The 576,716-nt window shown below is 39.7% G+C and overlaps 18 protein-coding genes and 1 long non-coding RNA gene across 44 annotated transcripts; 12 read left to right on the top strand and 7 right to left on the bottom strand.

The window, feature by feature from the left end:
- The first annotated feature begins 31,333 nt into the window (after positions 1–31,333).
- On the top strand, positions 31,334–38,090 carry colec10 (collectin sub-family member 10 (C-type lectin)). Its single transcript, XM_079469797.1, has 6 exons — positions 31,334–31,614; positions 32,402–32,473; positions 34,526–34,597; positions 35,727–35,780; positions 35,866–35,961; positions 36,775–38,090. Exons 1-6 carry the CDS (start codon positions 31,413–31,415, stop codon positions 37,176–37,178), a joined length of 900 nt encoding a protein of 299 aa, XP_079325923.1. The 5' UTR covers positions 31,334–31,412; the 3' UTR covers positions 37,179–38,090.
- Positions 38,091–38,940: 850 nt separating this feature from the next.
- mal2 (mal, T cell differentiation protein 2) lies at positions 38,941–44,741 on the top strand. Its single transcript, XM_079470408.1, has 4 exons — positions 38,941–39,502; positions 40,013–40,183; positions 41,370–41,543; positions 43,264–44,741. The coding sequence occupies exons 1-4, from the start codon at positions 39,392–39,394 to the stop codon at positions 43,333–43,335; spliced, it is 528 nt and encodes a 175-aa protein (XP_079326534.1). The 5' UTR covers positions 38,941–39,391; the 3' UTR covers positions 43,336–44,741.
- A 5,304-nt stretch (positions 44,742–50,045) lies between these two features.
- Positions 50,046–52,978, top strand: LOC306902105 (CCN family member 3-like). The gene is made up of 5 exons (XM_079470412.1): positions 50,046–50,162; positions 50,235–50,463; positions 50,733–50,987; positions 51,062–51,276; positions 51,492–52,978. Exons 1-5 carry the CDS (start codon positions 50,124–50,126, stop codon positions 51,786–51,788), a joined length of 1,035 nt encoding a protein of 344 aa, XP_079326538.1. The 5' UTR covers positions 50,046–50,123; the 3' UTR covers positions 51,789–52,978.
- Positions 52,979–55,178: 2,200 nt separating this feature from the next.
- On the bottom strand, positions 55,179–80,967 carry enpp2 (ectonucleotide pyrophosphatase/phosphodiesterase 2). Its single transcript, XM_079470390.1, has 25 exons — positions 80,809–80,967; positions 80,343–80,433; positions 70,796–70,951; positions 70,544–70,669; positions 69,894–69,954; positions 69,295–69,392; positions 69,125–69,204; positions 68,872–68,991; positions 68,095–68,150; positions 66,937–67,002; positions 66,374–66,446; positions 65,277–65,385; positions 65,066–65,191; positions 64,692–64,723; positions 64,412–64,539; positions 62,997–63,081; positions 62,830–62,917; positions 61,986–62,155; positions 61,049–61,094; positions 59,949–60,088; positions 59,714–59,849; positions 59,497–59,574; positions 56,375–56,507; positions 56,140–56,293; positions 55,179–55,913 (listed from the first exon to the last, which is right to left on the bottom strand). The coding sequence occupies exons 1-25, from the start codon at positions 80,824–80,826 to the stop codon at positions 55,743–55,745; spliced, it is 2,541 nt and encodes an 846-aa protein (XP_079326516.1). The 5' UTR covers positions 80,827–80,967; the 3' UTR covers positions 55,179–55,742.
- Positions 80,968–81,587: 620 nt separating this feature from the next.
- taf2 (TAF2 RNA polymerase II, TATA box binding protein (TBP)-associated factor) lies at positions 81,588–97,333 on the bottom strand. 2 transcript variants are annotated; one of them, XM_079469550.1, is made up of 26 exons: positions 97,132–97,333; positions 96,982–97,036; positions 96,439–96,599; positions 96,192–96,310; positions 95,566–95,707; positions 94,914–95,145; positions 94,440–94,624; positions 93,679–93,792; positions 92,393–92,492; positions 92,226–92,311; positions 91,732–91,867; positions 91,368–91,522; positions 90,879–90,993; positions 90,545–90,654; positions 90,383–90,448; positions 88,969–89,221; positions 88,673–88,813; positions 88,450–88,560; positions 88,176–88,369; positions 87,284–87,423; positions 86,005–86,074; positions 85,134–85,243; positions 83,311–83,480; positions 82,924–83,085; positions 82,549–82,639; positions 81,588–82,428 (listed from the first exon to the last, which is right to left on the bottom strand). In XM_079469550.1, exons 1-26 carry the CDS (start codon positions 97,179–97,181, stop codon positions 82,160–82,162), a joined length of 3,537 nt encoding a protein of 1,178 aa, XP_079325676.1. In that variant the 5' UTR covers positions 97,182–97,333; the 3' UTR covers positions 81,588–82,159. The 2 variants fall into 2 exon arrangements, with proteins under 2 accessions (XP_079325676.1, XP_079325675.1); XM_079469549.1 differs by lacking the exon at positions 97,132–97,333 and having other exon boundaries at positions 96,982–97,119.
- A 4,135-nt stretch (positions 97,334–101,468) lies between these two features.
- ccr8.1 (chemokine (C-C motif) receptor 8.1) lies at positions 101,469–102,774 on the bottom strand. The gene is made up of 2 exons (XM_079468898.1): positions 102,669–102,774; positions 101,469–102,564 (listed from the first exon to the last, which is right to left on the bottom strand). The coding sequence occupies exons 1-2, from the start codon at positions 102,713–102,715 to the stop codon at positions 101,505–101,507; spliced, it is 1,107 nt and encodes a 368-aa protein (XP_079325024.1). The 5' UTR covers positions 102,716–102,774; the 3' UTR covers positions 101,469–101,504.
- An 11,244-nt stretch (positions 102,775–114,018) lies between these two features.
- ca14 (carbonic anhydrase XIV) lies at positions 114,019–121,038 on the bottom strand. Of its 2 annotated transcripts, XM_079470629.1 has the most exons (12): positions 120,727–121,025; positions 120,370–120,390; positions 118,397–118,576; positions 117,812–117,957; positions 116,692–116,791; positions 116,539–116,601; positions 116,288–116,445; positions 116,081–116,207; positions 115,445–115,468; positions 115,285–115,369; positions 114,767–114,820; positions 114,019–114,362 (listed from the first exon to the last, which is right to left on the bottom strand). In XM_079470629.1, exons 1-12 carry the CDS (start codon positions 120,794–120,796, stop codon positions 114,266–114,268), a joined length of 1,125 nt encoding a protein of 374 aa, XP_079326755.1. In that variant the 5' UTR covers positions 120,797–121,025; the 3' UTR covers positions 114,019–114,265. The 2 variants fall into 2 exon arrangements, with proteins under 2 accessions (XP_079326755.1, XP_079326756.1); XM_079470630.1 differs by lacking the exon at positions 114,767–114,820 and having other exon boundaries at positions 120,727–121,038.
- Positions 121,039–124,796: 3,758 nt separating this feature from the next.
- LOC306901198 (uncharacterized protein) lies at positions 124,797–132,821 on the top strand. Its single transcript, XM_079468784.1, has 6 exons — positions 124,797–124,936; positions 126,412–126,710; positions 127,928–128,003; positions 128,219–128,297; positions 129,894–130,080; positions 130,347–132,821. Exons 2-6 carry the CDS (start codon positions 126,414–126,416, stop codon positions 130,857–130,859), a joined length of 1,152 nt encoding a protein of 383 aa, XP_079324910.1. The 5' UTR covers positions 124,797–124,936; positions 126,412–126,413; the 3' UTR covers positions 130,860–132,821.
- Positions 132,822–138,089: 5,268 nt separating this feature from the next.
- On the top strand, positions 138,090–146,569 carry prpf3 (PRP3 pre-mRNA processing factor 3 homolog (yeast)). Its single transcript, XM_079469350.1, has 17 exons — positions 138,090–138,353; positions 138,913–139,069; positions 139,243–139,373; positions 139,540–139,695; positions 139,915–140,001; positions 140,113–140,354; positions 140,441–140,559; positions 140,651–140,838; positions 140,932–141,098; positions 143,318–143,400; positions 143,513–143,656; positions 144,382–144,481; positions 144,580–144,693; positions 144,895–145,013; positions 145,114–145,191; positions 145,270–145,328; positions 145,406–146,569. The coding sequence occupies exons 2-17, from the start codon at positions 138,925–138,927 to the stop codon at positions 145,553–145,555; spliced, it is 2,082 nt and encodes a 693-aa protein (XP_079325476.1). The 5' UTR covers positions 138,090–138,353; positions 138,913–138,924; the 3' UTR covers positions 145,556–146,569.
- Positions 146,570–149,455: 2,886 nt separating this feature from the next.
- Positions 149,456–162,916, top strand: ice1 (KIAA0947-like (H. sapiens)). 3 transcript variants are annotated; one of them, XM_079469828.1, is made up of 22 exons: positions 149,609–149,833; positions 150,045–150,103; positions 151,254–151,289; positions 151,432–151,449; positions 151,736–151,847; positions 151,945–152,021; positions 152,106–152,143; positions 152,233–152,315; positions 154,921–154,997; positions 155,084–155,121; positions 156,027–156,109; positions 156,212–156,248; positions 156,326–156,376; positions 156,471–156,551; positions 156,903–157,336; positions 157,508–159,736; positions 159,809–159,977; positions 160,070–160,230; positions 161,052–161,242; positions 161,333–161,433; positions 161,685–161,783; positions 161,905–162,916. In XM_079469828.1, exons 1-22 carry the CDS (start codon positions 149,744–149,746, stop codon positions 162,084–162,086), a joined length of 4,446 nt encoding a protein of 1,481 aa, XP_079325954.1. In that variant the 5' UTR covers positions 149,609–149,743; the 3' UTR covers positions 162,087–162,916. The 3 variants fall into 3 exon arrangements, with proteins under 3 accessions (XP_079325955.1, XP_079325954.1, XP_079325953.1); XM_079469827.1 differs by having other exon boundaries at positions 156,900–157,336; XM_079469829.1 differs by lacking the exon at positions 151,432–151,449 and having other exon boundaries at positions 149,456–149,833; positions 151,254–151,315; positions 156,900–157,336.
- Positions 162,917–162,928: 12 nt separating this feature from the next.
- Positions 162,929–172,504, top strand: LOC306901771 (terminal nucleotidyltransferase 4A-like). 2 transcript variants are annotated; one of them, XM_079469826.1, is made up of 14 exons: positions 163,037–163,632; positions 163,710–163,894; positions 165,004–165,127; positions 165,434–165,480; positions 165,580–165,700; positions 166,115–166,222; positions 166,905–167,033; positions 167,307–167,520; positions 167,623–167,749; positions 167,961–168,064; positions 168,630–168,802; positions 168,937–169,065; positions 170,811–170,927; positions 171,140–172,504. In XM_079469826.1, exons 1-14 carry the CDS (start codon positions 163,546–163,548, stop codon positions 171,293–171,295), a joined length of 1,821 nt encoding a protein of 606 aa, XP_079325952.1. In that variant the 5' UTR covers positions 163,037–163,545; the 3' UTR covers positions 171,296–172,504. The 2 variants fall into 2 exon arrangements, with proteins under 2 accessions (XP_079325951.1, XP_079325952.1); XM_079469825.1 differs by having other exon boundaries at positions 162,929–163,894.
- Positions 172,505–195,001: 22,497 nt separating this feature from the next.
- Positions 195,002–290,201, top strand: adcy2a (adenylate cyclase 2a; the record flags this gene model as incomplete). 3 transcript variants are annotated; one of them, XM_079470160.1, is made up of 25 exons in its annotated part: positions 195,002–195,361; positions 200,121–200,318; positions 239,074–239,235; positions 259,144–259,293; positions 262,304–262,452; positions 263,344–263,455; positions 263,862–263,989; positions 266,117–266,275; positions 274,779–274,911; positions 275,037–275,213; positions 275,395–275,438; positions 276,481–276,561; positions 276,652–276,721; positions 276,911–277,008; positions 278,206–278,290; positions 278,666–278,803; positions 279,345–279,464; positions 282,140–282,324; positions 283,096–283,180; positions 284,923–285,081; positions 285,303–285,449; positions 285,699–285,806; positions 287,040–287,154; positions 289,479–289,603; positions 289,775–290,201. In XM_079470160.1, the coding sequence occupies 25 exons, from the start codon at positions 195,002–195,004 to the stop codon at positions 289,925–289,927; spliced, it is 3,441 nt and encodes a 1,146-aa protein (XP_079326286.1). In that variant the 3' UTR covers positions 289,928–290,201. The 3 variants fall into 3 exon arrangements, with proteins under 3 accessions (XP_079326286.1, XP_079326287.1, XP_079326288.1); XM_079470161.1 differs by lacking the exons at positions 195,002–195,361; positions 200,121–200,318; positions 239,074–239,235 and adding an exon at positions 252,508–252,610; XM_079470162.1 differs by lacking the exons at positions 195,002–195,361; positions 200,121–200,318; positions 239,074–239,235 and adding an exon at positions 258,044–258,101.
- LOC306901942 lies at positions 227,383–229,735 on the top strand. The gene is made up of 4 exons (XR_013787397.1): positions 227,383–227,501; positions 228,454–228,776; positions 228,875–229,186; positions 229,567–229,735. It is a non-coding gene; the product is annotated as an uncharacterized lncRNA (long non-coding RNA).
- Positions 290,202–290,586: 385 nt separating the features above from the next.
- On the bottom strand, positions 290,587–357,888 carry dnah5 (dynein, axonemal, heavy chain 5; the record flags this gene model as incomplete). The annotated part of the gene is made up of 80 exons (XM_079469030.1): positions 290,587–290,873; positions 291,029–291,260; positions 292,018–292,170; positions 293,122–293,334; positions 294,818–295,033; positions 297,266–297,469; positions 297,681–297,886; positions 298,131–298,350; positions 299,115–299,360; positions 299,619–299,768; positions 300,603–300,724; positions 303,307–303,497; positions 303,661–303,775; positions 303,908–304,151; positions 305,909–306,091; positions 307,220–307,375; positions 308,443–308,759; positions 310,046–310,181; positions 311,577–311,714; positions 312,207–312,386; positions 313,108–313,311; positions 314,155–314,331; positions 316,925–317,039; positions 317,128–317,359; positions 319,311–319,578; positions 322,637–322,790; positions 324,045–324,175; positions 324,695–324,867; positions 324,971–325,169; positions 325,576–325,799; positions 326,490–326,703; positions 327,041–327,163; positions 327,588–327,722; positions 328,058–328,200; positions 328,865–329,069; positions 330,965–331,141; positions 331,498–331,739; positions 332,134–332,280; positions 333,746–333,899; positions 334,019–334,126; positions 334,439–334,573; positions 334,718–334,912; positions 335,069–335,256; positions 335,464–335,642; positions 335,788–335,960; positions 336,368–336,592; positions 336,672–336,884; positions 336,996–337,152; positions 337,416–337,579; positions 338,563–338,716; positions 338,942–339,141; positions 339,221–339,461; positions 339,801–340,039; positions 340,245–340,307; positions 340,513–340,731; positions 340,817–341,052; positions 341,160–341,361; positions 341,479–341,618; positions 342,064–342,157; positions 342,868–343,064; positions 343,214–343,462; positions 343,778–343,946; positions 344,165–344,310; positions 344,448–344,619; positions 346,809–347,015; positions 347,275–347,596; positions 347,690–347,775; positions 347,861–347,968; positions 348,762–348,788; positions 349,529–349,744; positions 350,007–350,129; positions 350,212–350,319; positions 350,549–350,662; positions 350,829–351,005; positions 351,167–351,304; positions 351,876–352,094; positions 352,453–352,592; positions 353,454–353,538; positions 353,627–353,761; positions 357,856–357,888. 80 exons carry the CDS (start codon positions 357,886–357,888, stop codon positions 290,722–290,724), a joined length of 13,887 nt encoding a protein of 4,628 aa, XP_079325156.1. The 3' UTR covers positions 290,587–290,721.
- A 35,368-nt stretch (positions 357,889–393,256) lies between these two features.
- Positions 393,257–410,584, top strand: LOC306901689 (triple functional domain protein-like). The gene is made up of 6 exons (XM_079469651.1): positions 393,257–393,330; positions 394,709–394,823; positions 398,747–398,939; positions 401,977–402,465; positions 402,545–402,667; positions 408,660–410,584. The coding sequence occupies exons 1-6, from the start codon at positions 393,276–393,278 to the stop codon at positions 408,873–408,875; spliced, it is 1,191 nt and encodes a 396-aa protein (XP_079325777.1). The 5' UTR covers positions 393,257–393,275; the 3' UTR covers positions 408,876–410,584.
- A 45-nt stretch (positions 410,585–410,629) lies between these two features.
- On the top strand, positions 410,630–459,727 carry triob (trio Rho guanine nucleotide exchange factor b). Of its 3 annotated transcripts, none has more exons than XM_079469649.1 (50): positions 410,630–410,854; positions 411,009–411,239; positions 414,053–414,175; positions 414,294–414,485; positions 416,523–416,692; positions 417,377–417,551; positions 420,346–420,541; positions 422,593–422,759; positions 425,276–425,395; positions 425,515–425,706; positions 426,900–427,049; positions 427,125–427,239; positions 427,333–427,448; positions 428,533–428,655; positions 428,766–428,960; positions 429,062–429,177; positions 429,543–429,609; positions 430,287–430,396; positions 431,600–431,669; positions 432,246–432,335; positions 432,675–432,767; positions 432,927–433,038; positions 433,115–433,305; positions 433,388–433,489; positions 433,797–433,936; positions 434,073–434,172; positions 436,430–436,673; positions 441,718–442,001; positions 442,726–442,896; positions 443,948–444,037; positions 444,242–444,390; positions 446,742–446,808; positions 447,137–447,240; positions 447,317–447,386; positions 448,184–448,273; positions 448,367–448,459; positions 448,552–448,602; positions 448,690–448,767; positions 449,462–449,653; positions 449,986–450,166; positions 450,353–450,987; positions 452,523–452,773; positions 453,574–453,712; positions 453,790–453,817; positions 453,913–454,075; positions 454,685–454,806; positions 455,012–455,081; positions 455,341–455,541; positions 455,930–456,068; positions 456,499–459,727. In XM_079469649.1, exons 1-50 carry the CDS (start codon positions 410,726–410,728, stop codon positions 457,042–457,044), a joined length of 7,743 nt encoding a protein of 2,580 aa, XP_079325775.1. In that variant the 5' UTR covers positions 410,630–410,725; the 3' UTR covers positions 457,045–459,727. The 3 variants fall into 3 exon arrangements, with proteins under 3 accessions (XP_079325775.1, XP_079325774.1, XP_079325776.1); XM_079469648.1 differs by having other exon boundaries at positions 453,910–454,075; XM_079469650.1 differs by lacking the exons at positions 453,574–453,712; positions 453,790–453,817; positions 453,913–454,075; ... (3 more) ...; positions 455,930–456,068; positions 456,499–459,727 and having other exon boundaries at positions 450,353–450,568; positions 452,523–452,661.
- Positions 459,728–480,901: 21,174 nt separating this feature from the next.
- Positions 480,902–485,446, bottom strand: LOC306902227 (C-C chemokine receptor type 5-like). Of its 5 annotated transcripts, XM_079470622.1 has the most exons (5): positions 485,298–485,406; positions 484,591–484,642; positions 484,194–484,363; positions 483,607–483,672; positions 481,383–483,471 (listed from the first exon to the last, which is right to left on the bottom strand). In XM_079470622.1, coding segments are annotated over exons 3-5 (1,134 nt in total). In that variant the 5' UTR covers positions 484,196–484,363; positions 484,591–484,642; positions 485,298–485,406; the 3' UTR covers positions 481,383–482,405. The 5 variants fall into 5 exon arrangements, with proteins under 5 accessions (XP_079326747.1, XP_079326748.1, XP_079326749.1 ...); XM_079470621.1 differs by lacking the exon at positions 484,194–484,363 and having other exon boundaries at positions 480,902–483,471; positions 485,298–485,446; XM_079470623.1 differs by lacking the exon at positions 484,194–484,363 and having other exon boundaries at positions 481,383–483,441; positions 485,298–485,400.
- A 4,299-nt stretch (positions 485,447–489,745) lies between these two features.
- Positions 489,746–503,954, bottom strand: LOC306901347 (uncharacterized protein). The gene is made up of 3 exons (XM_079469028.1): positions 503,913–503,954; positions 502,461–503,487; positions 489,746–493,266 (listed from the first exon to the last, which is right to left on the bottom strand). The coding sequence occupies exons 1-3, from the start codon at positions 503,935–503,937 to the stop codon at positions 492,258–492,260; spliced, it is 2,061 nt and encodes a 686-aa protein (XP_079325154.1). The 5' UTR covers positions 503,938–503,954; the 3' UTR covers positions 489,746–492,257.
- Positions 503,955–505,315: 1,361 nt separating this feature from the next.
- cobl (cordon-bleu WH2 repeat protein) lies at positions 505,316–574,241 on the top strand. Of its 13 annotated transcripts, none has more exons than XM_079470510.1 (17): positions 505,316–505,423; positions 505,538–505,588; positions 505,702–505,834; positions 530,949–531,143; positions 533,749–533,959; positions 535,527–535,755; positions 535,936–535,980; positions 537,733–537,818; positions 537,896–537,961; positions 540,939–541,103; positions 547,936–548,476; positions 556,852–557,041; positions 558,505–558,623; positions 558,712–560,492; positions 560,581–560,700; positions 572,769–573,029; positions 573,121–574,241. In XM_079470510.1, the coding sequence occupies exons 3-17, from the start codon at positions 505,800–505,802 to the stop codon at positions 573,202–573,204; spliced, it is 4,128 nt and encodes a 1,375-aa protein (XP_079326636.1). In that variant the 5' UTR covers positions 505,316–505,423; positions 505,538–505,588; positions 505,702–505,799; the 3' UTR covers positions 573,205–574,241. The 13 variants fall into 13 exon arrangements, with proteins under 13 accessions (XP_079326636.1, XP_079326637.1, XP_079326631.1 ...); XM_079470511.1 differs by having other exon boundaries at positions 537,730–537,818; positions 558,508–558,623; XM_079470505.1 differs by having other exon boundaries at positions 537,730–537,818.
- The last annotated feature ends 2,475 nt before the right edge of the window (positions 574,242–576,716 follow it).

Here is a 576,716-nt window from a genome sequence, read left to right as displayed (position 1 = left end):
GACACGGCAGTGAGCTTGAATGGCCTCCTCATTGAAGCAGGTCACATGAAAACAATCAAAGGACATGCTCCGGCTTTCCGAGAACTTTAAACTTAAAACCAGGAGTCTAATAGGAGACGTGGATTTATCTTAGACTTGCAGCAGTGTTAGGAATGACTTAATGACAACTTGGATGTTCTGGAATATGAACATACATCATCGATGCATCAAACCTGGAAGCTTTCTGAAGGCGTGTGGTAAAAACCACTGCCCAATCCTTTCAAATGAAGCAAAATGCCTTTGTGTTTGTAGTTCATACTTAAGGATATTACTAGGCAAAGTGTAATGTTAATTGATTTGTTAAAAATAAACTGATGACCTTGTTGGTTTAAGGAGACCCCATTTTACCTGAGCTAAACTAGGAGAGCCAAAAACCTGGCAACTGTCTTATTAAGACCTCCAAGAAAGAAGCTTTTATTCGATTTTGACGGTAACACAGGACTCCCTCTAGAAAACATAATGAATCAGTGTATACCCTAACAGGGATAAACCTACGGCAGAAGGCCTACGTCATTCACAGAGGTGTTGCTTGTGTGGCACTGCAGTCTCGATGTATCCAAATTCCTATGTGGCTTGGAACAAGAGCAAGCAGTTCCACCACTGAGTGTGAATGCGGATTGGCACAAGGTTCATCGAGGGCCTCAAAACCGCAGCCGGCATCAAATTCACACGTTTTTGGTGTTGCGTGTGCGTTTAGGAGAAGACCATCGGTTGCACGAGTCACGCCTTAACTAGGCTGAATCACATCTTGGGTGTGCTGGATCAGGCCATAGAAGTAGGAGAGGATCTGAGTCATGATGCAAGTGGCTACATGAGCACTGTGTTCCAATCTTAGACATACCTTTTGCAATTATCTTATTTAACCATAATGAAAGTAGTTGTTATGACTAAAAATACGTTTGGAAATGCCACCACATTTTTGGGGATGGAAGTTCGGCCTGGAAATGTGGTTTGCACACAATTTGTCATGAGGAGAAACAGGTGAAGATTTGTGTGGTCCAGTTTGTCCTGACAGAGAGGGTGAAATATAGTGCGGTTGAGTGCACGTGTGACAAGCCAAGAGTCTGTTTCTCTTTCTCTGTATCCTCCTATGTATGAAAAAACCTTGTTAAATTAACAATTCATTCTATTTATCCCCCTAATCTTTATTTGTTTATTAAAGAAAACTGTTTGCATAATTTATAAATGATAAAATTCATGTTGTCGAGCCAGTTATGAAGCTTGCTGTACACTAAAGCTAGCAATGCCAAAAAGAGTTCACCCGAAACAATTTTTATTTCATTTTCTCAGGGGTCATTTCAAACCTGTATGACATTCTTTCTTCTGCAGAACACACAATATGTTTTGAAGGATGTTGGTAACCAGACAACATCGGCAACCATTGACTTCATCATATAGACACAAAACCACTGAGAAATTTCTCAAAATATATTTTTTTGTGTTCCACAGAAGAAAGAGACAAACAAGCTTTTAATGACACGGGGGTCAATTTTTATAAAATATTTAACTAGTAAATAAAAGAGTACTTAGAAAACTAGTAAACTACATTATCAGATTATATTTGTGAGCAATATTTATGTCATGCAAAAAAATAAAACGACAACACTGTTTGTTTAGAAACAATGGTCATTAATTGATAAGCTGAAAAGTGTCTGTGAGAAAGCAATGAAAATGTAATCACTCACTGTTACTAGTTTGACATTAGACAGCTGGTTTATCTTCCTCGCTGACAAATGAAGCTGCCAGCTGCAAGCCTAGAATTCTTACCTGCTAAGAACTGAAAAATCCCTTGCAAGTTCTACATGTATGGCCTGATGGTAATTTTTCTTAACTAAGCATGATGTAAAAAAGGGAAGTGCATCTGCTAGTTACACATCAATGGAATCACTGGGGTATGACTTGGCCTCAACCTCCTGGACAAATGTTGGGGATCAACATCTGCTCCTTGATGGTAACTTCAGAGCACAATGTGTGGTTGGCTGTGGCTAACCAGGGCATACATGAAACTTGAAAAGTTATCCAATGTTCTCCGCTGTGCATCAAAGAATGGGGACCGAATTCCCCATTGACACACCCATTTCCCATCATCTGAAAACTGGTCCCTATATTATGGGGACGTCATCACTTGCAAGTATTTTTTATGACTTAAATAGAATGTTCTGATCAATTTTCCAAATTTTTGACATAAATGTGCCACCATCATTGAGATTGTCTTAAGCTACAAACGGAACTGATGGCAGTCATATTGTGAGGGAGACGAGTGTGCAGTTTTGAATGGCTCCAGTTCCCGGGGATGTTCTGGTTTCCGTTTGCAACCGTGTTCAGGGGGCCTCCCTCTACTTTTTCATACTCTTAGTGCTTTTAAGTTGCTCTTGTGATACTTTAATATCATATGATGATCAATGTGTGCAGTGCCTCATGCATGAACACAATTTATGGCAAAACAGCGAGTCTCATGAAAAAAGTAGAAGCTGGCTGCTGCGTAAATATTTCATATTGTGCCAATAATGCACAATAAAATGTCCAGTTCTGTAAAGATTTGACCAAGTCAGGCTTTTTTGACCCTCTTGTACAAAAACTGTTGAATGGTAACCTTTTTTATTGCTTAGGAATGAGCCAATTTTGTATTAATAGACTGCAAAAAGCACACTATTTCTCAGATGGCTAGAATATGTTGCAGGCAGGTGCAAGACAACACTTTCTCATCAGTTTAATGTCTTCAACCATTCGGAATGCTACGATTTGCCAGCTGGCTTTAAATGTGCACTCTGTTAGCCTGTCTCGCTTTCTCCTGGGACAGATGACCCGCTGCGCTAAATGGAAGATGTTATCTCTGCAAACTCCCAGTATCGAAAAACCGGAGGTGTTTTGGTATCAGTTTAATTGGAAATTTGGCCTGAAAGCTATTTCAGGTTCATTTCCTAGTATCTCAACCAATAAGCAAACCAGGAATCAGTGCTCAGAGGAATAAGCCTTCACACATCTCACATCAGGCCATAAATGCTAACAGGCATACCTAGCCACTCAATATCTGCTCCATTTACTCCATACATGTTTTCCTTGCAGACGAAAGTTGTTCTAGTTTCCCTTTCTGTTTATTCACAAAACAAACACATGAAAAATGACTACCCTGTGGTAAGAGAGATTTACTCAGGGAGCAATTAAAAGTAATAATAAAGTCAGAATAATAATCCATAGAAAAAGGCTTGTTTACAGTATCGGTGTGGAAAGCACGTGTTCATTTGTTAGAAAAGTACTGCCGAAATGAAAATTTGCCATGGTTAAATTATAGTTAAAATATAGCAATTATGTTTTTTTGAGCATTGATTACTGTAATAAGATCCATGGAAGGGAAGGAAGGAGGCCGGAACCGGCGAACATTCAGCAAACTTTAATAAAATAAAACAAACAATAAACATGTAAATGAAAGACCGGCAGCCACCTCACAGTTGACGGTCGACTGCCGGCCCCCAAACATAAACACCAATTCGGGACCTGTCCTCTCTCATTGACAGTCCGATCGCTCGTCCATTTTATGCTCCACAATCTCCTCCGTGATACGAGACCGGTGCGCGTACAGCTGACGCTCGTTATCCCTCACTGGCCCCGAAACCCGGCTCTCGTCCCGACTAACTCGCTACATATCCCCATCGCCCCTCACAGGCCGGGGGTACCCTCGGCGGAACTATCCCCTGGGGGTATGCACCGACGAGACGAGAGAACGGAGAGGGGAGCTCTCCGAGCGACCGGAATGTGAGAGGAGAGAGAGGAACAAACAATTATAGCCCGGTTCCCCAACACGCTGTCGTTTGGTCCTCAGCCCAGCCGAGAGGTTCTTCCTCGCGGTGCTATGCAGTGGTGCTGGACGTCGGGGGGGCGGCCCAATCCTCCCCCGCCTCCTGGCGGTTGGCGATGGCCTCGGCTTGATGAGGGTAGCCGGCAGCGAGTGCCCCATTTCCTGGTCCTCACCTTCATGGCTATCGGACCCAGGATTCCGTCGACGACCCCTCCGCTCCCTCCTAAATGGCCGCCATCCTACCTCGGCCCAGGAGCACGGCAGCGAGCTCTCCGTCCCAGCAGATTCATCTCGATCCAGCACCACCGCCTCGCCTCGGCACCGCGATGCCCCTCAGCAGTGAGGGCTCTTCGACAGCATGCCCCTCCTTTCTCCCGGGTTTCGGCACCAGTGTAATAAGATCCATAGAAGGGAAGGAAGGAGGCAGGAACCGGTGAACATTCCTTATTTAACCAAATAAAACAAACAATAAACACGTAAATGAAAGACCGGCAGACACCTCACGGTCGACGGTCGACTGCCGGCCCCCTAACATAAACACCAATTCGGGCCCTGTCATCTTTCATTGACAGTCCGATCGCTCATCCATTTTATGCTCCACAATCTCCTCCGTGATACGAGACCGGTGCGCGTACAGCTGACGCTCGTTATCACTCACCGGCCCCCGAATGCCGGCTCTCGTCCCGTCTAACTTATGAACATGCTTAAGATAAATAATTAGCTCAAATAATAAAAAAGTAAGTCATAAAAGATATGTATTTTTAATTTACAATATTATAAATAAAATAATAAATCAATAATTAGTATTACTTAACAATATAGTATAATATAATATCATATAATTAAGGCTGGAAAAGTTAACGCATTATTATAGCATATGATTATTTAATCGTGCATTAACACAGTTTTTTAAGTATTATTTTATTCCGAAAGTCTGTTGCTCACTGGGCCTGAATTAACAGACAAAGATGGGTCACAGAAGGGGTGGGATGTTGACCGGTACTGGCTGAGGAATGGCGTCACCACGTGTCTCAACCAATAAGAGCATTTGGGGTTGGCCTAAGACTGTTGAATTGCCACATAAACCAGGAACACCAGGGGCCTGTACCATGAATGTAGCTGAACAAACTTGGGGTAATTGGATTAGTTTTGGGTTGACAAAACCAAACCAACATGATTAAGCTTTGTTGGTACCATGAAGCAGCTCATGGAGTTTCTTTGTCAACTCAAGCTTTGATCCTGAAGCTAAGATTAGTTTGCGCGCGCGTGCACATGAATGAGTGACGTCAGCATGGCTAAACCAATCGCATTATAAATGGATAAAGCGATTTCCACAATATGAACACAAACATGAATTTCAGCCATGGACTGATATGTTTCTGCTGTCTACGCAAGAGAGAAGGGTTTCAGAAACACTGCTGATTGCATTAATGCGCAAGTTAAAAGACTATATAGTACACACATTTACTGTAGTGCTGTAGGGCAAACATGATCCGCGGGGTCCTCGGTGGAACTACAAGGGGTCCGTGTCCTTGCGGGCAACTTTTTTATGTAAGGCATGGGTACAGAAATATTACAAAAAATGTTCATTGAAGCTCCCGCATATTGCAATTCTGCACCGCTTCTGCATTGTAAACTCTGACATCTTACGTGTTTAAAATCAATAAATGCACCGTGTACTGATGGTTCATGTCAAACAAGTTGCCCCAAAAATAACGCGGACTGGTTGCATGTTGGTCTCCTTTTAGGCTGATGTGATGCTCTGCAGAAAAAAAAACTAGTTTATTTTTTTGCAGAAAGACAACGGAGCTCAGAATTATAAAATAGCGGTGTGTTCCTCAACACAGAGAAGCGGAAGAAAATATAAGAATTACACTTAATAAAACGGCCTGCTTTTACAACAGAATGCATAAGCCTCTACCTTTAATAGACTTTGCGCCATTAACCAGGGTCAGTCATTTCATTGAAGCCTTAATAAAAACTACGGATCAGGACAAGGAAAAATGTCCTAATACAGTGAAACTGAAAATGTTCCTAGATGTTCTGCACCACAGACAAGAATGTAAAAACTGCAATGCAAATACACGTGATACAATAAAAGTGGAATATAAGTAAGTACATTGAATTTCATGTGAGTGTAAGAGAAAGCCAGCAAATCTGTAAAATAAGATTTTACCTATATAGTAACCAATATTTGATTTTATATTTGTAATATATATTTATGTATTTTTATTTTATTAAACCGCATAAAAAATGACTAGCCATTCTAACACGCACTGTGAGTCAGTTACGTCACCTATATGTTTCTTTGCTCACAGCTGATTGGTCAAACTTCAGTCTGAGATCTCGAATCCAGAACATAGCCTGCCCCGGAGCAGGTTAGCCATGCAGCGTAAGATACCACGGCGACGAATACCGAATAAAGCCGAGCTACTTTCATGGTACCTAAAATCCAGGGTTGGCACAAACTAAACTGAAACATAGCTGACTAGCCACCTAAACCAGCTTCATGGTACAGGCCCCAGGGCTGTGTTCAGCCCCGAAAAAACGTTGCAAAACATTTTGTAAACGGACATGGTGGTGCGTTTGAACACCTATTGTGATAACGCAATGTCACGAAATGGCTTAGGACAGAACCCAGATGCAGGAAGACGAAGGGTTAACGTAAACAAACTTTTATTAAATGAAACATCCACAATGGGAAAAACATGAACCAAAAAACAAGGCAAACAAACACCTCCCACGAGGAGGAGAAAACAAGGGTATTAGGAAAAGTATACAAACTGGAACAACATGTAATCCAATGACAGACATCAGCATTGGGCATAGAGACAATAGACAATAGATAATGCACCAACACTGAACAGAGAGAAACTGAGACTATATAAAGGGAGACACTAACGAGGAGTGATTACATGGGGAGAGTGGTGACAGGTGATTGGAATGAAACCATAATGAGTGAAACAACTACCAGGTGATGGGAATAAAATCCTAACGAAGGTGAAACACAAAACAGACGATGGGAATGAAACCCTAATGAAATTAAAGGAGATAGGAGGGTGGGGCTGAGAGACATAACAGGAAGACACGTGGCATCACGTAACAACATAAAGCCACATGTCTCCACACATAACACAACAGAAACCCGAAAGACGTGGCAATGTCATGACTCTGCCCAGGGAGCTTGAAAGCTCGAGACAGGAAGGACAGAGTCCTAACATTACCCCCGCCCCCAGAAACGCCCCATGGCGTCTCAAGGGAGAAACCTCAGCGGGCCAAAACACAAAAGCACAAAGACAAACACCACAAGCACAACACAGAACAAACTAAAGGGAACATAAGGGAGGCTATGAAGGGGTTCGGGTGGGTCAACAAAAACAACAAACATGGAAGGGGGGTGGGGGAATGGGAGGCCAAACCTTGGGGACACCAGAAAAGGGTGGGACAGGTTGAGGAGACTTGAAACAACCGGACAAGACCGGCGGGGACTTGAAACAACCGGACGAGACCGGCGGGGACTTGAAACAACCGGACGAGACCGGCGGGGACTTGAAACAACCGGACGAGACCGGCGGGGACTTGAAACAACCGGACGAGACCGGCGGGGACTTGAAACAACCGGACGAGACCGGCGGGGACTTGAAACAACCGGACGAGACCGGCGGGGACTTGAAACAACCGGACGAGACCGGCGGGTACTTGAAAAGGCTAGGGAGAGGTGTGTGTCCAAGGGGGAAAAAAGTTTGAGGTGATGCCGGCCGGAGAACTGGCTGAGGCACCGGCTGGAAGTCCGCCTGCGGAAGGGCAGGTCTGGATGCCTGCTGATGGGCAGGTCCTGACGCCTGCGGAAGGGCAGGTCCTGAAGCCTGCGGAAGGGCAGGTCCTGAAGCCTGCGGAAGGGCAGGTCCTGAAGCCTGCGGAAGGGCAGGTCCTGAAGCCTGCGGAAGGGCAGGTCCTGAAGCCTGCGGAAGGGCAGGTCCTGAAGCCTGCGGAAGGGCAGGTCCTGAAGCCTGCGGAAGGGCAGGTCCTGAAGCCTGCTGAAGGGCAGGTCCTGAAGCCTGCTGAGAGGCAGGTCCTGAAGCCTGCTGAGAGGCAGGTCCTGACGCCTGCTGAGAGGCAGGTCCTGACGCCTGCTGAGAGGCAGGTCCTGACGCCTGCTGAGAGGCAGGTCCTGACGCCTGCTGAGAGGCAGGTCCTGACGCCTGCTGAGAGGCAGGTCCTGACGCCTGCTGAGAGGCAGGTCCTGACGCCTGCTGAGAGGCCGGTCCTGACGCCTGCTGAGAGGCCGGTCCTGACGCCTGCGGAGAGGCCGGTCCTGACGCCTGCGGAGAGGCAGGTCTGGAAACCTGCGGAAAGGCAGGTCTGGACGCCTGCTGGATCGCTGGCTGTAAACCCGGCTGGAGAGCCGGCTGGGCTGGGTTACGTGCCCCCCTCCGTTGCCTCTTCCTCTTCTGCCGAGCCAATTGCCTGGTAGTCGGCTGGAGGAAGGAGGTGAAGGACGGGGCTGGCTCCGCGTTGGAGGCCTCCGAAGAGGACCCCCAGGACACTCTCCTTCCACGCTTGCCCCGAAGACTGGTGGTTGGTGGAGAGGTTGCAGGGTCCGAGGCTGATGGTGCGGTGGTGGTCACCACCCCAAGCTCCAGGGTGTGATCCTCGGGGATGGGACCCAACGGAGAAGACAACCTCGGACAGGCGGAGACACTGGGCTCCGGTCGGCTCTTGGTGAACTGGAGCACACCCTCGAAGCCAAGCGGTCTCAGCCTCCTCATCTCCGCAGGCGATAGGGGGACCCTCAGTCCGCTGTTGAACGCGCCGTCACCTCTTCCTCCCCGAAGAGCTCCTCCACTGCGGCTTCCAGGAACCTGTCCAGGAACTCGTCCCGGTCCAAGTTCCCCTGGCGAATGCTGGAGAGGGGACCAGGCTGGCGAGGCCTTGCAGGGAAAATCGCCACCTGCTGGGTTCTTATTGGTTGGTGCATTCTGTCACGAAATGGCTTAGGACAGAACCCAGATGCAGGAAGACGAAGGGTTAACGTAAACAAACTTTTATTAAATGAAACATCCACAATGGGAAAAACATCCACAATGGGAAAAACATGAACCAAAAAACAAGGCAAACAAACACCTCCCACGAGGAGGAGAAAACAAGGGTATTAGGAAAAATGAACTAATAAGTATACAAACTGGAACAACATGTAATCCAATGACAGACATCAGCATTGGGCATAGAGACAATAGACAATAGATAATGCACCAACACTGAACAGAGAGAAACTGAGACTATATAAAGGGAGACACTAACGAGGAGTGATTACATGGGGAGAGTGGTGACAGGTGATTGGAATGAAACCATAATGAGTGAAACAACTACCAGGTGATGGGAATAAAATCCTAACGAAGGTGAAACACAAAACAGACGATGGGAATGAAACCCTAATGAAATTAAAGGAGATAGGAGGGTGGGCTGAGAGACATAACAGGAACAACATAAAGCCACATGTCTCCACACATAACACAACAGAAACCCGAAAGACGTGGCAATGTCATGACTCTGCCTAGGGAGCTTGAAAGCTCGAGACAGGAAGGACAGAGTCCTAACACGCAAGAGTTGAACATTAGATCTGAAAAGGCCGTTATTTGTGTCCTTTTGGAAGAATTTTCGGAGCCTGATGAAATCGGTATAAATACTTTTTGAATACTGCAAAACAAATTGTGTCTTATATCTTCAATTGTTGCGTATACCAAGCTGCAGCAGACACATTTAAATTACTTTACATGTGCCCATTGTGTGAGCTGTCTCTTTAATACCGGGTGGGTTATGTACATGTTGCTGCTGATTGGGCTGATATTCTTGACACACTCACCAAACAAGGGACCGCACACCGTTGCAAACCATTTCTAGGGAACATGTCTTTTAACTCGGAAACTGTAGCAAAATGTTGACCTTGAACATGCCCCAGAATTGAATGGAAAGTGACATGGACATTTCGTTTTAAATTTTAAAACCGCAGAGTTTATTTACATTTACATTTAGTCATTTACCAGACGCTTTTATCCAAAGCGACTTACAAAGAGTTCGGGGAGCAATAAGCGATATGTCACAAAAGAGCAATAGTACATTTGGTGCTAATACAAAGTCACTAGTTTCAACAAAAGCTAGACCACTACCTGTTGAGAAATCAGGGTTAGTTTCTCTCATTTGTCTGTCAAGTATTGATGAGGTGTGTTTTAAATAGTTTTTTGAAGGTTGTGAGAGATGTGGTTGACAGGACCACATTAGGAAGAATGTTCCACCAGGAAGGAGTTGTGAAGAAGAATGAGCTTGAAATGGATTTAGTGCCCTTATGAGAAGGCATTACAACGCTCGTTTGCTGAACGCAGGGTTCTTGATGGGGTGTAGGAGTGTAGATCCAGATCCAGTGATAGTCCTGTATGCAAACATCAGTGACTTGAATCTGATCCGGGCTTCAACCGGTAGCCAGTGGAGAGAGATGAAAAGGGGTGTCATGAGCCCTTTTGGGCTGTTGGAAGATGAGGCGTGCTCCTGTGTTTTGAACCAGCTGAAGTTGTTTGATCGGCTTTGCTGAAAGACCAGCAAGGAGAGCATTGCAGTAGTCCAACCTTGAGATTACCAGGGCCTGGACCAGGAGTTGTGCCGATGGCTCCGTGAGGTAGGGTCTAAACTTGCGAATGTTAAATAAGGCATATCGGCATGATCACGTTGTATTTGCAATGTGATAATTGAAGGACGGCTGTTCATCAAATATGACTCCGAGGTTCCTGGCTGATTCGGAGGGAGTGATAGTGGAGTTGCCAAGCTGGATTGAGAGATCGTGTTGGACCGTGGGGTGTGCTGGAAACACGAGTAGTTCTGTCTTTGCATGGTTTTGCTAATGGTGATGCTCTTTCTGTAAATAAAACAAACCACTCCATTTCATCTCCTCTCCTTCAGCCATGTGCTCATCTATCAGTGCCCTTACCCCACAAAGATGTAATATGCGCGGGTGTAAGAGGCTTATTTCATGCTATTAATGATAAAGCAGAAGGAAATCAATAACCTGCAGACTACCAAAAAAATACTGGCTGAGGTACAAAACAGCAACGATAACAGTTTGTGTTGTGTGCATATGCAGTGTTAGGTTAATACCGAGAAAATTTTCAAAAATACGCGCCTAAAGAGTCAGAGCGCAAACTACTAAACTGAGTTCTCTTTCACGTCTTCTTACTCTGAAACGGACAAATAAACACCATTATGTCAAATTTCCCATATAAGCAAGGGTCAGTGTAAAAGTAGTTGGGAAATAGCTGTGAAAGAAAACAGACCCGTCAAAGTATATTAGATCCGTAATATCTGTATCGACGGATCTAAAAGTGGCAGCAGCATAATAAAGATCTCTGTAAATAATGTCCATTAAACAACAATGGACAGGCGCAAAACACTCATTCATATTAAAGGAATTGTGTTATATGTTCTTGTTAAGATAAAGAAAAAAGAAGCATGCAATCATTTAGTTGTCTAAAGTTGTGCTTAAAATACACGTTTAATACAGTACACTTTACACTTTGTGTTGAAAGAGAGTTTATTTATAAGCAATAAAATCAATAATCATTATAACTTGTTCTTCTATAAACTAGACAGTATGTTAATGCCCTGGCAGTGACAGATAGTTTTGGATTTATATTTAATTTGATTATTATTATTCATTAAAATTAATTATTTATTTATTTATATTGCGGTAAAATAGTATTTTTTTATTTACTACTCAAGTCAATTCCTAATGCCTATGGTGGCGAGAGCAAATGGATATGTAAATCACATCAGAAAATCTTTCAGTGAAGTTGCAAGTTTTTTCACAGATTATGGTGGGGGTTACCACACCGCCCATCATTTCTAGTGAAAATGTTGTGTAACAAGGATACATAAAAGGAAGGAAGGTGGCGGGAACCAGCGAACATAAAACAACTTTTAAAAAAATAAACAAAAAATTTAACAAACTTAAGATGCCGCCAGCTCTCTCATGGTCGACTGCCGGCCATAAAAAACATAATAAACAACATAAAGTCCAGGCCTGGTCCTCTCTCGTCATACCTACCTGTTGCTCGTCCTTTTATGCTCCCGGAGCTCCTCCGTTAGAGATGCGAAACCGGTGCAACGCACAGCTAACACTCATTATCACTCGTGTAACCGGCCTCTGCCATTTCCCCACGACTCTCGTCCCGCCTTACTCGTTACATGTTGCTCTCTTCTTTCAGAGGACTATGACTTCTGTCAGAGAGAAATGTCAGTGTCGGCCGTTCAATCTGTTGAATCCGTTCAACCCCTTCTCCATTTCCAGTCACTGTGTGTGACAGACTCACAAGTGAAAGGGTGAGATTCTGTTCTAACAATAACAGTTGGTAGGTGTGACATCCCTCAGCGTTTCTTAGTTGTTTTGAGGGGAGAAGTGGGACGCCAAGCTTAGGTCATCCTCCAGAGATATAGCAAATAATTAGCCAGTGATTTATTCAGCTGGCTTAATAACAGAAGACCTGGAGAGCACTCAAGCTGATCTTTGCGGAATGTACCAGGATGTAATGAGCCAACATCTGGTTAGATGAGGTCAAAACCTCGATTTGCCAGTCAAAATCCGACTAGCTGCATCAGTCTTTGCACTTTTATTGCTGCGAGAAACCTTCCCAGTTGACATAAACAGCTATATACCATGAAAACCAAAGATGAAGGTTTTAGTTGTTTCCAAATTGCTTCACCATTATGTCTCTTTCACACATTCGCTGGCTGAAAGAAAAACATAGAACTGAGTCTTTGCTTTAATGTTGTGCCTTCTCCAAACCCAAAGTACTTGAAGCTGATGTAGGGTGCAAACAGTACGGATGGCAGCTACTCCATTTTAACAGCTTAACGGCACTCTCCAACATACGGTACAAGATCCTTCATTCTGAACTCCAGCTGGGACCCTGTAACCACATGAGAAGCAAGCAAAACATTTTGATCACGCCACATGAATGAGAAAAATTTTACAGATCTGTCCGATCGATCCAAATGTTGTCACTTTTAAAAAGCCTAAACACCTGCAACAACCATATCCCTCTTTGAATAAATATCAGGCCGTTACAGGATCTCAACAGGAAATAGGAGACTTTAATCGAAAGCAGTCCTAGGGCCCTCTTTTCACAATCCAAGCACATGGTTTAAAGCACATGGCGCAGGTGCACTCAGGGCGTGTCCGAATGCACTTATGCTAGTGTAACGATGGGAAAACGGTGGGCGCGCCTGGGGACATGGTCTAAATGTGTTGTCCCAATTCGCTTTATGAGCAATGTGTCTGTTGGGCGTAACATGCAATAAACCAATCATTCATTCCCTCACGCAATGGCGTATTCACTATTTACACGGCAGAATTCGGAAGAAGCATCTGCTCGTGCGAGAGATTTAAGAGAGCAAGAAAACCATCTACAGGACGAGCTGGATTTTTATCTTTATGTCCACAATAATAATCTTTTAAATTGTAATTCATTTTTATAAATATTTGGAATTACTTTGTGCTTCTGTGCGTCCCTCTTGGAGTAATAAGCAGAATGTACGAGGGCTGTGCACCCGCCTATAGGCGCATATTCCTAATGCCCTCTGGAAAATTAGATCTGCGTCGGAATGAAACTAGCAAAGACACTTGCACTGCGCCTTGCACCGTACAGTGCCAGGTGTACGATAGAGCCCCTCGTCTGTAAGTCTTATCACACACTTCGCATGCAGAATAATTCAATTTTCTTTTAATTGAAACCTCTTTAGTATAGGGGAGAACAAATTTTAGCCCTTTACCACAGTTCATACAATCTGTGTTTAGGATCGACATTTGAATTTACCAACAGATACACGCAACGGATTACGAGATTGACAGGAGCACAATTAGCCTAAGTCACGACCCTTTTTTATTCTCACGATAACTGAAACCACAGTGAATATCAAATATGGCAAGCTCCATCGGATAGGGAAACAATCCCTTGGGGCCAGGACTGTAAATGTAGCCAGAGTGAAACTTAAAAAAAATAAAGAATGTCTGCTTTGTTTCTGTGGACTACTTGGAATAAACCAGGCACAAGCGAAGCTTCTGCACTTTGTTTGTTTTGACACATTTCTTTAAATGTGCTTTGGGCCACTGAGGGTCATACTCCAGGGTTGGATGTGACCTGGGATTTTCCAGACCTCTGCAACAATGCATGAATAGATTCTTTGTGTGCTGCGGCCCTGCTTCCACGTTACTATACCTTTTATCTCTACAATGCAAAATCCTCTCACATCAGCAGATGTTATCATCCGTGTACGAGCCCTGATCCAAAACAACAAGCATTCCCATAGGCTACAGTAAGGCTGAATTTTACTACTGACTGCCTGTTGTGTTGTTCTCTCTGGATTTTCTGCACAGAAGTACCTTTTTAGCAGAGCTGAAATCTAACCAAAGCGTTAGCATTCTGACTGCGCCCCCTGCCCCCCCCCAAAAAAAAAACATTGCTATAACAATTGACAGATATTGTTGTTTTACTCTTGAAGACAATTTTTAAATGACTTGTCATTTCCCCAGCAATATGACTCAACTCAACCAACTCGAGCATGTTTCAGAGGACAGACCTTTAAATCCCAGAAGGATCACGACATATGAAACACGTAACAAAAATGTGGAACGCTACTATTTTGAATATGGCGTGACCTTTTCTTGCGCAACATTAAAGGGACGTTTTAAAACCTACAGAAAAGCCGCGGCATCTGGAAGTGAAGGCGCACAGCTGTGGAAAAGGGAGGACTTTTCCTGGTAAGCGCAGAGGAAATAGTCGCAAAGGAGTGCGACATCACCGTCTGCCTGGCAACCAGTATTTTCCAGCGGTGTTATCCAGATGGCAGAGCTGTGTCAATGTCGTGTCTGTTTTTTCATTAAACAAGTCACACAAAGGCTCACTTCAAGTTCTTATTTATTTGCTCCTTCACTCATTATGCAAAGAGCTGACAAATATGGCTCTTCATTTCAGGTCTGGTAAATGAATCCTAATGCAGACACTTCCAAAGCAATTGTGTCACTTGCATGGCAATGGTCCTAACCACCCTGTGCCCAGATCTAAACAAACTAACAATACTGCACTATAAGACTAAATTAAGAAAATATGGTGAGCTGGACAGAATGCAAAGTAACATCATGAATCCTGTTGTGGCTGGTACTATGGGATATCAATCAGGGAATTTGATGATAAACCCTTGTTGAGTGCATAACAAAACAATGCGTACCGTTACAAATTCTTATAAGCAGAACTGCTTTTAATCATAACGGTGCTTAAAAATAGTACGATATTTTATCTCTTAGTGGCACCACAAACATCAGGAGTGTTTTTGCTCGCTGAAACAGGAACCGAACCACGAGAAAAATATATGCCACATTTATTAGCCTTTAATAAATATTTTCATTCTTTGCTCCACGGCCCAATTATTGTTTGCAAAGTTGGATTGCAGATGAAATCAATTCGAACAAAAAAGAGATTTACAGGATTCATAAATTGGCCCCGTAGGTCCTTGAAATTAGTTTATATAGGTCAAAAAATGTGAGGTGGAAAAAGACACTGATCATTTCATCAAGGGCCTCTGATCTACAAAGGAAGTTTCTACGATGATGCAAGTAATATTCATCAGAATGTTGCAAGGTTTCAAATACTGATCTGATTTCAAAAGACACAAGCCAGATAAACAGATGATTCATCACCGACTGTATTATTGCATACATCTAGTTGATATAGTATTATTACACGCATCAAACGACTATGTAACAATATAGAAGGGTGTATGTGGATTTATGTCTTTGCTTATTAAGGCCAATGTCTGTGACAGAAATGTGTGTTGTGAGATTTTTTAAAGCACGCAAGGACCCAGATCAACCCAGGGACTGTTGCAGTCTGGTTCCCTGTTACACAGGACTCTGAAACCACACATCATTGTACAATTTAGCGGTCTATACTTCTTATTCACCTTGGTTAAGCCTGCCTAAAGCAACACAAGCCATTCCAAGTTCAGTCAAAGACCATCAACTCCAAATGTCTTTCGTCAATACATAAATCAAGCACTAGAAATTAAGTTTTCCTTGTGATTTATGTCAGTAAGAAAATACAGAGTATAGGGGTAAGAATAATGATTGCATTCTATGATCAAGAACAGGACACAAAAACTCTCAGTCAACCAAATATAAGCAACCATTTCTAATATAAATAACTTTAATGCATACATGAATTATATAATGCGTAACAAATAATTCATTTAATAATTAAAAGTTCTTAAAAGCAAAAATTAAGTTTGGTAAAAATTAAGTTTTCACAACCAAAGACTGGCTACAGTATTTTGGTTTCAAGCACAGTTTATAGTAAATTTTTGGGGGGAATTCAACATAAATGTTGCAAATAGCTATGCAGGGGTCATCAATATAATTTAGGCTGTTGTTAACTAAACATTGAAACTACATCTGACACAGACGTCCCTTTGGGGCAGGTTGACTCTATCCATAAAATAATAAAGTGTTTCAGTGCGGGTTTAATTGTTACACAAAAGTGTTGCTGCAACAATTTGGTCTTACTATATTTATTTACTTGGGCATCAATGTTTAACATCTGACAATAAGTTGCAAAATCCAATATAAATCAGATGATTTAAGAAAAAAAGCTAATACACACTTCCACCTACTTAATTGTATTTGTATGTGCATTTTGACAATATGCCCCGCTATTGGTGTACATCTCATATCAGCACCCATTTCACCCACATCTATCCCCAGCCCCCCGGCTCAAAATGCAACGTACTCAAACTTCAAGAACTAACCATAGTCTACTACGTGTGCTTGTGTTCTACAGTATCAAACAAACACTTCATTTCATTTTTAAAGAGTCCTGTATGTATTTATTCATTTTTTCCTATGTTTTTCCAGCCGTGAGCTTAATTGTTGATGGACTGGCATGTAAAATGGAATGTAGCAAAATCTTTCCATGGGACAATCCGTAAACAGCCATGGATGGCCTGAAACATTTAAATGAACGGGATCTGGTTCTTCACAGTTCTAAGCAAGCCAAGGTACCTGATGAATTAAAACAAGCAAGACTGTTTCCCCTTTTTAAGAAAGGGAGTAGGTTTGAGTGTCACAATTATAGGCCTGTGTCAATTTTATCTTCTTTATCCAAAGTGTTTGAAAAGATTTTATTTGAACAAATGAAGATTATATGTCTAAATTTAATATTTTGTTTGAATTTCAGTATGGCTTTAGGAGGATGCACTCCACTTAGACAACAATTTTGTATTTTACAGATTACATAAAGAAACAATTTGATAAAGGTATATTAAGTGGGATGGTATTGCTCGATTCCAGAAGGCTTTTGACACAGTTGACCATAATATTTTGCTATTAAAATTAAATTCCATGGATTTTGACTCTAAAGCATGTAAATGGATTAACTCTTATCTTTCAAATAGGTGTCTAAACGGAGTGTTTTCAGTGTTTTGCCCATCTCTTGTGGAGTACCACAAGGTAGTGTATTGGGACCTTTACTTTTTTAATGTATATAAATGATCTAAAAATGGCCTGTTCAAGCCCCCTTTTATCATATGCTGATGATGCTACAATAATTGTTACTGATCAGAGGAAAGAAATTATAGAGAGTAAATTAACTAGAGAGATTGTGGAAGTATCCAACAGGTTTTCAAAATAAGCTGTTTTTACATTTAGGGAAAACTGAAGCTATTTTATTTGGTTGTGCGGCTAAATTGAGAAAATGTTCCAAATTAGAAGTAAGGGTTGGAGATTTGACGATTACTGCTAAGCAAAAAGTAAAATATTTAGGATGTACTTTGGATAATAAAAAACTGGGGATAGTATGGCTGTTCAAGTTCCTTCTAAAGTATGTAATCGAATAAAATTCTTAGCAAGATAGGCTACTTACTTAGATAAACAAACTTTAATAACGTTAGCTGATGAATCAGTGCAAGCACATTTTGATTATGCGGCAACTTTCTGGTATAGTGGCTCTACGAAACAAGTTGTGTAAAATTATTCTAAGGCTTTATCCGCAAATACATTTTAATACTAATAATTTTCGGGAAATAGGGTTCTTAAAAGTGGAAAAGAGGGTAATTTTTCTAAAGTTGATGGTGTATAAAATAATACAGAGAAATGTTCCAAAGTATTTTTCATGACTACTATGTTTTCGTAAGAGATGTTCATGGTTTTTCTACAAGGGCAAGGATAAACAATATATACTTTTAAGAGTCTATTTGGGAAGAATTTGTCATGATTCTCGAGTGGTGAGACAAGGACAGGGGACCCAGGTGCAGACAGCGGGTAAGGGGTTAACATATAATAAAACAAAGACCCAAGTGGGGGTTACATAACAAAACATGACATGGGTACAATAACAAGACAGGACTAAAACCACCTACACTTAAACAAGACTAAAATAAACTATAAACATGAACATCAAAACTACACTAGACTAGACTAGACTAGACTAAACTAACAAGACACGTGAACTCACCACACAACCACAATGAACCAGCACAAGACAGAAGACACAAGGGCATTAAATAACGGACCAAATCAAGAGGGGAACAGGTGTAGGGCATTAATCAATAACGAGGTAACGGGAGGATGGAAACAGAGACGAGACCGGAGAGTGTATGGAAGGCCAAAAATACCTCTCTCCACACAAAACATAAGATTCTGTCATGATCCTGCCACTAAACCAAGAGAAACATGACATGCGGCAGAATCATGACAGAAGCCCCTCCTTAAGGAGCAGCAACCTGATGCTCCTCAAGGCACAAACAAGACAAGACAGACTGTGACAACGGCAACAACGAGGCAACATGACAATACAATAAACCCAACGGGGAAGCACAAGAGTCCAAGGGAAGGGGCACACAAGAGTGCCTGGCTCCACCGGCGGAAATGCCTGGCTACACTGACCTGGAATGCCCGGCTGGGGATCTTTGGCGGCCACAGGATTCCGGCGGCTTCGACCCTGGAGGGAAGACCGGTGGTCTCGACCCTGGAAGGCAGTCCGGTAGCCTTCGCCCAGGAGCGGGAATCCGGCAGTCTCTACCGTGGAAGGGAGTCCAGCGGCCCCGACTAAGGAAGGGAGTCCGGTGTTCTCGAACCTGGAAGGGAGTTCAGCAGCCTCTAACCCTGGAGGGGAACCCGGCAGCTTCGACCGCTGCTGCATTGATCACTCTGTCTGCTGGTTCCGATTTTGACTGGTTCAGTCTGTCATGATTCTCGAGCGGTGAGACAAGGACAGAGGACCCAGGTGCAGACAGCGGGTAAGGGGTTAACATATTTAATAAATAATAAAACAAAGACCCACGTGGGGGTAACATAACAAAACATGACATGGATACAATAACAAGACAGGACTAAAACTACCTACACTTAAACAAGACTAAAATGAACATGAACATCTAGACTAGACTAGACTAGACTAGACTAGACTAGACTAGACTAGACACGTTAACTCACCACACAACCACAATGAACCAGCACAAGACAGAAGACACAAGGGCATTAAATAATGGACCAAATCAAGAGGGGAACAGGTTTAGGGCATTAATCAATAACGAGGTAACGAGAGGATGGCAACAGAGACGAGACCGGAGAGAGTGTATGGAAGGCCAGAAGGGCCATAAATACCTCTCTCCACACAAAACATGAGATTCTGTCATGATCCTGCCACTAAACCAAGAGAAACATGACATGCGGCATTATTTTTGTATTCTAGTGCTGTTGCTTGGAATGAATTGGCTGACAAATTCAAGAAGCAGGTCTTTTTAGAAGAAAGGTTTAGAAATGGCTTTTTAACTGTGTTTGAAAGTATTATATGATATGTTGATATCCCATTATGAACTGCTTGTCCATTTTTAAATACAGAGGACCACAATGGAAATAAGCCCACGGCTTTAATCCTTGACAGTTTCTTAAAATGTGTATGAATTGGTATTTTGGGCTTGATTGTACTTGTTTTAATTTTGATTGTCAAATAGTCACTTCTGATGTAATTTAACTAAATAGTGTGTAATATATCCAATATTGGAAATGACATCAAAGTTACTTTAAAATGTATGATTTAATATATCCATCTCACATTTGTATACTTTAGTCAGTTAATAAGAATAATCGATATAGTTATTTATTATTTATTGGTATGAATTAAATAAGCCGTTTCATGTCTATTCTTGAATCAAAACTAATCAAGGTTAATGAAAGTAATTAGTAATAAGGAATTAAATACTTTTTGGAGAGAGTCATATGTACAGTAATCTAATTACACTATTGAATATTTAATTTGTAACTAGTAATGAATTACTTTCTTCAGAGTAATAACCAACTGGAATATCTAAACATACATCTGTAGGACTTACAAATCGCTCGAATTGGGCATACGGAGCGATGCCGTAGCAGCTCCCCGAATCATCCCCAAAAAAGAGATGAGAAAAAAACATATCAAACAGGGTGGAACTCAAATATCCAGATGGTGGACTCCACCAAAACTCAAAGCAATTTTAAAGTCATGTGTATTTTTAAAATCCTCTGACTCACATGTCTGTTGCCACTGACTTACATCTGTAAATCCCACATTTGAACAATGGTGAGGAAAATGCCCAGCATAATGGCATTTGATCCTACAATTTAAATCTCTGTAGTTTATTTCCGAAGCACCTTTAAATTGTATCTCCTGTCTGAGGACTACAGCACAATAAACCGTCTGTGATCAGGATGACTCACTCACCCGGTGTGTTTGAGAAACCTCATCTGTTGCTATTTGATGTTGTATTGATACTACGTGTCTGGTGTAAGTGTGTGGATTAGGACTTTCCTGTATGAGAGCGATTATCAAGTCATAGGCAATTAGTTAGAATCAGGGTTAGTGTAATGGTGACATTCCATATGAAAGAAAAATTACGAATGAGATCTCTTTAATGTCTCTGTATTTAGCTGGCATTATCTGCATTGGAAAAATGTCAGCCAAACACATAAATGTTAAGTATTTCTCTTATGTTGCACATTTACACTGCAGGTCGTTCTCATTTGTTGACTACATTGGTTTTTCTGTATATTCAATATTTGCATTTACAAACCAAAGTAGACATACTGACCCAGAAAAGCTTAAACCGCAAGGAATGCAAAGATGGTGCAATATGCAATGGAAATTCATTGGGCAGCAAACTCACAATTGAAAAAAGTAATGACAACAAAACACTAAATACTTCAAGATATTCATGAAAACACCCATGTAATAATGGTTGGCGTCTACCTGAGTGAGCATCTCTTATTCGTTGACATACATCTCACATTAACAGGGATACTGGTGTGTTCGCTTACACGGCAAAATGCATATTCTAATCCGATTTATTTCCACATATGAATGATGCCTGAAACCGACCTCAGAAACCATGAGCTTTTTCACTGCTTACATGGTCATATTCGATGCCACATTACAAAACACATCAGAATTAGGCCACTTGAACCACGTAATGTAAATGCGGCACTAAAAAGCATTGAAATGCAAATGAAGACTTTTGATAGTCTCAGATGATTCTGAAACATCACTTTTTTCACTTGATTTTAAGATTGATGGGGATCTACTAGCAGCCTTTACCATTTAGAGGCATTAGAGTTGATGATGTGACAGACATGGCAGAAATATACTGTACCTAGGTTTCTGCAATGCGAACATTTGAAGCTCTAAAAACATAGTATATGCGCCATTCTACAGACTGATGTCTCACATAAAAAAACATATTTAAAAAGCATTGAAGTCTTCAAATCTTAGTTGTTTACTAAGATCCTTCTTTCATCTATTGAAACCCACAATAATAATTAGTATCAGTTAGCTTATTACATATACAATTATAATTTATTGGGTACTTTACATTGGGAGATGGGTGTCCCGAACCCAAAACCCTACATTTCAACTTATGATAATCATATTAAGAAAAAAGCATTTTTCTTTGAAAAAATATATTTTTATTATTAAACTTTATGTAAAAAAAGGTGTCCCGGATTTGAATGTCACTACCTAAATAGTGTATTTTTTTGCCCTTTGTCTGAGACTGATTTTAGCCACACCCCTATATTTTTTCTTACCATTTTGATGTAAACGTTTTCAAAAGTCTGAAAATCTTTGTGTTACTTTAAAGAACGTAACAACCAATCATTTTTTTCTGCAATTAAGAAAACGATTGTGTGTACATTTCTGTGCTTGATAACCATGTGCTGATTAGCATCTTTAAGCTAGACATAAAAGTATTAAAAAATTGTCACTACCAAAACGGTCACGACCGAAACGTATCACTGGGTATCATTGTTTCGGTAGAGACAAAAAACACTTAATCCTTTATTTGGGGAAATAATCAAAACTCTTTACAGTTATGCAGGTAATTAGAATTTAAGTAAGCTTTAGTAGTGATATAGTATGTGAGCTGTAGGTTTTCTATTAGATGTTTACTGTCAGATGTGTGTTTGCTATATGTGCTGGCTGCGTATTTGCAACATAGTTAGTTATTTTTATTAAAAAAACATGTTGATAGTCTGATTCAGCTGTGCAAATTAAGTATTGTGATCACTACCAAAACATTATGTCACTAAAACGTGTGTGTGATGCCGGACAATGGGATGTTTGGTCAAAAATAAAGTATATTAGACTATCAACAAAGATGTTATGTTAGCGTTGGGTTCAATGTATATATAAACTAATGCTTAAATTTGAAATCAGTATGACCAATTTAATGCCTTTTACAATGAAAGATTGAAGATCTCATTAATTACACTTGAAATATTGTTAAAATTGTAACTCTTAGTGATTCACATGTGACATTTTTTTAAATAGCAAAAAATATATTTAAAAAGTAAATGTAAAAAAAATCTTACCATGTAAATATAATATTTCTTATTAAATGATATATTATTGTGTCTCGGTAGTGACAACATTTGGGGAGAGGAAGAATGTATCAAAACCTTCAGAAATTACAATATAAAAATTAACACAATTACTAGAAATGTGTACCTTTGATGTTATACAATTTGTATACATAAAACATTCTGGCAAAAAAAATCCAAATTTTTTCAAGATGTATCCAACTTTGATTTTGCACCAATTCTGTAAAATGGCCCATATCAGGCTGAGCCATTTTGTTCAGTTCCACTGCTGAATTTTCTCTGGCACGTCTTCATACTGCATGGCAGAGCTCAACCACAGAATCTCATGCCAGTTCTTGAATAAATGGATTTCCCCATTTCACGTCAGCAAAAGAACAAAGTGCTTTCCATTGTTTAAATCAGACCCATTTCATAATTTGTGATCGGACTAGGTTCCAGAAAGTTAAACTGGCAGCTTTTTTAGTTTGCAAAGGTTCATCTGAGGCCGACTTTGACCACAGAACCTTTTACTCTACTGATGTACAGTAAAATCAAGCAGATACAGTATACGGCACATTAAGAAAAAATTCATGTTGGCTTATTTGCAACAGTTGGTAACATAATACAAAGTTGATAAGCACACGGGATCAAATGTTATTGTCATGTTTGTGAGAACAACTGATAGAGTAAAAGATATGATCTTAGTGATGTTGTAAGAACTGTAACCATGTGTCTGTAAGCTGAATTGTCTGCTGTTCTCCTGGGATACCAGATCGCAGGGAAATATTAGCTTTAATATTTGTATTTATGCACTTTTAATCTTTTAAACTTAAAAAAATCTTTTAATCTTCTTATCATGAGAAGCATGACACTTCAGGACAACAGTTCAAGATGGTACTATGAGGGGCAATTCACATTTGGCGACTTGTTTACGCGATAAAAACGGAGAGGTTTTTCCTCTGCATTTTTTGAAAAATTTCATGGACACATGACAGCGCTATCAAAACGATCTCTATTTACATTGATTATGCATGCCAGTCCAGTGGTTGGCGTTGTTACGCTATAAAGAAACCACATGTGCTTACGCACATTCGCATACACTGTTTTAATCTAAAAATAGCTTTTAACACACTTTGTCGGGCATATAAATACTATGTTTCCGCTGGTTGTAGTGGTGCAGTAAATCTACTTTTTGCAGGAGAAATGATAATAATTATGTCACATGGCACAAGAATGCAGCATGGAGGCCGCGATTATTGTTTGGGGAACACTCGCGCATGAATGTGCCGCCTTCAGAGTTTATAGGGAAACAATAATGAATTCAAAAACATGCAATTTGAGACCCGTTTTCAAAAGGTTTCGTTTTCAGTCCCCTTAAAAGATTTCTGTTTTTATTTGAAAACTTTCTTGTGTAAAAGGCCTCTAAAACCATGCAGAAAACGCAGGCCGTGACAATTTCTCTGGTCAAAAGAATCGCGGTGCCTGCACGGCACTCCTAAAATATGAACTATTTCCTTCAAATAATCATTTCAAATAATGAACTTGTGCGTAATACTGGGGAAACACTGCTCTCCTCGTTGAAGAGTGTGTTACTGAGGCCACATCCTACCACAAGGGGAGGTTACATATGAAGACACTAATATGGTCTCACCAGTGGGGAGAACAACATTTGAGAATGTTTCAACCAGAGTAGGGGGACAAAACCCAGGTGGGACAACCACCAAGGGGGGGGAGGTCACAGATTCACCAATAGGGAAATCAGGAGTGAGGTATTCAACATACGGAACGACCCTGCAGGGGAGTCACTACATATGGGGCAATAGGCCTAGTTTTGGGGTCCACCTGAGCAGGGGTGACTCTACCAATACTGTACTCCTGCTCCGCCCAGTCTGTTTACCAAATGCCAATGTTAAGTGATGGATGGAATGCCTGTACTTCGCCCTAAGGGGGGAAGTTGGGAGGCTAAATAGCGCCCTAGACTCACCTGAAAAGGGGAGAAGGTGCTTTCACAGGCGTACGCCCAAAGCAGGTGCCCGTCCTATACGCCAGTAGCGCTTAGGACATGGGCTGACACTGGTTCCACTCGGAGGTTGTAAAACCTTCCGAAGGTACTGGGCGTAGCCCAACCCAAATATCCGCCAGAGAGGCACCCTGCGCCATTGCCCACAAGGAGGCCATACTCTGAGTGGAGTGGGCTCTCCCCCTCCCCGGTGCTGTCCCCCATAACAAACAAAATGCTGCTCAGAGCTTCTCAGGCTCTGCTTGCGGTCCAGATAGCGGTGCAGGGAGCACCTGCAGGTTCACCACCTGATCCCAGAAGGGAGTGGTGGGAACCCTGGGCACGTAACCGGGCTGGGGTCCTCAGGACAACGTGAGAGTCACCGGGCCTGAATTCTAGGCACCCATGGGACACGGAAGAATGCCTGAGTGCGGTCTTCATCGTCAGATGAGGAAGACTGGCATCTCTGAGGGGCTCGAAAGGGATCGTACCAAGGCCCTGTAAAACCAAATTAAGGTCCCAAGAGGGTACGGAGCGTGGTCAAGGTAGATCCCCCCTTCTTGCGCCCCTGAGGTTGTGCTGACCAAGAGACTTAACCTTCACGAGAGAAACTGTGCCCGTCCCCTGGTTCAGGTTGCCCGGGATAAACGTGGCTCACAGGGATTTGGTCACCTGCTGACTCCATGGGAGGAGGCGTCGGGCGAGTTGCGACATCTGCCGCCCTGGCGATTCATGTACCCCACATGAGTCGTGCTGTCCGACCAGACTAGCACGTGTTTGTCCTGCATGAGGTGCCGGAGCCTTCTCAGTGCCAGAAGGACAGCCAGCAACTCTAGGCACAGGGAAGCGGGGCTGCTGGGAAGCAGACTGAGCTCGGGACCATGACGACCTGTGGGTGGCCACGTCACGGAGCAGCAGGATCTGCTTGATTGCCTCAGTCTGTTTCTGGATCACGGAGAACTGCTGTACATTGTCTTCCATGGTATCACCAAACAGCCCATCTTGTGAGACCTCTCCCATCTGCGCAAGGTTGAGCCATAGTGGACATCGACTGACCCAAGGCACGTGCCGCGGCCTTCGTCACCTGGAGCATGAGGTCAGTGCGTAACTCGCTCATGCGAGTTGGGTCGGACTTCCCGCCGTCCAGGTCCTTCAGGACTTTAGCCTGAAAGACCTGGAGGACTGCCATAGCATGGAGAGCGGAAGCGGCCCGTCCAGTGGCATTGTAAGCGAGTCTCGATGAGAGCTAGCGTGCATGTGCTATTCGCCAAGCCCAATGGCATTTAGAAATTCCTTGGCGGCCCCAAACCAGTGTGCCAACCTCTGATGGAGACAGCCCTCCCCTTTGCTGACCTCCAAAACAGACAAAGAGCTGCTCAGAGCTCCTGAAGCTCTCTGTGCGTTTCAAGTAGAGGTGCAGTGCACATACCGGACACAAAATGGAAAGGGTTGGGTCTTCCTCCCGGGTGGGGAGCGCCTGCAAGTTCACCACCTGCTTCCGAAGGGAAGTGGCGAGAACTTTGGGCATGTAGGCAGGCCGGGGTCTCAGGATCACGTGAGAGTCACCGGGCCCGAATATTTAGGCAATCAGTGCTTGCAGGTACCTCACCCTCTGGATGGATACGAGCGCCAGCAGGAGAGCCATCTTCATCGTAAGATGAGGAAAAGCAGGCTCTCCGAGGGGCTAGAAAGGTGGCCACTGAAGGCCCACCTCGAGGTCCCAAGAGGGTACGGAGCATGGACGAGGCGGATTAGCCTTCTTGCGCTACTAAGAAACCTATTGATCAGGTCACGCTGCCCTAGAGGCTTACCAGCAACTGGTTTGTGATGAACCGCTCCAGTGTGGAAGAGGAGAGATTACTCTTCAGCCTCTCCTGCAGGAAGGACAGCACGTTCTTGATCGAGCAGTTCCGCGGGTCTTCTCTTTGAGAAGAACACCAGGACGAGAAGAGGCGCCACTTAAAGGCGTACAGCCACTGTGACGGACTGAGAGATCAGCCACACAAGTGTGGGTATTCGAGCACACATATACATACATTTTACATCTGCGCGCGCTTGTGAGCTCAGATATCCATGCCCTTCTCTCAAGTTCAAACACACCCACATATTACATTTAGTTAAGACACGTTGTTTGTATATTTGATGGTTTAAAGTATTATTGACAATAAACACACAGGACAGCAATATCTATAGTTTTCTTTTATTTTTGCAGTCAATACAAATCAGTTACTATTGATCTGGCATACCTCTTTTATTAAACCACCTATTTCTTTGTATGAGTTACCGGAATGACGAGACGTCTGCGGGAGAGATTCTGGTTCGGCAAAAATTGGAGTCCGTGCGGGAACGGAGACTTGTCCGATTGTTGGTTCCACCTAGACGTACCATCTATGGCTGAGACGGGGGAGAACCTGAGATGGACTTGTTGGTTATCTCCTCCATTCAGTTTTATATCCATGAATGGATTTGGGGATTGGAGATTGTTTGTCATTATTGGAGATGTATTTGTTGTATGGTGTGTGTTGTAAAGCATAATGTTATTTGTTATGTGGGAATTGATTATTTGTGTCCCCTTCGTTTGTTATAATGAGTTAATAATGAGTTCCCTTATAAAGGGAATATATTAGCTAATCAGGAGGGAATTAAAAATCTCCATTGTCTGGCGAAGCCGGTTCTCCGAGTTTTCTTTACACAATACAAGAAATGGGTCTCGCTGGTTTTTACCGTTTACCTTGACGTGTCGGTCCCCCACAGCCACCGTTAAATTAAATTCTTGAAATTCTTTGTTCAAAATAAAAATTTCCCTTTGACTCAATTTTTACATTTACCCACACAATCATAATTGCATAGTATAAAGAGCACAAAAAAATACTGGGTAAAAAAACTTTAAATTAAATTCTTGAAATTCTTTGTTCAAAATAAAAATACCTGACATTTCGCTTTGACTCCATCCTCTTTCATGAACATTTCACAGAAATCATTGCAATGCATTCTGGGATTGCCTCTTTAATATGCATACACATAAAATGTACCTTATAAGGTACTGTAGCATAATTTTGATGTCTAGTGTCTATTGTTCAACAGTTTTTGCACAAGAAAACAAACAAACTGTTTTTCCACTGACACATTAAAGTCAAACAGTAAAGCGATAGTTCACCCTAAAATTCCATCATTTATTAATCTTCATGCCATTTAAAACCTGTATGATTTTCTTCTACCATACAAAAAAGAAGATATTTAAAAGAACGTTGGTAACCAAACAACTTTGGAGCCCATTGATTTCTATTGTATTAACACAAAACCACTGAGACATTTCTCAACATATCTTCATTTGTGTCAAACTGTAGAAAGAAAATCATATGTTTGTATGACATATAAAATAAAGAATGACAGGGTAAATAAAGAATGACAGATTTGCAATCCCTTTAAGTTTTTCTCTTAGCAAAGGGCTAGTTATCCTAACCTCCGTTCCCTTGACAGCCAGTGTTACGTTTCTGCTGACAGATTCAACTAATAAACTAATAATGCAGTCAAGAGGAACTTTAGAACTGAGAACAGGACTTGCATTTAATGTAATGAATGTATTTGTGCACTGTGTAAAGAACTCACTTCCCAGTTGAAATAAGGAAGAGTATTCTTGTAAACACAACATCAGGGCATCACAGTCAAAGTTTGTTTGTTGAAAGTCCAGATGTTGATGTGGTAGCGTTTGTGTGTTTTCATGTTAATGCAAAACTATTTGAGATTTTCTGTCACACTTTCTCCTATCCGCATGATATGCAAAGTCAGCTATGCGTTAGACATTCAGAGGTCAAGTCCTCTGAAAGGTGTATACTGTGGCTCGGTGGTACCATCAAAACATTGCTTTGTGTGTTTTGGTAAAATGGTCAAATCACACCTGGAGAGAGCATCCCTCTGACCTCAATGACAGTTACTTGATTTATGCCTCACGTGCAGGCCTCTCTGCTTACCTACATTTGTTTCTAAAGCACGTTTTGAGCCAATTGTCATGTGACCAATCACTCTGGAGGCACAGAAAAATGAAATGACATGTGAGTGAAAAGTGCAGTGGCTGTGAAAAAGTCACACTTTTAATAGCCCTTTAGAAACTAATTAAACATCTGCAGTAAGACATAATATCACTTTAGTTACCTACATGTTCCTGGCAAATAATGAAATAAGAACACCCAGTACTGTTGGATTTTTGTTAATAGAGAAAGATGAATTACGGCAGGTTAATGGTGTAGTAATGTCATCTACCAGCAGGGGCTATATTCTAATGCTGACTGGCCTGAGCATGTCGACTAGATCTATAATGCAACATTGGTTAATTCAGTGACTTTGCCAAACCGAAAGATAAATGCATTAATAAAAGTAATCTAGCAAGGACAGGTATGCTTCACTTAAGGTGGATTTGACATTAAGGCTGTCAATGATTTACAATTCTTTGTATCTCTCTCAATTTACGTCATTATATGTCAACCTGTAGCATACAGAAAAACATCTGGGACAAAAGTAATCTTTCGAATCCAAAATAAATCACTTAACAAGTCAAGTATTAAAACACGCCGCCCCCTGCATGTCAAGCTGCTTTTCGACTGTTTGCTTTAGTCAAACCATATGACACAACGGAGGACAGCCAACGCTTACATCATTTCCTTGTTTATTTCTTGTTCAGCTGTGATGTTAGTATAGCCATTTGTTGCTTGTTTTTTTGGTTTGTCACTGTTTATTATGTGATGTTACATTCCCAAGGGGTTCAAATAAAAAAACAAACGCGGGGTAACAAGTGGGTTTCAGCTGTACTTTCCCGCAATAAAAAGCGAACCACCTCCAGTAACTAGTCGCCTTTATCATAAAATAGGAGGACAAGAGAATTTCACAGATGAGGAGATCATAAATCGAGAGTGCAAATCCACTAAAGTAGCCTAACAGACAACCTACAGCAATGCTCAGCCAATTTGTCTTTCATTTAAAGTCTTGGTCTATCATGCAAGTAATTATGGGATGACCGCCGTCCCCCTGAACCCCTTCGCTTATGTGGTGGGAATAACAATGTAGCTAAATGAGAGGGTTGCCATTAAACCACATGTAAACGATTAGTCTCTGCAACAACAGAGTTGGCCACCAGCAAAAGTGCAATAATGAGTGTCTCATTTAGATAACAGACCGTGACAACATTAGCAGCTTTGCCCTAAACACAGTTTCCATCGATGAAGAGCAAATCAGATGGGGAAATGGCAATTTATGAGGAAAATCTGTCCGGCCAAGATATTAAGCTGCAAGTCTTTCCTCACAGGGAATCTCAAGTCTCTAACTCATGTGTTTTTTACATCGCATGAGGTCAAATGAGCGGATGCAATTATATTAGAGATTCTCCAGTAATGCCCGAGAGACCACGATAGCATCCAAGTTGCCGCACCTCGAGGGTCTTGACCACAGCGGGCTTCCTAACATCATAAACACTTCAAACTGCAGGATGGGAGAAAGACATGGCTGATTGATATATGAATTGTAAACTATAAATCTGATCTCATAAATCTAATTTTCCAGCAAATGATGTATTGTTAGAAACTTCAGTAAGCCACAATCTTAAACAGGTACAGTTCACAATTCAATTCAATTGTACAGATCTCTCTTTCTCTCAACACGAAGTGGTCTGGCATTTGTTACACCTATTGTATTATAGCTCCTGTATGACATATGTCTTATTGCTCACTGAACTCTTTGTAAGTCGCTTTGGATAAAAGCGTCTGCCAAATTACTAAATGTAAATGTCGTCGGCCTACAGCTTTAGGTCTCATGCCCCCCTAAATGTTCTTGTGCTGTTATAATGTTGTCGTAAGTTTATCTTTGTCATAACCACGCAGAGCAAAAACAATCTATTGCTTGAGTCTTTGTCTGTGGACCACCATCTGTACTTTGTACTCTTAACTGTACTTTGAGAATATCACCTGTATTTTATCTACGTAAACAAATACAAACTGTTTGAATGAACTCCTCATCCTTCACCAATAAGAATAAACTGGAATGATGTTGTATCCTGAATGAACTTCCTCGTCTTCTAAATACACAACCAATAATAATCAAACATTAAACAATGATTCACAAACCACGCTTTTAAGCAATAATCTGTTATTAAACTGTGGTGTTTCTGAACAACCAGACAGTTTTTAAATACAGTATCAGCATTAACACATTGACATATGCACAAAGCACCATGAAAGTATTTAGATGAGCGAGTCGGGGGCAACTCTTCGGAATAAACATAAAGGCAAACTTTTAAACATATTTGTTTTGTGCGAGGATGTAGGAGAATGTTCTCCGTGGTTCACAGACACCGCTCTGTGGAGACCGGGCCAACCATCTGTGGAAAATTTGTGAAAGTTTAAAGCACCCAAGCAATAAATACTTAGCTATTTACAGTTTGTAAACCAGAGGAACAATAAACATCATTTTACCTGTCAATTAAACATTTCAACAGCCCATAAACAAGTCTTATTACGAGTCGTTTTTACATTCATTTACAGTATCCGAAAGGATCTTCCCAATAGGAAAACACTCTTTAATTGTCTTCACAAGACCAAATTCCTGACATGAAGTGTAAGGAGACAGTCGGCGCTCTGGACAGTGTTGTTTGAAAGCTAAACACAGATATGATAAGGTCTGGCAGACATTGGCTATGTAAAACTCCCTTCTCATTCTATCCTCCTGAGAGCGCAGCAAAGTTTCCACGGCAGGCCATGGATGGAGAACATTTCGGCGGGAAACTATGTCTATTTGTATTTCTTTGTAACATATACTCGGTTTGTACAACAACGGAGGTGTGTTCGAACAGTATTCTCCCTGGAGCCAAAGGTACGTGTGTGTTTAGGCATGATAAGAACCAAAGGTTTCTGGCATCAGAGATTTGGGGAATGCTATCGCTAGCACTGATCTGTATTATGTACAATTATACAAATGTAAACATTTGCATAGAACGAAAGCTTGTTTTTAATTAATTTCTTTTAATTATGCTTCAATGTGCCAAAACGTATCCTTTGTAAGATTTTCATTATGGTTTTTTTAGAAGTCAAGAATGGACACTTGTAAAAGTCTTGCATTAAATCTCGCAGGGAACAATTGAATCTTAAGATCCACAATAACTTGTTCCTTGTCGTCAAACTGGGTATTTATCATTAAAATGCTACAGCTGTAAATGCTACAGTAGCTACTCTTATTACGGAGAACCCTGCTGGTAAAGCCCACCAACGTGCGCATGTTAAAATTCCCATCCGTTTTGTCATTTATAGGCTCAGAAAACGAAATTGTGCGAAACAGTAACTGCATGCTTTTGTGGTCAGCTAATATTCCATTACGTAAAACATCACTATCAGCACAGAATGGGAATGTGGTGAATTTGAATATCGGCTGAAACTACCATTTAGTCTATTTCTGGAAATGAGTTGTGTGTGTGTACACTATATATCTCTAGTTTTTCAGACTGCATATAAAAAAGAGTTGCTCCTGCTGGCAGTAAACTCGACACTCTAGAGATTGAAGAACTGTCTGTATTTAAACAGCTGCAATGTAACGGAGAAGTTTGTTTGGGTAAGACCCATCCCAAACAGTTCTGTCTGTGACACTCTCCCTCTTCGTCCAACAGGAGATGCAGGTGAGGCGGGAGCAGAAGGCGAGGAGGGAAAAATGGGGAAAACCGGCCCACCTGGCCTCCGAGGTCTCTGAGACGTACTTGGTTTGTTGTTTAACGAATCAGTGAAAGATTAAAGGGAAGTTGGTTTGAGCGCGCCTGTTTACTATCAGTCGCCAAAAATACTCGACAGTTTTAACTCAAATGACAAGCTGGCTTTGTTATTCTATATTGAGATAATGAGTTTTTGACAAGTGCCGTGAAGTCAAACAGTAATGCTGCATATGTGCTGTCCAAAGTTCACTCCGTATGTACTCTTGGATGAACCAGCCCCACATTTTGGAAGTTCTGTAGATATCTGTCAACAACACCTTTCGAGGAGGACGAAAATAACCTTTTAATTGAAATGTCTTTTCAAATGTAATGAAGCTGCTAACATGCTCAATTGACTTTATAAGACGTTTTCAATGTGCCGATTGAGCTGCAGGAATGTCTGGGATTATGAACTTCCTAAAAGCTACACAGTAGCTTCTTCTGTAGCGCTTTGAAGGCGTGCTGGAACAGTGCACAGACCGAGTTTGACCTGAAGTCAGATGTTTGATGTGTGTCTGCTCTCACAGGGCATTAGAGCGCAGCTGGAAGACGCTCGGTTCCAGCCAGACCACATCTCCCCTTGAGGGAAGTCACGTCAGAGACTGGCAGACGTGTTAATTCTGGCCAGGGGCCGTAGTGTCGCTGTGCGTTCAAAGATGGAAGTGTAGTCTGCAGTGCTCTGCTTCACAAGCGCTCCTTCCAGTCAAACTGTTTATCGTACCAGTACAAGTTAGACTGGACCACGATCACAGGAGACGTGCCCTCTCATCTGTAGAAAAAAAATGCTGAAAGAAAGAGAAATGCCAGGAAGGATCTTAGCCTGGTTTTTCGCTCATGACCACAGCGTCTTCAAGGTTCAGAATGACAGCTTACTGCGAACCTTTATTTTCAGCCGTGCGCCTAAACGTATGATATTACTGTAAACATATTACTGTACAGAAAATGATATGTACAAATTCTGCCTTGTTAGCGTTACAGGTACATTACAAAATGGAAATTATGAAGCGTATCGAGTAGCTTGTTATTTGCACATTCAGTATTTCATTTTAGATGACGTTACATGTTAAAGGGACAGTTATCCAAAAATGAATATTCTGTCATTATTCTGTCATACAGGAAGAAATTTGGAAGAATGTCAAATCTCGCCCACCATTTACTACCATAGTAGGGAAACTAAACACTTTGTAGTCAATAGGGGGTGAGATTTAGCAATCTTCCAGATATCTTTCTTCATGTCAGCAATATGGCACTCTCTCTAAGGACAGTTGAACTATTGTCCGGAAAGATCCCAGAACTAGTGGGTTTAACTGGCAACATCATGGCAGACTTCGCGTTAATCCGTTTTAAGCAATTACAGGAAATGGTCATCCCATAACTTAATCAACATCACGCCCTCGAATCCAAAATAAAAACACTCACGAAAATAGACACAGAATCAAGTTTAAAAGTGAGGTATTCCAGTATGTCATTTTTTCGCCATTCAGATGTTTCCTCTTTTCCACATCATTTTTGAGACATTCAGATGGCCCGTCTACTCCACAAATCATTTCACAAATGCCGTCTGAGGTTTTTCAGAGAAGTTTGCCTTGTAATTGAAATATCCGAACAAACGGAGCAATCGCTTTTGATGGCGAACAGCAATAGAAACGTTTACTTCTATGAAAAACATGTGAGAACTTGGGAAAGAGATGTATAGAAATGACATGTCTATCAAAGGGAGATGATTTTGAATGATGGTACAGAACCAAACGAAATGGAGTCCTGTTACCCTATTACCTATTTCCAGATGGATATTTGCTTGAGGAATTTGGTCCGAGGCGGTCTCGAAAACAGCTGTCTCGGACCTTTTAATGAGCTGGAAGACTACTGACAGAAAAGGATTTCGCCACACACAAATCGAGGTTTCCAGGTTTGAGGGGCGATCTAGGTTTAAAGAGCGACACTGATAGTTGGCTTGCTTCCTTTGGAAAAGCATTGTGAGATATTTTTTTGAACTCTAGCAGGGTCAAGAGGCCGATAACCTTGTTTTTGCTCTCCGTACTGTAGGCCTGACCGGTGAGCGTGGAGAGAAAGGAGACATGGGCCAAATGGGAAAAATGGGGCCTGTCGGGGACAGAGGTAAATCAACTTTAACCAGATACAGTTCATGTGTTTATGTTTCCGGGGTCCGCTATGTCTATGAATATCACTTTCTTTTTAACCGATGATGTTGACTGCATCGACAGAAACACTCTTTAAATGCTAAACAAAAACCGTGTTCAATGGCAATGCTTACTTAGATTAGAACAAAAAGATCTTAAGCTGTTTGCGTTAAAGGATTTTTGTAGGGATTTAACCAACACAGACATCGATGGGGACCGAAACGATGAAATGACTGATGCTGGCTGGAATATTTGGTTACGATCTTGAATGTGGACAAATGTTTTGACTGATTAACTTTGGAAGCAGATGTGCTGAGCATTCACTGAAAGCTTGTCACCGGCACGCGCGATCATGGCCTCCCAGATGAGTCATAAATCCCTCAGTTAACACAATAGACATGAAAAGTGACTGAAATGTTATAAAACTGTGAGTAATGTCATATTCACTTTCTTCACCGGGCTAGAAAGCCACTTTCTTTTTAAAACAACGAACCGTCTCTTAGATTCTTGAGGACAGATCTGTATCATCTGTATAAATATTTAAACCGCTAATCTGTTTTAGAAATGACTCTGCACTTTTGTCTGTCAACCATTTGTACCATTAATCCTACAAAAACAAGCAGAGGAGATTCGCTTCCCAAATCATTTATTTTTATTACATGACCAAACACTCATCACTACTGTTTAAAATTAAACCATGGTGGTCTTTTCGCTGACATCATCTGCCCGGCACCTGACATCATCTGCCCTCTTATAATGCGTACACTGCTGCCATCTACTGGTTGTATTGTGTTTTAAGAATTATACAGAAATGTTACTGTTTTAAAGATGTAGTCACTCGTATGTCATTCCAGATGTACATACGACTATTTTATGCTTCAACAAGTTGGGACCTATACGTGGACTTAAAGTGACGGGTAGCGTTGCTTGTGTTCAGTTGAAGAAAGAAAGTCTGGGGTTGCGGATGACCAAATAATGAGAGAATAAATCTTTTTTGTCCTGAACTTGTTGTTTTAATCCACAATGTTAGCATTATTGAATATGGCTAATTATATGCTTCAGAACAACATGGACAACTAATCTACAGGTATTGTTAATGTGAACAGGTGACAAGGGACAACAAGGAACAAATGGACCTCCAGGAATGAAAGGAAACACTGGTAAATGACTTCATTGATCGCATTGATTACAATCTGCTTTTTGTATGTCTAACACAGCATTAAAATTGCACAATATTTGTGACAGGAACTACCTGTGACTGTGGGAGGTACAGAAAGGTTGTCGGACAGATGGACGTCAATATAAGCAAGCTTAAAAACGCTGTCAAGCTTTTAAAGAACGGTGAGATCTGTGTCTCGAAATAACCTGTGCCAGAACTGTCTGTGACGTCATTGTTTCTCGGTTGCGATGATGATTAGGATGATAACCGTTTTGATTCACGGCATTAAGCGAGAAACAATGCACAAGACCTTCAGTAAATCAGCATGGTAACGCTTTACATTAAGGTACACGTTGTAAGCATTCGTAAATGTGTTTATTAATGATTAATAAGCCGTTTACAAATGCATTATGAAGCAGTTATAACCGCATGAATAAAAAGGGGGATTCTAACGAAATACCTGCCAAATAGTGAGCCATGTTAACTCACATGTTATTTAGTAAATAGTATTAATACATATGAAGGAGATTCATTATTATCTTAATGTCGTTTGCAAAATTGTCTGTCAGCCTGGAGAATGTAAGGTGTTATGTTGGTTTTTCTTATCATTTTTCTTTCTCAAAACTAACATGATTTTTGTTGATGGGTTCAGTCATTTTCCCTAAAGGTTACACAGTAGAAACTTGATATGTTGGTTGTTGTTTAAAAATCGATATCGGTGACAGAATAAATGTTTTTCTTTCTTAACACTAAAAAAATACCAGTTGGCTTGATACGTTGTTTTCTGATTCTGACAGTCCCCTACAGCATGTGTCATCATGCTCTCATGTTTAATGCTATTGGTTAACAAAATCCCATTCATCAGTACAAAACCATTTCCAGATGACACACCTGTTTCTTTTCAAAATGCATTTCACGCGCAGTATTTCTATTGGAAACACTGACAAATGTTTACAGACACTTACGGATGCTGTGTTTTGTCAATCTCATTACAGTAATTCTAGGTATCAGAGAGACAGAGGACAAGTTTTACCTGCTGGTGAAGGAGCAGAGGAAGTACGGAGATGCCCGTCTGAATTGCAAGTTGCGTGGGGGGTCTCTCGCAATGCCCAGGACCACAGAATCCAACACCTTACTGGCCAAATATATCAGTGAAACCGATATTACCCATGTGTTTATAGGGCTACAGGTAGGGGAGCCGGAGGTGGGTTATATGTACGTTGACGGTGAGCCGCTCCTCAACATCACATCTTGGGGCCTTCAGGGGCCACACAGAGATAAAGGCAACTGTGGGCAGATGAGTAACACCGGAGCCTGGAGCCAGGTGGAGTGTGGAGCCACACAATACTACATATGTGAATTCGCCAAAACCAGAAAGACTCCAGCAACTGTCATGTGACTGTTTAATAATTCTTTTAAACACAAGATGATGCAAAGAGTGGCAAAATATGAAGAGAATGACCTTTTTCATCAGATCAGGTCTTTTGGCAATACATTATATATTGGGTGGATTTTTCGAATACGCTGAATAGTTGTTAGGACAGGACAATATCTGGTGGAGATACAACAGTTTAAAACTCTAGAAAAAAGGGTGCAAAAAAATCATAATATTTAGAAAATTGCCTCGGAAGTTGTTAATCGTAGGCACCGTAGCAGACCATACGCTCACAAAAAAAGGTATATATATTTTGAAAATTTACAAAAATATCTTCATTGAATTATATCCTAAACCCTTTATATCCTAATGATTTGGGGAATAAAAGAAAAATCAATCATTTTGACCCACACGATGTGTTTTTGGATATTAGTAAAAAGGTTCCCGTGCTACTTCAGACTGGTTTTGTTATCTAGGGTCACAATTGGTGTGCAGGGAAAGATGAATTCAGACCTTACTGCATTATGTATGTAACATTAATGCATTATTGATGGAACTTATAGGAAGGCGGAGGTTTTGCTTTCAAAAGATCTCTGATATATGCAAAGATATATATCTGGTTTTGTACTCCACAACTTATACATTTGATGATGCAAGAGTTTAAGGGGATATTATTAAATAATGTTACTCACATCCTGTTACCACAAAAAGCCCATTTTTAGGATCACCTTAAAACAAAATCCTATATTTTTAGGATCCATTCTTCATAAGGATTGAACATTTATAAGAACTATGTGTATTTAGAAATTTCATATTACTTTCATATTGCTTAATATTGTTGTAATTATATTTCTAAATATTCCAATTTTTTCTACTTTTGTTTTTGAAACATGTTGATGACTCTTTCATATAATTCAGTAAATAAAGATATAGCAAAAGTCTACAGATGCATGTTCTATTGTATACTTATATTGGAGAGAGACAGGAAATCGAACATTTTCACACGTGCATTGTCAAAAGCTGAGGAGGTATTTTGAATACTCTACATTGGCTAAATGTTTGCAAAACCCACGGACAAACATGTAGGGCAGCCATAGATTTCATACATTTCTAAATATATATATATATTCGCAAATTATGGAGATACTGGTTTCTGCCCAACATATGAGTCAGTACAAGGACGTGACCCAGCATGATTTTGTTCTCTTAAAAGATTTGCTCAGAAACACTGATTCATTAACCGGCGGAGAGTTTATAAGCAGCAAAAGAAGAGGAGAGATCTGACATAACAAATGTCATTTCCTCTCAATGCCATATATGGACGGCAGGATGACTTAATAAATACCGGATAACAACAATATAAGGTTTGTCTATGTTCTTCAAGCTGGGATTTTTTTACCAGGTGTAGAAAAACTTGAATGGGACATTCATGCCAATCTAAAAGCCTTCTTTCAGTGAAAGGCTTTGTCCGATGAAATATCGGTGGTCTCATTCACAAAGCCAGGCAAAAAAGCCCTGTGGTGGGTGGTAAATCGTGTTATATGTCTCCTTCAGCCTTATTGATTTCTTTTAGTCCCTGTTATCAAGTCAAACACATTTACAGATGAACAAGTTGTTGGACTGAAATTAGATTTTATGTGTAACAATATGTAGTAAAATCACAGCTGTGATTTCACCTTTGCCTACTTCTTTATCTCCTTGGAATTCATTCCTTAACATAATATTTACTCAAGTCTGTTGAACCCTAAACTTCTATAATCATTAACCACAACGTTGAAAGTGTTCTATTACTCTAAAGGCAATAAAGAAAAGAAGTATGGAAGTTGTTGGAAATACCCAAATTGTGATGGATTTAATGGTTGTAATGGGAATTGTTAGCCTATTGGTTTCAAATGAAATGATAATTTATGTTCAATTCTGTGGGTCTATGCTCCACGTAGTGTATTATACCTACCGTGATAAGACCTAAACAATAATAGATATCTGTGGTAAAGAAATGTTGTAATGGTTTTAACGAAAGGCCTAGTATATGTATGGTTTTGTATGTATTGTTTTATCCAGCAGGGATATATAAAGTCTGTGACATTCACGGTACATACAACCCTGGGCTTCGGCAGCTCTGAGAGAGATAATGGGAGGGGCCGTGCACCTGTCAGACCTGTTCCCGACACATGACTCCAGAGGGATCGTCCTGTGGGTACTGCTTTGTTCGGCCGTGCCTGTGAAAGTGAGAGAGGATGGCGGACGCACCGAACCCGGCCGCGACCTTTCCGGCGCCTACCGTCTCTCTGCCGCTTGGACTGGGAATACTGAGGACTTACTCTGGAGCTCTGATCTGTTTGGAGATTGTAAGTGTTTGTTTGCAGTTGCATGTCTTCATCGTGCTGTGTCCTTAACAGGTAATCCATTGTTTCCTGTGAGCAATTATACGGATCACCGTACCGTACTGGACGTCTAAAGATGAGATGCGTTTAATAGGCCTATGTCAGAAACTGGAAGGCATATATAATGTTGTTTGCTGTTGTGATGAGTCGTGGAGAAAACAGTAATACTACACGACATGTTTGTGAATGTAAATAGCTATATAAATACACAAATCAGTATTCGGGTTAAGTCAAACATATGAATCCAGAAAGCAAACTGTTGGCTGTAGGTCGCAACCCATTTCCAAAGCCTTTCCACCGCGTGCGATGTAGCCTATATCTGATATTCATATTATCTTAATGCTTTTTGTTTATGAATGTAATGCTTGTGTATATTTGTGTGTGTCTGTGTACTGGACGTCTCACTAACCAAGAACATTGACTCGTGTGTAAGCACACTTTGCAGTAAAGCTCTTTCTGATTCTGATCTTGTAGGTGTTTGGAGGCTTGGTATGGATTTTAATAGCATCGACGAACGTGTCCATACCGTTGTTGCAGGGATGGCCGATGTTTGTGTCCTTAACCATGTTCATTTGCTCATCCACATACCTCGCCCTCTTTATACTGGGCCTGGCTGACAGAATTAACACCGACTGGAATTTTGTAGTGAGTATGCGTTTGTTTACATATCCACAACGTTCAGGAAGCCTAAATCATACATTTAACATGACGCTATTTCTAGTGACTGTCCTCTGGGTACAGTTTGGGGTCAAACAGCTGGCTCAAGGTCACAGTGGTAGTACATACTTTCCTTCCTTAAAGGGATTGTTCACTCACAGTTACATTTCTGTTAATATTTACTTGTCATTTCAAGTCTGTATGCTATTTTATTAGCATAATGGAGGGATTTATCTTGAATCATTTTTTATTATACATAAACAGTTCTTTCCGTGATGGGTGCACAAGACGCGCCAAAAATCAACTTGTATACACTATATTTCCTTCAAAATTTCAATAAAAATGGCTCCTTGACATGGTGCGGCACCTTTGACGTCAATCGAGCGGTAAAGCCATTGATTTTTGGCATGTGTCTTAATATAGAAATGCATTTTGAGAGCTTTTTCTTACAAAAAGCTATTAGAAGGTTCTACAAGAGATGCAGCACGTGAGTCGTAATACCCGCGTTTTCACCGAAAGCACTCTTGTTGCTTAACCCTTTCATTACGGGTTCATCCAGCCCAGCCGGTACGGCGTGGTTTCATTTTTCACTACGAGGTTGATAACAGAGCTCCTTGGAATGCAAAACAAACGCGTCAGTCGTTGTCTTGGTAATGCGACATTTTGCCGATGGAACGCTATGAGTATGACGAGACTTCTGAAATGATCATTTAGTGTTCCTAGGAAAATATCACAGCACACAGATTTGAAATAAAAATAAAGTTACACAACAACCAAAGCAAAGGCAAATAACTCTGTTATCGCACGCACTGTGAAAAAGTCAGGCCTCGGGCATCAGCACTCCATTACAAAAGATGTGGGTGTCACAGAATGAGCACTGCCAGTTCTCAGCACCACAGTGTTGACTAATGTCTAGTCTACAACCGTGATTAATGTTCATGGTCGACCACATTTACATATAAACAATCTGTCAACATTGTTTCATAGCTGCAGCTAATAAACCGTGCAGTGATGTTTTCATCTAAGATACTGTACATGCTTTTACACCATCCATTTATTTCATGTCACTAGATACTTGGGTTTAATCTCTGTGACAACCTTTTGCATAATTATTTGCAATTTCTCTTTCACTTATCACACTTGTAAACTTTAACATCTGTTTCATTGCTCACAGGATATGTTCTACCACTTCATCGCTTTGGTGTGTTATTTTGGTGCCTTTTTGCTGGAGGCTACAGTTTCGTCTGCCGGCGCATATATAAACGGCACAGCCTGCATACGCAGACCCCCTGGCAATATCATCACATTTCTGAATTATCGAGAGTACAATATTAATGTCGCTGCAGCGGTGAGTGCCTGAAGCCGTCTTCTCTTTCTTCTTCACTGTTGATCATGGATCAACTACACATCTGAACGCGCAAATGTAATAAGCAAGGTTTTTTTTTTTCATCTCATGATCATTTTGTATGAAAATAAGGGCATAATTCATCTTAACGATTATATATACATAAATGGATGATCACAAAAAGGTCACTTGTGGTCTGCAATGCATATAGCAAGAGTTGTTTTCAATGAGTTTAAACTGTAATGTTTGTTGTTTCAATTGAAATAAAGGCAGACGGGCACTACAAGTAGGCCTACAGTATGTTAAAGGAATAATTCACCCAAAAATAAAAATTCTGTAATCATTTATTCATCCTCATGTCATTTAAAACCTGTATATGACATTTTCTTCTGTGGAACACAAAAGAAGATATTCTGAGAAATGTCGTTGTGGTTCCATACAATGATAGTCGATGTTTTGTTGGTGAACAACTTCAAAATATTTTCTGTCGTGTTCTGCAGATGAAGGAAAAAACCATACAGGCTAGAAATGACATGAGGATAGGTATACGATGAAAGACTTTCTTCTTGAGTGAACTTATCCTTTAATTCAGAGAGGTCATTGAAGTCTTTTTAACTGCGCACAGATGCATGAAAACATGCAGAGAAATGTATTTTTTACTTTCAGAGTATCATCTGTTTAAACAAACATCCCTTTAGATCCTCATCTGTGATTTCACAATGTTATGTACAGTACATAACATGAACACTTCAAAAGAGCCTTTGTGGTGTTTATTTGTTGGCAAACTTTCAATGTTGAGGAGTGTTTGCAGATGTTCAGTGATATTATTTCACGTAACGGCATGTTATGAATGACAGAAGGCGTTGGTTTGCAAGCTATTGTGTGTACAGGGAAAACCCGCACACCCTGAGATACGAGCACGCCTGGCACTGAAACTTAGCAGGACAACTTTGCTTTTATCGAAACCTTTAAGTGTTGTAGAAAGACTTATTTCTGCAGGTGAGTAAGTTGGGTGTTAATGACTAAACGGACAAGTGATAGACGTCTCTCAGGTTTCTCATGAAGGTTTTGAGATGTTGGCTTTTGTTTTGTAAACGGATGAAACACTCCTATTTAATGCCTCCTATTCATTTCAAAGAAAGCTTAATGTGTCCTTCCTGAAATTAGTCACCATTGTTTATGTTCATTTCCAAGCAACCAATAAGCATCATATATCCTCAGGTTTTAATTGACAGGATAAATGGTCATTTGGTCAAATATCCGTTGTAATGATGTTGTTTAAACAATAAGCAACGGGTTATGGTTTTTCTTGTAAAACCAGTGTAAAAGGTCCATAATATAATATAATAACGTTTTACCATTCTCCCCAAATGAAATGTTTTTTATCATTTGCCCATACCGGTGTACCTTTCATTTCTTTGAGAAAAACCAACGTCACGGCAGCTAGTTTGTTTTCTGAACAAGGAAATTAAGAAGATTGTGATTTATATTATTATTATTATATTATTATAAAATGCGCAACAGCTGAAAGATAGACAAAATAAAATCGTTAAAGTAATCTGATTTTCAAATGTTATTCATATCTCTAGGATCTCATTTCTGTTTGCGTTCTTTAAACTTGCAACTGGTCGCACGACAGACGAGGACCAACTGCACTTATCACACGTATGGGAAAATATTCTAGATGGTGTTTAAAATAATGCTGTTGTTTCTTTCTCCACAGATATTTGCTTTTATAGTGACTATTTGTTACGGCTGCAGCATGTTCATGGGCTTCAAGAGGTGGAGGAAGTGAAAACCAAACTGGTGCATATGTGAGCCGTCACATAACATGGGTGTTATTAAACGTTATTAAACGTCAGCTGTACTGTTATGGGCATTGCTTGAGGTTATGTCACTTCACTGGTTTACCACAATGTCCCCAGGGTCTTAAGTCACATTGATGTCATTTAAAAAACATTACGTTTTTCATTTCTATTGGGGAACTTTGGACAAGTATGACATAATGGATATTTAAACAAATATTTCAATTTTACATTTGTTTTCGTAAATATCTGTTTAATATAATCTTAAAGACAATAAGACCCAGGCTACGTTTTTTTAAACTGTAAATGCAAATATTGTAAGATGCATAAGTGTGTATGTATCGTGCATAATATATATTTAATATTATATTTCAAATGTGATTTCTAACCGACTTGTTGTCTTGCGTTTATACATAGTGAAATCATGATGTATAGCTTTAATAAACCATAAACGTTTTTCCTAGTCTGTGTGATGACATTTTCATTCAAATGTTACAGGGTATTCTTAGTTTACACATAATCTTGAGACAGCTGTGCTATCATTTATGGAAGTGATGTGTATTGACCACTAGAGGGACTATTGGTGCATGGATTACAAGCGCTGGAATGCATGCAGTAGATTTCTTTGCCATGCTCATTGCCATCGACATTATTGACTGCTTTTGTTTATTATGTCTTGGGTTTACTCTGTGGCTGAGTGCAAAATGCCAAACAACAGTAATGTTATAATTAAATCCATTACATTTATTAGTGATTAAATGAATAATAAACTGGAATCTGGAATTGAATGGTTTCACTTTGTATTAACTGTAAGTTGCTAAATATACTGTATGTTTTAAGACGCTTCTTTGTTATCTTATTCGTCTTTTTCCATGTAAGTAAAACCTTTAACCCTGACAATGTGATGTCGGATTTGACACGTCGGCTTCTTCAACCTCTTTGGTCTCTTTGTCCCATTTTCCTTAAAACCGGAATCTTCTTTGACAGATGAAGTGCAATTTTAGACAGCAAAGGATTATTTGGCACGATGTTCCTAAGTGTGAGGTTTCAACTGTGCAACAGGTTAGATTTCCTAATCGTCGAAAACTGAGAATCCGTTTATCTTAGATAAAATGGAAACCCGTTTTCAATGTCCAGATACAATTTCCAAAATAAAATTTCCAAATAAATTAAATTCATATTTCCAAAGGAAAAACTTCTACACAACGCCTAAAGGTAAATAAGTAACTGAAAACAGCAACCTAATCTAGTAAACTATAAATCTTCCCCCACATATCTTTTCATCTTAAAAAGAGAAATGTTATGTGAAACATTGATGGTTGTGAAGAATGTTAGAGCAAGGTGGAATTTCTGAGATTCGTGTCTTCTGGAGATCAATAAAGTTTTTTTATCAACCAAAGTGTTCTTGTTATGATGGTTGTTCCTCAATAAGCAGGCTTGATCTGATACGGAATGTTTTCTGGCAGCGCGTGGAGATGTTTTTGTCCGTCCACCCGGGCCTGAACAGCAGAGAGGAACAGTTATGAGGCATCTGGCAGGTCTTCAAACTCTGGCATCTGTGGAAACAAAAGCAAACCATTCAATCTTAGCTATACCAAAAATGAATATTCAAACAATAATATGTACCGATAATATGATTGAGATTAGGCAGAAATATTATTATGGATTTTGACAGTAATTGGTTTTCGCTTTAAGCATTCTATTCCCACGTGGAAGCTCCTCCAAAACAAAGACTTGATCACTGTCTTGTTTGCTTTCACAAATCTTTTCAGATTTGCCAAGAACCTCTGTGGCTATTCTGGCCTCAGCAGTCACAATAAATCTAAAAGCTCTTCCTACAAACTCCTCCATTCTTTCCAAAATGGAAAGTTGGTAAACACTAAATTTGAATGTACTGCGATCCTCAAAAACCACAGTGTGGGGAACATTTCTGGGCTTTTCCTCTGTGAGGTCAATGTTCCAGATTTGTTTCCAGAGTAAAATGCGTTTCTGTGGCTATTTTCATTGTTCTGGTGTAACTTTCTATGGACAATCGAGGTTGATGTTACGTTCGGCTAACGTAACAGCTTCTGACCTTTTAACTACCATTATCCAAGACCAACATATGAGCCGGGTGCGTCACAGCACATGTTTGGCCTGCTCAAATACAAAGAGATGCCTTTGCAAGGTCAAGAAGCTACGTCTACAAAGAGACAAAAAAATAGATCCATAAAAAAGTAGACCTTCAGAAAGGTGACATTCACGGGTTCTTTTAAACACGACCGTTGCGTATGCAATGCAGGGCTCGACAATAAGGAGTGCTCGATGGCCAATGTGAACAACCCACAGAAGTGTTAACGTAACCGTCGCTTGCCTGTTCGGGCAATTTAACTGTTAAGGCTAAAAAAAGGCTAAAATAAACACCTGCTGTTTGAGAAGTTTTGCGTGTATTTTTGTATATATTTAGATCGCATGAAAAGCAGCCAACAAGTGTCCTGAATACATGGAAACTCCTTAAATACTGTTGGGGATTTCAGAGGATTTGCCTTGTAAAGTTGGATGAGGGAACATCTAGTGCTCTGGCATGCTCTTTGGCTACTTCGTGATTGTGGGATCACAAAAAAGTAAACATAGTAAAAATAAAGAATGAGCATATGTGACATTTCACTTGTGGTGTATGTCCGTATCAATACCCATCTTATGATCAGACAAACCGTTTCACACATGTATTATGAAACTGCTTGAAATATAATAAATGGAGCTACTGTACCCTTATCATTGAGCCTTCAGAAAAAGACCGTGCTGGTAACGCACACGTGCTAAATATCAAGACTGATGTACAAAGGTACATGGAAAATTCATGGGTGGGTTTAATCTTTTCCATCAAACAAAATCGACATCTGTCACTAGTGAAAGTTTCAGTAAAGACGTGTAACATTCTGCTAAGAAAATGCTGGAATTAAGATGGAATGTGCTGTTGCAATTCAAACTACACACTTCAAATTCCACTTGGCAGAGGCAGAACTAGATCTGGTTGGAGGCGAATGTAGTTTAAATAGCAGTACACCCCTCTCTCTTTGAAGATGAAGGGCAGCCATTCTACAAGAGAGTGCACAAAGCAAGGCATGCGCTTCCAACTGACAAGTGCTTTCCACTTTCTAATGTTTCTATTTGCATGCATTCAGCATGGCTCCACCTCGCAATCCAGTTACAATACAGAAAGTGTGCTCCAGTACACAACATAACATTGATCTTCACTTTGTCTCCCTTGTCTAAAGAGACAACTTGATTTGTGAATAACCTGCAATATTAATTCGTTTACATAAAGGTTTCAATACGATGAAACAATTAGACAGGAATCGTTTTTAGAGCACTGATGTACAGTAGCATGCATAAAATGGTCATCTCCTCATAAATTCCCCTTGTTCTTTTGAGCATTAAGGAAAATGTAAAGTTTTAGGAATATGTAGCCTCTCATCTTTAAATTCTCCTTCCTGCACAGACTTCTCCTTCCTCTACAAGTCATAATGTGTGCTGCCTTTCGAGAAGCACCTCTCAACATCAGGAGGTCTCAGAACGATTTTATCCGTGAAGCTTGTTCTATCAGGTCATCCACTGTAAAGACAGTCACTGTAAAGGCACGTGTAGTCTCACTTTCACAATCTGGAGTTCCAAAACAAGAACTTGAAACAAGAAAGTGATACAACGACTCTGCGGTGATTCATTTATGGTGTCACACAGATGTTTGTGAATACAAATATACAGAATATCTGGGAGGTAAATGCAAGAGGTAAAACATATGTTACTTTTGCTTCACATCTTGTTTATTTCATTTCAGAATTTTAAAGAATGTACCATACAGGCTCGATCAGTGCCGAAGAGAAAAACTAGAACTAGAACAGTTCAAAGGGGCTATGCCACAAGCAGCTCTAAAAACAACCTTTAAACCCCAAATAAATATGCAATGACTCAAAAAGGCTTATAAAATACATCTGGCCATGAGGAAAGGAATTGAATATACGACCAGTAACGATAATCCAAATTCCTGGCATATTTGAAATCATGACATTAACCAAGCAGTTGAGTTATTTTCAGCATGCTTGTTTAAAGTCTAAAAATAGCTTATTCTGTAGGACTGAGAACAATTGTTTTACTTGTACATTGAAGAACCCAAGAGAAATCAATACAGTATGTCGAGCCGAGAAATCAATAATACAACAACCTTTAACTCTAAAGAACACAGTTAGGTGGTTCATTTCTCAAGGTTCTCCATCAGTCTTCGGGGCTTTATCATTGGTAGCATGGATTGTTTATTTTTATGAGTGTGTAACAGAACGTGAGTATTTTTATTAATAGACAAGGAATACCTTGGAAAATCTGTATTTAAGCACACTTAATATATCAGTAATAGATGTTCGCTATTGTGAGAAACAAGTAAAAAATGTATGAATCCAAATCATAATAAAAAATGTTACTATTTGAAGCTGACCATTAAATTATGTAATTGTGAAACAAACGATATATGAATGAAAGTTGTTATACAGTGTAGTTATACATTATGAGAGTCTTTCCCATAACAAATAATGTAACTTGAGCTGAGCTCAACTGAACTGTATGTTTATTTTCTCACATTGATGTAAGTGAGTTGGTCCAATGCACCTGTTCAAATCATTGAGAAACAACACTTTGAATTATATAAATAGAGATCGTGACTACTTATTAAAAATAATTTTAACTTTAAACAACCTTCACATAAACTAAAGAAATTATATAACAGCAACTCAGGGATAACAAATGAATCAGTCCCAACTTTTGCAATGTGCAGTATTCTATGTATGCACCGTCCTTTATTGGCAGTGCATTAGAGGAGGTGAACTGCTGTCTGAACTGGATCCAATGCTGACATCTCAAAGATGGACACCCAGTGTTAGCTGTGCCAGGTCTACCAGATTCAATATAACACCACAGATACTTCACAGGTCGCATAAATGTGCGTAAGTAGACTTCCTCTCCAACCTCACTGTTTTTCATATGATAAATGTGAAAAACAAACATTTTGAAGGCTGATGCTTGAATGGAAACTGTGGACGCAGTTGTCATCTTTGTAGATTGCTGTGCAGGACAAGAATGAGGGAGGCCTTCCAAAGACCCCCATATTTCTATCACAAGTGCAGATTATTCACCTGCATGAGTCTGTACTTGCACCTGTAACAACAACAACTTTTAGGTTTTATTTCCAGATCACACAGGCACATTATAATGGAACTTATACTGTAACTTGAACTCATTCTTTAAGTTGCACCTGAATGAAATTTTCCAAATGCATAGATGTACACGTCAACTTTTTCTGAGCTCTACACAGTACAAAATTCAACCTGTAGACCATTTTGCAGGATGCAAATGACTGATCCAGAAGAACTTCATGTTCATTTCTCACAGACGTTCATTTGATATTTTAATTCTGTTTTGTTGTCTTGGAAAATGGTCTATGTCATGCATGTTATATAATGCATTGACATTATAATGCAAATGTCAAGAAGATTATAAAACCACATCCATGATCATGTGTAGAGACATGCTATCCGAAGCATGAAATTCTGAAACAGTTTGAATAATGTGCTGATCATTTTAGTCATACTCCACGTGCCTCGGGTATCCATTGACCAAAGCGGGGGTTAGTAATGGCCAATGGACTATACCATACAGTCCACCTGCTGCCAATCTGGAGGTTCGCAGATCTAGTCTGCAAACAAAGTAAAGCAGCATCTCACATTGTTCAAGTTCCAGTGTAAAACTATTTGACCAGCAATAAATCATGTCTTGGGCAGAAAGCCTATTCACACACAACCAATTTATAGGGCATTCTACACCTTCTTTGCTCCCCTGGCAGCAAATGAAGCCTAAATTAGACACGCATAACAGTTTTATGATTCGAGAAGGTCAGTGTTTTAGTGCTAAATGCAAGAGACTTGCAGAAGAACGAATGGAATGAAGATATGTCACGAAGAAAGAAAATTAAACTTTCTGTGATAAACAATGTAATCCACATTGAATGTGTTATTGAACATGACCAACAGTCAGAGCTCGGAGCTGATTTCTCCTGGCACATTCATGAGTTCTGCTCTCATGTCAAATGCATAAATCAGATTTTGTTTCTTAGTTTTCTCAGCTATCAAATCGTAGAGTCTAACAAACCACAATTATTTACTTCACATACTGTACAGTATACGGTATACGTGACCCGTGAACAGCAAGCTATTTTAACAGACAATATATTTACATTCTTCAAAATATCTTCTTTAAGTGTTCTGCAGAGGAAAAACAAAGCTCAAACAGGTTTAGAATGACATCAGGCTGAAGAAATGATTAAATAAGTTTCATTTTTGGAGTAAACTACCCTTTTAAGCTTTTTCACCCATTCCTATTGGATGAAAAGTGCATTCATAAGCACGTACTGTTGCAAAAATATATGTTTTTCACATGAAAGTAAATGGAAACCTGAAGGTATATTGGAAAAAATGTAATCCTTGTAATAACACCTGCAGCAGAATTGGTGCTTAATAGCCAGATATGTTTGGGATTTGTAGAATGTGACAGTGAAGTTCATTGTCCAATCAGCAGCCTGAGATTCTAGACAGCACCGGAATAGTGTGCATCTCTTTTTCCTCCCCCTTTGCCCCGACCACGACCTGTATAAATACCTTCACAAAACGAAATACGTATTACTTAAGATCTGAAAGAAAACAGGACATTTTAAAAGGATAAAAAAAAACATTCAAGGAAGAGGATAACAAACAACATGCTGGAAAAAGCACTTGCTATCTACTTTTACGCACAGGTATGAAACATTATTCTTAATGGCATAAGACATCAATTGCACATTAGTGTACAAATGTAATACACTTGTTAGGTGACGCTGTGCGTATTGGTGAGGGCGCAGTGCCCTGCGCGCTGCAGCTGTCCGGATCCTCCGCCGTGCGCTCCCGGTGCGCGCCTCGTTCTCGATGACTGCGCCTGTTGTCTAGTGTGCGCACGGCACCGTGGTGAGCTCTGCTCGGAAAGGAACCCTTGCGACACGCAGAAAGGACTCCGGTGCGATTACGCCCGTAGTGTACGCAAGAGGACAGGTGTATGTGTAGGTTAGTGTTTCTCTGCCCTTTCGTGACTGTGAAAACGAAAACTTAGTGTTTTACCAGTGCTAGAATATATGTGGCTAGGCTGAATGTTTATAAAGATAATTGGTTGAATAAATTAAAGAGAATATGTTTTTTTATAGAGAAGATGTAAATGGTTAAATAGACTAGGTGGTGATACATAATTATATAAAGGCAAATACTACAGTTGAAAACTACAGTATTTCACATTTTGCATCATTAATAGAGCAGCTTTTCTGTGTCTTTCCAAACAGCTCATGAGGGAGATGTTTGTCGATTGAATGGCGCCGTTTATCAAAATGGAGAAACATTCTTTCCGAGCTGCAAATACCAGTGCATGTGTAGGGATGGTCAGATTGGTTGTGTGCCACGCTGTAACCTGGACGTGATGCTTCCGGGACCCGACTGCCCCTTTCCACGGAGGATCCAAGTTCCTGGCGAGTGCTGTGAGAAGTGGGTGTGTAAGGCTGAGGGTGAGATCAGCGCACTCGGCGGGTTTGCGATGGCAGGTGAGTAGCGCAAAACCTCTCAAGGGGAATTACAAATGTAACTGCAAGTTACACTTTCATTTCATTCTCACCAGCTTACAGGCAGGAAGAGACGGTGGGCTTTGACCAGTGGGACTCCAGTGTAAATTGTATCGAGCAGACCACAGAATGGAGCGCCTGCTCCAAAACCTGTGGCATGGGAATGTCCACCCGAGTGACCAATAAGAATCCGCGCTGTGATATGACCAAGCAGAGCAGACTTTGTATGATAAGGCCCTGTGAAAACCTGAGCGAGCAGAAAACCACAACAGTACGTCAGCATCTCGATTCATCCAATACACTTTCTTTATTTGTGAGGAACATGAAGGGTTGAACTGTATGATCGTCTTGAAAGTAATGTAGGAGTCCTAAACAAAACCATTTTCTGCAACAAAATATATGTTTTTTGTTTATTTTGGGGAGAAATATATGAATGAGATGCATATAAATTCAGTGTTTTATTTAATGTTGTTATTTTCTCTACAGGAGGAAGGCCGGTGTGTAAGAACAAAGAGAAGCACCAAAGTCACTCACTTCTCCTTTAAGAATTGCACCAGTGTCCAGGTCTACAGACCTCGGTTTTGCGGGCTGTGCAGTGACGGCCGGTGCTGCACCCCTCACAGCACAAAGACAGCTCAGGTGGAGTTCCAGTGCCCCGAGAACAAGATCATCAGGAGACCCATGATGTTCATTAACACCTGTGTATGTCATCACCACTGCCCACGAGACAACGTCATCTACCAGCCTCCTGCCAGCACTGGTCACAGGGGCCTCCAACTGTGAGAGCGGGAATATAACCAAATATGAAGCAGTCTGTGAAATACATACTGTATGTGCACTTATGCTTCTTAGGACTAGAGATTTTTGCAGAGGGTCTGGGTATGAAATGTTTCTCCTACAAGAAGGCTTAAAATTATTTAAACGTCCAAATAAGGTGGCATCCGCCGCACGAAGAGTCTTGATCTTGTTAGAACTAGCTTATTTGCACATTGATCTCAGTCAAACCGCCTTCGCCCGACGCTTCCTAGCTTTGTAAGCTGATCTTAGATCAGCCATTCAAAAAACCTTCCACCAATGTCACATGAATTTGTCTCCTGGAAGGTTTGTTTAAAGGTGACCTCTCCCATGCCCTTGTGTGCTGAAGAGAGCAGCGCGTCTTGTGTGTTTGTTTGGTCAGTCACATAGTTGAAGGGAATTCTCTATGTCTTCCCAGTAATAAAGACTATTCTTTCTTTATATGTAAAGATCTTTTTTCAAGAGCCAAGGCGACTTTGATACCTAGCGTTTAACGGCGTTTAATTTATATACATATACTGTATGTGTAAACAGCTAATAAATAACGCACCTTCAAATAGCACATATAAGTCATAGTTATAATCACTCTTAACCTTGTATGTGTTGCATCCTGTATGTATTTCCCAATAAAGTTGTATTTTTTTAATAAAAAATATTCAAAAACTAAAATAAAGTACAAAAACATTTGTACAAGACTCTTTTCACTTTTGTGCTGTTTTGGAAAATGCACAAAACCAAAACAATCGCATGAGGGAAACCTCCAAACAACATTGAGTTTATTGAGGAAGTTGTGAATACAAACAAAGCTGAAACATGGCAGTCATGCAGAGGTGTAAAGAGCACCCGAAATCCAGACTGATACCTTGACTTGTAACTTGTAATGGAGTCATTTTCACTGCAAGTCAATTCCTAAACGACTCGAGTAAATGTTTTAGAGTATCTGATTTGAAAGGTACTTCAGTATTCTACAAAAGAAAACCGGATAAATAAAACAATGTTAAGTAAACAATTACAAAAGTCAAATCCTTTTTGCACTGGACAAATGTAGTGGAGTAAAGAGTACATGTAATACTCAGTACAAATACAAAGTAGCCAAAAAGATACTTAAGTACAGTAACCAAGTACATTTATTCCGATACTTTACACCACTGCAGTCATGAATAAAGCTTCTTCAAACCAAAGTATTTCAGTAGTTTTATTGTGGTAGATTTCCTGCACGGCTTCATCTGAGGCCTGTCTACAGTACACGTTGTTGAATCATAAATTCATGATGAACAATACTATCACATCCTGAAAGTAACCTGTACGCTGCCATGTAACCACCAGTCGGCGCCATTTCCTGTAAAACAACCGAAACTAACTAACAAATTCTGTTAGCACAAATTCTGTTAACGCCCAAGGGTGCGTTTCTCCAACAACCATCTGGTTCCATCATAACTCGCTGGTTACCTACCATAGTTTGATGAGAAACTAAAGAGCTAATCACGACTGTTTCCCCAAAACATACTAACTTGTCGCACATCTGTCTTTTACCGAGTGGACCGAGTGGAGCAGGAAATTGCTGCTCTGAGGAGGAAAGACGCTGACCTGGAAAAGTGTCTTGGTCCTGCCTCATCGTGTCATGTTTCCTTGATTTAGTGTCAGGATCATGACAGAACCTCGTGTTTAATGTGGAGTGAGGCATTTTTGGCCCTTATGGTTTGCTGTGCTCTCTCCGGTCTCGTCTCTGTTCCTAGCCTCTCGTCTCTGTCCTGTGACCTGTGTCCCTGTGTCCTGTGCCATGTGCCCTGTGTCATGTGTCCTTGATTTAGTGTCAGGATCATGACAGAACCTCGTGTTTAATGTGGAGAGAGGCATTTTTGGCCCTTATGGTTTTCTGTGCTCTCTCCGGTCTCGTCTCTGTTCCTAGCCTCTCGTCTCTGTCCTGTGACCTGTGTCCCTGTGTCCTGTGTCCCTGTGCCCTGTGTCCCTGTGCCCTGTGTCCCTGTGTCCCTGTGCCCTGTGTCCCTGTGCCCTGTGTCCCTGTGCCCTGTGTCCTGTGCCATGTGCCCTGTGTCATGTGTCCCTGTGCCATGTGTCCCTGTGCCATGTGTCCCTGTGCCCTGTGTCCTGTGTCCCTGTGTCCTGTGCCCTGTGTCCCTGTGTCCTGTGTCCTTGTGCCCTGTGCCCTGTGTCCTGTGCCCTGTGTCATGTGTCCCTGTGCCATGTGTCCCTGTGCCATGTGTCCCTGTGCCCTGTGCCCTGTGTCCCTGTGCCCTGTGTCCTGTGTCCTGTGCCATGTGCCCTGTGTCATGTGTCCCTGTGCCATGTGTCCCTGTGCCATGTGTCCCTGTGCCCTGTGTCCTGTGTCCTGTGTCCCTGTGTCCTGTGCCCTGTGCCCTGTGTCCTGTGTCCTTGTGCCCTGTGTCCTGTGTCCCTGTGCCCTGTGTCCTGTGCCCTGTGTCCTGTGTCCTTGTGCCCTGTGCCCTGTGTCCTGTGTCCTGTGTCCTGTTTCCTGTGTCCCTGTGTCCCTGTGCCCTGTGTCCCTGTGCCCCGTGTCTCCATGTCCTGTGTCCCTGTGGTTGTCTGTTTCTTGTTGTCTTAGTATAAGTCCTGTCTAGTGTAGTTAGTCAGTGTTCCTGTTTTCCCGTCATGTTTTGTTCCTTGTTATTTTACCCCTTGTGGGTTTTTGTTTTGTCTTAATAAATGTCTGTTAACCCTTAACCGCTGTCTGGACATGGGTCCTCATGTCTCACCATCCTGATCCGTTCGTGACAGAAAAGCTTTTAAACAAAGACAATCACATTAATTTCCTTCAGGTGACTGCACCAGAATATTTTGATACTTTTACAATTATTGAATATCGTTGCTGTTCTTCCAAAATCTCAGAGGTCAGAATTAGTTGTTTTTCAGGAAATGGATTAAATACTTTTTGTAATGATTAAATACTGTGTTGTCAAAGTTGACAAGCACCTTTTAATACTTTGAATTGGTTTGATATTTGAAAAACCCAGTGCGAGCGTAAATAGTGATTAAAAATGGTTTACACTCCTAACAAAAAGGTGCTTAAAAAACAAGAAGAAGAACCTTTTGGTTCCTTAAAGAAACTTTACCATCTGAAGAACCATTGTTTCAAAAAGGTTCTTCAGATTATAAAAAATTAAGAAAGAGATGGTTCTTTAAAGAACCTTCAACTGAATGGTTCCTTGTGAATGTAAAATATTATGTTGACAGTAAAAGATAGAGACCAGAGTGTTACTTGAACGTATCCAATCTGCTTTGAGTGTATGCATTTGAGAGCATAATATGTGGGTTTATAGTGATACGGGTGTTTGCAATATTAATGATGCACTGTGCAATAAACTTGGTAATCTTACACATTAAGAAGAACTGACTGTTAAATTGAAAAATGTATTTAATCCTGTGTGTTTTTTCTACCAAAAAGAGTATCTCAATCTCAAATTCGGTGTATTTAAATGAAGCCCTCCACAAGATACCAGGTACAGCAAGAGACACAAACCTCTGAATCTAACCTCATTATTGTATTGTAACACGTAATCTGTCATTTAACCACCAGATGGCGCTGTTATCTTTCAAATGAGCAGACAAAACTCCTGTAAGTACAAAATGTTTACTGTCATAACGTTCAGAAATGAGACACTTCACAGACTAAAATGTTGAAAAACACTGAAACAAGTTTAAAAACCGTTTACAGTACATAAACCTGTCTATTTGGTTACATCCAGCACATTATAACATTAAACAAATCACAATAACAAACAGGACATTTTTACAATATAATTACAACATTCAATAAAGAACATGATGGTCCATTCATGCGTAGGATTCACTGACGTTAAGGGGGGAAATAAAAGATTAACAAAGAAAGAACAATAAATATGATAGCTTGTATAAAAATAAACACCTAACTATGTCAGGATGCAGAAGTAATGAGACAGTGGTTTAGATCTCGCTCTCATATGTGTGTAAGTAGGTCTTTAGAAAGAGGATCTCCTCGTAGGTCCTGCTTGTCCGACGATAAAAGTCCAGTCCTGTGAGTAACTCCACATCTCGTACACGTGCTGTGTGCATCTTCATTAGATCCTCCACCCACTTTGACTCGTCCTCTGAACTCTGAGAAGGCAGAAATGTGTTTAACACGGATTATAGACCCAAATGATCAAACTTCTACATGGTCCTGGATATTTTCTGCTTTGCTGTCCTGTGTACATCACACGTGTCATTGTTCACTCATCTTAGTTGACAGAAATACATTTTTATGATTATTTGCTATATGTGTTGACGTTTGCCTTCCTTTCATTATGAACGTGTATTCATTATAGAGAAGATCTCCACTTACATTACAGGTCTCATCATTTTCCTGTCGGTGAGGAAGTATGTGAGAGAAAACACTGAGAGGACCAACACAGGAGTCAACAGAATGTGTGTAATCCAGACAACTTGTTACCACGATGTAGTAACTGGTGGGGATCGGCACGGGTCCGGTGGAATATCTGCAATGAAATAAAGACTCAAAATACTCAAAGCAATGCATTAATAAACGTTCATGTACGAGCCGCAGTTCGGTAACTTACTGTTTTATTTTCTCTGCTGAATCTCTAAGACCGTCATTGTCAAAGTCAAAGATGGGGCCGATGACCACATTCACTCCATTTCTCTCGCTGGCGTACCGTTTCACAAGAGCTTTCTGGAAGTAGCCCCAAACACCTAAAACAGCCAAACACGGATGGAGAGAAAGAGCAGTACAAAGAACAAAAAAGATGGATTAAACATGTGGTTTTTTAATAACAGATAACGTTAACATTTATGCATTTGGCAGACACTTATTCAAAGCAATTTACAAGGTCCAATTTAACGGCATCTAGAGGTGAGGTTGCGAATTGCAACCAACGACTCACTCCCCCTCTCCCTTTCGAAGCACAACGGTGCCTGACACAGAACTAAGATGTCGTCACGTATTCACTTCATTCCCGAAAGATAGTCATTACGAAATGCGCTCTGTAGAGCAGTTTGTCCGTTTTGGGCTACTGTAGAAACAACATGGCGAATTCCATGCAAGGGGACCCGCGGTGTACGTAGATAAAAATAGCTCGTTCTGAGGCAATAAAAACATAACGCCTCATTATGTAAGGTCTTTATACACCTCTGAAGACATAGCTATGTATATCATATTGCATTTCTGTCAATATATCCTCCAAAAAATGACACATGGCACCTTTAAGCTATACCGTTTGATCGGTATCTGTGTTTCCTAGGTTTCAAACCCTGTAGTTTAAAGCAGTGGTTCTCAAACTGGGGCGTCAAAATGGATCCACGGGACCACATATGTTGTGACATTTTATGAAATATAGACATTTAGACATAATATGCAATCAAGTGTTGTAGCATTGAATAACTGAATATGTTTTTGGTTTAATAAAAATTCTAAGTTTAAGATTATAAGGGGGCCTTAAAACGAAAAGGTTTGAAAACCATTGGTCATCCAAAAACTAAAAATGATGTCGTCGTTTATCCATGCCTTTCATAACATGTATATGGCTCTTTCTTCTGTGGAATACAACAGACGATGTTTTGAGAAATGTGTCAAGGGTTTGTGTCCATACAGTGGAAGTCAATGGGTGCCAATGATGTTACCAACATTTTTCAAAGTATCTTCTTTTGTGTTCTGCAGAAGAAAGTCATACAGATCGCAAATAACAATGAGAAAAATGTTCTTTCAGAAAAACACAGAGAACAGTGACGGTCGTTGAGTGGAGTTTGTGGACACCAAGAAATCGTCCACTTCTGTAGGAGAATAAGCAATAATAATTATCATCTAAAGCCAATAAAACCCAATAATTATAAATCATCTTAACATCAGCCTAGCCGATATCGCTCTATCTCTTCCCCTTACCTTTGTTTCGACCTCTCTCGGAAAAGTGCAAGATTTAAATAAAGGTGTCGACATCCCCCACTCCGTAATTTGCACCCTGGCTCTAACCCCAGGTGGGACGAGGATATGTATGTATGTCACTTAGGATGAAAGTGATCAGGAGACCTCAGAAGGTACCCGGTTGAGTATGAAAGAGAGAAAGTTGTGTCTCTCTGTGGGTGGTGGTTGTGCTAACAGCACAGCTAATCTAAAGCAGACACAGCATCCATCATTGTGCTCTTAACTGCCGAACCCTCCGTACTACAGATTCCCATAGAGGCTGCAGATCTAAGCGTCAATGTTCATGAATCTGTGTGTGGTGTATGTGAGTATCTGTGCTTGTTATTTTGTGTGGGTGTCTGTAAAGGGACATTTTTCCTCTGGGAAGATACGTGTGCGTGTACCTTCGCTTCATCCAAGACAGAGGTGGCACTAATACAGTGACCTGATTTCAAATGGAGTCTCGCCACAGGCCACACGCACACCGCTTTCTGTTCCACACACAGACAGCAGAGCAAACACACAAAGACACACACGCATTCATTTCCGTTCAGGCTTATTTCGTGAGGGCTGCCGGGGGACATTATGGCTAAGCAAAACGAATCACTTCCTAAAAGCCCGGCAGACCTTGCTGGTGGTCGTTCGTTGGTTAATGTCAAGCAGACCTCAGGAAGGCAAAACTGAAATCAACCCTGTCTGACCACACACTCTACCTGCTAAGCATACACAAGACCTTCCCCTTAGAGACTGAAATTCAATATTCTCTTGAAGTTAAACACTATCAGCTTCAGCCCACATGTTTTGGAGAAATATCTGCCAACTTGCGCGTCTTAAAGTGAAATTCTGTCATCATTTACCCACCTCTTGTCATTTCAAACCCTGTTTGACTTTCTTTCTTCCGCAGTACACAAAAAAGAATGTTGTTAACTGGCACCAATTGACTTGCATTGGTTTTGTGTCCATTCAATGGAAGTCAATGGGGGCCGGCGTTGTTTGATGACCAACTCTCTTAAAAATGTCTTCTTTTGTGTTTTGCGGTGGGAAGAAAGCCATAAAGGTTTAAAATGACATGAGAGTGAGCAAATTTTTGGGTGCATCTCAGCGTGTTGTAAATCAGATTCAACTCATCATAAACTTGTCAAACCAAACTTGAGATGTTATCCTGCAACATCAAGAACATCAACTGGGCATCAGTTTTACTGCGGCACACACTGTTTAGATATATACCTCAACATCTTTTTGATAACTTACAAAACTAATGTCATTATTGGCACCAAAAAATATATTTATTTGACAAAAAATTCAGCTATTTATAGTCACTGCATATTCACTTGGGACAGGAGGAAGTATTTTAACATGGAAAAATAACCCGTCACCTTTGATCATTGCAGCATAGGCAATTGTATGTGTGATGTTGGCCGATTCAACAGGATCATTGAATGTCTTGGGGGCCATTCACATTTTGCGTATTCTGCTGCGTGCATTTCAGTATTTTAAAAGAATAGGAAGCGACACTGTCACGACGCGCTTTTCGGTGCGGCGCACTAATTTTTCCGCATTAAGATGAACATATTATTCTTTTCAGAATGTGACAAGAACCAACCAACCAATATAGACAACCTCAGTGAAGATAAATGTAGTAGCAGAGTTATTGCAAGGTGTTTTCAGTTCATATAATCCATATATTCTTTGGTTATACCTCCTCGTCTAAACGGCTAGCGTGGCCAATGGTTGCCCGAGAGATGGCCGGAGAGCACTAACTTTGGAAAGAAAAGGAGCACTTACGCTTGAATGCCGGGTACATCGGTACATTGTTGGTAATGAGAACACCATCATATCTTGCATCCTGATTGGAGGACAGCTCTGTCAATGAAAGCACGGTGAACAAATTAAAAACAGCTTTTGACAATGTTGACTCGACGTCTATGACTGACAGACGCACACTGAATCTGCACATGCAAAGTAAAAGAATGACATCGTAAAAGGAGAAAGGGAGACTCACGAGGTGGATATAAGAAGCCGTAAGAGATCTGCTTGTCTGCCCGATAGCTTGAACAGGACTGACTGTACGCTGGAGGAACTCTGACATCAGGCCGAACGCAGTTACTGAGAGACTCTGGGAAGGTGGTAAAATCCACCTGCACGAAACAGATAGAGTTCCCTTCAGATCTCAATCCAGAGTTCAACTGTATGATATGTTTTGTGAAGTGACCACAGCCTGACAGTGTACAGTGTACCTGCTTTGAAACCGTGTAGGACGTCCAGAGAGGCATTGAAATGGCTTCACTGTAGCCACTAATGTAGTCACTGTGATGGAGGATGAAGTATTTGGTGCGGAACATGACTGCTGGCCGACCATACGGAAGATTCCTGCTGTCTAAAAAAGGAGAAAGAAAAATCTAATTACAAGAAATATGACAAGAGGAATAGCTTAAAGGAGCAGTTCGACCAGAATTATGTCTTCATTCACCCCCCCCCTCAAGTTGTTCCAAATCTGAACACAGAAAAGATATTTGGACAAATGCTTGTAAACAAACAGTTCTGGGGCACCATCGACTACCATAGTAGGAAAAATTACAATGGTGGACAAAAGTGCCCCAGAAGTGTTCCTAAATTGACACAGAGTGTTTCCCTGGTAGTTCATAGTGACCAAGAGCTGTTTGGTTACAAGCTTCCAAATATCCTCCTCTGTGTTCATCAGAACAAAGACATTTATACAGATATGAGCAACTCGAAGGTGGGTAAATGATGACAGAGTTGGGGTGAACTTTCCCTTTGAGGAACAGACAGACAAGAATAAAGAAAAATGATGACAGTCTTCTGGTAGTGCAGCACAGACACAAACATATTAAAGAGATTGTTCAACCACAAAGGGAAATTCTGTCATGATTTATGGCCAGTTCACACCAAGATAAAATACAAATTGTGTGCACTAGCAATACGGAGGAACACTTATGTTAGGATCACTATTAAAATCCATTTGAATGTAAAATGCATGTGCTTTTAAAATATGAAACTACACCATGCATGCTTAGAATAAATATAACAGCATTTTTGTTTGTGGATGCTTATTTATAATTCTTGGTGTGAACGGGCTACAATGAGCTACAATGACAGAGGGTAAAATGTTCATGTAAATGTTCTGTATATTTAACAACGTTGTTGTATGGCTTTAACAATCACATGAAACCCCACAAAAAAGAAAGCAAGTCATTATAATTTGACAGAATTTTCATTTTTAGGTATTGCATTCCCTTTAATGAAACGTCAACAGTGTAAGTCAAATGTACATAAAAAAGCTTTTCGGCTTGTCTCGAGAGAAGGCGAGGGGCATTACCATCAATAACTTGTCTCAGTCGTTGATTGAGCTCTTCCACTTTGTTCTGTAACAGACAGAGCCACAGTGACTCCAGGTTATAGCCTCTTACAAGGGTCACTTTCAATGCCCTCTGCCCCCTACTTTTTGAACGCAACTGCAAAAGATTAAAGGTGAAAACCTCCAGCGAGAGATCTACATCTGAGCAGAAGGCAAAGAAACTTTCAGAGGCAGGGGGAGGAAACACTTTAGTCTTTCGAAGCCATTACTGTGATTTAGGATTGTCGAAACAATCTAAGCAGCTCAAGAGAGAAGCAATGGCAACCGACCACACTTCTGAACAGGATCGAAGAAATGACATTAAACATGCAACAACAGTTCCTGATAAATGCACAAGGACATGCACATGAAGCAAAGAGCTTCTATAAGATTTAAGGATGGCTTACGCAATTACTTTTCTACTTGAAATGTGACTTCAACAGTGTGTGAGACCGAGCAGTCATATCTGGATAAGAATATAGTCAAAACGAATGACTCTTTGCTAAAATAAAATCATAAAAATGTTCTAAACAACAGAAGAGATATAAATAACTACATTTGAACATTATTTGAAGAAAATGTGAATGACACCACTCAAACGGGAAACAAATTTGTAGTAGGGTGTTGCTTTGGGGTTGCCAGTTACTTACTGGATCAAACAGGACCGCCCCAAAGGTCTGTATGATTATCTGGTTCTCATACAGTATATGGCTCTTTGACAATGTAAGTGTATGTGATTTCCGCTTGGCCTTATTTGTGGCTAATAACAAACGTTAAATAAAAGAACACTTTTATAAACCCAAATATAGGGGTCTTCAGAAACCACTTGTGATCAATAAAACTGTGAAGCGATGAGAAAATAAATGTGTAACAGAAATGATTAGATGGTTTATTTTGGTTTGAATACTATTTTGCTGACCTTGTCTTCGCAGGTACAGCCCAGGTCGTCTGTAAGAGCCGTGATTGGACCTGCAAGGTTTGGTTTGGACACTTCTTCAGGCATGGTGGGTATGTACACTGGGCTCCGGAAAAGCTGATTAAGACTGCCGTGGGTCCCGTTATTAGGAACCGGTTTCAAGCCGAGCAGATCTGGAGAGGAATGGAAAAAGATCTGTGAGAAGCTTTAAACGATGAATTGTTATGTTATTAAAGTTGACAAGTATGTCATTGTTCATGTGGGACACATTCTGTTTGACGGTTTGCCCTGTCATTTCAATTTTTATTACATTTATGTGATATTTTATCTTTACACACATTTTTAATTCGATAAAACCAAGAAACTGCATTTAGTGGGTCTACAGCTGAAATAGTGTCAACAACTACGACTGAATAAATAAGCTGAGCTATAGGAAATTACAGTTAATACATATGAAGCACAAGGGTACTGTATTAATTTATATTAGCCAAGCAACACTTTAAAACCTGCCTCGGATGATATGCAATGAAATAAAATTATAGGCAATGACAGCGATTAACTTTACTAGTTTACTTTGCGATGGCCTACAATATAACATATACAAATGCTCTATAAAATCAAAAATTTGCTTTGGGACCGTCCTTTACGTAGGCAACTGTGAAAGAAATCCAGTAAAAGTAATGAATGTTAAATAATAAATACAGAAATAGTTTCTCCAGGATGAAAATCCATAAAAAAAATCAATGATGGAGAATAAACCTTTAATGGAAGATGATTTTGAATTAAAACTCAAAATTAAGATTTTTTACGTTGCAGTCAAGAACTTGAAGAATAAAAATGTTCTCACCACACATGACATTGTAAAGCTCAATATTCTCGAACGGTGGGATTTTTGTCTTGAATTTGAAAGCCGGTCCATATCCAAGGAAAATGGTCTGAAAAGAACGCCGAAGTAAGTCGCCAAGCCAAAAAAATGACAAACAAAAACAGCATAGAAAACAAAGCAAACCAGACCTGCATGCTGTTGATCTTATTGTCATATCCGTGATCACCGGCAAACCCACATTTTCCATGATTCCTCTTTGTTTCATAGGCCTTCCTGTATCAGACAGACACATCCAAAGCGGGCATTACAGATTCTATCTCTTGACTGCATGTATTTTGTTATATGCATTTGTCATTCTTCCCGACTCAGTCTGGTCAACCACATAAAACTACATTAAAAAGACTGTGAAACTGTTAAAAAAACTAGTTTTTCGCCCTCTCTCTTTCTCTCAACAGGTATTGTTCTGGCGTTTGTGTAAACTAGCAACTTTGTATTTATCTATTTATCTATTGTATTATCGCTCCTGTATGAGATATCGCTTTGGATAAAAGCTTCTGCTAAATGACTAAATGTTATAAGATTGACATCACAAGCTCATGAGGAACGTGTAAGAAAAAAAAGAAAAGTCAATAACTGTATGTTTGCATGTTGACCTTACGAACAGATTTCAAATATGTATGTATTATATCAGGTCACATCTAAACGGCTTGTTAATGTTGTTAATGACACGTTAATGTTGGTGTAGATCAATCTGACTGCACATAAAGTCCAGTGTTGAGTTCTCTGGCATAAACCAGTGTTTGGATGCAAGGGAACATGCTGAGCAAATTTATGCACCAGCCAAGGAGACCCATAGTAGCACACTAAAACTTCAGTTTTTACTCATTGGAAAGCAGACACTACAGTAAATCTAGTGATTCCAGCGGTCCCGGCAGCAAGCAAATAACATGTTAGCATCAGACCTGCTCATAAATATTCTGCTTCATTTCGTAAACTCCAGCAGTTGATTTAATTGCTCGCTTCATGCCATAGACTACAGCACAGGCAGGGTGAGACTGAAGTGATTCACTTCCACGCTCTGGTGCCACAGATTAGACTGTATCTCCACCAGGCTGTCTGAAAGCTTGCTTTCATTGGGGCTTCACTGTCGGCCAAAGCAAACAGTGGAGGGTGTCCCGACCCTGCTGTGAGGACACGTCTGTTTCGGCATCCTCATCCGTGGTGGACGGGCTGTTAGCTGTTGGTTAATGTCAATGACCTCATCGGGTTTCCTTAGAGGTCACAGCTCTCCATTTGAAAGTTGGATATGAGTGATTGCGGTGTGGTTAAAATGTGAAAGAGGTACATTCCTGGAGACCTCCAATGAGGTACAACGCTGCAAAATAGATTTTCTTTATCGGGTCTTATTTTTCAAGTTAAAAATCTAAAAGTCCCTAGAAAACAACAAAATAATATTCTTAATGTCGTCACCGTTGTATAACTTCATACATACTGTATGTTCACTGGAAAAAAATACTAATTTAATGATTTATTTGTTTATTTTTGCAGTGAAGTATTGAGGTCTCTACCTCACAGAGACGCAGTTATGTGTGATGACATTTACCGTGCTATGTGCCATTTCCTCTCAACCATCAAGTGAATCTCCTCGATTCTGCGGTTGTTGGCGTAATGGAGCCGTTTGGGAAGGTGCTGCTTCAAGTACGGCTTAAAATGCTGGTCTGGCTTTTTACACTGTAAGAGAACAGAGAAAACAGCATGTTCTGCAATGATCTGAATAATCAATACAGAGCCTGTTTACATAGGGCCAGCTGTAATACACTACTGCTATTATATATTGTCAAAACAGACAATCATTTAAAAAACATTTGAGCAATTTTACTCACAGTAAGATTTGCCACAACCGCTTTTGCATCGTCTAGACAAAACCAGAGAAAACGTTTGATTAGATATCGATATGGTTTATTATATGTGTGCATTGTTGTAGAGTTCGGACTCACATGCTTGCAAACATATAAATCAATATAAAAATGCATTACACATGCATTTTTCTTCCATGTCCTGTAGTTCTGCATTACTCTGGATTGTATTCTGCATTACTCCCCATCACCATGTCCCATACAAATTAGCACAAAAGATTTGATATAATTATGACCCTTTTGATCTGGTTGCAAGCAGTCTATCTGGACACAATTGTAAAAGTCGACATTTTGAGTATAACACGTGTAGCCAAGACAAGACAGTTTCCATAATTACTAACATTTGGAGTTGTTCGGATATCGGGCTCGGATTCTTCCAAGAGAGCCAGGAATTAGGATGAGATCTTCGGTGTTGGACATGTAGGAGCTCAGGAACTCGGTGCGGTCACAGTGAGCTTCCTCCATACCTGAAGAGGAGACATTTGCAATAGATCTGTGAATAAACTGAAAAGATTTATAGAATTGTATGTCCAGAACTGCTGAATGTAGTACCGTGGTCTCCAACCAAGATGATATTGACACAGCGATGCAGTTTCATCTGTTTCAAGCCTTCCATCAGCTGTCCGATCACCTTGTCAATCTCCCTCAGCGGGCCATCAAGCTGCAAATGGATAAACAGCGTCAGGATTAAAGGTACACCAGCAACATCCACAGTCTGAATGTACTCACACTGCTGTTTTAGTGCGAATGTAAGCAGTGTTTGCCGAGTCTGCAATGGGGTTTATTTGCATTACTGTATTAAGTCATTTGAACAAATAACACTTTAGTTGTATGAACAAAATAAAATTAAGTAACGTTGACAACTTTTTGGAGTAAATTCAAACCATTGCGATTGTACCAGTAATTTGAAGTTAATAAAACTCAATATTTATCCTTCTCAATGGTACTTTTTGTTGTCATACATAAATTATATACAGGTTTACCTCATGTAAGTCACAACACAATGAGCAAATCAGATGAGAGGCATCTCAGTATTGGAAAGATAAAGCTCATTGAATGATGCAATAGACATCATGGGTAAACGTAAACCTAAGCATATGTACGTAAAAGCATATGTACCACTCTTCAAAACAATGGCAACCCTTAAAAAATAAAACAAACTCTTTTAAACCTCTATGATAAATGGACATTAAGGACAGACAAGTCTTTTTTCTTTACTGAAAAACACTTAAAATAATAAAAAATTTAGAAATGTACTGCCTAAATGCAGCCTTACGCAGAGCATGCTGGGAACTGAAATCCCCCTCAACCAGTCAAGTTGAATTAACTTGTTTATATTGAGTAAACTCAACAATGGGTTCAATATTATAGGGTTTCGCGTTTTACTCAACAATGTTAAGTTGACCAGTCAAAGACTTGTTAAGTAAAGCTGACAGATCTAAATGTTTAGTATAAATAACAAAGTTAACTTACGTTAATTCAGTTACTTGCATTCTTTATGTGCTGTGAACAAGGATGGGTTAAGTAGAACTAACAGCAGTGACAGTTCATTTTTTGAGGGTATATGTTTATGTGTGCATGTCTGAAGCGGGTGTGAGGGACACAGTCACAGTCAGCTGGTGGTCTTCTCGGTGTGTTTTCATGCTCACCTCGGTGCTTTGGGGTCCTAGTTTGTGGCCGTAGGTATCCAGCTGTTCAGAATGCATGGCATAAACATATGGCCTGCGAACACACAGACACCTGTTACCTTCAAGCCCCTCCCCACATCGAGGGTATTATAGTTTACTAAAAAAGGTACAAATTAAAACATTTCTGTTTACTAAAATCAAATTAAAGATTTGCTTTTATAATTATTAGAAGAATTTAATGCAAACAAAAATGGAAGCTAGAAATGATGCCTCAGGAATAAAATGAAATAAGTTTATGCTGAGGCACAAAAATTGTTAACTAAAACATGTAATGAAATATAACAATCTAATTACAAATATTAATAACTTTAATAACTATAATAAAACTGAAAACAAAGCTATAATAACTCTTCCCACAAAGGTCAAACAAACACGAAAGCAAAATAAAAAAAGCTAATATATCATAAAAAATTCAATACATCTTTTAAAATTGTAAAAGTTTTGTGAAAAGTTAACACGTTTTTAGCTTGATAGTTTACTAAAATATTGTATGGCGAATATTGAGTACAAAGGGATATTCTGACCTTTCTGCATCTGGTAGGTGAAGCCATTGTAACATTGTCAGAGCTCGCCTTTCCAGTTGAATCCCACTATGATGTAAATAAACATATAATAACATATAAATAAACATATATAAAGGTATTGGGATAAATGCAGACAAACTATATACAGCGTGGACACACAACATGCATTAAATATATATATTCTTTGGCCAGATCTTCAGATTCTGGGCCATTTAAAGTGTGTATAGCTGAAATGTTTTAAAAGTGGTCTGTTAATGCAGCAGACCTTCGAATCTGACATCTATAGGGAACACATGTACATATGTGGTCAATACAGTTTGTGTTTATATGGAGTACCAAGGGACGAGAGAGCAGGAAAGATTATCTAAATTAATCTCTACAGTAAATGCACTCCTATTAACATGATGAAAATCTATACATTAGCATCAGGCCCCATGAATTTCTGGCTTAGATAAGAATATCCAACTCAATTTCCTCTAGCACTGAGGCTAATGGAAATCGCTCCAGAAAGGTACTTTGCATTTTCACTGAGCTTAACATGCAGTGTAGACTAAATAGGTCTCTAAATAGGGTCTTTCTCAAAAATGGCTAGCAAAGCAGCCAGAGTTGTCTGTGTCTGTGAAGGCCCTCTGTGAGTGCACATGAGGGGACCTTTGTGTTTCAGTCTAGGCAAGCCCGAGACTTGCCTGAGAGAACATCAGAACAAGAACCTTAATGTGGCTTCCTCTATCGTATGAAATCGAACTGGGTGCAATTGTGGTGTAATTTTCCCAAAGGGCCTGTTTTCAGTAGTGTAACATCTAAAGAAAACGTGAGTGGTACCTGGCAGTTCAGAAATCACTGCATCACTGTTGCTAAGCTTGAGCTACATTGGTTCTAAAATTGTTGAAAAATGGGGAAAATTTAATTCTAACATGGGTTTTAGCCCATTATGATGTGGTTGCCAGGGTGTTATGTGTGGTTGCTAGGGCATTGTTAGACAAGTGCTAAGGTTGTTTTTAGCGCACCGCTTTATGGTTACAAGAGTGATGCTCGAGTATTATGGGTGGTTACTGAGCTGTCAGCCCAAATATGATTTTCAACAACCCCCCCCCCCCATGTGGTTGCCAGGGTGTTGCTAGAGTGTTATGGGCGGTTTCCAAGCTCATATTTACTTACACAGGCCAGAAAAAAGTTCCAGCCTTTACTCCCTGTTTCACTGCAGTGATCCAGATCTAGGTAAAGGAGAAAAAGAGTTGTCAGAGAAAACAGGCAGTGGACTACTATGTATTTTGTGAAAAACGGTTTCTTCAAATCACGGAGAATTATATGCCTCTCATTTCACGCAACAGACCACCAGATGGAAAAAATGTCTAGGGAACAGAAGTACACTGTAGAAATAAGAGACAATCGTTCTTTGTGCATAATCGTTTTCTAATCATCTTCCGCAAATGTTTGGCAGAACTTGTCAAATTTCAGCGACCAGACTGCGTCAGTTCCATCTGTGAGCTTTAATGTAGATTGCCTCATTCACCATCACGGCTAAATCAGTGGGGTCTGGAGGAAATAAAGTTAAGTGAAAACTGAGAATTGAGACCAGCTGTTTGGGCTAATAGTTGGCAGATGTGTTGGAGACGGCGCCTTCTCAACTTTGTGTAGCTCAAACTTTAAAAAGCTCACTGACATGATGTTCAGTTTTATGGTGTCTTAATATTTCACTGGTTGAAGTGTAAGAAACTTGCGCAAGTGAGATACTTGCTCGAACTGCTTTGATGTTCTCTTACACGTCTCGCCAAGACCAAAGTGTACTGCTTAAAATGCTGACCTAACCAACTGCTCGGCATAGATGTGCTTTTTAACATATTCTTTCACATGAACCCTACACGTTTACATTGACATGTGGATGATTTTCGGGGGAACTATCCCTTCAATCGAAGAAATGGGTGAGCAACTCACAGGCTGTCCTCCCCACCAACGATGGTTGAGCTTTTCTTTCCCGCGGATGTTAAAGCTGGCATCAAAGACAGGGTCATACATGGAGTTACCTACAATTCCGTGCGACTCTGGGTAAAGCCCCTTCAGGAAAGCAAAAATAAGAAAAGATCATTAATGCAAACCCATATTGAATGCAACAGAAACAACACGATCGTACCAAACACAAAGATTAATAAAGGCTGAGCTTTATTAAACCTTCTTGATAAGTACGTACTGTTGTAATGGTATATAAATTCGGGTAGGTTTTGGTGGGGTACATAGGTCTCATGTATGGTGCATGGGTTCCACATGATCCTATAAGAGACGTGACAAATCATTATCTGTAAATTCATATGTAGAGCCACATATCTCAAGCAGTTATTTAAAAGTCATGACAGGTCTTACGTAGTTTTTCAATGTTGGGGATCACTGTGCTTCCTCTCTTCATGAAAGACGCACGAAAGCCATCAATAGACAGCAAGATGACAGGGGGCCGAACAAAACTACATAAACAAAGGTATTAGAACACCAATTTCAAACACAATTGCCGTTTGCTGCTAAGATTGATTAATTTGATCATTTGTACAGTAGTAGACAGGTAAGTCTTTTTTCATATTATATTAATATTTATGTCTATTAATTATAGTTTTACTCATTTAGGTATGTGTCCATTCTAATAAATAAACTAAAGCATTCATAACACATTTAAATTGGAAAAGCATCAACAAAGGAAAGAAAACTACACACGTGTCATGCATCCATTAACACAAAAGTCCCCAGCAGTGCTACTTGATAGGTGTTTGGTCACGCTTAGGCCCTACATCCATCTTTAAATTCTGTGTTTGGCATCAAGAAGCACTTCACAGCATTCTACCAATTAATCTTTCTCTGTCCGCTGGTTTGTAAAGTCCAGCTGTGGGCCAAGATATGTGTGTCGTGTTGAATATAAAAGGTGGGATGGATGTGAGGACTGTGGTGTGATGTTTGTCACTGCGATGTCTCACCCGGCAGGACACTCGTGGTTCTTAATCTCCTCACACTCTTCCTGTAGCCAGGGGACGTCACCTAACACAGGGAGGAAGTGTGTCAATAACACCAGGTGTTTGGCCACACACATGCAAACACATTAATTTCTTCAACGAGACCTTCCAGTGCTTTTCACGCCCATCCCCACCTTACACATATTTTTTAAGTTCCTACATCATTTTTCTGACCTATAAACTCTATTCAATAAAATAAGTTATGGATAGTTGCACAAATAAAATTACTTTAACATTTAGTCATTTTTTTTCTTCAGAACACAAAAGAAGATATTTTGAAGAATGTTTGAAACCGTACAAAACACTGGGATCCTTTGACTTCAATTGTGCAGGTACAAAACATGTCTCAAAATATCTTCTTTTGTGTTCCACAGAAGGAAGAGTTAAATACAGATTTTAAACTGCATGATGGTGAATAAATGGCTTCCTCCTTATACTGCTTCATATTATTAGATATCATGGTTGCTATCGACAGCGATATGTACTGTCCCAAGAGTTAAAATCACCCAACAATCGGATACGTTGTTGTTTAGTAGTGGTTGAATATAGAAAACATGAGAAAGTTTCTTAAGCTATTTAAAAAAATTATATTTGCATAACCAAAAGTCTCCCACCTTTGCAGAGAGACCTGTAGTTGGTGCAGCAGTCTCCTTTGGCCATGCAGTCCTCTGAGCAGTGACAGGCATGTTGGTCATTACGTGTTTCGCCACAGCGTTCTTTACTACATTCGAAACCCCCCTCTAAAAGCACAGAAAAAACATGGGTTCAAATTCAACTAAATGCAAACTTTAAATAAACTGTTGGAGTCACATGCAAGTAAGAAGAAACTGCCCTTTGGAAAGACACAAAAGCGTATTTTCACGTACCTGTTTTCAAGCAGTACTCATCAAAATCCGAGCAACACCTGTTGTATGTTTTACAAAGGTTATCGCAGCGACAGTTTGGCGCTTCAGCTTCCACAAGTTCAAAGCACCTGTTTTTACATGAACCAGACAGGCTGTTTGAAGGGACGTCAGCGACAACTTTGGGAAAGAGATAAAGAGCAAGAGAGGTTATTTGGAAAAGTTTGGAAAGTTCTTCTTTGCCAGAGGAGAAACCAGATGTCGGATGATAAGACGTCAGTAGTTGTGTCAATGAAAGTGTAGGTTACATTTGTATTTGTATCTATATGCAGTTCAATCATATAAACCTGCAAATTTTAAATATGGGTCAGTGAGCTGAAATGTTCTCTACACATCTTAATATTGACTTAGGGCTGAGCACAGTAAATATTTCCCTCATTTCCATCAGCGTGCCAATCAGCCGCTAAGAGAGCAACAGACAGCCGCTGTTTCAATGGTCCCGACTTACATTTGACAAAAATAAACCAAAGCGTTTCAAGAAAAGTAAAACTAACAAACGGTGTTATTACGTTTAAACGTTCCATGAAATTGTTGTATGAATAATAATTAATTGAAGGCAGGATCAAACAAAGTCAAATGATTTCCTTTCGTTCAACCTCGACTAAACTACATTAACTAGCCAGCAGGAAGACGTTCTGGACATGTTTACAATGGCATCAGTTGAATTGGTCTTGGGTACATAAACGCACACAGCGCTGCTTTCCAAGACACACTGCAAAAACCAGCTGAGAGGAAACTACAGTGAAACCTCTAATATCACATGCAAGCATTTTCCCAGGACATGTTCAACATCATAAAGTCAGCTGACAAATATGATATAAATTGAACACATCATTGTAAACATGAACATGCAAAGGAATAAATTAGTAAAGAAACAGTGGTGCTTGCACGGCAGGAAAAGAATAGTGTTCAAGTTTTTACATACGTTTGGGTTTAGCTTACATCTTGCTTTCAAAGCGACCACAATTCAGTAAGCATCTATATTCTAAGTGTTGTGCGTTTGATTTCGAAACAATTGGCTATATATTTTCTGCTGAAGATATTGAAACATGACTCTAAGGGTTTGCTCCTGTTTAAGCGCAATGGCATCAGTGGGGATAAACACCGATGTTGGCGGGGCGTACAAGTCTGGGCTTTGCACAAACACACAACAGCACTCTTTCTATATGGACTGTGCTTTGTCATAAAAAAACTCTCTTCCCAAACTATCCACATATACGTATATAATGAAAATGTTAAAAAGTCCAATAGCACTCTTTCTATATGGACTGTGCTTTGTCATGAAAAACCTCTCTTCCCAAACTATCCACATATACGTCTATAATGTAAATGTTAAAGCTTCCAATAGCACTCTTTCTATATGGACTGTGCTTTGTCATAAAAAACCTCTCTTTCCAAACTATCCACATATACGTCTATAATGTAAATGTTAAAACGTCCAATAGCACTCTTTCTATATGGACTGTGCTTTGTCATGAAAAACCTCTCTTCCCAAACTATCCACATATATGTATATAATGTAAATGTTAAAGCTTCCAATAGCACTCTTTCTATATGGACTGTGCTTTGTCATAAAAAACCTCTCTTTCCAAACTATCCACATATACGTCTATAATGTAAATGTTAAAACGTCCAATAGCACTCTTTCTATATGGACTGTGCTTTGTCATAAAAAACCTCTCTTCCCAAACTATCCACATATACGTTTATAATGTAAATGTTAAAACGTCCAATAGCACTCTTTCTATATGGACTGTGCTTTGTCATAAAAAACCTCTCTTTCCAAACTATCCACATATACGTCTATAATGTAAATGTTAAAACGTCCAATAGCACTCTTTCTATATGGACTGTGCTTTGTCATAAAAAACCTCTCTTCCCAAACTATCCACATATACGTTTATAATGTAAATGTTAAAACGTCCAATAGCACTCTTTCTATATGGACTGTGCTTTGTCATAAAAAACCTCTCTTTCCAAACTATCCACATATACGTCTATAATGTAAATGTTAGAACGTCCAATAGCACTCTTTCTATATGGACTGTGCTTTGTCATAAAAAAACTCTCTTTCCAAACTATCCACATATACGTCTATAATGTAAATGTTAGAACGTCCAATAGCACTCTTTCTATATGGACTGTGCTTTGTCATAAAAAACCTCTCTTTCCAAACTATCCACATATACGTCTATAATGTAAATGTTAAAAAGTCCAATAGCACTCTTTCTATATGGACTGTGCTTTGTCATGAAAAACCTCTCTTCCCAAACTATCCACATATACGTATATAATGTAAATGTTAAAGCGTCCAATAGCACTCTTTCTATATGGACTGTGCTTTGTCATAAAAAACCTCTTTTCCCAAACTATCCACATATACGTATATAATGTAAATGTTAAAGCGTCCAATAGCACTCTTTCTATATGGACTGTGCTTTGTCATAAAAAACCTCTCTTTCCAAACTATCCACATATACGTCTATAATGTAAATGTTAAAACGTCCAATAGCACTCTTTCTATATGGACTGTGCTTTGTCATGAAAAACCTCTCTTCCCAAACTATCCACATATACGTATATAATGTAAATGTTAAAGCGTCCAATAGCACTCTTTCTATATGGACTGTGCTTTGTCATAAAAAACCTCTCTTTCCAAACTATCCACATATACGTCTATAATGTAAATGTTAAAACGTCCAATAGCACTCTTTCTATATGGACTGTGTTTTGTCATAAAAAACCTCTCTTTCCAAACTATCCACATATACGTCTATAATGTAAATGTTAAAACGTCCAATAGCACTCTTTCTATATGGACTGTGCTTTGTCATAAAAAACCTCTCTTTCCAAACTATCCACATATACGTCTATAATGTAAATGTTAGAACGTCCAATAGCACTCTTTCTATATGGACTGTGCTTTGTCATAAAAAAACTCTCTTCCCAAACTATCCACATATACGTATATAATGAAAATGTTAAAACGTCCGATAGCACTCTTTCTATATGGACTGTGCTTTGTCATGAAAAACCTCTCTTCCCAAACTATCCACATATACGTCTATAATGTAAATGTTAAAGCTTCCAATAGCACTCTTTCTATATGGACTGTGCTTTGTCATAAAAAACCTCTCTTCCCAAACTATCCACATATACGTATATAATGTAAATGTTAAAACGTCCAATAGCACTCTTTCTATATGGACTGTGCTTTGTCATGAAAAAACTCTCTTTCCAAACTATCCACATATACGTCTATAATGTAAATGTTAAAACGTCCAATAGCACTCTTTCTATATGGACTGTGCTTTGTCATGAAAAACCTCTCTTCCCAAACTATCCACATATACGTATATAATGTAAATGTTAAAACGTCCACTAGCACTCTTTCTATATGGACTGTGCTTTGTCATGAAAAACCTCTTTCCCCAAACTATCCACATATACGTATATAATGAAAATGTTAAAACGTCCGATAGCACTCTTTCTATATGGACTGTGCTTTGTCATGAAAAACCTCTCTTCCCAAACTATCCACATATACGTCTATAATGTAAATGTTAAAGCTTCCAATAGCACTCTTTCTATATGGACTGTGCTTTGTCATAAAAAACCTCTCTTCCCAAACTATCCACATATACGTATATAATGTAAATGTTAAAACGTCCACTAGCACTCTTTCTATATGGACTGTGCTTTGTCATGAAAAAACTCTCTTTCCAAACTATCCACATATACATCTATAATGTAAATGTTAAAACGTCCAATAGCACTCTTTCTATATGGACTGTGCTTTGTCATGAAAAACCTCTCTTCCCAAACTATCCACATATACGTATATAATGTAAATGTTAAAACGTCCAATAGCACTCTTTCTATATGGACTGTGCTTTGTCATGAAAAACCTCTCTTCCCAAACTATCCACATATACGTATATAATGTAAATGTTAAAACGTCCACTAGCACTCTTTCTATATGGACTGTGCTTTGTCATGAAAAACCTCTCTTCCCAAACTATCCACATATACGTATATAATGTAAATGTTAAAGCGTCCAATAGCACTCTTTCTATATGGACTGTGCTTTGTCATGAAAAACCTCTCTTCCCAAACTATCCATATATACGTATATAATGTAAATGTTAAAACGTCCAATAGCACTCTTTCTATATGGACTGTGCTTTGTCATGAAAAACCTCTCTTCCCAAACTATCCATATATACGTATATAATGTAAATGTTAAAACGTCCAATAGCACTCTTTCTATATGGACTGTGCTTTGTCATGAAAAACCTCTCTTCCCAAACTATCCATATATACGTATATAATGTAAATGTTAAAACGTCCAATAGCACTCTTTCTATATGGACTGTGCTTTGTCATGAAAAACCTCTCTTCCCAAACTATCCATATATACGTATATAATGTAAATGTTAAAACGTCCAATAGCACTCTTTCTATATGGACTGTGCTTTGTCATAAAAAAACCTCTCTTCCCAAACTATCCATATATACGTATATAATGTAAATGTTAAAACGTCCAATAGCACTCTTTCTATATGGACTGTGCTTTGTCATGAAAAACCTCTCTTCCCAAACTATCCACATATACGTATATAATGTAAATGTTAAAGCGTCCAATAGCACTCTTTCTATATGGACTGTGCTTTGTCATGAAAAACCTCTCTTTCCAAACTATCCACATATATGTCTATAATGAAAATGTTAAAACGTCCGATAGCACTCTTTCTATATGGACTGTGCTTTGTCATGAAAAACCTCTCTTCCCAAACTATCCACATATACGTATATAATGTAAATGTTAAAACGTCCAATAGCACTCTTTCTATATGGACTGTGCTTTGTCATGAAAAACCTCTCTTTCCAAACTATCCACATATACGTCTATAATGTAAATGTTAAAACGTCCAATAGCACTCTTTCTATATGGACTGTGCTTTGTCATAAAAAACCTCTCTTTCCAAACTATCCACATATACGTCTATAATGTAAATGTTAGAACGTCCAATAGCACTCTTTCTATATGGACTGTGCTTTGTCATGAAAAACCTCTCTTCCCAAACTATCCACATATACGTATATAATGTAAATGTTAAAACGTCCAATAGCACTCTTTCTATATGGACTGTGCTTTGTCATAAAAAACCTCTCTTTCCAAACTATCCACATATACGTCTATAATGTAAATGTTAAAACGTCCAATAGCACTCTTTCTATATGGACTGTGCTTTGTCATAAAAAACCTCTCTTTCCAAACTATCCACATATACGTCTATAATGTAAATGTTAGAACGTCCAATAGCACTCTTTCTATATGGACTGTGCTTTGTCATGAAAAACCTCTCTTCCCAAACTATCCACATATATGTATATAATGTAAATGTTAGAACGTCCAATAGCACTCTTTCTATATGGACTGTGCTTTGTCATGAAAAACCTCTCTTCCCAAACTATCCACATATACGTATATAATGTAAATGTTAAAACGTCCAATAGCACTCTTTCTATATGGACTGTGCTTTGTCATGAAAAACCTCTCTTCCCAAACTATCCACATATACGTATATAATGTAAATGTTAAAACGTCCAATAGCACTCTTTCTATATGGACTGTGCTTTGTCATGAAAAACCTCTCTTCCCAAACTATCCACATATACGTATATAATGTAAATGTTAAAGCGTCCAATAGCACTCTTTCTATATGGACTGTGCTTTGTCATAAAAAACCTCTCTTCCCAAACTATCCACATATACGTATATAATGTAAATGTTAAAACGTCCAATAGCACTCTTTCTATATGGACTGTGCTTTGTCATGAAAAACCTCTCTTCCCAAACTATCCACATATACGTATATAATGTAAATGTTAAAACGTCCAATAGCACTCTTTCTATATGGACTGTGCTTTGTCATGAAAAACCTCTCTTCCCAAACTATCCACATATACGTATATAATGTAAATGTTAAAACGTCCAATAGCACTCTTTCTATATGGACTGTGCTTTGTCATGAAAAACCTCTCTTCCCAAACTATCCACATATACGTCTAAAATGTAAATGTTAAAACGTCCAATAGCACTCTTTCTATATGGACTGTGCTTTGTCATGAAAAACCTCTCTTTCCAAACTATCCACATATACGTCTATAATGTAAATGTTAAAACGTCCAATAGCACTCTTTCTATATGGACTGTGCTTTGTCATGAAAAACCTCTCTTCCCAAACTATCCACATATACGTATATAATGTAAATGTTAAAACGTCCAATAGCACTCTTTCTATATGGACTGTGCTTTGTCATGAAAAACCTCTCTTCCCAAACTATCCACATATACGTATATAACGTAAATGTTAAAACGTCCAATAGCACTCTTTCTATATGGACTGTGCTTTGTCATGAAAAACCTCTCTTTCCAAACTATCCACATATACGTCTATAATGTAAATGTTAAAACGTCCAATAGCACTCTTTCTATATGGACTGTGGTTTGTCATGAAAAAACTCTCTTCCCAAACTATCCACATATACGTATATAACGTAAATGTTAAAACGTCCAATAGCACTCTTTCTATATGGACTGTGCTTTGTCATGAAAAACCTCTCTTCCCAAACTATCCACATATACGTATATAACGTAAATGTTAAAACGTCCAATAGCACTCTTTCTATATGGACTGTGCTTTGTCATGAAAAAACTCTCTTCCCAAACTATCCACATATACGTATATAACGTAAATGTTAAAACGTCCAATAGCACTCTTTCTATATGGACTGTGCTTTGTCATAAAAAAACCTCTCTTCCCAAACTATCCATATATACGTATATAATGTAAATGTTAAAACGTCCAATAGCACTCTTTCTATATGGACTGTGCTTTGTCATGAAAAACCTCTCTTCCCAAACTATCCACATATACGTATATAATGTAAATGTTAAAGCGTCCAATAGCACTCTTTCTATATGGACTGTGCTTTGTCATGAAAAACCTCTCTTCCCAAACTATCCACATATACGTATATAATGTAAATGTTAAAACGTCCAATAGCACTCTTTCTATATGGACTGTGCTTTGTCATGAAAAACCTCTCTTTCCAAACTATCCACATATATGTCTATAATGAAAATGTTAAAACGTCCGATAGCACTCTTTCTATATGGACTGTGCTTTGTCATGAAAAACCTCTCTTCCCAAACTATCCACATATACGTATATAATGTAAATGTTAAAACGTCCAATAGCACTCTTTCTATATGGACTGTGCTTTGTCATGAAAAACCTCTCTTTCCAAACTATCCACATATACGTCTATAATGTAAATGTTAAAACGTCCAATAGCACTCTTTCTATATGGACTGTGCTTTGTCATAAAAAACCTCTCTTTCCAAACTATCCACATATACGTCTATAATGTAAATGTTAGAACGTCCAATAGCACTCTTTCTATATGGACTGTGCTTTGTCATAAAAAACCTCTCTTTCCAAACTATCCACATATACGTATATAATGTAAATGTTAAAGCGTCCAATAGCACTCTTTCTATATGGACTGTGCTTTGTCATGAAAAACCTCTCTTTCCAAACTATCCACATATACGTCTATAATGTAAATGTTAAAACATCCAATAGCACTCTTTCTATATGGACTGTGCTTTGTCATGAAAAACCTCTCTTCCCAAACTATCCACATATACGTATATAATGTAAATGTTAAAGTGTCCAATAGCACTCTTTCTATATGGACTGTGCTTTGTCATGAAAAACCTCTTTCCCCAAACTATCCACATATACGTATATAATGTAAATGTTAAAACGTCCAATAGCACTCTTTCTATATGGACTGTGCTTTGTCATGAAAAACCTCTCTTCCCAAACTATCCACATATACGTATATAATGTAAATGTTAAAACGTCCAATAGCACTCTTTCTATATGGACTGTGCTTTGTCATTAAAAACCTCTCTTCCCAAACTATCCACAAATACGTATATAATGTAAATGTTAAAACGTCCAATAGCACTCTTTCTATATGGACTGTGCTTTGTCATGAAAAACCTCTCTTCCCAAACTATCCACATATACGTTTATAATGTAAATGTTAAAACGTCCAATAGCACTCTTTCTATATGGACTGTGCTTTGTCATGAAAAACCTCTCTTCCCAAACTATCCACATATACGTATATAATGTAAATGTTAAAACGTCCAATAGCACTCTTTCTATATGGACTGTGCTTTGTCATGAAAAACCTCTCTTCCCAAACTATCCACATATACGTATATAATGTAAATGTTAAAACGTCCAATAGCACTCTTTCTATATGGACTGTGCTTTGTCATGAAAAACCTCTCTTCCCAAACTATCCACATATACGTATATAATGTAAATGTTAGAACGTCCAATAGCACTCTTTCTATATGGACTGTGCTTTGTCATGAAAAACCTCTCTTCCCAAACTATCCACATATACGTATATAATGTAAATGTTAAAACGTCCAATAGCACTCTTTCTATATGGACTGTGCTTTGTCATAAAAAACATCTCTTCCCAAAATATCCACATATATGTATATAATGTAAATGTTAAAACGTCCAATAGCACTCTTTCTATATGGACTGTGCTTTGTCATGAAAAACCTCTCTTCCCAAACTATCCACATATACGTATATAATGTAAATGTTAAAACGTCCAATAGCACTCTTTCTATATGGACTGTGCTTTGTCATGAAAAACCTCTCTTCCCAAACTATCCACATATACGTATATAATGTAAATGTTATAGCGTCCAATAGCACTCTTTCTATATGGACTGTGCTTTGTCATAAAAAACCTCTCTTTCCAAACTATCCACATATACGTATATAATGTAAATGTTAAAACGTCCACTAGCACTCTTTCTATATGGACTGTGCTTTGTCATGAAAAACCTCTCTTCCCAAACTATCCACATATACGTATATAATGTAAATGTTAAAACGTCCACTAGCACTCTTTCTATATGGACTGTGCTTTGTCATAAAAAACCTCTCTTCCCAAACTATCCACATATACGTATATAATGTAAATGTTAAAACGTCCAATAACACTCTTTCTATATGGACTGTGCTTTGTCATAAAAAACCTCTCTTCCCAAACTATTCACATATACGTATATAATGTAAATGTTAAAGCGTCCAATAACAATTCATTTGAACGTAACAATGAACTGCTGATGAATATATTTTGAATGATGAACATTTTAACAATGCAGAGCACTGTGAGATTTTCAAATCACGAATCCAATGTTGTTTATAAAGACCACAAACTGGTCTGATCTGAATGAACTTCAGACCAAGTGTGGATATGATCATAAAAGATGGGTTTGCTTTTGTATGAAGTTGCCAATTAAAAGCAACATGGTGATAGTAATAAAAAACGTATGAACAACACAAACAACGTATTATTGTTATCTAAAAGTCTTCAAATGAGTCAGGCTATAACTTACATGAGGGAGACTGATCTGATCTGCCCGAGCGCCTGACCACATACCCCTCACACACACCGGACCGTGACAGAAGATACACGAACGAGAACATCTGTGAACAGAGTAACACACAAACTTCACTCAAACATTGTAAAAAGGTTTTGTGAAAGAGATATCTGTGCAGTTTCAACCGCTCAAAAAGTTCACGTCTTTCTATTTAAGCAGGCTGCGTCCATGTATGTATCAACCTATAGATTAACTGCGACAGATACATCGGTAAGATCTATATGCGTCACGTGTAAGCCGCGAGAAACTGTCAAGAAATTTAACTTAAATAGGTCAAATGCTATTAAATGCGCAACATGCTGCAACAACCATAAACATGTTTAATAAACGCGATTTTAAATGTTGGCTAATGTTATAATAAACATTACTGAAGAATAACATTATAAAGGCAAGACATGCATTATGTAAAACCTCATCTTACCCATTTTAACGTGAGCATGGCTGTTATTGTGTATTCCCTGACTCGCACTGAGACCCTATAGCGCACTACACTCACAAGCCCACTCAAGTGTGTTTACTTTACCTCCAACCAATACACACGAGAACCCACGTCACTGACACACCACTGACCAATTGCGCCCAGAGCTCTTTACAGCAGCTCAGATATATGAGTCTAGTGTCAGGTCGGTGTGTTGTTTGGTGAACCGATTAAAAGCAATATTTCAATTATGTCTGATGTCACCTATAGGCTTTACACGTGTAACAAATATTGTGAAACCACAATTTATCACCAGTCTGGAACGAAAACACGAGAACAGTGCCCGAAACGCAATAGAAAATGTTGTGGACTTGGTGGGAGTTGTGTTGGATTGAATGGAAGAGGTCTACTGGTGAGATGTTATCGGGAACCAATACACACCATCCATTGGAATAATGCCCAAAATGGTTAGAAAAAGCTTTTATAATGGTATTTTGATGGAAACCATTAAAGATTCTGTTATGGTTTCCTTTTTTGCAGTACAATGCAATACTGTGTCCCATCTTGCATTATTTTAAGCATGCTCAAGTGCAGACTCATTCATCTTTAGATATGCTTTCATCTGAAGGAAATTACAATCATTAAGAAACAATAAAGCAATTCATCGTAGGACAACAGACAGTGAAGTTGCACTTTAAAGGAAGTGTTCCTACTCATCTAAACTAACTTTTTTCATTTAGCACGTCCTTCCATCCGAAGCATTGTAAATGTAATATTTTCTTGGAAATAAGTGTCTCTACGGTGCCATGTTTACAAGCAGGATCGGAGATCTGAGCCCTTTATCAGTTTGGGAACAGGAGCTTTTAAATCTTTACCATGAAAAAAGAATGTCTTCGAGAAAAACACAAACAAGTTTTTTTATGGGTTTATATTTAAAAACATTATTAAACAAGAAAACTGCAGTTGTCACAAGTATTACTGAATTATATAATCTCTAAAACATTGAAAGCACAGGCTGGGGGTGTCAAAGTGAAACTGAGCTGGTGTTGACCAAACGAATTTACTAGATTCAACGAATCCTTCAGTTTTAATGGCTAATGGAGCACCATCAGAGAGATTACAAGTGACCATTATACTGTAGAGCTTGGTGAGCGTCCAAAAGATGCTCTTCAAGAACAGATGAACGCATAACCAAGTGATATTTAGCTGACAGCATTTAGTGAAATACATTCAACTAATGATCATTTGGATCTGGTAGTATAACACAACCCAGTCTACGGAGCACTGTTTATTAGGTAAAACATAAAAATTTAGTAAAACTATCCAAATTCTTTTTTTAAAAATCGTTGTGAACTTAGTCAGACAGAGATGGTGAACGAATGGAGCGTCCGCTGGCTGGACTGGTACTGAAGGCGTGAGAATCTCTGTCTTTACTCTCATGCTTGTGTTTGTGTTTATGCTTGTGCTTGTGTTTCTTCTTCTTCTTCTTGTGCTCATGGTGGTGATGATGATGGTGGTTGTGATGATCTCCATGTTTGGAGGACATGCTCTCTTTGCTCAGCAGGGGCATAGGCGTTCCGGGCATGGACAAAATGGCCTGCTCCACGGAAGACGGCTCTTTACCTGTGAAGTTGAGAGAGGTTGAAGCAGCGTAAAACAGAAGATGGTCTATACCATGTCAGAACATGCAGAGTATGATGTATCATGTTTAAATGTCCTGGTGGCTGTGTGTTTGTGTCTTACCAGGAGTTGAAGGTCTCTCGAGCATGTTTAGATGGTGATATATAAACGCTTGGCTGTCGTGAACTGTTTCCATGTCAATATCTTCCTCCTCCTGTGTAGGGAACTAATATTTAGGTCATTTAAATACTGAAATGCACAGAAAGTTACATTTATATAGGAAATATAAATATATCTATATATTATACTTTTGTATAAACGTGCAAGGGCATATTTTGAGCAGATAACTGGTTTTAGACATGAAAGCTCTAAGAAATAAGGCTTTGTCTTAGGAAGATCTGGCACTATAAAGCGAAGACATTACGAGATCATTTCATAGTTTTTCTGTGAAAAAAAACATTTACTTTTTCCTTGGTAGATTCGGAGCGGTTAACTTACTTTGGTCTTTACAGTTATTTTAGCACATGGCTCCTCCTGCATAATCTGTCCAGGTTCAGGGGATGAACCCAACAGAGTCTCGGCCTTTCTCTTTAAACCTTGTGGGGCCATGACAACACAGCTCAACGCTGGCTCAATGACTACATGCTTTTCCTCTTCTGGCTGTGGATTATATGACGAGAAATAATGTCAGCTGCATTTAATAAACATTAAACTCCTAGTATTAAATGTATGCAATTCATACAGCTCATGCATTGCATGTTCAGACTACATCTTTTTAGCTATAGATGTTAATAAATGACACCTAATTGTAAAGAGTTTCGAGACTTGTAACATTTATCATTTTTAGGCGTTTAAAGTGCTGGTGAATGCCTTGCTGTGGGTAACCTCTGGGTCCGGATCAGATTTTAAGGTGGGGTTGAGAACCGCTTTCTTCTCCTTCAGGTTTAGCACGAGACCCAGCTCAGGCAGCGGCAGACAGGAGGGACGGGTCAGCCCAAACAGAGCATAGTACAGATTGACCGCATCACAGCGCAGACGCCAGTCATGAGAGGTACCTGAGACACATGCACGGCGCAGACAGACAATAGATGATGCCGGATTTGTGAGAGATTATTGACCATTCTACCACCCGAATTCCGAAAATGTTGGGACGGTTTTGTTATTTGAATAATATGAAAACTAAAAGACTTTAATATCACATGAGCCAATATTGTATTCACAGTAGAACGTGGAGAACATAACAAATGTTTAAATTGTACAAAAAGGATTTCTAATTTGATGCCTGCTACAAGTCTCTAAAGATTTGACACAGGGCTGAAAAAGTAAGACATTTTGGTATGGGCAGCTTGCAGGTTTTGAAAGGCACTATGAATGCTGAAAGCTATATAAAGGTTTTTGACGATGTCTATTTCAGGGAAGGCCTTGTGCATTTCAGCAGTACAATGCAAAACCACATACTGCAGCTATTACAACTGCTTCGTAGTGGAAGAGTCCGGGTGCAGAATTGGTGGTAACTCCCAGAAGTTATACAATTTCTCAGTTTAAACATTTGTTATGTTCTATTGTGAATAAAAGATTGGCTCAAGTGATCTGAAAATCTACTAGTTTTCATTTTATTCACGTTTAAAAAGGGTCCCAACATTTTGGGATTTCGGGTTCTACACCTTAATCCCATTTGACAACCTCTTTCAACAAATTAAGAGTCATGAATTAAACATTAGCATAATATAAACTCGGATATAAACTTGGCGGTACAGTTAAGTCCACCAAGCACGCAATAATAGGAACAATGGAGAGAAAGGGGTGGTAAAAGTATTAAATAAGGACGAGGTACTTACTTGCATCACACAAACAAAACTGATTATTGCAAAAACACAGTTTCATGATTTATTCTAGCACAATATGCATGTTTCCGTTTTAAAAATGAAAAATCAAAACTGAGAACTGTGCTTCTGCATCTGAGAAACGAAGACCACAGGGTACAATGTTAAAGTCCTTGAACCACGTCTACAACCTCTTAAACCAAATGTACAAGAAATGACTTTCATCACAGCTGGCAATGGCCCCATACTTGTACTGCCAAGAGCGGCTGCAAAACCCAACGCGCAGACGTGTGTTTTGACACAATAAATCCTTCCACAATGAGAGTGAAACAAGACCTCCCTGTCAGAAAACAAACCAAGAAAACTTTCGCTACAACAGCAGCCCTTTAAGAGCCTCTCTCAAACACTGCCAGAGTTGTTAAAAAAACACATTTACTTCAGTTCCTAAGAACCGTAGTAATGGAAAGCAGGATATGAAGAGCTGTGGGTAGTGAATAGCGGCTTTCACAACTTTCTTTTGTGTTTCAGATCCTATGGGGGCCGAATGTTAGCGAACCCAAAATCAAATGGGTCATATGCATATAAGGAGTCCTAGGGTTCTGAGGATGAGTATATACAGTACATACATGCATATGTATGTATGTATGTGTATATATATATACACACACATATATATGTAGGTATTTCGGGCCACCTTTTTAAAACAAACCACGTTCAGTATGAAGTCAGTCAGTAATGTTAATTCATATTGAAAAGGAGGTTCACTGAATGGCACAAGCCTGCGACCATGGAGCGCTCAGACATTTGGCACATGCAACAATGCTAATAACAGTGAATCAAGTCCATATGTGCTGTGAGGATAAGAATTCAATGCGTGTGTTTTACCTGAGTTCATCAACTTCCACAGTTGGTCCACTAAAGCTTCATTGCACAATGAAGACTCTGCAGCTTTAGTGAAGGGCGGATTCTTGGCCAGCATGCTGAGAATCTTATGCCTAAAAAGACAGAAAACATATACATTTTACTTAATATAACAGAAAATGTATCCCAGAATCCTCTAACACATAAAAACTAAGTTTCCTGACACTATGACAACATGGTCACTTTACAACAATTTACATTTTAGTGGCAGCGTTAAAACTTTAACATTCAAGTTGCAAGCGAATTCTGAAGACAAAACGCCAACAAAGCATTTCGTACAAAACAAGCATGGTTAATGATATGCCATTTGTATATAACTTAATTACAATTACATTTAAAGTCGATTTCATACAAAAGGTACAACCAAACTAAATAAAAATGTCCTATTCACTTACTATTTAGGTCATTTATAGTCAATGTCAAATGGCCGAATGGTGCTAGATAAGTATTACATTACAAGAATAATAAAAACAGTCAACAATTCATATTCATTGAACAAAGACTTCACAGTTATTGACATTAAGGGTTGTCAAACAATTGATCGAGATTAATCGCATCCAGAATAGAAGTTTGTGCAACATAATGTATGTCTGTGTACACATTCACATACATGAACATATTTAAGAAAAATATACAATCTAAAAATGCACAAAACGTTATGAAATCATTTAGATTATTGGTAAATGTAAATAATACATAGATATTTCCTAAATATATATACTTGTATGTGTACAGGCTTTTAAATACAAAATCAATATGCACAGTACACAGACACACTTTTATTCTGGATGCGTTTAATCGCCATTAATCTTCTGACAGCCCCATCCTCACTCACTTTATGTAATGCACAGGGTCATTCTGCACCAGATCCAGAAGCCACTGTAGTTCAACAGAGCTCCGATCAACTGCCAAAAAAGAGAACAGAAAACATACACATTACACAAGACTCACACATAAGTATGATTGTACGTTTATAATAATAAAGCTGTGCGCCTCTGTGATTCCCCATCAGATAAACTAGTCGATATCACTAATAATGATGAAACCAAGACAAACATTGGTCACTGTAATTGGTCTTTATAAGCCTCATTGAGCAACTTCCCCATCTCCAGAGGTCAATATTCTTCTCAAGTAGAGCGTAACAGCCAAACTTCAGACAATAAGGGATTCAGAGGAAGTCTGAGGATAAACCTCATCTCGATTTCCCGAGTCCTGACCAGCAATATATTAGAAACTGACTTTTACTGGAAAGCCTTACAGCAGACTTCAGTTTAAACAACAATCACGGTTGGCTTTTCAACACCGTTTTCCACATAAAACCTTAAACTGGCAATTTGTCACCAACCGAATAAAGTGAGACATGTAAACACGCTCTGAAGGTTTCAGGCGAAACCTTAATAGTAGCTCCTTGTGTTCGACTTTGAGGCCTGAGCGCATGCTGTCTCTATGACATTTACTGCTGTATTGATGAAAATGTAGTTCTGCTCGTAAATGTGACATGGGGTGCGGGAAGGGCATGTCAAAAAAGATAATGCAGAATTGTTCAATGACTTCATGTAGACTTTTTAAAAAATTATATAGAGCAAATAACAGTCCTATTCTTCCTGACAAAGCAGAAGAGAAGGCAGAGATGTGGCCAACGTTAGGGCTGTCGCGCTAACCGCGATTCTGTAATACCGCGCTTCTGACAAGCTGACCGCAGAGGATGACAAGAAACCGCAATAACCGCTCCAACCTCAACGTTCACATTTTCAAGTTCAAGTGTTTTTTTGGCTAGGAACTTCATGCATGTATAATGAACGCCACATGAATTGGCTATAAAAATACAACATAAGAGTAATTTATATCCGTAAATTATTCGAAATTGCTCTGTGTTGTTCTGCATTTACCAACAAAATATAAAAATACGGTTTTAATTTGTTTTAAAACACCCATCTATGTTAGTAAAAAACACCACTATACGCAACACAAAAAAGTCCAACAACATAACTTAGGCCTATTTATTTGGCACTAAAATTCATGATTAATGCGGTAATATCGCACACCGTGCTAATAAGCCACACAAAATCACCGCACAGGAAATTCCTTCACCGCGACAGCCCAAGCAAACGTACCTCTGGTGTAGTCCACGACAGCCTCCAGTGCTGCAATCCTCACATCCACAAAGTGACCGTACTGGGCGTAGGACTTGAACAGGATGGGGTCACTGGGAATGTGACCGTTCCTCTGTAGCACACGAATGGCCCGCAAGCAGCTGCAGCACAGCGGCAACAACAACAATAAAAGCTTTTTAAGTGAGACAGGTGTATTACAAGTTGTGACTGCATTGTCAACACTGGTTCCATTGCCTCCCACAGGACTTTAATAACACAGAAACAATTATACAGAAACAAAACGTACACTAAGTTGGTATTAGAAAGCATGGATCAATTGGATTAAAAAAACATAGTGGACTGTGTGAAGTAGGACTGCAAAACTTGACCAAGAATAACATCACCCTACGTTAATACCCGTGTTGCAGGAAATGCCAACTACGAGCAAGACTGAGTTTAATTGTTTGTATTTTTGCTTTGTATATTAAATTTAACAACCAACCCATAAGTTGAGCCCAGTGGAAACAGCCTCTTACCAGCCTGTCCATGTTAGGAGAGACAACAAATAGAATGACATTCGCGGGTTTCATGGGGTGATGCAATATTAACTACAGGTTGTTTTCTGACAAAAGTTTACTGGAACATTTCAGAATCAAAACACATTTAACTGAAACACATTTTGAAGTGAATCACATTTTCCATGACCAAAATGGCTAAAGCATAAAGCGCTTATTTCAACATCGGTACAGTATAATGAAGGTTTAACCCTTACAAAGTTCAACCGCCGATTTCAATGTATTTTGAGAGAGTTTTCCAACCAAAGCTGAACAATGTGTGTTTAGAAACCAAAAACTTCCCCCACAAGACACAAGAAAAAAAGACTTTCGATACTGCCTAGGGAGGAAACACACACCTGACAGTGATGGCGTTTCGGTAGCTCGGCAGAAGTTTTTCCATGTTTAGGAAGCGTGTGATTTCCTCCAAGATGAGCCGAACATCAGCGTTCAAGTTGTCCACCGTGCGCACCTCATTATTAATGTTGATGGCCGGAGTCAGCGAGTTTGTCAGGGCATCGATCAGCTCGGCACGATAATAATTATCAGAAAACTGTGGGCAAAGCACATCGCCTTTGACTAAAAAGACCCACTTTCTTTCAAGACATTCACATACTGCATTTCATCCATTACCTTGTTCTTCCGGTTGTCATTGTATTTAATGAGGTCCAGTATAAAATGCAGCACCTCTTTTGGACATAGGTTCTGAACATCTCGAAGCAAAGCCATGGCCACAGGCATAGTCTACATGACAAGAGGATGGCCAAAAGGAACCGAGTGAACGCATACAATAGCTTACCATGCAATGAATAAAAACGGCTTTTTAAATGTGTCTGTACATTAGTTGCCACCGTACCTTTTGCAGAAAGTAGCTTTGAAAGTTGATGAAGTTGTTGGTCTTGACGATATTTGGGCAGCTTTTGCAGCAGAACATGCGTGTGAAGAGAGATTTCATGGCTGGCGGGCCTGTCCACGTGCTCACCATAGAATTAGCAATCTTAAACACAAATCGATACACATTGAATTCAAGTTTACGAGAACGTTTTCATCCAACTAGATTTGATCTAACAGTAAACCATTGTAATGCTTGCCATTTTCTAATGTGACGTCAACAGAAGTTATTTTCTTCAAAACTCATGAACCATCTTTTACCTTAGCCAGACAGAAGCAGGCCTGCATGCGGACTTTATAGAAGCACTGGTCCTGCTCCAGAATATCAGTCAAAGCGAGTCGTGAAGCAGGCGTTGGAAATTTCTCCAGGGCTGAAATAGCTTCCTCTTGGGCCACCACGTCCCTCTCGTAGCGCAGCTGATACTGCCACATGAAATCTGCCTGCTCAAACTCCACCTTACGCAGGATGGACATGTCCGGATCGATCCGGATCCACAGCAGAGGAGAATCAGCACTGTGATTTAACAAAGAAGAGAGGACTTCATTGATTCAAGGGTACTCGACTTATATTAATCAATACTGATGATTCAGATATCTGACACATTAACAGTGCTTTTTGCATCCTGTGTAGAAGGGAAGAATGTTTATTTGGACAAAAGATATGACATGATGACAACAAATGGTTTAAAAAGGCATGCTAGTGGACAACAGGACTCAGGGGCTTCAATAAAGTAATGGAAGATGTACAGGCATCCGGCTGTTATGGCAGAAATTAGCCCGGACGGTGTGATCAAGTCTCGATCCGAAGCGGAGGCTTTGTATCACACTGAAGGGGCTTATTTTGCGATAACAGACGGCTGCTAGTACATTTTCCCGCTTATTACACGGCTACTTACCACATGAGAAAGAACTGGATATGAAATGTGAATTTGAAATATTTATTAGCTCATTTTTACCGAATGCAGACCTTCTGAAAGGAAAAGTCGTTTACTTTCTGTTTTAAGCAAAGAAACGACATTTAAATGTCACAAACAGACAGATTTGGTTTAATCATTTGTAAATATAGTGCATATTATTAAAATACATCTAAATTGTCAAAAAAAAACTGTCAAAAAGAATCGCTGCATCCGAGTTACCGTGTGTCATTAGTTTTGAGAGGTTGTTATCTGGAAAAAAATCAACCTGCAAATGTCACGACTGGCCAATCAGAATCAAGCATTCCAACGAGCCGTGTAATAAAGACTGTTTACGGTTAATCTAACAAAAACAAGAAATTAGAGCCGTCAAACAACTAATCCTGTTTAATTGCATCCAGAATAAAAGTTTGTGTTTACATAATACATGTCTGTGTACTGTGCATATTAACTGTGTATTTTTTTAAAACATCCACATACACGCAATTATTGGTAAACATAAATAAATATTTCCTAAATATAAATACAAAATGAATATGCACAGTGCATAGACTTAACACAAACTTTTATTCTGGATGCGATTAATTACGATTTATCATTTGACTGAGCTACAAGAAACGTTACAATTGTTATTTGCTCTCTCATTTGAAGGTCACTTTGGATAAAAGCCTCTGTCAACTGAATGAATGTAAAGCTCTGAAATACTCATTGATCTGCATGATGTACACAAGGAGACGGACAAAATATTTTGAACATCTTACTCCATGGCTGATAAGTCCATGTCAACTTCTTCTCCATTCATCAGAGGGATTTTCTTCTTCTTGTTTCTGACAGCGAGAGAGAGAGGGATTGTTGATTTCAAGGTGACATTAAAGAAAAATGTCTGGGTGTAAATAGGAATGCAGTTACAATTCAGTCATCACCTTCTGCTTTTGGAGTGGCAGGGAATGTCATGTTTTAGACTGTTCTCCTCTATTTGCAGGGTGTGATTAAATGAGCCATCCAGCTCCTGCACTGTCACTTTAATCGGGCCCTGTTGAAAAATCAAGTGTTCCCAATCAGCAGATTATCTCTAGTTGGACAATTTAGAAGACCAAACATTCGTATTGGCTTTATAACTTTTTATTGGATAGGACGAGAAACCATACGGTGTGAGAGAGTGAAAAAACAGGAGTCAGGAAAAGACCACAAGCTCGACAGACTTGAACTCGGGTCGCCCCAAACGCCATTGCACAATATGTAAATGTGCACACTCACCACATATTTCTGAGTGCCAGATGATGTGTAGTCCTGACGGATCTCTAGTTCCAATACATTTCTTTTTCTGTTGAAGGCAAAACTGCCGAAAAATTTGACCACCGAACTCTGGTCTCTGAGGTTGATGAGTCAAAGATAATGTGCAAAAGAACTTCCAAGTACGTAAGGTCACACATGAGCAAAACTCATCAATGATGTCATGCTAAAACATTTCAATCAGCCATTGCATTAAGTGTAAATAATGCAATGCAATACAAAAATGGCGCTGCTTGTGTACAGTCAGTCACTCTAAAAGAGTTTTATTGTGTATTAAAACCAAGATGACTGAACATTATGCCATTTGTTACAAGGCTACTAACCGAGTTCATAAAATGACCATGAAATAGTGAATTTAAGTTTAAAACAAAGACCAAAACAAGAGAGACAATCATAAATGAGGCAGGAAATCAGACAGCGGGAAAGTTTGTGAAACAGGCATTTGAAGGATACACCCACTGCTTGATGAGAGGTCCGATGTCCTTCCCCGACACGTTGGAGATAGATTTGAGGAACCCAGAGGTGGACACCAGCATCTGACTCCACATGTGAGACTGATATTTTTGGGATGACGCCGTGCTGGCCAGACTCAAGAGCTTGTTAAACACCTGATGAGATTATAAGAGCCTCGGAGTGAGCTTCGACGTGCTTGACACGTTTACACTTAACCACAGGAACAATGAACGTTTAATGTACAGAGCTGGTCTAAATCTGAGGTTTACACGCTGATTAAGCTGTTTAAGACCTCCACACAGAGGACCTACCAAACTTATAAAGCACTTTAAAACTCAGATGAGGGATATTTCAGTATGTTCACCTGAAGCATGAACTCCATGCTGATCCTGTTCTCAATGAGCCGCATCACCAGGTGAGCTTTGCACTGGAACATCTTATAATACTCCCAGGACAGCGTATGTGGGTGTTTGATAGAGAAGAAAAGGTGAGGCGTTGGGCTAAAAAGAAAAGCCACAGATTGTGATAATCCCTTATGTCACAGGACATCATGCAAACTCATGACAGAACTATAACAAATGACTAAAGGGTAGAAAAACTGGAAGTAGCTCTAAAATGCAATGCCACCATAGCAAGAATAAGATTTATGGCTAATTTGTTGAGAGGTGTTGACAGTTTATGGGCTGAAGAAAAACAACAGCAGGAACTAAAAATGAAGATTTCTGTTTATGTAACTGACAGAACAGAGCCAACGTTTGTCCTGTACGTCTGGCAACATTTCTTATTTAAACTAAAACGTCTTTAAAGCAAATGAAGCCATGTTTATAAACATTTAATATGATAGTGTTTTTAAATTACTTGTCTTTTTCTTTCCCTCCAGAGAAGGTGGGATGCAACAGGACGCCGCCCATCTTCAGCTCATATTGCACAATCTTGTCCAGTTCCTTTGAATAAAAAAACTAATGAATACCCGAGAGCGTGATGACACATAAAAAAGTGTGTGCAATATCAGGCATTTCTCAAACCTCTTTGATCCAGTGTCGGTATTCATTGACTCCAAAGGTTTTCTTCAGGTAGAGGCCATATATGTATCCTGAAATTCCTTTTAAAACCCACTCATCAGACCTGTGGTTTAAATTCACAACATTTCCAACATTATTCTGACGTCAAATTTCATTCACTGCTATATTCTTATCTATCCCTGGCTAGGGGATTATTCCAAGTAAGACCCCTCACATAGTACAAGACATTAGCCAAAATGACTTTAATATGACGTTTAATGCCGTTTCGGCGTCAGCCAAGATCTGGTGTTGGCAAGACAGATGCGAGTCTGTTTGAATGGATTTAACTGGCAGTGCTGGAGACCGCCTGCTCGAAACCCACTGTCTTCGATTACAGGGTTGAACTGCATTAAACAACACTATTAATTGCAGGCAGGCGACCGCTCTCCATTTCAAAGCCGGTGCGGTTCTCCAGTTGGGGCCTGAACATGCCCAAATAAATAAATAAAAGTCTGCTATAGAAGTCCGCACATCTGATTCGGATTTCAGACATTTAGCACACAAGGGGGTCTATTGTGAGAGGTAATCAAAGCTTTGGACAAAGCACTACGCCACTGGACCAAACGGACCTCATGGTCTCTCAACACACATGCATGCACCCGCTCACACACACACACACACACACACACACACACAGAAGGGGCAGAGAACTTCAGTTAGTTATTGCCAAAGCCAAAATCACAACCACATGTGTTTTTCAATGTGAATACTGAAAGTAGTGTGAGCAATTGACAACAATATCCATGACTGCGTCAACTGGTCTATGGCTGTTGGTTGTCGAATCTAACACGATTTGTATCTGCCCCAACATTAAATAATATTCTCTTTATGAGCCTGCATTGCACTGTGACATTATAAAACAATCTGCACCGAAATGTTTCAAAAGTGGTTCATCAGGGATTGTTCATCATTTTTGTGCATGTCATGTCAAACCTGTATGACTTTCTTTCTTCTGCGGAACACAAAAGATTTCGATAAACGTCGGTAAGCAAACAACACTGTTCCTGACTAATGTGCCGATGCAAAACCACCAAAACATTTCTTAAAATATCTTCTTTTGTGTTACGCAGTGACAAGAGTCATATACAGTTAACCACAATAAATGATGCCAGATTTTTTATTTTTGGGGTAATCAAAATAATGGGGAACGGTAAATGACCAGAAACTCTGAAAAATAAACTTGAGATGCTTCTACGTCTACCAAACAATCCAGACGTTTTACCACCACTTCACCGTCCCGATCCACTTACCAAGACATTCTAGAGATGAAGCAGCCGAAGAACTGTTGGGCTAGAGCCTGAGCCAGAAAGCGTCGACTCAGAGGAGTCTGATCTATGATCATACCGCTGTGCAGATGGTTGGTACTGAGAGGAGAGACCAGGACACACAGCAAAACACAAGAGAACGAGGGTATCAAATAGCATTCTAGCTTACCAAAACATCTGCAATTAAAGCCAAACTATGGCAATTTACTACTTATTGTTGTAAAATATTTCTAGCTTTAAACAATCTTCAAAACAAGATTATTCAGATGCATTACACGTACCGGTTTCAAGGTACACCGAGGTTTAAAAGAGTTAAGGTTTCAAAACAACTCAAATTTACTGTGATAAGGTATGAGCTGTGTTTACATGTATAATTAAATCATGTAATTCAATGTTTGATGATTATGTCTAATGTATATGACCAGAATACTTTTTTTTTTAATATTTAGATTTTAAGGCTTTATATATAACTAACACACGTTCTATAAGTTGGTTCAAAATGAAATGTATAGTGTCCAGTTGAAAAGCAGTTTTTTGTATACACTGACATTTCAAAATAACACATTTTAGTCTTAAAAAACTTGCGAAACCGTGGCATTTTAATTAAGGTTATTTTACCTCCAAAAATCCTAATTACACATATTGTATGTTTAAAAATGTCAGTGCCTGTTATATATGTAGTTTCAATGATCATACAGACTGTCAGAATAACATGTACGGTAGGAAACAGCGATTAAAAAAATCACCTGAAAATACTCATGGATGCATATGATGAGACCTGCACATAAGACTCGTCCACATAGACAGTCTTGAAGCACGAATAAGGGTAGCGGCAGGTAAGGATCTCCTCGTAGAACTCGAAGATCTCATGCAGGTAGGACATGGTGTGCTTCAACAGGGGCAGAAGCTGAGGCAGGCAAAAATGAGTCACCTGTGAAAGCACAACAGTGCATGCTAAAGTCAAGTCATTTGAAAAACTGTGTCAATAAATCATGAAAAGACCATGAAAGTGGGAATTGCATTTTCAAATTGGACTTGATCTTGGTTATCATCTACAATCTATGAAGTATAGATGGAAACTGCATACTGTACCACCATCTGGTGGCTAATTGTGAAAGTGAAATTTGCTCAAGTCTGTTGTTCTTACAGGTAAACATCTCCTAACTGCTGCATAGTGACTTGTAGACTAAACAAATTCAGATTTACTCTTGGACACGCACCTCGTGCATGTAGGGATCAACCAGAATCTCAAAGGGCCCTACGGCCAGAGAGATGTTAGGGGCAGCAGTAGGGATGGGCAGCATGTAGTGGAAGGTTTTCTTGCGCATGTCGTGAGTGTAGACGGTCTCCACTAAATCCCCACAGGACACGGCCACCATAGAGGCATCCACAGTGAACTCCAGCTTCCACGTGCACAGCTCAGAGTAAGAGTCTACACACGGAAACCAGAACCTGGCAGAAGAGATTGGGATTATTGAACTATATTTAGTGTCTCTTTCTTCAGTGAAAAGCTATCTTTGTGTTAAAAGCTGATCCCCAATCAGTAATCTTCCCTACCAGCAATACCAAGTTTCAGCATATTTCAATTCAATTTTATTTATATAGCGCTTTTTCCAATGCGCATTGTTTCAAAGCTGCTTTACAGAAGAAGAAAAAAAACTGAAAGAGAATGAATACATTACAGAGGTATTGTAAAACAAACAAGACCTTTCTAACAAAGCAATGTTAACGAAATCTACAGAGCCTTAACCTAATCTTATATCAGCAGTCTCCCGGGGAGCAAGCCAACACGGCACAGTAGTGAGGAACCAAAAACTCCAATGATGTATAAATGAAGTAAAAAAAAACTCAGGGGAGGTATCTGCAGCTTACCGTGTGGAATTCTGGTTGCCGAAGGAAAAGACGTGGGCTCCTCTTTCTGCCATACTTCCTTCCACATCAGGTACTACAAAGTGCAGTCCTCCTTTTGGCTGGTCCAGGGAGAACTCAATGTACACTTTGAGAACTTTCATTTCTGTTAAAAGACAGCACTGATCAGTAGGGCAGCTTGATGCTTTTAACTGTACCATCCACAATAAAATACCACAACAAAATATAAAACATTGTCAATTGTTCAGAGGTGTTCAATAATGACTACAATAGATTTTTACAATTAGAATTGAAATAAACATAGCAAAGAGTAGTAAAACATTCAAGGCTTAGCTGCCATGATGTCACCGTATTTGTACCCGGTACTCTGGTAATAAACTGACGATGAAGTCGTTGCTAACCCAAATGTGTTTGTCAAAATAATAAATAAACAATTAGAATGGAAGTGTCCAGTTCTGCATTTCCTAGAAGGCTAACATTTTATTAGAGTAGAATGTAAACGCTCTCGGACTTGCCAGCCCTGAATAAAAAACATCAGATTAACAAAGCATCAGGTTATGAGGTCATGAGAGGCAACATCTATTTTCAAGTGCTACACTGACACTCCACGCTGCGCTGGATCTCCTTACCATCTCCCTGTTTCCAGAGCTCGGATGGAACTTTAATGGAAAGCTCGCCATTCCCAGCATCTGGGTCCACAGCACTAACTGCTGCCGTGTAAGCGCTGGAAAAGTAGTTGAGGTTCCTCCTGTTAACCACAGTGAGCGCAACAGCACAAATGTAAAACCAACATCAAATTCATCATAGTTCATTAAAATTATAAATAAAACGAATCACCACTAAGCAAATAGATTAAAGTAAAAAAACAGTACTTACTGTTTGGACTCATGATGGCAGACCTCCAGCGTGGGGTCATTGTAAATGAAAGGCGCTTCGAGGTCATTCACTCTCACCCTGTAGATTCGGCACTGCTTGCTGTTCAGCTTGATCCGATTCAAGTTCACCACCGTAGGAAAGATGGTCAGCTCCACATAGCCCTATTTTTTAAATTAAACATGTTACCTGTTAAAATTATTGAACGAACATACACCAAAAATTACATTTTATTAAAAAAAGACATAAATGTTGATTCATTCTTTACATCATTCCAGCATCATATAGCCTATTCATGGTGAGAATCAGCCCATCCATACACAAGTGTGTTCTATACATAAATTCAAGTTAGCCAAAGCATTCTCTCATGTTAATGAGACCTTAAGGTTTTTCAGCCTTATGCAATATAGCAAAGTTACTAATACTTATGTTTTTGTAGTCTTCTCAATATCCACACTTAGGTTTGTCCTAATCTCTCATATCACAATGTTCAGCAGATTTCCCCTTATCTACTTCAAACTCACATAATAATCAGATTCCACTTACAATAACAGACTTCCTCTGAAAATTGATGTTGTTGATGCAGACAACCTGATGGGTCGTGAGGAAATAAACAAACAGCCATGCGTTAAAGAGACGGATCACAATCATCAAACACAAGTATGCAGTCATAAAAGCATGCGATTTGATACTTATAATTTGTATGGCCGTGGGCTCTCGAAGCCCTTGTCTTTCTTCCGATTCATGACTGTTCAGCTTATGCTCCCAACACATCGGAGACCCAGAGCTTTAAGAAATCCATCAGCTACAGCGTGTTTTATAGAAAAGCCAGTCTCGTTCTTGTTCAAGCATCAGTGTAATCCATTTTCATGTTTTTTAATTTGTGAGATGATTCTGAAACGTCACTCATATCCTTTTCCGTTCTGCAGACGAGCGACTCTAAACATTTCTCTTCTTCACTGTGCATAAGTGCGTTCCGCCATATTGTTCGTGTGTAACCTTTCACCTCCCGCGCTCAGAGTTCCCGGATGTTCGGTGTGGAGGGGACACAGCCAAAGCCTTTTAAAAGTAAAGCCTGCAACCTTCAGGCAAAAAACGGAGACCAGAGGCGGTTTTTAATGGACGTCAATGGGAGAGAAGATTCACTACAATGAATAAATCGCTTTTGTGAGGGAACAGCTGTTAGTTTAAGGAATCGACTGCCCGTCCGTTAATGTTCAACATGTTTCACACCAAACAAAACTTTGTTTGGGAACGATATGAGGATTTAACTATATTAAAAACATTTTTTAAAGAGAAGGCAGAGTAATATAAAATGTTATATTGTATAGTTGTTGTAGAATGAAAACGAAACGTTTCAATGAATACATTTGAAATGCAATGACGTGACGTTGCGTTGATCCTGGCAATGCAAGTTAATGTAAAATAAACAAATACATAAATATAAAGGTTTGGTTTCTCTGATTTCTAGATTCAACGAAATGCATGACATCCTCAAAAACTGCCATGTGCTCTATTTTAAACGATAATCAGGATAGCCAACACAATCTCTTTTCTTGTGCGATATTTATTAACAGTATCAACAAACAAATCCACGCGAAACTGTACAACGTAAACTGGTACCGACTGCCGCAAAACTGAACTCCGGCCACGTGATCAGGCTAGTCGTTGCGCTTTTTTACCACTAATACGGCTACGTCTACTGAGCATGCGCACTTCAATACCGCATACTATTTGTCACGCTGACTACAGGATATTCCTATTTTTATTATTGTAAGCTTAGGTTTAGGGTTGACAGATGTAGACGTAATGTAATTTATTGTAACTTTTTGGCGAAATTTTGCATCACTTTTAGGCGTAGCTGTATCCCTTTAAGCCACAACTCGCTGTCTACGGTTGTGGCTTAAAGGGAAGGTACGTGCTTTGGGGGTTTGGGGGCTTGAGCCTAGTCCCTTGCCAGGCATAGTGTCAGTATACACGAATTAAAGGGGTGATTCGCCGGTAATACTTGTTTTTCTTTGTCTTTGGTGTGTTATTAGTTGCCCATGCATGTATTAGACATGTAAAATTGAAAAAATGTAAGATGTATTTTATCTAGAAGCGCATGCTCACAATATAATGACGATATAATGGGGTTTATTGTCTTTGTTGAGTCGCGACGAGACATGGCGTAACACTGGTTGATTAAGAAGGGACGAAGCACTTTTCAGCTTTATTTATATAGCGCAAAATAAAAAAAACAAACATAGCACACCTCGCTTTTCAGAGCGATGAGCTTTGTAAAATATCAGCACGTTTCAGAGAGGCGGAGCAAAGAAGAGATACAAACATGCACAATATGTGGAAAATACAGCGTTCCCTATCGGTACTTCATTCATACTGCATAGCAGGACGCTATGGGAAAACTCCTTTTTCTCCAATGTCTGAAGCTTTTTCAATAGCGCAGTGAAACTGCACGGCCATTGGTGTGTGAAAAGTAAAACTTTAAAGTCTCTCGTCTCTGGTCTCGCGGATAGCTTTCTTTTCAGCGAGCGAATCCGCCACTCGATCCCTCCCGCTTCAGCCCCCACAGGCCCTGATTAAGCACTCAGGTAAGTGTGAGCTCACGCCCACTCTCATTCTCCAAAGAGAGAAATCTCGCCGGTTCGTTTGTCCCAGCCTGATCAGCGTCCACTTGCGGCCGCCAGTGGCATGATCTTGTTCGGTGGAGACGAACTCCAGGAAGATGACAGCATATTGTCAGCAGCTTCAGACGGGGAGGAGCTATCGGGCTCAGTATCTGACCCTGCCCACATACCGTCTGCAGAGCACACCGAACCCATGCCAGGTGCAGATTCCGAGCTTTTCCGGGTCATCAAGAAGGCTGTGGAGGAGCTTGGTTTGGAGTGGTCTTCCGCGGAGGAATGGTTCTTGCCGGGTCGCCGTAAGGCCCCTCGTCAACAAACTTCACAGATCTTCCCGGAAGTTCACAACGTTCTCACCAAGTCATGGCGCGCCCCCTTCTCGGCCCGTCTATGACCTTCTTCTTCCTCTGCTCTCATCTCAATTGACAGCGCTGAGGAGAAAGGCTACGTGAAGTTGCCCCCCCCAGATGAATCGGTGTCCGCACATCTGAGTCCACGGCCATCGGATGGATGGCAAAGGCAACTCATCCCTCTAAGCCATGCAGAACCACCTCAGCCCTCTCTGGACACGCATTCTCGTCTGCCGGCCAAGCGGCTTCAGCACTACACTCCATGGCAGTGGTCCAGGTATACCAGGCTAAACTCCTCCAAGGAATGGACGAGTCCGGTACTGACCTTGCGCTCTTCCGAGAGCTACGGAGCGCAACTGATCTTGCGCTGTGCGCCACCAAGGCCACTGCCCAAGCGATCTATGGCCAGTCTTGTGGTGCTTGAGCGCCACAGAGATCAAAGAAGTTGACAAAGTTCCCTTCCTCGATGCTCCGATTTCTACTACCGGCCTCGTCGGACCGGCAGTGGAAGGTTTTGCAGAACGCTTCACGGCTGCGTAACCTCGGCCCAGAGCGGGAATCATCCTTGGGCAGAGTCATGACATTGCCACGTCTTTCGGGTTTTGTTCTGTTATGTGTGGAGACACGTGTCCTTTGATGTTACATGGGACCACGTGTCCTCCTGTCATGTCTCTCAGCCCTGCCCTTGTTTCTCCGTTAGTCATGCCATTAGTGTTTAGTCTTGTCACCGCCCCCGGTCAATCTTCCCTTTAGTGTTTCATGCCCCTCACCTGCTCCGTTCAATCCTCCTGTTAGCTTTCCCTACGTGTTTCATTCCACTCACATGCTACTACTTTCCCTGTGTAATTAGTCCTCGTTAGTGTCGCCATTTTAAATTGCTCAAGTTTCCCTCTGTCCTTTGTTGGGTCATTGTCTAATTTTGTCTAAACTGTCTGAGATTTCATTGTGTATGTGGATTACCCTTGTTCCTGGTTTCTAAGTTTGTGGACATAGTATTTCATTGTTGACTTGTTGTTTTGTATTTTCCCCCTCATGGGAAGTGTTTGTTTTGCAAGTTCTTTTGGATTGTTTTCCCCCTCGTAGGTTTGTTTATTTGAATAAAGATCTGTTTATAAATTCTGTCCTCACCATTTTGTGACAAACATACACATTGTGGTGTAGTTTCCTTTGTTGTTGCCTGTTCTTGTGATGAAATGTGTGACTTCTTAAGAAGACCGTGGTGGCTATGTGAACTGATTAGATATCTGTCGAAAAATGAAACAAGAAATTGGGTTGGTACGAGGAATAAAAAAAAGAGCCCCTGCCCCTCAAAATGTCTGTGCACGTCACTGTAGAATGGATGCAGCTACGATTCTTCTAAAATGTTTTTTTCCAAATGAACTCTTTAAATACATTTATATTTACATTGTTTCAAAAGTTTAAAGCTACCTGACATACAAGTGGAAATTCGCCCTAATTTTCTTTAAAATGACTTTAGGAGTGTAGCACATGAAAGTAGCAAGCGCAATATGATATGACATGGCTAAAATGCTTATATTTAAATAGTCTATCAAAAGGAAAAAACTGACATGCTGATATGTTTAACCAAGCTGCTGTCGTGACAAAAATAACAATGTTTTGATGTAGGCTATGTGCACTTCTTATGATTCGATTTCAATTGATTTTTAGAAGAAAACTTAATGTTTATGTTTTTGGTTAATAAATATGCTTTCATACTAGTAGTGGAGTGTTTTGTGTTGAGCACAGACGGCAGACTCACTTTGAAAGACTTAACAATGTACAGAAATTCAGACTTCAATGTTAGATTTCAAGATAAATGGACACAAAAAAGAAATCTAATCATTGATTTTCAGTGATTGTCCATACAAGTGTTTCATGTTTATGTTTCACTAATTTCTTGGTGTCCAAATGTTTTACATTAAAGTCAAATAAGTACTCGAAATATGTTCCCAATGAAATACAACTATTAGTAGCCTCCTGATTCAAATTGCCCATAGAATCGTTTGACAGGCTTTCCAACTTTTAAAATTTGTAAGTAAAAACACTTTTAAAATATGTTAAGTACAGTTATGTTTTATTGGTATGTACAGTTCTTTCACACATCTGTGGTCTGTGAATAAACAGATCCTGTGGCCTGTGTAAAGCAACTCTTCATGAACTGTAATCTGCTGAAGGGGGTTTTATTCAGGAGTCGGAAAAGGTGCCTCCTAAATTTCTCCCCTGCAAACACGTAGATAATGGGATTTAAGCAGCTGTGCGAGTAAGACACAGCTTCTGTGATCTGGAGACTGAAAGTGATTGTCTTGCTGCTTTCACAGGTTATGTTTATGAGTTTGTTCAGTTCTAAAGCTTTCACAAATGCTGCAACATTATATGGAGTCCAGCAGCAGAAGAAGACCACCATAACTATTATGACAAGCCGCATGGCCTGTTTTCTGGAAGAGCGAGCTCTCAGGAGTCTGTTTAGTATCATTGAGTAACAAAATCCAATGACAACAAGTGGAATTAATAATCCCAGAACATTCATTTTAATTATACCAACAGTCTTAGAATAACGGTGAGACTCTCCATCACTCACTGGATATGATTGACAGAGGGTTTGATTTTTGTATTTACTGGTATTAAGGTAGATCAGCTCAGGAAATGAAGCTGCAATCGCAATGACCCAAATGACCGCACTGGCTAAGATCCCAAATGTCCTTTTTTTGACTCTCAAAGAGAACACAGGATGAACAACAGCTAAATATCGATCGATGCCCATCAGTACAATGAAAAATATCCCACTGTAGAATCCAATGTGGTAGACGCTTAACACCAGGGTGCACATGGGACCTCCAAAGATCCACTGATCTCTGGCATAGTGTGCCAAGAAAGGGAGAGAGGAGACCAGCAGCAGGTCAGCTAAAGCCAGGTTCAGAAGACAGATGTCAATCATGTTTCTCAGCTTCAGACTCATTAAGATCACCCAGACCACCAGTAAGTTACCCAGAATTCCCACAACAAAGAACATGGAGTATAACACAAGTAGGAGGCTGGATGCATGATCTCCATATTCGCAGGGGGAAAACTCAGATGGATCAAGATTTCCAATGTAGTAGTCGTCATAGCTGTATAAGGGAGTTGTGTTTGGCTCATCATTAATTGATCCATTCGAACTAATGGAAAATAAATTATATTATTAAAATCTTTGAAAAACATTCAAAAGTAGTAAAGGCTGTCTTTATTCTAATGCTTCAAGTTTATTGACAAATCGGCTTACCTGGACGATGCTTGACCATGCATGTGAAATAGAGTGTTGGTGGCCATCTCTGTCGTTAGAGGCTATGTCAAGATTTTAATAATTGCAAACCACCACTACCCAAAAACTGAGACAGACTTCTATCCCTGAGTACAGGAATTGGTTTATAGAACTTCCTCTGGCTAAATTAAGGAAGGACCTTTGCTTCACAAAGAAGAACTCAACCAGTTTCACAAAATGCATTAGCTGTTTGAAGAGACATGTTAACGGCTTTGGTTTTTATTTATTCCAATGTCATATTCTGCAAAGTTTGTATTTGAAGTTGTGAAATGTGATAACTCCTGTTTCAAACCAAACACTGGAATTCTGAATAGAAATTGATTCAGAGAATTGCTTTATGACACTTGAAATAAATAAGGAAGGCAAAAGGGAACATAACTAGTTTCACAATCTGCATAAACTTGGAGAACAGAATAAGTCTATGCAAACGTAATGTTGCTGTTCCTCTGATATATCCTTTAAGATGGCCATCATTAAGCCTCTTATCAAGAAACCAAACTCCAATGAACTAGGAAACTTCAGACCGATTAAAAATCTCCCTTACCTGTCAAAAGTACTAGAAAAAGTAGTGTCCACTCAGTTGTGCTCTTTCTTACAAAATAATGACATACATGAAACATTTCAGTCAGGCTTTAGACCGCATCATAGTACTGAAACTGTGATCGTTAAAATGACAAACGACCTGCATAAGCTACCCAAGCATCAGATAAAGGCAACATCTCACTCCTGGTCCTGCTTGACCTTAGTGCTGTGTTCGATACTGTAGACCATAACATACTTCTAGATCCCTTGCACGATGGTTCAGATCTCACTTGTCAGACAGACATCAATTTGTCCATTTAAATGGGGAATCATCAAATCTAACGCAAGTAAATTATGGATTACCTCAGGGATCGGCTGTAGGACCCTTTGCTATTCTCCATATACATGCTGCACATTGGAAACATTGGAATTAGCTTCTACAGCTAGGCAGATGATACTCAGCTATAAATCTCATCAAGACCAGATGATTCCTAGCAGCTTTCCAAATTGGCAGAGTGCATCGCAGATATAAAACATTGGATGACTTGTAATTTCCTTCTTTTAAATTCTAATAAAACAAAAATATTACGGACCAAAGACACGTAAACCAAATATTTCGAAATATAACCTGCATGTTGAAGGATTTACTGTTACTCCAACAAATACAGTAAAATATCTAGGCGTTATATTAGACAGCAACCTGTCATTTCGAAATCACATCTCAAACCGCCTTTTCCACCTAAGAAATGTTACCAAATTACGAAATATTCTGTGTTGGCATCAAAATGGAATTATGCTTAGGGCACCAAAATGGCTAGCAGCGGCACTGGTCACCACTCTCCTGCTGGCTGAAACGTGTTGGACTTCCATTGTCTTAATAAAGAGATCTTTACTTGTGTAGCCTAGCGGCCTACCAATAGAGACTACGCCACCCTGAATAAACAGGGAAATTAACTAAAGCACACACGTCCACTCCCTTCAAGAGGACAAGGCAAGAGGCGGGGGTAAAGGTACAAAAATAGTTGTATTTATTTCAATCAAAGAAAGGATAATCAGAAAAAAATCAATTAAATCAAAACACAGAGCATAAACACAATACGTTAAACAAACAAACAAACAAACAACTCAAACGAAAAGCAGGACGGCTGAGGCGACCTGTGTAAGAGGCGGGCTGGAACAAGGTTACCAGTTTACACACCACGCACACAGCATACACCACTTCGATCCATAATAATGGCACAGCAAACTTATACACCATAACACCATTGGGTGTGATAAAGAGTCAGCCCGCCTCAGGACACACTCAGCTCCTGCAACTAAATAAATATTAATTTAAAGCAAATATCACACAAAAGCACTTACAAACCAAATAACCTAATAAAGAAAAGACAATTAAATGTTAACCAAGAAAACCAAGACAGGAAAGAAATGAAATAACTACAACCACAATTCTACCCACGTAGGATACAAGATCACGTATAAAAGGCAAAAGGTCCAAGCATTAGCAAAGGGTCGACTTCGCGATTACATTATGAGATATGAGAACACTCAAGATAAAGAGTAACTCCTCATACGATGACTCCGAGATACACGGGAGAGAAACTTGAATACATATATTGAGTGACAATATGGCCACACAAATCAGGACCACACTGGGGGTGGTAAAATACAATAATGGGAAAACAAAAATAAGAAACACAGCAAAAGCTTTGATCTCCACAAAGCAGCAGCGTGAAAGCGTCACAATAGCACAGCCCAACTTGCTCCAATGATTCAAAGAATTATTGCCCAGAAATCCACCGTAAACTAACGCTCGTTCTTTAGCCGCTACAGCTTTAGCCCAGCCTATGCTCCGCCATCCAGGCAGACCGGGAAACAACACTAGTAGCCCTGGGAATGAGCCGCCTAATACGCACAGTCCGTCCTTTGTCCACTCAAACCGCATAAAACGCACGCTGATGATTGTCTTACGCACACCACATCTCAGCAGCCCAAGATACTGTGTGATTCACAACGATACAACGGGGCGGGTCCCTGACCATGACGTATCCCAGGAGACACAACCAGCAGGTATTTATACCCAATGACACAGTTGCTAATTGGACATGCCCTTATGACGACAGCTGTCACTACCGCCTTGCCACATCTACCCCTAAATTTTGTGTCGTCGTCCCGACGATATACATGTGTACCCAGTCCAGATACTAATCCCAAGGCCTGAATAACTCTGAACATATACTAGCCATTGACCCTGAAATAACTACTGCCTCTCTCACACTTTCCACTGCCCGAGGAAGATGATTGACATTGGAATGTTGTCCCGCTGTGGCCCGGCTCGTTCTTCGTACCACCCCCTCTCCTACCTGGACATGGGAAGGGAGGACACTCATCTCTGTTGAACCAGAGGTAACCCCACTCAATAACTCACCATCTGCAGTAGGTGGGGACACCCCCACGGCAGGACCTGTACCTTCTGAAAACGGTCGTCCGGACCCAACAGGAGGAGGAACGATTGATTCTGGTACACCAGACACCACAGAGTCTCCCCTCACGGTGTGCTCCCCACCATTCTAAGAGACTCCTGGAACCGCCACCCAAAGTTCCATTTCCTCCCCGTTTCCTGGTACTGGCAAGGGCCTAGCTAAAGAGTCATCAATAGGGACAACCGTTGGAAAGTCCTGCTGTATTCAAAGTTTTATCGAAGATCGATGCACATTCCTTAGCTTATTCAGATCACCCACAGGTGCAACTGAATACACCGACCCTCCATCCTGTGGTGCCCGTATGACCTGATACACCACAGAGCTCCACATGTCCTGGATTTTATGCCGCCCTCTCGCACCATAATTCCGAAGATACACCAATTGACCCTCCCTCAGTGGTGCATCATGGACATACTGGTCATGCTGTTCCTTACGACGTTTGGCAGCACCCCTCAAACGTTCCCTTGCCCCTTCAAATGCCACATTGATCCTTGCCTGATGCTCGATCATCCACTCGTGAACCCCACCCTCACCAGGTTCCTGAACCCTACCCAACAAAAAAATCAACTGGGAGTCTAGGCTCCTGACCAAACATCAAGTGGTATGGAGATTCACCGGTAGACTGATGTGGGGTGGTGTTATATGAAAACAGAACCTGTGGAAGGCAGGCTACCCAATCTCTTTTCCTGGAAACAGGCAGAGTGCGCAAGAGGTTATGTAGGGTTCGGTTGAACCGTTCGCACTGGCCATTGCCCGCTGGATGATATGGTGTAGTTCTGGATTTTTCAATGTCATAAAACCTACAAAGCTGTTTCATAAGGGAAGACTCAAAATTACGGCCCTGGTCAGAGTGGATACGACCTGGGACTCCAAACTTGAAAAACCATTCGGTGACCAAGGCTTGCACCACTGTTTCAGCCCGCTGGTCCCTAGTGGGGACAGCTAATGTATACTTACTAAACACATCTGTTAACACTAAAACATTCTCATGTCCAGAGCGAGATGGCTCAAGCATTGTAAAGTCAATTGCCAAGATCTCATTTGGCTTAGAAGCCATAACATATCCTATAAAACCCCGGGCTGGTGGTCGGGTGTCTTTAGCTAACTGGCACCGCTCGTACTCCCGACACCACTGTGCAATTTCTGCGAACATCCCGGGCCAATAACACCTCTGACGGATCAGTTCGGTTGTTCGTTCAACACCCTGGTGTCCATGCTGTTGATGCATCTGAGTCAATACCTCTGGTCTTAAAATGGCAGGCAAAACAAGCTGAAACACCTCTTCACCCCCGTCCGGTCGTAACACACGCCGATAGAGGACCCCTTCCCTTTTCAGAAGACGGTCCCACTGCTGCAACAAAGTCAACACCGACTTTGAAAGCGACTTGCGCTCCTCCGAACTAGGCAATGAGCCCCGTTCCAAGTATACCATAATCCCTTGAATATCAGAATCAGCCATCTGCAACTGAGACAGGTCATGCAGGGAATGACTAGGCAATGCAGTGATTACAGCTTGATCAACCTGCACTGTATGTTCTAGTTCTGCGGCTTGCCTCACCACTGCAGGAATTGCTGTCCCGGACAACCAGCTTTCCCGTTCCTCCTGACAAAACTGGTTCTGCCTAGAGAGAGCATCAGCGTTCCTGTTGCTTCGGCCAGAACGATACCGGATCTCAAAGTCAAAAGAGTGAAGCCCAACGTTGTTCAGTGGCTCCCAATTTAGCAGATGCCAAGTGGCTGAGGGGATTGTTATCTGTAAAAACAATACGCTTCTGCCCCAATAGGTATTCCCTAAATTTTTCGGTCATTGCCCACTTAAATGCCACCAACTCTAATTTCATGGAGCTGTAGTTAGTCATATTGCGCTCTGTGGGCCTTAGACCACGGCTGGCATAAGCAATTGGACGCACACTACCTTCTTGTTCCTGTGAAAGGACGGCACCAAGGCCACTTTGGCTTACCTCCAAAATAAAAGGCAGAGAGAAGTCTGCGTATGCCAAAACTGGAGCAGCAGATAGCCGTTCTTTCAACCCCTCAAAGCTCACTTGACATTGCTCAGTCCAGGCCTCTGATAGCCCCAGAGTACCTCGCCTTCGGGGCCCCGAGCCAGCACATATTGCAACCAACTTATGCAGAGGGGCTGCCAATTTGGCAAACCCCTCTACAAAGCGGCGATAATAGCTGGCAAAACCCAGAAACGAACGCAACTCTGTAACATTAGAGGGGCGCCGCCACTCGGCTACAGCTTCTATTTTAGCCGGGTCAGTCGAAACCCCCTTCGCAGATATAACATGGCCCAAGTACTTTACCTCCCTTTGAAAAAATGCACACTTGCTAAGCTTTACTTTAAGGCCCTCATTTTGCAACCGACACAAAACTCTCTCAAGGCGCTCCAAATGTTGATCCACAGAGGTCGAAAACACCACCACGTCATCCAGATATAAGAGCAACGATTGACACTGTTGGTCCCCAAACAACCTTTCCATTAGTCTCTGGAATGTGCCTGGGGCGTTACACAGGCCAAAGGGCATACGGTTCCACTCAAAGAGTCCGAAGGGCGTACAAAAAGCGGTCTTGAATCGATCTTTCTCTGTGACTGGGACCTGATTATACCCACTGGCCAAATCAAGTGTGGTAAACCAACAGGCGCCGCTCAAGGAGTCCAAAGACTCATCGATCCGAGGCAAAGGGAATGCGTCTTTTCTAGTTCTTGCATTAAGCTGGCGGTAGTCGAAACACATCCGTAGACTACCGTCCTTCTTTTTGACTAACACTATTGGTGAAGCATATGGACTACAGCTCTCACGGATGATCTTAGCCTCCAATAATTGATTTATGTGGGCCTTTACGGTTTCATACTCTGACGGGGGTATACGCCGAAAACGCTGACGTACTGGAACCTCATCTGTTAAAGGGATATCATGAGAAATTAAGGTTGTACAACCTAAATCCCCCTCCCGAGTAGAGAACACAGACTTATACTTATCAAGTAAAGCCCTTACCTGCCCCTGCTCTACCTCTGATAAACCAGGCAAATCCACTACTTCAACTTGTTCCAGAATGGTGGGTACCACCACAGCAGTTTGAGAACCTATGAGTGCCTCGGCAGACCGAATCTCAGTTACACCTGTTGGCAAACTCACCACATAAACATTACTCAAGGTACCAATCATGAACCGAGGGTAAAGCATGATATCAGTCACCCCAACATTGACCACGGGTATATAAGCTGTCCCTCGACTTACCTGGACCACTGCGGGGGACGCCAACAGCCCCGCTGGTAACCCAGATTCAGGGGGTTCAAAAAATGCAGTCTCACCGGAAAACTCATTGGAACAGGTTGCCGGTACAAATTTAAACGTGCCTCCTGGAATACGACATGGCAGAGATCCCCGAACTCTAACCCTACCAATATGACTTACATCCGATAGGGTGTTGTTATCAAAACAGTATTGTAGCGCTTGAGATACAGAATGTGGTGCTTCTGACACATCCAACGAGTTAAAAAGAGCTGGACCATACTGACTAAAGAGTTCCTGGTAACATCGTTTCAAAACATTCATTCCAATAACACCAGGAACCCGATCACACAGGCCACCCGGGGGGTCCTTAACAATTAATACCCCACAGCGTGAAATTACTTTACCACAAAGTGCAACGTCGAGCTCCAAGTAGCCAAGATAAGGAATAGATAAACCATTAGCCGCCCGCAACTGTAACCATTGACATGACTGAAGTCGCTCCTGTCCCCATGGTTCAAAGTACTGAGAAAAGAAACTTTCTGTAACTGTAGAGACCATGGAACCTGTGTCGACCAAACAAGGCACAGGTAATCCGCTCATTAGTACAACAAGATGAGGACAGGAAGACATTATACGAGATGTCAACGATGAATCATGTAGTAAAACAGAGCCGGAAAAGTTCCCCACCGAGCTAAGGCCCCGTGGCTCAGTGGGTGCTAGTTTTCCGACCCCGCAGAGGTAGAAGGCTGCTCATTCCCAGAACGTATTGCACTAGAATACCGAGTAAGCTGGGACCGCCGCTCTCCATCACAATCTCGCGCAAAATGTCCCGGCTTTTGACACCTCCTACAAATCACAACCTGGTTACGAGGAAATCTGTTGAGCAGTTCTGGACCTTGTAACTTGGTAATACTTTGAGTCAGATGATTTAATTGATTTTGCTGGGCTTTTAACATTTCTCTCAGCTCGTTCAACTCCGACACTTGAGGTGACCTATGTTCTTCCACTCGTGGATCCCCACGCACACCATACTGAATTCCATGGAGTTCCAAGTAATCTGCAACTTGCATCCGCGTGTTATTACCGTAATAGTTATATAAACACCATGTACTGTGCTGTGTTAGAACCTTTTTGTGTTTTTCTTATTTTCCCCTGTATAATTGCTTCGGAACAATGCACATTGTGATAACTGCTTATTCATAAGCTTTCTGAATAAAGTGATCAGGTGATAATAGGAAGTACTTCATTCAGGATGCATTATCCAAAAAATCTAATCTAGGTTTGTCTGACTGTTAATGCAACAAACTAATCTAGAAATATTTAGGGCATTAGGCCAGCCAAACGGTTTTACGTGTCAAGGCGGAAATTAAGAGGTTTTAATTCACTGTTAAAAATAGACTGTAAAATTCATAGGATTTACCTGGCAAAAAAGTTACCAATAAAGTCCTGTAAAATGGTTGTTCATTGATGTATAGTGGTTTGCAGTATATTACTTGTGACGAGCGGGCCACTGGCAAATCAGCGTCGCCGAGGCAACACACAATCAAGCCACCACACCTATGGATCGTCACCACCTGATCCCCATCAAGCTCACCCTTTATAAGCAGAGAAAGAAGACAAAAGGTGAGCTTGTGCTCATCAGGGATATAGATGGTGAATGTGTAGTTTTCTTCCTTTTTTGCAGACACCAGCAAGTGACGAGCCGCAGCAGCACTTATATTTCCACGGGACTACAACGTACTTCCCTTTTGAGGCACAAGCACCCCATGACTTCATGGGATTGAGGATGCGCGGACTCCCCGCGGCTTTCTCTCTAGAAGTCTCTGCTTAAAGAACACCGTCAATAAATCACCCTCCGGCGCTTGTAGAGTACTGTGTCTGTCTCATTTTTGCCTGCCACATACTGAAAAGCAATTTACATTTAATTGTTGTTTTTAATTACAGTACCTTATAGAATCAAACCTGTATTACATGTTACAGTATTTTGTGATTCTACTAAATTACAGTATTTAGCTGGCAACTAAGTTACCAGCTAAATAAACACTCCATAAATATAGTGTTCATTCACATCCACCTGCCCATAGCATCCACACAGGATTTCACCTAAAATATATTAGGAAATAGAAGTTGTAAGGAAAAATACAACAGCCAAAGTTTATTAAAGCAATAAGTCATAAGAAGCAGTCTGTTACATTGCATGACGCGAAGTGGGTTTCACAAGTTACGCAATGCATTTTCTTAGGGCCATGAGTTGAGAACCACTGTTCTAGACGGCACAGCCCGTCTCGTTCGGTGTGCAACCACGTTTTAATTTGAGCCTTATGTCTGTATGCTTGTTTTGTTCACATTGTGGCGAGTAGAGTAACGACACGTACACGAGAAGTGCTAAACACAACCCCGGAGGGCATCTTTTATTGAATGAACCGAGGGAGCAGGAAAAAGATGGGGAATGGCGCCCCTGCTTGCCAGGTGCTGCTCTGATCTTGTCTGTTTCCCTGGCAACGCTGATTGTGCAAGGGGTGACTCGTCACACTCCCCCCCCCAAAGCGTCGACCTGGTCCGGCGGAATGTCCTGTGGGGAAACAGATGGAGCTGTTGGGAGGGAGGAAGAGGGGCATTTACCTGACCGAGCTGCCTATCCTGACCACATCCTCGACAGACCGTCTGCGTTGCCATGGGATGTCCCGGACTGGTGTGCCACATTAAAGTGGTAGTCCTGGAGCGCTAGGAACCATCTTGTGACCCTGGCGTTGGTGTTTTTGGATTTGGCTATCCACTGTAAGGGGCCATGGGAGGTCACCAGCGTGAAGCGTCGTCCTAGCAGATAGTAACGCAGCTCCAGGACTGCCCACTTTATGGCTAGGGCCTCCCTCTGCATCGTGGCGTATCTACTATCGGCGGGGGTGAGCTTCCTGCTGATATACACTACGGGGTGTTCCACCCTGTCTTTGGACTGGGACAAAACCGCTCCTAACCCGATGTCTGAAGCGTAGGTCTGGAGGGTGAAGGGGCAGCCGAAGTCTGGGGCATGTTGTACCGACGAAGATGACAGTCCCCTCTCCAGAGTTTGAAACGCCTCCTCTGTTTCCCTGGTCCACTGTCTAACATCCCAGACTCCCGATACCTGGAGCAAACAGCTCTCCTGAATTGAATATGCCTACAATTCTCTTCCAGTTTCCTCCTCAGGTATGTCCCCTTTCAATGTTCTGTGGGTTACCAACCTCCTTTGTTCCCTTCTCAGGAGCTCAATGCTGCGGTTTCCTCTGCTCTGGCCTGCGTTCGGCACTGTCGTCGCACCTGGACGAGGGCCAGAGGGGTTCTGACCCAAACTTCTCAGAGAACCAAGACAGCGGCCGATCATCACTGGTCCTCTACCCTGACCTATGTGTGTGGTCACCCGGTATGGCCCTCCACTTTGGACCTACCTCTCTGGGTGCCCTCTCTGAAGTTTGCTCCCAGGTTCATTGGGCCATTTCGCATCACCAAGGTGGTTAATCCGGTGGCCGTCCGGCTCAAGCTTTCGCCTAACCTTGGTCGAGTTCATCCTGTTTTTCATGTTTCCAGGGTCAAGTCCGTTGTCATTTCCCCTATAACCCCGCCAGTAAGCGGACACCTCCACTCTTCCCCCAAGCCTCGTGGACGGTTCACTGACTTACACTGTCAGGAAGCTGATGGATGTACGTCGGTGGGGCCGGGGTATCGGTATTTGGTGGATTGGAAAGGTTATGGTTCAGAGGAGAGGTGTTTGTGTTCTGTGTTGTTGTTGTCAAACTCGTGGGGAGCCGGTTTGACAGCTCTGCACATGTTCGGTGTCTACGTCAATTGCCCTGCCTTCCGTGTCTCCGTCAGGCTTTCCCCTCACCGGGTTTCCATCACTCACTCCCCTGCTTGTTCCCATTAGCAACCACTAATAAATTTTCACTTGTAGCTTGTCCTTGCTGTTTAGTTCCCCTCTATTCAGTCCCTCTAGTCCTCTCGTTCTTTGTCAGATCGTTGTGTGTGTTTACTCATGTTCCTGGCTCATACTGTCCTAGTCATAGTCAAAGTCTAGTCCTAGTTAAAGTATTCCCTGTAAATTCCTAGTCTAGTCCTTGTAGTCTTTTTTCAGTTTTTTCTATTTGCTTTCAAATTTTTGTTTTGCCCATTAGTTCTCGTTGGCGTCTTGGATCTTCCTTCATTGCACTGTGCTGGCTCATCTCCACCTGGTGGTCTTCATCTCTCATCTGGCACTGGCCGGTGGGTCGAGGCTCTCCCCGCCGTGCGCTCTCTCTGTGAGTTCAACTTCTCCCGGTCTGGGTATTCAACTGTTTCTCCCGTGAGTTCCGTCGGATCAAGTCTTCTCCCCGCAGATTCTCGTGGTATCGAGGGTTCCTCCGTTCCTGATCTCCTGAAGTGGTGTTCTGCTCTCCCGTTAGTCCCGGTGGGTCGACACCTCTCTGCGCCGGGCTTACGCAGTTGTATCTCGGCTGGTGCCGTCAAGTGGATTAACTGGTCCTGTTTCAATAAAGATCTCTTGTTTGCCCTGCATTTGAGTTTCTGAACAATCTTCCCAGTGTCCCAGTGTCATGACACTAAATTGTGAAGATCTTGAGGTCTTGTGGTCTTGTGGCCAGAGCATGCCAAAAAATATGAAATTGTCTTATCTTTTATTTTAAATATACCTTGTCTAATCTGACCCAAACGTTGTGTCATAAGAGTCTTGACCTGAAAACCATGGGTGCAAAGCCCTTTTGTTTTCTTGCTGTTTTAAATTTTTTTATGGCTATATGTCCTAAAGGCGTCTATAGCCTTCACCATTGGTGCAAAACCCTATTGTTTTTCTTGGAATTATTTATTTCAAAGTTTCATCACATTTGGGAAGACTTGACGTGCTCAAAAACACTTCAAACTTAAAAATGTTGCCATGGTGATGCAGTTTATGGCCAAAAAAAGGGAAGCGAGAAGTGTCTCTACAGCATTCATTGAGCGATTGAATCCACAAGTTTAAGCCAAATAATAGCTTGATGCCCACTGGTTTTAAGTATACTATATCATTTCCACTGATGACAGACACACAACATAAATGCCCATCCACCTACGAATTTATTGATATACAGTTACAGTAGCACATAGAATATGCTTAAAATGTATATATAATTATAGTGCTGAAGAGAATGGATATCGTCCGACTACATCTACACAATTCCACACACCCACACACACAGATGCCCTCAACCACCACATTGATGCAAAAATGAGATGAACATTTAGGGACAAGAAGACAGTTGGGCACATCCACAAGTCAATAAAGTTACACACAAGATGTTTAGGGTCAAGAATCAGGCTGAGGGACTTCCTCTGTTTTTTCTGGGTCAGGTGTTGTCTTTAAAGCCACATCCTGTTTAACTTCTTTTGCAGCATCATTTGTTCTGTAAAGCAAAACCCAAATAACAATGTGAATGCTTTGGTATGTTGAAGGAACCGAGTGCATTTGTTTTTCAGAGTAATTAGCTTTTTGAAACACTTGGTGGCAGTCTTGCATCAAGGTTCACGCTGCACAATATAATAAAATTTACATTTCGCGTTAATAGACGTGACACTTTTGTTTCAGACGTTTAGACAAACAAATGCATGCATATATTTAGATAATGGAAATGACATGCATTACGTATTTGCGGTTAACACTGTACACTGTACAACTAAAACAGAAATGGATTGTTTGGGATGTATATAAGGATGGAGAGTGAAGGTGGAGTCAATAACAGTGATCCACAAAATAAACTGGCAAAGAGACTTAAGATGTCAAGACTCAGAGGTCTTAGAAAAATGTGACCTGGGCTGTGGAGCAGGTCGGATACTTGGCAGGACATCCCAGCTCGATGTTGAGCTGCCGTGTGAGCAGAAGAAACAATCATATGACCAATCACAAACAAACATGATTAAAGTATAGGTAAACAAACATACAAGACAAACAACATTCTGATTATGTTATTAAGAAAGAAAAGGATTCAATATTCCAACTATCTTTGAGAATATTGCAAATAATTCAAGAAATTACAATTTATTTTTGTCTTTGTGTAATGTTCTGCCCCATTGTTCTGTTTGAATGAAACAATCTCTCGTGCCTTGTTCTTTAGCATGAAAAAGGTTGAAAGCGGGGAACAATTTGTGGCTTTAAACACAGATCAACCAGTTTTATTTGCAAACACATTCCTGGCACGTTTGAAGAAAACTGTCAAAGCAAGAACGTACAAAACCTACTAAACACCGTTACATAACTGAGCATCTCTGACCGGCTTTTAACAGTAAGACGCAGGATAGATGTGTGGGTGAGTTGTTCGATGTTCTTACCGAATACTTTTCACAATGAAGTGAACGATAACAGCCAAACCTACACATCCGCACAGAGATCCGATCACAATCGCTGCGATTTCACCTACGATAGAAGAAGTGAATTCATGAAAAGTAAAAGAGAAAACAAAGAAGCTTGATAAATAATATAATATCTCACCTGCTGTATAAATCTGAATTGAAACTGGTGAGAAAAAAAAAGAATGAGAGAGTTAGACAAAGCATTAGCAACTAAACACAGACAGACAGGCCATTTGTAAACATTTGATGTTTAAAAGAACATCTTATTTGCTGTGAAATGTATCCCAATGGAAGAAAAAAAACAGGGAGAAAACATGTTATTTCAATACAAAAGAAATTAATGATGAAAATTTAAATTTTTTTACTTGCATCATTTACACGCCCTCTTGTCATTTCAAACCTGTATGACTTTCTTTCTTCAGCAGAACACAAAAGAAGATATTTCGAAGAATGTCGGAAACCGAACAGCACTGATCGATGGGGTCCAACATTCTTCAAAACATCTTTCTTTGTTCTCTGCGGAAAGAAGGACGTCATACAGGTTTAAAATGACAAGAGGTTGAGTAAATGTTATTTTTTGGTGAACTATTACTTTAAGTACCAACGCAGGTCTTTTTTACTGCTTTGTAAGGCTGTCTATCTTTGTCCCTCTCTTCTACCAACACGATTACAATAAGCTCTGTGTTCACGAGAGATTTCGAAAAACTAGTCAGCCATCACAATAACAAAGAGCTCTGCTGCAACCGCCAGCCCCGAATCTCACATTCTCTCCTACCAGGAATGAAAGAGGACAGGACAGTTCTGTTGTTAAGCGGCTGAGTGACGCGGTAGTTGTCCCGTAGCGCTGAGGGCTCGGCCGCTTCTGCCTTGCTGGAGTACAGCACCGTCTCTAATTTCATCAGCTGATGTGAGAGGAGAGAAGAGACGTAACATAAGAATGCTACAGCGTGATATCTCTTCCTTCCGTTTTCATTTTCTGTACCTGTGAGTGAGAGATTTTAACCCTCTCATTAAATAGGGTCCAAAGGATGCTCTGGAAGCATGGTGGGGTGGTGAGCGAGCCATTGTAACGGAAATATCGGCTCAGGTCGTCGGGCAGCAGGGAGCGTACATCAAACGCAGGGATAGCCACTTTCTGACCTGGAGGTCAAGACACAAAAACTTTTCATCTTGGTTGGAAATGGATTGACAGACTAACTTTAAAGAATCGCATGTTTATGGACGTACACAAACCTGCATATTTGATCCGACCCAGATAGTTGAGAATACAACTATATGCATGATTTACTTCCTCACCTGCCTAAAAGCAAAAATAAGGATATAGAATAAGTGGTAATATATATAAGAATCTTTGAATGTTCAAATAAACTAATTTAAAGAGAGGACCTGCCTCGATCAGTATCCCTAACACGGCCAGGCCATCCCTATGGGTCTTCGCCTCTGACATGTTACCGTATAACTCTGTGTTGTAGTGTACAACATGGAGCTGGCAGAAAAGAGAGAGACAGTTTTGGTACAGTTTGTTCAAACTTTTTAGCATTCATTAAAAAATCTAAACCCTGGTTATAAGAGTTATTCAAAACATTGTGTTTTGAAATGCATTTGTAAGTTAAAAAAAAGGCACATCAAAGACTCCAACAAAAATGATTTTCACATGCATCAGTCCTCTGCAGATGGGGTTCATAGTTTTGTTTTCTCCAGGGCCTGTGGAGAACCGGCAGAACCCTAGGCTGATACATATCCTAGAACAGACACAAGGCTGCAACGCACAACGCCTGCTCGACCTGCAATGTGTAAGACTATTGGTGTCTTTTGGAATGTAAGCAGCTTGATGCAAGGATGAATGTGTTATCTCATTGTACCTGAATATGGTGCTTTGTCCATAAACCTTCATTCGTTTATTATATTAAAAAGATAATCCATTTAATTTGCTGTATAGAAACATCAGACTTGTGTTGTTTTTAGCTGTACAGTATACCTATTTTCAAAAGCTATGAGCTATTTTTTTGGAAATACCCCACTTATAATGTCCTGTGTGACAGATATCACTGAAATAAGTATCGTGAGGACCCCTTCTCTAGGCCAAAGACTATAAATATTATCAAGACACAGATGTTATATGATTGGAGCTCTAATGAAGAAAGCCCCACCTTCCAGTAAAAAGAGCCACTCATCCATCGACTATAGATCCTTTGGGTTAGGAACTTTTTTATTGTGGTTTGAGGTTAAGTACTTGAATTTATGGTAAACAGGTGCTAGCTGCTTGAAGGTGTTGCAAATATGGCCACTGAAATGAAAGACTTTCCGCGTAGGGACTTTGTGAAGGCTCAGTTAAAAGCTCAGCCAGCCCAAGGTCATCAAGGTTAAACGAATAAAGGCCTCACTGGCTTTCATTTTGCATGGACTGAAATTCTATGTCATTGACTGACGGGTTTCCAAAAGATGCCAAGGCCAAACTTTACACATTGCTTAGCAGATTTGAACACTGATATCAACAAGCACACACCTCTGCTGAAGAGCTCCGTCCATTAATAGTGTGTTCACTTCCTGTGGCCACGGCCACTCCATTACCCCAGTGCAGGTGAAGCTGTACGGCACTGTAATGCCATGGTAATCCAGCCACGCCCATCCAACGTGGCAATGTCATCTGCACTGTTTGAGAAAAAGACAGAGAACTACGTGTAATATCTTCATTTCAACATCTTTTAATATCAGTTTTTCTATCGTTTCATGTTTTTACTGTTATACAGCAGGGGGCGCATTTGGTACATAGTATGTCAATATAGAAGAAACATTCTGGGGCCATTAACGTTTTCTGAAAATGATTTAAAAGGCTGGCGTTTAAAAAAATGTTTTATTTGATTTTCCTTGGTGACACAAGTTTGGCAAATGCTTGGGACTAACAATGACACCTTGTGGTGTGGATGCAGCACGTTCAGTTTTTCTTCGCTGTGAGTGTCTATGTCTTGTAGGTGTGTTACACAGTAAGTGAATATTATATTTGGCTAGTCAAGTGATCATGTCGGCCCCTCTGAGGGTCCTGCTGTGGAAGTGCTTATACTGTATAAGTTGATAAAGTAGTAAGATGTACCTGTGTGACCATTATTAGAAAGAGTGAAGGGCTTATTTCCAGGTTGGTTATATCCCAGGGGCTCCACAGGAACTAGTGTAGGATCATGCACTGTACGGGACGTGTCCACATTTATAGGTGATTGACTTGAGCCACCGCAGTCAGGAAAAAGCTCAGCCCATTCGTACTGCCCCACAGCACCTGACACAAGCAGAAAATGTAAGAGAGTGTACCAAAAAAGTGCATGTACAGATTTGAGCGATTAGGAAGACTGTGTGTGAACAGTCATAGTTAATCTTATACTAGCATATTAGCTAAGGGTTTAGTCATGCGAAATGAATGATGAGGCACAAAAGCATGGCCTACACACACACACGTTTATTCAGTGCTCGAAAAATACTAGGAGACTAAACAAAATGATGGGTGGGTATCTGAACAAGGATATCACCGATCAATATTAAAACACGTTTCATAGAAGTCTCTGTTTTTCAGTATTAATGTTAGTGTACACAGGGATTAGAGGCCCATTCATCAAGAATATCCCCTCATACCCTGTTCAACTCCAAAAAGTGAGGAGGGGGAGCTTTCATTGATCTGCCGTTGCTATGGTGATCTCTATGACATCAGCAAGACACATTTCGGACCACTGCCAGTTTGACAGTTTGCATGCTGTCCCAAACACGCACGGGAAACAAAGCATCCCTCACTAGAGAAACCACACACTCTTTTCAGTGATAATGCAATGGATCACAAGACCCATTCATCGTAAAACCCTAGAAACGTGTGCAAGATTTTTAGAAGAGTTTAATGCTTCAAAATGAAAAAAAAAAACATTCTATTTAGCACAATTAATGTATAATTATAATTCATTTATTATCATTTATTTATCATATATATATTTATTTATTTATTTTATTTTAACATTAATTTGAAAACACCCAATGTTTTATATATAATTCATAATCCAATGTGTTCTAACATTAGTTTGAATCATTTTTCTACAAGGGTTACAAGATTTAGAGGAACGATGTGTGTTGTATAAAATCTGTATGAATTAAAGAAAGCCTAACACAAATTACCATGCTGTGTAAATTCTTCATTCAATTAAAATAACGAAAATAATTTCACGGTGAAAAATGATCCTAAAACTTTCCTCCTAATAATGACACAATGCTCCATTATATTCTACCAGAATCCTCTTGAATTTCTGCTTTTCTTGAATTTAGCTCTATACCTGCATTAGGCCGGTTTTATGTAAGGCTTTAAACAGCACGTGCAACGCAAAACATGACCAAATGAGCTTTTTCAAAGACCTCATTATGCTAACAATGTCAATGGTTCGTCCCAAAAAAAACAAGTTGGAAAAAAGCCATGTAAAATGCACTGTGATCCTTCTTTATCCTACGTGTTCAAGTACTTGTTCATTGGCGCCTGAACAGTGTGAACTGTTTTGTTTAAGACTTAGTGAGAGTGATCACATGCTACAGGATTGTGAACTGAAACTCAATAAACACATTGAAGCATTTCAGACTGTGTTCATACGACTATGAATTGCTGTGTCTATGCACCAAGCACAGAAGTCTCCTTTTCTTTAACATGATATTTATTCTGTTCTTCTGTGTCAAATGCAAACACTCATTCTCAAGCTCCATACGTACGCAGTCTTTTGCACTGGCTCTCTCTCTTTCTTTCTCTTTCTATTTGTTCTCCAGAATATGTGCAATGAAAGATGGAAGAGATGAACTGGAAGTAACACAGTTTGAACAGAGATATAAATAGAGAGACCGTCGGGGGAAGATGTGAGCTTAGTTTGGTTAATTTGGATGTGAATTTCAAAGTTTTTCAAAGGGATACAGAAACAACTCCAAAGAAAATCATAAATAAGGAACAATTATGTAATAGTGCATATCAGTGAGTCAGGTATCTATGACAATTCCATCACAGCAGTATAACCCAAATGGACATGTAAATAAAACGAAAGGGAACAACATTACCTGCGTATGTCCATTCTTTGGCTAAAAAGAAAGGGAAAGGATAAAAGTGACTTTCAGAGCTTCTGGCTAAAGAAAACATTTAAACATAACATTTAATCTAAAGAAGACAGGCATAAAATGTGGACAAAGTATCTTACATTTTATTTGTATTCATATGTTCTTTGGGAATTAAACCTGCAACCTTGGCATTGCCAAATTTAACTAAATACGAAGACAAATCGACTACATGGCATCATTCTTGACAGCAAGGTCTTAAGACAGCAAAAAGCAACATAAACTGTTCATATAATTGAGTACACCTTTAAAACAGCTTTGCAAAAGGCCTGCACTAATACTGCTTAAGATGATCGGTCTTACCTGTTCCCGAGCAATTAACCCAAGTCACAAATAGAAGAAAAACGGTCACAATTTTCAAGTCCCGGTCCATGCTGTGACCCACCTCTCCACAGCACACACACACACACACACACGGTGGGAAAATAGACCCACTGAGACAATGCACGATAAGAGATACTCAAATCTTAATAGTTTTGCTGCAGAACTGTCCACAAAATGGAAATATCCTACAAGTGCATTGAATACTTGGTGTTTTTCATGATGCGGACGATTGGGCCCTGTGAGTTGAAGGGTGGAAGAGAGACCCCATCACATGGCACACAAAAGCAGATTGGTTGGACCAGAGAGTGGGAGAAAGAAAGAGAGAGAACAAGTGAGAAAAGAACAAGTGACCGAGAAAATCATGCAGGGTTGCCCATTGAAAGATGTGAATGACACAACTATGTGGGGGCAGGGAATGTCTGATAGGAGAGGTATGGATGTGATAGAGAGATTAAAGAGAGCGGGGACAATAATGTTAACCTTATTCAAATAATCAAACAGAAACAAACATTTCTTGCATATAACAGCTGTAGAAAATACGAATAGAGAGTGATGTATGTTTTGTGGTTTAAAACCAAAATAAAGATGATTTGTGGAAACCCATGTGTAATGTGGAATATATCTATACATAAATAAATGTCATTTTAAACCTATCTGCAAAGTTTTAGACACCGGGGACAAACGCTGCTTTAAACGCATGTGGGGGTCACACCAATTTATTTCATAAATAAAATTGACATTCATAAAAAACGTTATTTTTGAAAGTATCCCCACTTTACAGAATGTTTACACACACACATATATATGATTGTTGTTATACCAGGTAAGATTTTCATGAAAAGCATGCTTGCCGTTTTTTATTAAACCGCTGGGTTGCAGTAAAGTACAATTCTTCGACCTGTTTACGAACCCCACACTTGGGGTCTACTGCTGGTGGTTGTTTATTAATAAATAAGTGAAAATGGGGAATAATCGAGGTGTTTGTTAAACAAACAAAAGAACAACGTTTTGCCTTTTTATTTCTTCAACCCTTAGCCTATGATAACTGACGTTTATGTCGTTTGTTCCTGCATTGTATTTGCAAATCGCGTATAATTGTTTTGTCTGATCCTCTGTTATACTGATGCAATGCAGAACAACCTTGTACAATTGACTTTCATGCGTGTTTTTTCATCACTACATGTCACGATATAAAATGTTTTGCATTACTCAAAATGTAACGACTCGTCAAGGGAAACAAACACCGTTTAGTCGCGTATTCTTCCATCTATCAAAACACGGCGTGATGATGTACGTGAAAATAACGTGAAACCGCTGCACAATATTACGCAATGCTCCAGTGCAAAGAACCGTGCCCCATTCCATTGGTCGATCACTGGCGAACAAGGCGTGTCAGAACAAATGTTGCCAGTTCTATTGGACAAATTCAGATGTAGGCGTGGCCTAGTATTTCATTCACAAATCTCCGGCTGCTGTCGAAGTCCATGTGCGCGTTCTTATACGACCTTATTCAACACATCTGAACCTGCTGAAACCAGTTCTTACTTGTAAATTGCTGGCAGGTGTGTTTGAAACCAACGTCTTTAGCAATGTGGATTTTAGTATTAATGATTAATCTTCTATTAGGAAGGAACAGTGGACGAGAAGGGGCTTTCACATAAAACGCGTGTGTGCGCGTTCATGTAAACGTAACGTGAGCGGATGCTACTCAGACACCCATGAGTCCAGCATTAATACATGTGTATAGTTTTTCTTCCCCAATAAATAGTTTGTGGACAGTCTGGGTGACTATTATTAATGACATCACTATGCATTATATGCATTTAATAAATTACTTCTAAATATATATTGTGTAATATATGCATTGAAAACATTTATTTTAGGGGTCTGAAAGAACACACTATGCTACTGTGAACACATTTTAATGTAACAAGTTACTGACCATCATTTATTGACCCAACACCACTGAGACATTTCTTAAAATATCTTCTTTTGGGTTTTTATACAGAAGAAATGCTCATACAGGTTTTGAATGGCATGAGGAGGGTAAATAAATTATGACACAATCTTTAATTTAGGGTAAACAGTCCCTTTTTATTATTTAATGGGTGTGATCATAAATAATTGTTACTATTCCAATTGAATATTAACAAGAATGTTATACAACAGTTTATAAAGTGAACGCACATTTACAGTGGATATAGAAAATAATCACCCCCTTCAAAATAATCACATCTTGAAATGAAGATGGACAGTTTTTTGTTTTATCCAGCTGTATTTACTCAGTGCAAAGCTTTGTGGAGACGTTGTGATATTGTTGTTACATGCACAATATGAGCACTCTTTGTCATAAATTCCTGCAACTGCTTCATTGTTAGACTGTTTCCTCGTGGCCCCTGGCTCTGGATAGTTTGGAGGGACGTCCTGCACCAGGGAGGGTCTGTGTTGCACCTTCCACTTGATAATAGACTTCGCTGTGCTTCTATGCATTGATAAAGCCTTGGAAATGTTTTTGTATCCATCTCCTGACTCGGGGATCTTTGGACAGTGCCGTGCCACCCATAGTTGATGGTTTGCTTCAGTTGCATTAAAAGGACTGAAATGCTCTAGGAAAAGCTTGTTTACAATACAATACAACACAAAATACTTATGTCCCCTTGGGGAAATATGTCTTGGGCTTAGTGAATGCTGCAAATCACACAATGACACAATATGTAAGTAAATAAATACACATTAGGTAAATATGTCAATAAATTAATGCCGATCTAATAGAAATGACCACAGCTGATCAGAGGTGAAAGTCCAATGGCTTTGTGTGCCATTATATGTGATTAGGTCATTTGTAGGAGGGGGCAATTCTGTTTGTTGTTGTTGTTGATAACATGCACGTGTTATATATTTAGTTTGATGTTATAAGCTGCATTATGTATACAGCTGAATAAAACCCATCTCTGTCCATCTTCATTTCAAGCTGCAAAGCAACAAAAATGTGATTATTTTGAAGTGGGGTGATTGCAGATTGTAGCACTCTATTGTATCTGATGACCTGTAAAGTGCAAATCCCGAATCAAAGCTCTATCTATCGTTCAATTGATAAAACACACAGATCCACGTGTCAGGTGAGGTGACGTAGGGTCTTGTCCGTCACCGTCCCATAGACTACAGCGTTGTGTATCACTGTACGCTCGCTTACCACGTGATAGTAAGAATGGGATCTTGTGATTTTACGAGTGTCATGTGTAATGATCTCACTCGTAAGTGTGAATGCGCCCGATGTACGTTACGCACCAAACCAAACAGTTTCTTTCCGCCCGGCGTGTGTTTACGCTTCTGCACCGTTGAGCTCATGCCAACATGCATACGACACGCGTGGGTGGCGCTACGAGCTTCTAGCTGGCCAATCGCATAAGAGCAGCGCGATTACTGGCTAGATCGTCTGCCAATAAGATCGCTACTATCTGACAGTCACGGCCAACGAGAGACTGTGCGTGGATGGCACTAAATTGGGCACGTGTGTCCGTGCACATGTTGACGCTGAGGAGAGAGAGAGAGAGAGAGAGAGAGAGAGAGAGAGAGAGAGAGAGAGAGAGACAGAGAGAGAGCGACAGAGAGAGAGAGAGACAGAGAGAGAGACAGAGAGACAGAGAGAGAGAGAGAGAGAGAGAGACAGAGAGAGAGAGAGAGAGAGAGAGAGACAGAGAGAGAGAGAGAGAGAGAGAGAGAGACAGACAGACAGACAGAGAGACAGAGAGACAGAGACAGAAACAGAGAGATAGACAGACAGACAGAGAGGAGAGAGAGAGAGAGAGAGAGAGACAGAGAGAGAGACAGAGAGAGAGCGACAGAGAGAGAGAGAGAGAGAGAGACAGAGAGAGAGAGAGAGAGAGAGAGAGCGACAGAGAGAGAGAGAGAGAGAGAGAGAGAGAGAGAGACAGAGAGAGAGAGAGAGAGAGAGAGAGAGAGAGACAGAGAGGAGAGAGACAGAGAGAGAGAGAGAGCGACAGAGAGAGAGAGAGAGAGAGAGAGAGAGAGAGAGAGAGACAGAGAGAGAGAGAGAGACAGAGAGAGAGAGAGAGAGAGAGAGAGCGAGAGAGCGGTTTAGTGAACCCGGAGAGGGAAGCAGATCTGTGGGATAGTGTAGACAGGACCGTCGGGAAGGGTTTGCATTGCTTTTAAAGAAGCCCTGAAGGTGAGACTGATTTTTCAGACGTTTGGTTTGCATGCCGTTACACAGTGATGTGATGGAATGGGCTTTGCAATTTGCATTGCTCATTTTGGGATGTAACGTTGATGGTTTTGTTACTGGAGATTTCTTGTTATTGTCTCTTTGGCTAGTTTCACTGTGAAAGTGTAACTTGTGTTTCAATTAAGAATGTGTGACGTTATTTAAATCATGTATATTTTGTGCTTGAATTTGTGTTAATGCCTAATATATATTGGATTTGATGTAGGTATGATTCCTGGATACGTGCCTCTTTTTCTTATCTTTGTATTTGCTTGTTCTTCTCATTTTTTTGTATCTCTTTATCTGACACACACACAAAATAAAGCACCACCCTAAATCTAATGACCTTCCAGACAAGAACATACCTGCACCTGCACCTGCACACAACCAGCAGTGCAGTGGTTATAGTGAAGTAGCCTACATGTACAATTACGAAGATGAAACGTAAGTGCAGCAAACTGCATTGGAATTTGAAGAATAAGCATTCACGGTACTTATCTATATTGATGAAAGATATCGATTAGATATGTATTGGTTACGCATTACAGACAAACACTCATACCACTTGCCTCATGCGACTTTTACTGTAATCCGTTCCTGTATATGTTCAGTGGTCAAAAGAGAGAGATGGTAAACTCCGGGGTAGAGAGAAATACACTGTGGGTGTATTTGGCTGGGGGAGGGCAAGACTCAGAAAGTGAGGGTGTGTGTAGCGTCTTGGGTGTGCATGTGCGTCGCTGCACATGTGTGTGACTGTGTGGTTGCCGGAGGGAGAAGAGGAGAGAGAATTAAAAAATACAGAGCGTCCCGGTGCCTTCCTTACACCAGTAGTGTTAAAGCATCTCGCTGCACCCCTCCCCCTATTTTCCTGCACCAGACGACACACATACTTGCACACACTTACACTCATGCACACTTGCCTCCAGACAGAGCCCATGTTCTCCGTGAAGGCAGAGACGACCTTACAAGGATAAAAAATTAGACATTCTGAAAATCACTGTTAGTTTAGAATGTTCTGTGTGCATTGAAAATTTGGTAAAACACCTGGAATAAAAAAAACGTATACCATGTTAACATATAGATGAAATAAGAAACATTATAAGAAAAAGGCTGTTATTAAAGCAAAAGGGGATGTACCAGAGACAATGAGATATTCTAAAAAATACACAAGTTTCGTTCACGTTGTTATACTGTATCAGTTGCGATGGAAAAAGTTGTATTAGATTGGAAAAAATGCAACATTGAAGGATTTTAACAAATCTCACCAATTTCAAAGTTATTTGTATTTACGCAAATCATCTTGTCACCCTGTATTTTTTGGTACCGTCTTCCATTTGAACTGCTCTGGGAGTTGTTTTCAATCATGTCTGCCCCGTTTGTCGTTGTACTATACACTTACTAACTGACATCTTACCGTTCTTCTTTTTCACCGTCGGCAGTCATGCAGTCCCCAGGAAGAACCACCTCTCAGCCCTCACAGGGTTTGTCGAGCTCCAATGACAGCATCCTGTTCAGTGATGATGATCCGGACGTGATCCTGTTGGAGGACGAGTCACGCGAAACCCGTTCGGCTCAGTCTATTCATTCTAACAGAAGTTTTTACAGTGTGGACGGAGAGGCCACGTCTTCTGGATCTCAGTGGGCGTGTGACGGGTTCAGTGAGTCCAGTGAGCCTAACAGGTCCGGAGAAGGGAAAGCCAGAGAGAGGACGGAAGGAGACATGCTATTTGCACGGAAGGTAGGAATTCGTACGCCGACTCACCGGACACAAGCTGCCTAGTAACAACCGCTTACAAAAACTTACCAAAAAAGTCATGGCTTAACCCCTTAGAGAAGAGTGCTTTAAAGCAACACTTTGTAGTTTTTCGACTTTAAAATCATGTCTCCAAAATGACTTTTAACAAGACGGATTCTACTGCCCCTGCAAACTGAGCACCCTCATGGCAGCTACAACCACACTCTGTAAGTTCGGTGTTCAAGTTGGTACACACAGCCCCGCCCATCCATCCCTTGCTTGCGGAAGAGTGCGAAATGGTTTCCAAACAACGTGTCTGCATTCGCCAGTTCTATCAGCTTAGTAAACAAATTCATGTGTATTGCGCAGCCCAAGGGGAAGCAAATTCTGCGACATTGCGCCACTGCCACCTTTTTATTCGTTCACTGTCATGGGAGAGGTGCTGTCGAGACGCTGCATGCAACACGAGAGAAAGAGAGAGAGAGAGGCGCTGAACAATCCCAACTACAATGAATTAGGCGGTTTCAAATAGTCAAATAAAATGTAAATGGAAATCATAAAAAATCTATTAATGGCGGCCAGTGTTGATAGTGTGGCAGGCGGGGACAAAAACATCTAAACAGACAACACAATGATGTTGTTATGAGAAGCATAAAAAATCTTTGGTTCATTTCGAAACTATGGCGGGCCTCTCTGTGGTTTATTTGTCCATACAATAGAAGTCAATGGAGGCCAGTGCTGTTTGGTTACCAACGGTCTTGAAAATATCTTCTTTTGTGTTCTGCGTAAGAAAGAAAGTCATACAGGTTTGAAACGAAATGAGGGTGAGTAGATAAAATAATTCTCATTTTTGAGCGACAGCGATTATTTTGGCATCTCAATAAATGTGGCTGCCAACCGTTTAAATCATTTGGCAGTATTTTAGAGACTCGAGACGACAGATGCAGTATGTTTATTTTCACCATCTGCTTTTAACAGCTTATTAGATAACAGTGTGTTACCAAAATATAAGACTTTCTTTGAAATCACAGGACTCACATGAGACGGTATCAAAATGTCAGGCTTCATTCCTCAGTATTTGTGATTGTACTATGATGTTATTCTCGGCCATTTGTCTTAACAACCAAACTGTGCACAGAATTGATTTACACACTCAGAAGTGGAGTGACAACTGTATTCAGTGGACACAAAGAGACATTGCTTTCTGTTTTTTTTTTCAGTGCTTGGAGTTACAGGGGTTTGTCAGACCTCTGCTGGAGCTTCTCAACGGACTGAAGAAAGGACGATTTGACAAAGGTGAGACAATAGCAAGCTGTGTGCATTCAATGTTTAATGTGAACACAACACAATTTCGAGTTTTAAGTTACAATGTAGTCGCAATGGATTTCGTTCGTTGGCCATTTTTGAACACGAAAAGCAGAGCGTGCAGGACGGATTTAATCTGATGAATGCACCACTTCTCATGAATAACTGAGATTCTTATCGGCATTTTTGCTGCTTTTGATTGGCAGGCCTGAGCAGTTTTCAACAGAGTGTCGCAATGGACAGAATTCAAAGGATTGTAGGAGTCCTGCAGAAACCACATATTGGGTAAGAAAATGTACATATTAGTAAAACTCTCTGTTGTCCGGTTGAGTAAGAAGGTAGATGGATGGATGGTTTGTGAGTGGACGCAACAAAATCACGAACCAAAATGGATGAAATCACGTCTTCAAACTTCACCCGCTGCTGCCCGCTCTTTGAGAATGACCCACTCAAGTTTGGTATCTATTCAAAGCTTAGAATCTGCTTCCGGGTTCATCTACTCTCCACATCACCATTATAGCGATTTGCAAATATAGAGAGCGTTAAAACAAGCCTGTTTCTTCATAGCAACGGCCTGCCACTGCGCCTCTGATGGACAACTTTAAAGGCGATTTTCTCACTTATTCTATTTCGATATTATCCTATCCTTACCAATCAAACATCAATGGAAAACTTAGAAATGGACTCTTATGACTGGTGTTGTGGTCCAGGGTCGCATTTTATTCATCTTCTGATCCCAATGCAAACCTCCTAGTCACACAATGTTAAAAAAGCCCAAATGATCTACCCACACCTGACATACAGGTCGAGAGAGAGGGCAAAAACCAGAACACAAGGTCACCCGCTGTTCGGAGTTGAGTCTTATATGGGTGCATGTCGCTCCCGTTTTTGATTTTCTAACCTTAATATTAGAAATAGCTTGAAAATCCTTATTTTTTTTTAGTTTAACAAACGAAGAAAAAGCGTTTGGAGAGTTTGTTACGTCCCTTTCGTTTGTTACTTTTCACTCTTTCATGTGTTTAAAGGGTCATTTTTAACGTGTTATTTTGAAGTAAGGAATAATTGACCACGGTCCGCTAATAGCACAGTTATACCACAATACAGGACATTTTGCACATCTCATATATGTGTGAGTGAGAGAGCGAGACACTTGCGTGTTTGCAGTAACGTGATAGAAACAATACGAGAAACAAATAATTTAGTGTGTAGAGCCTCCTGTAGGCTACACTACAACCTTTCTGTTGTTAAAACTTGGCGTGATGTGGAACTGTAATGCGGTCAGCCGACCTGGAAAACCTTCATAGGTTTGCATTTACTGAATGTTAAAGGGGTCATATGACACGGTTAAAACAAATATCGTTTGTTTTAGATGTTATTCAATGTGTTTACATAATTTAATGTTATAAAACGCTGTATTTTCCACGTACCGTGCATGTTTGTATCTCCTCTTTGCCTCGCCTCTCTGAAACACTCATCGCTCTGAAAAGCGAGGTGTGTTATGATTGGCCAGTTAACCAGTGCGTAGTGATTGGTCGAATACTGCAAGCGTGTGACAGAAATGTAACGCCTCTTGCCATATATACTGACAGGTACGCCCACTTTAGATGCATATACATATGGGCGGTCTGTCAAATACCACGAACTGATGTAGATTTGTGGGGGTGTGGTTACATGAGGCGTTTCAGGCAGGTCTGGGTGAGCATTCGCTTTAGATAGAATGCATCCGTCACTTCACTGTCATTTGTCATATGTTTGTCAAATTTGTGTTGTACTTTATTCCATCTGCAAATGTATTTCACTGTGTATGTTACAATGTGTTTTTTTACTGTGTTACTGCCTATTAAGTGCAGTCCTGTTTACTTTCCTCCTGTTTTTCCGCAGAGAGAAGTACTTGCCAACTTTACTGCAGATAGAGGTGATGTTAAAGCTTTGGTTTCCTCAAGTGACTCCTCAAGTTTCTTTGACACCAAACCCTGCTGACCTTTCACCTCGGGACATTTCCATCCAAAGCAGCAGCAATACCACACCTCCACACAAGCACAAAGACCAGCTACATATTCCAGTCAAGGTTTGTCTAGATACACCAGAGGCATCCATCTTATTTTCTCATTTATTCTGTGTAACAAATCAAAACAAAAATTTTAAGGCTCACTGTGCACCTTTGCATTGCAATATACACATTTAATAGGATGCTCTTATCGCACGTGCATTTTGTATAAAAATGCTATCGATTTGTCTATTCCTTGTGAACCCGTGAGCTACCAGTTGAGCTACATGAACATTACATGCATTGATGCAAACATTTGATTTAATTCTCTCTCTCGGCTCCCGCAGAAACGAAGGCTGAGCTGGTCGGACACAGACACACCGTCCTCTTCACCTCCTGCAGTGTGCAAGCGGTCGAATGTCAAAGGCTGTGAAGAGCAACATCAGAGGCCATATGTTGACGGAGGGGAGGGCTCTTCAGGGGCTCCTCCCTCTTCCTCACAGACAAACCAATCTGAAAGGAGACCAGGTGAAACATCAAAGTACAAGATCCTCCAGTGGTCCGGTTCCAATTTGACATCGGTGCAGGTCTCTCCCATCATCTCCCCGCCTAAGTCTGGACCTTCTCATAAAGGCGGAGCTAAAGATAGAGGGGGCAGCTATGTCCTGCTCACCAGCAGGAGTAGCCCGGCCACGCAGGACAGCTCCGTCTCCTCCACGACACCTTTCTCAGAGCCAGCTGGCAGTCCATGCCAGCCTGTCACATTGGTGACTGCGAGTGCTTTTCAGGGGCATGTTCAGACCCCACCGATCACAGTGAAGCCTTCTTATCTGGTACAGGAAAGCCCTTTACAAACCTGATGCAGAAAGCAAGCACAAACCACGGAGAGATTTGAGTCATGGGATGTGTGAAGGTTTTGTCTCAAAGTGATTGGTAAAACAGTATTAGTAAAGAAGAATGTGGGACTTGAGTTTTTGAACGATTGGGATTGAGATTACCTGAATTTAAGGTCAATTCTGCACGTATAAGGGGAATGAAAATTCTGTCGTCATTTTTTCACTACCATGTGGTTCAAAACCTGTAAATGACTCTTTCTACTGCAGAACACAAAATAAGATATTTTGAGAAATGTATTTGTGGTTTTGTGTCCTCATAATAGAAAGGTTACAGATTGCAGCTTTAAGGAAATCTGAAAGGGGTTGTAGTCATTGACTTTGCTGCGACCCCAAAATCTGGTCAAATAATGACCAGAAGGCAATAATTTTCATGAGACATCAATCCAAGGTCGACCTGCAGGTGCAATCTATCATTTGAATAATTTTTTATAATAATTAAATAGATGACATACAAAAAGGGCCACATGACTGTGTTGTCTGTCAAATTGCTTCTGAGGATACTGAGTGTTTACGGCCATTAAAACATGAACGGTGGGCCCTTTTTGTAGCTCTGAATGGAAAATGTAGCAAAAATATAACATGTTTACTGTCTGAAAATAAGGAGTCGGACATAACAGAGGATGTAACCATTTGTGTTACTGTATTTTACAAAGGCAATCTTGTTTTCCGTCCCAGTGGGACTTTTTGCGCTTGCAGTGGTGGGATTTGAACCGTAAATGAAAGCACTTGATCAGATACAGTCAGTGTTAGCATTTTCATTTATTCTCACCCTGATGCAATGCAGGAAGTGATGTAATATACAGTACAGGACGAAAGAGGAAAATTGTACAGAGTCGGAGTCAGCTTGATTCATAAGATTTTCTTAATGTGTGTGTGTATGGTGCTGACTGTCTACTGTATAGACTGACTAGATCTCCTCAAAGCCGAAGATGAAGCGCTTGAATGGTGCGGTTGAATGACACTAGACATCTTTGACTAACGGTCAAAAAAAGGACGACGGTCACAGTGATAACAGTTCTAATATGCCAACCCGTGGAATCTTTATTTATTCATTTAAACGTTTATTTATGTTTATTTGTTTATGTATTTATTCATAAGGCAGCTCGGTGTGTGTGAGCTTGGTCTGTCTTGGACTCTTTTTGCATCTTCAAGTTGCTATGTTTGAAGTTTTTATATCTATATTAAGGGAAAAGTGGGATAAATGAAGGTATTGGAAAACCTGTGCCTTTTCTCAAAAAGGATGTGTGTAAAAACGTATCGATTGTGGGTTTTTTATCAAATGGTACAGAACACAAATGTCAAAACGGTTTTGGAATGCACGCATTTGTTCATGAATATATTGCTCATTTGTTCTCATGAAGAAAGGAGAAAAATGGGAACCACATGACCACTAACAGCAACCGGAGAAATAGTCAAAGCAACATTTGAAGGGACTGAACAATCACTGCAGGCAGTTGTGATGCACTAGAATCCACCAAAAGTTGTATTTTGGGGTTTAAGGAATTAGGTTGAAAATACATTTATGCATCAGTGAATAAAAAAATGGACGTAGGCATTAAGCAATGTAATGATGGACAAACAAATTGCATATTTTCACATGCTGCTAAGTTGCTGATTTATTTGGGAAAGAGGTTTAATTTGCCTAAAATCCAGTTACTTGCCCCTATAGCAATAGAAATACTTGCAATGCTAAACCATAACTGAAGGTTTATTTAGTAATTGACTTTTTTAACGTCATGATTTTGTAGAAATCCGTTGCACTTATTTTTTATTTAAAATTGTCAAGTTTTATACTGTACAGACCAAGAGGTTTGATCATAACGTATGTGTCTTGGTTGTTTCAAGTGTCTTTTTATATAACTGTAATCTAATCCTACTGTCTTTCAACAAAGACGGACCCTTTAATAAACAATTCATTTTAGAAGTAGTATGTTTCAAGTGGTGTGTCCATATTTTCTCCAAGGGTTTAGTACCGTTTTAATGTTTTAATTCAAATACCGTTGTTAAACTATTGTTACTATGGTATAAATATTGTTCATTTTCACAAGAGCTTTTATTGACATTTTGAATGACACTTTTTTTACATTATTTAGCAAGTATCCGATTCCAGAAATGAAATTGATCGTTGATTCTCAATCCTTCTCATGTTCGGTGTGTAAAGTTCAGAGTGTGTACTGTATTCAAGTGTGCTCACTGTGTATTATATATGTGACCTGGACGACAAAACCAGTCTTACATTTTTAGTGCTAGCCAAAAATACATTGTATTGGTCAAATGATCGATTTTTCTTTTATGCACAAAATCATCAAGATATTAAGTAAATATCATGATTCAATGAAGATACTTTGTACATTTCCTACAGTAAATGTATGAAAACTTTATATTTGTGAGTAGTATGCTAAGCTAAGGGCTTCATTTGGACAACTTTAAAGGCAATTTTCTCAATATTAAGATTTTTGCAACCTCTGATTCCTCAGTTATATCTCGGCCAAATACTGTCCATGTATCCAAATATTATTTCTTCAGCTTGCAGGTGATGTATAAATCTCAATTTCGAAACAATGTACCCATCGTCAAGGGTCACATATACTTTAATACTGATTTGACTGATGCAGTGCTGCTGTTTTTAGACATGACGCTATACTAAAAAAGTACTTTCATGGAGCAGCGCTCCGCCGTCATGGCTCTGCAGGAGGTTCAGATTTACAACATTTCAATTTTAGAAAGATTTTTTTTAGAGAACCAGAGAAAAACTGTGATAGGTAGACTTGACTGATTTAATCGGTCATGGAATGAGTGGGATTTAACCTCCTCCCAGATGCTCCCCATGCCTATGTGTGAAGGAGGTAAATGGGAGTGAATGAGCTCACGTGCCAGTGCCTCCAGGGTGATATAGTCTGGGAATCTGCTAAACAATATGTTCTTTTTACACTGCGCTCTTTATTGCATTTTTAGTCAAGCAAACAATATACAGACAATTGTTAGGGAGATTTCATTCAGAACTGAAATAAAATCTGGATCTCCCAACTGAGCCGCCAGATTCAATTTTGGCACAACTTTCCCTGTAGCCATGGTAACTACAGAAGAGACAGATTTTTCCTGTTTTATTAATAATCCCCTTCACCGGTTTGTCCATCATGTGACATGTTCAGATACTTCAGAAGCTAACACACACACACACACACACACACACTAAAAAGAGCAGTGTACATTAAAAGTTGGCAGAAATGATGAAACAGTGGGTTAGGGTACGATGAACAATACATTTGTATTGTTTTGTGATTTCATTTTAAATTTTTTAATTAATCATGGTTAACAATTGCTCATGATTTACTAAGGTTTGTTTCCCATCAGCAATAAAGCCATGTGGACACACCCACTTTGACACACACCCCTCCCCCATTGTATCCAAGCAGTTTTTAGGCAGAGAGCAGCCCATACTCCCCCAAACCCCGTCCTACTGCCACACCACCTCCCTCTGCCCCCTCTCCATCCCTCCTCCATCTGCCCTCTTCATCTCTATTGGAGGACGGAAACCAGGGGCAAAAGCGAGAGGATGAGCGCAGAATGTATTGCCTGCGTGTCTTGTGTGTATACAAATGTGTGTAGGACGTTTAAGGAGGGACAAGGTGACTTCGTGTTATTTTAGAATGCTGAAATGATGAAGCTTTGTGAAATTCTTACACAAACCAGAAATGTTGCACCTGCAACCAGGGATGTTTTTAATAACCTCTCGGTTTAATAGCCTGTATGAAAAGTATATTTTTATCTTTACTTAAGTCAGAATTATTGTTATAATAATATATCTGATTTAAAACCATCACGTGACCATATGTTTTTAAAGAAAGCCACATGCATACATTTATACAGGCATATGTGTTCATATTTGAATTGTTGGTAAAAACAAATGTGTTTCCTTTTATGATTAAGAAGAACGTGCTTTTTTATTATGGCATTGAATGGAAGTAAAGGGATTTTGGTCTATGTCTGAAGGAGAAAGCGTTGGAGGATGATGTGCTTACTCACTTGTCCTGCCCGACTGTTGTCTGTATCCCACCACACACACACACCCGACCGACTGCGTTCATTCAAAGAGCTCCTTTACTTACGCACGCACACAATCATCAACAATGCCGGGATGCTAAAACACACGTGCATGCAGTTCATACAGCAATGAGTTAAAAGTTGTGTTCATTGATAGTAGAGGCAAATGAATATATGTAGATTGGCTGTGTTTTAGTGGCATCTTTACTGTAGTCTGACACATGTGGCTGTTGGCTATAGTGACGTTTTGCTCCATGCTGTTGTGTCTCGCACGTGCGTAGGCTACATCACCTAGTGTGGTGCGATATAAAAACACATTTTTATATTCAGTCAGAGGCATATGCAACATGCACAGGTAGTACAATTCCTACAGGAGATTGCAAACAAAGGAAATATCTTATTCTTTATTTTAGTCTAACATGTTTTATTTTAATGACATTTAATCTCGACTGCAACTGTGATCTATATCTAGCTATCCATCCATCCATCCATGGATGTATTGTCGGTATTTCAAGTGCATTTCTTTGAGTTTTTGTAAGTAATGATTTCATATTATTTAGTTTTTGTATTATTTAAATTTTTTAGACTGTGCCCTTAAGTTCTTGAATGTATATATTTTCCTTGAAAATCACATATAACTGATATATATGTTTAGAAAATAACTTTCATTAAAGTGATCGGTGATTCATATTTCAGCCAATGAAATAAGATATATAATTTTTTTGTTTAATACAGTTATTGCTATTATTGGTGACATCATTGTATGCCCAAAAAACAGTATAGACCACTTCGGAACGTTAGGTCAACTATGGTGCAGAAGAACTTCCTGTTTTAGTTTTTTACTACACACATTCTGTTCAATGTTTAAACAGAATAGAACCAACAAAACGTGTAACCTCATCAAAATGTTAAAGTAATATCTTTAAGGTTTAATTATATTTGTAGGAACTGAAGTGCTGCTGCATGGACCAGTGTTTACATCTGGCAAGGTGGTCTATAGGCCTAAACCTCAAAGGCACATAGAAGTTTACTAATACATTTAAAACAAATGTTTTCTGGTGGATACCATACTTGACAGAAATGTGACGGTTGTAGTTGACCGTTATTTCACGATTAGGCCTACTCTATCAAATGCGTTGACTTTGAGTCATGTAGATCAAGGTGATGATGATGTGTGGACTACCAGTTTGTACAACAAATGGATGCAAATGATTATGAATTGGCTGATGACTGTGACACAGTTGCCCTAGGCATCCTATAATTGAGATGTGTAACACATTCATCTAATGTGCTGAGTGTTTTATTGATGGGTTTCAGTGTTACAATGTATGTGTGTGCATCTGTCATGCTGTCATTGCCACTTTTCCTGTAGGGTTCAGAGTCAGGGTGGGAAATGATGCTGATTTAGGGGACCTTTATTTGGACCTGTGTGTGCGTGTGCCAGTGTGTTTACTGTATTTGGGACAGTAATCCCCTATGAGCGTGTCTGTGAGTTAGAATGCACACAACAATCCTCTCAATAACAAGGGAGACTAATGAATTAAGAGTGTGTAAAGAGACACACACCGTAACATACATAAACATAAATCATCGTCGTCACACATTCATATTTACCTTCACACTGACATGGTATTTATTGGGGTAATTTGTTAAACTGTCAACAACCTGTAATCCCAACAGAGCTGGCTCATGAAACACCAGCAGTCAGACAGACTCTTCCAGCTCAGAGCTGTTCAGTGACGGCAAACACTACTAAAGTTCAGTTTCATTATATTGCTACAGCAAGATTTCAGACATATTAAACAGCTCATTCATGCTACAGTAATACAGGCAAGGATTTGCAGCATATAGGGGTGAAGACAGAATTTGAGCATGTAGTAAAATTATTTTGTAGCTTGTTGATACAAGATAAAGATACGGTATAGTGCGATTGCTATTTATACCAGTAATCTGTGTTGGTTATGTAATACAACTGTAACATACAGCATGCAATTCACTGAGATAAACACATTATAATTTAGTGGAAATGGTTGAAATTCACTTGGGCGACCCTAGTTAGAAACTAAAGACTTATTTTCAAGCATAGATGATAGAGCCTGTGGATCATAGTAATAATTATAGTTATATATAATAGTTTGCTCATTTGCATGCAGAGGCTATTACATAAATAAAACATTGATTAAAAAAATTACAATTCACACCACGTTGTCAGTCCCGACAAATGATGCATACTGTCTCCTCCTTGTGTGGGAAGACATCATTCAAAAACTTCATTACTCAACACTTCATCCTAAGATCATATTTTCACATTTTCGTTTTTAGATTTTCACATGACTGTATGTTTACTTTACGCCATCTTCCTCATTGGCTGGTCACTATGTTTAAAACGATTCTTGTGGGAGTAGTATTGCCGGCAAACCTGATGTCTGTTACACTTGTGTAGCCCAATCCACTATGTCATTGAGGAATGTGAGATTTAAGGGCTGGGCATGGGGCAAGAGACTGAAGGACTCAGAAAATTGATCAGACACTATGTAAAGGTCCTGGTGTTGTGAAGGTACACTGGTGTTGCTGTAAGGTTACAAAACATTCCTGCGGTGTGGTAGAGTGTGGCTGAAAACGGACGGGAGTCAACGATGGGGGTGAGGAGCATCAAATCTGGCAGTCTGGGGAGTGTTGCCCCGGGCTCATCATTGCTGTCCATAGTGCTGCTAGTGCACTCACATGACCTACATGACAGACAGAGGAGAAAACGTGTGTGTGCGTGCGCGTGTGTGTGTGCGTGCGTGCATGTGAGTGTGTGTGCGTGTGTGCGTGCGTGCAATTTTTTTTATTATTTTAAAAGCATGACGTGTAAAAAATGCAAAAGAGTAAACGCTGGCAAATTGTTATGAATGAAAGGTTTTTACAACTCATTTCTGTGATGATGTGTCACATTTGATAATTGTTACTTTGCTTCCCCCTATGGGACAAAATATTTTGTAACGTCTACTGATATACTTATGTAGCAGTGTAAAGGGAGTATATGATTAAAACACGGTTGTTGACTGTGGGAGAATGTCAGGAGGAAACCTAAATTCATGTACAATGTATAATGACGAGAAAAACTTCTACACGAACCTTTTATTTTGTTCGCAGTTCCGCTCCAGCGTGAGAGATGGCAGCAGCGAGGCGGCAGTCTGCAGCGGATACGTCACATGTGTAAGAAGCTTCCGTTTCCGTTCCGCCATTGAAAACGTTCGGCAAACATCGTGAGTGACGAAAAGTCGTGAAACATTAAACGGCTTTTTTTGTTCGTACTAAAAGTCGTTTTATTCGTTGCCGTTTGGGTTTGGAGAAGAGAAGAAACACAAAAGTAAAGTAACGGCGGACAGTTTTTACGCTTCGCTGTGAAACAGCTGAATAAAGCGATAGGTAAGTGTGTTTGTGTCCGCGGGTTGCCTTGTTTGAGACGGAAACTCCCTTAAAATAGCACCATGGTAACTCTGGGTTCTACTCAAATAGCGTATTTATGACTATAAATCACTGCGGTTGATCTTTTATGATAATACGTGGTAGCGATCTCCAAATTTCTCGCAAAATCAAGATACACAAAACGGCACAAAGATTTTAAAGGGACTGTATGATGCAGTAAACAATGGTGGTATCTAACTCATGTGATATGCTCAACTGAAGGAAACCTAGGGACGAAAGCTACTGACATCTTTAAATCGAGCCATCAATTTGAGTAACTATAGATTAAAAACAAGGCTTTCTTTTTTCTGTAAAGGTTACATTTATTCAGAGCCATTATGTTTGTTGACAATGGTTATCTAATTAAGACTTTAAATATCTTCTTGAATTCCTAATAAATGTATTTATTGCTTTCGCATAGATGGTTAGCAAAAATCTGTGCGTATGGTAAGTCTGTTAACCAAAATTGTCCATAATCTTGATGACAGCATTTGTGAAGGTGTGTCTTGCTGTTTAATAGATCTTCTCCAGCATGTCTCTGCCCAAGCGTGAGGTGGATGAGCTGAGGCCATGGGTGGAGCGCACCGTGAAGAAGGTCCTTGGATTTTCCGAACCCACCGTGGTCACAGCAGCGTTGCACTGCGTGGGCAAAGGGCTAGACAAGAGAAAAACTACAGGTATGTGCATTTCTGTGTATGTTTTGAAAAGTCACATGTGATGCTAGAAGGAGAGATGAAGTTTATAAAATGCTCATTAGAACTGTTTATATAGTCTTTTAAAATGTGCTTGAATGGCAAGTATATTGTATGTACATTTCACAGACTAACGCTCTTCGATTGACTTCTTTTAGACCAGCTAAGGCCTTTTCTTGACGAGTCTGCAGGTAGCTTTGTAGAGCGTCTGTTTGAAGCCTTGGAGGAAAGCAGAAACACCCGCGGAAATAAAGGTTCTGGAGAAAAGAACCGCAAAAGAGAACTGAAGGTAAAGAGTTTTCTGAACATAAAATATCCATTTCCCCACGCTTTTGTGTATTTACCATGTAAGATGCTTCTTAAAGCTACAAATATAAAAATAAATCTTATTTACAATAATGTACAGCAGTTTATATTTCAGCTATTTGAAAATATATCTTCTCCTGTTTTATTAGGAGGTCTTTGGAGATGAAGTGGAAGGAGTGAAGGATGGAGCCAGAGTAGAATCCGCAACCAAAAAGAAGAGGGTTCCTCGCTTTGAGGAAGTGGAGGAACCAGCTGTTTTACCTGGACCCCCAACAGAGAGCCCTGGCATGCTTACGAAGATGCAGGTAACGCACACAAACAGAATTATATTGGTACTCACAGCGTTTGACCATCACTCTTTGCAACTACAAATGTGTGCTGTTTTCTAAGTGATCCAAGAGGTGTCTTGTCTTATGTAGTAACATACACCCTTCAGTCTAGTGCATTCAGGGTATCTGCTCACCATTCTCTCAGTCTACCTCCTGCTGTATGTGTTCATACTGTATTTGATGTTCCTGCTTTAGATCAAGCAGATGATGGAAGTAGCCACACGGCAGATTGAGGAAAGAAAGAAACAACTGAGTTTTGTGGCTCCTGTCCCGATTGTACAGGTAAGATAGTTCCTTCTTATCTGACCCTGCTACATTCAATTGACTTTGTTTAATCGTTTAGGAAAGATTATTTCTCTTTTATTGCCTAGATTACCTCTTGTTTTCCCTCAGGCGGACCACAGTGCACAACGTCCCAACCATCCAGCAGTAGGATCGTCCCAGTCCATCGCCCCCTCCCAAGCTGCTAACTTCATGAATGATGCTATAGAAAAGGCTCGCAAGGCAGCCGAACTGCAGGCCAAGATCCAGTCCACGCTGGCCATGAAACCAGGAATTCTGGGTACTTTGAATAACGCAGGGTCGCATAACCTAGTAGCTTTGGCCAACCTGCATGCGATGGGTATCGCGCCACCGTGAGTTAAAATGTTACATTATTGCACAATGTTGCCACAGAGAGGTGAAATGTATTTATTTATTTATTGGATGGTTTCTATTACAGTAAGGTGGAACCTCGTGAGATTTCAAAGCCCACGCCCCTCATTTTGGACGAGCTTGGAAGAACCGTCGATGCCAGTGGCAAAGAAATTGAGCTCACACATCGCATGCCCACCCTGAAAGGTAACACATGCAGAATACTTCTATTAAGAGACCTTGCGGACAGTGTATACTGCAAATAGTTTTTCTTATTTTGTTCTCTTTCTTTGTCTAGCAAACATCAGAGCAGTGAAGAGAGAGCAGTTTCGGCAGCAGTTAAAGGAAAAGCCCGCCGATGATATGGAGTCCACATCTTATTTTGACCCACGAGTGCCCCTCGTTCCTGCACAGAGAGCCAAGAAAGGCTTTAGATTCCACGAACAGGGCCGCTTTGAGAAGATCGCCCAGCGGATACGCACAAAGGTTGGCTACAGTTGGCTTCTCATGTACAGTTGCCTCGTGAAGACATATTGTTTCTTTCTTTATTGAATGTGTGTATCATGTCTTTGTTTTAAGGCTCAGCTAGAGAAGCTTCAGATGGAGATCGCTCAAGCTGCCAAGAAGACGGGCATTCAGGCCTCCACTAAACTGGCTCTTATTGCTCCTAGGAAGGAGATGGGGCAGGGGGAGGTTCCTCAAATCGAGTGGTGGGACTCCTACATCCTGCCGTTCAATATAAACCTGTAAGAGGCAATTGCCTGTTTTACTTTATGGTAACACAAACACAAGAAAAAAGTTGTTTCATTTTAGTTTTTACTGTGTCTTTAATGAAGTTTAACATGCTTGTATGAAAAAAATGTTTTGCCGTCAACGGTACTCGCCAAAAAAAAACCCAAAAATGTGTATGCATTTTTACATTTCAGTATTATTACTCGTACACAGAAATAACAAAGTACTAGCTTAATACTTAGCTCAAACAACAGTTTAACATAACAGTTACTAAAAATGAGTCTTCAGAAGTGTACATTTAGTGCATACACTGTCCTCACAAACCAGGTTCCAGACAGTCACCCTTCATCGCCTTATCCCACCTTCCCTGTGCTACAGAAATGTTTTGAATTTTCTGACAGTGACAATTGTCAAAATTTTTACAGGTTTGCAATATACCGATATATCATAAGTTCGGACATAAGCTCAAAATTTACTTTGACTAAATAAACACTAAAACGTTGATGTTACATGAAAATAAATACAACCAAAGTAATAAGCACAACAGAATTGTACAAGATTAGAGCTGCAACTAACGATTATTTTAATAATCGATTAATCTGTCGATTATTTGTTCGATTAATCGATGAATCGGATACAAATTTTTAAAAGCATTCATTTTCAACCCTTTATTGAAAAATAGAACTGACATTGCAAAACATATTTCAAAAGCTTTATTATTACTTATTTTATTATTACAGCTTGCTGTGGTTTACATGATGCATTTCCCATCAAGAAGCCTCTCATGGTTTGCTGTTTTTTTCTGGAATTTTTTCGGGTCTCTCTGATGGGTCTTTCCTCTACCTCCGCTCTGCTTTTTTAATTTATTTTTTCTCCGCTATGCTGCGCGGCGCGATCAACTTTTTTTAGTCCTGTGACACACTAGATGCGTGGCGTGAGCGTCTCAGAAGCCTGGCGTGACCGTTTTTAAATCGGCTCCCATGTTAACAGGTTAGAGCTTGCACACTGCCTGCGTGAGACGAGCCGCACGGAAAACGCGTGCATGCTAGGAATTGAATCGACGCCTATTTTTCACGAGACACGCAAGCGTGTTGGAAGCGTTTCCAGGCAAAATAGAATAGGAAAAGATGTTTATATGTAATTTTGTACACGAATACATATTAATGAATGCCATTTTGATGTTTGAAAGCTAATCATCATTTATTTGAACGTATTTTCAAATTGAATTTCATTAAACCAACATCTACACGTTACGGGGTTTACATGTCCACTGTAGAAAACATCAGGACTTAAATCATGTTTATAATGCATTTTTGGAGAAACAACAAGTGAATATTGAAATAAATTATACATTAATATTCCTATTAAGTATGAGATATTATTACTAAAATGTTGCAAATGAATACTCCAATTAACTACTTTTTTCCATAAAATCTTCCTCCAAGAAAATGCTTAGGCTATATCCAATGAAAAGATACATTGCATTGAATGGGAATATTAATTTATGTCCATCTTAAACACATATTGCATAAAGTAAACTCGTGCATCAATTGATTACGTTACATCTTTAATAACATATCTGAGAATCATCTTAATACGAATTGTGGTTCGTATTAAACCCCAAAATGTATTGGTGACTGAATTATTTTTGTTTTTTATGCTCTTAACAATGTGATTAAAAATGGAAAAAAATATGACACACTACAATAACAACGTAGTCTAGTGTGTCATCTGAGTGACGGTCCAACATCAGGTAATAAAGCTACAAAACATTTGGAAATGTTATTTAAATAAACAGACAGCCTACTTACTCATTTTTCGGATTTTGGAAGGTGTAGGTTATGTGAAAAAAGTTTAAACTTGTCGTGAATACAAGACCCTTGTCTGTCGGCGGCCTCCCTCTATGTCACCTATAGCAGCAGCAGCGCGCCAGCGCCGCGTCAGGCACGGTGCTGGTGTGCAAAGATACAGAAAACACGACGCAGCCGCCACAGAGCTGACACGCAACAGAAACGCCACGCTCACGCCACTCAAACATGTGGCGCGCGTTATAGTCGCGCGATACAACGAATCGATAATGAAATTCGTTGCCAACATTTTTAATAATCGATTTTTATCGATTTTATCGATTCGTTGTTGCAGCCCTATACAAGATCTAAAAAAAGTTCAGGCAAAACAACAATCTGTACACTGTGTAATTGGATAATTGATCTGGGTTTTTTTTGCGTTTAAGATCTTCTGGGATGATGGTTGATGAGATTGAGTTGCATGGAGTCACCAACTTGGTCGAGCATCCATCTCAGATGGCCCCCCCAGGTATTCATACCGTTGTGGATTGCAAAAAGGCAGATATTTTAGTTTTGCAAATGGAAACTCATCGATTGACTCTCTGTTTTTTTATTTGTGTGTCTGTCTGTGGCGCTCTTAGTGGACACTGATAAGCCAGTGACTCTGGGTGTGTATTTGACTAAGAAAGAGCAGAAAAAGTTGAGGAGGCAGACACGCAGAGAAGGACAGAAAGAGCTGCAGGAGAAGGTCCGACTGGGCCTAATGCCTCCACCTGAACCCAAAGGTACATCAGTCGCCGTAATATGTTTAATCACATTATGTTTGTTTGTTATTGTACACCAAATAGAATTTGTTGACCGTTACAGCTACTCATTATTTGTTTTCCTGTTAAGTTACCAGTAAAGAATAAGCCAATGCAAGAAATGGCTGCTTTTCAACCACTTTTCACACCATTCTTCCTTTAAACAATAATCTTTATCAAGAAATTGATATGTAGGGTTTTTATTCGAAGCGATTTCAAAAATATGAAATAAGTGTTCAAATTTTTACTGGTGTTATATAGGGCTGGCCCGAAATAGTCGACTAAACGTTAGTCAATGTGAAGGAGGCTTGGTCGAATACAATTTTCATTGGTCGGTTACTCGCGAAAAACAAACAAACAAAAACTCAGTTGACGTCACACAGTTGGTATGCGTGTATTACAGAGGAGAGTGAGATCGCACCAAAAAACTATTCATTATTATGATTTAGCATCTCTCTGAAATATGGAAGTGTTACAAAAACATATTTTCTGAGCCCGTAAACTTGGTTTTCTCTTTTCCTTGTGTGTATATATACGGAAGTAATTGTTTATATCATAAATGTGCGATTATACGACTAATTGCTTAAATGAAGGACTACTAGTCGACTAGGAAAAACTTTCGTCGGGGCAGCCCTAGTGTTATATGTACGAGTATGTTTAAGTAGTACATATACAGGAATATGACTTGTGTTATTGTGTGTTTGCAGTACGAATCTCTAATCTGATGAGGGTTTTGGGGACGGAGGCAGTGCAGGATCCCACTAAAGTGGAGGCTCATGTTAGAGCACAAATGGCCAAGAGACAAAAGTAAGCAAGCAGTCTGTGTGATTTTTGTGTGCATAGATACATGTACTCTCGCTCACAGATCTTTAATAACAGTGATATTTCGCCCTGTGTGCGTTCAGGGCCCACGAGGAGGCGAATGCAGCACGTAAACTCACAGCAGAGCAGAGGAAAGAGAAGAAGGTGAAGAAACTGAAGGAGGATTTGAGTCACGGCGTTTACATCACTGTTTACAGGTGCTTAAGTGATATTTTCTTGTTGTTTGTGATGTATGGTTAGCAGGTTTAATTGCAAAACTGTTTGACTTGACAAGGTGGATCTGCGGCTCCTCAACCAAAACATATTGATCTTAAATGTACATAGCCAGTGATATCTGATTTACGAATAAATGCCTCGTTTTATCCTGCTTTTTATGCATTTTTCTGCTTTGATCTCAGAATCCGAAATCTTTATAACCCAGCCAAGAAGTTTAAGGTGGAGGCCAATGCAAACCAGCTGTACCTCACAGGCACTGTGGTGCTACACAAAGACATCAACATCGTAGTTGTGGAAGGAGGTGAGTGATCGAGCATCTATATTTATTTACAACACCACGGATCATTTTAAAATGTCTGGAAATTACATTTATTTAAATGAAATACATTTTCTCCATGTAGGACCCAAGGCACAAAAGAAGTTTAAACGGCTGATGTTGAATAGGATTAAGTGGGATGAGCCGAACTCAAAAAGAGATGGTAAGAGGACAGAAGAGAGCAAGCTTATTGTATGCAATGTGATCTGAAGTTAACCTTTTGACATTTTGTTTCCACTAGAGCCTGGTTCGGATGATGAGGGTTCGAGGAAGCATAACAAGTGTTCCTTGGTTTGGGAGGTAAACAGACTTTGTCTGCCCAAAATTAAAATTTGATTCAGCAGAAAGTTTATTTTAACATTTATGCATTTTTCTAGGGCACCGCCAAGGAACGCAGTTATGGGGAGGTTAAGTTTAAGCAGTGCCCTACAGAGAACATGGCTCGGGAACATTTTAAGAAGCACGGAACCGAGCATTACTGGGACTTGGCTCTGAGTCAGAGCGTGCTGGAGACAACTGATGATTGAAACACTGCCAAAACTAAGCAGAAACATCGGACACAAAAGAATGCAGCGCGTGCACACCTGCACAACTGTTTTGGTGTTTGAGAGGTGAAATAGACTGTTGAGAGAAATGTGTGTGTGTAAATATAGAATGAGTGTATGAGAGAACAATTCGCGTTATTACATAACTGGTGTCTGTGAAACAATGAACGGCTTAACAACAAGAGCTGGTGGGATGAACCATGTGACAGAACATAATAACAGCTGCATATTGAATAAGGATGGACATGTTGATTTTGTCACCCATGTAACAGTTTTAAAGTTTAGGCTGTGCAGTCTATGATGACTTTCAATGGCTTCCACCCTTATTCAGATTCAGGACTGTAGTAACATTCCTGAAATATGCAGTTACCAGACAATAGTTTGACACTCAGTGACTGGATGTTTCAGTGTACAAATAAAAGCATTGGTCTGTATAACACACAGGCTTTGCTTTTAAAGCATTGCTGTGGAACGTCTTGTCTGTACAATGGAAAAAATATTTTTATTTTGGCTCACCTTTATGTCCAGATCAAAAAAATCACCTGGCTTACACCCTGCTTGATCAGTTGTGGCAGTTTAGTTTTATTTTTTGCTTCCCGTGTTTTATTTTTGTCAAGGACTCAAATGGAGATCCCTTGAAATGTACATAAACTGCAACCAACTAAATGAGGGCCATTAAAGCTGGTAAAAAATCATCAAGTGTTTTAGCATGGTTTTTTCACAACAATTGATTTTTATCTGATTTTTTGTCCCGCGTTTCTCAGTTGTGTGAACCATGTGGAATAATACAGCAAGTAATACTGCAATGCAAGAAGTTTCTGTCAAAATCATCATCTTCATAAGTAACTTTATAAAACCGTAAGTTAAGAAAGACGTTTGCTTTAAATGAGGGACTTTCAGGATTTCAAGATATTTTATGCTGATATTTGTGACAATTGTTTAACCCCAAACTGTCATTGCAAAATAAATCTATTGAAACATTAAATGTTTATATTGAACTTATTGCATATTAAAAGTATACACAATGGCAATATCTCGATATCTACTACGATAGCCCATAGATCCTAAATTTGAGCATATTACCATCTACTTTAAAATATTTATTTCAAGTAAATTGTTTAGATCAAATGGGTTCAGCTGACAAAAACATTTGAAAACACCTGGTCTAACTACACTAGCTGTTACAAAAGAAAACATTCTAACATTCCTCGGTGTATGCACGATGCATGTCAGCCGACAAAAAAGTCAGTTTCTCAATTTCAAGAACGCAAATAAGTTGTGTTTGTGTAGGTTCCGGTCTTGCCAGGCAGAATTCGGTATGGGCAAATATGCATTTGCTATCACACGTGGTGAACTATGGCAACTTCTGGTTCGGCAAGCAGCGGGACGAAAGCGACAAACACATTTTTGCAACTCCGTTGCTGTCCGTGATAAACAAACTGCATCCGCTGCTGTGGTGACACAAGAGTCCTTTGGAAACCTGAACATGGCTTTTTTTCTCCTCATATACCAAAACACACCTCTTAGGTGCAATTTTTAGCTCTATTAGCTAAAACCACTACAATACACTATCAGGCGCGGTGCTCACCGCAACTTCTCCAGGAAGGAAACACGATGATGGGCATGCTCTTCCGCCTGCTCTCTGGTTCATTCATGCCTGTGCTCTTCCAGGAGAATGAACCATAAAACGATAGGATCCTTGTTTCGAAACAGGGATCCAGAGATATAAAAACTTTCAGAAACATGTTGTAGTAAAGCACATTAAAACTACGTCATGCGTTCAACTCGTTTTTGAACAATTTGCCCCATGTTAAGCTTGAGGACCCAGCATGTTTAACAATATAAAGAATGCAGAATGGATGTTATGGCATGTTACCCCTCCTTTAAATATGAAACGTTTCTGGGATAAGCCGTTTTCAAACAGAAAAGGAGCGAGCACCCCTAAGGGCTGTCAAACATAGAGAAGGTGGACTTCTTGGATGCTCCGGTTGAACCCAAAGTTCTGTTAGGTCATCTGTCACTGCAATGCGACAGCGGTGTGACGACAGGCAACAGGAGGGTGAGGCTTTCCAAGGCCACCTCCACTTGCACGTGAAGGGATTGAGAACCCCCAGAGAAGCACTCAGGCAGTGTTAAGGGGCCCCAGACCTGCTCAGCCTCAACAGACTGAGCTTCACCCGAAACCAGCTCAGTCGAAGTTCCTTGGCCGCAGCTGCAGCCCTACACTGGCCGGCAAATCCTCATGCAACCTAACCTGTCGTTCGGGTCAGGGCGAAAGGAGTATCTGGTGTTACCCTGCATCAGAGAGAGTTCATTTCTACCCCTCCTGCCAAGAAAAGTCACTGGACTTGGGAATTGTTCAAAGAAAGTTCTCTCTCAACCAGTTCATGTGAAGTTGGCAACAGTTCGCCCAGTGCCCCACAGAAAAGAGATACGTGTCTATGATCCATGCAGCAAAACAATGCATAGCCTCTTTTTCCAACACTGTTTAGTAAAGTTGAATTGTTAAAACAAGAATTCATTTGCATTTATATAAACTGGATGAGGAATAAGACCAGCGTATTTTTTACCACAATTATTTTGGGTGCTGATCATATAATTAGAATGCCATCAAAAAGTTGATTTATGTCACTAAACAAAACCCATTTAAAAATGTGGGGGAGATTCACAAAGAGTGGACAGCAGCTGTCAGTGTTTCAAGAACCACTACGCACAGACGTATGCAAAACATGGGTTTCAGCTGTCGCATTCCTTGTGTCAAGCCCCACTTGAACAACAGACAGAGTCAGAAGCGTCTCGCCTGGGCTAAAGACAAAGTGCCACAGACTGATCGACTCTATGCCACGCCGCATGGCTGCATTAATTCTTGCAAAAGGAGCCCCAACTAAGTATTGAGTGCTTTACATGCTCATACTTTTCATACTTTTCAGTTGGCCAAGATTTCTAAAAATCCTTTCTTGTATTGGTCTTAAGTAATATTAGAATTTTCTGAGATACTGAATTTGGGATTTGTCAGTTATAATCAACGAAATTAAAAGAAATAAACATTTGAAATATATCAGTCTGTGTGTAATGAAGTGTCACATTTTGAATGGAGTTAGTGAAATAAATCAACTTTTTGATGATATTCTAATTATATGACCAGCACCTGTATACTTACTGTAATGAGGCAATAGTAAATGTATACAAAAGCAACTTGTGATGCATTTATAAAACGATTTACATAAAAAGTAACGCGAACCAATCAAAACATTTGCTTAATTTGAAATAAAGCATTACTAAATGTACATTTCCACCGACTGTATTGCAAGTTTATCCTTAATATAAATGTGAAATTTAATGGTAAATGTTATTTTTGTAGTAGGCAAATTTTAAGGATTTGTAAATTTCATAAACAGTGCGTGCAAAACAACTTTTAATAACTTTCAATTTCTCCCCGAATTCTTTGTAAGTCGCTTTGGATAAAAGCATCTGCTAAATGACTAAATGTAAATGTCAATAAACATGTTTTGTCAGCCATCACAAGTCTCTCCTGTGTTTTTAATGTTTTATTTCCCGAGTTGTTTTATTTGATTAAAATGAAGGAAACGTGAACAAAATGATTAATTGGATACAGTTATGCGAGATATTAGATGCATTTCTCAGATCACAAAGCAACTTCCACAATGCAAAATGGTTAAACCAGTTGAACTTGGCATGATCTCTCATGCGGATTCTTTCTTTTGGACTTTTGTCAGATTCAATTGCATGAAGTTACTTTGCGCGGAGATTTGCTTTTACTGTAAGAAACCATGTAACCATAAGTTACTTTGGGCCATTAAGCCCCGCCTGTTTCTTTCGCGTTCTACCGTGTTATTTAATTTCTTCGGTTAAACAGATTTCACCCTACGTGATGTACAAGTGTTTTCTTTTCCACAGTTTATGTATGTTGCTTATTTATGGCTTGAATTCCACATTGTTTTTTACGTTGTATTTTAGGTGGATGTACATTTTAATCCGGCGTTTCGACGGACAGCTGAACTGGGGCCTATTCTGTGGGTCCTCAGTCAACGTGCTGCGGAACGTTTGTATTTACGACGGACTGATGGGCTTGTTTTGGTCGCGCGTTTTTAAAATTTTGACGTATTGTGAAAAGTTGTGTGATTTCGCTGATATTATTTACGTTTTACAATGATGCCGGGAGAGAACCAGTCAAAAGTCGGAGGAATCGCCTCTGACGCGACTTCTGGCACTTGTCAAAACTGCACTGTTTTGAATCAGGTGAGAAGTTCATCTTGAAATCAACAGTCCCGTATTTTAGTTGCTTGGGTAATGTTGACTAAATCCTTGCTGCCAGATAGCCTACAGGTTGGAGAATGCTTATCAGTTGAATAGCTTTAAAGAACGAGACATTAATGAAACTTGAGGACTTGCCTTGTTTATTGTACAGACTGTTGTTGAACAATCTTGATGCCTTGTCTTCTTTTGTCAGAGCTTGGATGAATATGTGGCTGCTTTGTTAACGCTTAAGCAGAAGATCATTGACACTGAGTGAGCCATCTTTCATATTTACATCCCATGTGCATGCTTTTTATTCAATGCCACTTAAAACTAAATCAACGTGAGCAAAATAATACCAGTATTTGGAGAACAGCATTCATAAAGTTAAGGTTTTGAATTGGGTCTGTCGAACGATTAATCGAATCCAGAATAAAAGTTTGTGTTCACATAATATACACAGTTTCAGTTAAGTGTCTGTATAAAATATTTGTTTAATTCATGTCTACAAGCTTAATACTTTATTTCCGGCTGTTTAAAGTTAAAGATCGTGTGTCACAGGCAGTTTCTGCCAATCTCGTATTAATCTTGAGTGCCTATACAATTAATATTGATCAAATTTATTAAAGAGCGTTACAGCTGGACGATCTTTTCCGGAAAAATACAAGTTACCAGAGGTGGGATTAGTGAGGATGGAACTACAGCACAAGCAAGCAACACATCAGCACATTAATCCCTTCGTGTTTTGTACGTTATGCACGTACACGCCGATTGCCAACAAAACACAGACGTTTGACTTACCGCGTGCAGTTCATGACCAATGTCTTTTTGCAATGTGACAGTTTCAAACAATATCCAAATCCTGCGCTATATCCACCGTTACATAACAGCCGTCACTGAAATGCTGTGAACAAACAGACACACCTAAACTTCACTATAGCAAGAATAACCTTGACGCAGCGCAGATGTGGTTTGGTCCTGCATTATATCGATGAAACAAACGAAAGTTACAGTAAATGCAGTGTGCTGGAAAGACATCATCACCTAATCCCTCCCGTCAGACTCGCATTACACTTTCTGTTTCAGAAAATCAAAAAGAAATCTGTTTTCACTGGTGCCACGCATGATGTATTCGTGTTTTATGATGTTTGCGATGTGTTACTGTGATAGGGGAGGGAATACTTGTTTATGTATACAGCATATTATTATAAACGGAAGGCCACGATTATTCAGGAACATATTAATCTTATGTGCGGTATTGAAAGTGTCCCATTAAGGATCAGTCACAGGAAGTCATTTTTTTTATAAATAAGTTTAAATAAAAGAAGCAATTCTAAAACTTTAGAAGTTTAAGAAACGTAACAAAAGTTTGCAATACATGTATAATTTATGATCTGCTAACTTTCCAACTTTGTTATTTCAGCCGTCTTTTGAGTGAATACAAAGAGAAGTGTGATGATATCCTTTCTTAAATTGTGTAGAATGGTGCTGTTTTTATGTTTGGTGCTGGGATGAAATATCAGTAACCTATTTGAAACCTTGTTGTAGAATTTAACTATATTTTATGGATCCGTCTCTGTTTACCTTGACAAAAAATTACAGCTTCAAAAATCACAGAGGTAAGATCAATCTTTGAAGTGCATAACTTGACGTTTATGTTTATGGCTGGTGCTTTTAAGTGTCTTTTGAGTTGTCTAAACTAGGCCTCGTGTGACAAAAGTAAACTTTTGTAAATGAAAGGAAACTAAATTTCCTTCCTTATACCCCTGCTTAAATGCACAACCTAGGAACCAGTAAGGACACCAGACAGTTTGGTTTTGAACTCCGTGAAGATGCCTCTTAATACTGTCTTAAAGTATGTGGATTTTGTAATATTGGTTGTTAATGGTGTTGTGTTTGGATCAGAGAGAGTAGCAAACTGCACAGACAGCTGGATGAGGTGCTGCTGAAGCTGGAGCCATTAGAGAAACAGACGGCGGAGTATGAACACATAAAGACTGAGCTGGAGAAGACAAAGGTCTGTGTTCAAACATTCTGTGGAGTTGTGCATTGTGGAATAGTGACGCTGGCCATAGGTTATATGTGCATTTTATTGTGTCTTCTTTGTAAAACAGGCTGATTTGAGATGTTCTCAGCAGAAGTGCGAAGAGGTGGATAAACTTACAGCTGACAACGCTCAGACGCTCGCTCTGTAAGACCCCTCTGATGTAATTACATCATGCTACAATTGTTATGTGTTTCTCTGCTGACAGCATTTATGTTTATGTATTTTCAGTAAAGGAAAAGTTGAAGAATCCCTAAGGAAAGCTGAAGGTATGTATGTAAATTGTTTCGGGTCATACACTAACTGGTTTTCTGGGTAATTTCTCATCACTGCGTCTTTGTACCCTCTCTTTACCCAGACACGGTGCAGAGGCAGAATCTGGAGAATGAGAAACTTAAGGTTCAACAGAAAACTTTAGAAGAGCATCTGCAGAAAACTCAGGTTAGATGCTGTTATCTGAAGTTTTGGCTAGTTGCTTGAGCTTTGTAACTTGGGCCCAAAAATATGTATAAAATATTAGTTATTCATTTATTATATGAAGGAAACATGGTTTCTTGGTGGTTTTAGTTAATCATATATATAATAAATTAGATTTAATTTACATTTAGTCATTTATCAGACGCTTTTATCCAAAGCAACTTACAATGAGTTCAGGGAGCAATAAGCGAAATGTCATAGCTATATGATATGTCAACGCAATCCTGTCGATATGCCTTATTCAATATTCGAAAGGTTACACCCAATCTCACGGAGCATGCGGCACAACTCCTTGTCCAGGCCCAGGTAATCTCAAAGTTGGACTACTGCAATCCTCTTCTTGCTGGTCTTCCTGCAAAGGCTATCAAACCTCTTCAGCTGGTTCAAAACGCAGCAGCACGCCTCATCTTCCAACAGCCCAAAAGGGCTCATGTGACACCCCTTTTCATCTCTCTCCACTGGCTACTGGTTGAAGCCCGGATCATATTCAAGTCACTGATGTTTGGCTACAGGACTATCACTGGATCTGCACTGGCATACTTTCACACCCTCCTACACCACATTAAGAACCCTGCGTTCAGCAAACGAGGGCGTCTTGTAATGTGTTCTCATAAGGGCACTAAATCTCTTTCCCGCTCATTCTCCTTCGCAACTCCTTCCTGGTGGAACATTCTTCCTAATGCCGGTCCGGTCAACCACATCTCTCACAACCTTAAAAAAACGACTTATAACACACCTCTTCTGTGAATACTTGACAGACAAATGAAAAAAAACGTCTCTTTCTCTCAACAGGTAGTGGTCTTGCTTTTGTTGAAACTAATAACTTTGTATTAGCACCTATCGTACTATTGCTCTTTTATGACATATTGTTTATTGCTCCCTGAACTCTTTGTAAATCGCTTTGGATTAAAGCATCTGCTAAATGTAAATGTTTTTGCAATGTGATCATTGAAGGAAAGATGTTCATCAAATATTACTCAGGTTCCTGGCTTTTTTGGAAGTAGTGATTATGGTATTGCCAAGTTGGATGGTGAGATCGTGTCGCCACAACTACGGCAAGCCATGATCAATGGAGCTCCGATATTAGGATTTACCATTGCAACGGCACCAAAAAAAGCAAAATGGCAGCAGGGACCGCTTGAGAGCGAGGCACATTTTCCGCTCTGCATACAGTGGATTTACTAATGTGCTGAAAATGACTTGTATAAATGGATAAATGTACCAATAAATAAACACATTCATCAGTAATTTAATAAATAAATTAATGAAACCTCTACCTCATCATCATTGCTCTAGTGATGAGTGTGAGATATCATGGTATATAGGACAGGGTGTCAGACTCGGACTGATCAGCGTTTCAAACCCTGCTCAGGGCAGATTTGGGTAAAAACGGCTGCATATCCAAATTAATTGTTTATTACCTTTATCGCTGCATTTCTACATTTGTCTGTATTTATTAATTTCTTTATTCATGCACTTTATTAAGTCATTTCTTATCCTCTGTCGAAAACTACCATTTGTGAGGGCATTTTGGGAAAGAATATGCTCTTATGTAGTACACGGCCATGTTAGGATGTATGATGAGTTAGTAAGTTACTATGGTTACCGACTCTTGAGTATAAGTGACCTCTCTTTTAGATACGGGCTTGAGTAACCCCGCTTTCTCGGGTTTGACATACCTCACATTCAGGGTTAATATAATCAAGAGTTTTCACTAAACCACCTTTCTGGAACAGGCCCCTGGTTGAAAACTGCCCTTTCAAGAGTTTTAGCAATAAATGGGAGGAGAGACAGGTCTGTTACTGTCTAGTAGGGTGTGACCTGGACCTGTTTGAATGTGGATGGAAAAGTGGCGGTGAGCAGAGAGGTGTTGATGATGTGTGTGAGTGTGCTGGATATGGCCTGGAGGAGATGGAAGGGGCCAAGGGGACAGGTGGTTGGGTGGCTGGAGTGAAGTCTAGTGACTTCAGTGTCAGTCAATGGGGCAAAAGAGGAGAGTTCGATGTTTGAAGTGAGGGTAGTGTGTACCGAGGTCTGAGGTGCTGAGAATTGTTTGCTGATGGATGATGTTTTCTCAGTGAAAATACAGCGAAGTTCTCCGCAGTCAGAGATGAAGTGGGCAGGGGAGGAGGTGGGCAAAGAAGAGAGTTAAAGGTCTTGAAAAGCTGCAGAGTGTTAGGTGCATTGCTCACCTTTGTGGTATAGAAAGATGTTTAAGCTGCGGTAACACTAGCAGAGAAAAAGAAGAGTAGTGACTGGTAGTCCCTTAGGTCAGCAGGATTCTTGGTCTTGAGCGTACTCCGTTGTTCATGGAGGATGTCAGACAGCCAAGGGCAGGAGGGGTGCACGAGCTGGTCTGGAGGACAAAGGTTATCTAGACATGATGTAAGTGTTGAGCATAAGGTGTCGGTTGCAGTGTCAGGATCTAGAGATGCAAAGTTGGAGGGGATGTCACTTTGGGCGAGAGAGCGAAGGTTCAGTCTAAAATAAACAGATTAATATATAGTCAGGATCAGGTAGTAGTTTCAGGTTTTGATTGACTTTTTTGTATTTCTTATTTTGCTCACAGGACTCCCTGCAGAAATATCAGCAGGCCACTGAAGATCTTGAGAATCTGAAGCTGGACAATGCCAAGACACTGATTTTGTAAGCCCAACAAGATCATTTATTTTCATAAACATCTTTAAGACATTGCAGAACTAAAATCTCACATTTGTTTTTTCCCCTTGCAGAAAGGGAAACCTTGAGAATGAACTTTTGGTGCTCAAAGGTATGTTCATTTATTATTTAAAGGAAAAGTTCAGCTCAAAATTTAAATTGTGTTATTTCTTTACTCACCCACATGATGTTCAACATGTTTTAAGACCTCCTTGAGTCTTCGGAACACAGATAAAGATACTTAGGTGACATCAGATTGGTCCATCCGCTCATAGTGGCTCAATTGAATTTTAATGAAGAGACAAAAATACATTATGTGCGAAAACAGACCAAAATAAAGACTTTAATCGATATATATTCTCCTCTGTCTTGTAAGTCTATGGTGAGCGTTCACAAAAGCACTTTGACGCGTGCACAATTTCAAAAGCATCAGACATTTGGGAAAATTGGGTTATATACAGTGTGGGTCTGCTTGTAAACACAGTTGCGCTTACGGGTTGTCAGTCAGAATGCCGGCGTCTGCTCCCACCGTTTGCGTACGCGTCGAAGTGCTCTCATGAAAGCGCACCATAGACTGACAAGACAGGAGAGTATATCGATTAAAGTTGTTATTTTGGTTTGTTTTTCTTACATAAAGCATTGTCGTCTCTTCAAAAAATTCTATTGAGCCACTGTCTTTATTACTTTTCTGGACTTTGGCAACACCTATAACCATGTTGTCAATCCTGGAAATCTCTCTGATGTCACCTACAATTTCTTTATTTGCATTCCGAAGACACCGGGAGGTCTTAAAACATGTTGAACGTCATGTGGGCGAGTTAAAAAAAACACAATTTAGATTTCGCAAATTAAATTTCCTTTAGTAATGTATTGTTTCATTTAAATGTTAGTTTTAAGATTTTAAAATAAATTTAGCCTTACGTACTTTGCATGCTTGTAATTCACTTGTACTTTTTAAGGCTCTGTAGGGTTTAAATATAGCAGTCCGTCTATTTCATTTTGTTTATTTGCATACAGAGACAACAATTCAACAGAACAGTGAAATCACTGACCTACAGAATGAGAAAAGATGGCTTGAAGATATTCTCAACACAACACAGGTGACAATATCTCTTTATTTTTTATAATAAAGCGCAACCTAGAATCCGAGTATTTTGAGATCTAGTATTATTATTGGTAATTATTTGTTTTCTTGTCTTTAGCAACGGCTGAACACACTTGAAAAAGAGTTCAACAAAGGTAAAAGTTATGCCTGCTCAGATGCATTGTTTCATTATATTTTGTCATTGAACTTAAAAATATTATTTTTATTGTAGAGATAAGGACCACGTCTTCTCAGACAGAGACTGAGCTACAAATTGACAAAGGTAGACCATTTTTTCATTGAAATAAAGTAAGAAGTTCAACACCCTTTGTGCTTCGTCACAAACAGGACCATTGTTGATGTTTCCCTTTTTTCAGACAAAGTCAGAATGCTATTGGAGGAGCTCTGGCATTGTGTGGAGCCTTCATCACAAACCCCTGAACAATTGCTTCTCTCTGGTAATCATTTGTGAATTACTTTATGTAAATTTAACTTTGAGTCTGTCTAGTATTAATGCTGTCTTCACACCGAATGCGAATTTAGTGATTTGCTCAAGTATATTACATGCAAAGTCGATGTAAAGACGCAAACTGAAACTAGAAATTTTTAGAGCTTATTGAGTCCTACTCTTTGATGGGTCCGAGTGCGTAAAGACGTGTCATGATCGCGTGATGTTTTTCATGTCACTGATGTGAATATAGCAAAACTTTGCCACGAGGAATGCGATTGTAAGTGTTCGGTGTGAACACCGCATAAGTTCCTGATCTTAATTATATTTAAGTTACAAACATGTTTTTCTTCATCAGAAGACCCTACACCTTGGATAAAACAACTTCCACCTCAACCTCAACCAGTGTTTGCCAGCCCTTTAAGAAAACAGGTTTTTTGTCCATCTCCAGAGAAGCTTTTGAGTCCAAAAACTCACTTGCTGTGTTCAAAACATTCAACCCCCACACTGAAGGCGTCTCCTAAAATCAGCATAACTAAATCATCACCTCAGAATCTCATGAAGCACAATAAGGAACAGAAGTCCAGTATGCCAAGCAGAAAGAGAAAAATAAATTCAGATGAACTGGAACATGTGGACTCTCGGACTAAGGAAACTAATGAATCCTCACAGAAGGAAATAAACAATGAAGACTTGCTATGTGGCGATCCTTACACAGATTTGGAAGACATTAAAGAGTTGTTTACACCTTTGCCTGCAGTTTTATCACCTTTGCATAGTCCTTTAATAGAGATGGTAAGTCAAGATTAGCTTTTATTTTGAAAATTACATTTATTCACATTATTTTGAAGTGGACTTTGAGTTTAGACTTAGAAAGTCTTTGTATTTGGATCTTACTGTAAAACAAATATCGTAAGGACAATAGATGAAGTGTCACAGTTTTATTTGTAACTTTTTTTCTCATAGGATGACCCAAATGATGATCAGCCAATGTTAGAAAATGTTCTGGAAAATGACCTGGAAGTACAATCAGATATTCCAATGATTAAAAACACAACATCATTACATTCAGATGTCAAGAGCCTGAAGTCATTGCTGAGTAGAGAAGTAGAAAAGTCTTTTGATCTCTTCTCTCAATTGACTCAATTGAACCCAAAACCGGTTGTAAACACATCATCCAAGAGTCAACACAAAGTGGAGGACGTGTCTGAAATACACAACACTTTAAATCCAACAGCACAGCCCGGTGTAGAAAATGTGCACACACTGGAGAGTTCCTTAGAAGATGATGCCAAACAAACTGTGGAAGAGAGTTTCCTGTTGAATGAAAATGGTGACACAACACAGCTGGAGGAAACTCTAATTTCTCAACAGCATGTGCAACCCAACCCAACGTCCATCGCTCTGTTTGAAACTGCAGAATGCAAAAATTTTCAGGTAAAATCTAAGGTATCATTGATGTCTAATGTAAACAGTGTTTCAACGCATGATGTAAACTGTAGTAAACTAGAAGAGAATGAGGACTTCAAATCTCATGCACCTCTGGAAATAAGGACAGTTGCACATGTATCACATGACATTCAGAATAATCAGAATAGAGAAACCAACAAGTTGACAAATGAGGACACAAGTTCAATGCTTATAGAATCTGGGAACGGTTCAGTTGAGAGGAAAAATGAAGGTATTTCCCCTTTAAAGGTTTCAAAGGATGAAGAATCTTCATCAGAGGATGAGGGGTTCTTTGGTTTGAAGAGGAAGGTCAGGGGGGTTCGGTCAAGGTCTGAAGCAAAGATCTCCTCCGAAGAGCAAGATGATGTTTCTGAGAGTGAGCAGAGATCCCCTGCAAAGCAACCGTTTGAAAATGACTCTGAAGGGTTGCATTCTGATAGCACAGAGACCTGTCGATCTGGACATTCCACAGAAACCATAAAGCCTAGTGATGAACAAGAGGCTAAACCACCAGAAAATAAAACAACTGTTAGCAAAAGTCAGACAAGTAGCACTGAAGAAATTCAGGGAGCAGGTGATTCCGAGAAGCTCCAAAAAACATCAAATGACAAATCCCATCAAAACGGTGAGATGTCTGTCGGTGACCTGAGCTCTGGGATTGAAAGTTTGGACCGTAATGTTTACAACCACAAGGTAACATCAAGAGACTCTGCAGAGGATTGTCCAAATGATATCAGCACAATGTGCCACATTACTCCTGATCCAGAAACTTCTAACTCGTCTGAAAAAGATGGAACTATTTCACCTGTTTCAGATCTCGACACAAAAGGTTCCATTTCACAGCCCCTACATTTTTCTCTTGGAAGGGTTCGGACCGAGATGGGTCCACCACTACCTCCAGTTGTTATGCCGCTGACTGTTACTCCTCCAAGATTCGTGAGACATCACACCCAATCAAAGCCTACAAGATTAGCATCCGATGGACCAAAGTCTCCTAAGAAGTCAACTTCAGTGCCTGCTATCGATTCGGCACTTTCAGATACATCGAAAATGTCTCCGTGTTTGTCCACTCCATCACCGTCCCGTGGCGTTCCATCCTCGCCGCTGCAGTTTGGATCAGCTACTCCAAAACACGCTGTTCCGGTCCCAGGACGACTGCCGTCATCTGCCATATCCTCCTCGCCTCCTGCATCTCAGGAAAATTCCATGCAGATGCTGGATACCATGTATCCTGAGCTGTCGGCACGAGCCCGCACTTTAAACATACTCCGTGGAAATGTAAACCTGAACAGAAGTGGCAACGAAAATGGTGCATCCCCTACATCCGTCAACCAGATATCAGGAAACAAAACGATTACTTCCTCATCCACTGCTTTTACCAAAACAGAGCAAAAACCAAAAAGGACAGGTGTGAACATGCTTTTACCAAAGAGTGCTAAAAGACTCCGACTTGACAACTGTTCGCCTGCTCCTGCTGTTGTTTCTCCTGCAGAACAAGTGACGGATCAGCAACCAGCCTCTGAACCTCCCCAAGAAATACATAACAATCTGAAAATAGAGGATAAACCAGATGCCAAGAAAAATGGCAAACAGCTCCAGATCTCCGAAGCACTGACCAGAATAGGGATCTCGTGTTTTGAAGTGTTGCCTGTTGTTAAGAGCCATGTGTTTCTTGGGAGAATATCTCAAGAGCCGATATTGATTGATGAAGAAAAGGCTGTGATCGCTGATTTTTGTGTGAATCAGGTAAGCACCTCTGCTTTGCATATTTTATAGTTAACCATTTACGTGTATACACATCTTTAACATTTTCTTCAGTCCTCAACGGAAGACCTCATGTCTGCCATTCTGACAAAACTAAAAACGGAGCGGAGCGGTCTGAGTTTGGCAAATCTGCAAGCTCTCTGTAGGGTTTACGCGGGTTTGTGTCGCCAGATTGGAGATTATCAAAAAGCCCACTCTTTTGCCTACAGCATCCTCAAAGAGGGTGAGACACTTTTTCCATTACGTTTATATAAGAACCGCAATACAAGCACAGAAAATATAGTTGTTGTTAATCAAGTCTCTCTTTATTTACAGATTATCCTGATGCCTGTAAACTTATTTTATTTATGGTTACAACATGGCCAAGTGTGCTGTTCCATGAGACCTCCTTGTGCCGAGCCATCCACATTGTGACCAAGTTAAAAGCAGAAGGAGAAATTTTGGAGTACCTCACGAAATATCTGAACTGGGATACGGTTTGTGATCCTGATCGCTTACTCTGGTCATCAATTAGATACTGTCTCTAAACAGAGACAACAACATTTTTCGAAAGCAGTCCATTACCAATAATTTATAAATGATTAATTATACAAAATAGTTGTTTATTTACTCACCCTCAGGCCATCCAAGATGTAAGTCATATAGAACCATTAAGATTTTTAGGCTCCTGGTGACAAATTGATGTCTTGTTTAGCGAAACAATTGTTAATGACGTATCACATGATCTGCACACATACCTCCCACTACGTTGTAAGCCAACCAGTGTCCGTTCACCTTTGATATCGTGCTCATGTCATTTAATGCGACAGAGGATCTTCTTTATTGGTATATTTTTTGTAGAAAAGTAGATCACACACATCTCGAATGGCCAGAGGGTGTGTAAATAAACAACAAATTTGAATTCTAGGGTAAACTATCGCTGTTTTTTGGATGACCCTAGTCTAGGCATTATATATGCAAACAGTGTCGTTTTGTTGTAAGCACAGGATTTAAATCAATATATTAAAGTTACATATCACTACTGTCTTTCTGAAATCTTGTATCTCCATATTTTGCGATTTTTCTCATCTTAAATCATTATCAGTCACCCATTACATTTTTCACTGGGTTTTGGAAATATTAATGAAACTAATGAAAAGTATTAAAAAGGGCTTGCCAACTTTGAGAACACAAGATTTAATCATTTTAAAAGTACCGTGTTTTCTCTATTTACTAAAAAGAGCGAATTTGAACATCCAAGCTTTTGGAAGGACAGCTGTATTTAATGGTTTTATAACAGTTTCTTATTTTTTTTTAGAGGCCCCCATGCGATATTTATGACATGATCAGCAGTACACTGAAAACACTTCGAGAGGATAAAGATTTGACATTTCAGATGCATCATCGCCACGGTCATGACCTTTGCCCTGCCGCATGGGAATGCATATTCACATTGGATCTCCTGTGTACACATTTGAAGTGGAAGTGGACGCATGACGTTGTTATTGGGTACAGTTTATTTACTACACACAGAATAGTAAAATGAAATATAGTTCACATTTTAATCCTGATTTTTGTTTTTGTTTTTGAACGAAATAGCAAAGAGCTCTGGCCCGTCATGAACACATGGGTCACACAGCAGAGGCCCCTGCAAACACCAATCCGGGATGTTTCCGTAGCAGCTGTTCTCAGATTAATTGGTAAATTGTTCAATTATTTGCATACAATGTCGTCAAAAATTTAGTTTAAGAATTGAAAAGTGATGTTTTTTTCCGGTTTATAATTTCCAGAACAAAATTGCTTGTAAAAGCTTCAGTTGTGTTGCAGACACATAATAGTTTGTATGGTCTCCTGATGTCCTCCTTGATCGCTTAAAATGGCAACACGCAATACAAAGAGCTTTCTGCTGGATGTCAAATTGTACTTTCTTTAATGTTTTTACTTTTTCCAGGACGACTTGGTCAGTTAGGGATAAAGGAGAACCTATTCAAATCAGTGCAAAATGTTGCAAGAGCCATAAACCTCTTTGGCAGACACGGTATTTTAGAAGGTACGTCACATGGCTGTGAAAACACATCTTAAGGCATTTTTTGTGAGTGACTCTACAACCTTTTTGGTTAGCCGCTCAAAGCCTTAACAACAACCACTAACCATTTGTTTTTTGATTGTAGGTGTTCCAAACCAAGTGCAGTTATCTGCTGTCTATGCAATTTATGACCTGGCACCCTGTAACCCTAAAGATGCCCTAGAGGCTCTGGCATCATGGCGGAGTGAGACCTCGCATCCAGTTCCCTCTGCTGTGACAAGCTGCATTACCCAGATCGCATCTCTCTGCCGACAAATGAAGTCCTGAAACTGTATTTTTAACCGTGCACTTGCTGATGCATTTCTTTTATGATAGAAGATATCCTGGAAAAATGTGACCGAACCAGAATCAAGGCATTACATGCTATAGAATATCTGTATACATTTATTACAGTAAAACTGAAAATTCTTGTACATTTGTGTATATTGTGTATGTACATTAAAGACGGTTACGTTTATATCATAAAGATCATTTGTATAATTTGTGGGTGTGTATTTGACTTTGTCATGTAACAATATTTCAACATGTTACTTGTTTGTTTAGAACTAAAGCTTATCTGTTGTTATTTGGAACGTTTATTATGGGCATTTGACATCTTGTCTTTCGTCTGATCACTTTAATGGCTTTCTTTACTATGAGTAGGGTTCCTCTGTGAGGTTGTAGTTTTCTGTGACTGCCTTTTGATACCAAAGAAAAACCTAGTTATTTGCTGAGAAATCAGCTTGTCAAGGGAATGATCCTTTAATAAGATAAAGATCATTTTTTAAAGTGGTCTGCTAACATATTCACCCAATGTCAAGTGCAATTTTTTGTTAGTTCATCTTGCCAGCTTTGTGTCATGTTTATTTTTGCATGTTATTTTTGTAATAACCAAGTCGATTGTGACGACTGCTTTACCCTGAAAATCCCCGCCACCCAACGGTTACATTATTATTCTTATTACATATGTTTTATACATTATTTCATAGTTGAATGCAGTGGTTTTTGCATCAGTCATGAACATGCACGACAATGAACTTAACATTGCTCAACATAAAGTGATGTAACAAGAAGTTTCCCAAAGCTCATTTTAATTCCCTATATATAGCAGCTTCGGCACATTTAACCGTGAATTGACCGGTTCCCCGGGGAAGCTAAATAAATGGGCGGGGCTCTGGAAAGGGGGCGTGTTACACTTCCAGCAAGAGTTTAAATTTCCGCGGACATGCGCACTCGCTTCGACATTCACTGCGTGCGCCATATTGGAATGCTCCGGACACAACAGTTCACACATCGGCTCGGTGGAAACGCTCGTTCAGAGGCGCATTTCAATAGTTTCAGTCCTTTCTGACGGGTTTCAACGTCCACTCGGTATCTCGCGCGTTCACGTCAGTCGTTTAACCCCGTGGACGCCTGTCTGCGCTCAGGCGTGCGTGCGTGAGAGGTTCGCGAAGGTAAAGTTGGATGGATCCTCGGGTCGCTTGGATTCAACCCGAGCAGAAAGGACCGGCCAACGTTTTATGGATGCGCGTGTGGGAAACCTCGCAAAGGAGAAACCACTGTCAGCTGCGGGTGAACGCGCCTGCGTCGCCGGTCGGATTCATGAAACGGTCGACGCCGATATCCACCAACACGCCGGGAAAAGACGTCAGCACGTACACGATTCGGCGTTATAGCCACGGCGAACCCGAGAGATTCCCAAACCCGTGTTCGGATCCTCCGGTGCAGCGCGTCAACCCCGGACTCGATGGCTGCGACTCTCTTTCGCCTTTATCTTCGGGGGATTCGGAGACCGACAGCCCGAAATCGGACTCTTCGTCCGGAACCGGTGACCGTATGAACGCTCTTCCGGACAAACGTCATTTTAACTTCAGCGAACACATGCACAATGTCAATAACTCTTTACAACAGCAGCGTCTTCAGCGGATACAGACGCACATAGTAACGGACAACCAGCCTAAGTACCATCCAGGGCGAAAGAGAAATGACAATAAAGCGAGCACGTACGGAATGAACCATTTTCTGTCCCACGCCGGTGGCAATTATTTATGTGGGACCCCCTGGGCGAGCAGACGATACAGCCCGGGCATTAACGGGTAAGAGAAGCTCCGTTAATCGCGGTGTCTTCATCAGTGGCTTGTTACCTTCAACGCCGTTAAGCTGCTGAAATGCACCGGAAGTCACCGCCGGCCGCTACATCCGTATTTACGTGTTTTGATTCTGTAACGAACGGTCAGGAAACCCTCGTATAGGCCTTTGACGTGTAAGCGGTGCGTTTAAAACACCTCGGATTTAAGATGTTCCCTACCTTAACCCGGAACTCATTTCTGTGACGTCGCTGTTGATGTCAATACATGCGTATGTATGAATGCTGCCAAATCATAAGTAGCATCAGTGTTTTAATGTCACTTAATGCTTAATGTTACGGAATCCCGATGTTACTTCCGGGTTTGTGGTGGGGACGTATCCCAAATCCGACGTGTCTTGAAGGCATCACCTGCTTTTCAGTCTCCCAGTAATATCCCAGTCTAGCAAGTCTGTACAAACTTCAGGCTTTGCCAGTCCATATGAACGACAAATGAACATTTGCTTTCATTTCATTTGAAACGTAATATTTATGTGTATTACGTGATGTGTCATGAAGGGGGTAAACTGCTTTCTTTTCATGCTCACTGTAAACTTGTGTCTCTTGTGATTGAAACCAGAAAGCCGACTAAACGTGTTAGTACACCTCCGATAACCTTTGACAATTGCGTTCCATAAGAAGTCTGACATGCCAAATAATTCATTTGGTGCTTAAGAGTTGTTGGGTTAAGGTATTGGGTAGATTTGGGGATGTAGAGTATGGCCGTGCAGAATATATGCTTCGTAAGTACTATTAAACCGCCGATACGCCAAACGTAGCCATGCTTAAGTGTTACCCACTTAACTATACCCAATAAATCAGATTTATTGTTGGTCGAGCCCACAGGTCCAGAGCGATCTGACAAAAATTCAAGCTTTAAGTGCACGTAAAAGCATAATGCCGTCTGTTCAAGACTATTTGGGATCAATTTAACAATTTGTTTATAAACAAACAGCATTTATCATTTCCTTCGAACGTGTGACGCAAGAAGGCAGGCGTCGCTGATGGTCATTGGTTCTTATTTGACACCACCGTAAGCAAATGATGTTTTACAAAGTTTGTGATATTTATCCTCCGTAGCCTCCATGAGGAGATTGTGGATTTTTATCATTTTATGTCTCCACGTCCTGAAGAGGAGGCGATGAGGAGAGATGTTGTCAATCGTGTCGAGGCTGTCATCAAAGATCTGTGGCCGACGGCAAAGGTGGGAACAACGTGCATGCACTATTTTGAGAAGCATTCTGGGAACGCTTTTATGTGTTTGTGTCAATGTTTGCTTGTTTTCAAATGCTTCCAAACAGGTTTTGACATGCAAAGCCACAGTCTGTGTGCGTCCCTTTTACCTTTACGTTCATATTTTGAAGGACACGGCACCTCTAATCTTTGCTTTACATTAAAATCTGTTTCAGAGTTTGTCACTCTTGGCCGGTATACTTGAGAGTTGTTGATTTGTAGTTTGACGTGCACATAATAGCCTGTCGCCAAGCTCAAGTGCCCTTTCTCTTTTCAGGTTCAGATATTTGGCAGCTTCAGTACTGGTCTTTATCTTCCTACTAGGTATCTTACCCGATTATCCACATGTGTTAGACATTGTGTGAAATTCAGAATTGCGTAAACTTGACCTTTGAATGTTGTACCTTTTTTACGGTTATGTAGCGATATTGACTTGGTGGTGTTTGGGAAATGGGAGCATCCACCTCTACAGGAGCTTGAACAGGCCCTCAAACAGAAGAACGTGGCTGAGCCCTTCTCCATTAAACTTCTTGACAAAGCTACGGTTAGTATTAGTAACTTGTGTTCTTTGACCTCCTTAAAGGAACAGTTCTTAATTTACTCGCCCACCAAATCTGTATAATTTTGTTCTGATGAATACAGAGATGGCCACCATTGCATAACCGCTTTATACATTTCTTTCTATTGAACACAAAAGACATTTTAAACAATGTAGCAAAGCAAACCATAGGAAAAATGACAATGGTAGTCAAAAGTGCCCCAGAACTGTGGTAGTCGATGTTGGCCAAAGACTGTTTGGTTAAAGGCCTTCATCCAAATATCTTTGTGTTCATTGGCAGAAAGAAACCGTGGGCTAAATGGCCTCAATTTAGGTCCATGTCTGCTTGAACGCAACGAAAGGAATTACATACGGGTAAAGGGTGATTTAAGAAAATAACCTGAACCTTTTTTTGTGCAGGTACCAATTATTAAGCTGACTGACCGAGTGACCGATGTGAAGGTAGACATCAGTTTTAACGTTGAAACTGGAGTCAAAGCAGCTCGCTTCATTAAGGATCATCTTAAGGTAAACTCCTATTCATTTCAGCGGTATATTAAACACTGAGGTAGAGGAGAACTGAACAACAGTAGCTGCGTCTTGTCATGAAAGTTCTTAAAGCGACGATTTACCTGTTTGGACACCGGTCTCTGATTAAAGCCATTATCCGATTCACACTCTCCGCTATATAGAGAGAGTAGGGCTGGGCGATAAATCGATTAACTCGAATTTGACGTTTAGGGAGTTTTTTTTTTAATGAAAATCGTTTTTCTCTTTAACTTTGACCGACGCTCCCGAGTGTTCACACCAACTGAGAGTTGCGTGAATAAAACGCGCCATTCGTGAGTGAAATACGTGTCATGGGAGGGGCTTCTGGCAAGCGGCTCTCGTCTAATTGCGACACTGTAAGTTTGAGGTTATTAGAAAACTGATAAGCTACATTTTCACTGTTTACAATGGCAGGGCCTGCCATCTCGTTTACAAGCATGTTTTAAGGCTTGTTTCCTGTTACACTTATGCCCCAACGGGAAATTTAGATTAAACTGCATAAAGGAAAATCAGAACAAAATAAAGAGTACATTTGTTTTGAGCAATTTCTTTGTCGAATATTTTTTTTAAGCCATATCACCCAGCCCTAAGAGAGAGAGAGAAAGCATAAAGTCCTTTGAGTCATGTATTTGTGTTTTCTCATTTTTGGGTTTGCATGCAGAAATATTCCGTGCTGCCTTACCTGATCTTCGTCCTGAAGCAGTTCTTGCTCCAGAGAGATCTGAATGAAGTGTTCACAGGAGGTATAAGCTCCTACAGCCTCATTTTAATGGCCATCAGCTTCCTGCAGGTGAGACGCCTACACCATTCGACCATCATTTTCATGCCGCGTTACGCACAGTATTTTTTCAGGCAGGCGTTTTTATCCCCGTTGCTAATGATGCCATTTGTCTCAGTCATCACGTATCGAACCATTTGACAGTAATGATAATAGTAAATCATGTTATTTATATAGCGTCCCTGAGGAATCCGTTGAGTTGCATGATTGATCAAATGCAAACAAGATATTGATTTGCACATTTAACTAAGAAAGCATCTTTATGTGTTCTGCTTTTCTCCACAGCTCCATCCCAGAATAGACTGCAGAGCTACTAATATTAATTTAGGCATCTTGCTCATCGAGTTCTTCGAGTTGTACGGGCGACATTTTAATTATCTGAAAACGGGCATTCGTGTGAAGGACGGAGGGGCGTACATGGCTAAAGAGGAGATCATGAAGGCCCTGGATAACGGACACAGAACCTCGATGCTGTGCATTGAGGACCCAAACTTGCCTGGTATGGAACGCAGTAACCGAGATCAGGGTTTCCAGCACTTCTCTTCACAGGCATAGACCAAACAGTTTGTCCGATTTTGTGGAAATAATTATTTTTCTTTAGGAAATGATGTTGGACGGAGCTCATATGGTGCCATGCAGGTGAAGGAAGTGTTTAACTATGCATACCTCGTCTTAAGTCATGCCGTGTCGCCTTTGTCCCGCTCCTACCCTAACAGAAACATGGAGAGGTCAGTCTCAGCCAGAACTACTGGATAGAAGCAAAAATGCATGCCAATACTTTAAGTGTTGCGTGAATGTTCTTAGCCGATGAAATCATGCTTATTCTAGATTTTGAAATGTTAATTTAGTTTAATGTTTGGTTTTTTTTCATCAGTTGTGTTATAATGGTTGAATCCATCTGACAGATTGCCTTTTAAATATCTGATGTTTTCTCTTTAGCACATTAGGACGCATCATTAAGGTGACCCAGGAAGTGATTACCTACAGGGAGTGGATCATCCAACAGGGTGGGAAAAGGCATAATATCAGGATAGGCCTTAAAGGTAGGACGTGTGCATAGTAATAGTAAAACATTACAGTGTTAATTAATTTGACATTGGTCAATTTAGTTTTAAACCATTAAATATAATTTAAATGCCAGCTTGTATCCACACAAGATTTGAATAAAAATCTGAATTTAAATGAATTTGGTAAAATAGGAGCCAAAAACTTTCCAGATTTAAAGGCACAATATGTAAGATTTTTGTAATTGATATTCCCCCAAAACGGTGTTGTATATTTAATTCACTTGTGTACTTATATTTGGATTTTGATAAATCTACAATTAATACCACAGTAACTTCTTCATTTGCGCTTTACCCGCTGTTGAGATCATGGGTGTTATCAACCTAGTGCACTGTTGTGCAGAACGTGTATGACAAATTATCAGGAGATATTGAAAATAGTGCTGTCCAGTTGTCTTGAAATACTTTAGTTTTGACCTAAGATGCTTTCGACAAATATATATATATGTATATATATGATTTCTTTGTTAAAATAGGACTTCTAACTTTGGATTCACTTGTAATACTTTTAGCATTATATAATTTCTCTTTCTGTTCACGCTAGCCAAGGCCAAGAGTGTTGGAGGTGATTCAGAGGAGCAGACCTCAAGTGAGGAGCACCAAAGAGACTCCTCATCACCTCACAGTACAGGCTCACCTGTGTCTCTGTCCAGCCTTCAACAGCACTCCTCATCCTCTTCATCTTCCTCAGTTTCCTCGCTGTCTGGAAGTGACATTGTAAGTTCCTGGTGTAGTTCTCTTTATTCTACAATTAGAGAAATCATTAAAGGAACATTCTTAATGTTGTTCATATAGCACTTTCTTCAGCCGAAATCTCTTGCTATTCAGTTTTTGGTTTTATTTCTGATCAGGATTCTGACACGCCGAGCAGAGCTTCTGTTCTTCATGAGATCTTCCCCGTGTCCTGTGTGATCGACACCAACCATAAACCCTACAGGAAAGTAAACTCATCTGGAACATTCCTGCCATGCAAAAGTCAGGTAAGGATGATGTTGCAGTAACAGAAAAGATTGACTACCTTACACAGGGCTTAAAAGTTTTCCGGCACTGTGCCGGATCTCTGGCTCGCGGCGTTTGACTGCGGAAAAAAAGATTTACTTTAGAAAAAGATTAAAATGGGGCGGGTCTTGGTTGCCGGAGTGGAGACGTCACGTTGGAGAGTAGCAAGCAAACAATCGGACCCTGCAGGATGGATAGTAAGTTAATAAAGTGGGGGGCAGCTTTTAAGTCCATTACAAATGTGACATACAGAAATATGAGACTGTGACAAAGATTGATAATGTTGTTGTTTCGGCAAATCATCTAATCAGACCTCCGCTTTCACTACTGCGCGTCACACACGCTCATGCGCTCATAAACATGGTCGTTTTTGTCAGAAGTGAGTGTAAAAAGTTAAGAAATCCGATGGCAATACATTAGTGACAGTAGCCTATTCCTGCTATTCTACGTGGTTGATATGAATCCAACAAATGAAAAGAGAAGCTCTCACTGCTGACTCCGTAACCTTTGTAGCTTTAATAGGAATTAATATAGTTTCAGTTTGCAGTGCAAAATTTCCCAGTAGGTGTTTAAAAATGGATAATAAATCTGCCTCCACTTATTAATATAAAACTAGCTAAAAAAGGTGACCACTTTTGCGACTTGTGCCACATCAGCACCATTAAAGGGAACCCAGTGTTTAGAGATGTATTGCTTAATGTTATAATAGCTTTACACTACTTAGAATCACATCAAATGTTTTCAATTCTTAAAAAAACCCTAAATGTAATACTCGTTTTAACCTAAGGAAAAATGTGAGTCTTATTTTCTTTTTAGAGTAGGATTTGTATTAGGAGTTCGGTTAAATTTGGTATGTTAAGCTATGTGTTTATATACCATTATTGTATAAAACTGGTTTTGTGGTTAGAATGACTGGAAAGAAGTGAGGGCATAATTATGTGATCCATACACACATGGCATAGCATCAAAGTTTAAGAAACGTCTGTCTGAGAAGCTCAAAAACGGCATGTTACTAGTTAGTTTCAAGGAAAATAATGTTCTTTTTTAACCCTGCGTATGTGTCTACTCTCGCAACCCAGCAAAAAAAAAAAAAGCTCAGGCTCAGGATTTTTTTGCTTTTACCCCTTTATACGTCCTACAAGCCATGCATCTAAAAAAATTCATCCGAACACAAACTATCTGGCACTTTTGTTCTGACCAAATGAGAACAAATGCGTCAGCCGGTTCCTCTCACTTGTTTACGGATGTGATGTAATGACACAAAGAGGATTTCCTGAACACTTCAATGTAATGTAGAAAACAAAGGGTCCCAGACAGGGATTAGCTAAAACCAGGACTAGGACTTTAAGTTGGGATAATTAATTAAAAAACATCCTTTACAAAAAAACATTACTATAACAGTAGCGGTGATCTATTTTAAGACATGTCTGAAGTGGTTTTGGATCAAGGTATCTCTACCATTTAAGTCGGTCTGAGAGTAGGCTTAAACCCTCTCTGGGAAACCGCACCACGAGTTCTTGGAGTTCTTATTTCACAGAGATTTGTTCACATCATTTGTTTACACACGGCTGACTAGTTTTGGTTTGTTTCCACTGTTTGCATTTAGTTTCCACTCAAAAAAGAACTCCATCCCATGATTGGTAAAGATATTTGTTTGTTCTTTTAGGGACTTCTGTGCAATTTCACTTAATTGTGTAACTTTGTTTTTCGAATCGTTCTGTTACAGACGCAACCATTACCAGGAAAACAGTATATGGACGGGTCAGCTCATTTGAATGGAGTTTTGCACACGTCTCCATCTGCCCATTCCAGCTCTATATCCAGCCCCAGTCACCACACTAAAGTAAGAGGCTAATGTCTTAATAAAAACTTTAAAAAAATCATTTTTAAACATTTAACTGGCTGTTTACATCTAGTCATTTAGCAGACGCTTTTATCCAAAGCGACTTCCAAAGAGATCAGGGAAAATAAGCGATATATATTGCTCCCTGATCTCTATATACTGTACAAAACTATATTTCAGCATGGCTGTAATTCACTGGTTGTTTGCTTTAGTTTCTGAACGGACAACGGTTTGGCGTAAAAGGGCCTCCACACATCAATGGGTTCGAGCGTAACACTGGACCCGTCACCAGAGGACATTACCCTCAGTACGGTCGTAGCAGCTGGCGTCGACGGAGGAGGGACACTGCTCCCATGAGCCTCAGCTGACCGTGCCGCCAGGTTTTTCCTCCTGAAAGAAAGCAAGTGGCCCTCGTTCTTGGGGTTCCACAAGTCAAAGTTTAGCACTTCCTATTGCAGTGGGTTCACAGGGGACGCCTCTGCTCTTCAGCGCAAATAGTTTCATCCAGTAAATGTACCTATTTTGTTTGACACGTCCTCTGTTGTGTTTTGCCTTCGAATTTCCATTTGATGGTGTCCTTTTTGCTCTTCCTGGTTTGCTGTTCCTTTTCAGAATATTTTAAATATTTTTTTGACGTCTGGTCTGCGGCGGCTATAGGCTCGCTCCGTTTGTACTGTATATCATTGTGCAATATAGTTGATTTTATTATTTGATTTTAGTTAAATTAAGTTATTTTTTTAAATGAATGTACATTGATGTAGCACTATGGATCACTTTCAGTGCGCAAAGGCTTTATCACGTTGAAATCCATATCGCAACCAGTTTTATTGGTGGGATTGTGGTTTTGCGGATGCTAAAATCTCCCGTGGAGCACTTGCCCATATGATGGCCTTTGCAAACCTGCGCTTCAGTTTACGTGCCATGAGTTGGATTTTAGTGCTTGATCATTTACTCCCTACCAAACCTCTCTTTTTCAGACCTGTGTGCTGCCATGTCCACCGTATAAGTGTTGTGTATTTTATTTAAAGCGTTAAAATGTCTGCGGTTTGCTAGTCTGTATTTGCATCCGTTTACACAAGGGTCTCCTGCTATAGGGGGAAGCGTTTACCAAAATGTGCACATTAACCATTTCCATCTATATCTGTGCTCCTAAATGCATCCGTTTTCTTGTGATTTTTAAATTTGGTATGTGCCACCAGATGGAGATATTGGTCTGTGTGGCGTCCACTTTTTCAGTCTACGCCTTTAAAGCTTTCCACACTATACGAAACATTTCACATAGAAATGATCCTAAAACCAAGCCATGTGCAATGGCGCACGGGTTACGCTGGGGGTATGGTCAACAAAGGCACATTAATTTCATGTGTTCTGAGAGAAGTTATGTGCCAATGTAGTTTTATCTTTAGCTGTCAAACGCTAAAGGATCTTCATGGGCCAAACACAGTCTTCTCACCTGAATACAGGTGTCCTTTGAATGTAATGTATGATGTCTTAAATTTAAGACTTTCTTTTCAATATACATTTTTTATGTATGTTTTGTACTCAAATTATTTTTAAAAATAAACATCTTAAACCGCTTCAGTGTTCTGTTCTGTTTTGTCTTGTGGTTGTTTTTAGAAGGCTTGTTTTGGTGCCATTATTGTGAAACGGTGCACATTCATTATACACGAAAGTTGTTTTTTGTTTTTCGTCTCAATGGTTTTTTTTATATCTTATTAATTTAAAGCTTAGAGATCAGTTGATGTAAGATGCTAGATATTCTTTTTGTTCATATGCTTTGCATAACGTATATTGGCTGAACATCAAAAGGATTAACTGGTCATTGCGAAACCAAATGATCATATAGGTTAACCAGAGACCTTTTTAATATGATTGGTCACTTTACCCCCAGTCTGGTTCTAGGTTCTAGTCCCTAGTAAAAAGTGACTTGTCTTACCCATCTCTCTTGCTGTCTGTGCAATATGTTGTCTGAGAGCCACACAGAGGCGCTCCTGCTCTTGCAAACGAATGCGCATTCATTACGCCTGAGTTTATGACCACCGTTTAAGATTCCTAACACCTTAAAGGCGTTCTGTCATCAATGTGCTTACAAGCCATTTCTTTTAAGCCGAGCTACTATACAAACCTGGTTGGATTGATATCACTCCTAATCATCTGTGATGTTGAAATTAAGTGAATAAGAGGTTTAAAGGATTACACGTCCATCCTCGTTTCCATCCCTTTACCTATTTGAGTCTTGTGCTGAAAAGGCCTCTGTTCTGTAATGCTATTAAAAGCCTCTTAATTGAGAACCTGCCAATGATGTATTTTAAACAATAAAAATGCATCACAATGTAATCCAATTGAACATTATTGGCCTCTGATGGCTAAAACAGTGCGGTTGCTTTTCCAGTAAAAAAAAAACATTTTAAGATACGACAACCGAAATGATTGGTTTCTAATTTGCACATGTATAATTATTTAGAATCATTAACGGTTTTGCACATACAGATATGAATCTATACATTCATGTTTACAGCTTCTTCGTTGTCAATTTCTCTAACTTTTGCTTAAACACCCACATGCATTCAGAGATCAGTTTGTGCAAAACCTGATGATTCGTGTTATTACGGTGTAATTTTATAATGTGACAAAGACTCTCTTGTGTGCTTAAAAGCAAATCTTTCCTTCTCCACAAAACATTGTCATAAATTTGCTTATTTGATCATTGACTGAGATTATAGACGGTATCTTTTAGATGTAACTCCAAGTCTTTTGTATCTTAGTGAAAAATACAATTTCAAATAAATACAGTAGACTAAAGATAATCATGGAGATGTGATGAACCCTTTGCATGCCCATGTCTTCCTTTTCAACACACGGAGGACAAAAAGAATTATTAACATTAACATGAATTGTTCATTCAAAGCAAAACAAAAGATCTATTATATACATGTATTTTATATAAAGCATTACATGATATGTCTGATGTTCTGATGAATGATGTTTTCCTTCTTTTCTCGTCCTTAGCCAGCTGACGTAAAAGCTGTCCCTGAACGACTTTCCATTGAATAGAGCGGTACATTTTCAAGTAGCATGCAAAAAGATAAATCCGTTCAATTGTTGTGTGTTCGTCTTCAATTTACGGGATTATTATGAGTCAGTCTGGAGCAAAGGTCCTAAACCGTAAACCTGCCACACCGAGTGTGCTTTATGTATTAAGAAGGGTCCGTGATTGGCATAATAACATAAAAACTATAAAACATCATTTTTACAGTGCCTCATAATGCATGAAATTGATCAGATTACCGTACATTTATATAAAATATGTCATTCTTTTCATGGCAGATTGATCAAAGGCAGTCTAGACACCCTATGTTGTCTTTTTCATCACATTTAGCGGTGTATTGTTAATATTTTACAATGGAAATCTGTCACTTGTTACCTGCATTAAAATGTAGTGAGCCACACCAGCTGCAAGAAAAGTCATACGTCTTACTTTCCGTGAGTAATGACCTCTCCTCTCTCAGTTTCATAGAAACAGCCTGAGTTAGATCTGGACACACAGCCGACCCATGGGAGTTTTAGAGGGAATTTTTACCCTTTTCTTTGGTTTACAGTCACTCGGTGGCCTAGACAACCTTTATTTTTTCACATCTCGTGATGGGAGCAGAGCCTCATCAGGCCCAGTAATGACACACACGAACACACACGCTCACATACATCGCACGGTGTAAAATACCAATCCCCGACTTGTTTTCTTGTCCGAAAACGATGCTTGATATCTCGAGATACGTCTGATGGCATTGATGGAACGGTGTGACTTTCACAGAAACCAAGAACTGAATTCAACATCCCTGCATACCACTTTTCCCATGAGGGGTCTGCACAGAATTCAGCATATATGTTTGGTCTTAATTCTGCTAAATTCAATAGTCAAGACAGAAGTGTTGACTATGGAACTGAATGGCATACACGCATTTCTCTAGATAGTTGTGATGTTGGAAAGCAGTTTAAATAGTAATATAGCCATTGTGTGTAACGCAGCAGAGTAATGTAACAAAATTGGGCCAAACGCTTTCTGCCTCGCATACCCTGAAGCTCATTCATGCGTGTACGACCCCCTGAATGGATTTATTGCTGGGTGGGTGTCCTGCAGGGCTACTGAATACGTTTCAGCGGGTTCAAAACACAGCAGCTACTGCTTACTAGATGTAAGACATATGATCAGCCCAAATTTACCATTGCTGCACTGACTGCCTATTAAGTTTCATATACATCAAATTGTTTTTTTAAATATTTTATATTTAATCTGGATCCTATTAAATGCGATCGCATATCACAATGTGGGCTACAAGTTAGGGTTGACACGGTACCATAAACATATTTTACGACACTATACCTTATGCGATATCGCGATACCAAGTGGTATTGAAATGCTGTGTCATGTTCATAATAAAATAAAAAAGAGACCAAAATTCCTTAATACGCAGATCTACATGTTGTATTGTACGGCACACTATACATTTTATAGTTTTAACGGAAATAACATGACATTTGACAATAACATGACAAATGTCAAAAAAGTCAAATGTTAGGCTTACTTTTAATGTGAATAAAACGGCCAATAGGTGGCGGCATTTTTTGTGTCAGTGAATCATTCAACCAACTCGTTAAAAATAGTTGATTCATTTAAGATTCATGAATGAATCACTGAATCATTATCTCGTCCGAGTCGTTCAATAGACGGATTTATTTAGGAGAGAAACACCGCAAAATGACAAATTTCCATGTCAGCAGGAATGGCTCTTAAAACTCGATCAATTGAAATGTAATTACGTTTGTGGGGTTTGCCTCTGTTCTGCAAAGCGCGCTCACGACTTCACGTAATGACGTAAAAAGGTCACACTTGACGTAGGCGGAATGACCGAGTCAGTGTAAACAAGTTGAACGGGCAAATACTAAGTCAAACAAAAAAATGGAGTTAAAAGATAAAACAACGATGTCGGACGATTTTGAACTTGAAGTAGAAGATGAGATGGACTTGTTCGCCCTGCCCTACCAAGGTCAAGCGTGATACTTTCCACGTAATTACGTGATGTCGTGAGCGTGATTTGCAGAAAAGAGCAAGGCGAGCGTTTGTGTGCATAAAGCATTTTTATTATTTTTTGAAAATGACCAACCGTTTCGCTCGATAAGACCCTTATTCATCGTCTGGTATCGTTTAAAGCCCTTTGAAGCTGCACCGATTTGACCTTCACCGTTTGGGGTCCATTGAAGTCCACTATATGGAGAATAATCCTGGAATATTTTCATCAAAACTTGAATTTCTTTTCGATTCAAGAAATAAAAATACACAAACATCCTGGATGACAATTAACAGGGGTGAGTAAATTATCATGAAAATGTATGTTGAAAGTGAAAAATTCCTTTGATATTGTTATTGTGTCTGAAAAACACTGATCATAGGTATTTAAAATCACCACGCAACTCGTCTCACACTGCACTCCAAATGATACATAAAATATTAGTTACAATTTACTTAAAATGATACACTTAAAATCATTCCAAAGGAGTAAAGACAAAAAACACTTTAGCTGGTCATTTTTGATTTGGGCTTGAAGACAACCCTCCGGGCTTGCACCCAGAAGCTAGCAAACGCATATAAATTAACCTTGGCAACCGTATATTAACACTCTGCATGTGCCATAAACACCTTAGTATCACAGTGGCGTCACATTGGCAGAAATTTTACAAATCTAGCTAACAATTTTCTGTTTGATGCTGTTGCTTTGTTAAGATTGTACACACATACAGTAGATACTGCACAACAAAACATTAAAATAAGCAGCAACACTTTCCCCTATGTGCACTTTGATTAAAATGTATGCGATACATTGGGCTTTTATCACACGATGAAGATAAAACACAGCTGGATTGGGGAATGCTAGCTAGTCTGTATGTGTGGAATGCGTATGTTTCTTTAAAGGTTGTGTTTCTTTGCGCTTTTTAAAAAAGAAAAGAGAAACCCATTATATCCTTCATAAAGAAAACACTTTTGTTGAGAGAAGAGTAAATGTATTTAGACCCCAACAGCTGTGTCAAATTGACACTGAAATGAGCTGTGGGGTAAAATCAATTAATATGACCAACAGTCAGTACAACAACAAAAGCATCATTTAACAGATTGAGGCCATTCATAGTTGCAGAAAGGTTTTATAGATACTGAAACCACTGCGTTCACTCCATATATAACGGTTCATCGGACATGCGCGCATACCTGACCCTCAGTTAACTTCCGGGTTGTGTTTGGATAGTGTCTAATAATATAATTATTTATATTTAACTTAGTTTAATATTAATTTTTATTATTATTTTATTGTGTAATGATTGTTTTAAATAAACGACTTGTTGAATGGGTTCTGTAGTTCAGTCACATTTAAACAAACCATATGGTACATTGACATCTAGCGGTTGAGCTTGCTATCACAGTCTTAATTCAAAATATTGGAGGGACAAGTTTAGCGAAGTAATGCTTCTTCTTGGTTTCTTTTGATTGTTATTAGAAATAATCTACAGGCACTCTATTGTTAGTGAATGTAGTTAAGTTGGAGTCACAAAAGTGTGCATGCGAAGTATCGTTTGTTAATGTTGTTAAGATGAAACCATCTATATACCGATCAGGAGAAAGAGTAAAAACCAGGCTGATTTCTACTGTGGCAAAAACCGTCACATGGAACAATCACCTTCGATGCAACAACAATCAGTGTAATGATGCCGTCTCTTCATTTTCATTTTCATTTTCTCACCCATTACTGATGACTCTGAGAGTGCTAGAGATAAAGAAAGAGAGGGATGAGAAATATGAAATATTCCAGTCCTTTTCACCTTAAAGGAATACTTTACCCGAAAATGTAATTTCTGTAATCATTTACTCACCTACTCCACGATCTGTATAAATGTCTTCGTTCTGATGAACACAAAGACATATATTTGGAAGAATACTTATAATCAAACAGATCTTTCCCCCCATTGATCCTATTAAAATACTTGCATTGTTTGCCTGTTTATCGGCCGTAGACTGTGGGACTGCGCATTTCTTTCGCTGACTATTGGTACTTGGTGATTGGAGTCAACAAAAGAAGATATTAATCACAGATCCGCATCCTAGGAGCATTGTTTGTCAGATGAAAAACGTTTGACGTTACACGTTTACTGCTGCAGGAAACTCCTTTAATAGAAATGAATATCAAGCGCAAAGAGGGAGGTTTTACAAGCCTCCAACTTCTAGTGTTTGCTGAAAAGTTGATAATACCTATAATATACGACACATCAATTTTGTGCAACAAATCGTTCAATTATTGCACTTGTTATTTTTATGCCATCCCCAACTCCTTATCATTTTTAGCAATTGAATCAATGGTAAACATATACAGGAACCAACTCCAACACCACTTTTCCATGCTTTTCCACTAGTGTCTACCGGTTAACTCCTTTATCTGCTCTTTTAAGGGTCTGTTGTCTCTAGTCACTTATTTTATGTATTTGCTTGTCATTTCATTGTGTCACTGCAGAGACAGTTTCATGTGTTGTGAAGTGTGAATACAGCTCAGGTTCTTGAATAGAGCCAAAAACATCGCACTAGGTTTGTCTGTGTTACGGAGAAGGCAGGTACAGTATCCAAGGGAAACGATTTTCCTGTCATGCTGTCAGCCAGTCGACCAGATGGGCATCTTCTCTCGGGATGCTTATCTTTTGTGAACACTCGGGATCATGGAGTGTGTGCGCGTATGTGTGTGTGGTTTAGATGTGGAAGCAATGAATATGCCCACTCTGCTGTGCGAAGGTCAGAATCTGTCAACCTAAGCATCCCCTGCATACATGGATGCACAGAACACATGCATTCACGGATTCTCCCGTCATTGAGCATTTCCCACAGTATGTCGAAAAAAGCTCAGCGTGTGAACGCTGTTTATTTATCATGTAGGGAAGTGCACACATTGTAATTGACGCTTTCATATCTGACAGCTTAAATGAATATTAAAGGTAGGTGACAGACAGAGACAAAACATCACGTAATGGTCTTTGTTTATCTGCTGAGGACCTGTAGGGATCTGGGAATGACAGGTAATTGGAACGTGGATGATTAATTTTCTGCCATGAGATTTATTCCCGAGTGTCAAATTGTTGTGGTTGGAGAAGTGTCCTAAAATTGCTTAATTTACCACCGGAGATTGTATATATTGTATATATTTTCATATAGACATGTTCAGAAGATGAACGTTCTCACGCACGCACGCACCGTCTGACTTTGTTTGACCCCAAGGGTCAAGATTTGGCTGATTTGCAGGAGCTGTTAGCCCAACTCACGCCATTGGTCGAAACAGAAATTGACATGTCCAACCATTAAACCGAAGAATCAATGGGTAAAGCACCAAAGAGTGCACTGCAGTCAACCTACAAACAGTAGTTCCTTCTATGTCTGCATAAAAACATCACGTATCGAAATATTTAACTTTTAAGTAAAAGTCCATTTTGAAGTAATCAGAATCACGGAAACTGCCCGCCGCTCATCTCCACAAAGAACAAGAGCTACTTGCATAATGGACAGAGAAATGGCCGTAGATGAAAACGAAGCAGATCAATATGTGACCATCACTTGTAAAATACTGAGTTTTGAAGGATGCAGTTTCGGCTTTTCCACACGTTTGTCCAGTGAGATTTGTTGTATACTGATTTACTCTGTGAAACTGTTGCGACTTGAACATATCTTCCTTTGTGTTTTGCAGAAGAAAGTAAGTCATGCAGGTTTGAATTGACAAGAACGATGACTTAATTTTACTTGATCTTTATTTAACTGTCACTTTTGTGTAATCATTTTACATTTATTCATGCTTTTATCCAAAGAGACTTACAGTGCAAGTCAAGGTTTATATTTATTTCTCTCAGTATGGGGTTTAAACCCATGACCTGCCAACGCAACGCCCTGTGAGATGAGTGACGCATCATTTTGTCCACAGGCTTGTGGATTCTGTTGGCGGTCCCGTGGATGCATCATTCCGCTTCATAATTGTGTCGAAGCTGACTTGGTTTCGAATCTTTTATCTCTGGATTGAAATAACATTAAGATCCCAGTGTAGTGTTTAGTCGCGAAGGCCTTGCAGGGAAGTGGAAGAAACCGGTCAAATTGCTCCATTGATGTGACACAATGAAACAGCTGCAGTTCTGCTAACAGACTCCTGAACGCAGCTTCAGCCGCCCTCATTAATACAGTCGCTGCTATCGACAGCGTCTCTGGGCCAGTCCGCGATTCAATGATTTGTCGGATTCTTATCTTTCACCTCTGTACCACTGGTAAGATAAACCCCTGAGGTAGCTCATTTGCAAATCTTTCCTCAACCAACTATACATGTGGCAGCACAGGGGCTCTGTTTGAAGTTTTTATTCTGTCTGGAGTATTATGAGCCTGTACATTGTGTTGATCCTTTTCTGCCTCCCTCATATTCTGTGTTTCTTCAGCTTCTTTCTGTGTTTACTGTGTTGTGCAGCAACAAGTTATCTGCAGGGAGACCTCTAGGACACTGGAAAGGACAAGTAAGAATGGCCCTGAAAAAGCCACAGACTTTGAAGCCACAGACTTTGACAAAACTGTAATGTTTTAATGTTAAGTTGTTTAAAACAAACATAAAATATGCCTATAAAATGTTCCTTGCAAGGCACTAATGAGCAAACCAAAGGCAACCATGTAAAAAAAAAAACTTTAGATGTTAAAGTGAAGTGGGTGTTTAGGGAAGTCTCAGCCGACATCCCGTGGGGTTCATCTTAAATCGTTTTCTGCTGGAAAACTGGCACGAAACTTGGATAGGACAAAATAAAGATTCTTCTGGCCATTTTTACTCCATACGGCCAAATCTAACAGCAAATCGGCAGAAGTAAATAAAGTAAATCAGACTGTGTTTACCGTGGTGCAGCATCTTCTTTTCAAAACTGTTTAGAGACGTCTGGGCATCGAGGTTATGAGTTTCTGGAGTTTTCGTTGGAATTTGGTCCCAAATGTTGTCTATTGGTGAACAACCGGACTATAGGCAGGCCAATTCAGCACTACGAAGCCATGCTGTTGCAGTAGCTGCAGTATGTGGTTTTGCATTGTCCTGCTGAAATACACAAGGCCTTCCCTGAAATAGACATTGTCTTAAACCTTTATATAGCTTTCAGCATTCATAGTGCCTTCCAAATCATGCCACCTGCCCATACCGTACGCACTTATGCACCCTCCATATCATCGGAGATGCTGGCTTATGAACTGAACGCTGATATCTCGCTGGAAGGTCTCCCTCCTCTTTAGCCTTGGGGACAGGGCGTTCGTGAATTCCAATAAGACTGTCAAATTTGGACTCGTCTGACCACAGAACACTTTTCCACTTTGAAACAGTCCATTTGAAGCGAGCCTTGGCCCAAATGACACGACAACGCTTCTGGGCCGTGTTCACATATGGCTTCCTTTTTGCATGATAGAGCTTTAGTTGGCATCTGCAGATGGCACGGGGGATTGCGTTCACCGACAGTAGTTTCTGGAAGTATTCCTGGGCCTGTTTAGTAATGTCATTGACAGAATTATGCCGATGAGTGATGCAGTGCCGTCTGAGGGCCCGAAGACCACGGGAACGCAAAATAAAGGTCTCCGGCCTTGTCCCTTACGCACAGAGATTTCTCCAGTTTCTCTGAATCTTTTAATGATGTTATCCACTGTAAATGGTGAGATTTGCAAAGCTTTAGCAATTTGACGTTGAGGAACATTGTTCTGATTAGCAGCAGGGTCCTCCAGATCATCGTGTAAAGCTCTGACTGCTGGAACAGGTGTGAGCTGTTGGGTTGCACCATTTGTCTTACTGCTGCCAAAATATTAAACACTGTCACATTGAAAAAGCACTCTAGCAAATAAAAGTTCCTCTCGCCATTTTTATTTCTAGAGACGCGGTAACAAAAGACCACCATCAACAAATGAACAAATGAAATGTCAAAAACAAGTGACAAATGAGTTCGAAACTTTTTTTGCAATTATTTTATTGCACGAATTGAAGAAGTTCTTTAGTTTACTCAAATATGAGAGATGCTACATTATTCCTTAAACATGATGTATAACGATAATAAATGCGCTCTGTATACTAATAATAAATTGGCAATGTTATTTTTATAATTTATTATAAATGTAACAGTTCTTTTATTAATATGGGTAGTTGACGATCATGCATGCGTCCTATGGTGTGACCTAGCTAAATTAAGAAAACAAACTGTTAATATTACATAGTTTTTAGGGTTTCGAGCCCGAAGGGCTGAAAACCTATTGTTTTTGTAAGGATTTTTATTAGGGTTTCGAGCCCGAAGGGCTGAAAACCTATTGTATTTGTAAGGATTTTTATTATTATTATTATTATTTTTCCGCGCTAAAACACATCGCCCAGCCCAAAGTGTAACTCGTAGAAACTCGAGACTTTGTCAATTGGTTGTATCTGTGCAGGTTACTCAGATACAATGACCCAGCCAAATCGGCCCATAGGGGGCGCAATAGCGATGGCCAATGCGTTTGTGCTCATTGCTCATAAACCGGATGTCGCACAACAAAGTTTTTGGTGTCATTGGAATCCTTGGCTCCAAACTTAAAAAATGGCTATCTCCGATTTCATTTCCGGTATGCAAATTTTTCCGCTAATTTGCATTTTACAAAAAAAAAAAAAAATGAACTAGTCCCTGGATTTTTGCCCGATCGGAACCAAACCAACGCTGATGAATTCTGTGGAGTGTGAATATGAATAATCATAAAAAGAAGTTGAAATTTCGATTCAGGGCCGCTAGGGGGCATCAAAACGTCCGAACCGGAAGTAGCCTGTTTCACTGAAATGGCCATAACTCGTGAACCGTTTGAGATATCTTCACGGGGCTTGGACCCTATGTGTAGACTCTCAGTCCAGGATCACAGTAAAAAGGAGTTGGCGTTTGGCCACTAGGTGGCGCTATAATAGCAAAGAACTCGAAAAGGGCTATAACTACGCAACCGTTTGCCCGATCGACTTATTATTTGGTATGGTGTGTCTTTGTGTCATGCACCGTGACTGTATAAAAGGACTTTGACGTTTCTCAAAAAACATGGCCGCTATCGGCCAATGAATTTTGAGCACTCATTACACAGGGTTAACGGGGGCCGATCGAAACGACACTCGCTGGGCTTATTCGACTCGTGGTCCAGAAGGTCTGTAAGAAATATGAACTCATTCGGCCACCAGGGGGCGAAGTAACGGTTTTAGAGTGCATAAACAATTGTGTATCACGTGAAATTTGACACATACTCAAACTATTTACATCATATGATAGCTCTTCTCATTCTGAACAACTTTGCCTCTGGACACGCTTCTGTCGATCAAGCGATTCGTGAGTTATCGCTGACGATGTCAAAAATCTACTTTCGCGAACTAGTCCTTGGTTTTTCAACCGATCGGAACCAAACCAATGCAGATGACTTCTGTGGAGTGTGAATGTAAATAATCATTTAAAAAAATGTGAAAATTATATTCATACACGGTAGGGGGGGGGGCAAAAACTGAACTGGGCGGAGCCTATCACATTAAAATGGCCATAAATCCAGAACGGATTAACACATCATCATGGGGCTTGGAACATATGTGTAGACCATCACTCTGAGGTCACATACAAAAGAAGGTGGCGTTTGGACACTAGGTGGCGCTAAAACAGTAGAAATGGCAAAATTGACGCGTATTTCATTACTTGAACAATTGTGTATCACGTGACATTTGACATAAACACAAACTATTGATATCATATGATAGCTTTTCTCATTCTGAACAAATTTGCCTCTTGATCTATTGATGTCAATCAAACGGTTCAGGAGTTATTGCTGATGATGTTAAAATCGTACTTTTGCAAACTAGTTCTTTGATTTTCAAGCAATTTCAAAATTTCCACCATAGTACAATTTTTCTGGACTCTCTAGGTCAACAATGATTAAAAACATGTTGAGTTTTTTTTGTTGTGTGACCATTACAGGGTCCTTTTTTATATTAACGTGAATAATGTACGTTAAAGGTTGCTACTCCTTAATAAATAATCCAACTGACTTGCAATTAAGTAGTATTATACATATTATGACTCAAAACAAGCATGCTCATCAGAAGAGGCATGCCTTCATAAAAGTCCAAAAGGTGTAATATTCATTCAAATGGGCTTTTCATACATGTCTTTGTAAGCATGCATAGTCTGCATAGACCGTTACTGATCACCTAAGTCAAAATTCTGGGTCTAAAGGCCTAACATTCTTTGAGGATGTGTGTTAGGGCCATTTCTGAAATGGATTTGACTAATTTATCCTGATAACGTGAGTCTCGCTACTGAATTGTCCGAATGACTTGATATGAGAAAATGTAATGTATGTCCTATATGTGCATGTGTGTGTCAGCATGCCTGGGTCTGTATGAGCCAATGCTGACCCTTTGACTCATTTTTCTGGGTTTGGGGTTGTATTGTCGATTGTGGACATGTTAGTTTGCCATCCCTGAGACTGGTCGACGTTTACTTACCTTAACTTCTCGAAACCCGATAATTGCTGCTTGCAGCTATATTTATTATTATTATTATTATTCCGCCATAAAACGCGTTGGCCAGCCCAAACCGTAAGTCGTAGAAACTCGAGACTTTGTCAATTGGTTGTATCTGTGCAGGTTACTCAGATACAGTGACCCAGCCAAATCGGCCCATAGGGGGCGCTACAGCGATGCTGAACGCGTTTGCATTCGTAACTCCTAAACCGTTTGACGCACACCCAAGTGTTTTATATCATTGTAATCATTGGCTCAAAACTTGAAAAATGGCTATCTCCGATTTCATTTCCGGTATGCAAATTTTGCCGCTAATTTGCATTTTTTCAAAAAAAACAAAAATGAACTACTCCCTGGATTTTTGCCCGATCGGAACCAAACCAACGCTGATGAATTCTGTGGAGTGTGAATATAAATATTCGTTGAAAAAAAGTTGAAATTTCGACTCAGGGTCGCTAGGGGGCTCTAAAACGTCTGAACCGATAGTTGCCTATTTCACTAAAATGGCTATATCAAGAGAACGGTTTGAGCTATCTTCACGGGGCTTATACCATATGTGTAGACCCTCAGTCCGGGGTCACAATAAAAATAACTCGGTGTTTGGCCACTAGTTGGCGCTATAATAGCAAAGAACACGAAAAGGGCTATAACTACCCAACAGTTTGCCCGATTGACTTATTATTTGGTATGGTGTGTCTTTGTGTCATGCACCGTGACTGTATAAAAGGACTTTGGCTCTTCTCAAAAAACCTGGCCGCCATCGGCCAATGAAATTTGAGCACTCATTAGACAGGGTTAACGGAGGCCGATCAAAATGACACTCGCTGGGCTTGTTCCTGTCCTGGTCCTGAAGGTCTGTAAGAAATATGAACTCATTTGGCCACTGGGGGCGGAATAACGTTTTTGGAGTGCTTAAACAATTGTGTATCACGTGACATACATCTAAAGGCTCTGATACGCTTTGAAAATAAACGTCTCGGCCCAGGAACTTCAGACTTCTTGAGTTTGAAAGCACCTTCGCTTCAATTTAAAATGCAACAACAATGAAAATCGGATACTCATTAACAAATTGTCCAAATGATTTGACAGTCAGAAAAATAACAGTCTTGTAGTATATGTGCATGTTTCTGTAATCATGCATAGTTTCTATGAGTTGATACCTGTAATTTTTCTGTGCGTGTGTGTGTTGGACTTTGATCCTTCATGCGTTTGTTGTGGTGTGACCCCCTAAACTGTTCATGAATGCATGACTGCTTTTGACTGCCTTAAAACTCGAAACCCGATAAATGCTGCTTGCAGCTTTAATTTTAATATTAATATTAATATTTATCAAGGAAAATATCATAAGAGAGATTGATTCTTTTTGTTAGATTTCTTTATTTATTTTTGCTGTCGCTCCACAGGAGAAATTTACATATTACTCTGTCAACTACCAATATGGAGACAAAAATAAACACTAAATTCTGTTACTCTCTGTAATTTGCTCTCATAATCTCCCTGTTAGGTTACATTCCAACTAACCCCTTTTCACAATCTTTATGTAGTATTTCAATTCTGAGGATGGGTGTATGAAAACAATAAAGTTGTAACTTCTGTGATAAGGCTCTTGTACATCATTTAGCTTCAGGGAACAATGTCCCACAGTGCACTGAGTTTTTAAATGCATTACTGCAGTTTATCTAAAAGAAATGACATACTGAGCTCGTACCTTTGAAATCTTCCAGCTTTAGCTACATTCATTTGCTGTATTCCTACACAGAAACCATCTGAGGCACACAGAATTGGCTGTTATAATTTAAGACAATGCCTACTGCCCATCAGCCTCTCCACCCACCTGTTTCAATAAGCTTCATACTCTATCCTGAAGGGAATGGGAGTATTGTGCTTTCATATTCCCGATAACTCTGTTCTCGGCAGTAATAGGCCATATGTCTGGGACTGTGCCAGTTTAATCATGACTAATAAAATGCAATCTTTGCACCTTCAGCGCAATATAAAACCTCTCTCTGGACCTCCTACTCCTCGGACTCCAAAATGAACATAGATCTGAAAGTTACATAACTCTTAAGCAGCGCTGCAGGTCCAGAGGAAACCAATGTCTCTGGGCATAAAAAGGCTCTGTTTCACCTTTAGGCCGTTATATAAAAACCAAATCTGACATTACTGTAGAGTAGATTAGTACAAAAAAGAAATAACATTCCCTTGCTCCCCCTATGTGTGAGAAACACATGCAATAAAACATGTCTCAGGTAATCCATATATGAGATTAAAAAAACAATTTACAAGTGTGAGTCTTAAAGGGATAGTTGAAACCAAAAGTGCAAATTCTGTCATCATTTACTCGTATGTCATTATAAACCTGTATGACTTTCCTTCTACTGCAGAGCACAAAAGATGAGATTTAGAGAAATGTCTTTGTAGTTTGTGTTTATTAAATGGACATCAATTCTTTAAAAGAAAGTCATTTGGAATGACATGAGGCGGAGAAAATGATGATTTTCAGGTTTGGGTGAAGTATACTTTTAAATAAGTTTTTATACATAGGGCTGTCACAGTATTAAACTTTTATTAGACAATTATAATGGCCATAAGATGTTTATTCTTTTTTAAACAAATCAATATCAGTCAAATTAATTGTATTTACATTTACATTTAGTCATTTAGCCGAGGCTTTTATCCAAAGCGACTTACAGAGGGTTCAGGGAGCAATAAGCGATATGTCCTACAGGACCAATAGTACAGTAGGTGCTAATACAAAGTTCCTAGTTTCAACAAAAGCCAGACCAACCTGTTGAGAGAAAGAGAGAGTGTTAATTTTTTTATTTGTCTGTCAGTATTCACAGAAGAGGCCTGGTGGTTAGAGCGTTGGGCTTGTGATCAGAAGGTTGCTGGTTCGAATCTCAGTGCCAACAGGTCATGACAGAAGTGACCTTGAGCAAGGCACATTACCCCTGATTGCTCTGCAGTAATGTGCCACTGAAAAAAAAACTACTTGTAAGTCGCTTTGGATAAAAGCGTCTGCCAAATGAATAAATGTCTTGGCAGGGTTCAGCTGGAGGTGATGCTCTTCCATCCAAGCTGAGATGTCTTCTAGGCAGACTGTTATGCAAGCTGCTACAGTGGTATCGTCTGGGTGAAATGAAATGTAAATCTGGGTGTCATCAGCATAACAGTGATAGGAGAGGCCGTGTGCATGTATGATGGGTCCCAAGGATGTTGTGTAGATGGAAAAAAGCAGCGATCCAAGCACCGATCCCTGAGGGACCACAGTGATCATGTGGTGAGCAGTGGACAGCGAGCCCCAACTCACTGACTGCTCCGTAAATGCTTTTCTAATGCTTTATGCATTCTTTTGTCATGCAGTGATCGGTCTGCGCAGAGCTGGAAAAAGTTAAATACAAACACACCAACATAAAGGCTAAAAGCATTGATACTGCGACAATGGGCCAATGGCGCCACAGTTTCCCAAGACTGCGCTGTAAACACATAATGAATAAGGAAAGCTGCCGTTTGTTTGGATGGAAAGCATAAAAAAAGTTAATATTTATCAACAGATTTCAGTGTCTTTGGATCTACGTTTAAGCTTCATACTCTAGAATCAATTTTTTTTGTCTACAATTATGACATTTTCAATAGTAAATAATATAGAATAAATGCCTTGAAATCTCAAGCTGAGCTTGCTGAGAATTTTTTAAATAATGTTTAGCCTTTTCTTATCATGTGCATGCTTTTTAAATGTGTGTTTCAAAAGCAGGGGCCAAAACTAAATTTGGACTAATCTTATTCTTATAAAACAACAAAATGATCACAAAAAATCCCATTTTCATTCAGAAATTATGGGGTTCCTCTAGATACTGTCTTGTACAAGAGACATTCTCACCACTTATATGTTACAGATCTTACAATAACCATATTTTAGAATTTGAGTTTCTTCAATAACCCACAAAGCACTTCAGAACTGAATATGGGATTATTCAAGAAATTTATCGGTTCCTCGAAGAACCACAAGACTATAGATGGTTCCACCAACAACCATATTATGAGAAATGAGTACACAACAGGATATTTGAGGCACTTTTTACAGTGTACTGACACAATGCGTAAACAAGAGAAGCCAGCTGGCCAGACAGGATTTAAACTTTACCGGCTAAATACCTAAAAGGTTGGTTTAGACACAAAAAAATGTATCAAACACAATGATTCTTTCACCATTCCTAACATACACTTACAGAGTTCACAAGGTATCGCGGCTGCCAGTGCAGAAATAAAAAACACTACTTTCGGTATGTTTTCCTGTCATCTCTGAGCGCGTTCGTATGTAAATTCCATTCGATCAAAAGATCTGCAAAGCCTGAAGTATTTATTCGCCCAAAATCCCTCCCTTGATATGGGACGAAAGAGACGGATTAGGTGTAAACGGCATGTGTCTCATTCATCCACTTGGGATCTGATCGACCAAAACGCATCTTAATACCAGGCAGTAGCGAACCCTCAGGGCCCTCTAGACCCTCTGTGATGACCTAAACTATCGTAAAAAAATATATTTAAAACACTATTTTCAATAAATGTTGGCCGATTTTTCCTATTATATATGTATATTTGACTTCCTGACTCTATTCACGGGAGATTTCCAAGTCTCACGAGACTAAATCAAGATCACGGATCAGTCGCAGTTTTGCGACGTCTTGCGCTGTCTTTGCAGCCTGTGCATGCTGCAAGAAGTCGAACGTGTGCGTACACGGAGTCTGGGCGCCTTCTAGTAGCATACCGCTTGCTGACAGTACAGTAAATCAATGGGAGCAATTCATTTTGAGTGACAGTAAAACCGACCAATTTCTAAATGGGCGCGCTTAGTTTTTTGCTAACTTTCCGCCATCTGGGTGATGTTCACCAACAGTCTCGTAAAGCGGAAGAAGCCACAAAGTTGGTTCGCCAATCGACGACAACTGCGAAAGAAGAAGAAATGAACTTTGTTATCAAGTCTCTGAAAGAAAGGGACTTCTTTGCGCGTGCGAAGAGGGTCAAGGCTGAAACGTCACGGTTCGCTACTGATACCAGTTATAAACAGAGCCATAATCACGATTATAACTACCAAGTTTTTGAAAACACAAGTTTTTTACATTTGTTTTTCACTCCCAGACTGCATGTGCACAGTAGGCTATTTAGAGTTAAAAATGAAACGTACAAGTGGTTGTGTGAATATAGCTTTAGATGTGCCCCTTTTGCCATGTGGGAAACAAAAAGTGAATGAAATAAATAATGATTTACTATAAAGCTCCCATCTTCTGTCCGACCTTCGTGCTGCATAAAACAACCTGAATGAATCTCAATAGGCAATCTTCTGATCACCTTCATCTGGCTGAGAGAGGTTATTTGTGTTGGTTCTCAATGTAAGACGCACATTATTCTCTCCGCATGACGTATTATTTTGCGCAAGGACTCTCTCAGACAAGTGAGTCTCATATGTGGGTATTTGAAACGCATTGCCTGAGTCTGTTTATGTACAGCCTAACGTGAAAATGTATTATATGTGGCTTTAAAGGTCCAGTCGGTGAAATCTAGCGGCACTCCATCTCTCCCTTTCAAAACTCTAGGAGACAGAACATGGCGAATCACATGCAAGGGGACCCGCGGTGTATGTAGATAGAAATAGCTCATTCTAAGGTCATAAAAACCACACTTCATTGTGTAAGTGCTTTATAAACCTCCGAACACATAGTTATGGATATTATATAGCATTTCTATCGATAGATCACGCCCAAAAATGTCACACTGGACCTTTAAATAAAAGTTAAAAAGTAAATGAACATGTCTTTTTATATTTTAGTCATTTCTGTTCTGTTCTCTTATGAGGACAGAGATTTTCAGAATAGAAATTAAAATATGAATGAATGCATAATTAATCTCGCATAATTAGTCGACCGGCTGTGCTGGGTTGGTAATTTCAGAAACGTAATGAGAGAATTGCATTCGTATATTCCACAAGTATGTTGACTTGATCAAATATTTTGTGAGCCTTAGATTTAGACGTTGTACACAACTTCAACTCATCCAAAATCTGATGCTAATGATATGCTTGAACAACCAGAATCATTGCATTGTGAAGAAGTAACTTTTTAGCATTAAACAAGAGGCACAGAATATAGGTCATATTTTCAGTTTCACATCAAAGCAATGAATGACCAAATATTGATAAAACCATCCATTCGGATTGTCTTTTCTTTGTATATTTTCTCTTTTTAACACAGTAAAATCTTCATCTTTCAGCGCAGTGTAAGGATCCGCATGTGTGAAAGATGAATGGCATATCCAAAGAAGCTCCACCCTGGAGACTCATCGGCAAGCAGGTATTTAGAAAAAAGCTGATTTATTGAGATTGACAGAGATTGAAAATGCTGCATGCATGTATAAAATAAAAAAAACATTTGAGTATTAAACACTTTTCCATCAGTGCAAGTGCAAGTTCTGGAGGGAGATGAACAGCTGTTTTTTCGTAAATATGTACATAATGAATGCAGTAATAAAAACAACACAGTTTGCCCCTTATTTCTGAGACAACACGTGGCGTCCCCTTCCTGCAGTAATTTTCAAGGACACTAGACGCGTTTTGGAACGCGACCTATCGCGTGCACAAACCGATGGCCTGTGGCTTTGGATTGCGGCTTCTAACGTTGTAAATAACATTGTTTCTTGGACAGACCAATCGAAGCGCATTCTTAGACGTCAATATATCGTTATGAGCCACGGGAATTACTTTTGTATTGAATGTCGCAGGGTTTTGGACTTTTAAAGATGCGGCGTATCAGGACGTGCATTTCTTAAAGCACACCGTTCTTAAAGTCTCTCCACTGATTCGAAATGTTATGGTGAGCCAGGGAAAGATGATTGGCGGGCCGCACTTGGCCCACAGGCCGCCCTGCTCTACACTATACAGAACGCTTTCTTATGTCCACTGTATAACAGAATACTGTATGTTTGTTGATGCTGTTGCTGGGAACCTAAAAAAGGAGAATTAGTCCATGTGAACTATTCCATGAGTCATATGGTCTCATTAACATATTTCTACTGATCTTAAGAGACAGCTTGGAGCATATGGCACATTCTGCACGCTGTATTAACATAATGTGGCCAATTATGACACAATGATGAGTTTTTAATACAAATATTTTGTGTTCCAGTTCTTGATTCGCATTTGAAACTACTGTGATGATATAACAACAAAAAAAAAAACAAAGCTGCAGGAGTTCAGTTGAGTATATTTATCTCTGTAAGCCTGCGAGGGTCTGAACTTCAACTGATTAGACATGATAGGAGAGTATAAGCATCCTCCTTTCTAATCTGGAGTCTTGGCAGAGGTATTTACTTGGCAAAGCCTAGGGTTCCATGCTTGCAAAGTTTAGTAGAAGACTCATGGTCAAACACTGAAGAGCAGATAGTCACTTATTTGCAGAGATTGGCTGCTTCCTCGATGAGAATCCAGCTACATTTGAAATGGGTTTGTACTGTCGTGGCTCAGCAAAAATCATGATAAATCATAAATGATTTGCTCTGAACAACGGGAACGTGGAATCATGCTCATGTTCTATAGTTGTGCGCAACATTTATGACATTTGAGTGTTTGTTTACAGACTCCCCATGTTGTCTGTCGAGGTCCGCGCACCCAATTATTTGCCCCGTGTCTGTATGCTAAGATCTGTGTCAAGTGCACAAACCCATTGGTCATTAAGCCGATGTTACACAAATGAACCCATAAAGGGTCGTCGTGACAGAGGCTCCGATTTAAAAAGCCTGACATTCCTTGACTGGCGTACAAACATTACTCCACGCTTAGAAACATGAGGCAATAGCTGACTAGCTAACATTTAGTCGCTAGTTAACATTTAAGTCTTTCCGTATCTAACATGCACCCGCCTGTTGGAAGACCCCATTTTGTTTCTTCTTTTATAAACTCTTTTACTCTGTAATGTGAAATGTGTTTTGTAAGGGGTTAATAAGGTATCCCAGGTGCCATGTCTTGAAGCTGGAATTAAAATGCAGGCTCATGCTTTCAGAGCCTTTAATATGCCAGACGTTTTTGTTCACGCAGAATAGCTGGAAAAGTAAAAGTCTACAGAAGCAGCCTGTAAACGCTTGAATGATTTTGGAAGTATCAAAGTGGGTGGTAATTCCTCTCCGAACGGGGACCAAAGGCATATATTTTTAGCTCATGAATAGGACAGGCAGTATGTTTGTCAGCTTGGTTGTGGGCTTCAGTGCTTTAACAGTGGACATGAAAGCAAATGATTAGCACGGATTTGTCCGTTCCCAGCGGAGCCCATTTGGAGGATCCAGCTGAGTCGGCGTTGAACCTGTTTTTGAGATACCATGTATAAATGGCAGGTCGTTTCAGCCGAGGAAAACCAATATCGACTGTAACTTCTGTCTGCTTTTCTGTTCCTTGTAGTGGCAAAGCTCACCAGCATCTGACATCCACCTTCATGGATAAACAAAGCTGGCGGGCTGCAAGCCATCCTGACATTTGGAAGAAAGCAGGATCTTGAAGCTGTATGGGGAGACGAAGGGAGGTGGAGAGGAAGGGGGAGGTAAGAAAACGACAAGAGATTTTAATCAATGATCGGAAGGAGCTCAGATCTGGATCATTCTATGCTGTAGGCAGAGTCATAAACCTTTGTATCATACGATGTCTTCATTCTTGGCCCTTTCAGACTAAACATCCCTTGTTGGATTGAAAACTTTGCACACCTGGCCTATATACAGTATGTTTACATATTTCTTTATGATGATTACATTGTTGATGTGTAGTGTTACTCAGGGGCGTCTTTACCATTTTGGGGGCCCTAAGCAAAGTCAAGACCTGAGGGCCCCCACACATGCATGCTGACATTTATTTTTGAATGCACAACAGTAATTTTGAATTATGGAATTAGTGACACATATATAACTTGGATTTATTTTAATTTAAAACGCATAACAGGACACAAAATGGAGTTTTGGACAGTTTGGTATAAGAACAAACATTCTTTGTTTTGGAATCAAATATTTGATATGTGCGCTTCATGACTGTGTATCTGTGCCAGGGGCACTTCTACCCAAAAAAAGTGGGGGGAAATTTTGATAATTTAAAATTTAATATCATTTGAGTTATCGTTAATAATTTCAAGTATATAGCATAGACACATATCAAGGAAGTAATATTATAGAAATTCATTTTTATTAAAGAACCCTCAAGATTTCAGTGCTTGCTTTCTAGACTATGGTGAACTCACATTGCACATAGATGCTGTGACCTGACTCGCAAAAGACTAATGAAATTGTTGTAATTGCCAAATTTAAGTCAGTGTTCTTAATGTTATTTCAAGCACAACGCAAATCTACAAGTACAAGTTATTGATGCAAGGCTCTGTCATGATCCTGCCACTAAGACAAGAAAGACATGACATGATGAGGCAGAACCATGACAGGCTCCGATGTTGTTTGGTTACCAATATTCTTCAAAATATCTTATTTTGTGTTCTGCAAAAAAGCCACTTCCTTATTAACATATTTCATATTTACACTAGCAAATAATTTGAACTCTTTCATGTTTTGGGGTATTCGTTGGTTTATTACAATGAGGGACGAATGGTTGTTAAAGTCAATAGATGATTAAAAACAAACAAAAATCATATAAATAATAAAATCATAATAATATAATGCACTCTAAAAAGTCTACCTGTGATTTACTCCTTTTGTTTGTAAAACAATTTACACTCAAAAATGTAGTGCACTTCAAAGCTGTGAAATCATTTAAACATGCTGTTTAAATTGAATACATTTAAGTAAAACATAAATCTGAGTAACACAAATATTTAGAATTCCCCAAAGATATGAAGGGTATATTAAAAATATAATGTATTTTATTCCACTAATTACTTTAAAATGTAAATAATATTAAGTTTCTTGAGAAATTAATTTTGTAATAATTCTTGACCAAAGAAAATCACTTTGAATCAAATTTATTTTTGTGATATTTACTTAACCACTTGATTATGTTTTAGAGTGAAATAATAGCCATAATAAAGCCGTAATAAGTAAGTCATATTTTTAAATGTAAGTGCAAAAAGTCTCTTATATAAATACTTCAAATTGCAACTAAAGCACATTGATCGATTGACTCTTTTTTTTTTGTCTTAAAGTATTTTGCCTAATGAAACGAATCTGGCTATGTTCAGTGTTATCTATAATAGCTTTTATTAGCGCAATGTCGTTTGGAAAAGCAACAAAGCCTGGCACATCACTATCTTTGACAGCACCGTCTGTGCCTCTTCCCATCTCTTTCTCTCTGCCTCTCTCACTCACCATCCCTCCTTGCCTCAAGCCAGACCCTCCCTCTCTCTCTCTCTCTCTCTCTCTCTCGCTTCCTCTCACACATACATACTCGCGCACACACATGCTTTTCTCCTCTCACTCTCATTTTGCCAGTCTGCACTTCAACATGTTGCCTGAGCGATGCTGCGCTCCACAGTGGAAGCCCTCCTGCCGGCTTACCGGCCGCGCGCCGCAGCCCGAGCATCAGTTCTCCATCTGAAGGACCTGCACGAGGACCCTCACAAACCCCAGCTGACGCCCGCCAGACAGGAGGAGCGCTCCGGCTCCATGTGGAGGGAGGCCATGCGTAAGAGGACCTACCTGCTGGAGAGGAGCTCCCAGGCAGGAGAAGATGCCGGCGGCCAGAGACAGAGGTCCCCGGACTGGCTGTACGAGTCGTACTATTGTATGAGCCAGCAGCATCCACTTATAGTTTTTCTGCTTCTCATTGTGATGGGCGCGTGCCTGGCTCTTCTGGCCGTCTTCTTCGCCTCTGGACTGGTGAGTGTTTGGACTCCGGGGGGAAGGTGACGGGGAACGGATTGGAGCAACATGCAGGGAAAGTGAGGTCTTTTAATGCTGTGGCGAGCAACTTTTGAGACGGGTGCTAAAAAAGTGTTCCGAATTTGAGTAGATATTGGACTTTTTTTGATCCGTGAATTAATTTTGTGCCCAAATCACATCACAGAGGGAGTTTCAGCCAATCAGATTTGTTTGTTCTGAAGGCAGCAAGCATATGCTTCTGTTTACATTATGCAGTATGTAATCTCTCTCTTCAAAGCATCATTTCTGTGATTCATGTGAAGCCATAAAGAAGGAGCGGAGAATAATCAATGTCTGGGAGGAAAGGGAACAAGTATATTGGGGAAATCAAGGGACTTAGTCATGGGTAATTAAACCGAGCGAATCGAGCAGAAACTATTAACCTGACAACATTAAAAGCCGCTCGCATTTTCATCCCATCTGCAGTCTACCACAGCTGGAGCAAAACACAAATCCACGTGAATTCAAGCCTTTTGCTTAATAATCTCTTTCGTAATGCACACAATGATGTGTTAACCAGCTAAAGAGTGTTGTTTTTCTGAGCAACACAATAAATCAAGTTCATGCTTCATGTATTTGGATGCTAAAATTAAGATGCAAATAACGTATACTCTCATTTCAAATGTGTAATATTTTCTACATTTGGCAGATATTCTGGGCAATTGAACCCAAAACCTTTTCTTTTTATGTAATGGTCTGCCAATTAAACTACAGGAATTTAAAGGGTTATAATTCCTCATCGAATATTTGTCATAACTTTCTCGTTCTCACACTGTTCCAAAACCCTTGTTCTGTCTTTTGTGGAGCACAAAAAGAGAAGATGGGCAGAATGATGAAACCTGACTGTGACCAATGAAATCGCATCGCTGTAAATTATGTCAGCATTTGTATTTGTAGTTGAATCAACACTCCCCCATAGTTTTTCAGTGTTTTTACAGATATTCCTCGTGAAATGTAAAATGAATTTTTTTCTAATAGTTAGTTTGAAATGCGGTCAAAGAAAAACTTGAAAATGATTTTTCAAAAACTGTAAAATTACAGGAAAATACTGCAAATTCTCAAGAATATATTTCCTTGAATCTTGTAGTTTTACAGAAAAAAAGTAATTTTACGGTATATTTGTCACGCAAATTTAGAGTGAACCCATTCAAATATTAAAAGCTAAATATCTTCTGTATGCAGATTATGCAAATGCGGAGTGTTAATGGGATCAGGGAGCCCTGGAGAAACAGAAGCCGCAGTGTTGCTGGCTTGTCTGAATTAAAGTTTTGTGTGGATGTCGCTTGCTCGCTCGCACGGCGAGATGGTTTACACAGGCTTTCCGAGAAGCTCTGAGGTATTTCCATCGCCGTCTCTGTAAAAGGCAGAATTCATTCATACAGATCTGCTTCCACGCTGTTTGAGATTTCTGTTTGCTTTTCCTCTCGCGTTTAAGACTAGTAGTTTGGAAATATCTCAAATGTGCAGGAAATACAAGTAGCGTACATTTCATCTGATTAAATCAGCTCGGTGCTTTGGCAGGGAGATCAGGGAGAGAATAAATAAGCGACGTTTCACAGTATGACATCAACCCCAGCGCAGATACACACACTTGACGCCTGCGCTACTTTCTCTCTGTTCTTTTGACTGTCTGACCTAAATCTGCCATCACATTGGCTGTGGAGGCCGCCTCGGGTTTGCCCAACCGTCTCTGTTATTCCCCTGGTTGCACATTTTGCATTGATTGCGAAAAGACCTCGGAGCACTCTCGCACACCCAGGGAATTCTTTTTTTTTGTGTATATCGAAACCCTGACGAATCTTTCCCCCAGACCTGTTTTCACGCAACCTCTCACCTCGGGATGTGGCCACTGGGCAAACGTGCCCCCCGCCTGGTTCTTGGTGTTCAGTAGTGGGTGGTGCTTGTGGGTTACGGCAAAACTCAATCCTTTCACACTACATCAGACGTGGCGGAGCTTCTGGAATAACTTCTGGATTCTGTTGTGGTATAACCTTCATCCACCTCGAAAGAATCTCTTTGCAATTTTTATCAGGGTTTTCATATCTGATGTGCTCTGAAAGCCAGGCGCCGTCTATTATGCATGAGTCCTCTGTAGTTTTTTTCTGGGCTGTTAGTGGTTTTGTGCGTTTGGAAGAGTTCTGAAGCGGGCGTTTGCGGAGAGAAATCGGGGAAAGGTTACATTTGCGAAACAGCCAGATGAGACACATCGTCAGAATCGCACCATGTCAGCTCGTGTTATTTCACACAGTATATTGTAGCTGTGTTTACCGGGGTGGGGTTAGGGCTGGAAACGGGGAGGACTGAGTCCAGGTAGAGAGTTTAAAGTTGAACATGTAATGGGTTTCGATTCAATTTCATTCAAATACTTGATTGACTGTCAACAAAAAGTAAAAAAGGCTCACATATAGACAATACTGAATGTGGATATACTGATAATAGCATGTATAAACGCTCTTTTTATTTGGCGACGACAGATCGTTTGGTTTTGTGTTGAAATTCATCATGTTGTTTCTACAGTAGCCTTAAACGGACAAACTGCTTTACAGCGTGTTTCGTAAATACGTTATCTCTTTCAACAAAGACGTGAAATCGAAAGAGTTAAATAGAAGTTGATAACTTCATGCAAATGCACACTACTGCGACGTGGTAACTACCAATGCCGTATAGAAGCAAAGACAAAGACGTTCACATGATTCAGAGACACTGTTGTCATATATTGTGGCTAGAAGAGAAATGAATGTCACTGTGAGGGATTTTTCTGCTCGGCATGATTTGTCTCACATGTGATATAATAAAGAAGTGATGTATGAAAAACCAGTCAGACATTGCCATATTCCAATATGTTTTCTGGTGATTTAAAAAAAGATATATATATCATATATGATACATTTTGTCCTGCGGCAATATACATATATAGGCTACAGTTCAAATACTTTTCTTTTAGATAATTGTAATGTTCAGCAGCAAGTAGCCGGCTTCATGTTACAAATGAATACAATATATCATTTTTCTAGCAATTCCATTTTAAGTGTAAAAATAAAAGTGCAATAGACTGTTAATAATATATTTTTTTCTAGTTTTTCTTTTTCGTTTCGCAATGTCACATTTTTCCTTTGAAAAGACTATAAACGGAGCAATGTGGAGATTTTAGCGGCCTCTAGCGGTGAAGTTGTGAATTGCAACCAGTTGATTCCTCTAACCCTCCATTTTGAAGCATTACGGTGGGTGACGCTGAACTAAGATGTTGTCACATTTTCGCTTCTTTGCCGAAGAAGATGATGTATTTACGAAACACACTATAGAGCAGTTTGTCAGTTTAGGGCAACTGTAAAAAACAACATGGCGATATGGCAACAACATTCCGTTTATGGGGACCCGCGGTGTATGTAAATAGATATAGCTCATTCTGAGGTAATAAAAACATAACGCTTCATTATATAAGGTTTTTATACACCTCTGAAGACATTGTAATGTATATCATATTGCATTTCTGTCAAAAGAGCATCCAAAAAACGACACACTGGACCTTTAAAGCTTGGAGAACATAAGCTATCTAATGGTTACGCTGAAGGATGGGGCAGGCATTATAAAAGTCACGGGCTGGCAACTTACTGACCCACATAAATACCTTTACCCTACATTTGTAGCACTAAAAGCACGTTTAAAGAGGTATTAGCGAGACACATGGGAGAACAGACGTAAAGCTGTAGTCAATAAGATGTGTGTTGTATGGATAACTTTGAACGTGTGCTGGGCAGCCAATAAAATGCACTCTGAACAAAGTCTTTCTCAACGAACTTAACACTGTTGAATCAATATATGGTGAACATGAAAAATGCTCACGGCACTGGTTGACTAAACAAAGTTTCCTTTTGCTTATGTAACAATCTTTGGTTTGGAAGCAGAATATTTACAGATTTAGCTGAAACTTGTTATTGCAAAGCTACAACGGGGCTATATTTATTATGAGAAAGTGCAATTATATGCGGAAGATACTGTATGAGAGAAAGTTGATGAAAGTCAACGTGCAGCTGTGTATATTTTACATGTGTGCATTCGGCTGACGCTTTTATCCAATGGAAACTTTATTGCATTATACTATACCTTTGTTTCTTAGTATGTGTAATCCATGAACTTGGCTGTGCTAATGCCATGCTCTAACCACCGAGCTACAGGAAAGCCATATGTGTGATTTTCCCTAAAAGGTTTAACTCTGTGGCTTTGTATTGCTATCAAAACATCGCTTTGTTTGCTTTAGCATCCTGACATCCCGAAGCGGCAACATCGGGTTAAGTGATGACGTGAGCTTGGGACGTTACTGTGTGTTTTATTGACCAGTGCCTGATAGGAATCTTTATCAGATCTGTTTGGAAAATAAAGAAAATTCAGTAGACAAACCGAAAGAAAATAGGTCATGTTGTTCCAATACAGTATTAAAGTACAAAGTATTATGAAAGTTATTGATATCGCTACCGTAGTTAACGATAGTAATGCATGTGCATGACAAGGGACACCGTGTCACCTAGAGATACTGTAACAGCTCCAACATACGTTTGTTTTATCGCCGAGCAAAAGTCAAAGCGGAACGGGTTTGCCAGAAGGCTCTGTGGGGCTTTGCCTTGATTGTCAGTCGGTGGTTTATCAGATGAACTGTTATCCAGTGGCTGTCGGAGGGAGCATTTAAAGGTCTTTGTGTAACGCTGCCATTTCTCCGCAGGATATCGAGGATCACGTCGCTTTCGTAATCACCGTCCCCACCGCGCTGGCTATTTTCCTCACGATCTTCGTCCTGGTTTGCATCGAGTCCATCTTCAAGAAGCTGCTCCGGGTTTTCTCCCTGGTGATCTGGGCCTGTCTGGTTGCCATGGGTTACCTCTTTATGTTTTTCGGAGGCATCATCTGTCCCTGGGATCAGGTAAGACGAGTGCGTTATCGACCCCCCGAGGTTGTTTTTATTCAGGGGCCCTTTAGCTGATATATCTCAAGTGATGTATTCATGAGAGCTGGTGGGACAGTGAGAAATGCGTTCTTCTCGGTCAAGTGGAGAGGGTGGAATGATATGTGGGACGCCCCCCCTCCCCGGCCCCTGATGAGCTAATTAAATTCTGGTTGGATTTGCTTTTGTGGACACGTTTTCATAGGTGGCACAGAAGTCATATTCGGAGCTTTGAGTTTTGAATGAGGCCAGGAGTGGATTTAGTTTATTTACACAGGAATCAGACAGTGATGTATTATGTGCTTAAGTTGATTGTTGATTTTGTTGCATGCAGAAAACAAGATACACGCTGATTGTAAAGGCAGCGGCAACGTTTCCCCCCATTCATATCTTACAACACAAGATTCAGCCCCTCAAAAATATTACATTTACAGAGTTCACATGGACAAACAGATCATGTTCAAAAATCATTTGTAATCGTTTCACAGCCCTATTTGAAATCTTAAATTACAATTGAATTAAATGAAAATGGATGCGCGTCTGTGAGCCATTAAAAATGCAAACAAAGGTTGCTTTTAATATATCATTTTTGCAAACAACAGAACAACACATTAACACGTAAACAACCTAACAGTCTTTGTGTTGACACCACACATGCTCAGGGACATTTCTGGTGATGATCTTTCGTACAACACAACACACTTATTTTAACTGTACTGGTGACACATTACAAGAACATGTTTATCTTAACGATTTTTATAACCGGTTGTCATAGGGATTGTTCACCCAAAATTTGTATTCTGTCATTTACTCATCCTTAAATGAATCCATAGATTTCAGTGTTCTACTGAACACACAGGAAGATATTTAGAAGAATGTTTGTAACCAAGTGGTTCTTGGGCACCATTGAATTTCATTTTGAGGAAACAAAATACAATGGTGGTCAAAAGTCGCACATTCTTCAAAATAATCTTTTTGTTTTCGGCAGAACAGAGTTTTTAGTTTTTGAGTAAACTATTCCGATCATAATTTCTACAGCTAATACGATGCTGAAACATTAATTGTACACAAAGTATAAATGTTATTGTAAAATGTAAAGCATCCCGCCGTCACCTTACTCTTCGATGATGATTGTGTAAATGCCGTATGTTATACTCCCAAGGCAGCTGAGCCATAACACGTTTGACCCAGCCGGTCCAGCGAGGATTATTGCGTTCAACATTAATCAGAATGCTGCAAATGTGCGAACAGACCAGGGAATTCACATAGTAATCGGCACCATGGCCCATCTATTATGCACTTTCCTATTAGTTAAGAAAAATACTCCTTAAGGAGCAAAAAGAAAAAACAGCCGCTAGGTCATCGAGTAAAATGGAATAAAAATTCAGTGAATGGAGAGCGAAGCAGCTAATGACTCGACGTGTTAAAATAAGACCCGTGTTTGTCACTGACATATTGTATCTCTGGAGTAGGCGGCATATGGTGAAACACAAACAAGGCTAATGTCAGACGTGTAAGGAGGGATGACTTCCCGTGTTAGTCAATATCTCCGCTTGGCTCCAGATTAAGCGGCCTCTGTGTAGGCTTTGTCATGTCACCGAAACCAACCCGGTCACTTGCTTTTATAGCCTCATGGTGTGTTCAGGCAGGAAGCTGTACCAATGGCTAATTCATTTTTTAATTAGTTTACTTTGTGTATTTTTTTAAGTGAGCTATTTTGGACCAGCTGTGTCATTTCTGGGACGACCCATTTTGGGTTGCAGCACTTTTAACTCGATGTGTGATGTACCTTTTATTTATTTGACACAAAAAAAGCACAAAATGACACATAATACGTTAGATAGCATAACAGTGCTTTCATTATTAACGCATCCTTTTTGAGAGTACATGACTATTTTAACCAATTTTGATGGATTTTTAAGGACAGTGTGGACGCTATAGGGAAAGTGTTACTACACAGAGGTCACGCAACTTTAAAGGCTATTGATTTTCTTTAGAATGTTTCTTAAAATATTTGATTGTTCTTCCTTTTAGTTCAATACAGTGCCAAACCAGTGTCAGAAACGCCTGATACCTTGAAATAATAGATACACCAATATATTAGCCAATACTTGGTATACAGTGCATCCGGAAAGAATTGGCAGCGCATAACGTTTTCCACATTTTGTCATGTTACAGCCTTATTCCAAAATGAATTCAATTAATTATTTTCCTCAAAATTCTACAAACAATACCCCATAATGACAACGTGAAAGAAGTTTGTTTGAAATCTTTGCAAATTTATTAAAAATAAAAAAGGAAGAAAGCACATGTACATAATATGCCTTTGCTCAATACCTTGTTGAAGCACCTTTGACACCAGTTACAGCCTCAAGGCTTTTTGAGTATGATGCTATAAGCTTGTCACGCCTATTTTTGTGCAGTTTCTCCCATTCGTCTTTGCAAGATCTCTCAAGCTCCATCAGGTTGGATGGGGAGCGTCGGTGCGTTGCCATTATCAGATCTCCCGCGAGATGTTCAATAGGGTTCAAGTCTGGGCTCTGGCTGGGCCACTCAGGGACATTCACAGGGTTGTCCTGTAGCCACTCCGTTGTTATCTTGACTGTGTTCTTAGGGTCATTGTCCTGTTGGAAGATGAACCTTCGCCCCAGTCTGAGGTCCAGGTTTTCATCGAGGATGTCTCTGTTCATTTCTGCATTCATCTTTCCCTCGATCCTGACTAGTCTCCCAGTTCCTGGCACTGAAAAACATCCCCACAGCATGATGCTGCCACCACCCCGCTTCACTGTAGGGATGGTTTTGGCCGGGTGATAAACGGTGACTGGTTTCCCCCAGACATGACGCTTGCCAGTCAGGCCAAAGAGTTCAATCTTTGTTTCATCAGACCAGAACATTTTGTTTCTCATGGTCTGAGAGTCCTTCAGGCGGGCTGTCATGTGCCTTTTACAGAGGAGTGTCTTCCGTCTGGCCCCTCTGCCATAAAGGCATGATTGGTGGAGTGCTGCAGAGATGGTTGTTCTTCTGGAAGGTTCTCCTCTCTCCACAGAGACAGCATGGAGCTCTGTAAGTGAGACCATCGGGTTCTTGGTCAACTCACTGACCATGGCTCTTCTCCCCCGATCGCTCAGTTTCCCTCACTTTCCCTCACTTTATGTGCTTGCTTAGCTTTTAACTTGCTTAGCTAAGCCTTCCCTTTCCGGATTACCTTGCCTGAATGGATTTCCTTACCCCTTGTGTTGTTTAAGTTATCTTGTCTCTTTGCGTTTGCCCCCTTGTGGGAAGTTTTTGTATATTACTTATGTTCACTGTTTTGCTCCCCATCGTGGGTTTTTGTTTGAGTTATTGAAAATCGTGACAGGAAGAAAGTCATACAGGTTTGAAATGAAAAGGGGCGAGTACGTGAAATTTTGTAGCGGTGCATCTCTAGTAAATATTACACGAGACATCATAAAACAAAATGTTAATGTAGAATACATTTTAAATAAATATCATGTGCGGCTTTACTGTCAACATCATGATGATGATTCCGGTTTTGGATTGTTTAAAGTGTTTTAAGAGCTGTGTCTGTAAACCTATATGGCCCTTGGTAATGTGATGGATTGATCAATAAGGCAGAAACACAGCTTTAAAACAAAGACTGGGATGCGTTACGTAAAATGACATAAACCAGGGGTGTTATACTGCTTTTCTTTTTTGGGGTCAGACTGCGAAAGTAAATATAGGATGGGGGCCAGTTTTTTCTTCTGTAATTTTTTATTTCTGTTGTGTTATTTATTGCATTTTGTTCCTTTTATACCGGTTTTGTTGCTGTCACCTGTAGGTCATATATTAAAACATGCACTCAAATTTAGCATCCCGTATTTATTATATTTAATTAAAAGGGATAATGGACTTTCAAAGACGTGGCGTCTCAGGACGTGCGTTTCTTAAAGCACATAATTCTTAAAGTCTCTCCACTTATTTGAAACGTGAAGCCGGGGCAGGTCCAGTTGACTAGCCCTGCAATAAACATACACAAACAATTGTTTCTATGGAGAGGTAATGTAAGCTACTGTGTATGACCTTATTATTCAAACTCCACACCTTTATGTGCTTGCTTGGCTTTTACCATTGGCAATAACAGAGATTACAATAGACTGTCCCTATGCTGATATAACAACTCCCTCTCTTCTGGGAACATTTGATTTTGTAACGTGACTGCAGGGATTTGCCTCAGTTAACACGCAAGAGCATCATGGAGGTCAGACGCTGATGCCGTGTGTGTGATGTTGAAATCTGGGCTGTTTAGCAGATTTTTCCACACCAGCCAATTTCTTTATGGATAGTGCTTCTTGTGCACTATAAATGAGCATGTTATACTGGAATAGAAAAACCTACACTGAAAAAAAACTGATTTACTTAAGTTAAATCAACTTTTGGAAAATTTGGTCACAGCATGAATTTTTAATGCTTAGTTACATAACTGAATCGATTCATGTTGGGACAACATAAAGCAGTTGTGTTAACATTAAATAGTTACAACTGGGCTTTCCCAGCATGCTTTGCGTTTGTCTACATTTTCAATTCTTGTCTTAAATATGTGTTATTTTCTGCATTTTCAGTAAAAAACACTTGTTTAATGTTCATTATCAAGGTTTTGAAGAAATTGTCACATTTTTGAGTCATTTGGTTACCTTTGTTCAGAAAAGCGTCGCCTTTTAGGACGTTTTTTAAGTTCTCTTGACTCAAAATCTTCTTATTGAAGACAAATGAATGTTATGTCTGATAATTGTTAAATATCTATATCATTTAAAAATGTTCTTTAATGCCTTCATTGCATAACCGCATCGATAAAATTGGGTTTTTCATATCGGTTTAATGTAAAATATACATTTAGGCATAATTGAACTTCAAGTTAATGATACGACTCTTAATCTGATTCAACTAAACAACATTGCATTAACTTTATGTAAGTATCTTAAGTTTACTGAAATGAATAATGTTACTTAACTTCAACGTAATCCAGTTATGTGGAACATGTTGACATAAAAAAGTGAATTAAATTGAGTGTTTTGCGGTAATTTGTTCCATTTGAATTTAGAGACTCGAATGGCCCTTGAAACACATGCATCTGGGTTTACGGTCATGGAGTGTGGTTTTAGACTTCTACAGTTTCAGGTTACTCAGACGTCAAAGGCGATTTTAACACTTCAATAGGCAGCCGATCCTCTCCTCTGTCGTATATTACTGCCGTTGCCCCTCTGAACCCCTCCACCACTAAAACCTTTGCCCTCTGGACCTCACCGCAACGCAACATTAACCGTCACAAGCTACGAGTGCACATTCTCCGGGATCTCTTGGCACCGAAGCCAACCGCCGTTGCCAGCTGGTGCCGGAATGCTTTATGCACCTCAGTGATAGTGGAAAGCACAAATCCAAACCACTTCCCCGTGCATAATGGCTTGTCCCAGGTGTCAGGTCACAGCGGTCCACACATTTTTGGTAATTGCACCTGAAATTGCGTCTGAAATGCCAAGTGAAGTCATGGATCTTTCAGGGCAGCAGAAAGAGACGAGTGCTGCTTTTTTGTCAGGTTTGCTTCAGGTTGAGTCAGATGCATTGTGGACGGGTCCGGGTCAGATGTGGCACTAAAACTCGATTAAAAGGACTACGTAGCTTTTGTTTAGTAGCCGTGGTGTTAGTGTCAAAGAGCACATTTCACTTTGCAGAGAAATGAGGTGAGACAGGCCAAAAGGCAAGAACCGTAATTCATAAGGCTCTTTTGTAGGCAGGCAACAATGAAAAATCGTAAATCAGACAAAGATTAAAAGGTTGCATTCCAGACTGCTTTCATTTAGATTACAAAGCTCATTAAGATTCCTGGATGCTTTCCCGCGGCTGCTGCTTGAATATCCAGGCTGTTGTTGTTGGATGGTTCCATCGAGGTTGAGATGTGAAGTCATCTGCCGGTGAGATTATTTGGGGAGGATGCTGTGGCACGTGAATTGTTTAGCTGTGGTGGGGTTTCTGATTGGCTTATCTTGTCAATAATCTTTTCATAAGTACATTTCTTCCAAACTAATACCGGCTGCCTGATGTCTTCAGCTAAATTTTAGGATCGCAATTTGGGGTTATTTCTTGTTTGTTAGCTTAGAGGCTTTTTATATAACAGCATAGTCTTGACAGACAAGCCAAAGACGTAAGTAAAATACACATTAAAATGCTTGTTTTAAGGCTCAGGGAGATACTGTACAATATAGTAGCAAATCATATATTGGTACACAAAATACGTACCTCGGATTTTAAGTCACGATTTGGTTGAATTTCGGGACAGTTGGAGGAAATGCAGATCATACAATTGCTTGTCTTTTGTAAACATCAACAGTTTGCTGTTTATTTTTTAAGTAAAAATATAATTAAAATGCTCGGATTCAATCTAAAATTCATAAAAAGAAAATATTTTGTAATAAATGTATATAAAATGTAGTAAGAAATAGAATAAAATATATACGACAGGGATGAGGATATATAAATTGCCCACATGAAAGAATACGTTGGTATACTATAGTATTATTGACTCAGAAACCGTAGGAAAATGTACAGGTCCTACAATACTTATGAACCTTTTGGCGAATACTCTGTAAAAAAATAGTACATAATGTCCAATAAACGTTATATACTGTATGTACATATAAATACAGAAGTATGATTTTTTTAAATATAAGATCATATAAAAACATACAGATATGTTAGTTTGTGGAATGATGTCTTTGAAAGTGCAGGTGTTAAGGTGGAAATTGCGAATGACGTTTATTCATTTGAAATGTAGTCTTTTGATGACTCTTCTTGCACTCCTTTTGTTTTGTCCAACCAAATGCTCTGTTATTGAAGTGTCCGTCCCCCAGTACACCCTGCAACTGTAGGAGGGTACATTATAGTGGTAACACTTAACAGTAAAGGTGTATTTGTTAACAACAGTACACGCATCATCTAACATAAACTAACAATAAACAATATAGATTTCGGCATGGATAAAAGGTGCCGTGTCGTTTATTGAACGAAATGCAGCAATATCACATACGTACATAACTATGTCTTCAGACGTGTAAAAAGACCTTACATAATGAAGAGTTATGTTTTTATAGCCTTAGAATGAGCTATCTCATTCTACGTACACCGCGGGTCTCCTTACATGGAATTCACCATGTTGTTTCTACAGTAGCCCTAAACGGACAAACTGCTCTACAGAACGCGTTTCGTAAATACGTCTTCTCCTTTGGCAAAAATGCGATGACATCTTATTTCTTTGTCATCCACCGTAGTGCTTCGAAAGAGATGGGTAGGGTAGGAGTGAGCCATTGGTTGCAATTTGCAACCTCAACACTAGATGCCGATACATTTCATACGCTGGTCCTCTAATGCTTTAACTAATGTTAAAACCGATGGTCAAGCGTTACAATTATTGTCCATGTCTGTGATGCGAACTGAAGTGTATTTGCAATTCTGAAAGAACAAGCATTTGTGCTCATTAAAACATTTCAAGGGGTCTTTAATAAGTTAACTCCATATGATTCCTGTGGAAATCACCTCAGTCCTGGACAAAGTTAATGTGCGGGCCAGTTCAGCTGCTGCTTAAAATGCAGAGAGGCTCCTGAGTCTGCCGAGTCGTGCTGGCTGCAGGCTAGAGAAAGCAGCAACAGATTATTCTCCTTCATCACACACCGCCACGGTCCACACTTATTATTCTGAGAATCTGTCATATACTTCATGTTCTCAACCGATGACTCTGTGTAACTTCTCTTACCGGTCGTATATCGCGTGCATAATTTATAAAGGACTGTAGTGTGAATATTCTGTCCAGTTGTACATGTCCCCACATCCATTTATTCGTTCAATTTCATTTCCATTTAGCCATTCCATTTGTTCTTCGTCTCTGATCATCTGTTTCACGATTATTTGATATTGAGGCGGTTATTGAGCATCAATTAGAAATGATCCATGCGGAAAGTCCTGATACACAGCAAGGGTGTGTATTATTCTGAATGATGAGCTTTTATTCTCCATTTATGAACACATTTATTCGCGCATTACTAGCGAAGTAACCGAATCAGATTTCTTTTATGGCTGCTGATATGACTAGTCTGCTTCTCATGTTTACAGACAGATCTTATTGAGAGTCCGTCCCTGTCTGAAAGGAGATTCTGGAGACGGCAGTCTGGATGAGAAAATCAATGTTTACTTTGTTATATGCGGAGAGTTAAAATCACAGACAGAAAGACATGGCTGCTAAGAGAGGTGGTGGGAACGGTAAGAACTGAGCATGTCGTGAGTCACGTGCGTAATGTATATGTGTGAAGATGTATAACTGGCTTATTTGGATGTTTTTCACACTCTCTTATCCTTAAATGAGACTTCATGCTGTTTCTCAGCGTCATTGTGGTAGCTAGGAAACCTTGTAAGTAAAGGTCAAGATACTGGTCACATGTGAGAGAGGCGGGCTGGTGTGCTTTCCATCACCAAACAGGCTCTTATATCTGGGTCTCTTGGGACTTTATGGCTGTTGACATCTGCTTCATTATTTGGTTGGGTTGTACACCGTAAAAGATAAGAATAAGTAAATAATGCTGAAAACACACGGAGGGTTTACTCTTTGTAGTTTGTTCTAAAAAACTTACAGATAATGTATTCAACCTTGATGCAGATTGACATATCGCTGCTGTCCTTCCAAAACCTCAGATGTCCGCAGTTTGTCAGGAAACGGGATAAAAGCTGTACTTTGAAATGATTCGTGCGCGAGTTTATTTTTCTGGACATTGTTAAGCACTTTTGTCAGCCATGGTTGTTTTTAAATGTGCTTTATAAATAAAATTGAATGGATTCAACACGGTTTTCAAAGTTGACAAGTTTTTATTGGTTAGATATTTGCAAACCCCAGTGACAAAAACATTAAGGTTGTCTAATACTTATGATTAATGGCAAACAATACAAATCACAAAATACGGCGATACAAAGTTTCAGAAGGACAGCAGCGATATTTTCTAATCTGAAGTCAGATCAAAAAACATACAGGTGCGTGTGAATAATGCATTATTGGAGTTTAAACAAGCATGAACTGTCCCGTCGCGTTTTTCCAGAATGCCCTGGGGCATGAATAATAATAGGGTTGTATTTCTTGATCATTTGCAGATTACTTATAATCTTGTTTTTCATGTACTAAGTATCTGTGTGTGTTTCTGTACAGACGGTTTCAAAATAACAACAAAACCAACGTTTATGGCCTAAACCTTTGTGACCTAAACTTCACTTCCGGTACACATCTGCACTGAATACAGTCCCTGCAGATTATTTCTGATAACAAGCAAAAGAAATAACAAGTAAATAACATCAGCTAGCAAGTTAAAAGTCAGTATTATTTTGGGTGACCGGTAGAAGAACAGTTACTTGGCTAAACTTTAATGGCACGGAAAGTTACACAACTCATTCAACAAATTGTTTATGTAATAAAATTTATATGCAATAAAATGCAACTAATAGTTTATTTAACACAGGTATTTGACAATAAAACTAATTATACTTAATGATATTATATATTGTTTAAATATGAATAGTTACTGGCCACTAGTCAGTTTGATCAACAAACAAAGACCGCACTTTAACTTCGGGCCAGGCGTGTGCGTCCGTCTATAGTCGATATCAAACTGTCACTTTATGGTTATCCTGTCCAAAATAATTCACAGAAGCAATATTATCATGGTATCTGTTAAAATGAATAATGTTATTAGTAAAATGTTATTTAAGTTTTGTGTATTCTGGGTTTTCAGAGTCAGAGAGATTATAACCATTGTGGCTCTTAAAGCAACATTTTAATTTTGCTCAATTGTTTACTGTATTAAGCACATTATTTACACAATAACAATAATTGTAGATTTTAATATAACAGTCATTGTGTGTGATGATGTGACAGCCCTATTTAGTTTTTTGCTGTTAAACTTATGATGTAAAAACTGAATGGTAAAACCAAAACTGGCATCCATAATACTGAACAATTCAAAACCATGTACTGTAGCTAAAAGAAGCAATATGCTACGGAAAATGAATGTTGATGCAACTTTTTTACTTGATCTAAATCATTTTTACAATGGCTGCTAATGTTCACATTTTAAGATAAATGAATTTGACTCTTTGATTGTCTCCCCGTAGCAGTGTAAAAAAAACGCTTTCCTAAACTAGCGCCCCTGGTCATAAACGGGTAGATATTTTAGCCTATAGCAGATGACCCATGGTGTCATGAAGATTTTTTAATTTACAATGCGGGAACAAAATGCAGTATAGTTTATAACTGTTGCAGGTCATAAACGGGGAAGGTGGGGTTTCCATTGTTGGCTCAGGATGTTGTTCGGGCCATCATAAAAATCTCATTAAAGTCAATGGAAATTCTGTCATCAGTTTTCTTTCTGTCTCTTCTTATATATGCGTGTGGTGGCAGAAGAGAAGAGGTTTCCCAGCAGGTGTCACAGCTTTGTTCATGTTTTCAGCCTAAAATCCCATTGGCTAAGACAACTTATCGCTTAATGGCCAGTCACTCCATCTCTGTGTGAGATTGGTAGAGTAACGGATCGCATTTGGAGATCATATTCTAGTCTTAAAGGGAAGAAATACAGTGGCTATTTCCCTAGCGGGGGCAAGACCTGTAGCAATAAAACTGAACACTGCTTGGTTCTCTTGACTGTTGAAAATACGCACTCTTAAAGGGACAGTTCACATCAAAATAAATGTTTTAAAGTGTCATCATTTAGTCACAATCGAGTTGCTCCAAATCTGTATAAATGTATTTGTTCTGATGAACACAAAGATATTTATAGACTGTTTCAAAGTGACAACATGAACAAACGTAACTGTCCTTTAAAACAGTCCAGCAAAGTATATAAATGCAAATGTACTGCATGTATCTGATTGAATTCTGTAGTGGATTTTCCAAAAATGAGGACTAAAACGATCGACTCCTGTTGACTCCTAACTATCAATAGCTAGCTTTCATAAAAGTATTTAATATTGTGATTTGTGATACTGTATATTTACACATTTTGAATAATGTAACGAAATGACAGCGAATAAACATAATTTACTTGATTTCCCCCTTTGAGTTCCTTCAGACATCCCATGTGTCATTTCATCCCAAGCACACCCTTCATTGATCAAAGACATTTTTCTCATTGGTAAACAAGTACACTTGAGAACTTGATTCGATGGAAATTTGTTGGTTGTGGTGGATACAATGTTTTCATTCATTCCACTGAGGTTTCTTAATGCGTCTACTGATCTCTGTAGACGTCCGAGCACTGCTGTAGCAGAAGAAAACCATCCGCAGGTTCAGAGGTCAGTCCGCAGGTCGAGGATCATTCAGATTGACATTGACGGGCAAGAAGTGTGCGGATTTACTGTAGATTTCCTCACATGTGGCGATGAATGACTTGATCTCAATTTCTCTTGCTGCCTTTTAAAAAAGGTCTTATGAATATATATGCATGCACTCAGTTAAGGAACTCCTCTTTATTTGTCCACTCAATTACGTAACGGATATGTTAATAAATGAAAATATAGAGTTTATATAGGAAAAAAAATCATGTTTTCTTCATTTTTTGTTGGTTTATTATAAGCAGGCTGCAGTTGATGGGTCATATGACTATATGCATTGCACGTTTCCAGAGCATGTGATCTTATGCAACGCCCAAGTGTACGACACAGACACTTCCAACTCTGTAATAACTTAAGAGATGGTTTCACAGACTAGGTTTAGGACTTGTCCTAGACTAAAATGAGAGTTTGAGCTGAAAATAAATTGCACTTACATATCCAGGGACGTGCACAGGAATTTTGAGGGGCAGTTGCTCTGACCTGAAAAAAGGGCAACCCCCCACCCCCCAAAAAAACCTCACAGGCTATATGAAGGACTGAGAATAACAGGGTCTTTATTAAAATATATATATAAAGAAGTAAAACACTGAAATACAGCACTCAATCACCTTAACCAGTACTAATAATAACACAGAAAAACATAACTCCCTGAAATATCTCTCCTGAATCCGCCTCTCTTCAGTGGGCATCTTGGCTTCAAACATTATCCAAAATAGTGATAGGATTTAGGCATTTAACCATTTAGAATAAAATAATTAATGTGATGCATTGCTTCCATCATTCATTCTTCTTGCTAAAACGAAATGTGAGAAACTAACTATCAGCAGACATGTAGCTTAGTTTTAACTAATGCCTACCTAGCAAAAAAATAGTAGCAGGCTGCTTGTCTGCAAGCTATCTGTCTTATTATTTAGGCTAAACGTGGCAAACTCAGCCTGGATTTATGAAGATTTTAATTCATTTCACAAAACTTGATGATGATGATCGTTCGTTTGTTATACATCACAAACTCACCTTTTCTGACAACGTAATAGTGGCCATTTCCATAACACCAAAAAGGAGGACACTTTGCAGCATTAAGTGAGGCAAGAATAACTGCATAGGACTCTGGTGTACTCGCAACTTCAATACAATTTTGTGCATCATATCACCTACTCTGTTTTTTAAAAAATTGTCTGGCAATGAATTTTTGACCTAAGCTTAAGGGAAGATGTACCTGCAGCTCGTCGGTTACTTTTGTTTTTCTGTGCTGGCATGTCGCATGTCCCTTGACTACAAACGTCCACTTCACAGCGACATCCATGAAAAGTGTCTCTACAGCCTTTTTATATAAAGTTGTGCTCTTTTGTCCATTCCAGATTAAATGAGGTTTCAGCAAGTGAAATTCTGCATTCATTGTACATGATTTATTTATTTATTTTCCACCTCGGGAGGGCAACGTGAGTCGAGAAGGGCATATGGGCAGTTGCCCGGGCAACCTGAGCAACCCCCCTGTGCACGTCCCTGTAAACGCATTTGTTTAGTCTCAAGATACACACCAGTAATGGTTTTATATATATTAAATATCCTAATTTATCTAAGGCATAGTCCTGGCTTAGGCGAAGCCTTGTCTATTGCCGCTTTTCCACCGCATAGTACGGCGCAGTACAGCTCACTTTCGGGAGGTTTTCCACTGGGTACAGTTCCTAGTACCTGAAAGTTTTTTAGTACCTCATCGGTTGAGGTTACATTTCGGTATCGGTACAGAATGTTTGGAACGTGTTTACACACAGATCACTGATTGGTCTGAGAGAATCATTACCAGCGTCATTGAATACACATTTTAATACATTTTAAGACAGTAATATAGAGATTGAGACCCTTAACGCAATGCTAAATGCTACATTAGCTTACACTAGTGCACCATCGAGCAAACCAAATGACCATTGTCTGCTCTTTGCTGTAAGATTTCACTGGTATTTTATCGATATGTTCCATCACTCCTGTGTTGTTCGTGTGTTTATGTCGCATTCACAATGATACTACGACAGTAGAGGCGGCGCAATCATGACAATAAGTTTATAATCCCCACCCCTTTGAAGAGGTACTATACTGCTGTGGAAAGCAAAGCGAGCCGAAGTGAGCTGTACCACGCCGAGACGTAATAAACCTGTTGCGATGCTCCAAAATGTTATACTTTTTGTTGAGCTCTGCACATTTGCCTCCGTTTTGACGCAGTGCTGTCTTGAGCTTTCTCCGTCAAGCAAATCTCTCAAGTCCCCAGCCCATAAAGGCCTCTCGCTCTTCCTAAAGTGTGAAAAGAGCTTATCTACTGCGAGCAGCCCAGCACGCCTGCCGACTCTCGGGTCCTACTGCATGCAGCTGACCACAACCAAGCTGAAATCAGCACACAGACACGCATTACATGCTTAACAGGCAACACTGAATAATCTATTCATTTCTTAATTGAATTGTTTATCTTTGCCACAAATTTTTATCTCTCAGCATTTCCTTGAACAAGTTGTAGGACCCGTGCAGATTTCCTTACATTCCTTAAATTGGCATACCTGCAAACTAGTCGCTTTTCGGCAAAATTGTATGTTTTTAATAAAAATAGGTAATTCATGTGAATCGTGTAAATCGCAAGGTTTTTTTTGTGTGAAAGGTGTTGCATTTGTTTGAAAATCTCGAATTCAACTTGTCCATATTTCACATTGGGATTGCGAGACGGGGGCAATGTCTTCTTTTTCTCCTCTTCCGAGTTTGCAGGTCTGCATTAAGCTAAGTATTGAAAGCTTTGCTTGTAAATCACTGAGGACATTTAACACTGTTTGTGCTACAAACAAAATATAATAGTGGGAGCTCACTTTTGCATTTGCCTCGGATCCCGAAAGAAATATTTTAGATTTCTTTTTTCATTCATTCAATTATTCAGTTAACTAAACCAAATCGGAGATTAATCACAACATTAGACACTTGGAATAAAGGGGGGAAAATATACATATTTAATAGGTGAATTCACTTCATGTGACATCAAAATACTGTAATAATCGTGTTTGGCACAAATAAATGAAAAAGTTGCAATGTAGATTGTAAGGCTATACATATATAGTATGAGATTTTTAATAAAACCTCAGTGATGTTTTTGTGTTTCTCAACGTGTGAACATTTGCTCAACTTCAGCCCAAGCTTACAGTTCTTTATCTTTTAATAGATAGCATTGATCTAGGTGATATGGAGCAGGTTTTAGCCGGGATAATCGAATAGCATTGCCCTAATTTGTTTTATGGACCTCTGCTAGTATGGTGAGATAATACAAGCCACAGTTGAAATGGATGATCATGAATCCTGAGATGGACCAAAAGTGCGACCGCTAAGTGGTCATATGTGCTGGCACAGTCCCCAGAATGCTCCGTTTCATGGTTGCATTACTGTTTAAAATAAAGGTTACTCTATCTACGCCTTTTCCATTCCGCATTTGCCCCGACACATAATTGAGTTACCAGCGTTGGATTTCAGGGCCCTAAAGTGGCCCACAGACCAAGACAAATGACATCTGAATTTTAAATAATAACTACCGCTCATTATCAAACCTAATGGAACCTACTGGTCAAGATAATTGTGTCCTGGACAGGAACATCATGGCATTATAAATATGTGCTGTTTACCACACATAAATCAAATTAGTGATGAGCTACATTACTGGTAAGACACAGTCATACTTTGTGATGATAACCTCAAGCATGATGGAGGGTACACATCCCTGTTCAGATTTAGAGTGCTGGTCATGACGTATTTTGTTGACCAAATCCCAGAAACGAGTCAGCCTTTTAGCACTTCTGGTTTCCTCATCCCAAAGTCAATGCTTTTTAAAGGTTTGAGGGATAGCAAAAGCATAAGATACGTTCATGTTTTTCTGTGACATAAGAACATGATGGTTTAAAAGCTTTTACATGTCGTGAAAATACGGTTGCTAGGATGGGTACAGGTTTCCAAAAAATGTGGATGGAGAATTACCCACAGAGTAGGTTTTATGAGAGAATATGTTTTTCATAAAGTTTGTTTCTTTCAGCAATTGTATTTAGGAATTGTCAGTTCATGAAAGATTATCTTTGTGGACAAAACATCTAAATATTGTAGATTTTCAAAAATAATTCAAAGGACAATGGATAAATCTTACTGGCTCTTTGTTAAAGTAACCAGTGTGATGCTGACGTCTGGGTTGGCCCTTAAAATCACATCATGACCGCAGTTTGAGTTAAGTTAATTTTTCAGTACGGACGTAATGATGCAATCTGTCACAAGATACACAAGAACCGATGTTTTCTCACATTCACAGCCGACCTATTACTTCGTCTGGTGGAAATGATAAATGTGGGTTAAACCGGAAGTTCGCAGGACGTGAATATGTACTGCAGATGGTGCTCATTTTAGAGTCTTTTCCTCATAAATATCGTTCGTTTGACCTCGGCGCAATGGGAATATCTGTACGTTTTGAAAAACGGTTGTGACTGTTTTATATGGTGTTATACACAATAAATAAATGTTATGTTGCTCGAAATGCGTGAATGGTTTTGGGGAACGTTGAACTCATACGAGTCGGAGGACTTCAATTGCTGCAAAGAAAACAATTTCATATTCACTTCTACGCAATACAACGGTATTTTTTGTTGCCTACATGTATTCAGGAAAAGTTTCAAGTTTAGTTTTTTGTGATAACTTTTATTTTTATCGGTTTTCACGTGTCAATCTTTCACATCGATGTTGGATGGCTTTATGTCACTCCTAAGGTTTGATTTAGTTGAAATCCCACAGACACTGGACTGGAATGACCACAATACATCTAGAAATGCAGATTTAATGAAAATGTGGAACGGTCTCCCAATGATGGAACCCGGATCAAACATTGAATGTGTGGCCGTGCAACAGAAGTGTTAAGATGAATTCATTCGTTTTTTTAACGGGTACACCTCACTGAGCACATGCTCACAGTTATACAGTATCATCCTTCAGTATCTCGGTGCTTTACTTGAAATTGAAACTGGAAAGAGAAGCAGCCAGCGGTGCAGTGAGTGGTTATATATCAGATTTAATTGATATTTGGGAGATCAATACTTGAGGAGGGCTCAATCGAGCAAATTGGTTTCAAAATGATTTTATTTTATTGAGGCACCCCCATCTAAAAATAAAAACAGGACATGTAACACCTCTGAGCCATGACAGTTTGTTAGTTATCTTGTCTGCTAGCTACAGATATTTGATTATTTAACTGTCAACAGCCAGCTTTAAACTGCCACTGAAAAGAATGTTGCAAGTCGAATCGTATCAGGTATGTGTGGTGATGTAAGCGTGTTGTTTCTTTCTGTGAAGTGTGTGTGGTTTTGCGTAGCTGTCTGTTAGTTGTGTAATGTGATGTCTTAAGTCTTGCGGTTGTGTGCATGTCATGAATTATACACTTATAGAAGGTGGTTTATTGTGTTAATAATGAATGAAAAAGTCAACACGAGAACACTGCGCCGCAGTAGAAAAATCACACCATGTGTTTATAATACTCAGTAATATATCATTCAGTGACATAATGCCAGGGGTTATTTTGTGCCTGAAAGACCTTTAAAACTGGATCTGACATTTTTGTATTCTTGTCAGATCTTGACAGACTACGCAATGAGCCTATCACACATGATAGCCAGCTGCTTTGCTTTTCCAGTCCATTTCACCAGTAAAGATTTTTCCCTGCAAAATGTGCTTCTGTCAAACTTGATCACTTTTTTCTTAACCTGTCTACATTATTGCACAGCTTTGTTAGTTCTAATAGGCGTGAATTAGTGAAATGAGGACTCATGTTCTTATGTTTTCATGTGTTAGTGGCTGTATTCATTGAAATGCACTATAAAAATGGGTTCATTTTGGAACCAAGCTCTTCTTATATTGTTCTTACTGTATGTTCTGAGGCCTGCATGGTGTGTTTCTGTCATACCGTTAAGATATGAGTGCATATGCCGACTGATGATTATTCATTCTCACCACAATAGAACATAAATTGTCAGGCAATTGATACACTTGTATACACACATCATGGGTGAACTGATGCTATGATGGGACTTACAGTATCTGGTACACAAGAGACCTGCATCACATAATGTGATACTGTAGGTAGGGCAATGTGCCGGTTTATTAAGATGAACGAAAGATCAATACCGGCGAAGCATAGCGCACATAAATTGTTAGAGGCTCTTTAAGTCCCCAATGTTGCATTACACAGATGAATGCCAAAGAAATAATTCTTGGGCTATTTAAAGACACTGTACCAAATTAATATGCCCCAATGAATGCCTGATAAGAATTCTTTTAATAGAAAAGTTGAAGGAAAAGCTTTTTTCCGTGTAGTTACCGTGTCAGCCTGCAAAACCATAGTTGTAACAGTGACTACAACACTTGTTTCACAGACACACCTTAGCTTAAGCCAGCACTACGCCTTAGTTGAGAATTTAAATATTGATGTCGCTTTTATAAAAATGCCTCAGAAGAATAAATTACTGATGTGCATCATGAGAGAAAACAATGGCGCTGATATATTTAAAGATATTTCTGGGCAAGTTATGTTCAGTTAAGACAGGTCACGCATTTATTTAGTCTGGAACTAGCCTTAAGCCTTGTCTGTGAAACTGGGTCTAAGTATCATGACGCAGGCACTAAGGTATTTTACATTTACATTTATGCATTTGGCAGACATTTTTATCCTAGGCGACTTTTATTGCATTATCCTATATATTTGTTGTATGTGCCATCCCATGTGATCAAACCAAAGACCTTGGCGTTACTAGTGACTTGCTCTAACCACTGAGCTACAGGAAAGCATATAACATGAAGTCAACACAGTGTAACTCATAGAAATGTAAAATATGTCAAAAATTATGATTAGCTACAATAAAAGAATGCATTTTTGAAATATGAGAACGTTTAGAATCAGTATCAATTTCCCCAAATGTATTCATCCCTGGCATACGCTAAACAGTGCCTTTGGTAAATAAACACGATCATTTCAAGAGGCGTGTTAGCATTGCCTTAGCTTATATATATATATATATATATATATATATATATTATGTGGGAATGCACTGTAATGGTCTCTAATTTACAAAATAACCCGCTACAAATGGACATGCTCAGAGCTTGTGAAGATATCACAAAGTTATAGTACTCATTTTATAAAAGCTGGTGAACAAAACACTTTCAGAATAAACTGAATTATCAGAGAATTTATAATAAAATACTCTTTTTACGTATATGGAGTTATACAAGTCTCATCACCCGAATTATATTGAATTACAGTAAATGGATCTCATCACTCAGATAGCATGGAGTTGAATGGATCTCATCACTCAGATTATGAGCAAATCTTTCCACATGAACACTTTCTGTATTACCACACACTATAGTACCACCACGTGGCAGCAGCTGGAGGTTGGCATGACGGCAGGTTGCAAATTTCACCACTGGCTTTCACAACGGCAATGGAAATAATAATCTGGGCATCGCGTTTGGGTGGTTGAAGGAGAGCGTTTGAAAAATCGGTTGCGTCTACCTCCAATCAGGGCGTACATGGATGACATGACAACCATCACAGCAACCAAAGCATGTACACAGTTGCTACTGGATAAGCTCAAGATTTTCAAGGACAACATTGGTTGGGCACGAATGGAGATCAAACCCAGCAAATCCCGCTGCATATCTATTGTCAGGGGCCGGCTTACCAATGTCAGGTTGTGTATAAAGGGCAAGTCTATACCAACGGTCAAGCCCATCAAGTCCCCCCTTGAACGGTGGTACACCCCACACCATAAAAACGCCAAACAGGTGGAACAAAAAACGCCAAACAGGTGGAACAACTAATGCAAAATCACAGTCAGTGGACTCAAGAAAATAAATACTACAGCTCTTCCCTGTGAAGCTGAAAAGCAGGTGCTCTCAATTTGGCATGTTGCCATTCTTGATGAGGCCGATTTCAATGTATGAGCTCACAGTTGGCTACCAAGATGCCATAGCAACATAGGTCTGTAGGGCTGTCTCTCTCTGCCCATTTCCTTGTGGTGGAATATAAATGCTCCAAAACAAGGCTGGAGATGGCATATTGTGGGACAAGTTCAATATGGCAGAGGATGACTTTGTTTGGGATCAACCACACCCACATCACGAAAAGCTACAGCAAAAGAACAGCGTCACCTGGTGGTGGAGGTTGATCGGCGTTAAGAGGAAACAAGTAGGGGATCGGGGGCACCGGGTATGCATTAACGGTGCCAGTGGGGCTGGAGAAAACAACGGCAACGGATGTGGATGGTTTGGGTTGAGGTGTGATCTCACCGAGCTACAAGGAAAGCAAGTGTTGTTGAGGCTGCAGCCACTAATCTGGATGAGCTAATTGGAAAGTTAAGTATAAATATGCTATGTATTTCTATAATCATATATCCCCCAAACACCGTGGATGCCTACACAACCAACCCAGCGAATCCTCAGACCTCCTTTCCACTATTGATTTTCTTGACTGCTCCCCCTGTCATGCATGAGGCATGGGAAACGTCCTATTGGGCATTAAACTGAAATAGTGGGATTATTACACCTAGTCCCATTAAGCGAATCTATGTAAATATCATAAAATCAAGTCTAACGCTGATTGTGCTTAAACGTTTCCCTTTGAATCTCAAAGCTCTCACTGTTTATCTGTTACTGCCTGACAATGTTCATTAACTGAACATCACATCTGTTGATAATGCTGTGATAAGCAATTCAATTAAGATGAACGATAAAGCGAAATCGTTTTGATATACTGTAGGACTGTTAACCCACAGCCATCAGTAATAAGAAAAATAAAGCAAATAAATGTCCTGAATCTTTTTTTATACTGCCATTAAATCCTTACAATAATAAGGAACAAAAACAGTATCAAATCAGCATCCTAAACCATCACTTTAAAGGGATAATTTACTCCCCATACAATGTTCATACAATGGAAGTCAATTGGATCCAATGTTGTTTGGTTGCCAACATTCTTCACAATAACTTATTTTGGGTCCTGCAAAAGTTATAAATTCATACAGGATTGGAATGATTGAATTATGAAGTCATTTAAATTTTGAGAAATGTTTCTTTAAATGGTTTGAATCACATATAGTGTCTCATACTGTACCGGTCTGTCAGTTATTTTTGAAAACTCTTCTAAATGCAAGACCCTTCAGGCTGAAGCTTTTTCCAGCTTTGAACTGCAGTTGTTTCAAGTTAAGGTGCAGACTGACTCATCAGTGTGTGTGTGTGTGTGTGTGTGTGTGTGTGTATTAATTTATCTACATCCTAAATTCAAGAGGATTTTTTTCAGCAGTTTGGTGATTTAGTGAGGACTTTTATGTAGATACGATACATTTTTTATTATGTCTATTTTATTATGTGTGTTGCCCATCAGATCCATTAGCGAAGGATTTAATTTATCTTGTCGAGTCTTTTAACTTAATGCAACATGTTTATGGGTGTACACACGTACATGGTCATACATGAGACCTTGTAGTGTCACATAATTTGTCAAATTTTAATGTTTTATTGGATGGTGTAGCCTTCTCAGACAAATATCTGTCATGTTTGAGCTTTCTTTTGATTACGAGATAGAGAAGCTGTGCACTCTCCAGGTCCGTAGCCAGCCAGTTGAAAGGGGAGGTTATTTTTTTTCAAAAGTGGACATTTTTACAGTTTTTCTCCTCCTCTTGTATTAATTATGAGGTTCAAATACTTAATTTTGGTGACCTTTTATGCACTCATTTGTGCTGGATCAGCTTGTCTGCTGGTATCTTAACCAGCACGCTTTTTGATGCACCTAAAATATTTATTGCATTGTTGTCAAATTGCTTCCTCATGAACTGTGTATGGACTGACAAAAGTGTTACATAAGTTTAAAGACCACACTAACAACAGAATAGATTTAATGAACTTTAACTGAAATATTAATAATATTTCTTCTAATCATCATTTCTTGACTCTCTGTCAATGCCTCTTTGCTATGTTTTATTATTATAATTGCGCTACGTTTATATGGCTATTATATGGTAGACCAGGGGTCCCCAAACTTTTTTCTGCAAGAGCCACATAATTCTCCCTGTCTTTAATGGGGGGCCGGGTCGGTTTGTAACAGAAAACTACACAGGCCGGAGGTACTACTTGAATTATTGTGGAGATTTAATTATGATTTGAAATGTATTTTTGAGGCCTCCTAAAGGTATAATAGTTTATGAATAGTTAATAGTTTAGTGCTACTCAAATTCAAAACATTTTCTTATGCATATTAATTAACCTTTCTCTTTCCCAACCGCTTGGCCATTTTGTCGTCTCTTTTTAAATTTTCTGATCGTTCGCACGTCAGTTCTATCGCAATGGTACGTTATGAATATAACAAATTATTAGGCTATGTGAGTAACTTAACTTACACAAACTAAATTTGGGTCTGAAAGCCAATATTCGGACGCTCGCTCACGGCCCTACTAGAGCAAGCTCCGGATTGTTTAACGCTGCGCGAATTTTCGCAAAAGTTCAGATTTTTCAACTAATTCGCGCGAATCGCGCCGCAAGTAGGTCATCGCATCTTTGCATTTACTTAACATGTAAATCACTCGCACTTAACGCTTCATTCGCGTTTGGTGTGAACACACTATAAGGCATCGTTCAGAGGGCCGGTCCAAATCTGTGGGCGGGCCACATTCATATATATATATATATATAACCCCTCCCCCTGCATCATTCAGAGGCGATGCTTCTTCACGTTGCTTTGAAAAGTGTATTGCGAGAACTCTCTCTGTCTGCGCACGCACACACACGCGTCCTGCAATAATAATCATATTAATTTGAAACAGCAACCAAGAAATTGGTCACAAGCATTGATTAAAACAATGATGACAATAATCACATGAAAAAACCCGACTTAAATTTTGGACCTTTGGCAGTGAGGGGGGGTTCGGTCGAACCACCCGAACCCCCCCTGCCTATGGGCTTGCTCTCACCCGATGTGTCCGGAAACTAGACTTCACAACTGTTGAATCTTTTGCTAATTTGTTTATTATGGATGCTCTCACAACTACTTTGGTGAACCCTACCTCTCACTAGGATGTAGAGAAGCTGAATAATGTTTAAATTCAACATGCTCTTCTATTCTGGATTCTGTTGCTCCCGCTAGAAATATCTTTGATAGGCCTAAACCTCAGCCCTGGTTTAACAAAACAACTCCGGCCCATTTCTTAGATCAGTTGGACTTGTTAAATTTCAGACCAATTTCCAAGCTGCCATTTCTATCCAAGGTTCTTCAGAAGATTGTTCTTAAACGATTACAGATTACCAAAATGCTGTGCTTGAAGTATTTCAGTCAGGTTTTTTACAGCTAATCATAGTACAGAGTCTGCCCTCTTAAAATGTGAAATTATATATTTTTTATTGAGTGATTCTGGGCACTCTTTTGTCTCTAAATTGGTTTAGATCATTTCTATGAGAAATACGTTTTTCGCTTCATCTAGGCCAGACTTTTTCCTCGTCTGCTCCACTTGTGGAGTGCCTCAAGGAGCCGTTCTTGCTCCTATGTTTTTTGCTTTATATTTGCTAACACTAGGCTCAATCGTTCGCAAACATGGGATTTCTTTCCACTTTTGACATATTTGACACAGATGACATGGAAATTTATTTGCTGTTTCATGCTTTTGTGTTCTCTACACTTGACAACTGTAATTCTCTGTATGTGGGTGTGTGTCAAACAACATAAAATCGGCTACAACTAGTTCGAAATGCCAGACTCTTGACAGGGAGCTGCAAGTATGACCACATTTCCCCTAAATTGGTTTCCTTGGGTTGGCTGCCAGTCCAAGATAGAATTACATTTAAATGTATTAATTTGGCAGACACTTTTATCCAAAGTGACTTACAAGTACACTTACATATATGCATTTGGCAGACACTTATGTACATGTGCTTTTTTCGTTTTTTATTTTTAATAAATTTGCAAAGATTTCAAACAAACTTCTTTCACGTCGTCATTATGGGGTATTGTTTGTAGAATTTTGAGGAAACTATTTAATTGAATCCCTTTTGGAATAAGACTGTAACATGAAAAAATGTGGAAAAAGTGAAGCGCTGCCAATACTTTCCGGATGCATTGACATTTACATTTAGGCATTTGGCAGACGCTTTTATCCAAAGCGACTTACATTGCATAATCCTATACATTTTACATGGGTATCTGCAATCCCCTGGGATCGAACCCACAACCTTGCGTTGTTAACGCAATGCTCTGAGCTACAGGAAAGCACTGTATATACTAAAATAGAAAGCACTGTATATAGGCTACTAAAACGATTCTATTAATAATAGATCAAGGTGTTACTTGTTGTTGCCATGTTTTTTCTCTCTATTCAATCGGCTTTTGTCCGTGAATGAGAAAGAATAGCAAGAAATGGAACGTGGGAGTTCAATTATAGATATGAATTCTGAAAGTTTATTTATGCAAGTGCACCTAAGAGAAAGACAGGTGTGAGGTAAAAATGTGTTTTAAGCTGTTTTAAAAGGGGTTATTTTTGGAGATGTATAAGCAACAAATTTCTGTACAGTTTTTAAACTGTGGAACTGTAAATATTACCTGGTATAGACTGTTTCATCGGACGCACGAACCTGGCCAGAAGTTAACCTACAGTCTGTTTTTGCTGATCGCACTGGCTAGTGCAAATAATATAACTTTATATTTTCTTTGACATTAAAATATTACATCATTGTATAGTAAATGTTTTTAATAAACAATTTGTTCAGTTTTCTTTGTTTGTTACATTTAAGTTAAGCTTAAAAATGCTTCTTCTGCTGGTAACCCAAAATAATACTGGCTAGATTTACTTTTTACCTGCTAGCTAATGTCTTTTTCTTGTTTATTTCTTGTTATTTGCTTGTATATTACTGCTGTATTTCTTGTTAACTTGTTATCAGAAAAAGAAACTCTTTTCATTGCCAATATATACATTGTAAGATTTTGCCACAAAAGCGTGCAGGCGCAGTAACGTGTGTGAAGGGAGGACATTTTGACAGGTCCTCACTTTCTGAAACCCAGGGTCATAATTAGGTCATTATTTAGGTTAATTTAGGTTTAGGTTAAGGGTTAGGGCACTTAGTTCTGATGGTTATGGTTAGGGGAACAGGCTAGAGATGGCAATGCGTCAATGTATATACTCCATAAAGATAGTTACGCAAACATGCGTGTGTGTGTGTGTGTCGGCTCACATCCATCACTGTCTGCCTTAACTATACAGCTTTAAAGATATCATTTCAAACATGGTGAATAATATCACTATGCAAATAAAAAACACACAGCTCATCTGTCGAACCATTTAGTGTACAAGTTTGTTTCTCCGGTCTGTGGGTCTGTCATAATTTATGATGATAATTCATCAATTCCTGTCAAAACCTGAGCCATGAAGACAAAATATGCAAAATTTTCTAAGTCAAATCAAATAAAAGTTTATTTAGAGAGCACTTTTTTAAGACAACAATTGTTCACCAAAATGCTGTACAAAGAGTAATCAAAATAAAATAAAAATACACACAGCAAAAAATCAAAGATAATAACACTAACAAAATTCATGAAATACCTCTCATACGGAGTTAAATGCCAGAGTATAAAGATACGTTTTAAGACTGGACTTAAAAGCAGAAAGTGTCTGGGATTGCCTAACAAATAGGGGCAAATTATTCCAAAGCTTTAGGGCTGCAGCAGCAAATGCCCAGTCACCCCTGCTTTTCAGCCTTGTTTTAGGTACACCCAAGAGTGAACTGTCAGCTGATCTAAGTGCTCTTGATGGATTATGCTGTCGTATTAAATCAGAAAGGTAACTTGGTGCCAGACCATTTAATGACTTTCAAGCTAAAACTAAAACCTTAAAATCAATTCTTAAACGAACAGGAAGCCAATGAGGAGAAGCCAGTATGCTTGTAATCTGTTCACGCTTGCGTGTCCCTGTAAACAGACGAGTAGCAACATTTTGTACCATCTGTAAACGTTTACGGGAGGCCTGGTTGATACATACATAGAGGCCATTACTATAGTCAAGCCAACCTATTCAAAATCACATTCCATCAAAACTAGATAAAAAATTTGGCTTTACATATGATTTAAAAACACTCAACTCTACATCAACGCATGTGTTGCCAGGTCTAAATAGGAGTTTCAAAGGGTTGTGTATTGTCTGCATAACAATGAAAGGAGATGCCGCAACTCCGAAAAATGAACCCCAACGGAAGTATATATATAATAAAAATAGGATAGGTTCAAGAATATAACCCTGAGTAACTATGGAAAGATACGAAAGAGATGCAGAGGATAACACAAAATTCCCAAGGCGGACTGAGAAACTTCGCTCAGACAAATAAGATCTAAACCACTCCAGTGCAGTTTCCTTAACTCCAATGCAATGCTCCAACCGAGTAACCAGGATGTTATGGTCAACAGTGTCAAATGTTGCCATAAAATCCAGGAGGATGAGTACAGCATAATCTCCTGAGTCAGTAACAGGTCATTTAAAACTTTCAACAGTATGTGTTTGTGCTGTGGAGTGATTTAAAACCAGATTGAAACACTTCCTGCAAACCACGTTGACTTAAAAAGGATTGTAATTGAGTAAATGCAACCTTCTCTAATATTCAAGGTTTCGAGATAGGGCCTAAAATTATCAAGAATAGAGGTATCCAAGTTTGATTTCTTAATCAATGTTCCCACTACTGCACATTTAAAACTTAAATGCACAACACCTGAGACAAGACGACTATTTATGATTATGATTTATGAATATTTATACATACACTGTAAAATATTACCGTAAAAATACGGCCAATTTTAACGGCAAAATACTGTTCTTTTAAAAAACGGTTTAATAATGTTAATTTACAGCCATTGATCTGTAAATTAATTACTCGCTAGTAAAATTAGAACATTCAACCGTAAATCTGTTTACGGAATTTAACTGTAAAGAGCTGTATAGCAAACAAAGGCAATCCGAGTTAATCTTTATTTAGTCTGGATTTACATTTAAACAGAGTAATTCAAAACATTACTGTGATAATTTACACAATCCTTTATTACAAAGTAAAATAAGTTTGCACATTAAGAAATACACAAGTTGTACAATTTAACTTTGCCCTCAGTTAAAACAATTTCCCCATGGACAAATAATTAAAGGGATAACATAATTAAATCCCCTATTTAAAGGGTTTTTTCAGGGGTGAAACAAAATGACCCCATGTTTTACTCAACCTTAAAGTATCGATGATCTTCAGACAAATACAGTCGATGATATAGAAATAAAGTTTGGAAGAGAAAGGCTAACGGGTATGATAACTCAGAATGTATTCATAAAAAATACACCCTTTAACAGAGACATCACAGCCAGCGGTGATTTTAAGAAAGACTTGCCGAGGTGAGGCTGCGTTGGGCGGGGTGCATAAGTGAAATCGACTCACTTGTCCGAAACAGTTGGAGCTAATTTTTTAATAGACGCTATCTTTATTAAACGACAGCAGATCTGAACTTTATACACATACATTCTCGTCTAAACAACTCTCAAAACTACATTTTGTTACACAAAACAGTCATATTTTGAAGCTCTTGGCTCGATGACAACAGTAACGTTACTTGCGCAACTAACGTTAGCTAATTTACGGATGACGTTTTTACAAGTCAACGAGAACACGAGTACGCCAGGAGACGGCCATATCTTCCAAGACACTGTCAAGGTAAGTGTTTTTATTTGTATTTATCTATTATTTTATTATATTGCGCTTCGAAACTTATATATTTTGACTGAGCTGCGTGGCGCAAATTACCTAGACTGACACACAAACCAGAGTTCTCAAATGGCCACTACTGACGAGCATCAGAAGCGGTGCGGAAGGGGGAAACTGTTAGATAATTCAACGACACTCCTTGACTAAAAGTTGTAGCAGAAACGTTACAGATTCAATCTCAAATTGAAGCTATTTACAAGGTAGTCGATCATGGGAACTAAACCAGTAGTTGCTCTCCCCTCCCCCGCTGCTCGGGTTCTTACTCCGCAGCACAGTCAGTGTTGGACCTGCTGAATGAATTCTAGTCAGTGTGACACCTCGCGGTTTTCGTAGCTGCATACATTTCATTTCAAGTCTCGTCTGAAGAAACTCATGGGATTCAAGTTTGATTATTAAATGAGTTTTGTGTCTCCACACACACGTTCTGTTGCAAATACGGTACAGTAGACTGGTGGTTTGCTTCGTTAAATTGGCGATAAGCGCGTGCAGTACAACGTCGATATATAACATAATAATTTACTTAATAACTTCAAATAAAGTTAAAAATACAGTTTTGTGTGTGTTAGCGCAATATATTACATGTGTGGTATGCTTTTGTACGTTAGCTAGACCAAGAAGACTTGGTAAATTGCCGTAAAGTGACTATTACCTGAGGTAACGTTAAATCCCTCCAGATATAAATGAATGAAATTCAGACTTGTGCTGATTCGTGGTGTTAAAGATATGTTTTTTTGCAAGCTTTGTGGACACATATGTAGTACTACACCTGCATTTCTGAGACATATGCATGTTTCTCATGTCATGTTTAATTGTGCCTGTTTGCAATAAGTAACTCACTGTTATCCGATCTGTGTCAGTGACCTTATTTGAATTAACATCTAATGTTTTTTTTTGTGTCAAGTCAGGTGTAAACTCTGAAGGACCTTTTATAAGCACCTTAAATCACACATTAGAGACGGGAGGAATGAAGACTGTTCTGTCCCAGACGGATAACACAGAGATGGCCCACCTGCTTATCAATCTTCAGCGGTCCCGTTTTCAGGAACATGAAGATGGACTTGTTTTATGCATTTTCTTTCCACTAGTAATTTATTCAAATTTCTGTATTGAAGTAATTTTTTGATGTTTTTCCATGTATTGTGTTTTCTCTACAGGTTACTGCATCTTCATCTGATGTTGAGAAGACACTCATTCTACCTGCCAGTCCTCGTCTGATTATGCTCGGTTAGTGTCACCGGTAACCGGTTGTTCAAATGAAGCAATCTCAAAGGCAGTTCATTGAAATTATAATGTAAATGTTTTTGGTTTTTTTTTTATTTTAGACATTGGAGGGCAGGCAAATGCTGTAAGATGGATGCTTAGTCTAGAGGGCCGTATTATTTTTGAGTGTACATCTTCCATCTGCAGTATAAGGAGGAGGCTTTTTGCACTTAAGAATTTCTTCAAAGTTACGACCTCTAAGAGTTTTCCATCCTTTCACTGTTTAGTGTATATAAATTCTTCAATCAGAATGATTAACAAATGGTTATTGTATTCTGTGAAAATTTGTTGAACCTAGACGCTTCATTGGAATTAAACCAGAACGAGTCTCCAATACCTGCAGAGGAAAGGTCTCCAAGAAGACCGGCAAGGTGGTGAGTAAAAATATTCATCAGTTAATCCAAAGGTTGCCTCTCTACTGAATTGCATTCTGTTATAAAAGCAGGCCGTTTTATTAAGTAATGTACTCTGTGTTGCTGAACACACCACGTTTTCATAATTTTGAGCTCCATTGTCTTTCTCATGGATCAGCATAGTCGTGGCTGTTACACGAAAATTCACAAGTTACACGAGCAGAGCATCATCATGCAACAAGTCTGCGTTATTTTTGGGGCAACTTGTTTGACGTGACCATCGACACACAGTGCACATTTCATTCATTTAAACCCCGTGGCGAGACTGTAGCTTTCCAAGAGTAGGGTTAGAGATACCTTCTATAGATACTCTGCTTAAAGTTTTTTTTCCTATCTTTCAGACTACCAGCGTGTGAAGTTGGTCACAGATGGTGGAAAGTTCTTTGCCCATTCAAGGTTTAATAATACAATGTTTTCTATTGTTTAAGAAGTTTAGATAATATGTCTTAAGACTGTTCTTTTTGCACAGTATCTGTTTATGGAGAAATAATAATAAATTTTTATCTGTTTAAATATGTCTATAGACTGGGTTCTTTATGCACAACATATCTGTTTGGTAATTTTATGGTTCCTCTTCTCATCTTTGCCAGTCTGTTGTTTAATTTATTTAAATAAAAAGCATTCATTCAGAAACTCTGCTGCTAGTATTTTACTGAAAATATGCTATTTAATAAAACTGTAAAATGATGGTACGCAGCTGGAAACCATATTGCCAGTACTTTACCGTTAATTTACAGAAAGCCGTAAATGAGTGAAACCGTAAAATTACGGTTCGCAGCTGGAAACCCTGCTGCCAGGATTTTACCGTTAATTTACAGAAAGCCGTAAATTAGTGAAACCGTAAAATAACGGTCCGCAGCTGGAAACCCTGCTGCCAGTATTTTACCGTCAAATTACGGCAGAATTTTTTACAGTGTATTGCATTACAACAGACTTAAATAGCATACAGTAACACAACATGTTTTCTATCACACTAAAAGGGAGGATCCTACCAAAGTAGTAAAAATTGATGAAAAGGGGTGTCAAATAAACTCTTTTGTGCTGTTGGAAGATGAGGCATGCTGCTGCGTTTTGAACCAGCTGGAGTAGTTTGATAGCCTTTGCAGGAAGACCAGCAAGAAGAGGATTGCAGAAGTCCAACCTTGAGATTACCAGGACCTGGACAAGGAGTTGTGCCGCATGCTCAGTGAGATAGGGTCTAAAATTTCTAATATTGAATAAGGCATATCGGTATGATCACGTTGTCTTTGCAATGTGATCATTGAAGGACGGCTGTTCATCGAAAATGACTCCGAGGTTCCTGGCTGATTTGGAAAGAGGGATTGTGGTATTGCCAAGTTGGATGGTGAGATCGTGTTGTACCGTGGGGTGTGCCGGAAACACAAGTAGTTCTCTCTTGGCAGGATTAAGCTGGATGTAATGGTCTTTCATCCAAGCTGAGATGTCTTTAAGGCAGGTTGTAATGCGAGCTCCTACAGTGGTATCGTCTTGGTGAAACGAGATGTAGATCTGGGTGTCGTCAGCGTAACAGTGATGCGAGAAGCTGTGTGCCTGTATGATGGGTCCCAAGGATGTCGTGTAGATGGGGAAAAAGCAGAGGTCCAAGCACCCATCCCTTTGGGACCCCAGTGATCATGTGGTGAGCAGTAGACAGCGAGCCCTTCCATGACACCCTGAAGGATCTGCTGGAGAGGTAGGATTTGAACCAGCGGAGAGGAGAGCCTGAGATTACTAGAGATGACAGGGTTGCCAGCAGTATCTGGTGATTTACAGTGTCAAAACCTGCAGATAGGTCTAGCAGAATCGGGACCGAGGATTTAGATTCCACCTTGGCTAGCCTCAGTGCTTCTGTGACCGATAGCAGTGCAGTCTCAGTGGAGTGGTTTGTTTTGAAGCCAGCCTGCTTGTCATCCAGTAGTTTGTTCTGTGTTTGGTATGGAGATACATGGTTGAAAACTGCCCTTTCAAGAGTTTTAGCAATAAATGGGAGCAGAGAGACAGGTCTTTAACTCTCGGTAGTATAGGAGTCCAATGTGGGTTTCTTAAGTGGGGTGTGACCGGGGCCTGTTTGAATATGGATGGAAAAGTGCCAGTGAGCAGGGAGTTGATGATGATGTGGTGTGTGAGTTTTAGCTGTGGTAACACTTGCAGAAGAGGGGAGAGTAGTGACTGGTAGTCCCTTAGGTCAGCAGGATTCTTGGTCTTGTGCCATTTCTGTTCAGAAGCCCTGAGCGTACTACGTTGTTCATGAGGTCAAACTGGTTTCCTGATCTGTGAGTACCGACTGTGGCGAGGCGCATGAGGTCGAACAAGACGGTTTGTCCAGGTGGATGTTGAAGTCCCCAAAGACTACAAGAGGGCCACTATCCTCCGGGAATGCTGAGAGCAGCACATCTAACTCTTCAAATGAAGTTGTGAAGAGGACCTGGGGGGCGGTAAACTACGATAATACTGAGCTGAGTGGCAGAAGTGATATTAACAGCGTGGTATTCAAATGAATAGTGGATGCATAGGGAAGATAGTGTTGAATATTTCCAGTTCAGGTTTAACATTAGACTTCTGAATTCTACACACATTTTGAGGGTGGTATTGTATTTGTTTACATCCACAAATAATCACAACTTCATCATTATGACAATAAACTGCTTCCATCACCTTAACGCGCATTTGAACTAATGCATGCAAACTCAAGATAAAATCCCGGTAAATTTCTTAGATAATTCTGAGATTATAAGCTTTTTAATGCGCATTTTCAAAACATCTAAATAGTTAGATAGAAAACACCACAGAGATTCCGTTACTTATTACTGTAACACTCCCGTCCGTTTCCCTGCCGGTTTTTCCCCATGGACTTAAATTCACTATCCCGCACCTGTCCGTCATTTGTAATCACGCCGTTTCCCGCACCTGCCAGCCATCATTGCTCATTATCAAAGACTATTTATACTCTGTGTTTCCGTTTTTCCCATTGTCAGTTATTGATTGTCTTGCGTTTTGTGTACCAGTCTGTGTTTAATTTATTAAAGATTACCCGTTTTCGTATGCCTGGATACTCGTCTGTCTCTCTCCGGCACGACAGCGTGACAATTACAGCACCTCGGAATTTACAAATGAAGCACTGTGTGGAAGTATTGTTCATTGTTAGTTTTTGTTAGCTAATACAAATAACAAATAGCACCTTAATGCAGGGGTTCCCAAACTTTTCAGTAACAGTCCCAGTGACTCGAGACTCCCACTATCCTCGGAGGTGGTTCAATTCTTCAAACGTTGAACGCAATTACACACATGCACATATTCTACTCAAACGCGCATAATGACAACACCAAAGAGCACAATCTTACATATTATTTTTTTTATAGTTATTTACTCATCACTTTACTTGTTGTTATACAAACTATGAACTATTACTACATATGGTCGAATTTCATCAAACTGATTAGAGTGTGCTGATGGATGTGCCTCTTTTCGTACCTGAGGACGATAGCACCTTGAAATTGCGGCGCATCGCCGCCCTCCTCCGCTGGCCTCTCTGTGTTGTCTTTGGTTGATATTCATCAATGTATCATTTCGACAAATAAGTATATCCTAAACTTCAACTTGAAATATAATCCACGTGCACATGGGACTGTTTCACGTGGTGTTGTAAATGGACTAGCTACTTAATTCGGTTGCTAATGCCGTTAATGTGACGTAATCACCTCAGCGGTCATGATCGAGGGTGAGGAAATGTCTAAGGCTGATGGCTTTTTATTTTTCCTGGTTTTATTTTCAACTTAATTTTGTTACACTTATTAACGTTACATATGCTATTTCAATTTTAAAAAAAGCATTTCTGGAAATCACCTTGCGACCCCGCGGCCCTGTGACCCCACTTTGGAAAGCCCTGCCTTATTGTAAAGTGTTACCCATTTTTTATAATACAGCAATCAGCTACCAAAGTTCTGTTTAAAATAACATGAACAACATGTAATTTTATAGTACAAAAAAGATTTTGTGTTTTTTTCCCTGCCACCTTATCTTATGGAATAGTACTGTTTTTTAGTCAGGGCCGACAAATATGAATCTGACCAGCACTCATACTGTGGTCCCATTTTATCCTACAGTTTTAACAGTTTTAAGTAATGGAAGATGTACAGTCAGACGGTTTTTATTGCAGAAGTAAGCCCGAACGGTGTGATCAGGACCTGACACGAAGCGGAGGGTCTTGTATCACACTGAAGGGGCTTATTTTGGGATTACAGCCATCTGCTTGTACATTATCCCGCTTAGTACACAACAACTTGCCACATGATACAAACTGGACATGAAATGTGAATTTGAAATATTTATTAGCTCATTTTTACCGAATGCAGACCTTCTGCGAGAAAAATATTTCGCTTTTATGGATGTACAGATCAACCCATAATATATCTTTTTTTTAATGTACACAACTAGAGATTTTCCACATGTTGAGCTGACCTATGCTCTCCAGATATAGCAATGGCATTAGGACACAACCTGAAACTGAGAAACACACGGCAAGAAAGCTTAAAACACAGAAGTACAGTTCAGTCTGAATTAGTTTTGTATCGTGTCCCATTGTGAAAATAACAGCTGGTGGCAGGTATGCGGTGAAAGTCATAACAAAGCTGCTAATGATGGTCCGTAGCGCTCTCTTCTTCTGTGGATGTACGGTGGTTTTCCCAGAGGGATCTTTTTTTCTCAGGGCCCGAAAAACTGATACGTCACACAAACCAATGACAGGCAGAGCAATAAACAGCGGTAAAGATGCAAAAGCGCTTGTTAACAACGATGGATTTGAGGCAATATGATATCCAAGACCGATTATAAGGAACCAGATGGTCACGGCAACCGCCTTCCTCATGATGGCAGTTCTCTTGTTGGTCCTGTACGGAATGGGATGAAGTACAGCAAAATAATACTCTCCACAGACACAAGCCATGAAGAGAGGTCTGCCAGATAGAGCTAAGAAATATATGTAGTTACAAACCTGCTCAAATGTTGCATTTTGCCAAACCATGTAGTTGGTAATATTAAAAGGAAGGAAACATAGGAAGAGGAGATCAATGATGGTCATATTAAACATGAAGAAGTCAGTAGAGATATTTTGGCGACGTCTTTCATAAAGCTTTTGCAGTACTGTTACTGTAGCTGGAAAACCAAGCAGAAAACAAAAAGCAGAATAACTCGTCCATAATTGAATGCGTATCGGCTTGTTGAAGCAGATCAAAAAATAGTTTGGGTCCTGGGTGCTGTTTGAGAAATCTGAGGAATTCTGGGTCACTGCTTGTGTTGTCATGATGTAAAGTTCCTGAGGAAATGTAATGTTACATTATACATATTTTGTCTTAGAATTAAAAGAATGTATTAAAATCTCTATATATAATATTTCATATTTGTGTCTTACCTCAGTTGTGTTCATTCTAAAAGGAACATTATGAGAGGTTTTAGCCGTGCCAGAGGCAGAATCTCACAGGTGTGTGCCGTAGGTCAACGGTTTGAATATGAAGCTATTACATCAAACAAACAAAAAAAGCACCCATCATCATCCATGATGTATTTGAAATTGTGCTTATTGATGCTAGTATTTACATAGTGACACAATCCCCAATGCCAGCTCGCGATTGGACGGATGTGCTATGGGTCACTGAGCAGGCATCGTGTCATTGAAAGGCTTCAGGTTTTAATGCTGGTTTTGCTGGGTGGCTAGTGCCCGTAACCTCATTATAATCAGCCAACATACTAGCCTGACCAGACCAGATATTGGATGACATCCTCCAGATAAACCAGCTGAGCCCCAGCTCGGCTAGACTGGGGTACCACCTTAACTATCTAAGACCAGCTTAGGATGGTTTTGGCTAAATTTACTTAGTCGACGAGTTTTTGTGCGTGTGTTCACTACTCTCTGGATGGGTTAAATGCAGAGGTCACGTTTCGGGTATGGGTCTCAATATCTTACAAATAGGTCACTTCACTTAATGTATGTCTGACCTGCAATGAGCAGGGTAACAACCCAAAACAATGTAGAGTATTACCCTATGTGTCTGACATAACAATTCAAATGTGGCTAGTCAAATATGAAGGTCACAACAAACTTTCAATGTAGAACTCAAGTCCTTGAAATATGCATTATTTAACTTAAAAACTATACATCTTGGTGCAGTTTTTGGCTTCATGCTAAACAGTTCTTTGTTAGTGTAGTTCACACATATCTCACAACAGTTCAACAGTTATTTACGATTTTATTATTAATTCATTTATTGCATCCTTTCCACACACAGTGTCTAAACATTAAAGTTAAGTTATATGTCATTTTTGCACTTTTTACCCTAACAAAATATTGCATGTTGTGAAGCTCATTTCCATATGAGAGAAAGAGAGAGAGAGAGAGAGAGAGAGAGAGAGAGAGAGAGAGCAAAAGTATATTGAGTTAAAAAAAAAATAATGATTGTATTTGTTAAGAAATCGTTTACAAACACTCAAATTAATTTACATAAAACAGTTGGACTACATCTACCATGGATGTTGGCAATGATAGGGAGAGCGGAGAGAGGTCTATATTCAATGTTTGGGGAGAAAAGTGCAATCGCAAATCTAAAACAGAAAGTGATTTCTTAGCCATGGCTGTTTTTTTTGCTCATGCAAAATAACAATATCCAAGCCCCGAAGAGAGATCCGTCAGACAAAGCAAAATATGAAATTAGCAATCCATTTACAAGCAATATTCTACATCTATCAACTCACGAAAGAATCACAAGTCCAATGTATCTACATTAATACCATTTTAAGAACAACAGAAAGATCTTTCCCACAATTTCATTTTTTCCAACATTTTTTGTATGTCGAGCTGACCTAAACTCTCCAGAAATAGAAATGGCATAATGACGGATCCCAAATTACTGAACGAAAAGCCAAGAAAGATAAAAGTACAGTAGTACTCATCAAACTTCATTGGTATATTGTGTCCCATTGTGAAAATAACAGCTGGTGGCAGGTATGCAGTGAAAGTCATAACAAAGCTGCTAGTGATGGTCCGTAGCGCTCTCTTCTTCTGTGGATGTACTTCGCTTTTTCCCGAGGGATCATTTTTTCTCAAGGCACGATAAACACTTACATCACAAAAACAAATGAGAGGGAGAGCAATAAGCAGTGGTATGGCTGCAATGCTAGTCGTCAAAGCCCATTGATATACGCCTATAACAATTCCATAGCTACTTATGAACAACCAGGTGATCGCGGCAATCGCCTTCCTAATCATTGATGCTCTCTTGCTGGTCCTGTACACGATAGGATGGAGCACGGCGAAATAATACTCTCCACAGACACAGGCCATGAAGAGAGGTCTGCCAGACAGGGTCAGTGAATACATGAAATTACAAAAACATTCAAATTCGATATTGTACCAAACTATGTAGTTCATAATGTTTAAAGGAAGAATAGTTAGGAAACCAAGATCGATGACGGTCAGATTAAACACAAAAACGTCATTCGAGGTGTTTTGGCGACGTCTTTGAACGAGTTCCCGCAGCACCAGGATAGTGGCTGGGAAACCCAGCAGAAAACATAATATAGAAAAAGCGGGCCATATCAGAAGAGTTGGAGGATGATCGATGCAAATCGTGAAATAATTCTTGGTGCTGTTAGAAGAGCTCAGAAATAACTGTAGATCGTCTTGTGGCATGCTTACTATTTAGATGTCCAGGGCTGAGTGAGAAAGAAAAAATATCATTGAGATATACTGTGGTGGTGATATATTGTATATACTTTAATAATCATTTTCAGGTACAGATCCTGCATTGACACGGCGCTCACATCTAATCTAAACTGCAGTTTCGTTCATTTACATTTAAGTGTGACTGAATCATAATAAATGTAATATTAAAATTTTAAAAAGTATTGTGAGAATATTCTTGTTTTACCTGCATTATATGGTGATAGTCAATGGGTGGAACGACTCTCAGGTGTGTGAAGGGCGGACAGTTTGCACAGGTGTTCATCCAGAAATAGCTTGTGTGCCTTTAAATCGGTTTTGAATATGGAGCTATTTTTCTCACTAGAAAAACAAACCATGCGTACTCTTTCTGATGTCATATCACAAACCCAGGGTCTTTGTGGCTCAGCACTGAGAGATCAATGTTATTTAATACAGGCAACTCGGTACAATTTGTGTTTTCAGGTTTAAGGCCCTTTTTCCTGTGCCCTTCAAAATTGTTGGTCAGGAAAAGTAACCAGGAAATGATAAAACAGTGGTTGCCAAAGATGCAATAAATCAATGTATTCCTGCTTACTGTAAAAAGCTAAAGACTTGCATTTTACTGTGAATTTATTTAGAAAAAGGTTTTGGATTAAAACATTTTTCTTTGCTTGGGCCAATGAATGATAGATGTTGCATACAACACGGAGTTTTCCAATGCTGAGTTAATGAAAAAATCCATATTTTCATTTAATTCATAACAAATTGTTGTTTTCTGGAACTTTAAAGCGCTATAATACTAAACCACTATACCAACTTTAATGAACTTAAGAGTTATTACATTTATTACATTGCGTTTTTAAAAATGTCTTTATTTAGATATGATGAAATGCAGAGCAACGTGTGATTCTGCAACGTGTGATTCTGCAATCCATTTTAATCCATTGTTGTTTTTAAAGGGGTGATATGACATGTATAATAACGTTATTAACTTGTGTTTTTGGTGCAATAGAATGTGTTATATGTTTTAAGTATGAAAACATCCTTATTTTTCATATAGCGTACACTAATGTAGCTCTGTAATGCCCCTCCTTTCTAAAACGCTAAAACGATAATGCCCTGGAAAGTGCAGTGTCCTCTGATTGGACAGTTGAGCGGTGCGTTATAACTGGATGAATACCTCAAGCGTGTCGCAAAAATGATACGCCCCTTACGATTGTCAGTTTAACCGCCTTCTCACTTGGAGACGTTTCGTGTCATAACATTTGCAAAAACAGTACGCTAATAACAGCAGTGTCATATTAAATTGTGAAACGAGAGGATCAAAATGAGCAAGGGCAACGGATGCCTTTACTGTTTAACAAGTTGTTTAAAAAGGATATATAGCATGAGAGAAAGACTGTATTCGCTTCATGTCGTCACTTCGGACACGCAAAAATATATAATAAAATATAACCCAACACGCCAAAATTAAACCTAAAACACACTGCAATAATAACTTTTAAAATGACATGTTTTATGAATTAAACAAGGTGATAGACTACGCACCTTTGACTTAGTTGATCTCCTTCCCTCGAGATGCTTCCTACTACTCACTTCTAAACACAACAAAATATTTAATATATTGTATGTATGGAAAAAAACCCACTAACCATCTTCTCTCAACAGGTTGTGGTCCAGCTTTTGTTGAAACTAGTCACTTTGTATTAGCACCTATTGTACTATTGCATACTATTGTATGACATGTCGCTTATTGCTCCCTGAACTCTTTGTAATTCGCTTTGGATAAAAGCGTCTGCTAAATGACTTAATGTAAATAATTTTGTCGATACATTTGGTTAAAAAATTAACATTTATTTAGTGCAGGAGAGGCTTGCCTCTGCTGTCTCCAGCAACCCGTGAACTCACTCAGGCAGGAACATTGCATCGAATCAATGCAATGTTCCTGCAATGGTCGGTTATCCAGATCCTTCTGCGTATGGAATCATGGAATTTAAAATGATCTGTTTAAAAAACAATTATGCTCTTATGCATTATTACCAACATGTCATCATTACACTGTATACACAAAATGAATTCAACATAGTAGGCTTTCTCATGTTTTCCTGCATTGGTTTCTCTCTGATAACCTTTACTCTGTTTGCTCTGTTTTCAGGTGTCTTTCTTCTTGTTCATCATCTTTGTGGTTTACACCATGCTTCCCTTCTCCATGCGGGACGCCATCATAGCCAGCGTACTCACGGCGTCTTCTCATACAGTCGTCCTCAGTGTCTGTCTCTCTTCTGCGACCAACCACGTGGAGCCCCTGGTATGGCAGGTCAGTTTATCTCCGGCTGTCTTTCTGTGCGTCTGCCAAGAGCTGTGAGATTCACCCTGTGCACCAAATGTTGACGTGTGCCTTCTCTGCTGAGTAGGACCAATGCCAGTAGCTTTGTCGTTGTGTGTGTTGAATAATAAAAGGAATACTTTTATTTTTGATGCATTGAGTTGATATACTATGTTTGATGGCTTTGAATGTGAGGTATTTCACATCTAAAGGCCTGTTCACACAAATGCCAAAAAACACCAACAAATTCTAAACTATCATTGACATTAATCCAACAAAAGTGTGAGGATAGTAATTAGTCAAATTACATCTCTCTATAATGGTCCTCATGTAGTCATTTCTAGATTCCATAAATCCAAATTCATTTCTGTTTCCCCATCGGTTAATCTTGGGATAGTCAAATTTGCAATAAGAGCAGGTCAGAGGTGTCGCCCGTATCCAGTTCGTTTCAATCTCTTCTTATTCCCCTTGTCATAAACCGCATTATCATGTGAAATGTGATATCCCATTTCATTTTCCATGGGATTGCTTGTTTAGAAAACCCAGGAAGCTTACTAGCTCCTGTCCAAAAGCTCTGCATAGCAAACAAGCTAAAATGACCTTTCAGTAAAAGGCAATTTCTGTAAGGACATTCGGTAATTCCATGTATTGTAAATTGTGTTAAAGGTCAAACTTCATATGAACAGTTACACAGAACGTAATTATAGAAAGGGACGTTTTTTTTCATTTCCTGTTTCTTTTTTGCATTTACGATGTACATTTACATTTACATTTAGTCATTTAGCAGACGCTTTTATCCAAAGCGACTTACAGATGAGGAAACATTGGAAGCAATTATAACAACATAGGCAACGAAAATACATAAGTGCATCAAACTAGTCCATTAAAGCCTAGCACAGTATAAAAGCTAAGAATAGTGAGGTTAGTAATGTGTTTTTTTTTTTTTTTTTTTTTTAAGAAGGAAAGGGAAGAGAATTAGGAAAAACTCAATCAGCAACGTGTTGACGGAAGAGATGCGTTTTTATGCGTTTTTTAAAGATGGCAACCGAGTCTGCTGATCTTGTAGCAGCTGGTAGATCATTCCACCAATGTGGAACAGATCCAGTGAAGGTACGGGAGAGTGACTTTTTTCCTTTTTGGGATGGTACCACTAGTCGTTGTTCCTTTGCAGACCGCAGTGATCTGGCAGGAACATAGATCTGCATTAGCGAGTGGAGATACGATGGTGCAGATCCGGTGTTGGTCTTGTAGGCCAGGAGCAAAGCCTTGAACTTTATGCGGGCGGCAACAGGGAGCCAGTGTAACCTGATGAAGAGCGGAGTTACATGCGCTCTCTTCGGTTCATTGAAGACCACTCTTGCCGCCGCATTCTGGATCATCTGGAGAGGTTTGATTGTGCAAGCAGGAAGTCCAGCCAGAAGCGCATTGCAATAATCCAGTTTGGACAGGACAAGAGCCTGGACTAGGACTTGCGTAGAGTGCTCCGATAGGAATGGTCTAATTTTCCTAATGTTGTAGAGGATGAATCTACAGGACCGGGTGGTGCTGGCAACATGACTTGTGAGGTTAAGCCGATCATCGATTACCACTCCCAGGTTTCTGGCTGTGCTGGACGGTGTAATCGTTGATGAGCCTAGTTGAATGGCAAGGTTGTGGTGAATCTTTGGGTTGCCCGGGATCACAAGCAGTTCCGTTTTTGCAAGGTTTAGCTGCAGGTGATGATCCTTCATCCAAAGCGAGATGTCACTAAGGCATGCCGCGATGCGAGCAGCGACCGTCGGATCGTCCGGTTGAAATGACAAGTAGAGTTGTGTGTCGTCCGCATAGCAGTGATAGGAGAAGCCATGCTTCTGAATGACCGAGCTGAGGGATGTCATGTAAATGGAGAAGAGTAGCGGTCCAAGCACTGAGCCCTGTGGCACCCCCGTGTTGAGCTGTTGGGACGCGGAGACCTCATCTCTCCAGGATACTCTGAATGACCTACCCGAGAGGTAGGACTCAAACCATTGCAACGCCATTCCAGAGACACCCATAGCACTGAGAGAAGCCAGGAGGATGTGATGATTGACAGTGTCAAAGGCAGCAGACAGATCCAGTAGGATGAGCACAGAAGACATGGATGATGCTTTTGCCAGTCTCAGGGCTTCGATGACTGAGAGCAGTGCAGTCTCTGTGGAATGACCGGTCTTGAACCCAGACTGATTGCTGTCCAGGAGGTTGTTTTGCATGAGAAAGGAGGAGAGCTGATTGAACACAACTCGCTCCAGGGCTTTGGCGATGAAGGGAAGAAGGGAGACAGGCCTGTAGTTTTCTAGCAGTGTAGGGTCCAGGGTGGGTTTCTTTAGAAGCGGTGTGATGCGGGCCTCTTTGAAAGCTGTGGGAAATGTCCCAGTGGTGAGCGAAGAGTTGATGATGTGGGTCAGAGCAGGCACAACCGTTGGAGAGATGGCCTGGAGGAGATGGGTGGGGATGGGATCCAGTGGGCAGGTGGTAGGGTGGTTGGAGCCAATGATTTTTGAGACATCAGCTTCAGACAGAGGAGAAAAGGCAGGGAGCATACACGTGTCAGGGATGTGGGCGGGTTCGACAGATGGTGGCGTAGAGAACTGGCTGCTGATGGCAGTAGTTTTCTTTACGAAGAACGATGCAAAATCAGCAGCTGTTAACTCCGATGAAGGTGCGGGAGCAGGCGGACAGAGGAGAGCAGAGAAGGTTTTGAAGAGCGTTCGAGAGTCCGGAGAGTTGCAGATCCTAGAGTGGTAGTAATCTGTTTTTGCAGAGGTGACATCTACAGAGAAAGAAGAGAGAAGAGATTGGTAGAGAGAGAGGTCTGCAGGGTCTTTTGACTTGCACCATTTTCTCTCAGCTGACCGGAGGCTGGCGCGATGCTCACGCAGTACATCCGATAACCAGGGAGCCGACGGGGATGGACGGGCTGGTCCAGATGCAAGCGGGCATAGGTTGTCCAAGCAGGATGAAAGCGTGGAACACAGAGTGGCTGTGGCATTGTCTGTATTCAAAAGAGAGAGCTCATCAGAGGGGGGGAGTGCAGAGAGGACAGCAGAGGAAAAACAAGAGGGAGGGAGAGACCGCAGGTTGCGCCGGAAGGTGACCATCGGTGAGACATCTGCGATATCCGGAGCAGTGAGGTCGAGGTCAAGGGTGACGAAGAAGTGATCAGACGTGTGCAGCGGGGTGACCTGAGGGTGATGAGTGGAGCAGTATCTTGTGAAGATCAAATCTAGATGGTTTCCAGACTTGTGGGTTGCTGATGTGGAAACCTGCTCGAGGAGAAATGATGCGGTCAGGTTGACGAAGTCAGCAGCCTGTGGCTTTCCAATGTGGATGTTGAAGTCGCCTAGTACCACCAGGGGAGTACCATCCTCAGGGAAGGATGAAAGAAGCACATCCAGCTCCTCCAAGAAATGTCCAAGCTGACCTGGGGGACGATATATAACTACAAAATGACTTTTAACAGGGTGGGTGATAGTAACAGCATGAAACTCGAAGGAGCTGTTGTTACACAAGGGTGTTAGCTGATTGAATTTCCAGTCTTTGGGGATGAGTAGACCGGTGCCTCCACCCCTTCCTGTGATGCGAGGGCTGTGGGAGAAAGTGTGGTTATGGGAGAGGGCAGCGGGAGTGGCAGAGTCCTCTGGTTTGATCCATGTTTCTGTAAGTGCTACAATGGAAAGACCAGAATGTTTAACGAAAGCTGTAATGAAATCAGCTTTGTTCACAGCAGATTGGCAGTTCCACAATCCTATAGGGAAAGTAGAAGGGGCAGTTGCTAGCAGTGATACATTGTGAAGATTATTAGCATTGCGTCGCCTTCGGCATGCGGCAGATGATTTACGTGTTGTGATAACAGAAAGGATTTTAAAACACATATTTAAGAGAAGCAGAAAGAAAATAGGGAGAAACATTAAAGATAACAATAAAGGAATAAGTGTTAGTGCAAACAGTAAGACAAAAAGTGCAGGGGTTGATACAAAACAGCAAAATAATAATACAAAAGAAGTGCAATACTCAAGTGCCGTGTCGGTGTCCCGGGCTCAGTGGAGTCGCGCGCAGGTAGAGTCGATGTCTTTACTCTCTTCGGTCTTCACGCGATGAGGGCTGCACGCGACCGCTGCCGCGGTGGGTAGACGCTTTTTAAATACGCGTCTAATTACGTAAATTCAACAGGCCCAGCCCTCAGATAACACGCGCACACAAAGCAAACAAATTAAACTAGCCCAATAACGAACGAAGGACCGATACTACCCGCGGTTTCACCACGTGACAGAGCGGAAGTAAATACAAAGCGATTTCTCAGTTTAACACAGTAATAAAACTCAACAAGACACAATTTAAATACACTTACACTTACACAGTTCTGTACGCTTCTGCTGCTAAATTGCTTCTCCTGATGTGACTGCAGAATGCAGCATCTACTGCGTATTTCATCATTTCACAAGCCTTCTCGATTTCTTTCTCACTCTTTCATGCAGCGACTTTAAACCCGAATAAATCTTGAAAACAGAGGACCTCTGTTCAAACTGTTTAAAGGTCCAGTATGTGAAATTTAGCGGCATCTAGCAGTGAGGTTGTGAATTGCAACCAACATATCACTACCTCCCTGTCGAAGCACTACGGTGGCTGACACAGAACTAAGTTATTGTCACGTTCTCGCGTCTTTGCCGAAGGTTTTTTTACGAAACGCGCTCTAATTTGTCCGTTTAGGGCTACTTTAGAAACAACATGACGCATTCCATGCAAGGGGACCCGTGGTGTAGGTAGATAGAAAAAGCTCATTCTAAGGTAATAAAAACATAAATCTTCATTATGCAAGGTCTTTATACATCTCTTAACACATAGTTATGTATGTATATGATATTGCATTTCTCTCAATAGATCCTCCAAAAAATCACAAACTGCACCTTTAAAGCATTTTAAGCCTTTTTTCGATAATATTAATGGAAGGATGCTGTAGTCTTGTAGTGAGATTTGCCATTTTCTGCAATGGGAGTGAACACTCGTGACTCTGTCCAGCTCTGTGAGGTGTTATCATAGCAACTGTGAAGGAACAGATTTGTGCCCTTTCAGGCGCCAGGGTGGGACGGCTCTCACACAGGACTGTGCCAGAGTCTCAGCAGCTTGTGTTGTCTTTGCTCATCTCATCTACTGCACCCAATGACGTTTTTAGGTGAACTCGATAATTGCAATAGCAAGTAGCTCATTACTTTACTTTGTGCTGGATGGAACGAAATTCTTATCAGCGCTCAGAAATATTGTAAGTACAGAATTGCATGTGTGGATAGAAGTTGTAGAAATTCGAAATAAAACATAATGAACACATATGGGCATCATAGCTGGTCAGATCACCTGTCAATCAATCTCTTGGCAAAGAGCTTGTCAGAATATAATGTGTTATTATTATAGCTCAGAATAAGAAAGCATTGGCAGATGACATCTCCACGACTTGAAATGTTCTCAAAGCGTAAAGTGTTGATTCTGTTAAATATTTTTCAGTAACATGATTTTGTGTGAATTTGTTCGTGATCTGCCCCAGTGATGCTCGGGTTAAGATGATTGAATCTAATCTCAGTGTCATTGGCAGAACAGCGGGGTTACATTTCATTATGGCTCAGCATTTCGCCATGGGGCTCTCACCAATAGCAACTTATGTACTTTGGCGGGCAATGAGGGCAGTGAAGGCACAGGTTTAAACGGGTGCTGGATGAGAGGACAGCAATACAATCCAAAAGACGAATGGGCTGATGTAATCGTGACTGAACGGACACTATATCACACTGATTTGATTTAACTACATGTAATCTCTTGACCCGCTACGGTTTTCTTTCTCGATTTCTTTCGCTTACTCGTTGGCTCTCGCACTTGCACACATAAACTCATACACGTAAAGCCATGAAGAACAGTGTTTTTTCTATGGTCAGGCCTCGAAACCGATGTGATGTTTTTCGAACTTAAAGGGGAGGTCATTTATTCAGTATTAACTTACTTGTTCCATTCCCGGTTTAATACGCAGCGACGACTTTGTGAACGCTGTGGTTCTGGGACACTATAACAGCATCATTTTTGTTTGAGCAGTTCTGTCACCTTGACGAATCGGTGGAACGAATTACATACATTTGTGATGGTACTGTCAGTTTGTGAAGCGTGTTTGACAGCAGTCATTATCTAGATCTAGTCGTTGAAAGAGAAACTACACACTTTGCTTTTAAAAGGAAAATGAAATATCTTTTATAGTATCACATCTCGGATGTTTGATACAATATTTGACTTGCAAGCTTTTTATCCACTTTAAAAATGACATGCATGCGTAGTATCAGCTCTCGGTTCAGTGTGCACTGGTGATCTGAAAGCAAAAATAGTCAAATCGTCACAACGTCAACAGTCTTAATCAAAACAATAAACATGATCATGTTATTTCAGCCATACTCATCTCTTAAAAGTAATTTATATTTAAAATAAATTATTTATCCCTGCATATAAATATAATATTTTAAATCCGCTGAATTTGTAATCTTTAATCAAAAACGTTAATCTCCTGCCACCCTCGAAACTTCCGGTCATGAGAAATTGTGCGAGGGCGGGGCTCCAATGACTGGCTATTTGCATTTACATTTACATTTATGCATATGGCAGAAGCTTTTATCAAGAGCGATTTTACATTGCTTTATACTATACTATACATTTTCTGTTTCTAAGTATGTGCAAACCTCTGGGATCGAAGCCACAACCTTGGCCTTGCTAGTGCCATGCTGTAAACTGAGCTATAGGAAACGTGCGTTCAAATCTTTCAAATTTCAACGATCCAATCCGTTCTCAGTGAATTAATCAAGTCCCGCCCCACAGTTTTATTCTCAGAAGTTGTTTCACTTGAGTATACATCACGATGCGTAAAAAATCCAATCGCTGCTTCAGTTTCATGCCGGAAGCTCAATCACATGTTCATTTATTTTTATATAAAAATGTCTTTGATATAAAAGATACGACTTGCAATGATTCATGACCTGAATTGACACTAGCTCAAATGTCCTCCTAAATGGAATAAAATGTAAAAATAAAAGTACATGCAGAATGGGTTGGTGGTCAAAGCTTTTTTATGCCCTCCATGAAAAACATGACGGGGATACATACAGTCTGTGTGTTCAAGACACCCTGTTTACTGTATATTGAGGGTATATTTAAACAGCCGGTCATAGCATTGACACTAGCAACAGTGTTGTGTTGTGCTATAAGTGATCACACCAGACAGTACCGACTGACATGGGCGTAGCTAGCCCCTTTTTAGGGGTGCTTCAGCACCCCTAAGAAGAAGCTCAACACCCCTAAAACTTGGAGTAAGAAATGTTGTCATTCTAAAAAAAATCGTCTTTTACAAGGTTAAATATTGTCCAAAACATACTCCGTAGTTTTTGGTTTAAAATGTATGTGTTAAGGATGAAAATGAAACATCCCCGCTTAGTAAATGGTGTCATCCTCTTCTCTTCTTCTACTTCTCCTCTGTACCTGCACCGCTCAGCGCGAGACACACACGGAGTGAGAACACGTTATGTAGTGTTGTGAATCAACTAAGTTGCTCCAAAGCTGTTTCACACTTCTTTCCTTTTACATAGAGTTGTTCCGATTGCGAAACCATATCGGGGAGTACTGGAGTCAGTATCCTGAATCACCTTGGTACACCTATAACAAGTGTTTATTTTCAGACTATTTTAGTCCAGCGGGTCGCCGCCGCTGTGGAGTAGCACAGGACATGGGTGACTCGTCCATGGTTATAAACGGAGAGAAGTAGCACCGGTTAATATGTTCTTCCGCAAGACGCATTCAGTTCTGTTTATTAACTGCTAGCGCGTGAAACAAAAACAACTAAACTGCTTACGTGTGTCTCTGTTGTTAAAGTTTATGGTTCATTTGATACTCATTTTAACAGTCTGGAGTCACGTAAACATGACGTCACGTGCGTCTTTTCTGGTCAGTTGTCATGGAAACATGAAGCCCTGGCGTTTGGACCAGAGTGTCAGAGGAAGTGATTCTTTCTGAAGCGCAAGAGTGATGCTGGTACAGTTCAGATTCGTGTTCCCTTCACTGAAAGTCTTTTAGTGCCTTGCGTCGGCTCCATACATGGCTCAGGAGGACAACAGGCCAAAGCAGACTCCAGCACCTAGCTGTGATGTCTATTGAGAAGAAGTTGCTTGAAATAATTGAACCCCATAATTGAACCCTCATTGACAGGTTTGCCAGCCTCAAAGTGCGGCGACATAGATTAACTCTCCCAAAGTAGAGCAAATATGGGGATTCAGGGGAAGTACTTTAAAGATTTCCCTGTATTTCTTTTTTATATCTTTACTTTCTTAGTATTTTCAAGACCTCTGTAAATTATCTGGATATTTTGGACTTTACCTTCTTTTCTTAATTTTTTTTATTTATTGATGACTTATATTGGTTTATGAAAGTTCAGACTGGCGTGCGACCAGATATGTTAGAAATGGCCATTTGTAAATAATTTACAGAAGGTGAATTACATTTTGTTGTCCAAGTACCTGTTACATTGTTCAATGACAATAAAGATCTAATCTAACCAATCTGATGACGGTCAGGAAAAGCTGTGTGAAGAAGGTTTGGTGTTTGTTACAGGGGGCTGTCTGTGTGAACTCTCACAATTAAGCTGGTGTCCTGAAAAGGTCTCAAACCTTGTTTGCATGTGTTAGCGACCACTCATTCAGTATTTTAGGTTTAGTTAGTTAAAACGGCTCCGTTCTAACGTTCTTACTTTAAAGGGATTGCCATGCAAGGAGCTCAAAAAAGGTGTCAAAAATATTTTTGGAGTTGGTTGAATCAATGTTAAAATGATTAAGTTATTTTTCAATAGACACATTTTGTTTTTGTGTGAAAAGAGGGTGGGTGGTGGCAGTGGGGCTCATCGGGTGCTCAGCACCCCTAAAGCTCTGACCCTAAAATCGCCCCTGTCGACTGACTACTTCACTTGCCCTGTAACGGTACCATAAACCTACAGTTCCATTGGCAATACTTTATGTAAAAGTAATTATATTATGCAAATGTAATGCCGGCAGCAATAATTAGTTCCTTGGCCACCGAAGTCCTTCAATGCTGGTAATCCGCTTACCTACGGTAGTAGTCATTGACAGCTGTTCACCACCCCTGACAAAAAAAAGGATTAGACAAGCATGTTTAAACTTATACTTTGTATTTTTATTTTTGAATTAGATCTGCTACCACTGTGTCTGTCTGTCCGTCTGTGCAATTCATATACAATAGTGTACAGTCACTTTGGTTCAGCCTGATAGCTAAGCTTACCTTTCGTGACTCCTCGATTCGGACCTGTTAACAGGAATCGGTTTTGTCACTTGCAGATGATATTGTAAGATCCTTTAGTCTTAGAAGGGATTTTGCAGACTTTGCTCAAATCTACCAAAATGAACTTCCATTTATTCATTCTTCCAGGTTGAGGGATGGCTGGAGCACGTGCGCACACATTGAGCGAGCACAGAAATACTACATAATACGTCCAACTCGTTTTTTGACAAGTTGAGTTAAAACATGTTTAGCATGAGAAGACATCACGTTTAACAACAGAATGCATGACACACCTTTGCACCACCCCTTTATTTTACGCCGATAGTTATTTTATTGTGCATTAGCAGTTTTATTTCAAAAGTATGTTGCTCATTGGTTCTGAAATGTACGGACAAACCATGGGTCACAGAAGGGGAGGGATGTTGATCTGTATTGGCTGGGGAAGGGCATCACCACGTGTCTCAACCAATGAGAGCATTTGGGGTTGTGAGCATCTACAATATTTACACATATTTGCTGTTACACTGGTTTATCTTGGTGGCGTCCCAGATAGCACAGGTACGTCTGTAAGATGTCTGCTAAAGATCTGGAGATCTGGAAGACTTTGGTGTAAAAACATCTGATAAACGTCTAAGATAAGGCAGTTTTACATGCATTCTAAATCATGAACATTTTACAGACATCTGACAGTAAACGTTTCAGAGACGTATTGCAGATGAGCAAATAATAAAGAAAGACGTCTTGCAGATGTAAATGCAGATGTTAAATAGACGTTACCAAGAGGTCTGTATTCTATCGGAGATATCTGTCATCATTTGAACTCTTGTTCCACTTGTTTACAGTACGTTTGTCGTCTAGATTTTTACATTGCTTAAAATTGTGCACGTCTGTGGAAAGGGGAAGGAAGAGAGAGCAGGTGCTAATGAGCCTCAGGCAGAAATCCATGCGCTTTCAGGATTAAACACAATCTGGTCATGTGCGCTTCGATTTCAAAAGAGGAAAGATTGCTTTAGTGTGCTGTGACCTCAGAGCCGTTGATTGATTTTGTTTGGAAGGTATTAGGAAAGCTTTAGGATGTAACAGTGTGTTTGATGGGTAAGATTAGGAGTTACCAAAAAGTGTTGTAATACCTGAGAAGTCCCTCGGTAGTCGATAATAAAACTCATATTTGATCATAAAAATTACAAATTTTTTTGAGAAAATAATTCCATGCTGTTTAATAGCTTGAATGTAACTACACCATGCTTCATTTAGCATATGCAGAAGCATGAATATGCAAACTAGTCTCCGCCTCCACTCCGGCTCACCAGCTCTGACTTCGAGATCCAATCGATCACCTTTGTGACATGAGTGGGTACAACATGCTTGTGACGTGGAGGACAGGGCCGGTTTTAAACTGCTTTTCTTTGATGAACTACTGTTTTAAAGAGGAAACACTGTTGATTTTTATTTGTTTATTTGGATCCCCATTTGCCACTACCTAGGTATCGTTCTGAGAAGTACAAGTCGTCTTATTTCCTCTATACAATGTGCCATTAAATAATCCTATAAAGATATTTTAAATCTCATTTTACTTATAAAAAATTATAAAATAAGTAATATCTGATAGTAAATCATTCCATATTTTCATTCCTCTATACATTACAGTTTGTTGCCTTGCATTGGTTTTTTAAGCAGGAAGTAACAAACATGCCTGGTTTTAAAATGATGACCAGTACTACTATATATGACAATACAGGACATTATGAATTCTAGACACAGAAATATTTCTAACAAAACAAAGGAGGGACATAATCATCCTATCCTTCACCAATGACCAACCTTAAGTTTTATTCATTCCATTTATATTAGCCCTTCTATTTCAATTTAACTCTATATGCATGTGTCTCTCCATGCGGCACAAGTTGTGCAGTTTAAAGTTAAACGTGTCTCTCCGTGCGGCACAAGTGGCACAAGTTGCGCAGTTTTTAAGTCCGAGGTGTTTTGCAAGCATCTCTTTAAGCCAGACAGTTTTTCAGTTGAAAGGGAAGGGGGGTTTTAAATTACAAAATTAAAGATTATATTAGTAAAATCCAATTTGTGGTGTTTGCACTTTTCAAAGTACATAATAGGCTAAATACCCTGATTTGGGGGTTTATTTAGGTCAGAGGTGGGAAGTAACTAAGTACATTTACTTGAGTACTCTTTTTGAATATCTGTACTATACTTATGGAGTATTTTTTCTGCATAATATTTCCTGTAGTTCGCTACATTTGAATGACAAATATCTCACTTTTTTGGGAGAGACTATTCTTGGCTGCTTCTAATAAAACACATCTGAATCAACTCAGCCTTGGTGTGTTAATTGGGGAGACATTCAAAACATTATGAGAGGATGCAAGTGAGTTCAGTAAGGCTGGGTGATATGGCAAAAAATATCACCCAGCCAAGGTTTTTTCACAAAAAAAAGATTTACGAATAAAATAGATTTTTCTGTATGAGGTGCTGCAGTAAGTTGGTGCAGCAGCAGACTTCAAACACACTTTGCAGCAGGGGGTTGTTTGTTCTGTGTCTGATGCCGCAAATCCAAACTAATTCCAAATTACGGATGACACTGTGCTTTTCTTGGCAGGGCATGAATTTCATTTTTGTACTGGGGGGAATTCCCCCCTTACGTTATTAGCAATGGGGATTTAAAGATTTTGGGAGCGAATACATTTTGACACATCCATTTCAATTTAAACAACACATTTTTTAATAAAATGTTATTAATAGTAAACCTTTAAAGGTGCAGTTTCTAACAATGTTGCTGTAAATTATCCAAAAATCACTATGGCCAGTGTTTCCAGCAAATCATGAGGTGTTTTTAACAGTGACACGGGGTTGTGCAGTTGCTGTCAATGCCGTTTCAGTGCCGCGTTACCCTTTGTTACTGCCTTTACTGACGTAGAAACCGCATGACAAAAGTAGTGTTTGCCCGAAAAACAAGCTAGTTGCTTGCTAGACGCTAGTCACTTATTTATGGACCACAATTACATGCACCATTAATAACATTTTATTAATTTACCTTGTCTGCTAACATGATTTCTCGTTCCTATTGATTGATGGTGGAGTTGAAGACAACAGGTCTCATCATTCCACACTCCTTCTCATCAGTCTACGTCGTTGTATTTGTTTATTTTTACAAACTACAGCTTTAACACAATAAAAATGACAAAATTTGACATTTTAAAACAATAAATTATTCGTTTAGTTTGTTGGTATTATGAGCTTATTTATAAAGATTGCAAAATTAAAAAAAATCTAATAACTAGACATTATTAATAATTTATTACATTTTATTACAGCACATGAGCACTGTGAGGTCATAAAAATGCAACAGTTGTGACCTTTAGTAACAGCTGCTGCTTGTCATTTTAATTTAGTTAAAATATAAATATAGCGTCTCACCCACAGACAGATAGAGACGCATATTGTGTTGGATCAATTCTGAAAAGTTGCAATAAAAATATTTTCTTTTCACTAATAATTTAAAAAATTGCATTTACATTTATTCATTCACCAAACACTGCACCTTATGATGTCACTTATCACCAACTTTTATATGGTAAATTGTTTTCAAATATTGATGCAACTTTCCAGAAACAAAAAAGAAAAATGTTGACACTGTTAGTGTTAATAAGCTTGAACACGTACATTTCACTCTCACAAATAGAAGTTCAGCAGATATGATAACAACAGCTTTCTTTAATGCTATATGCATTCTTCTGGCTGGGGCGTAAATTCCACTGACGGCATACCCCCCGCACTTTTCAAAATCCTGTTCGTGTCCCCTCCACTTTCAAATGTGTTTGTTATGATTTTTAACCACATGCCATCACCGCCACGGAGAAGTAGGACCGAGCAGTCTGCCTGTGTCGATGGGCTGTCACGTGCGCACTCTAAAAATAGCTCAATGAAAGGTTGTTTTCAATCACGTGGACGGCAGCAAGTGATTTTCTCCATAGGAATTCACTATGATAAACTCAAACTACTTATGTTTAACAACCTGAACAACGACCAGGTAAGCCAAAATTTCTGTCAAACCTTACTTGTAATAAACACTCGCTTCTGTTAAAAGAACGAGACCTTATTATACAGATAAAGTAAAAAGATTCTTTCCTAAAATCCATTATAAGGAAAAAGCTTAACGTACCGAAACAACACCCACGGAAAACCAAACTAAATACATTTTGTTTATCACCGATATCAAACATATACATGATAAACATGACGTTATGTGGTTTCATTAAAATAAACAAGCTTAACGCAAGACTATTGTTATCCCCGGAATAAGTGCTTGTTCTTTTAACAGTAGCTAGTGTTTATTACAACAAAGATTTAATAGAAATTTGGTTTTGCGTAGTCGTTGTTCCGGTAGGCCATGTTAAGCTGTTTTCTTACAATCTCATTCTTTTAACAACAGCTAGTGTTTATGACAAGGCTCGACAGAAATGTGGGCATCCCCGGTTGTTGTTTATGTACGATAAACGTTTTAGAAAGTCATCCGGCTCGTCTCCTCCCGACCGCAGACTCAGGTTTACAACAATTTTTTTCTCCTTTTCACAGTACACAAAGCTACGTTTTTTTTATGGATAGAAAGAGTAGAACAGAGATAGCGGTCAGAACTAATCGGTCAGGTGATGACAGAAGAGATGTGTTTTTAGCCGATTCTTAAAGATGGCTACAGAATCTGCTGATATTGTAGCAGCGGGCAGATCATTCCACAAATATGGAAAGTAATAATTATACTACTAATATGAAATAACACTTTGTCAACATGTCATACAAGCTCTCCGTGTGTTTATTTCTTCTGTCGAAAACAAATTGAGGCTTATGAGGAAAGCTTTCCAGGGTTCTTCTCCATATAATGCACTTCAACGGGGGCAGATGGTTGAGGTCCAAATTTCAGCGCAGCTTCAAAAGGCTCTCAACGACAACAGCCGATAAATAAGGGTGTTGTCATGCATATCGATTAGTCATTTTCCAAGAAAACCAAAAACGATATACTTTTTAAACATGAATACACGGCTTTAGTTTGTTTTCGACAGAAGAAAGACATGGGCTTGCATGACATTGTGGGTGAGTGAATTATCATGAAAGTTTAATTTTAAAGTTAACAATTACTGTAAAATAGGTTTGATTGTATAGATTGTAGAGTATTGTGGTTCATTTAAAATGACGATTGTAGAAAGCTCACTGTGGCTTTTCCCTGAATATATCTTCCGAGGTGGCTTTACGGCTTAACTTCAGATAATCCTTTTGTTTATCAGTATGATTCTCCATTGTGGATTCATTTCTGATTCCAAACGCATATAAACACAAGGAATCCTTTAGGACATTCAGGACATTTAGATTGTCTAAATATAAGCCATTTCTCTTCATTGTCAACACATAATTGTGTTGCATTTTTACAATACTTGTTAATATTTTTCAGCGTTGTCCTGGGGGGCGTTTATGATTTATGTGTAACACCTAGAAGTTGCTTTGTAAAGCATCTATTTTAGTGACGTCAGCTTCACAGGTGCAAAATCGCAGTATAAACACATACACTTCTTTTTAAACATAGCTGAAACCTCAACTGGAATCACATTGTCATGTATTAATACAAACATATTCTCCACCCATCAGTCAGGAGGCAGAATCCCTGCTATGGAAATCCCACTCGTGTCATAAATCTGAATAATACGAAGCTTTGCCGCCTCTCTGACAGAAACGAATCATCTGTGATTTCATCCTAGACAGCTGATGACTGCTGCAAATCTTTTACAGCTCATTTATAACACTGTTTGTAGTAAACAGCAGGTCTTTGGCCCTGTCATATACCGGCTGATAATACGAGGAGATTGGTTTGGAGCTGTTTTATGCATTTGCATCCTACATATTCACGTTTGGCCGTTTTGGGAATAAGGCGTAATCTATTATGAGACCTTTTACTGTAAATAGAAATGAGCTCTTAAATCAATTCCTGTGTTTGAATATGCTTGCTTGCAGAATTGTATGAGAAATATGTGCAAATCGTAAAGAGAACAAAGAAAAGCTGGTAAAGCAATGCAATTGACTTGTAATGTTTACCAACACCGGAGTAAATATTTTTGTGGTTTTGGTTAGTTGTGTTTATTAACCGGCGGAATACTTGATTCTGATTGGCTAATCCAGTCACGTGTCCACAGGGGTGCTCCTGGGTGGCAGCTGCCACCCCAAAAATGAACTTTGCCACCTCAGTTGCCACCCTAATGCTGACCAAACAGTGATGACTTGGGTCCTTATGTATGTACAAATAGGTGTAAATTGGATTAGGTTTATGGAGAATTGCTAATATTCTTATAGAGAAGCCTTTTGATCACAGCGTATATCCTCAGGCAGGAGCAGCAGTTTAACTGGAGAAACACGTTTTCTTTCGAATCAGCTGAAGAGAAATGTAAGTGAGAATGTAAATATCCATGCATCACATATACCAAAGCAATGTTGTTTACTGTTACAATAAAAGCTTGTGATCCATATGGAATGCGCCCCACTGTTCAGATACTTGTGATACGCATTAACTGCAAGTGTATCTGTCATAGTGAAAGACCGTTCTAAATGCTATCTCTTTCCCTCTCTCTATCTCGACGTGTTTATTATGAAAGCGTATTATCGTATAGTCTATTTCTCTATTTAAATCACTGCTTAAAGCAAATTGTAAAGTACTAGTGTTGTGTAGCAGCTAACGCTGTTAGCTGCTAATTCGACACACAAATGAGGCCTCAACTTGTCTGTACTGTGCGTTAAAAATAAATAAATGCGTTTAAAATAAATAGTGTGTGCTGCTGGACAAGAAAGAGGCGCAAATAAAATGCTCTTTGAGCATACTTGAAAGTGAAGACTAAATCTGTCAATCCAATCTCGAGAGATGCTTCTGTCATAAACAGAGCAGATTTTCTTGACTGCACGTTTGTGTATATATTCATTTTATAAATGTGTCTGTTTTTATACATATGATGTAGCCTGGAAGATTTTTTTTAATCGACAGTCTTCACTGATTGACGATTGGCTCGTTTTACTGGAAGGCAGTGGCGCATCTTGTTAATATGAATATCTTTGTTTACATGCATACACATTCTGACATGTTTGTTAACATGTCTTTGTTTGTTAAAATTAAAAATCAGTGTAACTGTCACAGTATTCATAAACTTTGAAAATATATTTTTACTTGGAGGCCGGCATTTTTTTTTCGTGTCAAAATCAGTGATGTCAAAAGGTTGCAACCTATCCATGTTCTCTTTCACAACAGCGAAGCACACAAGTTTTTCAAGTTTAACTTGCAGTAAAACATAAGATCAGATATATAAACACACAGGGACAGTAGGTGGCGGTATGTCCTCTTGACACAAGCCAGCCTGCCTGCCATAATAGAAGAACGCGTTCAGTATCAGTAAGCGTCTGTTCAAGGTAAGTGTGCATTAAATCATCGCTTTAAACTACCGCCTTTAAGACTATTTAAGACATCACCATCCACCATATTCGTATACTTTATACATTATGAGAACATACTGATAAACACAATAATAAGATGCTTGCGGTTTGGTTATTTATTCTGGTTATTTATTCTTAGAGCTCATATGAATGTTAGCCCCCGTCAGCTAATGACCGAGGACAAAAACGTTTGGCTACGTCAAAATCTGGATAAAATGCATTGTATAATGGCTAAAACATTGTGAATACAATAAACCCAAATGATTTTGTTTATTAATATGCATGTTTATATTGTTTCTGACAAACAATCTTAAAATGTATGAAAATACACCAAATAGCGTCTTTATTTTATTTATTATTTTATATATATATATATATATATATATATATATATATATATATACACATACATACACTCACCTTTAGGATTATTAGGAGCACCTGTTCAATTTCTCATAATGCAATTATCTAATCAACCAATCACATGGCAGTTGCTTCAATGCATTTAGGGGTGTGGTCCTGGTCAGACAATCTCCTGAACTCCAAACTGAATGTCAGAATGAGAAAGAAATGTGATTTAAGCAATTTTGAGCAGGGCATGTTTGTTGTGCCAGACGGTCTGAGTATTTCACAATCTGCTCAGTTACTGGGATTTTCACGCACAAACATTTCTAGGGTTTACAAAGAATGGTGTGAAAAGGGAAAAACATCCAGTATGTGGCAGTCCTGTGGGTGAAAATGCCTTGTTGATGCTAGAGGTCAGAGGAGAATGGGTCGACTGATTCAAACTGCTAGAAGAGCAACTTTGACTGAAATATCCACTCGTTACAACTGAGGTATGCAGCAAAGTACAACACGCACAACCTTGAGGCAGATGGGCTACAACAGCAAAAGACTCCCCCGGGTACCACTCATCTCCACTACAAATAGGAAAAAGAGGCTACAATTTGCACGATCTCGGCAAAATTGGACAGTTGAAGGCTGGAAAAATGTTGCCTGGTCTGATGAGTCTCAATTGAGACATTCAGAGTCAGAATTTGGCGTAGACAGAATGAGAACATGGATCCATCATGCCTTGTTACCACTGTGCAGGCTGGTGGTGGTGGTGTAATGGTGTGGGGGATGTTTTCTTGGCACACTTTAGGCCCCTTAGTGCCAATTGGACATCGTTTAAATGCCACGGCCTACCTGAGCATTGTTTCTGACCATGTCCATCCCTATATGACCACCATGTACCCATCCTCTGATGGCTACTTCCAGCAGGATAATGCACGATGTCACAAAGCTTGAATCATTTCAAATTGGTTTCTTGAACTTGACAATGAGTTTACTGCATTAAAATGGCCCCCACAGTCACCAGATCTCAACCCAATAGAGCATCTTTAAGATGTGGTGGAACGGGAGCTTCGTGCCCTGGATGTGCATCCCACAAATCTCCAGTAACTGCAAGACGCTATCCTATCAATATGGGCCAACATTTCTAAAGAATGCTTTCAGCACCTTGTTGAATCAATGCCACGTAGAATTAAGGCAGTTCTGAAGGCGAAAGGGGGTCAAACACAGTATTAGTATGGTGTTCCTAATAATCCTTTAGGTGAGTGTATATTGTCCTACTATCCATATATTTCCTGAAGAACTGATTAGTGTGTGTCTGTGTTTAGTTTGGCTGCCTAGCTGTGCGTGCAACCAGTTTACGTCATCAGAAAAGAACATGGCGGCCTCCTCAGGTTACAATGAGTATTACATTTTGGTTTTCTTTTCAGAACTGAAAATATTCGATGTGTTTCTAATGACAAATGCTTGTAGTGTAAGGCTATTAAAACGCATTAAGCAATACATCTCTCTATACCCCCGGTCCCTTGAAGCACCTGGTTAATCGTGGGTCATTTTTGTGCTGGAATAACAGTTTAATGAAATCTCTTGATTTGTTCAATTCTTTGATCCCATACAGATGAAAAAAGTAAAATGGAAAAGTGTTTTTGTTTTGTTTTGTTGAGAAACTTTCTGATATTGACATCCAGGGCAACAGAGTGCATACAACGTTAAAGCAAAGTGTTCGCGTAAGACTCTAAAGACCGTCTGTTCCTTTCTTTAGAAATATTCTTTTAATGCTTGACTCTCCTATATTGCATGTGTGGTTTGGTGCTGCGAGACCTCATAGAAATGTTATCTGCATTTAATGCCTATAATGCCTACCTTTTTCCTTGAACTATGAAACTGGTTATTGAACACAAAACTAGGCAAATTTTATCCAGAAACCATTCGTCATGACATCATCTTTTTGGGGGAGATATTTTATATGCCCAAAAGATTTTTATTGGATAGGAAATGCACAGTTTTGCATCTATTTAATTTCATCAATTGTTACGCCTTTTTGAAGTTCTCATAGTCTGATATATGACAGCCGAGATGAATTTGAGACTATCTACAAGCGACCCAATTGAAACGGACGTCCGAGAGCAATTAAAAAATGTCTCATATAGCCTTTGATGCACAGTTCTCATCAGACCTCGTGTTGAATAGTGAGCATTAAAGAGATGGAGGACAGTAGAGCTCAGCTGGAAAACAGGGGGTAGTCATAGCCACGGTCCTTCAACACGGGCGGTAATTGAAGACGGAGATTAAGAAAAGATGTGTGCATGGAAAGTTGGAGACTTAAGTACTTCTTTTTTGCCGCTAATACAGACTACAATACCCAGAGTCTCTTCCTGCTGCTCATTTGAGCTGAATCATTCTCGAAAAGCTCTTTGAGGCTGGCATGGAAAATTGAAGGGGCTTCACTGGTGTCTGAGTGCTCTGTATGTAAGCTGGTGTCAATGACGTTGGGCTGGGAAATTGAATCCGGCACAATCCTGTCTGACAGTTTTTCTGAAATGACATTGCTTTTGTTCATTCAGACTTTACAAGAAAATGCGTTCCACTGTTCTTATGCAGCGGAGTCTGAGACCGCTATTGAAAATGCAGTATGTTGTACTGATGATTATTAGATCTACTTCCTGATGTTGCTTTGCTTAAACCTATACCCGGTTTATTCGGTGGGGGAAATGCAATTGTTTTTCAAAACACAGGTATTTATCTGAAGAATGTGTTTTATGTCTCTAGATCCTGGCAAACATCATCATTTTCATATGTGGGAACCTGGCAGGAGCGTATCATAAACATCTGATGGAGCTGGCGCTAAAGCAGACGTACCAGGACACCTGCAACTGTATCAAATCACCCATCAAGCTGGAGTTTGAGAAGCGACAGCAGGTCGAGTATCGGTCTTCTTTACCTCCTCTCTCTTCTGACGGGATGATTTATCAGGTTCTTTGGGGTTTATATTCAGAGTGTTGGAGACGCATGTATGTTTGTAAAACTTTGAGATCCGTTTTTTCTCTTGAATGCAGATGGTGACATCACACTTGTGAATGAGGGGCTAGTAACGCTCTCTCTCTCTCTCTCTCTCTCGCTCTGATATTAGATCATTAGTTTGTCGGTAACTCAATGGTGCCCTCTGTCGGTTGGGCATCCCAACAAGGCGACACGTTCACTTCTGGTGGTTTCAAACGATATTTCAGAGGCAAAACAAAATTTCCTCGTGTTCTACTCAACCTCAAGGCATCCTGACTGAATATGATTTTCTTCTTGAAGAATAATGCAGTCGGAGATATAATGCCAGATATAATTTACTTCCAAGCGGTTAATGTCTAGCTGCCGTTATCCCCCGGCTGCGGGAGATCCTGAGGCTTGTTTTTTGTAAAATTTTGCCTCTGTAAAATCGCTTTCACCTCACTTCTGGTTCCTTTTTTTTTTCATAAATACTTTAATAAATATTCGTCAATTATATGTTCATTTCACATTTTAATGTTTGTTGGAAATGTTGTGTTGGTTCTATGTCATTCTTACACTTGTGTAGCGTTAAAAAACTAAAACAGGAAGTGCTTCTGGACCAGTTGCAAAATGGTACATAGGGGCTTGCTAAAGCTCCAGTGACTTGACCGCTGTTGACTGGTCATTGGCGGTTGCGGTTGAACATCCTACCATATTAACCATATGTTTGACCTTCATGGGTCACCATTTGAGTTCGTTCAAACCTCCAGGGTTTCCTCTTTTTTCTTCTTCTTGCTATCAAGTGGAAACTAGGATGGTTCTCTGATGTCGACGCTCCGATTCCAGTTTAGGCCTCTCAGGTTGGAGGTTATAAATTGTGCTCTCCGCTGCTTAGGGGTCTCGGCTACGAGTGCGGCGATTTGCACTTCTGTGGTGCTGTTCAGCTTGAGATCCCAGATTTATTGTGCGCAGTATTAATTAGTAAATTAAGGATAATAAGACATTTGTCACAGCATAAATGAATCTATATGGCTTTCATGGCGATGCTAATAAAATTATCAGCAGTTGAAAATGATTTTTTATGAGTTCATTACGGTTGCTAAGGGAAAATGTAGCAGACCTAGTGGGCGATTAACCTTCTCCTCCACGTTGAAAGAGTCGAGCTATCACGAGCCTTCATAATGACCCTCCAGACCATCCTTGTTAAATCTCATTACACTCATTCACACTTCATGCCTGCTGGGAAACCTGTGAAATATGAAAATTAAATATGATAATCGTAGTTGTACCTTTTCAAGAACGCCCGCCGTAAAATTTTCACTCCCAGATGCAGGTGAAATATAATTCGCTTTGACTCGTGGGTTTTCACATTTCCTCCCAGAGCATAGGTGTGAAAAATCTGAGCTTAAATATCATTCGCTTTATGGGCTTTGCAGCGAGGGAATTCTAATACGGGTGAGATAATGTGCGGCGGGAGTTATTTTAGCGGATTAAGCAGATTTGGTCGATGTTAAATATTCATTCTTAAGGGTGTATTGTGAAATGTACACTGGGGTTGTGCAGATATAACACTAAAGCGCTGTTCCACAATGTAATGAACTGCTTTATGAAAAGTGACCAATTTGCAAGTCTCTATATAGACAGCGATACTGTCAGCACACACACATATGTTTTGAAAAAAATGTATGCATTTTTCAACAAGTTCAAGTCTTAAATGAATGCAAAGAGTAGTGAAAAAGGCGCATTAGGTCTGCTTGGAGCGCCAGCTCTTAAAGGGGCCACGCTCTTAAACATGCTGCTGTGACTCCTGTCACTAATGTTATTCAAGGATGAAGAAAAAATGAAGAAATCAATGTGATTTTGTAACTTTAATGAGGATTCTTCTGCATTTCATGTATTTGGCAGTAAAGTGTATGAGATCTTTATTTATTTTCTGTATATTTACTACCTTTTAGACAGGTATTATGATGGGTTTGGTGTGTAGAAATGCTTTTATATTTAAAAATGACATCAGTTGCAAAGCCAACAATATAAGAATGTTGGCTTTTATTCATAAAATGACGCTGTTAAAGAAATGTGTTGATTCAACATTAATCTGGAGATAAAATATATGATTTTTTCAATTATTAGAATGTAAAAGTATACTTAAAAACATAAAAGCTGTGTGTGATTAGTTAGTAATTTTTTTAATAGATTAACAGCACCAAAATAGACACGTTAAACAAAATAAAATGTACGTTTAACTTCACTATACGAGCGTGATTAATCCTAGTTAATCGCTGGAAAAAGCTGTGATTAATTGCGATTAAGAATAGCAACCGTGATTATTCGTGATTAAAAATGTACATATATATATATCTATGTTTATATATTTATGTTAGCTAATGCATGAACTAATTGTTAACAAATAGCACCTTTTTTGCCTCCGCACCAAAGCCAAGTGGGTTGCATGGCGACAAGTTGCACAATAGCACTGTGGGTAAAATGAATTTGGACTCTCGGTCCTTTCCTGACTGTTATTCTCTCTTGCCCAATATCATTTTCTGTCCTCTATTCATTGTACTATTTCAGCTATAGATAATGTACTGCTGTAAAAGGCCGAAAGTAATTGAAAAAAACTGCCTTTGTCCTTTTTATAGATGGAAATTTTGATTTCTTTTGACCTGATCCTCTGTGTTTCACGGATGAAAAAGAGCCCTGCGTGTTTAAAACAGCATGAGGGTGTCATTTATGACTATACTGTTCCTTTAAAATTCAGACCACTGGGTTCGGGAACCAAGCGTAAGTCACGCATCAATGGACGTCTTTAAAATGTACGCCTCTCAGTTTGATTGATTCCGAGACTGTGTGCTGTGTTTGATGCAACATCGACGCATAAGAGTCTGCGGCACACACCGAGGATCATATCATGTCAAGTAACATGCTCGCTGTGATGTGTGTTGTGCTGCAGGAACGTCTGCTCCTCTCTCTGCTTCCCGCGCACATCGCTCGAGTCATGAAAGCAGAAATCATACAGCGGCTTCAGGGGCCAAAGTTTGGACAGGTGGAAAACACCAACAACTTCCATAATTTGTACGTGCAACGTCACACCAACGTCAGGTGCGTTTTATCTCACTTTTTATTGCAATCACCATCCACCACCAAATGACTGTTCTCATCACCGCTTATCACTCTCATTACCAATCGTAATGAAGCCAAATGACCCCTCCTTATGAAGCAGAGGCTATAAAAAGACATTCATATGCTCATATTTGATTGTCAATGATCTTGAGTGCCTTTCTCGAGCACATTCTTACCTTTTATTTTAGGCCACAGGCAACCTATCTGCCTTCCCCTATAGAATAAGGGACGGTGCTGTTGGCACATGTTTAAATGTTTACAATCAAAATATGCCGTCGGTTGCACCTTATTTTTTAAAAGCAGTTAAATGAATGTTATGATAATAATCCTACTACATACCCAGGTCAAATGTTTAGGTTTATGGTTTTAGGTAACTATAATAAACCAATGCATATAATCTAAGGCCTTACTCTTGAAAGTCTGATATTAATAATAAAAGATATAATTATTCAAATGTTCACCACTGTATACTGTATGTGGCATCTCGAGATGTTGGCCAGGAGAATATTTCTGCAATTCCTAGGCAACGTGTGACTACACTAAAGATATAAGCAGTTTTTAGTCCCAGCATAATTCCCATATTTCCATTTGTGTTATTATATAGTTTCCATAGGTGGAAAAATATGAGTCAGATTATTGAGTGAACATCGTATATCATGTGTATTGTATATCTTTTTTTAATTTCTAGCGATATGTTTGTCCTCGCTCCCTTGATAAAATCTTGTCATTCGTGTTAAATTCTGAGAGATTTTTCCTGATCATTCTGGGGTTTAACTCGTCTTGGTTTGGGGATAACGTTAGCGGTTAGCTATCAGTAAAAAGTCTTTCCTGAAAACATCAATTTTTCATACTTGATATGTTCACTTACAGCATTTTGTATGCTGATATTGTTGGATTTACCCGATTGGCCACCGATTGCTCACCCGGAGAGCTGGTCCATATGTTGAATGAACTGTTTGGCAAATTTGATCAGATTGCCAAGGTAAGGGGACAATGAAGCAATTCAGCTTGACATTACAATTCTGCTTCATTTATTGAAACGGATGTGTAGTGTACGGAAGCCGTAAAGTGCAAACAAAACAACCGCACAACAAATCTAAAAGCCAAAAAACTAATCCCCGAATCACAATTACAAATCTGAAAACACATTAACAAACCATAAAGCACAACAACAATTCCAGAATCAAAATAACAAGTCAGAAAACACAACGACAAATGTTTGCGATTTGTTGTTTTGTTTGGCACTTTACGGCTTCCGTAGTAGTGCATTTTATTTAACTTTTCAAATACTGATTATTTTATATGTAAACAAAATGTTTTCGGCATTCTTTAAAACTACTACTTTTGTGTTCCTTTTCGTTGAAGACTTGATCATTTTTGTGTTTCAGGAAAATGAATGTATGAGAATAAAGATTCTCGGGGACTGTTATTACTGTGTATCTGGCCTCCCAGAGTCCTTGCCAAACCATGCCAAAAACTGTGTGAAGATGGGCCTAGACATGTGTGAAGCTATTAAGTGAGTTATGCACACGCTCTTCATTCAACTTTATTTCCATCTTCTGGGTTCCTTGAGTTTGCCAGATCTTTGGTCGCTGATCTGTACTATTTTTGTAATTTAATGAATTATTTACCAAACTGGTCTCTGAGGAACAGCCCTGTTGGCACTTGTCATTACTGACGCATGCAGCTGTTTGTGATTCTCTATATTATGAGCATTATTCATTTAATTGTAAAATCTTGGGTGTTCAGTAGATTACTGATAGCATGATCTACTGGGCCTGAATTTATTTTGCTATTCAAGTGACATTTATTTTATAAATACATTGATTTATATATAGTATATATGTTTAAATGTGCAATTAAATATATGTCACATTAGTTTAGTTTAAGTATTTTAAATGCACCTGTCCGTCATTGCTGCATATTCTGACGTTAATCTATATATGTAAATAATTCGACACTGTAAAAAAAATGTCTTTGCAGATTTTGTTCTGCAATTTTTCTTAAGAATTTTCAGGGAAAATATACAAAAGATATTTTACTGGGTAACATATTTTTGGTATTTTTTAAATATGCTCAAGAAACTTGTAGAAACATTTTGCGGAAAAACTTTACAAAGAAGATAAAACATGTTATGTTACTGTATTTTTACAGTTTCTTTTTTACTAGAACAACAGGGAAATCATTTTGTATATCTTCATATTCTAAAATATTTGATGGTTTATTTTACTTTACTTAAAAGAATGCATGGCATAAAATGAATTATGTTTTATTGTAAACGGTTGGTGTGGCACGCCTGGAATATGATGGAATATGAAGATTGTAGTCCTCTGTATGGAGAGGCTGACTGGTCCCGGCCCACCACTACTGTGAGAGACACGGTACCCGTCCGTCCTGATAATAAGTCGGAGGTCACAGAGGTCAGACTGCGGGAAATGACAGCCGCTCGGTCTAGACGAGAGAGAGCTGTCTTTTCTTATATCCGAACTGCTCTGCAGAAGCCTGGAAGAATCCTATCTTTAAATTAGTAGTTGCTGCTAAATTGTGATGGAGGAAAACATGCTGTGAATTTCTGTTTAAAGATAGAAATCCATTATGGTTGGAAGCAAATAGTAGAGTGTTAACAGTGATGTTATAAAAATTGATGGAAAATACTTAATAATATTACCCGTGTTTGGAGTGTAAGATCTAAATCACAACTAAGACACACTAGTGCAGATTCCCTTATTGTATGTGTATAGTGATACAGAATTTGCAATAAAACGCCATTTATTTTATTATACTACATGTAGTGTTTTGACAGCAAAAAGCAACAAAGCCAACCTGGGTCCAGTTAACTTACCTGCTTAGTTCAGAATGCGTCTAAACAACTAGTCATACTGACTAGCAAATATTTAGGACTTATCGGTCTTTTCATATTTCAGTTAGCCCAATTTACCTTTTTATTTAACTGATTTAGTTAAATCAAATCTTGAAGAAAAAAAATGATAACTTACTTCTTACACTAGTCTAAGCAGATCTTATGGGGAAATTATTATTACAAGGTGGTGATTTTGTATGAATTTGTATCATTTGAAATGTAAAAGAAATAGGAAATAATATAAAAAAGCAAGACTGAACCCCAACCCCAAACCATGCAAATTAATACAAATTAGCCTCCACTAAAAAGATTCATGAATTACCATGAGATTGTGCTGAACAATACGCAGACCATCACCACTTGAACACTAAACAGTCTGCAACGGAAGATCCAGGGTGCAGAACGAAAACTTGGTTGCTTTAAGTTAAACTTTAGTGTGTTTGTGATTCAAATAAAAAACTTCAAGAGAAAATGTACCATATGGTACAATATCGTCTTCACCTTTTTTGTTACAAATGTGAAAAAAAACTGCAAAATAATACTTTTTTATAGTGATTGTGAGTAAAAAAGATAAATTATTTGTTAAGACCATGTTTGTTAAGACTTTTGTTCTTTCAAACAACATTCAAAAGGTCACACATTTGAAAAGGTCAGAGCCATATCTCTTGTCCAAATGTTTTTGTAATCGCCCTGCAGCATAGGGTTCACTCAATACTCTGATATTTGTGTATACTGATATGATATGTGCGTTCATACAGTGATCTCTTCTCTGTATGAATATAGGAAAGTACGGGATGCCACAGGTGTGGATATAAACATGCGAGTGGGTGTTCACTCTGGCAATGTTCTCTGCGGTGTGATTGGCCTCCAGAAATGGCAGTATGATGTATGGTCACATGATGTGACTTTGGCCAATCACATGGAAGCTGGAGGTGTACCTGGGTAAGCTCTGTTCATTCATAATGTTAAATAAGTGTTTAATTAAAGTGTAATGTAAATCTTAAAGGTCCACAGAATGTGTCTGTTTTGGATGTGAGGAGAAACGCGCTGTTTTGGTGTGTGTCTCTTTAAGTGCAAATAAACTTCTAGTCCCCGCCTCCTTCCAGCAGCAAAAATGCATGCAGGGCCAAAGCCACTAGATAAAAAGCCTGCAATCTTTTTTTAGCCAATAAAGCGTAACAGCTAATAATAATGACTTTGCTTCGGGGGAACGCAAAAAAGGAGACCAGAGGTGAGAGTTGTTACTCTTTCAGCAATTGGAGGCGTTACAGACCCTTCTATCTCCCTATAAGAAGAGTATCTCTGGCAGGGCTGTGAGCCTGTGCTTCCAACGACAAAACAAGAAGGAAGGGTCACATAAAGCGAACGAGAAACACTTCTGTGTCTCGTCTTTAAACAACAAACACAAGCAAACAAACTCCTAACAAATGCGTCGCATTTTGTGAAAGTACACATGACAAACCTGTCGCTTATTTACAAACCATAGACATTGCTTTCTAGAAGTGAAAGTACACATGACAAACCTGTCGCTTATTTACAAACCATAGACATTGCTTTCTAGAAGTGAAAGTACACATGACAAACCTGTCGCTTATTTACAAACCATAGACATTGCTTTCTAGAAGTGAAAGTACACATGACAAACCTGTCGCTTATTTACAAACCATACACATTGCTTTCTAGAAGTGAAAGTACACATGACAAACCTGTCGCTTATTTACAAACCATAGACATTGCTTTCTAGAAGTGAAAGTACACATAAAAGTACACATGTCAAACCTGTCGCTTATTTACAACCCATACACATTGCTTTCTAGAAGTGAAAGTACACATGACAAACCTGTCGCTTATTTACAAACCATACACATTGCTATCTAGAAGTGAAAGTACACATGTCAAACCTTTCGCTTATTTACAAACCATACACATTGCTATCTAGAAGTGAAAGTACACATGAAAGTACACGTCAAACCTGTCGCTTATTTACAACCCATACACATTGCTTTCTAGAAGTGAAAGTACACATGAGAAACCTGTCGCTTATTTACAACCCATACACATTGCTTTCTAGAAGTGAAAGTACACATGACAAACCTGTCGCTTATTTACAAACCATACACATTGCTATCTAGAAGTGAAAGTACACATGACAAACCTGTCGCTTATTTACAAACCATACACATTGCTTTCTAGAAGTGAAAGTACACATGAGAAACCTGTCGCTTATTTACAAACCATACACATTGCTATCTAGAAGTGAAAGTACACATGTCAAACCTTTCGCTTATTTACAAACCATACACATTGCTATCTAGAAGTGAAAGTACACATGAAAGTACACGTCAAACCTGTCGCTTATTTACAACCCATACACATTGCTTTCTAGAAGTGAAAGTACACATGAGAAACCTGTCGCTTATTTACAAACCATACACATTGCTTTCTAGAAGTGAAAGTACACATGAAAGTACACATGAGAAACCTGTCGCTTATTTACAAACCATACACATTGCTTTCTAGAAGTGAAAGTACACATGAAAGTACACATGAGAAACCTGTCGCTTATTTACAAACCATACACATTGCTTTCTAGAAGTGAAAGTACACATGAAAGTACACATGAGAAACCTGTCGCTTATTTACAAACCATACACATTGCTATCTAGAAGTGAAAGTACACATGAAAGTACACATGAGAAACCTGTCGCTTATTTAAAAACCATACACATTGCTATCTAGAAGTGAAAGTACACATGTCAAACCTGTCGCTTATTTACAACCCATACACATTGCTTTCTAGAAGTGAAAGTACACATGAGAAACCTGTCGCTTATTTACAACCCATACACATTGCTTTCTAGAAGTGAAAGACACATGAAAGTACACATGAGAAACCTGTCGCTTATTTACAAACCATACACATTGCTTTCTAGAAGTGAAAGTACACATGAAAGTACACATGAGAAACCTGTCGCTTATTTACAAACCATACACATTGCTTTCTAGAAGTGAAAGTACACATGAGAAACCTGTCGCTTATTTACAAACCATACACATTGCTTTCTAGAAGTGAAAGTACACATGAAAGTACACATGAGAAACCTGTCGCTTATTTACAAACCATACACATTGCTTTCTAGAAGTGAAAGTACACATGAAAGTACACATGAGAAACCTGTCGCTTATTTACAAACCATACACATTGCTTTCTAGAAGTGAAAGTACACATGAGAAACCTGTCGCTTATTTACAAACCATACACATTGCTTTCTAGAAGTGAAAGTACACATGAAAGTACACATGAGAAACCTGTCGCTTATTTACAAACCATACACATTGCTTTCTAGAAGTGAAAGTACATATGAAAGTACACATGAGAAACCTGTCGCTTATTTACAAACCATACACATTGCTTTCTAGAAGTGAAAGTACACATGAAAGTACACATGAGAAACCTGTCGCTTATTTAAAAACCATACACATTGCTATCTAGAAGTGAAAGTACACATGTCAAACCTGTCGCTTATTTACAACCCATACACATTGCTTTCTAGAAGTGAAAGTACACATGAGAAACCTGTCGCTTATTTACAACCCATACACATTGCTTTCTAGAAGTGAAAGACACATGAAAGTACACATGAGAAACCTGTCGCTTATTTACAAACCATACACATTGCTTTCTAGAAGTGAAAGTACACATGAAAGTACACATGAGAAACCTGTCGCTTATTTACAAACCATACACATTGCTTTCTAGAAGTGAAAGTACACATGAGAAACCTGTCGCTTATTTACAAACCATACACATTGCTTTCTAGAAGTGAAAGTACACATGAAAGTACACATGAGAAACCTGTCGCTTATTTACAAACCATACACATTGCTTTCTAGAAGTGAAAGTACACATGAAAGTACACATGAGAAACCTGTCGCTTATTTACAAACCATACACATTGCTTTCTAGAAGTGAAAGTACACATAAAAGTACACATGTCAAACCTGTCGCTTATTTACAACCCATACACATTGCTTTCTAGAAGTGAAAGTAACCATGAAAGTACACATGAGAAACCTGTCGCTTATTTACAAACCATACACATTGCTTTCTAGAAGTGAAAGTACACATGAAAGTACACATGAGAAACCTGTCGCTTATTTACAACCCATACACATTGCTTTCTAGAAGTGAAAGTACACATGAAAGTACACATGAGAAACCTGTCGCTTATTTACAACCCATACACATTGCTTTCTAGAAGTGAAAGTACACATAAAAGTACACATGTCAAACCTGTCGCTTATTTACAAACCATACACATTGCTTTCTAGAAGTGAAAGTACACATGAAAGTACACATGAGAAACCTGTCGCTTATTTATAAACCATACACATTGCTATCTAGAAGTGAAAGTACACATGAAAGTACACATGAGAAACCTGTCGCTTATTTACAACCCATACACATTGCTTTCTAGAAGTGAAAGTACACATGAGAAACCTGTCGCTTATTTACAAACCATACACATTGCTTTCTAGAAGTGAAAGTACACATGACAAACCTGTCGCTTATTTACAAACCATACACACTTCTTTCTAGAAGTGAAAGTACACATGACAAACCTGTCGCTTATTTACAAACCATACACATTGCTTTCTAGAAGTGAAAGTACACATGACAATCCAGTAGTGTGTTTACAAACCATACACACTTCTTTCTAGAAGTGAAAGTACACATGACAATCCAGTAGTGTGTTTACAAACCATACACACTTCTTTCTAGAAGTGAAAATACACATGACAAACCAGTCGCTTATTTAAAAACCTTACACATTGCTTTCTAGAAGTGAAAGTACACATGAAAGTACACATGAGAAACCTGTCGCTTATTTATAAACCATACACATTGCTTTCTAGAAGTGAAAGTACACATGAAAGTACACATGAGAAACCTGTCGCTTATTTACAAACCATACACACTTCTTTCTAGAAGTGAAAGTACACATGACAATCCAGTAGTGTGTTTACAAACCATACACACTTCTTTCTAGAAGTGAAAGTACACATGAAAGTACACATGAGAAACCTGTCGCTTATTTATAAACCATACACATTGCTTTCTAGAAGTGAAAGTACACATGACAAACCAGTAGTTTGTTTACAAACCATACACATTGCTTTCTAGAAGTGAAAGTACACATGACAATCCAGTAGTGTGTTTACAAACCATACACACTTCTTTCTAGAAGTGAAAATACACATGACAAACCAGTCGCTTATTTACAAACCTTACACATTGCTTTCTAGAAGTGAAAATACACATGACAAACCAGTAGTGTGTTTACAAACCATACACACTTCTTTCTAGAAGTGAAAATACACATGACAAACCAGTCGCTTATTTACAAACCTTACACATTGCTTTCTAGAAGTGAAAGTGCACATGACAAACCAGTAGTGTGTTTACAAACCATACACATTGCTTTCTAGAAGTGAAAGTACACATGACAAACCAGTAGTGTGTTTACAAACCATACACACTTCTTTCTAGAAGTGAAAGTACACATGACAAACCAGTAGTGTGTTTACAAACCATACACATTGCTTTCTAGAAGTGAAAGTACACATGACAAACCAGTAGTTTGTTTACAAACCATACACATTGCTTTCTAGAAGTGAAAGTACACATGACAAACCAGTAGTGTGTTTACAAACCATACACATTGCTTTCTAGAAGTGAAAGTACACATGACAAACCTGTCGCTTATTTACAAACCATAGACATTGCTTTCTAGAAGTGAAAGTACACATGTCAAACCTTTCGCTTATTTACAAACCATACACATTGCTATCTAGAAGTGAAAGTACACATGACAAACCAGTAGTTTGTTTACAAACCATACACACTTCTTTCTAGAAGTGAAAGTACACATGACAAACCAGTAGTGTGTTTACAAACCATACACACTTCTTTCTAGAAGTGAAAGTACACATGACAAACCAGTAGTGTGTTTACAAACCATACACATTGCTTTCTTGAAGTGAAAGTACACATGACAAACCAGTAGTGTGTTTACAAACCATACACACTTCTTTCTAGAAGTGAAAGTACACATGACAAACCAGTAGTGTGTTTACAAACCATACACATTGCTTTCTAGAAGTGAAAATACACATGACAAACCAGTCGCTTATTTACAAACCTTACACATTGCTTTCTAGAAGTGAAAGTGCACATGACAAACCAGTAGTGTGTTTACAAACCATACACACTTCTTTCTAGAAGTGAAAGTACACATGACAAACCAGTAGTGTGTTTACAAACCATACACACTTCTTTCTAGAAGTGAAAATACACATGACAAACCAGTCGCTTATTTACAAACCTTACACATTGCTTTCTAGAAGTGAAAGTGCACATGACAAACCAGTAGTGTGTTTACAAACCATACACATTGCTTTCTAGAAGTGAAAGTACACATGACAAACCAGTAGTGTGTTTACAAACCATACACACTTCTTTCTAGAAGTGAAAGTACACATGACAAACCAGTAGTGTGTTTACAAACCATACACATTGCTTTCTAGAAGTGAAAGTACACATGACAAACCAGTAGTTTGTTTACAAACCATACACATTGCTTTCTAGAAGTGAAAGTACACATGACAAACCAGTAGTGTGTTTACAAACCATACACATTGCTATCTAGAAGTGAAAGTACACATGTCAAACCTTTCGCTTATTTACAAACCATACACATTGCTATCTAGAAGTGAAAGTACACATGACAAACCAGTAGTTTGTTTACAAACCATACACACTTCTTTCTAGAAGTGAAAGTACACATGACAAACCAGTAGTGTGTTTACAAACCATACACACTTCTTTCTAGAAGTGAAAGTACACATGACAAACCAGTAGTGTGTTTACAAACCATACACATTGCTTTCTTGAAGTGAAAGTACACATGACAAACCAGTAGTGTGTTTACAAACCATACACACTTCTTTCTAGAAGTGAAAGTACACATGACAAACCAGTAGTGTGTTTACAAACCATACACATTGCTTTCTAGAAGTGAAAGTACACATGACAAACCAGTAGTTTGTTTACAAACCATACACATTGCTTTCTAGAAGTGAAAGTACACATGACAAACCAGTAGTGTGTTTACAAACCATACACACTTCTTTCTAGAAGTGAAAGTACACATGACAAACCAGTAGTTTGTTTACAAACCATACACATTGCTTTCTAGAAGTGAAAGTACACATGACAAACCAGTAGTTTGTTTACAAACCATACACATTGCTTTCTAGAAGTGAAAGTACACATGACAAACCAGTAGTGTGTTTACAAACCATACACACTTCTTTCTAGAAGTGAAAGTACACATGACAAACCAGTAGTGTGTTTACAAACCATACACACTTCTTTCTAGAAGTGAAAGTACACATGACAAACCAGTAGTTTGTTTACAAACCATACACATTGCTTTCTAGAAGTGAAAGTACACGTGACAAACCAGTAGTGTGTTTACAAACCATACACACTTCTTTCTAGAAGTGAAAGTACACATGACAAACCATTAGTTTGTTTACAAACCATACACACTTCATACACAAATAAACAGATAAATCCGTTTCTCTCTTGTTTCCATTGAGGCATTCTTCTCTGCTGGTCTGTTCAGCCAACAACAGAACAGCTAATATGCTTTGCGGGAACTTTTATCATGGTGCCGAAACTAATTCATCTATGTCGCTTTCGAAAACAAACGGCAGGACCATGGGTGGAAATGTTCAGATTAAGGGGCGTTAATATTATAAGAACCTCTAACTACTTTAAAAATGGTGTGAAATCTGTTCGGTTCGTTTTATCACAGGTTTGCAGAGAACAAAGTTACTGGGTTGTCATTTTCTGATTTGGTAGATGCATCAGAGATCTGATTATAGCACTTAAACACGCAAAAAGTCAGATCTTCATGAAAGGACCCCTTTAATAATTACATGCTTAAAGGTGCATTCAGTATTTTTTACAGCTGGCAAATTTAATGCGTTATCGCGTTCAACGCTTTAATTATATTATTTTAACGCGCATTACGAAGTTATTTTAAGTATTATTTTATTTTGAAATTCCGTTGCTCACTGGATCTGAAAGGTAACGACAAACCATGGGTCACAGAAAGGGAGCGATGATGATCTGTATTGGCTGGGGAATGGCGTCACAACGTGTCTCAACCAATGACTGCACTTGGGGTTTGCGTAAGACTGCTGAAGCGCGCACATGAACCAGGAACACCAGAACTGATTGCAAAGGGACCGAACTCTTACGTGGGCATTTAGTTTTAAATCTGTTCCTAACAGCACAGTTGATAGTAAAACACCCCATATCATCTCCCCTCCTTCAGCCATGCGCTTATCTATCAGTGCCCTCGCCCCACAAAGACATAATATATGCCAAGTGTAAGAGGCTTATTTAATTCTATTAATGATAAAGCGGAAGGAAATCAATAGCCTGCAGAATACAAAAAGGTACAAAACCGCAACGATAACGGATTGTGTTGCGTGTACTGAATGCAGTGAGGCTAATGTAGAAAACATGTTTAAACATACGTGCCTAGAGAGTTAGAGCGCAAACTACTAAACTGAGTTCTTTTTCACGTCTTCTCAAGGGTTCATGTAAAACTAGTCCGTTTTATAAACGTTAACAACTGGGAAACAAACAGACCCGTCACAGTATATTAGATCCGTATATCTGTATAGAGCACTCTTAAAGGGGCAGCAGCATAATAACTCACTCAAATTAAAGGAGTTGTGTTCTCCTTATATGAATTGTTAAGATAAAGAAAAAGTAGCACACAATAATTTAGTTGTTTAAAGATGTGCTTTGAATACAGTAGACTTTACACTTTGTGTTGAAAGAGAGTTTGTGTATAAGCAATAAAATCAATAATCATAATATTTCTATATCAAACTAGACAGAATGTTAATGCCCTGGCAGTGGCAGATAGCTTTGGTTTTATATTTAATTTGATTAAAATGATGTTTAAGTTGGGATATACAAGATATGTTAATGCTACTATGTAAAGGAAATACTGTTGTTAAAAAGCACAGTATTTATTTAATCTTATTGCACTTTTGTTCATATAGCAGTACTTTTCAAATAAAAGTGCACAGTACAATACTTTTATATCCATTATTATCCAATTTTATGCTTATCAATGCGATTAATCGCGAATAATCACGGAAAAGTCGTGCGATTAATGCGGTTGAAAGTTTTTGTCGTCACCCAGTACTAGTAATTTCAAATGACTATTTATTTATGCATGCATGCATGATATTTATTTCTCACATGAGGGATTTTTGCTCAGTTATGTAGTTCAATGCGAGTATTCATATTACGTCACCATTCAATCTTAATTATAATTTTCTTTTTTATAAACAGACGAGTCCACATCACCTCAGTAACGCTTGAGCACTTGAATGGGGCGTATAAAGTCGAAGATGGAAATGGCCAGGAACGGGATCCTTATCTAAAGGAGCATGGAGTTATAACCTACTTTGTGATCAACCCGAAGGTGCGAGAAACTGAAACAAATGAAAACAACGATAAAGCCCATAAAAATGATAATAAGAATAAAAAAAGATGTTTCTTAACTTCCTGAAGGCATCTGAGAAGGTTTATTGTGGAATTTCTTGTTAGGCCGAAAGGAAGAGCCCTCAACATTACAACAGACCCAGACACGCCATATATGGAGCTAAGATGAGAGCTTCAGTGAGGATGACCAGATACCTGGAGTCCTGGGGAGCAGCCAAACCCTTCGCCAACCTTCACCATCGAGACAGCATGACCAACGAGAACGGCAAGATCAACACTGCTGTGAGCCACCTATGAGACATTACAAACACAAAAACACTAGAATTTAAAAGAAAGAAATGTGTATTTGTCCGTTTTTAAGTAGTTACTGTAATGTTAAGTGTACTCCATGATGTTTTAAACTGTATGTTTGGGAATTGCTCTTACTTCTATAGCTACTCACCAGCCACTTCTTCTTTAACAGGATGTCCCTATGGGCCAGTACCACTTTCAAAGACGTTCAGAGAGGTAATTTAGACCCTTCATCTTTTTCTAGCAGTCACATTTGTGCATACTAACAGGCAGTTAGGCTACAGCAGGTGACTTATTAGCTCTCTTCCAACACAACAGTGGTGACAGATTTGGACAGCGAATCAGAGCGCCACACAAATAGCACTGTGTAGCGTTCAAGACAAAAACGGAGGTCGGAAACTAGTTTAAATGTCCTACCTGCAACCGCAATGACATAGTAAAGAGTACTTTAAATGAAAACTGTATTTATTCATTATTGAAACGTACAGAACATATCATCATATCATTTCATGCTGTAAGAATACTTTGGAGTTTGTTTGTCATGTAAGAGAAACATCTTGGGCGTCACCCTGAGGTCGGGTTTGATCTATCTGTCCCAAGTTCACAGGTCGGACACCTGACATAGAAGGTGGGAAATATCCCAAATTCAAGTTGTCTTGAGCACAGCATTAGTGCAAGCTTTTAAATAGCAATGATGCAATTCTCTAAAAAGAATAAAATACATGGCGAACACAAATTTAATGCAAAGTGATTTATTGTTGGTTACACAATTTCTTTTAAAGTACATATCAGTATGAGGAAATCATATTTTCTTTTGTCTAGTCCATCAACGTACAATAAGTCCCGGGTATCTGTTTACTTATAGCAATATGTGGTCCTGGTGTTATTGTGAACGATTCATTCGTTATTTACAGTCTTTAGAGGAAAAGTAATCAGATCGTTACATTTTATTTAATGTCAATTTAGATCATGTCGGTCAATACTAAATACATTAAGGTCGTGCACTTGGCTATGAATAAAAGTCTCAAACGTGCGTTTTCTTTATCGAATGTCTTATTGCGCTGCCGTACGTCACATTGCACAAATGAAACAGGCTGTGAAAAGAGAATTCACCTTCACGTCAGGTGTCCTTGAGAGATGCTGCATGCGTGGGCCATTACAGCATTTATGTACAGAAATATGCGTGTAATCGATGTAAATAGTAACGCGTGTAGGATCCTTGAGACATTGTCATTTATATGCCTGTGTGTATCTTCAGAACCAAATCTCAGAAGAAGCGTTTCGAGGAGGAACTCAACGAGAGGATGATCCGAACTATCGACGGCATCAATTCGCAAAAGTACACCAACATCACACTTGCATAACACTTGATATTGTAGTTGTCATTGCGGCCTGATTTGATCTATTTTGTGGGCTTTTATTTCCGTAGACAGTGGCTCAAATCGGAGGACATTCAAAGAATATCATTGTTTTTCCACAACAAAGCATTGGAAAAAGAGGTAAGCGTCTGCACGGCGACAGCCATTGTTAACTTAAGCTATACAGTCAAAGCTGATCATTTATACATCAATATACAGTATCAATAATTGAATCGCTAACCTGTTCTTAAGAATGAGGTGGATGAATGAATCGAGTCCATTAAAACATGTGAGATGCTGAATGAGAACAGTGTGTTCTTTCTCCTGCAGTACAGAGCCACGACACTGCCGGCCTTCAAATATTACATCACATGTGCCTGCCTCATATTCTTCTGCATCTTCATCGTGCAGGTCCTGGTCCTGCCCAAGTATGTTCAGTTGTCACCTACGTCTATGTTTGTCATAAGTTTCAGATTTGTTTAGCAATATTATGAGATATTAAGCCTGAGTGTGCATAAAACATATACACTATTTAGGGCCCTATGAAATCTGTTATATTTTTCTCCAAATTCTGTTTATTCAGTTTTAATTTGTCTGGATTCTGTGTTTTCCGTCTTTTACTGTACAGTAATATATTTTCCTATAAATTGAAAAACAGTAAAATAATGTAAAACTATGTTAATAAACCAGAATATTACCAGTACATAAAATTCAGGTCTACACATTTTGATTTACTATTTTTGAATAATAATCAAATTTTTAAAATAATTTTACTAGCACATTTACTTCAATTTACTAAAGTAAATAATACATTTAGTGGTCGAATTATATACAAAAATTGTGGGTGTGTTATAACACCGGTTAATCGCACTTTTATTTTGACGGGTCGCCCCCAAAAAGTGTTCAGTTCATATGTTTGCGCGTCACTTTCACTCAACAGTCAAGAACAATTCATTCTAAAATAGAATTCACATTTTGTTTGACATGTAAATTATTCGTTACCTTAATGAACACGCGGCTTGAAACCATCTAGCTGTAAAAAACTATAACACGCAAATGTGATAAATAGTATCATAAATACTGTAAATTAAATATGTTCTTGCGTTTATTTAATGCAAAAATAAAATTAGAGTTTAAAATAGTACAAAAACACATGCCTCTTGATCTTTCGCTTTGCGTTGTTGCCGTTTTTTCCGCTCCAGACGGACAGGTCCGTTTAAAACCACGGCCATATGTAAAGGCACATCACGCGCATGTCAGTACCTGCCGCGCACTGCATGATATCCGAGGATGTCACAGTAAGTAAAGAAATGAAGTATTAAAAAGGACAGTTCCAAACGATGCCTCTGAAGTTGGATCCGCGACCGCAAGTTATAAGAATAGCGTCTTTTTGTTTGCAATGGTGGTTTTGATTCGGGATTCAAAGGGCCTCTTGGTGGTTTAGAGACCCTACGCAACCTGCGTAGTCTGTGTATAGGAAGGATCGGCTCTGATAATACATAAAATATGATGCAAAAGACAAAATATTGAAGATCAAAGTGTTGGAGTTTTTGGTGTGAGTAAACCTGTTTTTCCTCTGTGTGCTTGAATCAAGTGAGCATGTAGAGCGTCTCTATCTCTTACAGAACTGCCGTTTTGGGAATATCGTTCGGAATGTCCTTTCTAATGTTGTCTCTGATTCTGCTCATTTGCTTCATTGGTCATTTCCTGGTAAGTGTTCATATGCAAAATGTCATTTTTAGACCCATAGACAAAATGTGATGATTGTAATGCTGTTTGTTTTTCTGTTCTTGTTATTTTTGAATGTCTTTAGGTCTCATATTTTCCAAAATGTCCTTAATATTTGTTGAATATCGTGATAGTTGTGTTCGTTGAGCTCTCGGTCTGACTAGGTATCTTGGTTGTTAATTTCCTCAAAAGAAATAAGGTGATTTTCCCACGGTGTACTAAATACAATGAATCCCGCCCAGTACACCTCACATTGTACTGCGCCGTATGATTCAATACTGTATGTTGCATAATAAATCATAACAGAATTACATTAAGACATAAGCGTGTTGACAAACAAACACCTCCTCTCTGTAGCACTGCAATAAGACGGCTTCCGCATCTTGGCAGTGGCTCCTCCGATCGTCAGGAATCATCGCCAGCAAGCCCTGGCCACGCATCATCCTCACCATGGCAACCACAGCCCTCATCCTGGTCATGTCTGTCTTCAATATGGTATGTCAAGTGAGCCTGGAAATTTCATATGAATATTCTGATGCATATGGCCGTACAAATGAGCCTGACTGGATCACACGCATTTGCATTCGAAGTTTTCATTACAGTGGCCTGACTCGCATTATCGCAGCCGTTCTTGGCAGAGATATGTGTCCATCTGCACATTGGCTGCACACGGCTGTTTGCTCTCCAAATCTTTCACTTGTGGCATATGTCACTGTTGGTAAACAAACACGAGACGTATTTGTCAATCTTTCTGTCAGTGACAAGCTTAAAGAAGGCCTTTTATTTTGTGAATAACTGCGTAATGAAATAAATCTCTAAATAAGCTGATATTGCTTCTTACAGTCATTGCGTTATGTTATGTTATGTAATCCATTCGTTTTACGTTTATTAAACGGATAATAACATAATAATTCAATGTATTTCTTTACATGTATAATGTAATATCCTTATATACAGTATTCGGGTTTTCTTACACAGACACATTCTGTTGTGTACGTTGTGAATTTGTCATTTAGAGCCTTTTTTTCTCTTGCAGTTCTTTGTGGAAGAGAACCTGCCGCCCACAGATGCAGTTTATAATAAATCAAACGAGACGTTTCTACACCCTGATGGACATCCCATATCTTACCTGGACAAGAACAACTTCTACCTTCCCGTGAGTTCACTGGCTTTGTGTCGCCTTCCTGTCATTTTTAATACAAGCAAACAACAGTTTTTATAATGGTCACACTGCAAGATTTTCAGAGGAACATTTTGTGAGCATTTGTCTGACACGCAGACATTAAATGTCAAATAAGGTAAACAATGTGATTAAAGAGATACCGTACCCAAATCCTAAAATGATAATTCTGTATATTGTATAATTCTTTGTTCTGTTGAACACAAAATGAGATAATTTGAAGAATGTAGGGAAGGAAAATGTTCTAGGGCATCTTTGACTACCATTTAAACTATGTTTGTCAATGATGCCCTAGAAATACCAATTGCTGACATTTTTCCAAATGGCTTTCTTTGTTTTGAGCAGAACAAAGACATTTATACAGGTTGGAAACAGCATATTAACCGTGAATAAATCAACTTGACTGCCCGAGTCAGTTTTAGGGATTTAATAGTGTAGAATCGCCACATTGAAAACTTTGCTGTGACGTCCTTTATTGTCCCATATGATTCAATAAAATATGCTGTAAATGTTTTCGTACTGTTTCCAATGTTATTAGAATATTTATACATATGTAAATATACTTTAATATACAGTATAGTTCATAATACTATGTGGATACTATGCATTTTGCGACTAGTTTTAGAGATTTTTACAACTACTTGCGCATGCGCGACCTGCCAATTTGGATTTTTTTCTAGTTGTTTTATCCAATGTGAAAAGTCGAGTAGATCGCGAGCTCACCAGTTTATGTGTGTGAGAATGAGAGAGCCCGGAGCTGTACGCCATGCACTTTTGTTTTTACCAGCCGCTCACAGCAGCAAAGCGTCCAAAAAGTCGCTCTCCGCGACGCCTAGCTAAAGATAAGCACCTAGTCTATTTTTGATGCAAATGCAGTTAAAATGTAAAACGCAGCTTAGGCAACAAACTTTCAATATATTCAACCGTTTGATAGCATAACAATTAATAATATATTACAATATAATAAATAATACATAAGGAAATCCTGCTTTTCATTCAGTAAACTAAAGCATCAAAGCAATTGGTTCCATTTGTAAATGTATTGTTTAATTTATCGCACTGTATTTCCCCGTATATTGTTTTATATTTTAATTTCATAAACAGTAGTTTTACTCTACTGATATATCATTTATAAAACTGACAACATGATATATAACTCCATATCAAACTCCAACAGTTCACAGTTGCATTCAGTTGCAAGTAAATTATGGATTACCTCAGGGATCGGTTCTGGGACCCGTGCTGTTCTCCATATACATGCTGCCCCTCGGAAACATTATTAAAAAACATGGAATTAGCTTCCATTGCTATGCAGATGATACTCAACTATATCTCATCAAGACCAGATGATTCCTCCCAGCTATCCAAATTGGCAGAGTGCATTGAAGATATAAAACATTGGATGACCTGTCATTTCCTTCTTTTAAATTCTAATAAAACAGAAATATTACTTATCGGACCAAAGACAAGCAAAACTAATATTTCTGATTATAAACTGCAAGTTGAAGGATGTACTGTTACTCCAACAAATACAGTAAAAGATCTATGCGTTATATTAGACAGCAACCTGTCATTTCAAAATCACATCTCAAATATCACAAAAACAGCCTTTTTCCACCTTAGAAATGTTGCCAAGTTACGAAATATTCTGTGTGTTGCTGACGCGGAGAAGCTTATTCATGCATTTATGACCTCAAGACTTGACTACTGCAATACGCTACTTAGTGGTTGTCCTGCATCATCAATAAACAAACTACAGTTAGTTCAGAACGCAGCTGCCAGAGTTCTAACCAGGACCAGAAAATATGATCACATAACCCCAATTTTATCAACCCTTCACTGGCTACCCATTAAGTATCGTATTGACTTTAAAGTTCTTTTAATCACTTATTAAGCCTTAAAGGGTTTAGCCCCTACCTACCTAACAGAGCTTCTATCACACTACAACCCATCACGCTCTCTAAGATCTCAAAACGCAGGACTTTTGATAATACCTAGAATAACTAAATCCACCAAAGGGGGTCGAGCTTTCTCATACGTAGCACCTAAACTCTGGAATAGCCTTCCTGATATTATTCGAGGATCAGACACACTCGCCCAATTTAAATCTAGATTAAAAACGCATCTTTTCAGCCAAGCATTCACTTAATGCAAAATATGCAAGATAAACCACCAGGAGATGCTGACATTAGTTATTATTTACTAGAATAATTGGATTTATTATATAACACACCATGTAGTGTGTTTTACCCTTTATTAGGTTTTTCGTTTTTCCCCTGTAAAGCTGCTTTGGAACAATGCAAATTGTGAAAAGCGCGATATAAATAAAATTGAATTGAATTGAACAGCTGCTTTCTGTTTTAGATCTCGCTTAAACCATATTTGATATTTGAATGAACCTGAATATCACACCGACCATCCATCAAATAAAACAGAGAGCCATGGAAGCTTAAGAACAGCTCGGTTTATTCAAGCAGCTCCTCTGTCAATTTACTTAAATGATTGTTTACGCGACATTGCACACACCTAGATAGATGGGTTAGTCCACTGACCAGCCAAGGCAATATAAAGCTAATTTAATGTAATGTACATATTATTAGCCCAGGCCAACAAGTAAAAAGGAGCGTACTGTTGTGTTTCTCTGCCGTCAGTATTTCATCTACAGCTGTATCCTCGGTCTGATCTCCTGCTCTGTGTTTCTGAGGATCAACTGTGAGCTGAAGATGCTCATCATGTTAACGGCGGTGGTGCTTTACAACGTCATCATACTTCAAACACACGCATCCCTGCTGGACGAGTACAGCAAATTCCTTTACAAAACAGAAGTCCTGGAGAGGTGAGTGAGAAGCATTCGCCTGCTATTTAAATAATACATCTGCTATTTGTGTGTCTTGTAGAATTGCATCTTATATTAAGTGTCTTTAAAGTCCCTGTGAACCGGAAGTTGCAATCGATTTTTACTTCTGTATTTTCACGCATTTTTGAGTGCAACGGAATAGAAAACCGTGGGCGTGACTTATGTTTGCCATTGCGATTCGATTGGATGCATAAAAACGGGAGTTGCATTTTTAAATGAGACTAGCAGCAGACTGACAGTTAAAGGGGAGGAGTTACCAGATGCTCCGCCCAAGACGTCTAACGGATGGCCGTTAGATTTTTATTAAAGATTATGCGGACACATGCATTTTAAATAGTGAATGACCCACACTGATAAGCTTTTTATAACAAACACTGCAATATTCCATGAAAAAATAGGAATTGTCATTTTTGACTTCATTAGGACTTTATCAACTGCCATTATTAAAAGCTTTCAATACGATGTATGGAGTTGGCCTGGGTACCCACTCATCGTAAATCTTTCCCGTAAAAGGCACAGAAAAAATTTACAGAATTGCACAGCGGTTTACAGATGTCTGTCCAGAAGTGCAAAGATGGATGTTTATTGTAAAGCGCTGTGAACCAGCACAGACACTAGTTTTAATTTACGGCTGGGATGGATATGGTCCGATGGGCCCTCCTGAGCTACTCATGACATGATTTGGTACCAAAAGCCAATGATGCTGACTCTCTCTCTCTTTATCTCTCTCTCACTCCATCATTACTCAAGGCCGGGAGTTCTGAAAGACTTGAAAACAATGGGCTCTATCTCGCTCTTCATATTCTTTGTCACTCTGCTTGTTCTAGCCAGACAGGTGAGTTTTCTTTATTATTATAACATGTTTAATTTACATAAATTGTTACGGCTGAAATATTGAGCAGCTCCAGTTGCTCACTTGGTAGAGCTAAGTTCACGGGTTTGATCCCAGGATAAGACATGTATACACACATGTAAGGTGCTTGGGATTAAAGCATCTTCCAAATGCATGAATGTAAATGTGTTTGTTAGCAACTTTAGTAAATGTCATTTTAAACGCTGGATGAATGTATTTGTTAAACTGGAATGGAATAAAAAAAGATGCACATCATTGGATTTTTGTTGCTCTAACACAAGGTTTGCAATATTGAGTTTGAATATTTACATTTTTTTATTACAGACTATTAACACCATAGACGTTACTTCCTATATGATATGAGAAAATTCAAACATTTTCGTCCAAAATGTTGCATAAAATAAATCTGTATTTGATGTATACTTTTAAACAGTCAATATCATCTTTTGTTTCTAGAAAGGCCTCATATGTATATACACGAAATACATACATGATCATCGTATTGACAACTGAAATAAAAAACAAAAATGTGTTTTTATACACGACTTTTAACATTTAATCCTCACTCCCACTTCAATATTCACAGTTTAGTTTTCTACGTTCTACCTCAATTTCCAGTTAACTTACTAAATTGAAATAGGCTTGGATTTTAAAGCCATTCTCACTTGAGTCCACAGCGCCGGTACTCTTTCTGAATGTAGGCTAATAAGGTGGTAAGAACCTTCAGTGCCGCGTAAATTTTATTCCCCGAGTGAATATTTTCCCTGACCGTTTTCGCAGAGAAGGTGTGAAAAGCCCTTCTGCACGTGTTTCTATATCCAGCATCATCATCATCCATCTTTGCTGTTTTGAGAAACAGTCTCAATGGTCCAGTAAAGCTGGATCGCTCCACATTCACACGATTCTACAAGAAGTGCTTTTCCCAGTAATAGCCCCCCTGCCCCAACTCTCCCCCACGTTGAGAGATTTGATTTATTCGCCCGGGTTTGGAGAGCGGGTAGTCAGATAAACTTCTTTAAGATGTACCACTGTGGCATCATGGGGGTCTGGAATCATCAATGTGATATCGATCCTGATCACATGTAGTGCATATTAAATCGCAAAATTTAACATAGAATTTAACTTCAAACGCTGTCATATAGAGTGCGATTGGATGTAAAGATCTTACATTGAGGTAAAGTGATGGCAGAAGAGGAGATTGATATTCAGGGTCACTCTCGTCTCTCTTCAGGGTCTCCGTACAGCAACACTCAGTCACGTCATTTCACACAGACGTGTTGATTTAATTCATTTTTCCATTAGTCCTCATGTGGATCGTGTTATACGCATCACAGATACACGTTCCTGTTTATTAAAGGAATCAGGGTGAAGCTTTCTGTACCTACTTTGCGATACATTTCAAGAGCCCTTGGGCTGAGATGTCATGCTCCTCGAACTGGACAAATAAATGGAAGTGTAATATGTGGTTAAGCTCAGTGTTTGCGTTTTATTCTTTATTGATCTGTGCTTCCCGGACAGTTATGGGTGTTCTTCTTAGCCACCTGTTCGATTGACAGTATGGTAAACACTGTAAAAAATCTTTCTTTAAATATATGTGATGATGAGGTCATTTCCTGTTGATAACCTCACAGGCGTGTGCCGTTGACACTCATTACATGGACTTGATGTGTGTGGTGTTTGTCACTGAAGAAACGTCTCTTCACCTCTGTGTCCTCTTGTAACAGAATGAATATTACTGTAGGTTGGATTTCCTGTGGAAGAACAAGTTCAAGAAGGAGTGCGAGGAGATCGAGACCATGGAGAACCTCAACCGCGTCCTGCTGGAGAACGTTCTGCCGGCTCACGTCGCAGAGCACTTCCTAGCCAGAAACTGGAAAAATGAGGTGAGTTGTTTCGTCTGGAACACGGAAGAAGATATTTTGTGAAATGTCAATGGGGCCCGGAGAGGATCTTATTGTTAATATATCTACGGTGTACCTTTTATGTAGAAGTATGTAATGCTATTATAATAACGTTCCAGCATGTTTGGATGAACACTTTGAAGGAAGGTCACAGTTTTATATATAGTTACTGACGGCAGATCTTCCTTCTGTGTGAATGACAGGATCTGTATCATCAGTCATATGACCTGGTGTGTGTAATGTTCGCTTCCATTCCGGACTTCAAAGAGTTTTACACGGAATCAGACGTCAACAAGGAGGGTCTGGAGTGCCTCCGCCTCCTCAATGAGATCATTGCAGACTTTGATGAGGTAATGTAAGCGACACTGTTACACAAATAATGATGCATTTCCAATTTTACTTACTGACTTTTGTGACCGTTGAACTGAACTTCAAAGTTCTGAAAGTCTGCTTTCTGGCTGCGACATTGCTCATGGTTATTTCCGTGAAATGAAACCTATTTTGTCAGAATACATTGTTATTACGATGATGCGGTCCTGATGGTTTGTTTGATGTGTACTCTGCTATGGTTTCGGCATTATCTCCTCTTTTTGTTGTAGTTGCTCTCGAAGCCAAAGTTCAGCGGGGTGGAGAAAATAAAGACCATTGGAAGCACATACATGGCAGCCACTGGACTCAATGCCACACCGGGGGCAGAGTATGCACAGGTGTGTGTAAAACATGAAGAGTTTATTTCCAAAATGAGATAATTACGTTTTTAACATTTTCAAACATGTTTTTTTATTGTGCATTCCAATTAATACCAATCAAACTGCAGTTAGTTTGTTTGTTAGATTTTTTTTAAAAACAGAGTTGTATATATAACTTGTATAGAAATAAACTCTTTGTATTAAAGGGAACTGGGGGTATAGAGAGATGTATTGCTTAATGCGTTGTAATAGCCTTACACTACAAGCATTTGTTGTTAGAAACACATCAAATGTTTTCAATTCTTAAAAGAAAACCTAAATGTAATACTCATTGTAACCTGAGGAGGCCGCCATGTTCTTTTTCGATGACGTAAAATGGCTGCACGCACAGCTAGGCAGCTAAACTAAACACAGACACACTAATCTTCAGGTAATATATGGTTCTGTAGGATAATATATATATTTATAATGCTAAAATGAGAAAGAAAATAAAGATGCTATTGGGGGTTTTATCGTACATTTTAGTATTGTTTGTCAGAAACAATCTTGCGCGTACTGATACTGAACGCGTTCTTCTTTTACGGCAGGCAAGCTTGGCTTGTGTCAAGAGGACACACCGCCACCTACTGTCCCTGTGTGTTTATATATCTGATCTTATGTTTTACGTGTCATATTTTACTGTTATATATGGTTATATATGTGTGCTTTGCTGTTGTGGAAGAGAACAGGTTTAGGTAGCAACCATTTGATGTCACGGATTTTGACGCAAAGAAAATGGCGGCGTCCAAGTAAAAGTTTATGAAGACTGTGACAGTTACACTGTTGTTTTATTTCACAATAATAAAGTCAATGCCTTGGTTCATATATTAAGCCATACATCGCTCTATACTCAAGGATCCTTTTAAAGTATATAGATCCGTCTGTCTGGACTTACTTGACTGCATATTTTGTGCAACACTTTACAATAAGGTTAACATAACATTTGATAATTCCACTAACAATAAATTATACTTAAACATAAAAGACAATGTTCATTTTAACATTTATTAATACATTTTAAAACGTTATATATCTGTTAACATGTTGCTCATTGGTAGCTCATGTTAGCTAATACATGAGAACCTCATTGAGAAGTGTTACCAAATCATTATTCCTCGGCTGTAACTTGTAAAACGTTGAGTTTTGAATGATTTATGTAAGTGAAGTCTTTGGGGGGGCGAGTCAATCATGCATCTGTGCTTTATGTTTCAGGAGCATGACAGGCAGTACATGCACATCGGCACTATGGTGGAGTTTGCCTTCGCTCTGGTGGGGAAGCTGGATGTCATTAATAAACATTCCTTCAACGACTTTAAACTCAGAGTGGGTGAGTCAGAACAAAGAGATTAAACAGCAAAGAATCAAACGCGTCGCGAGTGCGCTGCTAGAAACGTGTTAGTGGTAGAAGGTGTCGGCTATATCTGACCGCTGCATGGAGACCAGCCACAGGGTAGACAGGAATACCAGACTCTGTCTCTGCAGATCTCTTTGTTTCATGCTGTGTTGTGAAGCTGTCAGAGCAGTGATGCTTGCTGTGGGCTCACAGGCTATGTTCTGTCTGTTCTGACCAATGGAGCACGTCGGCCTGTGCCATCTCGCCTCGTATCAGGCTGCATCTTCTTATCCATGAGTCGAAGATGGCGACACCCATGACTGCCGCACAGTATGACATTTCTGTAAATGTGTACTTTACGATCTATAAGCATGATATATTTTGTACATGAGGGAGATGTAATATGTATAATGTAATATTACTTCATAATATGAATGGTATTTTAGCACGGTTTGCTCACGATAAAATAGGGTTATTTAAATCAGTGGTTTCAAACTGGGGGCTGTGGCCCCGAGATGCATCCAGGGGACCACAGTTTTTGTGACATTATGACATCTAGAATTTTCCCATAAAACCAAAACAATGAATGTTCCAGCATTGTGTAATTGAATATGTTTTTTATTTAATTATAGTTAATTAAGTTCAAGAGTATTATAAATATTAAAAGTCTTTATTTGGGAGGCCACAAAGTGATGCACTTTACACACAGGGGGCCTCGCGACGTGAAAGTCTGAGAACCACTGATAAAAATAGTTTAACCCCGTGCCGCACTCCTGAAAAGTGAAGCCAAAGCAATTCAATCGCCCCCTGGTGGCTGTATTTTCTCTTAGGACTCATTTACCGTGCAAATTACCCCCGTCCTGCCAGAATGAAATGAACATGTAGAATGACCTTGTTTATTTTATACCGGTAGGATGATGTAATGGGGTATTTACGATGTAAAGTAATTCTAAGCTGACAGGGTTTTTGCATTGTAAAATCATCCTACCTGTTTATTTTGTTGGTGTGGTTTAGATTCTATACATTTTTGCGGTGTGATCTGAGGTAGGACAATTCGACGCAGCGGCTACTCAACCAGTGCTGGGAAAATATCCAATTATGGTTGAGTTCTCATTGGTACACACAGTTTAAACGGATTGAATACAGCAATGCATATTTTGTAAAGCATGCAGACATTTTCCTGAGGTAGCCTACACACCGAGTTTACTTCAAGAGACGGTTACAAAAATTTAAAACCACTCGGACGGGCCTACTTTATCGCACGCGGTTGCACTGACGTTTGACGCATTGAGGGAAAAGCCATGCACCGCAAAGCAGCGGGACCATGTTAAATCAACTGCACGGTGATGCCGTTTTATTAGTAGAGCGAAGTTAAGTCAACTGCATTTGATGCCACAATGGGACAGAACACCGGTCCATCAATTTTCTTAAAAATGACTCCGGCCCACCCACAATTTTAAAAGCCCACCTATAATCGACATCCGCCTCTGGTTTTAAGTTGTTATAAAAAGGAGGCGTGGCAGTGCAATGTTGGTTTACGATTGAATATGGGTGGGACCTTGATACCTCAGGTCCACCTCGTGCTTACTACTGCACCCCCAATGACCTCTTCGACCTAGTATGTCAGCGGTTTGTCAGTTTTGCTTTTCTTTTTATAGGGAAATCCATTTTTTGAATGGTCTATGGTTTAACCGCGTCCGACTTCTTCCCTTCGGTTAATGGAATAACAAATGCGCCGAGAGATGCCGACGACTTACATTATTCCTTACGTAATTGGTTAACTTTTACCAGTTTTGTAATCCGTTTTCCGCGTTGGCAACACTCGGTCATACATTTTCTCCTTTTGTTGTAAATCATTTGCAATTCGTTCCAGTTGAAGTCACGTGACTATTCTGGTTCAGATGCGTGAATAAACTTGTAAATTAGGTCAAATTGCGCACGATGCTAGAAAAAGGTCCACGAATAAAAAAAGGGTAGGAACACAGAAAGAGAAATTACTTCTTTGTAGCTAACAAAGGCCCCGTCACATTATGTCATTCATAAAGCACTAATGTATCCCAAAGCTTCATCTGGCTGGAAAATAGCTGTTCATCCTTTGAGTTCCAGGGTGTGATTTTCCTTTCAATGTGATCTAAGACACATTAGGAGGTAAGACAAGAGTAAATAAAGACACCATTAGTGTACTTCAGTGAGAAAAGCAGAAGGGTCCGACTGCGATACATAACAAAACATGCTTAAATATGATGATGATATAGAAGCAACACATTTATGATGTTATGTAATATCGACACACATTTATTGATGGTGTCTCTGTGCAGGTATTAATCACGGGCCTGTGATCGCCGGAGTGATCGGTGCTCAGAAGCCCCAGTATGACATCTGGGGTAACACGGTGAACGTAGCCAGCAGAATGGACAGCACAGGCGTGCTGGGAAAAATACAGGCAAGACGACTTTACTTATCAAATGTCTTTGTGGAAAAATCCACGTATTTCTAATGAACTGAAATTGTAAAGCGGGGCCGTTTGATGCTCGTGTGTCTGGACGGCAAAGTCACACAACGAACAATGTGCAGCCCATTTATCCCTTCGGTTCCTCTGTGTGTCTGTGTGCAGGTGACGGAGGAGACGAGTCGTATCTTGCAGACGTTAGGCTACATGTGCACATGCAGAGGAATCATAAATGTGAAAGGGAAGGGAGAGCTGATAACATACTTCATCCACACCGAGATGAGCCGCTCTTTATCGCAGGGGAATGTGATGCCATGAATCACGACAACAGATGTGGATCGAGCTGAAGACGACGACGTTAAAGAGAGACATTTGTAAATAAATGCGCCTAGTCTTTAGATGCACGCGATTTTGGCTGTGATACCATTTCTACCGTATCTCATAGGCTGGGTTTGTGCACAGGGTACTGTATATAAGTATGGTAGCAATTCTTTTGTAAGAAAATCAAATATAACAAAAAAGTGTTTTGATGTTTTAATGCCATTGTTTTTCTTTTTGTAAAAAACGTCATTAAACTTTTTATGTAATTTCTCTTTCTGGGGACATCTTTATTTTACGACTGCGGCTGAACGATCGAGGTTCGTCCTAATGGAAGGAGACGCAAGCATGATTATCTGCGGACTCTTTAGGGCTGATAACTCCGAACTTTTTTAATGGGTGTTTGCCGAGGTGACCGTCTTCCACAGGTCAGAGGGATGAACCTTGATTCATACAGACGGTTTACCGTCAGACGGGCTGGAGTGAGTGTCAGGTGGGCTGTTAATCAGCAGGCTTACGGTTGGCCTTTCCTCCACTGCTTCATGCGTTTAAGAAAAGCCACAACAGATGGTCGACTCTAACTGTGATGGATGGAAAAAACTGAAGTTATTTCTGCTGGAGTCACGGGTTTAGATGTCAAGGCTGTTTCTGTGGTTTTTATCATTGCAGAAAGCCGTTTATTTGGTTGCATTCAACAGTACCAAAAGGAGTTACAGAAAGTATGAAAATACAGATAAAAATAGGCTCTAATTATTATGTGTTATATATAATAATTTAATTGTATCATTGTAAGATTATTTGACGTCACACAGAAGGGCGACTCCTCTCAGGATCCAGTTCTCCGGAGGGGAAGTCGTCCTCAGGTCAACAGCTGCGATGTAGTTCAGGTCTGTTCGAACAGGTTTCTTGTATATTGGGCACGAGTACAAGCGTGCGTCTTTGACACCTGAGAAACGAACACAAATCACTTGTTCTAATAGAATAGATGTTCGATGGTTTTCATTTTTAACAGTTTTGTGTTGCCATTGCCGTCCACGGAACACAAACTCTTTGCCTGTTAGCACAAAGACCATTTCGAGCAAACAAAGAAAGGATCCTCACCATTGTTTTCAGCGTACATCCTGATCACGGGCATCATCTCGAACAGAACTTTGGGTTTGGAATCGATGAGCTTGCAGTTCCTGCGGTCCCAGCCGGCTCCTTCCAGGTACAGTCCGTACACGTACACCCCCTCCGCAGGGGGCTGAGTGATGTCATCCTTCATCCATTTAGTGACTTCATTACACAGAACCATACGGTCCAGTGCCCACCCCTTATTAGCACGAGTGATCTCCTGTCGAGAGAGACAGACATGCTCGGAACTCATTCCAGAATGTGTACGGTAATGTAATGTATATTGATTTACCTCGGATTTATTTTTGCATTGTCGCAAAGCAGCTTTACGAAAAAACAGCAGAGGCGCAGGACAAATACGATAAGGAAACCGAAAACAGGACCATTATGACGTATACAGAATGATTGCAAATATTATTACAAATAAGTGTTTGTAGGATTGCAATGGGACCGTTATACTCGTATCGCATGCAAAAAGAATCGTTATACAAAATGAACATGTGAATGAATAAATGTATAAATAAAAAACCCGAGCACTTTTAGCTGTGACTGATATGAAACGTCTGTGTTTATTCTCAAAGCTACAGGGTGCTGGCACAGAAACTCAACAGAGCACTGAAAAACAGGACGGCCGCACGATTTTAATTAAAAGAATCCTGTTTCTCGCAAGCTGTTTTCTCCCCAGACATTAGCCAGTGCGCACCCCGCTGAGCAGTTACCTCACACAGCTCCCAACACCTCTAAACACACATCACTTGCTCCTTTAAAGAGAACACACATTATTCGTGTGAACGGTTTGGCCCGGATGTAAAACGTCAATGGAAAGTAAACAAATTCGCTACATGTACTGTCAATAAAAGTGCCAATATCGTCATGACTGCAATGATCAAGTGAAGCACGTCTGATGTGATCTCGACAGATCAGGAGGGGATTATGAGTCTAGCAGAAGTGTGTGAGAGAAGCAGTCGCTCGCGCACCTGTCTCATAGCTGTCAGGAAGCCCTGTGGGTTGAAGAAGCCTGTCATCCAGAAGCAGTTGGGTCGTCCCTCAAAGATCCAAGAGTGGAACTGCCGGTTCCGCTCCAGCAGTTCTGTGAACCAGAACCCCAGGGTGGTGGAGGCCCAGGAGGCCTGCGTACACACACACACACACACCAGATGAGCCGGACCACAGACGCCGTCGAGTTGTAGATGATGTGTTGTGTAACTTGAGGTTTATCTTTCTAAGCCCGTCTCAGAGTTCACAGTGTCACATCTGAGATGAAGCCTCGGTCTTTAAATCCAATTTCCATCTTTTCTCATAACACGGCTTTTAGGATAATCATGACACTAAATTTCATTACCAAATGTGCCGAGCAATTTGATCATATAAATCTCTATAGAAGACATTGACTTAAACTGCATATTCGGAAACACAATAGGTTTGTACACATTATAGAAATCATTTCAGCTTTGGTTAAAGCATACGTGTGACTATTGTATGAATACAAGGCAATGGAATTGTATAAAAAGCTTTGCTTTTAAACATGTCACATCTTGTTTTTAATGAATAAAAAGAAAATTTGTTTATGCAAGCGTTTAAAAAAAGATTTTAAGAGAGTCCCCCAATTACATTAAAGGGCTAGTTCACCCAAAAATGAACATTCGGAAACAATCTGAGGGCGAGTAAATGATGACAAACCTATATAAACTGTTTTTGTTAAACACAAAGAAAGAGAGCAATTTGAAGTTCTGTGACATGACCCACTTCCGTAGTAGTGAATTTATTTTATATTTGTTTTGTTCTGTTTAACACAAAAGAAGATATTTTGAAGAATTTAGGAAACCAAACAGTTCTGAGGCACCTTTGACTGCCATATTAGGAAAAAATGAATGAAAATTGCGCACATTCTTCCAAATATCTTTCTCTGTTCATCAGACCAAAGTGATTTATGCAGGTATGAAATGAGATGAGGGTCAGCGAATGTTGACAGAATTGTAATATTTGGTGAACTATCCCTGTTTTAAAACGGCAATCTGAGATTGTCATGCATTGGGCGACGTATACATTTGACAAATGAAAGCTTGCTGATGACCTCTGACCTTTTTCCAGCGTTCAGGGATCCGGGCGTCGTACATGCAGTCCAGCGCGTCGCGCAGGTTCTCGCTCATGATGATGGTTCCATCGATGGCCAGCTTCAGGTCACTCAGCGTGTTTCTGACTAGCTCAATCACTTTCTGCATGCGATCAATCTCTTGCCTCAGGAAGATGTTCATTGGCTGAAGAGGACCCATTTTCATCAGTCGCTCTCTGACCTGGAGAAATAATGCAATAACGATGAATAATGCCGGCTGTGTGATAGCATCCTCTATATGCTAAAGACTGAAGTCACGCGAATCAGTTACAAACACAAACATCCTAAAATATTTAGTGTGCGTGCGCAATTCTCTGTCTTGCGGTTTCTCTGTTAAGTTCACTCAGTGTAGAGTAGATTAGAAGGTAGTTATTATAATATTTAATACAGTAGATTTAAGAATAGATTTTACCATATGGTATAACATATTCTATTTCAATATTTATTATAACCATTTATAATAAATAATTTTTATATATTTGCTATTTATATATTATTTTCAATAACCGTATTGCCATTTATTATTATTTAATTACTATAAATGTAATGCTATTTATATTTAATTTAGATTTTTTATTCTATTAAAATTCTATTTACAATTAAATTCAATTATTGAATTTACTATTTACTATTTAATTATTTATTCATTCTTTGCCATCAATTCTATTTATATATGATCTATTATAATCAATTATTTTATTACTATCAATATAAATTAATTTAAACATGTATTATTGCTATTCATAATACATTATTATCTATTTATATTATTTTCAATGATTTTAGTCATTATTATTATTATTATTATTATAAATAGCAATTAATAATAATATTTCAATATTCATTATTACTATCAATATAATTATTATATTTCAATTTATTTTTCTATTTCCATTTCATTTATATTCAATAATTTTATTTCGATTTATTATCATTAAGTATTACTATGTATTTTATAGGCTGTTCGTTTAACTTCTTAAACCTTAAAGTTTTTCATCTTAATTCTTAATAAGTTTAACACACAAGACTCCAACAATTACATCTGACAGCCAGTCATTTTAGACATCGGTCTTCCCCATTCAAGACAATACTGTGATATTTCAGCCAAATAGGATCATTCATATTATTAAGATACTGATCTGGAAAACACATTTCAGGGTTGAAAATCCATCGCAGCGAACAACAACTTTTTTTAAATTCACATCCTTTCAGGCCATTCTTTCCTTCACTGTTGGTAATAATGGAGTTTCACTATTGTTAGAGAGGGACACAGGGACTTTGTACTTCTTAGTTTAGAATATTTCAGGAATCACATAATTGATCAAATCTGCCTCTCTGCGCTCTCCTCTCGGTTGATAATGAACACAGAAAGGCTGCGTGAGCCTCATGTTGAGAGTTTGCCGTCTGCCTCATTAATTGGTGAAAAACCAGAAGAAAGTAGCAGCCAATTACGGTCTGCGTTTCAGAAGCACCTGCAGTTAGGCGTTTCTGAGAGAAATGCATTAGTGTAAGGGGTCCTTGACCTCTCCACCATCCGTCAACCCTGAGACTGTCCCCTCAGGACCCCAGACAGGAAAGGTCATTTGTTCCCTTTGGCTGTGACCTCTTCGCAAACCGTGTGAATTATGTTGCAGCGTCATCGCTGTCCAGTGTGCGCGTTTTACCTCGAACGGTACAAAATCTGAAGGCAGTTTCTCAAGCATGTCATTTGCCAGTCGACCCACGATGGCCTCTCGGGTCTCTCCGCCCCCGCTGGAGCTGTCCTTCGGCTGGATGCTCAGAATGGTGTCCAGGACGTCTTTAGCCAGTTTGCTCTGGTAGGTGATGTCTGCGTTGGGGTGGAGGCCGAACACCTCGGGGGTGTCGTATGTGGGGAGACCCTGGAGGAGATCGAATGAAAAAAAGAGTTGTGTTCCTCAGAGCTTAAATGCACCAAGGATGAAAGTGTACACATGTAAATACACGTTCTAAAAATAATTTAGAAAACGGTTTAAAAAATGCAAAATCTTCATCAGCAATATCCACAAGCCTATAAAAACGGCCGATAAATGGAAAACGCTCTCTTCCAGCATCTCTCTTGCATTTTAAAGAGCAATCATCATTTTAGATGTTTATCAGTTCATAAACACACAAATAAAGTGTTGTGTACCAGCTACAGCCGTCATCTGGCATCCAACATCATTTCCATTCAACACAAAACATAAGAGATGTACACTAAACAGCTAGTGGGCCATTTCATCTTCCCCACATAACACAAACATGCCTCTCCAGCATGCTTTTGGGTTCATTCGCTAATGGCGATAAGCTTATTGCGTGTAAGAAACGTAACAATGCTGCGGCGCCAAGGACTGAGAGAATTCTCCTGGAGTGAGTTGAACCAAAAACATCCATCTCAATCAGCTCAGACAAAATAAAGATCAGCCTCGCTGTGCCTCCAGCTGTATTATAGCTCTCACGAGGACACGGCCGCTGTACGTGACTCGCTGCCTTGAATGTGAAGAAGAATAAGTCCAGCGAGAGGCTGCTCACGTTCCTCTCGGCACTGGGAGACTATTAAGAGCTACTGTGGTGATGTGACTTTGATTGAACGGTTTTATTTGGGAAGATATATCACCTTAATTGAAAAATAACAGGTGGAATAAAGGTGGAAACACAAGAGCAGTGAATGGGTTCGCCGCAAAAAGTGCTGCTTACCACATCTGTGTTGTTTCCTTCAAGTCAACTTGTGTTGTCCCAAAATAAACATAAAATGAAACATAGTAAGGCAGCAATATGGGAAGTGTATTAAAAAGACAATTCACTTATTGCTTTCCTCACTATTGTAAACAGGGGGCACAGGACCCAAGCACCATTATGTTGATCAACCTTTCCTTTGGTACACTAGGTCAGGGATTTTCAAACTCTATGATGCCTCGGACCCCGTCTCTACTTGTCTCTCAACAGGTAGTGGTCTGGCTTTCGTTGAAACTAGCAACTTTGTATTAGCACCTATTGTATTATTGCTCCTGTATGACTGTATTGCTCCCTGAACTCTCTGTAAGTCGCTTTGAATTAAAACGTCTGTTAAATAACTAAATGTAAATACGAGGAACCTTTTGTGAGCGGTTTCCTTTCAAAAATACATATGCATCTATAAACTTTTACATACAAAGATCCACATAAACCTTGTCAGATGAATAATAAATGTGATGTTATAAAGACCAAATAATTCCAAACTGACAGTAAATAGTTGGCTACACTTGTTGGATGAACCCTGAAGAGAAACCGATTCAATTCAAATTTGTACCGTAGCAACTAACACGGAAAAACTGAGAGTGGAAAAAACTATGCAAGTACTTGAAATGAAACCATAATAATAATGTTCAGTAAAAATAGCCTTTTTTCTGAACATTTCTGGGGACCCCTTGCAACCTTCTGAAGGCCCCCTGGGGATTCCCAGACCCCAGTTTGAGAACCCCCAAACTAGGTGAACATGAGCATAGTGGTTTTGCCACCTGACATGTATACAGCCCATAATAGCTAAAGCTATAGCTAAACCTTTCATATATAATTATCTCCCAAGCATTAGTGGAGAAAGGGCTGAATTTGGTCATTTAAGTTAAAATGATGGCAACTGTGTTTTAGTAGCCAACTTTGTCTGACATATACCGTATATATACATCGCCTTTCTGTCCATGTCATTGATTTTTATCATCAGCGAGTTTGAATGAGAGGGAATGGGCTTAAAATAAGTACTTAATGTCCTTACATTTACAGCATTTTTAAGCCTGTAGCTATAGTGTCTGGTCACTTGAACAGAGCCAATGCATCATGCAAATCCCTGTTGTCTAATTTATGCTTTTGAGGAAATGGAGAGCCTTCGTTACAACACTATTAATATGGACGCAGTGACATCGTTTTAGTATTTGGTCAAGTTTACAATGCAGTGACTGCATTCATTCTGAGTATTGGGTCATTTTGAGGCAAATTCAACACTGCTGTGAAACAGACCTGCCAACACTCCACAGTGTTAATCCGCCAACACTTTGTCCCATGTCAATATCATACCTCTGTCATCGAGAAGAGACCCATCTGACTGAGCAGTGCAAACTCAAATGTTTTTCACATCTCACCTGAATGTACTGAAGGTACTGCTCCAGGCTTGTGCATCTGGGAACGCTGTAGCCCTTGTAGAAATGGAAATCAGGGCTGAACATGTTCTCGTTGAACCACACCTTCGCAAACGTGTTCAAGAGGCGTTTGTCGTAGTCATCTGTCACTCTACCTCCATATTGGATCTCGCCGATCATGTACCGCACGGTGTTCCAGGACACACCCTGTAAAAGATGCTCATTCAAATGAACATGCCAGGTGGCAAGTCTATTTGGAAATATTTTGCATAGATGCCTGAGAGAGTTGACAGTAACAAATCTCAGTTAACACATCTGCTTGTCGGGCTTGAAAAATCAGTCCCGAAAAGAAATTTGACTAGAATTGATAGGAAAATTAAAATACGTTGAGTGATACAGTAGAGTATGTTTTGCTCACCTTCTTGATATCCATGTCATCCAGGTGATTCTGGACAAACTGAATGGTTGCATTAAAATCCGCCTGGTTAAACTCATATGGGATGTTCCAGCCCAAAGGTCCATACTTTCTCCTCTCCTGAACTGTAGAATGAAGGAATGCCACACCGTACAGCATTGGCCTCCACTGGACCATGTTACTCACATCCAAAAGATCCTGACTGATACCTGCAAGATACGATCCAGCGTTATCGTTTTTTTGATCTTGGAAGAATGAGGCCATTTAAAAATCATCTTTAAGCTTGGAGCTTTTCGATTTCAGTAGTTCCTTTATTGTCTCAAATAAATCAATAGCCTGACATATTGGCACAATCTTTCATCTTAAATAGGAAGAATCCACAAAGGCAGGTCTACAGTATATGGAAACCTGACAGCCGAACAAAGACTAAATATCAGGAGAGACTAAGCTCACCGCCGTAAGTCCTTTTAAGTCCCGCTTTCAGTCCCTGTGGAGGCTCGTTGGTGAATTTGATGGACATCTGCAGCAGTGTGATAGGAAAGTGTCTGTGGACCTCAGTGGTTATCCACAATCTGAAGCTGTTGTGAACGTTGTCCGTCTCTGTGATGGTGTCCATGAGCTCGTCCATGAAATCCAGACCCAAATGACAGTTCTGAAGTAAAGCCCAGCCACCCTAAGACAACACAAAAGAGCATGTTAGCCCATCAACGGGATGTCCTGTCTTTCCAAATGTCTATGTCATGCATTCTGACTTCTTTACACTGTTGAACGTGCTGGCTTTCAATTCAATTTGATTTATATAGCGCTTTTCACAATGTGCATTGTTCCGAAGCAGCTTTACACTACACAGCGTTTTATATAAGAAGTTAAATGATTCTAGTAAATAATATCTAATAAGGCTAGTCTCCCGGTCAGTTATTTAACATATTGGCTTTCTCATGCTTAACATGATCAACTTTTTAAAAACGAGTTTGACGTATTCTCATTACACTCCCCAGCACTCCAACTTGCTTTGGAAAGTTTTTTTTATAAGTCTTGATCCCGGTTTCGTAACTGCAGGCGGCAAGTCAAACAGAGTCATATGTCTGTGTTTTGTTGGCAATTGGCGTATACGTGCATAATGTAAAAAACACGAAGGGAAAATGCGAAGATGTTTCGTGTGCTCGTGCTGTAGTTCCGTTCCCCCTGCCTGCCTCCAGCAGTTTATCTTTTTCCAGAAATAATCGTACAGCTGTATCTGTCTTTTATAAATGTGATCAAACTAAATACTCTTCGAAGATAAGACGCATGCAGTACTACTGTATAGGTACTCAAGATTAATATGAGCTTTGCAGAAACTGTGTGTTAGTCCATCTTTAAGGGTTTAAGGCTTTACGGTGATAAAAATAAATCGAGATTAGCTCATTGAGACCTGTGTTTTTGTGTGAATTAACCTACATTAGCCATGGTGTTTTGCAGAAGCTTGCGTGCGTGAACTTCCTGTCCCTGTCCCATGGAAACGTAACGGGCCTCTATTTTTTGTCGCTTGCCCAGAGCGATTATTGAGTCTGTCGGGTCGGAACCCATGGACAGGAAGCAGATAAGAGGCGTGCGGGGGTCCGACTCCTCCCAGGTCTTCTCCAGGTCCAGTATGACCCCCTCTGCATACCTCTCCCCCATCGACTCCATTATGTACTTCCGTGCCTTCATTTACAGAAAGAAAAGCATGTGATAAAAAGCTATGCAAACCCAGACGATCAATATATCTTACACTCATAAACAAAAGTTTGTCTATATTTGTCTGTTCTAGACATGCATATTTCTAGTGTAGGATTATTTTACTTAAGGATAGATTGGGAAAGCCTGTTCTCACAGTTCAAATATGGTAGGGGACATAGAAAACGATGTAGTAAACCTAACTGTTATAATAAACACTTTATTCTTCTAACTCATATGCCGTACCTGAGCGATGGTTCTATCTGGACACCAGGACCGAATGAGGAGCAGTCGTCTGAAGCAGTCCAGAGCTTGATCATATGCGTTTGGTATCGGCTCTTCCTCTGGGGCCTCTCGATCAAACCAGCTCTTCCACGGTTTCTCATGACGCCCAATCTGTTAACACACACATGCACACAATAGTGAGTGAATCTGGTAATTGTTTGGATATTTGACATATTTAACAATACTTCAATTCCAACGTCTTGCATCGTCTCATCATATCATCAAGTGTGTTTGTACTGCATGTGTGTTGTGTAACAAGTGAAGACCAAAATGTGATTAAAAACCTAAACGTGACTATATAATTAAAGGTCCAGTGTATGACATTTAGCGACATCTAGTGGTGAGGTTGTATATTGCAAATATCGGCTCACTGCACCCCTCCCTCTTAAAGCACTATGGTGTCATCACGTTTTAGCTTCTTTGCCGAAGGAGATAACACATTTACAAAATGCTCCTTAGAGCAGTTTGTCCATTTAGGGCTACTGTAGAAACAACATGGCGACTTCCATGTAAGGAGACCCGCGGTGTATGTAGATAGAAAAAGCTCATTCTAAGGTAATAAAAACATAACTCTTCATTATGTAATTTCTTTATACACCTCTGAACACAAAGTTATGTATATAACACTGCATTGCTGTCAATAGATCCTTTAAGAAATAACACACTGAACCATTAAAATAATTGGTGACCAATTAGAACAAAAAATAAATTTGATCTATATGATGATAAAACATGACAGACATATGTCATTCGATGTATGTTGATTTTCAGTTGTTGCGTTGCCCCAGAAATTGATAATTAAACAAAGGCATTTAATCCAGTTTCTTTCAGCCAGGAATAATTGATCTAAAGTTTGCCAAAGTGAGATTTGATGAGGAACGAGAGCTCGAAGTGATACGGGGTGTGTTTTACTATATCTGACCCGTGCACCCCTTTCAGACATACCTGATCCAGAATATCAGAGAACTGCCAGAGTTTGCTCAGCTCCACCAGGTTGAGCCACGTTATATCCAGGATCCACTTGGCAGGTTTAGGTGGGCAGGCCTTCAGGTCCAGAGAGGCTCCACCTGAGCGACATCAAGATTACAGATCAAATACAATGCTTTCTGTCCTGTTCTTATTACGAGAACAAGATGCTGATTTATGGAGTGAATAGAATATGGGGATTACATGGATTTTGCTTAAAAAAGCTTTCTTGCTGCAGGCTGCATTTGTCCATTCATCGTGGATGTTGACCTGCCCAATATGGCGGACGTGCTGACGTATTGCGTTAATAAGAAACTGGCAACTATTTACTCCATCTGAGTCCTAACAAACATCTTTACTTAATGTTTTACTCTGTGTGTACCAAAGGTGCACTATAACCTCTCCCATTTTACAAATAAATGATCTTTAGAAAAGCATTCCTAGCTGGAACAGCATAGAGGGACAAAATGTCTCTTGCAAGAGTGCATTAGAGAGCAGAATGGTTTTAACTGACGTGTGGTGACAGCACTGAGAGTCAAATCGACCTTCTGGGTAATGGGCCACTTGTCTGACCGCAGGGCTACCTGATCCCTCTGTGATTAAATTTCGGCTCTGATGCTTTTACGAAGCGGAAGCACATGACACAGCGTGATAATCACGTAGCAGTTCATGGCTCTGTGGTCTCATGAAGGACACCCCGTGAACAACACATACAGATCACAAATTGCGAAGAGCCATTAAATATGATTTTGGAAGGCATGTTACCTAGAAAAACAAGTGTGTGCGGAAAATATCCAAAAGCAACGTCACAGTCTGTTCTTTCCTTGATTTTTTACTATACATTTGAGTTTAAATTGTGTTGGAAGAGCACTCGAGTTGATCTATTATTGTAGATCACTCTGAAATTAGGTTAAATGACGTTATGTTTAGCTACAACGAAAAGTTTGCAGGGCCTACAACAGGGCTCACAAGTGTCTTCTCTAGAGTTATAAAAAGATCCCATCAATGATTTAAACCGCACAGCAGTTGTAGCAAAAGCACCTTTTTATTTACCATGCTGTTAATGTCACACAAAACGTATTGGAACTGGAAAAATCATTAATTTTCTTATCAAAGTGTTGACTTCTCTTTCTGGTGCTGTGGCATTTCTGCGCTGTGTCAAGATGTAAGCGTGTCTCTGATGAGATCGGTCACAAACATAATCCCGGTGTCTAAACTGTTGCGTCTTATTAACTTACCGTCATGCTTTATGTGTAACGCAAAGTGTTGTATTCTACCTCTTTCAGTTTATCTTTTCTGTAAAGCTGCTGTTATTTTTGTATAAAGCGCAATGTAAATAAAATGGTATCCTGAACTACGAAATATCTACTTGCATTTACATTTAGTCATTTAGCAGAGGCTTTTATCCAAAGCGACTTACAAATGAGGTAAACAATAGAAGCAATTGTAGGACAAAAAAACACACTGCGTGTGTACAGTAACAAACTGTTCTCATATAGCCTACCACAGTATACAAAGACATTTATATAAGTTACTTCTAAGCAACAAAAAGACAAAAGCATGCACATCGATATAAAGGTGGCACACCAAAGCTAAACAAAATATGAATTTATTAATAAATATTTGATCTTTTGGAGCTTTGGTGTGCCAACTTGATATACTATTCTTTACTTCTTAGCAACAAAAAAGTGTTATAGATAAAAGCCCTGAACATGAACTCTTCATTTATGAGTGCATTAACAGCTGTAGACACTTGGCCCAGATGTGTCCCTGCTGTTCAGCCCTGCTTCACTAACAGATGGCTGTTTAACCTCGATCTGTACACCGTTAGTACAACATAAACTCATTCAATACAATTTATTGTTCATTGTTTTTGTGTGATATTTGTTATAGACAATCACAATACATGGAGGACAGATACTGTACGGAGTGAAAAAACGCAGGACTGAATTGGGTCTTTTGGGTTAGTGTCACATGTATATTCCTTCATCATTTACTGTATTCATCCTCATGTCATTCTAAACCTGTATGACTTTCTTTCTTCTGCAGAACGCGCAAAAATATCATTTGAAGAATGTTGGTGATCAAACAACGTTGGACCCCAGAACACAAAACCACCAAGATAATATTTATTTTTATTTTTGTCTGTCATCATTTACTCGCCTTTCGACTTGACCAAATCTGTATCAATGTCTCTATTCCAAATATCTCTCTCTGTGTTCATCAGAACAATGCTTATAACCAGACAGACCACCATAGTAGGAACAAATACAATGGTAGTCAAAGGGCCCCAGAACTGTTTGCTGTCTTACATTCTTCAAAATGTCTTCATTCGTCTTCAACAGAACAAAAGAAATGATTGAGATCAAGAGATGATTCCTAATATGGGAGTCAATGGGTTCGGTTTATTTATAAGCATTGTTATAGATATATTTCTCTGTGTGTATACAGAAATGTATTCAGATTTGGAACAACGCGAAAGGTGAGTAAATGATGACCGAATTTTCATTTTTGGGTGAAGCATCCCTTTAAAATGCAGTAAAATCAAGCAGCAAGTCACATAGACTCATGTCTAAATACTTACAAGCTTGGCAGACCAAATTCTCAGAGGGGGAAAAGACTCAGAAAAAGAGAGAGAGAGTGTGATGCAGACCGACATGAGGAAGGCCGGCTGTCGTCTGACCTTTAATGAGGGTCAGGAACTCCTCGTGTTTGACTCTGTTGCTCTGCATGTCGATCTTGAGCGTGAGCAGCAGGGTGAACAGGAACTTGTGTTCCTCGTACAGTCCTCTGGCAGCGTACTTGTGCACCTCGAAGGTCATGTACTCGATGATGTTGGGGATCCGCTTGCTCGTAATTGGACTCTTTATAGACCTTAAACCCAGAGAAAAATGAGACCTTAGGTTACATGCGATTTACCGATATAATAAGCTGCTGAAAGGGCGTACAGGTTCAACAGAACATTTTTTCATGAATTACAATAATACATTGTTATGGCTCATTAAATGTCATTTTTTAGGTGTCAATAGAGTTGTACTTGGCCAAGGACAGGTCGAACAAGCGCAGGAACTGACGGAGGGACGTCTGATACATCACATTCACCATGCTCATCTCCGTTATCAGGAAGTACAAGATGCTGCCTCTCGTCGCAACTGAAGAAGTAGCCACATTTGACAGTAAGTGCAGTTATTCTGACAATTCATATCTTTTTCACATTGCACTGTCATACTCCAGTCAGAACTTTGCAAAAGAAGCGCTAAAGGTTTCAAGTTCTGAGCTCTCACCAGGTCTGTACTCCTCCCGTGCCGCATTGATCTGGATCTCTGTCTCTGCAGCGATCTGAAGTTTCTGTGTCACCTCCTCGGCAGTTTGTTTGGTGTTTCCCAGCACGGTGATGAGACTCTCGTCATCCACCAGCGATCCCTGCGTGCTGGTGAGCCTGAAGAGCAGATTATCCTCCAGCTCCTTCATCTTCCGTTTATTGGCCGTCACGTCCTCAAGCAGGTCAGTGCGTTCCTTCTCTAGTTCCTGCCGATTCATTCAGATCAAACTGTCATGTACCATCACGCATAAAAACATTACTCCGATATCTGCGCTAGATGTTGGCAACCTTGTATGATAAATGACAATGATTACTTTACCATTTATAATTCTATATTGCAGGTCCCTGCAACGTAACTTTTAAAGTAAGGTCCGGTCAATATACTGTGGTGGAAAGGTCTTAACTAGAAGACACAAACCTCACGTTGAATTCTTAACAGCAATTTACTTTCCATTTCCAGTTTCTATACTAAATTCTCTGGCAAATGTACTTTAAATGTTCTTAAAGTGATAGTTCACCCCGAAACAATATTCGGTCATCGTTTACTCACCTTCAAGTTGTTCCATATCTAAATTAATGTGGTTTTTTACTGATGAACAGAGAATGATATTTGGCTTGCAACCAAACAGTTATTGGACCCCATTCACTACCATAGTAGAAAAAATACTTTTCAACACAAAATATATTTTGACGAATGTTGGACAGCAAACAGTTCCGGGGCACTTTTGACTACTATTGTCATTTTTCCTACTATGGTAGTCAATGGGGTCCAAGAACTGTTTGCTTTCAAGCATTCGTCCAAATATATTTCTCTGTGTTCAGCCAAACAAAGACATGTATACAGGTTTGCAACAACTAGAGTGTGTAGTTCATTTTTGGGGGAACCGTCCCTTTAAACGCATAACTATACAGCACAGTTTAGTTTATAATACACGAACAAGAATAAAGATAAAATATATAAAGGGGTCAATTCACAGCATGTGGACTCCTTAGGAAAGATGTGACATAGGTAAATCACGATTGACAGTTTAATGTTCAGTCGTGAACATGAGCTGAATGCCACTTTCATTTTCCCTACCCGAGAATCAAAAAGGGCATTCGAAGCCTCTGAAATGAGGCCAATGGTTTTCCAATGACTGTATATGGCTCTTTCTTCGGTGGAACACAAAAGAAGACAATTTGAGAAATGTCTCATCCAATGGAAGCCTGTCAACTTTGTTTTGTTACCAACATTCTTCATAGTTCATCATATCTTGTTGTGTTCTGCAGAAGAAAGAAAGTCTCAGAGGTTTGGAATGACAAGTGAACGGCGAAATGAAAGAAATTTCCTTTTTGACGGTGACGATGCCCTGTTGCATAAAGCACAATGGAAATAGATTTGGATTTAGACGATGGTGTCAACATACAATGGACCAGTATATCACTGGACCAGAAAGAGAACCGAGAATTGTGAAATTCAGCAGTATAAAAGTTTGAGATTCAAGCTCTCTGTCCAGTGACCAAGAATTGCCCCGGACACGGTCTCCCTCTCGCCCGCTCTGACACAAAAACATGCCTCTGGGATGTGTTCAGAGCTGTAGGGATCTTGATGAGGAGGTAAAACATGCTGTGCCTATATAAAGCGTGTCACTAAATGTCATCATTCAGTCTACTAAACCATTGAAGATGGGTAACATTAGGGGTAGCATTACCAGCTATAAAATATATACTGTAGGTCTATGTAGTCTTCAACACGTGTGTTCTGGGTTACACCGTAGCATTTTTCTAAATATCTTTTTTCTGTTCGACCATAAAACGTGACACAGAGAGCCTCGGAACGACATGAGGGAGAATTTTCGTTTTTGGGTAACAATCCCTTTAATAGATAAACATAATAAAAATGTGTGTCTTTTTGATGCAGTTTATATCTCACTTCTGGCTTACTTAACTCCACCCTCTGAATACTAAGGGGGTCATACTGTACCTGTTTCTCCGTGAGAATAACTCTGCCCAGCAGCTGATCCTCCAGACCCCTCATGGTAACGGTGAAGTCGATGATGGATGTCCGTGCGCTGATCTCAGGAGTGTACGCTGGGTTGGGCAGCTTGGTGGTCACGTAGAGACGAAAGCCCTTCATCACGTCCACCTCCTTATCTCCCACTTTTACCTGATCGCAATGAAAATAAAAATGACAGTTCGATCGTTCATTTATCCTTAAACACCAGAGGCGCTCTATAAATCAATGTTTTTAAGCATGACCGATTTTCGCAAGAACTTTGGTGAGAAGTGTTGGACCTCTCTAGCATTAAAGGTGTTTATGAAGATGTTAAATAGCATGTTGGTTATCTCAGCGATGAGTCCGTAATGTTATTTCTGTGCCAATTAAAGGAAACGGACCCCACAGGGCTGCGGTTTGACAGATGAAGCCACGTCAACATCACGGCTATAAAAACGTGTGATCAGATGTTCGCACATTTGTATTAATAGATCCGGCTAGTTAAACCTGTCAAAAGCAGAGCGCTCTCTGTTTCTCGCTATTTTTTTCTTGAACGTGTGAAGCAGCTGGATTTTTGATAATGAGATGAAAGACACCCGAGAAGTCACGACTGTCACTTTAAATCCTGTCCTGCACTAGGAGGTGACAGCTCGACAGACTCGAGTCTGGTTATTTTCAATAAGTAGTGCACTTTGTGAGCTTCTTTTGTCACACGTGTGAGCGGCTATGCTACAGATGCTTTTTTGGTATAAACATTGTGTCAAAGACCTGCTCAGACAGAACTCTAGCCTGTGCATTTCTGTCTATAAATAGCTTTCCCTGTTTTCCAGTGTGTTCAAGGACACGACGTTGAATACAACTGCAATCTGTCGAAAAAAAAGCTTCTTACTTTTTTAAAAGAACCATGTTTTTTTTTAATCAAAAATATAATCAGAGTGTTCAATGAAAGGTCCTCTTTTCAAGGGAATCGTGTTATCAGCTGGTTTATAAATGAGAACGTTTGACGGTAAAATGAAGAAAAAAATCTGAAGGATACACCTGGGCGCCTTTCTGAACGGCCTCATTTTTGTAGTACCGTATGTGGATCAAGATTCCCAAGATCCAGAAAGAGTTCTTAGACTGGAAATCATGTGAAGTATCCGTGTGGAGTATGCTAAGTGTTTAGCAAGTACAGTATGTTTTCTTCGATGGTGAATAATACACAAATCATTTCTTTTAAGGAGGTCTAGAGCCTCATTGTGATCACAATGACGGATTTACTACTGCATTTTACACCAGGAACCTTCCAGCACACTGTACCTTATGTGTGGAGCCAGTCTTGATGAAGTTCTTCTCCAGCACATTGTCCAGGGCAGGGTCCAATTCTTCCCCAACATCTTCTATCAGCAGCGGCCGTCCTAATGATAAACTGTCCTCTAGATGGTTTCTGAAGTACTTGTGGTTTAGTGACGTGATCTGTGAAAACATCGAAGCCTCATTACTGACCCAGCTCAAGTTCTGCTGCTGGAGAAAGCTGTTATCTCTGGAGCCTCTGAAGAGGCGTCTGACCTCTCGAAGCGTGAACGCAAGCTTTGCATATCTTATGGACTCCATTCCCAAGAATACGAGTCAGATTTGTGTGTGCAAGAGAAAAAGTTTCAAATCTGTGGAGGCCCTGTGCATTGTATGAAGCGGTAGCAAAAGCCGAACTAACTATATTTTCCAGCGATGGGCTACAGTGATGAAGGGCAAAAACAAGCTTTGCCATTGCTTTAAATATGACACCGTATCAAGTCTTATAGACAAGTGAGTAGAAGTTATAATCTAACATGCTCTTTTGAATATAGAAATAAGTTTGTTTGTAAACTGCATTTATTTAAAGTTTGCTTTTGGATTTAGTGTGAATGCATCGGTTTACAGATCATCATTGTATATAGAGATTTATGATGTTCGGCTCAAAAATGTGTGTAAATATAAAAACTCGATGTAGTGAACTAGGTTCTGTTCGTTTGTATTGAAACTACAACAATTCTGACTGTAGTTTAAATGATGTAGATTTCAGTTTTCATTGATTTAAACGTGTATTTGTTTTACGGGATAGTTTACCCCAAAAAAACAAGACAATTCTGTCATCATTTACTCGCCCTCAAGTTGTTTCAAGCCTGTTAACATTTCTTTGTTATGCTGAACACACAAGAAGATGTTTTGAGGAATGCTGGAAACCAAACAGTTCATTGACTTCCATAGTAGGGACATAAACGACTATGGAAGTCAAAAGTGTCCCAGAACTGTTTGGCTAGAAACACGGTTCCAGATATTTCTTTGTGTTCAGCAAAACAACGAAATTTAAACAGAACTTGAGGGCGAGTAAATGATGACAATTTTCATTTCTGGGTGAACTATCCCTTTACGTTTGTCAAATAATATTCCAGGCTGTATTCGATCCCATTTTAGTATACAGAGATGCTTTTGATGGATTTAGTTAACAATAATAATCCTGTGTGATGACACCAGTATAAACGTCATTCTTCAGAGATGTTCACCTGAAGCTCATTCTTGGACTCTCTGTTCTTGATCCACATCTTTCCTTGTGTCTGGGGATCGATCAGCAAGGGGAATCTGGCAGCCTTTGTCACAATGATCCCGTTCTGGATGGACAGGTCATCGTTGGGCAGCCCCTGTAAGTTCCATTCACTTACTGTAGGAGCGTCTATCAGCATCTCAGTGAGGTTCAGATTGGTCCTGAAAGGAATCTGGCGGGACTTCATCTCTCTCTGCCAGTCGCTGAGGAGGAGGTTGCGAAACTCTTGGTTAAAGGGCCCAGAGTAGGAGAGGAAGGCAGTGGCCAGCAGCACATCTCCTGAAATGTAAAATTAGAGAAATCCGTCAAGAAAATGCCAAGCGGCAAAATAATATCTAGCCGTGGCTGGTGCTGTGCAGTTCATGTGTTCTGAAGGGTTCTTAGCTCAATTCAATGCAGTTGCTAGGTGGATGCTTTGGAGTTGTCAGAAGCGTCAATCCAAAGTGACTTTACTTGAAAGACGTTTTTTATTGGATTATGAGCATGTGTTGGTTTTCCCTCATTTAAATACATTATCTAATACAAGTGATCTATAGGGATGTCACCATTCTCACCGTACTGTTCTCACGATACGATTTATTCACAATTAGTTTGGACCAATTAGAAATGAACAACTGCCCCTTTATTATTTCTCAAATGCTGCTCGTGTCTTTTTGTCAAATAACAAAACTAAACTGCGATTTTAAATCAAATTCCAAATCAAAAAAGTAATAATACACAAATCTCTTTAATATAAACAAACTGAGTCGGTGCTTCTCTCAGATTCTTTTACATTTAAGAAATATCAGCATATCCACGTTTTCCACGTCTTGAATCGTCACATATTATAATCGGTTTTCAACTGGCTCACAGTGAATCATTACACCCCTAGTGATCTGTGTTGGTACACGCCGATTTAGTTCATTTCTTTTCGGCATCGTACAGTATATTTGTTGTTTGTACCAACGGTGTCCCACACTATAAAACAATTCCGTACAAAAATGAATTTTCTGTAAGCTGGAAACACAGAACTATACCGTACATTAAGTGTTCCTATAAAATGACAGGATATAAGGATGTATGAAATCGTTTTCCCTGTTTTTCTTCCCTGTGTTGTTCTGTTATTTATACATAAAACAATACATCAAATCTGTAATAAAGCTTCAATCCAAAGTGACTTGTAAAATTACCTTTCTGAATCCTGTTACGTGAAGCCAGAATGAACACATGGCATTGGATTTGCTAGCACACACTAAAGATTCCTTACAGTATGTCCCTGAAGTCCCTGTGATACTCTGACTGTATCTCAGATATTTTGAACATCCCTAGATGTAGCTCAAGTCCTTCACTCCCTGTCACATCCGCCAGACAAATATCACACATACAAGTTATCATATAGGCTTGCAAAACAAAACAAAAAGCTAAGTTTCAATATCACAGCTTCATTTCGTGTCTTTTCTGCAAAGCTTCACTTTTTGGTGACCTACTTTTTGGCGACATACACTTTTCTGGGGCTGAAAACCGATCACTGACAACGAAGTCAGCCAAATCATGTTAACCGCCTGAAGGTTTAATGTCAAACACACCAACTAGACGTTTGGTCTGAGCAGCGAACTCTTTGCCGAGTTGAGTCCATCGCTCCTTCTCTCCTGCCAGGCCACTGATCAGACCGGAGGCGGTCTGCATCTTGTGTCGACAGCGCTCCGCATCCTCCAGCAGTGTCTATGAGACAAACAACAGAGAGGATTTACTCATACATGTTTCGGCTTGTATTTGTGAAATAAGTCATGTAAACTAATAAAAGGAATGTTGTTTTTGATCAAATAGTTCATTTAAACCTTTGTTTTGAATATATGATTTCATTCACAGTAAAAGTTGTTTATTTTAACAACTTTTACTTTATGAAAGGTGTCATATGTCACAAATTCATGTTTTTCTGTGTCTTTGGTGTTATAAGTTACCCATGCATGTATTAGACATGTTAAATCGCAAAAATTTAAGTGTCATTACTGTCATAGGCTTGCAGTATTCGACCAATCACTACGCACTGGTTAACTGGCCAATCATAGCACACCTCGCTTATCCGAGGCTCGAGCTTTTGTAAAAAATCTGCACGTTTCAGAGAGGCGGGGCAAAGAACAGATCCACATGCACGGTATGTGGAAAATACTGCGTTTTTCAAACCTAAATCGTGTGTACACATTGAATAACATCTAAAACAAACGATAATATTCGTTTTAGCCGTGTCATATGACCCCTTTAAATCATCAGTAAGGCTATTTTTAGGAAACTATTTCTCTCCTTTTTTATTTTAAGCTTAAAACCCTCGGTCCTCCTTATAACTGCATCGAAAAGACTGAGCTCTACAAGTCTTTCAAATGTATTGTATTGTCTTGTATTGTATATTTTTTCTAACTTTGAACACAAGACAGATTTTCAGTTATGGTTGGCCTATTTTTTATGCTTTCGTGGAAAACTGTGAATTGTACCAAAGATAAAAACCGCATCATGCATCAGATGTAGCGATGACCACACTGTTTAGCAATGGTCAATCCCTGCATTAGGGAAAGTAAGGACAGTTTAAAGTCAATTGGGATGTTTATTCAACCGTTGCTACGTCAGCATCCGTTCTCTAAGGTACGATCAGGGCTGACGTACATCAACATGAACCTCAGAGTTAATCACACAATTATAAAGTCATTCAGGAAATGTTAGGAAGGCTCATTATATATTGTGAAATGGAACATTGGTGTTTACTGTGACCAATTTCTAAAGCCGGTCTCAATTTTGCAGGAGCACATCGAGTACAGACTGCATGATTCATCCGCAAGATGGTTTTAGCTTTATAAATCTGCTGATTACATTCAATTTATGCGAATATGCAAATGAGCGACTTGGTATTTACTCTACGCACTAATTACAGCTGATACACCATTTCTCAGCAGAATTGGATAGATAAACAGATTGAGGTTCATTTTCTTTGGGTCACAGGGGGATCAAATAATGAATGAGAGTTCTGTCAGTGATTTACATAGAAAATTATCGACTTTGAGGGCTTTCATTTAGTTTTACTCATCGAAATAGAGTTGAACCAGATGCATCGTGTTGATTTGATACCTGTTTCTCCATCATGGCTTTTTCATACTCAGCCCGAACTACGTCCAGCTCCGCCTGTTTGGCATCCAGTTCAGATTGAGCTTTCTGGAGGTCTGCATTAGCTATGGCCAGCTTGTTCTCCTGCACTGCTAGGTTAGCCTGAGGGTGATGAAGAAAACAAGATATAGATACTGTGAAAACGCCAATTGATAAAAGGTTGGAAGGGCAAAAATATCTCAGTTGAACTAATATTCTGGGTTGGACTTAGTTGAGACAACGTGTTATATTAAGCCTGTAAAAAAATGAATAAATGAAGACTACAATGTCTCGTATGCTTGCCAAAATGCAGATTGTTCAAAAATAAAGGCGATTGCGTGTTCATTTATCTTCTTTTTTTATGTGATGTGATGTTATTTTTTATAGTGCTGTAGTATATATATTCATAAAAAAAGTCAACAAGCACCTAATGATGTGACAACGAATGCTTAATGGACACAATTGAAAAGATAAAAGTGACTGCCAAAAGAATAAATGTGAATGACATATGGTATCAATACATTAAATCTAGGTCTGTTCCCTGTGAAGATATCTTAATAGCACAGCCAAAAGAGCCATGGGGCAAAAAATAAAAACAGAAGTTTGATCTCTCACCTTCAAAGGAAGCACTTCTTTATTGATGGAGAAGAAAGCAGCCATTGCTTTGGTCCAGGAGCACAGCCCTGCAACATTTCCACACACCCTCTTGGCTGTTTCAATGTTGTAGTCAGCCATGTCAAAATATGGAGACAGGAGCTCCACCACCTCCTCGTTTATGGTGTCTTTGGGAAATTGCTGCAGAGAAAACACAGGCACACAAGAGTGAAATGAAATTAAAATATTGTAGCCATATATTATAATCAAAGGAAACCAACAGCCTTAAAATATTGTGCGTAAGAAACGGAATATATAAATAAATGTGTTAATAACCATAAAAAACGATTTGTTTTGTGAACCCGTCAAATGCGACTCAAGCTTTTGCAAATTTCCTTTGGAAGCTTTTTCAGATGTTCCACATATAATGGAAAAAAATACTAAATTAATTTGTGAAAAAAGTAAAATTACAGAAATAGTCAGCGAATTTACAAGAAAAACAGGGACAAGATGTAATTTTACAGGTGGGAAATAATTTTACGGTTTATTTCTATTCCCAGCTGTCAGAAAATTTCCGTTATTTTACAGGATTTTTTCTTTACAGTGTTGCTGCGGACGTATCCGGCTATGAGGTCATCAAGGTCTGAACCTCTGTAAAATATTAAGATTCAAAAATCAAATCTGTTTCTATACAAAATCGACATATTAGAATAAGTGCATTTATAGTTTAGACATTTTGGTAGACTGTCTTGAGTGTTTTATGTGTGTGGGTGCGGACATAGACAACAGAGACTAAACCAATGATCATTCATTACATTACAATAATCATTACAACATACAAACAATATTACACAGGTTGGTATTAACCATTCTCATTCAGCAATGCCGAAAATGCAATACGAGTTCAATGAAGACAGTGTACCTGTAAACTGCCCAGGAAGTTTCCAGCAGTCATGAGTTTGAGTGACTCCTGCCAGTACGGCATGATGCAGTTTTTCTCGGGGTCGATCTTTACCGTGTTCACTTTTCTCTGGAAGAGCAGCAACACGCAGTCCATGATCCGCATGATAAGATGAGGCGGTCTGCCCAGTGTTCTCACTGTGGCGATGTCTGAAGGCTTTATGGTCTGTTTAGACACAAACAGAAAGACAAGTTCAGGTGAATTACATACTATATCGTACAGCACACAACAGCCTATAATGGGCGATCGCAAGGATTTATGAACAGAAGGACACAAACATTTAGAACAGGAAGTTGCCATTTTAGGAAATGTTAATAGAGGGCGGGGTATACATTTATAATAAAAAACGAAAAGAGAAAAAAAAGAAAAGAGGGAGGTTGAGAAATTATTCAGACCTGCTAGGATTATTTGTTCAATGATTTGTAAATCATTATTTGTTTCATGTAATTGTTGTGCTTTTAAACAACTTTTTCAAGTTCACTAAAAGCCTGCTTACAAACGTATACCTTGAATAAAGTGTGTAAATGAAATGTAAATATGCTTTCGTTGTATGAAACACAAGATTGATCTAATCACAAGTGATCAAATTAAACACAAAATGGATCTAACGGACTTTAAAACCATAGTACACGTACTAATAAAATAATGGGAATGAGTAAGTATGCACTGTGAATAATAAATGGAGAAATGAGTCGCAGGAACAATGAGATCCAAGCAGGTGGGACTCATGGGACAGTGAGCAGGTGGTTGAGGGGTATGTTTGGGTGGGTGTATGATTGAGTGGGTTATGTTTGTGTGTGGGTTTGGTTAGAAAGGGCTGCCGTCAAGACCCCTGCTCGCTAGCAGACCCCCTACAGCAGCCCTGTCATCACAATCTATTTTTAAATCCTCCTTCCTCTCCATTCTTTCCTTCTTCTTTTCCCCATTGGTTATCTTGCTTCCTCATCCCCTCTACTCTCTGCTTATTGTCTCCTTTTGTTTTATTGTTCTTGCAAATTTGTTCCACACCTGCAGCGCTGCCTCCGCCTCCTCCAGAGCAGGTTTGGCGGCTTCCAGCTTCTCCTTAGCCATGGCCTTGTCTGCAGAAATACTGTCAACAATGGCCTGGGCTTTATCTTTGACCTTCTGAACCTCAACTTTGACCATTTCAGCCGCCTGAGCCTTTACCGTCACCTCCTTCAACACCTGACGAACAAAGAATGACAGAAGGAATGAAAACCCCAACCTCCTGTTATATACAGTATGCAACATTTCACATTATAATTCTGTGTCAGTTTTTCATTTATCATCTTAAAGTGCAAGTCAACTCAAAAATGAAACTTCATCATCAGGTTGTTTCAAACCTATATACATGTAAGGATGATAGCCATTTCAGTTCAGTGACATCATCCACTACCATAGTAGGAAATCTTTTGTTGTTCTGTTGAACACAACGTGAGATATTTTGAAGAATTTAGGAAAACAAACCGTTCTGGGGCACTTTTGACTACCATTGAATTGAATGGCAATCAATGATGTCACAGAACTGAAAATTGCAAACATTCTTCCAAATATCTTTCTCTGTTCATCAGAACAAAGTCATTTATACAGATTTGAAATCACATGAGGGTGAGTGAATGATGACAGAATTTTTATTTTTGGGTGAACAGCCCCTTTAATGTTATCATGTCATAAAAAGTTAATGAGAAGCTTTAGGGAGAAATATTTTGGAAACACTCGTGTGTTCTTTGCAGTCTATACAAACATGTGAACATGTATACTTAGCATGTTTACCTTTCTACAGTATCGTATATTATGACATCGACTAAGCACATTAGGAACTAGCGATTAGTAACAGGCTAATATCCAAACTCGATTTTATATAGAAAAAATGTTTTTAACACTCAATTTCAAAGCATTATTTAAAATATTAAATATTCTGTGTTTTGATAGCGAACAATCGACATCCTGTTAAAAATCTAAACATATACATATCCACCTTTTTCTTAACGTCTCCATGGAGGGCGCCATTACCACGAGTGTATTTCTGTTTGATGCTCCGCACTTCAGTTTAGTATTTGTTACTATGTTAGAGGACATTTCTGTTAATGGTTAAAAATAAAGTTTCTCGAACACATTTTTGCGGTAAAAGGCTGCCACAACAGCCACAGAAAGCTCTGAAAACCTTATGAAAACCCTGTTAGATTGTGACTTGAGACTGGACTCAGCAGCTTCACTTTGGAATTGTGAACTGGTGATGGTTATGGCAAAGAATTTGTCCAATGTTAAGTCCAAGTTCATGGCCGTGGATATATCAAATGTGCCTGCAGGCTGGAGTTTAATGTCATCGTACCAGTAGATGTCGCTGTCCAACTTCTTATGGTAAGAAACCATTGTGTTTTTACGGTCTAGGTTAAAAACTCTATTTAGACACTGCTCTTTGACATATTGCTGTTTGAAATGACATAAAAGTATTATAACGTCGGTTTAAAAGCTAACTTGGTAATGCCAACTAATGGGATCAAGCGGCGAACTCGAAGTCTTAAGCATTAGCCCTACGCGCATACGCAAGGCATAATTTCGCACATCGCGAAAAAAGTGGATACCTGGACCGTATACTTGTGCTTTTCTTTATAAAACAATTACAATACCATTTTTTTACAATACAAAAAGTGGTTTTCCCAAACTTGTCAATGGCACTGAATAAAACACAATACCTTTATTATGAATACAGAACAGAAAAGAATGAACATCCTACCTTCAATGTTGTGATCAGAATTAAAAGATGGCCACAGGCGGAAATACATTCTTAAAATGTGTTTGTCTGCTCTAAGGGCCATCTTAACCATCTACTGGACCACAAAGTAGTAAATACACTACTGTGGAGAATGTGGGTTGGGTCAAATAGTATCTTCTGATCCTGTCTAATATGAGACCGCTCGCAGACAGAACAGATTAATGGAAAGTTATAAACACCTATAAATTTCACTGTGGTTTTCACAAGATTACACATTATACACATTGTGAGATTTTATGTGTGTCGTTGCAAGCTACGAAATCCAAGCTCTCTAGAACTGCCTTCAAGGTGCAATGTGTGATATAAAGGAGGATCTTTTTACCGAAATGCAATATAACGTACAGATCTATGTCTTCAGATGTGTACAAAAACCTTACATAATGAAGGGTTATCTACATACGCCGCGGGTCCCTTTACATGGAATTGAACATGTTGTTTCTAAAGGAGCCCTAACCGGACAAACTGTTGTACGGAGTGTGTCTCATAAATGTTATGTTCTTTGGCAAAAAAAAAAACTGAAAATGCGCCGACATCTTGTCCTAAGTCAGCCACCGTAGTGCTCCGAAAGGGAGGGGTGGAGTGAGCCGTTGGTTGGTTCTTGTAAACTGGACCTTTAAGAAATGCTGTGATGCTCTGCTTGAATCTTAAAGCTAAGACTGTGTAATATGAGCATCTTGTTTTGAAACTTAAAAAACGTTTTGTAAGTGCATCTCGAGACCCTTGCATGTAGCAGTTTGAATGGGGGAACAAAGATTGCGTGAGCGTCCCTGAATCTCCCCCTGAACTGTTGAGAAGCGAGTCTGTCTGAATTGCAGAAAATGGCACTAACAAAATATGGCTGTCACTAAGAATCAATATAAACACAATTATGGAGTTAAAAGAAGGTCAGGCCATGCATTTGTCTTCACGATCAATTAATGCTTCTCGAGTTCATTCCTCAAAAATATAAATGTATATTATAAGGGGGTGACAAATATAAAATACTTTTAAACATTCAGTTACCATATCAGCCTTCTGGTTGGCGATCTGAAGCTCTTTCTCCTTGACCTCCAGCTCTTTGCTGAGGGCAGCAACAGACTCTGAAGCTTCCTTCAGTTTCTGGAGGCCAGTGTTCATCCTAATCAAATCAACACAGTCGGAAAATGAACCTCTGTGACAACCAGCTCCAGACTCCATAAACAGCATTTAACAACATCTGTCTTGACCTGTCTGCTAGCGTCTGAACCTCTGAGTGCTTCTCTTTGTAGATGGTCTTGTAGTCGTGGATGAAGGACAGGTAAGATTTGGGCGTGACATGAGTGGAGCGACGATACCTCTGGAAATAGTCGGCACACTTTTCCGCCACACCGTCCTGAAATGAGCCCATGCACTGAACCATCTCGCTCTTGACCTCGGGCGTGCAGTCTATGTCATACGTGGACAGGAAGTGTTCAGACACTGAGGAGAAACAAACAAAGAGTATTCACATGTAATCCAGAAATGACGGTGATAACATTCATTTATCAGTAACCGCTCATTGCCGTGATGATTTTTCCATTTTTCTTTCAATATGTTTGTTTAAATTATCGCTCCCAGTTTGACTGTCGGCGACATTAAGCCTCTTGTTTGTCCTAACAGAGCTTAGACGCAATCAATTTAAATTGTTTGAGGAACATTTTGTGCCTTGCTTGAATTGCTTGTTTATCTGTCAATGTTGAACTGTACAAGCACAAATGCTTTTTTGAATGCACAATTTACATGGGAAGACCTGGGATGAATGAAATGAATCTTGGACGAATAAATGGGGTTGACCAGGAGGTCAAGGTTCGTCTAGTTAGCCTTGGTAGCTATTTCTTGTGCTGTTAGATGAGTGTCTTTTGAACTGTTTGCAGTTGGCAGCCGGATTATCCAAGGGACATTATAAAAACATGATCACAGTTCGTTTGTAAATGTAGTTGGCGGCTGTGTGAAAGAACATAGCCAAGATCTGCTTTTTATGGTGATTTGTTAGATGATGTCACGTTATTAGTCACAACTGACATAGAAACTGAAAATGTTTCGCGGCGTCACATCTCAATGTTGCATCTTATTTGGTTATTACACAAATAAAGTTTAACAAATTGACAAATGACTGTTACATCGTGTCCTAATCAAATGCGACGCTGAGATGCGACGCCGCGAGACATGATAAAAGGTATCTTTTCATGTTAATCAGAGGTTTTTTCCTAACCCGCCGCGACGAGCAACGGCTGGCACCGCATTCTAACCAAACGTGATGCGATGAGATTCCTGAGATAAGCAATTTGTCTGTCCATACCGAATGCAGAAAAGGGGCTGGTTACTTAGGACAAAACCTCTGATAAACATGAAAACGTTACCCTTTGCGTGCCGCGGCATCACATCGCGATCGGTTAGGATGCGGTGTTATAGTATGATCATTGACGACAGACTGCCCTTTATTTGGTGGAAAAAATAATATGTTATTAAGAAAATATTTGAGAATTGCACTTAAGAAGATTCTTATTAATATACTAAACTTCCTACAATTTATCTCAACAAAAGGTTCTTATATTTTCTCCTTAGAACAGTTTTGTGAATCCGGCGTTGTTTTTATGTGAATTATGGAATCTGATAGAACTGAATTGGTAGAGGTGTGGTAGTGTGTGCTGCTTGAATATGCCAGCGGGTTACAGTATGCAGGGAAATGTCTTTGCTTTACTGGACCAGCTGCATGAATATATTGTTGTAATCATGTGGTGTAAGTTCTGTATGCTGTATTCTGTGTACAGGTGTTGATATGGTCCTACAGGTTGTGATCAAAGTTTGTAACTTGTAAATGCAATCCTTCACATAATTCAAAACCTTTTCCCACGTGTGTGTATGGGGCCAGGGGCCACTGAATTTTTAATCTGGGCCTTTTTGCCGGAGCGCTCTGTCCGCCTGAAGTTGAAAACAATCAACTCGGAGCAGAAAAGGAGTTGACGTGCACCTTTTTTCCATTGTCCAATCGAACGAAGAGGCGGGCTTCTGTTGTGGTGACAGAACTTTACAGTTGCTTTGTTAACCGAACAAGGTCAGAGCAAGCACCCACTGCTTGTACCTGTTTTAAAGTTTCTGCTAATATGACGGTTGACAGCAACTAGAGAGCTTGCGCTATATTCCTTGACCCTCGGTACAGCTGTTTCCGTTGTTGCTTAGCAACAAAAAAAAAAACCGCTGCGTGTTCGGTGCGATCGGCCACTTATGCACTCAAAAAGCACCTTCCTCCACTGCCATTCAAAAGCAGGCACATTTTTTAAAAAGAGCACGTACAACGGGACTGAATAAACTATTTACTACATTACTATGACATGTGCAGAATCCATTGGCCAAATCTCTTCTAGATTAAACCGCTAAAACATGTACTGACCTGCGATCAGGGCGTCTTTAGGCCAGCGGCTAAACCAATCCATGGTGCATCCAGAAATGAGAGCAGGGAACTTCAAAGCCCGATTACGAAACTTCTCCCCGACCGGAGAGAAGCACAGGACCACGTGAAGGTTCTGCCTCACTCTGCTCATGAAATACTCATGCAGGTTTTCATTTGTGGGTGGCCGTCGTGGAAACTCCCGCTTCATGACTGGAATGAGGTCACTGAGAATCTCGTCCATCTCATCTCGAGCAAACAAATTGGACACCTGTGACACACAGAATATTTCACACCTCATTAGATTAAACCCAGATGCAGAGATTTCACTGGGAATGTCTGACAAATGCATCTAGATCTAGATATAATGACACACCGGAGGGGACAAAATGACACGTTCATGGGAGGAGAAAAAACATTTAAGCCATCAAATAAACGCAGATGAGATCTCTGATGTCTTCATTATTTCTCCAGACGTCAAATGCAAGCAAATGGAAACTTTAGCTTAAAGTGAAAATTCTTCATCATTTGATTTTGAAAAATGTCGGTAACCGAACAACGGTGGTACCCGTTCACTTGATTTTGTGGCTAGAGGCGAACTGGTACTGCGTCTGCTCACTTTTCAACATTCTTCAAAATATCCCCTTTTGTGTTTTGCAGGAGAAAGTCATTCAGGTTTGAAATGACAAAAGAGTGAGTTAATCATGACAGAATTTCCATCCATGAGTGAACTATCCCTTTAAGTCTCCCGAGATTTGTCCTGAGCAAAAGACCCAGAAGCCAGAAAGACCAAAAACCTCCCTAATGTCTCCATTAGTTTCAGAAGAGATATAAACAAAACAATAAACTGAACTTATTTCACATGGCTGAATTCAAACATTTCTCATCAAGTTTTTTACAAATCCCGATGATTTGACCTAAACAATTGTACAACCTTGATTCATTTCACACCTCCATGCTCTTCATGTATTTAAACAATCGTCTCATTTCCTTTTGTTTTTATTCGTCCGATGCAATTTTAGGACAAATATCTAATACCAAGTAAATATGCGAAGCATAACTGAGATCTCCATGACATCTATAAATCAAGTGATAAAAGAGCTTTTGTCCAATATAATTGAAAAGATGTTTTAAGATATCCATCGATTTAATTTCATTGGAGGCTACTGCACTTAGACTAAGACTAAGCAGAAAGTGAAATATAGTTATCTGCAGATATCGGTGTAGAAATGTCACACTAATGAAAATGAGGCTGAACAGACTGTCTGGTCATATACCGTAAAGCACAGCATTTCATTTCTCGTGTCTCTTTCAAAGTCTTGGGTAATACATTTCACTCCACTGCTTTAGTTCTGTCGTTCTTACCGTCACCCCGGTCTGGCCCCATCGGTTTCTCAGCCAAACCTTGACATCCTCTGTATAACCGAGGGCCAGCGTTTTCATTCGTATTCCTGAGCAAACGACTCGGTACTCTTGTGCTGATGTAAGCGCTTATGTAATGAACCATTACTTGAGATTAATGAAATAAATGCCTTAACCAAACCCAGTAGACCAAAGACCTTTCCAAGACTGTATGACTGAGGTGAAGACCCAGAGATCTGGAGGTGAAGCCTGCTGTTAAATAATATCCAATTATACTCAAACACCTTTACAATATATATTCAGGAATGGAGACATAGTGCTAATTAAACACATTTTGTCCTTTGAAAAGCTTCTCACACTTCAGTCTGCCCATTATGCTCACTTACTAGACTTACTTTGCCCTACCCACCATCCCTTTACTCTTGTGAGCTCTTGATTTAGAGGTAAATTATGGGGGAAAGCATTTCTTTGCTCATTTGAAATAAAACAATAAAGCCTGCTATGTAGATTTACATTAGCTATCATAACCCGTAGCGATCATAACTATTTAACACACCGTAATGTGACCGCCATCTATGTGGAATCAGATCGAAAAAGCAAGTCATTTCTGAAAGAGTGTGTTAAGAAGCAATTTGTTTCTATAATAAAAGCTGATTTTCATAGAAGATTTCACATCTACAGGAAAACCACGATTATGCCTATTTTGCATTCAGCAATCCATCACCCATTCTGTATTAATGAACCTGTGAAAGTGTTAACTATTGTATGTGTAGGGTTATGTTGAAGGCTAGCCAAAAATAACACGGATCATTTATAGACTTAAAGGTACAGAAACAAAAACCACGCTAGTCTATATTCAAATGATAATGAATTTTATAGCGAGTTTTTATAGCACGAGATGAAGGAAGGAACATCATGCTTATGCAGCATCTGCTGAGCGCTGATAACACTATTTATAGAAAATAATGTATGCGTTAGAACCAACTTGCTATGCTTTTAACCACAGATTATTGACACTATATCAAAGCAAAATAAAACGGCTTTCCAAGTGGATATTCACATCCATAATGGTCCATAAAATGACTATATTATGGTCTATGTGTCGTCCCTTCTCCCATGTGTTGGGTATTACTGCTTCTCTTTTGCACGCTTCATTTAACAGAAATCCTACAAAGTATAGCCGTGACCTCCAAATGCGCGTTTCTCACATTAATAACTCGCATCAATGAAAAACTTACATTTACATTTATGCATTTGGCAGACGGTTTTATCCAAATACTTAGGTATCTGCAATCCCCTGGGATCCAACCCACAACCTTGCTTTTTCAACGCAATGCTCTTACCACTGAGCTACAGGAAAGCTTAAAATGGATTGATTTCCATCTGCAGTGGATGTGAAGATGACAACTATCATTTTATCAAGTTCCAAATTAGTTATTGTTTTGCAAGTTTTTTGTCATATCATTACTAGACTGGCTTCAGGATAAACACCAATCTGTGAATGTTCAAAATTTAAGTCAACAAGCCTTTTTGTACATATTGTACCCCGTTTGTGTCAATAAATGGTTTTGTGAATTAAGTTTGTCATTCAAGCCCATCCGTCTCTTCACCCTCATCTTCATCCTCCCCTAAGCTTCAGTCATGTTAACACCTCCTCTGTTGGTTTTGTCTGTGATGGATTGTGAACTCTGGCAGGTGTCACCTTTCCTGACACATATATGCTGCTTTTGTCCTTGACAAACCCATCTGTCTCCCTAATATAAAGCGATGCATCTCGTGCCTCACAGACCTCATTTATTCCCGTCTTTATCACACGGAAAGAGCCGTGTTATTTGTCAAGAGAGGGTAATACACTGCCTTCTGAACATGCATGGTGACCTTGAGCCTGTCTTATTTAAACATGTGCTCTAAGAAACGTCACTGAGAGGCTTAGAACGGAAGGCCCGGGTTTTAGGGAGTTCTCTGACCTCGCCAGATGAAAGGACGTTGTTCATGTACTCCAGGAAGGACTCATCCTTGATCTCGTTGTCAGTGAAGATGAAGCTGATGCCTTTGCCCTGCTGTCCGGCTGTCCTGTACAAGCCCTTCAGGTCCTCCATCAGGTTGGCTGTGTTGTAGGAACTTCAGAAAGGGAATAAGGGAGAGAAACACAAAACGTTTGTACATGAACATCAGCATGAATCCTGTTCTAAAGATGAAATATATCAACAAATATAAAAATGGATCTCATGTAAAGTCAAGTTGAGTAAACATGTAAATATAAGTCAAGGTCATCTTTTATCTTACCATTTCTTCTGTATTATATATGTAAAATGTAAACATGGCATATGAATTTGTCCACAAAATTAGCTAAAATTATAATTAGAACTATAATTAAATGAATAACAAATTCCAGATACTGTATAATTCATGATTATATCCATTTAAATTCCCAATGAGCCGGTACAGTATTGCGATATGGCATCTTTGGAAAACCAAATTCTTCATTGTTACCTCGAATTGCTCTCTAAATTCCAGCAATGCATTTTGTTGAATATAAAAGAGAATAATATGTTGCAAAATACTAAATATTTAATACAAACTATATGGCAACAGAGAAAAGGAATTGGATGTGAAAGCAGCCTGTGCTTTGATGGCGACAAGCTAAAAAACGTCAGACTTTAACACATCCATTCACACAGGAACTGGTGACAGGAAGACCAGATTCATTTATATCAACATCAAACATGTGCGCCAATGAAAAACAATCTCCAAATATGTGTAGTGCCAAAAGCTCGCTGCCATCCTCACAGCCACCAAAGTGCCATTCCCATCACCGAAAGAGATTACCCCAACCCCCTAAAGTAAAAAACTAGAAACTAAAAAAACATGGTCTTGATAGACGTCCTCTACAGACTTTAATGACCAGGACGTATTCCCACTTTCAATTTTAGCAGCAGATTATAAATTGGATTGGAAGTCTGAATTGAAAATGTCCAGTCTCATTGTCTGGATCAGACCGCACGCTTGACTGGTTGCAGATTGTTCCCTCTTTAAAAGCTGAATTGAAAAGTGGAGGCCAGAACAGTCTTCTACACAGATACCATCTACTGGAGCACGTCTAAACTGCATTACACAAGAGAAAGTGTTTCTTGCTCGACATTTACGCATTTCTATTCATAACATTCATTATATAAACATCGTAAAGGTACCGTATGTGCTCCAGTGGATATGAGAAACAAAACAAGTGCGTGAAAAATAAAAGTTTGGATTTAACACCTTTCAGCACCCAAACACAAGAGACGGATGAAATCTTATTTCCCCCCTGGAGGGAAAAAGTGCATTTGAATGCAGCGGCTATGAATTATTGAGTATGTGGAGGTAAAGGTGACTCACCGAGTGAGTGTAATCTGGAAAGTCCTGTAGCCAGCAATGAAAGACGCTAGTCTTGTCAAACTCTGTTTTCCTGAGCCTCCAACACCAACCAGGAGGGCATTTCCCCGGGGGGTCCTGATGATCCGAGAAATCTGTCCAGAGAAAGAGAAGGAACACGGTGGAAACAGAGACAGATGCTTCCTTGTTACCGTGTGAAACCCTTCACACAACCAAAATGGGAAGCAGGACATGTCTACTTCTAGTAATAGGCATGGAAGGTGAATTTTGTTGTGAGCTCTGCGTTCTCCATGCGAAAGGATGCTTATAGATTATTAAAAAGTTATTTTGTCATAAGACAAAGATGAATTGTTAATACCATTACAATAGTGGGGAGAATTGCTTTATTCAAATTTCTTTCTGTTGAACACAAGAGAAGATATTTTGAAGAATGTGTGAAAGCAAACAGTTCCGGGGCACCTTTGACTACCCTTGTCATTTTTCCTACTATGGTAGCCAATGGGGTCCAAGAACGGTTTGGTTACCAGCATTCTTTTAAATATCGTTATCTGTATACAAAGAAATGTATACAGGTTTGAAACAACTCGAGGGTGAGTAAATGATGACAGAATTTTTCATTTTTGCTGAACTGTCCCTAACCAGAACGTCTGTACCTTAACCAGGTGAATCATGGCATCCCTAAAGAAGACCATATCCATTCCTGCACCTCTGATGCTCTCGTTGTACTGATTCAAAAACAGGTTCAGCCTCTCCATCAGACTGTCGAGAGATTTAATGGGCTCGTACACTTTTGGCATGTCAAAATCGGTTTCCTCTGGTTCCTCCCCTGTTCAGGTATAAAACACCACATTAAAAGCCACTTCAATCTAGATTTTGTATCCAAATTGTTACTTTAACAATACATCTTTGGATTTGCGTTTGATCGTTACCTGTGGCTTCAGGTGCATCTCTGAGAAAGTCCACAAAGTACGCGTCTACCCCAACATCCACTATCGTACGCTCTTTTACCCCGAGCTCGTCCTCTACCAGCTGGGCCAGAGTGCAGTCAAACCAGGCCACGTCTTCTGGGGCGGTGTACCGGTCAGCGATCACACGCTTGCATTCATGCTTCCACAACCTCAGTAAGACCTGTGCAGTTCATACATCTTTTTAACATTTACACTTACACATTTGTCAGATGCTTTTATGCTTTCTTCAAGCTACACTGTACATATTATCAGTGTTAAAAAGTGTGTTCTCTTGAAATCGAACCAATGACCTTACAGCCATACACCATATCAACAGAATTGAAGACATACTGCTGTTTGGTGGTGTAGCGTAACTGAATCTACAGCGAAACAAGGTGAACTATGTTGTAACAAATATAATGGTGTACTCGGATAAGCAAATGAGAGCTCTGCATATTAACAAACAGGTAAATATGACAACAAGCATTGGCAACCGATCAATAGCTCTCCAGTGTGTCTGCTAATTCATTTAGCAGAAACGAATTGAATGTGTGTCTAAGAAACAACAGAATCGTGGTTAAACTCACATCGGACAAGTTGACGACTTCTGCGGTCACTGTGAGCATCCCCTGCCAAATGCGCGACAGGTCCCGCAGGTTAAATATGTAGTGGAAGTTGGCTGGAGTGGGCAACATTTTAACCTTCGTCATCTGCCACAGTCTTCGGGTCAACGGAACCAGCCTGACCACCATATTACGCACGTCCTCCGAAAACCCACGACGGGAACAGTAATGTCCCGTGCCGATCACGCCTGCGGGTGAGAAAGATGAACAGAAAGAGATACATGGGGAAGCGAATTGAGCTACTGCTGACAGTAGGTTAAGGACAGAATGACCAAATGTGGTTTTCATGTAGAATAAAAGAGTGAGCTGAATAAGAGAAGTAGCAACTGGCCATATGACATAAAATTTGAAGTGTGTAGGTTAACCTGTGTGTGAACGTGAAATGTCATATCAATGTGCCAATAAAAACATCCAGGCAAGGAGGAACGCTAGCAACGGCTCATAGTCAAAATCAATATGCAATTACAGGATCGGTTCTGCTTAAGCAATGCTCCTGACAACCTTGACCGAATGAAATAAATCAAGCTTTCTTCGAGCCATATAAAGAAGCATAATCCATATAGTTTGCTGTCAATTAAGATTACAATGCATAAATGAGACAACGTTAAGAGGATTCTTTCAAAAGTATTAAAAAAAGATCACTTTTCTTTCAATATGGTTGCTATTCACATGATGCTCATGTGAGATCTCGTCTCAGTGAGCTCTTGTATGAAGAAGAGCACTTGAAACAGGCCCATTTCATGCATTTTAGGGCAACTGTGAAGAAGTGAACATGGAACGAGAAATTGTGTCTCAAATAGACCTTAGTAATACATCTCTGAAGCGATGTTTTACAGCAATGGAATTTGACTGTGTATATGGTAGATGGAAATACTGACCGAATATTTTGTCTATGGAGGCATTGGATGGAAGAGTGCAGTTAAAAATGGAAAACTGTCTCTTTAGTCTTTGAGGGATGTCGTTCCGTCCCCCTCCTGGATGTATCATAGCTGCCAAAAACTGGATATCCACAATGCCGGTGAACTCTCCTGGTTTCTCCAAGTTATAGAAGCCATTCTGCTCCATCAGCTGTCGAACGATCTCATTGGTGACCTTATAGCAGAGATAACAGATACAGAGAAGTTTTTTTTTGAGACTGGGAGGCAATGGAGGTTTAAAGGGATCGTTCATCTAAAAATGAAAACTCTGTCATCATTGACTTACTCTCCTGTCATATTAAACCTGTATGACTTTCTTTCCAAAGCAGAACACAAAAGATATTTTGAAGAAAGTTGGTCACCAAACAGCATAGCCAATTGTAAGTGAATGGGTGACGGTTAACAAGATTCTTTAAAATGACTTTTTAAAATAATCTTTCTGCGTAAAGTCACAGAACTATCACATTAATGAAGGTTATTATGCAGAAACATTAATGCTTGAGATTTGTTACCTGGTCACCCCACTCATTGATCACAGGCATGTTGATGTCATCGATAAAAATTGACATTTTCTTCCCTGCCGGAGGGCCGTAAGTGCTTCCCATTCGCTTATCCACGTAACTCTCCACGGAACGCTGGGGACAGCGAGAAGATCACAGACATGCTGATTACTCTCAAACATCCAACAGCGGCACATTCATAAAAAACACAGATGGGATTTGGATCGATAATGAAGCAGAGATGGTGATGGAAACATTAGCCGGACTAAATAACACAAGACACACCGCTTTCATTCAGTAACACTTTAGAAAACCCGTATATAGACATAATACATCATAAAAGGATTTCAATGCATTGTAATGGATATAGACAGACAGACAGTCAGACACAGACAGACAGTCAGACAGAGAGACAGATATAGACAGACAGATATAGACAGACATAGACAGACAGACACAGATATAGACAGACAGACAGACAGACAGACAGATATAGACAGACAGACAGACAGACATATACATATCATTTGCCATGTTTTGAGTGAAATGGAGCTGATACCTGAAACATGAGGGGTGTGGTGGCTGAGGAGAAATTCAGGCTCTTGGCAGTGTGGGATTCTGGGTCATATTTTGACATGTAGCCTTTTATGATGACAGTTTTGGCAGTTCCCTGTTCTCCTATTAAAAGCACAGCCTGAAACACATGAAGAAGATATGAGAGAGAGAGAGAGAGAGAGAGAGAGAGAGAGAGAGAATCTGTGCTTCATAGTGCTTAGTGACAAACAAGCCTCGCTCAGAGAATGCAATGATACATGTCAATGCCACACTAGAGAACAGACCTACTCAATCTACAGAGTATAAAATGATGAAATGTATGTACTAGCTTGATAACTGATTCTTGTTCAATTTTGAACCCAAACAAGTTACACATTGCAGCTTAAATAATCGTATGCATCTCTCATTACAAGCACTAGTTTAATATCTGACAGTACATCTAAATATTCTCAGCAAGACCCATCAGACTCCCACCTTGCCCTGCTTGGCAATAGTCTGGATGAGGAAGTCTGTGCGAACGTTGTCCACATTGGGCACCAGTATGGAGCTGTATTCCGGCGTGAAGTCAGGTGGGTAGATGTACTCCTCCACTCTGCTATTCCAGTGAACCCAATGACCTGAAAAAAACACAATAGCTCAACTTCCACTTTCAGAAATCTGAATAAAGCAAAATGAAAAAAACTTCATTAAAATTCCATACCCAGGCACAGCTACAGTATGTTCTATAATAAAACAGGGTTATTATCTCCAGCTGTGACAGACAGGTGGAATATCCGGCCTGAATATGTAAACCTCGAAAACTGTTTCTTATTTAGACATGAATGCCGCCAATTAAAAGCATCCGTTTCGGTTGCAAAGTGCGACAAAGCTTGCAAATGAGATGCGATTTTTAAAAACAAGATGATTTTGAGCATGTGTAAAAATCCCATGACCTTGAGACGGTAAACCAAAGATCTTTTTAAGTATTCAGTTTGGTATTACTCATTCTGTGGGCCACCAAAAAACGTCCCGACACTCTTCAATCGAAAAGCCAATGTAATGTAACCATTTTATTTTGTATGTGTATGACTTATACATGCACTTTATGTTCAGAAAATAAGGCAGGGTTTATTTGCTGGAGATGCATCCGATACTTTTGGGACTTTCGGCGTTGGATATTTCGATGTTAAAGTAAGGAGAGCAAAAATATCAATTCATATGTAAAAGCCCTGTTATGTGTAAACAGAAACACTGACAAAAAGTGGTTTGAGTGCTTATATATAAGAAGTGCGAGTTTGGTACCATCATTAGTGATGTAAAAGTCGAACATAGTGTCCTCGCTATGGGTTGGGATGTCTGGAAGGTCAAGGTGAATGTCGTCATGGCGACGGAGCCAGTTCTCCAACTTGATTCGATCGTCAAGTTCCAAGAGGGCTCCAACACTCCAAATCAGAGCGAAGACGTACAGGCGCTCCATGTGCTCACGGGACAGCTCCCCCCCCTGCTCCTGAGGAGTTACATCATCAAAGACACCATCAAAGCTTCCATATTTCAGTTTTTGGTTCAAAGAGACATAATGTAGTCGAAAAACTTTTTCACTGCTGTCAGAATTATATGCTTTTAACGTATTACTGCTCCCGCTTACTTTTTATAATGCAGGTCATTTCTGTATAGAAGTATTAAACAGCAAAAAAAGATTTGAAAAGTTCAGAGAAAAAGTTGAAAATGAAGCGTCAATGATGCAAACAAAAACACAAACGTTCTCTGGAAACTCTATTAGACATAAGTGTTTAGCCCGAGGTGTTAATATAGGACGAATTCCTATTCATAATAATGTTCCGACACTTTCTGTGTTACTGTCCATCGCAGAAATGCTCAAATCACATTATCGCTATTCGCTAGCAGGTGGCACTGTTATTATTGCTTTGTAACCACCGTGAATAAATGAATTACAGCTAGACTAAAGTGATTTTGAAGGTTAAGGCCCTTTTATACAGAGCCAGTGTGTGCGATCCACATTCAGCTTGTGTTTAAATGGACCAAAGTTCTCATAGAAAGATAATGTGGGGACAATAGAGCCGTATAGTGTTTATATCTGACAGCTATATGATTTAAGAATGACAATGAATGTTTGACATTTCCTGCCGTCAATTCACAATAATCATATTCTTGACTTTTACATAACATGCTTAGTAAGAGAAATATCTAGTCTTGTTTTATGAGATTTTTGTTTCTTACCCCATTGGCGAATTCTTGGTTTAAACAAATTTACATCATTATTTTATGTTAGGGATAGTTCACCCAAAAATGAAAATTCTGTCATCATTTACAACATTTTTATTGTTTCACTGAACACAAAAGAAAATATTTGGGAAAATGGTTGTAACCGAACCGTTCTGGGCACTATTGACTTCCATTGTAGGAAACCAAAGAAGTCCCATCCGTCTCCTCTCCACCTATAGCTGGTGTGTGGTGAGCGCAATGGCGCCGTTGTACTGTGGATGCTTGTTTGAGCAGAGACCCCCCTTCATATGATTGTAAAGCACTTTAGGTGTACAGCAATACACAAAGCGCTATATAAATTCATTCAAACGAAACTGCTATGGTATTCAATAGTGCCCCAGAACGGATTGGTTTCCTACATTATTCAAAGTATCTTAATGTGTGTTTAACAGAACAAAGAAAATTTTCATTTTTGGGTGAACTGTTCCTTTAAATAGTGGTGTATACAAAGTAATTAGCACCTATGTTGAGTCTAAACAGCTGTCTCATAGCACAAAGTAATTGTATATGACATGCTCACTTTAAGGATTGTCAAATAAGCTATTTACAAAAAGTTTCAAAGTTCATTTCTTCTTCTTTTGCAGTTCTTTGGCGGTCTGCAAACCACCTTCATGTGCTGCTTCTGCTTTACGAGACTGTTGGTGAACAACCTCCCAGATGGCGGAAAGTTAGTTAGGTTAGCAAAAACCAAAGTGCGCTCATTTAGAAAAGTGAAATGATTGGTCAGTTTTATGGTCACTCAAAATTAATCAGCCCCATAGATTTACTGTACTGTCAGCAAGCGGTATGCTACTAGAAGTTAGCACACGTTCGACTTCTTGCAGCATGCGGTTTTGAATTACTCGTGTGAGACTTGGAAATCGTCCTCATCGATCCAGGAAGTCAAATATACATATCTAATAGGAAAAATGTCCCGGCTTTTATTGAAAATAGGATTTTAAAGTTTTTTTGATAGTTTAGGTCCTCATAGAGGGTCTAGAGGGCCCGCTACTGCTTCAAATAAAATAAAGATCATGTAGGATCGAATGGGGTGTGTAAATATACTCAGTTTTTTTTCAGATGCATCAAGTTAATGTAGCAATCAACAGAAACAGAAAATAAACATCGAGATGGCACAACCTTGGGCTGAATGAGTCCTTGCAGCATGTTTATGCATTGCATGATGACGAAGGCCTCCAGCATCTCCATTTTATACTGCAGAGACTGAACGCTGAAGCGGAAAAGCTCAAGAAAGGAGGACGAGAATAGATCCCTCAGGACCAGCCCTTCCTGAGGGGAACGATTCTTCAGCCAACCCTAAAACACACACACATTCGTAAGGACCCAACCGGGTTGAGAGATAGAAATACACACACACTGGTTATCTAAAATGAAATGAGGTGTCCTTTTGTTCTCAGATAATTTAATAACTAAACTTTCTCCGTTTCGTCGTCTCCCTCATTTCCTCTTTATCAGTGGAGCACTTTGAAGTCTATTGTAAAGAGAGAGAGAAATGCCCTGGGAATTCTACACTTCATTAATATGGAGTGGAGCAATGGGAATAACAGAAGCACTGCAACTACAGCTGGATACAAATGAACAGAGAGAAATAATAATCTACAATTGTAAAGATCAACATAGCGATCATTCAGTACATGTTTCTCACCACCCACCTCCAAAATAGGACTCCAGTTCAGGACAGAGGAGCTCATAAACACCATCCCGTTACGGGACACTGTGGCCGGGGAGGCGTTATCGATGTTGTGAGGCTCGAACACGATCTTGCACGTCGGTGCCATGGGTATACGGTCACCATTGGCCAATGTCAGCGTGCGATTATCGTCTAGGACTGAGTTGAGATTTTCAATCCATATGGCATCAACCGGGCCATCGAGTACGATCCATATGTGTTCCCCTATACACAACACATGTATTACATATAAGAAATGGAGCCGATATAGAATGGTCCCTATTTGATGTCTGCACTTGTTCATTGGTTTTAGAAAGTCTTGTCAATGGGTTCATGTGTGTTTGTACCATTCAAATGAGCCATTATATTTGATGTGTTATAGATTTCATCATTTTACAGTTCAAGAGGGTTTTCAACCACTTCAACATCCATTAGCTTCCACCAGAAACTGACTGACCAAACAGTTCTAATAGGGGCTCTGATGAAATATTCTAATATTTTCGCGTTTTATCATTTCAATGAGCCTTAATTTATAGGGATATATGTAAAAGAAAATCACATCTTATACCAGTCACAAATGTTGTTTCTATACTGTTTTGCCCCAGACTGTGATTTATACCTTTCTTGGCTCTGAGGGTTTTCCTCCACAAAGTAGAGAAGATTCCATCAGTCCAGTCATTGGTTGCCACGTCGAGCCGGCCGAACATTTGGGGTGCGGTGATGGCTTTCGGGTTCATCCGCATCTCTCTGTGAGGCTGACCACAGTCTAAACAAAAAAGAATATTCACACGCATTACTGTAAGTAAGACATAGGGTCGAGATTATTGTCCCAGAAAACTCAAAGTCCCAGAAATTCTACGTTAATGTGAAGTCAGATACGGCAGCACAGAGCCAAGCAGCGTAGCACCATGGTTTGTAAAAATGAACAAATTGTTTTCTATCAGTGTTCACATACCGGCTCCGCTACAACTCATTACGATGTTCTGAGTCCTGAAGCGACACAATGCACCACTCGAAAAAATGTAACATTAAATTCAATGTTATTTGACTGAAGTTATCTTTAATGTACACATTAGCTGCAACATGCATTTATCTGTTTGGGAATAACGGAAAACAGCGCTTTAATACAGAAAACGGATCGATTCTACAACATTAATAAGAGAGTTGTTTTAGACATCCGCATTGGGTGTGTGATCACTTTAAATGAACCGGCCCATTACATAGCTCACTTCTTTGACTCAATAAATAAATAAAGATATATTAAACGTTGATTTTGACTACAGTCGTCATATTAAAATACCGCACCGTTCAATTCTGCGACTGACCAATCACAATCAAGTATTTTTTGTATGCAAAACTCGAAGGATTTTAGGACTTCCGGTTCCATCGCTCCAAAGTCTATGGGTTTTTTGAATGGGTTCTGGTAAATTGGCCGAAATAAGGTCTGTGGTAAACGAAACCTCTAAATATTCACGTTTTAATCTGTGAGATAAAACATTTAATATACCCGCTTGTGATTTTTTAAAGCCTTATTGTGTCTTACAACAGCGGTTGCTAACAAGTTGCTCAACAAATAATGCAAGATGGGCACAAATCTCTTAAAACGTAGGTGCAGATTAATTCACAGAGTAATTACTCACCAGGGAACACATTTTGTTTGAAAGTTTGAAAGATTGTCGGAGGCTTGGCGGTGGTGACGTATGTATCGAGCGACCTTATGTGTAGTCTGTTTATAGCATCGTGTTAGATTTTTACTTCTGCCGATTGTATGTCGGCTTCAACAGTAACAAATGCGGTGTTTATTTGTAAAGATTGCCTCAATAATCAAAACATGTAAACATCATAAACCGTTGTTAATAAAATAGCTTATTTTTTGCGATCTTCCAAAAGTGTATGGGAAAAATGCATAGGCTTTCGGTCGAGTGAACCAGCACGGCCCTTGTTCCGGGTTGGTCTCTGAGGTACTGGAAATAGACCACTTTGCAAGATTTAAACACTGGTTCAGAAGCACTTATTTTTAAAACGTACATATGTAGTTAAATCTTACAGAAATGTCTTTAACATTTTAATTTGGTTATAAATGTTGGTTGTATTCTGTTTAAACGTTTGTGCAGTGTTAAAAACTGAAACAATAAGTTCTTCTGGACCAGCGTTGATAACGTTTTCCAAAGGGGTCTATAAAATGTATGTGAACTGTGTCTTTGTTGTGGGGTCGAATGTTCGATTCTTACCGGTCATTGCTTTCATTAGGGTATGAATGCATGTTGTTTTTCCTGCTCCGCTGGGTCCCAGTGCCATCATACCATGACGAACTCTCTGAGTCTCATAGAGCTGAATGATCTTTAACTTCCAGGGTGGGTGGTTGATCAGACCAGCCTCAGTTACCTGGTCAATGCCCGACAGACATTATACACAAAAAATGACATATTGACTTTAAACTGGTAGCAAATATGGGAAGAGTTAACAATGTTAACAATTAAAAAAATTAAAATGGTCTTTTTAACCTGTTTGTCTATGGCTGCTTCCAGATCAGGGTATCCGGCTTTATCCAGCTGAATTCCAGGGAAAAGATCCTCAATCAAGCTCAGGAACAAGGGTTCATCCTCATCAATCTTAAAAGACGGAGATACATCGAATCTTTAAAAAAATATATTCAGGAAATGGAATAAACCCTGAACTTTGTCAATGATGGCACACTGTGTTGTCAAAGTTGGCAAGAACTTTGTAATACTTTATATTGGTGAGATATTTGCAAAACACGGTGACAAACATAAAAGCTGATTTATAATCCCGAAATATCGAAATACAAGGTTTCAGAAGGACAGCAGCAGTATATCCATACACCCCAAAATCAATAGTAATATAGGCGTATCATGCGGGTCGAATATATAGAAAATGATCTCTATGTGCTTTAGTAGTCTCACCAGTTTGGACAGGTTCATGTCCCGCAGGACCCTCATGACGATGGTGGACTCCGTGTCATTCGGATTGGCCCGTTTTGCAGCGCCAAGTGTGCGCAGGACAGACAGGATATTACGGAGACCAAAGTCGTAGTGAACCTGACAGACAATAGAAAACCAAATGTGACGTAGCAAAGGGTCTTATTTATAGTTTTTCTAAACAAATTGTAACGTCCAGCAGTAAAATGATTGTACACCGTAGAAACCGTGAATCACAAGGGAATTAGTATTAATGCTACTCACCTGTTTAGAGAGCTGCTCCTCGCACAGTTTGTACAGCGTGAAGAATTTTCGGGCTAGTTCGATGTTGTCAATGAAGCCACAGCTTGCCAGTTTCACTCTGATAATGATCTGTCTGTCAGGAACCATCATTGCCACTGAGCGGAAGTTGATTTTCAGATTCTCTGGAAGCTCCTGCCTCCCCGCGTATCCTGGGTTCTGTATGAACGAGGAAAAAAAAGGGAATACATCAGGGAAAAATAACACAACGTAGATTAAGGTTAATGTATTTGAGTAACTTTTATGTAATTTGGTCTAGTATCAGTTTTTTCGTGCGTTTGAGATTTATTAAGTAACCATTATAGACCAGCTCACCATGGTGAGGAAGATGCCAAACTCCGGATTCATTCCCACGTTGTCTCCATCAGTGAAAATGAAGGTCTTTCTTCGTTCCTTCTTGCAGGTGAGCACTGTTGCGATTTGTTGGGCAGCGACCGAGAGGACGGGCAGGTCAATCCGGTTAAACTCATCGAAACAACCCCAGGAGCCAGACTGGGCAAGACCTAGTCATTCAATAAAAACAAATCCCAAAACTTCAGACAACCAAGCCATTTGTTAATATGTTTATTTTGACACACTATATCATCTGGACATTAATGTTAAACGTCACATGAACAAACTGGAAACCTGGTGCTGATGCTGGTAACAGCAATATGAACTAATAGCATTGTCTACAGATTTATAAGACGTTGATCACAGATTTGCGACACCTTTAAATATTCTGCCCAGGCCTCTGAAGTCCATCTGGTCAGAGCAGTTAAATACCACCACGTATTTGCCAAGGCAGCGGCCCATGTCTTTAGTGGTCTCTGTCTTTCCTGTGCCCGCGGGCCCGGCGGGAGCTCCGCCCATGCTCATACCCAGAGCCTGAGCTAAAGTAATGTAGCATCTGGAAAAGATATCGAACGACATATCTTTTTTGAATAATGCAGAAACTATTTTAGTTAGAATTTGAAGGGAGTATGAAGATCAAGACCAAAAATGACATAAATGACCCACAGTGGGAAAATAAGTTTGTAAATCAGAACCAGCACCTGTCAGTGAGAGGAGTGATGACCAGCCTGTCAGTACAGCCCAGGAACTCATTTTGATAGATAAAGCCCACATCCGTGATGTTGATCATCATCTTATCCGAGTCCTCATTGAAGTAAAAGCGGCACTGCTTCAACCACTCGAAGTCTGTGGGGCTTTTAATGTGCAAACGACACTGTGGGTCAAGAAGAGATTCGACAGGGATTAGTCTCGGCGGGTGGCCTATCTTCTGGAGCTGTCTGCGAATGCTGTGACATTCTTGTTGACAAATATCACATTTGGCATTCACACATGATATATTGAGACATACGACCTTGCTGAAAATCAGCGTACGAAGCGTTTGGAAACAAAAGCATATTAAACCCAGGAGCTGGCGGTCATTTGGGTGTTTTTATGCTAAGTTGCCTTGGCTGTTGTCTGTTTTCTTTACTAAACTCAAATGAGCTAGATATGGGACATAATGAGTTTCAAATGAGCATTTGATAAAAGCATCTTATATTCATGTTCATGTCAGGGCGACACCACGACCCTTTTGCTACAACAGAACTGAGACTAGCCACTTTTACTGACTGACCAACTTACCAAATCATCAAAGATGTCCCTCTGATGCACATGAATGGTGATCAGCGTTTCATACTTTGTCCGTTCAACAGACCCGAGGTCCTGTGTGGTCATGTCTATCAAAGTGTTGAGGAGCTCAAGGAAAAACTGATTGGTCTTAGCCATGATCTTGCGGTCATATCTGGCACTGGTCAAAGCGTCTTCAGAATCCCTGGTCCAGATCATCTGAACTCCTAGTAAACCAACCTAAACCAAAGAAAGCCAACTGTCCTGTCAATATCTTTAACTTACGAAAACATTCTGAAACGGTCACTGCGTTGAATACCTGCGCAGCAAAGGAGTCCAAAAATTCGATCAGTTCAAAGGCGGAGTCCTGAATGGCAAGAGCGGCCTGACGGATGATGAGGTGCAAAGATCTCTGGGATTCTTTAAGGAGCGCATTAAGCCAGACCTCCACGTTGCCTTCTGCTAGGACGGGTCTGTCCAACTCAACTGTCTCACCCTCACGTGAGGATATTGCCAAAATCTTATCATAGATCTGAAATGTAAACACAATGTGGTGTATTTTGTGCTTGTTTAAGATTGTTTGACATTTAAAGTAATGTACCGGAATAGTATAAAATGTCATTATTATAAGAATAAAGTTAACCTTATCGTGAAAGCGGACCGATTTGATGTTGTCAAAGATGTTGAGCAGGTGAGCTTGGATGGTGTGCGAGTCAGACGCTTGGCCCAAAATCTCCAGCAATGCCGGGTCTGATACAAAGAAGAAACGTGGAAACAACAAGCGCTTCTTCTCCAAGTACCTTTAAAACATAGAAAACATCTTTAATGTTTAACGTACACGCAGATGTAACACAAACAAGTCACAAACTGATCCCAAAACAAAAATTGTAGCCAAGTTGTAACAGCAAAATGTATAAATTGTTATAATATCAAAATATTTTTCGCCCACAGCACTAGACGGATTTGCAAAAAGTTTCCAGTTGCGTTAGGTTGATAACTGACTACACTGATCCTGTGCTTGTCAGACATGAGGGCTTGACAGCGAAACAGATGTTGAACGTACCCTGTGAGAGATTTCTGGCACATCTCAAGCTGTTCCAGCAGGTGAGGCAGTAGCTGACCCATAGTCTCGTCCCCAACACACGACTGGACCACATTGGGCATCTCATGAGCGCGAGTCATGATTTTCACCCAGGACTTATCGATATTGGAGAAGCGCTTGGCTTCCTAAAAACATTAAAACAGGTGGTTTGTGGGATTTGACAAAAAGTACGAAGCTGTTCCTTCGAAAATAAAAGCAGTTTTGCATTTTCTTAAATCCTTGAAGGCTTTCGGCATACAGTCATGGTCTAAAGTTATGTCATTGACTTGGGAAACTTACCGTCTTTTAACTAAACAACGTTTTACTGAAACATATTATTTAAGATGTATTGAAACCTTGCATACTTATATTCGTAAACAGAGCTAACTATGTTTCTAAACATTTTCACTGCAAAAAATGACTTTTACACGAAGCATTTTTGTCTTGTTTCTAGTGAAAGTATCAAAACTTCTCACTAGGCCATTAATTGACAGGAAAAGGGACCCAAGATATTTAGTCTTGTACAATAATACAAGAGTTAAGTAAGTTTATGGTAAAAACAAGCAGAAAAATCTCTGTCCATTGCGTGAGAAAAATAAACTTGAATTTAGTTTGACCTTTTTTAAGTATCTAATTCCAGTTTATTTTTCCTATTTTTGCTTGTTTTACCATAAACTTACTTAATGCTTATATAATTTTTCATAAAACAAGACTAAATATATAAGGTCACTTTTCTAGTAAAGTAATTGTATTTTGATTTAAGAATGTTTAGATATTTGTACTACAAAACAAGACAAAGACCCATAGTGAGAATATCTTGTTATCATGTTTTTATTGTGTTTCGTTGTTTGTTAGCTGTATTATTATTATTATTATTACTGTTATAATAACTTTACCAAAACAACCCAACTGTAGTTTGTTTGATATTAACTGGAATGCACAATAAAAAAACATGATTTTTAGGAAATATGTTTATAAAAACAAATTCTAATATACACTTTGTACTAAAATATTTCCCTTTTCATAATCGCACACCGTTTAAAGTTCTTTAGAAATAAAACAGAAATAAAGAGGACTGACCTCCAATCCATTAATGCTTTGATCACAAAGAATAAAAGTCTGGCTTTACCTTCGGTAGCTGTTTGGCAATGTCCCCTCCCACAAACACGGCCTCAAGATAAATCCAGAGGTTTTGTACCGTCATCCAGTTCTCAATGATGTCTGTAGTGTTAGAGAGATTGTGAACCCACTTCTGTATCTGTGCTTTGAATGGGGTGTTATACCTGTGGAAATACAAGACACAGCCCAAGACACCCATGTCACACCGTTCGGTGAAAATGCTTTATTAATAAAGGTTTTAATATTGTCATTGCTCACATTGTAGTAACACACTGCACATTACACAGGGATGGGAGAAAAACACATTACAGGACTCAACAGACTCCGTCTTCACAATGATAGAATTTGATTGTGTGAATGTAAATGTTGCATTTCTTTTAACGTCTCACCTGTTGCTCATGAGGGAACCCAGCATCATCAGGCTGTCCTCCATGTTAGCTATGATCTCCGACGTGCTGTCACCTCTCAGAAGAAGCTCTCCTCTGGTTTTGAAGTGGGCGAAGGTAAAGGTCTTGTTGTCCCACTCTGCGATCACCTGCTTGAGTTTCTGCTCGATGTCTCGCTCCTTCACAGCGCTGATACAGATGTCCTGCTCAAATAGGTATGGAAAATGATTCACTTTAAAGCCAAAAGCAAGATGAATGTTACAATAAAAAACAAATTATAACCTCAATTTCTTCTTTGTACTTCAGAAGTGGAGCTTCCATGATATTCCGAAGCTTGAAGTTATCCGTTTCAACCTCAAAGGTGTGACCTGTGACCTCCGTGATCCTCTTCCAGTGACGCGTCATCATGGCTTTATTAGTCATCAGCTCCAGCAGGGGGCAGCACTCACTGAATTCATCGATGGTTTTCTTCAGGTCCATAAACGCCTGCCATTCTTTAAGGCCTCGTGGCAGCTTGCGACACCTGCGATTCGGTTAATAACCTCAGTGGGGTAAAGGCATACGCTGAACAGTGCTTTGAAAGTGTGAATGTTGTGCGATAACATATAAATCTGACTGAATGCAAGTGAATGTTCGCATTCACATCTGCTGAGGTAAACCTCCAAGGCGAATTTGAAAATCGGGTAGAAAAACTATTCACAAATGATCTTTGCGTTACACACGTGAAACTACGCCAAGTTTCAATTCAATCTTTTGCAGACTGTTCAATTTTGTGATATCCCATACAGGTACCAGACATAAAAAATATAAATCCCCTGATGCATTCATGCCTTTCAAAGCCAAAAAGGACTGAATTTCTCACCTCGTCTGAAACTCGAGGAGCTCGTTATTGATTCTCTCAATGTGGATGTCGGCCCATGAGATGTCGTAGTAGCCGTTGACTGTGTCGATGACGTTGTTGTAGAGACCGTAGAGTTTTTGGAGGAGCGTCAACTGTTTTCTGATCTCCAGCAGCTGAGGGTGCTGGGTAACGGGCAGACCAAAGAGCTCCTCCCCTCCCGTGTATGTGATGTACTTGCGGAACAGGTTGTCAAAGTGATTCTGTCAAATGCCAGATGTAATGTTAATATCCCATTGGCATGCATTGATCTATAGCATATTCCCACGCTGTTCTCAATTGACCGAGAATGCTCACCCCGCGTTTTTTTAATTCATTGTACTTTACAGATATTGTCAAGTTGATTTATTTGAGACTGTGTTACGAAAACATCTTTCACCAGACAAGACAAATAACAGGAAACTGTACCTGGAACATAATAAGCCTGTCGCTGGCATCCTGGGGAGCTAATCCTACCACCATGGGACCATCCTGAAGATTTCAAAGAAACAGATGCACATAACATTCATTTACTAAATACAAACACTTTGTTTTCAATGTACAGTCAGGAATTCAGAAAACCCACAGGAATGGAAACTGAGAAAACTACAATGTATTGTCTTCAACTTTAATTGCTTAAGGGAGCTCAAAGCAAGAGAAGCGGGTTGATAAAGTTTACCCGGTCCTCAGGACTCACCCTCTCATAGCCATGGTAAAAGTTCTGGCAGTCCTCCACGAAGGTCTGAACATTCCCGATGAGTTCTCCTCTGAAATTCGGCTGCAGGGCCACCAGTTCATTCTGTACCTCTGTGCTACGAGCCAGCAGTTTCTCCCAGGTGTAGCGAAGGGTGTCCACTTTCTCGGCTTCCTCTTTGGCCACCAACAGTCCATACTTATGCAACATACTGTACGATTCCTGTCGACAAAACCACCGTAATGGACTGTGTTTTGAACATCAATTGCGATGTTCTTTGCCGCAACAATTGATTGTTGGTTTTTACCTCAATTGGGCCAACTTGAAAATCTATGGAGATCTGGTTCTCCCTGATTTCTTTGAGCGTTGCCATGGTGATGCGGATGTCATCCAGATCCTTAATCTGTCGGTTGAGTTTCTTGCTCGCCTCATCCACGAAAGCGAAGATCTGTTCCATCTCCATGCGATACTTCCTGTTGCAATGGTGACCGAAGTCCATTATCCAACTCTTGCTCTCGGTGGTCAGTGCCAACTTTAGATCGGCTGTGGGTGAGATCAATACGCAATAGTTTCTTTCATTTATTCTCGCTTACATTTATACTCTTTTGGCATCATTGGTCCTGCTGATTCACTGTCTGTGTGTACTGTACCTGTATATAGGGCCAAAGCTCCCACTAGAATAAACTCCGGCTCTGTGTTAATTTCCAGCTCCAGATCTCTGTAATACAAGATCTGAGACTCGAACTCCGAGAGCAGAGGGTTTGCCTGGATGAACTTCAGGATGGTCTCTTCTCGATCTTTCTTCCAGATGTGATGATAGAGGCTGAAGCAATCCAAAGCCTTCATGACTTCCTGTAAAACATGTTTTATATGTTACTATTCTCATATTGTTACAGTAGTAGCACAAGCAAGTCAAATGATCTTTTTTTCAATAAAACAATAAGACTAGACTATGGCAAATCTTCAGACCTTCTTGGTGGAGTTGATAGATGAACTGAGTACAGACACCAGTTTGACAATTTCTTTGTTTTCGGAGATGCTCTTGTTGTAATTCTTGACCTGGAAGGGAATGACCTGGTGTGCGGATGCTGAGATGTCTGAAGTACTGCCTGAAAAAACAAAACACGTATTGTAGAGGAGTAAGAAATCACAATGATGAGATTATCAGATATGATCAACTATAAGGAAGAATTAGTCAGTAACGTTATTGTTTTGTCTCAGATCAGTTTAATGAAGATCCATCTATTTATTTTTAGTGCAGACATGTTTGGTTGAGATATTATGCTGTGGCACAGCAGCACTGCACGTTTTATTTCCATTACTTCTCTATTCGAGAGGGAAAGAGAGAGAGATGTTGATGAGATTCTGATACCGTGACAATAGAAATACGTCACCACTTTAAAACCACATCCTCCAATCAAATGATTGGAGATCAGCTCATCCATCCACAGCTTTTATTTTCAACCATTACGAAAGTTGTTTTTTAACTGACCTGTTGGGTTTGGATTTGCTCTGCTGAGCTGTGTAATGAGAGAGAGTGAGGAAGATTCGTACCTGCAAAGCTGCGATAGGTCAATTCACAGTCTTCTGATTCGCTCTCGTGGCTGTTCTGTTTCAGGGCGGCCATCCGCCGCTCACTCATTTTCCTCTGTGACAGCAAAAACACTCTGACATTTTGCATACGTTTCACTTGAACGCAAATTACAACATATTCATGAGAATTAAAGGTGAATCAAATAAGAAGCAAGATGTTAGTGAAACCCCCCAAAAATATTAAACAAACTTGCAAATGTCAGTGCATTCAATAGCAAAATATCAGATAAACCTAAATCAAAAGTTAAAAAAATTAAATTTCGTATTATGCCATAATAGGAAAGATTTCGTTGTTCTGTTGAACACAAAATATATTTTGAAGAATGCAAGAAAGCAAACAGTTTTGGGGAACTTTTGTCTTCCACAGTAATTTTTCCTACATTGGTAACGAATGGTGGCCAAGATCTGTTTGGTTATAAGCATTCTTCCAAATATCTTTCTCTGTGTTCATCAGAACAAAGTTTATACAGATTTGGAACAACTCGAGGGTGAGTAAAGGATGACAGAACTATCCCTTTAGAGCAGAATAAAACGGCAAAAAAAAAACTGACTAGATGTGCTTATGTATTAATTTAAAAATCCATAGACTCATACTTTATGAGATTAAGCTGTCAAAAAGGTCACAGACAGCGGCAAAAAAAAACGTAATGCAGATTATTCTATAGGCGTAACTCTTGAACATGAAAGCAATAAACTAAGAATGTGCCTTTAACAGACATGTGCAGTATTCTTACATCATCTCTGTATGTTAAAACAAAAGTAAACCTTGGAAATTCTCTCTTTGCTCCACTGGCCGACTCCTTTACTGACGCTGACCACGCAGTCCACAGCTCTGTTCAATGCCTGCTGAACCTCATCTAGAGCTGGAACCATGATGATGTTGGGAATGGCAAGACACACCCCCACCCTAAATATGGGCTGCGGTGCACTACCCTTTGGCCGGATGGGAGACTCTGCCTCAGCTGCATAGAAAACATGAATGTGGTTACGGTGAATGAATTGACCAATACAAGACTTCCGCAAACTTACGGAAATCTCTTTAATCATTAAAAAAGACCTTTGCATTGTTTAATTCTTTTTAAAAACAGCGAGAGGATATGGCAACACAAACCCATGTAGTGCATCAGTGACGAGGCGTGGATGCGCTTGCGTAGAGTCTCCAGCGTGTTGCGGGCGAGGCGCAGTAATGCGTCCACGTTTCGATGGTTAAAATGAGACAGCAGCTCCTGTGCCTCTTCCTCCATCACCTCCATCAGATCTCTCTTCTTCTTCTTTCTCATTAGTGGAGATGAGGGACCGATGCTCGGGGCCGTGGTGCTACGAGACAGGAGACGGCCCTCGTGTTTACTCTCCTCCTCACCTTTAAGACACACAAAACGTACATGTCATAATATGCTGTGATATGAGTCATACGTTTTTTTTTATAAAATACATAATTTATTCATCCTCATTTCGGTCTAAACCTGTATGAGTCTTTCTTCCGTGGAGCACAAATGAAGATATTTTGAGAAATGTTTCCGTGGTTGTGTGTCCATACAATGGAAGTCAATGTACCAACTTTCTTCAAAATATCTTCTTTTGCACGATATTATGATTTAGGACACACTGATTCTAATTTGGGGTTATGACAGACAGTATGTGAATTGGGGTCAAGATGATTTAAAGCACATCTCACCGTCACTGTCCATCTGTTCCACTTTGCTCCCTGTCCTGCTCTCTTCACAGTTATTCTCCTCGTCCTCCTTCTGCTCAAACTCCAGTAACATATTAATCAGCTCATTGGCAGCCTCCTCCACCAATGAACTTTTGATATGCAGCGTTTGGGCTCCTTTGATGCAAAGCTCCTAAAATGAGAAATCAATTGGATGAGCGTGATCGGAATGATTACTCCTTAACATGTCGGTGGTCTAGTCACAGATTTGTAGTGACAGGACCTGAACTAAACCAAACAAGCCTTTTTTAATGACTTTTTAATAATACAACCAGAAACATTGTTCTCTGCTAAAGCCTCCTCGCCTCTAAATTCAGAGACATTCTTGCTATGGACGAGGTGTGAACAAACCTTTGTGGTGTTGAAAAACTCCTCGCATGTGCACGGCTCATCTTCAGGTATCACACACAAGGTGGTCATGCTCATCTCTTGCAGGACAGCGTCAATCCTGAACTCCACCATGTCATTCACTCTGTGCAGCAGAAGGTCAAGCTCCTCTAGCAACCGAGTGAAAACAAGAAGAGTAGCATTAGACAAGATGAAGAAATATTTTTGAAGGATACTTGAATTTCATTTCACCATGCCCTTTTTTTGCAATGTATGCTGTCTCATGCGGTCATGATGAGAGTCTCACCGAGTGCAGCAGTGATTCGGTCCAGGTATTTCTCAATGTTCAGGGAGGTCCAGTTGAGGGTGGTCAGACCGGGCAGGATGGTCTTATCCAATTTAGCGACATGTGGCGTGAGCAGTTGTTCAAAGGCCGGCTGGATCTTAGACCTCACCCGGGAGTTCTCCGTCACCATCAGCTATGTAACACACATGGGAACATAAACATAAACTTGAATGATAAAGTCATGCGTTCAATGTAAGATTTCCAGGGATACGGAAACGGATGAAACGTGTTTTGAATGCACATTGGAGAAATGTCAATGTAAAAAGAGCATTTACTAAAACAGCAAAGGCTGCAGAAAATACAAGCTTTTGGATTTCTCAAATAACTTCAATATGTGTGACCAAAGCTAAAGTCTTTTTTTGTTATTTACTGTATTCTAAATAAAATCATCATAAATGATGTAAAGAACAAGCTGTAACAAAAGAAACCGGACAGAAAGCACATCCACATGCAGTTTAACTTTTATTAAAGTAAACCAAATGAAGGAGAAACCAGGAAAACCACAACTGAAACAAAAACAACTGAAGAAACAAAGAAGAAAATAAGACATTTTGCCACTGGATATGTCGCCATGCAACATGTCAAATGCCTTAATGGTTTCTTTTGTCGCTTTGCATTCAGCACTCGTGTGCCCGTTGACACTGTGGTAAAACACAAGCTATATGTGTGTTCAGTAGATGGGCGTTTATAACATTAATTTATAATAATATTCATTTAATCTGTTTATTCTCAAAAAGTGGAAAATAACTGTTGACAAGAACAAACACAAGTGAATAAACGTACAGTTAGGTTCAAAATAATTCCAGACCAGTCTCCGTTTTTGGTAGAAATTAGATTTCTATATGGCAAATATTTAACTAGGACGTGTAGTAGAGTAATAGAAAACCAACAGATCCAATAGTCATGCCACACATGCTGCAAACTCGGTGTAATTGAATCATTACTTGAAAAGGGCGTTTCCAAAATAATAGCAGTGTGGAGTTCAAATAGAGAGTAAATCATTCTGCGACAAAACTGGTGTCAAACAAGCGGCCCTTATTTTAGGACGATTGTTCAGAAGAACAGCGTACTTGCATTAAAAAATGTATTAGAGAGGAAAAACATACAAAGAAGTGCAGAAAATGATAGGCTGGTCAGCTAAAATCATATCAAATGCTTTAAAATGGCAACCAAAGCCCGAAAGATGTGGACGATAACGGAAAACTACAATTCGACTGGATCGAAGAATAGCCAAAATGGCAAAGACGCAGCCAATGATCAGCTCCAGGGGATCAAAGAAAGTCTAATGTTACCTGTGAGTACTGTAACAATTACAAGTTAGAGGCAAACGGCAAGAAGTCGCCGCAAAGTCCCATTGTTGAAAAAACAACATGAGCTGAAGAGGTTTCAATTTGCCAAAGAACACATTGACTGGCATAAAGAGAAATGGCACAATATTTTGTGGATTGACGAAAGCAAGATGTTCTTTTTGGGTCTAGGGGTCGCAGACAGTTTGTCAGACGACCCCAAACACTGAATTCAAGCCACGGTACACTATGAAGATACTGAAGCATGATGGCGCAAGCATCATGATGTGGGGATGTTTCTCATACTATGGTGTTGGGCCTATTTATCGGATTCCCGAGATCATGGATCAGTTTGAGTGCAATTTAAATACTTAAGGTCATGTTGCCTTATGCCGAAGAGGAAATGCCTTTGTTTCAACAAGACAACGACCCCAAACACACCAGTAAGCAGCATCTTGGTTCCAGACCAACAAGATTAACGTTATGTAGAGGCATGCCCATCTTCAGACCTTAATCCAATAGAAACTTGGGGGCTGTTTCTGAGGCAAAACCAATAAAATGCAGAAGAATTGTGGTCTGTAGTGCAATCGTCCAAGGCTGGAATACCTGTTCACAGGTGCCAGAAGTTGCTCGACTCCAAGCAGCACACGTGAAGCAGTTCTCCAGAAACCGTGGCTATAAAACTAAATATTAGTTCTTAACGGTCACTCTCCTCCAGCTGAGACACTCAAAATCAGAATGCATTGTGAATAAAAAGAATGTAGGCAATGAGTAGATTGACGATTGGCTCGTTTTACTGGAAGGCGGGACTCTCTTTGCTAGAGCGGCAATTCATTGATACGGCAGTGGTGCATCTTAATATTATAATGTTAACAATAATATCTTAAATCGTACTCAGGGAAATTATATACGATTTATGACATGTGCACTTTAAGCACAGAACCATACTTTCAGAAATATTATTTTATATTTGTGAGCTTGTGAAGAAAACAAATCAGGATTAAGTAAATGCAATAGGACACAGAAACAAAATTACCTGAAGTTTATCATAGTTCTTCTTGAATACGTTCTTCTTCAGTTGTAGGATGGAAGCTAAGGGTGGGATCTCCAGTCCCATCCTCATCATACAGTCGGTCTCGCGGATCTGGGTCCGGATCTCAGGGTCATAGTTGACGTACAGCTCCCCCGTCTCCGGACTCCTGACCAGCAGAGAAGCCCGCAGACCCATTTTAACCACCTCAATCTATTGATAGAGATAAAGGACTTCATAGTAAACACAAATGGATGTTTCGAAAAATAAAAACGTTTTACTTTCATTAATGTTTCAAGACGATAAATAAAACTTCAAATGCCTGATATCGGTAAAGGGAGTAAAGTAAATAAAGTGGCAACGTAAGTAATGAATTATGCATTCTGTTTAAAATTTTTATTGGAAAATGACACTTGAGCGAAACGAATGGAAAAACATATTTAAAGTATCACTAGTTCTTTGAGTTACAGACCTGTGACATCCAGCTCTGGTGACAGAGCACCTGAAACTCCAGCAGCACTTTGGCCAGCCGATTGTAATCTCGAATGATGCGTTTGGCCTCCGGGATGCTAAGCAGCCCGGGCTGCAGTTTGAAGAGATCCATGGGTTCCTCGATGCGGCGGTACAGCTGCTGAGCCCACATGATTCTGCCAGCGACCGGAGGCAGGTCTCGGCCGATGGGGGGGTCTGCCTTCTCCTTATTGTACATGCGAGAGACCATCTCGATGTCTCTGCCAAAGTTCAGCAGAATCTGCTGGTACTTCTCACTGATGCCCAAGTCAGGGATGCCGAGTCTGGACAATGTAAAGAAAACAACACCAGCTTCATATCATTCATGTAAGTTTGGTTTCCAAAATGAATAAATGAAAAGACAGATATTTGGCTACCTTTCAAACTTCTTGAGCACATTTAAGGCCCTCTCAGTGTTTTGGATTTTGTCAAAGGTATTGTCCATGAACGTCTTCAGTTGGTTCTAGCAAGAAATATTGACGTGTAAGGGATAGTTTCATAGCACAAGTATCAAATCCCAAAAGTAGTACAGTAAACAACATAGTTACATGTAATTCACTAGTCTGTTTACAAAACTCTTCATAGTCTTGATCAAAGTCAGTCTTTCTTTGGTCCAGGAAACTGTAAGGCCTCCGCTTTATTGTTAACACAATGGCCTGGAAATGCAGATGATGACAATTATTATTTATAACAACCACATTATACAAAGAAATTATATACAAAATAAAAACTAAAATATGTTCCCAGTCTAGTACTATAAACAGTCACTGATCATTGAGAAAGCTCCACCTTAATAACAACCGACAGAAGAAGGAAAGAAAGTCACATGGTGTTTAAAGTTATATTTTGGTGAGTGTCTCCTCAACCATGAGGGCCTTTTTTATTGTACTGGTTCCGTTTTTGGCTTTAAACATTTATCTGTTTTCCACAACACCAGAACCCACTGAACGCCCAGCGGAGCGGTTTGCTGGCAAATATTCATTGACTACCACAGACCATCAACTTTCAAAAAGAACAGGAATTAGTGATAGATCTATATCAGCTTTTGTTCAATTATTCAGCACTCCTGGAGCATGCAGTCCTCGGAGTTTGAACTCTGTTTCCATGGACACAAAATTTAAAGTGAATAAATAAACTTGTGACAACAAGTGATGTAATGAATGTTAATAGATTCACAGCTAAAAACTCTGCCCCTTCATGCAAATTCAGTACCAGACAAGCACACAGAACGCTACGCTAATGTTAGTAATTGGTTCGGTGTGATCGGGAACCTAATAATAGCATTGCTCTTTTTAAGGTTATTTTTGCAATTTATAAAATAATACTTGCAAATATCTTAGCTGGGAGTTTGTCAACCTGAATCGGGGCCTTTGTTATAATAAGACAAAATGATGAGCATGCTGGTTAATGCTTTCGGATGAGACATGCATTTGTTATTTCATCACTTACCTCCCATTTCGCCTGCATGTCTGCAGTCTGTCCACAGGGGGCAGCAGAGAAAACATTACATTGTGGCATACTTCACTAACTTTACTTTAAAATTGTTGTGTTGATATTATTACAAGAACATATGAAGTGTACTGTACAAATAGCAGTGTCGTAAATCCAACAAAACTAACAATATATTAATACACCACTACTGTGCATAAAAATATGAAAAATGGCTTTTTACCCATTTTTAAACAAATAAAACAAATTTATAGAGGTTGGTCCAGAGTCCTGCGCGGATCCTGTTTGATAACCAATCCCCCCCCCCACACACATGACCGACAACCGACAGCAGCACTCATTTAATTCCATACCCGACCCGATGAGATCAAATGTTTTTTAAATTGGAATAAGAGTATCGAGTCCTCACTATAGCTGTCCATCAGTTGCACGGGATTGGCAACAATGCTCAACGCTGCAAAGCGCGCTGCAATTAGAAACCACCTTTTCAGATAGAGCTTCAACACAAAAAAGCACAGGACCGTGTAAAAGCAGCTTCAAATCAGGTGAGGTGAGTCGAAATAGTCTTGGCTACTGGATACACACTCCACGCGCAGCCTTACCGCAAATGCCACATCAATAATTATACCACCCGTAACATCAAATATTAGCGGTTTACCCGATGGGTCCACGTGTGACTCTGGGTTGGTTATTATAATCTATAGTATTTTTTCTACTTCTGTTCAAATCTATAAACAAACCACTGTGATTACAGTACATCATTATACCTGAAATCTGGTTGCCATGGTTTCCAGACCCTCTATTTTGGAGTTCTGCAGGGCATTGTAGGTTGTGATAGTATTGAACATGTCCAGGATTTTGTTCTGGCGCCGCTGAAACGTGTCAAACTTGCCAAAGATGTACATCTCACTGAAGTCAAACTGACGCTCATCTGGTTTCTTCTCCAGCTGCTTCTTCGTTTTCTGGAAATATTTCTGATATTCCTGACACATTGAGAACAAAGACTTGTGTTTACATTTATTCACAGGATTGAGATAACGACATGGAGCATCATGGTGATAACTAATGATTCAGGGCTTGAACTTACAACCTTTCAATCACCAATTTACAGTGTAGAGGTTTAAAATACTTTTTTTTAACAACAAGCTAAATTTCACATAACCTTTCCGGTTAAAAATGTTAGTTGCGGAATCTTGTCCTTAACTGTTTACAAGCACATCTTCTGGCTAAAATGGCATACAGTACCTGATTCAAGCGGATGGCAGCTTTGAGTTTCTCAGATACCACGTCCTGAGGCTGATCCCATATGGTTGCTGAGCCGTTTTTTGTGATGTAGGCCTTGCAGGCGGTGATCATCTGATTTGTAACCTGAGGAGAAAGATGATATATTTTCAGTCTGAAGTATTTTGGCGGTGAAAGAAATGCTGTTATTTAGGCCTTCAGCTCTTACCTTGACAAAAAGGGAGGTGATTTTCTCTGAGGAGTTGTAATAACGAGAGATGCTGTGGATCATCCGGATCGCATTTATGAGACCAGGAATGGCTTCCACCATAGACACCTATATAATAACATGTGTAATAGTAAAAAAAGGTGTAATAAACGCTTTATAAACTAGTTACGACAACGTAATAAGACAATGTTTATAACATGCCGATTTTATTATTTATAGTGTTCACACACAAGCATTATAACATAAGATGATGATGTGATATTGAAACTGTTGTTTATCTAAAAGTATAAAAACAAAGAACCATTCGGCTTGAAAAGTACAGCCGAATAAATCTTACAGGGTTGCTGTTGTACAGCGGGTCACAGAATTTCTCCAGTGTGTTCAGGTACTTCACATTGTCTTTGGCTTCATTTGCTGCATCAGTGATCCTGATGTCGAGTTCTCGCCAAACCTGCAGAGGCAAATTACAGAGACTGTGAATTAGGAAATAAAAAACATTTGAATGCATAAGTATAAGAAAATACAATTGTATATCTCACAAAACTATTAAATAACAAAAACATATGAAGACATTTACATATTGAATTTTGAATGTTATCATGAAGGAATCAGCTCACCTTAATGAGTTTAGATTTGGCTATAATAAGAACCCCTAGCACAGCTTTGACATCTGAACTCTTCAGCTGGTCGAGCAGGTAGTGAAACCGCGACATGCGTTTCTTCCAGTGGTCCAGCTCTGCGCGTGGACCCAAATCATCGGCCTCTTTCCTCAGCTGATCGCTTTCTGCCAGGACCTTTTATCACAGTTAAATGGTGAAGGCATCATACAGGATCAAATTATAATAATAACTCATGTATCACGAACCCATAATCCTCTATATTATACATCAAACAATAAGCAGCATTCACATACAATAAGTTCGATAGAACAAATGAACAAAATATTTTGAAAGACCTGTTCGATCTGTTTGATCCAGGTTTTCATGCAGGCCTCAATCCTCTCTAGAGCCTCTGTGCTATTGGCTGCAGCTATGTAATCTGATGGGCCTTTCAACGTCTCCAACTCGAAAGTGTCACAGTCTTTGAGGTTCACCTTAGATATTAAACAGATGTTACAACACTTTAAACAAGAGCTTTTATAGATAGTAAAGATACAAGTTATGATCTATGTGCAACAACTGTGATAATGTCAATTCCACTGACAATACAACACAGGGCACTGAGTTAAGCTTGAGCACTTTTATAAATACAATTGAATTACTGAAAATTTGGTTTAACCTATTAAAAACGTTATAAAATCCACATAACGCCAATAACAATCAAATATGTTGGAATGTTAAAAGAATGTTAAAATCTAATAGATAAAAGATGGATGTAATGATAAAGCATCTTTTACGGTCATTCTAGTCTTATAAAAGGGGCCTACCCCAATTCAAGATCTTATATATCTTGAAGAAGAAAAAAGTATTCTTCTAGGAACACTCAAAACAGGCAAGAAAACTCGCTTTACATTTCCAATATTTCATCTCACAGACCACGTGCACAATCCAATTCAATTTGGAGGAACCCTGGATCAATAACACTACAGAAGGGTGTGTCGCTGTATGCGTTTATGTGCCACTATAAAATTGTGCCTCTCTTTGTCCTTTTACTATGTCTGAGACCTTTTCCTGCAGGCACTCCTGTGCTCCGGCTAACACAGACACAAAGCTGTCCAGAGAACTAATGAAGTCTCGTTTGACAGCCTGAGCCTGCGGGTCTCCCGCCTCTCCCCAGCCGTCGTTCATATTCCTCAGAGCGGGGATGTAGATCTTGGACAGCAGCTGCTCCACGCTCTTCAGCAGACCAACACCCGTAGCTTCCAGCATATTAAAGTTCACATCCTATTACAGCAATCGGAGTTGACAAACGATAAAAAATGAAAAAATAAAGTGAGAAGAAATTAACAAAGAGTTATGACGTTTTAAAGTCCACAGTGAATTTAACAAAAGTCACTATTTTCTCATTATTGACAAAATGTTAAATGTTCTATAATTTTCTAAGTCGCTTTGGATAAAACAAGTGTTCTGAATGAATAACTGCGAATTTAATGGAAATAAGCACCCACTTTATTACACGCTGATGTTGAAGGACAAATTATGCACAAAAAATAGAGGAGTTCATAATTGACATGATAAATGCAAAGTGAGATTTTTCTAGAATGGGGCAGAATTTCACACATTGTCTCTCGTGTCAGATTACCCTGTGGACGTTCTCCGATGTGATTGGCTTGGAGGTGCTTGCCCGGGTGAAAAACACACAAATGCCAATCAGAGCCACATCTGTTCCCTCCGTCACAAACACTTTGGCCTTCTTACTGCGATTCGCTGATGAGGCCGCAGCTACCAAAACAAAAACAGACCAGTTTGTGTTTAACAAAACAATCCTGATTTTAATAAAATACGGTTTTAATAATCAGATGGCAGCGAAACTAAGGAAATATTGTAAAGGTGCTTATTGGAAAATGCATATCAGAACGGTTCATTGATTTCAATCTTTCTCTATAGTCAAACTAGTTTCAGAACGAATGTGAAATGTATGCTGATCAAGTGCGTTTTAGGTTTTCAATGTATTTGACTAAAGTACGAACTGAAACTTAAAGTACTAGTGTAGCATATCGTATATCACCATATTCACATCACATTTTACTTCGATATTTTGCAGCCCTTATATCAAACATGTCATTTATCAGAACTTAATACGACGTATCATTTCTTCAAACTTGCCATAAAACGATATGTTTTGCATAAAGACAACTAAGCCGTTATTTTAAGATGTTTTTTAATTGTTTTGGTGACCATGAAGCCTGAATCTACCACCAAAATGGAACAAACACGCATCATTTTAGTGTTCAATATAATATCCTTCCATCCTTCCGGACCTTAGATGTCCATATTTGCTGTTTTTCAGGACTGAAAACCACTTTATAAATACTTTGTTGTCAAAGTTGACAAGAACTTTTAAATATACGTTTTATTGGTTAGATATTTGCAAACCCCAGTGACAAACATAAAGTGTGACTAATAATAATAATAATGTTTCATGGCAAAAAGATTGAGTCACAGAATATGGATATACAAGGTTTCAAAAAGACAGCAGCGATATGTTTAATTTATAAATCTGTCATATCTTTTCATTTATGCTAATTTTATTTTGATATATGCCAGATGTTTGTAAAAGAGCGTTTCATATACTTCACTAACCAGCTTCCACAGGCTCTGTATCCTGATAGTACAGCATGAGGTGAGGACGGCCATCGACAGCAAAGAACTGCTCTATCCGCTCAATCTAAAAATCACACTGAGGAATGTTAGTAATGCATGACCGCCTTTCAATATGATAGCATCTTGTAGTGGGTTTTCAGAATCCTGTTAACCTGCGTTCCCTCCAGGATGGCATCCTCCACCTCACTCTTCTCCAGTCCAATGCAAGAGGACACAATACTGAGGATATAGTCATGTCTGCCGTCCAGCTGTGCTCTCTTAGTCTCCCGTTCTTCCTTAAGCTTTTGCTGTGTGACACAGGAAATGTGTAAACTTTAGCATCCATATACCTGTCAATCATGGAGTACTCAAAGCTTGTTCGATTAAAACATTTTGATGTAAGTATCAAATGGGATAGAAGCTGCTCGAATCTAGTCCACGCCTCCATGGGTATTTTTATTAACAGAGTTTTTCCTTCTTAGTTAGACACGAAAACGCAAAAAAACACTGTCAAAAGCATGCCAAACCAACAGATGGCGATATAACCCTAACCATAAAGCAGTATTGGCCAATCAGAAGCCTGGAATCGACACGCAATTCCAACGTCATACGCCAAATATCCTCTCATCCATGCAGAAATACACAAACGCATGCATTTATCAAGTGTTTCGCTCCGTCAGAGTTAAGGAAACTTAATGAACTTCTCAAACATGTCTGAATCATGTATTGACGTATTAAGATTTATTACTAGAATTTCTCAATTAAAAACATACAGACAGACCCAAATATGACAGTTGCGGACATGTATAATCACAGTGCCTCAAAGGGATGGTTTACCCAAAAATCTTTCATCGTTTATTCATCTTCATTTCAAACCTGTATCACTTTCTTTCTTCTTCAGAACACAAAATTAGATGTTTTAAGAATGCTGGTAACCAAACAACATTGGACCCATTGACATCAATTGTATGGACACAAAACCACAGAGACATTTCTAAAAATATTTTCTTTTGTGTTCCACCGAAGAAAGAGTCATCTACAGGTTTTAAACTTCACGGGTGCAAATACCAAGGTTTCTACAGAAACTGTAGACAAGGCACACTACTCTTCATGGTCTTTCATGTTTCATGGAAAAAAATTATTTTGATCTCACTCTCATTGCGGTCTAGACAACAAACTCTCAAAAACTATTTGTGAGTTTCCGTCTTATGGAAAATGTAATGTCAACTTACAGAACAAAAGCCCATGAAAATGTCATCCCAAAAGCATTCGCCTATAGTCTTTACATTATTAAACAGTTTAATAGACCAACAGAAAAATACCCTCCAGTAGTACTTAAAATAAAAAGTATTGCATACATGGCAGCATGGGAACATGGAGTCATACATACTTTTAAAGCAGCAATTTGACTATTGGAGATGATGGACGAATGCAGTTCAGCTTTAGATCTCCTCGATTTCTGCTCACCCATACCCTCCATAAGATCTTGCATTTAGCTAGTCCAGTCAGAAGATAGTTTAGATAGTCTAATTTGATTTCTGATCTTTGTCCAAGTGAAAAACAGAGGACTAATAATTCCAACCCGACAGTTACATGACCAAACGGAGAAAAAAAGGTTTTCATTGGACGACGTTCGCACACCTGACCTTCACAGTGTTTCTGTCGTATCTAGTTTTCTCATGACAGTAAAAACTGTGAAGTTTTAGGGCCCCCATACAGAATAAAAGAAACACGGCTGAACAAAGCCCTTAATGGGCAGAGCAGTCTGGGCGCCGCAAAGCAGATTGAGACAGTAAAAGTTGCTTAGCTCGGGTGCTAGGTAACACTGTAAAAACAAAAATGAGCCAATAAACTAAGCTACATTTTGTGGGCTGGATACAGATGCTCAAGAGACATGTTTGTATTTTAGTCCATGTGTTTTATAGGATCTTTAAGTCTTTGTTTCAAGGGCCACTTTCTTGAACAATCTAACACGACAAACATTTCAAATTAAGTTTTCTGACAATACGTGTAACCAAATATTGCCTTCACCCCGAAAGATGCTTTGCGATTAATCCAACCTATTTTCTTTGTAAAAGGAACTTCCAAGACAAATACAGACTCCGTTAGATTGGTAGTTCACTCAAAAACGATCATTCTTTTATCATTTATTCACCCACATCTCGTTTTAAAACCTGAATGACTTTTTTCTTCTGCTGAACACAAAATTATAATATTTTGCAGAATGTTGGTAACCAAACAGCATTGGCTCCCATTAACTTCTATTGTTGAACACAGAACCATTTCTCAAAATATCTTCTTTTGTGCTCCACAGAAGACAGAGTCTGACTAAAGCCCAATTCACACAGGGTTAGTTTTATCTGGGGACCGCGTGCGATTTAGAAATTCCCTACCCACATTTGTATTTCATGTGGCGCATTCGCATTGGATAAGTAAAGCCTGTGATTTTACTCAAATTTATGAACTTATTTTCCCAGATATTATGGCAAGGCTTTGCGTATAGTTTGTATATATAGTTGTATGGTGTGCAATTGAGACCCGTGATCTCGTTCCAGGATCTCCCTCTGACCTACGCGTTCAAAAACAATCAAAACAGTCACCATTATTTGCGAACGGTGGATAAAACGTTGAAAAAGGACAGAGATGCCAATTTGCATGGGACAAATATTATCACATATTATAATTGGTTTCGGGAACCCTGTCCTGGAGTCTTCCTTATCCAGGAAAATTCCAAATGAACGAATGTTGATAACAGCATTACATTTTGATACAGCGGTGAGTATTACAACCAATCACAGTTCAGCTTATGAACATACTGACCAATCGGAGGTGATTAAATGTTTCACCGGTGAATATGTTTTGTGAGAAGTTCATCATAAACAACCAAGTACATACTTGCAAGTAAGAGAATCATTGTACAGAGTAGCGAGACACTTTCATGCGTTTTAGAATGTTGAATGTTATTTGATCGTTTTCTTAATATTCCCGTATATATTTCCATATATCTTGCAGTCCTCTGTAATGAGTGCCTGTTGTTTTATATTTATGACATACGTCATGCTCCTTTTGAGGTTGAAAAGAATTTCTAGTTTTCTTAAGTCGAGCTCCTTTCTAACCGCTAACCAATGAAAGAGACCTGTCGAACATGCAAGGAACGTGATTGGTCGCAATTTTTTACTACAGGGGGACAGCCCATCACACACCAAAGAACAGCGGCTAACAAGCCTGGGCAGGGTGAAGCATAGACATCAATTGACGGTGTTGGGTTAGTGAGGGAATAACAGGGAAGTGCTCCATCAAGCATGACGGCCAAAACAACTGGAAATAAATGATAACGCCTGAATTCCAACGATCTCCTAGCAACACAACACACCATACAAAAAAAGGGTAACCTTAGTGCCGAAGATTTTCTAGATGAGCAAACAGTTATCTCATGCATCAAGCTGCAAATGGCCGTGACAGCCCGTAACAACAGAGTATCGCTGTTCTTGTTCAAGTGATTTCAGAGCAAATATGACAATCATAATCTTTTGCATTTTGTGAATTATGGTATCAAGGTCTTTGGATTGAGAATAATTGGCACAATGATTGATGAGTCAACCAAATTCACAAAGAAGTCAAACAATTGCACAATAAAGACATTTTAGGAGAATGCCAACATGATTTCATGCAAAATGTGACAGTATTTTATACACATTGTTCCTAGGAAGTCATTCTTATAGCTTTAAAGCGGATGAAACACGCATTTTAATCTTGAAACAATCTGCAAACACTGCGTTACATCCACCATTTATATAATTCATCATTTATTCCTCACCGAAATGCAGTAAATAAACAAACACAGCTGAACTTTGTGAACGAAGGAGCATATTGATGGGCGAGCTCTTTCTCCCACTCTCCATGTTTGACGCGTGGCCGTGCTCTTTCACCTCGTTCTCGTGGGTTATATCGTGGGCGTGCTTTGTTGGGAGAATGGTCCAATAATGGACTAAGAAAAGTTTTAAGAAAAAAAAGTTTTAGAAACCTTTACGACTGCTGGGGCAGTGTTTCGAGCACAAAAATGCACTTTGACTAGTTGATCATATCAAGCATGAGAATGCACGTTTAACATTGTAAAGAAGTCAGAATGCATGACACACTGTGGCTGTAAATCACAATAAGAATGTCAATGCACTTGCTGTCACTGAAGTCTGTACACATGACAAATAAACTTGAAACCATCTCTTTAATAAACCTTGTTTTGTGGAGCTTGCAGGTATGGAGAACAGCAAGTACACATGGATGTAACTCTCATGCTGTTGTCTGAAATAAATGCATCAGAGCCAGAGCGCATCACACATCAGATCTTCCTTCCGAGAAATTGAAAAAGCTATGTAAACATGGTAAAAAGGGTTCATCTTACCTTGCTTTGAAAGTCGGGCGTTCGGGGTAGCATCGCGTCCCTGATCGCAGCCACGCACCCCAATAATTTCCAGTTTATTTAAATACTACAGGAGATCGCACAGCAGACCCGCGGTTCCCACAGGTAGATGATTCAAATCGTACTTCATTTAGGACACCGTTTCTAAACACTCTTATGGTGTTTGGTGACCACCTGTCCTCGCTGGAGGTCTTCTCAGATGTCACCTATGGAGCTAAATGGCCTGTTTTCGATATGGTTAGGTAGGAGTAGGAGACTGAACGAGGTGCAGGGTATGAGGGAATCTTAACACCCCTACACAATCCAACACTACACTGTATGCATCAACGAGACCCTCTCAATGCAGATTTGTCTTGAAAAGGGGCATCCAGACAATGGAATGCCCCAGGAACATAAGACCATTCACGGCTTGTTGAAATGAGCTGCAGCACAGACTCATGAATTTGAATGAACTGTTTTCTCATCAGAAGCTGGGTTAGGGTCTGGTTATTTTAAACCTGCGAAAATAAGGTCCAAAAGCTATTTTAATTATATAAAAATGAACAATTGTGCAAATAAAGTAAATGCCATATACTGCACGCAACTGAGATTTGGCTTTATATTATATCAAGAAAAAAAAACAAGCAACGAAAAGGATGTTAGGGGTTTAGTTTGGGGATGCATGGTAGGCCCGATATTATGGCCATAGCAATATCGCCACATAATTGCTCATTTTTCATATTATCGGTAACATATCACCCTGATAACAAAAGCATTTCAGAGAAAAATAAATAAATGCTTTCTGCAGTGAATGTTTTAAAATAAAAGAAGTTGTCCAGTTTTTGCCTTTGGTTTCACGCTCAGAAATATGTTTATTAATATTTAGATACTGTATATCAGCCTTTATATCGGTCATCCACTTCCTATTTTGAAGAATTATTAGTTATAATCCAAAATGTACATAACAGTGCATCCCTAGTTTAGCTGAAAAGACCCCTTCACCCTAGTCCAAGCCACAGACTAAACATCTGATGCATAAGGAAAACACTTTTCTGGAAACACTTCAGCACGTTCGTCATCTGATTGGTTGAATATCACAGGACTTCCGGAAGAAGTGCGTGTTGCGTTCCTTAACGTTCCGCCTAGAAACAACACGAAGCCGTCTGACCTAAGTAGCAAGCTGTCGTGTTAACAACTGTTGCAGTAAGAATTCATCACGATCGACTAAACCCTTTATTCTTAAGTATGCGAATGTCTGTTACTGCAGGTACATGTCAACACCTCTAAACATAACGCGGCACAAAACAAAACGTGATTGGTCGATTTACCTGTCAGTAACAATGAAAAAGCTGGACAAAGAAAGCTGCGAAAGCTTCCAAGACCTTGAGTATGAAGTACCTTCACCCTAAAGTCTCTATGGCATTTTGGTCCCTAGGTTTGACTCGGGTCCCTCCTACAATGTATATCAAAAGGATTTTTCATCCATTGAATCCAACAGAAAACCTCCGATTTAGATTCAATGTCTATATCAGCATGAAGACGTATACTACTACAGGTTGTGTTATCTTCCTGAGTGTATGTACTAGTAAGAGTGACGGATGCCCTATCAGGAACCACTAACAAGCCGCAGTGTTCTCTCTTACATCTAGAAGCCGATTATAAACTACTAGCACAGGATTACAAGGCGTCACTTTAGAGACCAGGATAAGGCTCGTGAAACCCTCTTAACAAGCTTAAAAGATTTCTAGCATTGACAAGTTACTTGCAGTGACACTTACACTCCAGGACCCATGCTTCACATGTACAGACCAATTAAAAGCCATCAATCTCACATGATATCGTCTGTGCAGGATCACACACGCAGCAAAATGACTGTGAAGGTTTGCATTTGAGAGCAGTTAGGTCATTAATATTTTACGGTGGCTGTGACAATTTTTTTTAAAGGGATCTTTCTATTAGGATGGGCCCGTGTAACCAGAGTCTCTTGCTAAATTATGCAGAAGAACTTCAAGCTGGCTATCTAACAGCATTCACATACTGTGCTTCCCTACACACATCAGGCAAGAATCTGGGCTGCATTAACAGCCACTATTCAACCCATTTGAAAGAAACCTTCTGTGCCAGAACCAATAATGCTTTATCAGCAGCACAGACCAGTGGGTGTATTTACATCAGCAACCAGATGCACAGATGTAATGAACCGCAGGTGATCCGTCTCACAGTTTGCATACACTGCCTTCATTTTTTTAGGGGGTGTTCGAAGATGTGCATAATAAAAATGTAAATGTAAAACAAAATCGTTAGCCTGAAAGAAAACACATTGAAGCCCCTGTGAAGATTATAGGACCTTTGGTAGCCCATTTCTAAATAATGCGTTGCGTGGACTGAAGGTCACAGACTAGAAAACGATTATCGAGTGATTTTGCTGAAGGGTTTTGATCAATAGGATAACTGTCTGTCATTCTGTCTGTCAACTAAAAACATTAGGAAGGAATCACTCCAGTTTCCTGGATGATGTGTATGACATTGACTACCATAGTAAGAAATTGTTAAAAAGACTATTGTTGTCAATGGTGTCCAAGAACAATGATTCTTTCAAATATCTTTCTCCGTGTTCATCAGAACAAAGACATTTACAGGTTCAAGAGTCAATTTGATGTTTGGGTCCCTTTCAATATTCTTCAGAAATCATTGCATAATTGAAACATGTCAAATGTACCCTTACTACAACATAATATACGTGGAAGGAACCATTGCTACAACATTACAAGATGAACGTGGACGTGTTTCTGGCACTGTGGAGCTTTGTTGCCCTCTACTGGGGGCGATTCGTGAAACTGTTTTTCTCGATTGCTTTAACACATTTCTTGTAATTATAGCTCCTTTTCTCGAAAGTCGAAACACAAATCCATAACTTCTCACCCAATTCCCACAACATCCTATTTTCACAAGCCCCCAGAAACCCTCACACTACAACATAGTCTTAGACACGGCTGAGATCAATTCAAAACTGTTACTAAAACCTCTTATTGGGATTCAAGAATATTGTGCAGTATATAGATAACCGTATATAATAGAAGAGCTCAGTGTCTATTACAATATTCAACGCAAAAGAGTGCAGAAAGAGCAAAATGCAACAATGAGCTTTAGGAAAAAATAAAAAAGTACGCTACTAGGAATTAATTTTGGATGAAAATAGATGAGAAAAGTAAAAAGAAAAAATATATAAACCGGGTATGCAACACAAAACAGAATATAATGTGTAGTCCACAACACAATATATATTTATGCAATACTGCATATATATATATATATATATATATATATATATAAATAAACATGTCTTCCTTTGCAACTTTTGCCCAATTTCATTACTGGATACTATAACAAATTCTTGGTCTTCTGTCAAAAACATTTTCCACGTTGTAGTCTCTGAACTCAAAAACAGCAAATGTAAAAATCCTAATAAACTTGAAAATCACAAGTTTGAGGGTGTAGCTTAAACCTTGAGCCACACGCAGGATATTTCAAATACAGAGGTCCAGAAACTGAATTTGTCCACAAATTTTTTTTGACTTACATATTTGCATTTTAAAATGTTTGGAGTGTAAATTACCTAACAAATGCAAAAACCATGATTTTGTCTCGTCAAACGGACATTAACACGTAAATTATATGTTTTCGGCGTTTTGTAGTTTGGATAAGGCCTATGCTTAAATGTTGACGCGCCTCAAGATTGCTCAAAACGAGAGTGCAAACTGAAAAAGAGGGAGAACGCGACACAGTCAGCGTCATGTGAATGGCCGCTAACAGATCAAACATTAAACCGTAAGCTACTTACATTGCGCACTTTCACAATAGAAACTATTTCTATTTCTACTTCTGTCAATAGGCTTGTTTGAGATGCCTCGACTGAAAAGAAGACGAGAGAAACGATGGATTCACACGTAGCATCAGCGTCAACGCTTCTCGTTAACTTTCAATGGGTGACGTCATGCGTTGCCGAACTGAATTGTGGGTCCGTCAGCGTTGATTCACTGGCGTCGCTTGCGGCAAGAAGTTGAACATTTCTTGAACATTTTCAAGCGCCAACGCAGACGTCAGCCTATCAGATCACCTTATGCAAATAACCTAGCAGGCACTAGCCAATTGCGTTCAACAATTTAACTGGCTGTTGTCACTATGACGATCGTGAATATCGTCACTATGACGATCGCGTTTTTTCGCATTCTTCTTCGAGTTTAAAAGTGAGAAAGGTTCTAAAACTTATATTAGACAAATTCTTAACCATGTCGGCTGTAAGAAATAATGAATATATCTTCTTTGACAAACGAATGCTTAAACATATATCCTCCTATTTAAAGTTCATCCCAGAAATCTAAGGAAATCTTTGGAAGAGTTCCTATATTGTGTAAATTCTCTAAATCATTTCTAGAAAACACATTCTAGAAATCTTTCATTTCTGTACAAAGTGCAATAATTGTGATTAAATGATTAAAGTGTGTTAGAATTTAACATGCTGTTTATAAAAACTTAAATATGGAAACTGTGAAAAGGATCCGGAATAACAAAACATTCCAATTTTTTTCTTGAATTTAAATGTATTACAGAATATGGCCGTTAAGAATATTCTTCTCAAGAATGTTGTTAGAATCTGGTCGTTTGCAACAGTAATCGAAACAGCCAGACTTTTATAATAAGCTTGCATTTTCAGATATATTCTTCATTACTGTCATTAAAGCTATAAATGACAAATCTAGTACAACACAAATATAAAACTAAAAATCACTAATATATATTAGTTAAAAAATAAATACGACCTCAAGTTGTGTCAATCACATTTACAAAAAATGTCGGACTGTATGTGCAAAGAATACCACACCGTATGCGGCTACCAGTGTGGTCTGTATGGACAACATTTTTTATTATAATGGTTCTAACTGTGTGTTTACATAGAGCGCGAATGAGGCGTCAAAAACGCGCTATCCGCGAGTAGTTTGACGCTTGAACATTTTGTGTTTACTCGCTTCATTCGCGTCATTCGCTTCATTCGCGTCATTCGCGCTATTCGCTCGTGAAATTCGCGTCATTCGCGCTATTCGCGTCATTCGCGAGTGAAATTCGCTTCACGAAATTCTTTTTACAATTTACCGGATTCTCCGACCTCCTCACTCACTTTCTTCCAAGCAAGATCCTTTTTATTCCTATTTTTATGAACACGTATCATATAGCTCCGGGTGTCCACACACTGAGATGAGCTTGTCCTCCATTTTTTATTTCTGCCTCTGCTCGCTACGTCGTCTACGTCACTACTCGAGCAGGCGCCTGATTGGTTAACGCGGCGCGAATTTTCGCCAAAGTTCAGATTTTTCAACTCGCGCGATTCGCGCGATTCGCGCAATTCGCGCCATTCGAGTCATTCGCGCTATTCGCGTCATTCGCGCCGCCTCATTCGCGCTATTCGCGCCGCAAGCGCGTCTATCGCGTCTTTGCATTGACTTAACATGTAAATCACTCGCGCTTGACGCCTCATTCGCACTCGGTGTGAACACACAGTAATGCGTCTCTTGTCGCATCGCGCCGCTTCCGGTGTAGACACGGCGTGACGTTCAGCTGGTGATGTTTATTTACTGTCAACTCTTACACAAAAACACACATATCTATCCCAGTCTACAATTCTTTCAACTTTACATTATTTGAAACCTTTCTCAATTAAGTCAACATAAAGTTTGTTTACAAACTTTTACCTCATCGTTCAGACCCGTGCTTGCACGGTATGAAGCATACCGCAACAAACATGTTTTACTTACCGTGTCGCGTCTGGCTGGGAGTGATGTAAAAGTAATTCAGTCTATGGAAAGTCCTCATAAAACATGACATTTATTAGTGTATTTGTAGTCAAATGAAACAGACCTGAGTCTCTTTGATGCCGTCCATTTGTCCGTTCTCAAGATATCTAGTAGTCCATCGTGAGGTCCGCTTTCCCCACTGCAAACTGTTGTTAGCCGTTGCCATGGAGATGTCGACGTCAGAGGTAATGCTGCATTCACGTGCTACTAGACATTTCCATGTTGGTGTAAATGTTGTTCGTTATATGCATTTCGGAAATGTTCTAGATTCTAAGGAATGTAGGTTTGCACACGTGTAAGACATTTCTTAAATAAAAAAAAATGTCAGACATTTCCCCCTTCCCACAAAACAGTTTCTAACGTTAATCGTAATGATAGAACGAAATGTGTTCAGGGATGTGCTGTGTTTGAATAAATCTGTACGTGAGACAGGAGGCTGCATGACTGCAGTGATAAGTGTCTGCCCGGGTTGTTTTGTTTTCGTAATTCCTGATCACTATCACCAGAGGACGCAATTGTTTTAGTTCTTACACATTTCAGGCTCATTCGGGCTCTTGTCTTAATCGGCAAGCGAGCTACAGCTGGATTATTATTATTATTATAACGTCGCTGTTTTGTTTAATTTATTTTCAATTGCATTTCTTTATACAGCAAAGTGCAGCTGTTCTTAAGCATTCATGGTGTAGGTGCGTCATGAACGGATGAATGCATGCTTTAAAACCTGGGGGTGAATATGAAGAGTTTGAGAAATGAGTGACGCTTTTAGATTTTTTCTAAATTAATATCAATCCATCTGCAGTTGGTTTGTTTTGTTTTAAGACATAATAACTCAAATGACAGCTGGAAACATGGTAACATGATTTTAAAACGGAGTAATCTCATTTTGGAAGCAAATTTCATGTACCCAGCGTTCTAAAATTCGTCCAATGTTATACAGTCATACAGTTGTAGGTCTGATTTAAATTCTGGTTGGGCCACTTACATATGTTGCAAACAATTGATATCTAACTTAGTCAAAGAGAACACGACTCGATAGTGTCCTTGCTCATTTTTCCGCCATAATAAGCAAGTCGTTGCTCGCATTGCTGCTTTTTTATGGCTTTCTAACGATGCACCAATTTCGTAAATGCACGCTCAAGTGCTGCTTGTGATTCGGCCTTAAGAAAGGCGTATGGGGTAGGGGATTCCTGGAGACCCCCTTCTTCAAGAAGACCTCCCCTCTCCCTCCCTCCCTCCCTCCCTCATCCTCCTCCTCCCCTCTCTCCTCGCTGAAACTCAGGAGCGCCGCCGATCGGTACCGACACCTCTCCTCCTCGAGAGCCAAGATGGAGGGTCCGCGCTTCGCGAGCACAGGAACGAATCCGCGCACGCCGTTCTCTGCTTATCAATGAAGAGGATTTATTCTCGATCAGCGTCTTCGTCTCGGTAACCCGAAGCCGTTCCGTTCGTTTGGGGAGTTTTTCCTGGAGAGAATAATTGATCCGAGGATGAGCTCGGGTGAGGGAGAGGACACATCTAAGGAGGCGGCCGACATAGCGGCGTTTTTTAAATCCGGTAAGTGGAGAAGAACGGGCGCGCGGCGCGATGTTTTTGTGACCGTCCGAAATCGCGATTCACGCCATAGACCGAAAATACCGTGGGCTGTTTTTTGAGAGGGCGGTGGTGGTCCATGGGCTGTGGATCTTCTGGCATAAATGCCGAGATAGAGTTTACAGATAGCAAATGGATAGGTCAGACACTTTGGATGCTTTTGCATGACATCAAATGTGGCGTATGACGCTACACCTTCATACGCGCGTGCATGCTTTGGTATTGTGCGTCAACGTGAAAAAAAAACAGTCATCATCCGAGACTGATGCATTTCGGTTATCGTTAAGTGCACGAAGCACAGCCTGTACTCAAGCATGCTATGCTGTCCAAGTGCTCCGTGCGTAAGTGGGGCAGCACTTTCTTCCCTCGATACATCACGGTTTATGTGACGATTGATCGTGTTTCACAGTGGGTGACGTCATGACGGTAGGATTTTTATGCGTTTGGATCCCTATGATGTCATACCTGTCTGTCATCCTCAGCTTCGTGCATAAAGCCACGTTTGTTTATAGGCCTATATGTTCAGGGTAACGCAATGTTCAGCTATATTGCAGTTGCATGTTTCCATATGTTCACTTCAAGCACATGTGGCCTTTTCTGCACTGGCTTGTTTCAGTCAGCTGTTGCTGTGATTTGTGTCAGCTGTCTCTGCAGTACCAGGTGCTTCCAAGAAGGGGACACTGTATGGGCCACGACGCCCTGAGTGACAGCAGGAGAGCCCATACATCCTCTATTGCTAGTGATGCATATCTCTTATGGCCTTCTGAGATCTGGTATCTCCACATTTTGTGTTTTTTCCCGATAAATCATCATTCTTAGTCACACTTTATATCACTGGGTTTTGCAAATATTTTATTATTATAGCAAATTCCAATTCAATCGTGACAGTATTATGAAGGCCCAGAGGCTCTGTAGAAAAGAATATGAATATCGTTTAGGGTAGGGACATTTTTTTTTAGGGAATATAATTTTAGTCTTTCTTTCTTGCCTTCTTTCTTATTCAATACAAACGCTGTGACTTTCTATTGTATACGCATGTATTGCGTATATATATCAATAGTGAATTAAACTTTTGACATTTTTATTTAAAAGAGGAGATGTAAATGAATATATAGAGTTGTCTGTCGTGTCACGTACCACCGGGGTCTCTTCAAGTACCACAGTTTAAGAACCACTGGCCTGTTGGGACAACGTCAGGGTGCGATAATAATGAGAGGTTTTCATTTCCGGTTGAACTATCCCATCCTATTCAACGTATGCAGTAAACTTTCAGATTGTCGCTTAAGAACCAGTGCCCTGAGGAAAAACATTGTATCCGTGTCTCTGTTCTGTGTAGCATCTCAGTATCCTCTCTGTCCGACACACCCCTGGTGGATGTGTGGAGATGCCCCAGGCCTTTTCAACAGTTTTGGCACAGCCCCTCTGGTTGTCTTTGCGTTGAACACATTTCGTGTTTTCAGTGCATTGGAATGCCACATCAGTGCCCTACTTAGCCGCCGAGCTTTGAGCGCAGCCTCTTAGGGGCTAGACGCCCACCTAAAGAGCGTCTGTTCAGTTCTAAAGCAGATCTTTCACACCAACCTTGGCCCAGATTCTAAACTGTCATTAAATGATGAGCTTTGAAAATGGCTCTGTATTTTCCAGAACCAGCACTGAATAGAGATGCGGGTCTGTTCAGGCGGTCAGTGAGAAGGTTCTTATGAGGAGTGTGTGAGTGACACGTTTCAGCGAGAAAAACAAGGCCCATGCTGACCAAGTGCCACCCAGTTGGGCGTACAACATGGCCCGCGAACACTTCCGGTGTCTTCACCTCCTGCCGTTGGTTTAGCGTTCGATGAGCAATTCAGTCGTTTATATAAATCAGTGATTTAGAATCATAAGATTCTCATGTAGAATTAGAGTAGGCAGATATACTCCAAGGTCCATAAAGTTGCATATCTCTTAATATCATGCTTTCCTAGTAGATGCCTCAGCATTAGTTAGACCAATTCTAAAGCTTTAGTAAATCACTTCCACCGAGAATTTTCTGGTCTCATTATTGTTGCACCCAAACCTCTTTTTAGTTGTACAAAACAGAATGGGACGTCACAACTAGCGATGGGACTGTGGCTTTTACAACCAAGGGTTGTTCCACCATCTTTCCTAATTTGTAATCACACGACCGAATGGGAACGGTCTGTTTTTGACATGAAAGATTCTAATGAAGTGTGAATAGTCGTTGCTGTGTCATTACAGAAAGAGAAGCGAGTTGTTAAGCCGTAAGGTGCCGTTTCACTACCCCAGTCACTGATGTGACTTTCTGACTTGGGGAAAATGATTGCCATGTCAGAGCTATAGTTTTCTCATCATTCTCTCATTTTACCAAACGCAGACTAATGTAACCGCTCATTTCCTGTTATGCGTCGCTGACGTTTGACCTGAAGGCATCTGTCATCGCTAAAATCATTCTCCGGTTACGTCTTTTCACGTGTAATTAGAGGTTAGCTAAAAGTGAAGGGAGGATTGCGGCTTGGGATATTTCCTAACATTGCTTCACTTTGATAAACTATAAAACGTAATTACAGCGTCGTGGAACATGTTATTTGCGACAATAACATATTTGAAAATCACGTGATATAGAAAATGAGATAAAATTTTCCCTTTTCTCTCGCATCAGGGGTAGTGCGAATGTTGCGTGTCATGGCTGACTGTTTTAAGAAATCACTCTTGATCAATACCATTCATCGTGTACAGAAACATGTGGTGTCATTTAATGCGCGTCAGTCTCATTTATAGCCCACTAGCGTCATTTTGAAAATAATTGTTTGACAGTTTCTGAGCTCGCTGTCGCTTCCATTATAGGAAAACAGAAACAACCATGACCACAAAGTCAAGTAGCAGGTATCCGAGCATCATTAAAAGAAAAACATCCTGATCTCAAGACAAGAATAGAGCAGGCACGATGCCCAGCGTCTAGTTTATCCAATCTGATATGTAAACTAGCATACGGCGGCTCATGATGTTGAGCATATCCATGGCTTGTGTAGCAGAACGCATTGCATTATGTAATATAATGAAGCCCCGACGAGCAAACATTATCTGACCCTCCTCCACGCTCTTGCTGGAATGTCGATGCTGCAGATGTAGAATTGATTCGCCTGGGACGGGAACGTAAAAGATAGAGACAAAAAGGACATGAAATTGAAGGGTTGGAAAGGGAGGGCCTTTCAGTATGTAAGTCGATGGTACAGTATCTGTCTGTAATGTTTTCGTATTGGAGTGTTTTGGGGGATTTTAGTGTTTTTAGGGGTGGATACATTTTTGAGTCAAGTATTGAGCGAAGAATAGCACCGTGAACTATGAATAGATCATACTGTCATCCTATTTTTAATTAGAAAAAATATTTTTTTCATCTCTTTAAGGGGTTTGGAGTACATTGTTGTTGTAATGAGGAACAGATGTCGGAGGGGAGGACACTATGGATGTTGTTCGTTTTTAATTTTCAGGAGAAAAAAGGCGACCGCTGCCGAACAGTTTAATTATTTTATTTGTTTCATTTATTTACATAAAATAGTAGTTCAATGTATTCAAAATCTGCATGGTGTTTCAACACGTCTTGTGTTTGTGATGCAACATTATTATGACTGTCACGATATCAGATTTATCAGTTATTGTGGCAAAAATATTTTGTAATAACAAAATTATCATAACATATAATTAATAAATAAAGAGCTATATCAGTCAAATTCATCTTTAATTTTGTACTATTTTTGTCAATAAATCACACACATGAATGACATTTGTAAGGAAACAGAGAGAGAGAGAGTTTGTAACCATTGTGGCATTTAAGGTCAAATTAGCATGTAACAATAAACTTATTGTCATTATTAATAAATTGTGAGCCTTATGCAACATGTTTCAATATTTTGAGTTGAACAATGTTCACCAAACCTGTACGTATTATACAGTATATTTTATATACTGAAACATAAAATGTTAAAAATCCAACATTCACAACATGAGCTACGACAGCAGGTTAATTCAGGAAAATACCTGTTCGGGGTAAATCATTCATTCCTGCAAGTCCTTCCACTGCCATATAAACCTTATCTGATCAAGACTGGGTATCAGACACCTGCCTTTCCCTGCAGATGCTCCTAGGTCAGTGTTGACATTTGCCATGTAATATTGAGGTAAGGGTAAAGGCCAAGAGTTCTGATCTAGTGTCAGTCAGGAGGGCAGCTGGTGAAGGAGGTCTTATCGGTGAGCGTCAGTCCTCAGTGTGTCATAAGGGAGGATTTGGGCTTAGCTGGATTCGAAGTCGACTCTCTAAAACCTGATCATATCACACAGTCTCAGCGGGATACTCCAAAGCACCACACACACGCACACACAGACAGACAGACGTGTACTTAGCTGTCTAAGTGATGACGTACTAAAGATGTCTGTTGGAATTATTCAATTCAAAGCTGTAATTGCAAAACACTAATTTAAGAAGAATGTGTTTCATTTGCAAAATTGGATTATTTGGTATTTGCTATATAAATCTATTGAGGTCAGGTTAACTAAACTCTAATAGACACTCGCTTGTGTCGCTTTGTTAGGGAAGGTATCTCACGTATTTATTTTCTTTCATTTTTATCCCCGGGCCGTCATGAGATCTGTAAGAAAACCTAACTTTGCTTTTTTACTAGAACCGCACAGCAAAATCACCAGTGTTAAAAAAGGTTGATTTAACACTCACGGTGTATACTTAATGTAATCCACACTCTCAAAGTGTGGATTATATATACAGTACAGTGAGAATTAATTTGAGCTACATCACGATTCAGACTTGACTAGTTGTTTTATTTGAGCAAACACATGCAGCAGTTAACCACCTTAACTTGGATAATGTTTAACTGATTCAGTTTGAAGACTTAACACATGGTTAAACAAGAGGAGGTGTTGTCTGTAGCCCACAAATTTCTTGTTGGTCTCCTTTTCTGCAGTTCAGGTAGACAGTTTATGTAGTGAGACGTGTTCGTGAATGAAAGCTCTGGTTCTTGTAAAAGCTCTACTAAACGTGATGCTGTCCAGCTGGAGACAGCAGGGGACTATCAACAACGCAGTGAAGCATCCTTATACTTCAAAGATACTTGTTGGATTCTGTTGGCATTTAAACTGGGAGTGTAATGCTAGTAAGTGAAGGTAAAGCACACTAGCAAAGTATAAGCACAGTTAACCACTGTACTAAATCTATGACCTACTCATGATACTGCAACACAATAATTTAAATGCAAAGCATCAGAAAGTCAACAGGTAAAGAAAATACCTTGTTTCTGAAAACAAGATCAAATCTATAAGTATTCATAAAGCAGACCTCAGGGTTTGACGGATTAGCATTAGCAGTTAGTCCTTACAAAATTGCGCAAAAACAAACAATGCTTCCGTTGACCGTCCAGATAGAACAGGTACGTCTGTAAGATGTCTGCTGGAGATCTGGAAAACGTTTTTAAAACATCTGATAAACATCCTAGAAAGAGCAATTTAACATACGTTGTAAATCATAAAGACGTATTGCAGATGACAAACAATAAAACAATATGTCTTCCACATGTACAGTATATGCAGACATCAAATTGACTTTTGCCAGGTGCGCTATCAGGGCAATTGTGTTTAAATATCGCATATGTCAGTGGGTGATGTTTGGGCTTGAAATACAATTATAGAGTATACGCCTATATATTTTCTGCTACAAGGACTTGAGAAATAAGTCAAATGGCATTTATAGGCGATTGGTTAATGTTCTGGAACTTGTTGTCTATAAAGTAAATCTACTGGTCCATTAAACACCTGTTTAAGATGCTTTAAATATATAGGGCAAAAATGATCTCAATACATAACAACTTTTTCATTATCCCTCAATTCGGTGGGGCTGCACAATAAATAGAAATTTTGAAAATGTGCATAGTATGCATATTGCAATGGTCTGTGAATAAGACTGTGAAACGTGTATATTGACTGTATAATTTTCAATTTGTAAATATATTTTAATGTAGACTGAATGGATTTTACAGAGTTCAAGCTTTACCGTATCACATAGGCCGATCATATATCGCTTTATTTAGCAAATTATCATATCACATTTTTCTTCAACATTGTGCAGCCCTTGTATCTTGACAAAACATTGACTTGGGGACGAAAATGGAAAGCGATAGATACATGACTGCGTGAAAATGTGAAGTGGCTTTTCCTTGTCAAATAGTGTAAATGCAGTTCTTTGATGTTGATTTCTGTTAGACCACATGTGCTTCTTCAAAATTTCACTTCAAGGTGTGTAAAGAAGCGCCTTCATCTTCAGAAAAGGACATCCGACTCATCTCTCGTATCTCTTTTTTTACAGAATGCTCTCTTCCAAAATGTGAACCCAAGCTTGAATTACCCAGTCACACAGGTAGGAGACTGTTATTGTTTGGTTGAGCCACGATGAAGACGTACGTTAATCTTTAACTTTTACAGTTATTGTGCCATAACGGTTTTCATTCCCCACTTGTTTTTTTTGTCTCGCTTCAGTAATGTTTTCTTTTTCATTTAAGTTGGGCATCTCTAATATTTTTGCACAGTTTTCAAAGTGCAAGTCTGCATTTATTTATTTGTATCATGTGTGTTGTGTTTTGGGGATTGTAATAGAAATGTTTAGAGGTTGTCTCTTAAAATATCATTATAAATCTCGCTAGCTCTGTCCACCCCAACATGGTGAATATTGCTGGCTTTACTCTGTAAAATGTGTTTATTTCCTTTCATTAAGTGCACTGGGTGTCAGGAACTCACTTTATTCGGCTAAAGATTAATCACTTTCCAGGAAATCAAACGAAGACGTTGACATTATTTTTTGTAGCCGAGAGGTCTATGTTTGTGAAGTAACTATACTTGACCCAGTTAAGTCTATATTAGTTGAACATTTGCTTGTCCCAAGACAGTATCTTCTTCAGCCAGCCGGCAGTGTGCAGCGTAGTTCTCTGCTTTCTGTCTTCAAAGTGATCTTTTATTGCATTTATCTTGAGTATCATAGAGCCGTGCATCATTATTTGATCACTGGGATCATTTGCAAAGCTTGCAAACCTCAAACATCATTAGTATTTGTCTAATAACACCGAGTTTTTGTAGAACCCCGTTTTGTTTTGGATGTTTGTTGCTGGACAGCTCGAAGTCTTGGTCGTGCTGGTTGTGTCAGTGATGCTGCGTATGTGTGAATGAAGCATTATGTGACCGTTTCTGAGCAGCGATGATCATCATCAGTTGAAGACACACGTCTAAAAATAACCGGAGGTGTGCGACGGTGTGGCTGTTTCACACATTCAACCCCCACAACACATTTCATACGGAACCTGAGCTTGTTATTCATGTCAAGCTGTGCTTTTTATGATCGGCTTCCTAATGACTGCTCAACCTGATAACTACAGACAACAATGTCCGTCATGGTCAATTAAGAACTTGTTTTTCCCTGTAATGATTTTGTCAGGATTTTTTAAAGTCCCCCTGTAGTTGATCAATTTGTTATTTGATACTCATTGAGCATTAAAATAGCTTTATGTGAAAGTTTTTTTCTGTGACAATTCGTGCCTTAAAATATCTCTCTACACCCCTGCCTCATTTAGTATACACGGATTCGTGAATATGCAAATTAGTCCCAGCCGCCACTCTATGCTAAATTTGTGTTTACATAAATTACAAAGAAATCTGGCAGTGTTCAGTAATAAAAGGTTTAATCTCCATTTTATTTAAGATCTTTTAGCTGATTGTTCCATGAAGAGTTAGATGTTTACACTTGCACATCTCTAAAAGTGACAACCAAACTGTTTCTTTGTCGAAAATATATGTTTGCTTATACATTTCCGGTTGTTAATTGTTAGGCAAGCAAACTTTGCCCCGTTCCCAGATTACTTTTTCTCTAATTGGGGCCTGAAGTGTATTAAACCCATGCAGAGATGTGCCGGAATCTGGTTCATTCTCAGGTCCGGAGGGAGACACTAGCACAATGAATATCTCCAGAGGTGGTCTTCGTGCTGTCTGCCAAAGTACTCGACATGCCCGTCACCGCCAATCAGTCCCACCACAGTCGTGACCTGTACCAGAACAAGCTTCAAAGACTCTCTACAAAACGTTCAGGGAATAAATTGCCTCTTTCGAACAAATAGACTCATCCAAACACTCTGGTAGGCTTGTGTCCAGAGCAGCTTTCAAGCAGGTGAACCCCTATACAAAGATGTTCTTAAAAGACCTCTGTAGTTCTCTTGGCATTGAAAGCAGTGGGCTTTGAAGGCTAAATACGTTCGGGGTCATCTGAGGTTAGAACGTTTCTGAATGTGCAAATGTTGTGAGAAATAATGATTTTGAAACATTTTCTTTCTGTTTGGGCAAGCTCACAACTGTTTGGTCAAATGGAAAGTGTGCCGTTTCTGCACCTCTAGCGGCACCAGCTGGAGCTAGTAGCATAGAAATATAGAGAATATAATTCATTGAAGCTTGACGCGGTTTGCGGTTGCAGTAGATGTGGACATAGCATAGAAAAGGTACTTATTGATGTCACATTGTGTCGGTTGTGGACATTATTTTAAACTACAGTATGGTACCTATACTATACTGAAAAAATAAATAATATAACACTGGACTACACCAGCTGGAGACATTTCCTGAGCATCAGCATTTATAAATAGCTGACCTAATATATGTTTTCTAGAACACCTCTGAAATAAAGTAGCGTCTGTGACCATTAGTTGTTTGATTAATTGTCTATGTTGCTTTAATGATTATTATAACTCATTGTCTTACATTGTTTGTGTGCTTCATTTATTAAATATTTGTAACACGTTATTGTGATTTTATTCATTCTTTCGTAAATTGTCACCTCCAGTTTATACAAAATATTTTAAAACATTCCATTAATTTATGAAGTGCAAATTTATAGATTTATTTGATGAATGTAGAAATTATGTAAATAGCCAAACCTGAAATAATTGTGCTTAGCTCAATAATTGCGATGAAACGTTTATTTATAGGGGTCTTATGACGCGGATACGTGTTTTTCCGTGTATATGGTGTGTTATTAGTTGCCCATGCATGTATTAGACAAATGTAAAATGCATGTAAAAGCAAATGCTCAACCAGACCTGCCTGAAACATCTCGTTTAACCACACCCCCACAAATCTAAGTCAGTTCGTGGTATGATTTGACTAAGAACGCCCATATGTATACGCATCTAAGGTGGGCGTACCTGTCTGTACAATTGCTTTGGAACCTGATGTTCCAAATATGGTAAGAGGCGTTACATTTCCGTAACACGCTTGCAGTATTCGACCAATCACTACACACTGGATATCTGGCCAATCACAGCACACCTCGCTTATCAGCCATGAGCTTTGTAAAAAATCTCAGAGAGGCGGAGCAAAGAGGAGACGCAAACATGCACAGTATGCGGAAAATGTAGCGTTTTTTAACGTTTAATCGTGTGTACACGTTGCATTACATCTGAAACAAACGATAATATTCGTTTTAGCCGTGTCACATGACTCCTTTAATAATCATGACAGCCCTTGTTCACAGTTCAGAGCCACTGTTTGCGTTTTGAGCTTAAATAGAAAACATGTTAATAAGGTTAGTGTAAGTCAAATGTAAAGATGTTAAATCGTATGTGCAGTAGAGTTGCGTGTATAATAATACAAAAAAAGCGTTTAAAATGCTTTTATGATTGAAATGAAACCAGTGCTGATAATGCACCGACGATGACTCAAAAGCGTCCATTTACAATGCCTAATTCAATCCGAACATCATTTTCAGATGATTATTTGCTCAATACACGCACACAGGCTCTTCATTTATGGGTGTTAGATTGCCAATACCAACACCACACTGAATGCTTCACCAGTCATGCATTAAATCACATTACATTTCAATCACACACCTATATATATATATATATATACACTACAGCTTCTGTTTCCCGGATTCGTCCTGAAGGCAGACCGAAAATACTGAGAAAATTACAGATAAGAGCCCTACCGGACAGTTTATGCATGAAATTACATTATGTAAATGGACCTCCCCGCTGTTTACATAGCAGCCTGCAGTTAGCGCAGTGTGGGCTAATTCCAGTGCGTTTACTCCACGTAAACAGCCCATATAATTGTCCACTTTGCGCTTACGGCGAAATATCACAACCTCATCTCGTTCCCTTTAAGACTTTAGGGTATCGACACATTTCATTGACGTTTTTTGGCAGTTTTGTCAAGCTTTACGGTGACTATTTCCTTCTGTATGGCTAATGTGAAAGACAATTAAATTGTGATTAGTTTCTAGTTGTTCAATGCAAGTTTAATCCGACCGTCTGTGCTCTGTAAATTTTAAATACCAAACTGAATTATCAAGCGAAGCAAAGGAGATACTGTAAGAGTGTCAATTACGACGGTGTCAGCAAAACGTACCTCGCGCAAACCTGATGCTTTTCTCATAAGCATCCATTGCGTTCAAGCTGGGTCCATGACTCTTATTCTCTGATCACCACCGTCTCATCGGCCCTGCCCCCAACCCCACCGCTAACCAATCACGTCCCGCTGAGAGTAGTTGTGGACCAATGGGGGAGCCCTGAGATGATAATGGGTTCTGTCACAGAGCTGCGTGCAGGGGCCTATGTATTGACTGTAGGAGATGAGGGAGAAGATGGCAGGGAGAGGAAAGGGAGGAGAGGAATCGTAGCATAGTCCCATCACGCTTGGCCTTCCTGCAGCAGCTGAATGTGTGCGTGGATGAAGATTTCTTTCAGTTAAGGAATAATGGCCTTGCAGATCCTCTCTGCTGGGATTTGTAAGTGATGTTTGTGTGATACCTGGTGTGACTGTGCAGTTTCTTGTGTCTTGTGCTGTGGCTTAATATAGCATCATGTTTTCAAAGAGGTTTACTTTGGATTTCCGTGTTAAAGATTTGTTTTGTGTGTGTAGAGTTGGTTAGAGATTTCGTGCTTTTTAAAGATTACTTGAAGGGGTCAAATTCATGTATTCGCCTTTATGTAGACTTGTCACAAAAGAAGGTACTTTGAGAAATGTCTCAGTGGTTTTGTGTTCATACTATGGAAGTCAATAAGGTCCAACGCTGTTTGGTTACCAACATTCTTCAAAATGATCTTCTTTTGTGTTCTGTAGAAGAAAACGAGTCACAAAGGTTTTGAATGACACGAGGGTGAGTAAATGACGACATAATTGTATTTTGGTGTACTGTGCCTTTAAATCGTTTAAATCTTGCTCTTTGTACAGTTGTCTTTATGGTTATTAACAGGGATGTTGCAGTTACATCAGACAGGTTATTCTGTAGGTTAAGTCTAGCGTCAGTAACTTGTTCCCACAGCTATAAGTGTCCTTTCTTGATTTTGTGTTTTCATTGGCTCAGGCCTTAGACGTCCGTACGATAGAGTGCCGTGTGGTTTGAGACGGTTAGAATAATTTGCCTATATGATTTCCTGTTTCTCAGTACCACATACACACAAGTCTAGCAAAAGAGCCTCTATTGTAATAGGCACTATCTTAGTATTTTTTCTGTTGAAAACAGGAAGTGGGGGCGGGGCTTGTCACTTTCTTTGAAATAGTTTAAATAGCCTCAAAGCTAGCAGTTCATCAACGTTCTAGATTTAATATTATGGAGTCAAACGTAACCTACATAGTGTTAAGGATTCAAAGGAAATAAAAAACATCACCAATGAAATAAAACAAATCATTTCCTTTGTTGTGGTTTAGACATAATGGCATGAAGGCTCGGGGTCTGTAAGGTTTTCTTGAAATCAGACCTTTATCTTAGCACCTGTTCTTCAAGGTGTGTCTTTGGAGACGCTCCGACTCCCCCCAGACAGCAGCGATGTCTTGGCAAAGCTTAAGATGCCCCAGAGAGCAAATCAGCTGAAAACATGGCGCATCCATCTGTACACACTGTCACATGTTATACATGTGAAGATGTTAGGACGCTGGTCGGGACTTAATGGAACACCTTTCAGACAAACAGATTATTATAGGTTAGCTATATCACATTCGTTTACATTTATGCATTTGGCTGATGCTTTTATCCAAAGCGAGTTGCAGTCCATTCACATTTCTTTAAATCTGTTTGTGTTTTCTGGGAACCAAACTTTGCACTGGTAACACTTCAAGCTAAGCTATAGGAAAACTAGGGCCCTGTGATATCAGCCTACATTAGTAATATATATATTGTCCACATTAAAATTATAGTAAAATTCATAGAAACTACAGTTTATTTGAACCTTACGAAAAAATAGGACGAAGCGTACAATCTATAAACCAGCGCATGTTCTGTGTTTTTTTGTAGTTTAACTAAACTAAATATAGTACAGTTTTTTCATGTGGTTAATGTCATAAATTGTTCAAGTTAACCAGACTTTTATTTTAACTGGTCATCTTCTCTGTGCATGTTTTACTGAAGCTTTTCTCAAATTAAACTGTTAAATGTCTAAACCGGACGTCACAACCTGCTTTTCTTAATGGGTTGGTCGCGTCGCATCGGGTGTGGACAAAACGTCAAATTATAATGGGTTCTAATGCGCTTCTAATGTCTTTTGTCGTGACGTGTTGCGTCACGCCAGTCACGTCCGGTGTAGACACGGTGTCAGATTATATCTGGTGATGCATTGCATGTGTGCGCATCCCAATATACAACAGTGAGACACAAGCGCCGTGGAAACAGCAAATTTAGTTTTTGTTCCTGGATGACGTGATTCCATCCATGTAATGCCCTACATTACATGTTCTCGGAGTAAACAGGGGCAAATGTTTTGGGAAATTGTGAATTCTCACGTTACTCAACAACCTCACAGGCTTTAAATATTTTACGAAGTAAAATATTCTCTGAGATCACAGAGTTTGCTGTGTTTTCCTGCACAAACAAAGGAATTCATTGGTGTCTGTGTTGTTTCTGTGAAGAGTCTTAGTAAATATATTAGTTTTAACAAGATGCACCACTGCCTTTACAATGAATGGCGAGGAATGCAACGCTTATGGTCACTCTATGGAAGTCCCGCCTTCCAGTAAACGAGCCAATCGTCAATCAGTAAAGACTGCGCTTCTCTGATCGTTGTTGAGAATTTGTGTTGTCAAATTTTGTTGAACCTTTAGACAGCATCTGACACAACTTTGGACTCTTTTCTGGTAGAGTATTCTTCTCATGAGTGTATTCCATTACTACAGTATATCAATCCTATTACTATACTGTGTGATGTCACTTGTGGATTTTATTCTCCGAAATATGGATCAGTATGCAGTGCACATTTCATTATGTTTTATGTTGTGCAGCCCTTGCGTGCAAAAAAGGGTAAATAGATATAGAAAATAATTCAAATAGAACTTAAGTAGAAAACATGAGCAATTTTCAAATGCCATTGTGGTGTCTAGTCTACATTGGTGTATATTTTAAAGGAGTGTCCCATGCCTGTAGTCTGTATTTTAGATGGATTTGGGGTGGAGCTTGGGCAGTTGTGGTCGTGCCCTGTTTGTTTGCGTGAAATCCCAGTTTGAAAGACCTGCAATTAGCAAAATAAGAGCAGTGTGGCCAAATTTAGTCGCAGTAGCCACAGTCCTCTCTCGTCCTATTTTTTGTCTTTACAGAAATCTGGATAACATAAGGAAGTTTTTGCGCAATGAAACATTGATTGAGATTCAAAGGATTGTGAGGTTCATGAATGATTAAGAGTCTGCAGTTTCCTGGTAATGGAATATTCTCCAGGATTTGTATCGGGGCGGGCAATCTGACGATCTTAAATCGTATCATCGATCCACTTTCACTTTTCAATGGAATCGCGAGGATCATGATCTTGTCTGTCGTCTAAAACCTGTGTTCGACATCATCCAGTGCTGCACAGATTAATTTGCGTATGATACTGAAGTGCAACTTTTTGAAAACGCCGCCGTTTTCATTTCCAAGTAAACTGCAAGACGGAACTTTCTGAAAACCATGAAGTCACAGGCTTGCATATTAGGCGCCCGGTCGTGCGAGTATAGCCAAACCAATATGGCGGCTTCCCGTACTGTGAGCTCTCGCTGCTCGACTAGGTATTGACGTTTCCCCAGCAAAATGTGGATTTGCTGCACCAATAAGACCAGCGGAGACACACCATTTGCATTCGCCAGACCTTAAACACACATAAACGTCAACCAACAGTATTAAAAAGCACTTTTGGCTAATAACTGTGAATGTGTACGTGCCAAGACACGTCCTGTTTCTTAACACAACAACTTGACCATCCACTGGCCTGGCGTGCAAACTACAGCGTTTTTATTCGTTTTCCTGCATCTGTGTAAATGCAGATCGGTTTGATAACGCTGTGTACGTGAAACCTTTAAAAAAAGTTGTGTAAACGTATAATGGATTACTCTGGCACCAACTAATATTGAAGTATTTTTCGGCAGGGCTGTGCAGTGCGACATATAAATTGGTCTGTGCGAAGAAAAACTGACCAGTGTAGCACACGTCCGATACAGTTTTGCAAGAACATTAGACAAAGCGCCTTGTTTGTGTGATGCGTTTGTCCTTGAGCTTGTTGTGTGACGTTAATGGATGGCGCACTGGTCATTTACTTAGTTTTAGTCTATTTTGTGATTGAAACTCGTTTCCCGGCTGCTGTGAGTTCATGCAGTCTATATCTAGAGCCCTATGATTTCCGTCATGCGGATGCTGAATCCTGCTATTTAAATCGGTCATCTGCAGTATGGATAATATATATATCACTATGAGTGTTGTGAAGCGGTTGTACAGAGAATTCATATGTGCAGACAACACAGTTTTTTGTTCTGTCTGGTGAAATTGAGTGTATACATGTGAGTTAGGGTAAGGTGTAAATGATGTTTGTTTTTGGGAATAGAGACGGCGAGTGTGTTGAGAGAGAGAGAGAGATAGAGCGAGTGTTCGAGCGATATGTGAAAGTGAGGATCTATTCACAGTGACTTTTGATAAGATATCTCTGTGCACAGCCTGAGGACTCGCGGCTTCATGAATAAAATTACTGCGCCCTACAATTTCCCAGCGATCCAATCATTTTTCTCTGCTCACTTGTGAAGCTATAGTTGAAAAGACTGTGGAAGCTGAAGCATCAGAATGTAAGGCTTTAGTCAGCTGGATAGATGTGTTGAGCAACCTACGGTTGTCTTAGAAAAACCGTGACATCACATACCCTCCTTCTTTCTGCATATTTCAAAGTCTTTTCCAAATTGCGTACTGTGACTGTACGCAAAAAATTGTCATGATTCTGCTGCATCATGTCATGTTTCTCTTAGTATAGTGGCAGGATCGTGACAGAACCTCATGTTTAATGTGGAGAGAGGCAATTATTGTTATTGCTCTCTCCGGGTCGTCTCTGTTCCCATCCTCTCGTTATTGATTAATGCCCTTCCCCTGTTTCCCTCTTGATTTGCTCCCTTATTTAACGCCCTTGTGTCTTCTGTCTTGTGCTGGTTCATTGTGGTTGTGTGGTGAGTCCATGTGTCTTGTCAAGTCTAGTTCAGTGTATTTGTAGTTCTTGTTTTGAGTTTATTTCAAGTCTTTGTGTAGTTAGTCTTAGTCATGTTATTGTATCCATGTTTTGTTCTGTTACCCCCTCGTGGGTCTTTGTTTTATTATTTATTAAATTATCTGTTAACCCCTTAACCGCTGTCTGCATCTGGGTCCTCTCGCCGTGTCTCACCACGAGAATCATGACAAAAAATGATGTCACTAGATTATCAGATGCAATATTTTTCTATAATTTTTGTGTAGCAACGAGAAACATTTTTCATCCACACATCATGGATTCTGACCTGTTTGTTCTGTTATTGTTGATTTTGTTAGTTTAAAGGGATAGTGCACTCATGTACTCGCCCTCCTGTATGACTTTCTTCTGCAGAACACAAAAGAAGATATTTTAAAGAATGTCTGTAACTGTACGACGGCACTACCCATTGACTTGCATTGATTCAGCATCTTATTTTTAAGTGAACCATCACTTTAAATGTAAAAGAGTCTTGCATGCTGTCGATTGTACAGAATTAGTTTATTAATAAATGTAGAAGTGCATTATATTCGGGCATATTTTTAGATGTGCAATGTACTCAATTACATTTTGGCCATATTAAAGTGCCACTTCAGGGGCTTAGATCAGTGTGGTGAAATGAAGCTGTCCAGTCTCAGTGAAGTGTGCAAGACTGCAGTGATCTGCTTTGTCCTCTATAACAGACATGATTAACAGAGGTCATTTTGCCATGTGCCAGTGCCAAATCTACTGACCATTTTGACAAAAGAAACCTGGACAATATTCAAAGTGCTTGTTCAACTGCATTTTTGTGTACATTTATTGTTATTTAATTTGCGTTTAAGAATGCACAGATTTTCTAAACATCTATATTCCCTTATACTCGGTCAACCCTTATTTATTGCGATGCTCCGTTTTATTTAAACTGAACTGATCCCGGGAGCTTGTGAAGTCGTGAAAAGCCTCTTAATTTATGAGGTGTATGTTCAGCTATGAAGAGCAGGATACGTTGCATTAATGTTTGCCCTTGATGCGCAAAGACTCACGGTTCTTTAAAAAATCCAGTCCTCGAGAGTCATCCTTACAAAACAAATCTTGATATGAATCATCATGAATCCGATGTAGGTTGCACTCTTTATATTTAACACCCTTTCATATTCACTGACAGTAGTGTTGAACAAAACAACATTTGTTTAGATTTTCCACTTTAAAGCCTGCATTTTAACTTGTATGCTATCCTAGTTTAAAGGTGCAATGTGGAGATGTTAGCGGCATGTAGCGGCGAGGTTGCGATTTGCAACCAATTGCTCATCCTCCTTATTCTAAGGTAAAAATGTATTCACTCTTTATTATGTAAGGTCCTTATACACCTCTGATGACATCGTTATGTATATTATATTGCATTTAAAGATCCTCCTAAAAACCTAACAATGTTCTATTATTTTATTTCTATTTTATTTCAATAAATATATATTGATAGCTTTCAACTTCTAGGTGGGACTTTTATTACGTCCTTCCACCATTCTGAGTTCTCCAATCTCTTTATTTAAATGACAATTGTCTCGGTAAGGTTGGACTAGGATCTGTCACCAAATTTTCTCCCATTTGGTGGTCTGTCATTGTTGTAAAATGTCTCAGGCCATATGTGTTGTATATTGTGCAGCGTGCAGTATCGTCTATCATCTCTGCTCTTTCATTGTACTCGAGTTTCGTTCTGTTATATTTGTCCTCTTGACATCACTGGCCACATGCTCTGTGACCTCTGACCTCTCTGAGTGCTCGGCAATGACATGCAGCTCGGTCGGGCTGAAGTAACGTGTTGTTCTCCCAGGGCAGCAGCACGCTTAACAGCATCACTGATCTTATTGGCTGACATGACCTTAGGGCCGTGTTACATATATGGCTGACAAGCGAGAAATAAAAAGGGAAACGTGTTCTGTGTATATACAACTGTGTGTGTTGAAAGATTATGAACCAGCTTGTGATGTGCTAGAAATCACATGAGAGGAGGGCTGGTGTCATGTGATGGATGGACAAATTTGAAGGGAGGGAGATTTGAAGTGCATAGCTGCATTGAGACGGTAATAAACACTGGTTTGAACTACAAAGGGAGTTTGTGTGAATGTGATTTACAAAATCTGATGGTAAAAGATACAAATAGCCGAAGGGGAGAAATAACTGTAGGGGCTTTTTCTGGATAGCAGTTATGACATTAGTGTGATGTTTGATCGGCCCGGTATGATAATCGCCTTAAATTCCGACACCTCATCCTCATCATTGGGTGTTAGCCTGAAGGGGTGCATTCATTCCCTCCAAAATAAAAGCCACATAACAGTGCTGATCCTGATGTTTTTTTGGCATTCATAAGGAATATAAATGAACATTTGTATTTCTTATGAATTCAGGCACAGGACATTTTGTTGCTTTACTGTTCTGTCTTTCATAAAGACCCTTGGGTTCACCCCAAATATTGTCGTTCATTTACCGTCCCTCATGTTGTTCAAAGGCATTGTGTAGCTTCTGTGAAACACAAAATATATTTAAGTGGTTTTGTGTACAGACAGTGGACGTCAATGGGGGTCCATGTTGTTTGGTTACCTACATTCATCAGAATATCTTCCTTCGTGATCTGCATAAGAAAGAAAGTAGTACAGGTTAAATGATAATATACATTTCATTTTAAGACAAACTACCCCTCAATTCACCGTTCAAAGGGTCTGTTAGGCCTAATTCAAGTCACTTAATGTCATTTACTCACCTTCATGTCTAGTTCTGCAGAACCAAAAATTGAATTAATATATTTTTTAGGTCTTTTATTATGATAGTCTTTTGTTGAGAAATATCCAATTCTGTGTCCAAGACTTTTATTATGAAATGTTCATCTACGTCATGTATTTTTCAGAAGTCTATTATAGAGTACTGTTTCTTTAAATTGCATCTAGAACGCAGTTAAAAACTGTTGAATAAGAAGTGGTTTAATTAAAGGATGTCATTAAAATAATTCAGGATGTTCTTTGGAAAGCATTGAAGGCTTTTCTTCTAAATCGTTTCAGGCAAACGAGTGTGAGCAGACAACACTGCAGAATATTTATCAGCCAACTTTTTAGTTGGAAGATCTGTAGCTGTTGGCCGGTCACGCCAGCGATACAATCCACTCAAACACAATTTACATCCGCAGGATGAACTTGTGTTTGATGTTTGAATGCGTCACAAAGCTCGCGGTTTATTAGAATCAGAGTCGTTCTGTGGTGTCAATGGCCTGGTGTTCTCCCAAATGTATGTATGCTCCGCTGATGTCCTTCCTCTCAGAATGAGCTTTTGTGACTCTTAAGTTGTTTACCCAGAGATTCTGTTGTTTGTTTGACAGCTGGAGGTCAAAACAGAGAGTCTTGTGGGAAACTCTCAAGTCAATTTCCATGTTTTGCCTTTGGCTATAAAGTCAAACGAAACAAATAAGCCTCTCTTTACAGAAAGATCCGGTCAGTATTTTCTGACTGTGAGGTTTTCAGTCCGCCGACAGCCTTTCTGAAAGGAGGGTTACTGTATCATCATGTGATGAGGCTGTCCGGGTGCGGAAATACATACAAAGTGCCATCGTGACACTGTAAGGGTTATAAATAAACAACAGTGGGTTTACACCTGATCAGGGGGGCAGAAGTGTCATTCTGAAGTGATTCTAAAGTGAGCCAGGGGGCTTTTGGGGGGATTAGGACCGAAGACTGGCCTTCCATGATGGAGTAGTAGCTGTGCTTCATGTTGCAATCACATTGTAACCCCTTTGATGGACAGCTGACTCTGCCTGTGACCAGCAGCCCTCTCTGGTTATTTTGGACTAGGGACTTTTAGCGCACAGTGACCTCAGAACGCACAGGACTACTATGAAGACAACCATGAGAGGGTTATTTGCAAACTTTGCACTTGTGTCTTGAGGAATCAAAACAGAAAATTGATATAGATGATATGATTTATGGGGACATTTGATTGCTTGCTGCAGTTATGGCAAGCCTTGCGATGCTATATCGCTTTCTCTATGTGGGCTTTGTACGAAACAGGCAAGGACGTCTCACAGATTGGTTTTCAACCCCTGATAAAGGTATGTTACATAAATATGTTGTAATAAGGAATTCTTTACACATGTGTGTCTTGAGAATGCTATTGGGTCCCCGGAGTTAAAAATCTGCTTTTAAGTTTGAAATAATTGTTTCGGAGGGATCAATGCATTAAAAAATTATATTTCTGGTTCTGTAAATCAATATATTGCACAAAGGGATAGTTCACCCAAAAACGAAAATTCAGATTGTTTCATAACCTGTATACATTTTGGTTGTCCTGCAAACCAAACAGATCTCATCCCAATAGACTGCCATTTTATTTTTCCCTAATATGGCAGTACACGGGGAATAAGATCTGACATTCTTCCAGATATCTTCCTTTGTGTGTTCAGCAGAACAAAGAAATGTATACAGATTTAAAAAATGAGAGGGTGAGCAAATGATGAAAGAATTAAAAATGAAATCCCTTTAACGTGCCACTATTTTGTATTTTTTAACGTTGCAATCCATGATGACTTTTCATGTCTCGTCTGATTTTCGGTTTCTATAAACGCAAGCCTGAATTAGAGTGCACATGTGTTTTATTTAGTATTGTCTAGGTTGTACACAGGTGTTGTTTGTTGTAAATGTGTGCAGATTGTATTCAATTCTCAGGATCTTTGTCTTCTTACGTAATCTTCGGAGAAGCATGACCATGTCAGATATCTTCACCTTAAACATTAAACTTGGCTTAAATTCTCCATTATGTGTACATTTTGTTTTGTCCCTTTAAAAAAGAAAATATATTATTTCTTAATAAAAATCTAAAACAAATAAGATTTAAGTTCTGTATTATTACATTATTACAACTGTGTATAGTTGTTTCAAAATACCTTCAAGATGAATAAGAAAACCGCCAGTGATGTGTGGCAAGTGCATTACAGCATTCATTCACTCTCGTGTCTATCAAACCCTGTTTCGTCTCTTTCTTCTGCAAAACACAAGATATTTTAAGTAAGGTTTCGGTGGTTTTGTGTCCACACGGAGGAAGTTAATGGTCCCCAGTGTTACCAGCATTCTTCAAAATATCTTCTTTTGTGTCCTGTAGAAGAAAGTCATACACAGGGGTCAACAAATGATGAAAGGAAAAAATACCTTTAACAAGTTCTCTTCAGCCGCCAGAGCATCAGATCACCAGAACTCACACTGACACGTGCTAAATCTTGTTTCGTGTGAGGGCATGAAGTGAATCGCTGTGTTGGTAAATGAACTGAATTACATTGGCGCCACCCTCTTATTTCAGCCCATTAGTGTTCAGATTCCTGTTTTCAGCTCCCCTCTGAGCAGCTAGAGTTCTCAGTTCTTTCCCAGAAACTCAGGGAGCAGATTTCTGTAGTTTCGAGAGCACTTAATGCACCTGTATAATGGGAACACTTGTACACAGCCACTGTTGGCAGTACGCTCAGGCAGGATTAAGACTGATCCCGCTCTCAGGTATTCCCATTTCTTACTCTTTACTGCTTGTCTTAGTTCAAGGGCTTTGGTGGATGTGATTTGCAAGTGCAGAGGCTGAAATATGACGGTTGTTTGTTTTTAAGGTCACTGAGGCGTATGGGAACATTATAGTATAGAAGGAAATTACATCATCATTTGACTTTAGTCAGTGATTTGATAAAGCAGTCTGACCTGTTGTGTTTTACTAAGAAACAAAAGCGGTATTATTGACATACGACCGTTGAGCTATAAAATAGTGGATAACTTGGATAACTTGTTCTTGAATTCCATATGAAAATGAGTTCTTTGCAAATCTGAGCACAGTTTAAGACATTATTGAGATCTTTAAAACAACACAAAAATATGTGTGAGGTTATCACAGTGTTTTTCAGAGAAATAAATCCCCATTTCTTTTCCATTGAAATCAGTTAGAAAGACATTCTGTTCATTTTCATTCTTGCTTTACATGCTGATCAAACATGACTTTACAACAGCCTCAAACCAAGCCTGTCCAGCTCTGAAAAATGAAGGCCATTCGTCACAAAGATGGCAGTGTGAAATTAATTCACGTTTGGGGGGTTTTAGCTTAACGCTCGTGTCATTTCTATGGGGTATGCGATCGTGCGACTCTGTCCCAACTTGCCTGGATCTCCCTTCGTGAGTCTCAGTGGGCTTTTGTAGTCCCACCGGTTGTAAAACAACAAGCAATCAAGACATGCGAACACGGCGCATAAAAGACAGATATGGCGATGGGTCAGCAAAGGTTGCCAGTAGAGAGGCAAAGAGAGGGGGAGAAATGCAGGCTGTATACGGGAGAATGAGCCGGGGGGGATCCATAACTCATGTGAGGTGGGGACTGTATTGAGAAGCACTGATGTGTGAGAGAAATGAGCTGGCAATAGCTTAGACGCGCTCTCGCCCATCCCTCACAGCCACAGAAATAATCCAAAATACAAATGTAAAGTATTATAAATTGTTGGCACTCAATTCTGTTGCTGATTTATACTAGGTTGTCTTTTAGTGTCCCACTAAAGATTGTGGCTACATCGAGAATGAAAAATGACTTTTGGGGGTTTACCTTACTTTGGATGTTGGGTAATATGGCATTATTGAAGGTGTGGTTGGCCTATGGCGAATGTTACAGCAATAAAGTAAGATTTAAGCAAATTGATAGAATTGGCAGACGTTCAACAACAATGTTTTGGGAGATCGTTCTGTTTGACCATTTATAACATCAGTACTGTTCATGTTGAGAAACCACTGAACAGAAGACGGGAACACTTGAGTGTACTTGTTTGGTTGTCCGAGTTTACTTTGTTAATTAGGGTTGTTAAGAAGTCCGGTATATAGATGCCCAACACAATGTCATGGAAAATTGTAACTGAAAAACATAGAAACCCAATAGAAGCCAATAAGATAATACATTGTAATGGTTTCCTTGAACCATTAGCTTTTTCCATTAAAACCATTACAAAATGAAAAGTGTGTAGTGTGTTTTCTAGGGCGTACTGTTTTGTTTTTTCCAGTAGGATTTAATATCCCACCAATGCAATACATCACATACCAGTAGACACCATTATAGTTTCCATTAAAACCAATTTCCTTATGAACCAATTTGCATTATGCTGTGTTCACACCAAACTCTATTACTCGTGGTAATAGTTTGTTATTTTCATGCCAGGCACGCGAATACACTTACATTGATAATCGCGGAAAACGGATGTAAATGCAACGTAGTAACCCAATTCGCAGTCGCACGTTAGCCGTGTTCGCACAAAATCCATGTCTGCCTTTCAAATTCAAGTATTTAAAGCGGTTTGTTCATGGTGTGTGCGGCAGCAACGATGCACAATTTAATGGGTCATCTCAATCATTGTGAATGTTGTATGACGTTTTGACAGAAAGGTACTGGAAATACACGGGTCATACATCAAATTCTGTGGACGTTAATTAAAGAAGATATTTGATATTGACATAAACAAAAAGCACATTTCTACACTGCTGGCATCTAGAATGATTATGATCAGAATTGTATTGTTCATAGCAGAGGAATTATATGAACTTATTATATGAACCATGGCATTGACTTTATTATTGTGAAATAAAACAACAGTGTAACTGTCACAGTCTTCATAAACTTTGAAAAAATATTTTTACTTGGAGGCCGCCATTTTTTGCCTCAAAATCTGTGATGTCAAATGGTTGCAACCTAAACCTGTTCTCTTCCGCAACAGCGAAGCACACAAGTTTTCCATATATAACAGTAAAATATGACACGTAAAACATAAGATCAGTGTTATAAACACACAGGGACAGTAGGTGGCGGTATGTCCTCTTGACACAAGCCAGCCTGCCTGCCATAAAAGAAGAACGCGTTCAGTATCAGTAAGCGTCTGTTCAAGGTAAACGTGCATTAAATCATCGCTTTAAACTACCGCCTTTAAGACTATTTAAGACATCACCATCCACCATATTCGTATACTTTATACATTATGAGAACATACTGATAAACCCAATAATAAGAATAATAAGACACGTGAATATTAGCCCCCGTCAGCTTATGACAGAGGGATAGAAGACAATAACGTTAGGCTACTGATGTTGATAAATCAACATAACTAACATCTTCACGCGCAACCCTTCATTAGGTCATATTCCTCCGATCAGTTGCCTGTTAATACATATCACCTCATTCCCTCAAGTGTATCCTTGGTTTGAGATGACGGATGAAGATTGACAGAATGAGATGTGAATCAGGTTCAGTGCACAGAGGCATGGCCGAGGAATGGCCTGGCCTGCTTTCTCACAATCCTCACAGCTGAGAAAGTGGCACATCTATACCTCTGAGGCTGGCCTATATTTAGACCGGAGCCAAAAAAAGGGAAATGTCGCCAACAGACACACACAGGCGTACACGCAGCCAAAGTTTCCAGCTCTGCGTGATTAAAGCGGAGGCCTGTTTTGCCTGTGTGTATCACCGAAACCTCCCAAAGACTGGGAAATTCATTCGGGCTGGTCAAGTTTTCTTCATTGTGCTTTGACCGTAGCTTAAAATGGCAAAATCATCTTATGAAGTTCTAGTTTTATACCAATTTTATTCATTGTGTATCGTTTGTTTTTGTCGGGTTGAATGCTTTTCCAGTTCACATCGTTCTGGTAACATCAGTCCACAGTCAGGCACTTATCCTGTGAACTGCATATCAACAGCCTCTCTCCTCTCTCTCGTACTGACAGTGTGAGTGAATGAGATTGTGTTAATGTGGCACTTTTGGGAAGAGAAGTTTATGACCAGTTCTGTGCCCCATAAAACACCTCTAGCTGCTGTGTTAAAGAGGGAAGCCATTGTTCCTCTGGATGTGATGCTTCTGTCCTTGCACACTAATGTGTCGTAGATCCAGTATTACCTCATTTGATGGGCTGTGATTGTTTTCAACACAGGATTTAAATTGGATTTTATACTGTAGTGTTTGAAAGACCCTTTAATAACATACCATAGGATTTATCATGATTTTCTTCTTTACGTCAAATCAATGACATTTGCAACCGCATTAAGTTAGACACGTTAAACAGTCCCATGTGCACTCTGATTATTGTTCAGGCTTTAAGTTTAGGATATACTTATTTGTCGAAATGTCAAGGTGCCATCGTCCTCAGGTACGGAAAGAGGCACATCCATAAGCACTCGAATCAGTTTAATGAAATTCGACCATCTGTAGTAATAGTTCATAGTTTTAAGAGTAAATAACTTTAATATTATGTAAGATTGTGCTCTTTGGTGCAGTAACTATGCGCGGTTGGGTAGAATATGTGGATGTGCGCAATTGCGCACAACGTTTGTATACTTTTCTCGAGTCACTGGCACTATTATTTTGGGGGTCGTGGGCAGAAAGGTTTGGGAACCCCTGTTCTAGTCCAACATGTGCACAAAGCAAGTTTTAAAAATAAATGATTGATTCAGTCTAGTGTAGAAGAACTTGACGGGTCCCAGACCTGAACCAAGCTAAACACCTTTGAACCAAACACTCATCACCTTTTGAACTGCGGTTTGGCTCAGCTTCTCTGAAAAATTAGACACATCGTTCGCATCATGGCATGTGTCCTTTTTTCAAATTATTTACTACTGAATCACTAACAAGATGGTGATATTTCTTAAAGACCCACTGAAATCTGCCGCTTTGTAAAATGCATTGATGTAATTTCCTTTGATACTGGAAATATGGGCAAAACATATTGAGTGGCTCATTTCTTTTTAAATATTCAATAGCAGATGTGGGTGCTATAGATTCCAGAGAGCTTTTAACTGCTCAGAAAAAAATGAAGAGGAATTCACAAGGATGTCCAGAAAAAGCTATGAATGCTGACATCTTCTAAATGTAAATGTTGTCGATGTCTGGATCATATTAGTTTAAAGATCCTTAAGGCTTACATATTCATACTTAAAGACAAAAAATATTGACTTTTTTATTTTGATTTAATGGGGACTTTAAGAGCGTTGTATCATCTGTAGGAATAGTGTAAATAAAGAACATAGTAATAACCTGGTAATAACCTCATAATAACCTGTTAACTGGTTTGTTTTAATGCATGGTGTGAAATGTAAGCAGTTTTGTGAATGTAAGCAACATGATTTGAATGCACACGTTTATGTGCATATCTGGAGGAGTTCTTCTCTTAAATGATGATGAAAAGAATGTGCAACTGGGCGCCCTTAAACTGCTGGTACCGTCTGCAAGCCCCTTGTGTTTGTGCGAGGCAGAATTCAACGTTCTTATTTGCATCAAGAACAAATACTGATCCGAGCTGAATGTCACAAAGGGGATGAGATGCACACTTTCAATTATAATCTTAGATTCTAAGAAGCTGCAGTGTGAAACACAAGCCCAAGCTTCTCATTAGACTGCCAGGGGGACTGCCAATAAATTTGGGCCACCCAAGTGATGTTATAGCTTTTCAGCGCAAAAATCTCTAAATTATGAAATGTGCCATTTTTCGTTTTGCCGAACATTGAAAATGTTGGTTAACCACAAAAAGGGATAATCTCTATATCTATTACGTTTTTGTGGGAGTGGCATTTAACACTGTCTCTATGTGTTAGAGATACTGTATATATTGTACTGTGTTATGCCAGGACCCTACGGAGAAGAGGTGACGGGCAAACACACAAACTCACACGGATATAAAACGGTGTAATGGTTATTTGAATATTGGATTGTGATGAGGTCAGTGAGGTAAGGGGAATTATACACACATCCAACACGGCCCATAAAATCCCCTGATACTACACTGGCACATGCCCCAGCCCTCATATCTCTCTGCAGGCAACCTTAACCTTACGCCAGGAAACAGTGGGCAATTTAGCCCAATGACATAATGTGTTACGATGGGCAATCAGGCTTGACTACTGCTGACTCGCTCATAACACTAATGAAATCAATAGCAGTGTGGAAATGTGCACGGCCTCTGTATGCCATTCAGCAGGATCTGTAATGTACTGTAATATTTTTATAAAGCTGATTTATTTTTCTCTGTATAAAGAATTAAAAATACAAATAAAAGCGTTATAACTTACTAAAAGAGCCGGACAATGTTAAGGAAGTTTAAATGTTTACAGATTTGTTTTGGGGGGGTGAAGTGAATAATTGCATATGTTTGGCCTTTAAAGCTTAATAACAATATGTTGACCCAGATACCATGAATATATTTACCAAGCTTTAGCTTTGCTTACTTCTGGAAAACAACAGTCATTATAAATGTTTTGTCAGCCGTAAAACAAATACTGTATTTTACTAAGTGACTATATTCTTTCATTGCTATTATGTTTATTGAATGCAGTGCATTCTTTATCCAACATTCCAAATATATACAAATTTCATTCTTTGTATTTTAGTTTTATGAGTAAAAATGAAAAACTTATCTTTTTTACGACAGTAATCTCACATTAATTCCACCCATGTGACACCCTCAAATATATTGCTGAACCAATGGGGTTCAAATGAAGGATGTCCGACAAATTCGTAATAATTTTTTTTGGAAACAGTCGTGATAAGCTAGTTTAGTACATTGATGTTTGTGAAACGCAGCCCTACCATATTCGGTTTTGTCACATTAACATAAAATCATTTTACAGACATTATCTTAATGACTTTAGCTTACTGACTGCGTGTTTTAAAGGATAGGTCAGTCAAAAATACAAATGATCTTGCATTTATTTAACCTCATGTCACCTTTTTCTTCTGCAGAACACAAAAAAACATGTTTTCCAGAATGTTGTGGACCAAACAACATTGACCCCCGTTGACTTTAATTGTATGAACACAAAACCACTGAGACGTTTCTCAAAATATCTTCTTTTGTGTTACACACAAAAGTTTTTGAAAGCCCATAGAGTGAATAAATGATGACCGAATTTGCAATTTTGGGTAAACCTCGTGTGTGACTAACATTATACTGCAGTAGTTTCAAGGTAGAAAATGTAGGAATTCTATTTATTTAATCATATTCAATCATGTACAATACGAGAGAGATTTTGGTGTCATCGAGTGTACATTTGCATGTTACGTGTGCACATGCATTGGCCAGACTGTGCATGAATTAAGATCTTGCCATCTGGTGAGTAGGTGGGGAGAGAGAGAGAATGAGGATCAGGGTTTTAGGCAGGAGACCATGCGTGGTGCCGGCAAACATCTCTGACTGTGCAGCCTGTGCCACAGAGTTGCAAATATGTTATTTACAGCAAATCATCCAATCAAAGATCTTTTAAACACATTTAGGCAAAAACTGTGCTCTGTTGGAACATTGCATATGCTTCATTTAGTATCCAGGCGATGGTGTTCTTGAATTAACTCTTGTGATTGAATGACATTATTGAGTATTAGCGTGTTTGTCATGTGAGCCAAAGACTGATCAGCTTTTGAACTCTTACAGGGTTCCACAGGAATGAAGACATGAAGGCCATTGACGTTCTGCCCGTTCTTAAGGAGAAGGTGGCATTCTTATCAGGTGAGCCAACAAGCACTTTGATTCTGTAAAGAAAAGATTTGAACCAAACATTTTGGAGTTCGTACTTGTTTAGCTAATGTCTGTTCTGTTGCAAGTGATCAATTCAGTCATTTGTGACCTTGCTATCGAAAGGCTTGAATTTCATCAATATTAACAGGAGGAAGCTTATTAGCAGTGACAGTCATTAACACTCTCTCATGTATGTGAGCTGAGCGGCAGAGTGGCATCACTGGGGATATGCAGTGCATGTTTTTCCAGCAGCTGATCCAGATACCTAACACTATCTTAATCTATCTTAAACTAGACCTGCTACACATATAATACTATTGTAAACAATTCAGCACTCGTTGAAAAATTTGCCTTAAACGCCACAATGATGACAACCTCTTTCTCTCTGCTTCCCTACCGTCAGATATTTTGTGTGATTCATTGGCCAAACAGAGAGAATACAAAATAAATCAAATTAAGGATAGACTTGACCACTTTATTATATTATTTAAAACACTTTCAATAGATATCACGGTTATATTGTTGTAAGAGCATGAGCCAGGCGGGGCATCGGATCCACATGCAGTCGAACATGACCAGAAACAAACCAGGTCACAAGGATAACAAAGAACACGAAACGTCAACGACTGACAAAACACAACTGGAACACAAGGGCTTTATATACACAGGGAAGAGCAAGCTCAACAAGATGACAAGAAAAACCTGGATAAAACAAATTAACACGAAAAACTACAGAGGACAACGAAACATGGCACAGGACAGGAAGTAATATAATACATATAATACAAATGGCAAACATAAATGGTTAATGGCAAAGCCCACCCCCTCTAAGGAGCAGCTTCCAGATGCTCCTAATAAAAAGAAAAGCCATTATTTGCTTCATTTGTAAGTTTTTGTAAAAGCATCTAGTAAATGACTGAATGTAAATGTAAAATCGCCATATGCTAAATTTCAATATTGTTACACCCCTGCATGTAACTCATTTCAAGTTCTGTACTTAAAAGAGAAGGGGTTCAATGGAGGTGCTATGCAGTGACTATATGATGCAATGCAAGTATGGAAGCAAAAATATAATGCATTATATTCTGTTTTAGACGAATGAATGACATTCATCACAATTTTAGTCCGAATTGTCTTCTTTCATGTGTGGTTGGTTGTGTGTAGTTTGTAATCATCCAAAACACGCTGTAGATAAAGTAGGTTGGGTGCTTCTTATAGATACAGTAAGCTATTGTCGTATTTTCCTAGTGCTTAAGTGACAGATGTTTGGAGATCTTGTTGTTCCAGCCAAAGAGGCTCTTGCGAGTTCTCAGACAGTTTGGCTGGAGTTCTTCCAGTATCTCATATATAGCTTGTTAACCTCTTTCAGGTGGACGAGATCGCCGGGGAGGGCCAGTCCTCACGTTTCCTTCCAGAAGTAACCATGACAGAATACGCCAGGAGGACCTCAGGCGGCTTATTGCGTACCTCGCAGGCATCCCCAGGTACTACTTGTGCATGTGTGTCTCCGTCTGTATGTGTTATTATGCAAAAAATAGTTATAGTGGTTGTGATAGATCAGATCCAGTCAGCGGAACAGGTAAGATTTTAATCTCGTGACAGTACAGGTGTGGACGGCAGCCAGCAGCGGGGATGGAAAACTTCAGTCACATTCATTTCTCTTAAAGGGATAGCTCACCCAAAAAAGACAAATATTTCAACATTTATTCACATTCCTGTACATTTTTTCTTCTGCAGAACTGTGATGGCTAAGGCCACGCTTATTTAGGTCAATTGATCAAAGTTTCCATTATATATTATTTCTTTAGGAGAAATAGTTTTTTTGTCTTTCATATTTGGTTTCTGTGTGTTTTTTTTCGTTAATATACACCCAAAAGTATTGTGTAAGTTGCATGTTGTCTGTATGCGCGCATTGAACACCTGCTAGTGGGACAACATTTCAGTACTAGAGTGCACGCTAGTGTTTGAATAAACCACTACACAGATACGGGGTTAATATTCTTTATTTAGATATTTATTTAATAGTTTAAACAATTAGGTATCTTACCCGTGGTCCCGCCTGGTTCTGTGGCTGCAGCATGGAACAAAGGTTGCCTATTAAAGGGCGCGGCATTTCCTGATCACCATTATATCATGGGTCAGGCATTATGGGACATGTAGTTGGTACTACCCTAGGGGTGGGGATTGTTCATTTAAACTTCTCTGTTAGAGTTAATTCTTGTGTTTATTGTAACTATTTGCTTTGTTGCATGTGATTCCATGTATGTGAGGTTTATTATATATTTTTATTGAGTTTATTTACTGAAGTGAGACCCCTGCAATTAGCAAATGGTTTAGCCCATGTGTTCAAATAGGGTTGAATTTTTGGTTGGGAGTTAGTTCTGGTGAGGGCTCCTGTGAGAAACATCTGAGACCCAGAGCCCAATGTGTTTTTGTGTGCACCGGTGGATAGTGCATGAGTTTGCGGTTAATAAAGAACCAATATTGTACATTATATGAATGCCTCCTGAAAATTTGTGAAAGAACCCTCACAAGAACACAAAAAAGATATATATTTTTGCCTTTTATTTATTACAGTGAAGAGATAACAGGTAGTTAAGCATGGGGGGAGGGTTCGGGAAATTACCACGAGCAAGGATTCGAACTCAGGTTGCCCTGAAACACAACCGCGCTATATGACGGAAGACTTCCTACCAGGCTATCGGCTCCGAACAGAGAAGATATTTTGGAGAATGTTGGTAACCAAACAACACTGGACCATTGACTTCCATTGTATGGACACAAAACTACTGAAATATTTCTCGAAATATCCCTTTAACTTTAAACCGCAGTTAGCAAACACGCTGGAGATCCCAGCAACCTCGAACTCTAACAATGTTAGAGTCCATGCGAATCTCTGCTTTCAGCCAGAGGCCTTCAGAACTGCACAGTTCAAAACTTTATGTAGGTTAGCATCAGCCTCTGGGTTTGCTCAAACCTTACTTCTCAGTGGGGCTCAAACTGGGTGTTTATAGACAACATTAGAGGAGTACAGATGTTAAGCTCTAGCTTCTTGACATCGTGAGCATTGTCACAAAATGTGCAAAAGGTTTGAGGAGAAATTACCCCTGCTGTATGAGAAGCGGCAGATTTACAGAGGTCCACTGGATACCCGGACATGGCCCTTACTTAGGAAAACAATAGCTTTAGGGAGGCAGGCAGTGTATAGACGCTTGGTGTCTGGTGTGTGTCAGATAGCCAGCGCTTCGGATACTGTATGTTCTTTAGCCTGGAACTTATTGGACCATATCATTTCTCGTTTCCTTACTCCTGAGATTGTTTTATCTACTTTTATTTAGCTTCCTTTTACACTTTTTAAAAGCAATGTTCCAGGAAGTGTTCAATACAGAAGATTTATTGATATTAGATAACTAGAAACATTTACTTACAGTGGAGGTCTGAGGGGCAAGCCATTGCACCACGATGAAAGATAAAATACAGACTGTCTCAAAAGTTTACCAGAGGCCCCCAATGAGACTGGATGATCCTATATAAATAAAATGTATCATTTCTGGTAGACAAAATGCTTTTGTTTTCCTGGCTGAAAAAAGCAATTGAACCCATCACAGAAATTGTAGTAGAAAATTCCATTATTAACCGTGAGCTTTTTTCCATTAAAACCATTGCAAAATTACTTTTTTGTTTTGGGTATTATTACACTTAGATTTAATAGTTTTCTATTAGTACATCCCACCAAGAGAATACATCACATTCCAGTAGAGACCATTATAGTTTCAATTAAAACCAGTACAATTCCCATTATAACCATGAAATCCGTTACATTTCTGATGTGTATATAGTAAGTTTTTTTAGTTTTTTAGTTTTGTTAGCCTGATGCATTTATAAAGCCTGAAAACAGCCTAATGAGCAAAGATAACCAAAAGTTCTACCAGAACGACTCGGGAGACAAGAAAACGTAACAATGATATATTATTTAGCAAGTGACCAGCAAAAGAGAACAAAATATTATATGATAACATTTTTTGGCGTGTGCCCCGACCCCGTCCGTAGCTCGCATCCAGAGGGTCGCAGATTCTTGCACTTCCTGCTTGAGGATGAAGGCACAGCCTACCCCCCGGGATTATTGAACAGAGACCATCCTGGTGGTGGTGGGGAGGATTGTGGTTAAAGTCATCATGTTGAGAAGGCGAGAGAAGCTTAATGTTTTTGATTAAAGATTACTAGTGGAAATGTATTTTGATAGAATTTTGCTGTTTAATTTCATGGTGACTTTAATGTCTGTGTCATCAACTGCGAACATTAAGTAAGTAGTTATTTTCTATAATCCAGGCATTAGATGATGATTGGTTAGATCTATGTGTGATAAGTGAAGTAACATTAGAGTCTTCCTGGCAGAACTTGCGCTTAAGCTTTCATGGATTGTTTAAAATAATTATGCAGATAAAACGTAAATAAATGTTCATCTGCCTATACTAGGCCGACTCTACAGTGACACATTTTTGTGGGTTGGATCCCAGGGGATGCCTATGTAAAATGTAGAGGATAATGCAATGTAAATCGCCTTGGATGAGCGTCTACCAAATGCCAAAATGTAAATGTGAAAGTAACACCTTAGTATAGGGACCCATTCTCACATTTTAACATGTTGCTTATTAGCATGCATATTATCATAATATATATTATTATTGTTTATTAACACTTATAAAGCACATATTCTCCATGACCATATTCTACATCCCTAATCTACCCAATAGCTAATCCTAAAATCTATAATACTAACTATTAATAAGCACCAAATTGAGAGTTAATTGAGGCAAAAGTCATAGCGAGAATTGGACCTTTAAATAAAAGAGTGTGACCAAAATGTATTACTACATTTCAATTCTACGTTATTTCTGCAGTTTGTACTGAATCTGACATGTACATACTCATATAAAGCTAGTCACTGCTCTTGTTTTTCTCCGTTTGACTTTATTCTGCTTCTCGCTCAGCCCCCTCCTCATCTCGCTCTCCCTCTCTCTCTCTCTCTCTCTCTCTCTCTCTCTCTCTCTCTCGCTCGCTGTCTCTCTCTCCGTCTCTGTGAGAGTGAGGTCAGAATGATTTAGAGTTGTTCAGCGCTCACTTCATTTTAAGACTCAGACCAGTGAAGAAGTGCAGCTGCGGATATGCAAACACTTGAGTTAACAGTTAGTTTTGGTTAATTTCCTGCAGCAGTTTTCTTTCAATTCAAGCGGAAAGGTTTCTTTGTTCGCATTAGACATACTTGGGTAAGTGTTGCTCTTCATGCGATGCGCCTTTACTGTACTTCTGATGGTTTGAAGTGTATTTTAATCAGCGGGGGTTTTGTACATTTCCCTTAAAGCATCAATGCACATGCTGATGCTGTGTTTTGTATTTTTTCGCGCAGCGAGGAGGTGAGCAGACATGGCTTCACGGTCATCGTGGATATGCGAGGATCCAAATGGGACTCCATCAAACCCCTGCTGAAGATCCTTCAGGAATCCTTTCCTTCCTGCATCCACGTCGCTCTCATCATCAAACCCGACAACTTCTGGCAGAAGCAGAGGACGAACTTTGGCAGTTCCAAGTTTGAATTTGAAGTAAGGCGGGTTGTGAGAATTAACAAGAAGATGGCAGTCTATCGGACTTGTTTTGGGAAGATTTAGTAAGATATCTATGCCTTTGCAATTCAAAATCAACAGTATTCTGGAAAAGTAGGAAGTATTTGAGATGTTTAGGGGAAATGCACATAGATTTTCCGCGAGTTTCCTTGGATGGAGTAGATAACCTGGTTGACATATGTTTTACTGGATCATTCCACGTTGCTGCTGTGAACGTGGAGATGACAAAATTAGTTCTGACCTATTTCCTCAAAGATCTGAGGGAAAGACACCCACATAAGGGTCGTATTTAATCTGGAGCCTTAATCTCCCAACGGATGCTTCTTAAATGAACTCATCCACCACATCTGAAGAGTAATAGTGTTATTACACCTTAATAAAAACTTTACAAGGACAGAATAATTAAAATCATTTAAAACTGCTTATTGTTATTGAATCCCAAATACTCTTCCCCAAGCGTTCCTGTTACTATTGCTCGTACTTACACATTTGAACAGAGATGGGAGAGGAAGGTGATAGTTCATTCAAAAAAGAAAGTTCACTCATCATTTATTTACCATCATATCATTCCATAATATTTAAAATGTTACATGGGCAATATTGTTATCCATATATTTGTCCTACAGACATAAATTATGTCGCTGGTTGTGCCTGTTGTGCTGTTACTTTACTAAGATAAAAGCCTGGAAAAAACAATATTAAACACATTTGTTTAGACCTGATATAGGAAATGAAATATCGTAGAGATAACTCCTTTGATTTGGGCAACAATGTAACCATCCAGAGGACTCTAGTAATACCATAGAAATGTTCTGGAAACCGTAAAAAGAAAGCATTATTGCAGTGAGTTTTGCATTGTCAAGCATTAATGTTTTATTTCGAAAAAATTTCTAAGGTTAAGCACTGGTTAAGAAATCATATTTATGTCATATAGACTGCAGTGGCTTTTCAAGTGTCGACTGTTATTTCTAATAATATGACCTGAGGTGCAATCCCTGGAATGTTTTTCTGGTTCCTTTTGAGTAAAGAGTTGAGTGCAAGTGATCTGATAGGCTTTATTCATCATACAGACACTGTTTAATTGCATTGTTGTTTTAGAAACCCATTTCAGCTTCTTGGAAACCTCCCACTGAGTCGCTGACAGAAGCGATCTATTCAGAACCAAGAGCTGCCAAAATATTATCACAAGTCTCTGTAATCTTCTTCGTTTGTTGTAAAGCTGCCGCGCTAAATTAAACAACAACAAAGGAATGACCACACGTCGCACAGTGCATTTCTATTGCGCAAATGCAAAAGGCCAAGAATATTTGTATTAAATTTTTTATTTAACATTTGTGACATTTGTAACATTGTGAGAGATATCAAGATATCAAACAGATTATAATAGCTATCAAACATAATGCCGATGAAAGTAGCTGACGCTTTTAAATGTTCATGATTCTTTTATCAATATGAATATTATAAAATGTAAAATATGTGTTAATAAAATGTACAAAATTATTATACCTTAAATATTTTAAAGATCGGGAAAGACACGCTGTTTCTGCCAATCTCATATTCATCTTGAGTACCTATAAAGTAGTATTGCATACGTTGTGTCTTCAAAGAGTATTTCGTTTGATCAAATTAATAATAGAGAGATACAGCTGTACGATAATTTAATATAAAAGACGAGCTGCTGGAGGCAGGCAAGGGAATGGAACCACAGCACGAGCACACAACATGTCATCACCTTAATCCCATACATTAATGCACATACTGTACGCCCCGATTGCCAACAAAAACACAGACATATGACAAACAGCAGTTCATCTCCGGCATCTTTAAGCACTGGGACCACGCCATCTATCAGTTTCAAACGATCTCCAAATCCAGCGTTATATCCTACGTTTATATAACATCCATCACTGAAATTCAGTGAACAAACAAACACACCTCAACTTCTCTCACTATTGCAAGAGTAACAAGCTGCAGCTGCAGGCCCACAGTGCGGCCAAACTTGACACAGCGCAGACAATATTGATTAACGCTCGTCTGTTTCTTTCGCCTTGCCTTGCTTTTCCGGGAGGATTTCCCAATAAAAGGTATAGGACCACTGTTACGAAACAGGGATCCAGACTTATAACAACTTTCCAAAACAAGATGGAGTGCTCGCGGAGTGTATCGAGCACAGAATTACTACGTCATACGTCCAAGTCGTCTTTTAACAAATTGAGCATGAGAAGCCAGCACGTTCAAATGTTTAAAGAAGTCAAAATGCATCACATAGCACGTTACCCGATCTTTAAATATTTTATATATATTTTAAATATTTTAAGTGTTAAAACTCTACGAGTACCTCAGAGATTATATTGTAGACCAACACGAAAGTTAGCGTCACACTGGTTCCCTCAACCAAAAGCGAATGCCTTTTTCCTATAGACCTTTGGAAGATCACAAAAAACAAGATCTCTGATTAACCAAGGTTTATGATGTTTAAATGTTTTGTCCACCAAGATAATCTTTACAAACTAACACAACATTTGTTACTTTTGAAGCCAAAGGAAGTTGTCACAATTAGCAAATTGCTAGTAACCGCTGTTTTTAAGACTGAAAAAATCACAGGCTGGTTATAACTGATGTTTTATGTCATTGATTAAAGATTTTATTTCAGGCAATTTACCAAAAACCCATTAAAAAACTCGTAGACTTTGGGGCGATGGAACCGGAAGTGCTAAAATGCCAACTCGCTTTCAGGATTTGCACACAAAAATACGTAACCTCTGCAGTTCTCCATAACATTTATTTTGTATTGTAGAGTCTTCTCATGTTCATGTGTGGTGTGCTCTGTCTGAATCAGTAATTTATGTGGTTTAATTTACATTTATTAGACACTTTTATCTAAAGTGACTCAAAACAGTAAGGATAACAATAAAATGATTTGTTTCTGCTTGGTTCTCCCTAAAATTAGTTTATGTAGGGAGCAACTTTTCTCTTTCAGTAAGTTCACCCAAGTTTCTTATTCTTATCCTTTTAGACCATCATGGTGTCCCTTGAGGGTTTGACCAAAGTGGTTGATCCCTCCCAGCTCACTCCAGACTTTGACGGAAGTCTGGACTACGACCACGAGGAGTGGATAGAGGATCGAGTAGCATTCGAGGAGTTTACGGGCAATGCAGCTCGTGTCCTGGCCCGTTTGGAAGAACTCCAGGACATGGTGTCCCAAAGAGACCTGCCGTCAGACCTGGACGGCTCTCGGCGGGCCATGGAGGAGCACGCCTCGTTGAAGAAGAAGGTTACCAAAGCTCCTGTGGAGGAGCTGGACACGGAGGGCCAACATCTCCTCCAGCGGATCCAGAGTGGAGATAAGGGCACAGGAGATATCCAGGGTTTAGCTCCTAAAGTCCAGGCCCTTCTGGATAAACTACACGTCACACGACAAAATCTGCATCAGTCCTGGCACATGCGCAAGGTCAAACTGGATCAGTGCTTCCAACTAAGACTCTTCCAGCAGGACGCTGAAAAGGTTTGCTCATTTACTGTGAAAAAAGGCAAAACACGGTTATGTATTTTCAGTTCACGCTTTGTCATTCTCTTCTCTGCAGATGTTTGATTGGATCGTCCACAATAAAGGTCTGTTCCTGAACACGTACACAGAGATTGGAAGCAACCATCAGCACGTGCTGGAGCTGCAGACCCAGCACAACCACTTCGCAATGAACTGCATGGTAAGACTGTTTCCGCTGGTCCAGCACTAATGTGAATTAGAACCTGAGGCAAAATGATGTTACATCATTACAGTGATGTGTGTTTGCGCACGTGACTCGACTTTATCTGATGTCATATAATAGTCCTGTCAATATAAGCCTGAAGGTCTGTAATGCCACAGTGGTCACAGAGTCACATTGAAACTAAAGAGAACACATTCATCATCCCTGTGTGAGTGTGTATGTGTGTGTGTGAGACTCTGGCAGCCTGTTTTACCTCCCCTAGTCTACTTTCAAAGAGAAAATTTCACAAGAAAAACTCTATTAAATCACGTTTTATGACACGGTCACATTCGCGATCTGCCCTTTCGTATTCACATGTTAATGCTTATCTTGCAATAGAAGTAGTCTCGCAGATCAAGTTTCAAGTGCTTTCAGATTTTGAAAACATCTGGAATCAAAGAGTCATTAGAAATAACAGGTAATCATATCAAGACGATGTACGGCAATATTGCAAACCTGTTTTTTCCACAAAGTTGGTTGAGTGTCCCAGTGCTGATAATGGTCCTGTATTGGAACTCTAAGGCTGGGTTGACACCAAATGCGGACAGTCGCTTTCCACACTCTTTAATGTTCGCGGGAAAAAATTTGTTATTTTCGCGTGAGTGATGCAAGCTGACAAATATTTTCAACTTTTTGAAAGATGTTGACGCGAGAGTTCTGTGCAAAATTTGCGCTTGGTGTGGACCCCCCATAGTACATTTACATTGACATTTATGCATTGACGCTTTCATCCAAAGCGACTTACATTGCATTGTCCTATAAATTTTGTACCTATACACCATACCTATACAGTATGTGCAATCCCCTGGGATCAAACCCACAACCTTGGCATTGCTAGTGCCATGCTCTTACCACTGAGCTAGAGGACAGGAAAGAATAGTAACACCACTTCAGATGTAAGGAGCGGAATGCAAAATGTCAAAAGACAATAATCTTGCTTTTTGGCAATTCTAGCAGGATGCAAATGAATAAATAAGACTTATAATTTAACCAGAAGCAATCTTCAAAAAGTAAGATTTTCATGTGCCAGTACGGACCGCTATGGATATGACAATTCTGAAAGCAGCACTAAGTTGCCTGACTATAAACAAATCATCCATTAAAGATGTTAAGATAAATCTTACATGGGTATTTAAACCACCAAATGTTGAAATCTGACCCAACAGTATGGCGAAAATCTTTGCTATATACAGTACATGAATAACATTTTATTTTTTAACACTTTATGTTTTTCTTTAAACAATCGTACACATTTTAAAGAAGCAACCATGTCTCTATTTGACATTTTTATAGTTTGTTATCAGGGCTCTTTGTTTCTCTCTTGCTGGTCTGTTACGTTTGACTGAGTGTGTTAAAATCACATGTCCTGTTTGAGCTGTGAGAACGGTCCACCCCATGTCACGCCTATATCTGTGCACAACTTAACGGAAGAATGCTGTGTCAACTGTTTGCTTTGGGTTAGCGTGGCTCTTCATCCACCTCCTCAGGAAGTATTAGGAGCCTTATTTCCTGTCTGACCTGGGGCATGAATGGACGTCACTGTGGTTTAACTTAGTGTCTGTCAGAGACGCAGAATTGCTTGGTGTACTTCCAAGAATACCACGAGTCGGTTATGAGAATTTCAGCACACAGCATTCACTTTCCTGTTTCACATCTCTGTATTGCTTCATTTTGTAGGTCCGTTTTCTGATAATATGATCACCTACAAGCTTTTGTTTAGTAATAAACATGAATGCTTTGTTGATAGCACGCCCCCTAAAGGATTTAAGAGTCCCTTCGGTTGGATGGCCTGCTGGTGCTGTGGTATTTGGCTGATGTATTGACAGTAGGTGTTTTATGGAGATGTCCATCGTGTGGCGTGCCGAGGCCAACAGACATGCCCAAGCAGCTGTGTCATTGGTTTGCAGGGCTAACTTCACCTAAGCGGAACGTTACTCTTGTCAGGAAATGAACTCAGCATCCAGTCTTTTAAATATAACACAACATGTGAAAAACCTCCTCGCGCTACTGTAAACATGGCTGGGTAAACTCTCATCATGGGTGTATTGATCGGTCTCAGTGAAATCCAGAGGGAGATATAATCACTCCTGGTCTAGTCATTATAGTGTTTGTGATAAGTTACTGGAGTCATCCGCTCTTGAATGATAACATAAATGTAATGATAATTACATCTCTCTAAAGTGAAAGATTAATAGAAATATGGTAAATATGAATGTTGAACGAATGAGGATTTGGGGGAGAACTATTCATTTAAGTCGTTGCTCATTTATATGTTTTGTAAATCCGCTGTCGTTGCATAACTGTCTTTGTTTGGGAGTCTGGTATATGGTTGTGTCAGTGATTTTCTCATGCGTGGAAGGCTTTTGTTTCGTGGTATGTGTCTTGGCTGTGCTCAGGTGGTGTTATGTGATCTGCGGATAGGTGGGTTGAGCTCTTTTTCTGTCTTCAGTCATTCTGTATTGTTTCTCTATTTCTATTTTAGGAGCCAAGTAATGGCTTTAAGTGTTATTTGCATTTACATCGTCACACTTCCAAAATGCAGTTTGTGTGCTCAGGTAAAGTGATGTCAGTGAAATACAAAAGCACACAGAGTGATGTCACACTTGTGAAATACGTAAAAAAGTATCTGAAAGGAATATAAGTTTAACATGCAGTATGTGGTGAGATAGGACTCAAAATCTGTCATTTCTGTGTTAGCAGTAAAGATATTTTCCAAAAAACAACTATTGTAACTAATGCCGACTTTATTATTTGACCTCCATATACGTAAATGTAGCGAAGCAACATTCTTCAAATAAACCACATGCACGCTTCTGTCCTGACAATAGTAGCCATTATATATTGCAATGTTTAGCCAGAAGTTACTTTTGAACTGCATTAGATTTATATGAAACACCAGAAGCTTTTAATTGTTTCCATGATGTGATCCACAAAGCCTTTGATATATAACAGAGGGGCTTGCGTCTACTGGTGCATGTCTATCTCCTCCGAGCAGCTCTGAAACAAAGCTTGAGGTAATGATAAACAGAGTTAGTAATCCGGTCTTCCATTCTGATCTCATCTGGGAGAAAAGCATTTCATTTGACTTGTTATTGACTTATCTATACAGGCAGGTCTTGTTAGAAATGGTCATCTTTAAATTAAATTATTACTGTGCATGTTCATGTTAAAGACATTTAGCCCGATACTGATAAACATTGGTGGTTTAAACCAGCTAAAACCAGCACATGACCAGCTTAAACTAGCACATGACCAGCTAAGACAAGCACATGACCAGTTTTAACCATCTAAAACCAGCACATGACCAGCTAAGACCAGCACATGACCAGTAAAGACCAGCTTAAACCAGCACATGACCAGATAATACCAGCACATGACCAGTAAGGACCAGCTTCAACCAGCACATGACCAGCTAAGACAAGCACATGACCAGTTTAAACCATCTAAAACCAGCACATGACCAGCTAAGACCAGCACATGACCAGTAAAGACCAGCTTAAACCAGCACATGACCAGATAATACCAGCACATGACCAGTAAGGACCAGCTTCAACCAGCACATGACCAGCTAAGACCAGCACGTGACCAGTAAGGACCATCTTAAACCAGCACATGACCAGCAAATACCAGCACGTGACCAGTAAGGACCAGCTTAAACCAGCACATGACCAGCTAATACCAGCACATGACCAGTAAGGACCAGCTTCAACCAGCACATGACCAGCTAATACCAGCACGTGACCAGTAAGGACCAGCTTAAACCAGCACATGACCAGCTAAGACCAGCACGTGAGCAGTAAGGACCAGCTTAAACCAGCACATGACCAGCTAAGACCAGCACGTGACCAGTAAGGACCAGCTTCAACCAGCACATGACCAGCAAATACCAGCACGTGACAAGTAAGGACCAGCTTAAACCAGCACATGACCAGCTAAGACCAGCACGTGACCAGTAAGGACCAGCTTAAACCAGCACATGACCAGCTAAGACCAGCACGTGACCAGTAAGGACCAGCTTAAACCAGCACATGACCAGCTAAGACCAGCACGTGACCAGTAAGGACCAGCTTAAACCAGCACATGACCAGCAAATACCAGCACGTGACCAGTAAGGACCAGCTTAAACCAGCACATGACCAGCTAATACCAGCACATGACCAGTAAGGACCAGCTTCAACCAGCACATGACCAGCAAATACCAGCACGTGACCAGTAAGGACCAGCTTAAACCAGCACATGACCAGCTAAGACCAGCACGTGACCAGTAAGGACCAGCTTAAACCAGCACATGACCAGCTAAGACCAGCACGTGACCAGTAAGGACCAGCTTAAACCAGCACATGACCAGCTAAGACCAGCACGTGACCAGTAAGGACCAGCTTAAACCAGCACGTAACTAAGACCAGCACATGACCAGCTTTAACCAGCACAAAACAGCAAACCAGCATCAAAACATACCTAACCCAGCATATGCCGATTCCATATACATCAGCTTTGGCAATCTATGGGTCCATCACGCTGTTACTATTGGTTATTCTCGGGTTTAGGGATTCAAATAAAGATGGCACCTAACTACGTCTCACAGTTTCCGTTAAGAGTTATAGCTCAAACCTCATGCCTGAGATTACTATGAACTGTGTCCTACGTGACACAAGCCTATTTTATTTTTCTTCACTTGCCCCCTTGCCTCAGCATTTAAGAAAACAAAAACATTTCTCACCCTCATGCCATCCCAAATGTTTTCCACTGACTTTCTTCAGCTGTATTTTAAAACTCCAAATCTTGGTATTTTATTTGTTTTGAATTCAGTTTTACAAAGAAAGAACTCAAATATTAGTCGCTTTCCCATATCGATTTCTTTAATGATAAATGTATGTGCCTTTCAGACTGTATGTACATAAAGTGTAAGATATTTGGATAAAATAGCCCTCCATACTGTTTATATGGCTGGATTTAGAGTCTGGTTCCGTTCGACTGAGTTCAATGGTTTGTGTGTGATTGTGCCGCAGGTTTTCACGTGCACGGGCATGACTGAAGCAGCGCATTGTTGCGCACGGGCCGATAAAAACCCCCATCAGGTTTATCTGACAGCTCTCTGTGTATTGATCCTGAAGCCTTTTAAATGCCTCTGGGCTGTGTAATTACCCCCATGTGAGGAAACGGAGTGGTAACCAGAGCTCTCCTGCACTAGACTTGACTTCTTCCTAAAGAACGCGCATTATATAGCCACTCCCATTACATCAGCGAGAACACAATCTATCCATGAAGTCCATCAGTGCGGAAGGTCTGATCATGGATCAGAAACTAGACTGATCCGGGAACAGATCACTTTTACTAAAAGTGAAACGTGCGCCGTGAGTCTCAGAGATGATGATGCGTTTCAATGTGAAGTGTGTATATAATGTTTTTATCTGTGGGGATGTGATTGTAAAGTGAAAAGTTAGGTTATAATGTGATCGGTTATTTTTTATTTCGGCAGAAAGTCATTTCAGTGAGGAGGTTATTTCATTGTGAATACTTTTACTTTAAAACAGCGCGATGCACAGTAAGACTGGGGACATTTAGTAAGTAAACATGGTCAAATGTTTATGTCGGTTTATCTTAAAGGGATTTATCTTTAGAAATAACACAAAAAGTTGTTGCAACAAACTTAAATCTGGGGTCAGTCACCTGAAATGTGTATTTTTAATCCATCACTGTCATTCTTTCTCTTGGCTTTGGTGTCCTCTCTCTCTCTCTCTCTCTCTCTCTCTCTCTCGCACACACAGCCACACGTAGTTTTTATATTAATAGAGAATATGAACTGCTTTTCACCATTTGTCTCTTATAGCAACATTTGTAACAATGCAGCATTCGAATGAACGTACCGACACCATGAATATCATGAATGGGTAGTAAGCAGCCAGTTAACATCTGTTCATGAAGTGATGCAAGTGTTTATCTCTTCCAGAACGTGTATGTGAACATCAGCCGGATCATGTCGGTGGGGAACAGGCTTCTGGAGGCGGGTCATTATGCGACGCAGCAGATCCAGCAGATCTCAGGTCAGCTGGAGCAGGAGTGGAAAGCGTTCGCCGCTGCTCTGGACGAGAGGAGCGCGCTGCTGGAGATGTCTGCTAACTTCCACCAGAAAACTGACCAGGTGAGACTTCAAACATCATTCTGAAGCTGTTGTCATTTTTGTGCCATCAAACTAAGCTAACTCAATACTTCAAAGCACTCCATCATTTAAGTACCTCCTGTCCGCCTTTGTTCATCAGTCCCGCCCCAGTCATGCTATACTGTAGGTTAAGCCAGAAGCAGAAATGTCATAGTATTTTTGTAGTTTTTGTATCGACTGCGTATTAAATCCGTGAAACTAAATATGTATAACTGTAAATCTTGCTGAATTATCAGCTCTTGCAGATTTTTGCTGGAAAAGTAATAAAATCCTCATTTGTTCTCTTTGAGCAGTTATTACGTTCCGTCAGTATTATTAAAGGGCTGTTACTCTATGCGTTCTGCATTTCTCCTCCGGTGAGAGATGGTAAAAATAGAGGATCTGTTTTTCTGGTCCTCTTTGGACAAATTGTAATGTATTTATTTTTTCTCGAATAAGTAAGTCACTCAACGGTGGGCGGCCAAAGCTACAGTAGAGTAACACAATTTACTTCAGATGAAGGTCTATGTCTGTTTCGACAGAGTTATTTAAACTCACATCGACCCGGCTTCACAGACACGGCTTAGCTTAAGCCGGGACTACACCTCGGTTGAATTAAGATATTTATGTCGCTTTTATAAAAATGCCTTTGAGGAAAACATCACCGGTGTGCATATTGAGACAAAACAAAGGCGATGATATATTTTTAAGATATTTCTGGGCAAGTTCTGTTCAGTTAAGACAGATCAAACATTCATTTTAGTCTGGAACTAGCTTTAAGCTAAGCCTGCTCTTTGAAACCGGGCCGTTTATAACCAATATTTCTCTTTTATAGATGTAGGTTTGCAGTCATTCAGATTGCAATGTCGGGCCATATATATGCGCTTTCTATATGTGATCGTAACTATTAACAGACCAATATTGTAGATTCCTCATGGATATTTGGGTATTTGAGATGTACGTTATGAGCGATAACTGTGCCGACAAGGACAAACAACTGAAGTGAATTACATGACATTATCAGTTGCTCATTGCTCAAATTGATATTTCTTTTATTGTGTGAAGATAACAAAATGTAACAATTTGTGTGTATCTTCTTTGCTTTGCTTTCATCATTAAATTATATAAATGAATTTCCAGTTAACAACATTTTTCAAAATATCTTCTTTTGTGTTCTGCGGAAGAAAGAAAGTCAAGAGGGTGAGTAAATGATGACAGAATTTTCATTTTGGGGGGAACTGTCAGTTTAAGGAAAACCTTCAGAATTCACATTCCCCAAAATAAAATCGGACAGTTTAAAGATAGGATAACCTCACGGTTGTGCAAAGGTTAAGATGTTTTATACACTTATTTTGTCGTTTCAAGTATGACATGTATAGTGTTGTGTCGAAAATCGCTATTTGGACTTTCCAAAGATTTTTTTTAGTACTGGCCTTTTTACATTTATACTGAGAGGGTCACATATACTGTAGTTGTTGTAATACTTATTAAATGATACATTTCAATACTAGCCTGTTTTTTAACTGGTAGTACTAAGCTTAATAATACTTAAATTCAAGCAGCCTGTTGTCGGAGCCAGTGGTTACTGCTACGACATGTGCCGCGGTTGCGCATCGGGTGACCCGAGTTCCAGTCCCGGCTCGAGGTCCTTTCCCGACCCCACCCCTTCTCTCTCCCACTTTGCTTTCTTTCCTCTCTCGCACTGTTAAAATAAAGCCAAAAAGGCCACAAATACCAAAAATTTAAAATGTCATGCAGCTTGTCGAGAAGGGGTGTGTAGCTTATCTGCAAATACCTACATTTCAAGGAAATCTTATATTAGTTTTTGATTGTTGCGTCATTATGTGTTATTGACGGTTTGTCTGATTTACCAGTACATGAGCAACATGGAGTCGTGGTGTAAGGCTTGTGGAGAGGGAGACCTTCCTTCCGAGCTGCAGGACCTTGAGGACACCATCCATCACCACCAGGGTCTCTATGAACACATCAACGCTGCCTATTCTGAGGTATGTCCCTCCTGTGACCTTTACATAGAAAAATCACAGGTGTGAGCTTGCCCACATGTCGACTATCTCATCAGGACATGAGATTCCTTTTCACCTTTTTGCATTAAGTTGCATTATCTTCTCGCCTTGACGTGAGTCACCCGTATGTCTCCAGGTGAGTCAGGATGGCAAAGCACTGCTGGATAAGCTCCAGCGGCCTTTGACCCCAGGCAGCGCCGATTCGCTGACGGCCTCGGCTAACTACTCCAAGGCAGTACACCACGTCCTGGACATCATTCATGAGGTTCTGCACCACCAGAGGCAGCTGGAAAACATCTGGCAACACCGCAAACTCCGCCTCCACCAACGCCTGCAGCTCTGCGTCTTCCAGCAGGACGTGCAGCAGGTCAGACATCCAGTACTTTACCGTACTTCATACACCCGCCGTTGTTCCTCTGTAAACTATGTAGGTGTTTTTGTGTACAGTGAGATATGTCTGTGTTTATTTGCTGTCGGAGAATTGATGGAGGGAGCTCAATGAAGCAGACATTTGAGTTTCATCCTGAATTTATCCTATGAAGAGAAAGCGCAGTTTAACATCTGCTGTACAGTATCATAGTTGAATACTGATAACATGTCCTGTTTTGTGTACAAAATGACTGTAGCAGCGTTAAAGAATACATGGAGGACGATGAACCATTGTAAATCAACGTTCACTTTCCTAATGATTTATACAGATGTACATAATTCTACTTTTTTAAATATAATATTTCTCTATCATTTAACCCTCTCACCTTTCAATCCATTCCCTCCAGCCAAGGGCATTGTATGGATCTGTTGTGAACACACAATCCACTTCCTAAGGGATAAAATCCTACACAAAAGTCCTACCTTTTCTCTCATTGTATATCCTGTCACTCAGAAACAGGTTTAAGAAAGTACATTGGAGTTAATATTTCATTCATATTCTGTCTCACGGTCATGTATTTAAATGATTTTAACACATTTAGTTTGTTTAGTGTTCTCATTCACATCATGCCAGAGTTATTATAGTTTTGATTTTAAGTTTATTTAGTTTAATTCATATTAGCTTCTCTTTTTAGATTTTTATTTTTCGTGTTCATTGTAGTAAGTCTTAGTAATTTTGGTATATGCTTTCGTCATTTAATCATTTTTTGGTTTATTTTAAATGTTTTCTACTTTAAAAAATTTAATGTGGTTTTATTTTAGTTTTTGTTTATATTTATAATTGAACTGCTTTAAAGTTACTTCAGTTTATTTTTGAGGCTCCTCGAGTTTTTTCCAATAATATTTAGATCAATATTTGATTTGAGTAAACTAAAATAACCTTGGGAACATCCTTTACCCATGCCAAAATCACTGTAATCCTTGTGAAGCATGGCCTCAAGAGATTTATTGCTTCATCTCATGTGTATTCTTATCAAAAATGTCTTAAAGATCTGTCGTCATTTACTCACCCTCTTATCCAAAGTCTGACTTTCTTTCTTCCGCAGAACACAAAAGAAGATATTTTGAAGAAGGTTGGTAACGGAAAAGCGACGGCACTAGTTAACTTCTATTGTATGAACACAAGTGAATGGGTGCGTTCTTCAAAATATCTTCTTTTGTGTTCTGCGGAAGAAGGTCACACAGGTTTGAAATGACAAGAGGGCGAGAAAATGTGGACACAATTGAAAGTTTTGGGTGAACTATCACTTTCATGTGGTTTGATGTGGTTACACAAACAGATCAATTGAAACTATAATGTTTGGATGTGCAAAGTCTCGGCTCATAAATGATGTGTATCTGGTTAAAAATCTCTTTTTCTCATTCTACGAATATCTTTAGTGAAATACGGGGCAGTTAGAATGCCTTTGAGAGATTGTTATATTGAATATAAAGTGAGTCCTTATCTGTTTAAAATATGATTTGACTAGGCTACTCAATTGAGAAAAGGATATACATTTAAAAAAGTGAAAATGTAGGCAACGCAGCATAAAATCTTTACATTTGGCCACTTCAGAGACTTCTTCAAATGAGAAATATTCTTCATTTTAACAAATAGAGCCCCCTCTCTCTCTCTCTTTCACACTCTGTCCCACACTGTTGCCGTGATTTTTTTTTATCTCGGTCTCTCAGACGCGTTCGGAATCAGTTGTCATGGCAACCGTGTTCGGCAGCCTCATTATGTTGAGGGTTTGCCCCATAAAATGATGCAGGCATAGGGGACCTCTAAAGCTCCCAGACATCAGACACGTGAGATGGAGACTCAACATCTGCACAACAAATGATTTCCTTTAAATATCACACATGTGCCGGTGTGATGATGGATGCCACCACACACACGGTCCTGAATGTTCCTGCGTGTGGCACGTTCAGCCAGATCAAAGGTGTCATAATGAAATAAGCATGAGGAAAGATCTCAATGTGTTTATTGCGCTGCGTTGCGGCTTCTTAAAAAGGAAGATAGGAAGCTTTTGCATTTATTATATGCTTTTGGATCCTTATGTCTGCAAAGCTACAATCTCCTATAGTGAGATATTCATAATAAACATAATGATGAGATGTTGAGAAACAGCTAGATGAGACAGAGATGAGAGAGTCTTGGTCTGTTAATCTGCAGGATGACCTCACTGCGTTTATGGTGCTGATGTTTGTAGGGATGTGGAGCTGTCGCATTGAATATTGCTGCTCTGAGGTGACACCTACTGGTGATACACAGAGAATGCACTGAGATAACCCACTTTACATTTCATGTACATCTAGCACAGCGTTTCTTAAAGTGGGGCGCGACAAAGGAGAGGAAATTTTGACATTTTCCTTTATTTGTTGACCACACACTCAAAACAAAGCAACGAAACATGTCCAGAACAAGAATCAGACTGCGATGAAAGTAAGGGGTGTAAAGGTTTGTGACATGGAATGCAAAAGAAAACTGGAAATTCAGCACCAGCAGACAAAACCAAGACAGACAGTGGATCTAAAGTTTATTACCATAACGTTGGGGCAATTGGGTAGAGGCGGGGCTCCGGACCCTTCTCTATACCTGGTCTACCTAGATACAAGGTTTCAGAAGGACAGCATGTTTTACAATAGTTATAGAAGATATTTGTTCTCCTGCCAGTTGTATTTTCTACATGTCTACATATCACTTCATAGTTAAACGTTATTCTCTCGCTCGATCATTTACGTTCCTCTCTAAATGTGTTCCCGCGCCAGGTTCTAGATTGGATTGAAAACCACGGCGAGGCGTTTCTCAGTAAGCACACTGGAGTGGGGAAGTCTCTCCACAGGGCTCGAGCGCTGCAGAAACGTCACGAGGACTTTGAAGAAGTGGCTCAGGTAGAGAGGAACACATAAAAGAGCATCTGACTGAGGAATCAATGGCGTGCATCTCAACATCCACAAACCTTGTCTCGTGCACGATCATCTAATCTCACTTTTTGTGCGCATCTCTCAGAACACATACACCAATGCTGATAAACTCCTGGAGGCGGCAGAGCAGCTGGCTCAGACGGGCGAGTGTGACCCAGAGGAGATCTATCAGGCGGCCCATCAGCTGGAGGACCGCATCCAGGACTTCGTGAGGCGCGTGGAGCAGCGTAAAGTCCTACTCGACATGTCCGTGGCCTTCCATACTCACAGCAAAGAGGTTTGAAATGCTGCTGTTACTCTTTACTATTTAGTCTGGAACAGTTATGGGTAAATAGTCATTTACATAGCATGACAAAGACATATTTGGGGACAGTCCCTTTTGTTTATGGACTTTTGTGATTTTTATATTTTATACATTGAAAAATATAAGCATTTCGTTCCAGTATATCCAAATGTATTATTTAATATATTGTGTTATATTTTAAAGTACATTCCCGTATATTTTTAATTCATAAAGGTGTGTTTAAATTCTGACCTCTTTCCTACTAGTTCATCTATGTATGTTCCATAAGCAGTCGATGAAAATGAGTTATAAGTGCACATGAATTATGCTATACTTAATATGACAAATCCACCTTCACTTTAAAGGCAGGGTTAGCTTTTTTTCACAAACGCTATAGAAAACCGAGTTGGGCCGAGTATTAAAACAAACTTGTAGCCAATCAGCAGTAAGGAGCGTTTCTGCTCATGTTGACGGAGGGAATAGAGCAAGGGTGCATTAGAAAGACTTAAGAAAGAGCAATGTCTTATTTATTACATAAAAGGAAAGGGTCTGTGGATTTTCAGGATAAAAAGAAGGATAAACGTCATGCAGGAGCTATATTATAAATTATAAATACCTTATATAACGATTTATATTTAATTTATGTTAATATTAATTTGTATTATTTTTTCATTGTGTAATGATTTTATTAAATCCACGATTTGTTGAATTTTGTTGTAGGTTCATTTAATGAAATAAAAAAGTTGTTGAATGGGTCCTGTTTAAAGAAACCGTATGGTACATTGACATCTAGCGGTTGAGCTTGGTATGTCAGTTTAAATTCAAAATATTGGAGAGACAAGTTTAGCCAAGTAGCGGTTCTTTCTCGGTTTCTTTTACTTGTTATTAGAAAGAATCTTAAAGCACTCTATTGTTTGTGAATGTGTACCGGAAGCTAAGTGCAGCCGGAAGCTAAGTTTTCAGAAATCGATTACCCTGCCTTTGATGTCTTTATATGGCATCATTTTTGCCATCTGGTATCCGAGGCAGGCTGGGCTCGGTTTCTAGTATGGTGCATTATGATAAAGGGTTAAAGGCTTGAGTTTTGGAAACCGAGAAAGGTGGAGTTGGGAAAAGACAATGGGGAGGTGTGGAAGGAGGAGGCATGACCTGCTGTGGCAGGAGATGCAGTCCTTGACATGCCAACACAGGCAGATGGCTAATCCTGTGAGCTCAAATGTTAAAATAACATTTTATTAAAATTGCAACTTTTGATATCTAATGTTGTGAAAGTATATTAAAGGAGTCAAAATTTGAAATCGGAGGTTTAGTTTTATTTACAACACTCACAAAATGCGAGTGTGTGCAGCACATAACACCTGGTGGTGCACTATATATATGTTTCTAAAAAGTGGGGGCAAATCAATTTTGCAAGGACAGTCTGCCACTTCACAGCCACTTCATTAGTAAAGAATTTGCAAATGACTATTCAAACATAAGTATTTTGTCTCTCCTACGATCACAAATGCAGAAATTGTTTAATATTTACCAGGCTGAATCCATCGGAAGCCTCGTGTCCTCTGGCTGTTCTCCCCTGCGGCGTGATGCTACATGAACAAAACAATATAAGTCATTACATTCAGTAACTATGTCCCCGTTGGATGCAACAAATATCTCGTAATAATATGTTATATTGACTTATATTGAAAATCTAGGCGTTTCAGAAAGGTGGGACACAGAGGAGCGATAGTAATGCATGTTTTTTAACCGTAAACCGCGTAAACATTCTATATTACACCAAACACCCAATAATGTTTGTTTTAGCCATCCAACATGACCCCTTTAAAGTGTGGTTTCCTAATTCTTTTGTGGCCACTGTATCACACAAATCTGATCACATGCCCCCAGCAGACGTCTGAATTCTAGAAATAATTATTTAAGATCATAATTATATTTATTCACAGAATGTTTCCTTTAGTAGCTAACTGACCATTTTGCAAGGTTGTCGAGTCTCTCTTCTGATTGGTCGGTTATGATGTCATTGCTCTGCAGCTGTGGACGTGGTTGGAGGAGCTTCAGAAGGAGTTATTGGATGATGTTTATGCTGAATCAGTGGAGGCGGTGCAGGAGCTCATCAAACGCTTCGGTCAGCAACAGCAGACCACCCTGCAGGTCACCGTCAATGTCATGAAAGAGGGCGAGGACCTCATTCAGCAGCTCAGGTACTGGCCAATGAGAACGCAGCACTGGTCGTCATGACACCTTTCACACAAACACACACTAATAGTCATGTTTTATGTAATCCTCGTTTTTATGTGGGACGTCCTGTTGACGTTTCTTGAATTACACCCTGCCCCTTTTTGTTATCTGTGGGATTATTAAGATTCTTCATGAATTGCAAAAACTATGTTTTCAAACAGGTTCACCCAAACACTTTATGCACCTGCTGTTGGGCGGATAGCCCCGCCCCCAAACGTACAGCATTACTGGGGGGGCCACAGATTTTGTGGCATTTCACGAAATATAGAAATGTATCATAAATGTTGTGCAATCAAACATCAGAAGCGATGCACTTTACACAAAGGCACCTTGCAACAAAAAAGTTTGAGAACCAGTCAGAGGGATAGTCCAGAAAAAGTGATAGTTACAAAGTTGATGTCTTGTGTCCATCCATACAATGGAAGTCAATGAGGTTTGGTTACCAACATTCTTCCAAATATCTTCCAATGTGTTCTGCAAGAGAAACTCACAAACTGATAATCTCACATCTTGAATGCACTGTAAATTAATATGAATAATAAACATTATGCAATAAACAAGATGAAATTGACGAAATAATAATATGTCCCGAAGATTATTCTGCCAAAAATACTGTGTCTCATAAATGTGATCTTTTTTAATCCCAGAGACTCGGCGATCTCCAGCAATAAGACTCCTCACAACAGCTCTATGGCTCACATCGAGAGCGTCCTGCAGCAGCTGGATGAAGCTCAGGCTCAGATGGAGGAACTGTTTCAGGAACGCAAGATCAAACTGGAGCTTTTCCTCCAGCTCAGGATCTTTGAACGAGATGCCATTGATGTGAGTGCCCTCATTTTCAACACCATGTTTGACAGTTAACTTGTTCATAAAAGACGAAGAGCCGCTAGGCCTATGTGAGCAATGGATCTGTGAATCTAAACTGATGGCTGGGTTCTGAAGACATACAAATAATAAATGAATTTATTCTTAGTTTGGGAAGCGCAACAAATAGGTTTATTACATTTAAAAATGGAGGTGATGAAAGTGTAATTTTAACTCAAAGAGGTGCCTTCAAGCACTCCTAAATGTTAAAAGTAAGGGTGGAAGATTTTTAAAGAACATATATCTGCATCAGCTCCAGGCTTTGAGTCTGGCCTTGCTTTCACATCCAATACTTTCATCTTTGCTGACTTTAATGTGCATTGGATAGGCGAAAGGTCTTACTTCTGTTCTTCCGTCGAGTCCTTGAGCTGATCAATGGAACAGAGCTAAAAGCCGAAAGCCATCGATTTGATTTTAGAGATTGTGATCGGAATCGCTGAAGAGCGAAGCTCCATCGTGGGCTGTGAGTCAATGAGGGATGTGTGAAAATGAGTCACGATTTTGTTGAAAGGGTGTTTGACAAATCGACAGCTTCACAACGTCTATATCTTTTCACAGGTCTAATGTAGGACAGCCATATTAAAGTGATAGTTCACCCAAAACTAAAAATGATGTCATCATTTACTTGTAACCAAACAGTTGTGACTATTGACTACCATTGTAGGAAAAATTACAATGGGACTTAAAAGTGCCCCAGAACAGCTTTCCTACATTCTTCCAAATATCTTCTTTTGTTTTCAACAGAACAAAGACATTTTTCCTACAATGGAAGCCAACCGGTGGCCAAGAGGAATTTGGTTATAAGCATTCTTTCAAATATATTTCTTTGTGTTCGTCAGACATTTATGCAGATTTCGAACAACTTGAGGGTCAGTATATGATGACAGAATTTTGTTCATTTTTGAGTGAACTGTCCCTTTAATATATTTAGAGAAATGTCCTCATTGGTTGTGTGTCCATACAATAGAAGTCAATGGAGGTCTTTGCGAATGACCTCATTGATTCTAAACAAATGTTTTGTTCATAAGAAACCTTATATGAAGTACACAAAACAGAGCGGCGCTCTTGTAGTAAAAGTGATATCGCTCTCTGTAACATAACCCAATGCAGATCACGGAGCGTAACGTTTCACGGCGGTTTAGAAGGGCCGCTCGCATTGCGTTGGTACTGTGATGATAGAGAAGGGAAAGTTGATAGTTTACACAAAGAGCATGTCAATATTGATGGATTTGACCACATTCCAAGAAAACCATACACAGACTACGTAGGTGGATTTGAGTTGTAATTTCCAGTATTCTGTGTCTGGTAGGTGGGGAATGGAAGGTGAACACAGATGTGTTTGTAGATCAAATGTAACATTATTACTCAGAGCAGGGCGGGTCGGCACTTTTACTTAAAGCTGCCGGGCGCCAGAGGGCACAACAATGGGTGTGTGATTTCCCAAACGCTCCACACATGATTCAAGCCTCCTTCTTTAGAGAGAGCGCTTGTGTTCATGCAGTTATCTTTACTAAAGACAACCGGGACAAGATGCTTGTGTTTATGAGAGAAGGAAGAATTCAGAACTACACGTCGGTGCTGAGTGAGTGCTTTTTGAGAGACTTCTCATACCGTAGTTCAATCGGCTGGATAATGTGAGGATGAACTGTGAAAATCTTGACGTAAACATTATTTCTCTCTGTATCAGAGACAAGTTTCACGTGTTAACTGTTTTTGTTTGTTTTACAAAGTGTAACGTTATGAACTAAGTTGGGCTCGACCAGTGTTACGGATGTGACAACTTTACCCAAAACTACAACTTCTCAGAGAATGTATTTATTACTGATATATAGAGTCATCTGTTTGTATTTGACTACGGATACCACGGATAATAGAATAATAGTCTATGCACTTGTTTTCTATTTAAGGTGAGAGAAATAAACATGGGTCATGGATGTGACCAAAAAACACACTTTTTAGGCTTTCTGTGAATTAAAATGTGCAAATGAAGAAGGGATGGTGCTTCATAGACCACATAATAGTTATTGTATTTAAATTTTCATGTTGCCATTTATGAGAAATATGTATTGTTGTGGATGTGACTATTCTTGACTTCAAAAACACAAAACAATGCTTTAAAAACTAAGAGCGACTTCACATGGAATTTAAAAACACCAAATATTTGTATCTGACCTCAGCATGGTGAAAACCTTTGTTAAAAAAATATTTTTTCATCTTAAGATTGACATTTCCATGAAATGAAGATCAGGTTCTCACCCATCTGTTGTCAAGGCAACTCTTTATCTCATTTATTCAATCTCACATTCGCATTTTTTTGCATGTTCTACATTGTTTAGCACTTTTATTTTTCTGGGTTTTCAATAACACATTTTTGGAATTCAGAAAGTGTTTGTTATGTACATGTAGGTAAAAGTAACAGTGTTTATTTTTTTGATTTTAGGGATTGTATCTCTAGTCGCATTTGTGACTCGCCCGTAAAAGACTGCTTCAAAAATAAATAAATAACTAAGTAAAAAGACACAAAATACGAATTTAAATTTCAATATTTTCTGACATAAGATTGAGATGAAAAAATCGTGCGCTAACTGATTAAATACAGCTATGTGGGAAATCAGAATCAAGCACTTTACAATGCGTCCTGTCATTATCGGCATTCATTACCGGCCAAATCAGAGCAATAAAAAGTGTGAATATTGTCCAATACCGTTATAGCCCCAGATTATAATGACATGTTTATGGATGTGTTGTGCAGGTGATCTCAGACCTAGAGTCGTGGAATGAAGAGCTGTCTCAACAGATGAATGACTTTGACACTGAAGATCTGACGCTAGCCGAACAGAGACTGCAGCATCACGCCGATAAAGCTCTCACCATGAACAACCTCACCTTCCACGTCATCCACCAGGGACAGGAGCTGCTGCAGTACGTCACGGAAGTTCAGGCCTCAGGTGGGTACACCTAGAGATGGTCATCAGAGGTCAAATTGATCAATATTTGGTTTTAGATAGTATACAGCCATTGCAGTGACCATGATATGTGCATCAGGGTACCATGGTATTATCACCTGGTGCTGTTTCTGTACCATGATTCACCACATTGCTTTTTTGTAAGCGTGCATGCACAAAAGTGGTCAAGTCTTAACACAGCCTGTGTTTGGGCACTATGCATTTCAGAACATGCAGGCGCCGTCCTTTTGCTTATTTTGTGCACCGAACGTTCGCGGTCACTAGATCACTGTCGTAAAGCGTCATGGTGAGTGTGTGTGTGGGATAGAGGGTTAGACCGGAGCGGGCTTAAGGGGGGAGGAGTGGCCGCAGCTAAACGCTAAACTCTAATGCCAAACACAGCAGGTCCAACCAGACATCCAGCACCCCTCCCTTCCTCTGCCCAGGCCCTGTAAGCCTATAGGCTTGCCTAGCAAAATCACTGGACACACACACGCTCATGAGATTTGCCATCTGACGGCACACACACACACGCAGGCAGCATAGAGCAAAACCAATCCTCATTTTTCTCTCGGCATCAGTGGAGTCCGCACGCGTGCAGACGCAAAGCTGGAGAACACACAAAGCTTTAGCCCCATGCAGCTCTGGGCTGCGGGTGTAAAATGTAAGTATGTATGTATGCGTGTGTGTGTGATGCCGTATATGTGTTATAAGAATGTTACGACCAGGGTAGCTGCACTTCTGTACATGCTGGTTGTGTTATACCGTTGGCCAGTTTGCTTTTGCACTGGTGATTTAGCTTTGTGTCTTGATTTGGACTTTAAAACATATAATCAAACTTTGCGGTGTTTACATTCTTAAGAAATGTCCCAGTTTTATTCTGCCCATGCACGATTCATTACATTTTTCATCAAAATAATTAAAGGGGTCATGTGGCACGAATACGTGTTTTTCCGTGTCTTTGGTGTGTTATAAGTGCATGTATTATACACGTAAAATCGCTAAAAGTGTTGGAACAAAAGACGCATTCTAACTTAAAGCGAATGCTCACCCGGACCTGCCTGAAACACTTTGCGTAACCACACCCCCACAAATCTACGTCAGTTTGTGGTATGATTTGACTAAGACCGCCCAAATGTTTACGCAAGTAAGGTGGGCGTAGCTGTCAAGAGGCGTTACATTTCCGTCATAGGCTTGCAGTATTCGACCAATCACGACGCACTGGTTAACTGGTCAATCATAGCACACCTCGCTATTCAGAGCCATGAGCTTTGTTGAAAATCTGCGCGTTTCACAGAGGCGGGGCAAACGGGAGAAACAAACATGCACGGTATGTGGAAAATCCAGCGTTTTTCAACCTTAAATCGTATGTATACATTGCAATTACATATAAAACTAACTTTAATATTCGTTTTAGTGTCACAAGACTCCTTTGCTAATGTAACCAAGTGGGGAAAAATGATGTTAACCAATAATATTGTTTACAACGATTCAATATCCTGACAAATCCTGATTCTGTGTTCTGAAGTATGTCCTCAATGAGCACCTGTCCAAGTTTAGTGCCAGTAAAAGTGTTGTGTGTCTCCAGACTGTTTAGATTTCGTCTCGAGTAATAAATCATCACCTGTGCATTCGTCCAATTCTCATAATTCTCATAATATGTCTTTTTAATATGTGTAGTTCTCCACATTTCTCCTGTGTTTGCTGGTTAGTTTGGGCACAGCTACTCTAAAGCTCAATAAGATCCGGTGTCCACACGTGAAACTACAGTATTTCTAAAATATCCACTGACTAAAAGCCCATTCACACCAAGAATGTTAACTATTGAACGGTTACCGTTATGTTTTCACGTGAGCCTGGTTCGACACGGCACCATTACAGACCATGGTATAGGTTGAAGACCATGATATAGAATTGCTTTGCGGTAATAAGATTTCAACGGGAAATGACCACACGACATGACGATTCATACTTGACGTCCCCTGCGTAGTCTATTTATAGTCATTTGTTACAGTGGAGATTGTTGACGACTCTCTCTCTGTCCGGATGCGAAGGTGTGGAGTTGCTGTGTGATCGTGATGTTGACATGGCCACGCGGGTGCAGGACCTGTTGGATTTCCTGCATGAGAAACAGCAGGAGCTGGACGCAGCCGCAGAGCAGCACAGACGTCACCTGGAGCAGTGCGTTCAGCTCCGTCACCTGCAGGCCGAGGTCAAACAGGTAACACGCACACCGCATCGGGCTGTTGATCTGGCGGCCATACACATTTACATACATACAGTTCATTGATTTTAACTGCAAGGTTAAATTCCGGCTTCACTTTCACAGTTCACAAAAGACATTAAAGCAGCAGTTAACCAGCCGACAAGCAGAGGTCGGTCGTCATTAAACTGTAATACTGTAATGTTGCTAATGTCTTTCATTCCTCGCTGTGGCCCTGCAGGACAATTACCACAATAGCTCAGAAACGCCCACCCTTTCAAACCAATCTTACTCCAGTGACTGATCTTTACTTTCACACTCACCGCCATGTTGGATATGTGTCACGGTTAACTAAGCAATAGAGACTTTATTTTCCAGCTGGGAGTTTTCTCTGTCTGTACCTGAGCAATGACTCATGGGTAGTGAATGTGGGCTAAACTGAAGCTGACAGTCAGTGTTGTGCCGTACAGTAAAGCCTCCGACACCTCACTACATTGTCTACAACAACAGACGTGCAGAAAATAGTGAAATGTATCAACCTGTGTGAACCGAATGTCTTTTTGAGGTTACAGTTGCAAAATAAGGACAAACTGTTTTATAAAAGGCATATGAAAGCCACACCATTCAGAAGTACTGAAATAAATAACAATAATATACAAAATAAAATGTTTAAAATACAGTAAATAAACAGGAGGGGGGAAATGTACTAAATAAATTAAGATGATAATCATAATAAATAAATAATCAAATATAGAAGGAATGTAACAATATGGAAATCTCACTGTACAGTAATACGTCGGTACAAAGTTTTTATTGCGGTATTTAAAATGACAAATGAAGACGTGGCGAACGCATCCTCTCTTTTTATCGTCTAATCATATCTGTTGCTTAGAGGTATGGGTCATGGTGCGTTTCCAGCGGACGTGAAATAAAGAGTTAAGCGCGAGTGATGTACACGTTAAGTCAATGCTAAGTCCCGATAGACATCCTGCAGCGTGATTCGCGCGAATTGAGCGTTTCGGCCGTTTCACGCACGATTGATTCGGGCGAGTCGCGTCTGGTGTAAGCGCTCTGTTATAGCATGAGATGGGTCAAATGACCTAAAAATCCCTTTTATAAGGTCAAATAATTGCACCAGATGGACCTCGCCAAAGACAACATCAATAATTGCATCTAACATTCTCTATGTTAGACACGGAAGACCTATCGTTTCATACTGTCAGGTGACCGCGATAATATTGTAACATCCCTAGAAAATAAGCATTAAGGGAAACATTTACTAAATTAAAAACTTCATTTTTTGTATTTGTTTATTAAATTACTTATTCCGTTATTTGTTTTCATATTATTCAATATAGCTGTTAAATTATGTATCTTATATTTTTTTCAGTACTTTTTATTGATTTCGCTGCTACTCAAATGTTAAGCATCTAAAGTTTATTAATAAAAACTGTGATAACGCGTGCATTCGTTTTGAGTGACAGTGCAGCAAACACGTCAAGGATTAAAGGAAACAAGGCTTGTACTGTGCATGCTTGAAATGAAACGTAAATCTAGGCCAGGAGCAGCAGCTGGTAACCTCATTTCATCCTGTCATTTATTTATTTTATTTTATGCACTGCTCCAGAGAAAATACAACAATATGAGACGTGAAGAAGGCAGGACCCGTGTGGGTTTAAGGCCTGATATGACCACAGGGTTTTCGAGTGGGTTTGTGTGGTGTTAAGTGGGCGTGTGATCAGGTTTTTCACTCTCCGTCTTATGCGTGTCTCTATGTCGCAATTGTCAGTGTTTATTTATGTTTATGCAGGACGGCACAGTTACATTATATTATATGTCAGTGGTGATACATCAGCACTGAAGCAGGTGTGTAAAGTGAGTGAGTCAGAGGAATTTGGATGTCAGAGAAAATGTTTGCTTTCAGTACAGGTTAAAGCAGCCTGTTGTCAAACAAAATAACTAAATAGATTATAACAAAAATGCTCTAGCCTTTGTTATTTTTATTTGAGTTTATGGGATAGTTTTCCCCAAAAATGAAAAATCCCTTTTGTTATTTTAAACCTGATTCACTTTCAGTATTCTGCAAACACAACAGTAGTTGGTAAACAAAAAACATTGGTCCACATTCATTGGACACTAAACCAAAGCAAGTCAATGCGCACCAATGGTTCTCTATTACCAACATTCTTTAAAATAGCTTATTTTGTGTTGTGCAGAATAAAGAAAGTAATAAAGGTTTAACATGACAAGAGGAAGAATAAATAATAATATCTACATGGGAATGACCTCTATACATTAACTTTATACTATCCTATGATTGTTTAAAAAAACAAGAAGTAGTAACCAAACCTCTGCAAAGTTGCATTCCAAATAATGTAATAAAAACTCAACCTCATATTGCACCTCATCTGGATCCTGACATCCAGTCGAATGCTCTCAACAAAATAACAAGTAACAAATATAAAACTTCTTGGTCCCAACTTCCTGTTCGAACAGGAACTAGTTTCTTAAATACATGGTTGTGTGTGTTTCAGGTGCTGGGTTGGATTCGTAACGGAGAGTCGATGCTGAATGCAGGACTCATCACAGCCAGCTCACTGCAGGAGGCAGAACAGTTACAGAGGGAACATGAGCAGTTTCAACACGCCATTGAGGTACCAAACAATCCTCCAACAAATAAATGTATTACACGAAAATCAAGAACAAAGATTGTATCAGTTTCGTGGGAACTTTTCACGTTCATGTTTTCTGTCGTGCTGATGTTTCTGTGCAGAAGACCCATCAGAGTGCTCTGCAGGTGCAACAGAAGGCCGAGGCTCTGTTACAGGCCAATCACTATGACATGGACATGATCCGCGACTGCGCTGAGAAGGTGGCGTCTCATTGGCAGCAGCTCATGCTGAAGATGGAGGACCGGCTCAAACTGGTCAATGCTTCAGTAGCCTTCTACAAGACCTCAGAGCAGGTCAGAGCAGCTCTCTTGTCTTGAAAGGGACATCCTGCTGTTATTGTTAAAGTCCCACTGCACTCGATTATTGAATCTCTTGAAACTCATCTTTAAGCGTTTAAATATCATATGTAAAGTTTTTCCTGCGGTATAAATTTCTTCATGCCTTAAAACGACTTGAATTTAACTCTACATTCTCGCTTCATTTAGTATATGTGGATTTATGAATATGCTAATTTCCCCCCCCGCATCCATTCAGTTATGTGAGGGATCGTGTCAGTGGCGAGTCTCTGTGCCATCCTTACGTATCTATGACTCAAATCCGTTAACGTGATTGGTTACAGGGTTATGATGTCGTAAACAGAGGCATTTCTTTAACCGTCTTTGGTAAACTGCCGTTTTATACTCAGAGAAAATACTCTGCAATGGTTTAAAATGATGAATTTTTCAATCTTAAACATATTGAAAACACAACAGGACACATAAAACAACATTTTCACCACAGGGGGACTTTAACTTTTTAGCAAAGAAACACATACAATGTTTTACAAACCTGATCTAATCCAGAACCAAATATTCAAATGAAAGTCAATCAATCAAAATTGGATTAAAGTGTTTTTTTATTGTCTCCGAACGGTCTTATCACGAAATAGTGTTATTAAGGATGTGATGTGTAAAATTTGTTAAACCATCGCCTGAACAACAGGTGTCAGTAGCCGGGTTTCCATCACCCTGGTTTCGCATCAGAAACGAGTGATGCAACGCCAAATTTCAAAGTAAAACGCTCGATTGATACGGTACTCTTTTTGCCGAAAAACTGCAAACAATGGGAGATGGAAACGCATTTGCCTAATAAATTCTGACTAGCGAGCATTAAAGCCACGAGATGAAGCGGCTGATACAGATGATGGTGTCTTTCTGGTTGCCAGATCTTTTTTATGTACTGAGGGTTATTAAGTTATTAATACCACCGTTATCTGCTCGAGAAACTTTTTTAGGAAACGCACCAATTCCGCATTAATCTCACATAAAATTCACATTACGTTTGGATGGAAACCCGGCTATATTGAATTGTTTATTTGTGGGTTTTCTCTGCAAATATTGTATTATATTTTATTAATCAGCACAATAACAAATGACAATATTTACCTGCTTGACACAGGTGTACAGTATGTGAGAACATATTAGTATGTTGTGTGTGTGTTCTGCAGGTGTGTAGTGTGTTGGAGAGTTTAGAGCAGGAATACAAGCGAGAGGAGGACTGGTGCGGAGGCACCGATAAACTGGGACCAAACTCAGAATCTGACCATGTGACCCCCATGATAAGCAAACACCTGGAGCAGAAAGAGGCCTTCCTTAAGGTACTGAACGCACACACATACGTCAAATGATGGACTGCTTTAATATGGATTCACCCAATGCGTTTTTCTCTCAAGGCGTGTACACTGGCCAGACGCAACGCTGACGTCTTCTTGAAGTACTTGCACAGAAACAGTGTGAATATGCCCGGGATGCTGGCGCACGTCAAAGCCCCTGAACAACAAGTCAAAAGTACAACCACATTCTCCTTTTATCTTAAGGCCCGGTCACGTTCTTCTTCCATACTTCTTTGGGTACTAAATCTCTTTTCCTGTCTCACCGCAGACATCTTAAATGAGTTGCTGCAGAGGGAGAACCGGGTTCTGCACTTCTGGACCATGAGAAAGAGAAGACTTGACCAGTGTCAGCAGTACGTGGTGTTTGAAAGAAGTGTTAAACAGGTCAGTGTCAATCTAACTGTATGAAACACAGATTCACAGAGCAGACTTTTAAATATCTGGGTTAAGTCTGGTCGTTTTCCTCTTGGTCTGCAACAGCCTCTGAGACAGAAACAGAGACGATTGCATCTGAAACTGATGGTTCAACATTAGGTGGCAGAGGAAGAATTAGTTTAAAGCATCTTTATCTGTAAACAGTTGGGTAAAAAGTGTTATAAAATAAAAATGGAAACGGTCACGGTACAGATGTCACACTGAAGCAGAGTTTTGAGTTGTGCTTGAAAACTGTGACCCTGAGATGTTCTTCAGACCAAACCTTTAAATCCAGATCAGCTTATTTTATGTCTTGCACACTTGACTTCAAGACTAGAGGCCTCAGACCACAACAACTATTTCTGGAGTCTAAAATAACAGAATCACATTGGGTCAAGCACTCGGCGGTTTGTGCGACTGCTAAAAAAACCCAGTGGAAGTTAAACTGTGATGTATCACATGCTCATAAAAGACATTTCTCTGATCTTTAAAACAGCACGGTTCTGATGGAAATATTCATGAAGAACACAGCGTTAACTTGTAATTGCTTTCCGCCGCCGCAAGCAATAATACACATTGGTGGTCGCTTGGATTTTGTTTCAGCAGTGAACCGAAATCCTCTCGTTTAAGTAACAGCACTTTTCTCGTTGGTAGGAGCATGATATAATGTAATCCAATCGGCGCGTGGAAGACGCTATATAATGCCGTCCCTCGCCCCGAATCGTTTTTGGAGCATCACCCCGTCACCCTATCACCTCACTCTCTGCTGGCATCTATCCCTGTTAAAGACAGGTGTACTGTGGGTTCGGGCCACAATTCCGAGCTCGGAGCCCTAATATTTATTTTGTCGTGTAGATTACATGTTAATGTTTTTGTATTGTTTTTTTGGTCACTTTTGGAAAAAGAGAAAACCAAAACTGATTTCACAATGACCAAGAGTGCTTTTAGAGATTGCACTCCCTCTAGCGGACACATGAGAATATAGCATAAACATAAAGAAAATACTTCATTGTAAACAGTGTATTAAAATTCCCTTTATGAATGTTTCTTGCAGGCTTTGGAGTGGATCCACGACACAGGAGAATTCTACCTGTCCACACACACTTCCACAGGATCAACTATACACCACACACAGGAACTCCTGAAGGAACACGAGGAATTCCAGTTCACAGCCAAGGTACCTTTGCTTTCTAGATTCGTTTATAGTTTATAGTTATTCCTATCATCCGTGATTGATGTTTACATTCTGCCAAATCAACCGAGGTCTCTCTTTCTCTCTCTCCCCAGCAAACCAAAGAGCGGGTGAAGTTGTTGATCCAGCTCGCCGATGGCTTTTGTGAAAAGGGCCACGCCCATGCGGGCGAGATTCAGAAATGGGTAGCCTCTGTGGACAAGCGCTACCGTGACTTTTCCATCCGCATGGACAAGTACCGTTTCTGCCTGGAGAAAGCGCTCGGCCTGGTCACAGACTCCAACAAAGCGGTGAGAGTGTGTGTGATGCAGGGTTCATGTGGTCTGCAGCGGTTTGAGAATGAACATCATTTATGGAAAATACGTCTTGCAACATTTCTTTGTGATTTCAGAGTAAGGATCTTCAGTTGGACATTATTCCGGCCAGTGCTCCTGGGGCAGAGGTCAAATTCAGAGATGCCAACCATGAGCTCAATGAGGAGAAGCGCAAATCAGCCCGGAGGAAAGAGTACGTCTTCATAGTGGATCATACGATAACATGCAAAATAATATATATGATATACACTGCAACAAATCATAATGATGCGAATTCTTTTTATTGAAATCTGATTAATTCTTTCAAAACAACGCATAAGATATTTGTTTTCAAAAGTTAAAGAAACTTATCCCACCAATTTTTTGGTTGAATAAAGTCTTCGAAATATATACTTACTTGAGAAGCAAACAATGCTAACTATGTTTGAATATTACTATTGGAAAAGAGATTTTTGCAGCGTGCATTTTCTGAGAGTATTATAGCAGAATGAAGCCACTCCCAAAGCTTTCATGACTAATGTTGACACTACGGCTTTGGTGTATTTCTGTCTCATTCAGGTTTATAATGGCAGAGCTCATTCAGACTGAGAAGGCATATGTGAGAGACCTGCGCGAGTGTATGGACGTAAGTGTTGTTGTTGTCATGGTCTGCCCAGTACGGACGGACGCTTCCGAGGGTGTGGTGCACTAGTGTCCACTTTGGATGGATGACAAAGGCCCTTGGCTATAAATGAATTCACATCAGCGCAGAGAGCTAACAATTCTGTTTATCCTGGAACAGCTGCTGTTTGATCTTATGAAAAGATTGAGGGTTATTAAAACACTGGCCACGGTTTTATGCACCATTTTTTATGTAGGCTCATGTTTGGTAAAGCCTTTATTTCAGAAACGGTTCAAGTGCTCCGTGGCTATTGGAATATTTATACAATCTGGAATAAACAGGTTATCAGGTATAATTGGTTCATGGACGAGTGATTTACAGATTATTATAGGTGTTTATCATGTACTGGAGCTCAATTTGGTGAAGCATGATGCAAATAACAGCAAGGCCATGTGCTCAATTCCCAGGGAACAATAAAAAATACAAATAGTATCAAATGTGCCGTATTGCACTTCTAGATGCTTTTTGATAAACGTGTTGTTTAAGGCACAGGGCTAGTCAACTGGCGGCCCGCCAATCATCTTTACATGACCCGCCTTAACATTTCCGACAAGTGGAGATACTTTAAGACCAGTGCTTTTTAGAAATTTTAAGCACTGGTCTATTTGTTGGCAAGACTTCTAAACGTGTGTTCATTTCAGACATACCTGTGGGAGATGACCAGTGGTGTGGAGGAGATTCCCTCAGGGATCGTCAACAAAGAGCACATCATCTTTGGCAACATGCAAGACCTATACGAGTTCCACCACAAGTCAGTGATCCCTAACTATGTTCACATGGGGGCGTATTACAGAAAGATCGTAACTTGAAAATCTTATCTTAACTGTTTGCTCATTTAGTTAGGACCTTATTTAGAACAAAGGTATTACATAAAAGCATTTCTTAAGTGCATTATCTTATCTTATTACACGGCTCATTGGAATGCTTGATTCTGATTGGCCAGTCGTGACATTTGCAGGTTTGTTATTCCCAGAAAACAACCTCTCCTAACTAATAACACACGGTACCTGGATGCAGCAAATCATTTTGACAGTATTTTTTGACAAATTAAATATAAATGTGTCTAAAATATATGACATTTTATTTGCAAATGATTAAACCAAATTGCCTTTTCGTGACATTTAAATGCCGTTTCTTACCTTAAAACTGATAGCAAACGGCTTTTCCTTACGGAAGGTCTGCATGTGGTAGAAATGAGCTTATAAAATATTACACATTCACATTTCATGTCAATTTTTTCTCATGTGGCACTAGCCGTGTAATATGTTATCACGAAATAAGCCCCTTCAAATACAAGACCCTATGGCTGCTTGTACATTATCCTTTAATTGACTAACAACTTGGTAGAGATAGGTTACATTTTCTGTGAACACTTCACACTAAAAGGAATAGAATTTTATATTTGACTGACTCCTTTCAGTTTTCTCACTGGAGTGTATCGTAGCATTTATATTATTATTGCCCATTTAGGATGAATCACGCAGTTGTTTTCCTCATATATTAAGTTTGTCCAGAGCGTCTGATAAATGCTTAAATGTAAATGTAACAACAAAAGGCTAACGATACAGAGATCCACCATAATATGATTCTATTATTAAAACCAAATTTCTTGCTGCACTGAAATAGAAAGGACAATACGTTTGTGTTTTAATGGAATATTACATCACAGCAGCAGCTTGCACATTGTTGGTTTCTTGAAAATAGATCTTAGAGTTATTGAACTCAATGGAGCGATTTTAGATTTCCTAGCTAGAGATAAGATAAGAATCCTTAATCAACTTAAGATTTTTTACTTTAATGGCAATTTGCGAAAAATAATAACTTAACATATCAAATCTTAAGTTAAGACCTAAGATAAGCAACTTTCTGTAATATGCCCCATGAACAGTGATCATGTATAAACAAAATGTATTTTTCTCATTATCTTCCTGTCGCCTCTCTTTCCATTCCTCAGCATTTTCCTCAAAGATTTGGATAAATATGAGCAGCTCCCAGAGGATGTGGGTCACTGTTTCGTCACATGGGTGAGTTTCACTGCGCTTAAATTAAAGCGACTTGATCACATCTGTAACTATTTCAACGCATATAATGCAAGGAGTGTCTTTTATCAAATTTCTTCTGCCCTGAATACTAGCCCAGTTTACAGTTAAACAAACCTCCGTTACTAATTCCAAACCGTCATTATCTTTTAAATTAGTGCAGTGCTGCTTCATTGAAGTTATTAGTGAGAAATAATTAGACAGGACGTGCATGTGAATGAAAGAGAGATAATGTAAAAGGACACATTGCACTGCGGCTCTTACCATTGTTTTACTGTAGCAAGTACTCTCTCTCTCTTTTTATAACTTGTTCAGGTGCATACCGGCACCTACTGAAACAGCTGTAAATTCTTCAAAGAGACACCAAACATGCCAAATATGTGTGTTTTACTTAGTTTCATAAGTCTGACTTGGTTAAGTGGCGGAATGATACTAACAGTGAAGCGGTTCCCGTGGTGATACTGGTGGAATATCGCATGGCTCCAGCCAATCAGATTTGTTTACATCTGTTTACAATATTATATAGTGGTATTATAATTATGTATGCACGCTTTTCTGCAGGCGGATAAGTTCCAGATGTATGTGAATTATTGTAAGAACAAGCCTGATTCCACTCAGCTCATCCTGGAGCACGCCGGCAACTATTTTGAAGTGAGTATTAAGCAAACAATATTCTGACATACTTTACATTCTAGTTTACAATTAAACAGAAGATTATTTTTAAATATCCCACTTATGCTCTCCAGAGAGTTCACTGACATTTATAGACAGTGATTATGTAACGGTTGTGGGTGTGTATTTTAGAAAGAGGTTCTGGGTGTGTGCACAGTATGTGATTTTAATGTGGTGTGCTGATATGTTGCTTTTCTTGAGTCGGTAACCCTTGAGTCCTTGCACAGAGACATTCGCAATGCAGAGAAGAGATGTCATTGATGTTTTAATGGTGAGATATTCAGATTTTGAGAATCATATGTGTTTGTACGTTTCCAGGAAATCCAACAGAGGCATCGACTGGCCAACTCCATCTCATCTTATCTCATTAAACCAGTTCAGAGGATCACCAAATACCAGCTGCTGTTGAAGGTATGTGTTCTGCCATACAAGAAACCCGGCACAGAGCTTAACCAAACCAGAAATCATCCATATCAGACAAATTATCGTTTCAGCACTAATATATTCAGCACGTGTACATGTTGTCATTATTAAGCGTGTTGTTTTCATGTCATATTTGTTTGTCTGTAGGAACTGTTGACGTGTTGTGAGGAGGGAAAAGGAGAGATAAAAGACGGTCTGGAGGTTATGCTCAGTGTGCCTAAGAGGGCCAATGATGCCATGCACCTAAGCATGCTGGAGGGTGAGGAGCATACGCAATGCCAAGCCTTCATTTCAAACTACGGCTGTTTGTATCTCACGCTCTGATTTCTTCTCAGGTTTTGATGAGAACATTGACTCTCAGGGGGAGTTGATCCTGCAGGAGTCCTTCCAGGTTTGGGATCCAAAGACTCTGATCCGTAAGGGCAGAGAGCGGCATCTCTTCCTCTTTGAGATGTCCCTGATCTTCAGCAAGGATGTCAAAGACTCCAACGGCAGGAGCAAGTACCTCTACAAGAGCAAGCTCATGGTACAGTTGTTTACACAACAAGTTTGATTTTAAGGATAGACATAAGACAATGTTTATTTGATGGTTTCGCTGCCATGTTTAGACCTTAGAACTGGGAGTGACTGAACACGTGGAAGGAGATCCGTGTAAATTTGCACTCTGGGTTGGACGGACACCTACCTCAGACAACAAAATCGTTTTAAAGGTAACATTATCATTTTCTGAAATTTTCAAGTTGAAAGGCATTTTACAGTTTTTGTTGCATTTGCTATTGATATGAAGTCATGTTGTCAATCTGAAGTCACATACAAAGTTTGCAAAAACTCTAAAGTAAAATAGGTTATGGTGTGATTTAACGTTGCATTGATCCCTGTGATCACTATATGATTTACATTTAGTGAATGAAAGAATGAATTCTTACAAGGTTTTTATCTAATTACAAAGCTGTACGCATCTGTATATCAAATCTGTTGTGTACAATAGAGGGTCATTGATCTTATGTGTGTGTTCAGGCTTCCTGTATCGAAAACAAACAGGAGTGGATCAAACATGTCCGCGAAGTCATTCAGGAACGTACCATCCATTTACGGGGGGCGCTCAAGCAGCCGATACACATTCCCAAAACTACTGCAGCCAAACACAAGGGAAAACGGTACGTTAACCAATCATATAAACCCCACAGCTGCCATCTTTTCTTTGTAAATGTAGACCTCGATAGACCCAAATGAACTAAAATTATGAACCTTGCTGGTTATTGCATTTTTTCTGACTGATACATATGATTGCAGGGATGGAGAGGACTTAGACAGCCAGGGTGATGCAAGCAGCCAGCCAGACACCATCTCCATCGCCTCCCGCACCTCTCAGAACACATTGGATAGCGACAAGGTGAGTGTGAAGATCGGTCCACTTTAGAGCAAAGGTGTCAGGAACATCTACAGCTGGCGTTCGGCACAACAAGAGCGCTGGTGGCATGTTTAGACCTGTTGCATTTTGCCACAGAGAAGATTAGTTTAATTCCTGTGTTTTAAAGTTTTAGCCTAACCCTAATAGTTAGATGTTTAGCCTGTTTTGCAGTCCGTTTGGGAAAGTAAATTGCTAATATGGTTCTGTTGGTTTAAGCTGCAATGACCACCATTCATTTCCATGAAAGATTGTATTTGTTGACTCTCGTCTGGTTAGTGGACCCAGAAAGTTAGTCTGGTCAACCAGATTTCTTGGTTGTTTAGAAAGTGAAGGTAAAACGCAACATTATATGCTGGTGACCAGTTTAAACATTGTAACGTCACATGGCTTGTGAAAAACTACGATCGCATTTTCAAGGTCACTTTAAAAAATGTGTCCAATCCTCTGTCGAATAAAATTACACATCTTTGCATCATTGCAACAATAACATGATAAAACCACATTCATTTGGTTAAACCGTCACCGTGTTTTCTATCATGACCACCAGGGGCGCTGTGACAAACAGGTTTCCTTGAAAAGTTTATGGCCACGGTGTGTTTGGCCCCATATTTTCTCAATGACATGAGAAATGTACTTTTTGTGTATTATATAGGTCAGACAAAATGACCTAAATGATACATAAATGGCATTCTGTAGACAAAAATTGCGACTAGAGACCCGCTTGCCGTCAGAAAGCATGTACTTCATTCATTTCTCTCAAGGCTCTCTGACTCAAAGCAAAGCTGATGCTAGTGTCGCGTAGCCAGACCTTAATACTGAAGGTCTGAGAACTTTGGTCGCTTTTATTGACCAAGGCCCACCCTGAAGGCAATATGACTGACAGGTAAGCGTTTCGTTTTGTATTGCGTTTGTATTAATGAAGAAACATAGTTTTTCAAATGTAAATGTATTAAGAGTTAAGAAAGTTTAGGTTTAAAACAAGCACAATAGAACAAATGGGGTAAGAAAATAACCTTGTAGTACTATCTAAGGTCAAGTAAATGTTTCCTTATTTAAGAAAACTTTAAGAACAATGTGTCTTGTTGGAAATTTGTACTAGAAAACATGACAGAATGCAGTAACGCTTTAGATTACAAATCTAAGTTTGTATGAAAATGTGCATGCGGATGAAATATTTGCTTTACCAATTTCCTGATTTAGGTTATTATAGAAAGGACAGAAACAATTCCAAACAAAAAAATGGCAAATTTTAAATCAATGAAGAAACAACTTGTTAACTCATTTAAAGAACTATAAATTGCACATAGACACCCATAGTAGTCCTGATATTCCAATAACCGGATAACCAGCGAACGTAATGAAAATTTCTCATGGGGAAACTAGCCATGGTTGCTTTGCTTGTTTTGGATTTAGCAGCACAGACGTTCATGCTCCCACTCTCCTCTCGCACGCCCGCACACATGTGCGTGTTCATGTCATCGTTACGGTATTGGTTCGGCTCCCTCCAGCAACATTTAATATGACACAGATTGATGTGGACACCATCTTGTTTCTTTACTTTTCTTTCTCGTGGCCCATTGTTACGCACACATGAAGAATCCGTCTCTTAATTCACTCTCAAATCCGCCTCAGCGTTTGGAGCGTCTGAACGCTCAGCGCCCTCTCAGTTCACGGCGAGGTGAAAAGGTGAGACTGCAAAACAAGTCAAGCTCCTGCACATCTCTTCTAATGAGCTTTCATGTGCCTCCTGCTCCTTTAAATCTTGGCACGTTGTGTCGGTCTCTGCCTCCTCTCCCTTCCTCCTGCCAGGCGCGTCACTCCTTCAGACGGATTTCATCTCTGTGGCAATGCGAAGATGTGTCAGAAACCTTCAGCTGCTGCCACTTTACCTCACTGGAGTCACGAGTGCTTTCTATGAGCTGAACGATGAGGTTAACACTAAGAATCATAGAAACAAGGTTTTTCTTTTAACGCATCCATGTAGAAGGATATGATATTGGCGTTGTTTGCTTTTGATCCAGACCTTCGGTTTATTTTGCGAGGACGAACTGGATCTGTGGTAGAAATATGTCTTGTAAGGGCTCAGGGTCAGTGGCTGACCTCTTAAGCTCGCTGGCGATGCCACATTACCAGAGGGTGGGTTTGTACAGACGTTAGACTTAGATCTGACTGTCCTGTGTTTATTTGGATGTATTTTGAGTTTTAACTCGCATTTTGTTGTTTACGCTTTTCCCTGCAGTTTTCCGGCGGTTCAGAGCTTACCGTGGTCATCCATGACTTCATGGCCAGCAGTGGTTCAGAGTTGACTGTACGTAGAGGTCAGACGGTGGAGCTGGTGGAAAGACCCCAGGACAAGCCCGAGTGGTGTTTGGTCCGCACCACCGACCGCTCTCCCGCACAGGAAGGCCTGGTGCCCAGCTCGGTGCTCTGCATCGCTCACTCCCGCAGCAGCATTGAGATGGAGGGCATTTTCAACCACAAAGGTAATGGCTTTTTACTGTTTTCCTTGATGAAGTTGGGTTCAGTTGGGCATTGAAGACCCCGTCGTAAACTCGATGTGGATTATTTTCAGTTTTTCCTGTTGACACTGGCAGTTCAGAAAGATCGTATGATGTTTTTTTTACTTGTAGAGAAATGTTCTCAGACAGAATTTGATTATACACTTATCTGGTGGTGTTAGATTCGTCATCGATATTTTCTGTGAAGACTCATTTAGATGGCTTAAAAGCAAATGGACATGGACTAATAGCTGAGTGAGATGAATGTAGGGGTCAGGTTTTGGTTGTCCCTTTAGATTTACACTTCACAGAGGCTGGGCATCTTGTACTGGGCAGTGTTTTGATTTTGTGAGATTTGTAGCGTTTGATGTTTCTGCCCAGTCTTGGCAAAAGTCTCTGTGTAAATGCTTGAATGATTAACGTCAGCACACGTGTCTGGGTTTTTCAGCCGTCCCTGTGTATAACCTCCTTTGACTCCCCTAGCATCTGTTTTATTCTACAGATCTGCTGGTACCAGCAAATGGTAGAAATAAAATTAACATTACAGGTCAAATTGTTTCTATTTAAGTCCCTTGTATGAATAGGATAGGATAGGATGCATTTTTCGACCAGGTATGCATGACACCGGATATACACCGGATGTGACACGATGCAACGCAAGACAATAAAATGCATAAGAACCCATTATCTTTTAAAATTGTGTCCACACTGGATGCGCTGGTCGCGTGTGATGCGGCAAAAGACAAAAAAATGCATAAGAACCCATTATCAGTTGAAATTTTGTCCACACTGGATGCGCTGGTCGCGTGTGATGCGGCAAAAGACAATAAAATGCATAAGAACCCATTATCTTTTTAAATTGTGTCCACACTGGATGCGCTGGTCGCGTGTGATGCGGCAAAAGACAATAAAATGCATAAGAACCCATTATCAGTTAAAATTTTGTCCACACTGGATGCGCTGGTCGCGTGTGATGCGACGAAAGACAATAAAACACATAAGAACCCATTATAATTTATGTTTTTTCCACACAGTATGCATGCAAGGAATTTGTTGCTGGTTAAGTAATGAGACTGGAATAAAGCATAAAACATACACATATACAAACATGATAACTGTTACACAATGATATGCAGGTTTAGTGCAGTCATTTACTAAATATATAAGAAGCAGTGAGTCTAGCACAATCAACTGTACAAACTTTTCTATTTATTAAAAGTACAATTTCTAAACTGCTGAAACCTTGAATCTCAAAACAAAACCTGTCCTAACATGCACGTCTGGAAGAAAAGATCAAAGCTATATACAGGTGTGAGCGTTTGCACTTGACTCACCCTGAACCCAAATCAATTTTAATTGCAGTCCAGCTTTGCTCATTTTCATCAGGCCCGAAGTGCGGCGATCATGCGGTTACCGTGGTGACGGGCTGAGTCAGGTGTTGAGCAGGGTTGCCAGGCTGCAGGGATGTCCCTGAGAGGACCGTATCTATGCAGACCGAACACAGGACAGCTAATGATCTACTGGCTTCAGTCTTTTTTTAATAAACAACAAGAGTTGTCTCGTGCATTTAGAAATGTAGTCGTTTTGACAATCATACATAATAATACACGTGTGCTGTTGCTGTGTGATGGTACATGCCTCCTTATTTCATCTTTTCAAAGACTAAATCAAAACACATTTCTCATTCAAAAACATGCTGTACGTCAGCAGAAATCTTCTTTATAATAACATGCATGCACAGATGAATCGTGAACATTTACGGCAGGAATATTTATCAGGAATGAGTGTAATTGTATTTTGGATCAGTGTTATTGTTTGAGGGTGTGGTTTTATCTCTGTTATATTATTATCTCTGTTATATTATTTTGAACTTTGAACTGTTATTATACTTACATATTTTTGCTAAGTTGTAGCAGTACTAACTGCTAAAAGAATCTTAACTTTATCCTAAAGTATGTAAATGATCGGGTCATTTATGATCAGAGATATGTGGATTGAGTCACGGTTAGTCTGATCTGTTGAATGGACCCTGAATTGACCACATCGTTTGTGACAAAGAAGAAAAGCATGTGGTTGAACTTAGGGGATCACCAAGTGGACATTTTTGAGGTCACCCACACAGAGATGACCGGGCAACATCTGAAGGAAGATGATGAGTGTGTACAGGGCGTGTGTTCAGTCTGGGGAATTATAAACTTATTTTAAGCCCTTGACTTTGTTAGAAAGGATTGCGTTAATGTCCTAGGAATTAGAAATGGCCATATACAGTATTTTAACATGGACTCTTATAATAAATAAATATCAAACATTTCATCTATCTGTTCATGTGTTCAATCTATGAATTACTTTAGCTTGTGTTTGCTTGCATAAACACCACAACTGAATGTCACAGATGAAATCCAGCCATTAACTGAAATGCTGTTAAATTGACTTCTTCCCTTTCATAGCTTACATGTATATTCCTGTATATGACATCCTAAAAAGTGAGAAAAAGCACCTTTGCTTTGGCAGAGGTCGTGGGAAATGTCAAACAGCTGGTTCTCTAACAGCAAGGACAATCAGTATTAATAGAATGTGAAAGAGGAGCCGTCATAACTCACGATGACCAGTGTATTCGACCTCTTCAAGTTGCTCCGCAGCCTATTTTGTTAACTGACGGTATATTTTTAAGGCAGGCGTGTCCAGAGGAAGTAAAAAATGACACTTTTGCCGTGAGACTGGAGCTGATCCTCTGCAGAATGTTGATCAGTCATTGGACTGAGCGGTTGCAGACCCGCATGCGTATAGGCAGAGGAAGCAGTCAGGCTGGCCAAAGCCCAGCGACTGTGAGCAGCCAAACACACTTGAACAGGGAGATCTTTGTGTCGTGTTAGAGAGGCAGTCACTTGTGTTGATGGGGATACAGAGCCAGTTGTGTATGCGTGTGATATTCATGATGTGACCTGATATTGGCCGTACCTGTCAGCCACAATGTCATTTACCGCCGGGATGTGTCATTACCGTATTCCCAATGAAGCATCTCAGAAATACTCCAACGGGTCGTGACCTCCTACTTTGTTTATTCAACTGAAAACACTTTAAGTCGAATTCTAGGTTCTTTAACGTTACTTGGACGCCACCATTCATATTAAAGCATGTTGGTCACACCTCAGCCGGTCAACTTTCTTTCCTCTCATCCGGCCGTCCCTTCCTCTCTCTCCCTCATTCCGAGCAGAAGTCGGTCACAGCTGTGCATGGAACACCAAACCTCCCTATTTCTCTCTCTCCCTCCCTCCCTCTCTCCCTCTCTCTCTCTCTCTCTCTCTCTCTCTCTCTCTCTCTCGTGGTCCATCACTCTCTCAGTGTCTGTGTTATGCGGTGAAATGCTTTGAATGTAGTGGAGTGAGCTTGCTTTGCTCCCGAGATCTCTTTCGTGACATGGCACATGGGATTCACTCGTTTGTATCAGTCGGTCGGCTCTGTCACATGGGTTCAGCTTCAGGACGCTCAGACAACTGCAAGTATTGGCTGCTGGATTTGGGTATGTGGACAACGGCACCGATAGATAATACAACACATGCATACAGTTACTTTGTGAGATGAGGAATTTGGGTAGTTATTCTAGGTTTGGAAAGTTGTGGTCATATAATGTGTTTTTAAGGGTCACGAAAGTCTAGAAAGGTTTAACCTTATGTTATGTGCTATTTTATCGTATGGATTGAATGTATTGATCAATACAGTATATCGTTTCATGATTTATTCGCAATAAATTGAATAATGTCATGAAAATGTTGGAGCTTAGTCATGGATGTCGCTGAACCTGCTGTTTGTATTCCTGTATTCTGTTATTTGTTCATATTTGTTGTTTAGGTCTGTTTTATAGATATTAATATAAATGGTTCTCACAGTTTTTGTCACTTTAGTTACATTTTGCACACAAATGACGTTTGGGTGATAACTTGGACTGCATGTAAATATCTCGGTCTGTCTTTTATTATGTGACGGTTGGTGTTCTGTTAGCACATTGTCAGCGAAATGGTTACCTTTAAAGGCATAGATCACCCAAACAAAAAACCGTCACGTTGTAGAAATGACTTTCGATCTAAATCTAAGATACGAGTCTTGAAAAGGGTTGTGTTCGGTTTTCTAGAAACCTTTATACTGCTTCAGCTCTTGAAAGCAATTGTGTAGTTTAGAAAGTTCTCAAACATGAATAAAGTCAGAACTTTGTCAGAGAAGATGTTTGTGTTTCATTTAGGATTTATATTTGTCTTGGGTGTTTGAAAGCGATCGCACACATACATTTCAAGTTCTCGTATTAAACAGCTTTCGCATCATTTCAAATCATGAATTCACCCAAGACTGCAGGGGGCAGCGTGACTCAAGGGATGCAGATATGACAGCTGTCAAGGGCCTCCTGTGAATATTATTTGACATGAGGACTGCGTGTGTGCGCGAGTGTGTGTGTGTGAAGACAGAATCCGTCAGAACATCCTTTCTCTTGTTGACTTCTTAACTTTGATGTGTAATCTGATGAACACCTGTGCGGTTTGTTCCGTCAGAACATCATTTAAAGAATGAAGATTCACAAGTGCCATTACAGATTTCAATATTATTCTCATAAAGTGTAACGACAACTTAACAAATGAACAAATGTTTGATTTTATGTTCAATAATATGAGATTTGTCTTCCTCCGTGCGTCCTACACTTTGAGTCACGGTTGAGAAAGTGTACAAATATATTCATTTATAAATAGACGATCAATAACAAGCTACTTGTGCTCTTTAGTTTTGCACTCCTCCCCCTAAACCTCCGAGGTCTTCTGCACATCAATAGACTCAACAGAATATCTTAAGCAAGGTTTATATAAGACTGGAGTCTTTAAAGAGCTGTTTGAGAACAGAAGCTCTGTAGATAGAAGCACGATCTGCATCACTATAGAGGGTCAGTGTACAAATAAGTGATTAAACAGGCAAATAAATGGAATTGTTTTCAATGTAAATTGAATCAAATGTGTCCTTTTCTGTCTCTCTGTCTCTCTATCTGCAGACACACTGTCAGTGTCCAGTAATGAAGGAGTTTTGTCAGGCAGTGCCACACTGCAGCCGGGTCACCTGCACAGCTCCCCCGGACCCAAGCGGCCCGGAAACACCCTGCGCAAGTGGCTGACCAGCCCAGTCAGACGCCTCAGCAGCGGCAAAGCGGACGGCCATGTCAAAAAACTTGCACACAAGCACAAGAAAAGCCGAGACGTCCGTAAGAGCGCAGACGCTGGCTCGCTGAAAGACTCCGATGACAACGCCGCCACACCGCAGGACGAGACCTTTGAAGAGGTCGGTAAACGGAAGTCAATGCGCAAACACTTTCAGACCTAATGATAAAAACATCTTCTAAACACTAACGGAGAGAAAAATCTGGCTTTGAAAAAAAGCAATATACAGACAATAGCTAATGAAAACATTATATATATTTTAAATATCATATAATGTGGGCACTATGCAAAAGAATTGATAGAATAAAAAATAAGATGTTTATGTTAAATAGTTACATTTAAGTTAAACAGACGACTTTTTTATTTAAACAAGCATTTTTAGCAATAGCAGACGTTTGAGTGGATTGTTGTATTTGGCCAGTTTTGAAGCTAAATTATTCGGGTAACATATACCAATAAATGCACTTTAGTGGGTATTCTAAACAATTTATTAGGGCGGTGTGAAATAAGGTTCCTAATAGAAACAATAGATTTTGTTGGGTTAAAGCAGGTACCGGATGACTTAATACGCATATTATTTTATATTCCTACCAACTGTATAATTTATCATCTTAATGTAGGCCGCGGGAAATGTAGCGTTCCGGCTGTTTTCAGCGCTGCACATTATGATTTCTAACTGTGTGTTATTTATATCTGGTGGTTTCCAGTACAGAGCCGTTATAAATACAGTGCCGCGTTTCCGCTGGAACCTTTTAGGTAGAAAAATGCCACAGCTGCTAAGATACTTCATAACACGACGCTCTCTGACTCCTTGTTTCTCTCGTCTCGCTCTCCTGTCCTCACAGAGGATGAGAAACGAGGGATTGAGCAGCGGGACCCTGTCGAAGTCGTCCTCCTCCGGGATGCAGAGCTGTGGTGAGGAGGAGGGAGAAGAAGGGCCGGATTCGGTTCCCCTGCCGCCCCCTATGGCCATCCAGCAGCACAGTCTTCTGCACCAGGAGTCACAGGAGGACAAGGTAAATGTCAGCCACAGGGCTGCTGGGATAGATCGTCTGACACCATCAGGTTTTTGCATATTCATGATCAGAAATTTGATCTGTACCTTATGAGTTTATTGAAATACGGACGTGTTTTGTTTATTGTTTTGTTTTGGTGTTATATTCTTTTAAAGGAAGAGTCCTTTAGAGGTTTCTAACTGCTGTTTGTTTTCTCTTTGTTTTGAATGTTCTCCAGCATTATGTTGATTTTTGTTCTGCCTCTGTTTTGTCTCAGTTTCCATATCTCTCCATGTAGTTTTTCCTCGTCTTTTCCAATTTTTCCAAACTTTGTCTCTTCCTTCTTTGTAAACGTCATTTGAATACTCCACATCCTGCCACACCGATCGCTTAGAGGCAAAGACCTCATTTTATTGTTAGGCATTTCTAAAACAAATACGCTTTGGACTGTTATAGCTTGAGAAAAGCCCTTCTGTCCGTGACCCGCCGTGTGCCCCCTAACGGAGTATTCAGGAGCGCGTGTGATCACATGCGATGGCTGTCATGTGTGGCGCACTTACTCTTAAATAAACCCACTTCCATTCCGCCCCGTATTACTCCCTTCCGATCAGAAATGGCCCCTGATTGGCTGACTAATCCAGAAACCACACCATTACCATATTTGGACCGGAATCTTTCCGTCCGGCGCTACAATGGTGAGCATCTGTGCAGATTTACATCACCTATAGTGACTTTGCGGTTGATGTTTCAGCTCTGAACCCAATGTTAATAGCTGATAAATCTGAATTAGTCATTCAGACATGTAAGCGCAACCTCAAGGGACATGTTCGGTCTCATCATGACCTAGTTTCTAGCACACTTCAAAGGAAATTTATGCGGTCATTAAATCAATTTTGTACTTTACCATAAATAAACAGTCTATGTTTTAGTCAGCAGTTTCACAAAGAACAAACTCTCTGATGATTAAGATAGATTAAGTTGGTCTTTACATGTTTATGTCGTCCACCGCCTGGGCTCGTAGTTTTGTTTTTTGGTATGATTCCCATCAATGTTTGGTTTTTCTGATGTGTAGGCTCGTCTGTCTGGACGTCCCAGCAGCTCAGAGACCCCGAGTGCGACTGAGCTGGTTAGCGCCATTGAAGAACTCGTGAAGAGCAAAATGGTGAGAAATGTTTTTACATCTACATTTACGCATTTGCCATACGCCTTTATCCAAAGCGACATACATTGCATTATACTACACATTTGTTTCTAAGTATGTGCAATCCCCGACCTTGGCATTGCTAGCGCCATGCTCTTTCACTGAGCTACAGGAAAGCCTTTTGACACTTAGTTTTGGTCTCTAAATCGATTTTCTCTCTCTCAGAATCTAGAGGATAGGCCCAGTTCTCTACCTGTCCAACAGGGCAACAGCAGCAGCCCCTCCTGCAACCCCTCAGAGAACTCCCTCCTGTCCTCCTCGTCTCCCATCGATGAGCTGGACGAACGCAAGACTGGCTTCCTCAAGAGACGACAGTGCGTCCATCAAATATTCATATATTAGCTCTGTTGCAAAACCTCCTGTGCTGCCCTGACAACACTTTCCTTTAAAAAGATTTGATCAGACAGAAACATCTAGTTCATTGAAAGAATAGCCTATAGGTGTGTTTACTTTAGAGGGGTAAGACCGACCAAAAACATTTTTGTATTTATACTGTATCATATCTATGAATAGAAATGTAAAATTATAGAAATTATGTATTAGATTATAAATTATATTAACAATATAAAATAAAAATGCTCGATTGATGTCCTTTTCTAAATATACATCCAAAAATATTGTACAGTTTACTACTGTTTATCAATTTACTGTAGGTAAACAAACAATACTTAAGTATAGTGTACTATAATTTTCATAATATACTGAAGTATAGTGTACTATAATTTCTATAATATACTAAAGTATAGTGTACTATAATTTCCATAATATACTAAAGTATAGTGTACTATAATTTTCATAATATACTAAAGTATAGTGTACTATAATTTCTATAATATACTAAAGTATAGTGTACTATAATTTCCATAATATACTAAAGTATAGTGTACTATAATTTTCATAATATACTAAAGTATAGTGTACTATAATTTCTATAATATACTAAAGTATAGTGTACTATAATTTCCATAATATACTGAAGTATAGTGTACTATAATTTCTATAATATACTAAAGTATAGTGTACTATAATTTTCATAATATACTGAAGTATAGTGTATTATAATTTCTATAATATACTAAAGTATAGTGTACTATAATTTTCATAATATACTGAAGTATAGTGTACTATAATTTTCATAATATACTAAAGTATAGTGTACTATAATTTCTATAATATACTAAAGTATAGTGTACTATAATTTTCATAATATACTAAAGTATAGTGTACTATAATTTCTATAATATACTAAAGTATAGTGTACTATAATTTTCATAATATACTGAAGTATAGTGTACTATAATTTTCATAATATACTGAAGTATAGTGTACTATAATTTCTATAATATACTGAAGTATAGTGTACTATAATTTTCATAATATACTGAAGTATAGTGTACTATAATTTCTATAATATACTGAAGTATAGTGTACTATAATTTTCATAATATACTGAAGTATAGTGTACTATAATTTCTATAATATACTAAAGTATAGTGTACTATAATTTCTATAATATACTGAAGTATAGTGTACTATAATTTCTATAATATACTGAAGTATAGTGTACTATAATTTCTATAATATACTAAAGTATAGTGTACTATAATTTCTATAATATACTGAAGTATAGTGTACTATAATTTCTATAATATACTGAAGTATAGTGTACTATAATTTCTATAATATACTAAAGTATAGTGTACTATAATTTTCATAATATACTGAAGTATAGTGTACTATAATTTCTATAATATACTGAAGTATAGTGTACTATAATTCCTATAATATACTAAAGTATAGTGTACTATAATTTTCATAATATACTAAAGTATAGTGTACTATAATTTTCATAATATACTGAAGTATAGTGTACTATAATTTCTAAAATATACTAAAGTATAGTGTACTATAATTTCTATAATATACTAAAGTATAGTGTACTATAGTATCTATAATATACTAAAGTATAGTGTACTATAATTTTCATAATATACTGAAGTATAGTGTACTATAATTTTCATAATATACTGAAGTATAGTGTACTATAATTTCTATAATATACTGAAGTATAGTGTACTATAATTTTCATAATATACTGAAGTATAGTGTACTATAATTTCTATAATATACTAAAGTATAGTGTACTATAATTTCTATAATATACTGAAGTATAGTGTACTATAATTTCTATAATATACTGAAGTATAGTGTACTATAATTTCTATAATATACTAAAGTATAGTGTACTATAATTTCTATAATATACTGAAGTATAGTGTACTATAATTTCTATAATATACTAAAGTATAGTGTACTATAATTCCTATAATATACTAAAGTATAGTGTACTATAATTTCTATAATATACTAAAGTATAGTGTACTATAATTTTCATAATATACTAAAGTATGCTGCAATTCCGACAGTTTAAATACTATAGTTATTACTTTTATTCTGAATGCGATTCATCTAGATGAAAGCTTAGATGACGATCAATATTCTGTATTTCTTATTCATGCGTAAGACACTGCAGTGTGTGACAGAAGCTATATAAATCTCTATATATTAATATACAGTATGTATATCCAATTCTGTGGCACAGTAGTTTTGGAACAATAGTTTGTTTTATTTGAGTCTGACGTGTGATTCTCTCCGTCGTGTTTAGCTATGTTCTGCTGGAGCTGGTGGAGACAGAGAGAGATTATGTGAGAGACCTTGGCGCCGTTGTGGAGGTGGGCATATCTTCAGTTCAGTGAAATCACTATGGTGACAGTAATGATGGATTTGAGAGCATTCAGACCGACAGACGGTCATAATTGGTGGCTGCCGTCAGAATTGAATTGTGTTCATTCAGTAAGCATCTGTTTTTGGAGTTTGTGCTGAATTGATCTTTTGAAGAGCCTCTCTGAATGTCTTGTGTCAGCTGTACTGGCACAGCGCGGGACAGGAAATGAGAGGTGTTTGGATTCGCCGATTCCTTAGAACGAGGGCTCTTTGAGATCGCGTTTTATGTTTGGCTGTCGCCGTGGTAACCGTGTCCATGTCTTCCGGCACCTGCAGGGATACATGAGCAGGATGAAGGAGGAGGGCGTTCCAGACGACATGAAGGGAAAAGACAAGATCGTCTTTGGGAACATTTACCAGATTTATGAATGGCATAAAGAGTATGTGGGAATACAACGCACAAATCTCCAGTTAGGTCATGTCCGCTCACTGATGTTGTGACTCTGAATTTTGCAGCTTTTTTCTTGGTGAACTGGAGAAGTGCTTGGAGGATCCTGATAGACTCGCACCGCTGTTTATCAGACAAGTAGGAAATCATTTCATTGTTCAGTGTAGTTTCAACTATATTCAAAAATAAAAATAATCATTTCAGTGTTCAAAAACTGATTCTCTTTATTGTCTATTGGTTGCATGAACACATACTGCAGTCGCACACTAGTGTTTAGCTGTTAGGTTTCCAACTTCTAAAAAGCATTTCCGTGCTAATAGAAATTTTTGTTTAAAGACCATGAAATTTAAATTGACAATTCACTTTCTCACATTTTGAACATTTGTGTGCCGTCGTAATCTTTAATCGAAAACATTCACTTCCCCAGGAACAGCCTTAGGGCTCCAATGACTGACTGCAAAATGGTCATTCAAAACTGCCTCCATTTTGTTAGCAACGCCCAACTTCCCCTTTCAATTGACAAAATCAAGTCCCGCCCTACATTTTCTTTCTAATTTCAGAATACACACATATTCGTGCCATATGACCCCTTTAAAAGCACATTTAACCTCAAAAATACTTATTTTGTATGTAGTTTCTAGCAGTAGTATACATAACCAGTACTAAACTCGTAACATTTCTTTGTAATTTAACTCTGGGATACCCCCTGAGAAATAACTTGGACAGTACATTATGCACAGCTAGACATGTAATATACCAACTCATGAACTCCTGCAATTCCTTCTTGAAGCACCAGGGGTTCCCAAATCCCCGTTTGGGAAGCTTTGGTTGGACTAATGCGTTAAAGCAAAATAATGTCAACATTGATGAAAAGTAATTACGAAATATTTTTCTCATAATATCTATTTCTGAATTTGATGTGTTTATATTTACAGGAAAGAAGATTGCACATGTACATCGTCTACTGTCAAAACAAGCCCAAATCAGAGCACATTGTTTCTGAGTACATCGACACATATTTTGATGTAAGAGTTTCCGTCTGACATTTAAATATGACTCATAAACAGTGAGACAGACTGTGATAACCGGACTGTCTCGTCTTTACTCATCTCCCTCAGGATCTGAAGCAGAGGTTGGGTCACAGACTACAGATCACAGATCTGCTGATCAAACCCGTACAGAGGATCATGAAGTACCAGCTTCTGCTGAAGGTCAGGGCTCTCGTAAAAAATCCCATTAAAAAGAGATTGTCTTTTTGTGTTCTTTCATCATAAAATGACTGTCTCTGGTTGATTCTTTGTAGGATTTCCTCAAGTTCTCCAAAAAGGCTAGCTTGGACACTATAGAACTAGAGGTAAGGATATTTGATGACACGTCTAGGCCAAAGTATTACATTATTGGTGCGTGTTAACTATATATTGTCTCGTGTGTTTGTTCACAGAAAGCAGTAGAAGTCATGTGTGTTGTTCCTAAACGCTGCAATGACATGATGAATGTCGGACGCCTCCAGGGCTTCGATGTAAGCATTTTCTATCTTTGGATTTTTGGATTCAATTTATTGTCATTACACACATACAAGTACAGTGCAACGAAATGTATTTTTAGAAGAAGATAAAGCATAACATGGGGAAGGTGAGGAGAAAAACATGTACACAATACACCATAGACAAGACTTGCAACAGGGATAAGTAATCCAGTTCCGACAAACAGCCATCTGATCCTGCTGCCATGGTGGCGCCGTATACAGACCCGCTTGTCAGGCTGGCGGGTCAAAGCGAAGGAGGCGATGGATCTGGGGATGGGAGACCACCTCTCGAGTGCGGCCTATGTTTGTCTGTGTGCAGTTGCAGTTGTTGTGTGAGGAAGGCAAAGCTAAAAACAGTTCTGTCATCATTCACCCTCTGGTTTCCTCAAACCTGTATACATTTTATCATTACACTGTATACAAAAGAAGATATTTGTCAACCAAACTGTTCTGGGGCACCATTGACTTCCATGGCAGGAAATGGAGCCGCAGTACGGTTTTGTTTTCCACATGCTTCTTTTGTGTTCAACAGAACAAAGAAATGTGTGCAGATTTGAAACAACTTGTTGGTGATTAAAAGGGAGTGACCCCTTAACAGTTTAACTGTGCCATTTTATTTATTTTCCCTTGTTTTAACTTTCCTTTGTGTGTTTTTAATTCTCGGTTTGTTCCATTATATATGTGTAAGGGTAAGATCGTAGCCCAGGGTCGACTGCTGCTCCAGGACACTTTCATGGTCTCGGACCAGGACGGTGGTCTTCTTGCCCGCATGAAGGAGAGGCGCGTCTTCCTCTTTGAGCAGATAGTTATCTTCAGTGAACCTCTGGATAAGAAGAAGGGCTTCTCCATGCCAGGCTATCTGTTTAAGAACAGCATAAAAGTATGTAGACTTTACTAACCCTACTGAAAAAAGGTTAGGCTAGTTTTAGCTGGTTTTAGCTGGACAGGTTGGAACCCACCAGCTTAACACCAGCTTGACCAGTTTTTCCAGGCTGTGTGGACCTGCTTAAACCAGCTACATCCATCCGTACCCAGCTAAGACCCGCAAGTTTCCAGATTTGCCAAGCTGGTGCTCAGCTGATTTTAGCTGGTGAGTTCCAGTCTGTCCAGCTAAAACCAAGCTGGGAGACCAGCTTTAACCAGCCAAGCTGTGAACCCCATACACGGTATTCTACCCGCTCTCCTTGCTTAAAATCTCTTTCTGACCTGTAGGTCAGTTGGTTGGGTCTAGAAGAGAGTCCTGACAATGACGCTTGTAAATTTATTTTGACGTCGAGATCATCGTCTGGCAGTACAGAACACTATGTCATCCACTCCTCCAACCGACTGGTTTGCCAGGCCTGGATCCAGCAGATCAGCAGTATCCTGGAGAACCAGAGAAACTTCCTCAATGGTAACGAAAGTGTATCTCTTATAATACCCAAAGTGCCCATCATAGCAGCACTTTAGAGAAACATTCACAACCTTCAAAAGTGAAATAATTGCCTGATGTGAGATTCGTTCCTGTTTTGATCCATTCTCCATCTTAACATTTTCATTCATGTCCAGATGTCTGATTCTACATTTTCTTTTCTCTCAGCACTGACTTCACCCATCGAATACCAACGGAACCACGTTGGGGCGAGCGGTCTGAGCGGCCCCAGCAGCAGCGGACTGCCAGGAGGCAGCAGCAGCTCAGCCATTGGCCCTGGCTGCGGTTCGCGATCCCGGACCTCCAGAATCCCTCAACCGTCCTCACGTCTCCCCCAGCCAGTGCAGCACCACCACGCCCCCGCCCCAGATGACCGCACCTCAGGTACGTGCCCCCTCCCTGACCAGGACGTTAACGGTGAGGTCCCCAGGATGCAGGTCCTCGAGAGTCCTCTGAAGGAGCTACATGAGGAGACCCCCATCCCGAGAGCAACAGTCGCGCCCCTGTCTCTGGCTCTAACAAAGCCCCGTCTTGGGGCGCCCTCGCCCATTCTCTCCCCCTCTAACCATCAGAACTTCACATCCTTTACAACAAGCATCCCGGCTCAGAAGGTCTCTCCGTTTTGGGCCTCGATGCCAGTCTCGCCCACTGGTAGGCCAGGCTCGTACACAGAGCAGAGCGAGATGCAGAGTCGTGTCCAGAGTCAGAACCGCCGTCACTCGGCTCACAGTAAGGAGCTGGACCGCATCAGTACCTGCTCGTCCACCAGCGAGCACTCTGTGCACTCCACTCACAGCAATGGGGTAAGAGCCAAACTCTAACTCCAACGAGGCCTAGTTCTGCTTCACCCCCACGTCCGGCTTTATACTAACCCGCTGGGGTGCTTGGGCCTGGAACTAGAAGAGGATTCTCAAAGGCTGATGTGGAAATTAACCGGTGTGGTTTGATTGTGCTCAGCCACTAACATCAAGTTAACTCGGCCGAACAGTCGAGCATCTGTGCTGAGTGTCTGCTGTCAACCTGCAGGACGTTCTTTCTCTCTTTGTCTATGAGGGTCTAATACACGAGCGTTGGGAGCATGTGATCCAGCCAACTAACATTTACTAACACTTTATTTAACTTGCTTGTGCCTTTTGGACAGACTTTAAATTGAGTTTTTAGGATTCCAAAACATTGACGAGTGCAATTTTCGTTCCTGTTATGACAAAGGTCTTATTTAAACAGGAAGTTTGGTCAGAAAATATCCTGAAGAAGGGCTTGTTCTCTTTAAACTGTTTAAATGACTCAACTTAGAGTCATGTTCTCGTTCAGGAGAGTTTTAGAGCACAAATCAAAATGCCTTCAGTCCGTTCTCTAGAAGGAAACTCCATAGGCCTCGATTAAGCAAAAAATCTAATTTGCCTTGATTTTTACATAACTTTCTACAAATGAAGACAGATTTACTTGAGAAGCAACTATAAGTTTAAATCTTGTTTTCTGAAAAATACGATCGAACTAAAGGGATAGTACAGCCAAAAATTAACATGCTGTCTTCATTTACTCTTCCTCGAGTTGTTCCAAATCTGTAAAAATGTATTTGTTCTATTGAACACAAAGCAAGAAATTTAGAGTAATGTTAGCAACTGACATTTCTGGGCATCATTATCTACCATAGAAGGAAAAAATATTGTCCATTTTTTTGTGTTCTGTTTAACACAAAAGAAGATATTTTGATGAATTGGGCAAAGCAAAAAGTTTTGGACTACCACTTTGTTTTTTTCCACTATGGTATTCAATGATAACCCATAAATGTCAGTTTCTAACATTCTTCCAAATATCTTCCTTCGTGTTCAACCAAACAAAGGCATTTATACAGGTATGGAATTGATGTATTTTATGATGGAAATAAAAATTTTGGGTGGGGGAGAAAAATGTGAGGAATAAAGTCTTAATCCCTGGGAACCAGATAGATAGATGGATGTATTGATGGACGGACAGACAGACAGACAGATAGATAGATAGATGACACTTTATAAAGTCACTTTGAAGTAAAGCATTTTCCATATGTATTCATGTAAATATTTTAATTGGAAGTGCAACGTATTTGGTGTCAGTGGGATTGATCCTTTAGTTCAAAAGAGGATTTTCCAAACTCAATGACTTCGACATGTAAATCTGGTTTTCCTAGAAATGCTTTCTCTTGCTTTAATTGTTGCTTGTATGTTTTCCTCGTACTGACTAAATATATTGTCCTGTATGTAATTTCTCATATGCTTTATACGGCTGAATATGCATATTTGAGTAATAATAATGCACAGTGTGTTGTGTTGATGTGTCATGTTTGTGTGTCTACTGTCAGAGTGAAAGCAGCAGCAGCAGCAGCAGTGTGTCGACCATGTTGGTGACTCAGGACTATGTGGCTCTAAAGGAGGATGAGATCAGTGTATATCAAGGAGAGGTTGTGCAGATATTGGCCTCCAATCAGCAGAACATGTTTCTGGTTTTCCGTGCCTCCACCGAACAAGGCCCAGCGGCCGAGGGCTGGATCCCCGGCTACGTTCTGGGTCACACCTCCACCATCATCCCCGACTACCCCGACGGAACACTCAAGTGAGGATTGGTTATTGTATTTTTGGTTATTGATGGATAAATCAGTGTTTCAGGATCCTGGAGTGTCCCATCACTCATTTCACATTTTTCTTTAGTAAAATGTGCACTGGTTATGGGATGGTTCATTCAAAAAAAACAATTCTATCATCATTTATTCATCCGCATGTCATTCCAGACCTGTACGACTTTCTTCTACAGAACACAAAAGGAGATATTTTGAACAATGTTAGTAACCAAACAACATTTGGCATTGTATGAACATTTCTTAAAATGTCTTCTTTTTTGATCCACGGAGGAAAAGGTCACATATAGGTTTTGAGTGACTTGAGGGTGCTTTGACGCCAAATGTGAATCGCCCCTTAGGGTACTTCGGGGAAGGTCTGCATTTGTTTAAAAAGAGCATATAAAATATTTCAATTTCGAATTTCATGTCCAGTGTTTTCTCACGTGGCAAGTAGCCGTGTAATAAGCGGGATAATGTACAAACAGACCTACTCTTTGTTCCAAATATCTTTCTTTGTGTTCAACAAAACAAATAAATTGATAAGAGATTTGAGGTTGAGTAAACAAAGACAGCGTTTAGATTTCCGGGTGATCTATTCCTTTAATGTTACCCCTTTTCATCAGTACAGTCCATCAGTGCCAGTCGATGCTATTTTGACAATGTGTCACAACCTCTCAACAGGAAAACAAGCTGTTAAATGAACTGTTAAGTGTAAAAAACTCTTCCTGACTTGCACATTTTCTAGTCTTTACCTTTCTAGTTCTGCGTCTAAACACTGTTTTTTATTTATACTTAGAAAGTCTTCATCATGGCACACAGCCCTCCGCATCAGACGAAAGTCCGAAAAGAGAGACAAAGAGGCCAGGAAGGAGAGCAAACCGGAAAACGGCTATCGCAAGTCACGAGATGCACAAGCTAATAAAGTTTCTGTAAAGGTATAGCTTTAAACATGCAGCGTTTTAACAGCATTAAATAAGAGACATTACAATGTTGCTCATCTTATTTTTTGCAGCTTTTGAATCCCAACTACATATATGATGGTGAGTTTGAATATGTTGTTCTTGGAAATCTCGAATCGAAAAGTCATAATGCGAAACACGAGAATGACTGTACGTTTCTGAATGATCGGCAGCAGTTCCCCCAGAGTTTGTTGTCCCTCTGAGCGAGGCGACGTGTGAGAGGGATGACAGCGTGACTCTCCGCTGTAAGATCTGTGGGCAGCCCAAAGCCTCGGTCTCCTGGAGAGGACCTGACCAGAGCACTCTGAGCAATGGCGGCCGATACACTCTCACGCACAGGTAAACACACACACACACAGCATTACATGTAGTGCAGGTATCTGGACGGCAGGGGGCGCTTTTGAGCCTTTGGATGGAGAACACGTCATTTTGCACTTTTATAATCTTACTGAACGAAACATGTAACACATTTCTGTTTAAATGCGAAACCAATCTGCTACTATTTTACTTTAACACTTACTTCATAAATCCCTAAATCTCATCTTCGCACTTAACATCTGATTTTCATTTTGAGTAATTTCATACACAAGTTACGAATAATACCGTCGGTATAAAAAGTTGAGCCACTTTTGCACATTCAGTATTGAGGATTAAAGCTTTTAAACAGTACATTGGATAAAAATGAATAAACCTTAGTAACAATGGGTCTTTTTGACAAATCTCACAAAATGGGACTTATCACCCTGAGGTTGTTGTTTTTTTGTGTACATTTCTACATTATATCACTTATTAAACACCTGTTTAACTGACAAATGAATGGCCATAACATATGTTTTGTTAAGTGTTTATTTGATTATTGGAGAGACTTAAATAGATTTTTCAAGTTTTAAATAGACAGACCTCTGGGCACTGCTGATAAATGTATCTATGTGTTTGCTCTATGTTTAGCGAGACAGGTGAAGTGACCCTGCGTATCTCACCTGTCGCACTGGACGACAGTGGTACCTACACCTGCATAGCCTCCAATGACGTAGGCTCAGTGACATCATCAGCCTACCTCAGCGTGCTCGGTCAGTCGAGTTTGACAGCAAACCTTTTTTGCAGATTTATGAGGAAATATGTATTTGCTTTTAAAATGTACAATTTTGAGGTCTTGTGTTGATGTGCAGAACTCCGTTTAATCTTGAATCTGTATCTTTGCCCAGAGAGAAGTTGAAAAGAGAAGTTTAATACCAGTTGATACTTTTAATAATACTTGTTGTTGTTTTATCTCAGGCAATTGTGACGGCATCCTCTGGAAGGATAACTTTGAGTCGCTCTACACTGAGGTCATGGAACTGGGGAGGTACATTAGTGTTCATGTATATAATATTGTTTATATTCACATTTTCATTCAGATAAATGAAGCTAAACAACAATAGCATGCAATGGTGTAAAGCTACACTAGATTGTGTAAATTCGTCATAGCTCTGCAATACATATTGTAGTTTGTAATATGATTTGGCATTACACCCCTTTAGTAACAGCATAAAACAAACAAATGTGTCTCTGTTCACATGCTAATATTTGAAACAGGCTAATGTTTGATTTGCCTCTGGCGATAGAGGCAGGTTTGCTGTCACTAAGTGGTGTGAGCAGAGAGGAAGCAGGCGGTCTGTGGCCGCTAAGCTTGTAAATAAGAAGCTTATGCGTCGAGAGCAGGTGGTACAGGAGCTGGCCGTCCTACAGTGTCTTCAGCATCCTCACCTGGTGACCGTGCTGGACACCTATGAGACCCCAGCCAGTTACATTCTCATCCTGGACATGTATGTGAACTTACCATTTGTTTATCTGTGACAATTTATTCATACAATGATGATCGCTATAAAAGATGTGCTTTAGCATTATTGAACCCTTTCGTGCATGAAAAAGACCTCTCCGGATGTCCTGTTTGTTCTTATTGCTCCTGAGAAACTTTTTTTACTCACTTTCACGTCGTCATTTCTATTCGAGTGGACGGCGTGGAGGTGACCATGTATAGGAAGATACACTAGTGTGCCGTGTAGTGGCTGATGTGCAACTATGCATCAAACCAATGCAAACACAGGAAATGACTTCTTGATAACCATCCACTGTAGGGACTTCAATGCACGAAGGGGTTAACGGGAAAATGTGAAACTATAGTATCGTTCTTATACTTTACATTTTTTTCAGTGCCGATCAAGGTCGTCTTCTGGACTACATAGTTAGCTGGGGGAACCTGACTGAAGAGAAAGTGACTCTTTACCTGCGGGATATTTTAGAAGCTTTACATTACCTTCATGCATGCAGAATAGCTCATCTGGACTTGAAGGTGAGACCTACTCTTTGTTCATGATCAATTAATAATTAATAAATAATTTCCCAAAAATAGTGATGCCCACACATAAGACATACAGTGATTATTTTTTGTCATTTATATTGTACACACAAATGAAATGTCTCATTTATGAGATCATACATTTTTTATAGTTTGCTTTGTATTGTGAAAGTCTTTTTGAAGATATGAAGATATTTTGTGAAAGGGTTAATATATGGATCCCCAGTGTTTTTCTTCATGCATAATAAAATAGTTAAAACCCAAATCAATGCAAACAAGGTGTCCAATTATTCCATATAAATGAATTCCTTTAGTGAAACTAAACCCTTCAGCTTCAGATTGCTGTCCTGACCACCCTGTCTGGTTTATCCTGCTATGACCAAATAAATGCTCTTAATGTTTTCTCCTTGTGTATCTTTCCCAGCCTGAAAACGTTGTGATGGAGCATACTTCAACCCAGCCTCTCGTCAAGCTGACGGACTTCGGTGATGCGGCGCATCTCTCTAGCGCCCCCTACATCCACCCTCTGCTGGGCAGCCCTGAGTTCTCCGCCCCTGAGCTGGTCTTGGGTGAGCCAGTAGCTCTAGCGTCTGACCTGTGGAGTCTGGGTGTGCTGGCGTACGTGATGCTCAGCGGGGCCTCCCCATTCCTGGATGAAAGCGTCGAGGAGACCTGTCTGAACATCTGCCGCCTCGACTACAGCTTCCCGGAGGATTATTTCTACGGCGTGAGCCAGGTGGCGCGGGACTTCATCCGCGTCTTACTGCAGGGTGAACCGTGCAGACGGCCCACTGCGCAGGTTTGTCTGCGGGAGGAACCCTGGCTGCATCCGAACGCGGCGTCGAGCTCAGCTCGCCTCGACACTTCCAGGCTCATCTCTTTTATAGAGCGCCGGAAACACCAGAATGATCTGCGGCCCATAGCAACCCTCAAAGCCTTTCTGCACGGCCGTCTCATGAGCCACACCTGAGATAATGCTACATTCCAGACGGAAGAATCGGAGGTGAAATTTCCCACTTCCTACTTAAATGAGGTCCAGTTAATCATACGTCAAATGCTAACAAAAATATGTTTTTTATGCTCACCATGCCACAAAATAAGAACAGTGTAACGAAGTCTTATAACGAAAGGTGAAATTTACTACAGTAAAAATTATACTACAATACAGTAATACCGTAAGTATGTATGATTACATACAAAACCGGTCAAAAGTTTTTCTTCCCCACATTTTTGAATAATTGTAAACTCAAAATGTTTAAAGCTTACAAAAATCGAAACTAATTTAACTTCTAGCATCTTTAAAGTAGCCGCCCTTTGCGTAACATTAGCAAAAATGTCCCATTTTATCATACAGGGGCCGGATTCACCAAACTGTTTTAATACAAAACATGTTGTTCTTGCTCTTAAGATAAATTATACATAGTGAGTATGAATGTTCCTTCCTAAGAAGTTTTCAAATATTTTTAATAAAAGGACATGCTGTAAATCAATCTTGAGGGAAAAAATGATTTTAAGAAAAAATATGGAAGTAAACAAGAAATGTCTTCTTAAAAATGTTTTGTGAATCCAGCCCAAGCTCCTTAATTATTTGGTACAAGATATTACAATGTTGAGGCACTTATATTATATGTCTACAAAAGAACATTTGCGAAAGCATTTACACACACACCTATACATTCAAAGAACCTGAGAAGTCAAGTATTTCAAAACTATTGACCCAAGTGTGTATGAAATACGATTGATCTGTCACTTATTTGACGTTATCTTCAAGTAGGAAGTGAGAGAATCTCCGAATTACAATCTGTCTGGAACGCAGCATAAACATAGAAGCAACCGACAGCAGTTATGTTTTCCTTGCTTAGTCTGGAGGATAGTCCACAAAAAACGAAATATATTTTGGTCACAAAATCTGTGGCGTAACGTCGGATTCGCTTTCTCGTGAAGTTCTGGGCGAATCATGGAGGAAGTCTGGTGAAAATACAGAAAAGAATATAAATAAATATTCTGAAATCTCATCATGGTTTTAGAGCCACAATGTATGTTGAGATGGTTCCTGTTTTACTGCTGCTGACAAAACTCTGAAGTCCCCTTCCCTACCCTTAAAAAAAACATTTCTGCCACATTTCTTCTTTTCTTTCTTTTTATGGACGACAAAAAAAATGTGAATTAAGAAGGGAGGGCTTTTTTCGTTGTTGATGTCTTATTTCGAAGGTTATGTTTCCTGAGCCAGATAAGGTTAAGCTTTTTGTACAGACAGTATTTCAGTCAGGTTGTTTCAGTGGAGTACTGTAATTGAATAGATACATTCAGGAAAGATGCATTTTGTACAAACCCTGTATAGAAGCACAGTAAAGATGATTTCTTTATCCTGAACGTTTTGGAGAAGAGCTTATTTGGAGATACGGATATTGGCTCGATTTTGACATTAATCTCAAGATCATTTTAGCTGTGCACAAAGTTTCAGGTTCGGTAAGCGTACAGTCATATTGGAAACCTGAAGCAACTTATCGACCAGCTGCAGCTCTTCCAACAAGAGGAGTAAAAGAGAAACGCTTCACATGTGTCTGTTCTGCCTTATGTTGTAAATAAACTGGCGCTTCATTCACGTTCATTTTCAGTGTTTCCAATGCTTTCTCACAGGCTGAACGTCACCTTTGACCGATACGAGTACGAGGTGGAAAGCCGCCGAAAGCAGGAGTTTTGGTAACCGTGGCACACGTGCACTCTTTGTAATTTGTTGAGATTTCTATGTGCAATGTTGGGGCTTTAACATTTTGCAGATATTTATAATAATTTGTGTTCAGTTGTAAAGTACACGTGTCGGCCACTGCAAGTTGAGATGTTATGATGTGTCCGTGGCTCTTTTGCCGAGTTCTCTGTGTCAGTATTATTTTGTAAGCTTAAAGCCTCATTGGTAAAATCGGTTGTGTCTACATCACACTTCCGTTATGAATGTCGCTATTGATTTGTATTGTTAACCCAAAGTTTAACGATTCTTCTCCCTGTTTGGTGACTTGTCTTTTTGTACCAATAAGTTATGAATGCAGTTATGACTCCTGACCCGTATTGATTGTTGATTTATTTATTGTGTCTCGTTCGGTTTTTGTTAATCGAATTTAAGTATGTAGTGCTTCATATTGTCGAATTGCAAGGAGTTTTTATTTCCATTTCGCTTACTAATGTAAGTTTGCATGACTAAATGACAAGTAATATTCCATTCCGACTACATTTGTTGGTTTCGGTTCACTCTGGGTTAAATATAATGTACTGCATTTCTTGTACAAGAAGAAGAAGAAGCATCTTGGTCAACTCAAGTTGCAGTGGTACAATGACCAAAATAGCAACCGTGGTTGGTATTTGTAATTTACTGGATATAAGATCGAGGTTAATCATTGGGTCAGTATGTTTTCTTTTCAACTGTAGGCCTATTTAAGTTAGCTTATAATGTATAGATGTACAGACACCATGAAACCTGAACGTAGCTACACCCTGTTTTTTACAGTCTAATGTCATTTTGAATGTTTTTGACGATTATTTTTGCATGTATATTTCTTTGTACAGAAACCATAACTGTTTGCACATTCTGTGCTGTACATACGTTACTTTACCCTCAGTTATTTTTGAGATTAAACATCGGAAACATTTTATTGGTACCACTTGCCTCCAGTGTTTTTATTACGTGCCATTTTGGTTTGGCACGTGTGCGTTGTTGTATCGTGCTGTACACGCAGTAACATTGTTTACACATTAAATTTATTTTTTATGTTCAAACACGTTTCCTGTCTGGGTCTCTCGAGGCCTCCGGTAGACCATCCGGACAGGCAGATGTGAAAAGTGAACTGTTAAAGATCCAGAGAAAAGATAAGAGATGAAATAAAACTCCCCTCATTTAACAGTGCGCATGCAACGCAACATAACAAAGAGACAAGTTTGCAGATTTCTTTAGGAGAGTTGAAACTGTGCAGTTGATTTTAATCATGTATAAGCTGACACACTCAATGAACCTGTCCGTTTGGTGTTTTGTTTCTTAGCAAATCATTCAGATGCATCAGTTGGTTTCGATCCACTATTAAAAAGTCGTGTAATGTTGATAACAATTGCGTGCTGTTTTATAACAACTGTACGTCCATGTACAGGCGAGTTGCATGCATGCGTGCGTAACTGCATGTAAGAAAAGAAGAATACTTTGCTTTTTGCAGAAAGGTTCGTGACTTTATTCTGAGCTGTTTTGACACGTGGGGCACCTGTGGTTGTAAAGCCGATTGTGTGAATATAAGTGCTTTGTTTTTGATGAAGTGTGAGCAGCGCATCTCTACGCCCACATAAGATTTGTTTTAACTGTTTCATCTTTAATCGACACTGTGCATGGGATGATGCGTACAGCAATCCTGAATTATGCAACGATGATAACATCTGATGGCATCTAAGGTGCTGGGGGTGGATGATAATTATCTCAGTTCTCTTTCACAAATAATACTTCCATGAATCAAGATTTCTGCATTGAAACGACTTTCTAAGAAGCAGTGGGCATCACTTTTGACTCATTTTTGTCCTTTGCTCGTTGTCATTCAGATGTGAAATGAGTTGTTTTCCCATGGCAGTGCTGAAGGGGAGGTTTCAGTGCATTCACAGATGAGCCCCTTTCAGTACCACCAGGGGGTACATTTACACTAAACATGCAGGTCTGAAGGGCTGGTGTTTAGTTTATGCGTGTGTAAAAATGTTGATATGTTTGTGGTCTGCAGCTGAAGTAATGTCTTCCTGGACCGCTCATATGATCTTTTACAAAGTTGTCAGTTTTCACGGCAGTACACTGACGAAAGACCGAAGTGTAGGCTGTGTAGTACAGGATGATTTTTTAATAAACATTACATTTTTAGAAGGTAAGATCTACTTGTAGTTCTGAAGAATTTGATGTGTAGGCAAAATAAAATATGCCATTAATATAAATGGAATAAAATAGGCAAGCAATGTTGGTTGTAAACTACAAATGTTTTCAAGTAACCGTAAATAACTACGATAGGTCAGCGGTGTGTCAAAAAGATCACAAATCGCTGAAGCAAAGTTCCCTTTTTTGTTTTGCACAGAACTAATTAAAAATCTCATTCCTCAGGAGACTCCATGGGTGAATTTGCAAAGGCACTTTCCTATTTATATTACAAATGTTTTTTGTTATTGTTATAAATCATGAAAACATGTCATTTAATTGTTCATTCATTGAACACCATGTTTTTGCATTTATGAAATAAAAATATTAAATGCATCACTTAAAATAATTAAAGTTTATGTTTGGAACCAGTTAATCAAGTTTCGTCTATTTTTGTTCTCTATTAAGCACACATTTAATTACGGCTACAAAATAATGTTTCATTCTTTATTTTTTGGGAATATTTTAGCCCTCAATCATTTTTTTACACAATTTATTGACACAATTGTATATAAGATAAACAATGTTAAAACAAATGTAAACCTTTACAACAAAACAAAAAAGTATTTAAAATATTTTCCTTAAACAGATAATGTGTTTGACACACAATGTACAATGATACATTTCTTGTATATTTCCAAAACAGTGTTTCCCTGTTACATTATATCAAACCTCCTGCAGCACACACATGACCTCAAGGAGGCGACACAATTGTAGTTTAGTCTTTTATTTGGTCTTTATTCTGCAGGGAAAGTCCCTGCCTTAAAACAGGGATTTAAACAGAGGGCTCAGAAAGTAAATGCTGTTTATCTTGGATTTAATAATATATTTTAACCATTTTGTACTAATCAATCATGTGTGCTTCAATGTAAAACTTTAAAACAGTGCATTCCATTAATATTTGCACCCTTGGTAAATATAATAAAATATGATAAACTTGACTATTGATTAACCTTGTTCAAAATATTATCAACACTGAAAATATAGAATCTTATGGATATCAAACAACAAACGTGTTATAAAATACAAAAACATTTGTAAATATGGCCACATTTTGGTCACCCCTTTATATTGATAAATTCATTCATTCATAAAATAAAAATTGTATTTCAAGTATATTAAGATTGTTTGTTAATATATAATTTATTTACATTTTAAGCACACCTGGGGCCTGTACCATGAAGCTGGTTTCGGTGGCTAGTCAGCTATGTTTCAGTTTAGTTTGTGCCAACCCTGGGTTTTAGGTACCATGAGAGTAGCCCGGCTTTCTTCGGTGTTCGTCGCCGTGGTATCTTACGCTGCATGGCTAACCTGCTCCGGGGCAGGCTATGTTCTGGATTCGAGATCTCAGACTGAAGTTTGACCAATCAGCTGTGAGCAAAGAAACATATAGGAGACGTAACTGACTCACAGTGCGTGTTAGAATGGCTAGTTATTTTTTATACTGTTTAATAAAATAAAAATACTAATATAAAAATATATATTACAAATATAAAATCAAATATTGTTTACTATATAGGTAAAATCTTATTTTACAGATTTGCTGGCTTTCTCTTACACTCATATGAAATTCAATAAACTTACTTATATTCCACTTTTATTGTATCACGTGTATTTGCATTGCAGTTTTTACATTCTTGTCTGTGGTGCAGAACATCTAGGAACACTTTCAGTTTCACTGTATTAGGACATTTTTCTTTGTCCTGAACCGTAGTTTTTATTAAGGCTTCAATGAAATGACTGACCCTGGTTAATGGCGCAAAGTCTATTAAAGGTAGAGGCTTATTTATTCTGTTGTAAAAGCAGGCCGTTTTATTAAGTGTAATTCTTATATTTTCTTCCGCTTCTCTGTGTTGCAGAACACACCGCTATTTTATAATTCTGAGCTCCGTCTTCTTTCTGCAAAAAAAACTAGTTTTGATCATATCAGACTAAACGGAGACCAACATGCAACCCGTCCGCGTTATTTTTTGGGGCAACTTGTTTGACATGAACCATCAGTACACGGTGCATTTATTGATTTGAAACACGTAAGATGTCAGAGTTTACAATGCAGAAGCGGTGCGTGTCATTTGCCTGTGAAATTAGCCGTTTGCAGCTTTAACAAATTTGTACAGAAGTTCAGAAATATATGAGAATTAACTTTATTTGCACGCAACTCCTCTCATGTGTACTCGGAAGGGAAATGATGAAGCAGATGTAAGGTTAACTTTATTGCTTCTGCTGCCTGAATGGATGTTTTTTGTCCGCACGCAGGTTAAAATTGCAATATGCGGGAGCTTCAATGAACATTTTTTGTAATATTTCTGTACCCATGCCTTACATAAAAAAGTTGCCCGCAAGGACACGGACCCCTTGTAGTTCCACCGAGGACCCCGCAGATCCTGTTTGCCCTACAGCACTACAGTAAATGTGTGTACTATATAGTGTTTAACTTGCGCATTAACGCAATCAGAAGTGTTTCTGAAACACTTCTCTCTTGCGTAGACAGCAGAAACATATCAGTCCATGGCTGAAATTCATGTTTGTGTTCATATTGTGGAAATCGCTTTATCCATTTATAATGTGATTGGTTTAGCCATGCTGACGTCACTCGTTCATGTGCACGCGCGCGCAAACTAATCTTAGCTTCAGGATCAAAGCTTGAGTTGACAAAGAAACTCCATGAGCTGCTTCATGGTACCAACAAAGCTTGATCACGTTGGTTTGGTTTTGTCAACCCAAAACTAATCCAACTACCCCAAGTTTGTTCAGCTACATTCATGGTACAGGCCCCTGTATTGTTTTATAATGGCCTCCTGTTGGACATCTCGCTCTACACGCCACCGTGTATGTACATGCCACTTATGGCTGACGCTCACGGAGATGAGGAAAGGCTGACAAGGTTCCCTTCCTCGACGCTCCGATCTCTCCCATGGGCCTCTTCGGACCCACAGTGGAATGCTTCGGATCGTTTCAAGGTTGCCGACGAAAGCGGAAACCCGCAAGCGATCCCGCTCGGAAAGCCGTTTCCCTCACCCTCAGCGCCAGGGACCCCGGCCAACCCACTGTTTTAGCGGAAAAATATATAAGACACAAACTTTGTCAGAAAAAGAGCAATCTTCAAATCCCTCTAGACTTCTGAACCGCGCCCTCATGAAACAGCGTTTCAGAATGATCACTCTGAAACACATCCTCTTAATCAATTTCGTCTTCCAGCTAAAGTATTTTGTTCCTGGGAGCAGTCTTCGACTTTACTCAAATGACAGTCAGGCTGACGTGCACTGTTCAGAAACTTCCGACCTCTTTCCAGATTGGGTTTTCACACCCCCCAAGGCATTTCAAAGAATGCTGGGTCTCATGGCCTCCGCATCTCTAGTACTGCAGTTAGGCATCCTCCGCATGCGGCTGCTTCAGTACTGGCTGAAACAGAGTTCCGCCACTAGCTTGCTGTCCCGGAGGCTTACACGTCTAATTGGATCGAGTCTGCCTCCCTGCCCAAGCTCCTTGGAGGAATCCCCTCTGGCTGGACCCCTGGGTACCACATGCAGACACATGGTTGTCACGACAGATGCCTCAGCGGCTCATGGCAGCCCTGTGATCTATTCCCATGTGACAAGACCTCTCTCAGGCAGGCAACACGATCTGGAACAGCCCCGGTTCCCCATAGGGTCCTGCTACGCAGCCCAAGTGAAGAATCGATAGGGATTGAACTGGGTTTCCTGAGATACGGAAACGAGTACTGCGTTTCTGGCCGTGCTTACAAGCTGCATGGTCGTCGCTTCAGTCAAAGTAACCTAAGGACACTACGGCGATGTGTCTGCTTATATGACTATTAGCCCCGCTTTGGCATGCTCCATCGCCATAGGTCAGTGCAGCTTCGCTGCCATTGGTTTAAAGTTTTACTTGGTTTACTCTTCCTGTGACGAGAGCGTGGTTTGAGCAGGAGCACTTTCAAACATAATACATTGTTTATTCTTGTTATATCTTAAAGGTTTGTGTTTTAAATTGTTATTCACCGGGTGAAACTTATCCTTAAGTATGTCCCATACAAACATTCTTGTTAAACGCACTTATAAATAATTTTTATCGGATCATTCTCTATTAGCCCTCAGGCTGTTAGCTTAACTCACTGTTCTCATTATTACATCACTAATGGCTAATGTTTCAGACGTGTTTGTACCTTTGAGTGCAGATGAGGAAACGTTCGCACTTCAGTCAGAAGTGGAGAAGCAGAGCCAGGATTTACTTAAGCAGACACTGCTAAGAGAACGTAAACAGTGCTGGAAACAATCCGGGCCGACGCTCGCAAATACGCGGTTTTCATCGCGATTGTAATCCAACTACTTCTACTTTACGTGTTTCTCTGCACAGAGCCCAGGCTTCGAGAACACGATCAGCCCGAATGAACTTCACTCCTGCACCGGCACACCCACGGCGAAAGGCACACAAGCCAGGACTGGAGCAATGACTCAACTGCCGCCACCGGCCTTCGAGATCCCAACCAGGAACTGCTTTGCCCCCCTCTGTGAGGCAGAATGCAACGCTGTGGTCAGCGGAGAGTCAATCGTCTACTAGGTTCTAAGGATGACTCAAACGTCGGAGCTGTCGTGCTGCACGCAGGGGGTGAACGACGTCAGGATGCGGCAGTCGGAGAACCTGATGAGGTACTTCGGAGCGGATCTTCTGTCTGACAACATCTCAAAGGCGCTACGCACTGTTTGACTTCGTCTCCCACCGGTAAGTCAAAACTTTAACCATAGTCTGTGTTCCTCTCACTCAACTGTTATAAATGTTACTGCTTCCAAATGTACAGAGACCGTATCTGTCCTCCGAATAATACTACTAAATAATAACTTTGGCAAAAGTCAGAGAAAAAAAATCTGATCGTGATTAAACCTGAAGACAATGTAATAAACGACCAAAACCAATTCATAAAGTTCGGCCTACTTAATGTGGCGATGGCATACGGTGAAAGGAGATTAATCAAAGCATGAGCCGACTACGCCACCCCGGATAGGGCCAGGGACCCAAAATTAAGTAAATCACCAAAAGCTCACAGGTTCGTTATTGGCTGAGACAGGTAGCAGACAAAAGGGAAGCTGGTAAACAATTTATTTCACACACACCATCTAAAATACAAAATCACATTTAATTAAAGTCATTAAAAGAAACAGGCCATCATCTTCGTACAAAGCATACACACACTTAAAACGTCCAACCCAGAATTGGGGAAAGTCGTCTGATTGATCCGACAACCGTTGTGCTCACTCACGTCACCACACGCCAAATGTTTCGATATTGTGGACACTACAAACAAGTCAACCACAGCACCACATACAGAGGATCTCGACCGCGACTAATTCCCCCTAATTCTGGAACGAAAAGAAAATTAATAAACTCAATCCCAAAATCACTTACACAAAACAAATTAAACCAAATCACTTAAACAAAACAAATTAAACCAAATCACTTAAACAAAACAAACGAAGTAAACAAAATCACTTAAGCAAAACGAAGTAAACAAAATCACTTAAGCAAAACGAAGTAAACCAAATCACTTAAGCAAAACAGATTAAACCAAATCACTTAAGCAAAACGAAGTAAACAAAATCACTTAAACAAAACCAAATCACTTAGGCAAAACGAAGTAAACAAAATCACTTAAACAAAACGAATTAAACAAAATAAATTTTAAACAAAACGAATTAAACAAAATCAATTTAAACAAAACAAGTTACGCCCAAAATGACATCGATAATAATAGCTAGTCCGGTAATCACCAGTCCTCCGAGAAAGAGAGCCAAATGTCGTGCCTATAGACACGCAGAACGCGATATCGAAGCACGTCAACAGACACTAAATGGTTATTATACACTGGAAATAACTGCCAGCTAAATGGGAATAGATCCTCCACACCAACCGGGACAAAGACGCTGTCCCAGGCACGGCAACGAGTGAAAGAGCAAAAACGGAAATAAACACGACTCTACGGACTGTCCACTTCGGTCCGGAACAGTCAGCTTCATGCATCCGCTACGCAGTGAAATGAAAGTGGAAGGTAAATTAAGCGTCGCACTAAAAGTAACGGGTCTGGAAACAACCCGGTTCAGGAATCCACTAGGCAGTCAGGTAGGAGAAATGGTAAGTTGGACGAATCAGTGCGAACAATAGTGGCACTGTCTATCTCGGAAAACACTCCAGTTCAAGCAGTCGTTATACATGCAGGTACAATAGCGCTAGTCCATAAGGGAGAATCACAGCCCCAAATAGCGCCGGTATCAGCCTGCGAACTGGCGTCGGTTCAGCCTGCTGCAACACCTCCAACACCCAAAGTCACTGCAAAAATATAACAAGCAAATGAATTTAGAGGGAAAATACATTCCCACAACCCTATACGTGAAAATGAGTAACACACCTGCAGCTAATGACCCGTAATGCACCACGCACTTGACGCGGACTTCACTAATGGCTCTCGAAAATACATGGCCATTCACAAATGCCCGCAGTACTCCTCAACCACACTGTAATTTAAATGCATCTCCATTTACCCTGTTTGACATTAAATATCAACACTTTAACTGCCACTGGTAGCTCTTACCTCTTGGACGTGTAGCCCAACCCACCGGAAATAAAGGTACTCCCGGAAGCCCTATAGGACACACCTGTGTGACATGCCAGTCCTATCTACCTTTATACCCCCGGACCGTACCATTTCCTCAAACATAGGTGGGTCAGGCAATCGCATCACCACAATCTACCCCCCCCACAAGTCATCGTAGTCCCGACGATGAACAACGTAGCCTCAAGGTCTGAAAGCCATAGCACGATTTAGCCCTGAAGTAGACCCAGCAGAAATCTGATGAGCCTCAGCCCCTACGGTCCGTGGTAAATGGTACAAATTCGTATGCTGCCCGGCCCTAGCACGTCTAGGTCTAACGATCCTTTCGGAGATACTAGACGGTCCGATAGAATCTGGTACTACGTCTAATGGTACACTTACACTCCTCTCGCTCCCCCCAACTGCACCCCCAGGTACCGCAGGACTCGCCCTTACCTCTGGCGATGCTCTATTCACCCCAATGCTCTCTGGAATTTCTGATGGGGCCTGGGTCACCACCAAGGCTAAATCCCCATCCTCAAATTCCTCAAAGCCTTCCTCTCTTACTGAAGGTACTGGCAACTCCGGCCAATCCTTAAAGGACTCGGTCGGCATGGGATCCCTTTGAACTCTGGGTTTTAGGGACACTCTATGCACGTTACGGACTTTAGTGAGATCTTGCACTGGTGCTACAGAGTACACCGATCCCCCATCCCGTGGCACTCGAACTACCTGATAGATGATCGAGCTCCACAGATCCTGGATCTTATGGCGCCCGGAGAACCCACGTTCTCGCAGATAGACCCTTTGGCCCTCTTCTAGCGGTTGCTCTTTTACCCGTTGATCATGCTTCGCCTTGCGATGCTGAGCTGCGGCCTGCAACCGCTCACGGGCACCTTCGAAGGCCACTTTAAGGCAAGCCTGATGCTCTTCCATCCAATGATGGACTCCACCAGCCACTGGTTCTTGCACCCGACCAAGCAAGAAATCCACAGGCAGTCTAGGCTCTTGCCCGAACATCAAAAAATAAGGACTCTCACCGGTGGCTTGATGGGGAGTGGTATTATAGCAAAATACCACCTGGGACAAACAAGAGGCCCAATCCCTCTTCCTTCCAGTGGGCAAGGTCCGCAACAAATTGTGCAGGGTACGGTTAAACCGTTCACACTGGCCATTACCAGCTGGATGGTATGCGGTAGTACGAGACTTACCCACCTGGTAAAGGGTGCACAACTGCTGGATAAGATGCGATTCGAAGTTACGTCCCTGGTCCGAATGGATACGGCCTGGGACCCCAAACTTAAAGAACCATTCGTCAACCAGGACGCGAGCCACAGTCGCCGCCTGTTGGTCCCGAGTAGGGATTGCCACTGTGAATTTACTAAAAATGTCTGTCATTATTAACACGTTTTCATGCCCCGAACGAGAAGGTTCTAGGACCGTAAAATCAATGGCCACTATCTCATTTGGACGGGAAGCTAACAGATGGGCCATGTAGCTTCTGGGGACTGGGGCAGCCTCTTTGGCTTGCTGGCACCGCTCACATTGCTGTATCCAACGGGCTACATCGGCCGACATCCCAGGCCAGTAGCACCGCTGTCGCACCAGTTCCAAAGTGCGCTCGGTGCCTTGGTGCCCATGACACTGATGCAGTTGGGTCAACACTTCAGTCTGTAACACAACAGGCAGCACCAGCTGCAACACCTTTGCACCACCATCAGGACTGCAAACCCGTCGATATAATAGGCCCCCCAGTTCCTCCAACCGCTCCCATTGCCGGAGTAACACCAACACTAGCTTGGGTAACTGTCGTCGTTCTTGGGGCCCTGGGCCTTGCCCTTGGCGCCAAAATTTAAAAGCTGAACTGATAATGGGATCCTCCTCCTGTAATCGAGCCAACTCTGGTCTAGATCGATTTGGCATCACCTGCATGGCCCTCACAGTGGTGGAGTCTGCCCGATCCACCACTCCAGCACGCCTAAGCAGTTCAGGAACTAATGTTCCCAACGAGCCTTCCCTTTCCAGGTACCGTTCCTTAGGAGTCATGCGTGATAGCGCATCCGCATTCTGGTTAGATCTCCCGGATCGGTACTGCACTTCGAAATCAAAGGCCGCTAGTTCAGCTGCCCATCGCTGTTCGGTGGCACCTAACTTAGCAGTCGCCAAATGACTAAGGGGGTTATTGTCTGTACGAACGATACAACGATGGCCCAATAAGTACTCACGAAACTTTTCAGCCATGGCCCATTTTAGAGCCAAAAACTCAAGCCGCATAGAACTATAGGTAGCAGTGTTACGCTCTGCAGGACGCAGGCTACGGCTGGCATAGGCCACTGGTCTCACCTTGCCCCCAATCTCTTGAGACAGTACAGCACCTAACCCTACATAGCTGGCATCGACTTCCAAGATAAACGGTAACTTAAAATCAGCATATGCCAGGACTGGTGTGGTGGCAAGCTTAGCTTTCAGGGTCCGGAATGCTTGTTCACACTGTTCGGACCATAACGCATCCAACTCCTGTATCTTAGTTCTCCCCTTCCCTTGTCCTACCTCCCCTACCAGCCGATGCAACGGTGCTGCTATCTGAGCAAACCCTTCCACAAATCGCCGATAGTAACTACCAAATCCCAGAAAGGTACGTAGCTCTGACACAGTCTTGGGGCGTGGCCACTGCGCCACAACCTCAACCTTTGCCGGGTCTGTGGCCACTCCTTGGGGGGATATTACGTGTCCTAAGTACTGCACCTTTTCTCTAAAAAATGCACACTTGGCCAAGTTTACCTTAAGATCAGCAGCCCGCAACCGTTCCAGCACCATCCTCAACCTCTGTAAATGATGTTGCACAGAGGAGGAATAGACAATAATATCGTCTAGATACAGCAGGAGAGACTGATGTTGCTGGTCGCCAAACAGCCGTTGCATCAACCGCTGGAAGGTGCCTGGTGCGTTACACAAACCAAAAGGCATACGGTTCCATTCATATAAACCAAAAGGTGTACAAAAAGCTGTTTTGTAGCGATCAGCCTCTGCAACCGGGACTTGATTATATCCGCTGGCCAGATCTAGCGTAGTGAACCAGCGAGCCCCTGTCAATGAATCCAATGTCTCATCGATTCGAGGCAGTGGAAACGAATCTTTCCGAGTTTTAGCATTGAGTTGGCGGTAGTCTACGCACATGCGTAGGCCACCGTCCTTCTTCTTAACCAATACTAATGGGGAGGCGTACGGGCTACAACTTTCCCGGATCACTTGGGTGTCTAAAAGCTGGCCAATATGAGTCTTAACTAACTCATATTCAGATGGAGGAATCCGTCTATAGCGTTGTCGAACAGGCGTCTCGTCGATTAAAGGAATTTCATGGGACAGGAGGTCGGTACAACCCAAGTCTCCCTCCCCAGCAGAGAACACCGCCTGGAATTCCTGAAGGAGAGCCCTAACCTTGCCCTGTTCCTCATCCGACAGCCCTGACAGTTCTATGTTCTCGACCTGTGCTGCCTCAGGGGCTGCCATCATATCACAAGTCACTGTGATAGCAGGAACCGCAGATACCTCAGTCAGTCCGGCAGGTGAATCCACCAGATACACTTCCCGCAACTTCCCGAGGATGGTTTTCGGGTATAAAACAGCGTCGAGAACACCCACATTGACAACAGGCACCCAAACCAAACCACCGTCGACATACACTAACGACGGAGAGGCCAATAAGCCAGCAGGCAGACCAGTGTCAAGGGGCTCGAATAACACGATCTTATCTCTAAACATGGACGAACATGTTGCTGTTACAAACTTCATAGTGCCCCCTGGAACGCGACAAACCCGATGCCCACGGACTCTTACATTGCCCCCGTATGCCAGAACGCCATCTACTTTCTGACAGGCTTGGAAGGCCCGAGATATTCCCACGTCTTGGGTCACTAATGGTAGCTCAAATAGGGTCGGTCCGTACTGCCCGAAAAGCTCACGATAACAGCGACCAAGAACATTCATTCCCAAAATCCCAGGAACACTAGAATTACCCCCAGGTGGATCACGCACAACCAATATGCCACACCCTGATACCACACGATCACACAGTTCAACGTCCAATTCCATATACCCTATATAAGGGATTTCCAGTCCATTGGCTGCTCTAAGCTGTAACCAATGACAGTTTTGTAATCGACGCTGGCCCCATGGTTCGAATCCAGACCGAAAACAACTCTCTGTAATGGTCGATACCATGGAACCAGTGTCTATCAAACAGGGTATGGGCACACCGCCAATATTTGCAACTAAATGTGGGCATGAGGAGACTAAACGAGGCACAGAACCGCTGGCACGAAAATCACAAGAGCCATTCTTACCTCCAACCGAACTGAGACTCTGCAGTCCGGTGGGTACTAGTTTTCCGGCTGGTTAGGGACACTTGACCTAGCATCACGAGATATCAGGTTACTCCGGGAATGGTTTTGAGGGCCAGACGAATGGGGCTGCCACTGACAGTCTCGAGCAAAATGGCCAGGCTGTTGACACCGTCTGCAAATCACGTAACTAGAACGCAGTGGCTGACCACGAGACTGGGGACTATGGTTACGGGCTAAAGTCTGAGAAAGCTGATCAATTTGCTGTTGCTGTCGAATCAGCATGTCCTTCAACTCCCTAAATTCCTGTGAATGATGTCCCTGTTCAGGATTTACCCCAGAATCATCTTTAACGCCACATTGATGTCCCTGCACCAAAGGAACAGACTGACTGCGCCCCCGTACACCGCCTGGCACTCCCTCTCTCTCCCAGCGAATTGCTTCCCCTCGGACATCTAACAGTGTTGCAGCAGGCTGACGCCTTACCAATTGTTTCAATTCTCTGCGCAAGGCATTATCCAACACACATTCAATAAACTGATCCCTAACTACCACCTGCGCATCTAAAATGGCATGCGGAGACTGTTGTTTAAGCTTGTCAAATAAACTCAAGAGCGCCAGGGAGAACTCTTGTAACGTTTCTCCCTCCAACTGTCGCCGTGAGTAAAAGGCTTCTTGAAGCGTAATATAGGACTCGAGACAGCCATACACTTCACGCAACGCAGAAATAATCTTCTCAGGATTATCTTTATCAGGGCTCGGCCGATATTTAATCTCATCCCGAGCCTCTCCCTCAAGATGATCAAACAAAAAGAAAGCCTGCTCGACAGCCGTCATCGTCCGCATGCGCATGCACGCCTGAGCTTCTTCGACCCACTCGTCAATGCCTACACCAGACCTACCATTAAATTTGGGACAGCGCCGTTCACGAGGAACAAAAACAAAGCGCTCAACGGTGTTAACATTGGATCCTACAGATATAGGCGTTAATGGCCGTGACGCACTACTAGAGCCTGCGCCAGGATCAAGCAACTCAACCGGTGTCTGCTCCTGTCGCAGTCGATTGTTATCGGCCTTCAACTGAGCCACAAGGTCTCTCATTTCCTGTAATTCAGCCTCCATCTCTACACAATATAAGGGGTAATCACCAGACGCGTCTCCACCATATGGTCAAGTAGAAGAAAGAAAATATATATATGTGTAAAAAAAAAAATACAAATCCCTACGTCTGTACCCGTACAACAGCCAAGATCCTGCCGACTACGCCAAATGTGGCGATGGCATACGGTGAAAGGAGATTAATCAAAGCATGAGCCGACTACGCCACCCCGGATAGGGCCAGGGACCCAAAATTAAGTAAATCACCAAAAGCTCACAGGTTCGTTATTGGCTGAGACAGGTAGCAGACAAAAGGGAAGCTGGTAAACAATTTATTTCACACACACCATCTAAAATACAAAATCACATTTAATTAAAGTCATTAAAAGAAACAGGCCATCATCTTCGTACAAAGCATACACACACTTAAAACGTCCAACCCAGAATTGGGGAAAGTCGTCTGATTGATCCGACAACCGTTGTGCTCACTCACGTCACCACACGCCAAATGTTTCGATATTGTGGACACTACAAACAAGTCAACCACAGCACCACATACAGAGGATCTCGACCGCGACTAATTCCCCCTAATTCTGGAACGAAAAGAAAATTAATAAACTCAATCCCAAAATCACTTACACAAAACAAATTAAACCAAATCACTTAAACAAAACAAATTAAACCAAATCACTTAAACAAAACAAACGAAGTAAACAAAATCACTTAAGCAAAACGAAGTAAACAAAATCACTTAAGCAAAACGAAGTAAACCAAATCACTTAAGCAAAACAGATTAAACCAAATCACTTAAGCAAAACGAAGTAAACAAAATCACTTAAACAAAACCAAATCACTTAGGCAAAACGAAGTAAACAAAATCACTTAAACAAAACGAATTAAACAAAATAAATTTTAAACAAAACGAATTAAACAAAATCAATTTAAACAAAACAAGTTACGCCCAAAATGACATCGATAATAATAGCTAGTCCGGTAATCACCAGTCCTCCGAGAAAGAGAGCCAAATGTCGTGCCTATAGACACGCAGAACGCGATATCGAAGCACGTCAACAGACACTAAATGGTTATTATACACTGGAAATAACTGCCAGCTAAATGGGAATAGATCCTCCACACCAACCGGGACAAAGACGCTGTCCCAGGCACGGCAACGAGTGAAAGAGCAAAAACGGAAATAAACACGACTCTACGGACTGTCCACTTCGGTCCGGAACAGTCAGCTTCATGCATCCGCTACGCAGTGAAATGAAAGTGGAAGGTAAATTAAGCGTCGCACTAAAAGTAACGGGTCTGGAAACAACCCGGTTCAGGAATCCACTAGGCAGTCAGGTAGGAGAAATGGTAAGTTGGACGAATCAGTGCGAACAATAGTGGCACTGTCTATCTCGGAAAACACTCCAGTTCAAGCAGTCGTTATACATGCAGGTACAATAGCGCTAGTCCATAAGGGAGAATCACAGCCCCAAATAGCGCCGGTATCAGCCTGCGAACTGGCGTCGGTTCAGCCTGCTGCAACACCTCCAACACCCAAAGTCACTGCAAAAATATAACAAGCAAATGAATTTAGAGGGAAAATACATTCCCACAACCCTATACGTGAAAATGAGTAACACACCTGCAGCTAATGACCCGTAATGCACCACGCACTTGACGCGGACTTCACTAATGGCTCTCGAAAATACATGGCCATTCACAAATGCCCGCAGTACTCCTCAACCACACTGTAATTTAAATGCATCTCCATTTACCCTGTTTGACATTAAATATCAACACTTTAACTGCCACTGGTAGCTCTTACCTCTTGGACGTGTAGCCCAACCCACCGGAAATAAAGGTACTCCCGGAAGCCCTATAGGACACACCTGTGTGACATGCCAGTCCTATCTACCTTTATACCCCCGGACCGTACCATTTCCTCAAACATAGGTGGGTCAGGCAATCGCATCACCACATTAATATGAGATCACAAATTAAATGATCACAGATCATATATATACTTTGTCTTAGTGAAATCTGGCTTAAACCAAACAAATATTTCTGTCTAAATGAGTGTACACCACCAAGCAAGTACGTACGAGCCACGTCCAGTTGGTCAAGGTGGTAGTGTTGCAACAATCTTTAGAGACTTTCTTACTGTAATTCATTTGAAGTGCTTGCATTGAACATATTTGTTCCAAACAAAAGTAAAAAAACATTGCTTTCTTTTACATTGGCTACAGTGTATAGACACCCTGGTCCCTACACTGATTTTCTGAAAGAGTTCACGGACTTCTTATCGGACCTATAGGTTGACATTGATAAAGTACTAATTGTCTAAGATTTTAATATCCATGTAGATAGTGCTAACGATGCATTAGCAGTGGCATTTACAGAACAACTACACTCTTTTGGAGTAAACAACACATCAATGGACCCACTCATCAATCTAATCATACACTAGGGCCGAGCTAACCAATATAGATATTATACCTCAAAGCGACGATGATCACAATCTTATAACATGTACACTGCGCACTGCAGGAATCAGCCGTACAACAATTAACAATTACCTTGACTACTAAAGATGAAGTCAAAAAAGATTAATGAGAAAAACATAGCAGCATGGTACAATCGCACCACTTGCGCCCTTAAAAGAGAAACACGTAAAATGGAACGCAAATGGAAACAAACCCAATTAGAGGTCTTTAAATGTCATGATCAGGGTGTTGAGTCAAGGACAGAGGACCAAGGTGCAGACAGCGGGCAAGGGGTTAACAGAAGCCTTTAATAATAAATACAAAACAAACACCCATGAGGGGGGTAACATAATAAAACAGGGGAATATAATAACATGACAGACTAACTACACTTAAACAAGACTTAAATTAACTTTTGACATGAACCAAACTGACAAGACACAAGAACTCACCAAACAAATCACAATGAACCAGCAGAAGACAAAAGACACAAGGGCATTAAATAAGAGCCCAAATCAAGGGGGAAACAGGTGTACAGAATCATGACATTAAAATTGCGTGGAAAGAGAGTGAAAACTGTTATAAAATGGCACTAAAAGCAGCAAAGGCTGAGCACCTCTGTAACCTCATAGAACCTAACAAAAACAATCCAAAGATTTTATTTTGTACAGTTGCTAAATCAACAAATAAACAGACATCATCTGACCTGGTTATTCTTCCACTCCTTGATAGCAATGAATGAAGATGACACTCTTATTGCATGTTAAGCCCAAAATACACCCATTACTCATTAAGAGAATCAAGACAACCTGCCGACTATTTTCCCGCCGTAAAACTAGGAAAAGTGGATTCGGACACGCCCTGGGTGGACCTGCACCGTGCGCTTTAAACCATGCGCTTAGATCGTGAAAATAAGGCCCTCAATCTTTTAAGAGTACAAAGTACAGTTTCTGTACCTAAGCTCACCTCTGCTCTCCACCAGTCGTTCTCCACTAAGGGTTTTTCCCCGCCGTTCCCAGACCCTCTTCATCTTACCGCAGGTGCAGCACCGACTCAAGTGGGTCCTCGCCTGCCTTCTCCATCCGCTGCGCTTTTGTCTCACTGAAGCTGCGGGTGTCTCAACCACCAAGCAGCCAGGTTCATGGACTCTTGAATGGTCTATCTTTGACTCTTTTTTTGTCGAGCTCGCTTTTAAATAAAGTGTTTTTGATCTCACCCCGCAGTTGAGTCTGCTATCATTCATTACAGCTTTGACTGCCTTAAGACTTTATAGCTTGCCTTTGGTAAGCTCTTTCATTAGGTCTGCCTGAGCAGTGCTAGTCAACTCTGATCCTGGATGGCCAGTGATCTACATAGTTTAGTTCCAACACAGATCCAACACATCTGGGCATAGTTTTCAAGTAGTCATAAATGCTTTGGCCATTTCTCAATTCCAAGAATGCATTGATGTCAAGAACACATCCGGGTACTTTCATCCGTACTCTGTACTTGTGTGGCTCTCCTGATTTTTCCAAGTTCTTGATTTTTCCAAGTCCCTGGGACAACATTTTTAACAACCAATCAGATTTCGGAAAAAAAGTTTAATTAAGTTAATTTTACAAACAAGATTAGGTGCTTCTAGACCATTTTCTTTTCACTTATTATTTTCCTCTAATTTAAGGGGTAAGTTATAGTTAGGGATTGGTGTGGGTTAAGGTTTTATTTATAAAAATGTTGTCCTTAGGTAAAAGAATACACTTCTTGTCCAAAAAAAGTCATACACTCTAATATTTCGTTGGACCGCCTTTAGCTTTGATTACGGCACGCATTTGCTGTGTCATCATATCGATAAGCGTCTGCCATGTTAAGAATGTCATTTTTTCCCAATCCAGAGTTGAATACATTTTTCGCCAAGATCTTGTATTGATGATGTGACCACTACACAAGTCTTCTCCAGCACATCCCAAAGATTCTCAATGGGGATAAGGGGTGGACTCTGTGGTAACCAATCCATGTGTGAAAATTATGTCTTATGCTCCCTGAACCACCTTTTTCACCATTAGAGCCAGATGAATCCTGGGGTTGTCATCTTGGAATATGCCTGTGCCATCAGGGAAGAAATTCTCATTAATTGAAAAACCTGGTAATCAAGTTTATTCAGGTAGTCATCTGACCTCATTCTTTGGTCACATAACGGTGCTGAACCTACCTCCAATCCAATGTGAGGCTCTTAACTATTTGCTTAGTTAAATCCAGGTGGACGTGCAGTGTATGTTGCCCTGAGGACATCAACCACTTGGCAAAATCAGGTTGATTTCTTATGTATATCTACATTTACATTTACATTTAGTCATTTAGCAGACGCTTTTATCCAAAGCGACTTACAGATGAGGAAACATTGGAAGCAATTATAACAACATAGGAAACAAAATACATAAGTGCATCAAAACTAGTCCAATAAAGCCTAGCACAGTATACAAAGCTAAGAATAGTGAGGTTAGTATTTTTGTCGTTTTTTATAGATGGCAACAGAGTCTGCTGCAGGTAGATCATTCCACCAATGTGGAACAGATCCAGAGAAGGTACGGGAGAGTGACTTCTTTTCTTTTTGGGATGGTACCACTAGTCGTCGTTCCTTTGCAGACCGCAGGGATCTGGCAGGAACATAGATCTGCATTAGCGAGTGAAGATACAATGGTGCGGACCCGGTGGTGGTCTTGTAGGCCAGGAGCATAGCTTTGAACTTTATGCGGGCGGTAACAGGGAGCCAGTGTAACCTGATGAAGAGTGGAGTTACATGCGCTCTCTCTCGTTCATTGAAGACCACTCTTGCCGCCGCATTCTGGATCATCTGGGGTGGTTTGATTGCGCAAGCAGGAAGTCCAGCCTTAGGCGCATTGCAATAATCCAGTTTGGACAAGACAAAAGCCTGGAGTAGGACTTGCGTAGAGTGCTCTGATAGGAAAGGTCTTGAGTAATGGAATCTGACTTTGACGGTTGATGATGAGCAAGGACACAAGATTGCATAAAAAAGCAAATTGAGAAACAGCCCTTGATTAACTTGGTCAGGTGTATTTGATTAAAGTCGGGACTAAACTCTGCAGGATACTGGCCCTCCAGAAGTCTACTAGCACTGGTGTAGAGGAATAATGTGAAGAATAATTGTGACAGCCGAAGAATAATACGTGTTTGAGGGGGTATAATCACAAGCCAATTATAAATCTTTACAGGCATTTTCCTGGACAGGGTTTAAGTTTAGTCCCAGCCTAACCTAAATGTAGAGGTGTCTTGATCGAAAACAACTTGGATTGACGTATCTTAATATATATCAGTGCGATTGTTTTGTCTCAAGATGGAAATATGTTTTACACAACAACTGCAGGGACAAGGCAGCACATAATTCATTACATTTACAAAGGGTATTCAAAGTGCTTTACATGGAAGGGGGGAATCTCCTCAACCACCACCAATGTGCAGCATCCCCCTAGATGATGCGACGACAGCCATATTGTGCCAGAACGCCCACCACACCCCAGCTTCTGGCCGGGAGGAGATAGAGTTACGAAGCCAATTAATGCATATGGGGATGATTAGGAGGCCATGATGTATCGAAGCCAATGGCGAATTCTTTTCTTAATCTTATTCGAAGGACATCCTGGGATTTTTAATGACCACAGAGAGTCAGGACCTGGGTAAGATTTCTCATCCGAAGGACAGTGCTTTTATACATTAGGATCCACACAGACCACAGATTGAGAACCCCCTGCCGGCCTCACTAACACCTCGTCCACCAGCAGCCTAGTTTTTCCAAGGAAATCCCCCATCTATTTATTGATCTAGGCTTAACCCCGCTTAGCTCCAGTGAGCAATCAGTCTTGGGCTACAAGATGATATGGCTGCTGGCACTAAGGTATTATGTTTTATTCTTAAATAACAGAAATTATTCTTCATTTACATAGTATTAACTTTGCATGGCGTAAACTATAATTAGGCATGATTTTACACGTGCTCAGACACCAGTGCACATGCCAGAAGTACTACCATAGCATCAACATACTGTTTTGTCAAAAGGGAGTCTTGGTTATACTAATAGTAATTAATGTGCCAAAAAGCATGCTTACTACACTATTATTGAAGGTCTAAAAAGCAAGGTTGGCACAACTTCCTTGTCCTGAATGCTAATTGGTTTACTCAGAGTAGCTTTCATAATTAGATAAATTCAGGGCTGTCACAATATCACCACATGATCATTGTGGACAAAATCATTCACAATAATATTATTTTCACAATATATTTTCAAAAATAAAAATCAATACAATTTATCTTTTGTTTGTTTATTTCGTGTTTTCACTTTTTGGGCATGAATTAAAACATCATGTTAGCGCCATATCAATAATCATGGTTATTAATATAATGATCAAACCCTTAGATAAATCAGATTAAGGTTCAGGATACAGGTGTTTTGTCATCCAATTAGCCACTTGTGAATATTATACTGCATGTTTTTGTTCTTTGACTTTTCTCATAGTCTCCACCCTCTTGCTCTTTTTACTGTGGGCAAATTTGCAGAGAACAAAAACAGCAAGAGTTTCATCTGAGTGGTGGGGATAGTCCCACAAAAGCTTGTTTCTTATGAATGTCCCATGAACGTGTGATGTCTGCCACACGTGCTGTTTAATCTTGACTTCTGGGCTGACCAATGATGATCAACCCGCAATTTTAGAAATGAGACTGCATTGCAGTGGTCATACTAGAGATATCACAGTTGTGTGCAGTATGATGATAATCTGGCTTTGACTGCTTTTTTACCATGGGAGAATGATAGCTGAGCACAGTTTGAATCGGATGTTTGTGTAGCGGTAATGGCTGGGAATGTGGTTTAACTTGTGACCCAGTTTTTTGCGCTGCATGAGTGGAGGGCTTTTTTTCATGAGTAATATTTAGATTAATTTACTATAGTTCTTATACAAACATACATACATATCTTTACATAATATAGTGATAGAAGTAGAAGTCAATGCATTTTTAACAAAACAATCTGGAATTTGCAAAAACAGTGATCTGCACAATTCTTTTTGTCATTTTCAGAATTAGTTTTAACCTACTTGGCTCAATACTCTAAAAATGTGGGAGTGTTTTATTTCATGGCTCTGTCAAATATTGACAATCCCAACCACTGGATTAAACTAAACAAGAATGTTCTAGGTTCACTAGGTAACCTCTCAGGTTATTATATCTAACTTAAGTGTGGCTTAAGAGTAAGCTGCAAGTAAGAAGGCCACTTTATACTTTATGTGCTTTACATGTACATATCTTACATACGACTTTTAAAAAGTTTTGTTTTCTACTGTATATATATATACTCTATGTATAGTTTTCTAAATAGTTACGTGGTTAAATGTGTTGAACTGGAACTGACAGTTATAAACTTGCCGGTGTTTTTAATCTATTATAAACATTTATTTGAAACTTCATACACACAAGAATCTATGAGAAAACCTTTTGTAGTCCCTTTGCTCCATATGAAAACACACATATAAACTACCGGTGACACGTTTAGAACACTTGTTTCCTTCATGTCTTTTTTACCTTTTAGAAAAATTGTAAGTTCATCAAAACCGTGGAATAACACAAAGGGATTTATATGATATACAAAAATCGAAACAAAAAGTAAACTTGTTACATTTTGGCATCTTCAGTGTAGTTATTTTTGCCTAGAATTTGCAGATTTTTTTTCTCGTCACAGAATCAAGCAGCAGTTACAGAGATGCATTTTATACTAAATTAAAGGAGTTCCCTCTATTCTGAGCTTTTATTGGCTGCTCTTTCTTCATTATTCAGTCAGTCATTATTTAAAAGAATTATTAAAGAAAATGTTAGTTTTGTAATGACAAAAACATTTGTGTTAACAAAATTTTATTTTTGTCCATGAAACTAGTTTTAGACATTTTACACCTTCAGAACAAACGCTTTTAAAACATTTCAGTCAAGCGTTTTAAGACGTTCAACCTGTAAGAATATGAAATCACGTTCTAACAAATGTCACTTAAAAACTTGGGTCAAACTCTGAATTATAAGGTTCTATCCACATTCTGAAAAGTTTTGAGATACTGCGCTGAAAAAGGTTTTTGCATTCCATTTGACTCTAGATAAAACCTTTTGTTTTCTAAAAAGTCCCCAAATGTACACAATGTTAAGAAAAAACATCACATAATGTAAATAAGTTATGTGTGAATATGTTAATAACTAAATTTTGTTGTTGGTTTATCTAGCTTGTAAATTCATTATTGTAACAAGTATTGTACACAGTATTGTAACAAGAAAATAAAGTTCTAGAAGATATGTTGTAAAGGAAACAAAACGCAATATCATCACAAAATGATTAGGAACTATATACACATGCATTGCTGGAAAACAAATACAAATCAAAGCACACATTACTGATCTAATTCAAATTAAATACAAACATTTACACAATAATAAACCTGCTCATAATCGAAGCCTTTAAAGTTAATACTGTAGCAGCCGGTCGTAATCCTGGTCCCCGTGACCCCCCGCTCTACATATTTTGTATGTTTTTCTTATTCTGAGGTTTGTTCAATACAACCAAGTGCCCTGTGAAGTGAACGTCACTGAATATTCTGCCACGATTCCACTTCGTAAGGCGCATAAGCCTATTTAAGATTCAAAGGGCATCGAAGTCAACAATACCATGTCAATCGAAGCACAGTTCTTCATGGAGCACTCTTCTAATTAGCCAGTTATAAGAATCAGGTATGTTAAACAAGAGAAAGATGCAAAATATGCAGAGCGGGGACTCGCGTGGACCAGGGTTAAGAACTGCTGCATTAAAGGAATGGGGCACATCAGCCACATAATTTTTCTGATGGTTCCTTGTCCATATTTCCAACCACAATTAATTCCCTCCATTCACACTGCTGTGGACTTGTCATCCACGCTGGTCGTCTGTGAATAAAAAGATCCTGTGGCCTGTGTAAGATAACTCTTCATGAACTGTAATCTGCTGAAGGGGGTTTTATTCAGGAGTCGGAAAAGGTGCCTCCTAAATTTCTCCCCTGCAAACACGTAGATAATGGGATTTAAGCAGCTGTGCGAGTAAGACACAGCTTCTGTGATCTGGAGACTTAAAGTGATTGTCTTGCTGCTTTCACAGGTTATGTTTATGAGTTTGTTCAGTTCTAAAGCTTTCACAAATGCTGCAACATTATATGGAGTCCAGCAGCAGAAGAAGACCACCATAACTATTATGACAAGCCGCATGGCCTGTTTTCTGGAAGAGCGAGCTCTCAGGAGTCTGTTTAGTATCATTGAGTAACAAAATCCAATGACAACAAGTGGAATTAATAATCCCAGAACATTCATTTTAATTATACCAACAGTCTTAGTATGACGGTGAGACTCTCCATCACTCACTGGATATGATTGACAGAGGGTTTGATTTTTGTATTTACTGGTATTAAGGTAGATCAGCTCAGGAAGTGAAGCTGCAATCGCAATGACCCAAATGACCGCACTGGCTAAGATCCCATATGTCCTTGTTCTGACTCTCAAAGAGAACACAGCATGAACAACAGCTAAATATCGATCGATGCCCATCAGTACAATGAAAAATATCCCACTGTAGAATCCAATGTGGTAGACGCTTAACACCAGGGTGCACATGGGACCTCCAAAGATCCACTGATCTCTGGCATAGTGTGCCAAGAAAGGGAGAGAGGAGACCAGCAGCAGGTCAGCTAAAGCCAGGTTCAGAAGACAGATGTCAGTCATGCTTCTCAGCTTCACACTCATCATGATCACCCAGACCACCAGTAAGTTACCCAGCATGCCCAGAACAAAGAACATGGAGTATAACACAGGTAGGATGAGAGTGGATGCATGATGTCCAAATTCGCAGGGAGAAAACTCAGATGGATCAAGATTTCCATAGTAGTAGTCGTCATAGCTGTAGAGTGGCGAGGTGTTTTTGTCATTACTATTCGAAGTTAAGCAGAAAAATATATAATTTAAAGAAAAAATAAAGCAAAGCTACATGGTCAATAGTGACTTATAAACATGGCTGTCATTGCTGTTTTATTAATTTAATGATAAGAACAAGTAATGGCCTCACCTGGTAAATGTTTGATTATACACCTGTGGGGTACTGAAGCCTGTCCAAGAAGACTGTGCAGTGATCCTTTTTATAACAAAGAGACAAGAAAACAAATTACTCTGTGCAAATGTGCCTGAAATTAAATTAGAAAAGCCTTGCACTTGCACCATTTCTGTAGACATGTACTGTATGTTGCTGTAAATGCTGTTCATATTTGTATTTCTCATTTTTCATCGAATGGCATCTCTGGCCATACTCTTTCATGGATTACATCATAGCTTACTAATAGACAAATTTCATTTCGTCAATTTCTCCTGCTCAAAGTGTACCTCAGGGTTCCGTACTTGGTCCATTACTATTCACTATGTATATGCTACCTCTCGGTCAAACTGATAGCCGCCATGGTCTTAACAACCACTGCAGTTTATGACCTTCCATTTATCTGCGTCCTCTGCGTCTTATTGTTCAGCAAATGCCTGTATTACTGATATCAAAATCGGGTAACACAATTATTTTCTAGAATGTAACATTGATCAAACTGAGGTATTTGGCCCAGAATTCCTTTGAAATAAGTCTGATCTAAGCTTTTTCCCTTTCATACGTACATTTTAGTCTTATGTACTCTCCATTCCCAAGGCCGCAATTTCTCTTAAGCACACACTGTCATGATTCTGCCGCATCATGTCATGTTTCTCTTGGTTTAGTGGCAGGATCATGACAACCACGTATACAGTTTTCTGTATATGTTGTATTTCTGTATCAGGCCGTTGTTTCTCTGCAAGTATGGAAAATGTCTGTCATCACAGTTTCTCGGTGCATGTGCATTTTCGGCCAAAGCTCTGTATGATTTTGCAAAAAGTAAACATTTATACTAAATTTTCCCAAACCAGTCAGATTTAACTGACAGCAACTGATGAATCTGATTTCGTATTGTGTTTCAGATTTGTCTACAATGTTCTGCTGTTCGCTTGTTGCAATAAGGTATGAGAAGCGTGGTCTTACCCCAGCTCTGAAACTGTAGAATTCATTTTCAGAAGAATCAGAGGAATTGTAACTGTGTGGTATGAAAACAGACAGAGTTTATAATAATGCAGTAGCTACCATAAGTAAAATATTTGAATAATAAAAGGGAAAACGGGCAAATTCCATAACATTTATCTAATAATTCTACCTTCTAATAATAATAGATAATTTTCTTGTCAAATTATATAAAAAATACAATAATGAACTGTATTTGTAACAACAGCTGGTGTGTGATCTGTGCAATCTTTTTACATTGTTTAACCCAACATAGAAAACAAACACATACATGTCTAACTGCTTGCATTACTCTTTAAAAACATATACAGTACGAATATGTAAAAAACGAATGTCTTAAATCTTTTGAATATGTTTTATGACACAGATGATCTCACATACCTCACAACACTACAACTGTCTACTGGTTTTACAAACCACCTGTGACATTGAGGACTATCTGGTGAACGTTACCTACAGATGTTTTACCAACTTCACAACGAAAATGTGACCGTGTGATGTTTTCAACAAAAGTGTGAAACCATACTATCCAAAAGACACCTCAGGTTTCTATGAACATGCAAAATGGACTTTAACTCCAAAACATTTATTGCAAAAGATGAACACATTTGCACGTCTGTGCATATTATTCAAACTATAACATGAATAATGTACAAGTAAAGAATACTCACACAAAGGTGATCAATTTGGGAATTGCCCTATGATCCTCCAAGACAAGAAGAACAAATGAGATTGCATGATATGAGATCGGTTGAGATAAATTTGATCTATTATAGATTCTCTTTTTTTTTGTTGGGCATTGGTTTGTGACACTTCCTCTGGTTAAATTGGGGTAGGGGCTTTGCAAAGTGCATTACTAGTTTCAGAACTATTGCATGTAGTCGATAGCAATGACATGATTGGTTCCCACCATGTTTGTAGCAAAATGTAGAGGAAATTACCTTAGTACACACATGCTGTAGACAAAACGTGAAAACAAACACTAATGGTAAATCGTACTGCAATGTAAATATAGTCATATATAGTTTTTTAATGATTGCACAGACATTCCTTTCTTTAGTAAACCATTGAAAAAACACCTGCAGCTTTAGAGGAACAGCTGAGCAAAATGTTACGTTGTGGTTTACACAAAACACACACCTAACCACTTAAGTGCACAAGTGACTTCTTAAAAGGACGGACATACAGTCTTACAGATTTTGTTGTGCTCTTAAAGGGTTTGTCATATCATTTAACATGATAGATAAACATGACACATGACACAAACTTACATGGAACACATTTCAATAAAACAATGTTGAGGATTTTACTTTGTTCTTAGGTGCTTCATGCTAGCCTCTCATTTGCAGTTATTAGGAGGCAAAATGCCCACTTGTCAGTCATGAAGTTTGCAAAGAGTACTGTATAATAATATATATCTTAAGAAGTTGCGGCCTCAATGTCAAAAATAAAAATATAACACTAAAGTCTTTATGGTAATTTGGGAGTAGATAAGGATCGCTCCTGCGATGTAAGCCAATGGCATGTTTAATTTTTAAAGTCTGCTACTTCGGTCAAATTCCTGGGTTATTTTGAATGTCAGAGGTAGCATTCAGTTGTCAGGTATTATTTTATTGACTGATATGAACTCTGATCTTGACTCATTTTTATACAGAAATTGTATTTAAAAAATGCCATTTAGGATAAAACATTGTTTGGAATATTGAGAATATATTTTGATCCTCACAGAATGTCATCCTGACCGTACTGTACATCTGCATAGATAAAATCGGTTGTTGCTCATAATGGGGAAGTGGTTGTGTGTGTGATCACAAAGGTCCACAGAAAACAAAATAATCAGTGATTCATGCGTCTCACATTCAGGTTGAATCAGAAACCTGATTAAACCATATCGATATTTTGCATTTAAACTTTTTACTGTGCATACTTTAAGCATACAGTCATGTCAGCAATCTTAATGTAGTGTGATAGCTGTAAGCACACAGGAAATCCGTCTCTCTGCAGAACATTTCACTTCAGTTGTTCAGAAACCTGTGGCTTTCGGCTGTATTTTTGAAAATAAATTCAAAGGTTAAGGTGAAGTTACTTTGCAGTTCTGCACATCAGACACATTTTTCTACAAACACTTTTACAGAGCAGTTTAACAGAGCAGAATTTCAAACAAGAATTAAATCAACAATTGATAGATCAAAACAATTGAATCATGTGCTGCACAGAAAGATTAAGTGAACCAGAAAGGTGTCTTATATGGCCTTTAAGGCTTATTTTGCTGATGCTCTTTTGTAAATCACGCAAATATGCTGCAGGCTTTCTGAGGTCAACATCAAGTCAAAACTGGTTATTTTTAATTAAATATTTTTACTTTTAAATGTTTTAATCATGTGCCTTCATAACCTAATCATGATCAAAATATGTAAATGTTATTGTGTTCTGTGGTATGGTTCTTCTCTGATGATGTCAGTTTGATGGTTTGGTAATCATCCAGTAGAGTTGACATTATAAAAGTGCATGAGGATGATACACTACAATAACAAGTGAACAACTATGTACACACATCGCTACCTGTTCACTCTGAGGGTCATATTGAATAACAACAGTATTTTGGGCATTATGTTTAAAGAACAGGAAGTTGACTGTATTCACCACATGCTGTGATCAGAGGTTATCTATATTTTAAATTGCTTACTGTGGCACTGTGTACTGCATTTCTTTAGCACCTACTGTAGCTACAGCGCATAGATACATTTGAAGCATTGTCATGTTTACATATATTTACCTTTATTTATTGGTAACCATACCACTTACGGTAGATTTTAAAAGAGACATCCGAGGTTTGGAAGGGCAATGCCGATACTATATGAGGGCTTTTGGCCTTTGTATATTGACAATGCCATCCTGGTTAAATCTTCCTTATCTACATAAACTTCTTATATTTATAATTAGTATGAATCTTGCTCTTGTAGATGAATTATCTTCCATGTTTTGTTGTGAATGTCGTAGCAGGCCTTTGCTGGCACCCCTCTCTTGGAATAATCTCCCAAAAACACTACATCTCGTTGTTATCATGGGTTTGAAACATTGCTTAAAACGTTTGTAACAGAAGATCGTATCAGTATTTTTGCACAACATACTTGCCAAGTATGCGCCAGAGCAAATGGAGTAATCCAAAGACTTTTAGTAATCCAGCAGGTAAGAGTGGCACAGGAGAAACAGGGGCGCATGAGAAACAGGGCGCAGGAGAAACATGGGCACAGGAGAAACAGGGCGCATGAGAAACATGGGCACAGGAGAAACAGGGCGCATGAGAAACATGGGCACAGGAGAAACAGGGCGCAGGAGAAACAGGGCGCAGGAGAAACAGGGCGCAGGAGAAACAGGGGCGCATGAGAAACAGGGTCGCAGGAGAAACATGGTGCAGGAGAAACAGGGTGCAGGGGAAACAGGGGCGCATGAGAAACAGGGTGCAGGAGAAATAGGGCGCAGGAGAAACAGGGCGCATGAGAAACATGGGCACAGGAGAAACAGGGCGCAGGAGAAACAGGGCGCATGAGAAACATGGGCACAGGAGAAACAGGGGTGCATGAGAAACAGGGCGCAGTAGAAACAGGGCGCATGAGAAACATGGGCACAGGAGAAACAGGGGTGCATGAGAAACAGGGGGAGGGAGAAACAGGGGGCAGGAGAAACAGGGGCGCATGAGAAACAGGGTCGCAGGAGAAACAGGGTGCAGGAGAAACAGGGTGCAGGAGAAACAGGGGCGCATGAGAAACAGGGTGCAGGAGAAACAGGGCGCAGGAGAAACAGGGCGCATGAGAAACATGGGCACAGGAGAAACAGGGCGCAGGAGAAACAGGGCGCATGAGCAACATGGGCACAGGAGAAACAGGGGTGCATGAGAAACAGGGCGCAGGAGAAACAGGGCGCATGAGAAACATGGGCACAGGAGAAACAGGGCGCATGAGAAACATGGGCACAGGAGAAACAGGGGTGCATGAGAAACAGGGCGCAGGAGAAACAGGGCGCATGAGAAACATGGGCACAGGAGAAACAGGGGTGCATGAGAAACAGGGGGAGGGAGAAACAGGGCGCAGGAGAAACAGGGCGCATGAGAAACAGGGCGCAGGAGAAACAGGGCGCACGAGAAACATGGGCACAGGAGAAACAGGGGTGCATGAGAAACAGGGGGAGGGAGAAACAGGGGCGCAGGAGAAACAAGGGCGCAGGAAAAACAGGGTAGCAGGAGAAACAGGGCGCACGAGAAACATGGGCACAGGAGAAACAGGGGTGCATGAGAAACAGGGGGAGAGAGAAACAGGGGCGCAGGAGAAACAAGGGCGCAGGAGAAACAGGATCGCAGGAGAAACAAGATCGCAGGAGAAACAGGGTAGCAGGAGAAACAGGGTAGCAGGAGAAACAGGGCGCAGGAGAAACAGGGCGCAGGAGAAACAGGGCGCAGGAGAAACAGGGCGCAGGAGAAACAGGGGCGCAGGAGAAACAGGGCGCAGGAGAAACAGGGGCGCAGGAGAAACAGGATCGCAGGAGAAACAAGATCGCAGGAGAAACAGGATCGCAGGAGAAACAGGATCGCAGGAGAAACAGGATCGCAGGAGAAACAGGATCGCAGGAGAAACAGGGCGCAGGAGAAACAGGGCGCAGGAGAAACAGGGCGCAGGAGAAACAGGGGCGCAGGAGAAACAGGGCGCAGGAGAAACAGGGCGCAGGAGAAACAGGGCGCAGGAGAAACAGGGCGCAGGAGAAACAGGGCGCAGGAGAAACAGGGCGCAGGAGAAACAGGGCGCAGGAGAAACAGGGGCGCAGGAGAAACAGGATCGCAGGAGAAACAAGATCGCAGGAGAAACAGGATCGCAGGAGAAACAGGATCGCAGGAGAAACAGGATCGCAGAAGAAACAGGATCGCAGGAGAAACAGGGCGCAGGAGAAACAGGGCGCAGGAGAAACAGGGGCGCATGAGAAGCACATCACTTCACTTTTTCTGTGTCTATCCTTGTACTACTTGTACCGTATTTTCCTTGTCATCGGATGCATTAAACTGTTCCATATGTCATATGGAGTTCTCTTGTGGTAAAAACATAAACATTTGAAACACACGTTTGTGAATGATTTGTTTATTAATATATTGTTTGAAATGAGCAACTTAAAGATAAAATGTGATGCAGATATACTGGATATAACACAGAAATACAGCAGTATATTAATAACAATTTCAATTCTTGATTTCAACATTCAACATTCAGACTTCATCTTTATGCCATTAAAATTTTCACATTCTTTTATTATTTGTTTTGCCTTTGATGCGTATGGTTTAGGAAGTCCTGTGGTTATTGACAGTGACGTACAGAGCATGTGCTAAATCCTTTTGCATGGTATGTGGTAAGAGCTCACAGGAGAAGATTTGGTTTGGATATACTATATACATTTGCAAATGTGTTTATTTTAAATAGACTGAAATACGATTGAAGTCATTTAATGCATAAGGTCATTTTACAGCCACTGGAAAATAGTTTGAATGTTAGACACTATTTATTCACAAGCGCACTGAAACCTTTTTTTCCTCACCAGCTGGAATCTTTATATACCTGTAGCTGAATTTTTAGGGTTCGAGCGCGAAGCGCTAGAAACCTATTGTATTTGTAGGATTTATTCTTATTATTATTATTCTTCCCTAAAACTGATCGTCCAGCCCAAACCGTAAGGCTGACAAGGCTGAGACTCGGTCAGATGGTAGTAGTCTTGCTCGCTACTCAGATACACGGAGCCAGCTATGTCGGACCACAGGGGAGCTACAGCGATGAAAATCGTGTTTTCGCTCGTTACTCCTAAACGGTTTGATATAAATCACTTGGATGTGCGACATAATAATCATTGCCTCACAACTTAAAAAACATATATCTCCGATTTCATTTCCGGTATGCAAATCTTTTCGCTAATTTGCATTTTATGCAAAAATAAAAAATTTAACTAGTCCCTGGATTTTTGCCCAATCGGAACCAAACCAACGCTGAGGAATTCTGTGGAGTGTGAATGTAATTAATTATCAAATAAAAGTTTAAATTTCGATCCGTGGGGGCGCCAAAACGTCTGAACCGGAAGGAGCTAATTTTACTAAAATGGTTATAACTCATGAACCGTTTGAGCTATCTTCACGGGGCTTGGACCATATGTTTATACTCTCAGTCCGAGGTCACAGTATAAAAAAGTCGGCGTTTAGCCTCTAGGTGGCGCTATAATATACATTTTCTCGAAAAGGGCAATAACTACCCAACAGTTTGCCCGATCGACTAATTTCTTGGTATGATGTGTCTTTGTGTCATGTACCATGATTATAGAAAAGGACATTGGCGTATCTAAAAAAACATGGCCGCCATCGGCCAATGAAGTTTGAGCACTCCTTAGACCGACTTAACGGAGGCCGATCGAAACGACACTCGCTGGGCTTGTTCGACTCATTCGGCCACTGGGGGCGAAATAACATTTTTGGAGTGCATAAACAATTGTATATCACGTGACATTTGACATATACTCAAACTATTTACATTATTTGATAGGTCTCCTCATTCTGAACAACTTTGTCTCTGGAACCGCTTCTGAGTTATCGTTGATGATGTCTAAAACCTACTTTTGCAAACTCGTCCTAGGTTTTTCGATTAATCGTAACCAAACCAATTCAGATGTCTTCTGTGGAGTGTGAATGTCAATAATTATTGAAAGAAAGTTGAAATTTCCTTTCAAGGTCGCTTAGGGGCACCAAAATAAAAAAATGGGCGGGGCCTATTACATTTAAATGGCCATAACTCAATAACTATATGAGATCTCATCATGGGGCTTGACACATATGTGAAGACCATCACTCCGAGGTCACATACTTAAGGCCGCAGCGTTTGGACACTAGGTGGCGCTATAACAGTAAAAATGGCTAAATTGACGTGTTTTTGGTTGCAAAAACAATTGTGTATCACGTGACATTTGACATATACTCAAACTATTTACATCATATGATAGCTCTCCTCATTCTGAACAACTTTGCCTCTGGAACCACTTCAACAAACGGTTCGTGAGTTATCGCTGATGATGTCAAAAACCTACTTTCGCGAACTAGTCCTTGCTTTTTCGACCGATCGGAACCAAACTAATGCAGACGACTTCTGTGGAGTGTGAATGTAAATAACTATCGAAAAAAAGTTGAAATTTCCTTTCAAGGTCGATAAGGGACGCACGACAAAAGTTCTAAATATGCGGAGCCTTTTACATTAAAATTGCCATAACTCAAGAACTAACTCCGAGGTCACCTACTAAAGGCAGCGCCTTTTGGCCGCTAGTTCTCTTCATTCTGAACAATCTTGACGCTTTAGACTGCTCGAACCCGGGAATCGCTGCTTGCCACTATATTTTTTTTATTGAGGTAGTACATCTATATGATGTTGTGTTGTCAAAAAAACTTGCATTAATATATATATATTGCGTAGCTACAAATGCCGAGACGTGCAAAACAAAACTACACTAGCAAAACTAATAAAGCAAATACCTGTATAAGCAGTTTCAAAAACGTTTCTCTCATTTAAGAAAAAAATCGTAAGGGAGTGGGTGGTAAAAAAAGAAAAGACGTGTGTTCTTTACAAAGCCGTGTTGGAGGTGTCATTTTCTGAAACTTTTGAGTGAATCGACGTTGTCTGGTAGACCTTCAAACACACGATATATTTAGAAAACATGCTTGTTAGGCTTTTGCGAAACTTTTCTCCAACAAAAGCATAAATAACTGGATTGACGCAGCAGTGTGTCAGTGCGATTGTCTCTGTCAAGTCCATGGCCATGTTAATATGACGAGAAGCCTCGCAGCTACTGAGGATATCAAACTGCTGCAAGGTCTTTAAAAACACAATCACATTGTAGGGCACCCAGAAGACCACAAACACTGCAACAATGGCGAGTATGAGTTTTATGGCTCGATCCTTTTTTGAGTTTTTTGTCTTTTGCACCACCATCAGCACTCTAATGTAACAAAATGCAATGATGGGCAAAGAGATGAAAAGTGCCACAGTGTTTTCGCTAAAGTTGCGAAAAAGCTTCCACTTATGTGCCGAGCCCAAAGGATAGTGTCCCTGGCATCTGGTGAGGTTCCCCTCGGTCACCATTGCTGCAAAGATGACCTCCGGGAGTGCGGCACATATCGCAACCACCCATATAGCCAGACTAACCACAACTCCGTAGCGCAGCATCTTGGCTCCCAGCACTGCCACGGCGTGTACTATAACCAGATAGCGATCCACGCTCAACAGGGTCACAAAAAGGATCCCGCTGTAAAATCCCACCTGATAAATGCCTGTCATAGCCTTACACATGGCATTGGCTGTGATGTAACCACCTTGAACATAAAGAGCCCAGAAGGGCAGCGACAGGACCATCAGCAGGTCTGACAGAGCCAGATTCAGCAAGCATACGTTTGTCATAGTTTTCAAATGCATGACTTTCAGGAGAACCCATAAGATGAGGATGTTCCCAACAAGGCCGAGTGCAAAGACCACGCTGAAAATGGTAGACTTGACATGTGAATTCAGGGTTAAATCTCCAGTAATGCACGGCTCTTGGGGTGGGTAGTTGTAGTAGTTAAAAGTCGTTTCCGTTCTGTAATATAAAGTATATTTAATTCAGTGAAGTACTTATTTGCAAGGATGCAAGTTTAAGCAAAGAACATTTATTTTCTTACATATTAAAAGTTAATATATTCAATCATTCCATATACATCATAGAAAATATATATAAAATACTGGGTTCCGATATATGGAAATATATATATATTAATACGTATATTTTCCAGTATATAAGAGTTTTTTAAAGAGCGCACTTATTTGTATGTATCATGCAGTGATTTTTGACAATGTTTTTTTGGAACCAACAAGGGAAACTACAGAAGTGTTTTGGGTGTTGGGGCTGGTTATGATGCACTCATAATTGTGTTTGAATCATAGATACATCACTTCATATAGAGAATCAAAGGACATTTTCTGTCTTAATGTAGTGTGTTCACTTCAAAAAAAGTTTTGTGTTAAAGGGACAGTTCACCAGTTCTGAAGATTCTGTCATTCTTTGCTCACCTTCAAGTTGTTCCAAACCTGTACGACTTTCTTCTGTATAACACAAAAGAAGATGTTTTAAAGAATGTTGGTAACTGAAAGACGTAGGTACCAATTGACTTGCATTGGTTTTGTGTTCGTACAATAGAAGTAATTGGGTAATGCTGTTGTTGGGTTTACCAACATTCTTCAAAACATCTTCTTTGTTCATACAGGTTTGCAAACACAAGAGGGTGAGTTAATGATAGAATTTTCATTTTTTTAAGTGTCCTTTTATACAAATGTGTATTTTGTCTAGCCGTGGTGCTGTATGTTTGTTTCAAACATCTCAACCACATTCAATAACATCTGTAAATATTCTGCAAGTTTTCTCAATCAGGTTCTGTCCTGATAAATGTAAAACATTTTCTGTAATAGCTATTTCGCAATAAAAAGCGAACACAAACCGCACTGGCACGTTCAACCAAAGGTCAACTATGTAATGAAAGTAAATATATTGTTTTCAGTTTTTTGAAAATTGTCCATTCAATTCTGAACTATTTCAGTGCAATGTGGTAAGGATGTATGATGGGATGGTTTAACAAATTATGTAGTATATAACGCCATGTAACAATTATACATCCAATAAATATGATCTCATAATAAATGTATAACTGAAAAGCACTGTTATTATAAATGCAAAATTTGATTGTGAACATGATTTGAAAGTGGCACGATAAGTAAACCTCACAGCTAGCACATGCCGACCACAGCGTTTTCAAATTATATATATACAAACAGAAGGAGGTCGCATAACATTGATAAACCACAGGCCTCTGAAACATCCCACCACAATCCCACTTCTGACAACATTTTAACCGGTCCTAAAAGAAATGTACAATACCTCCCTCAGGTTCATTATTTAAATTGCTTGTATATAAAAACATTTTGTGGTTTCATGGCTGTTCTCTGTCCAATATATCAAAATGTGTCACGTTTTAAGGATCCAAATACAACCTGAAAAAAATCTGCATTTCAGTCAATTCAAAATCCAGTAATTCTAAATTCTGTTTACCTTTCTGTGTGCCCTTCATCCATGATGAATGATTGTTGTGAGATGTTGGGAGGACAAACTCACTAACTTGTTGTTGTCGAGACTTGGTTCATATGGTCATGAAAGAGTACATCTACATGTACTAGTACATTTCACCTTCTTTCTGTACATTTGCCTTCAGCAAATTTCCTGTAAAATGAAGCACGCGCATGTGTGAGTGTTTGTGTGTGTGCTTTTGTGCATTAGTGTATCTTGCAAGGGAAGGTTAGGTGTGAACACACTTCCTGTTACTGTTCTGATGTTAGCAGGTCTGGAGGCAATGACAAAAATTCCCTTGGACTTGATAAAACAATAAGTCTGAGTCAACTTATGCTGAACCAGCTACTGAATGAACCCTAATATCTTCCCCCACCCACAGTGAGTCTAGTGTCGTCAATAAGCGAGGATGTATTGTACCACACAAATGAGCGATATATCTGCCATGAGATGAATGATATTCAGTGCTCTTTTCACCTTTAACAGTGAGTCGGTTTTCTGGAATTAGAATTGTACACACAAAGTGTAAAATTAGTCAATTATGAGTAAATTCAGTTTTTTTACAAGAATTACGATCGTTGCCCTACGCTTCTTATCCTGTACAAACTGCTCTTCGTAGGTTTCAAGGCCCGAAACCCAAACTGTAGGAGTATTTTTTTAAGTTATCAGTGTTGTGGTTGAAAGATGGGTGCTGTCTGGGATTTGTTATCCGTTATGTTCCTCTGAGGGGTCGTAGTTATTATTTATGGAAAGATCTTATAATTCTTTAATCTGAACAGTAAATGATCACATGAAATTATTCATCGATATTCCTGAGATGACCATTTGCCCTTTTATTATGTCACAACCCAAACCTCCCCACCCTCATTTTAACGTACACTAATTTCCAGAATTGTGACTTGTGTGCTTATACTATAAAAGATTTTATGTGTCTTTATTATGTTATACAGAGAGGTAACAGGAAAGTGTTACATGGAGATATTAAGTGAACGGGATTAAAGGACTCTCCGAGATGGGATTCGATCTCAGGTTGCCACAAGCACACAGGTTCTATACGTAGGCACATTATCGGCTATCGGCTTCGACATGAGTTCTTGAAGTGTTGTGTACTTGTATCATGTTTGGTCAGAGCAGTCTTGGTTTTTGCTCATGGCGTCATGATCTACACTCGTGGTCTCTTGTACTATGTGTTTGAAGGCATGTGGTCTTGGTTTGGTTGATGTGTGCCATGTGCTTTCATGTCTCATTTCTTGAACCCGCCACCTTGTTTCCTCATATAATTATATGGTTAATAAGTCATTTACATTACATTTACATTTACATTTAGTCATTTAGCAGACGCTTTTATCCAAAGGGACTTACAAAGAGTTCAGGGAGCAATAAGCGATATGTCATACAAAGAGCAATAGTACAATAGGTGCTAATACAAAGTTACTAGTTTCAACAAAAGCCAGACCTCTACCTGTTTTTTTCATTTGTCTGTCAATTATTCGCCGAAGAGGCGTATTTTAAATTAGTTTTTTGAAGGACATAAGAGATGTGGTGGACCGGACTACATTGGGATGAATGTTCCACAAGGAAGGAGTTGTGAAGGAGTATGAGCGGGAAAGGGATTCAGTGCCCTTATGAGAAGGAATTACAAGGCGCCGCTCGTTTGCTGAACGCAGGGCTCTTGATGGGGTGTAGGAGTGTAGTAGGGTGTGAAAGTATGCCGGCGCAGATCCAGTGATAGTATCCTGAATGCAAACATCAGTGACTTGAACCGGTACCCAGTGGAGAGAGATGAAAAGGGGTGTAACATGAGCCATTTTGGGCTGTTGGAAGATGAGGCTGTGACGGGACGCATAGCTACTGTCACGGCAGCGATGCGCTACCTATTCCAGTTCAAAAAGACTGAGTGCAAATGTTGCTGGTATTTGTTTGTCTAGCGTGTCAATGTGTTCTCCTATTCCTCATATTGTTTTAAATAAGCGGTTAACCTAGTCTTTTATCAAAACTCCACAGTAATCCCGTAGCTTTCGTGTGCACACTTAAACATCAAATACTACGGTGATTTATATGCTATAGCTACTATTATCAATACATATCTAGCTGTTTAAAACCATGTAATTTACTTCACAAACATAACCAGTTACAATAACCACGCAACACATGTCTTCGTTAATTATGTATCTTTTTATTTAGTTTAAAATTAACATAGCTTTGACATACCATCTTTGTGTCTTACTGGTGTCTCCTGTTTGTTTGTGTAAAGGACTTTTTTGCCGCAATTGTGGGGATTATATGACGCTATGACTTCCGGGTCAATAGGAAGTGTTTCGGAGATTGAGTTAATAATTTTCGGCTGTTAATATAACTATATATAATTTGACAAAGTAAGCTAAAACCATAGAAATAATATATTGTAATTTTCTAGTTTTATAGAGGTAACATTTTGGCTGTTTTTAAGCATTTATGGCATATTCACCTGAGCCACCCCTGTATGGTGGTATTATGTTGGTATGTGCCAATTCCAGGGGCGCCTTCATGCCCATAAAGACCAATGGCTACAGTCTCAGAAGGAGGGGCGAGTAGAGAAGACATAAGTCTGTCAATGCTCTTTGTATAGTGGCTTGTGTAAAGGTCATTTTCTAAGCAGCTGCAAAATTTTGATTGTTTATTTGACTCAAGCCAATTATAATTCCCCCCCCAAACAGTATGGTTTTTTTCTCTCTTGTTAAATTTATATTACCTTTCTTTGGCCTTACTTAGGATAAATAAAAAGATCCCATCTGTTGAAACTCAGCCAACTTCTCCTGTGTGCTTGCATCTGCTCACGACGTCTCCGTCACATCTACCTCAACAGAGGAATGCTGCTGTGTTTTGAACCAGCTGAAGTGGTTTGATAGGAAGGAACACCTGCAAGGAGAGCATTGCAGTAGTCCAACCTTGAGATTACCAGGGCCTGGACAAGGAGTTGTGCCGCATGCTCAGTGAGGCAGGGTGTAACCTTGCAAATGTTAAATAAGGCATATCGGCATGATCGCGTTGTCTTTGCAATGTGATCAGTAGTTCTATCTTGGCAGGGTTCAGCTGCAGGTGATGCTCTTTCATCTAAGCTGAGATGTCATCTAGGCAGGCTGTTATGCAAGCTACTACAGTGGTATCGTCTGGGTGAAACGAGATGTAGATCTGGGTGTCATCAGCATAACAGTGATACGAGAAGCCGTGTGCCTGTATGATGGGTCCTAAGGATGTCATGTAGTTGGAAAAACACAGCGGTCCAAGCATCGATCCCTGAGGGACCACAGTGATCATGTGGTGAGCCACGACACCTTGAATAATCTGCCGGAGAGGGGATTGGAACCAGCGGAGAGGGGAGCCTGAGATTCCTAAGGATGACAGGGTTGCTTGCAGTATCTGGTGATTGACCGTGTGAAGCGCTTCAGATAGGACTAGCAGAATCAGGACTGATGATTTGGATTCCGCCTTGGCTAGCCGCAGTGCTTCTGTGACCAATAGCAGTACAGTCCCAGTGGAGTGGTTTGTTTTGAAGCCAGACTGCTTGTCATCCAGTAGATTGTTCTGGGATAGGTATGAGGAAACTTGTTTGAATACTGCCCTTTCAAGAGTTTTCGCAATAAAAGGGAGGAGAGAGAAAGGTCTATAACTGTCGGTAATAGTAGGGTCCAATGTGGGTTTCTTGAGTAGGGGCATGACCTGGGCCCGTTTGAATGTGGATGGAAAAGTGCCGGTGAGCAGGGAGGTGTTGATGATGTGTGTGAGTGCAGGTGTGAGTGTGGTGGATGTGGCCTGAAGGAGATGGGAGGGGATTGGGTCAAGCGGACAGGTGGTGGGGTGGTGAGAGAGAAGTCGGGTGACTTCAGGGTCAGACATTGGGGCGAAAGAGGAGAGTTCGATGTTAGAAGTGAGGGTAGTGTTTACCGAGGTCTGCAGTGCTGAGAATTGTTTGCTGATGTCTGATGTTTTCTCAGTGAAAAATAAGAGAGTTAAAGGTCTTAAAAAGCTGCTTAGTGTTAGGTGCATTGCTCACCTTGGTGGTATAAAAAGATATTTTCGCCATGGTAACACTAGCAGAGAAAGAGGAGAGTAGTGATTGGTAGTGCCCTAGATCAGCAAGACTGTTGGTCTTGTGCCATTTCCTTTCAGCAGCCCTGAGTGTACTCCGTGGTTCACAGAGGATGTCAGACAGCCAAGGGCATGAGGGTTGGCACAAGCTGGTCTGGAGGACAGAGATTATCTAGATAGGATGCCACACACCTCTTGACCTTGTTATCTCTCTTCAGTTTCTCTACTATTCAATGCCCTTGTCTTGGTTTGTTGTTTGCACTTTCTACTCTTGTTTAAGGTTTGAATCTGAGGTCAAACTCTGGTTAATGTATCCTGTTCCTGCTGTGTAATATTTTTTTTCTTTCATTGTATTTTGTTTTGCTTCAGATTTTGATTTGACATTAATAAATACAAAAAGTATTGATTTAAAGACTATAGCATTTCGTGTGACGTTTTGAGCACACAGGTAGCGTTGCACGCCAAGCTAAAGACTTTTAATCAATAATTTTTTTATTTTTTGGAGCTTTGATGTGCCTGTCCAGTGAACCAGCTGAGAACCGGTCAAAACCGACTCAAAGAAAGATTTGCTCAAGAATGTAACGTTTTCAACCCAGTATTGGGTCAAAAAGATACAAACCCAGCCGCTGAGTTAATTTAACCTAGAAAATTGTTTAAATTTTAGGGTTAAAACAACCCAATGTTAATTAACAAGTCAACGGTTGAGTTTGTGCCTTTTTGACCTTACTGAGGGGTTAATAGGTAGTGGCTGGGGTGGCCCACACGCGCAGACAGTGAGCATGTGAATCTGTCAAAACAGTCCCCACGTGCTCTGGGCATTCACACACAGCAAAACATAGACAAAACCGATAGGTGCTAGCCCCAGGATCCGAATTAGAGGGGATACAAACCATAAGCCACACAAACATAAATTAAAATGAAAGTGTGCAGAACAGAAACTGGTGCATGCTTTTTTATTGCGCTATATACTGCAGATAGGCTGCTTACTGATGATTCTGGCGTATCTGTCAAATACATTTATTTTTTAAGTGAACAAATAAGGTATAAATGCACACAAAACTGAACTAGAACCAATTAGATTTGAGAGATACGTTTCATGTGAAGTTTAAGCTTACAAGCGGGTTAGATGCTTCTGTACCAGGGCTCTTCAAATCTGGTCCACTGCGTTGCAGAGTTTAGCTCAAACCCTATTCAAACTAACCTACCTGTGGTTTTCTAGGCGTTTTCTGAAATATCCCCATTTACTCTAAAATAGTGAACTATTTACAGCGACTTCCATTTAGTGGGACTTCATAGGGGACATTATTAAGTGCAACAATTTAATCCCATGATGCATTGCAATAACAAGTGTACAACTTGTACGACTACCAACGAATTTCCCCATCTCAGCAGAAGATGGTGCCCACAGCTCTTTCCAAATTCACTAACTAGTTTCATTCGCTGCTTCGAGTGGACTATATTATTGAACTTATGTAAATAATAGTGAATGAGCGTATGGGGGCCATATTCAGACACAGCCCTATGGTGTGTGTCAGTCATCTCCCTTGTTCAGTAGTCAGGGCACTTATCAGAGATCCGGTCATTTTATTTTACGGCACAAGGGTTGTCTCATTAAAAAAATCCTTCTAGTGTAGTGAAACGTTTGTTAACTAAAATGTCCCACAATCCACTGCAAAACCAGAGAGTTCCCTCACCGGAAACCACGTGACAAGCCAACTCAATAAACTTGAAAAAAAACAGACGTTTATTTTATTTTGTATATAAACACACATTGCTAGACAGACAGGAAACACAATGTACCTAAGAGTTTACTTTAATAATCGATTAAATTTGTGCACTTTAATATGTAATTAAAGTGTTTCTTTACCAAGTCTTCAGGATTACTGGAAACCTGAAAGTTGTGTCCCAAATGACATTCTATACTGTATACACTATGCACTTAAACAATGCTCTATGCACACAACCATCTAGTGTATGGATTTAAGAAGAGTAGTATCATCCCAAATGGAATACTTAACGGCTATACATGAACTGATATATGATGTAGGTGTCTGAAGTTTCACAGACAAGGGCAAATGAAGCCTCACGCACAACACAACGTGTGTTAATAAAATTAAGTCGTTTATCGTACATTTAATGTAATTTCTGTCTGTTTTGTCCAGCATCTCATGTTAATCTTCAGTACTTACAGAATAGTATCGTACCCTTTAAATATATGTCTTTAGTTTGATAACATTTATAAAAGACAAAGAAGCGTGTGGGGGGAATGGGGGATGAACTATATTATATCCAACGTTTACATAACTTTTATCACCCAAATGCAGTGAACAAACAAACAAACAGCTGAACTTCGAAATGCAGTGCTCTCTCTCTCTCCTGCACTCAAATGAAAGTGAAGTGTGCGCATGCACTTTCTCCCGCTCTGGTTGACACGTGGGCATGTTCTTTCACCTCTCCGGCCAGTTGATGCATGGGCGTGCTCTTTCATCTCGCGTGCTCTTCCTGGGAGAATTGTCCAATAAGGGACTAAGAAAAGTTCTTTGCAAAACTTTCCGAAAACTATACGAATACTCGGGGAGCGTATCGAGCAAAGAAATACTACATCTTAAATACAACTCGTTTCTTGACAAGTTGACTATGTCAAGCATGAGAAGACGTTTAACATTTTTAAAAGAAGTCAGAATGCATGAAACACCGTTGCAGCACCCCTTTAATCGTTTGCTGTGCTATCGAGCATTACAGTATTTAACTGGCATACATGTACTGTGTCATTGCTGAGACTGGTTTCACGTGTTAACAGTAGAGAAAGACTTACGCACAGCTGCACCTAATGTGGTTAACTGCTACGCTTCAGATTGTTTCCTCTCTGTAAGAGGAAATACACCCCCCCCCCACACACACACAAACAAATACACTAACCACATGAGGCCACACAGACACAGGCTGCTACATTAGACTTCCTTTAAAATTTCCAGGAATACGACATTTACATATTCCAGGAATAATACATTTACATATTCCATTGAAATATTCTACGTGCATATATTTCAGACATTTATTGAATACAGGAATGTGAACATGACATTTTGCATGCATTTAACAAGTGACTTACAGTGCATTCGAAGTAAACGAAGATGCTATATTATGATACTATATAATATAATATAATAACCTTTCATTTTAACAAGCCATCCCACACAAAAAAGCTACAAAACAAAACTTGAAACGGCTTATTGAAAAAAATTATATTTAAAATCCCCTTACGAAGTTACATTCAGTAGATAACATACAGTTGTACATTCATCTCAGAAGCTGTCATCTGCATTTCTAGATATCAAATGTGAGAATTACTCAAGAAAAAGCGTTCTGAGCAAAAAACTATTTGCACATATTTTAGCCTTCACATCCATAATGCTAACAAAACATTAAAAAACAAACCAAAATCCTTCAAATCCTATTCGTAGATAAACTAACAGCACGATACATTTCGTAAAAAAGAAGAACTCAGGGTTCGAAGGAACAGGACTTTCTCAAAATGAAAATAACCTTTTGAATTTACACAGGAGGAATGAAGTGTACAATTTCGTAATGCATCAGAAGTGCACTACATGAGATGTGTGCTGGAATATTCAGTAGATCTTGAGAAGACTGAGCCTCTGCGTTCAGAAAACTGTTGCGAGATAGCTGCGCATTTTCTGAAGCAGATGGGAAACTGCTCTTTCGCCACATTTATGACCGTTCTTCGGAACTTCTCTCCAACAAAGCCGTAGATGATGGGATTGAGGCAACAGTGGCTGAAGGCAATAGTCTCCACCCATTGCATGGCCAGGCTTAAGCCAGTTTTCCAATCACAAGACTGCAGGTAGCCGTTCTGGTGAAGGAACTGAAGGAATATAGTAACGTTGTAGGGTGTCCAGAAAAGGAAATACACAGCCACCACAGCCAGAATGAGTCGAATGATTTTGTGTCGCTTTTGTGATTTGATGCTTATCAGAGTGGGGATGACACGCGCGTAACAATAGCCCATAATAATCAGAGGGAGAACCAGGCTTAGCAAGTTTAGTTCAAGGTAAGCGAATGACTCCCAGCCTTCTGAAAAGTGTGAACTGCAAACTGCCGATTGATTTGTCTCGTTCAGCACATGGGCAAATATAATATTAGGGAGAGCTGCGAACAGGCTGAGCGTCCACACGCACGAGGCCAAAACCACACCCATTTTGGCAGACCGGTTTCTGGAGAAGATGCTGAGGGGGTGTACGATCATGACATATCGATCCAACGTCATAAGGACCATGAAGAAGATACCGCCGTGAAGACCCAGCATGTAAAGTCCCGTCAAGGTATGACACGCAAATTTACCAAAGATCCACTCGGCTATGGCAGCATGGGCCCAAAAGGGCAGGGACACAAGAAAGAGCAGGTCAGACACGGCAAGGTTAAAAAGGCACACGTCTGTCATGTTGGATTTGCGACGGCATCTAAAAAGCACCCACACTACCAGACCGTTCCCGATGAAGCCAATGAGGAAGACGATGCTGTACAGGGTCGGAATAAAAACTTTACTGAAGGGCTTTGTGTGGCCATTGTTGCATGGTTTTCCGCTATCAACATCAATGTAGTAATCACTGTATGGATCTGTAAAGGAACACAGTTACAGTAGAACATTATACAGCTGTTTGCAAGGCTTTCAGAAATCGGCAAGCCACACCACAAAAAGGACTTGAAAGGGAATCAAAATGTTAGTCTGTGTTTTCATGACATCTAGTGGTCATGACTGACATGACATGCCTGACTGTGTGTTTTAAAGTTAACATTTGTTTGTCTGTTCAATGTATGAATCTTTAAAGCTAATTTGAATGGTAAAATTTCTCTCTTAATATTTAAGTTTTGTTTATTATTTTGTATCTTTATAACAAATTATTAGTTTGAAACATTATGAATTTGACAAAAATACACTTTCTGCTCATTTAAAAGATATATACATTGAATGATCTGAATCGGGAAGACTTTTACAAGCAATCTAATGCCATTAAACCAAAATGAATCAAACTGTCACTTACCGGGTGTAGATGTATTCTCTGTCATGTCTCTTGGTAATGACTGCTGAATCTGTGAAATTTGTGTGAGCTTCACTGTGAAAAAGCTGCAGAACACAGGAGGTGCTATTTCCTGAACCTCCCAGAGGCGGGACTTAACTTAATGAAAAGAACATTATGAAGTGCCACTAATAATTGTTAAATATCGCAAATATACTGACAAATAGACAATTCGTGGGTTGTGTTTTGAATAAGCAAGAGCGTACATGAATATGCAAGAGACATCTATTTACTTGTATTGTAAATAATTGTGGTTTTCTGACCAACAAACAATCACCTAAATAAAACAGATATAAACCTAAAAAAACACAGTGGAATGTAGCTCACTGTGAGATAGACTTGAAAATGGTTCACACAGCTGATTTACCACATCATATAAATTCCAGTCTTATGGAATGTGCTTCTGGTATCTACACAGGACACACATTGAAAAAAAGAAATTGAAAGCAGAAGTATTTCAGAATCAATGACAAACCATTCAGTACATACGATTTTGCGATGGCAATATGAATTCATTAAACATTCACTTTTGGTGAACATTATTTTTACACTAACGCATGGCCTTTTAAATCGGTTTATAAATATGACCACATTTTTTGCTCATTTTCAACGTTTCATTATCGATCTTTACTGTGAATTGCACGACTCTGAGCAGGTGCAGTCAAAGTAAAAATAACCAGTCAAAGAGCGCCCCCTCAGGGTTATAATAGCAGTGCAGAGGAATCGTTCTATAAATAGCCTACTATGTTCCTCTAGCTTTCGTTAATTCTTGAAAAGTGTCAAGAAAAAAGAGAAGAGAAATCGTTATCATATGCCAATTTTTTTCATCAGACAAGGTTTGCTGCTATTAGTTTTGGTAGCCTGTAGCTTTGATTTACTAACGTTGTCCATGTCTAATAAGTAAATTTACATGAAAACGGTAGTCTTGCAAATGCGTTTTACTTTTAAAATCAAAATATAAACCAAAAATTAACAGTTTTACAAGGGGTGGTTTTGAAGTCCCATAGGGCACATAGAGGACCAGCCGATCAAAATAAAAATACAGATTTAAAACGCTACGGATGCTGGGTTGAATATGGGTTGAAAACAGTTGAATATAAGGAAATGCATTTTATTTGCAAGCTTAAGTCGCTTTTGATAAACGCGTATGCTAAATGACTAAATGTAAATGTTACTGATAACATGTTAAAACAGCATCTTATCAAAGCGATTTTATACGAATCGTATAAGTAAAATGAACGTGCTTTTAAAGAAATGTTGATATTAGGAACGTCCTTGATTGACAGTATTGCTGTTTGCTTTAACGGGCGCGTGCTTCCCGCTGCCAGTCCTTTCAGGCCAGGCGCGCTCTCGCGCACAGAATTCCCGGCTCTTTAAGCGCGGGCTCGAGAAGAAAGTGCTCGACGGGATTAGCACAGAATTCACACTCAAAACACCGTCAGCGTGTAAACCGACGGACACGCGCAGCTGAATCGGTAAGAGTTTCTTTATTTCATAATATGACAATGTTACGACGGTAATATTCCTTTACTAGGACGTGGCAACTTTTTATTAGTAACGTAACAGTTGCGTTTCTATGTTCGTTTCAGTGGCCTTTGCTTTGACCAGTTTAGGTGTTAGTCTCTGAGGTGAATCCTGAGGTAACGTTAATTCTCTCTGCATACATGACCGTGCTGCTGGTTGACTTTGTTTGACATTGAAGAATAATAAAAGGTTGTTTGCTCATTTCTTTTTTTTGTATTGTATTTAAAAGGTGACATACATGTTAATGAATGGTCTTTGAGTTTATATCTCAATGTCCCCGGCCGGACGGACGAATGCAGTACTGTTGAAGTAAAGCGGCTTGCTGACATGAGTTTGGGAGACGCTTCAGTCAGAACTGGAGGGTGAGTCTGCACACATCTATTGAACTCTCTGCGTGCATGTGAATAACGTGATATTACACGTACACACACGTGGACACTGATGGTTGGTGCGTCAACTTGTTACATACGGCTATTTTAGATCGGCGTTTTGACGTGGTAATGGTCTTTCTGTGTCGAGGCTTTTTTTCGGCCACGCACGTTATTTCACTACTGCAAGATCAAGAAGTTAAACTGAGTGGAAATGAGTGGCGCAATATTCAGGTGAGTTTTTGCACGAATTGGCTGTAAACCTGCAGCCTAGATTCAGATTTGCCTACATTTCAGTATTATGGCTGTTCTAGCAAATGCCATTTCAGGTCAACGAAACATCTAAACAAAAGATGGGCCGGTTGGGAGAGAAGCTTTATTCCAGCAGCCGAGTGTGAGAGGAGAGTAACCAGGAAATAAAAAACAAACAACAGCTCGTTCATTGACCAGTGATGCTTTTATGTTGTACCTCTCACACCTTTTGTGCTCTGCGCTTTTGACTCAATTGCTTGTTATTCCTTTTTAAGCCACATGTTTGCTTGGCCTTTCTACATCAACAACAATTTGACTCTATGCACTTATTATTACCATTGAATTGAAGCCTCATCAGGAGTTTGAGTTCACACTCTTCTGCGTGTGTTGTTGATGGGAAAGTATCTCATCTCATCATTTGAGACGTCTGTCTGACGCCTGTTTAGCACAACATTCTGCTTTGTGGGTCTCGGGCACCGCCCCCCTTTCCTTTTATGTAATCAGACCCCATTACATAGCAAAAGCAGAAGATGATTGTGGTTATTTAAGGCTGAACAGTTGTTGAGCATTCCCACCACTATCATTTCATTGCTGTAGTAATGTTCATGTTAAAAATATTCAGCATGAGATTTACTTTATGGTTTCGACGTTATGATATGTTGACAGGTTGAGGATAACTTTATTACTTGGCTTTTGAATGGAAAGATCAATCTGTGTTCTGTGAAACTCACTGTTTTGCTCAGATTTGGGTGCAGGTTGCCATTAATCTGTGAGTATCTGGTTACAAAACACCAGAGGTGTCTTATATACAGCAGTTTTCTTAGTCATATACTTTACTTGTATGACTAAAGGTCAAACATATCGACGGCTCTTTCAGAGAAGTTATTCTTGAAATAAGTGGATTGCTTTTTAGTACTATATATTGCAGGTTTCAAAGTGTTTGCCGTACAACACTAACCACATTTATGAGAACCGAACACTTTAAAGACCAAACAAAGGTTAGTGTCATTGTGTCCTTGAATTTGTTTTTCTCTTAATAGAGGTGTATAGGTGGAGCAGTAAACCTTCCCACACCGAATCGCAGGCATTTTGACTTTCACATGTGGGTGTTTTACTCCTTATTAGCAACTAATTGCTTTTTAACTCCTGCTGGATCGCAAAGTATAATGAAGTGTTTCCTATAATATGCATAATACAACAAAATACATTGTACAGAGTGCTGCAAAACAAAGTAAACTTTGAAAAACAAGGTCGAGAAGGGTTCTCAGTTGCACACAGATGTGCTATGCAGTAGTCTTGCATAACAATAAATAGTTCCTTTGCATGCTTCTGTCTGCACAAAACAAACAGTAAATCTTTTTGTCATGGGTATGATAATATATATATATATATATATATATATATATATATATATATATATATATATATATATGGATAATAGCAACTATTGAGGGCTCTAGACCAGGGGTTTCCAAACTTTAAAGAGTGACCCTTAAAAAAAAAGATTAAGCGACTCGCCTCTCTCTGTCTATATATAATATAATTACGTGTGCGCCCGTTTCTGCGTGTATATATACATATATATATATATATAAAGCAGAGCGAGACCGGGGTAGCTAATGAGTATGTGTGTACATGGGTCTGTTTGTTTATACAACTTACTTAATGTGAAGGTTGGGCCTGCTTATTCTGCAATAATCTGTTCCCAAGCTAGTTCACGGTATGAAAGGGCAACACGCATATCCGGAGCTGCATCCAGTTTGTTTCCCTGTCTCTTTGCTGAAAATCCAGTTTCACACATATAGGTGGTTGTGAGGGGTAGTAGCAATAAAATGCTTGTTTTGCTCAGCATGGGATACAAAGCTCTGAAGCGCATCACTCTGAAAAGCGATGTGTGCTATGATTGGCCAGTTAACCAGTGTGTATTTATTGGTCTAATACTGCAAGCGTGTGACGGAAATGTAACGCATATTACCATATTCGGAACATCAGGTTCCAAAGCAATCGTACTGACAGGTGATAAAATGTCATCGGTACATCCTTATATCAATTCGAGCCCGAATCTGATCCGGACAATTAAGATGATCAAGCCGATATATGGATTGGTAAGGTTTTATTTAAAAAACTATTAAAAACTATTGTTGTTAATAGTTAAAAACAACATTTGTTGCCTCTAGTTGGAACATTATTACTGATTATTAGGACTTAAGTTGTCTTTTTTCACGTTGCATGCGTCACGTCTGCATTTGCAGATCACATAAAGAAACAACATGCGCTACAAACACATGACAAACTCGACTCGCGTTAGTCTGTAACAAAGTCTTCTACAATGAATATACACTTACAGGCTGCGACTCTGAAGCGCCAGACTGTCCTTGCGAAGTTGTAATGGTTTAAAAAAAAAGCTTTGTAGCACAGCCGGCCTTGATCTCTCCCAGGTTCGTGAAGCAATAATCCGTAAAATGCGATGCACACACTTGAATATATGGATTGTACTGTTCTGGAACAGTATTGTGAATTAAATGTAACCATTCGTTTTTAGTTGTATCATCTGGAAGGGCAAACAAAGAAGCTTTCTTATCGTAACGAAACACAGCGCCTCCACGACATGGCTGTGGCGGTGACGATTCAATAAGATTTACAGGTGCGCCCACCTTACTTGCGTATAGATTTGACTAAGGCAAATCAAACCACAAAATGACGTACATTCGTGGGGTTGTGGTTACACAAGGTGTTTCAGCCAGGTCTGGGTGAGCCTTCGCTTTTAGATAGAATGCATCTTTTGTTCCAACACTTAAGTTTTGCAATTTTACGTGTATAATGCATGCATGGGCAACTTATAACACACCACAGACACAGAGAAACACGTATTCGTGCCATATGACCCTTTTAAAAAAGGTAAATCCACTAAATTGCATGTGGAAATGAAACGGACTGTGTTATTTTTAACTGCCATTTTTGTTAGACAGTCTCTTCCTGTCTGTGGTTCTTGTCCAGAAAAAGGGGCACCAGACCAGTAGTGAAAGGTTTTGCTCCACAAAACATTTTTTTCCAGAGATCTTCCATTGACATGTCTGTATGCATTGGTGCGCTGCAGCTCATATTTCTCCTTTGGCCTCCCCGTCAACAAGGCTTAAAATAGACAACAGATAATTCTGTCTTACTAACCAGTGGATCACTACAGCCTCCTTACGCACACCCACCACAACCCACACATGAGCTATGAGACACACCCTGCCTATTAAACGTGGCTGAAATATCTCTGATAGTTAAATTCCTCATTTCACTTTCTTCATTTATTCCTTTGACCACATTTATTTGCTTCCAAGTCTTTACAAAATGGGCAAATCTCAGGCAGAAAGATAAGAAACAAGGTTTGTATATTTGGATGCCAGCACAATGGTCTCACTTCTTTATAGGGAAAGTTCACCAAAAAATAAACTGTGTGATTCTAAATTTTTTACTCACCCACATGACGTTAAACATATTTAGAGAACTTCCGCCGTCTTCGGAGCACAAATTAGTATATTTAGGTGACATCCGAGAGATATCTAGGCCTCCTCATAGACATCATGGTGTCAGTTTTTGCCAAGGTCCAGAAAAGTACTAAAGTTATCATTCAATTGGTCCACTCAGTTGAATTTCATTTCATTCAGTTGAGTATCATAATTTTTCTATATAAACATGCGCTAAACGGAGGCGTTTGGATGTTCGTATGCGTCTCGTGCATGAGCGGTAACGTTACAAATATCATTTGTGACGCAATGGGAGTGCACACTGCACAGCTTAACAGCAGATAACTGTAACACATGTGTTGGAATTGCAAGTTCAAATTACGTTATATTAAGTACATTCACGAGTAAACATCTTCAATAAGCGATCGTATTCTCCTCATACCTGCTCAATAAAAGCATATAACATGGTGTGTTTCTAGTTTTAACTGTTTCTCTGTACGCTATGGTGATGATTGACAGGAAGGAGGATTGACAGAATGATGCGATCGCTTTCCTCTCACATATCTAATTTAAGCCTTTGTATTATGTTGAAAAAAATGATTTCAGGAAATCATAAAGCCATTGTGACTATGTAAATACAGCAGACATCACATACATGTTTTAATGGTAAAAGTGTTACTATTTTGTATACTATTCAGACAGACCATGGTATACATTTTCGGGTGGGTGCACATTCTTTTTAAGTTGGGAGCACCAGTGCTTCCCATAGATATGGTGTTACCAAGAGAAAAGGTTAATTTTGAGCACTGTTCTATATTTATTTTCTTTAAATATTATGTATGCTATTTACTTTTGCATGCAATTCAGTTGTTAAGAAGTCTAAACTTTGCAGTTATTATAGGGGAAGGGGATTGTTTACATTGTGTAGTTACAAGTTGTTTGCGAAATTTGCACAATTAAAAGGTTTTGTATTGTGACTGCAACTGTCATGCATACTGAATCCTTCACTTCATCATGAGTGCCACCTCTTTATAAACAGCATCATTTTGTGGGATTTAGTAGTGTGGAATTTTTCTACAAAATTCACTCACCATGACCGTATAAAAGGGCATTTTAAGTCAATCAACTGCAGTATTTCCTCAATCATTAGAAAATGTGGAGTAAAAAATATCGTCATGTACCGGAAACCGGTATAAATCTGGAAAATACTGTTATATTAATTTAAGGTCATATACCGCCCAGCACTAGAATCCTACAAACGATCTGAGTTCAGGTATTTGAAATTTACTTGATTTGCATTGAACAGATGCATACAACATACTGCAATGATCCTTAGTGACCAAGCCAGGTTAACAACTTTTACTCCAATAGGAAGGATCCGGATAGCATTGTCTGTACCTTTTTTGTTCTGTGTGTCATAGTTTGTTATGTGGTGGTTGTTTTTGGAGTGCCAAAGAACTTTATTCCACTCACTTCAACAGTTGAGGCCATGGAGGAACAGGCTTGTCAAAGAAAACTCTGTCCTGCATGACCAGAGTAGTTAAGTTATCTTATTACCGCATTAGCTTGTTGGATGAATAAAACGACATCGAATCACCTTCCAGAAAGGTGGTACAAGTTTGTTTCTTTTAGGTATAAAATAGTTAGAGTTAGATATAGACAGAGTTATTCTGTCATTTATTTACTCTTGAGTCTGTATTGTTTCAAACCTGTAGGTTTTTTATTGGAACACAAAAGACCTTGTCCAAAAACTATCATAAGAGTAGTTGAAAAATCCTGAACTAGACAGATTAGAAGCCAAATGGCCTTTCACTCAAAATCTTTCCTATTCTCTCATTTATACTAACTATCATTTATACATTTCTCATTTATGTATAATCAGATATGGTCCTGCAGCAGGAACAGCACAATAGAAATTAAGTTTTTTTTAATTGGTGCAGAAAGTGTCAATAGAGCTGAATGTTAGGAGGAGCAGGTTTAGCGCCTAGATGCAAGTCCTGTGAGGCCAGATTAGGGAGCAGTAATTAAATATCTGCTAAAGATCTGAGGCGTGTTCTTAATTCACTCAGTGGCTGTGGGTGTTTGGAACAGACTAATTATTATTTCTTCCTCTCCGCCCATCCAATGATCCCATAGGAGTTCCTTCTCTCAGCTGAGCAATCGCATTTTTGTAGCAGTTTCACAAGACACCTGTTGTCCTCTTCTACAGTCCGCTCTCCTCTGCTACAGAAGGAACACTCCTGACTCTTTTCAATGATTGATTACAAAGCTCATGTGGTGTTTTATGATTGGCCAGTTAACCAGTGTGTAGTGATTGGTCGAATACTGCAAGCGTGTGATGGAAATGTAACACGTCTTACCATATTTGGAACATCAGGTTCTAGAGCAATTGTACTGACAGGTACGCCCACCTTACTTTAAAATTATGTTACATCCAACAGCAGTGACCATCATAACCATTAACAGGACAACCAGAAAGAGTAACAGCTCCTAACAACTAAGTGACTGGCATCACACAGTGACAAAGTCTCTTTGTGTGAACTGGGCTTGAGACTTTTGCATAGTACTTACATGATTCATTAGTGTTCCAATAACGAGATGTTTATTCCAGTAAGTAGCAGTGTGATGGGACAAAAGTGTCACATTTTAAATAGGGATGCATATTGCCAGGGATTGGCAATAAATACCAAAAAATTAAATGCCCGGTGTTTGGCCAAATAAGTGAAATGGCCGTATGACAGAGTATGACGTGTCATATAAGCAAGCAGAAACCAGCGCAGAGAGAGAGACACGCTTTATTAATGCAGCCAACATGTTGCAGTGTGTGGAGCATATAATAAGTGTCCGAGAAAGACACAGCTGCACCGGAATAAATGTCTGAATAAAATGGTGTTTACCGGTCGGTTACTTGTGTACTTCAGACTGGAGTGGGCGGACAGTGGTTCCCTGTACTAAACAACTTGTCAAAGTAAGTTCTGTGCATCGCAGCTCCTGAGAGAACGTCAGCTTTTGTGGGCGGAGGGTGAAGGAGAGACGTGAACTGAAATAGTTGTAAGTCAGAATTGCATGCATGGATGTTTTTTTTCTTTAAATCATTTTGCAATGTAGCCTATAATAATCCCACAGTTTTCATTAATTCATATTTTTAGCTTAATGAAGTGTTTTGTTGTAGGGGTAGAGTACAGTACATCCTTTCAGCAGTCAGTTATAGGCCTAATATAGGATATTCAAGAAGTGAGAGGGCAACATCGTTTTGGTTTTAATTGAGCCTACTTGTTTTGCTAGGATTTATTTTAAGTAATATATTATATTGAATAGCAAGACAAAATATAAAAATAATATATATTGACCATTCAGTTTATGCAATAGTGAAAAAATTGGCTAAATAAATGCCTTGTTGGCAATTCGGCCTTTGACCAAGTGTTTCATTTTTATTCGTTTTGGCCAAGAGTTTCAATTTCGGAGCATCCCTAATTTTAAAGGGTGTTGTTTCAAAGCCACATAAAAGCTGCTGACAACAAAATACAATACAATGAGTGATTAGAGCAGTGGTTCTCAACCCGCGGGCCAATTCATATTTCATTATTGTTTTTTTTAATGTATTATACCAATAAAAAATAGTTTTTGTCATAAAATAATTTTGGTGATCATGTAGCCTACTGGTTCCAGATATGCGCAGTACTGACGCTACTATGAACTGACAAATACACAGTTAACGCACACAATTACAAGCGCTCGCTCAGGCAGATTTGAAACTCATCAAAGAACGATCAAAATGGACAAATTTGTTATTAGAGGAGAAAAAAGATGCGAGGAAAATACTGATAAAGGAACACATGCAAACAAGAAGAGTCGCAGCATCAGCAGTGAAGGTAGGAAAGTGCTTGAAGAATGGAAGAATCAGTTTGCTGTCAACGAGCGAGATGGACAGCCTTTCTGCTTGCTCTGTAATAAAATACTGGGCGTATGCAAAACTTACAATCTCAAAAGGCATTTCGATACCACCCATGCAACTTTTGACACGAAATATCCACTGGATCTCAGGAAAGAGCTTTCAAGATAACTAGTCTTGAAATAAATGCCATTGTTGAACAGAATACAATGCGAGCTAGCTTAAAAGTGTCTCAGGCCGTGACATTAACAACGTTAAAAATATCCTGGCTCCTTGCCAAACACGGCAAACCATTCAGTGATGGAGAGCTAGTTCAGAACTGTTTTCTGGAATCACAATGTTTGTTTGATGATCTGAGCAACAAGAGCGATGACACAGTTACTCCTCGAATTTCTGAGAGAATTTGACAGAACAACTAAAAACGAATCTAGCCACTGCTTCAGCACTCAGTTTGGCTGCGGATGAATCGACAGACATCGGAGATGTTGCTCAGCTTTGCATTTGGGTGAGATGTATGAATTCAGAGACTTTTGAGGTTACAGAAGATTTATTGGCATTGAAATCGCTACATGAACGAACAAGGGGCGAGGACATTCATAGAGCACTTAGTGAAGGATGCAGAGACATGAACGTACCGTAGACCTCAGTTGTCTCCATCACTTCTGACGGTGCGCCCTCAATGACGGGAAAACACAAGGGTCTCGTAGCTGAAATGCGAAAAATCTCCCCTGACTTGTTGGCATTTCACTGTATTGTGCATCAACAAGCACTATGCAGCAAGTTAGTTGATGGATACTTCGTGGAGGTTTTGAACACTGTAGTCAACTTCATTCGAGCGCGGCCTCTAATGCACCAACGTTTTATTACGTTGTTGGGCGAACTGGACAGTGCTTACGGAGACCTCATTCTGGACAGTGAAGTGAGATGGCTAAGTCGTGGAAAAGTCTTGCATCGCCTTCTGGCTGTACTCCCCGAGATAGTAAACTTTCTTAATGACATCGGCGAGGGAGAAAGATTTCCAGTCTTGAGAGACAATGAGTGAAAAACAAACGTTGCTTTTCTTTCAGACGTCACAGCTCGCCTAAACAAGCTGAATTTACAACTTCAAGGTGACGAAAAACATGTTGATGAACTGTTGGGCTGTGTTGGGCGAACGCACATTTTCAGCAAAGACGCTCATCAAGTCACGTTACCGTGCGCGTCTTACAGACTGCAACTTACAGTTGCAACTTCTTTGTGCTGTTACTCCTTTTTTGCCAAATTTCACCAAATTGGTCTGCTCCCGACAACATCAGGTGTCCCATTAATGGTAAGTAGAACTATACTCTAATAATAATAATAAATCTAACTGTAATCATTTAGATACCTTAATATCTAGTTCGTTTACAATAGTTTATGTATTGGTGAACGCCAAATGTAAATGATAGCGGGCCGTGAAACTTGAATTTAGACATAAAAAAAGGTTGAGAACCACTGGATTAGAGAGATTATTGTCATGGTTCTGCCTCATCATGTCATGTCTTTCCTGGACTTGTGGCAGAGTCATGGCATGCAACATGGTCTCATGTTTTGTGTGGAGAGAAACACCAGGGTGTCCGCGCGGTAGTAAAAGGTAGTCAAAAGAATCTACCACAATTATGGCCCTTTAAAGGTAGTAAAAGGTAACAAACGCAATTTGACTAAGTAATACATTTTTCATCACCACCCCAATATATAATGAGTTTACATTTTTTGCTTAATATTTGTGTCTCCATGTTTTATCTTCATCTAGCCTAGTTTAAAAATATATACCGTGCTAACAGGACCCTGAGTGAGTCGGAGTTGATAGCAATGACGTAGAAGTAAACTGTGTAGAGTTCCGTGGTTGATAGGCCATCAGCGACGCCAACAACATTTTACGCCTTTTTGCCTCAGTTGATATTAGCCACTTGCTTCTATTTTCTACCAAATTTACAGTGTGAAATGGGGAAATGTAAGTTTTCACTTGGGTTGACGACCCCTCATTTAAAGACTGGCTTAAGCCCGTCAGGGGAAATGACCCGGAAGCAAAAAAACTATAAATGTTACCTGGAACATTACCGCTATGAAGTCACACAGTGGATCGAACATTCAGCAGTAGCGGCTTCGCGTGAGGGGGGAGCAACTCCTTATTTCGTTGTTTTGCGATGCTAGCAGCACTACACATGTCGCGGCAAATCATGCCAACTGGAGGTCAGCTGTCGTCGCACCACCTCAGCAGCAAACCAGTTCCACCAGCACCACCACGACAGCGATAGCCAGACAGCAGACCTTACCTCAGGGCTGAGGTTCTCTGGTACCTGAACCATCATTCATATAATTCGATTCAGGTCATTGGGGAATTGTTCCAAAACATGTTAGCTGACTCCGATATAGCCAAAAGTTTTGCGTGTGGCAAGGATAAAACGGCGTACATACTTGGATTCGGCATTGCTCCACATTTTAAGGGGGCATACTTGAACATTTTGAGTTTACTCGCATCATTCGTGCGTGAAACTCGCTTCATTACAGACGCGAATTCGCGTCATGGGAGGGGCTTCTGCCGCTCGCGCACGGCCCTACTATAGCAAGCTCCTGATTGGTTAACTCTGAACTAAAAAGTTCTGATTTTTCATTTTCGCTGCCTTATTCGCGCAAATGGCATTCCCAAGTAGGTCATCGTGTCTTTGCATTGACTTAACATGTAATCACTTGCGCTTAACGCTTCATTCGCGCTTGGTGTGAACCAGTGGTCTCCAACGTGGTGCCCGTGGGCACCTGGTAGCCCGCATGAACTCTGTAAGGTGCCCGCTAAACACAGTGCTCACCAATAATGCTTAAGACAGTTGACAAATCTGTGACTAACGATCAGCCAAGTGCTACATCATCATTAAAGTTTATTATTAGCAGGTGTTATAAGCTTTAATATATTCAAGTGCAAAAATATCTGAAAGAAATCGGAATTTGGTTCCTCGAGCGTAAAAATAAGGCATCTCATGTTTAAAGTTTGTTATCTAGAGGATTTTAGATATCTTGGTAGCCCTCGCTTACAAAAAAGTTGGAGACCCCTGGTGTGAACACACCCTTACCCCCCACCCCCCCAAAAAAGGGCTGCTGCTTGATGTCGTGTTGGTAGTAAAAAATATTTTGGAGGTGGTAAAAAAGGTAGTAAAAGGTAGTAAATTCATCTCTATGATTCCTGCATATACCCTGAACACATTATTGTTGGTCTTGACATGATGTGCTTTCACTCCGGTCTGGTCTTTGGCCCCGCCTCTCTCGTTTCCTCGTTAGCGTTCCATCTGTGTCTCGTTACCCACACCTGCCCATTGTTATTTTTCCCTATATGTTAGTTCCGCTATATAATGCCCTTGTGTTTTCTGTCCTGTGCTGGTTTGATTTGTATCCTCGTCATGTCGTGGTCAAGGTTCCTGTAAGGCCAGTTGGTCAATGTTCCTGTAAGGCCAGTTGGTCAAGGTTCCTGTAAGGCCAGTTGGTCAAGGTTCCTGCTTCAAATTATCGCCTGTTTCTTTATTTTGTCTCTAGTTTTGTTCCCTCGCTGGAAGTTTTTGGTTTGCTTTCCGTATACTCTTTTAGTTACAATGTCTGTCCTCCATCATGGGTTTTTATTTTCCTATTTATTAAAGTCTTGTTTTTCCCCACCTCAATCCTGACAGATTATGAAATACAATGAGTCATTAGACGATTTAAGGAGCAAACACACTCTCCCAAGCTGTCCTTGAGCGTTGGCAAGTGAGATTTACTTAAGCAAATCAGTTTATTTGTTGTGATCAGTTATATCATTTATCAATTTCTTCAATGTTTTGATTCTACTTCAGATCCGTTGTTTTTGTATTATTGTGTAGCTTGTTGTATGTTCGTTTGATATTAACAAAGTGTTCTTAGTGTTATTATTTGTGTAAATTATTTTTAAACTATTTCTGTGATCATGAGAGTTGTGCCAACTTGCTACTCTTCATGTAGATCGTGAGCAGAAACCAAAGGATGGAACATTTTCTGTAATTCCACTACTGGCTGAGGTGGTCCTATTATTAAAACATTAAATTTAGCTCTTCCAAATCCTGTTGTACTTCTCTTTATTTTGAAGATGGCAGACACCTTTTCTCTCACCCTCTTTTTCCGCCTACTCTCTGGTGAGAATGAGTAATTGGGCCTAGAATCCCAGTGAGTGTTTGTACCAGAGGGACTGAGTTGTCTGTCTCCCTGGAGAACAGACTGTTTTTTCCAGCAGCCATGGAACTTAAAGACCGCCTGCTTGATTCCTGTTTCCATGTGTGGTTGTTTGGAGTGAGGGAGAGAATGGCATTGTGGGAAAGTGAGAAGTGTCCTGTGATGGGATGTGTTGTTACTTCAGCAGTTTTCTTTTCTGAATTTGACACTATCTGTTTTTGCCTACATTTTAAAACGTGTTTGTTTATGTGACCAGGCAGTGAGAAATGGGACAGGGTGAGTAGTTTGAGTACAAGCAGCTTCTCTAATATGAAAGCAAATTTGCTTCCAAGTCTTCTATAGGATTTATGTAATGAAACCATTTTAGACAGGTTTATGCTTAACAGGATGGAAAACTGTTTATATACTTAAATAAAAAGCAGAAAACAAAAGCTTTAAACAGATTTTTATGAAAACAAACCTGCACTGGTTGAACCGAAAAACGTACTTGTTTGGTTTCTTCCATTGTCTTGATTTTTGGTGTTTTTGTGTAGTCAGTGCCATTTTGTCCCCTTTACCACTTTTGCTACAAGTTGTCCGTACTGTAGCATTGCTGTGAGCTGTTTATAGCTCCTCAAAGGACAGGGAAGCTTTATACCCCAGCAGTAAAAGGGTGGGGCTTACGGCAAGCAAAATAGCCCTGTAACCAGAGATCAAGGGCAGATGCAGTGCCAGCGGGTTATGTGCATAGCAACGGCAAACAAATGCTGGTAAAGAGTTGAATGTCTCTCCGGATTTGCCAGTCCAGTCTGGGTCATTCACTCTTTGCTTGAGGGCTAAATCATAAATTTGCAGCTGCGTAGGTATAGTTTCCCTCTCTCTCTCTTGCTCTCTCTCCCTCTCTTTGGGTATAAAAATAGGTTGCTATGTGAACACCATGACTCCCAAGAGGCATGTGCCTGTTGATACGCCCTACTGAGCCACTGAGGGTGAAGGCACTCACTTCCTTAATGGAGCATGCTCGAGGCAAGGGCAGGTGGCGACATTTGAAGAAATGGGCTATGCGAGTTAAATATGGCAAAACCAGAGGCATTTATAATGTGTGTGTAAGTCATGTTGCATAATTATTTTCTATATTATCTAAATAATCATGGAACAAATATTGTGCTATTTAGCTCTAAATCTAGGGGTATCCCCGACTAAGGATTTACATAGTCGAATCAGAATTGTCACCTCTTGCCTGTAGTCAACTTAAAGTTGAATCAGACGTGTGTGGGCACTGTGGGGATGACACCACGCATGCTTGCTTTCAGTGCAGAGAATGACAAACTCCGAAAAGCTGCGCCTTGCTTGCTATATGCAGTGATTTTGGTTATTTCTACTTTTTTGTATCATGTAGTGCAAAGTTCAGTCTCAGTAATGGACTAAGTGCATTTAAAGAGAAGGTGTTAATTCATATTTAAATGCCCAAACATTCATTAAGTGCCAAATGTTTGGAAACTGTGTACACATTCATTTGCGAGTTATCTGCTTTGCATAAAACCTCTGGTTTCCACTGTGAGATTGGTAGTCGAATCAGGCTATAATTCTATTCCAAATATGTTTAATATATCATAAACTGGCATTTTTGTTATTTAACAAGAATGGACAAAATGAACGGTCTGGATTTTGTTTGCCTTTTCAAAGGCTGCAGTCAACATGTTTTGTCATTGACCTCTGGAAATAATAGCTTACGTAGAGCCACATTCACAAATTCCAATTCTGAAAGAGACAAACAAATGCTTTGGACTCTTTAGATTGAATCCTACTGTTTGTTCTGGGCTAAAACAGATGTCCAAACAACAGCCGGATTAATGTGGGCTAATAAAGGTACAATTGTTTACAGCACTGTTCAGTTCACTAGCGCATTTGCTCAGGTCAGATCTCAACTTGGAGCACATAGATTTCTTTGTTTACCTAACACTTGAGCATTAGGTAGATAAGAACCTGTTGAAAGTGAGCTTTCGTCCTATGGGAATGTAATTCATACACTTTTTTTATTCTGTAAAAATTTATTTTGCATAAACACCTTTTCTGTTTTTGTTTATATTGGAATGACGTAGCCTTGGTGTAAGCTTGTAGCATAAAATGTCAATATTATAACTTTAGGAAACCTCAGGGCCGGCTACATAATGAAGTAACACTCGAGAGAGCCGTGTCCTTTCAGAAAAAAGGACAGCTTTGTGTGATGAATGAATAAAAGGGCAGTTTCCTAAGTCTTGACTATTCTGTAGAAGACCATCAGTGATTTTGTGTCAGAAGTTTTGCATGTTACAAATTAAAAATGAACAGAGTCGTGCCAAAGTGCTGTACATTTAAAACCGAGCATACAACACATCTTACATCAAAAATGTAAAACTTGCTAGTGAAGGGGCTAGCCTAAGATTAATAGGCAAACTATTCCAGAGCCTGGGAGCTGTAGCAGAGAAGACTACCTATTGTTTTGCAGCGACAACAGGGGACGGCTTTTTACAGAGTGATATGGTCACTCTTTTTGTACCAGTGAGAAGCCTCGCTGCAGAACTTTGAAACATTTGCAGACAGTAACAGATCACTGTTTTAGGTAAGCCGCTATAAAGCGAGTTGCAGTAGTCCCCGGTGATGTTATGAAGGCGTGTATTACAGTCTACAATTCTTTATGGGACAGGAGCTGTTTTTTTTATTTCGCAATTGATCTCAAATGGAAAAAACTTCCCTTCAGTATGGTGCTAATCTGTTTCTCAAAATTCAATGAATCAAATACAACCTTGAGATTCCATACACGAGTTTGAACACCAGTAGAGAGAGAACCCAAATTCCAACAATGAATAACACAGAGTCATGATTAGATAAACATAAACAAACATGACATAACAAATAGGGATGGGCACAGTACTCGATCACTCTTGTACTCGAACGTGACAGCGACGATCTATCATAAAAAAGATGATCTGAGTTTGAAAAAATACTTTTTTTTCTGATTGGTTATAGCAGCATTTTGGGCGGCACCTTGAGCCCTGATAAGTTAGCATTGCCAGAGCGCGGTCCAAAGTCCAAACAGAGAAAATGGCTTCAAAGTCACGTAGTGATGTCTGGCTTCAAATTTATGAAAAACAGTTCAGTGCAAAATATGCAGCGCCAAGCTGTCACACAAATCTTCCACAAATTTAATTCGTTATCATCTAGTATTTTTACATAAAATGTCTTCCGATACCACCAAAGACGCAACTCAGACGAGCGTCGCATCTTTTACCGTCAGACAGAAATGCAGCGCAGCCAGAGGTGAAAAGATGACACAACTAATCACCGAAATGATAGCGAAGGATTTGCTGGCCATTCGTTTTGTCGAAGGAGCAGGGTTTAAAGATCTGAAATGTTGAACTCCAGTATAACGTCTCATCGCGCAAGACAGTCACGAGAAGAATAGAAGCTCCATATGAAATACTGAATCTCAGGTATCTGTACCGAAAGCAAAAATCTTGGATCGGAGCTTCCCTAATATAAAGATAAAGGTATATATATATATATATATATATATATATATATATATACTATGATATAAGGAAACTGTAAATATCTTCATGAGCAGGAATGTGCAAAGTGCAAACAGATAGTAACACAAGGTGGTTACTTAGTAGCAACAAAGAAAAGAGCAGTCAGCGATTTGTGCAAGTAGCAATGTCACTATATCGGATGTTGAATGTTCTTAGAGTGCAATGACGGAGGTCAAATTATGTTAAGAGACAGAGTTTAGGAGCCTGATGGCCTGGGGAAAAAAACTTCTCTAGTCTCTATGTTTTGGTCAAAACATTTTGAAGCTCAAATGTCTGTTAAACCACCAGGTGGTCAAGGTTATCTGCAAATGCTGCTGATCTCAAAATGGCCAAATATCACACTATTTATCAGTGTGGGTGATTTTTATGTCTATCGCTGACGCACAGACACAGTGGGAACTGCTAATAAAAGAATGCCCTGTTCTGTGCCGATTCTTATGAAACCTTCAGCGGTAGACAGTCTTCTTGACACGACTCCCACTACTGTAGTTTTGAAGGCCCTGCGCTTTGCCCTTATCTCAGATTTACCTTATATTCAAATAATATTGTGGTTTTCCTGTTTGTCTGTGGTGGCAGCAACTTGACTGGCTGTAGCATCAACAATGGCATCAGGGCTCGACACTAACGCTTGTCCGATAGAAGTGAATGTTTTGTATGGGTAAGGGATAGAGCATTTTACTTGACGAAGGACAACCAAATTACAATGTTTATGTCAAGCCCTGGGCATCATACGGCTTCCTTTTCTTTGATTAACAGTCGATAGATTGAATGACTTCTGTAATGCAACCACTTCCTTTGATGGCAGTGATAGTGCTTTGTTTTTGCCTATGTGACGTAAAACTGTGTGTGTTGGTTTAATATGGCTATACATTCACTTTTTTTGCATGTAGCACTGGTGCTATAGATGTTTAAATGTTTGTAGCACTGGCCAAACAGTTGTTTCACAAGTATAAAATGTCTGTTATATTAGAAACAAAATATTTATGTGTAGTTTAAGGACATTAATGTTACAGTTGGGTAAAGTAGAGCGTTATAATTTAGTTTTTCCTAAGTAATACGTTTCTTTTTTCCGTGTTTTCCATTCTTTTTACTATACAATAATTATCTACACTGAACAACATTTTAAATGAAACACTTTTGTTTTTGCCCCCATTTTTCAAAGATCTAAGACTTTTTCTATGTACACAAAAGGCCTATTTCTCTCAAATATTGTTCACAAATCTGTCTAAATCTGTGTTAGTGAGCACTGAGATAATCCAAACCTCACAGGTGTGGCATTATCAAGATGCTAAATAGACAGCATGATCATTGCACAGGTGTGCCTTAGGCTGGCCACAATAAAAGGCCTCTCTAAAATGTGCAGTTTTATCACACAACAAAATGCCATAGATGTTGCAAGCTTTGAGGGAATGTGCAATTGGCATGCTGACTGCAGGAATGGTCACCAGAGCTGTTGCCTGTGAATTGAATGTTCATTTCTCTACCATTAGCCGTCTGCAAAAGCGTTTCAGAGAATTTGGCAGAACATCCAACCGGCCTCACAACCGCAAACCACGTGTAACCACACCAGCAAAGGACCTCCACATCCATTATATTCACCTCCAAGATCGTCTGAGACCAGCCATCCAGACAGCTGCTACAACAACCGGTTTGCATAACCAAGAATTTCTGCAAAACTGTCAGAAACCGTTTTAGAGAAGCTTATCTGCATGCTCGTCGTCCAAATCGGGGTCTCGATCCTGACTGCAGTTGGTGGTCGTAACCGACTTGAGTGGGCAAAGCCCCCGGATCCAATACAGTAGTATGTTGTTTTTGCTGGTTCAGGAGGGGTGTGTGGGTGTTTGGTCAGGTCCTGATTTTGGTCACACAGACGCTCTCTATGACTAATCTGTTAAGCAGCAGGGCTCGACATGAACGCTTGTCCGCTTATCCGGGACAAGTGAATGTTTTGTATGGGCAAGTGAGAGAGAACTTTACTTGCCCGACTGGACAAATGAACATTGCGATGTAAGACTCTTGTCTGTGCTATGAATAATAACAATATGTGCATTAGACAGAGCTGCGTGTGTGAATTGCGTTTTCCGTTGTTGTGCATGTTTGTGTGTGACAATGATCAATGGCACATCGCATTGAGTCCATATCATAACTACAGTGGAATCCTGTTATATAAATATGTCATCTGGCTGTTCTGCATGTCTGAGTGAATGAGGTGCACAGATTGAAATACTACAACATGAGTGATGGTTAAGGATGTGTCTGCGTCTGTATTGTATGAGGATAAAACACATTAACTTTCTCCAGAATTGCTCTGAGAGTTTATTTTACGAGCCTTTTACTGTTTGAGTGAAGCTATTGTCAAACACTGAAGCGTCGCTAAATAAAAGTCCCGTTTACTTGAACACTCAGACAAAAAATACTGTAGTATTTGCTAAAGGAAATTGTATTACCCTTGTAGTAAATTGATAACATTTAGTCATTTAGCAGACGCTTTTATCCAAAGCAAAACAAAGTAGGGGAAAACAATAGAAGCAATTTGTGCATAGGTGCAGTAAAACAGGTCTCAGTTAGCCTACCACAGTATACAAAGTTAAGTTAAGACTTCTTTTTTGGGGGGGATAGGACAGTAGAGAAGAAGTACAGGTACCAGACTGTACTAATGGGTCAGATGTTGATTGGTTGCGTTGCGAGAGTTTGGTGCGATGCAACGTGGCAAAAACAAAAAGAAACCTAACTAAAGGTGTTTGTTGCGTATTTTCGCGCTGCATGCAGTGGGCACAGAATTGCTGTTTATAATTGGTTCTTGTGTTGTGTTCGCGCCACTCGCGGAGCAGGGTGAGCTTTTTCAATACATTCCCATGGAAGCTGAGCTTGCGTGACACTCGTGGCGTAAAGCGAGCAATCCTCTGCTACGCGAACACCTCGGGAACCGTACGCTCAAGTTGATTAAAAAACGCTTGCCCTGCTCCACACCACTATATTTGGACACAAAATTTCAGGTGAGACCACTACTATCAGACAGTCAAAGGCGCATAAGAGACTTTAACGTCAGACACTGACAGACAGATATGCTACATGGCAGAGATAACACTCAACCTAATGCTGATATTTCTTTTAAATGTTAACTATATTTTCAAAACCATTGATATTGAATTTTATATAATCTTAAGAGTTTTGATTCAATTATTTACTCAATCCTGTCATAGTTTTATCAACATAAATGTTTGTATCAGTGTTGTAATTCAAATCTTTTCATTGTCACCATGAGGGACACGCCCCATCTTGACCCAGGAAAAACACTGTTAGTTACCATTTGCCCTTAGCATTTATTATTTTATGGCATCTCATCTATTTTTTCCAATCCACTCACTGTTGATAATTATTTATCCATTTTATCCTGCTTAGATGTAAGGTGGCTGTGTAAAGGTTTCTGGCAGTGCTATTTATAGTGCAATGAAATCATTTTTACAGGATTTCAGGCTTAAATTTTGTGTTCTCACAAGATTTTCTGCGCGCTTTTCTGTAATGCTACTTCTGCTACATTAAATGTATGTGTAACACAGTTCAATAAAAGGAAGGAAGGAAGGAAAACTCACTACAGTATGTTTGTTCACTTTTCTGTGATTTCAATAAATCATACTGCATATTCAGGGTTTAGCAATGGTGCCCGATTGCCCAGGGCCAGCGTGGAAAAGACGCCGTGGAAAGATGACAGAACTCTTGCTTAATGCTTATTACCATTTCCATGTGTGTTTTCAACCTTTGCTACTTAATATACTTTGCTATACTTGTGTATATATATAATATAACATATAATAACTTGAAATATAATGTATTTCAGTTAGGCTTTGTTGTGCTGCCAAAATAGTATGTGAAGAATAGCTTCCTAATACATGGCTGAACACTGGTGCTCTGTTAATAGCAGTGAGAACTATAGAGTAATGTGAAAACTGACCAATCAGGCAATGAAAGCTTGGTCCTATCCAAAGGACAAAGTGAGTCCATTAGAAACCCAGTCCCAGAGTGAATGGAGTTGCCAGCTGAGAAGCTGAGTTTCCTGCTCTCTGAGTGAATCTGGCTCATGCCTGAAGGCCTCTTTGTTAGACACGGTGTGCGTTCTGAGCAGCTACTGAGCTTGACACAAAAACACACTTTCTAAGCCTCCTGTCCCCATCAGCACCGGAGGTGCATCCTTTCACGATTAAAAAGATGGTTTAGAGGCAAAACAAAAGGACACCATGTTTTACTCTCCCTCAAGCCATTCTAGGTGTATATGACAGTGAATACAGTCAGAATTAATAATTCTAAATAAAACCGTTTTTTCTTGGCTCTTCCAAGCTTAAGAATGTGAGTGAATGGAGGATGAGCTATCAAAACTTAATAAAGAACATCCATTGATCAAAAAACTGATGAGGATGGTATTTCGGCACAGTAAGCGGCTGAGGGATAACGGAAGTTAGATAATACAGTTAATAAAATTGTAAATATGGATATTTTTTCTTAAACGCATTGATTCGCTTCAAAAGGCCTTTATTAACCCCATGGAGCAGCGTCGAGCTTTTTTGATCGATGGATGCACTTTTTTAAGGTTCAAAATGTAATCTACCATTCACTACCATTCTAAAGCTTGGCAGAGCTGATAGAAATGGTATTATAACTTGGACTGCAGGGCTTGACATTAAGCATTTTCATGTGGTTGTCCTTCGGGCAAGTACATTTGTTATTCACTTGTCCGAGTACAAAAAAAGGACTTATTGTATTTCATTTGAATAAAAATATTATAAAATAGTCAATATAAACGTTCTAAGTTTGCTTCTAAGCATTTGAACTAGTGTCCGCTTTGGCCGCCTGAATTTGGTCATAGGCCTACTCCCAGTGACTGCTATAAAACAAAGCAAGCTGTAATTATTATTAGTGATAAGGCTAGAAGTTGCACACACAGTAGGACTGGTGTTAGAGAGGTTTAAAGTTTGGTAGCGCAAGTATAAAAAGTCTGCTGTCATCATTAAAAAATATGCATGTGCAGTTTAATATGAACAGGCAGTTAACTGACAAAAGAAATTAATGTTACATACAGATGTATAAATTAGGGCCATATCATTTTTAAACTACCTCAATTTGTTTTAGTTTTTCCAAGTTCTTCCTTTTTACCATACAATAGTGGTATATTTGTCCACATAAATTATTGTAGTATGCTATAGTATTTAGTCTAAGAATTGTATACTAATATAGTAGTTTTTGTACTAAACTATGGTATACAGTGTTTGTCAATTTACTACAAGGGCACTTCAATTTTCAATAGAAAATACAATAGTACACTACATTATTTTAAATTGAGTGTTCAATTTAACGGGACTTTTATTTTGACAGATCTTCGGAAAGACGCTTGAGTTTTTGTGTGTTTGCAGATAGCTTCACTCAAACAGTTAAATGCTCGTAAAATAAACTCTGGATATGAAGTTCATGTGTTCATATCCTCATACAGTACAGACGCAGATAAATCGTCGACATTCACTTGTTTCATATGTTAAACTGTTTCCATAATTCACTCAGACACGCAGAACAGTCAGATGACATTTAAATAACCGGATTCTGCATCCACATCTAGATCATGTTACATGGACTCGTGTGCGTTGTGCCATTGATTATTGTCACACACACACAAGCACACCCACGACAAACGCACTTCACACAAACATGCAGCTCTGTCTAATGCACATATTCATATTATTCTACATATGTCTCAGTGTTTTATTTTTTTTCAAGTTACTTGTCCAGTCGGGCAAGTACAATTATCTCTCACTTGACCGTACAAAACATTCAGCGGACAAATGTTCATGTCGAGCCCTGGACTGTATTTGCCTGAAAGAAGAAGGTTATAAACACCTAGGATGCCTTGATGGTGAGTAAAAGATGTTTAAAAGAATTTTGTTCTGCCTCTGAACTAGCCCTTTAACAGGGTTCACACTCTAATTTGAAAGTGCTTGAAATTCAGACAAATGTATTCAAGGACTGGACCGTATTTGAATATAGACATAGGTGGTTGAAAATATCACAAATATTTGCGGTAATGATATTTATGAGAATATATGGCGAAAAATAAGGAACAATGTTGTTTTTGTGATTGCAGCTGGCAGGCAGCAGTATTTATTAGTGCAAGAAAAAAATGCCATTTTCCATCCTTTATCATTAGGTGGCAGCAGCAGCATTATAGTGCAATAGTACTGACCAGGGATATCCCGATCCCACTTTTTGTGCCCCCGATCCGAGTACTTTTATTTTGATTATCTGCCGATTTGAGTCCCGATCCGATACTTGTATTTTCCTAGAGCTAGGTGTACGCTCCAGGTATATTAAGGTTATTAAAATGTTACTATTTAAAAGCATTCTGTTTGCAGCAATATTTTTGGCTATCACTTAATGACAGAATTCGTCTTTTACACAGGATTAGATTAAACATTAAAATGGCCTTCTTATCAATGAAGTATAGTTTAAACGCTTTTATTGCAGCTGGACAGGAGTTTGTCCTCATGAGGACACAGAATAACAAAGCTTCATTTGACACGGCCTCAAAACTAAAATGCAGTACTGCAAATTCACTCTGTGGTCCTGGCATATATATATATATATCTCGGAACTTTCACTTTGAAATAAAGGGAAAACAGCATCTCTGTCGTGTTAGCGGACAGCCGCTAATTCTTCTCATCAGTGTCATTAGGTTTGTTGTAAAGCTCGGGTAGAGCGCTGTATGAAAGTAAGAAATTAGCCGCTAACCCATGTTCTCTATCACAGCTGAGAGAACTCTCTGTAATCCGTCCACTTTTTGGAGGGTTTGGTATTAAACAGGACTCTTTCACAATCGAACCCACAACCTTGGCATTGTTAGCACCACGCTCTTTCCACTGAGCTACAGGAAAGCTTTATATACTACATACTAAAGCTATATAACATCCTGAAACTTTCCAGACTACTGTTTTACACAGATTGACTGACGACATCGAGTGTACATGGTGCCCTCGGGTGAATGTTGATTACTCGGCACATTGAATGCGTAAAATAAAAATATTTAAGTCTTAAGAAGTTAAGTCACCTATGATGTACTACCTTTGAAGGGAAGAACCCTTGGAATTAAGCTTATTGAAGGGTGTAGGCTCTTTTCTCCCACCCCTAATGACATGTCTCTAGAATGCGTGTACTCATTAAAGTGCACAGGCTACAAATAAAGCATTGCAGAACAAAGACATTCCAATGGCTAGCTTTCCTGTAGCTCAGTGGTAAGAGCATTGCGTTAACAGCGCAAGGTTCTGGGTTTGATCCCAGGGGATTGGAGAAACTTATGTTTAAATGTATAGGATAATGCTATGTAAGTCGCTTTGGATAAAAGCGTCTGCCAAATGCCTAAATGTAAATGTATAGGATAATGCTATGTAAGTCGCTTTGGATATAAGCGTCTGCTAAATGTAAATGGTTTTGAAATCTGTCACGTCCAGTGTTGTGTGTTATTCAAATCAGTCTTTTAGCATTCATTTGGTCCGGGGCGGAGAGTAGCCCTGGTTGCATAATCTGTGAATGACACAACGGCATGTTGATAGCAGGAATATTGGCACACGTTTTGAATCAATCATTTACTGGATGTGCTCCGGGTTCAAGCATTCTCACATGCTCTGCTCCTCTCAGCTGCCCAGAAGCGTCTTCCAGGATCAAAGACGTGCCACGTTCCAGTAGCTTGGGTGCCGTGTGAATCCTGGATACGGGCTGTAGACTCACGCTCCTTTGACAGTAATAGGATGTTTTTATCATTTGCTAATATTTGCACAATGGAAAGAAAACTAGCTTGCCTGATAAGTTAAAATTAAAGAGCACTTTGTTTTGGTGTCAGCGTGGCAGTGAAAGTGAGACAGGCTTTGGGAGATTACTTTTGGCCTTGTTTATCAAGGAAACAAAAGTAAGAGATATTCTTTTAACTTGAAAATGTTTTCATGTTTTGCTGGATTTTCTTGCTTTAAAACTGTGACTGAGATTGTTGTAATGCGATCTAGCTGTAAGTTACTCTCTGTGATTGTTTATTGGTGTATTGTATTACTGTGTTGTTTAGAAGTCAAAGTGAATTGTGTGTCAGTTGCCAAGCAGTGTCATGGAGGATCACATTGTTTTAGTTTGCTTAAATATATTAGATTCTCACATGTTGACAAGTTTTTGTCTGTGGATTTTTGTTTTAATAGTTTACAGTTTGATTTGGTTCACTTGATTTATTCAGTTATTGATAAAATAATTATTAAATTCATGCGGTTATAGAATAGATTATTCACAGGAATTTACAATTGTTTTTGTGGACTGAACAAAAATGTTTTGATCTTATCAGCTAAAGAGATCGTGGTTTCGGCTGTGATTATGGTTTCATTTTATTACTGCAATACGAAATGATGTATTATCTCATTCATGTTCGATCTTTGTACGATTACTTACGTAATTGATGAGCTGCATGAATGTAGTCAAATTTGTGGCAAAGTTTGCGGCATACACGGTCTTGTCCATACAAATTTTTCAGTGCATCTCTTTTTGCTGATGACAAAAGATCCCATTGGCATTGTGATATTTTCGATTTCATAGTTTTCGATTTTTCAATGTGATATTTCAACACTACTTACTTGTATGCATAGATTTTAGGTTTGGGTGATGTCTACCAAATTGGCATCAGACGATGTCTACAGTGAAACTTCGCGATGCACGATAACATCTCCCTGCGGCATTATATAAAGTGAGGCGCATGTAGGCACAAGGTGCAAAGAGTGACGTCTTTATACAGCGCCAGATGGGCAGCTATAAAGTCAGACTTGTGTCATCTGTACAGCGAGAGCTTCGCAGGTATATAAAGTCAGGTGCGTTTTCTTTATACAGCACGAGCTCCACAGTTATGAAAAGGCAGGCGCATCTGATCTGTACAGCTTGAGCCTTGTTCATATTTGTTTACAATGCGATTTGCAGCCAGCAGCGAGGGTCATGTGACGAGAGTGAAGCATTTGTCGGAATGATCATCGGCCCAACCCTAATAGATTTACATGGATATTTTTCTTTATAGAGTGAGTGGATTGAGGCGGAGGGATATTTTTTCAATCCTTTGTCATTTAAAACAATGGGTTATTGGCTGTGTCAGTAAAACACCAAATGGTGCAGTAACGTCTTGTAGATAATGTGCATAGGATTTTCTTCAATATTTCATGCCATGGTTGCGTTTTACTGCTCAGTTGGAAATATTTAACATGACACTGATTAAAGCTTGTGGTTGAACAATAGCATGATATCTAGCTATAACCATAAACATGTATTGACAAAGTCATTTCACCTCGGATGACTTTTCAGGACATGAGATCCCACTATTCTATCAGACACGCCTAACATGCAGTAAGTACAATAATGTATAGGGCCCTGAGGGACTTGACCAAAAAAGAAAACAAGCACTTATTTTTATAGGAGACAGTTATGTCTTTGCAGTGTTGCAAAACTCACAGTTGTAGAATATGTTGTAATTTAAGACCAGGGATTGACAGTAGACCATCTGATGTATATTGTGCACAAACTACATTTACATAGGAATTTGGTTTTCATTTATTTTTCAATTCAAACAGGGGTGTCTTAACTGGGCAGTTCTGGGTGACTGTGGCTACACAAGATGTGTAAAGCAGTGCATAACTTACCTTGGTACAAGAATATTTCATTTGATGCTTTTTACACACCTTATCCTCATGTACACTTTCACTGCTTTCATTCTGCAGGAGGAGAATGAAGAGCAGAGCCCCCCTTCCTCCTCAACCCCCTCAGCCTGCCCCCCGCAGGATCTTCCGTAATGCTGTGCCTGATGGAGGAGGATCTTCTGGTGGCGAAAGCAAAGAAAACATACTTCAACCCAGCCTAGATCTCCACATCACTCTGCCTACAGGGTACCAGACCACCATCAATGTGGACGGCAGGTGAATGACATTAAGTCTGTTCTTTTGTCAAGAGTATATATAGAATATGAATAGAGCAAGGTTTTGTCACATGATGTTGCATGGAAACATGTTGAATGTTCCCACTGTTGTATTGCACGAGTCATGTGATTTATGTTTTGGAATCTTTCTGTAACTGTGAACTGTCTGGCTTGATACACAGTTGCCTTTGGTTGAAGTGCAGACTTGACAGTCACGTCTTTATAGCAGCATTTTACCACTAGCCAGTTTTGGTTATACTATATTAGCTTAGTTTGTTGGACATCCAAGGTTTCGGAAAGACAGCGACGACGGTATATAAAATATTATACTGTATATATTTTTTATTAATCATGAGATATAAAGAAACCCTACACACATAGATTTAAGGAGTATAATAGCCGTGATTATCAGGGACTCATGTTCACATACAAGGGCTTGTTTTTGACAATGTTGTATATAAACATTTTTCATGATGAACTATAGCGGCCACTCAACGCTGAGTTCTCGAAGTACTCGTGCACTAGTGTGTCACGGGTCAATAATCTGGCATGGTATCTGAAGAGTTCAAGGTTCAAAACACGTAAAGAGTGGTCAATAATACGGCCGCAGAAAAAAAGGCCGCTCCAAATTTTCAAAATTTACAAAATATAAAAGTGATTATGAACTTGTTTTCTTTGCAGTATTTGAGGTCTAAAAAAATATAGAGCACCTAAACACATACATATAAATTAGGGACGTGCGCTACGACTAATTTCATAGTCGTTTAAACTTAAGTTTTGTAACCGTGTATCCGACTAGTGTAAAACTAAGAATGGCCCAGAAGGCGGTCCAAAAACTTTGCTCAGGGTCTATGAAAACATTTTTAAGACCTAAGAATGCAGGCTAAGTCAAACTGTTCATATCCCATATTTAATGTAGCTTAAACAGTCATGAGTTCCACTTTCCTTACGTTAGACACACTTTTCATTCATATTTCTGCATTGGCTGATGCGCCAGCCCTGAATGGATCGTTTAAGCGGCTGCAAGAAGTGATGCGATGAGCAGTTGTTTGCTTAGGGTGTAAAATATGTAGCCTATACAAAATACATTTTATTTTTTCCTTCTCCTGTTTTTTCGGAGTCTAAAAGTTCAATAAAATTTTAGAAATCAAATTAAATTACATTTTAGTAAAAGTGTTTCAGTCATGAAAGTTAAAATACTTAACAACAATTCATTTTAAAGCTTTTATTTAAATGATGTTAAATGAAAAAAACATCGCTTTTTTTAATGATGTCGCAAATTAAGTAGTGCAAGTTACAAGTTATAATAAGGGTAGGCCTATAGCCTATCAACAAACAATATGCTATATAAACAATAGATACATTATATCATGTTTTTAATATTTATAAAGTAAAGCAATTTCGAATTACAAAGCAATGGACAAAAAGTACAGAACAAGCTACAGAACGCATTTGATCTCGCGCAGAGCGAATGAAAAAGCAGCTAATAAAGCATACTGCCCATATTAGCATATTTATAGAATATACATATGCTAAGCACACAAGTCCGGATGTGATTATAATGTTAATATTATTTTACATGTTCTCGTTGAGGAAATGCAAGCATTAATCCACGCAAACTCTGCAAGGGCACACAGATAACAGCGCTAAGCGATCATGTTTGTTCAAGCGCTTTTTTTGTGATAAACATTATAATAAAAGACATTTCAAAGTCCTGTGAATCAAGAAGCCGAGACATTTTCATCTCGGTTTTATTGAGCGTGTTCAAGATGCATTCACCGCATTTACAGCTCGTTCTGCCATCAAATAAAGTCAATCCGTCATTCATACATTTGAAATATAAAAATATTGATATTTAGTAATTGTTTACATAACTGTATGTAGCTTCAGATCATTGTCCACTTTTCCCAGCATTACACGCTTCCGTCGGCATTTTCCGCATCGCGTCAATAACCCAATACAGTATGGTTACGCATGGCTCCAGTGAAATTATTATTATTATTATACAACTTTGATATGACATAGTCCCGTTGTCCTCATTGCTTGCTAGATCTGAGCTAAAATTAAAACATTTAGTTCCTGATACACTTTTAAAGATCAATAACAATACTTTTATCAAACATATTGTTTTAGTATGTAGTTTAAAGGGTTTTAAACGAAACATGAATATGAAAGTCATTTGAATTGACATTTTAGGTAATTTTTCTGTGTAATCGATTGTTTTCAATGTCAACTAGTAGGAGGTTACAGTTTAAACAACTAGTCGATTAATCTCGCACATCCCTACTTTAAATAGTACATTTTAAAACCAGTCTTTAAAATGATCACCGGAGCCAGACCCCATCACCTACTATGTTGTGATAAGGAAATAAAGCCATCAGTAGTGTTTCATTATTTATGAATAGCAGTTTTTGATAGGTGACAGTTCAATTACTGACAGCTGGTTAGTGAGGCCAAACCTTTATGACCAGCGTTCATGTAACAATTTGCTGCTTTACGTAACACCTGTAACCTAAGCTCTCTCTCTCTCTCTCTCTCTCTCTCTCTCTCTCATACAAGTCTTAATTGTCAAGTAACTCTATCTTTCTCTGTCCTTGTTTCTTCAGAAAAGCTCTGATGGATCTGTTGGTGGATCTGTGCAGTCAGTACCATCTCAATCCAACATATCACACCCTTGAGCTGCTGTCACCTGATGCTCGGCCCGTCGCCTTCAAGCCCAACGCCCTGCTGGGCGCTCTGGACGTCTCCTGCGCCCTGATCAAAGAACGAGTCTTTGAGGATAAAGTGGTACGGAAACCTCCACCCAAAGTGCCAGAGGTGAGTGACTGTCCGAAACGCGCTGTGTTATAACCGTGCTGGACAACATATAGGGCTGATGGCATTAAAGCTTTCAAAGATCTTAATGTGGCAGTCCTGGGATAGCTTTTGTTGGCTCATTTACAAAAATGGATAGAAGCATCTGCTAAATGAATAAATATCAATGGAACAGTAATGGGGCTCAGAAACTACTGCTAACAATAATCACAGATGCATACACCCCTTCAAGAGTTTCAAGCATTGGCCAGTGTTTGTCTACATCCCATGTGCAGAGTTTCCTGGTTTATATAGTTTTGTATAGTTAGATTTTTTTCTTTAGTTGTGTGTTCTTGCTCTTGTATATAACCCATCATGCTTTTAATAGCACAGTAATTGTTCCCCATGTACTGCATCAGGAGGGTGGAGTGATCAATAAAAGGGTTCGAGTAAAGGTACAGTGTGTCTTTAAAAGGTTGTGTTCTGAGTGTTCATTCTCTCTTTCTCTAGTGCCCTTTTCTTCCCTCCCATGTGTGAATATTTGATGAGAGTCTTACCTTTAGTTACCATGCATTATTTCTTCCTCGGCCAGGTTGGTTGTCCCCTCTCTCTCTCTCTCTCTCTCTCTCTCTCTCTCATGTCTAACCTCTGGACAGAGTTAGTGGCTCTTCACTATAGTCTGATCTCTGATTCTGCTGTTACAACAGCAAACATACATCCTGTCACAGCAGTCACACAACACAAGAAAGCACAGAAATGGAAGGCTCAGGAATTTAGTTTTGGTGTGTGAGGTGTGATAGATACAAAGAAATGTACAGGTCATTATTGCACAGTGATTGGTCACCAGGGGAATAGGATGTTGTTTCACCCGTGTTTATTTTGTGATGTCCGACTGTATATTATGTCGGCTATTACATGTTTCACAATCAATGGACATATTGGTTACGGGTTCAATTGTGATAAAAAAGACCAAGAATTATACAAGAGTGAAAAAGCAGCTCAGCTATGTGGGAAGTGGTTGTCAATAGTCAATGCAGAACAGTACCAGGCTGTGTCTAGTGTTGATATCTTTATATACACCATATCCATCACGTTACAAATATGGTTTAAGACACGACAGATGGACAAGAACACTTAGTGCAGTGTATATTTCCTGCACGTTTTCTCACATGATTTGTTACAGCAAGCTTGTGACCAACTGAACTGGCACTTTCTTTAAGTGGGAAAACACTTAAGCGAAAAACAGCCACACATCGGTCTTGTTTGTGTTGGCTGTCTGTCTGCATGCTTGTGTACAACCCATGTCTGTTGGGACTTCCTGTCCAGCTGAAACTTTCATATGAACAATATCTGCATAGTAGAACAGTCATTTCATGAATATGAATATCGATGCTCTCTGAAGCTTTTATATGACATTTGCAATTGTTCTCTATAAGTTCATTTTCTTTTCGTTTTTAGAATCAAGTGTGTTTGTATTTAATATAAGTTATAGATTAAATAGACGTTATTTGATAAGTTGCAGTCATTTCTTTCTCTATTAAAGCCTGGTTATTCAGCTGTCAGTTTCTTTCTTTTTATTCATTTTTTGTAGAAAACGGTGCGCTTGGTGGTGAACTATCACCGCAATCAGAAGGCGGTGTTGCGGGTCAATCCACTTGTCGCCCTGCATACCCTGGTGCCTGTTATCTGTCAGAAGTGCGAGTTTGATCCAGCCCGTGTTCTCCTGCTCACAGACAACATCAGCAACCGCAAGCTGGACTTGGACAAATCCTTGAGTGATCTGGAAATCAAGGAACTGTATGTCCTGGACCAGACCCTAGGTACAGCATAAACACGCGGCGTATTTGTTTACGAGACCCTTTGGTCACTTAGACGGTCTGTTGTCTTTAATCCCAAATGTTTTTATGTAAGTTTTAAAATAGCAAGGGAAATCGTCAATAAAGTAAGGGTAGTGGTTAAGATGATATTTGAGTTTTGGTCATAACTTGGTTTGTTTTCAGTTCTCCAGCCTAAAATGACTCTGACACCTGCCCTGAGCTACTCAGGTACTAATTCTGCGTAGATGAGTTCACGCACAAGGGCTTTCTGTGTAGTCTTGAATATGCTGGGCTTGATTTATGTCTGTGTCGTAGAACGTGCATTTTAAAATGGAATGAACCTGTTAATAATGAAATGTCAGACATGGAGTGCTTGTCTCATATTTTCACCTCTTGTGCTTTTTGTGTGATGCTTGGGTCATTTGTTGCATTTAGAATAACCTGCTCAATGTGTTGCGCTCTTGCAGTGTAGATGTGTGGATATAGAGGCTTTGCTGCATCACAGAAGAGTAGCGCCATCTTGTGTAGAAATATAGTACATGTCTCAGTTATTGCACTTTACTCAATGCCAAAAGCTTTCAAAACACTTCACTTGCTTTCTTTAATTTAGGCAGATTGTTTATGGGTTTACCGTTTGTGTGACTAAGTTTTTCTGTCTTTTTTGATGTAATTTGAGGGAAGTGTTTTGTTAGACTGCAATGCATTATAGAAAAAGCGTGCAAGAAATTAGTTGCATCGTAGTATTGCTTGCATACCGATCATTGTGATTCGTCCATTCACTCATTCACTGCACAATGACCGCTATGCGTATGCACATCTTTGTTCAGACTAAAACTGAAGTCACAGCTACCTAAAACTCCATTCTGCACATCATTTTCCTCTGGAAGTCTTGTTTACTACCATTCACAGGTCTTTTTCACACTTCTGGGTTTTTGACTTCCGCATCGTTCGACGCAGGGTAAACTTTGTTCCGGTCACAGCAGTATCAAAGTCTAATAAGAGCGTATGGATTAAATGCCTTCGTATCAATAATATAATATAATAAATAATATAACACCTCGCAGCTACGAGGGGGATCTAGTACTGCTATTTTTGACTTAATTTAAGGTTTGTACTGTTTACCGCACAGCAACGTGAGGCGGGTAGATTTTAACTACTGGACTGCATATAAGAAATCTAATTTTATTCTTCATGTCTGTGTGGTTTGGTCCTTCATTATATCGATAAAATAAACGAAAGTTACAGTAAATGCTGTACATTGCGCTGGAAAAACCTCACCCAACCCTCAGACTCGCATTACACTTTGTTTCAGATAAGATGTCTTCTTTTGTCTGTTATTGCTAGTGCTTCTTTATCAAAAATATTTTAAAATGTAAAATATATAATTTCAGACGTTTTACTTGCGAGAAGGACAGTACAGCTGTTTATGATAAGCGTTTTTTAATAACATAGTTAGAGCGCAATGTAATATGTATTCTTAACCTTGGTTCGTTTTAAAGTTCAACATTTATTACATTTTCACAATTGAAGTTTTAACATTTTACATTTGGTATCAAAGAATCGTATTTTAATTGCAATAAAAAAGAAACCTTACCTTAGCAGTTTATGATATCTCATTTACTAACAAAGTATGAATGAGTTACACTATGTTAACAGTCTACCGGTTATTTAAAGTAATTTCTTATAATACAGTGACGAGATTACGGTTGAATAGCACGCAAACTCAAAACACTTTAGCAGTCTGAGTGCACAAAACTGATAAACGCACAGATATTCATTTTCATATTTAATATATATGAAAGTCGCCTTAAATGCATTCTATTACAATGGGATATAATCTGTAGGGGAAGTTGCTTTACCCTGTGGTGGCGTAGTTTCCAACTCACGTGAAAGAGGCCTATTACCCATCTCTTGACTTCTGGTTTGTAACTGGTGTGTTTTCGTGTAAGATGCCCACTAAATGCATTTGTCTTCCAGCAGAATCTCTTCACTCCACTCAGAGTCTGAGTGGCTCAGAGAAGAAGGGGCTGCTGGGATTCCTGAAGTTTAATCGCAGGAAATCAAAGGTAAAGCGAAGGCACACACCAAGCTTTGTGCATATTATGAGTGTGACAGCAGCGCTAGTTTTACAATCCCATTTCAGACCTCTGAGGACATGGACAGTCTTGATGGTGATAGTGTTGTTGACTATGCTGATACTAACACGAATGTAAGTACTAACCCATTAACCTCCCTGTCCTTTGCTACTCATCTCTTCCATATAATTGACAATACAGTATATCTGCAGTTTCATTTCATTTGTAGTGTATATTTATATACATTTCAGTTGAAATTGGCTTTTAAAACATCATTTTGGTTGTGGATTCTGATTGGTTAAAGTGGAACTGTGCTAAAATACTTGTCTTTGGTGAAGTATGTACTATTACACCACTAGGTGTCGGTAATCACTAAGGCACTGGAGCGAGCACAATGCATGCTTGACTCGGCTATGAGGTCATTACAGTTCTCTCTCGCTTTTCACATTTTTTATCCGAAGCGACTTATAAAGAATTCGGGGAGCAATAAGCGATATGTCATAAAAGAGCAATAGTACATTAGGTGCTAGTACAAAGTGTGGCGAGCAAAGAAAATATGGGGAAATGCGTTCCTGCAAGCCTCTGCAATGTGGTCCTGGGTTCGGGACGTTGCAGTGGGCGGTCTCTGGCGCGGCTTCCTTGGCTGGCGGCGTCTGGTTGAACGATCACTCATCCAACCCTTAAAAACACACAGAAGACATGTGCTAGTTAACACCATATGTGAGGAGAACGTGCTCACCGTGTCTTCTGTGTGTTTGGCTTTTATAGCGGCTCTGATGATGTTGATGATGAGCAGCAGGTGTGCCGCGTTGATCTCATCTGTTTCCCCCGGCGACGCTGATCGTGCAATAAGTGACTCGTCACAAAAGTTACTAGTTTCCACAAAATCACATGCTCCTCATGTGCCACATTTATGATCATCTCTAACAACAAGAACACACGTACACGTACCCAAGCTGCCAGAGATCTTATCTTCACACCCAGATAGCTCTGACCCTTCTCTTTTCCTAGAAACACATCGCGCCCAAAAGCACAGACGTCCACACTTTATCTCTTACATGTCAGCATTTTTCAGTCTCATGTACACCCTGCCAAACGGCCCAGTGCCTAATTTTGAAAAGGATCTGTTCTTGTAATTACACACGTTCAGGTGCGTGCTGTATGGAACGTTCACAGTCAGTGCCAAGAGGCATTTCCAACACGTAACTGATTAAATAACCTGCTAATAGCCATTCTTGCTTTGAACATTCCGTTCCTAGGGACGTGAAGAACAAAAAGAGGCGTTGAACTTTTAGCAGCAAGCTTGTGTAGTCTAATGACAGCGGCCGTGATGGAGAGCTGTTATTATTTTGTCTTGCTGCACTTCCAAGTGTCAGTGTTTGTTTGTGTAGGTGCGTGTGTACGTTTTCATGGTGCCTGGTTCCAATTTCTTCAGTCAAGCTGTAAGACTGTGTAGTCTGTGCTGCTTTCTCTCTCTCTCTCTCTCTCTCCTTCCAGCTTACAGGTGAACTTTTTGTCTTATGAAGACTTTGAAGACTAGATATCAGATCGTTTAAAAATGTTGTTGTTGCGTTTTCAACTCTTTGCTAAGTGTGGTGCTCGTACTCGCTCTATAAACCTTGATGAGTTCTGCATCTTCCCGTCGCCTAAACATCAAAGCAGATGAAATTTCATCGTTCATTGTGCACTAGACATTAGGGTGAACTCTGGAATGTGGGGGTACCGTACCCTCGTGTCGTGTCAAGCCAGTTTCCTGTTTTCAAAACAACACAAAAGGAGAATTTCAGCTGAACACTGCCGTGATCTCTCCTCACTGTTGTTGGGTACTGTATGTCACATGTCTCCGTTCTAAACATCTGCTTTATGGCATGTAAGTGCGAGGTCATGGCCAGGGTAATGCCGTCGGAACTGAGCCTCTCTCCAGGAGCAGGTCGTGACATTTCCAGCCCAAACGCTCTGTATTTGCTGTCCTCTGTTAAACCTTATGGCCTTTAAATGGCATTGAGTGTTGGAGCTGTGCGGATCTGAACTAACAGTGGCCTTAGGCCTTACCTGCCTCCCCTGAGGGGCTAAACTCTGGATCCAACGTAAGGACTACTGTTAGGCACCTTCAAACACACGATATTAGAGATTATATAGTGTTGAACTCATGAACTGCAGTGTGACAAAGAAGAGTCGTTCACAGGAAATGCTGCCTTTGGTGTTTAAAGAAAAACTACATACAAATCCTCAAAAGTTATAACACACAAAATGATTTAGGTTTGTGTGCGAAACTCATTATTTTGGAAGTGTAAATGTCACAACATTATTGTTGAACAGACAAATTCTGCATTCTTAGAGGGCAGTTCATAAATTATAGATTTGTACGTTATAGAAGTTGAGAGAATTAAGCCGAATAAGATCTCTATGCAAAATTTACATTTATAAATATACATTTGATTTTAAATATTTTTTATTGTATGTAATAAATCTATCATAAATTCAATATTATTCTTAAGATAAAAAAGGCAATGCATTCTAGTGATGAAAAGGATGGCGGTTGATCTGTACAGATTGTACTGAATGCACGTGACCCGCAGAGTAGTCCACCTTTAAAATGTAAAATTCGGTCATCATTTAGACACCCTCTTGTCATTTCAAACCTGTTTTCCGTATTTATAGATCAAGTATTAAAAGATTGGAATTGTATTTAAAATACAAAATGTAAATTAATAAATTAAAGTTTTTTAGCTTGAATTTTTCTGTAGTGTCAAGTACCACCGGGGTCTCTTCAGGTACCGCGTACCACATTTTGAGAACCAGTGGCACAGAGTAAAAGAGAGTTTTAACACGCTCGCTCAATAGGATCTCGATATGCTCAACGTAAAAGCGCATTACATTAGCCGATCCGAAAAATGATCCGACATGTGACCGACAATCCGTACTCCGATCCGAACCGTGAGTTTTGTGGTCCGTTGCACCACTAATGCATTCTATTTTACTCTCTGCTATTTTTTATACGTAAAACATTCAGCCAATTGTAAACATGTTTTTGCGCATTCAAACATAAATGCAAGCGTAAACAAATGTGTTTGTTTCTCTAACCCTGGTGTCTCTTTGTGCTGTCCTCAGGGTGTGACCGTGATGCAAAGTGGCCTGTGCGTAGAGACCCGTCCTAGCACTTTGGGTCAGTCTCAATCTGTGATGAACATTTCCAGGATGTCCCCGAGGGTGGAATTAAAGAAACGCATGGCTCCTGCACCCCCTCCAGCACTCACGCAGACGTTGACATCACAGGTTTGAAGAATGACACACAAGCACATTAACCAGCATTGGCTTAATCTCACGCGGTCAAATGAATCATTTCAGGCACGGACAGAAATATACTGCACACAGCTTATTTTAGTAGGATGAACACATAACCTTAAATCCGTGAAAATGTTTTGCACAACATCAGATAGCAAATTCCAGTGATTCTGTATCCATTTGAACCCATTGAAGCCTGATGATGATGAAAGTTTGTTCACCTCATGTGCACCTCCGTATGCCTGAGATGAGGATTATGAAATGCTTTTCTTTAAGAGGCTCGAGGTTGTTGACTCGCCTCACCCTGATCCTCTCTTGACACCATCAGAACCCAGTGTGAGATCAGCGCATTAAAATACTCTACCCATGTCACAGAGACCTTTTAATAGACTTAATAAGCTCTCGCCAGATCCAAGACGGAGTTATAACCTTTAATGTAATAACGTTTTTCCAGTGAGTTATTATCCAAATACAAAGCAATTTTAAAGGTATTTCTGTAAGAAGCAGTTTCATAAGCACATTAAAGATCGACCACAGATGTCAGTTGAACTTAATAATGTCTTCAGGGAATAAACAATCCCAACATTATAAATAATATAAAGTTCGTAGAAGATGGGGGTGGAATGGCCCAAAAAAAATATTTCACGGGATGAGTCATTTTATTTCACGGTAAATATATATTTTTTATTTATATTACTTGCTTTAAAACCGAAACTAAATGGCATTTCCTCGCGGAAAGTCTGTATATTTCACATGACACATAAATAAAACCACGTTAAACACAGGTGACATGCTTTTGCAAAAACAGTTCAATAATCCATAAGCAGTACATATGTATATGTATATATTTATATTTTTAATGTATTAAGTCTTTAATGAAGTGTTCTCATGAGAAAAATACTTTTGCGTTACACTAAATGACTTGGGTTGTTAAAATAAGTGTTCATTTAGTCTTACAGCGTATCTAGACCGGATGGGGCGTGACACACGGCTTGTTCTTATAGGATTGTGACGTTGCACCGCATCCAGTGTGGAAATGTTTTAAAATTATAATGGGTTGTAATGCGTTCTATTGTCTCTTGTTACCTCGCATCGCGCTGCGACCGGTGTAGACTAGGGTTGTCACGGTACCATAAACACGTCTTACGATACTATACCAGCTGAACTATCTCGATACCAAGTAGTATCACGATGCAGTGCCATGTTCATAATTCAAATCTATACAAAAAACACAGATTTAGATAAAACATTTTGTATTTACTATAGTAAACTTTATTATATTTTTCACTAGAATATGTTGTCGTATTAACTGTCGTAATTGGATAAATTGTAATAAATACTGTAGTATACATAAATATTTACTATGGTCAGACTCAAAAACACTAGCGTCTTTGAGTTTTAGTAGTTTACTGTAGTAAATACTAAAGCCCACTTGATCATTTTTCATGTGGGAACTAATCCGAATGTCAAATTTCATTGATACAGCAGTCTTAATAAAGGGAAATATTAGGTTTAAATGCAGAACTAAGACGGCCAGTAGGTGGCGTCACTTTTCCATTGAGTTGGTGAATCATTTAACCAACTTGTTCAAAACGCTCCTTTGAATCATTATATCATTATCTCGTCCGAATTATTCAAAACACACATTCATTTAGGAGATAAACGCCGCAAAATGGCAGATGTAAGTGTTCAATTGAATATTAATGCGCATATGCAATACTAAGAAGTATTTCCAGAGAGTGCATTGGCCTATTCATAGACATCCAACCTCTCCCGCAAATTACTAGCGTCTTCCTGATGCCCGCAACAGATTTTTGACAGACGATATTGCGTGCTGAAATAGTCCTAGTTGTTTCATCTCGTCTTCATCCTGGGAAAATAATCGCTGACGAATATTTTTCATCATTATTTTTGTTAAAGAAATTTCACATTGAAGAGAAATGATTCAGTAGGGACTGGTGTCATGAAAGTCATTGAGCTATTCATGTTGAACTCTTCTGGCCATTGTCGACTTTTGATCCTTTGGTGTCTTGCGTATGAAAGATCTAGAAGGCTGAAACAGATGTGATGTAGTGTTCACTGACATGGTGGCCTCTTCAGATGTGTTTGTGCTTCTCTCGGTAGTGGCTGAAAGAGTCATTAGGCAATGCTGTGGAGGTCTGATGTGACCTGGAATGGTGTAATAAAAATAAAATGGGCAAAACAAGGAAGTGAGGAACTGACGCAAGACCAGACTGTTTTTCATCACCTCACTTTTTCTCTCACATGCGTTTGGAGGTAAACATTGTGCTTTGCGTCTGCTAAAACGAACAATGTTGTTTTGGTGTATGTTCACTGTACACTTTCTTGTTAGTTTGTTTTCTTATTTGCATAGTATTTAGTTTTTTATTAGAACGAAATTTCAAACCGTTACACGTTGTATTGCAGAGACAAACCATTGAGGGATTACAGGACTTTTCAAGGCAAGCATTTGTGAAGGCTGTCACGTGAACTTGGGTGTGCACCTACCGAATATGAAATAGGGATGCTCATATTGACCGATTAACAGTTAACCTATAGTAAGAATCTTGACCGATTAATACTATCAGTTAACGATGTAAAAGGTATGTTTATTTTAAGTTAAATATTGTTTTTTTAATCAAGTAATTGAATACGTTTTTAAATAATGATACTTGTTTTTAGTTTTCTGTATGGTAAAAGTAAACCAAAATGTAATTTTACACTGCTGCGCATAATAGCATCAAATTAATAAAAACACAAAATTTGATCCGTGTTCTGTTTTCTGTCATGCGGTGTGCACATTTTTGATGATGTAAGACGAACGCAAACGCACCAAGATTTGACTGAATCAAGTTGCGTGTGAATCCAAACTAGCCTAATCGGAAATCACCCTAAATGTATTTAGTTTTACTTTTGCTCGGACCCTGTATTTATTCAATTTAGCAAATCTGACAAATGGCAACCGTCTTTGCATCTGTGCTTGTGCCTGAATTGACTGTAAAGTTTCATGTTGAGGGTTTGTATGTGAGTCTATGTTTATGTAAGGAGAGGCGGTTTGTACGGTATGTCAGAGCTGAGCTGTATGTGTGGTCCCACTATAAAGATGGGCTAAATCGAATGTTCCAGCTCAGGAACGGCGGACAGGACAGCAAATAGTTCAGGCTTTTAGGAGGCCCTCTTAGAATTCATCACAGGCCAATCATTCTTTAGGACTACGGATGGAGGGGGAGAGGTGAGGCACCCAACTTTAATATATCTCCATATACATCTTCAAGGTTAACAATGCTTGACAACAACAACAGCTTGCGATGAACTCATTTGAGAGAGCATGGACGACAGTAGAGGTGCACAGTGAGAGGTCATACATTCCTGTATGACGCCTTACATTATCCTCCCCTGGAAGATCCCTGAATGTGCAATGTTATATGTGATGAGCTCTTCATCTGGAGGACATCACGTATTCATCTATGAACACGAAGAGCATAGTTAAACCAACACATAAACCTGGAATGATCAACCGACATGTGGTGTAACGTAACCCAGCGGCCCTGTGTGACTGTGACCCTCACAGTCAGTTATTAACATGCCAGAGGAGTGAACTCGTACATTGCACTGCACTGTTGTGGATTAAAGGTCAGAGGCTAAGTGGGTGGTACACAAATAATAAGAGCACATTACATTGCAAGTGTGTATTAAATGCAATAAAGAGAACAGCTTTTTTACACAACGGGCTCAAGGCTCATAGAATTTCAGACATTTCTTTAATAATTCATAAAAATGAATCGGTGTCTCACCATCTAGGATGTTGTTGTGGAGATTTTTCTTTTGATATAGGAATGAATTATTTATGTATTATTTATGTATTATGGGGTTTAATTAAACAGTCGGATTCCCCTGGTCTGCACCAGTTCTAAGCCGGCCGCTAGGCGCCGGCCGAGGCGGTCCGCGGGAAGGGCCCGGTACGCGTCCGGAGTCGCCGCCGCCGCACACCGAGCACCAAAATGCGAGAGGGTGACCGGGCGAGGGGGCCGTGCCCCGCGCCTCGGCCCGACCGACCGGGCCCTTAGAGAAAATCCTTGTCCCAAAGTTACGGATCTGACTTGCCGAATTCCCTTACATGCCTTGTTCCAACACGCCAGAGGCTGTTTACCTTGGAGACCTGCTGCGGATATTCTCATTACCGTAACGTGTCCTGATTTGTTTGAAGTGCATTATATGTTGTCAAATTTAAAAATTCTGAAAAAACTACTTGATGTTCTACGTTTAACCTCGCTAAGCGTTTTAGAAAGTCATACGGCTCGGCTCATCCCAACCGCAGATTCAGTTTTACAATAACACTTTCATCGCCGTTTCTCAGCCAGTACTCGCAGTTTTCCTCTTCATGAACATCAACTTATGCTACACAATCACTTGCTGCCCTCCATTCAGCGCTGCCCTCCCAGTGCTAGTGCGCAAAACAACCTTTTACATGTAACATTTTCTATTAACATAAAATTCATTAATGTCTTATGTATGATTAGTACAAACTTTTTTTAGGCATATTGACTTTGCTTTTTTTACCAAAACATGCTATGGGATTGACACTTGTCTTATTTTTGCAAGTGAATCAACAGGAAATTTGTTGACGTGCATGTTTTGAGAAAATCACATTTGACTACTTGAAACCAAGATTTGGTGAGAATCACCCATGATGTGTAACACGTGGTTGGGATGTGTACAGGTCTACGTAGAATTCGTGCACACTCCTATTGCATAAAGTTTGCATAATTCACTTATTTATTAAATTCACTTATTCGTCAATGAATTATGCGTTTTGAGTTGAAATATTTTTCTAGGTAAATGACGCCAGTCATTTCAAATGACCATGTCAAAGGCACAACGGTTTCTTATGCAACAAAAGAACATTTTAAAACCGTAACAAACACGGAAACATCATGATGCTCCACATTGATTCAAGGAACCAAAAGCGAGCATGTTTCTCCCTGGCTGTCGTTTCAAGTCACCTACAAAAGGCTAGCCGGGTTCAACTCAGGTCACGTCTGTAGTGTTAAAGTGGGCGGGCGGCTGTGACCCATCGACCAGTTGTCAAGCACATGGTCGCCACGGTTGTTTTCACACGAGCACTTTAAACCGCAACAATTCATTTCAAAGAGCGAAACATAAACAAAGAGGAGGCACATGTCAAACATAGTAAGAGATGAAGTTGACCCACTTCTTTTGTCCTCATATTTCGTGCAAATATGACATACATTGAACTGTCTCTATGACCTCCGACCTACATTTGAGCACGAATGTATAAAGTGCCATTTTTTAGGCTTGTCTAACATGTCTCAGATTTATCACTTCACGCATGGAATTAAACTGGATACCGTCCTGTCAAGCTGGTTGCACGTGAGGTCTTGACGTGCCAAAGCATGCTGGTTCCTGTAGCGTAATGTTTTTAAACAGATAAACCGTACTGTTTGAGTCGTGAAAGACTCTTTGTTTGCACTTGACCAGCCTGTTGAGCGGTACAAAGTGTATTGATTTTACTACCGGTTAAATGCAAGCTGATGTACAGGCAGATGAGGCAGGACACGCAGCTCTTCCTGGCTTTGAACATTTTCGTATGATATATTTAGCTGCCTGTGGTAATGCAGATCTGTCTTCTGTACAGATTTTGAGTCTTGTCAGACCTCTGGAATCTGCAGCACTAGAGCGTCTGTCGCCTCTGGCTCACATTTGATGGAAATGTGATGACTTGCGAGTGCCGCAGGGTCCGATTCATTTGTCACCATGTTACCTGCTGTAAAAAACAGCTTGAGCTGATGAGATGCAGTGGAGATATCACTCCGCTCAACCTTTACTCTACTTCTCTCTTCAGTTTTCTCGTATGTATGGTAGTGATAGTAATGACTATTGTCTGACTTATACAGAAAGTTGAAAATATCTTCGAGCTGAACCATGTTTGTTCTGTCATGTTTCATTCAAGTGTGTTTACATAAATATGAGCTTCACATGAAAATTCAGTATACACTAGGGTTGAGAATCACAGGATACCTCACGATACGATACGGACCGCGATACATGGCTCTCGGTCCCGATAATATCACGGTGTGGCGATACTACGGTAATCAATGTATTGTTTGGCAATTCTATAACGGTACATCACGATATCCGCCTGGCTATGAAAACAAAATGCCCACAAAAAGGTTAAGTGCAACATTTTTCTCTTTATTCAAGTCCACAAAACCTTTTCAGTAGGTAAATGAATATATTACCAACACGAGTAACATTTAATGCTTAAATTAAAAGCTATTCTTTATCAACGGACACATTAAAAACATTTAAAAATGTTTATACTGGCACATTTCTAAATTTAACAGCCCCTTTTAACAATTTAACAATTTATTGTTAACCAGCTTGAATAAAAGAAACCTAAAAAAACATTTGAGTTCAGCAACTTGCATTAAATCTATGCACATTAACGTTCATTTACAAATATGCTTGGAGCATATTTAATTTCACACTCTTTCTCAGACAAGTTTGTTCACGTTTCCCTCGCTTGCGTATTAAGCGCCACCCGGTGAAGCCATGATGTAATAATGCTTGGAAATATATTTAGAGCGTCTTGTTTTATTAATGAATTAAAGGATCGATATTTGGCACAGTGTATCGATTCTCGTATCACACGGAGAAGGACGACGATACATGGCCATATCGATATATTGTCACACCCCTAGTATTCACCGTTCCCTGTAATATATGACTATTTCATTTTTAGTTTTCAGTACTTTTCAAATCTCTGTCCCTCTCTCTTATCTTTATCTCTCCTTTCTCACAGAACCAGTTAAAGAAGCGCAAGGCTCCAAGCCCTCCGCCAACCCCGACCCCCAGTACACCTGATTCTGTTATGCCAACTGTTTTACCTACTCCACCCATGCGGGCCCCCAGCATCCCCATGCCAGCAGAAAGGACCCTGGTGATAGTTGCCACCAGCACCGCAGATCCAGCCGATGACTCTGATCTGAGTCACAGTATTGAGGATTCAGAACCGGCTGGGTCCATCTGCAGTAGCTCCAGCGGTGATGATGCTGCCGCATGTTCCAGCAGCAGCAGCAGTCTGGCTGAGGAACCCGTGGCTCATCGGGCTCAGGTGATTGCCGAGTACACCACATCTAAACCGCAGGCTGAACCTGTGCCTGAATACAAGAAGGATCCTGTACCTGAATACACGAATGAACGGGTACCTGAACATAAGGCGGAACCAGTCCCACACATCACGACAGAGGAGGAACCAGGTCCCAGTCCTACACTGGAAGAGATGGATTCAGTTATGGAGCTAAAAATAGACGAGGCTGAAAACAACCGCAATAGTGGAATAGGTAACGTGACAATGTCTTTTTATTAAAAGAGCCATTAAATGTCCAAGTTGACATATGTAGAGTTATTTGTTTTCTTCAGCGTTGAAATACCATGCAGTAAGTTTTTTACAGAGACAGCAAACCGTTGTGAATCCCTTGGAAGTTGTTCAATGCTCTTTTTTCGACAGCAACATTGACCTGACCAATGGCCTTCTTGTAAGCATTGAATACCTGCCTATATTGCCATTGAGGATAGCTGGCTCAAAGTCTCAATTGAGGCTTTAAATATTGTACATGTTGAACTGTTATTCTCATAGCTTAGTTTACAATAGCTTCCAAACGTACATTTTAGAAAGCATCAGATTCATTGGATCCTCATATGACTTTGAAAAAAAAAGAAAAGGATTACATTTACAGGAACGCACATGTGTAAAAGTGCTTGTCAAACAAACATAGGTTTATATTAAGTCTGCCTTTCAGTCTCACACTCTTTTTAGTTCGAGGCTAAATCATTTTATATTGAATCTGTGCTGAGTGTGAATGTCAAATGGACAACGACAGGATAAGACGACCAGTATATCTGGTTTCCATTTTCAGCTGCAGGCTAACTTTATAACACATCACCGATTCCAGGTCCAGGCCAACGTCTTCCCGGTAACACAAACAACAGTTCCCAACTTGCAAACAGGATCCCATTTCCCAATAGCTAACTGGATAATCAGATTCGCAGTGTGCAGTTTGGATATGATACTGCTGAAATGATGATGACAATGCAGACGGTTCATTTCAACAGAAATGTGGTTATAGTAGAAAACACATTGAACCTTGCAGACTGCCAAAGCTGCTTGGCACATCACACTACTATAGTCGAATTGTTTCAATGCTAAATTTGGAGAGGATCATAGATGATACACATTTAATAAAATGATAGCAGGTGCCGGGGAGAGACAAGAAAGCATTGTGCAGATTAAACCACAGAGATGTCTGCAACCAGTCGCCTCAACTCTTCAACAAATCTTTTTCTGTAAGTTGTTAGTTACGGCTCAATGTTTGTCTTAACTGAGATACAAATAAACATATGGATTTGCTTGTGTTACAGTAGCTGTGCGAGCAGTTTTGTTGGAAAATAAAGGCAGAACAACACAAACATTTAACATTTAGAAGAACTGTGGCAGTATTGGCAGCCGTCTCTGGTAACATCTTGGAAATGTTAGTATGAAATTGAAGAAGAAAGGGGTTTATTGATCCCGCCGCAATCTGGAGTGTCTCCTCTGACGGTTAGGAGGATGAAATTGATCTTTCGTACATTTAGGAAGCCTCTTGTTGTCTCTGGAGTCTAAAGGAAACTACAGAAAGTTGGAGAAGAGCATTTCCACCTCGGCATCTAAAATATTTCTGCTGTTATACACAGTGCATGAACATCTGTTGAGGGGAGTTGTCTGTTTCTAAAAACCCATCTGTATTCATTTGCCAATACGTTTCAGGATCAGCAATTGTCCTTATATTGTCCCGAGTTGAAAGCAGTGTTAAACTCCTTTTACAATTATTGGTACGAGACGTCGCTTAACCCACTGTTAAGTGTAGTGTGAAGCCCTCCTTCTAAATAACTTCTAAAATAATGTTTGGCTTTCTCTCTCATCTGTCATTCTAGGGTCCTCACACATAGAGCCACACCCCCAGGTTATTTTATACAATTATGGTAATTGCACATATTCCGAAATGTTTGCATTTTAAAAAATGAATACGACCTAACGTTGTGACAATGACATTTACGTCCGTGATAAAAAAGATTTTCTGCATGTTTCGCATCCGTAGCAATCATTTTGAGAGGTGATTTGACAATTCAGAGCCACCGTACACGCGAGCGCCAAAGTCCAGGATGGCGTCAGTGCACTTCGCCTCGCAGCGCAAAGTGCGGATTACAAAGAGAGAGTATCAAGAAAGAGTGTGGCAGATGATAGCAGCTTGATAACAGGATAGTTTGTACTGATTATTCAGCCATGGTGCTAACTGAAAGAGGACCATACCTCAACATTTGGGCGACATCACCGTTGGCGAAACTGAAATACTGTTTCACGGTAAACTGATGGATGTAAACAGATGGATGTTACAAACAGGAGTGTTGACAAGTGTATAAGAAAATGCAGGTAGAGAGAGTGAGGACAGTCTATGTAGCGAGCCGGTACGGTCAATGCAGAGAAGCAAGGGATGAAAGGAGAGTTAGGGAGGCAGGCAGAGCGAACGCCGGGTCAGGCTGTAGTTTTGCGTTTTTTAACCTGCAAAAGACGAATTAATACGCATCCAACTCAGTGTGCAAGGTTTCTGTTTGTGACAAACTTTTAGGATGACAAATATGAAAATACGCACACTCACATTTCAGACTGTATGTGCAAAAATCTTTACTCTCCAGTTCGATGCAGCTGATGTCCAGTCCCTGATAACTCCATATAATCATTTGACCTCTTTAATGCAGGCAGATGTTATAGAACAAATGAAACAACGAAAATAAACAATCATACATAATTCAATGTTTTCATTGAATATGTTTCCTGAAAGATTTAAAGGGACAGTTCACCCAAAAATGAACATTCTGTGTTTATTTCCTCACCCTCAGGTGCTTACAAATCTGTACAAATGTCTTTGTTCTGGTGAACACAAAGATATTTGGACGACTGCTTGTAACCAAACAGTTCTTGGCCACCTTTGACAACCATAGTATGAAAAATTAAAACGGATAGTCAAAAGTGCCCCACAATGGTTTGCTTTCCTACATTCTTCAAAATATATTTTTTTTGCGTTCTTACTATGTTCCTTTAAGACAGGATTAAGGAGTTGGTTTGGTCAAAAGCAGTTCAGGGAATTAGGTTTACAAGCTTTCCATTTCCAGTTTTTTGTTCAAAAGCTCCATTGGGCTGATTTAGATAACAGCCAGGCCTTTCTGAAGAGCAGGAATGAAGATATTTCAAAGAATGGTAACCGATCAACTTTGTCCCCCATTGACTTCTAATATGAACACAAAGACACTCAGACTAGGAGACGACAAACTTGGTAGGATTTCTGTCCAATAAAATGCAAGTACACACGTCTGCAGTAATTGAATTGAGTTTCCGTCCATTCGCTGCTAAACAAGCACTGTCGCTCTTGCTCACGAGTCTAAACACATACATTAGTACTCTTTAAGCCCCTGCCAACTCAAAGTAACCTCCACGGGAGGCAGGGGACATGATAATGAGAGAACATTCAGACACCATACAGCTTCATAATAATTCATAGAATGAGTGCATGCAGTATCTCATTAGCTGATGACATCAGTCTCTGTACGTATATATGAAGATAAAGGGCATAAACATGGAGAACGTTGTTTTGAATGATTAAATTGCAGAGTTCTGCTTTGTGTGTTCACTGATATACTATTGGTTTTATATGAATAAATAGTGAAAATTTGATCAACAAAACGACTTTAAGACCTGTCAAAGCGTCCGGGGATGCTTTGTCTCACATCCGTCTCTTTCACAGATGTACTGGAAATGAGCAAGGCACTAAATCCACAGGCATTAGATCTATGTTTATGGTCGCATATACACGTGTTGCGTTTCACTTCACTTGTATTTGCACGTAGTGTTTCTGCGAAGTCTGACTCATTTCCCAGTAATCCATGGTTCAGACTGTCCTTGCTGTGACGGTTTCAGATGTGTCATCATTTTCTCTTTGAGGGACTAATGTGACGGCAAACCGCTTTATATACACCATGTGTTGTAATAGGTCAGATAACCAAGATTGAGTTCTGTTTGGATTGAAATGAGTCATTGTGTTAGAGGAACAGAATTCGGGACGGGTTGGAGGTGTTTGCCGTAACTGTGTTATTTGCCTCTGTGCCCTCACTTCCTTGATTTAGGTTTTTCTGTTGTTTTATAAAGATCATTTCAAACAATTTGTTGAATGGGTTCTGCGGTTTGGTCGCATTTAAAGAAACCGTATGGTACATTGACATCTAGCGGTCGAGCTTTGTATCGCAGTCTAAATTCTAAATATTGGAGAGACAGTTTAGCCAAGTAACAGTTGCTCTCGGTTTATCGGTTCCTCTCAGAAATAATCTACAGACACTATTGTTTGCGACCGTCTACCGGACGTGTAGTGCAGTCCACGAATGTGCGCATGCGCAGTAACGTTTATTTAGGTGGTCACTTTGAAACTTGTCTTTTGTTTTATTTTCATATAAAGGTACATCATAATATTTTACAGCTTTAGAGATATATATTTTCAGTCCAGACAATATTTGTTTTATACCTCTCTTTTTGTCCTCTGCAGTCTATTGCTGTGCCCCCATGTCTCTGCGCTCTGGACGCCGATGAACTTCTTTCACCTCCCCTTCATCTTCCTCCTTCCTGATGGTTTTCTACTCATCTGCTTCAGCCTTGTTTCTTGCTGTTCTTTCTATACAACAATATTATTCTCTGATGCCAACACTTGAGACTTTTTTATTTGTCTGTACATAAACTCATTTTTGTATTGCAACTGATGAGCTTGAAAAAACCGTGTGTATGAAGGGAAGCGTACAGCATGATCAGAGGTATCTGACGTGGATATTTAAGAGGCTTAGATTGATGTTGGGAAATGGTTGGAGGGATATTAAAGCATGTGGTGTAATGTTCACTGGTCAAAGACAGATTTTGAATCTATATACAGGTTCGATAACAAAACGAGTTTTGTTTTATACCCGTTGGATGTTGGTTTGCTTCAAATGTATGTTTTTTAAAACGTTGCCCTCAGTGAATTATGGGTTGGTTAACCACACATTTTCTGTGTGAGGTCACAAGAAATGAATTCTATTAATAATATTGTCCTCGTTTACATATGCTAGGGTTTGAACGGCACGTTAAACTCTGTTTTGACAAACGTTTTGTTGGACTTTCAGTTGGACTTTCCAACATTCAGTTGGACTTGTTGGACTTTCAGAACTTTTTGACGAACGCTTTCACTTTGGCTACAAAGATCTATGTGATTGGTTTTTATTAAATGATTTGATGAGATATGCCTACTCTGGATGTTTGCTCTTTTATTCAGATTACATTTACGATGATGTTAGCTTCGAAATATTAGCATTTAGATGTTTCAGCATAATAAAAGCATATATTAGGAAAACTAAGATTGGAAAGGGCAGTTTTGTCTGTTAAGCATACGAGTTACTAAGTGTTAGCTGATGTCTACTGTAAATGTTTCACTCTGTTGTCAGTGTGAGTCCACGCCGCAGGACATTACCACAACTACAGTGTGTAATAACTACCACTGTGCTATTAATTTCTTAGGAATTTTTAATCAAATGCTACTTAGATCCTGTTAGTAACTTGCGCATTGAATGCTAAACCACTCTGGAAATGAACCAAAAATGTAGTTTCGCCAGATTGTGACCTGGGACGATCTCCTTGTGTGATTTACCTCAAAGTAAGGTTCTTTATTCATTTTGCATGCCAGTTTGTACTGTAGCTGAGAGCTTTGCATGGGTTTGCATAAAATCAAGATAAGGATACCAAAGCAGTATTTGAAGTGATTAAATCAATTATACTTTTAATTGAAGAAGCATGAGCATGAGTCTTGCTGTTCTGTTATGCGTTTGACTGAATAGATTTGGGACCAGTCGGAGCACGTGGTCATGTTTGGTGTGGCTGTAAGAGTTCACGACTCTAGATGGTACTGTGTGTCTAACTCACTGTAGTGAAGTCTGACTAATATACTTGATGTAATGACAATTCAGATTCATAAAGTATACAGTATATCCTACGTGAGATGGGACCGAGTTTTCTTTTCAGGCTCTTAATAATTGAAGTACATTCATGTCAAGGCCATTATTTATAGCATAAACAGAAAGGATGTCTCAATCTATTATTTATGGAAGTCCATGGCGTTAAAGCTCCTGGGAATAAATTTGACGTATTATTTTCCACATTTATATCCTTTTCTTAACCGTGGTAGTCGCAGTAGGATCATTTAAATAGACGCACCGTTATCCAGTCATTCACAGCACAGGACGCATGGGTAGACAGATATGCGTTATGCTTAGTTTAGTCATGTTCAAGTGGCTTTTTCTGGAATTTTAACAATATTCGTGTTCAATAACGTTCCCTCAGGACCAAGACGTAAACACATAGACTACATAAAGTGCACATGTGCAAATCTGTGCAAGTACAACATTTAATACAAAAGAAAAACGTGACGCACAGGGTTGCTAAACAATTAATCCCGTCCAGAATAAAATGTTGTTTATATAATATATGTCTGTGAACTGTGCATCAGTGGCAGCGATAGAAAATGCTAAGAGAAATATTTCCACTCATTGAAAGTTAAGGTTTATCCAAAAAGACGCCAGTCGCTTTTCTGAAGGGTGTGGGGGCCTGTGACAGAGGGGTCTGCACCTCGAGTCTCCTCTGACCGCGCTCGCGTTACCAGAACCGACAAGGCATTGGAAGTGAGATAATGAATGGGAAACACGCGTCCCTTCACGATCATGTTCAGAGCAGGGTTAGTAGTCTACGATCACGCTCTAATGAAGGGAAATGACAAAACGGGGAGTTACAAATTGTTCTTATTGTAATCCGTCAAAATGACGTCAATGTGACCTCTGCTGTGCATATTAAGTTTGTATTATAAACACATACACGTATATATTTAAGAATTAAGAAAACAAAAACATAAAAATGACTAAAAACTAATGTTTATATATCATTTAAATTATAAATATATACATGGAAATATTTCTTAAATATATGTGTATAGTTAGAAAGTTAAAATGCACAGCACACAGACATATATTATGTAAACACAAGGTTTTATTTTTATAACACTGAATCGTTTAACAGGCGTTTGGTGGTGTTTCTCATGTATAACTGAAAACGACATCAAACAATCTTAGCAGTTTTGTACCATTAAGACAATGGCTGCAAAAAGTGACTCTTACTTTCAATTAGGGACGCACCGATATATACTTTTTGGCCGATAACCGATCATGCTTGAATGTTGGATTCCGATAACCGATATATTTGCCGATATGTAGTACCCAAATATTAATATAACATTTTCTGAGATGAAATCTATTTTTTTCCTCCTGAAAATCATGCACCAAACCTACTTGACAGTAATCAAACGTTTTACTTTTAAACTGTTTATGGAATAAAGAAATTATAGATGTTCTTCCAGAGCAACCCAGAAAGATGTTCTTAATAGCCACGAGTTTAACAGGTCTCAAGTCAAAAAGCATTCAGATAGCAGTCGGCTTCAAAACAAATGCTTTTGTTCCTATAATTTACACATTCATAAATAACTTTATACCGCTATGAGCAAAACATTGTTGACGCAGTAAGTAAATGATCATGACAGAAAGACAGTACTGTACTGTAATGTAACTGTGAGCAGCTGAAATGGTTCAACTTATCGATCGATACCGTTAACATTTAAATATGAACATTTATCGTCTGATACCGATATGGCCAGTTATTGATGCTGCATCCCCACTTGCAATCTAAAGTCCTGATTTTAGATGTAGTAGTTTTGCTCACAGCTTGATTTCATGAATATTTCTGTGACACTGTTGTGACACTTTTTACTTGTTTCGTAAGATGTCATGCGCCGCTAATCGATAGTGCGTCTGCATGCACAAGCACATCAACTCTCGCTGTGGTTCCAGCTGGCGTTTATATAAGCCCTGCTGGGAAACGGCTGGGAAACAGTTTGTGAGTCACAATGAATCCAGGAACAGGCCTCTCCTCAGCTTAACTGCCCAAACCTGAGCACACACACATTCACTTATTCACCTAGTTCATCCAAAGGTTCCTCCAGTAAAACATCTCTGTCTCTCTTTTAAGGTAGCTGTTGAATAGCTTTTTTAATTTAGTCATTTTAAATGCTCTGTAATATATGCATTGTGGTATGTGAGTAGGTTAGAAGATCATTGGATTAAATTGAGTTTAAAGGTGAAGTTCACCCAAAAATCAACTTTGTGATTTTTTTGTACTCACCCACATGACGTTAAACATGTTTGAGAACTTACTGCGTCTTCGGAGCACAAATGAAGATATTTAGGTGACATCCGACAGATTTCCAGGTCTCCTCATAGATCCACATTCAACCTGATTTATATCTTACCTTTGGGAAGACACAGAATGTGGTACGCAGATGTATTTACACAAAGGTGCTAATTATGAGAACTTTTCTCGTTTTCAGGGAGAAATGTGAGATGCTAGGGACGATAGTGAGTCACTTTCCCCCATCCGTAATGTTTTCTTTTGCATGTATTAACAGACTGTGGCAAGCACTTTTTGGACTAATGCTCTGTTCTTGAAGCATGGGACATCTAACATAGTTCCATGGCATCAATAACAATATCATTTTATTTTCTCTTCCAGCATGGCTACGTTCAGCTCATGAGTCTGTCGAAACGGTGTCTGTTGGCAGCAGCGAGAGCTTTGCAGACCAGGGCTATGCAGCATCAGAGGGAATGGCAGAGGAGCCGGGTCCGGTCTTGGCTCTAAAGCAGTCCAAAGGCTCTTCCAGTGACAGCGATGAGGGCTGTGCCACCTGGGGCTCCAGACACAGGTACACGTACACATGTACACACTCACTTTCACTGCAACAGACCATCACAACAAACAACACAAAAACGGTGACGCTTCAAATAATCTTTTTTTTATGTTGGGAACATTTTTACTTCAGTTTTCAGTATATTACATTTCAAGAACAAACATTCATCATTTTTATATAGACGGCACCTAAACAGAAAAACATCCATGGATTTATTGCGCTTTTATTTGTCTGCTTGACAGAGCAGATGATTTATCTCTTTTATTCTGTTAACCACCATCAGATTATTCGCATATTTATATCAGGCATTTAATGCATTTACATCCTGCCGATGTTCCTACAGGGCTGACTGTAAAGTCAAGCAAGCCTTTAAAACTTTTAAAACGTTGCTTCTTAATTCTTCTTGACTGCCGTATTTTTTCTCAAATTTTAATAAAAGAAAAGTCAGGAATGTTTTGTATTTCCCAAAAAACGAAGAAGAATCAAAATTCTCAAAACAAAAGCTGTGGTTAATATCATCTTAAAATTAAGATATCCTCACAGATGTTTTAAATTTCAAATAGTACGATGTATTATTGATGTATTTGGTTGTTTCGCATGTGACGTGTATTGTGTTGAGCCAGAACCATAACTGTGACAACTTTACATTTTTATATAATAATGATGAAGCCTAGCTTCCTTACTTTAGCTTTCATAATCAAAAACGGAGTGATACATTTATTTTGGGACAAAGCGACTTGAAACGGAAAGGGTCAGAAAAACCCAGAAAGAAAGAAAATATTTGTGAACTTCTTTAGAAATGTTTGAGGATTGCACTTAGGAACATTCTTACGAACTGTCTATAATATGTCTTGAGAACGGTTTCGTGAATTTGGCCCCTGGTGTCTAGATGTGGCTGGTTTTGTCTCCACTCACATGTTCAGCTCCTCGCTCTAGCTACAGCTTCCACACTTCTTCAGTGTCAGTAGTGACCGGTGGAATCATTTGTGTGTATAGATTGGCTTGCGAACCTATATGGGTCCAGGACAAAAAGTTCTTTCTCTAGTCTAATATTGTAGAGCGTTTGGTCATATTCAAAAATAATTGTATGTGTCATTTTAGAACACAAAGTCTTTGGAATAGTCCTTAAAACAGCATTCCAAAATTAACCCTCAGACCTTTGGTGAGTAAATAAAACAGACGGCTTGTAACTTTTGAAGATACTCTGGTATGCAGTCAGTGTGTCACGCACATATGCAGGGAAACAGTTAAATTCTGTTTATATCCATTGTCAAAGTGGCCAAAAAGTTCATTTTGGCCTATGACTCAAACGCTTTACACCAGTAAATACATAGTGATAGATATTTAGATACATAGTGACTAAAGAAATATGAAATATAATTGAATTGCACCTGCGGCAATATTGTATCTGGCCTTTTTTTGCTTTTATAAATACACTACCAGGCAGCTAAGATGTTTTTATTTATTTATGATGTAAGTAGAGGGAATATTCAGCAAAAACATCAGCCAATCCAGAGACAGAATAGTTATGAAGAGGACCCAGAGATCACAGCTCAGATACATCTGACCCTGGCCGATTTAGATGCAAATCTAGCAGGTAAGTGACTTAGGGATAAAGTCAATGACAGACAACATAGACAATATTTTAAACCCTGTGAATGACATATTTTCGATGAATCATTCAGATGGAGCATCTGTGTTTGTGGATGATGAAATCCCTGTGTCTATTGTTGACGTGGATATTCCAGTTACAACTATCGATGAAGTTCCTGTTGACGACAGATCCAACATCAAGGTGCATGAGGTGCCAACATTGCACAGTTCTCCGAACGTCACCAAACAATCCCGTACACTATTTGAGGCCATCCAAAACAAAAACAACAATGCCTGCCTGACTGTGAAGAATGTGAGACCGTCTTCAGGCATTCAGAAGCAGTTGCAAGAGCCTAAGCTTCCAGACATGAAGAAAAACGTGAGTCCGTCTACAGATGAACAGCAGTTGAAAGACCGTAAACGTATAGACATTAAGAAAAACACAAGTCTACCTTTAGTCGATGAGAAACAATCACAAAATAATATGCTCAGAGACAATAAAGAACAAAGATTTGAGACTAAGGGTAAAGCTGAAACTGAAAGACCAAATGGACAGGATAACATTGTATCACCGAAGTCTCAAAGTAAGGTGGTGCGTAGTGCTGTTCAAAGCGTTCAGAAGGTTCCTAACGACAGGCTGAAGTCTAAACCTGCCATCCAGAGGGTTATCACAGAGACGGTTAAAGAAGAAAGGACGCCTGCTAACAAAGCCCCAGCAATTCAAGGTAAGATCACCCAGAGTTCAGTCTCCAGATTTGGAATGAAAACCTTCGTAGTCGTCCCTCTCAAACCAGCTGTGTCCCGAACACAAAAGCCTGAGGGCTCTCTAGTCGTGGGTGCCATAAAGATTGACGAACAGGGAAACATGGTTACAAGGAGACAGATAAACACTGTCACAGAGACATATGCCACACATGAAGAGATCACAAGGGCAGGAGAATCCTCACTAGGACAAGCGAAAGCCTTCTGGAGCTCAGCAGAGAAGCAAGACCAATCAACGATGGCCAACCAAGGCAGCACGGTGAAGAATGGAGATGTATCTGGAGTCTTTAAAAATGCAGAGAAAAATATTCCTGAAGAAACGCTCAAAGGGGTGATTATTTTGGAAAGGAACCCCATTTCTGTAGTAGTAAGCAATCCTTCATTCCCAGATCCTGCGGATAAATCTTCTTTCAACGGTGAAGGACGAGATCTCTCCTTTCTGAAACCCTCCAAAAGAACATCAAGCCAATATGTTGCTTCTGCCATTGCTAAAAACAGCAGCATTTGCTCTACTAAAATGACCACCCTTCAGGAGTCAACCGAGTCTGTTGTCAGAGTTCCTAAACCTTTCAGTCAGCGGTTCAATAATGAGAGTAAACCTACAAATGCACCTTCATTGGCTTCGTACAAACGTGGCACCACTTTTAAACCCACAGAAGGTTCAGTGCCTTCTTTTGCAGGACCCAAACGTTCACAATCATACCCCAGTAATGTGGAAAAGGTGTCTAATTCTGAAAATTTCAGAAGTGTTGACGAAACTCTAATTGGGACAGACAAACCCAAATCCTTGGATTCTGTAAATAAAGTCCAGGTCATCACACAAAAGTCTTCTCACATTAAACCCATTGAAGCCTTCTCTAAAGAAGCCACACCAATCCCAGACACCACCTCTCCCAGACAGATGCCAACAGACTTCACACGTCCAACTCTGAGAAAGAAGCCAGAACTGCAAAAAACTGAGCTTCAGTCAGAACCCAACCAAACTAACATGTTCGGACCCTTGAAGAAGTTCAAGCCTGTTGTTTTTAAGCCTGTCCAGAAGGAAGCTTCTCTCCATAGCTCACTAATGGACGCCATTCAGTCTGGAGAGGGGATTGAACGCCTTAAAAAGGTAAACTGTAAAGCACATCATTTGTTTCATTGTTCATAGTAAATTGAGGATTTTTGAGGAATAAAAATGATGTTTTTGGTTTGTCAAGGTATCTGATTCTTCTAGTAACAGCGCTGATAAGAAGCCGCCATACATTGATGCAGAGAATGAGTGTTCAGCACTTCTGTCCGCAATCAGAGCGCCAACCAACTCTTCCAGACTGAAGAAGGTACACTGAATGACAAGATTGAGATTCCTACTATTCGATTCCATTTCAGAGCAGTAACTTTTCATAAAAAATGCTAAACTTTCCATAATTTTATCATTTTAGTTGAATGAGTGCATAGTAAATAAGGAATACTGGTCCACTACTAACCAACTATCATGCCATCCAAATATTATTTAAAAAAGCCATGTTATCTTTATGCCACTTAGTCATTTTAATGCATTTCATTTAGTATAAAAATTGACTTAAATCCCATTTAGTCCTATTTTTAAGTGACCTCATTTTGCCAATCAATGTCTTGCAAGTAATTAGAAAATAATGTAAAATATAAGTTGATTTTATTTACTTAATTTAAGGAAGAAACAGGGTGGTAGGATGGGAAACAGGGTGGCCACAACCTAACAGGGTGGACAATAACAGGAGTGACATTTTATGCTAAACTCAGTAATTGCTATTTATATAGTGAACAACAGGCTAGCACATGGTGATATCTGAGGGAGATTTCTACCATGTTTATTAACAAGACATTTGCTCTGTTATGTGTAGTATAACGTGGATTACGAGTAGTTCCTGTAAGTGTACGGTTTCTTTGTGTAGCATCATTAGGGTTCGAGCCCGTAGGGCTAGAAACCTATTGTATTTGTGGGTTTTATTATTAGGGTTCGAGCCCGTAGGGCTAGAAACCTATTGTATTTGTGGGTTTTATTCTTATTCTTCTTCTTTGTTATTATTCTTCCCTAAAACTAAATGGGCAGCCTAAACCGTAAGGCCGACAGAGCTGAGACTTGGTCAGATGGTAGTAGTCCTTGTCGCTACTCAGATACATGGACCCAGCCAAATCGGCCCATAGGTGGCGCTATAGCGATGAAAAGCGCGTTTGCACTCTTTACTCCTAAACCGTTTGTCGCACACCCAAGTGTTTTATATCATTGTAATCATTGGCTCAAAACTTAAAAAACGTATATCTCCGATTTCATTTCCGGTATGCAAATTTTTTCGCTAATTTGCATTTTATGCAAAAAAAATTAAATGAACTAGTCCCTGGATTTTTGCCCGATCGGAACCAAACCAACGCTGATGAATTCTGTGGAGTGTGAATGTGAATAATTATCAAAAAAACGTTGAAATTTCGATTCACCATTGCTAGGGGGCGCCAAAACGTCTGAACCGGAAGTGCCATGGTTGACTAAAATGGCCATAACTTGTGAACCGTTTGAGCAAGCTTCATGGGGCTTGTACCCTATGTGTAGACTCTCAGTCCGGGGTCACAGTAAAAAGGAGTTGGCGCTTGGCCACTAGGTGGCGCTATAATATACATGAACTCGAAAAGGGCTATAACTACCCAACCGTTTGCCCGATCGACTTATTATTTGGTATGGTGTGTCTTTGTGTCATGCACGGTGGTTGTATAAAAGGACAGTGGCGTATCTAATGAAACATGGCAGTCATCGGCCAATGAATTTTGAGCACTCATTAGACCGGGTTAACGGAGGCCGATCGAAACGACACTCGCTGGGCTTGTTCGACTCATGGTCCAGAAGGTCTGTAAGAAATATGAACTCATTCGGCCACCGGGGGGCGAAGTAACGTTTTTGGAGTGCATAAACAATTGTATATCACGTGACATTTGACATATACTCAAACTATTTACATCATATGATAGCTCTTCTCATTCTGAACAACTTTGCCTCTGGACACGCTTCTGTCGATCAAACGGTTCGTGAGTTATCGCTGATTATGTCAAAAACCTACTTTCGCGAACTTGTCCTAGGTTTTTCGACCGATCGAATCCAAACCAATGCAAATGACTTCTGTGGAGTGTGAATGTAAATAATTATCAAAAAAAAGTTGAAATTTCCTTTCACGGTCGCTTAGGGGCGTTAACATTTTAAATCGGCGGAGCCTATTACATTAAAATGCCCATAACTCGAGCACTATTAGAGATATCATCATAGGGCTTGGAATATTTGTGAAGACCGTCACTCCGAGATGACTTACAAAATATCGCGGCGTTTGGACACTAGGTGGCGCTATAACAGTAAAAATGGCAAAATTGACACATCTTTGGTTGCCTTAACAATTGTGTAACACGTGACATTTGACATTTACACAAACTATCGATATCATATGAAAGTTCTCATAATTCCAAACAAATTTGGCTCTTGAACCATTGATGTCGATCAAACTGTTTGTGAGTTATCTGTGATGATGTTAAGAACCTACTTTTGCGAACTTGTCCTAGGTTTTTCAAGCGATTTTAAAATTTCCACCACCGTACAATTCTCTGGACTCTCTAGATAAATGACTATCAAAAACAAGTTCAACTTTTTCATTTGCGTGACCATTACAGGGTCCTTTATTATTTTCAAGTGAACAGTGTACCTGAAAGCTCGCTACTCCTTAACAAATAATCCAATTGACTTGCCATTAAGTACAATCATACATCTTATTACACTAAACACGCGTGCAAAATATGATGGTGATCGGACAAGAGATACGTTTCCTGTCTCACAGGAACAAGGTGTTAGACATATAAAGCACTACACATTAAACGTTGCTCCATATTCACACGTCTATAAATATAGAACATGTCTGGCTGCTTGTAAGATGCTGTTTTGCTAAACTTAACACACACCTTTATTATGTACACCAGTTTAATTGCATGTAAACCCAAATTGTTACTCAGCCAGTCACATTGCAGCAACTCAATGCATTTATCTCAATGCAAGATCATTTCTTAAATGGATGTGACCAAATGAACCTGAAAAGATGATTCCCCTCAAGTGTACTATATGTGCATATGTGTGTAATCATGCGTAGTGTCTATGCACCGTTGCTGACTGTATCTATAATTTTTCAGGCGTTGGGAGTATCGTCCACTTGGGTGTTTTACTATGAGAGTCCTCGGCCTACTTGATGAAGGCAAAGATGCTTTAGATGCCTTAAAAGTGCTCGAACCCGATAAATGCTGCTTGCAGCTTTAATTAGGGTTTCGAGCCCGAAGGGCTGAAAACCTATTGTATTTGTAAGGATTTTTATTAGGGTTTCGAGCACGAAGTGCTGAAAACCTATTGTTTTTGTAAGGATTTTTATTCTTATTATTATTTTTCCGCGCTAAAACGCATCGCCCAGCCCAAACCGTAAGTCGTAGAAACTCGAGACTTTGTCAGTTGGTTGTATCTGTGCAGGTTACTCAGATACAGTGACTCAGCCAAATCGGCCCATAGGTGGCGCTACAGCGAGGAAAAGCGCTTTTTTGCTCCTAACTCCTAAACCGTTTGTCGCACACCCAAGTGTTTTATATCATTGTAATCATTGGCTCAAAACTTAAAACCCTCATGGCTCCGATTTCATTTCCGGTATGCAAATTTTTTCGCTAATTTGCATTTTATAAAAAAAAAAAAAATGAACTAGTCCCTGGATTTTTGCCCGATCGGAACCAAACCAACGCTGATGAATTCTGTGGAGTGTGAATATAAATAATCATAAAAGAAAGTTGAAATTTCGACTCAGGGTCGCTAGGGGGCTCTAAAACGTCTGAACCGATAGTTGCCTATTTCGCTAAAATGGCTATATCAAGAGAACGGTTTGAGCTATCTTCACGGGGCTTATACCATATGTGTAGACCCTCAGTCCGGGGTCACAATAAAAATAACTCGGTGTTTGGCCACTAGTTGGCGCTATAATAGCAAAGAACACGAAAAGGGCTATAACTACCCAACAGTTTGCCCGATTGACTTATTATTTGGTATGGTGTGTCTTTGTGTCATGCACCGTGACTGTATAAAAGGACTTTGGCTCTTCTCAAAAAACCTGGCCGCCGTCGGCCAATGAAATTTGAGCACTCATTAGACAGGGTTAACGGAGGCCGATCAAAATGACACTCGCTGGGCTTGTTCCTGTCCTGGTCCTGAAGGTCTGTAAGAAATATGAACTAATTTGGCCACTGGGGGCGAAATAACGTTTTTGGAGTGCTTAAACAATTGTGTATCACGTGACATACATCTAAAGGCTCTGATACGCTTTGAAAATAAACGTCTCGGCCCAGGAACTTCAGACTTCTTGAGTTTGAAAGCACCTTCGCTTCAATTTAAAATGCAACAACAATGAAAATCGGATACTCATTAACAAATTGTCCAAATGATTTGACAGTCAGAAAAATAACATTCTTGTAGTATATGTGCATGTTTCTGTAAGCATGCATAGTTTCTATGAGTTGATACCTGTAATTTTTCTGTGCGTGTGTGTGTTGGACTTTGATCCTTCATGCGTTTGTTGTGGTGTGACCCCCTAAACTGTTCATGAATGCATGACTGCTTTTGACTGCCTTAAAACTCGAAACCCGATAAATGCTGCTTGTTCTTCTTATTATTATTTTTCCACGATAAAACGCGTTGGCCAGCCCAAACCGTAAGTCGTAGAAACTCGAGACTTTGTCAACTGGTTGTATATGTGCAGGTTACTCAGATACAGTGACCCAGCCAAATCGGCCAATAGGGGGCGCTATAGCGATGGCCAATGCGTTTGGGCTCATTGCTCGTAAACCGGATGTCGCACAACAAAGTTTTTGGTGTCATTGGAATCCTTGGCTCCAAACTTAAAAAATGGCTATCTCCGATTTCATTTCCGGTATGCAAATTTTTCCGCTAATTTGCATTTTATGAAAAAAAAAAAAAATGAACTAGTCCCTGGATTTTTGCCCGATCGGAACCAAACCAATGCTGATGAATTCTGTGGAGTGTGAATATGAATAATCATAAAAAGAAGTTGAAATTTCGATTCAGGGTCGCTAGGGGGCATCAAAACGTCTGAACCGGAAGTAGCCTGTTTCACTCAAATTACCATAACTCGTGAACCGTTTCAACTATCTTCACGGGGCTTAGACCGTATGTGTAGACCCTTAGTCCGGGGTCACAATAAAAAAGACTCGGTGTTTGGCCACTAGGTGGCGCTATAATAGCAAATATCTCAAAATCGGCAATAACTACCCAACCGTTGGCCCGATTGACTTATTATTTGGTATGGTGTGTCTTTGTGTCATGCACCATGACTGTATAAAAGGACTTTGGGGTTTCTCAAAAAACATGGCCGCCATCGGCCAATGAAATTTGAGCACTCATTACACAGGGTTAACGGAGGCCGATCAAAACGACACTCGCTGGGCTTGTTCGACTCGTGGCCCTGAAGGTCTGTAAGAAATATGAACTCATTCGGCCACTAGGGGGCGAAGTAACGCTTTTGGAGTGCATAAACAATTCTGTATCACGTGACATTTGACATATACTCAAACTATTTACATCATATGATAGCTCTTCTCATTGTGAACAACTTTGCCTCTGGAAATGCTTCTGTCGATCAAACGGTTCGTGAGTTATTGCTGATGATGTCAAAAACCTACTTTCGCGAACTAGTCCTTGGTTTTTCAACCGATCGGAACCAAACCAATGCAGATGACTTCTGTGGAGTGTGAATGTAAATAATCATTGAAAAAATTTGGAAATTTGTATTCATACACGGTAGGGGGAGCCAAAAACTGAACTGGGCGGAGCCTATCGCATTAAAATGGCCATAAATCCAGAACGGATTAAAACATCATCATGGGGCTTGGAACATATGTGTAGACCATCACTCCGAGGTCACCTACAAAAGAAGGTGGCGTTTGGACACTAGGTGGCGCTAGACCAGTAGAAATTGCTAAATTGACGCGTATTTCATTACTTAAACAATTGTGTATCACGTGACATTTGACAAACACACAAACTATTGATATCATATGATAGCTCTTCTCATTCTGAACAAATTTGCCTCTTGATCCATTGATGTCAATCAAACGGTTCAGGAGTTATTGCTGATGATGTTAAAAACGTACTTTTGCAAACTAGTTCTTTGATTTCCAAGCAATTTCAAAATTTCCACCATAGTACAATTTCTCTGGACTCTCTAGGTCAATAATGATTAAAAACATGTTGAGTTTTTTTTGTTGTGTGACCATTACAGGGTCCTTTATTATATTAACGTGAAAAATGTACGTTAAAGGTTGCTACTCCTTAATAAATAATCCAACTGACTTGCAATTAAGTAGTATTATACATATTATGACTCAAAACAAGCATGCTCATCAGAAGAGGCATGCCTTCATAAAAGTCCAAAAGGTGAAATATTCATTCAAATGGGCTTTTCATACATGTCTTTGTAAGCATGTGTAGTCTGCATAGACCGTTACTGATCACCTAAGTCAAAATTCTGGGTCTAAAGGCCTATCATTCATTGAGGATGTGTGTCAGGGCCATTTCTGAAATGGATTTGACTAATTTATCCTGATAACGTGAGTCTCGCTACTGAATTGTCCGAATGACTTGATATGAGAAAATGTAATCTATGTCCATGTGTGTTTGAGCATGCCTGGGTGTGTATGAGCCAATGCTGACCGTCTGACACATTATTCTGGGTGTGGGGTTATATTGTCGATTGTTGACATGTTAGTTTGCCATCCCTGAGACTGGTCGACGTTTACTTACCTTAACTTCTCGAAACCCGATAATTGCTGCTTGCAGCTATATTTCTTCTTCTTCTTCTTCTTATTATTATTTTTCCGCGCTAAAACGCATCGCCCAGCCCAAACCGTAAGTCGTAGAAACTCGAGACTTTGTCAATTGGTTGTATATGTGCAGGTTACTCAGATACAGTGACCCAGCCAAATCGGCCCATAGGGGGCGCTATAGCAATGGCCAATGCGTTTGGGCTCATTGCTCGTAAACCGGATGTCGCACAACAAAGTTTTTGGTGTCATTGGAATCCTTGGCTCCAAACTTAAAAAATGGCTATCTCCGATTTCATTTCCGGTATGCAAATTTTTCCGCTAATTTGCATTTTACGAAAAAAAAAAAAAATGAACTAGTCCCTGGATTTTTGCCCGATCGGAACCAAACCAACGCTGATGAATTCTGTGGAGTGTGAATATGAATAATCATAAAAGGAAGTTGAAATTTCGATTCAGGGCCGCTAGGGGGCATCAAAACGTCCGAACCGGAAGTAGCCTATTTCACTAAAATGACCATAACTCGTGAACCGTTTGAGCTATCTTCACAGGGCTTAGACCGTATATGTAGACCCTCAGTCCGGGGTCACAATAAAAAAGACTCGGTGTTTGGCCACTAGGTGGCGCTATAATAGCAAAGAACTCGAAAAAGGCTATAACTACCCAACCGTTTGCCCGATCGACTTATTATTTGGTATGGTGTGTCTTTGTGTCATGTACCGTGACTGTATAAAAGGCTTTTGGCGTTTCTCAAAAAACATGGCCGCCATCAACCAATGAAGTTTGAGCACTCATTAGACAGGGTTAACGAGGGCCGATCGAAACGACACTCGCTGGGCTTGTTCGACTCGTGGTCGTGAAGGTCTGTAAGAAATATGAACTCATTCGGCCACCGGGGGGCGAAGTAACGTTTTTACAGTGCATAAACAATTGTGTATCACGTGACATTTGACATATACTAAAACTATTTACATCATATGATAGCTCTCCTCATTCTGAACAACTTTGCCTCTGGACACGCTTCTGTCAATCAAACGGTTCGTGAGTTATCGCTGATGATGTTAAAAACCTACTTTCGCGAACTAGTCCTTGGTTTTTCAACCGATCGGAACCAAACTAATGCAGATGACTTCTGTGGAGTGTGAATGTAAATAATCATTGAAAAAAAGTTGTAATTTGTATTCATACACGGTAGGGGGGGGGCCAAAAACTCAACTGGGCGGAGCCTATCACATTAAAATGGCCATGAATCCAGAATCCAGTTGGCGTTTGGACACTAGGTGGCGCTAGACCAGTAGAAAAGGCTAAATTGACACGTATTTCATTACTTAAACAATTGTGTATCACGTGACATTTGACATACACACAAACTATTGATATCATATGATAGCTCTTCTCATTCTGAACAAATATGCCTCTTGATCCATTGATGTCAATCAAACGGTTCAGGAGTTATTGCTGATGATGTTAAAAACCTACTTTCGCGAACTAGTCCTTGGTTTTCAAGCAATTTCAAAATTTCCACCATAGTACAATTCTCTGGACTCTCTAGGTCAACAATGATTAAAAACATGTTGAGTTTTTTTTGTTGTGTGACCATTACAGGGTCCTTTTTTATATTAACGTGAATAATGTACGTTAAAGGTTGCTACTCCTTAATAAATAATCCAACTGACTTGCAATTAAGTAGTATTATACATATTATGACTCAAAACAAGCATGCTCATCTGAAGAGGCATGCCTTCATAAAAGTCCAAAAGGTGAAATATTCATTCAAATGGGCTTTTCATACATGTCTTTGTAAGCATGCGTAGTCTGCATAGACTGTTACTGATCACCTAAGTCAAAATTCTGGGTCTAAAGGCCTATCATTCATTGAGGATGTGTGTTAGGGCAATTTCTGAAATGGATTTGACTAATTTATCCTGATAACGTGAGTCTCGCTACTGAATTGTCCAAATGACTTGATATGAGAAAATGTAATGTATGTCCTATATGTGCATGTGTGTGTCAGCATGCCTGGGTCTGTATGAGCCAATGCTGACCCTTTGACTCGTTTTTCTGGGTGTGGGGTTGTATTGTCGATTGTGGACATGTTAGTTTGCCATCCCTGAGACTGGTCGACGTTTACTTACCTAAACTTCTCGAAACCCGATAATTGCTGCTTGCAGCTATATTTCTTCTTCTTCTTTGTTATTATTCTTCCCTAAAACTACATGGGCAGCCTAAACCGTAAGGCCGACAGAGCTGAGACTTGGTCAGATGGTAGTAGTCCTTGTCGCTACTCAGATACATGGACCCAGCCAAATCGGCCCATAGGTGGCGCTACAGCGATGAAAAGCGCGTTTGCACTCTTTACTCCTAAACCGTTTGTCGCACACCCAAGTGTTTTATATCATTGTAATCATTGGCTCAAAACTTAAAAAACGTATATCTCCGATTTCATTTCCGGTATGCAAATTTTTTCGCTAATTTGCATTTTATGCAAAAAAATTAAAATGAACTAGTCCCTGGATTTTTGCCCGATCGGAACCAAACCAACGCTGATGAATTCTGTGGAGTGTGAATGTGAATAATTATCAAAAAAAAGTTGAAATTTCGATTCACCATTGCTAGGGGGCGCCAAAACGTCTGAACCGGAAGTGCCATGGTTGACTAAAATGGCCATAACTTGTGAACCGTTTGAGCAATCTTCATGGGGCTTGTACCCTATGTGTAGACTCTCAGTCCGGGGTCAAAGTAAAAAGGATTTGGCGCTTGGCCACTAGGTGGCGCTATAATTTACATGAACTCGAAAAGGGCTATAACTACCCAACCGTTTGCCCGATAAACTTATTATTTGGTATGGTGTGTCTTTGTGTCATGCACGATGATTGTCTAAAAGGACAGTGGCGTATCTAAAGAAACATGGCGGTCATCGGCCAATGAAGTTTGAGCACTCATTAGACAGGGTTAACGGAGGCCGATCGAAACGACACTCGCTGGGCTTGTTCGACTCATGGTCCAGAAGGTCTGTAAGAAATATGAACTCATTCGGCCACCGGGGGGCGAAGTAACGGTTTTAGAGTGCATAAACAATTGTATATCACGTGACATTTGACATATACTCAAACTATTGTTATCATATGATAGCTCTTCACATTCTGAACAACTTTGCCTCTGAACACACTTCTGTCGATTGAACGGTTTGCGAATTATCGCTGACGATGTCAAAAACCTACTTTCGCGAACTAGTTCTAGGTTTTTCGACCGATCGGATCCAAACCAATGCAGATGACTTCTCTGGAGTGTGAATGTAAATAATTATCAAAAAAAAGTTGAAATTTTCTTTCACGGTTGCTTAGGGGCGTAAACATTTTAAATAGGCGGAGCTTATTACATTAAAATGCCCATAACTCGAGCACTATTAGAGATATCATCATGGGGCTTGGAACATATGTGAAGACCATCACTCCGAGATGACTTACAAAATACCGCGGCGTTTGGACACTAGGTGGCGCTATAACAGTAAAAATGGCAAAATTTACGTGTCTTTGGTTGCATAAACAATTGTGTATCACGTGACATTTGAATATACCCAAACTATTTACATCATATGATAGCACTCCTCATTCTGAACAACTTTGCCTCTGGACACGCTTCTGTCGATCAAACGGTTCGTGAGTTATCGCTGATGATGTTAAAAACCTACTTTTGCGAACTGGTCCTTGGTTTTTTACTTGATCGGATCCAAACCAATGCAGATGACTTCTGTGGAGTGTGAATGTAAATAATTATCCAAAAAAAGTTGAAATTTCTTTTCACGGTTGCTTTGGGGCGTAAACATTTTAAATAGGCGGAGCCTATTACATTAAAATGCCCATAACTCGAGCACTATTAGAGATATCATCATGGGGCTTGGAACATATGTGAAGACCATCACTCCTAGGTGAATTACAAAATACCGCGGTGTTGGAACACTAGGTGGCGCTATAAAGTATAAATGGCAAAATGTACACATCTTTGGTTGCCTTAACAATTGTGTGTCACGTGACATTTGACATTTACACAAACTATCGATGTCATATGAAAGCTCTCATAATTCCAAACAAATTTGGCTCTTGAACCATTGATGTCGATCAAACAGTTTGTGAGTTATCTGTGATGTTAAGAACCTACTTTTGCGAACTTGTCCTAGGTTTTTCAATCGATTTCAAAATTTCCACCACAGTACAATTCTCAGGACTCTCTAGATAAATAACTATCAAAAATATGTTCAACTTTTTTATTTGCGTGACCATTACAGGGTCCTTTATTATATTCAAATGAACGGTGTACCTGAAAGCTCGCTTCTCCTTAATAAATAATCCAATTGACTTGCCATGAAGTACAATCATACATCTTATTACACTAAACAAGCATGTAAAATATGATGGTTATCGGACAAGAGATATGTTTCCTCTCTCACAGGAACAAGGTGTTAGACATATAAAGCACTACACATTAAACGTTGCTCCATATTTACACGTCTATAAATATAGAATATGTCTGGCTGGTTGTAAGATGCTGTTTTGCTAAACATAACACACACCTTTATTATGTACACCAGTTTAATATCATGTAAACCCAAATATCTACTCAGCAGTCACATGGCAGCAACTCAATGCATTTAGACAGGGTCATTTCTTCAATGTATGTGACCAAATGAGCCTGAAAAGATGATTCCCCTCAAGTGTACTATATCTGCATATGTGTGTAATCAGGCGTAGTGTCTGTGAACCGTTGCTGACCGTATCTATAATTTTTCAGGCGTTGGGAGTATCGTCCACTTGGGTGTTTTAGTATGAGAGTCCTCAGCTTACTTGATGAAGGCAAAGATGCTTTAGACGCCTTAAAGTGCTCGAACCCGCTAAATGCTGCTTGCAGCTTTAATTTATTTTATTCCAGTATGCTGAATAATTATAAGTTAGCCATTCATTGTTTTGATTACCCTGAAGAATGTATATCTCCACTAAACATTTTTAATAAATGGCTGCCTACAAATCATAAGACAACAATTACTCTACAATACTGTTAAACTAAAGTCTGGTAGTTGGGTGACAAATATGTGTATTGTGGCATAGGATTGCCAGATGAATTCTCCACATTGCTTTTGGGGTTTAGTACTGAAAGGCCTTGATGAATTCCATGAAATCACTTGACAAGCACAGTTTTCTGCCCAGTGTTGATGTATTTTCTGTTGAAACAGGAAGTTTGGGTTGGACATATTGAGGGGCTCATTCTTTATCTAATCAGAGAGTAGTTACACCGCAATTAACTAACATTTGCTACGTGCTAGTTGTTTCAAGAGGAAGGGATTTTTTCATTCATAAGAGCTGTTAGATTTGTGTTCAATCAAATGTCATTTTTCCCAAGAACATTTGAAACATGTAGTTTTAGAGATCGTTCATTTTTCCTTTGGTTTATAGCTCAAAGGGAAAACTGATTTGTTGCATGTAGCTGTGATGTGCTTGTTGGTCAGTCATAAAAAACACTTCATTGTTGCTACTTTTAGACCAAATCAGGAGCAGCTAAAGAGCTGGAGCAGCTCAGGAAGACGGAGGAGGACAGACATATCCAGACAGAAAGTATCTCACCTCCTCGCACCTCTCCTCCTGCTTTTGTGGCACCCCCACCTCCGGCCTTTTGTCCTCCCCCACCTCCAGCTCCGAACAAGCCACCTCTAGTGTTGCCCGCCGGGGGGAAGCCAGAGGTGGCTCGAGAGGCTCTTCTGGAGGCCATCCGTTCCGGCTCTGCAGCCCAACGTCTGAGGAAGGTAAAAAAGGGCTGATCATATTCTAGATTCTAGATGCGGAAGTGATCGAGTTACATAAAAACATTACAAATGAAGACGTGTCATTTCACAGGCCCCTGTAACACAGACGAGGAGGCAAGTGAATGGAAGGCTTGGCACCATTCAGACAACGTCGGCACTTTCTCACGGACACTAGAAACTTTCACCGGATCATCGTTTGGGTTTTTCTGGAAGCCAGAGCCAAATCTGGTGTTGTAGCATTTATGCTAATGCTTTCGCAGAATATGCTAACACAGCCTTCTTTATTTATAGTGATATGCTGCTTCGGATGTGTGCCAATCATTTTTTGCTTAGTTTCATGCACTTTGTTCTGCTACTGACGTTCTGAGTATAACATTGCATTTCTATGGTAATGTTAAACGGCATTTGATTTAGCATTTTCATACAGGTCGGGCTGCCTTCTATATCTGTATCAGTATTATACATAAATATATTATGCTGGTATTTTCTGCTGTGTCACAGTTTAAGGTGGTGAGCTTCAGTTTATACAGTACCACCTGCCAGTCACAATGATCACCGGTAAAATGCTTGTAACAATAGTAGGTGGTAAATTTGATAAACTGACCAATTTGATTTGTTTCTTTCCAAGATATTTATATATTTTCAGAATGATCAAAAGCTATTTGATTAGAAAAAATTGTCTGTAGACTACACATCGATCTTGACGATGTAAATTGTGTTTAAGGCTTTGTAGATACATATGCCATATATTTGAAGACTTTAAAATCATTTTCTATGATGTTATTTTGGAAACATCATTATAGATACTACGTATTTGACACGATTAGATATTAAAATGTTATCAATACCTTTTGAAAGCTGCTGAACTGTGATCTTAAGCTGTCATGGTGCTTCAGCTTTACTTATGCCATTGGGAATCCTACAGTAGAGTAAATTGATTAATATATATTTATTTACACAAGTTGTAAATCTTTTGTTGATGTTATGTTGTACTTTAGACAACATGACGTACATGTATGGTTATCTTGAATCAATTACTTGTGTGTACAAAGGCTGAAAGTTGTATATTTTGTTAAAATATACTTTACACTAATATAATGTTTTTTAATAATGCCTTTGTAATGTTCAAATTTATATTTGTTTGCTTTTTGAATTAAGCTCTAATTGATTTAAAATTGTAAATCAATAAAAGATTTTTAGGTTAAAAACCTTTACAGTTCTTGCGGAGTAGTTCTCAGGAAGGAGAAATGTCTGCATTCCTAATGAAATGCTTTCATACAGGACTATATATCATTTCATAAACAATTTTGTATTGCGTCTAGAAACTATGCCCTCTGTTTCATTGTTTAGTCTAGACCGCATAGCAATCGGTTCTATTTTATATTGAGCTTTTAAACTTGACAAAGTTTTATGGGTGTTTTTACAGTGCTGCATCTATTTCAACTTAAAGCAACACTTTTTTTTGTTTTCGACCTTAAAGTAATTATTTCAGTGGACGAATTCTTCTGTCACTGCTACCTGAGCACCCTTATAGAGTCTACAACCACACTCTGTGAGTTGTGTGCTCGGGTCGGTACACACAGCTATTTATTTATTATTACACACATAATACTTTTAATGAATGCGAACACAACTTCCAGGTGAATAGTGTGAATTATTCTGTTTATTTCAAAATGATATTGCAATTTATAATACATGTTGAACAGTCTTCTTCTGTTGTTAATTTGGTAGGAAGGCGCACCCTATTGACCAGCCTCCACTGGTATCTTCATTCTTCAGTTCCATAAGCTTACTTCAAGGCAGAGTAGATCATTTGGAAAATGATAACGTTTGCCTGCTCCCAGTGAATTCATACGATCCCTCGCGAATCACAATCCAAAGCCACGCCTCCTCCGAAACACACGAGTGCGCAAACAGACCAAAAGCTGTTGGATCGGTTCCAGTGAAGTCATATCACCGGTGAGAAAACATTATAGTACAAAGTGAATAGCATTACTACAATAACGAACATCTCCAGGTACCTGCTCTCGGCTCGCACATGAGCGCGATGATGTCTGCGTGAACAGGGTGCGCAGTGGGATGCAAAATAGGCTGACTGACAATGTACACAACATATCATTGCCCTCGGACCGAGGGGAGTAATTGGTCCAGCCTTTTATTACCCTACGCCTTACATAGACGATATATAATGATAATAAAAACAATGTTTCGCTTTACTTATTGATTGCTGTCAGGATGTTAAGAGACTTCCAACCAGCACGACAGAAAATGTTTCTAGACAGGATGGCCTACTCTGCCTTTAAATAAATTAATGTGTATCACCGTGCCCACGAGGAAGATTATACAGCAACATTTACAACACTGGTAACCGAAAACCGAACATATCAATCACATGGGTGAGCAAAAGTTCTATAGTGTTGCTTTAAAACAATAAATAGTTAAGTTGGCTTTAAGTTACTTGACTTAACATCATATTAAACTGACTTTAAAAATGTTGTTGCATTTTCCTCAACCTTTAAAAGTTGAAATTATTAAAATAACTTAAAGTAATGGTTCAACATGACTTTGAACGCATCATTTTACAGTGATAGGGCCTTGGTTTTCTGTTTGTTGTGTGTTCTGTAAATTGAACGATATCATTCATGTTTAGTCAACTGAGGTCACAAAGTCTTGGTTACAGGTTGTGCCGTTGCTCAATGATCAAATCTATCAAAAAGTTATGAGGTCACATCAGAGGTGGTGACTTTATTACCGGCAATGAACAGATTAGTAAATGAATGACAGCAATGACATAAACATCCCAGTCGCTGTTTCCTGGAATTATTGTTTTCTGAAATTCTGGTCTTGCTTCGTTTATTAAGATATAATATAGACCACTTTTTCACTTAATATAGACACATGATTCACATCCACTTATTTGTCTTTCTGTACAACACGTCCACATTTTAAACTTTGGCGAGTACAAATGTCTCTTCAAAATATTTACTTATTTAAGTTCACCCCGTTTCTGTGTACTGCTGTGCCACATTTTGTCCCATAAAACATCATGTGTTTCCTGTGTTAATGTGTTGTTATATATTTTGGCCTAGCTCATGTTCTCTGAGGCTTGAGGGGAGGATGCTAGCCTAGCCTACTGTCTGTCTCTGGGCTGGCCTCTCCTCGCTCTGATGGGGTAATCCTTTCTCCGGCGGGTGGCAGTAAATTCCTCCCTTCCCACAATCCCTCTGTTGGTCAGAATTCCGGCTCGTTTGTGGCCATTCTGATCTGTGTTATGAAAATGACTGTTTGCTTCCAGACCAGGGCAGCCATCGGCAAAGCAAAACAAATTCAGGAGAAATTAGACCAAAGGTCATAATCACGTGAATGATGGCCATTGCGTGTTTAATAACATTTAAAACAAAGCCGAATTGAATAACAGTAGGTTGAATATCAATGCGTTGTGAAGTTTATCATAAATGAATGACGTGTGGATCTCCTCAGTCATCTTTTAATATAAACATACACGCAAATTCTAGTCTTTGTATTTGCTCTGTTGGAGTAAAGATGGGTGTAAGAACCTCACAGATCTTGGTAGTCAGATGTTTTCTTTTAAGTTTGACCCATTAAAATCACATTTCAATGTTTATATTTTGTTTAATAACCGAGCTTACCAGCCTAAATGACGTCTTCATGTCTGCCTAAATGCAA

This window comes from Barbatula barbatula (genome assembly GCF_947034865.1).
Source record: "Barbatula barbatula genome assembly, chromosome: 12".
Lineage (NCBI taxonomy): Eukaryota > Metazoa > Chordata > Actinopteri > Cypriniformes > Nemacheilidae > Barbatula > Barbatula barbatula.
Note: the sequence above shows the minus strand (reverse complement) of the source record. Positions and strands in the feature narration are given on the sequence as shown.

Coding starts and splice junctions, on each gene's coding strand:
- mal2 (XM_079470408.1), top strand. CDS start 39,392: ATGGCGGACGCACCGAACCCGGCCGCGACCTTTCCGGCGCCTACCGTC. Junction 39,503..40,012: donor CTCTGATCTGTTTGGAGATT/GTAAGTGTTTGT, acceptor CTGATCTTGTAG/GTGTTTGGAGGCTTGGTATG. Junction 41,544..43,263: donor ATATTAATGTCGCTGCAGCG/GTGAGTGCCTGA, acceptor CTTTCTCCACAG/ATATTTGCTTTTATAGTGAC.
- triob (XM_079469648.1), top strand. CDS start 410,726: ATGAGCAACATGGAGTCGTGGTGTAAGGCTTGTGGAGAGGGAGACCTT. Junction 429,610..430,286: donor ACCTGCGCGAGTGTATGGAC/GTAAGTGTTGTT, acceptor TGTTCATTTCAG/ACATACCTGTGGGAGATGAC. Junction 452,774..453,573: donor TACCCCGACGGAACACTCAA/GTGAGGATTGGT, acceptor ATTTATACTTAG/AAAGTCTTCATCATGGCACA.
- LOC306902227 (XM_079470619.1), bottom strand. CDS start 483,815: ATGAGAAATACAAATATGAACAGCATTTACAGCAACATACAGTACATG. Junction 483,472..483,606: donor TATAATCAAACATTTACCAG/GTGAGGCCATTA, acceptor AACTTCGAATAG/TAATGACAAAAACACCTCGC.
- LOC306902105 (XM_079470412.1), top strand. CDS start 50,124: ATGCTGGAAAAAGCACTTGCTATCTACTTTTACGCACAG. Junction 50,163..50,234: donor CTATCTACTTTTACGCACAG/GTATGAAACATT, acceptor TACACTTGTTAG/GTGACGCTGTGCGTATTGGT. Junction 50,988..51,061: donor CGGCGGGTTTGCGATGGCAG/GTGAGTAGCGCA, acceptor CATTCTCACCAG/CTTACAGGCAGGAAGAGACG.
- LOC306901771 (XM_079469825.1), top strand. CDS start 163,263: ATGGATCCTCGGGTCGCTTGGATTCAACCCGAGCAGAAAGGACCGGCC. Junction 163,895..165,003: donor TACAGCCCGGGCATTAACGG/GTAAGAGAAGCT, acceptor TATCCTCCGTAG/CCTCCATGAGGAGATTGTGG. Junction 165,701..166,114: donor AACTTCTTGACAAAGCTACG/GTTAGTATTAGT, acceptor TTTTTTGTGCAG/GTACCAATTATTAAGCTGAC.
- cobl (XM_079470505.1), top strand. CDS start 505,800: ATGAGTTTGGGAGACGCTTCAGTCAGAACTGGAGG. Junction 505,835..530,948: donor GCTTCAGTCAGAACTGGAGG/GTGAGTCTGCAC, acceptor TTCATTCTGCAG/GAGGAGAATGAAGAGCAGAG. Junction 573,030..573,120: donor CAGCCCAACGTCTGAGGAAG/GTAAAAAAGGGC, acceptor GTCATTTCACAG/GCCCCTGTAACACAGACGAG.
- ca14 (XM_079470629.1), bottom strand. CDS start 120,796: ATGGACCGGGACTTGAAAATTGTGACCGTTTTTCTTCTATTTGTGACT. Junction 120,391..120,726: donor GGTTAATTGCTCGGGAACAG/GTAAGACCGATC, acceptor CTTTCTTTTTAG/CCAAAGAATGGACATACGCA. Junction 118,577..120,369: donor CAAAGAATGGACATACGCAG/GTAATGTTGTTC, acceptor TGCTTGTGTCAG/GTGCTGTGGGGCAGTACGAA.
- ccr8.1 (XM_079468898.1), bottom strand. CDS start 102,715: ATGGCCACCAACACTCTATTTCACATGCATGGTCAAGCATCGTCCAG. Junction 102,565..102,668: donor CATGGTCAAGCATCGTCCAG/GTAAGCCGATTT, acceptor ATTTTCCATTAG/TTCGAATGGATCAATTAATG.
- ice1 (XM_079469827.1), top strand. CDS start 149,744: ATGATGCCGGGAGAGAACCAGTCAAAAGTCGGAGGAATCGCCTCTGAC. Junction 152,316..154,920: donor AGCATCTGCAGAAAACTCAG/GTTAGATGCTGT, acceptor TTTTGCTCACAG/GACTCCCTGCAGAAATATCA. Junction 157,337..157,507: donor ATAGTCCTTTAATAGAGATG/GTAAGTCAAGAT, acceptor TTTTTCTCATAG/GATGACCCAAATGATGATCA.
- enpp2 (XM_079470390.1), bottom strand. Junction 68,992..69,124: donor ATTTATATACCATTACAACA/GTACGTACTTAT, acceptor GCTTTCCTGAAG/GGGCTTTACCCAGAGTCGCA. Junction 64,724..65,065: donor ATATCCGAACAACTCCAAAT/GTTAGTAATTAT, acceptor GGTTTTGTCTAG/ACGATGCAAAAGCGGTTGTG.
- LOC306901689 (XM_079469651.1), top strand. CDS start 393,276: ATGAAGGCCATTGACGTTCTGCCCGTTCTTAAGGAGAAGGTGGCATTC. Junction 402,466..402,544: donor TCCAGCAGGACGCTGAAAAG/GTTTGCTCATTT, acceptor TCTTCTCTGCAG/ATGTTTGATTGGATCGTCCA. Junction 402,668..408,659: donor ACTTCGCAATGAACTGCATG/GTAAGACTGTTT, acceptor TATCTCTTCCAG/AACGTGTATGTGAACATCAG.
- LOC306901198 (XM_079468784.1), top strand. CDS start 126,414: ATGCAGTCCCCAGGAAGAACCACCTCTCAGCCCTCACAGGGTTTGTCG. Junction 128,298..129,893: donor CTGCAGAAACCACATATTGG/GTAAGAAAATGT, acceptor GTTTTTCCGCAG/AGAGAAGTACTTGCCAACTT. Junction 130,081..130,346: donor AGCTACATATTCCAGTCAAG/GTTTGTCTAGAT, acceptor CGGCTCCCGCAG/AAACGAAGGCTGAGCTGGTC.
- LOC306901347 (XM_079469028.1), bottom strand. CDS start 503,937: ATGACAGAGAATACATCTACACCCG. Junction 503,488..503,912: donor AGAGAATACATCTACACCCG/GTAAGTGACAGT, acceptor GTTCCTTTACAG/ATCCATACAGTGATTACTAC. Junction 493,267..502,460: donor TATTCCAGCACACATCTCAT/GTAGTGCACTTC, acceptor TTTATATTACAG/AACGGAAACGACTTTTAACT.
- taf2 (XM_079469549.1), bottom strand. CDS start 97,107: ATGACTGCATACTTGTGTTTGATGATTGTGATCCGTCTCTTTAACGCA. Junction 83,481..85,133: donor GTGGAAGTTGATGAACTCAG/GTAAAACACACG, acceptor CATGTGTCTCAG/GTACCTCTCATGACTGGCGT. Junction 82,429..82,548: donor CGAGAGACCTTCAACTCCTG/GTAAGACACAAA, acceptor TCAACTTCACAG/GTAAAGAGCCGTCTTCCGTG.
- prpf3 (XM_079469350.1), top strand. CDS start 138,925: ATGTCTCTGCCCAAGCGTGAGGTGGATGAGCTGAGGCCATGGGTGGAG. Junction 140,355..140,440: donor GCGATGGGTATCGCGCCACC/GTGAGTTAAAAT, acceptor TTTCTATTACAG/TAAGGTGGAACCTCGTGAGA. Junction 145,192..145,269: donor GCCGAACTCAAAAAGAGATG/GTAAGAGGACAG, acceptor TGTTTCCACTAG/AGCCTGGTTCGGATGATGAG.
- colec10 (XM_079469797.1), top strand. CDS start 31,413: ATGATAAGGTCTGGCAGACATTGGCTATGTAAAACTCCCTTCTCATTC. Junction 32,474..34,525: donor CGGCCCACCTGGCCTCCGAG/GTCTCTGAGACG, acceptor TCCGTACTGTAG/GCCTGACCGGTGAGCGTGGA. Junction 35,962..36,774: donor TGTCAAGCTTTTAAAGAACG/GTGAGATCTGTG, acceptor ATCTCATTACAG/TAATTCTAGGTATCAGAGAG.